This window comes from Callithrix jacchus, chromosome 1, assembly GCF_049354715.1.
Source record: "Callithrix jacchus isolate 240 chromosome 1, calJac240_pri, whole genome shotgun sequence".
NCBI classification, from domain to species: domain Eukaryota; kingdom Metazoa; phylum Chordata; class Mammalia; order Primates; family Cebidae; genus Callithrix; species Callithrix jacchus.
In genome coordinates this window covers 10,731,499-11,308,214 of record NC_133502.1, presented here as the reverse complement: position 1 = coordinate 11,308,214, position 576,716 = coordinate 10,731,499, and the positions used below count along the sequence as shown (strand labels likewise).

Genomic DNA, 576,716 nt, shown 5'->3' with positions numbered 1-576,716 from the left:
ATTAAAATATTTCTAAGTTTCAGAAATACAGTCTTAGTTTCCATGTCAGTGTTTGCTGCCATGTGCATCTGTGCAAATCTCATTTGAAAAAGAAGTTAGGAGAAAATTAATAAATCAAGACATGCTTTTGTATCACAGGCGGGGATAAAAAAGTTATATTGGGGTCTAAAACATTTGTTTTTGTTTCCCATTTAATAAAATATCTGAATAAAACCTATTTTTCAATGTCTAGAAAAGGCTGAGCATGGTGGCTCACACCTGTAATCCCAGCACTTTGGGAGGCTGAGGCAGGAGGATCACCTGAGGTCAGGAGTTTGAGACCAGCCTGGCCAACGTGGTGAAGCTCCATCTCTACTAAAAATACAAAAGAATTAGCTGGGCATGGTGGCACGTGCCTTAATCCCAGCTATTCAGGAGGCTGAGGCAAGAGAATCAATCGCTTGACCCTGGGAGATGGAGGTTGCAGTGAGCTGAGATCACACCACTGGACTCCAGCTTAGGCAACAAGAACAAAACCTCTGTCTCAAAAAAAAAAAAAAAAAAATTATCCGGGTGTGGTGGCACATACACGTAGTTCCAATTATTCTGGAGGCTGAGGCAGGAGGATCACTTGAGCTCAGGAGCTCAAGGCTGCAGTGAACTATGATCATAGCACCCACTGCAGCCTGAGTGACAGAAAGAGGCCCTATCCCTTAAAAAAAAAAAGTACAAAAGAAACCCCCTTCCACAGTATATGCAGCATATTTCACAAAAATTACAAAATAATGGAATATTACAAATCATGCATTTTAAGAGCCAGTGTTCTGAGGTTCAACTGCCTGATTTAATTGACAGTTCAACCAGCCTGCTCGTTTGGTCCAACTTCCCTTGAATGCATTACTTGGCCTCTTTCCTCCATTAAAAAAAAAAAAAAAAAAAAAAAAAAAAAAGAGTACCAAGAGGACCTACTTCATAAGGTTATTGTAAGAATAAAATAAAATAACATAACAAAATAATATTCGCAATGCTCTGGTTGGCACCTGGTAGGGACTCAACATGGGCTATTATTTTCATTGTATTTCACGATGTAAGCATTTACTATTTATGCATAAGCTACACTTAAGACAGAACCAGAAAATCAATTTCCTGAAGATTCCTAAAACCACCAGAAAGAAAGTAAAGCCCAGCTGACCAGTTCTTTCAGTAATATACTTCTTAAAAATTCTACAATATTTGACCTGAAGACTAAAATAAAATTCCGGCCTGGCTTCCTAAAGAGGGATGTAGATACAGTTTCCGGTAAGACAAAATATTTAATATATTAATTCTGACTTGGTATCACTGGGGTTTTCCCAGTCCAAAGAAATAAGCCTAGGAAAACTATGAAAAGCAACAGCCAATAGTTTAAAAACAACACCAACAAGCAAACCAATCTGTTAATTCCAAAGCATTCACCTGCAACACAGACCAGTCACATCTGGGTAAAGTTGCTGTCCTCCTACAGCATTTTTTAAAAACCTTGCATTGTGTACAGTTTCCTTATAAAGGTTTATTAGGTGAAGCTTGTTAAGACAGTAGTTAACAGAGCAAATTTAAAACACCCAGAAACTAGCGTCTGGCAAATATCATTTTGAGTAGACAACAATCAAGGTGAGCTTTTAATTTTCTATTCTCACATTGCATCATTCTTTTCTCCCTGTCTGACCCTTTCACTTTACTTGACCTCAATTTTATGACATAAAGCAGAGATGATGAAGTTTATAGTTCTAAATTTGATGCCTTGAACTATTTAGAGACAAGACACCATAACACTAGCAACATAATTAAATGCACCTTTTGCCTATGTGGCACATTACACATTTAATCTTGAATGATGTCATCGGTTACCATTTATCAGTATGTCTCACTTTCAAAAGCCATATAGGAAATTCATGTCTCTTAGTTGAGAATAGTAATTTACATACATTTCCTGTGAGCTAGAAACGAACTGAGAAGAGTACTTACTTTTGCTCCACAAAGAGAGGATCAAAGAATTCTGTTGTGATTTTGTTTGCATACAGGGAACAGCCAGTCATTGAGCACAGCCCTAACAAGTATCAGAGGGAAAGCACTATGGTTAGTGTGATTTCGTTAACATCATCAAGTACCTTGTTTGAAAGAAAGTTACTATTTACCTGACAGTATGAACACAATCCCAGCCAAACAAGCAATCTTAGCTTTGGCTTTATCGGAACCTCCAACTTTGGTACACTTCATTCCAAAGAGTGCAAATATGGAACCAAAGAAGCCCAGGCTGACAGCAGCGATCATAAGTCCTCTACATGCCTGGATATAACCTGCAATTAGAATAGATCATTTATGTTATATAAAGCATGTGGCTGTCCAGGAAGAAATCCTCATTTACATTGTCATTCTGGATGTTTGTTTTCCGAATAGATAACTGTAATGGTGAAAACATGTGGCAAGACAAGCAAGAAAGGACAGCAAGTTAATCTAGCAGCAGTGCCTATTCTAGGTCACATGCTGTGAAGTGCGGTTTAGGCACAATCCTCAGGGTAGATCTCTGAGTTTATCATTCCCATATTCCCTGATGAGGAAACTGAGGCACACCAAGGTTATGTGACTTGCTAGGGGTGAGTTCGAAAGTGGCAGACATGGATTCCATCCCAAATCAGACTACAAATTCCATATAACATTGCCTTTCACTGTGAAAAGCATCATCTGCCACCATTAGAACTCTCTAGCTCCCCTGCTCATTGGACCTTAAAAGGTTGTTTTAATGATTTTGACATTATCAAATTATAAGATTTATAATTGGGCAGCAGAAAGAGCTCCAAAGAGTCAAACCTCCCAATACTAGTGAAAGCTTATTAATAGGAGACTAACTGGAATATCATCATGGACCATGGAGGGTCTAAGCCAGGAAATATCTTAGTGAAGTACTATTGTTTTCAGGGCATACATAATAAAACTGGGTTTTAAAAAGCACTGTTTTGTAGAAGAATAATTTATAGTGATTAAATCAACTGTTCTCCTATAAATGAATGAATGCCTTTAAAGTACCCTAAAAAGTGTCCGGGTGCAGTGGATTACGCTTGTAATCCCAGCACTTTGGGAGGCTGAGGCAGGCAGATCACGAGGTCAAGAGATTGAGATCATCCTGGCCAACATGGTGAAACCCCATCTCTACTAAAAATACAAACTTTAGCTGAGGCAGGAGGATCATAAGGTCAAGAGATCAAGACCATCCTGGCCAAAAACATGGTGAAACCCCAACTCTACTAAAAATACAAAAATTAGCTGGGCGTGGTGGCACACACCTGTAGTTCCAGCTACTCGGAAAGCTGAGGCAGGAGAATTGCTTGGGCCTGGGGTGGCAGAGCTTGCAGTGAACCAAGATTGTGCCACTGCACTCCAGCCTGGGCGACAGCAAGACTCTGTCCCACAAAAAAAAAACTACCATAAAAAGTATGTTCTGTCAGTTCATTTGTTCATCCTTCCTGCGCTATTCATTTTCTTAGTCACATATTTTTATTTGCATAGTCAGGGTACAGGGTAAACTTCAGTGTGGCTTTTTTCCAGGTTTTTACATTAACAGGGTTTAAACTAATACACTTTTCCCACATAAGCCATTTTCATTTCAGCCTGAAACAATGCCATATTTCAATCTAAAATAGTGATAGTAGCACATACTGGGTGTAAGTAAATGTTTGCTAAGCAAATGAACATATATACCTACATCAGGTTTACATTTGGAATTAAACTTTTTAACTAGAAAAAACCTCTTATGTGCCAAGATACAACAAATTATTTATTATTGGTGTTCAAGCAAAGCCATAATAAATAAAAATTCCAAGACCACGATAATCATGAATTTAGGGAATAAATACTAATGGCCTCCAGTCCATGTTTCTTTTTTTCTTCTCTCTTTTTAAGACAGGATCTCACCCAGGCTGGTGTGCAGTGGCACAATCATGGCTCACTACAGCCTCAAATTCCTGGGTTCAAGAGATCCTCCGGCTTTAGCCTTCTAAATAGCTGAGACCATAGGCACTTGCCACCACCTATGGCTAATTTTTAATTTTTTTCAAGAGACAGGGTCTTGCTATATTGCCCAGATTAGTCTAGAATTCCTGGCCTCAAGCAATCCTTTCGTCTTGATCTCCAAAATGGTTTGATTACAGGCATGAGCTGCCGAACCTGGCCCCAGCCTGTGTTTCTTTGGAAAAGAATGAAATTGAAGTTTTACTCCTATTCCTTGGACCCATTTTTGAAGAGCAAACCGGAGCTGCTTTACTTAGTTGTAAACACTTTAACCTCTCACAAATGCAGACTGCAAGGACAATGACCGTCTCTTGTGTCGTGTGAACTATTTCCACACAAAAAAACCATTTCACCAACACCGTGGCTCTCAAAAACAGCAAGCAAATTTATTTTAGCAAAACAGGATAATGGAGGCTTCTTTCGTAGCAATCACCGTGCTGCAGGGCTATTTGGGTCTCTGCTGCCAAGTGCTGAAGCAGCTCTATTTTAAACTTCAGTCCTAAAGCTCCCCAGCCAGAGCCCAGACAGCAGGTAAAGGCAAGACAGAGAGAGGAAGCCCGTCAGTCCCTCGCAAGATTCAACAGAGCCTGCAAGGATAACCCAAACTGGTTCATCACTTCCCACCAGGGCGACTGGAACAGTGTGGCTTCATTCTTTTTGTGAAATTCATTTTAATCTATGATTTGGCGGTTTTATAGCTGACTCCGGCTGCAGTCATTAAATAAACATAAAATGGGGACTCATCTATTTATACACACTCCTAGAAAACATTAGCATGCACCATAATTTGCATTTCCTTTAGTTATCTTCCATGCTTTGTTAACAGAAAACGCAAGTTATTGGGAATTTACCAAAGGTTAAATTCTATAATCTGGTCATTTAGAACACGGAATGCATTTCCCAGATGATAAACAGTGGGTGGAATCCCAGGCATACCCATTCGACTCTTAATATGACAGGGAAAATAACAGTAGTCTTTAAACTCTATGTAATCACCACTCATAACATTTTTCCCTAGTTTCTCACTCTGAGGTGTCCCATCCCAGCCTTGGTATTGGCAGCAGGACCCGCTTTGGTCTCTTGACACAAGCACGAGAGGGGAGGTGGGCAGGGCAGATTCTGATCTGGTCAGGTCCTTCTTTTGTGCCAACTAGAACCCGGATTTGGAAGGTTGAGGTACATTTCTCCAGCATGGACAGTGGCAATAACTTGCTAATTTTGGGCATGCACAAAGAAGGCAATTTACACCGGGCATGGTGGCTCACACCTGTAATCCCAGCACTTTGGGAGACCAAGGTGGGTGGATCATGAGGTCAGGAGATCGAGACCATCCTGGCCAACATGGTGAAACCCCCATCTTTAAAAAAAAAAAAAAAAAAAGGCAATTTACAAGGACAATCATTGGCCCCAGATTTTCTGAAATGGAGAGCAAAGAGCAGGGGATAAACTCCCCTGCCTGCCACAAATGTAATGGAGTTAGTTGCTGGTAAGCCTGAGATTTGTAAATTCTCAAGTGTTCTAAGGCTACCCGTCCTTACAACACCCGCAGATCAGGCCCAAGATGATTCAACAAACCCTTTCAGAGTTTATCTTTTGCAAAGCAGACCTGGACAGCCTGGCTTTCTAACAGTTCCTGAAGGCAAAACTTATAAGTAACACCATCAGGAGAAGTGGTAGTAAAAACCTAGTCAAGGAGGCCATTATTTTTGACAGGTCTAATTTACTGACACCGTTAATAGCTAATTAACACATTAAGGTGCTGAGGCATGAACATATTTACTTAGAAGTTCTCTGAAGTATAATTTATAGTTAGTTCTCCTGGGAGAAATGGCAAGCATTCCCGCTAGCAAAAATAGATGGGCATACACTAAAAACAAGCTGGCTGAAAATCATTCTCAGCTGAAGTTCAAGTGGTGCTTTGAAAGGTGGATGGGTTAACAATAAACAGAAACCACAAGCTCATTCAGCTGTGAAATTTCCAAATAGTAAAATAAAGCGACTTTAAATTAATGAACTCTGTTGGAGGGAAACCTTCAAGGTGTTCCATAAAAGTTAAGTGTTTTCCAAATGATGTGTACTTTATTTTGCAAATCAGAAAAAAAAAAAAAAAAAAAAAACAACGAAAACATCCACTTGGTGGAGACAATTTGCTAATAGCACCTGTGCTAATTGATGAATGGGGGGTGGGGAGAGGAGGGAAGAATGTGCTTTTCTTCTCAGGGTAGCTTTGTGTACTTCTGCAAATCCTTTGAGAGAACAGTGGTAGGGGGAGGGCAGGAACTCTTTTCAGCTCTGGTGCTTCTATTTACTGGAGGTATGCCCGTGGTTATAGGACCTAATCTCTCTGAGGCTCAGTTTTCTCATCTGTAAAATAGGGATAGCAGCACTTCCTACACAGGATGAATAATATGGGTGTCTGCTGAGTAGTAAGAAAGTCATCAAAGCATCCCTTCCTATTATAATACTACAGTGGATTCCAAGCAGAAATTAGAGCTGGGCTCTTAACGTGGCCTAACATTAAATCTAGACATTTAGCTTTGGTAAGCCTCATTTTCCTTACAAGGAAAACAAGTGGCAATGATACCCCTAAGGAAGGGGAATCAGAGATTTCTTCTTACAAGAAACTCAGGGCTGGGCATGTTGCTCATGTCTGTAATCCAGCACTTTAAGAGGGAGAGGCAGGCAGATCACTTGAGGTCAGGAGTACGAGACCAGCCTGGCTAACATAGTGAAACCCTGTCTCTACTAAAAATACAAAAAGCAGCCAGGTGTGGTGGCGGGCACCTTTAATCCCAGCTACTCAGGAGACTGAGGTTGCAGTGAGCAGAGATTGCACCATGGCACTCCATCCTTGGTGACAGAGTGAAACTTTGTCTCAAAAAAAAAAAAAAAAAAAAAAAAGAAATGAAATTTAGAATAATGACTTCATCATTTGACGCCAAGAGTTCTTCCACCTAACACAAGACGGGCAAGAGTCACGAGCCTTCTTGCTCCCTTCCTGGATTCTCTTCCCAATCTAGAGCTCATGCCTGGCTTAGGGGAGCACTGGTCTACTAAGGCCACCATGGCCAGCATCCACCAGATGCGGCTGCTGTGGGAATGCAAGGTAGAGAGGACAAACAGAGGGGCCCTATTCCTCAGAAGCTTCCACTTCCGGGTGGGGAAATCAACTCCCCTCCATAGGAAAACACAGTTGTGTGATTTAGCCCTCTAAAATGTTATTCTGAGAGATACAGAAGAGCAAGTTTGTTGTGCGGGAGGAAATGCCCTCTTAAGCCACAGAAGGCAAAGTCATCAAAAAACAGACTGATAAATATGATTATATTACAGATTTCAAAGTCCTATATGAGAAAAGGCATCATAAATTTCAGAGAAACCACCATGGTGTGAGATTGCAACCTGCATAGCAAATCAAGGATTGACAAATCATCTAAACCACGAAGAAACAGAACCATGGGCCTAAGATATGGACTTCAACTCACAAAAGAGAAAAAAACAAGTGGTCAGTAAATATATAATAAAACGGGTTTTGACCATTTTTATAACCAGTGATTTTAATCATGGCAATCAGGGAAATGCCAATTAAAGTCACAAGATAACCGGGGCATGGTGGCTGACACCTGTAATCCTAGCACTTTGGGAGGCCAAGGCAGGTGGATCACCTGAGGTCAGGAGTTCGAAACCAGCCTGACTAACATGGTGAAATCCCATTTCTAATAAATACAAAAAAAATTAGCCAGGTGTGGTGGCACATGCCTGTAATCTGAGCTACCTGGGAGGCTGAGACAGGAGAATCTTATACATGGGAGGCGGAGGTTGCAGTGAGCCAAGATCGCGCCATTGCACTCCAGCCTGGGCAACAAGAGTGAAACTCCTTCTCAAAACAAAAACAAAAGATAGCAAGATAATATGTCATCTATAATACCGAATAAATGCAGAGTGGTGAGAATGGGGAGAAGCAGGTATTCCCATACACTGTCAGTGGAAAGTAATTTGGCAGTATGAACTGAATATTAAAATGCACGCGTATTCCACTGCTCTGACAATACCATTTGTCAGTGGAATGGAGTCTACAGAAATATATACACGTACAAAGAGGTAAATATAAAGATCTTCAGTAAAGCACCATCAACAAAGAAAAGTTGGAAAAGGTCCAGTGTCCTCAATGGATCCATGGTTAAATAAGCCATTTTATGCAGTCTAATGAATATACCAGGTAGCAGTTACACAGTCACTTCTCTAAGTACTGACTTGGAAAAATATACTCATTTTAAAGTATATAGTAAAATATACAGAAAAATATACTCTTTTTAAAGTATAAAGTATATAAAGTGTTGCAGAACAATCAGTAACGTCATGCCATTATGTTTTTAAAAGTCATTTTTTAGTCACATGAGCACACAGGAAGGCCATTTTGCAAGTTGGATGGCATATAAATGTCACTGTCTCTGCTCTCCTCTCAAATCAGGACTTGGTAACCGAACTATTCCTACTTCCTCTTCACTCCCGGATCTGCCCCCAAACAGGTACGGCCCCACCTCCACTCTCACTGCAGACACCGAAGGAAAAGCCTTATTCTGCACTTAATCTTCACAGAGCATTTATTTCCTTCTCTCCCTTGTCCCCCAACTGCCCTACAGAAGGAAGTGTACCTGCCTGGCACACTATCTCAGGGAACAATAGAGTCACAACCATAGAGTTACAACTGTTCAGAAGACAGTAACATATTGCTGAATACAAACCACAGAAACAAGAGAATGCCTGTTCGTCTACCTGGATGCGTGCTCTACAGACCTCAGGAAATGCAACGGTAATGTCGGGGAGTAAACAGTGTTCCGGCTGCTGATTTGACCCAACAGGACATGGACTTGGGTGCCAACCTTCTAAAACTAGTTGTGTATTCCTTATACACAGGTTCCATCAAATACCACGTTGAGCAACAGTTTGCTTTTCGTGGCAAACCCCGTCTTAGAGGAATCAACTCTTTTCTTTCATTTACCCAGCTATGCAAACAAAAACTGCCAAGTGCGGTAATAAAAGAAAAAAAAAAAAAAAAAAAACACCTCAAATCTAGAAATACATAATGTAAATAACTCCTCTTAAGTTTCTGCCAGGATCCGTTTGTTGTAAAATCCTGGAAGCAAAGAGCCTAGAACTTGAGCAATCACTGGGACCGGGATGACACCGGCTGTTGTCTTGAAACTCAACAGAGGCAGAGTTCTATGTGAATATCCACCAGCTGCTACCAGCTAAGGCCTGGTTAAGCGGAGCAACGCAGGTGAACATCTACAAAGGAACAACCCTGGCGTACAGCAGCAGGCACCGAAGACTCGGATGCAGAACTGGTCAGCTCCCGGCGCCACGCTCGCATGACCCAAGATTTCCTACCCTCTGCGGACTCATCGCAGCATCGCGAGGGCTATTTATTTTCCTAAATCTCGGGGGAAGTGTTTGTAGTGTTGCCTAGGCAGACAAGTTTGTAGAAGTTCTTTAAAAGGAAACAACAAAAACAACAAACCCTGCAATATGTTTTCCCCCTTCCACCCCCTCAACCCCCGCCCCCGCCTACTTTTAAAAGAACCAAAGAAATGGCTCAAGGGAGATCAGGACAAGCGGATTTGGCTCGCAATGACACCATTTTTATCTGAACCCAGCCTTGCGGGGGTAGGGCGTGGGGGAGATGGAGGAGACAAGCCCCTGCAGCTGGAACTCTGGGTCCCAGCAGTCCCCAAGATATGGCGGGGTGGCAAGGGGGTGCAGCCGCGTCCTCTACTCTCGGGACGGCAAAGCTCCCCCATCCCCAGACACCTGGGAGTCTCCAACCCGGGCCTGTCTGCGTGTCCGCCCTCCCGGAGTCCCGGGCTCGAACAAGCGCCCCGCGGGACAGCCGTCAAGAGAGGGCGGGCACCAGAGACCGTCCCCGGCTCCCTGAGGCCCAGTGGGGAGAAGGGTCGGGCCTCGGAGGAGTCCAGTCCCGGGGTCCCACCGGGGGTCTAGGGCGCGAGAGGGCGCCCCACGGGCTGGCCATCGAGGAGGGAGGGCCGAGGGCGGGGGCCGCGAGGATGCAGACCGTCCAGCGCCAGCATGGAGGGGAAGTCCTTGCAGTTGGAGACGCCCGTGGAGTCGGTAACGCAAGTCTTCCACAGGTTGGCCCAATAGGTGGCAGTGGTGATGACCGTGCCGTCGATGGTGGACACCTTCCAGTAGTCGGTGGGCAGCGTGGAGGACACCAGCACCCAGCCCGAGATGGAGACCATGAAGGCGATGATCTCCGAGGCCGTACTAGCCATGCCGCCAGTTGCAGCCGCGCTCGCGCTCGCGCTCCCTCTCCCGCTCCCACTCGGCGCGGCGACCCCCGCACTCCCAACCCCGCGGCTCCGCCTCCGCCTCCGCCCCTGTCCCCGCCCACCGCCCCGCCCCGCGAACCAGACACCAGGGGGCGCGCGCCACCCCGCACACCCCGACCTGGGCCGCGCGGGGCTCTGAGGGCTCGCGGTCGCCCCCGTGTTCCCCCACCTGCAGCTGGCCCGCGTGCGTTCCCCTGCGCCTCAGGGCCGCGGAGAAGGGCTACGCTTGTTGAAGCTGCTCAGGTTCAGACTGGCAGCCGGGTGTGGACAGCCTGCTGCGCCCCCACCTCACCACTCCGACACAGCCCTACCCAAGGCAAATAGCTTGGCTTCCTGGCTGCCTAGTAGAAGCAGAGCAGGCAAAGCCTTTTGCGTGTCCTGAAAGGACACGGTTTGGTAACTCAGCCCTCGGTTTGCTGAACTCTCAAGGTTTGCGTGCCACGCTTGTTTGGGTGATTCTGTTTGACTTGTCAAGGATGGATCACTGCGCAGATTCCGGGCTGGAAACCGGCCTTGCCCTAAAAATTCTGCAGTTCTTTTCGGCCTGGTGGTATGCGGAAAATCATGGTGAAGCGGTGTGTGGCACAGGCCTAGAGTCGAGATAGCAGCATATGGGGCATCCTGACAATCCTGATCTTGCTGGTGTACTCATACTAACTAATGCGCTACACAGAGGGCATTCGTTTAGCACATTTTCCCTGTAGGTCCCTTCCAGCTCCCAGGTCTAGAGTCTATTCTGTGAAAGGATGCTGCCATCACAGTGGAAACTACTATCTTGACTTTTTAAAAACAACCACCTCCACCTCTCACGCCTAATTGAAGTATAAACTCATTCATTCTTTCATTGCTGTCTCAAGGTAAACATAAAGACTTCTGACTCCTGAAGCCACAAATCTGGGCATAAATGAGAGAACAAGGTCACTGGGGTTATTATTTGACCATTTAAAAGGTTCTTGCAGTTGGCCAGGAGCAGCGGCTCACACCTGTAACCCCAGCACTGTGGGAGGACAAGGCAGGTAGATCATGAGGACAGGAGATGGAGGCCAACATGGTGAAACTCCAAGTGTACTAAAATACAAGAATTAGCTGGGCGTGGTGGCACCCGCCTGTAGTCCCAGCTACTCAAGAGGCTGAGGCAGGAGAATCGCTTGAACCTGGGAGGCAGAGGTTGCAGTGAGCCAAGATCATGCCCCTGTATTCCAGGCTGGTGACAGAGTGAGACTCCGTCTCAAACAAACAAACAAAATGATTGCAGTTCTTGGTATGAGTTTTCAGGGTTCACTTGTTGCCAAAAGTAAGGAAAGGTCTAAAACCTATCAATCAGTCTGCTGTGATAAATCTCGTGCTAACCCTCTGTGTCACCATCTTTAGGCAGAGACACTCTGGTTCAATGTGAAGAATTTCCTAATTTCCCTTTGTCACTTTTTTTTTTAACTGAATGGGTGCCCAATGAAATTAGAGGTGACAAGGTGACTGGAGAAAAGAGGAAGCTGGAATCATCAGAACTTAGGTTTGGAAGAACCACTGGAGACCAGCAGGACACATTCCACAGGCAAAACAATTACCCTGTCTATTTCTAATGTTCAGCCCATGCTCTACCCTTCAGGACCAAACTTTCAGTGCATGGCCACATATCTATTCTGTTTTTTCATGTTGTTTTGCAGACTTTTTGAGAAAGTTTTCCTTCTAATTGAGCCCAAATCGGTTTCTCTTCAGTGTCTACCCAAATGCTGTCATCTGTGCTCTGAGAACACAGAGTAAGTCCTACTCCTGCAGCGGTTCAGCGGCTGGCAGGTGGTGTGCTTCTGTGTGCTTGACGGTCCCACAGCTTTCATGAATGGGTACAAACGTGACGATGCAGACACGGTTACCCTACTGTTCTGCTCTGAAACCCAATTTGTCCTGATGTATCATGTTAGGTTCACCGGTTAAGCTAAACTTAAAAACAGAGTTTGACAAGTTATCTTCTTAACCTCTCCTCATCCTCCTTGCTATGAAAATCAGTCAGCTTTGAGCAATGGCTACAAAGCATTCTCTATTCTTTTGTATGGTCTGCCTTTTAAAATTGCTTTTATCATCTAGTCTTTTGTTTTGTTTTGGTTTGGTTTTTTTGCCCTCCAGCATATTCTGCTATTATTTCTATGCCATATTTCTTTTTGAATAATCTGCCTATTAGTGACCCAAATACTATTTGAAAAACACAAAAACTCATTCACCACAATATTTCTTACTAAGTTTTCTAAAATACAAATTACACAAATTTCATACTTGATTTCCTGGCCTGATTTGATAGTCCCTTTGTTTACTGTGGCTTGCCTGTGGTAAGTACTCACGAAATTGGTTATTTCTTTGTTTTTACTAGACAAAACGCTGACTTACTTTTGACACACAAAAAAGTGTAGTGCTGTGACCTTTAAGACTCAAGCACTTCCTAATTTATCAAGTAGTTGGCTATAAATTCCACTGTTTGGATTCAAAGGCACATTGTTTTATGAAGAATGGTTTGGTGTTTTAATCAGTCTGCAAAGTTTGTTGTCTATTGTTGTTTAAAAATTCGTAAACCCAGATCACCATTGCAACATAGCATCCAGAGGAAATAAATTCTCAATTAGAACTTGGAACACTCCTCTCTCTGCTACACCATCACACCAGTGAAGCCAGAGTCTCTGGGGGTGACCATAGTGGCAGTATTTCCAAAACGTCTAATACATACTCAGGTTGAGGACCACAGCTCTGAGCGGTTGTGTACATGTGAATAAACAGTTAATTTAGCATAACAAATGGTGGTATGCATCACAGGAAGAAAGAATATTAATCTCATTGTTGAAAACTTGGAAAAAAGAAATATTCTATTACTGTAGAGATTGCGACATGCAATTTCAACCTAAAAGGGGTTAGAAACACCGCAAACAATCCATAAATTCAATGGCAACACTATTAGTTCCTTTGCCAGCTAAAACAGACTAGGGTCGTCATGCCTGCGGACTTGGTCAATTTTCCTTTCTCCTTTCTCTGAGGTTGGACGACCCTAAACTCTTTTCTCTTTCTTCCTTAGAGTGTACTACACAGTTACTGTGGAAAGCTGTATGTGAGCCACGAGTACCTGACCAAAGAATGAAAAAGGTTGACCTTCTTTAATACCTGGATAATATTATGTAGTGAATCAAACATTTATTTTAGGATGTCTTGTATTTTATGCTTCTCAAGCTAGTTTAGTCAGAAGAATCCAAAAGATATTATGGAGCAGCACATAATCAAAAAAAAAAAAAAAAAAAAAAAAAAAAAAAAGAATGTCCAGAAAATAAAAATGGACCAAATAGAGATTTTTGAAAAGAAGTGATGGATAAATGGCTTGTTTTGCTTTAAGATTATACAGTCCCAAAGAACCTTTGCAGTTAATCTGCAAGCCGATTTACAGAGTACTTTTGACTGAAAAATGCTTCCTTATTTTCTTTAGGATTCAGTTCACTGAAATTTCCATTTAACTGTTCATAACAGACTATTCTTAATTTAAATATAAAAGTGAATACATCAAAAAAGTTTCCTTCCTCTAACTTACTCAATGTAACATCTTATTTAACAATAGTTTAGTCTTCACAAAAAGCTGTAGTTCTTTTCCAATAGGAAAACTACTAACTGATTTATAAATTAATAAATTTGACCTGAAGACATCTAATACCCTAAAATGTATTCTGAGCCTTTCTACTTTTGAGGTCTAAGTAACTGGAATTAGCATTGAACATTATTTATTTGGCATTATTATGGTTATTAAGGAGAAATAGAGGATCCCCCCAACCCTGGGGTTGTTCAGTAGGAGTGAAAACCAGTATAACCAACTAAACAGGAGATTTGCAGAAATTCCTTACTTGAGATTCAGTTCACCTACCTAGCAACACAGGTGTGCCTTTCAATAGCTCAAGGATTTGCTAACCATCAAATTTGGTTTCAGTATACATTAGCTCCTTCCTAGATTCCATTGAGGTGGCGTGCTGCTAATCAGGTGGGAAGAAACTGAATTCCTGATGATAAGGTATTAACTAAAAAAAACAACTACCCAGGAGCCAAGTATTGTTACACCACGTTAAAAAAGACATTAATGCTGGAACTAAGATATTACAAGAGTATGTCTGTGTTTTTTTTCCTTCCATTTTCCCTAACATTTCATTTATCTTAATGCTTTATGCAAATCCAATGATATTTGTAATCTACTTAGCATGAAAGCTACAAAGTGATAGGAATAGTTACAGAATGAACCTTTATTCTTATCATTAGACATCACCATTCATATATAAATACATATAATTTTTGGCTAATTATAACTGTACAAACTGTTGCCTTATTTTGGCATTTTGCAACCTATGAAGTTGTACTTTATTAGAATGTTTCTATGGGCCTATTACAAGTCAGTGCCATATACCTTGTGGATTTGTTTCTCTTTTTTTTCTTTTGATATGGAGTTTCGCTCTTGTTACCCAGGCTGGAGTGCAATGGCGCGATCTCGGCTCACTGCAACCTCCGCCTCCTGGGTTCAGGCAATTCTCCTGCCTCAGCCTCCTGAGTAGCTGGGATTACAGGCACGCGGTGGATTTGCTTTTCGTGCATTCATTTGAAACGCAGTCATTCCCAATTCTAAATTACCTTAGGATCATCTAGAGTCCTCTTGAGACCCTGAAGGGGTAAGGTTTGGGCCCCAAGAGGCATACCCTTCAAGACTGGAATGACTCACACTGGGATGCTGGAACCTTCCAGGGCTTGTAGACAGGTTGGGTACATTTTGTTTGTCCATAAGCACTTGATGAGTATCAATTTAACCTCCCACCAAGATCCTGGCAGTATGTTAATCTATATGTTTTGGGCACGTCATTGTATGTCTCTAAGTTACAGCTCCCTCATTTGTAAAACAGAAGAGCTATTTTGGATAGCTTCTGAGACCACTTTCACCTTCAAAAGTCCCTGAGTCTAGAATTCCTAATGAACTCAGTCATTCACAGGCAACATCAAGGAGAGGAGAGAGGCAGTTTTCCTTTGGTGTCTTCACTGTTTTCTTCCCACCCACTGTCTGTCTCCCTCCTTTGCCAAATTTAAAAGGGGCATCTGTAGAGATGCGTATGTGGGAGGCGGTGCATGGAGAAAAGCTAAAATCTCTACATGTAGCCTTATCGTCACTTTTTCCTTCTGTTTAGCAGAAACATGTGATAAAGCATGGTCGTTTAAATCATTTAAGAATCAGGGAGATATAGCAGACAGAGGGCAGACGGTGTAACCAGAATGATGTGAGATAAAATTCTACCTCTGAATGCCCTTGCCCAGCTCACCTAATCTCACTCAGCATCACTTCTTCAAATATAAATGACAGCTTCTTTCAAAGCATTGTGAGGATTAGAGACAATGTATATGAAGGACGGGAACGTAGTTGATGCTTAATAAATAATGAGTATTACTCAGTTCACTCATGCCTCTCATTTCCTTGTGTCCCTTTAACGAGATAAAATTACATTTTTCATAAAAGTGGTATTAATTGGTTAGACTGACAGCAGTAAGTGAATCAGGATGAAGTGTATTGCAAATCTCAAAGTAGAAAAGCAGAAAGTGTGGAGTCAAATGCCAACACGGAAGGGGCTGGTTCCCAGAGTGAGGGCAGAGGGCGGGAAACCAGGAAGTCAGAGCAGAGGTTAGCTCAGGGGGAACCAAGGTGGTGAGAGGTGAGGGGATGCAAAGGGAAGTGAGAAATAAAACGGGAGGACAGTTAAATGTTAAAGGATAAACAGCTGGGGGCCTGTAATCTCTCTCAGCCCCTCCTGAGGCTGAGGCAAGGGGATCGCTTGAACCCAGGAGTTCTAGATCAGCCTGAATAACGTAGGGAGAGCCTCCATCTGAAAGAAGGAAAGAGAGAAAGAAAGAAAGCCCGCTGCCTATATAGTCCCAGTTCTTGAGGACCATGAGCCAGGAGTTCGAGACCAGCCTGCCTATCTCTAAAAAAGTAAAAATAAATGAAAGAAGTGACTAACTACAGGACAAAGTAAGAGGAACAGAAATTGCAACGAGAAAAGGAAGGGGTAGGAAATAAAGATAAAGGAGAGAAAAAGCAGGGAATCAAGGGGAGACAGACTAAATAGAGGTAAGGAGTGAGACAGCCCTGGGACATGAAGCCGAGCAGAGGACACGAAGCTGAGCAAAGGACATGATGCCGAGCAGAGGACACTTAGGTCAGCGAGAATGACTTCCACAGCCCTTGGTTTCCAATGACTAGGTGTAAGGAGTGGGAAGCAATAAAGTCTAGTGTCTGTTACCAAATGGAGATACTTGCTCCTTTCCCTGGTCCTCAGCATAGAGCGGGTACAAAGTTTATTCCAAACTACTCAGAAGTCCCAAGTTACCATGTGGCTCACATTGTGGGGAAAATCAATGGAAGTTTAAAATGAATGATTTCGGGGTTAAAAATGCATATTCTTACAAAAACATACCTATAAGCTAGTGCTTAATTTTGAGAGTTTTTTTTTCGTCAAAATGTAGGCGTTCTCTTCTTTCTATCTAATAAACACTAATCTTGTTACCTTTTAGGTACCTCTTAACAACTCCCTGCAATAGGTACTATTTAATAACAAATCATGCAGTAGGTACTATTTTCATTCCCATTATACAGAAGAGGAAACTGAACCACAGAGCGCTTAAGTCACTTGCTCTGGACGGTGGTGGAGGTGAGGTTTCAATGTAGCCTACTCACTTCTAGAGTCTCCACTCCTTGTGAGAAGTTGCCTCTCACCAGGACAACTCTGTAGTTTGTGTACAGGGTACAGTCAATATCTACAGTGTGTGAACGAACATGCACAAAATGTATTAAGACAATTCTAGATAACTTGATTTATCTATATTTTCAGGAAAATTGCTTCCTTTTTTTTTTTTTTTTTTTTATTTGAGACAGTCTCCTGTTGCTCTGTGGTTTGGATTTCTCTTCTTGGCTCATTGCAACTTCCACCTCCTGGGTTCAAGTGATTCTCCTCCCTCGGCCTCCAGAGTAGATGGGATTACAGGTGCATGCCACCAGGTCCGACTAATTTTTGTAGTTTTAGTAGAGACGGTGTTTCACTATGTTGGCCAGGCTGGTCTGGAACTCCTGACCTTGTGATCCACCGGCCTTGTCTCCCAAAGTGCTGGGATTACAGGCGTGAATAGCTGCGCCTGGCCAAAAATTACTTTTGTAATCAGAAGTATTTGAACAGGGTACCTAGTTTCCTTACTTCATTTCAGTATACGACTAGATCTTGCAGTAGATGAATTGAGGTTCAATAGTATGCTGTTTAATGATGTCCTGAGCAAGGCTCATTCACGATATTAGTTTGGGTCGGAAACATTTTTTTTAAGTCCTCACATACAGTAAGAAGAGTTCATTAGCGAATTCTTAAATCTGTCTTCTGCGTGCTTTGAGCCTGGAACCCCGCTCTCAGCCAAATGGAGCTGGCCCAGTGAGTTGAATTGGAAAGGTCGGCCAGTGAGCCCACCCTTCTTCCCTGCCATCCTGAGTCAGGGACGTTCTGCAGTGTGCATCATTTACTGTGCTATGGACACTCCTTCTCTTGTTTATTTCATTTTCTGGTGAAACCATTTAAAACCAATGGTTTTTAAATAGACATTAAAAAAAACAGTATTGTTATTTTAAAGGACATCAAACTTAGGTATATATTTTCATTCCTAGAATGCTGGAGTTAGAAAGGACCTTTAAAAAGTTACTTAATTCAAAGTGACTTCCTTTTTTCTTTTTCTTTTTTTTTTTGAGACAGGATTTTGCTCTTGTTGCCCAGGCTGGAGTTCAATGGCACGATCTCAGCTCACTGCAACCTCCGCCTCCTGAGTTCAAGCAATTCTCCTGCTTCAGCCTTCCAAGTTAGCTGGGATTACAAGCATGCACCACCCTGTCCAGCTAATTTTGTATTTTAGTAGAGATGTGATTTCTCTGTTGGTCAGACTGGTCTTGAACTCCCGACCTCAGGTAATCGGCCTGCCTCAACCTCCCAAAGTGCTGGGATCACAGGTGTGAGCCACTGTGCCTGGCTGACCAAAAGTGACTTCTCAATGCATATTAAGTCACAAAGTATATGTTGAAGTAGTATATCAATTGGAATAACATTTTGCATATGTTACTAATTTTTTTTCAAAAATGTATAAATCTGAAAACTCATCTGAGTTTGGTGCTGAAGAAAATTGGAAGCAAGGTTTGAAAAATATTTAAAAGTTGAGCCGGGTGTGTTGGCCCACACCTGTAATTCCAGGACTTTGGGAGGCCAAGGTGGGTGGATCACCTGAGGTCAGGAGTTCAAGACCAGCTTGGCCAACACGGTGAAACCTCATCTGTAGTAAAAATACAAAAAATTAGCTGGGCATGGTGGTGCACGCCTGTAATCCCAGCTCCTTGGAAGGCTAAGGCAGGAGAATTGCTTGAACCCAGGAGATGAAGCTTGCAGTGACTGAGGTTGCAGCTGAGATTGTGCCACTGCACTCCAGCCTGGGTGGCAGAGCAAAACTTCACCCCCCCACCAAAAAAAAAGTTAAAAACTACCCTATTTTATCTAGGTTTTCCTCAAAGATATATTTATGCCAATAAGTTATTTACAGGTGTATTTCTAGGAGGCTTCGTGGTTCAGGTTCATGCACGGTCACCTCTACACATGACTTCTGAATAGTAACATAAAAAGAAAGGAAATCACAATGGAATTGTATGCTGATAATACAGCAGACTGATAATAGACACACCTCTCTTTGTGGTTCAAAGCAATAGCTGTTTCTATGTTTGATTTAGGGTTTGTGAAGAATGAATAAAAAGATCTAAAGAACAAAGTTGATGTCATGCTTTGCCTGTATTATCATAACTGCCACACCTCTAGGATTTCTGGCATAAATCTTTCTGACAAAAATGCCTCATGTCAGCTGCCTCCCACCATACAATTCATCCATATATATATAATCCTATAGGGTCCTGCAATGGTTTTTTTTCCAATCAAAACATGATGTGAAAGATTATATTGTTTTGTTTTTTGTTTTTTATTTTTTTCGAGACAGAGTTTCGCTCTTGTTACCCAGGCTGGAGTGCAATGGCACGATCTCGGCTCACCGCAGCCTCCGCCTCCTGGGTTCAGGCAATTCTCCTGCCTCAGCCTCCTGAGTAGCTGGGATTACAGGCATACGCCACCATGCCCAGCTAATTTTTTTTTTTTTGTATTTTTGGTAGAGACGGGATTTCACCAGGATGGTCTCCATCTCTTCACCTTGTGATCCACCCGCCTCGGCCTCCCAAAGTGCTGGGATTACAGGCTTGAGCCACCGCGGCCGGCCAAAAGATTATATTGTAATTTTTTGACATGGTAAATAAAGCAGCCAATGAAATTTGGTTAAGTAACCTGAATGATACTCTGTTTATTCTTGGGTTTCTAGAGTTCATATATGGTAGAGGAGAAAAGCAAATAATAAAATTCTATTATTTCATGTTAATTTCCAGATATGATTGAGAGGATCCAATAAATTAAAGCATAGATATTATAAAACTGGGTATACTATAAGCATTTGCTAAATAGGTGTTGAATTTAATTAGTCAAAAAAGGATATATGACTTAGGTAGAATGTTAAGCATAAACTCTCAAAAACAGACTGTAAATGTCTAATTTTTATTTGCTCTTTTGAGAATAATCTTCTCACATGAAGGAATGCCATATCCTTTCAATTAATCTTATGAATATGAGACTTTGTCAGTTTATACTTTAAACAATTAAATTAATTCTCAAATAATTGCTCCTTTTTTTTAAACAATCTTTTACAATTGATTGTATATACATATATAAATGTGTATCACTAAATAATTGTTCTACAGATAGTTTGGAATCACACAATAGGAATATGAATAGAAAAACATACGTACTAATAGAAAAACATATTGTATTTTCCTAAATATGAATTTTAGGAATGAAATTTATGAATTTTCCCAATTCATAAACTAAATAGAAAACACAAACTAATAGAAAAACATACTGCATTTTCCAAAATTCAGAAAATTTCCTAAATTTATAAAGTTTATGAATTTAGAAAAATGCAGTATGTTTTTCTATTAGTTTGTTTTGCTACCAGGAATAGGTATGTGGTGACTTCACTCACAGATCGGGCTCAGCAGTTTCTTATCCTCTTTTTCCTAGTGACCAATGACTTTGACTTTCAAGACTCTTGTATTTCATTGGCTTAGGGAAACTCAAGCTAAGCTCTAAGTGATATGTACCTCCACACTTCCACCTATTTTAAATGGCACCATTCTTTGTTACTCAGCGCCTGAAAAGCTCTGGTTGACTGTCAGTCTCAGGGCAGAAGACTTCTCAAAAGGTGGATTTGATTATTTTTTCTATTTTTTGAGACAGAATCTCGCTCTGTTGCCCAGGCTGAAGTGCAATGACACAATCTTGACTCACTGCAACCTTTGCCTCACAGGTTCAAGCAATTCTCGTGCCTTGACCTCCCGAGTCAAACTGGGATTACAGGCATGTGACACCATGCCCAGCTTGTTTTTGTATTTTTAGTAGAGACAGGGTTTGAACATGTTGGCCAGGCTGGTCTCAAACTCCTGACCTCAGTGAGCTGCCCACCTCAGCCTCCCAAAGTTCTGGGATTACAGGCGTGAGTCACCATGCCCAGCCTAAAGGGTAGATTTTAAATCCCCATATATACTGGTGTTTGCTTTACCTCTCACTGGACAAATGTGAATGTGGGTCTTTACTATGATTTTTTTTTTGCTATGGTCATAACTATGTATTTATTGTTATTATTATTATTATTTTAGATGGTAATCTGGCTCTGTTGCCCAGGCTGGAGTGCAATGGCACCATCTCGGCTCACTGCAACCTCTGCCTCCTGGGTTCAAGTGATTTTCCTGCCTCAGCCTCCCGAGTAGCTGTGACTGCTGGCATGTGCCACCACTCCAGGCTAATTTTTGTTTTTTTAGTAGAGATGGGGTTTCACTATGTTGGCTAGACTGGTCTCGAACTTCTGACCTCAAGTGATTCACCCACCTTGGCCTCTATGGTCATAACTATAATTATGACCTTTAATTCTCATTTTAAAATTATTTAGTGAATGTAGCATACATATTTCCAGTGCAGTATTTTATTTCTGGCTAAACCTGGCCAAAGATGAACCACATTTGCAGACTGTACTTCAAAATCATGTTGAATTTCTAAGTACATGCAATCATATTCTACATCAAATAATTCCATGTACATGAAATAATGGTGTTTAAATGCTGTCACATCCTGCACCTGCCCTAACTCCTGTGGTTGTTGATAGGGTTTGGAATCTCCTGTAGAATTGTGATTCCCTGTGTTGGAGGTCAGGCCTGGTGGGAGGTGATCGAATCAACCCTTCTCACGAAGGGTTTAGCACCATCCCCTTGGTGCTGTTCTTGTGGTAGTGAATGAGTTCTTGTGTGAACTCATTGTAAAGTGTGTAGCGCCTCCCTCCTCGCTCTCTTGCTCCTGCTTTGGCTGTGAGACCTGCAAACTTTCACTTCATCTTCTGCAATGATTGTGAATTTCCCAAGGCCTCCCCAGAACCGAGTAGATGCTAGCATCCTGTTTCCTGTAGAGCCTGCAAAACCTAGCAACAAACCCTCTTTTCTTTATAAATTACCCAGTCTTAGATATTTATAGCTATGCGAGAATGGACTAATACAGTTGTAAAGTAACGAACATAAAATACATTTTTACATATGAAAAACACAGGGTCAAGCCAGGCACATTGGCTCAAGCCTATAATCCCAGCACTTTGGGAGGCTGAGGTGGGCAGATTAGGAAGTCAGGAGTTCAAGACCAGCCTAACCAACATGGTGAAACCCCATCTCTACTAAAAATTCCAAAATTAGCTGGGTGTGGTGGCACATGTCTGTAATCCCAGCTACTCAGGAAGCTGAGGCAGGAGAATCGCTTGAATCTGGAAGGTGGAGGCTGCAGTGAGCCGAGATCGCGCCACTGCAGTCCAGCCTGGGCAACAGAGCGAGACTCCGTCTCACAAAAAGAAAAGAAAAGAAAAATAGAAGGTCAATTCAGCCTTGGGAGTGTTTTTGTTTGTTTGTTTGTTCTTAATCATTAAACTTGGAAGCAATGTGTAGAAATAGCACTGGACTGACATTTAAAGGACCTGCCATCTATTCTAGCTGTCCCTACCTTGCTGTTGATTTACATTTGATTTGGCCCATTTTTCCCATTGAAAAGGTGAGTGTGGAAAAAAGTGAGTATGTCAAAAAGAGTCTCAAAAGCTCTGCCTAGCTCTAGCAATAGGGGAAGGAAATGACGCAATGGGAGAATATTGTTTCCTCCTCCCCTTCAAACAGTACAAACAGAGGAAAAACAAGAAGGAACGGGGAAGACAAAAAAAAAATTGGAAAGAGAGGAAGGCTCAGGCACAGAGTGTGAAGGGTCATCGTGCACATACACAGCCAGCAAAAGAGACAACCATGGAGAAATCTCTTCTCATCAGTCCAGAGATTTTCCCTTTAGTTCTCAACGTTTGCTCAAGTTTTGCCCGTACTTGCCCCAACTGCCCCAGTTTCTCCTCATTATGCTCACTTGCATATCATTGCCTCTTTTAATTAGAAGCAAAGAACAGTAACCTACAGCCTGTTCATTCTGAATTCCTCCTGCCTCCAACAAGTGTTAGAAAGGAAAGGCAGAATGAGTTTTGTTTATTTTCCGCACAAGGCCTGATTTCCTTTACAATTTTTCTTGGGCATTGGTGCCTATGTTTACTTTCATGGTTGGAATTAAGCATTTGTAGAAGGTCCCTCGTCAGGTTAATGACAGAGCCAGATTTAGCATGCACAGCTGCTGAATTCTCAGTGTGGGCCCTGGGCCATTGGGCCACGTGGCCATTCCACCCGGTGTTCCAAATCACATACTTGTCAACTGTGAGCCACATCCTAAGCCAGTAGTTGTGAACAAGTTTTATTAAACATGACACGTCCACAGGAGCCAAACACCCAAACCTCAAAACTTGAGAAATACTACTTATCTCTTCCAGTACTAAATAAAAAGTGTCACATAGAAGTAAGCTAACATCAGTGTCAGTGGAAAAAAGCAATGTCTACCCCCAACCCCCAACAGAACTTTACTCCCTATGTCAATAACTGAAGCTATTAAGTTAGACCAACAGGCTTGATCATATTTTATAAGTGACAGTGGCAGCCAACATTAGGAATTAACATCACTTCTCATTTCCTGTCAGAGCCTCTAGCTAGCATGTAATTTTTGTTTAGTTTTTTTGTCTGATATTTTCAAAGAATACATATATGCCAAGTATTTGTTATCTAATGCATACTAACAACTAAAAAGTGTTCTTTTGTAATTACTGTAAGCAGTTCTTAAAACTTTTTTTTTTTTTTTTTTAAATACAGAGTCTGTCTCTGCTCTGCTGCCCAGGCTGGAGAGTGCTGATGCTATCTTGGCTTACTGCAACCTCCATTTCCCAGGCTCAAGTGATTCCCCTGCCTCAGTCCCCATCAAGTAGCTGAAATTACAGGTACATGCCACCAAACCAGGCTAGTTTTTGTATTTTTGGCAGAGAAGGGGCTTCACCATGTTGCCCAGGCTGGTCTCGAACTCCTGACTTCAAGTGAACCCCCCACCATCTCGACCTCCCAAAGTGCTGGGATTACAGGCATGAGCAACCATGCCCAGGCAAAAGTAAACATTTGTTAAAGGGTCAAGATTATCTTTTGAAAGCTGAATAAAATACTGTACTCTATGGGATATTACAAATTTCTACAGAAACAAGATAATTATAACTATGAAAATTCTGAAAATAATGAGTGGCTTCTTCATTCCTCAGTTTTTCTGAAAAAAAAAAAAAAAAAAAAAAAAAGGAATATGTAAGTGTTCTCAGGACAATATTCTGGAGAGATAGAAAATACAGTTTCAATAAGAAATAAAGCCATCTCGTAATCGCCTTTTCTTACTAACTTGCCTTTACATATCACTCAAGCCCTCAAATAATGCAACAGCTTTCTTCTGGCTGCATTTTTCTAATTGACTCCTTTAAAACTTTTATTGGATTCATCTTTAAAGCAAATTAATTCAGAGCATGAACTTTTACTTCAATGAATATAGCAAACCTCTTATGTACTAAAAAACTAAATGATAACTAAAAAATGATCATTTCAGAGAAGGTAATATTGAAACAATACTGTATTCCCAAATGTCTCAGTATAAATATTGAGGGTGGAAACAGGTTCAAAATCCAATTGTGATGCCAGCATCCTCACTTTTTCTACTGCATTGTTTTAAAAGTCCAGTGTCTTTGGTTCCTTTGTACGCTCTACTTTTACATTGCTGTCCTCAAGCATTTCATCTGGTTTCTATTCTTGGAAAGCAATAACATGTTTTAGAAATGTAACAAAGTGGGCTGGGCGCGGTGGCTCACGCCTCTAATCCCAACACTTTGGGAAGCCAAGGCAGGTGGATCATGAGGTCAGGAGTTCGAGACCAGCCCGACCAACATGGTGAAACCCCATCTTTACTACAAATACAAAAATTAGCCCAGTATGGTGGTGCATACCTGTAATCCCAGCTACTCAGGCAGCTGAGGCAGGAAAATCACTTGAACCCAGGAGGCAGAGTTTGCATTGAGCCAAGATTGCTCCACTGCACTCCAGCCTGGGTAACAGAGTGAGACTCCATCTTAAAAAAAAAAGAGAAAGAGAGAAAGAAATGTAACAAAGTTCAGCATTATCAAACAATTTGAGTACTTAAAAATCGCCCTCTCTGTGGAGTCTACAGGAATGAAATCTAAGGCGTTAGGGTTGTCACCATAAGCAGGTACAGTAGAACAACGGTGTTGACTGTAGCAGCAGGCCGAGGAAGAGTAGGAGTCATGGCCTCAGAAACCCGGGAAAGAAAATATGATCCAGGCTCTACCCTAGAGAAGAGATTAGATCTTATGATCAGGAAAGGAGGAAGCTGGACAAGATGCAGTGTGAGGATTTCAGAGTGAACACACACATTGACCTTGCAGCTGCATGGGGTGTATGATGAAGGCAGGTTTGGTCACTGACAAGAGGAAATCAATCTGATGAATCAGTTGATTTACCCTATGATCCTCTATATGGAGAGGAGGTATGAATGCTTGCAGGTAATTCATAGAAAAACTTGGTCAATAGTCACAGATTTGTAATCAACGGAAAGCTGGAAATAATGCTTGGCTGTTGTCATGTTGGCTCACTGTGAAAAATAGCCACAGATCTTCTTGGCAACACTGTTTTGGACCGGTGCATGAAAAGGGACTATACATTCCGCTCTGCATTTGCCCTCATTTAGTGCTGTTTGTATGTTGCCACTGGAGGATGTAGCTTTGGGTTCTAGTCCATAGCCACCAGTGATTACCAATTAGCAGATAAAGTTTGAGGGATTCTCTACTTATAATTGGTTTCACTTTTAGGGGCTGGAAGCCAATCCAAATTACCTGGGTGAGTGTTCATGATTACTGCACCCCAGCAAATTACCAGACAGGTAGGTATGATGGAAAATCTGGAATTTGGAATCCAAGCCAGTTAACAGAAGTGAGAATAAGCACAGGACTCCAAATTTGGAAGTGTTATTCTGTGGAGCGAAGTTGTGCCCTGATTAATGTATTTCGAGTGTGGAATTTGGTTAAATGAATTTCTAAGGGAGACTTGTGGTCCATTACTATCATTGAAAAAATGGTTTCCTCTTTGCACTTCCTTCCATTTGCACGGCTCACATTTATGACACCCAACACTACAGCACCTCTTCGTCATATCATCCGTGTCCAAAAATGTATGCAAATTATGGTGGGACTCAAGCTTAAGGAGTAGCTGAGACTGGAATTCACTTGATCCCCTCTGTTGGCCATTCGTACTGCCTCCTGTATGCAAGAAGAGCCGTGCATACTGGGTATTCAATGAATTATGAACGTTTCCAGCTCTGGCAACAAAACAAAAAACCAACACCCCCTCCCAAAACCGATTAGCTATTAACCAACCCCACACAAAGTCTGAACTTTAGGCATTCTTTAATCTGTGGTAGAATGGAAATATATCCTAAAATCAGAAGATTGTAAACAGAGAGGTTTTTCCCCCACAAAATGTTTAATTCTAAAATTTTCTATCGTAATGTGATTTGGCTACCCAGAATAGAAACATGTCAGCTTCAACTTATTTCTTTACTTCAGCAAGCCTGAGCTCTTCTCTGAAACTCCTCTGAAGAAGCAAAAGGCTCTTAATTAGCACACACCCAACAGGACAGAATTCACACGCACATGCAGGAATAGTGTTTCTGTATTAAATCATCGCAGGTGTGAAATTTAAATACCACTAGCAGCAAACACATTTTGTAAAATACCGTACTATATTTCATGAGAAATTTGCGCCCTCTTTTGGATAAAGATTGTTAAGACATTTCAATGTGAACTCTTTAAAAAGGCATTCAGTTGTTTAAAAATAAACAGTTTTATTGTAAGGGCTGTGGGAGGACGAGAAAGAACAGGTGTGAGAGACATTGCAAAGCCAGCATTAACAGAACAAGAAGGTGAAGATTTTGCAACTGCGATGCAAAAATGACATTATGAAGGGCCTTGAATTAGAAATCTATCATTTTCTTTTAATCAAGATGTGTTGGGAAATTGTACCCAATGTTACATTACAAAGTAATAATTTTTAGGGCCAACATTCTCTAGAAAACAGTGGTCAAAGCTCATCTTTCTCTTGAGGATAATTTTTCTTTTTTCTTTATTTGAGACAGAGTCAGTGGTATGATCTTGGCTCACTATAACCTCCACCTCCTGGATTCAAGTGATTCTCCTGCCTCAGCCTCCCTAGTAGCTGGAATTTCAGGTATATGCCACCATGCCCAGCTAATTTTTGTATTTTTAGTACAGACAGGGTTTCACCATGTTGATTAGGTTGGTCTTGAACTCCTGACCTCAGGTGATGTTTCTGCTTGGATAAAGTAGATCTTAAGGACTGTTTTCTTTCAAATTTAGGAAAATAACAAACGTATTTAAAGATGTCTTCGGGGACATTTTGAACATTTTCTTCGTTTCTCTTTTTTAACTGGCCATCTCGATAGCATTGTGTATTACAGTATCACGATCTCTCTGTCCATCATCCACTTCTCCATCCACTGCCATCTTTCCCAGCTTTCCCTTTCCACTGAAACATGACAGGCAAGTCACAGGTGGTTTTGTGCCACCTGATTTAGTGAACAGCCCCCATCCTTTATCTTGTTTGTTTTCTCTGCACCATTTACATAGTTGCCCAGTTCCTTCTTTGTGAAGTGCTTTCTTCTTTTGACTTCCATAGCCCCATTCTTGCCTAGATTTCTCTGCCTGTTCCACGATTCGTCTCCATTTCTTCTCACGGGCTGGTATCCTAGCATTCTGTACTTGGCACTTACCCCTTTTCATATCACACTCTTCCCCTGGACCAACTGGTGGCTCCATAATGGGATTCCCTGACCCAGAATCAGTTCTTCTGATCTCCAAAACCTGCCCATGGGACATCTCCTTTCTCCTGGTGGCTCACAGGTATGGAGACCTCAGTTATGTCTACAACTAAACCTCTCACCCGCACCAAACCTGCTGCTCCCTTCTGTTTTCTCCACTGGACCATGATCATATTTGTTTGTCTACCCACTCAGTCTGCCAAGCAAGTTATGAGTCTTTCTGAGTCATCTTGGGTGGCTCTCTTCCTTCCGCACTCAGTCTTTCTTGTTGACACTCTTTCTGAATGTTTCGAGTCATTCTCACCTCTCCAGGCACATACTATTCTTCCCAATTCATCCCTCTTCACCTCTTCCACCCACTAGCCTGACTTGTCTTCCTGCCCCATAGCTCACCCCTTCTAACCAATCTACCCTATGAGTCCCCAGCTGATTTTCCTAAAACATAAGCCTGATTGTTTCTCTACCCCTTTAAAACCCTTCACAGGCTCCTCATTACCTGCAGCATGAAATCTGTGTATTTTATCATAACATAAAGGTATCCCAGGATCTTCAGCCCATCTCCTGCCATGCCCTACCTTGGAATACTCTGCTGGATATTAGCAAGCATGCATGCCAGTGTTCTTCCACCCAAGATGTCTTTTTTGTTTAATCAGCCTGGAGAATTCCTTTTCATTAACTTTTTAAACAAAACTCCTTCCTCCCTTAGTAGACCAGGCCTGAGAATCACCCTCTCATTCTTCTTCGTGGCTTGCTTCCTTTGTTGCATTTACTGCGCAGAATTGAGTTTGTATCCATGTCCCTGCTGAGCTGTAAGTGCTTTGAGAACAAATACAGATTCTTATTCATCCTCACTGATGTTGTTATATTATAACCATGATTGGCTACCCTTTATTGAATGCCAGGAGAAAAAAGCTCTGAAGTTTGGAGATATTAGGCAAATTGCTCAAAGATATATTGCCACTTAGAGGCAGAGTTATAATTTAATCCCCCCCCTTTTTTTAAATTGTTCAAAACCCATGTTCTTATCAAAATAATGCACTACAACTCAGAGGTTTCCTGGTAATACTCCTACTAACAGTAGTTACGATAACTTTCACTGTGAATCATGCATTATACTAAATGCTTTATATAATAATTAGTTTCTGGAGATGAAGAATTGATTTGGTTTCAAATTTTTAACAGGTTGACATAAAAAAGTTATTTTTTAAAATATGAAATAACTAAAGATATTTACTAAAGATATTCATAAACTTGGCAGGAGTATAGTCAAGCTTAGGTGGACCAGAACCCACAATATCCCTCCCCACCTAAGATTTTATAATTCTACATTTTTTCTCTTTCGATTTTAACAAATCTTTTCTTAAATTTATTTTATTAACACAGTGTCCTGGCAGTAGCTTCCTATGGTTATAACAATCTTTTCTTCTTCTTCTTTCCTATTTAAAGGGAAAATAAAGCCCCAATACTTTCTGTGTGTTTTCAGATGTGACCTTCTACATAGCAGATGCTGCCAAATTGCTGAGGATATAATAAAAATTATAAAGGAAATACAATTCTTTTTCTCATGGAGCTGAATATCTAGTAGGGGAGACATACATTACCCAAATGAGCCCTCAGTGACCATGTAATTATAAACTGAATCAAATGCTCTCTAATAAAGGACCACTGTACTCTGAAGCTGTATAACAAAGAACGTGATCTCTGCTCTGGGTCAGGAAGTATGGCTCTGAGGAAATGGGTGGGGGCTGAGGCTTACTGAGTGAGGCGGAATGCTCAAGCCTGGTGCCTGGGAGGAGAACCTGGCAGACAGAGCCAGCAGTCTGGGTAGAGGGACCTGTGGTGGGACCAAGAGAGATCAGAGTGGAGGGGAGAAGTAGGGTTGGGGCCTTGAAGGTGCTGCTGAGCACGCGGGTCCTTATCCTTACCCTGCCTTGCCTGCAGGGCTGACCTTTGTTTCATTCTTCATGGCTGCCCAGTAAGATCTAAATCTTGGTTGTCTCTGTATCCCACAGGGTAGGCAGAGAGTAAAAGCTCAATGAATACTTCCTAATTTATTTGACCTACAGGTTTTCCCCTCCACCTTCTTATACCTGTATAATTACTAGAAAAGACTCAAGATACCAGCCTGATTTATTTTTTTAATGGATTGAACAAATTAGACATTTATTGTCAAATGGTCCCATAGGAAAACAATTTTGTGAAATGTATTATGGGAGTGTTATATCTCAAGATTATTGAAAACTGGTTCTTTCTTCTAAAAATTTACTTTCATTTTCCCCAACATTTTCTCATAAAACCTTATAAATATATAGCAATGTTGAATTTTACAGTAAACACCCGTATATCATAACCCACACCTAGATACTACCATAAACATTATTTTATTTGCTTTGCTCTCTCTCCTCTCTTTCTCTTCTTCCCCCTTTCCCCCTCTATCCATTGTTTTTGGGTGTTTTTGGAGTATTTAAAATAAACTGTAGTCCTTAATACAATTTCTCCTAAATCCTTCAGCAAGCCTATCACTAGCTGGTTATTGATATTAGTTTTTCTTCTGATGTAAAAATTATATACAATGAAATGTATAAATCTTAAGTGTGTATTCATTGCTTTTAAACAAATGTATACATCTGTGTAAATGAAACAAACCCTTACCTCTCTAGAAAGTTCTCATACTCCTTCCCAGTTGATCCCATGCCCCCCCATTTTTCTTATGTTTTCCACAGTAGACTAGTTTTATCTATTCTAGAACTTTATCTAGATACAATCAAATAACATATACTCTTTTGTACAGGCTTCTTTCATTCAATATATTTTAAGACTCATCTATGTTGTTGCATATAAAGCTACTATGAACATTTTTGCACAATTTTTTTGGTGAACATGTTATCATGGGTAAATATCTAGGATCAGAATTACTGGGTAGGAGGGTAAGTATATGTTCAGTTTTATAACAAATTACCTGACCATTTTCAAAGGGGGGTACTATTTTGTATTCCCACTAACCATGTGTGAAATTTCCAGGTACTCTGCATTCTTGCCAACATTTGATGTTATCAGTCTCCTATTTTAGCCATTCTTAGGAATACATTGATTTCTTATTGTGATTTCAGTTTTCATTTCCCTGACAATTTCATGATGTTGAGCACTTTTTCATGTGTTTATTGCCCATTCAAATACCTTATTTTGTGTAGTGCCTGTTCAAACTTTTTGCTCCTTTTCTATTGAGTTGTTTCTTTGTTATTGTAGAAGCTCTTTCTATACGAGGCCTTTATCAGATAGATTCTTTTTTTTTTTTTGACAGAGTCTTGCTCTGTCGCCAGGCTGGAGTGCAGTGGCGCAATCCCGGCTCACTGCAACCTCCATCTCCTGGGTTCAAGTGATTCTTCCAACTCAGCCTCCCGAGTAGCTGGGACCATAGGCATGTGCCACCACGCCCGGCTAATTTTTGTATTTTTAGTAGAGATGGGGTTTCACCATGTTGGTCAGGATGGTCTGGATCTCTTGACCTTGTGATCCGCCCACCTTGGCCTCCCAAAGGGTTGGGATTATAGGCGTGAGCCACCACACCCGGCTCAGATAGATTCTTAGTGAATGTGTTCTCTTAGTGGGTGGCTTGCCTATTTTCTCAAAGGCATCTTTTGATGAGCAGAAGTTTTAAATGTTGATGAAATCTAATGTGTATACATATGTATTTTTTTCTCTTATGGTTATTGCTTTTTTATAACCTATCTTATGAAACCTTTGCCTACCCCCAAGTCATGATGGTATTCTCCTATTTTTTCCTTTAAAACACTTTGATTTTAGCTGATGTTTAAGTAGGCCTGTGAGCTAACTCTAATTAGTTTGTCTATTTGGTATGAATTAGGGGTTGGATTCATTTTTCCATGTGGCTCTCTGGCTGCTTTAGCACCATTTGTTTTAAAATTCCTGTTGGACTGTTTTGGTGCCTTTGTGGAAAATCAAACGCATGTGTAAGCACAGATCTATTCCTCTATCTTTCAAAAAATGTAAATACTGGCTGGGTGTGGTGACTCACTCCTATAATCCTAGCACTTTGGGAGGTCAAGAGGGGTGTATCATGAGATAAAGAGTTTAAGACCAGCCTGGCCAACATAGTGAAACCCCATCTCTACTAAAAAAAAAAAATAACCTGGCATGGTGGTGGGCGCCTGTAGTCCCAGCTAATTGGGAGGCTGAGGTAGGAGAACTGCTTGAACCCAGGAGGTGGAGGTTGCAGTGAACTGAGATCGCACCACTGCCCTCCAGCCTGGGTGACAGAGTGAGACTCCATAAAAGTTAATACTGGGCAATCAACGTTCAAAAGTTTCCTTTTAAAATACTCTATTTAGTTTTTACATCCTGTAATCTGGATAAGAATTTAATAATGAGGCTATAATGACTTTGATCACCTACTAGAAAAATTGATGCCCTATGACTTATTTAAAGTAAGAATCAATTTCTTTCTCTTTCAGGGGATATAATTTTCATATTGCTAATCAAATGCATTGGCATCCTTATTTGATAATTAATTCGGGGTAGGGCTTGGTGGCTCACGCCTATAATCCCAGCACTTTAGGAGGCCGAGGTGGGTGGCTCACGAGGTCAGGAGTTTGAGACCAGTCTGGTCAATATGATGACACCCTATCTACTAAAAATACACAAATTAGCTGGGCATGGCGGCACATGCCTGTAGTCCCAGCTACTCGGGAGGCTGAGGCAGGAGAATTGCTTGAACCTGGGAGGCAGAGGTTGCAGTGAGCCAAGATCATGCCATTGCACTCCAGCCTGCATGACAGAGCAAGACTCCATCTCAAAAATAAATAAATAAATAAATAAATAAAGTCAGCCTTAAAAATAAAGAATTATATTACTGCCATTATGTCCTAATTTAAAGTCTACCATATTTTGTTTTTTAAGAAAGATGATCAGTTTCCTTTTATTGGAGCCTAATATGGTTGAAGGGGTGTTTCTAGGAAGGAACTTAGTATGTGAACTGAGGTAAGTAACTTTCATCTTTTACTTTTTATTTGTAAAGAAAGAAAATAATTCTTAGTCTATTCCTATTATAATAAGGTATTTTAAAGATCAGTGCATTTCAGGGCCATACTTTAGGAAAACATACGGATAAAACAATAATAAAATATGTGCAAGATACTGATAAACATGTTATTTTCCTTGAATGTCTATGTAGCAGGTATTCTTCTTTGTGTAAAAGCTTGTAACCATTGCATTAACATTCTCCTTTATGAAATTTGGGATTTGATCTTTTTGCCCTAATGAAGATAGACACACAGGGTCCTTTCAGTGAGTATACTCAGGCAGAGTGGTTGTAAGTCCTTCTTGGCAGCCTCCCCTGGGCTTGCCAACCCAGACGGATTTGCCTGCTCTTGAGTCCAGTAATTCGATAGCCTGTTTCCTTCCGGTAGGGATTGCCCGACCACTTACGACCTGCCATGAGTCTTTGTTTCACGCCACTCATAACTGTTGTGGTTTAAACACAAAGAATTTTAACATCTCTCACTCCCCAAAGTAAACAGCAGTTCTGGAAATGTCACAGGCTTTTCAGTGCACAGGAAATGGATTCTGTGAGATGGATTTAAATAACTCATGGTGCAGTTTCACATGGTGCATGTAAAAACTTTTTGAAGCTGCTCCCTCTCCCCATTCCCTAACCCCCCCCCACCCCATCAAAGTGATTAGGTGAATCAAAAGGAAACAAATACAGGTGCTTGAAAATGTGAACCTAATTACACGCTTTCTAGTTGGTGTTCTTGGGCACTAAAAAGCATTATATGCATGTGGCTTGAGGTTTTAATATATGAAATTTATTCACTTTAGTATCTTTTTTGATTTAAATATAATCAACTCAATGTTCTAAATAGTGAAAGTGATCTTCGATAATAATTATATTGCACTTGACTCTAGGAGAATTTACAACGTTTTCTTCACCAGAATTATTAAAAAGCAGTACCAACTGTTCAAATCTAATAAGCTAGTTTCAAGGGAGAGCTATCTTCTGCTAACCCAAGAAACAACAGTGTTAAACCCCAAATTATTTAGGAAAAAAGCCAAATTGGAATCTTAACTGTAACCTGTTCATTTGTATAAAAACCCTGGGTATGACCAGAGATTTTTGCACACTTCATGTAGAGGAACAGGGAAAGAAAAGAGATTATCAGTGTCCTACAAAAGACTTTTGGGGAGTGAAAAAGGACCACTTGTGCATGAATACTGTCTCATGAAGCCAAAAATAATGAGTTACAGGGAAGTCAGGTGACTAAATTATTCTAGCCTGGGGGCAGGCTCACCTAGAAGCTCAGAATTCTACTGCAAAGGACTGAAGTTCCCAATGCCCTTGACAGCACCAAAAAAATAACTTATTAATAAGGCTAATGGTTCTTAACAATTCTTTTCAAGCCCTGTTTTCTATATAACAGTACATTCTTTTGAAAGAAACGTGTTTATTCACTTTAATAAGTTAGAAATCTTACTTCCTACAGTAAAAAATTCCAGAAGATCTGATGAAACACTGCCAATCAAAGGAAAAGAAAGCACGAACTTCCTGATTCAAGAAATAAATGGATCGACAGAGCCAGAAGAGATCTCACTAGCGTCTGCTGAATTTTCTTCTGATTATTTTGAGAATTCCTTTTAAATTTAGAAATTTATAGATAACAGCATGCCTCCCTAAGAAGGTATTAACACACAAAAATTAGAAAAAATACTAGATGTGGGCAGCAGTATCTTACTGACCCAACCAGTTCCACATGAAAAAAAAAAATCGTTGTTCCCAGCTTTGTTTCAGAAAGAAACAAAACACCCTTGATTGGCCATTACTCAGTTATGTGTCTTGGCACTTTTTCTAATTCTCTGTAGACAACCAATTCATGTTATGTTCAAGCTCTAAGAATCAATGACTGTGGTGTCTTAATGACCTACTTAACTTCTCTCTTTAACTTGATGTTACCAACTTATTGAACTTTTATTTTCTTGCCAACCACACATTTAATAAAATTGCCCATTAATGCAGTCCGATCTCCTGCAGTGGCTTTGCTGTGGTATCTGTACTTGTTTCTGCAGCTACGCGCTCCACACGTGACATTCTCCCTTTCCTTAGCTTTACTCAATATGGCTGTTGGTCTTTCAGGAGAAGAAATCATCTTGTTTATTTCTGTTTGATCTTACTTGTTACTGAGACCTTATTTGCATTTATCTTTTGGCAGATGGTTGGATCATCCATCCAGTTCTTTGCTTCCTCTCGCTGATATCCTTCTTTGCTGCACTACATGGGAAAACCAAGAAATATTGGACACCAAAATGTGTGATTCACTTGTGTATTAATCCATTTTTACACTGCTGATAAAGATATACCTGAGTCTGGGTAATTTATAAAGAAAAAGAGGTTTAATGGATTCACAGTTCCATATGGCTGGGAAGGCCTCACAATCATGGTGGAAGGCAAAAGATACATCTTACATGGAGGCAGGCAAGAGAGAATGGAAACCAGGCAAAAGGGGAAAACCCTTGTAAATCCATCAAATCTCATGAGACTCACTACCACAAGAACAGTATGGGGGAAACCACCACTGTGATTCAATTATCTCCCACCTCCTCCCTCCCACAAATGTGGGCATTATGGGAGCTACAATTCAAGATGAGAATTGGGTGAGGACACAGCCAAACCATATCAGCTTGGATATGGTGGCATTATAGAGACGAATACAGTCACAGAGGGAAAGGAAAAAGGTTTGAACAAAGCATGGAAACAACTACTTGATGTAGCCAGAAAACATGCTGTCAGATCACAGCACAGATCCTAGAATCAGGAAGCCTCCAGGTTGCCACCAGTCTTAGAGGTCAGTGGTTCAGCATACATCCAATTCAATGATAGCAGTCGAATACCAAAAAACCTTCCCCTACAGATGTCACACTCCTGTTAGAGTGAATGGCTATAGCTGTCACACTCTGCCTTTGGATGCATAGAATAATATTTTACCAGAAGATGACATGCATTGGCCACATTGGCCAAAGTCCATTTTTCATTTGTTTTTGTGTGTGCTTGTTCGTTTTAAGATGGAGTCTCATATTTGTCGCCCAGGCTGGAGTTCAGTGGTGTGGTTTTAGCTCACTGCAACCTCTGCATCCTGAGTTCAAGCAATTCTCCTGCCTCAGCCTTCCAAGTAGCTGGGATTACAGGCATCTGCCACCAAGCCTGGCTAATTTTTGTATTTTTAGTAGAGATAAGGTTTCACCATGTTGGCCAAGTTGGTCTCAAACTCCTGATCTCAGGTGATCCACCGCACTGGCCTCCTAAAGTGCTGGGATTACAGGTGTGAGCCACTTGTGCCTAGCTTTTTTTTTTTTTTTTTTTTTTTTTTTTGAGACAGAGTCTCACTCTCTTTCCCAGGCTGGAGTGCAATGGTTTGATCTTGGCTCACTGCTACCTTCGCCTCCTGGATTCAGGTAATTCTCCTGCCTCAGCCTCCCAAGTAGATGGGATTACAGGCATGCACCATCATGGCCCCTAATTTTTGTATTTTTTTTGTAGAGATGAGGTTTGACCATGTTGCCCAGGCTGGTCTTCAACTCCTGACCTCAGGTGATCCACCCACCTCGACCTCCTAAAGTGCTGGGATTCCAGATGTGAGCAACCACGCCTGGCCTGTTTTTGTTTTTTCTATATTAGAACTTTAAAGACAGAAAAGGGTGGACTTCTGGTTAAGGATGGCAAATACACACATTTGTATTTGTTTCCTCATGAAATTTTATTAAAAAAACAGTAAATGGATTTATTTTTATTTTTTTATTTTTTGAGACGAAGTCTCTCTTTGTCACCCAGGCTGGAGTGCAGTGACATGATCTCAGCTCATTGCAACCTCCGCCTCCTGGGTTCAAGCAATTCTGCTGCCTCAGCCTCCAGAGTATTTAGAATTACAGGAGTGCGCCACCATGCCTGGCTAATTTTTTGTACTTTTAGTAGAGACAGGATTTCGCTGTGTTAGTCAGGCTAGTCTCAAACTCCTGAGCTCGTGATCTGCCTGCCTTGGACTCCCCAAGTGCTGAGATTACAGGCATGAGCCACTGTACCCAGCCAGTAAATGGATTTCTTAATAATTATTGCTGAAAACCATGAACAATAAAGAGGAAGTAAACAAGAACATACATTTCCTTTATGAAAGCTGGAAATAACATTCATGAATTGTAAGCTGCCTAATAGAATAAAGAGGTTTGGCCCTAAACTGGCAATAAGGAAAACCAAGCAACAAGCCAAATTATATTGCAGAACTGTCACAATTAGCAGGCCCCTGGAAGCTTTGGAAGAAGGTGGCAAAAATGGGTCTAAAACAGGAGAATTTGTTGAAAGTCTATTTAGAAGAAGTTTGACACTCATGTTTCCTACTCAGCTCTGCTCAGTGGGACCAAATCCTCCCTCCTCACCTGAAGAGAAAGCTGGAAGTATACTCCCTGGGGTGGATAAAATTTTGGTTGTTGAACTGGGGGACACCTGTTTCAAATGAAGAAGGGATTTTCATTATCAAAGCAGTGTGATAAACTGAAAATTTCACACTAAATGCTAAAACAGCTCTCCTTTCCTTCTAGCCATATTTATTTATTTGAAATAGAATTTTACTCTTGTTTCCCAGGCTGGAGTGCAATGATGCGATATTGGCTCGCTGCAACCTCCACCTCCTGGGTTCAAATGACTCTCCTGCCTCAGCCTCCTGAGTAGCTGGGGTTACAGATATGCGCCACCACACCTGGCTGATTTTTGTATTTTTAGTAAAGACGAAGTTTCACCATGTTGTCCAGGCTGGTCCCTTCTTGCCATTTTTCTACATTTGGTTTTCAAAACACAAAACATTGGCAGCCAGGCTGAAACTCCATATACAAGAGACTGAGAGATCCATCTCTAGAGAATGGGTAGGTTCATAAGGAACAACTTAAAGGTACTGACATCGAAGTTTCCCTAGTAAAATGGCTTACTACAAATGTCCACTGTGAGCTTCTCAGTGGACCAGTCCATCTACAATCTCAGAGCTTCTAATGAATTCTTAAATGCCATGCTGAAGAACTGACTGGCAGACAGTTGAAGAAATTTCCAACAGCGGGGAGTCAAATGAACAAACAAAGTAACTTGTAACAACTAACATAGAGAAAACCTTAGGAGGGGAGAAAAAAAATCTAACAATTATAATTAATATTTTCAGAGAAATAAAAGAAAATATTGCATCTATGAGATAAGAACAGCTAAAGAACATTATTCAGCATTCAGAGAATGCACACAAAAAACTCTCTTGGAAATTAAAAAACATCATAGTAGAAATAAAAACAGAATGGAAGGTGAGGAAGACAAAGTTAACAATATCTTCCAGAAAGAAGTGCAAAAACATTGGGACTTAGAAAATAGAAGAGAAAGACAAAGAATATAGAGGAATGATCCAGGAGATCCAACATCCAAATAAGAGGATTTATTGACCAGAAGAATCAGTGAGGGAAAATCCTCACTGCATGGTAAAGTGCAGGTACACAAAGCTAGATGCAAGTTGTTTAGTCAATTTTAGTAAGTTTACTCTGCAATCAATAACAACCCAAGAATCTCAGTGGCTTACAACAGTGAAAGTTGGGTTGGGCATGGTGGTTCATCCCTGTAATCCCAGCACTCTGGGAGGCTGAGATGGGTAGATCACTTGAGACCAGGAGTTCAAGGCCAGCTTGGCCAATATGGTGAAGCCTGGTCTCTACTAAAAATATAAAAATTAGCTGGGTGCAGTAGTGCACACCTGTAATCCCAGCTACTCTGGAGGGTGAGGCATGAGAATAGCTTGAACCAGGAGGTGGAGGCTGCAGTGAGCCGAGATTATGAAATTGCACTCCAGCCTAGGTGATAGAGCAAGACTGTCTCACAAAAACAAAAACAGAAAACAATGAAGATTTATTTCTTGCTCACTTACATGTCATTTTGGGTTAGCAGACAATCCACAGAATGGGAAAAAGATATTTGTAGAGACACATCCAAGATGGCTGATTAGGAGCAGCTCGAGATTGCAGCTCCCAGTGAAAGTGTGAAGGGTGAGTGGATGCCACATTTCCAGATGGATTTTTATTGCCCACAGACCAGGAGATTCCCAGGCAGAGGAGCCCCATGGGTCACCAGCCTGGCTGTTTTGGCCAGCGAGGCAGTTCTCTGCACAAAATACACAGGTCCGGGCGCTGTTTTAGCTGGTGATTGGAGCTCCTGGGATACAGTGTCACCCATTCAACTGATTAAAAAAAAGGGGGGGACTGAAACAGGGAGCCAGGCCAGGAGATTCCCAGGCAAAAAAAGCACCATGAATCTCAGTGCAGCTGTTTCAGCTGGCACAGTGGGTTGCTGCACAGGAAATCACACAGATCCCAGCACCTTTTCAACAGGTGATTGGAACACCTGAAAGACAGAGTTGCCCATTCAACTAAAAAAAAGGGCTCGGAGGCAGGGAGTCAGGTAATCAGGCTTGGCTGGTCCTACCCCCACCCCCAAAAACAGCAATCTGAAATGCTCTGTCTTGACAGTTTCACAGCAAGCAAAGCTGAATCCGGGACAGTCCAGCTCTATGGGTGAGGGGCATCCACCATTACTGAGGCAGCCTGCCGCTACAGAGGTAGTCCACCATTGTTGAGGCAGCCCACCATTGCCAAGGCAGCCCACTATTACAGACAGAGTCTGCCATTATAGGGGTGGGCTGCCATTGCCAAGGCAGTTCTAACTATACCTGTATAAACAGGACTGCAGGGAAGTTCACAGGGCAGCCGGGCGGAGCCCACAGCTGCTCAGCAAAGCCTCTGCAGGCAGACAGTGACAAGGGTGCCTCCTGGCTGGGCAGGGCAGCCCTGAAAAAAGGCAGCAGCACAAAAGAAACTTATAAATAAAGCCCTAAATCCCCAGGACAGAGCACCTGGGAAAAAAAGGTGGGGGGGTTTATCAGTTCCGCTGCAGCAGACTTAAATGTACCTGCCCAGCAGCTCTGAATGAACAACAGAGCTCAGAGCTCAGCACCTGAGCACCTATAAAGGACAGACTGTCTCCTCAAGCAGCTCCCTGCCCCCTGTATATCCAAAAAGTCACCTCATAAAGGAGAGCTCAGACTGACATCTGGCAGGTATCCTTCTGGGACAAAGATAGTAGAAGAAACTGGCAGTAAACCTTACTGTTCTACAGCAGCTGCAGGTGATCCCCAGACAAGCAGGGCCTGGAGTGGACATCAGCAGTACTACAGCAGAGGGGCCTGAATGTTAGAAGGAAAACTAAGAAACAGAAAGAAATAGCTTCATCATCAACAAACTGGACATCCACTCAGAGACCCAATCTGAAAGTCAACAACTACAAAGATGACAGGTGGATAAATACACAAATATGGGAAGAAACCAGTGCAAAAATGATGAAAACACGCAAAACCAAAACGCCTCTCCTCCTACAAGGGATCACAACTCCTCACCAGCAAGGGAACAAGGCTGGATGGAGAATAAGTGTGATGAACTGACAGAATCAGGCTTCAGAAGGTGGGTAATCAGAAACTTCAATGAGGTAAAAGAACATGTTCTAACCCAATGCAAAGAAACTAAGAACTTTGAAAAAAGATTTGACGAAATGCTAATGAGAAAAAACAACTTAGAGAGGAATATAAGTGAATTGATGGAGCTGAAAAACACAACACAGGAAATTCGTGAAGCACGAACAAGTTTCAACAGCCGAATTGACAAAGCAGAAGAAAAGATATCAGAGGTTAAAGATCAACTCAATAAAATAAAACAAGAAGGCAAGATTAGAGAAAAAAGGGTAACAAGGAATAAACAAAGTCTTCAAGAAATATGGGACTATATGAAAAGACCTAATCTACGTTTGATAGGTGTACCTGAATGCGATGGAGAGAATGAATCCAAGCTGGAAAATACTCTTCAGGATATTATCCAGGAAAACTTCCGCAACCTAGCAAGGCAGGCCAATATTCAAGTCCAGGAAATACAGAGAACACCACAAAGATATTCCTCAAGAAGAGCAACCCCAAGGCACATAATCATCAGATTCACCAGGGTTGAAATGAAGGAGAAAATACTAAGGGCAGCCAGAGAGAAAGGTTGGGTTACCCACAAAGGGAAGCCCATCAGACTCACAGCAGATCTCTCAGCAGAAACGCTACAAGCCAGAAGAGAGTGGGGGCTGATATTCAACATCCTTAAAGAAAAGAACTTTCAACCCAGAATTTCATATCCAGCCAAACTAAGCTTCATAAGTGAAGGAAAATAAAACCCTTTACAAACAAGCAAGTACTCAGAGATTTCATCACCAACAGGTCTGCTTCATAAGAGCTCCTGAAAGAGGCATTACATATAGAAAGAAAAATCCAGTACCAGCCACTCCAAAAACATACCAAATGGTAAAGAGTTCACAATGAATAAATTGCATCAACTAATGGGCAAAACAGCCAGCTAGCACCATAACGGCAGGATCAAAATCACACAAAACAATATTAACCCTAAATGTAAATGGGCTAAATGCCCCAATCAAAGACACAGACTGGAAAACTGGATAAAAATCCAAAACCCATTGGTGTGCTGGATCCAGGAAACCCATCTCACATGCAAGGATACACAAAGGCTCAAAATAAAGGGATGGAGGAAGATTTACCAAGCAAATGGAGAGCAAAAAAAAAAAAAAAAAAAAGCAAGAGTTGCAATTCTTGTCTCTGATAAAATAGATTTCAAACCAACAATGTTCAAAAGAGACAAAGAAGGACATCACATAATGGTAAAAGGATCAATGCAACAAGAAGAGCTAATGATACTAAATATATATGCACCCAATACAGGAGCACCCAGCTGCATAAGGCAAGTTCTTAATCACTTACAAAGAGACTTAGACTCCCACACAATAATAGTGGGAGACTTTAACACCCATTGTCAATATTAGACAGATCAACAAGACAGAAAATTAACAAGCATATCCAGGACTTGAATTCAGACCTGGAACAAGCAAACCTAATAGACATTTATGGAACTCTCCACCCCAAATCCACAGAATATACATTCTTCTCAGCACCACATCCCACCTACTCTAAAATTGACCACATAATTGGAAGAAAATCACTCCTCAGCAAATGCAAAAGAATGGAAATCATAACAAACAGTCTCTCAGACCACAGTGCAATCAAGTTAGAACTCAGAATTCAGAAACGAACTCAGAACTGCACAGCTCCATGGAAACTGAACAACTGGCTCTTGAATGTTGACTGCATAAACAATGAAATGAAGGCAGAAGGAAAGATGTTCTTTGAAACCAAGGAGAACGAAGACACAACATACCAGAATCTCTGGGGCACATTTAAAGCAGTGTCTAGAGGAAAATACATAACAATACATGCCCAGATGAGAAGCAAGGAAAGATCTACTAAAATCGATACCCTGTTGTCAAAATTGAAAGAGCTAGAGGAGCAGGATCAAAAAAACTCAAAACCTAGCAGAAGACAAGAAATAACTAAGATCAAAGCAGACCTGAAGGAGATACAGACATGAAAAACCCTTCAAAAAATCAATAAATCCCGGAGCTGGTCTTTTGAAAAGATCAACAAAATAGACCACTAGCCAGATTAATAAAAAAGAAAAGAGAGAATAATCAAATCGATGCAATAAAAAACGATAAAGGGGATATTACCACAGATTCCACAGAAATACGAACCATCATCAGAGAATATTACAAACAGCTCTATGCACATAAATTAGTAAACCTGGAGGAAATGGATAAATTCCTGGACACTTGCATCCTCCCAAGCCTAAACCAGGAAGAAGTCGAAATCCTGAATAGACCAATAACAAGATGTGAAGTTGAGGCAGCAATTAAAAGCCTACCACACAAAAAAAGCCCAGGTCCAGAAGGGTTCACAGCTGAATTCTACCAGACATACAAAGAGGAGCTGGTACCATTCTTTCTGAAACTATTCCAAACAATCCAAAAAGAGGGAATCCTTCCCAAATCATTTTACGAAACCAACATCATCCTCATACCAAAACCTCGCAGAGACTCAGCAAGAAAAGAAAACTTCAGGCCAATATCCATGATGAACATAGATGCAAAAATCCTCAATAAAATACTGGCAAACGGATTGCCACAGCACATCAAAAAGCTTATCCACCATGATCAAGTAGGCTTCATCCCTGGGATGCAAGTCTGGTTCAACACATGCAAGTCTATAAATGTAATTCACCACATAAACAGAACCAAAGACAGAACCACATGATTATCTCAATTGATGCAGAGAAGCCCTTTGACAAAATTCAATAGTCTTTATGTGAAAAACCCTCAATAAACTAGGTATTGGTGGAACGTATCTCAAAATAATAAAAGCTATTTACGACAAACCAACAGTCAATATCATACTGCATGGGCAAAAACTGGAAGCATTCCCTTTGAAATCTGGCCCTAGACAAGGTTGCCCTCTCTCAACACTCCTATTCAATATAGTATTGGATAGGATATGAGCAGATATTTTACAAAAGAAGACATACATGAGTACAACAAACATATGAAAAAATGCTCATCATCACTGGTCTTTAGAGAAATGCAAATCAAAACCACATTGAGATACCATCTCACGCCAGTTAGAATGGTGATCATTAAAAAAATCTGGAGACAACAGATGCTGGAGAGAACGTGGAGAAATAGGAACACTTTTACACTGCTGGTGGAAGTGTAAATTAGTTCAACCATTGTGGAAGATAGTATGGCAATTCCTCAAGGACCTAGAAATAGAAATTCCATTTGACCTAGCAATCCCATTACTGTATATATCCAAAGGATTATAAATCATTCTACTATAAGGACATATGCACACGAATGTTCATTGCAGCACTGTTTACAATAGCAAAGACCTGGAACCAACCAAAATGCCCATCAATGATAGACTGGACAGAGAAAATGTGGCACATATACACCATGGAATACTATGCAGCCATCAAAAACGATGAGTTTGTGTCCTTTGTAGGGACATGGATAAACCTGGAGACCATCATTCTCAGCAAACTGACACAAGAACAGAAAATGAAATACCACATGTTCTCACTCATAGGTGGGTGTTGAACAATGAGAACACATGGATACAGGGAGGGGAGCACTACACACTGGGGTCTATTGGGGGGAATAGGGGAGGGACAGTGGAGGGTGGGGAGTTGGGGAGCGATAGCATGGGGAGAAATGCCAGATATAGGTGAAGGGGAGAAAGGCAGCAAATCACACTGCCACGTGTGTACCTATGCAACTATCTTGCATGTTCTTCACATGTACCCCAAAACCTAAAATGCAATAAAAAAAGAGAAAAAAAGAAAAAGAAATAAATAGCCAAAAAGCACATGAAAAGATGTTCAATATCATTAGTCACTAGGAAAATGCAAATCAAAATAATAATGAGTTACCATTTCAAGAACACTAAGATGCCTTAATTTTAAAAAGTACAAAATAACAAATGGTGGTGAGAATGTAGAGAAATTAGAACCCTCATACATTGCTGGTGAAAATGTAAAACGATGCAGCCACTGTGGAAAAGTCTGACTGGTTCTCAAAAAGGTAAACCAAGAATTACTATATGACTCAGCAATTGTTATCTTATTACTATATACCTAAGGTCATTGAAAAAAATGTTCACACAAAAACTTGTATATGAATGCACTTAGCAGCATGATTCACAATAGCCCAAAGGGGGAAATGACCTTAATTTCCATAAACTGATGAATGGATAAACAAAATGTGGTATTTCCATACAATGGAATATAATTTAACCAAAAAGGGAATGAAATTACATACCACAATATGAATTCGTTTTGAAAACATTATGTTATTGAAAGAACCCAGACACAAAGACCACATATTATACAATCCCACTGTGGTGGTTGCACAAGATAGTCATATACTAAAAGCCACCGTCTAATACACTTTAAAGTGGTAAATTTTATATTATGTGATGTATCTCTCAAAAATATTAAATAGAAAATCAGAGTTAAGGCCTGCTTTTCAAAACTTATGAAAGGTCTCAATTCATAGATTCAAGAAGCCCAATAAATTTCAAACCAAATAAAGAAAAATTCACAATTATGCCCATCATTGTGACAAAACAGAATACCAAAATCAAAGATAGAAATGTTAAAAGGCAAAAGTAGCTAAGACCAACAGTTCAACATGTAGCTGACTTTTCAATGGTAATAGTGAAAGCCAGATGACAATGAAATGATATCTTAAATGTGTTAAATGAAATTAGAATTCTATGTTCAGTTGACCAGTTGTTCCCAACCATGGTAATTTTGCTCCTCAGGAGATACTGTTAGTTGACACAACTGAGAAAGGAAGTGATACTGTCATCTCCTGTGTAGAGGGCAAGGACACAGCTAAATGTCCTACAATGCACAGGACAGTCCCAGCAACAGTTATCTGGCCAAAAATATAAAGCATGCCAAAGTTAAGAAACCATGCAGTGACATATCTTTCAAAAATATAAAAGAAGCTGGGCACTGGTGGCTTGCGCCTGTAATCTCAGCTACTCAGGAGGCTGAGATAGGAGAATCCCTTAAGGCCAGGAGTCTGAGAACAGCCTGGGCCATACAGTGAGACCCTGTCTCTAAAAAAGAAGAATGTATATAAAATAAAAAAAATTTGTAGTAAATAAATGTTGAGATAATTGGCTATCAACAGATCTACAGCAAAGGAAATAAATGGCAAATATTTACCTGATCTTTTCAGGTAAAAGAAAATAATTCCACGAGTAAAGTTGAAGATGCAGGAAGGACAATGAAAAAAGCAAATGTGTGAGTACATTTAAACAGACGACAATAACATTAAGCAACAGTAACAATTCTTTATGTGGTTTAAAATATGTATAGAACTAAAATTTATAAGAACTGCACATATTTCAAGCTGAGAGTAAATGAAATTAAAGTGTTCCGAGATTTTATTTTGGTTCAGAGTGACAGTGATAGCACCATATAGCATATTCTAGGGGAACAACTAAGAGACTAGTAAAATAGTATAAATTCACTGGCCAGGCACTGTGGTATCTCACATCTGTAATCCCAGCACTTTGGGAGGCCGAGGCAGGTGGATCACCAGGTCAGGAGTTCAAGACCAGCCTGGCCAACATGGTGAAACCCTGTCTCTACTAAAAATACAAAAAATTAACCAGGCATGGTGGCAGAAGCCTGTAATCCCAGCTATTTGGGAGGCTGAGGCAGGAGAATCGCTTGAACCCAGGAGATGGAGGTTTCAGTGAGCCAAGATCACACCAATGCACTCTAGCCTGGGAGACACTGAGACTCTGTCTCAAAAAAAAAAAAAGAGTATAAGTTCTAAATCAACAAAAGGAAAAGATAGAATAATAAGCAAATTAATACAAAAGAAGGTAAGAAAGGAGTGAAAAAGGAGTATAAAATGTATGGGGAAAAAAGGGGGCAAAAACATGGTAAACTTAAATACAAATTATTATCATAATTATATTAACTGTAAATGACTAAATGTTCCTAAGAGGAAAGAACTAAAGTCAAAGATTTGCAGGTTGAATAAAAAATAAAAAAACAAACCCAAGAGACAAAACAAAAACATAAAGACATAGACAAGTTGATAGACAAAAAATGGAAAAGATATATAATAGAATGCTACCTAAAATAAGACTGATGTCTATTAATATTAGACAAACTACTTGGGGCAAAAAACATCATCACACAGTAAAAGAGAGTCACTTTTAATGATTTTTTTAAAAACCCAATTCATTAGTAATGTAAGAATTCTAAATTAATATATACTTAACAAACTTGCCTTAAAAAAATAAGGTGAAATTAACATAAGTGCTAGAGGAGATATGGGGGGTTTTAGTGCACAATATAAAATTCAGTAAAGATACTTAATGCTTGAATAACACTATCAGCAGACTTTATTTACCTTCTGGATGGCTATACCTCACCCAAGAATCACGTATTTAATTAAGCACCCATGGAACATTTACTTTGTATGCTAGGTCATAAAGAAGCATGAGAATTTATCACCCCAGCATGATCTCAAATAAACAGAAAAAGAATAGCAAATTAAAACCAAAGAAATAGTAAAACAAGCATTCATGAAACAGGAAACATAGAACATCAAGAAAGTCACAAGTTGTTTCTTTGAAGAGATTAGACTGATAAACTTCTGGTGAGACTGAGTAAAAAAATAAGAAAAAAAAAGCAGCAGCACAAATGAATGGTAACATGAAGGAAAAAGGAGGTATCAGTACAGATCCCACTGTCATTAAAGAAACTAAGAAGATTTATGAATTACTTAAAGCCAATAAGTATAAAAATTTTTAAACAATGGACAAATTTCTCCCTTAAATGACAATATGCCAAAACTAACACAAGAAGAAATAGGAAAATGAAATAGTTCTACAACAATTCATAATTGAGAGAGGCAATTTAAATATTTTCCATTAAAACAAAAAACAAAACCTCTAGGTCCAGGTGAGTTTACTGGTAAGAACTACCAAAAATTTTAAAAAGGAATAACATCAATCTTATTCAAATTCTTCCTGAGAATATGAACCTGGTATGTTTTGATACAAAATGCTAATAAACACATTATAAAAGAAAGGAAAAATACAGACTATGTAATTTTTATTCATGAATATAGATGCAAAATTATAAATAAAGTGTTAGCAAATTTATTCCAGTAATATATAAAAAGGATAACATAATTATCAGGTTGGGTTTATTTGAGATTGCAAAGTTTGGTTTAATATTAGAAAATCAACCAATGTAATTCATCACAGTAACAGATTAAAAGAGAAAAATGATATGACCATCCCAATAGATGTCAAAAAAGCATTTAATAAAATTTGATGACCACTCATGATTCATAAAAATCTTATCAAAAAAGGAACAGGGAGGAACTCTATAAATCTGATGAAAGGTAGATACATATCCCCAAAGCAAACCTTATACTTAGTGATAAAACATTGAAAGTTTTCCTTCTGAAATAAGGAACAAATCAAGGATGCCTACTACTGTCACTACTATTCAAATTGAACTGTGGCCTAGCAAGTGTTGTAGGAAAGAAAAAGAAACAAATGGTATAAGAATTAGGAAGGAAGAAATGAAGTTACTGTTACTCACAAATTATATATGATTGTGTGTATAGGAAATCCAAGAGAATATGGAGATAAATTATTAGTGTCAATATGAGAGTTTAACAAGTTTGCTAAATCCAAAGTCAACTTATAAAAATTAATTGAATTTCTATGTATATACATCCAACAATTTAAAGCATGAACTCAACTGGGCACTGTGCTCATGCCTATAATCCCAGCACTTTGGGAGGCTGAGGCAGGTAGATCACCTGAGGTCAGGAGTTGGAGACCAGCCTGACCAATGTGGTGAAAACCCATCTCTACTAAAAATTCAAAATCAGCAGGATGTGAAAGCATGCGCCTGCAATCCCAGCTAGTTAGGAGGCTAATGCAGGAGAATTGCTTGAACCCAGGAGGCAGAGGTTGCAGTGAGCCAAGATTGTGCCATTGCACTCTAGCCTGGGCAACAAGAGAGAAACTCCATCTCAAAATAAATAAATAAATGAAACAGAAACTTTTTTCCATCTAAAAATATTGAATAACTAGAAATAAATTTTAAAATAAATATTTGAGATCTTTATGCAGAATATCTTAAATCGTATCAAATGTATATGAGCACAAAAAAGAAAGCTATTTTAATACAAAAATTTTGCATAAAATCCATCTCCATAGACTGAGAGCCTTTATTAATAACCTAGAAACATTAAACTGGTATTAGGGATGCTGGCAAGATAGCTGAATAGGAACAGCTCTGGTGCGCAGCTCCCAGCAAGAGCAATGCAGAGGGTGGGTGATCTCCACATTTCCAACTGAGATACCTGGTCATCTCATTGGGACTGATTAGACAGTGGGTACAGCTCAAGGAGGGCGAGCTGAGACAGGGTGGAGTGTCACCTCACCTGGAAGTGTAAGGGGCAGCGGAACTCCCTCTCCTAGCCAAGGAAAGCCATTAGGGACTTTTCCCAGCACTCTAGCTGAGATGCTGCACTTTTCCCAAGGTCTTTGCAACCGGCAGACCAGGAGATTCTCTCTGGTGCCTATAACACCAGGGCCCTGGGTTTCCAGCACAAAACTGGGCAACTGTTTGGGAAGACGCTGAGCTAGCTGCAGCAGTTTTCTTTTTTCTTTTTCTTTTTTAATATCCCAGGGGCACCTGGAATGACAGCAAGACAGAACAATTCACTCCCCTGAAAAAGGGGGCTGAAAACAGCGATCCAAGTGATCTGGCTTGGCAGGTCCCACCCTCATGAAGATCAACAAGCTAAGATACACTGGCTTGAAATTCTCTCAGCCAGAACAGCAGTTGGAGCTCGACTTGGGATGTTTTAGGGGTATCCACCATTGCTGAGGCTCCAGTAGGCAGTTTTAACCTTGCCTGTGTAAACAAAGTCACTGGGAAGTTTACACATCAACTGGGCAGAGCCCATGGCAACTCAGCAAGGCCTCTGCAGGCAGACTGTGTCATTAGGCTCCCTCCTTGCTGGGCAGGACATCACTGACAAAAGGCAGCAGCCTGTCAGGGACTTATAAAAGCCCCTGCCTTCCTGGGACAGAGCACCTGGGAAAAGGGGCAGTTGTGGGTACAGCTTCAGCAGACTTAAATGTCCCTGTCTGGCAGCTCTGAAGAGAGCAGTGACTCTCCCAGCAGAGTGTTCAAGCTCTGATAAAGGACAGACCACCTCCTCAAGTGGCTCCCTGACCCCCATGTATCCTGACTGGGAGACACTTCCCAGCAGGGGCTGACAGACACCTCATACAAGAGCGCTCTGGCTGGCATTGGTGAGTATTCTTCTGGGACGAAGCTACCAGAGAAAGGAGCAGGCAGCAATCTTTCTGCCTGGTGATTCAGCAACTGTTCTTCTGGTGATTCCCAGGCAAGTAGAATCTGGAGTGGACCTCCAGAAACTCCAGCAGACCTGCAGGAGAGGGGCCTGACTGTTAGAAGGAAAACTAACAAGCAGAAAGAAATAGTTTTAACAGTTTCAACATCAACAGAAAGGACATCCACTCAGAGACCCCATCCAGAGGTCACCAACTTCAAAGATCAAAGGTAGATAAATCCATATAGATGGGAAGGAACCAGCGCAAAAACACTGAAAATTCCAAAATCCAGAATGCCTCTTCTTCTCCAAAGTATCACAACTCCTCACCAGCAAGGGAACAAAACCGGACAGAGAATGAGTTTGACGAAATGATAGAAGCAGACTTCAGAAGATGGGTAATAACAAACATCTCCAAGCTAAAGAGGATGTGCTAACCTAATGCAAGGAAGCTAAGAACCTTGAAAAAAGATTAGATGAAATGCTAACTAGAATAACCAGTGTAGAGAACAACATAAATGACACAATGGAGCTGAAAAACGCAGCACAAGAACTTCGTGAAGCATACCCAAGTTTCAATAGCCAAATAAATCAAGAAGAAAGGATATCAGAGATTGAAGATCAACTCAGTGAAATAAGGTGAGAAGACAAGATTAGAGAAAAAGGAGTGAAAATAAATGAACAAAACCTCCAAGAAATACGGGATTATATAAAAAGACCAAATCTATGTTTGATTGATATACCTGAAAATGATGGGGAGAATGAAACCAAGTTGGAAAATACTCTTCAGGATATTATCCAGGAGATATTATTATTATGTGGGAATCTAAGTCTCTTTGTAAGTCTTTAAGAACTTGCTTTATGTATCTGGGTGCTCCTGTATTGGGTGCATATATATTTAGGATATATATATGTATACATATATATACGTATATATATATATCTATATATGTATATATATACGTATATAGATATATATCTATATACGTATATATATGTATATATATACGTATATAGATATATATCTATATACGTATATATATGTATATATATACGTATATAGATATATATATATACGTATATATATGTATACATATATATCCCAAACCTAGCAAGGCAGGCCAACATTCAAATTCAGGAAATATAGAGAATACCATAAACATACTCATAGAGAAGAGCAACCCAAAAACACCATAGTTGTCAGATTTGCCAGGGTTGAAATGAAGGAAAAAATGCTAAGGGCAGCCAGAGAGAAGGGTCGAGTTTCCCACAAGGGGAAACTCATCAGACTCACAGCGGATCTCGGCAGAAACCCTGCAAGTCAGAAGAGAGTTGGGGCCAACATTCAACATACTTAAAGAAAAGAATTTTCAACCTGAATTTCATAGCCAGCCAAACTAAGCTTCATAAGCAAAGGAGAAATAAAATCCCTTACAGACAAGCAACTGCTGAGAGATTTTGTCACTCCCAGGCCTGCCTTATAAGAGCGCCTGAAGGAAGCACTGAACCTGGAAAAGAACAACCAGTATCAGTCACTGCAAAAACATACCAAATTGTAAAGACCATCAACACTATGAAGAAACTGCATCAACTAATGAGCAAAACAACCAACTGGCATCATAATGGCAGGATCAAATTCACACATAACAATATTAACCTTAAATGTAAATGGGTTAAATGCCCCAATTAAAAGACACAGACTGGTAAATTGGATAAGGAGTCAAGACCCATTGGTGTACTGTATTCAGGAGACTCATTTCACCTGCAAAGACACATATAGGCTCAAAATAAAGGGATGGAGGAAGGTTTGCCAAGAAAATGGACAGAAAAAAAAGCAGGGGTTTCAATCCTAGTCTCTGATAAAACAGACTTTAAACCAACAAAGATCAAAAGAGACAAAGAAGGACATTACATAATGGTAAAGGGATCAATGTAACAAGAAGAGCTAACTATCCTAAACATATATGCACCCAATACAGGAGCACCCAGATACATAAAGCAAGTTCTTAAAGACTTACAAAGAGACTTAGATTCCCACATAATAATAATGGGAGACTTTAACACCCTACTGTCAATATTAGATAGATCAATGAGACAGAAAATTAACGAGGATATACAGGACTTGAACTCAGATCTGGATCAAGCAGACCTAACAGATATCTACAGAACTCTCCACCCAAAATCCATAGAACATACATTCTTCTCAACACCACATCACACTTATTCTAAAATTGATCACATAATTGGAAGTAAAACACTCCTCAGCAAATGCAAAAAAAAAATGTAAATCATAACAAACAGTCTATCAGACCACACTGCAATCCAATTAGAACTCAGGATTAAAAAACTCACTCAAAACCACACAACTACATGGAAACTGAACCCCTGCTCCAGAATGACTACTGGATAAATAACAAAATGAAGGCAGAAATAAAGATGTTCTATGAAATCAATGAAAATGAAGACACAACATACCAGAGTCTGTGACACATTTAAAGCAGTGTCTAGAGGGAAATTTATAGCACCAAATACTTATAAGAGAAATGAGGAAAGATATAAAATAGACACCCTAACATCATGATTAAAAGAACTAGAGGAGCAAGAACAAACAACTTCAAAAGCTAGCAGAAGACAAGAAATAACTAAGATCAAAGAAGACCTGAAGGAGATAGAGACACAGAACCCTTTAAAAAATCAATGAATACAGGAGCTGGTTTTTTGAAAAGATCAATGAAGCAGACAGACCGCTAGCCAGACTAATAAAGAAGAAAAGAGAGAAGAATCAAACAGATGCAATAAAAATTGATAAAGGGGATATCACCACCAATACCACAGAAATACAAACTACCATCAGAGAATACTATAAGCACCTCTGTGCAAATAAACCAGAAAACCTAGAAGAAATGGATAATTTCTGGACACTTACACTTTCCTAAGACTAAACAAGGAAGAAGTTGAATCCCTGAATAGACAAATAACAGGGTCTGAAACTGAGGCAGCAATTAATAGCCTACCAACCCAAAAAAGTCCAGGACCAGAAAGGTTCACGGCCAAATTCTACCAGGTACAAAGAGAAGCTCGTTCCATTCCTTCTGAAATGATTCCAGACAATAGAAAAAGAGGGAATCCTGCCTAACTCATTTTATGAGACCAACATCATCCTGATACCAAAATGTGGCAGAGACACAAATAAAAAAGAAAATTTCAGGCCAATATCCATGATGAACATTGATGCAAAAATTCTCAATAAAATACTGGCAAACAGAATCCAACAGCACATCAAAAAGCTTATCCATCATGATCAAGTTGGCTTCATTCCTGGGATGCAAGGCTGGTTAAACATATGCAAATATATAAACATAATCCATCATTAAACAGAACCAAAGACAAAAACCACCTGATAATCTGAATAGATGCAGAGAAGGTCTTCAACAAAATTCAACAGCATTTTATACTAAAAACTCTCAATAAACTAGGTACTAATGGAACATATCTCAAAATAATAAGAGCTATTTATAACAAACTCACAGCCAATGTCATACTGAATGGGCGAAAACTGAAGCATTCCCTTTGAAAACTGGCACAAGATAAGGATGCCCTCTCTCACCACACCTATTCAACATAGTATTGGAAGTTCTGGCCAGGGTAATCAGGTAAGAAAAAGAAATAAAGGGTATTCAATTAGGAAAAGTGGAAGTCAATTGTCTCTATTTGCAGATGACATGTTAGAGGACCCCATCATCTCAACCCAAAATCTCCTTCAGCTGATAAGGAACTTCAGCAAAGTCTGAGGATACAAAATAAATGTGCAAAAATCACAAGAATTTCTATACACCAATAATAGAGGGCAAATCATGAGTGAACTCCCATTCACAATTGCTATAAAGAGAATAAAATACCTAAGAATACAACTAACAAGGGATGTGAAGGGATGTCTAGTTCTTCAAGGAGAACTACAAACCACTTCTCAACGAAATAAGAGAGGACACAAACAGATGGAAAACTTTCCATGCTCATTGTTAGGAAGAATCAATATCATGAAAATGGCCATATTGTCCAAAGTAATTTATAGATTTAATGCTATCTCCATCAAGCTGCCATTGACTTTCTTCACAGAATTAGAAAATACCACCTTAAATTTCATATAGAACCAAAAAGAGCCTGTATAGCTAAGACAATCCTAAGTAAAAAACAACAACAACTACAATGCTGGAGGCATCACACTACCTGACTTCAAACTCTATTACAAGGCTACATTAATCAAAACAGCATGGTACTGGTACCAAAACAGAGACATAGACCAACGGAACAGAACAGAGGCCTCGGAAGTAATGTCACACATGTACAACTATCTGATCTTTGACAAACCTGACAAAAACAAGCAATGGGGAAAGGATGCCCTATTTAATAAATGGTGTTGGGAAACTGGCTAGCCATATGCAGAAAGCTGAAACTGGATCCCTTCTTTACATGTTATAAAAAAATTAACTCAAGATGGATTAAAGATTTAAACTAAGGCCTAACACCATAAAAACCCTAGAAGAAAACCTAGGCAATACCATTCAGGACATAGGCATGGGCAAGGACTTCATGACTAAAGCACCAAAAGTAATGGAAACAAAAGCCAAAATAGACAAATGGGATCTAATTAAATTAAAGAGCTTCTGCACAGCAAAAGAAACTATCATCAGAGTGAACCACCAATCAACAGAATGGGAAGAAATTTTTGCAATCTGCCCATCTGACAAAGGGCTAATATCCGGAATCTACAAAGAACTTAAACAAATTTACAAGAAAAAAACAACCCCATCAAAAAGTGGGCAAAGGATATGAACAGACACTTCTCAAAAGAAGACATTTTTGCAGCCAACAAACATGAAAAAAAGCTCATCATCACTGATCATTAGAGAAATGCAAATCAAAACCACACTGAGATACCATCTCACACCAGTTAGAATGATGATCATTAAAAAATCAGGAGACAACAGATGCTGGAGAGGATGTAGAGAAATAGGAACCCTTTTACACTGTTGGTGGGAATGTAAATTAGTTCAACCATTGTGGAAGACAGCATGGCGATTCATCAAGGATTTAGAACTAGAAGTACCATTTGACCCAGCAATCCCATTACTGGGTATATACCCAGAAGATCATAAATCATTCTATTATAAAGACACATGCACACATATTTTTATTGCAGTACTGTTCATAATAGCAAATACATGAAACCAATGCAATGTCCATCAATGATAGGCTGGATAAAGAAAACGTAGCAAATATATGCTATGGAATACTATGCAGCCATAAAAAAGGATGAGTTCATGTCCTTTGCAGGACATGGATAAAGCTGGAAACCATCATTCTCAGCAAACTGACACAAGAACAGAAAACCAAACACCTCATGTTCTCACTCATAAGTGGGTGTTGAACAGGTCCCGGTGTATGGTGTTTCCATCGCTGCGTCCATGTGTTCTCACATGGACACAGAGAGTGAAACACCATACACCGGGGCCTGTCAGTGGGGTGGGGGTTAGGGGAGGGATAGCAGGGGGAGGGATAGCATTAGGAGAAATACCTAAAGTAGATGATGGGGGGATGGAAGCATCAAACCACCATGGCACACATATAACTATGTAACAAACTTGCACGTTCTGCACATGTACCAGAGAACTCAAAGTATAATGATAAAAAAAGATTAATCTGGTATTAGTTCTGATTAGGTTTAGGGTTAGGGTTAACATGGAGGAGTCTATTAACAGGTGTGTGAATGTAGTCACTAGAGCACACACATATGCATATTCATCTGAATGAACACACACGTGCCCACATGCACGCACACGCACACACACACACACACACGCACACAAACACTATATTCCCCAAACATTGTAAAGAAAAACATAAAGTTGTAATTGTATGAACAACTCTTTCTTTGCACTTTAGATTTTCATATGCTTTTCATATCTGATTTTCATACATGATTTCCATGGATGATTTTCATGTCTGAATCTTGTTTACTTCTAATGTTAATTGTTAAGCTTTCCTCTCCCTTTCCCCTTTCCCCAGACCCTGGGATGCTCCTAGTATTTTAGAGCACATTATTTAAATTTAGACTTAATGATATTGACTTCCATTAACCCTTTCATTTGTTGTCTTAAAATTCATCCCTGAGACTACAACAAAGGCCTGCCCCTGTAGCAGCTTGGTGCACTGCTGAGAGTTAGGAACGAAGAGCTTGAACAAGGCCTGAGTTAGAAATTTGTGTCTGCCATTTATTGACTACTTGTATGGCATTGTGAAAATTTCTTCACCTCTCTGGCCTCAGTTTCCACATCTGTAAAATAGAAATAATACCTCCCATTCCTACCTCCAGGGCTATTATGAAGATCTAGGCTGATAAACTGCTATATAACTTATAGCTAACCGTAGCAAACACTTCCATATCAATTCTTTCCAATTTTCTTTTAAAATGAACAGACCTCAGATTTGTATGTTCCTCCCTAAAGCAGGAAGCATGGATGCAATGGTGGCAGCAGCTCTTTTGTGACCAGACATGAGAGAAAGGCCCAGAGAGTCGAAGAGACTTCGCATCCATCTGCTTGTTTAGGTCTCTGGACAGCTCAGGGTCACCAACCTTCACACTTCTTGTTTGGTGACAGAAAAAGCCCAGATCTTTAAGCCCCTGTTACCTGTGTTTTCTATATCTGCAAGTAAATTCAATTCTTAACTAACACACTAAGTTCTAATGAACTTGTATGATGTGCCTGACACTATACTAAGCCCCTGACATGTGTGGTGCTCTTTGATCCCCAGGACTGCGCTCCTACAGGACACTGAGGTGCAGAGAGATTAAGCAATTTACTTAAGGTCATGTTGCTCTACTGATGCCTGTCACATACTCACAGAGGCCTCAATAATTGATTCGGTTATTTAATTATTGTCAGAAAGATGACACAGGATCACACTCTAAACCAAAATATTTTTGTGACCAACATCAGCTAATATTCTATGGCTCGGATCACATAATTGAGTTACGTAGGGTCCGTGTTGCAGCCACTCTGTCTTAGAGCAGTCATCAGAAAGTTGGACTTTCTAAAATTAGACATTGTTTTTTTTTTGAGACAAAGTCTCACTCTGTCATCCAGGCTGGAGTGCAACGGTGCAATCTCAGCTCACTGCAACCTCCATCTCCTGGTTCAAACAATTTTTCTGTCTCAGCCTCTTGAATAGCTGGAATTACAGGTGTGTGCCACCACCATACCCAGCTAATTTTTGTATTTTTAGTAGAGATGGGGTTTTACCATGTTGGCCAGGCTGGTCTTGAACTCCTGACCTCAAGCTATCCACCTTCCTTGGCCTCCGAAAGTGCTTGAATTATAGGCATGAGCCACCACGCCCAGGCTAAAATTACACATTTTTATGTATAGATTTTTTTTCCTTAATGATTACAATTGATAAATCCAGGTTTTGCAAATGTACTCATGTAAATAATTGTGGATATGATCTTTAATAGAACTTTGTGACTTAAATCATCAAGTTTTCTAGGTTTCTTGAAATGGACTCAGAACTGTTTGAGTAACATCTTGGTCCTGCCTATGAAGATTCTCTGTGAGGCCATGATAATATAAAAGAATGCTGACTAAACACTGATTGAATGCTATGTGTTAGGCATGCTTCCAATCACTTGACACGCATTCACTCATTCTATCCTCACAACGCTGTGGCAGTTAATGTAATTGTCACCATTTTTCAAGTGAAAAAACCAAAGCAAAGAAATGATGTTTCTTGTTCTAGACTTATTTTTTTTTGGAGACAGTGTTTTACTCTTGTCACCCAGGCTGGAGGGCAATGGCATGATCTCAGCTCAACGCAACCTCTGCCTCCCGGGTTCAAGCATTCTCCTGCCTTAGCCCTCTGAGTAGCTGGGATTACAGACATGAGCCACCACGTTTGGCTAATTTTGTATTTTTAGTAGAGATGGGGTTTCTACATGTTGGTCAGGCTGGTCTCGAACTCCCGACCTCAGGTGATCCGCCCGTCTCGGCCTCCCAAAGTGCTGAGATTACAGGCATGAGCCACCGTACCCAGCCTCAATCTTTTAATTTGTAACATAGAATATTCAGAGTCTTGTCAGAAAATTCTTCCTGCATGTTATAAAGTGTGAGGTCAAGATAACAACCATCATTGAGAATTTTCTGAAGAATATGAAGTGTATCCACATTCTTGACTCAAGCCAGCTTCATTATTTGGGACTACAGTGTTTGAGTTCCCTTTAGAATTGACTTCACCCGGCTTTGGCATTTTGCAATGGCAATTGACCTGCTTTGGCACAAGAGAATTCTACAAACTCGCTTTTGTGTTTACTGTAATAATCTCACTGAGAGTATTTTCTGTTCCATCACACAATGTCATTATATGAGTGAAGGACAAAAAAAACACACACACACACAAAAAATCAGCACCTACTGGTGAAAGCAAAATTGGAAGTGGCAGCTCATGGAATTGAAAAGTCTGGGTACATTTCAAGGACTACTTGATCCATGCTCAAATGAGAGCAGTGGGATTTAGATGTTGTCACTCCATCTCTCTTTGTCTTCACCCCATTCTCAGGTAAGCCTTGCTCTTGAGATCTTTAAATAGCAGCAGCAGCTCTAGGATTCAGGTTTTCCCCTGTGCAAGTCCAGAGTCTCTTTTACAGAGGTTCGAGGGTTCTGATTAGCTCTGCTTCACTCATGTGCTCACTTCTGAATCAAACTCTGTGGACAGGGCAATGCAATGCCTTGAATGGTTCCGTCTGGGTCACATACTCAACCCTTGGTGTAGGAGTGGAGCTAAATCCACCCGATGTACAGAGATCGTGGGTGGGGAGAGGATGACCTCAGAGCAAAAGTGTTTCATAATCAGCATAGAGTAGATGGATGCTGAGCAGCAAGAGCAGCAGACTCTGCTACAGTCCATTTTGGAATATCTGTGGGAGAAATTGTGGCCAGATTTTATCTTATGGACACCATGACTCTTGTCCCACATGGTGTGAAGGAGGCTTAAGTCACATCTGCTGGCCACCTCCCTTAACTGTGAATGATCTGTGACATGCAGTCAGCAAGCTTTGTTTCATTTTCTTAATATGATTTTCTTTTTACATTTTTGACCTCATCTATTCATGTTTCTTTTTATAGTACTTACATTTTTTAATAAGTTGCCTTAAAACCTCTTTGTAGTAATAAAAGTAAATAAAGCCTTAAAAATGCTGGTTTTAATATTTGATATGTTCATATTATCTAAATGCCGAAGCTAAAGATTCTAATGGCCATTCTCTTCCTGGAAGAGATTAGCATGAGTATTAACAACATTCCTATTTATAATTCAACTGGAAAAAAATAGGATGTATTTTGGTCTCTGCCTTGACCAATCATTCTCTTCTTGTCTCACTGACAATTTTCTGTTTAGCTTTTGTTTTTTGAGATAGAGTCTCGCTCTGTCTCCCAGGCTGGAGTGCAGTGGTGTGATCTCAGCTCACTGCAACCTCTGCCTCCTGGTTTCAAGCGATTCTCCTGCTTCAGTCTCCAGGAGTAGCTGGGACTATAGGCAGCCAGCACCACACATGGCTAATTTTTGTATTTTTAGTAAACACGGGGCTTCACCATGTTGACTGGGTTGGCCTCAAACTCCAGGGCTCAGGTGATTCACCTGCCTTGGCCTCCCAAAATGCTGAGATTACAGGCATAAGCCACCGCGCCCAGCCTGTTTAGCTTTTAGTATTCAATTAAAACATAAGCTTTCCTTCCTGGATAGCACCCTTCTCCCACCACCGGATTCCTAGGTTCAGTGCGTGTCTACCCCAACATGCTCTCCTTGTTTGTCTGTGGGAAGAGCTCCCCAAGGGCAGTGGGCGCCCAGACTCATTTGTCTGTATTGCCAGCTCCTAAGCACAGAGCAGGAGTAAGGGCCCAGTAAATGGCCATGGAAATCAGGAATAAGGAAGAAAGTTAGAAAAGAGAAAAATTTAAGAATGAAAAAAATAGAAAGAGAAGGAAGGAAGGAAAGAAAAAGAGAAAGGAAGGAAGGGAGGGACGAAGGGAGGGAGAAAGGAGGGTAAGGAGGGAAGGGAGGGAGGGAGGATTTATTTACTTTCTCTTTCCAGAAAGGTTTCCAAAAAGGTTATTCACTTTCTCTTTCCAAAAAGGTTTTAAGCCAACTTAAAAAAAATGTAAGTACTATAAAGGGAAACATGAATAGATGAGGTCAAAAATGTAAAAAGAAAATCATATTAAGAAAATGAAATAAAGCTTACTGACTGCATGTCACAGGTCATTCACAGTTAAGGGAGGTGGCCAGCAGATATGTCTTAAGCCTCCTTCACATCATGTGGGCTTCACACCATGTGGGCAAGAGTCATGGTGTCCATAAAATAAAATTTGGCCACAATTTCTCCCACAGATATTCCAAAATGGACTGTAGTGAAGTCTGCTGTTTTTGCTGCTCAGTATCCATCTACTCTACGCTGATTACCAAACACTTTTGCTCTGAGAAAGGAGGGAGGGAGGGAAGGAGGGAGGGAAGGAAGGAAGGAAGGAAGGAAGGAAGGAAGGAAGGAAGGAAGGAAGGAGGGAGGGAGGGAGGGAGGGAGGGAGGGAAGGAAGAAGGAAGGGAGGGAGGGGGGATAGGGAGGGAGAGAAGGAAGGAAGGAAGGAAGGAAGGAAGGAAGGAAGGAAGGAAGGAAGGAAGGAAGGAAGGAAGGAAGGAAGGAAGGAAGAAAGGAATCTATTAACTTAGAGAATGGCTTTCTGTATGGGTAAATATTGCCCATGGTTATCAGCTCATCTCATGTGTCTGGGTGTAAGAGTCACTCTCCCCTCCCACACACATTCTGATCAAATTTTTGGGTTATAAAGCAAAGAATTCAGAAACTTATATAAAGGATGAAGCTCTTAAGAAGATGAGATTCCCCTCTGTGCCTTCCTGCGCACACACAGAGATCCAAAGCCCTTTCCACAGCTGCCAGACAGGTTTCATTGCTGCCCTGAAGAAGTCCTTGAGACTTGCAGTAGAAACAGGACCTCTGTATAATCTTTGTTTGCTTAATAATAGGGCTTTAAAAGTTTTTAAGAAATGGTTTTATCTGGGGATCATTTAAGTTTCCCATTTCCTCGTAAATATTTTTGGTAAAAACATTCAGAGGAAGTTAAAATAGGAAAAGCTTGAAAGCATTCAGAAAGCAATGTGCTCTCAAAACACAGCCATTCATTTGAAGTTATGTCTTTTGTCCAAATCCTCCAGTCAATACAAACCTTTTTCTGCTGCTTGTTGTCTGTGGATCCATTCTGCCTCAAGCTATGAGTCTCAAAATTCTCAAAGAGTTGGACTTGAATGCTGTTTCTTATATTTTATAATACTGTTTAATCTGCCTGAAGGTGTAGGCTGTAATGTCATGATACTGGACAAACATCTGGGCTACTGGCCAACCAATACAGATGAGAAATATTCTATTACTGTGAAGCTGGAGTTCTTTCCTACTATTTCACTGGTATGCATTTGGATTCATAGCAATTATTTATTTAAATATTTTAACACATATAATTTTGAAATTATAAAGCAGATCTTCCTTGTTTTTTGTTTGTGTTTCGTTTTGTTTTGTTTTTTTGAAACATAGTCTTGCTCTGTCACGCAGGCTGGAATGCAGTGGCGTAATCTCAGCTCACTGCAACCTCTGCCTCTTAGGTTCAAGCAGTTCTCCTTCTTCAGCCTCCCAAGTAGCTGGGATTACAGACATGCACCACCATGCCCGGTTAATTTTTGTATTTTTAGTAGAGATGGGGTTTCACCGTGCTGGCCTGACTGATCTCAAACTGCTGACCTCAAGTGATCCAACTGCCTGTCAGTTTGGAGCCAAATAGGTAGAAGGTCAGCAGAGGACTAGAAAGAAACTCTGTTCCCAAGCTAGCCAAGGTACTTCCTCTGGGCTTGCATTCTACAAGCCATCATCAAACAAACCAAGGTGGAACTATGTCAGCCACCTCCCCCATGCATCTAATCAAGAGGTAGTTAGCTATGGAATGGGACAAAGAGAAGGCGAGCTCTGAAATCCAAGACTTTTTTCAATTACCACAGTTCCTCTTGGTTAGGGCCCAGCCTGACTCAGAGCCTCACTTCATACAGTGGGGAAGGACCTGTAGGAGACACATTCATGCCACAAAAGGCAGTCCATTCTGTTCTTGTGTGTAATATCTTTCGGCCTTAAAAATAATAGATTTAGGTGCTCGCTTTGGCAGCACATATACTAAAATTGGAACGATACAGAGAAGATTAGCATGGCCCCTGCACAAGAATGACACACAAATTCGTGAAGCGTTCCATATTTTTAAATGAAATGTTCTCACTCATAGGCGGGTGTTGAACAATGAGAACACATGGACACAGGGAGGGGAGCACTACACACTGGGGTCTGTTGGGGGGAATAGGGGAGGGTCAGTAGGGCGTGGGGAGTTGGGCAGAGATAGCATGGGGAGAAATGCCAAATATAGGTGAAGGGGAGGAAGGCAGCAAATCACACTGCCACGTGTGTACCTATGCAACTATCTTGCATGTTCCTCACATGTACCCCAAAACCTAAAATGCAATTTAAAAAAAAGAAAAAGAAAAAAGAAAAAAATAATAATAGATAATAGAATATAAATATAAATATTTGATTAATCTGTTAGATTTAGATAACTGAATATTATTTATATTTATATCCTATTATCTAATAGAAGATTTCTGAAGCATAACAATCAGTTTTTGAGAGCTGATACAAACTGGCTCCAGCTCTTCACGGCATGATTCTCTATCACATAGCACGCCCTGTTTCCTTTAAGGCACCCATGAAAAGCTGTCAGATTATGTATTTCTTTCTACATTTGTTTTTGTGTTTACCTCTAAAGCTTATAGACAGAGATTACAATGTAAATTCCATGAGAAAAGGCCTATGCCAACCCTAGTCCAGTGCTTGTTAATGTAGTATATATCCAATATGTGTTTATCAATGAATGGTAAGAGCTCATTCTGGATACCCGAGTCTTCCCTTTTACAGCCTTTTCATTTTCTTAGTTTTCTTAAGTTAAAAAAAAACTTTATATTTCAGAGAAAAAACTTGATTTTACTGCTTTTAACACCCAGAAGCCGAGAAGAAGAAGAGGATGTTGAGCGAGAAGGGCATGAAAGAAGAAAGGGCTGGAAGTGTCTGAGTGCCTGAGGGCTGTCGCACAATACGATGTGGAAGGAGTTTATCGTTTGAACCCCCCTAGTGAAATCATTTTTTGTCATTATGTTAATGGGAAAATAAGTGTATCTTTAGCATAGAATACATCCTGCCCCTTGTTACATAAAATGTAAAATTCTTCCTTCACCACAGTGCCTCCTGCCCAGCACAGTGCCTGCCAGACAGGGGTGTATAAATAGTAAGTAATAAATAATGCTGTTGAAAATGGACTCTAAGGGCCACTCTACAATGGTAGGAAAGTTCCAAATTCAAGTTAATAAAACACTTATTAGACTGGACATGGTGGCTTATGCCTGTAATCCTAGCACTTTGGGAGGTGGAGGTGAGAGGATTACTTAAGCCCAGGAGTTCAAGACCAGCCTGGGCAACAATCTAGTGAGACTCTGTGCTTCACGAAAAACTTAAAAATTAGCTGGGCATGGTAGCATGCTCCTGTGGTCCCAGCTACTCTGGAGGCTAAGGTGGGAGGATCACTTGTGCCCAGGAGCCTGAGGCTGCAGTGAGTCAAGGCTGTGCCACTGGACTCCAGCCTGGGCAACAGTGAGACCCTGTCTCAAAATAAATACATAAATACAAGTAAAAGTAAACTCTTATTGTGTACCAGATACTGGTGAAAACAAAAAGCAAAACACTTGACACCTTCTGTGAGTGAAAAGCTGGTGTTTCTGCAATCAGGTTCAAACCATTTGCCTAAGGAAGCCTACAGGGCCCTAAGCCCAGACACAGAAGTGCAGTGCTCTAGCCTGCTTGAAAACATGGCCAGCGTGGTGGAGGTGGCAGAGAGGAGACAGTGCCAGGTGACTGGGGGACGTGGCACAGGGCTGCAGCTGATACTGCCCTAGGCCCCTGGGAAATTCCCAGGACAGCATCCCGAGTGGCACAAACTAAGATATTGTCCTTGGGTGAAATCACCTACCTCAGAGGAAGTGAAAACACCGGCTATCCCCCTATCCTTTCATCTCTCCCGTCCTAGACTTGTTAGCCAAACACATTGCTCACATTTACATAGAAAACAGATACACAAACTGAAAACAAACAAAAAACAAAAAGGAGAAAGAATCTTTATCTAAGATGACTTTTCCTACTTATATCATAGGCCTGGGTCTGAAACACCAAGGAGAACCTTCCTCCCCTCTTCTCTCACCTCTGCCTGCTGCAGAGAACTCTTTCACAAAGAAACACTTTTGTGTGAAACCAGCTTCCTTCACATCACTCAAGTTTCTCAACACTTGTTCTGTTAATAAACAAACACAGGTTTGAAAGACCTTCTTGTTTTAGAACTTTCAAACCTGTGTTTGTTTATTAACAGAACAAGGATTTAGCATGTTTTCTCTCTTGCCTTCTTTGTTATCTGCCACTCTATCACAGGTGTTGCTTTTTCAGCTAAAAAAATCCCACAATGGCTTCAGTAAATGATACCAATCTGTATTTATAGTATCTCATTTTGAGTTCTTACTGGTGACTGACTTTTCAGTAAATGATACTAATCTGTATTTATAGTATCTCACTTTACTTATTTTGAGTTCCTACAGCTGACTGAGTTTCAGATGTATGAAAGAAATTGGACAAAGTTCTTGAAAAACTGGTTGTCAAATCCTAATTCTGCAAATGTCCCAAGAATTCTTGAGCTTTAAAAAATAATTCCCGTAATGAAAAATATTTTATTTTCTAGAAAATTCTTATGTCTGACAGATATATTATATTCATAGAGTGATTTTATATTAGACTTCTGGTGGTTTACTTTTCTCGGCTGACAGAGCATTTCCAACACTCTGAAAGCTTTCTTAGTGCCATTTTTAATACTTGGAGGACTGAGGCCTGAATAACTTGTCTCACATAGCAAGGCAGTCAGTAAGTCTTCAACAAACCAGTAGGACACTGACTCCAACAAATTTTCACTTTAATTTCCTTGCAATAGAATTTATGAATTATCAATATGAAAAGATTTCTTTATTGTGCAAAGCCATTTTATGTGCTTACAAGAATAGTTTTCATAGTGTATAAAGGAGGATATTCATGTCTTATATAATTATATATACATATATATGTAAGCCATAAAAACAATTCCAACATGCAGGGTATAGAAAAGATTATGGTAAGGCAAATGAGCAAAAGCTTAATAAATAAGCAGGCAATCAAATGTTCAAAAATCATTTGTATATAAAGATAAGATCTTTTCCTTTAAGACGTTTACCATTAATCTGGGAAAACAGAAAACAAACAGTCCTCATTGATGCTAGCACAAAGAACTAGAGTCCTTGTGCAAAATACCAAGGTCTTCTGGAAATGGCAAAGGAAGGAATGACTTCATCAACATTAAAGTGTGCTCAGAGGGGTCAGCACAAGCACAGGCTTCTCAAAGGAGGTGAGTGCTCTTTAGGTGGGAAGATGGTGACTGCATGGATTGATGGAAAAGTGCAAGATTGGCCTAAGCAAAACTCAAAGGCAGAAATGTCCAGATTTTCTCCCTTGTCACATGTTCTTCATTGGAAGCCAGATTCTCAACATCTTTCCAGGGTTTCCCTCTGGGGAAGGGGAAGGAACACTACTACCACATTAAATGTGACTCATCGCCATCTCAGAAGCGGTGCTGTGCTGCAACCTGCTTGCAAAAGTTCAAGAGCTTTCCCATTGACGATTTGGGGATGTGAATGACAACACGTTGGTAGTTTAGAATCAACCAAGGTGGGAGTATTTACACCATAGAAAATGGCAAACACTACAAATCAGCTTCCCATGTTCACCCCACCCACCAGCTGTTAAACCTTCACCAGCACATGTGGAAGCTGTGCATTTTAGTCAGGGAGCTATTGCGGCAGTGGTGTGAGAGGAAGACAAAAGAGATTTCTGAGAGTGGGGCAGAAGAAACAAGCAGAAAGTAAACAAGTAAAAAGTCAGAGGTGGAGACTAAGATGATGGTGGCAGGAAACCCCCAATGACCATCAAGAAGAGCGAGTGAGTCACCTAGGAATTCATGGGAAAGAGATGAGTCTAGAGGGGACTGGAATCACCGTAGGGAAAAGCAGAGTTGTTTAGTATGACTTACTATGTGAGTGCTGACTTCAGATGTTAAAAATCTGTTCATATTCAGTCCGACAACTAACATCTTTATGAAGCTAAAATTATTGTTGCTTTGCTATGTCACCCAGTCACTTATTTCTCTGTTCATTCAAGCAGATCCAAAACAATTCTTTAGTGAATTTTGGCACTGCCTGCAGGTACTGCTGCCACTCACCTCTGAATTAAGGAATCTCAGCTGGGTGCAGTGGCTCAGCCTTATAATCCCAACACTTTCGGAGGCTGAGGTGGGCAGATCACGAGGTCAGGAGTTCGAGTCCAGCCTGACCAACATGGTGAAACCCTGCCTCTACTAAAAATACAAAACTTAGCCAGGCATGGTGGTGCATGCCTGTAGTGTCAGCTACTTGGGAGGCTGAGGCAGGAGAATTGCTTTAATGTAGGAGGCGGAGGTTGGAGTGAGCCAAGATTGTGCCACTGCACTCCAGCCTGGATGACAGAGAAAGACTCCGTCTCAAAAAAAAAAAAAAAAAAGTAATCTCAGGGAAGATCTCATTATGCTCAATTTTCCTTGATGTCAGACCTGACTCCCAGCCAACTTCCTGTTAAAGTGCATAGATCCATCTTTAAGTCCACAGGGAGCGGCTGGTCTGCATGCACTTGCCATTGTAAACAGATCTAACAGTCCAATACCATATTCAGAGTCTCATATCCCAAAACTTGCCTTTTCTTCCACATTACAAATCGTAGTTATTGTCTAAGTAGTTATCCAAAGCAGAAACTTGGGAGTCATCTCTGGTTTCTCTATCTCCTTCATCTCTCATGTCTGATCAGTCAGCTTAACATCTGTAGTATCCGTTCCCAACTGCCACGGCTACTGCCTTACATCAAGTTCTCAGCCTTTCTTCCTGGAGTTCCGCAGAAACTGCCTAATTATCTAGGCAGTGGATGTCTTCAGCCTCACCATCTTCCAAGCTGTGCCCCATATTAGAGCCACATGGATAAAGCACATATCTGATCATGTCAAACCAACAGGGGTTTCCTCAAAGTTTTCTAGAATTTTCAGATAAAGTTCAAACTCCTCCCGTCAACCCACACAGCCCTAAGAAACAATGCTCATCTAGTTCCTCAGTCCCATTCCTCATGACTCCTCCAAGCCACCCAGCTCTTTGTGCGTCAGCCTGGAACACACCAGACTCCCCGGCTCCTCCACTTACTTCATTATTTGGTTAATTTCTACTCATCCTTCAGGATTCAGCTCACATTTACCTCTAAAAGAAAGTCTCCCACGATGCCCAGTATGACCCAGATATTGCTTCCTCTTCCCCATGCTCTCTGCTTCTATGGCAACTGTGTCCATTTCAATCCTGGTTCTGGTCATACATTTGGGAAGCTGTCTGCCTTCCTTACTTCATGGCAAGAACCATGTCCTCTTTGACCTTGTGTCCCTTCTTGCTAGCACTTAATTGATGCTTGATGTAAGTTTGGACAATGGTTTGTCCTGGACTTGATTTTCCTTGCAGCTGGGGTAGTTAGCTTGAGAATACAGGGGTTACATGTGATACAGGAAAGAATGCAAAGCAGGGAGTAATCGGTACTTGGCCTTATTCTGTGACTCCAAAATGTAAGAGCATGAAAGACAAAGATGAAGCATTCTCAGACAGATGGCTTTATCAACAACACTAATGCAGAGAAGAGATGAAGAGTCAGAAAGAGGCTGTTGGACCTGGCCACAAGAACATTAATGGTTACCTTATACTAGGCAACTTTAGGGAATCCGGTGAATGGCATGGAAGGATAGGATGTGGGAGAGGAAGCTAATGAATATGTGTTAGTTTGGGGTGTGCCAGATGCTTTACATACATAATTTTATGTCATCTTTATTTTTTATTGTATTTATATATATATATATATATATATATAATTGCACTTTAGGTTCTGGGGTGTATTTATTTATTTTTTAAAAATAGGATCATGCTCTGTCACCCAGGCTGGAGTGAGTGCTGTGGTGCTATCAGGGCTTACTGCAGCCTCCACTTCCTGAGCCCAAGTGATCCTTCCACCCAAGCCTCCCTAGTAGCTGGGACCACAGGTGTGCCACACCACACCTGGCTATTTAAAAACAATTTTTTTTTTTGCAGGTCTCATTATGTTGCCCAAGGGGGTCTTGAACTCCTGGGCTTAAGTGATCCCCCTGACTTGGCCTCCCAAAGTGCTGGGTGTGAGACACTGCACCTGGCCTCACATCATCTTTATAATCACTCTAGGAAATAGGTTTATCTCTTTCAAAATAAAAACAAAAAATATTTACCAATGAAGAAGTTGAAACTCAGAGGTTCAAATAACACACATGAAGTCATGTGTTCTTAGTGGGTGATGTGGGATTCAAACCCTGGTTTATTACTTCACAAGCCCACATGCTTTTCATTATAGTAGAAGTAGAAGGAGAAGGAGAAGGAGATATCAGAATAAAATTGGTGGAATTTACCTTGAGCCTTAACCCTGCTCTTCCTCCAACTCAAAAACGTTTATCTGTTGAAGGTGGCAGGAAATTAGGATAATAGCCAAAATTCACAAAAGGATCAAAGGAATATTTTTCTCTCAAAGAAGAAAGTTGGGTGTTTTCAAGGGCAAGTATATCTTTCTGTATTTATTCCTAATTTCCATGAAAAGCTGTGTTTATTGGGATAATTTTAACACTGTGTTGAGACTTTCCAAGTCCATGTGACAGGATGGTATCCTCCAAGGACCACAGTGAGAAAACAAGGATCTAAATACCCAAGGTTCTAAGTTCATCCCTGTCCCCCTGCCTCGTGGCCTGCTGGGAAACTGTATTTTGGGAGCTTTCCTGTCCCCCAAGCCCCTCGCACATGCATCAGTGTGGGAGCTGGATTGGGCAAAAGAAGGTAGGTCACTTTTAGGAGTTTTTCAGGTGGAAACCCTTCTTTTCCCTCCCCTTCCTTTTGAGGAGAAAGGGGACTTTAGTCTTCTCACAAGGCTGATGGACCCTAGACTACAACTCTCACCAAGTTGGATAACAGTAAAGAAATCAGATGGTGTTGATGGAGAGACCAAACCATACTTGGTTCACCAGTTTTTGTCCTGACTGGCAGGACCAGGTCCACCTTGAGCAGAGGAGGGCCACCATCAGGAGGGGCTAAGAATCCAATCTCTGAGGTATGCAGACACCAGGTGGGTCTGAGGTGGCAGAACTTCTCCCAGAGGGAGACAGAGGGGAGTCTCTTGAGAAGAGAGGCAGCAGAGGGCATGAAAATGATCGGAAGGGGGACAGAAACATCCATGAAGATTCCCTTCCTTTTGGAGGCCTGCGTCTTCAAGGGCAGAATTACACATTTGTTCTTCCTGCACTGACTGGGCTTTTCTTTTGAGATCTGCCTGACCGTCCTGAAGAAAACTTCAACATAGTCCAGTGTGTGTTTGGAAAGAAAAGGTTGCTGTGGTAGAAGGGACTCATGGGAAAGGTAGGAAATTAGACTTCAGCTATTTTGCAGGTCTCTCATAGAGACAGGGCTGATGAGAACATCTCTCCACTAGTCCATCACATGTGACACACACACACACACACACACACACACACACACACACACGAGCATCAGCAGCTGCAGGCATTCCTAAGGAGAGGCATTAAGCAGTGAGGTTGAATTCCCTAATCCTACCCTACCAAGGATTAATTAGTCTCACTCTGTTGCCCAGGCTGGAGTGCAGAGTCTTGCTCTGCTGCCCAGGCTGGAGGGCAGTGGCGTGATCTCAGCTCACCGCAACCTCCCTGATTCAAGCAATTCTCCTGCCTCAGCCTCCCAAGTAACTGGGACTACAGGTGTGTGCCACCACGCCCAGCTAATTTTTTTTTGTACTTTTATTAGAGATGGGGTTTCACCGTGTTAGCCAGGAGAGTCTCAATCTCCTGACCTCATGGTCTGCCTGCCTCCACCTCCCAAAGTGCTAGGATTACAGGCGTGAACCACCACACCTGGCTAGTCCTCCCTTTAAGACAGAAAGGATAGGGTCTTGGCACAAGCCAAATTACAAATGTGTCTATTTTATGTTTATTCAAGCATTATTCCTCACTTTGCAAATGTCTGCTTTGCCCACTGCCTCCTTTGTACATTTTACCTCTTATGGCAGTGACCTGACAGAGATGAGAGCTTTGAGTCGTATTTGCTTCACTGTCTGCGACAACCACCTTGGAGCCAAAAATACCCTTCAGATAAGCCACAAAGAGATCTGGCCTGGGCTGAAACCAAAATCAACTTCCAAAGACCGTAGTACTTATAGAATGAGCGCTCATAACTGTGCTCATTCTATAAGTGAGAAGACAACCCTGGAATGTGGCTCTCTGCATTTGAACAATGGGTAAACAATGGGGTTACAACAATACCTGCCTTTAAAAATGAGTGGGTTCTGCTAAATTTCCAGAGAGAGAACCAGAAGATCTGATTTTATATTTTTAGTTAGAAAATTCCTTGTTTTCTCCCTCTGGACCCTCAGAACCTGATACCATCTTATCACAGGGACTTGTAAAGTCTCAACATAGTTTTAGAATTATCCCAAGGAACACACCTTTTCATGGAATTAAGAATGAATATAGAAAGATATATTGACCTTTAAAGACACCCAAGTTTCCCTACTGGCAAAAAATATTCCTTTGATCCTTTTGTGAATTTTGGCTATTATCCCAATTTCCTGCCACCTTCAACAGATAAACATTTTTGAGTTGGGAGGAAGAGAAGGATTAAACCTCAAGGTAAATTCCACCACCTTTAATCTGACATCTCTTTTTACTTCTTGAAATTAGTGAGAATTTCCAGTTAACAATCAACAGTGATTTATGCAGATAATCAAATGGATACTTTTAAAGAATATGCAAAGCTGGCCGGTATGATGGCTCATGACTGTAATCCCAGCACTCTGGGAGGCTGAGGTGGGAGGATCACTTGAGCTCAGGAGTTCGAGACCAGCCTGGACAACACAGTGAAATATTATCTCTATAAAAGGAAAAATAAATTTTAAAAAAATATTAAAAAATTGAAGACTATGCAAATATCATATCATATTTTAGTAAATGTGATTAATGTTTCTTGCAGAGAATTTGTGGGTGAAGTAAAAAGGTAGGCAGAAAGAAGAGAATATTCCTGTTTATAAATATGTCCATATATGGTCTTCCATAACTTCCACTATTCGCCTCACTATAGCCCATTTTCTGATATCCTTGTCATACTTCTTCAGTAATTATATTTGCTTGCTTTGCTGGCTTTGTTGACAATCTCTATTTCAAACTCTTTTCTTTTTTTTCTTTTTGAGATGGAGTTTCGCTGTTGTTACCCAGACTGGAGTGCAATGGCGCGATCTCGGCTCACTGCAACCTCCGCCTCCTGGGTTCAAGTAATTCGCCTACCTCAGCCTCCCGAGTAGCTGGGACTACAGGCGTGCACCACCATGCCCAGTTAATTTTTTTGTATTATTAGTAGAGACAGGGTTTCACCTTGCTGACCAGGATGGTCTCGATCTCTTGACCTCGTGATCCACCCGCCTCGGCCTCCCAAAGTGCTGGGATTATAGGTATGAGCCACTGCGCCTGGCCTCAAACTCTTTTCAATGTCCAAATCTAGGAAATATTTTAAGGAAATATTTTCCTGTAATTCCATGTAGTACCCATGACTACTCCTTTTTATTTCAATGCTTAAAATTCTGATAAAAAACATGTAACATAAAATTTATTATTTAACCATGTTGAAGTGTACAGTTCAGTAGTGTTAATTATATTCACGTTGCTGTGGAGTCTCCAGGAGTCTTTTAAACTTTTGCCAAACTGAAACTTGGAACCCATAACAACAACCCGCCGTTTCTGCCTCCGCCTTGTCCCTAGCAACCACCATTTTACTGTGTGTTGCTATAATTTTGACTGAGTGCCTTACATAAGTAGAATTATACACATTCGCTTTTTTGTGACTGACCTATTTCATGTAGCATAAATGTCCTTAAGATTCATCTATGTTGTAGCTTGGGTCAGAACGTTCATCCTTTTTAAGGCTAAATAATATTCCATCGTATGTATATGTCACATTTCATTTATCCATTAATCTATCCATGGACACTGGGGTTTCTTCCATGTTTCAGGTTTTGCAAACAGTACTGCTGTAAACATGGGTGTACAAGTATCTCTTTGAGTCTTTGCTTTCCATTCTTTTGAGTATATATCCAGAAGTGGAATTTCTAAATCATATGGTAGTTTTGTTTATAATTTTTTTGAGGAACCTATGGACAGCCCTTGATACACCATTCTTTCCTTTCATTTTATATTAAAATGCATTCTTTCGAATGTTGTATCTGTATTTTTAGCAATGCCTCTTAACCCTCAATATTAGCCACTTTCCATGGTTTAATGTTTGACCCTCTATTTTTTTTCTTTACATTTTCTCCTTTGGTGAACACATCACTCTTGTGGCTTTTATTAATATTATCACCTCTATGAAAATCTACATATTCATCTCTGGCTTCTGTCTTGAGATCAAAATATTTAGCTATATATTAAATATTTTCAGTGGGCAAATATCCAAAATACAGGTCCAAGGCAGACTCTATCTATGAATCCATTTCTCCTCACTTACACAGGAAGAAGCATTTGAGCAAATTTAACCCTACCACAAGATAAAGCCAACAATTAGAAGCCGGTTTTCTTGGGTGGGCACTGGGAACCCGTTGAGACTTTATGTTTTACTCCCATTCCTTTCATTCATCCATATGAACATGTCCATCAGAAGAGATAGATGCTCCAGAAATGGGACATCTTTGCTAAAGACTTCTTTTACTGAGTGAGTATAATGCGCCAGGAGAGTGCCCATCCCCCTCACTTAAACCATACTCCTGGCTGGGAGGAGTGGCTCACACCTGTAATCCCAGCACTTTAGGAGGTTGAGATGGGTGGACTGCCTGAGGTCAGAAGTTTGAGATCAGCCTGGCCAACATGGTGAAACCCCGTCTGTACCCAAAATACAAAAATTACCTAGGCATGGTGGTGGGCACCTGTAATGCCAGCTACTTGGGAGGCTGAGGCAGGAGAATTGCTTGAATTCAGGAGGTGGAGGTTGTAGTGGCTGACATCATGCCACTGCACTCCAGCCTGGGTGACAGAGTGAGACTCTGTCAAATGAAAAACAACAACAAAAAAAAACTAAAAATTAAAAAAAAATCTTTTTTCGAAGACCAAAAAATCTGCCCTCCATGGTATCCCTCACATGCGATGTCCTCTCTGCTCAGTTTTTTGCTCAGTTCAGTTTTCTTGGTTTCCCAGGAGAATGGTGTCTCCCTTCCATTCAAATCCATCCCTGCAACAAGTTTATTTTTAAAATTAAAATGAGGTCACTACTCTAATTAAAACCGCTAGTGGTTTCTGGTGGTTAGCTGGATAAAGTTTAAATCCCTTCCTTAGCTTCTTATTGGTGTCTCACAGGCTTGCCCCAACCCACCTCTCCGGCTTTGTCCTTCACTGATCATCACTCAAGCTAGACCCTGCTCATAGCAATTGCTTCCTGTTCTTCAACAAACAGTGCTTCTTTCTGTGCATGCTTCCTCCACCTGCCAGGGACATCCTCCCTTACCTTCCTCCGCAGGTTCCTGAAACATCCTTCTGCACTCAGCCACAAGCTGTGCATAAACTGGCCTCTCCCATCCTCCCACTCCACCCTCACTCTACTCAAACACTGGCCTCAAATGTAGCAAGTTGGCTCCCATTTGAGGCTTGATCTTTGCATTTGCTCTTCCCTCTGCCAGAAGCACTCTCCCTGCATCACTGCAGGGCAACTAATCCCTTTGAGCCATTGAGGCCTCAGGCCAAATAGGTACCTCCCAGAGACACCTTCCCTAACTTCCCATTCTTATGCAGACCCCGCCTCACTCACTTGCAAAATGCTGTTTTATTGACCTCACTCCTCTCAACCTTATTTATTTATCTATTTAGTGTGTGTCTCTCCCCTTCAATAGAATGTAGACTCTAGGAGAATGAGGACCTTTTGGGTTTTATTCAAGGATATATTTTCAAATTTCAGAACAGTGCCTGGCACACAGCAGGCAGTCAGTAAGTATTTGTAGACTACATGAATGGTAGGTAGGTGGGAATATTTAGTATAAAGCAAGCTTGTCCAACCCACGGCCTACGGGCTGCCTGTCGGCCAGGACGGCTTCGAATGAGGCCCAACACAAATTCGTAAATTTTCTTAAAACATTATGAAATTTTATTGCGATTTTTTTTTCTTTTTGCTCATCAGCCATCATAAATGTTAGTGTATTTTATTTGTGGCCCAAGACAATTCTTCTTCCAATGTGGCCCAGAGAAGCCAAAAGATGGGACACCCTTGGTATAAAGAAACTTTGTTCTAGTGATAAATTCCTTTTCCCAAGTGTCAGGCTTGTTTTGTCAGTGCCTGGGTCAGTGTTGGGGCTCCCGCTGCCGATTCTATTGACAACCGCTTTAGGCAGTTTCCCTCCTAGACTCTCAGGCCTTCTGGGAACCCTTCACCTTCACCGGCAGCAGGGCTGCTCAGGTCTGGATGGCTCAGTCTACACCAGCGCCTGTCTATCTTCCTGTCAGTGTGCAGACCCAAATTACTTAGTCCTGTTGTTTTTTCTCCTGCCCCCTTTTTCTTCCTCTTTCTCCTCCTCTTCCTCCTCCTCCTTCCTCCTTCCTTCTTCCACCTCCTTCTTCCTTCTTCCTCCTTTCTCCTTCTTCCTTCTTCTTTCTTCCTTCTTCCCCCCTTCTTCTTTCTTCTTCTTGTTTGAGATGGAGTTTTACTCTTGTCATCCAGGCTGGAGTGCAGTGGCGTGATCTAGGCTCACTGCAAACTCCTTCTTCTGTATTCAAATGATTCTCCTGCTTTAGCCTGGAGAATCAAGTAATCAAGTAGCTGTGATTACAGACACTTGCCACCATGCCCTGCTAATTTTTGTACTTTTAGTAGAGACGGGGTTTCACCATATGGGCCAGGCTGGTCTAGAACTCCTGACCTCAGGTGATCTGCCTGCCTCAGCCTCCCAAAGTGCTGGGATTACAGGCCACCATGCCTGGCCAATCCTGTCTATTTTCAATACTGGCTAATCAGAAAAGGGTGCTTAATAATTGCGGCCAATCATGACTTATAAAGCCCTTTTACACACAACTCCATGCATTTTCACAGACTTCTTTAAATGTGTTCCTGGCATGGACGGATTAATGGATAAACAAGATGTGGTCTACCCATTCGATGAACTGTTATTCAGCCTTAAAAAACAAGGAAGTTCTGACTCATACTACAACATGGATGAAACTTGAAGACATTAAACCAGGTGAAAAGCCAGTCACAAAAGGACAAATTCAGTGTGATTCCACTTTTATGAGGTACCAAGAGTCATCAAATTCATAGAGACAGAAAATAGAATGGTGGTTGCCTGGGAGTGGCAGAGGCAGAAATGAGTTCTTTAATGGGTGCAGAGTTTCAGTTTTGCAAGATAAGAAACTTCTGGAAATCGGTTGTGCAACAGTGTGAATGTACTTAACACTACTGAGCTGTACACTCAAAAATGGTCAATGTGGTAAAGATTATGTTGTGCATATTTTAATTTTATCACAATTTAAAAACCATAAAGGGGAGGAATAGGCTGGGCACGATAGCTCATGCCTGTAATCCCAGCGTTTTCAGAGGCTGAGATGGGTGGATCATTGAGGCCAGGAGTTTGAGACCAGCCTGCCCAACGTGGCGAAACCCCATCTCTACTAAAAATACAAAAATTAGCCAGGTGTGGTGGCGCATGCCTGTAGTCCCAGCTACTCAGGAGGCTGAGGTGGGAGAATCACTTGTGCCCAGGAGATGGATGTGATGGCACCACTGCACTCCAGCCTGGGTGACTGAGCAAGTCCCTGTCTCAAAAAAAGAAAGAAGAATATATCGCCCATAGACTATATTGCCCATAAACATATTATGTATGTACTTGTACTGGAAACTGAAATTCTCTTTGGAATGTTTCCTACTGTGAAGCTGCTGGAGAAGGATCTAAACGAATGAGGATCTGGACTTTGGCATGTGGATACCAGGAGGATTCAATGAAACAGTAGTGAGAAGGCAAGACAGTTGTGCTGGGAGATGAGGCTGCCTGGGAGCTCCAAAGAGGTGCTTCCTTAGTGCACCACGGTGACCTCGCACCTCTCAGGAAGAGCCTGATCCATAACTCTTCCAGTGCTCCTAGGATCTGTTAACCAACAATCTGTGTTTTTGTTTTATTACATATCAGAATTAATAGACTGTAAATTTTTTCCCTTGGTTTGCTTTTTGTTTTTTTGTTTGTTTATTTATTTATTTTTTTTTTTGAGACGGAATTTCGCTCTTGTTACCCAGGCTGGAGTGCAATGACGCGATCTCGGCTCACCGCAACCTCCGCCTCCTGGGTTCAGGCAATTCTCCTGCCTCAGCCTCCCGAGTAGCTGGGACCTCCTGCCTACTCCTGAGTAGTAGGCACGTGCCACCATGCCCAGCTAATTTTGTGTGTGTGTGTGTTGTTTTTTTTTTTTTAGTAGAGATGGGGTTTCACCATGTTGACCAGGATGGTCTTGATCTCTTGACCTCATGATCTACCCGCCTCACCCTCCCAAAGTGCTGGGATTATAGGCGTGAGCCACTGTGCCTGGCCGGTTTGCTTTTTAAAATCATCTTGTATTGTTTCTCTTTTTGTTGTGTGTGTGTGTGTGTGTTTTTACAGAAAAATGTTCATTTATTACCATTCATTGAGTTACCATCTTAATGTCTTAAACCTTTAAGTTCAACATCATTTGATTTTCCCAAGACGTCCCTTGTCTTTGATTTTTTTTTTTCTTCAGAATTCCCCTTCTAGTATTCAGTGGCCTGTTTTCCTTTGAGAGAAAAATGTTTGGCAACTTACTCTTTGGCTGCAAAAGTGTTGAACAGGTTTTAAACACTCGGATTTCCCAGCTGGCCCTAATCCTTTGCCTGTTACATAAAGGGACCCCTTAAACCTTTGAAATTAAAGGGGACATTTGTGTTGAAGTTCACTATTCTAGGATTATTTGGTGAGGTAGATATGGATGTGAAATTGCAATGCGCATTCAAAGATGACATTACCATGAGTCCAAATCTATCTGCACAAAGCTGGGAGATGGGCAGACCTGCCATCCTCCTTGTGTGGTTGGCCTGTCCTTTGCAAAGTCACAGCTCTGCTTCCTGCCAGGGCTGTGGTGGTTGGCACAGAGTCCTGGCACTGAGCTGAGTGGCCCCTTCTCCCTTCAACCCAGCCACACTGCTTCTGCTTCCTGGCTCACGCTTGCCATTGCTTTTCTTGTTGACTTTCTTTCAAGGCTATATTGCTCTCTAGGAGCCTAAAATAGAGGCTTGACCATGATCCCTTCATAGAATTCAATATTTAGCCTCAGCAGTAGTTAAAAATTGCCAGATAATAAGTATTATTCACTATTAATATGTTTATTAATAACTGATACAATAGATTATTTATACAGTTGGTTATTGATACTAAGATTTCACAATTATAGTTGACATTTTTGTTTTAGTGCCTCCTCTGTACAGCCCTGTATTGCTCTGTATAGAAGCATTTCATCTTCACAACAACTCTATGAGGTCAGTACTATTACCCTCGCTTTCCAGCTGGAAAAGAGGCCTGGGGAGATTGAGAAGCTTATCTAAGTCTCACAGCTAGGGAGTGGTGGAGCTGGGATTGAGTCCAGGTCATCTGTTTTCAGACCTAGACCTGTACTGGAGTTTGTGTGTCCCTAGGTGCATTCCACAGAAATCAATAGCAGATGGTGCAATGAGGAAAACAAAAGAAGTGTCATGTACTGGAGGCTTGGGTCCCCCTCAAATCCATATGTTGAAACTCTAACCCCAAATGTGATGTTGTTTGGAGGTGGAGTCTTTAGGAAATAATTAGATTAACATGAGGTCATGAGGGTGGGGCCCCCCGGTGGAATTAGTGCCCTTATAAAAAGAAGAGAAAAGAGCTGGATCAGTTTCCAGCACATGAGCACACAGTGATATGGCAGGCCCAGAGAAGGGCCCTCTCTAGGAACTCAATCTGTTGGCCCTTGACCATGAACTTCCCAGCCTCCAGAGCTGTGAGAAGGCTCTGCTGTTTAAGCCATCCAGCCTATGCTATTTTGTAATAGCAGCCTGAGCACAGTAACCCAAGGGGTAGTGCTTTTTAATCAAATCAGTTTTGGGAAAAATGCCCTATACAGTACTATCTTCTTATCTTAAAGGACCAATGATGCCTGTAGAAATCAAAGACTCTGGAAAGTCCTGCAATAAAGGAGCTATTTAAATTTGTTTAAACAATTGCTTCTCAAACTTTTTGACTACGGAACATCTCCCCACTTATGAATATCTCAAAGAGCACACTGGGAAGGTACTACTGGAAGTGAGGCATATGCCTCAGACATGATTGGGCACTTATTTTCCTGGTGGGATGAGCTGCCCAGTGAAGTCACAAAATCGTATAGGCGGGGTTTGGTAGTTGAGAAGAGGAGAGAAGAATGCAGACAGAGCCTAAGAAAAGGCAGAGGGCTGCATCCAACAGGCAGGAAGTACCATTGCAGGGAAAAGAGCCCAGACATTCTGGAACATCTGAGGAAGACAAAAGGAAGTTGTTGTCCTTGGGATAAATCTGGTGAGAACTTACTTGCAAAAGCAGAGTTTAGGGCCTGTCCTGGTTGAAGGAGTTGGTTTTAAGAACAGAAAGGACATTCCAGTATTAAGTGTTAATTTGAACATAGGAGGATAGGATAAAAAATGACTCACAGAATTATTGTGTCATCTGGGCTGGAAAGTGTCATATTTACTGCCCATTAGAAATTCCTTACAGGCTGATTTCCTAAAGTTATCTTCATTTTTATCCAGGAAATTACAAGACATGAACTCAGATAAAAGGCTCCGTTGACCAAGGGAACAAGAAGATCTTGTCTAGCCCTGGTAATACCCAATAAATATTTGCTAAATATATTCATAGGGGCCATGAATGGTGTAATCCCATGCCTGTAATCTCATGCCTGTAATCCCAGCACTTTGGGAGGCCAAGACTAATGGATCACTTGAGGTCAGGAGTTTGAGACCAGCCTGGCCAACGTGATGAAACCCTGTCACTACAAAAAATACAAAACTTAGCCAGAGGGGGTGGCATGCACCTATAGTCTCAGCTACTCAGGAGTTTGAGGCAGGAGAATTGCTTAAACCCTGGAGGTGGAGGTTGTGGTGAGCTGAGATTATGCCACTGCACTCCAGCATGGGCAACAGAGAGAGACTATCTCAAAAAAAAAATTAAATTATAAATAAATATATTGAGAAGACAAGAAAGGGAGGATTCATTACACAGTTTCGGTTTTGCATTCCTAAAATGAAATATTAATTTTGCCAAGCAGTTATTTTGTTATGGTAGGGGTGGAGGGGAGAAGGGGAGATTGCTGGCAGAAAGATAGAAAATTACACAAAAAGCCATCAAATTGTGTGATCTTATGATGAGGTTTCATGTTTGTTCATCGGTCAGATGATGAGGCCGGATTAGATGGTCTTAAAGACCCTACCCGTGATTTTTAGCATTTTGTCAGAAGCCTTGGTGCCACAAGGAGGCCCTTCTGATTTCTGTGTGGGCTCTTGCCAGGATGGTGAAGCTGTTCATCAGAAACCTGCCCCAGGAGGCCACAGAGCAGGAGATTCGCTCTCTTTTCGAGCAGTATGGGAAGGTACTGGTTTGTAACATCATTAAGAATTACGGCGTTGTGCTGCTCACAGAAGACAAAACTGCAGCAGAAGATGCGTATGCAGCCCTCACCATTACAGTCTTCATGGGGTGAACATCAACGTGGAAGCCAGCAAGTAAGAGCAAAACCTCAACAAAGTTGCATGTGGGCAACATCAGTCCCACCTGCATCAATAAGGAGCTTCCAGCCAAGTTTGAGGAACATGGGCCGGTCATCCAATCTGATATCATGAAAGATTATGCCTTCGTATACCTGGAGCGGGCAGAGGAGGCAGTGGAGGCCATCAGGGGCCTTGATAACACAGGGTTTCAAGGCAAATGAATGCACCTTAAGTTTGTCCACCAGCGGGCTTAGGACTGCGCCCGGGATGGGAGACCAGAGTGGCTGCTAACGGTGCGGGAAAGAAGGGCATCGTTCCAAACAGTGTTGGATAGATCATTCAGGCCGCGTGGCAGACTTGACCGAACAATATAAGGAGCAATCTGGAGCAATGTGTACCCCTTACACCATGAGCCATGGGGATTCACTGTATTACAACAACATGTACAGAGCGCTGGATGCCCACTACAAGCGCTGCCGTGCTGCCCGGTCCCATGAGGCTGTGGTGGCTGCAGCTGCCTCCGTGGATAATGACTCAGAGCAGACCCTGTCCCAGCTGCTGTAAGTCTAGAACACAGCCATGGCCAGTCACCGCACCTCCGCCTCTCTCCATACCTGTGATAGACACCTGGTGCAGACCTCAGGATCTGCGGCCACAGCTACTGCTGTGACTGCAGCTTCCACTTCCTATTAGGGGCGGGACCGGAGCCCCCTGCAGACCCAGTCCCCACTGCTGGAGAGGGCTACCCTTAGGGGCATGAAAGTGAGTTGGCCCAAGCTTGGCAGCCAAGAGGAATTCTCTGTACGAGGTGGCCCGGTAGGAGCGGAGCAGTGTGCCTGTCGGGCGGGGTACTCAGCCTTTTAAAGCTTGAGGTGAGATGTGTGTGGGCTGAAACTCCGTGCTGCAGTTGTGCATGAGAATCACCCTTCGAGGTACCCCATCTCTGGGACGTTCTTGGCTCTGTGCAGTTCCCTCAGGAACCATGGGCCTTAATTTACTTTGCTAAGTTCAGACCTTCTCCTCCTCTCCTCCCCCCTCCCCTCTTCCCCTCTCCTCTCTTGCCCATTTTCCTGTCCTTCTCTCCTTCAATACTTCTGTAGCTTCCCATTCCTGTTCTGTTCTCCCAGCAGGCTTCATTGTGTGCGGAAACTGTGGTGGGGGCTGTGCTGTCTCCTCCCTGCCTCCTGCCTCCTGTGGCTGTTGGATTTGGGAATGACCTTGGTGAGAGTCTCACTGACCCTGGGTCTCTTTTTGGTCCAAAGGCTAGACCTAGACTTGGATCACTTTTTTTTTTTCCTGGTGAAATAAATGGTATTTCCACTAGAAAAAAAAAAAGACCCTATCCATATCTACCATCCTAAGATTCTCTGTTCTTCAGAACAGGACGTTTGGGAAAGCAATTGTTTTATTCAGAGATAAGTACACTTGATACAATTCAGACCATACATTTGTAACGGGCATTTAACATGTAAATCAATTGTACGAGTAGATTCTATTTACTTTTTCTTTTGTTAAGCAGGAGAATAAATTAACATAAGCAGCCTCAATTATTTAACAACAAAAATGTTCACATTGTAGAGATAAATCTCAATATCAAGAAATAAGCTTTCCATGTTCTCTTTGAAATAAATAGAAAGTTTGTCTGATATCAATAATTATCCCTTAGAACTAGAATGTAATGAGGTTTTATGTGAGCAAACAGGCTATTTTCAATTTCTGTGTTTGTATATTTACCTATAATTGCCAACTTTCTACAAATGATGTTTCCTCTTGTGTAAATGCCAATTGGATTTAGCAAATGTCATGATTATTCGTGCCATCTATTGGTGAAATGTGGTACGACAGCATCTTTTGTGTGCAGGACAGCTACCCTGGAGAGAAGAGGGTCGTCAGGGCAAATTAAACAGGGATTGCGTACTCAAGAATAGCAGAGAATCAATCTTTTATGAGGCAATTTGAAATTTGAACACTGGAAGGGTATTTGGTGGTAGTAAGGAATTACTGTTTATTTTTAGCTGTGACACTGATATTGTGCTTATGTTAAAATGTCTTTATCTTTTAGAGATACATAGTAAGATATTTCTGAATGAGTGTAAATGATATGTGTAACTTGCTTTAAAACAATGCTAGCAATTTTCATACATGCACAATGTGGATTAACCTTGAAAACATGCTAAGTGAAATAAGCCAGACGCAACAGGACAAATATGGCCAGGCATGGTGGCTCACACCTGCAATCCCAGCACTGTGGGAAGCCGAGGCAGGCTGATCACTTGAGGCCAGGAGTTTGAGCCTGGCCAACATGGCAAAACCCTGTCTCTGCTAAAAATATAAAAAATTAGCTGGGTGTGGTGGCACATGCCTGTAATTCCAACTACTCAGGAGGCTGAGACAGGAGAATCACTTGAACCCGGGAGGTGGAGATCGCCGTGGAGCCAAGATCATGCCACCGTACTCCAGCCTGGACAACAGAGTGAGGCTCTGTCTCAGAAAAAAAAGTGGGGATGGGCAAATATACAAGGTATCTAGAGTAGTCAAATTCACAGAGACAAAAAGTAGAATGATGATTAGGAGATACTAGGGGAGGGGAAATGGGGAGTTATCGTCTAATGGGTCCAGAGTTTTAGTTTTGTAAGAACTCTTTTCTGGAGATAATGGTGGTGATGATTACACAACAAGGTGGATGTCTTTAATACCACTGAACAGTGCACTTAAACATGATTAAGATGTAAATTTATAGCATGTATCTTTTACCACAATAAAAAATTAGGGCCTGGTGGGTGAACAATAAAAAAAAGTACGGCCTGGAGGTAGGAAGGGGCATTCATCTGGGTGGGTGGGGTGGAGAGGGTACCTGAGGTCACCAGCTTGGGGGTAGAGGCAGGGGTGGTGGAGGTAGAAATGCAGAGCTTCAGGGTCCACCAACCCTTACCTTCAGCCAGAGAAGTAACCGTCCAGATCAACTGCAAGAACAAACCTGCAATCCTGAGAAAACCCACAGACCCTCTGAAGGAAGCAGACTGCTCCTGCAGGACCCAGGAGACACCCCAAATACTGTGAGTGGCCCAACTGTGGAAGCAGAAAAGGGAGACCCTCCTCTTCCTAGTGGAAGAAGTTTCCGACTTTACCTGGAGCTCAGTCAAGTTAATGAGCCAAGCTGAGCAAAATACAATGGTAGAGGAAGCAACAGAGTGGCCCTGTGAACTCGCTGGGTCCCCAAACAGCCCATTCCTGCCTGGCACCACAGAGATCCATCAGGAGGGTGGCCAGAGGAGCAGAGGGTAAAACTCCATAGGGAGAAGGAATTCTCTAGCTGAACTTTGCAACAATTTGAAAGGGGCAAGAAGCCTCCTGGCCAGAACCTGGGGAAGGGCAGGAATCTGGCATGCAGATTTCACGTGCAGGGGGAGGAACTGATGCTCTTTTCTTTTGAAACTGGAAGGTGAAAAGCCTTGTGCAAGTTTTCAAGCCCATCTCACCCTCCACCTGGAAACAGACTTGAGGTTTTTGTGGGAGGCATGGTGGTAGTGAGACTGGCTCTTTTGTCTATGTCGGAGCTGGGTGAAGCCTGTGACTGCAGGCTTTCCCCAACTTTCCTGACAATCTGCATGACTCAGCATAGGCAGCCATAATCCTCCTAGGTACACAACTCCAGTGACCTGGGAATCCTACCCCTGTCCCCAACAGCAGCTGAAACAAGACCCGCCCAAGGAGAGTCTGAGCTCAGACACACCTCACCCCACCCCCACCTGATGGTCCTTCCCTACCCACCCTGGTAGTGGAAGACAAAGGGCATTTAATCTTGGGAGTTCTAGGGCCCCACCTACCACACGCCCTTCTCCACATTATCACAGCTGATGCTTTCTGGAAAGCACCACCTCCTGGCAGGAGGTAAACCAGCACAAAAATAGAGAATTAAACAACCAAAGTTAAGGACCCTCATGGAGTCCATTGCACCCTCCACCACTTCCACTGGAACAGGTGCTGGTATCCGTGGCTGAGATACCCATAGACAGTTCATATCACGAGACTGTGCAGAAAAGCTCGGAACTGGGTAGACTCACTGGGTAGCTAGACCCAGAAGAGAGACAGCAATAATTGCAGTTTGGCTCACAGGAAGCCACATCCATAGGAAAAGGCGGAGAGTACTACATCAAGGGAACACACCATGGAACAAAAGAATCTGAACAACAGCCTTCAGCACTAGACCTTCCCTCTGACAGAGCCTACCCAAATAAGAAGGAACCAGAAAAACAACCCTGGTAATATGATAAAACAAGGCTGTTTGACACTCTCCAAAAATCACACTAGTTCACCAGCAATGGATCCAAACCAAGAAGAAATCCTTGATTTACCTGAAAAAGAATTCAGGAGGTTACTAAGCTAATCAGGGAGAGACCAGAGGAAGGCAAAGCCCAGTGCAAAAATATCCAAAAAACGATACAAGAAGTGAAGGGAGAAATATTCAAGGAAATAGATAGCTTGAAGAAAAACATAATAAAAAATCAGGAAATTTTGGACACACTTTTAGAAATGTGAAATTCTCTGGAAAATCTCAGCAATAGAATTGAACAAGTGGAAGAAAGAAATTCAGAGCTCAAAGATAAGGTCTTCTAATTAACTCAATCCAACAAAGACAAAGAAAAAATATTGAGAAAACATGAACAAAGCCTCCAAGGAGTCTGAGATTATGTTAAATGACCAAACCTAAGAATAATTGGTGTTCCTGAGGAAGAAGACAATTCTACAAGCTTGAAAAATATATTTGGGGGAATAATTGAGGAAACCTTCCTCAGCCTTACTAGAGACCTAGACATGGAAATGCAAGAAACACAAAGAACACCTGAGAAATTCATCACAAAAAGATCTTCACCTAGGCACGTTGTCATCAGTTTATTCAAAGTTAAGATGAAGGAAAGAATCTTAAGAGCTGTGAGACAGAAGCACCAGGTAATTTATAAAGGAAAACCTACCAGATTAGCAGCAGATTTTTCAGCAGAAACGCTATAAGCTAGAAGGGATTGGGGTCCAATCTTCAGCCTCCTCAAACAAAATAATTATCAGCCAAGAATTTTGTATCCAGTGAAACTAAGCATGATATATGGAGGAAAGATACAGTCATTTTCAGACAAATAAATGCTGAGAGAATTCACCATTACCAAGCCACCACTACAAGAACTGCTAAAAGGAGCTCTAAATCTTGAAATAAATCCTGGAAATGCATCAATACATAACCTCTTTAAAGCATAAATCACACAGAACCTGCAAAACAAAAATACAAGTTAAAAAGAAAAAAAACAAAAACCAAAAAACAAAGTACACAGGCAACAAAGAGCATGATGAATGCAACAGTCCCTTACATTTCAATACTAACATTGAATATAAATGCCCTAAAACTTACAAGAGACAGAACCGCAGAGTGGATGAGAACTCACCAGCTCTCTGCTGCCTTCAGAAGACTCACCTAACACATAAGAACTCACATAAACTTAAAGTACAGTAAAGGCATTTCACGAAATGGACACAAAAAGTGAGCAGGGGTAGCTATTCTTATATCAGACAAAACAAACTTTAAAGCAACAGCAGTTAAGAGAGACAAAAAGGGACAGTATAAAATGGTAAAAGGCCTTGTCTGACAGGAAATGATCACAATCCTAAACATATATGCACCTAATACTCCCAAATTTATAAAGCAATTACTAACAGACCTAAGCAATGAGGTAGATAGCAACACAATAATCGTGGGGGACTTCAATATTCCACTAACAGCACTAGACAGGTCATCAAAATAGAAAATCAACAAAGAAACAATATATTTAAATTATACCTTGAAACAAATTGACATAACAGGTATATACACAGAACATTTCATCCAACAACCACAGAATACACATTCTCTTCAACAGCACATGGAACTTTCTCCATGATAGACCAGGTGATAGGCCACAAAATGAGATTCAACAAATTTAAGAAAACTGAAATTATATCAAGCACTCTCAGCCACAATGCAATAAAACTAGAAACCAACTCTAAAAGGAACCTTTGAAATCATGCAAATTAAATAATCTGCTCCTGGGTCAAAAATGAAATCAAGATAGAAATTAAACATTTCTTTGAACTGAATGACAATAATGACACAACCTATCAAAACCTCTGGAATATAGCTAAGGTAGTGCTAAGAGAAAAGTCCATAGCCCTAAACATCTACATCAAAAAGTCTGAAAGAGCACAAACAATCTAAGGTCACACCTCAAGGAGCTAGAGAAACAAGAACAAACCAAACCCAAACCCAGCAGAAGAAAGGAAGTAATCAAGATCAGAGCAGACTAAATGAAATTGCAACAACAACAAAAAATACATAGATAAATGAAACAAAAAGGTGGTTCTTTGAAAAGGTAAATGAAATTGATAGACCATTAGCAAGATTAACCAAGAAAAGAAGGCAGAAAATTCAAATAACCTTACTAGGAAACAAAACAGGAGATACTACAACCAACACTACTGAAATACAAAAGACCATTCAAGGTTACTACAAATACCTTTACTCACATAAACTAGAAAATCTAGAAGAGATGGATAAATTCATAGAAAAATACAACCCTCCTAGCTTAAATCAGGAAGAATTAGATAGCCTGAATGAACCAATAATAAGCAGTGAGATTGAAATGATAATTTAAAAATTACCAACAGGTGATCCAAGATGGCTGATTAGGAGCAGCTCAGGATTGCAGCTCCCAGTGAAAGCATGGAGGGTGAGTGGATGCTGCATTTACAGATGGATTTTTATTGCCCACAGACCAGAAGATTCCCAGGCAGAGGAGCCCCACAGGTCGCCAGCCCGGCTGTTTTGGCAGCTGGGGCAGTTCTCTGTACAAAATAAACGAGTCTAGGCACTGTTTTAGCTGGCAATTGGAGCTCCTGGGAGACAGAGTCACCCATTCAACTGATAAAAAAGGGGACTGAAACAGGGAGCCAGGCCAGGAGATTCCCAGACAAAAAAGCACCACAAATCTCAGCATGGTGGTTTCAGCTGGCACAGTGGGTCACTGCACAGGAAATCACAAACAGATCCCAGTGCCTTTTCAACAGGCAACTGGAACACCTGGAAAACAGAGTCACCCGTTCAACTGAAAAAAAAATAAAAGGGGGTCTGAGGCAGGGAGCCAGGTGATCAGGCTTAGCTGGTCCCACACCCACAAAAAAACAGCAATCTGAAATGCTTAGGATTGAGAGTTTCACAGCAAGCAAATCTGAACCGGGGACAGTCCAGCTCTGTGGGGGAGGGGCATCTGCCAATACCAAGGCAGTCCATCACTACAGAGGTAGTCTGCCATTGCTGAGGCAGCCCGCCATTGCCAAGGCAGCCTACCATTACAGAGAGAGTCCACCTTAACATAGGTGGGCCACCATTGCCAAGGCAGTTCTAACTATACCCATATAAACAGGACTGCAGGGAAGTTCACATGGTAGCTGGGCGGAGCCCACAGCAGCTCAGCAAAGCCTCTGCAGGCAGACAGTTACTAGGCTCCTCCTCGCTGGGCAGTGGAGCCCTGAAAAAAGGCAGCAGCACAAAAGAAACTTATAAATGAAGCCCTAACTCCCGGGGACAGAGCACCTGGGAAAAAAAAAAGGGGGGGGTTTATCAGTTCCACTGCAGCAGACTTAAATGTACCTACCCAGCAGCTCTGAATGAACAACGGAGCTCACAGCTCAGCACTTGAGTTCCTATAAAGGACAGACTGTCTCCTCAAGCAGTTCCCTGACCCCCAAATATCCAAAGAGTCACCTCATAAAGGAGAGCTCAGACTGACATCTGGCAGGTATCCTTCTGGGACAAAGATAGCAGAAGAAACTGGCAGCAACCCTTACTATTCTGCAGCTGCTGCAGGTGATCTCCAGGCAAGCAGGGCCTGAAGTGGACCTCAGCAGTCCTACAGCAGAGGGGCCTGATGTTAGAAGGAAAACTAAGAAACAGAAAGAAATAATTTCATCATCAACAAACTGGACATCCACTCAGAGACCCAATCTGAAAGTCAACAACTACAAAGATGACAAGGGATCACAACTCCTCACCAGCAAGGGACCAAGGCTGGATGGAGAATGAGTGTGATGAATTGATAGAATCAGGCTTCAGAAGGTGAGTAATTAGAAACTTTGCTGAGCTAAAAGAACATGTTCTAACCCAATGCAAAGAAACTAAGAACCTTGCAAAAAGATTTGACAAAATACTAATGAGAATAAACAATTTATAGAGGAATATAAGTGAATTGATGGAGCTTAAAAACACAACACAAGAATTTCATGAAGCATACACAAGTTTCAACAGCCAAATTGACAAAGCAGAAGAAAGGATATCAGAGGTTGAAGATCAACTCAATGAAATAAAACAAGAAGGCAAGATTAGAGAAAAAAGGGTAACAAGGAATGAACAAAGTCTTCAAGAAATATGGGACTATGTGAAAAGACCTAATCTACGTTTGATAGGTGTACCTGAATGTGATGGAGAGAATGAATCCAAGCTGGAAAATACTCTTCAGGATATTATACAGGAAAACTTCCCCAACCTAGGAAGTCAGGCCAATATTTAAGTCCAGGAAATACAGAGAACACCAAAAAGATATTCCCCAAGAAGAGCAACCACAAGGCACATAATTGTCAGATTCACCAGGGTTGAAATGAAGGAGAAAATGCTAAGGACAGCCAGAGAGAAAGGTTGGGTTACCCACAAAGGGAAGCCCATCAGACTCACAGCAGATCTCTCAGCAGAAACGCTACAAGGCAGAAGAGGGTGGGGGCTGATATTCAACATCCTTAAAGAAAAGAACTTTCAACCCAGAATTTCATATCCAGCCAAACTAAGCTTCATAAGTGAAGGAAAAATAAAATCCTCTGCAAACAAGCAAATGCTCAGAGATTTTACCACCATCAGGCCTGCTTTACAAGAGCTCCTGAAAAAGGCACTACACATAGAAAGGAACAACCAGTACCAGGCACTCCAAAAACATACCAAATGGTAAAAAGCATCAACAAAATGAAGAATCTGCATCAACTAATGGGCAAAATGCCCCAATCAAAAGACACAGACTGGCAAATTGGATAAAATTCCAAACCCATTGGTGTGCTGGATCCAGGAAACCCATCTCACATGCAAGGATACACAAAGACTCAAAATAAAGGGATGGAAGAAGATTTACCAAGCAAATGGAGAGCAAAAAAAAAAAAGCAGGAGTTGCAATTCTCGTCTCTGATAAAATAGGCTTTAAAGCAACAAAGATCAAAAGAGACAAAGAAGGTCATTACATAATGGTCAAAGGATCGATACAACAAGAAGAGCTAACGATCCTAAATATATATGGGCCCAATACAGGAGAACCCAGATACATAAGGCAAGTTCTTAACAACTTACAAAGAGACTTAGACTCCCACACAATAATAGTAGGAGACTTTAACACTCCACTGTCAATATTAGACAGATCAACCAGACAGAAATTAACAAGGATATCCAGGGCTTGAACTCAGACCTGGAACAAGCAAACCTGATAGACATCTACAGAACTCTCCATCCCAAATCCACAGAATATACATTCTTCTCAGCACCACATCCCACCTACTCTAAAATTGACCACATAATTGGAAGTAAAGCACTCCTCAGCAAATGCAAAACAACTGAAATCATAACAAACAGTCTCTCAGACCATAGTGCAATCAAGTTAGAACTCAGAATTCAGAAATGGACTCAGAACTGCGCAGCTTCATGGAAACTGAACAACTGGCTCTTGAATGTTGACTGGATAAACAATGAAATGAAGGCAGAAATAAAGAACTTCTTTGAAACCAACGAGAATGAAGACACAACATACCAGAATCTCTGGGACACATTTAAAGCAGTCTCCAGAGGAAAATATACAGCAATAAGTGCCCATATGAGAAGAGTGGAGAGATCCAAAATTGACACCCTATCATCAAAATTGAAAGAGCTAGAGGAGCAAGATAAAAAAAAAAAACTCAAAACCTAGCAGAAGACAAGAAATAACTAAGATCAGAGCAGAACTGAAGGAGAGAGAGAGACACGACAAACCCTTCAAAAATATCAATAAATCCAAGAGCTGGTTATTTGAAAAGATCAACAAAATAGACAGACCACTAGCCAGACTGATAAAAAAGGAAAGAGAGAATAACCAAATAGATGCAATAAACAACGATAAAGGGGAAATCACCACAGATTCCACAGAAATTCAAACCATCATCAGAGAATATTACAAACAACTCTATGCACATAAACTAGTAAACCTGGAAGAAATGGATAAATTCCTGAACACCTGTGTCCTCCCAAGCCTAAACCAGGAGGAAGCTGAAACTATGAATAGACCAATAACAAGATCTGAAGTTGAGGCCACAATTAAGAGCCTACCACACAAAAGAAGCCCAGGTCCAGATGGGTTCACAGCTGAATTCTACCAGACACACAAAGAGGAGCTGGTACCATTCCTTCTGAAACTATTCCAAATAATCCAAAAAGAGGGAATCCTTCCCAAATCATTTTATGAGACCAACATCATCCTGATACCAAAACCTGGCAGAGACTCAACAAGAAAAGAAAACTTCAGGCCAATATCCATGATGAACATAGACACAAAAATCTTCAATAAAATACTGGCAAGCCGATTGCGACAGCACATCAAAAAACTTATCCATCATGATCAAGTAGGATTCATCCCAGGGATGCAAGGCTGGTTCAACATACGCAAGTCTATAAATGTAATTCACCACATAAACAGAACCAAAACCAAAAACCACATGATTATCTCAATTGACGCAGAGAAGGCATTTGACAAAATTCAACAGCCCTTTATGCTAAAAACCCTCAGTAAACTCACTATTGACGGAACATATCTCAAAGTAATAAAGCTATTTACGACAAACCAACAGCCAATATCATACTGAATGGGCAAAAACTGGAAGCATTCCCTTTGAAATCCGGCACTAGACAAGGATGCCCTCTTTCACCACTCCTATTCAATATAGTACTGGAAGTTCTAGCCAGAGAAATCAGGCAAGAAAAAAAATAAAGGGTATTTGAATAGGAAAGGTGGAAGCCAAATTGTCTCTATTTGCAGATGACATGATAGTATACCTAGAAGACCCCATCGCCTCAGTCCAAAAACTCTTGAAACTGATAAGCAACTTCAGCAAAGTCTCAGGATATAAAATCAATGTGCAAAAATCACAAGCATTCCTATACACCAATAACAGACTTAAAGAGAGCCAAATCAAGAACGAACTGCCATTCACAATTGCTACAAAAAGAATAAAATACCTTGGAATACAACTCACAAGGAACGTAAGGGACCACTTCAAGGAAAACTACAAACCACTGCTCAACGAAATAAGAGAGGACACAAACAGATGGAGAAACATTCCATGTTCATGGTTAGGAAGAATCAATATTGTGAAAATGGCTATACTGCCCAAAGTAATTTACAGACTCAACGCTATCTTCATCAAGCTACCATTGACTTTCTTCACAGAACTGGAAAAAACCACCATGAACTTCATATGGAACCAAAAGAGAGCCCGCACAGCCAAGTCAATTCTAAGCAAAAAGAACACAGCAGAAGGCATCACACTACTGGACTTCAAACTATACTACAAGGCTACAGTAATCAAAACAGCATGGTACTGGTACCAAAACAGAGATATAGACCAATGGAACAGAACAGAGGCATCAGAGGCAATGCAACATATCTACAACCATACGAACTTTGATAAACATGACAAAAAACAAGCAATGGGGAAAGGATTTCCTGTTTAATAAATGGTGTTGGGAAAACTGGCTAGTCATGCGCAGAAAGCAGAAACTGGACCCCTTCCTGACACCTTACACTAAAATTAACTCCAGATAGATTAAAGACTTAAACATAAGACCTGACACCATACAAACCCTAGAAGAAAATCTAGGCAAAACCATTCAGGACATAGGAATAGGCAAGGATTTCATGACCAAAACACCAAAAGCATTGGCAACAAAAGCCAAAATAGACAAATGGGACCTAATCAAACTCCACAGCTTCTGCATGGCAAAAGAAACAGTCACTAGAGTGAATCGGCAACCAACAGAATGGGAAAAAATTTTTGCAGTTTACCCATCTGACAAAGGGCTGATATCCAGAATTTACAAAGAACTCAAACAGATCTACAGGAAAAAAACAAACAAGCCCATTCAAAAATGGGCAAAGGATATGAACAGACACTTTACAAAAGAAGACATACATGAGGCCAACAAACATATGAAAAAATGCTCATCATCACTGGTCATTAGAGAGATGCAAATCAAAACTACATTGAGATACCATCTCACGCTAGTTAGAATGGCAATCATTAAAAAATCTGGAGACAACAGATGCTGGAGAGGATGTGGAGAAATAGGAACACTTTTACACTGTTGGTGGGAGTGTAAATTAGTGTAACCATTGTGGAAGACAGTGTGGTGATTCCTCAAGAACTTAGAAATAGAAATTCCATTTGACCCAGCAATCCCATTACTGGGTATATATCCAAAGGACTATAAATCGTTCTACTATAAGGACACATGCACACAAATGTTCATTGCAGCACTGTTTACAATAGCAAAGACCTGGAACCAACCCAAATGCCCATCGATGATAGACTGGACTGGGAAAATGTGGCACATATACACCATGGAATATTATGCAGCAATCAAAAATGATGAGTTCGTGTCCTTTGTAGGGACATGGATGAATCTGGAGAACATCATTCTCAGCAAACTGACACAAGAACAGAAAGTGAAATACCGCATATTCTCACTCATAGGTGGGTGATGAAAAATGAGAACACATGGACACAGGGAAGGGAGTACTACACACTGGGGTCTATTGGGGGGAATAGGGGAGGGACATTGGGGGGGGAGCTGGGGAGGGATAGCCTGGGGAGAAATGCCAAATGTGGGTGAAGGGGAGGAAGGCAGCAAAACACACTACCATGTGTGTACCTATGCAACTATCTTGCATGTTCTGCACATGTACCCCAAAACCTAAAATGCAATTAAAAAAAAAAAAAAGAAAATCTTCACAATCTATACATCTGACAAAGGACTAACATCCAGAATCTACAAAGAACTCAAACAAATCGGTAAGAAAAGAAACCAAATCCCATCAAAATGTGGCCTAAGGACATGAATAGACAATTCTCAAGAGAACATATATAAATGTCCAAAAACATTTGAAAAAATGCTCACCATCACTAATGATCAGGGAAATGCAAATCAAAACCACAATGCAATACCACCTTACTCCTGCAAGAATGGCCATAATAAAAAAATTAAAAAACAACAATAGATGTTGGCATGGATGCAGTGAACTGGGAACACTTCTACATTGCTGGTGGAAATGTAAACTAGTACAGCCACTATGGAAAACAATGTGAAGATTTCTTTAACAATTAAAAGTAGGGCTGGGCATGATGGCTCATGCCTATAATCTCCACACTTTGGGAGGCTGAGGCAGGTGGAGCACCTGAAGTCAGGGGTTCAAGACCAGCCTGGCCAACATGGTGAAACCCTGTTTTTACTGAAAAACAAAACTAGCTGGACATGATGGCAGGTGCCTGAATCCTGGCTTTTCGCAGGCTGAGGCAGGAGAATTGCTTGAACCCAGAACGCGGAGGTTGCAGTAAGCCATGATTGTGTCATTGCACTCCAGCCTGGGTGACAAGAGCGAAACTCCGTCTCAAAAAAAAAAAAAAAAAAAAAAGAAAGGAAGAAAGAAAGAACTAAAAGTAGAATGACAATTTAATCCAGCAATCCCACTACTGGGTATCTACCCAGAGGAAAAGAAGTCATTATACCAAAAAGATACTTGCACGTGCATGTTTATAGCAACACAATTTACAACTGCAATATCATGGAATCAACCTAAATGCCCATCAATCAATGAGTGGATAAATGAACGGATATATATATATGTGTGTGTGTGTGTGTGTATGTGTATATATATATGGAATACTATGCAGCCATAAAAATGAATGAATTAACAGCATTTGCAGTGACCTGGATGAGACTGGAGACTATGATTCTAAGTGAAGTAACTAAAAAATGGAAAACCAAACATCATATGTTCTCACTGATATGTGGGAGCTAAGCTATGAGGACACAAAGCTATAAGAATGATAAAATGGACTCTGGGGACTTAGGGGGAAGAGTGAGACGGGGACTAGGAATAAAAGACTACAAATATGGTGCAGTATATACTGCTCAGGTGATGGGTGCACCAAAATTCCACAAATCACCACTAAAGCACTTACTACTATAACCAAATACTGCCTGTACCCCAATAAGTTACAAAAAAATTGTAAAAAAAAAAGTAATAATAAGCCAGGTGCCATGGCTCATGCCTATAATCCCAGCACTTTGGGAGGCTGAGGCAGGAGGATCACTTGAGCCCAGGGATTTGAGACCAGCTTAGGCAACACAGTGAGACCCTGTCTCTAAAAACAAACAAACAAACAAAAAACCTTAGCAATTAGCCAGGTATGGTGAGGTGCACCTGTAGTCCTAGCTACTCAGGAGGCTGAGGCGGGAGGATCACTTGCACCTGGGAGGTCAAGGCTGCAGTGAACCATGATCATGCCACTGCATTGCAGCCTGGGCAACAGAGTGAGATATCATCTCACAACTTTAAAAATTAGAAAAAATAGAAACAAGGAATGGGAGTTCAGATGTAACAAGATCGTTTATGAGTTCATGGAGTACATGAGTGTTTATACTCTTCTCTGTTATTTTCGTTTGTGTCCAAATCCTTTATAAGGAAAAATTTCTTTGATTCCCTAACAAAATTCCTTGTCTAGGAGGGAAGATAAAATGTGAACATGAATAACTTCTAAATGACAGAAAGAGATAAACTAAGAGAATTGCAGAGGAAATTTCAAGAAGTACTGTGCTTCCACCGATGAACCCAAATGCAAAGTTTCACACAGTAACAACATGCTCGTTAGTTAGTCTCCAGCATTATTTGTACTGAATATTCAGAAATGATTTTGTGATGACTTTATATCTGTGTGACGTTCTCTTCACAGGTAACCCTCTAAGGGAAAAATAGAAAAGTAAATCCTGCAAGCAGGAGATAGTCTTCTTGGGAAACTTCGGTTTTGGGCAAGAGGATGCTGGGATAGCAGAGACTGGGCAAGAGTGTTCTCCTAGAAATAACATCATGGGTTGCCAGAATAAATTGCTGGTGAGAATAGTATGTGCTTAATCAGGAGATAGATGCAGAGACCACCCATAGGTGTAGGTTAGAATCATGCTATAGATCAACAGGCTGGGCTGGGTGGGGTGGCTTAAGCCTGTAATCCCCGCACTTTGGGAGGCTGAGGCAGTCGTATCATCTGAGATTGGGAGTTCAAGGCCAGCCTGATCAACATGGAGAAACCCTGTCTCTACTAAAAATACAAAATAGCTGGGTGTGGTGGCGCATGCCTGTAATCCCAGCTACTCGGGAGGCTGAGGCAGGAGAGTCGCTTGAACCTGGGAGGCGGAGGTTGCGGTGAGCCGAGATCGTGCCATTGTACCCCAGCCTGGACAACAAGAGTGAAACTCCATCTCAAAAAAACACAAAAACAAAAAAAGAGCAATAGGCTGGACACAGACAGTTCAAATCCACGTGAAACACAGCACAAGGACAACAGCAGCAGCAACAACAGCAAATCTCCATTGCATTTTGGCCACTACTTTCAACCTCCTTTCTCCACCACAAACCTTATTTCTTGAAGTTTTCCATGTGCAACTCATTCATTGAGCACCCAAGTAGCAGGCTCCATGTTGAGCCCTGAGGCTGTAAAGGGAGCCTGTAGTTTCCGCCTTCCCAAAGAGCTCACAATGCAGCGAGTTGGAGGCAAACCCACAACTGAGAGGCTAAAGTGTGGCTACGGACTCATATGGCCAGGGTGGAAACAGAAAAAGCTTCAGGAATAAAAAGCAAGGCACCTTGCGTTCTGTTTGAAATGCCTGTGAGGCAGGTTCTCTGGACTCTGGTTACCAGCTCCAGAGGAGATCCCACTATGTGGAGGATAGCCGGGATCATCATTATGCAACCACCAGGAAGAGGAATCCAGATACTTCCAGCCATTGCATTTTTTATTTTTATTTTTCTTGAGATGGAGTCTCACTCTGTCACCCAGGGTAGAGTGCAGTGGCATGATCTCGGCTCACTGCAAACTCTGCCTCCTGAGTTTAAGCCATTCTCTTGATTCAGCCTCCAGAGTAGCTGGGATTATAGGCACATGCTGTCATGCCTGACTAATTTTTATATTTTTAGTAGAGACTGGGTTTCACCCTGTTGGCCAGGCTGGTCTCAAACTTCTGACCTCAAGTGATCCACCCACGTCAGCCTCCCACCTATTGCATCTTGGGCTACAGTTTCTACCACTTGTAGAAGTTGAGTGAGACAGAACACTCACAGAACAAGTTAAGCAAAGCAACTTTATTCATCACAGATAGGCAGCGAGGCACAACAGAAACCCAGCACCCATTGCGAACTGGTTCCGCAAAGCTCGGAAGATTGCTGAGAACAGACGGAGTCTTGTCTGCACGTGCCCCACGTCGCACCCCGGCCAAGGCACCCTGAAGGCACTCCACTCTGGGTTTTATACTCCAGGGAAAAACTGGGATCACTGGACACAGCATCACAGGATATCCTGTTCTAAGAGGAACAGAAACGGAATCTGGGATGTTCTGGATGGCTTTTCCTTATCTCAGAAAGTTGTTTCCAGCACATTCTACAATGATTTTGAGAACTACAAGTGAAAAATGGGGGAGGAGCGGAGTTATTAAGGCCATCCGGGCACTAGTGCCGCAATGCTTGGGCAGGTCATCCCAGAGGAGGTTACATTTGAGTTGGCCTCAGAAGATGACTAGAATTTTTAGCCCTGGCCTGACACGGTGGCTCATGCCTGTAATCCCAGCACTTTGGGAGGTCAAGGTAGGTGGATCACGAGGTCAGGAGTTCGAGACCAGCCTGGCCAACATCGTGAAACCCTGTCACTACTAAAAATATAAAAATTAGCTACACATGGTGACAGGTTGCTGTAATCCCAGCTACTTGGGAGGCTGAGGCAGGAGAAGGGCTTGAACCCAGGAGGTGGAGGTTGCAGTGAGCCTGTCTCGAAATAAATAAATACTTAAAGAAAAAAAAAGAATGTCTAGCTTTTATCTAGAAATAGAATGAGCAAAGACATACAACCACGTATGCCAAAACCAATTTGTCCAGTGAACATGAGTAAACTCAGGCTGAAATGTGGCAGGCATGATGGGAAAGGAGCTATGGATTGAGCCTGATTCTGAGAGCTCTGATGGGGCACTCCAGGGAATCTGGGTGGGCTTGAAAACCAGCAGTGATGAATGGCAGAATTCTCTTTGGCCAGATCAGATTTGAAAATAATTTTGAATGCCTTTGGATAGGAAATTCAGTCCCAATTACTCACAGACCTGTGGCATAAATCCTGAAATTAAGATTCAAAACTCAGTGCTACCGACATTGAAGGCTGTTAAAATCAGGGTACAGAGGCTCAAATGGATTAACTGCAAGTCTTCCTCCTACTCTGCTCCTGGTGGGTAAGGTCCTCTAGCCCAGCAGCCCTCCTTGGCAAAGGGACCAGCCACAATGCTGGGCTTCAGTTCCCCGCCAGCCTGCAGAATCATCCAAGCAAACCAAACACATCCTCCCACAGGAACAAGGGGCACCTCACTCTCTTGTTACTACAGAGCCTGCCTCCCACAGCTCCTGCTGGTTCACTCTGCTTCCGACTGCAATCCCTACGTGGCTCCGTGGGGGCTGGTGTTGTCCTCTCCTGGGCTGTGGGCATAGGTGACTAATTACCTGCTGCCCATCTCATCTGCCTAGTGTTGGGTGTCATACATTCAACCATCCTCTCAACCCTAGGGCGGGAATCCCTCCCTCACCAGTGGGGTGAAGTAGAGGCAAACTAAATAAGACTGCATCATACCATGTTGTATTGCACCCTGCTTTTTCTTCCTCCTCCTCCTCCTCCTCTTCCTCCTCTTCTTCCGCTTCTCCCTTCTCCCTTCTCTCTTCTTCCTCTTCTTCCTCTTCTTCTTCTTTCTTCTTTTGAGAGAGGATCTCACTCTGTTACCCAGGTTGGAATGCAGTGGCACAATCCTGGCTTACTGCAATCTCCACCTCCCAAGTCCAAGTGATTCTTGTGCCTCAACCTCCCGAGTAGCTGGGACTACAGGTGCTCACCACCATGCCTGGCTAATTTTTTTTTTGTATTTTTAGTAGAGACGGGGTTTCATCATGTTGGCCAGGCTGGTCTCGAACTCCTGACCTCAAGTAATCTGCCCATCTTGGCTTCCTAGAGTGCTGGGATTACAGGTGTGAGCCACGGCACCTGGCCACACCCTGCTTCTTTCCACAGTTACATTTCCTGCCTAACTGAAAAAGCTTGACCTTGTGACCCCTCTTTTCAGGGGAATGACATACAAAATTATTCATAATGACATATTATGAAATATTTTACAAATATTTTCCTTTAAGGAAGATTAGGGAGGTAGTGTTTAGGATAGATTCTACATGAAACACATTAGAAGTAGAACGACGAGTCAAGAAGTATCTGAACAGAATGATAGCCGTAGCTGAGTGGTAGGCAGTGGATACTGTGATATGCTGACCAGAAAGGCCAGTGAAGGACATCAGGCCCCAGCTGCTGGCAGTGCTGCCGCACCCAGGCTGTAGCTTTTAGCCTTCTCAGAAAGTGCCTGAGCTGCCTCACTCAAGGGCATGCCCTGTCTTAGTCCTTCGGGGCTGCTATAATACCAGAGACTAAGCAGTTCGTAAACAACAGAAATGTATTTCTCACTTTCTGGAGCCTGGGAAGTCCAAAGTCAAGGTACCAGCAAATTTGATGTCTGGTGAAGGCTGGCTTTCTAAATGATAGTGTCTTCTCACTGTAACCTCACATGGTGGAAGGCACAAGGGACTTCTCTGGGATCTCTTCTTTTTTTTTTTTTTTTTTCAATGAGAGCTTGTGATGTTGCTCAAGTTGGCCTTGAACTCATGGCCTCGCCTCCTCAAGCCCCAGGACAACTGGCCGGAGCCACCACGGCCCCCAGGATCTCTTCTATAAGGGCTCTAATCCTATCATGAGGGCTCCATCCTTATGACCTAATCACTTCCCAAAGGCCCCACATCCCAATACCATCACCTTGGGGGTTAGGATTTTAACATGATTTTTGAGGGACACAAGTGTTCAGACCACAGCACACTCTTCCTGTGGAAGATCCTATTGAGTGACCAATGGCCTTCCAAAGTACTATGATTACAGGCGTGATTAAATTTGTGGATGTTTAATGGGCTTGCTTATTTATTTATTTTTGAGATGGATTTTGCTCTTGCTACCCAGGCTGGCGTGCAGTGGTGTGATTTTGGCTCGTTGCAACCTCTGCCTCCCGGGTTCAAGCAATTCTCCTGTCTCAGCCTCCAGAGTAGCCGGGATTACAGGCTCACACCACCATGCCCAGCTAATTTTTTTTTTTTTGTATTTTTAGTAGAGATGGGGTTTCATCATGTTGGCCAGGCTGGTCTCGAACTCCTGACCTCAGGTGATCCACCCACCTCAGCCTCCCCAAATGCTGGGATTACAGGCGTGAGCCACCGTCTAGCTGGTTTATTCATTTATACTTCAAACAGGATTAAGTTCATCATGAGAGTAAAACAAATCCAGATGCTTCTGAGACTGAAACTAAGCTCCTGGGTAACACAGCAGGGTGGGTCTGGATGAGACTCCCTGCCCTGGATCAACAAGATTGGCCTCACAGGCATACACTGAAGGCAGCCTCAGAAGGTGTGATTTGATGGGCAGCTAGAAGACTCATCTACAGCCAGAAGACATGACTCAGTGAGGTTCTAGATTCTTTCTGCCACAGCAACCGCATGTGGGGTTTCCGAAAAGCACAGCTCTCAGACCCCACCATGCATAGCTCCTATATGCCTTGGGTCATATATGTTAGAGCAGGGGTCAGCAAACTACAGCCTTTGGGCCAGATCTAACCTCCCCATCCAGACCTGTTTCTCCATAGCCTATGTAAAAATGGTTTTTACATTTTAAAAATCTTTTTAAAATTTTTAATTTTTGTGGGTACATAGTAGATGCACATATTTCTGGGGTACATGAGATATTTTGATACAGGCATGCAATGTGAAACAAGCATATCATGTAACATGGGCTATCCATCCCCCAAAACATTTATCCTTTGTGTTATAAACAATCCAATTATACTCTTTTGGTTATATAAAAATGTACAATTAAGTGATGTTATGATTGAGATTTTACTTTTTTTTTTTTTTTTTTTTTTTTTGAGACAAGAGTCCTGCTCTGTTACCCAGGCTGGAGTGCAGAGGCTTGATCTTGGCTCACTGAAACCTCTGCTTTTTGGGTTCCAGTGACTTTTTTACCTCAGCCTCCCAAATAGCTGGGACTACAGGCATGTACCACCGCACCTGGCTAATTTCGTATATTTAGTAGAGACAGGGTTTTGCCATGTTGGTCAGGCTGGTTCCAAACTCCTGACCTCTGGTGATCCACACATTCTGGTCTTCCAAAGTCCTGGGATTATAGGCATGAACCACTGTGCCTGATTTTTTTGTTTTTTGAGATGGAGGCTCACTCTGTCACCCAGGCTGGAGTACAATGGCGTTATCTCGGCTCACTGCAACCTCCGCCTCCTGGGTTCAAGCAATTCTCCTGCCTCAGTCTCTCAAGTAGCCGGGATTATAGGCATGTGCCACCATGCCCAGCTAATATTTTTATTTTTAGTAGAGATAGGGTTTCACCATGTTGGTCAGGCTGGTCTTGATCTCCTGACTTCAGGTGATCCACCCACCTTGGCCTCCCAAAGTACTATGATTACAGGCATGAGCCACCACGCCCAGCCACCTGATCGAGTTTTTACATTTTTAAATAATTGAAAGAACCCAAAAGAAGAATATTTTGCAAAGTAGAAAGATGATCGGAAACTCCAAGTTTAGGATTCACAAATGAAGTTTTCCTGGAACACAGCCATAATCATTCACTTAAGTATCACCTGTGACTGCTCTCATGCCCAACAGCACAGTTGAATAACTGCCACAAAACCACATGGCCTTCAGAACCTAAAAGTTTCCTACCTGGTGCTGACCCCTGCTTTACAGCTTTGCTGCTTCACTCTGTGGTCTAAAGACCAGCCTCACTGGCTTTACTTGGGAGGCTGTTAGAAATGCAGAATCTTGGTCCCTGCCCTAGACCTACTGATCCCAGGAAATTTCTATTCCCATGAATCTTGGAGAAGTCCCGGCTTAGCGGGCTCTGCCCTGGCCGTCCTCTGCTGCCCCTCCCCTCAGTGCAGGCAGTCCGCAAGGTCAAGGGCATGCATACTCCTGGAACCACTTCCCCATCTAGGCCATGCTCTGAGTGCCTGGGAATTTTCTGCTTCCAGAGTCAACGCCAGTCTCCTCTCTGGGGTCCATCCTAGCCGCACAGGTGGTCAAGATGCAGTTGTTACAGGGTGGAAGGAGAGTCCCTGTGCTTGAATTTACAGTTGGTGTATCCTCTCGCTCAGGCAGCAAGTTCCTCAAGGCACAAAGTGGGAAGAGGAGGGGTAAGGATGGGGGCTGGGGTTAGCTCTTGCTGTCCCATTACCTTCTGGCAGGAATTCTTGCTGGCCATATCGTTATGCATATATATTTGACAGTTTAGTCACTTGATAGATAACTTTTCTTTTCCCGAGTTGGAGTCTCACACTGTCGCCCAGGCTGGAGTGCAATGGCCCAATCTCAGCCCACGGCAACCTTCACCTCCTGGTTCAAGCAATGCTCCTGCCTCAGTTTCCCAAGCAGTTGGGATTACCGGTGCCTGCCACCACCCCAGGCTAACTTTTTGTATTTTTAGTAGAGACAGGGTTTCACTATGTTGGCCAGGCTGGTCTTGAACTCCTGACCTCATGATCCACCCGCCTCAGCCTCCCATAGTGCTGGGATTACGGGTATGAGCCATGATAGAGAACTTTTAAACATTTTAACAGAGCTTATGGACCTTTACTGATACTCTTGATCCCAGGCCCATGAATGAGAAAAGCATGTTTATCGAATGTTTCTCAATGTGTGTTCCAAGGACCACCTGTAGTAGAATTCACATGGGTTGTTTGCTTAAAATGCAGATTCCTGGGTTCTGCTTTTGATTATCCTGAATCAGAATTTTTGAGGGTGGAGCCAAGGGATCTGGATTCTAACAAGGTCCCCAGTGGTTCTGGTTCACACCAGGGTTTCAGGAGCAGTTGTCACTGGGGAAGGGTGGACAGGAGCTGGCTCCCAGAGGGCAGGAGCTTCAGGGGAGAAGAAAAGGAACCAGCCAGGTCAGGGGACCAGTGCTTCAAATGCTTCCCATTTCTCTCATTAGCTCTCTTCCTCATCTGCCCTCAACCCAGTCCTGGGCATGAGCTGCAGAGAGTTTTCTGCCAGGATTGGGCAAGGGCATTCTCCCCCAAATATGGGGCCTTCAGAGACTGCTCTACAGAAAGTGTCTGAGTCAATGTGAAACTAGAAAGAAGAGCGACATGGTTTGGCTGTGTCCCCACTCAAACCTCATCTTGAATTATAGCTCCCACAATTCCCATGTGTTGGGGGAGGGACCCAGTGGGAGGTTATTGAATCGTGGAGGCAGGTCATTCCCATGCTTTCTGTGATCGTAAGTCTCACAAGATCTGATGGTTCTATAAGAAGAAGTTCCCCCGTCATACACTGTGGCCTGTCGCAGGGTGAGGGGCTAGGGGAGGGGTAGCAGGGGGGTGGGGGATAGGGGAGGGATAGCATTAGGAGAAATACCGAATGTAGACTACGGGGTGATGGATGCAGCAAACCACTATGGCACGTGTATACCTATGCAACAAACCTGCACGTTCTGCACATGTACCCCAGAACTTAAGTATAATAAAAAAAGGAGTTTCCCTGCACAAATTGCTTCTTCCCTGCCACCATGTAGGATATGATGTTCCTTCTTGTCTTCCACCATGATTGTGTGGCCTCCCCAGCCATGTAGAACTGTGAGTCTAAAGAAAACCTCTTTTCTTTATGATTACCCAGTCTCAGGTATCTCTCTATCAGCAGTGTGAAAATGGACTAATGCAAAGAGGAACTAGGGGAGCTTGGAGGAACCAGAGACTCAATCAGGGATTCAGGTGAAGTCTTTGTTGCAAACCCTTGGGCAGGCGAGAACTCCTGGACTCCTGCAGGAGACATGGGAGGAGCTGTACATACAGTGCTGTCCAACCAATGTGGGTTCAAGCCCTGCATCTGTCACCTGCTGTGTGGCCTTGATCAAGTGTCTTAAGGTCTCCAGGTTTGTTTTCTTATTTGTAAGATGAGAATCCTCTTCCGCAAACCGTGTCTTTTTAAAATACATGTTTATTTTGAAAGTGATGTAGCAACATTTTCTCTAGTCAATGTTCTTTCTCACTCATAATTTTAAAACATTTCTTCATGACTATAATATTAAATCTGTGACTTTATTTTTGCTAAGTGCCCATCTCAAAGAAGAATGTTACTTCATATAGCTAAGTGTCTTTTAAAAAATGAGCCTTAGTAATGCATATTTGTAATAAAAATATTTGACAATAAAAAAATATGGGAACCCTAATAATAATTTCTAGGCTTGTCATTGGAATGAGATGTGATAATTAAATAAAACCCATTCTGGCCACAAAGATCTAAGTGGTGGCCACTGTGTATTAGGAAGCCTGTTCTCTTCCACCGCTGCACCTTCTGATGATTGCTCTCACAACTACTTAACCACTGGCTAATAAAATGAACCTCTGCCTGCAACCTCTGCCTTCTGGGTTCAAGCGGTTCTCCTGCCTCATGCACAGGAAGCCATGAGGCTCCAGTTGCAGCCCTGTACCAGGCCAGTGCTTGGCCAGTGACCTCTAACTCTGAGACACCTCGTGAAGGAGTAACTCCTGAAGTCACATGGCCAAGGTGCTCACAGCACATGATTCTTAGGATGAGCCCACCTGTCGAGACCACAGCCTGGGACTCACCATCACAGGTGAGTGATGAACGCGGAACTCTAATGAAACCATCAGCGACAGCTGTGCCATACTGCAAGTCACCACGAGGGGGAAGCAGACTACAAGCATCCAGGTGAGAAATAAGGAAGCGCTGAGGAATGTGACCCAGGAAGACAAACGGGCATGGGAGGGGAAAAGGATCCCAGGCGCACCCTCCCTGTTCACCCCACTTGCCATGCAGACAGTCACACTCCTGGTCTTGCTCTCAAACCACCGGATTCCTCTTTTACTCTGTTCTCTGGTCCTGGTACAGCACATTGTATCTCACGTATGGCAAAGGCCAGTGGTTCTCTAAGTTGGCTGCATGCTTAAATCACCTGGGGAGTTCTGTAAACTCTTTATGTCTTGGCCTTATCATAATTAAGTCTGAATCTCCAGTGCTTGGAAGCAGGAATCAGTGCTTTATTTATTTTTGAGGCAGAGTCACACTCTATTGTCCAGGCTGGAGTGCAGTGGCACGATCTCAGCTCACTGCAACCTCAGCTCCCTGGGTTCAAGTGATTCTCATGCCTCAGCCTCCCAAGTAGCTGGGACTATAGGCATGCACCACCACCACTACCATGCCCAGCTTTTTTTTTTTTTTTTTCTATTTTAGTAGAGACGGAGTTTTGCCATGTTGGCCAAGCTGGTCTTGAACTCCTGACTCAAGTGATCCGCTCACCTCAGCCTCCCAAAGTGCTGGGATTACAGGCAAGAGCCACTGCACCTGGCCTCCAGAACATTTTTAAACACAATGGGTGATTCCAATTTGCAGCCAATTTTGAGAACCACCATTTTGGGCAAAAGATCTCATTTCTTTTCAAATGGAAGCTGGCTTCTATTGTTAGAGGGCTCCTGCAAGAAGCTTCCCCAATGAATCACACATCTCCTCCATCTGTCCGTAGGTCTTAAGATATTACCTGGGGGTGTTGTTAATATGCAGATTCAGATTCCTTCGGTCTGGGGTGGGGTGGAGACTCGGCATCTCTAAGTCCCAGGTTCTGCCATGCTGCTGGACCACAGGCCATCCACAGCAGGCTTGACAGGACATCTCCTGAGCTTCCTCACATGCACCTTTGCAGCTGTTCAGCTGTTTTGCATTCCTTTTCTGCTTCTTATTAACCATGCTTCTCCTTTCTGTAAACATGATGATTTAACATCTGCCCCGTGTGCATCTGCTCCGGGCAACCCAATATGTCTCCCTCACTGTCCCTCTCCCCCTGGAAGGAGTCCTCCTGGGTGTGTGGTTTTCAAATGAAAACCAACCCAGATCTCACATCCCAACCAATTCCCTTTTCTGGCTCCCACACTCCAGGTTACTATCCCTCTGCCCTAATCGCCCAAGGCCAGGTGCCTGATAAATAGGGACAGCCTGTATGCCCCAGAGCCTTCTGAAATGATTTAAACTAGCCAGTCCCGAACTAGCTTACCCTGCCTTGCCCACTCCTTCCTATGAAAACCACAGTAAGGGCTCTTGCCACGTTCTCTCCTCCCTCTGCCTCTTGACCAGCCCTCGTGCTTCCCCCGGTGGTCCTGTGTGTCATGGTGTGGCGTGCCCACTTCTCTTAGATCTGTGAGTCACAAACTCTCTCTCCAATGGCAATCTTCACCTGATCTATTGACCTCATCAAACCTGAATAAAAATATTCCCCAAACTTATTAGAACAACTCCCCTGCTAGGAGGAGAAGCATGGCTGGTTCCCAACTTTTCTGCGTCCCGCCTCCCCTCCCAGTCCTACTCTGGTCCCTGCGATGTTGCTCATGGTATGAACACAAGACCCGGCACACACACAGAAAAGACCTCAATCAGTGACTGTGGAATGAATAGGTGAACAAATGTAGGGAGAAAACTTCTGAACTTGGAGTGTGAGACCTGGCTCTGCCACCAACAGCTGTGAGAAATTGACCATGCGAAGGTGGCCCCGAGGCCCAGTGACTTCATTTGTCTCATCTGTGCTGTTATTTTATAGTGAGGCCACATGAGCAGTATGTGTTAAAGCCCTTTTCAGCAACATGGTAGCATCCTCCTTTCTCTCCCCACCTCCTACTTGTCACTGGTGTTTGGGATTCCAGCCTTGCCCTTCACACACTGCCTGGGAGGTCCTATCTCTTCCCGAGTCTTTGCATCTTTACCCATAGTTGCTATGGTCTGAATATCTGTGTCCCTCTAAAATTCACATGTTGAAATCCTAACACCCAAAGTGATGGTATTGGGAGGTGGGGCCTTCGGGAGGTGATTAGATCTTGAGGGTAGAGCTCCCATTAATGGGATTAGTACCCTTATAAAGAAGGCTCCAGAGAGCTGCCTTACCTCTGCCACCACGTGAGGACACAGAGAGAAGACTCACCTGTGAATCAGAAAGCAGCCCTCACTAGACACCAAATCAGTCAGCACGTTGGCCGTGGACTTACATCCTGCCCTCTAGAACTGTGAGAAATACATTTCTGTTGTCTATGAGTTACCCAGTCCATGGCATTTTGCTATAGCAGCCTGAACAGACTAAGACACCAGCTCAGACTCCCCTCTTGAGCTCCATACCTGTCTAACCAAACACTGACAATCCATCTCTATCCTGTCGCCCCACCTGTAAGTCATATTTAACACATTCAAAATCGAGTTCATCCTGCCTTTGCAGCTCCCAAACCAGCTCCTCCCTCATATGTCCTATCATCACACGCGCCTAGAAGGGGGGTGGCACCTGGAAGGAAGCAATCAGGGTGATGGGGGTGGAATTAGATGGCAGAGATTTGTGACAAGCATAGATGCCCACCCAGCACGCTCACTCAGGGGGCAGCATCAGTCATAAGTCACATCACAGCAGAGCCATGGTGCTTGAGTCCTAACAGGCAGAGAGAGAGAGAGAGAGAGAGAGAGAGAGAGAGAGAGAGAGAGAGAGAGAGAGAGACGCAGGGAACTTTGACCCATGCAGGTGGGCTTGGGATCATGGGGCACACCAGGATAGACCCCAGGCTGGCTTCACTGAGATGCCACCCAGAGAAAGGCAGCTGGAGGACATGAGGTAGGAATGGAGCCCTTGCCATCTTCCTGGAGCTCCAAGGCAGGCACCCTCACTAGGGGCCCAGAGGCCATCAGGGCAAAGAGCACTGAAACTCTCCCAAACTCTGCTAGTCACTTCCCTCCCCAGGGGAGGAGCAGAGAAGCTCACGGGTGGCCAGTGTTCAGTTGGCACAGCTGAAGTGGGCTGCAAAACTCCTGGTACTCTCTGTCTCCAAGAATTAGCCGGGGCATCTGATGGGGGCTGCAGAGCCTTATCTCCTCTCTCTTGAGCTTAGCCGAGATCAGGCTCAGCAGATCTGCCTAGGTCCCCAGGAGGGTGGGCTGGTTACGGCCGCTGGACACCAGGTGTTCCCCTTTTGAAACAAGGTCATTCCTCCCACTAAGGAGTTTCCATAATCCAGGTATGTCCCCTGACCCCTGTCCCTACAAGTATGTAGAGTGCGAGGGAGCACAGGGCAGGGGTGGGCTCCTCATCCCTGGCAGAGAGCTGCTGCATCTGATCTGAGTTGTGGGACAGCACCAAGTGTGTGCTCCTACTTCCCAGCCTACAGGTTTCCTCTTCTGTGTGTCCTCGACCCCTTAGCAGAGAAGAGCTGATTCACCCTGTCTGTGACGCCCAAATACAAGGGACCTGCAAGTTTTGAACCCTCCTCTCCACGAAGACGTGAGATGTTACTGACAGATCCTTGAGATCCTATAAGCTCAGCCCCTCCACCCATCTGCCTCTGCCGGGCTCAAGCCTCCATCTGGCACCTGCAGCACAGAATAGCCTCCTCCAGCCTGGCTGCACCTGTGCCCCTCCCCCATGTTCCTCCTTCCTCCCCCTCCGCCCCACCCAGTGAGCTTTCCAAAAGGCAGATCTTAGCAGGTCTCACTCCTCCTCCGAAGGCTTGTCAATCTCTCCTTGACGTTTCCATTCTCTTCTCCCCAGTTCCTTTCTACAGCAGGTTTCCTCCCCAGTTCCACTCAGACAGAGCCATTGCCCTTGCAGGCCTCCCTGCTGTCTATGAATACACAGCTCTTTCTTGGACTTGTTCTCTTACCTTGTTCCTTGCTAGAAGCCGCAGCTAACCTGTTCTTACCTTCCCTTCCTCGGCTCTGTGCTCATAGCAGCCTCCTCTAACCTCCATTTGAGCCTTCCTTTTATTGCAGGGGTCCCCAACCTCTGGGCCATGGGCTGGTACCAGTCTGTGTCCTGTTAGGAACTGGGCTGCATGGGAGCAGGGGAGTGGCAGGTGGGGGAGAGAGGTTTCATCTGCATCTGCAGCTGCTCCCAATGGCTCGCATCAACGCCTGAGCTCCACCTCCTATCAGATCAGCCCAACATTGGGTTCTCACAGGAACACAAACGCTACTGCAAACTGTGCATGTGAGGGATCTGGGTTGCCCACTCCTTATGAGAATCTAATGCCTGATGATCTGCCACTCCTGATGATCTGTCGCCGTCTCCCATCAGCCCCACATAGGACCATCTAGTTTCAGGAAATCAAGCTCAGGGCTCCCACTGATTCTGTATTATGGTGCTGGGTATAACTATTTCGTTACATATTACAATGTAATCATAATACAAATAACATGCACAATAAATATAATGCATTTGAATCATCCTGAAACTACCCTGCAACCCCCATCATGAAAAACGGTCTTCCACGAAACCAGTCGCTGGCACCAAAAAGGTTGGGCACCGCTGTTCTAATGCATCACATTCTAATACGTTAGTTTTTATTTCTGTTTCCTTTACTGTGGGTGAGCCCCTTGAGGGCAGGGGTGTTTCCTCCAAAGCTTAACAGGCTGGCACAGAGCTGGTGTCTGAAGGTTTTCTATGAAATAAGTTCACAGTGATTCTCCAGGTGTGGTCCTGAACCAGCAGCATAACAGGGCTGGGAAACCTGTGAGAAATGTGATTCTCAGTCCCACCGTGACCTGCCAAGTCAGAGCTCTGGGGATGGTGCCCGGCGCGACGTTCCCACAGGTCTTCTGGGTGATTCTCATGCACACTCTCGTTAGAGGTCAGCTGAATGAGGCAGGTGAGAACCTAATGAAATATGATGTGAATGGAATTTGCTATTATCACTCAGCCTAGACTGAAGGATCCATGGTGGTAAGTGGCAGAGGGCAGAGCTGTTCCCTGGCTCCCCATCCTCATCACTTGCCAGGCGGGCTGCCTGGGGCACCAATGCCCATCTCTTCCTCAGACCTTGTTAGACTGATCATGTTTTTTTTTTTTTTTAATTTTTAGTTCTAGGGTACATGTGCAGGGTGTGCAGGTTTGTGGCATAGGTAAGCCTGTGCTATGGTGAGTGGCATCTATACCCATCTCCTAAGGATTAAGCCCACCATGCACTAGCTATTCTTCTTAATGCTTTACATTGTGTTGTTATTGATACACACAGAAGTTCTCAGAGTACCTCACAGAAGAACCCAATGCCAAAAAGAGAAACCCTTTATTCTTTGTTTTTTTTTTTTTTTTTTTTTTTTTTTTTTTTTGAGATAGGTTTACACTCTGTTACACAGGTTGGAGTTCAGTGGTACTATCAGAGCTCACTGCAGCCTCAAACTCCTGGGCTCAAGCAATCCTCCTACCTCGGCCTCTCGAGTAGCTGGGATCACAGGTGAAAGCCACCACGCCCAGCTAATTTTTAATTATTTGTAGTGACAGGTCTCCCTGTGTTGCCCAGGCTGCTCTTGAACTCCTGAGCTCAAATAATCATTCTGCCTCAGCTTCCCAAAGTGCTGGGATTACAGGTGTGAGCCACTGCACCAGGCCAGAGAGTACTTAATTCTACGAACCATGAGTGGGACATCCAGGTGGAACTCTGTGGTCATGGAACCGGGTTTCTTATCACACACTCTCAAATTAAAAACACTTTGCTAAGGGAATCAGCTCCCTGTTGCTTAGAGTGTCTATTTTACTTGTAGTGACAAATATCCCACTCGATTTTTTTTTTTTTTTTAGACGGAGCCTCACTCTGTCACCCAGGCTGGAGTGCATTGGCATGATCTTGGCTCACTGCAACCTCTGCCTCCTGGGTTCAAGTGATTCTCCTGCCTCAGCCTCCCAAGTAGCTAGAATTACAGGCACATGCCACCACCATATCTGAGTAATTTTTGTATTTTAAGTAGAGCCATGTTAGACAGGCTGGTTTTGAACTCCTGACCTCAAGTGATTTGCCAACCTCGGCCTCCCAAAGTGCTGGGATTACAGGCATGAACCACTGTGTCTGGCCTATCCCACTCTATTTTAAAAGTTAGTCTAAAGGAATTGATGACGAGTTTCTTTTAGCCTTTTAATTTTTGTCTCTTGGTTTTTGAATGTATTTGTTATTAGTACCTGAAGTTTGAAAAAGAGAGAACCTCATTTTCTGAGCTCTGTAATGGGAGGGCTGATTTTTTACCACTGGATTTTCTCCCATGGCCGAGTACCACCAAATCTGCCTCTAGAGGGTGCTCAACAAATAGTGGTTTTTGATTACTCAAAGCACAACTAAGAAGAGGCTGGGAAATAACTTCTTCAGGACTGAAGAATATATCTGTAGGCAAGTCACAGTGGCTGGGACACCTGTAGTCCCAACACTTTAAGAGGCTGAGGCTGGAAGGTTGCTTGACTGCAGGAGTTCGAGACCAGCCTGGGCAATAAAGCAAGACTCCATCTCTGCAAAAAGCAAAAAAAAAAAAAAAAAAGCTGACTGTGGTGGCATGCGCCTTGTAGTCCCAGGTATTTGAGAGGCTGAGGCAAGAGGATTAAGTCTGCAGTGAGCCATGATGATTAAGCCCCAGAGGGAGCCACTGCACTCCAGCCTGGTGACAGAGTGAGACTTTGTCTGTATTAAAAAAAAAAAAAAAAAAAAAAAGGATGGGCAGGTGCAGTGGCTCATGCCTGTAATCCTAACACTTTGGGAGGCTGATGGGGGCGGATCACCTGATGTCAGGAGTTTGAGGCCAGCCAGTTCAACACGATGAAACCCTGTCTTTACTAAACATACAAAATTAGCCAGGTGTGGTGGTGGGCACTTGTAATCCCAGTCACTCAGGAGGCTGAGGCAGGAGAATTGCTTGAACCCTGGAGGTGGAGGTTGCAGTGAGCTAAGATCATGCCACTGCACTCCAGCCTGGGTGACAGAACAAGACTCTGCCTATATATATACATATATAGATAGGTCAAAGCTGAAGTTCTGGTGAGCACTTCTTGAGAGTTCTGTGACAAGCCCCTCCACTGTCTAACTCCTGCCTTCCTCGCTGAAGTCATCTCAAGACAGTGGCTCCAACACGCCTTACTCTTTCAGTTCCTCGAATTCCCGGAACTCCCATTGTCCTGGACCTTTGGATCTGTCTTTCCCCTGCCTGGAAATTCTCCTCCCCACCTCCTTCAGGTCACAAGTGAAATCACTAGGCTCACAGCTGTTTCTAATTCTCAGTGAGGCTAGGACTTTACCCTTTTCCATGCTCATGCTCACTGACGTTCCTATAGCCTCTCCCTTCTCATCTCCTTTCCCCCTCTAGCCTGGAAGAGCAGGAACTGTGTCTCCCTCACTTTCTCCAGCATCAATCTCAGAGCCGGGCCCGCGGCAGGGGCTCATGCATTTGCTGGCTGCTGTTAACGCAAACCAGCATGCGGGCTATGGGTGAATAACTTTCCAGGTCCCAAGATTGTCCACTTGCTTCTCTTTCACCCTTGGGCTGAGAATGTAGCTACTAATAAACCTGGAGTGGGAGGTGGGGGATCAGTAACAGAAACAAGTGTATGCTTTAAATGTAAGACAGCTGGAGAGAGGAGAGCCAAAATGGGCAGGACATGCACGGCCAGCAGGGAGTTGCTGTGATTCTCAAAAAGCTTGTCTTTTCGTTTGTGAAGAGGGGTCCCTAAGATGACAGTGCCATGGAGACACTCCCTAAGGGCTCACTATGCCTTATTCTCTGATACATTGAGTCTTTGGGAGGTGGGCTCTGAATAGAGACTGAACTTGGACTTATAAGAAAAAGGGGAGAGAACAACATATTGTGTCTCTTTGTATAAATGGTGACGACTGTTTCCCCAAACAACCTACTTTAATAGGGGCATCATGCAAATTATAGAATACAGATCTCTCATCCAGCCAGCCATGGATGGTTCCAGCTACTTAGGAGGCTGAGGTGGGGGGGTCCTTTGAGCCCAGGAGTTCAAGGTTCAAGTCCAGCCTCGTTAACATAGCAAGACTGTCTCTAAAACGAAGCAACAAAACAAAAACAATCTAATCTTAGGATTAGAAAGGACAAGGACACCAGATGTCATCAAGTCCCATCCTTTGACTTCTGTAGGAATTCCCTCTGCAATTTACCGATAAGAATTCACTAATCCACTAGCCATCAGTTCTCCACTTCACTAACTTATGAGGCATCCTAGTTCCATATATACAGGGTTCTGGTTGTTGAAGAAGTCCTAGTAGCCCAGTACCTTATAGGTGGTGGTGGTTTACTGAATGAAATACATGAACATGGACACATTTTATAATCAGGACTTTAGAAATTATTTTCAAGTACTGCTGTATTGTTTTAAAAATAAAATATGGTGAGAAGATTGTCTTACATGTTTGAAATGGTGTCTCCAGCTTTCACACTGTACCAGATACATATTCAATTTATTACCTGGGCAAGTAAAAACTTAAAAAGACAATAAAGGCTGCCTTGCTATACGTTTAGAGCCAATTACTAAATATTTACCAAATAGCCCACTTAAATGTCTCATAAGCATTTTTTGAATGTGTTCAGTCTTGAGATTGAACTTTCAGAATGGGCCTCCCTTGCTCATCTGCTCATCCTGATCCCCTTCAGCATTTATGCTGGAGAGCAAGGGAACAGCACAGATCAATGGAAGGGAGACAGCAGATCGTTTCCAGTTCTATCCCTGCTACTAACTAGTAGTGAGGTCTTAGGCAAGTTACTAGACACTGCTGGATCTTAGGTTCCTCCTCTGTAAACTACGGTGATTAAACCAGGTGGCCCCTCAGGTTCACTGTACCACTGTACCCCTCTGTGGCTCTACAACTTTTCCCTTTCCTCCTAAAGACCAAAGCTTCATGAGTGAATTTAACTCTCACCTCGTTGAATAACATCAGTAGCAACGAGGTGCTCCCACTAAATATAGATGGTTATGTTAAATATGGAATATAGCTGTCCACATCCCCTGAATTCACAGAAACTTGGGTAAATCAGTAGTTGGCTATAGCACTCAGATCATAACCTCTCCATGGTGCCTCATTTCTGCCTTCATACTTGGCTAAAATACCTGGATGTGAGTTGAATCTACACTTTTTAAACGATTCTATTTTTAAACTACAGTCATGAGATTACATAATCCTAGTGGGGTAAATGCCAAAGGAGAAAAAAAAAAAGCAACAGAAAATAAAACCAAAAAAACCGTAAAGAAATCTCAAGTGGTTTTCAGTAATTCTCTTTTTGGGATAATTTTTTCTTTGATATATTTTCTGACAATAAGATGATTATTATGAAATCATAATATATTTAGTAGAAAAATAAATTACATTATTTCATTAGGAACTAACATTTTCAGTGCAAGAAAAATAAATCTAAATATCAAATCAAAGAAGTTAAATAAAAACCTTCTATCCTAAGTTTTAATTGGAAATATTAATGAAAACACATAATGTATATTATGTTAAAATACATTCTTTCTAGCTCTGTCTGTTGAAAAGCTCTATAAACCTTGACTAACAGTAGCAAAGAGTGTCCTTAGCACTCAGGCCATTTTCTTTCTTCCTTTTTTTTCGGAGAGGGTCTTGCTTTGTTGCCCAGGCTGGAGTTTAGTGGCATAATCTTGGCTCACTGCAACCTCCACCTCTGGGGTTCAAGCCATCCTCCCACCTCAACCTCCCAAGTAGCTGGGATTACAAGTGTGCACTACCACAGCTGGCTAATTTTTGTATTTTTAGTAGAGACGAGGTTTCACCATGTTGGCCAGACTGGCCTCACACTCCTGACCTCTAACGATCTGCCTGTCTTGGCCTCCCAAAGTGTTGGGATTATAGGCGTGAGCCACCGTGTACGGCCTGGCTCGTGCACTCTAAATACTATTTCTGGCTAAAGGGAACAGGATTCTTTGGAGAAATGGCCGATTCAACATCAGGGATGAGCTTGGAACATCCTGTCATATTAGCCAACAAGGAAACTATCAAAGACTACAAGATCATACCTAAAAGACTTAGGAACCAGGTTGAAAAGCCTATTGGCCAGAGGTAAAACAATTACAAAAAAACCCAGGAAGCTGGAATCTAATCAGATATAACTACTAACTACAAACTTATAGGAAATACACTCCATGATAGTGAATTTTATGTGTCAACTTGACTGGGCCATGGTGTGCCCAGATAGTTGGTCAGACATTATTCTAGGTGTTTCTGTGAGTTTTTAGATGACATTAATATTTAAATTGGTAGACTAAGTAAAGAAGATTCCCCTCTGTTTGGATCACTGTAGACCTCATCCTACAGTTGAAGGCCTGTATAGAACAAAAAGGTTGACCCACGCTAACTAAGAGAGAATTCTTCCCATTTGACAGCCTTCGAACTGAACAGCAACATTTTTCCTGTCTTTGAACCAGAACTGAAACATCAGCTCTTCCTGAGTCTTGAGCCCACTGGCCTGTGGACTGAACCATACCACCAGTTCTGCTGTTTATCAGTTTTTCAGTTTACGCTCTCTTGGGGCTCCAGGTGGTTGACTGGAGATCTTGGGACCTGTTAGCCTCCATAATTATGTGACCCAATTCTTTTTTTGTTGTAGTTTGTTTTTTTGAGACGGAGTTTCGCTCTTATTAGCCAGGCTGGAGTGCAATGGTGCGATCTCGGCTCACCGCAACCTCCGCCTCCTGGGTTCAGGCAATTCTCCTGCCTCAGCCTCCTGAGTAGCTGGGATTACAGACACGCGCCACCATGCCCAGCTAATTTTTTGTATTTTTAGTACAGACGGGGTTTCACCATGTTGACCAGGATGGTCTCGATCTCTTGACCTTGTGATCCACCCACCTTGGCCTCCCAAAGTGCTGGGATTACAGGCTTGAGCCACCGCGCCCGGCCCGACCCAATTCTTTATAATAAATCCCCCTTCTCTCTCTCTCTCTTTTTTCTATTGGTTCTGTTTCTCTGGAGAACCTTGGCTAATCCACCCCTCCACAGGGATGAAATAAACAAAAAGCAGAGTATAGGACATTTTATAGGTCAACAGAAATGATTATTTATCATCAAATAAATTGCCCAAAAATCTGCCTGTCTTGGCCTCCCAAAGTGTTGGGATTATAGGCGTGAGCCAAAAATTGCCCAAAAAACAATAGAGGGAGGGGTAACTTACAGATTAAAAGAGATTTAAAAGGCATATTAACCAAATGCAATGGAGGAGCCTTAGTTTGGATTCCTATTTGAATAAACCAAGTTTTTTAAAAAAAATTATGAGACAATCAGGGACAGCTGGAACATTGCCTGGATACTGGATGATGTTATGAAATGTTATTATTATTTTTTTTTGATGCAATGACATTTACAGGACTATGCTTTAAAAAGTCCTTAATATTTAGAGATACATACTTAAATATTTATAATTTTTTACATACTTAAATAAATTTCAGTATCTGGAATTTGCTTCAAAACAATTCATCAAGAGTAGGAGTATGGGTTAAAAGTAGAGGGGGTATAGAGGAAACAAACCAGTCATGTGTTGATAATTGTTGAAGAATACAAGATCAGAATATGGGGGATTATTATGCCATTTTCTCTACTTTCATATAGTATTTTTATACTAAAATTTTTACAAGTAAATGCTTTATTTTTCCAAATGCCTACCTCTGTATCAAATGTGTATTTTTAAGGCACGAGTGACAACTTCCTCCTTCCTTGTCTATTACAAATATATTTCCACTTGCCTGCTAAACTGTATGATTTTTTTTTCATTTGCTTCCCAAACTATATGATTTCAGCTCTCCTTTATCTCATGAGGAGGGTTCCCATTTACTTTGTCATATATATTTACATGTAGTGATTTTTAAATTTGAAATAATTGCAAATTATTACTGAAAGGCATGTTCTCTGGTCCAAGCTGCAGTGCTTTCTCACTGCCTTGTTATGAAGCTAAGTAGCCTTACTTTGTTAATCAAAGCCCACCATAATCAAGCTCTGCCCAACACATCAGACAAGCTCTTCCAAAAAACAGAAGACAGGAAACACTTCTCAATCCATTTTTTGAGGCCAATGTTGCCCCAATACCAAAAACAGACAACAACATCAAAAAAAAAAAAAAAAAAAGAAAGAAAGAAAGAAAGAAAAAGAAAACTACAGACTAATATCCACATTTTACTGAACAGTAAAATCCTCAATAAAGTACTAGCAAACCGAATCCAGACACATATAAAAAGAATTATACACTTGAAAGTGGTTCAAATGGCAAAAATTTGTGTTATACACATTTTACCACTATTTTTAATAGTAAAATATATATAACATAAAAATTATTTTTAAAAATAGTAAAATAAATAAACATATACCATTACTAAATGGAATTTATCTCAGGGATCCCAGGTTGGTTTAATATTAGAATCAATTAATGGAATATATTATATTGATAGAATGAAAAGAAGACCACACAATCTTCTCAGTAGACACAGAAAATGCATTTGACAAAATCCAAGTTCATTAACTCCCAGATCAAGAGCACCTGTTCTAGAGGATCTCTAAACATAAAAAGATGACAGACAATAGTGAAGAACCACTCTGAGTATGGAAAGTGAACAGATCTTGGAGATTGCCACAGGAAAAAATATCTTTTTGAATCTAGCAGAGAAAGTCTTTTTAAATTTGCTTTGATCATAAACAATGGCAGCATGAATGACTTATCCAAGATCTAAGAGGAGCGTGGAATGAAAACTCTTAAATGATAGGAAGTGTGTGTATTCCTCCTTTGCCGCTGGCATAGCTGTTCACCTGCCAGGTGGCCAGTGAGTATTTTTGTAGTCCCATAGCAAAAGAGCCTTTGAATGGCTTGGAGGTTTAGGGAAAGCACTCTAAACTTAAACTTAGCCTTCCTGGCTGTGTGATTGTAAGCAAATTAGTTAACCTTTGAGTCTCAGTGTTTTGCTTATTGTTTCCTCTCTAAAGTTAGCGTAATAATTCTACTACCGTAGGGTGAGGATTTTAAAACACAGTATCAGATGGGCATGGTACACCTGTGACATGGTTTGGCTCTGTGCCCCCACTCACATCTCATGTTGAATTGTACCCCCATAACTCCCATGTGTTGTGGGAGGGACCTGGTGGGAGATAACTGAATGATGGGGGTGGTTTCTCCAATACTGTTTTCATGGTAATGAATTGGTCTCACAAGATCTGATGATTTTGTAAGAGGTTTCTGCTTTCGCTTGTCTCATTCTCTCTGCCACCAAAAGGCAAAAGTGCCTTTTGCCTTCTGCCATGATTGTGAGGCCTCCCCCATCACGTGGGACTCACAGTTTCTTCCCAGTTGTGGGTATGTCTTTATCAGCAGCATGAAAACGGACTAATACAACCTGTTACCCCAGCACTTTGGGAGGCCAAGGCAGGTGGATCACTTGAGCTTGGGAGTTTGAGACCAGCCTGGGCAACATGGTGAAACACCACCACTACAAAAAATACAAAAATTAGCCATGTGTTTTGCTGCACACCTGTAGCCCCAGCTACTAAGGAGGCTGGGCAGGAGGATCACTAAGAGCCTGGGAGGTGGTGGTTGCACTGAGCCAAGATCATGCCACTGCACTCCAGCTTTGGTGACAGAGTGAGACCCTGTCTCAAAAAAAAAAAAAAAAAAAAGCAAAAACACAATATCTTTGAAACATGCAGCACAGTGTCTGGGACACAGACACTATTGCCATCCTGAACATCATCCAAGACCGTGTAAATCATGGGTCTCTCTGGGGACTATTATGTTTGTCACTTGTATAGATAAATGTTAGACTAGGCAGCTTCACAATACTAAGTTAAAAACGATTAATGTCCTTGTGCAATAAATAACCTTGAAAATGAAAAAGTTTGATCACAGAGTAAAATTTAATTCAGACAAGTTCATATGGGTGTATTTCAGATAAACCCATAAATGGCACAAAGAAATGATAGCCCTCGCTGGGTTTTCCAAAAAAGAGAGTTTTGCAAGTCCTTAGCCTGTGTATTGGGTCACTGCCAACAGACGGTGTTGTCCATGCAGAGGAAGAGCGTGAACTTCCTTCAGTTCTGGCTGACAGCTGTAGCCAGTGTCACATGGTTAAGCCTGTGTAAATAGTTCCAAAATTTGCTTTAAAATATAGTAAGGCCACGCTCAGTGGCTCATGCTTGTAATGGCAGCACTTTGAGAGCATGAAGCGGGAAGATTGCTTGATTTCAGGAGTTTGAGACCAGCCTAGGCAGCATGGAGAAAGTCTGTCTCTACAAAAATTACAAAAATTATCCAGGAGTGGTGGCACATACCTGCAGCCCTGAGGAAGGAGACCCAGGCACCTGGGATCACCTCCCCCTTGATTTCCACACTGTATTTCAGTAGGAAAAAAGGCTGGCCAACTGGCGCCTCCTGAATCACCTTACTGTAAATAGCACACTTGGTATTGGGGAATCTCTCTGGAAGATACTGTTTTTACTTGAGCAAAATCAACCCCCTACTCCACTCCTCCAACTAGAGACCAGAAACCTTACACATGTAGTTCCTAAAGCTGTAAACCCAAAACACTTTCATATGTGATTTCCAAAACTGTAAACCCAACTAGAGCTGTAAACCCAAAACCCTTTCACCCGTAATTTCTAAGGCTGTAAACCTAAGATTCTTTCACGTGTAATATCTAGAGTGTAAGCCTATATAAAGACAGAGCCTCTCTTTGTTAGATGAGCTGGGTTATTCAAACAAATCATCACCCAGCTCCCAGCCATAATAATAATAATAATAATAAGGATAAGAAGAAACTCATTCCTTCCCCATTTGGTGTTCGAGAGCTCTGTTTCTCGTGGCTGCTCCTGCTACAGCCCCAGCCACTCAGAAGGCTTAGGTGGAAGGAGCACTTGAGCCTGGGAGACCAAGGCTACAGTGAGCTATGATCATGCCGCTTAACTCCAGCCTGTGCAAAGGAGTGAGACTCAGTCTCAAAAAAAAAGACACACATACACGTAAACATACATAGTTAAGAGTTTGTTATGTATATACACACACAAATATATAAATATATGTATATGTATGTATGTAGATAGATTGATAGGTAGATAGTTAGATATTAATAGTTAAGAGTCAAACTCAAATGCTCTTGTGGGCAAAACAATGGAGAAAAACCTTAAGGACTTTATTATGGAGAGATGTGGGCCCCTGGTTAGAGGGCTTGCCCTGTCAACAACGATTTACACGAGAAACATTTCAGAAGCACCAACATAGCCAAACACAAAGGCTCTGAAGGCCTCGGTCCTTGGCAAGCAGCTTGTGGTCACTGCTTAGGGGAACAAGGCATAAATCAGGCATTATTCTTTCGTATACCTGAGCACATAGATTGCTTCTCTTCTTCCAATCAGATAAGATCCTTGCAGAAACTGGACTGTTAGAAGCGGAATGGTAAAATCATAACTCTCATACAAATACAAATGACTGTCATTAACTCATGAGTTATTTATTATTAATTATTACTAACTAATGCAGGACTCAGCGAGGTACTACAACTGGATTTTACGGTCTTTACCCAACAAAATTCTTCAATAGAGCTTAAGTACTATTGCATGTAAAGCATTTATTTTTATTTTTGAGACAGGGTCTCATGCTGTCACCCAGGCTAGAGTGAAATGGCACTGTCATAGCTCACTGCAGCTTTCACCTCCTGGCCTCAAGTGATCTTCCCACCTCAGCCTCCTGAGGATCTAGAACGTCAGGTGGCACCACTGTGCCTGGCTAATTTTTTTTTTTTTAACTTTTTGTAGAGATGGGGTCTTGCTATGTTGCCCAGGTTGGTCTTGAACTCCTGGCCTCAAGTGATCTTCCCGCATTGGCCTCCCTAAGTATTGGGATTATAGGCATAAGTCACTGTGCCTGGTCCAGTGTTTTATTAAGAACAAGTTCTGCTGTTCTGTGACTCACAGAAGCACACAGTTAAAGCATTTGCACTTGTGGGATCAAGTGATAGCTTTGATTTATAAAGCAGAACTGTCATCAGGAATTTGTTTGAGGAAGCTGAAGTGTTTTATCTCAAAGTTTTTTCCTAGAATAATTCAGATCTCCAAGGGAACTCTGGGCTTCCCAAATCATGACTAGGTCAGGAAAATGGTCATGCTAATGATAATGGGCATGGTCTGGGACAGGGGAAAGAACACTAACTTCTTTTTCTAAAGTAGGATGCTGGAGACACCATGAGAGAACAACAACCAAAAAAGCCAAACAACTTGAGGACAAGAGTGAAATCAAAGGCAAAGGAAAAACATAAAATCACTTTTAGCACAAAAAAAGGCCTTGAGAAGTATCTGTTCTTCCCTCTCCTGAATTACTCCATTTTGAGGGATAGAAATCAAAGAGCAATAGAATGGGGTGGAGTAGAAGTACTAGAGTGTTTTAGCTGAACTTCACTCAAGGTCACACTATTATTTAAAAACACAGAATGCAAGACTGGGCATGGTGGGTCACACCAGTAATCACAGCACTTTGGGAGACTGAGGCAGGAGGATTGCTTGAGCACAGGAATTTGAGACTGGCCTGGGCAACATAGGGAGACCCTGTCTCTAAAAATAAAATTTTAGCTGAGTGTGGTGGTATGTGCCTGTAATCCTAGCTACTCCAGAGGAGAGAGGCTGAGGTGGGAGGATTGCTTGAGCCCAGGAGGTTGAGGCTGCAATGAGCTATTGATATGGTTTGGCTGTGTCCCTACCCAAAATCTCAGCTTGAATTGTAATCCCCGTAATCCCCATAAAATTTTCACATGTCAAGGCAGAGACCAGGTGGAGGTATTTGAATCACAGGGGCAGTTTCCCCCATGCTGTTCTTAGGGTAGTGAGCTTTCATGAGATCTGATGGTTTTATAAGGGGCTCTTCCCTGTTCACTCGGCACTTCTCCTTTCTGCTGCCATATGAACACAGTGCCTTTCTCCACTTTGCCTTCCATCAGGATTATAAGTTTCCTGAGGCCTTCCCAGTCATGAGAAACCATGAGTCAATTAAGCCTCTTTCCTTTAGAAATTACCCAGTCTCAGGTATTTCCTTGGGACTAATAGAGTCAATTGGCACCACAGAGAGTAGGGTGCTGCTATAAAGACACCTGAAAATGTGGAATTGACTTTGGAACTGGGTAACAGGCAGAGGTTGGAAGAGTTTGGAGGGCTCAGAAGAAGACAGGAAGATGTGGGAAAGTTTGAAACTTCCTAGAGACTTGTTGAATGACTTTGATCAAAATGCTGATAATCATATTGACAATGAAGTCCAGGCTGAGGTAGTCTCAGATGGAGATGAAGATATTGTTGAGAATTGGTATAAGGGTGACTCTTGCTATGCTTTAGCAAAGAGACTTGAAGCATTTTGCCCCTGCCCTAGAGATCTGTGGAACTTTAACTTGAGAGAGATGATTTAGGGTATCTAGCAGAAGAAATTTCTCAGCACCAAAGTGTTCAATAGATGGCTTGGATGCAATTAAAAGCATTCAGTTGTATGCATTTACAAAGAGATGATTTGAATTGGAACTTATATTTAAAAGGGAAGCAGAGCATAAAGTTTAGAAAATTTGCAGCCTGACAATGTAATAGAAAAGAAAACCCCATTTTCTGGGGAGAAATTCAAGCACACTGCAAAAATTTGTATAAGTAACAGGGAGCCAAATGTTAATCACCAAGACAATAGAGATGTCTCCAGGGTATGTCAGAGGTCTTCATGGCTGCCCCTTCCATCACAGGCCTGGAGGCCTAGGATGAAAAAATGGTTTCATGGGCCAGCTCCAGGGCCTTGCTACTTTGTGCAGTCTCAGGATTTGGTGCCCTGTGTCCCAACCATGGATAAAATGGGCCAATGTAAAGCTCAGACCATTGCTTCAGAGGGAGAACTTCTGCTAGGGCAGTGTGGAAGGGAAATATGGGGTCAGAGCTTCCACACAGAATCCCCAATGGGGCATACTCTAGTGGAGCTGTGAGAAGAGGGCCACTGTCCTCCAGACCCCACAATGGTAGTTCTACCGATGGCTCGCACTGTGTACCTGGAAAAGCTGCAGACATTCAATGCCAGCCTGTGAAAGCAGCCAGGAGTGGGGTTGTACCCTGCAAAACCACAGAGGCAGAGCTGCCCAAGGCCATGGGAGCCCACCTTTTGTGTCAGCATGACCTGGATGTGAGACATGGAGTCAAAGATCATTTTGGAGCTTTAAGATTTAATGACAGCCCTGCTGAATTTCAGACTTGCATGGGGCCTGTAGCCCCTTTGTTTTGGCCAATTTCTTTCACTTGGAATAAATATATTTACCCAATGCTGTACCCCATTACATCTCTGAAGTAACTAACTTGCTTTTGACTTTACAGGCTCATAGGTGGAAGAAACTTGTCTTGTCTCACATGAAACTGGACTCGGACTTTGGGGTTAATACTGGAATGAGTTAAAACTTTGGGGGATCATTGGAAAGGCATAATTATGTTTTGAAATGTGAGGACATGAGATTTGGGAGGAGCCAGGGGCAGAATGATATGGTTTGGCTGTGTCCCCATCCAAAACCTCAACTTGAGTTGTGATCCCCACAATCCCCATAATCCCCAAGTGTCAAGGGAGGGACAAGGAGGAGGTAACTAAATCATGGGGTGGTTTTCCCCCATGCCGTTCTCGTAATAGTGATTTTTCACAAGATCTGATAGTTTTATAAGAGGTTCTTCCCCCTTCACTCAGCACTTCTCCTTCCTGCTGCCCTGTGAAGAAGGTGCCTTGCTTCCCTTCACCTTCCACCATGATTATAAGTTTCCTGAGGCCTTTCCATCTACATGGAACCATGAGTTGATTAAACCTCTTTCCTTTATAAATTACCTGGTCTCAAGTATTTCCTTATAGTAATGTGAGAATGAACTAATACAGCCATGATCACCACTGCACTCCAGCCTGGGTCACAGAGCAAAACCTTGACTCAAAAAACAAAACAACAAGAACAACAAAAACACGGAGGTTATTTCTCTACCTCTTGACTCTGGGTTTGGCTATATGACTTGTCTTGACCAATGAGATCTCACAGACATGATACAATCAGAGGTTTACACAACCACTTATGTGATTGAGCTTTATCTGCTGTGCTTTTGCCATGAAAAGAATATGCTCAGACTAGCCTACTGGTCCTAGGGGGTAGACAGGCAGAGCAGAACCAAGTCACCTCAGCCAACCTCATCTAAGGTCAGCCAACCCCTATTAGCCTCCAGGTGTATGAGTTGACTCCAGTTGAGATCAGCAAAGTCCAGCCTAGATTAGCTAAACCTCACAGGTACAAGAAATGAATGTTCATTATTGTTGTTGACCATGAGGATCTGCGGTTGTTGGTTACACAGCAATTTTCTGACAATAGATAACTCATATGTTGACCTATTTTCAACAGACCCTTATGAGATGACAGAGATTGCTGCTGATACTCCCCATTCAGTTTTGGCTTCCTAGAGGGTCTTCAGGAGAGTACACCACAGAAAAAGGGCAGAAACCATAAATATATACCCAGGCTACTTCTTCTGTTTGGAAGGGATCCTTATTTGGAAACTATTCATATGCTGGGCTAGTGGCATCCCCAGGGATACTGAGGGTCAGAAAGTAATATCTGATAACTGGGAAGAACCAAGGTCATTTCTGGCTGCAGAGTATATGAAACTCAAGTAGGAAATTAGAGAACGGAACCAATAGTGGTAGCAACAGGGAATCCCCCTACGTCAGTATGTGATTCACCAAATACAAGGTCAAACAGATAACCACAACTCCTCAGTCAGCTACCAAGACTGCACAGAACCCAGAGCCCCAGAAACCTTGTTTTGGTCCTCCCTGAGTTTCTACATACCTGGCTTCTCAAACAAAGAGGATCCATTTGCATACAAAACAAACTCTGCAATGTAGAAGAAGGCTGCTTCATCTGAAGCAGATTTTGGAAAGCTTGTGAAACCGGAAGAACGTAATTTAACTCAATAAATTTTTTAGTACCCATCAATACTGAAAACTGGAATAATGTCCAGAGATATGCCAGGGTTAAGACATACCTGCTAAAGAAACAAGCAAATGCATACACAACAACAGAAGTGACCAGAAGATGGGTACAATAAAATGCTATTGGATTACAGGAACACTGTGGAACCGGGACAAAACAGGAAGTCTGAAGGAGGAAGTGCTTTTGCAGAGGAACATGATAAGTTTGGTTTGGGACCCATGTTATTAACAGCCTAGCAGGAACTCCACCTGTCTTATATATTTGTACATATCAGCTCCATCTTTTTCCCATTTCCTGTTCTGCTTCAATTCTGCCTGCAAATTTAAATCTTCCTTGGAGAATAGAAACAATAACTTGCTTTTCTGTGATTTGCCCTTACAAAACAAGCAAAATGCCTTATGCTTGGAAAATGCCTAATGAATTTTTCATTTTTTTTTTTTTTTTGGTTTCATTCCATTTTGTTTCATTTTGTGCAGGGTCTCCCTCCACATCACAAGCTGGAGTGTAGTGGCATGACCATAGTTCACTGCAGCCTTGAATTCCTAGGCTCAAACAATCCTCCAATCTCAACCTCTTAAGTAACTGGGACTAAAGCTGTGCTCCATCATGCCCAGCTAATTAAAAAATAATTTTTTTTTTTTGTGGAGACAAGGGTCTCATTATGTTGCCCAAGCTGGTCTCAAACTCCTGGCCTTAAGCAATCCTCCTGACTCAGCCTCTCAAAGTACTGAGATTACAAGGGTGAACCACCATGCTCAGCTGATTTTTGTTGCATGTAGGAATAAGTACATATTTGAATATTCTTGCACAGGGGTTTTACATTTACTTCCTGGAGTTCCTTAGAGAAAAGTGGGGCGGGCTAGGAGAGTAGACATGGGAAAGAGGTTGGGAGATTTGTGGAGACAAGGAACAGACAAGGAATAGGTAAGAAAGAAGTGTTGGGAGAACCTAGGATTAAGATATTTGGGAAAGTAAAGACAGGGAGTAAAGATGGGAGACGAGCTACTTGGATGTGCAGATGGTAAGCGTAGTTTCATACCTACAGGACATGAAATTAAAAGCTTCACCCCAAATGACACACGATTTTATTGCCTTTGGCATCACAATAAATAAAAGCCTCTTTTAGCTTTTTTGTACCTGCTCTGGCCTGATGCAGTCGTTTTTATTGCACTGGCTGGCATCTGTATTTATTATCAAACCAAGGAATTTCTGCTAAGTCATCCTGAAGTCAAACTTAGCTTGCACAACATGCTGTTTCATAATTAAATTAAAATTGCAGGATGTTTTGGATTAGAAGAATCTTCCTTCAGCCAGGCCTGAGGTTAGTAAGGGAGTGTGACCTGTTTGAAATAGAATTCCCTCATCCAAAACATCCGGAACATTTCACTGGGTTAATTTGTAACTCACTGGGAGATTTTTGGTTCAATTTGCTAAAGATTTTCTGTCTGTTTCCATTTCTCTTTTCAATTCAGGTCAATATGCAGTTATTCAACTCTCTTATTGAAAATGATATGAAAAGTGTTACTGAGTTTAAAGAATAAAGAAAATGAAAGGTAAAATGCAAGCAAAGGAAGAAATGTAATGAGTGAATAAATACGTTCATTCATGAATAACTAATTTATTCATGAATAAATAAATCCATTCATCCAACAAATGAACTTACAGAACCCTTATTTTCACCACACACGAAGCTAGGTAAGTACCATGCAGTGGGGGCAGAACTATAAGCCACAGTTTCTGTTCTCTAGGAATTTAGAATTTTGTTTGTTTATTATAGAAAATTTACTATTAAACAGTTTAAGTCCAATTCATTCTGGTGTTTTAATTCAATCAAAAACTTCACAAAGAAATAAACCATGAACAATTCCCTTATACCTTTAAGAAGATGTTAAACACTATCTGTGGGAAAAGCTTAACAAAATCACTTTTTTGTACTTTGCACCACGGGACAGGATATGTATGCATTGGCTAGACAGAATCCTGTGGCCACTGGCCAATAGGCAGCAGGAAGAGAATTTTAAAATGGCTTTTATTTTCCCCCATTAGAGGCTTTAGAAAATAATTCTTGACCAGGCACGGTGACTTGCCTGTGATCCTAGTGGTACAATCACTGTTCACTCAGCCCCTGGGTTCAAGCAGTCCCCCCACCTCAGTCTCCCGAGTAGCTGGGATTACAAGTGTACTCCACCCCACCCAGCAGGTTTCAAAATTTCTTTTGTAGAGACAAAGTCTCACTATGTTGCCCGGGCTGGTCTCTACCTTGTGGCCTCAAGCAATCCTCCTCCCTTGGCCTCCCAAAATGCTGGGATTACAAGCATGAGCCACCACGCCCAGCCAGATATTTTTTTGACTGAACTTGCAGGCTTGTGACTCAAACTTGATTGTGAAGAGGTGGAAGTAGGCACCACACCTCCCCCAAAATATTCATTTGCATTTAAAAACCAGAAGCTGGTTGGACAGCATCTTTGCCCTCAGTGTATCCTCAGATTCATGAATTTTCACAGGAGTCAAGAAGTTTCTGAAAGGGCCCAGGATCCTGACATGGTGCCCACACTCCTCCCTTCATCCTTCCACACTCACGTATCACCCCCTCTACTGCCTCTCCACTAATCTTCTGTGACAAGGCTGGAGTATAGAAAAAGGACATTTTTTTTCCCCGCCCTGCAATCCACAACCCCACAGCAGGGTAGGGAGAGGAGGGAGGGGACTCTGCACCAGTGGTTCTGTCTCAGCATCAGTCCTCCCTCCCTCCCTCCCTCCCTTCCTCTCTCTCTTCTTTCTTTTTTTTTATTTTTTATTTTTATTTTTTTATAAAGATGGGGTTTCACCATGTTGGTCAGGCTGGTCTTGAACTCCCGACCTCAGGTGATCCACCCACCTTGGCCTCCAAAGTGCTTGGATTACAGGCGTGAGCCACCACACCTGGCCTCTCTCTCCTCTTTCTTTTTCTTTCTCGTTTTGTTTTTGAGACAGAGTCTTGCTCTGTCACCAGGCTGGAGTGCAGTGGTGAGATCTCACTGTGATCTCTGCTTCCCGGGTTCAAGTCATTCTCCTGCCTCAGCCTCCCAAGTAGCTGGGATTACAGGCATGTACCACCACCCCTGGCTATTTTTTGTATTTTTAGTACAGATGGGATTTCACCATATTGGCTAGGCTAGTCCTGACCTCAAGTGATCCACTCACATTGGCCTCCCAAAGTACTGGGATTACAGGCTTGAGCCACCTTGCCTGGCCTGGCCTTCTTTCAATCGCTGGGGAGAGATGCAGGCCTGGCCCAGTGGACACCTGCACTCAATCTGTCCTGACTTGGTCATCCTGGTTGCAGGTAGATCTTGTGGCAAACACTCATTCACAGATATATTGAAATTGTTACCATGCTTGGGACCCTTGGAGGGTGAGAAAGAGAGAAGGTAAATTAGGGCTGTCAGAAGCATAGGGGAGTGAGACTGAGGGGCAATGGTGGCACTAAAATCTCAAGTGGGAAGAGCTCATACACAGAAATGTTACTGGGACAGTCATGCCTACCGACCTTTTCTAGAAACTCTGTCTGCATAAAACATGTAGTTTTTGAGCTCTGTGCTTGTTTTTATTTTTGTTTTTTTGAGATGGATCTCGCTCTGCCACCCAGGCTGGAGTGCAGTGGTGTGATCTCAGCTCACTGCAACTCTACCTCCTGGGTTCAAGCAATTCTGCCTGAGCTTCCCGAGAAGCTTGGATTACAGCTGTGTGCTACCACGCCCCACTAAGTTTTTCTATTTTTAGTAGAGATGGGGTTTTACCATGTTGGCCAGGCTGGTCTTGAATGCCTGACCTCAGGTGATCTGCCTGCCTCAGCCCCCCAAAGTGCTGGGATTACAGGCATGAGCCACCATGCTTGGCTTCTGTGCTTGTTTAAAGGTAAGGCTAATGGAATCTGAGGCTGGGGGGTGAGGATGCTGGTGGAAGGAGAGCCCAGCCCAGCCCTCCTGAGAAGAGAGTGGGTTCTCCCCACAGACAAGAGCAGGTAGGAGAAGAGGAGATAATTTAAAAAATTGCTAGGGAAGAGATGCTTAGGGAGGGGACTCCTGGAAAAGTTGGGAGTTTCTGCCTAGATTTCATGTGAATTGGGACATAAATGTAAAGACACTAGCATGTGTTCCCATAAGTTGGTATAGTATAGAGAATAACTTTTACAAAATAAAATTAAAAGTATGAGATATGAGAGAAGTTAAAAAGTAAAAAAACAAAAACGAAAACCATTGCATGCTAATTAAGGGAAGAATCAAGGTTTATAAATAGGAAGCAAAGACCTGTAAATTGAAGTTAATAATAAAAGGTAATTACAAATATTTTAAGAAACACAATGTTTGCAATATTAGAGTTGGGGAGTGTGTGTGTGGTTGGATACAGAAAGTCCTAAGAGGAAAAAACATTCAGATAGGAAATAATTTATTGTTAGAAAATTATTTCCACTTCTCATCTTAACCGTTTGACTCAAAGGAAAATAAAGTAAGATACATGAAAGAACAACTATTTCCAAACCAATAATTCTCAGACACGTTTTATAAAAGAGATAACCGAAATGGGACCAGGCTATCTGGAGAAGGTTGTGGCTCGTAATTGAGTCTGCTCCCGGTGAACGGTACTTTATGTTTACCTTGCACTTTTACTGAGTTGCTCATAACATTCAGAAACTGGAGCCCTCACAGGAATGCCCATGCAGCCCGGTCGCTTTTCTGCATCCAGCAGCTGAGGAGCTGGAAAGTTCCTTTTTTGCTGACTGTGGTCACGCATGACTGGATAATTTATGGACAAGACCAACAAGCACATCCATATCTCAAACTCGTTAATTACCAAGAGAGGGACTCAGCCCAGAATCGCTCTGAGGATGAAATCTATTCAAATCATCAGAGCCTTTTAAAAAATAAAAATAATAATAAATTCTGATTTTTCTTAGCAGCACCTTTCAAATATAGGGAGGGCTGTTTCTTACTACCCAAAGGAAACATTATGAAGGGTGCCTGAGATTTTTCATGTTAATATCTATATGAAAAGGCCAGATGTGATTGTAGAATTAAAAAAAAAAAAAAACATGACCAGGGAAAAAATTAGGGGTTGAGAAAATGTCCCAAATTTCAAAAGGGTACATTTCGGAAATTGCCATTGATAACAACGGATAGCTTTGATAATAGCATTGAGTGCTTGGTAGCAAACAATAGAAAAGATCATTAAAGAGATGGTGTTTCAGCCTTAGAGAGAAAAAGGGACTCCTGCTGAGAACCAGGGTCAGCCTCAAAGAACAAGAGATGTATATTAAAAACGTTCTCTTTTGATAAGTTTGCTAGGATGCTTTGCAACATCTATAACACTGTGTTTTGGACAAGAAGGTTGAAGTTGGGCTGATAACCATTTCAATAGACTTGGTGATGGCACCAAGGACGGCAAACCTGGAAAGTCTCCATGCCCTGTGGTCTGCTCCTTGCTCTTACTCATTCAGCTCAACAAATGTTTCTGCAGTAACTCAACACACAACAATAGAGCCTGGATTTTATGCAAGGTGCTCTTCCAGGCAAGGGATAGAAAGAAGTTGTTGGATCCCTGTCCTCATAGGGTTTATAATCTAGTGGTGGCAAAGGACAAGTGCACAACTAACCACGATACAAGACAGAATAGAAAAGCCACAAGAAGAGAAGTACCAGCTGTTCATGGAGGCTTGCGCCTGTAGTCCCAGCTACTAGGGAGGCCAAGGCAGGAGGGTAGCTTGATCCCAGGAGTTGGAGGCTGCAGTGAGCTATGATCGTGCCACTGCACCCTAGCCTGGGTGACAGAGTGAGGCCATGTCTCTAAAAACAAAAGAGAAGTACCAAGTGCCATGGGGATCTGTGAAGACAAAGGTCCCTTCTAGTTAGAAGACTAAAAAGGCTTTGCATAAGAGATACCATTGGAGGTGGAGTTTGAAGGAAGAGAAAGATGTGGAGTGATGAAAGAAGGTGTTTGCCCCAAATGGCATGAGCAGAGGCACAGAGAAGGAAGAAGTTATTCTTGAAGTCCAGTTTGACTGAAGCAGGAGGACTAAAAAGGATAGTCAGGACTGTTTTGATGGATTCTTCCTGCAAGGAGTTGGCTATCTCTGGGAGTCCTTGATGGGTAAGTGAAAGGACTTTGGGACTGAAGAATTACACAGTCTCACATTTGAATCCTGCCAAAGCCACTACCTTAGCCATGACACTAAGGAAGTTAAGGCCCTTCTCCAAGCTCTGTGTAGTTGCCTCATTTGCAAAATGGGCATGGGTAAAGCTCCTAGAACAAGAGGTCATTCTGGGAACCAAATGAGGTGATAGTTATAATGGTGTGTGCAGAGAGAGATCCAAGATGGCTGATCACTAACAGCTCAGGATTGTAGCTCCCAGTGAAATCTCAGAGAACGAGAGGACGCCACACTTTCAGACGAATTTTCGTCACTTATGGACCAGCAGATTTCTAGTGGAGGAGCCCCACGGGTCGCCAGCACGACTCTTGTGGCCGGCACAGTGGTTTTGCCAGCGCCTTGGCGCGGCAGCTCTTCATGCAGAGTAAACGGGACTGGTTCCCTTACTGACTGGTGTTTGGAGCTCCGGGAAGGCAGAGCCGCTTGTTGCGGACTCAAGAAGGAAGCCAGACCAGAGATTCCCGGGTAGAAGGGCACCATCAGTCTTATCGCTGCTATTGTGGCCGGCGCAGTGGGTTGCTTGATCCAGCACTGGGAATCAATAAATTGGACGTCGACTCAGAAACCTAATTAGAAAGGTGGTAATTGTAAAGACGACAGATGGATAAATTTATAATAAAGGGAAAAAACCAGCCTAAGAAGGCCGAGCATACCCAACATCAGAACCCCTCTCCCTCTACAGGGGATTGCAGTTTCTCATCAGCAACGGAACAAGCCCTGATGGAAAAGGACTGTGTTCCATTATCTGAAGTAGGCTTTAGAAGGTGGATGATAAGAAACTTCTAGGAATTAAAAGAACTTGTTCTAACCCAATGTAAAGAAACTAAGAACTTGGAAAAAAGGTTTGACGAAATGCTGAAAAGAATAGACAATATAGAGAGGAATATAAATGAACTAACGGAGCTGAAATATACAACATGAGAACTTAGTGAAATATGCACAAGTTTAAATAGCAGAATGGATCAAGCAGAAGAAAGGATACCAGAGGTCAAAGACCAACTTAATGAAATAAAACGACAAGACAAGAATAGAGAAAAAAGGATGAAAAGGAATGAGCAAAGTCTCCAAGAAATATGGGACTAGGTGAAAAGACCCAATCTACGTTTGATTGGTGTACCTGAATGTGATGAAGAGAATGAATCCAAGCTGGAAAATACTTTTCAGGATATTATCCGGGAAAATTTTCCTAATCTAGCAAAGCAGGACACTATTCAATCCCAGGTAATACAGAGAACACCACAAAGATATTCCTCAAGAAGAGCAACCCCAAGGCACATAATCTTTAGATTCACCAGGATCGAAACAAAGGAGAAAATACTAAGGACAGCCAGAGAGAAAGGCCAGGTTACCCATAAAGGGAAGCCTATTAGACTTACAGCAGATCTCTCAGCGGAAGCCCTACAAGCCAGAAGAGAGTGGGGGCCAATATTCAACATACTTAAAGAACAGAACTTTCAGCCTAGAATCTCATATCCTGCCAAACTCAGCTTCACAACTGAAGGAAAAATAAAAATCTTTTATGAACAAGCAAGTACTCAGAGATTTTATTACCACCAGGCCTACTTTACAAGAACTTCTGAAAGAAACATTATACATAGAAAGGAACAACCAGTATGAGCCTTTCTAAAAATATACCAAAAAGTAAAGAGCATCAACATAAAGAAGAATTTACATCAACGAATGGATAAAATAGCCAGTTAACATCAAATGGCAGTAACCCTAAATTTAAATCGACTAAATCCCCCAATCAAAAGATACAGCCAAAACCTAATGGTGTATCCAAAGATACACAAAGACTCAAAACAAAGGGTTGGAGAAAGATTTACCAACCAAATGGAGAGCAAAAATAAATAAATAAACAAAAAGCAGGAGTTGCAATTCTCACATCTGATAAAATAGATTTCAAAGCAACAAAGATACAGTGGTAAAAGGATCAATGTAACAATAAGAGACCTTAATACCCAGATATATAAGACCCATAACGAGATTTAGACTCAACGAGACCGAAAATTAATAAGGATATCTGGGACTTCGACTCAGATCCGGAACAAGTAAACTCAATATATATTTATAGAGATCTCCATTTCAAGTACACAAAATATTGATCAGCCATTATTAATACCCATTTTTAGAATGAAGCAATATTCTTGTTCTCTCTCCCTCTTTTTCTTCCTCTTTCTTCCTCTCCTTCTCTCCTTTTTTACTTTTCAACATCTTAGTTCCTTACCTCTACTCAATACATTCCTCTGAACACCTGATTCCTTGTGATTCTCCCGTCCCCCCCCCCACCAAAAAAAATATATATATATAATGGTGTGTGCACAGAGTAAATGCTCTCAGTGTAGCCAGTGAAGCCCAGGTTACAACTGGAGGAAGCTCCGCCTTTGGGGGGTTTCATCTGTAGCTTTGATTCGAGCAAGCAGAACAGCGAATAGATTTCTTTTTGTTATTTGATCACAATCTCAACTCAGCAGGGAGAGCCTCCACGCTGAGCCCAGGTAGACAATAACCTGAGCCAGAGACACAGCAAAGCTCCCTCCAGGGAGAATGGGAGGGAGGAGCCTCAGGTTTCTTTTTTTTTATAGCCTTTTCTTACTTTTATTTTTTATTTTTTTATTGCATTTTAGGTTTTGGGGTACATGTGCAGAACATGCAAGATAGTTGCATAGGTACACACGTGGCAGTGTGTTTTGCTGCCTTCCTCCCCTTCACCCACATTTGGCATTTCTCCCCATGCTATCCCTCCCCAGCTCCCCCCCGTTCCTCCCCTACTCCGCCCAATAGACCCCAGTGTATAGTGCTCCCTTCCCTGTGTCCATGTGTTCTCATTGTTCATCACCCACCTATGAGTGAGAACATGTGGTATTTCATTTTCTGTTCTTGTGTCAGTTTGCTGAGAATGATGTTCTCCAGATTCATCCATGTCCCTACAAAGGACACGAACTCATCATTTTTGATGGCTGCATAATATTCCATGGTGTATATGTGCCACATTTTCCCAATCCAGTCCATCATCAATGGGCATTTGGGTTGGTTCCAGGTCTTTGCTATTGTAAACAGTGCTGCAATGAACATTCATGTGCATGTGTCCTTATGGTAGACCGATTTATAGTCCTTTGGATATATACCCAGTAATGGGATTGCTAGGTCAAATGGAATTTGGCACTGGCCAGGCGTGCAGTCCGAGGAAGCAGCAGGTGGGTCTTACGTGCTGCAGGTGTCTAACCTGGGTGACCAGCTGAATGGAGAAGCAGGAAAAGTCAGAGGGGACTGTGAGGAAGACACACGGCAAAGACATAGGATTCGAAAGGAAGAAGCTTGGTGGAAGCCTGGGATCAGCAGTCTGGGCAAAGTGTAGAGGAGAGAGATGTGCTGCCACCCTCCTGGATTCGGAAAGCTCAGAGCAACACAAAAAAAAAGCGGGGAGAGCTCTTGATCCCTACAGGATCCCCACAGAGACCCCGAGGGAAGATGCGAAGGTTTTTAGGTGATACCAAGCTGGGAGATTGGCTAACACAAACACAACAAAGTATTGTTTCAAAGCAGTCTTGAAAAGCTAGAATTGTGAGTTGGAGCAAACAACAAAAACTAACTCATATATTAACTCATTTCCTCTTTCATATAAGGGAGATTCTGTTATTATCTTCATTTTACAGATAAGAAAACTGACACAAGGCCTATGATCCCAGCACTTTGGTAGGCCAAGGTGGGAGAATTGCTTGAAGCCAGGAGTTTAAGACCCATCTGGGCAACACAGGGAGAACCCTATCTCTACAAACAAAATTTTAAAATTAGCCAGCATGGTGATGCTCACCTATAGTCCCAGCTACTCAGAAGCTAAGGTAGGAGGATCCTTTGAGCCCAGGAGTTGAATGTTAAAATGAGGTATGATCACTCCACTGTACCCCAGCCTAGAGGCTAGAGCAGGACCCTGTCTCTAAAAAATAAAACAACAACAGTAAAAAAAGAAAACTGAAACACAGAGAGAGATTAAGTCACTAGGTCAGTAGTAGACCTGGGATTTCAACAGGACAGCAGGCTTTGAGATCTGTGGTCTAGAAGGAATGAAGGAGGGAAGTAGATCATTTTGGAGCATTTACAATTTGCCAGACTCCAAATTTTTCCCAAAGGAGTCCTTAGGAAGTGGGGAGACCTGGAAGGAGGTAAGATGATTTAAAATATGGCTTAGTGGGATGGGACATGGAGGCTCACACCTGTAATCTCAGCACTTTGGGAAGTGGAGGTGGGTGGATTATTTGAGGTCAGGATTTTGGGACCAATGTGGCCAGCATGGTGAAACCTCATCTCTAGTAAAAATACAAAAATTAGCTGGGTGTGGTGGTGTGCGCCTGTATTTTCAGCTACTCGGGAGGCTGAGGACCAAGAATCACTTGAACGTGGGAGGCGGAGGCTGCAATGAGCCAAGATCACGCCACTGCACTCTAGACTGGGTGACAGAGAGAGACTCCACTTCAAAACAAAATAAAATAGTATTGCTTAGTGGACAAAGATGACGATGTGATGGAAGTTCACTTCTAGACACCCCCTAGGCCTGTGAGAGGCATTTGGGGAGGCAGGAGCTAAATTTTCTATGCTGACCCCTGCTCCGATATGCATGACTTCTCAGCATGGTGCAGATAAGCAGCTGTCCCCAGCTGTTTCTGTTCAGGGGGGTCGCATTTCTCACTGTCTATGAAAATCTGATCTCTGAGTCTGATGACTATTGCATGTGATATGAATGAGGTATCTGCAAGGTGCATGGAGTGCGTGTACTGCATTGTTGTATTTGGATCAATGCGTGTCTATGTGTGTGTGCTGCCTGCCTGTATAGTGAATGCACATCTGTGTGTGCCTGTGTGTGTGTGATTGTATGGCAAATAGCTGCGTGTGTGTGATTGTATGGGAAATGACTGCGTGTGTGTGATTGTATGGCAAATGGCTGTGTGTGTGTTGCCCACATGTATGTGTGATGTGTATGTGTATTTCTCTGTGTGTGTGTGTGTGTGTGTGTGTGGTGTATAGAGGTGTCTGCATGGTGAGAGATTGTGTATATGAGCAGTTAGCTGTAGAACCTGCCTGGTGTATGCGTGTGCATGTGTGTGCCTGTGTAGTGTGGGCACTCTAGTGGAAGTTTGTTTCATAATCCTGGATGGAATTGGAACAAAAGCTGGGTAGCTCAGCGCCTGTGCGAAGGCAGATCACCCCACCTCTCCCAGGAAGGCTCACAGAAAGCACAGGAAGCAGAGGCAGAAAGAGCCTGGCAAGGGAGAGGCTGCATGGCCGCACCTCCACAGCGGCCCCCTCAGGACAGCTTTGATGCTGCACGTGCGATGGGAAGATCCTGGGGCTCTACACCTGCTGTCACGGACACCCCTGACTTGAAGCTGAAATAGACGGAGCCACTAGGATAACAAGCATATTTTTCCAGATGAAAAATGGACGCGCACACGCATGTGCCCTTCACCTTCTCATTTTCCCCCAAATTCTCACAGCTAGGAGACATGCTTCAACAGTTCTTCCCTAGGTGTGGGGTGACATAAAGCAAGTCCTGATGAAGGAGCTGATCCAGGGAGGCAAAGGAGAGGCCCTGGGGATCAGGCAGATCAACAGCTCCAGAGTCTAATGTGTAGGACAGGCACAGGTCAGAACTGAGCCACCAGGCACGCCGGAGTTAGGGCATAGGACCATCTTAAGACAGACCCACCACTTGGAACCAGACATCAGCCGCCAGGAAAAAAGTGAGAGGTTTGCGGTCCAGGTTTAACCAGGAGAGTGGGCATCAGCTGACCTCCAGGAGCTGGAAGGCTGAGCAAAGTGGCACAAACGCAGAGCCAAGGCACAGGGTCAAGGAAGGATCCCTGCCACTGCAGCAGAGTCAGTTTGTGGGCACGTTTGCAGGAGTCCTCCAGAGCAGGCTGAAATCCCCTGATCCAACTGGCTCAAGGCTTGCTGATGGAAATAAAGGAGAACATCTGGCGGTAGTAAGATAAGAAGGAAATTGTCTTCCATTTTCCCCTGCCTACCTCACCAAATGTCCACATTCTGTGTTCTGGAGAAAATTAGTCTCCCAGTAGGATGGCAGGTCTGTTTTTATACATGGACTATATTTGGTGCATATAAACTAAAAATATCAACACAAGGAAATTTAGTTAAAGGCAGGGCTTGTCCTCTTGCATACCCCCAGCCCCCACCGCCATCACTTGGCTCTGTGCCTGGATTTAGAAGGAGTCATCCCTTCTTCCAGAAAAGGTTAGACGGCACACGCTCTGGGCCTCTTAGAACCCTACCAGATATCAGTTAAAGATAGAGAGCTATGTATTTCTTATATTAATTCTTTTTTTTTTTTTTTTTTGACAGAGTCTGGCTCTGTCACCCAGGCTGGAGTGCAGTGGTGCGATCTCAGCTCACTGCAACCTCTTCCTCCCAGGTTCATGCGATTCTCCTGCCTCAGCCTCCCAAGTAGCTGGGATCACAGGCATGCATCACCACGCCCAGTTAATTTTTGTATTTTTAGCAGAGACAGAGTTTCACCATGTTGGCCAGGCTGGTCTCAAACTCCTGATCTCAGGTGATCCTCCTGCCTCAGCCTCCCAAAGTGTTAGGATTACAGGTGTGAGACACCATGTCCGGCCTTCTTATATTAATTCTAACATTGATTATCATATAGGTTTAAATAGAATGGCATTAACATAACACATATAACAATTACTGCTTCAGTTCACGGTCCCTTCTAGGGTGTGAACATCTAAGGGCAGAGATGAGGTATTTTTATTGCTGTGTTACAAGTTATCTAGCACAGAGCCTGGCAGTTGTTCAAAACTGTTGACGTCAATATGCAAATCAAAGGCTTAGATTTCTAAATATTTGTGTTTATTTGCACATGTGCACGGGGTCTCAGACCTCTCACTCTGGAAACTGCTTGAGAGATCACCTTGTCTGTCTTCTCACCAGTGAAGGAGGTAGTTCTACAGCCTTCTTAGCAGACCACCATCCACCTCCTCTGGGAACTTCGAGCCACATCTCTGTGAGATAGCCTATTCCACTGCAGGGAACTCTGATAGAAATGACTTCTTCAAAGTGATCCTAAACCAGACTCTCTAGTAACATCTACCCAATGTCTTCTCTCACTCTGTCCCCTACATATTTTTTTCTGTTTCTTCCAGGTTAAACAAATGGCCATGTGAAGTAATTTCAAGACCGCTCATCCTCCAAGTCACCCTCCTATAGAATCAATGAATGTGGTTTATGTTCATGTCCCCTAAAATACACGGTATGCAAGACTAGAACTATGCAATTTGACTACAGAGTCGCTGGGGGCTATTGCCCCTCTAACTTTATTATTCCTGTGCTATTAATGTCACCTACAATTGCATTAATCTTTATAACTGTCACATTTTCCTCTTGATTTGTATTAGACATCTAAAGAGCACAGTTTAAAAAAAAATCTCAGTCAAACTAGTCTGTCTCACTGTCTGCCACTGGTTTTTCAAAGCCAAACCCCATTAAGTTAAGAAACTGACTGCTTGAGATCTTGGTACATATTGGAAAACACCATGCTGGGAGAAGGAACTAGAACTTACGTTGGGACCTGTTTTGGGATCATTTTTCTCCATCCCACTGCCCATCAAGTTTCCTGGCAGGAGTACTTGGAGGCATCCTTGACCCCTCTCCTTCCTCACAAGTCACCAAGACTCAACAATTCTGCCTTAAAATATCTTCCTTTGTATTCCCGCTGCTATGCCCTTTGCTCAGATTCTAACACAAAATACTGCAGGGTCTTTGTTAAGTGCAAGCTCCATGGGTATTCTCTGCTTAAAATGTTTCAATAGCTTTAGCTTCTTTCAGACAAAGCCTGGATCCCTTTGTAGGGCTTGAATGTCCCTTTGGGAGCTTTTGTTATTGACATCTGCAGCCAGATACTCTCCCTCCCTCTGTGCACATCGTAAGCGTCAGCCATTCCAATTATGTGCTTCCCGTTCCCGCATGCACTTGCCTTCCTCCTGCTTTTAGGTCTTTGCTTGTATCTGTGAGGCGTTGCTCTAGACGCTGTATGCAAATTCATGTGTTCAGTCCTCCCCACCATCCTCTGAAGTAGATAATATTCCCATTTAATAGATGGGGGCGCTCAGGCTGGGGGTGGTGGCTCCCACCTGTAATCCCAGCACTTTGGGAGGCCAAGGCGGGCAGATCGCTTGAGGCCAGGAGTTCCATACCAGCCTGGCCAACATGATGAAACCCTGTCTCCACTAAAAATACAAAAATTAGCCAGGCATGGTAGTGCACATCTGTGCTTAGGCACAAGAATTGCTTGAACCTGGGGAGGAGGAGGTGGCAGTGAGCCGAGATTGCACCACTGCACTCCAGCCTGTGTGCTGTGTGACAGAGCGACACTCTGTCTAATAACAAAAAGGAAAACAAAACTAAACAAAAACAAAAAATAGATGAGGGAGCTCAAATGTTAAGCATTCTTTCCAGAGATGGGCAGTTAATAAGTTGTAGAGCTGGATGAGTCCCTTAGCCTAAAATGCCCTCCGATCGTTGGCAAACTTCTTGTCAAACTTCTGCCCATCTTTCAAGACAGTTCAAGCCTCAGCTCTTTGGGAAGTCTGCCTACCCCCTGAACTTGACCATTCAATAACACTTAGCATTCTGGGCTAACTGCTCAATGGTGGCTTCCCTCTAAGCAGCTTATATCTGAGGACCTGCCCCTGTCCTCTTCCTCCCTGAGTCCTCAGAGCCTATATTCTGCATCAGGAATCCGCTGAATGATTAGCCAAATTATCAACCTTTGGTAATCAATTTTTCCTGCAATGCACACAAAAATCTGGCAAAAGCTTAATTGTAGACTAGCTGGCTTCTGAAAAGCGAGCCAATTATCGCAAGTTCATTGAAGAGCAGTGGTGCTTTCTATAATGTACATTACCTAAACGTGCACAAGGGCAGGAAGGTTTTCAATGAGTAAGTCCAGCACACCATTTGCTCAGAAGATGTCCCTCAAGTACATCTCCTTTAGGATGCAATTTAGTCTATGAGGTGCGAGGAAGGCTGTGCAGTGGAGGTGGGAGAGTTGTCCCTCGCACGTTTGGCCGGATGGGCAATGAGCAGGGAGAGGAGCTACGAACCTTGCGAAAGAGCAACCTAAACTTTTTCTACACTAAATGTTCACCCAGAGAAAATCAGGTAAGTGTGAAGTCTTAAAGGAGTGAGGGACAGCAAAATCCATGCCTTGCTGTCCTACCTGTGCAAACATCACCAAGGGCTCTGGCATCTATGCTGTATTAACTCTATTTTCTTTTCTTTTCTTTTCTTTTTTTTTTTTTTTTTGAGACTGAGTTTTGCTCTTGTCACCAGGGCTGGAGTACAGTGACGCAATCTTGGCTCACTGCAACCTCCGCCTCCCAGGTTCAAGTGATTCTCCTGCCTCAGCCTCCTGGGTAGATGGGGTTACAAGTGCACACCACCACGCCTGGCTAATATTTTGTATTTTTAGAAGAGACAGGGTTTCGCCATGTAGGACAGGCTGGTCTCGAACTCCTGACCTCAGGTGATTCCCTCCGCTTCGGCCTCCCAAAGTGCTAGGATTACAGGCTGAACCACTGCGCCTGGCCCCTATTCTCTTGTTTTCTGTATTCTCCATGTTCTGGTACCTGGGGCCTCGCTGACTTGGGGGAAACTGCTCCTCCAACCCCAGGGCCAGCCAGTTATTACAGATAGCAAATGACCACCTGCAAGCACATCTTTCATAGGCAAACCAACCAGCCCAAAGCCCACAGCCACAACTACCCCCTTTCCTGAGTGCTAACCATCAAGCAGATATTCCCCTGTCCTAATCACCCCAGGGTGCCAATCAATCAGGTAACTTGGGACTCCTACACTCCAGAGCCTGCTGGCAGTGTGAGAACGAGCCAATCGTAAACCTGCTTAGCCTGTTTTCCCAGTCTGGCTTATTTCTTCCCACAAAAACCACAACAAAGACTCACGAACATGGTCTCCCACCCAGCTCCTGAGTGACCCTGCGTGCCACGCCATGCCCGCTTCCCGGGATCGACGAGTATGAAACTTCTTTTTTTTTTATTGCATTATAGGTTTGGGGGTACATGTGAAGAACATGCAAGATAGTTGCATAGGTACACACGTGGCAGTGTGATCAACTCCCCACCCCACTGCTGTCCCTCCCCTATTCCCCCCAACAGACACCAGTGTGTAGTGCTCCCCTCCCTGTGTCCATGTGTTCTCATTGTTCAACACCTGCCAACATGCGGTATTTCATTTTGGGTATGAAACTTCTTTCCTGTCAGTCACTTCCACGTCTGTGCATCTTACCATACCCGATTAAAGCAAATCCCCTGTTCATTTTAAACACAGGTTAGCCTACGTCATAGAAGATTCTTTTCCCCAACCTTCCCCACAAGCTTTTGAAGTGCATAACTAGACATCATCATCGTCAACAACGTCATCGTCAACAACGTCATCCTCATCAATATCCTACGGCTAAGAAAGGGAAACAAAGGCAAATGCCAGCGATTCACCTAAGGTCCCCAAAAGGTGGCCAAGCTGGGGCTTAAACACAGTTTGGGGGCCAGTACCAAATGCTGATCATTTCCCCCCCAAAATTTACAGAAGCCCATAGGAAGTTAGAAACATGGTCCCTAGTGAACCCTAGCTGCTTCGTATATAAAATGGAGACTACAGAATATTGATCTTTTGGAGAACTATGACAGTGTATGTGCAAGCACTTTGTAAAACATATTGTATACATGCATTTAAAAACTGGTGACCTTATGTTACATGATTAAAATCATCGATTAATAACAGGATGGCTATCTTACAATTATGACAGCTACTTATGATGTAGTGTTTCACATTATCATTTCATTTAACCCTGACCACAACCCTATGAGTTGATGAGTAGTATTATCCCCATTTGCAAAGGAGAAGAATGAGTCTATGAGAAGTTAAGAAATGCGCTCGAGTTTGCATCGTTAGCTCTATGTGGAGCTGTGATTCGAATTCATATACTAAACTGTCTGTCCCAAAGTTTTTCCCTGCCCTCAGAACTAAGAATACTCAAGTAAACATTTTTTCTTTTTGGCTGTCTGGCATAGCAAACACATCCTATGCTTGGAGGAGACCTGCCTTCCCATGTGGAGCCTAAAGGGGGCCTTTGCTCCCCAACTCCAAGCTATTACAACATGTGATTGACGCAAGGAATAGATCCACATCTTCAGTGAGAAGCTGACACGGAAATGCAGAGTGGTCTTGCCTTATACAAAATAGCAAATTGTAAGCACAGACTATAGTCCAATATCCTTCACATCATGAAAAATATGACATAGGATGTGCAGCAAAGGAGCAAAGGCGTGTTTCTATCAGGTTTTGCATGTCAGAAAGCAGCTACTGCAGTCCTGGTCGGAAACAAATGGATGGAGCAGAGTAATAGCCACCCTCCTACAGCTGAGATGTGAACTTTCAAGGCATTGAAAGAGACAGACATAACTGCCACTGTGTATGGAGGACCTCATTTGTGTCTGGTACTACATAAGACACTTTGCCTGTGTTACTTGTTGCTTGTTTTTTGCTTTTTCGAGACAGGATCTCACTCTGTCACCCAAGCTGGAATGAAGTGGCTCAATCACGACTCACTGCAGCCTTGACCTCCCTGGCTCAGGTGATCTTCCCACTCAGCCTCCTGGGACTACAGGTGCCCACCACCATGCCTGCCTAATTTTTGTATTTTTTAGAGACAGGGTTTTACCATGTTGCCCAGGCTTGTCTCAAACTTCTGGGGTCAAGCAATATGCCTGCCTTGGTCTCCCAAAGTGCGAGGATAACAGGCATGAGCCACCATGCCTACCCATATGTGTCTTATTTAATCACCATTTAACAGGAAAGAACACTGAAGCTCAGAGGGATTAAGACCCTTTAGTAAATGTTGGATCCATCAGATTCCTAAGACCAAGCTCCAAGCAAAGATCCCTCAAACATTTAATGTGCAAAGAAGATACCCAGAGATCTTATAAAGTTGTAGATTCTGATTCAGTAGGTCTGTAGTGGGGCCTGAGATTCTGCATTTCAAGTAAGGACCCAGGAGATATAGATTCTGCTGGCTGGTAGACCACATTTTAAGAAACAATACTCTAAATGTTTGTGCTTCTTAGATACCATCATTAAAAATACTCATGGCAGGCCAGGTGTGGTGGCTCATGCTTGCAATTCCAGCACTTTGGGAGGAGGATTGTTTGAGGCCAGGAGTTTGAGACCAACCTGGGCAACACAGTGAGATTCCTGTCTCTACAAAAAATGTAAAAATTAGCTGGGCAGGTGGCATGCATCTGCAGTTCCAGGTACCTAGGAAGCTGAGATGGACGGATGGCTTAAATCCAGGAGGTCGAGCCATGATCATTCCACTGCACCCCAGCCTAAAAGATAGAGCAAAACCCTGTCTCAAAAAGAAAAGACCACAAAAACAAATCCATGTCTCTTCTACTTGTTCTAAGCACTTCCCTAGGACTCTCCCTTTTCTAGAGCTTGATGGCATGAGAAGAGACTCCCTCTGCAATATAAATGTCAGAATTTAACCCAACGAACAATTTCTCCTTCCATTTGTTCAACCCCACGCCTTCGTCGAATGCCTTCTAAGCCAGACACAGCAGTAGGTATGAAGGAGACCAGGATAAATGAGATAAGGTCCTGGCCTCTGAGAGAGGAGCCATGGATGGAGACAGAATGTTGTAAAAAGTCTCTGATGCGGCCATGCGCAGTGGCTCACACCTGTAATCCCAGCACTTTGGGAGGCAAAGGCAGGTGGATTACCTAAGGTCAGGAGTTTGAGACTAGCCTGGCCAACATGGTGAAACCCTGTCTCTACCAAAAATACAAAAAATTAGCCGGGCATGGCGGTGGGAACCTGTAATCCCAGCTACTCAGGAGGCTGAGGCAGGAGAATCACTTGAACCTGAGAGATGGAGGTTGTAGTGAGCCAAGATTGTGCCATTGCACTCCAGCCTCAGCAACAGGAGTAAAACTCTGCCTAAAAAAGAAAAGAAAAGAAGAATGTCTCTGATGCTTCCATGAAAGAACAGCCAGCAGCACGCTGCCTTAGGATCCCCAGCCCAATCGCCCACTGCTGTGGCAGTTGAGGCCATTCTGACAGCTCCAGCACCATCTTCACCACTGTAAGGCTAGGGCACTTTTCACCATTGTGCTTTCCAACCATATGGATACACAGACAATTCACCTACTTTGGGTTACGACTGTGTCAGTGCACATGTAGTATCATGCCACTGTTTGTTGGAACAGGAACATGTTGAATATTTCTCGGACTTCATCCAGGCTGGAATGCAGTGGTGCAATATCAGCTCACTGCAGCCTCAACCTCCCCAGTTTAAGCAATCCTCCCACCTCAGCCTCCCAAGTAGCTGGAACTACAGGCATGTGCCGTCATGCTTGGCTATTTCTAAGTATTTTTGTAGAGACAAGATATAAGTGTGGTGGCTCACACTTGTAATCCCAGCACTTGGGATGCTGAGGCAGGCAGATCACTTGAGGATAGGAGTTTGAGACCAACCTGGCCAAAATGGCAAAACTCTGTCTCTACTAAAAATACAAAATTAGCTGGGTGTGGTGGTGGGCGCCTGGGGTCCCAGCTACTTGGGAGGCAGAGGCAGGAGAATTGCTTAAAATGGGAGGCAGAGGTTGAGACTGCACTATTGCACTCCAACCTGGGCAACAGAGCAAGACTCAGTCTCAAAAAAAAAAAAAATAATAATAACAAAATTAAAAAGGCCCCAGAGAGCTGCCTTGCACCTTCCACCATGTGAGGATACAGTGAGAAGGTGCTATCTACGAATGAGGACATGGGCCCTCAGCATGCACTGAATCTCCCAGTGTCTTGATTTAGGACTTCACAGCCTCCAGAACTATGAGAAATAAGTTTCTGAGGTTGATGAATTGCCCAGTTTATGGTATTCTGTTATTGCAGCCTGAGTGGACTAACACAGGCTTATATTCCAACTAGCAAGTCTAAAGTGATGACATCAGATGGCTCCCAGCTGTTCCCTATATGTGAACAGAAAACCCCTCTTTCTCTAGCAAGTGCTATTTCTTTATCCCCACCTGCCTTTTTTTTTTTTTGCAATGGAGTCTTGCTCTGTCACCCAGGCTGGAGTGCAGTGGCTTCATCTCGGCTCAGTGCAACCTGTGCCTTCTGGGTTCAAGTGTTTCTCCTGCCTCAGCCTCCCAAATAGCTGGGACTACAGGTGCCCACCACAACGCCCTGCTAATTTTTGTACTTTTAGTAGAGAAGGGGTTTTGCCAAATTGATCAGGCTGGTCTTGAACTCCTGACCTAAGGGGATCCACCTGCTTAGGCCTCCCAAAGTGCTGGGATTACAGGCTTGAGCCACCACGCCTGGCCTCTTTACCCCCATTTTTATGGCATGGCCAATAAGGGAGTGGGGAGAGAGAGGTGAAGCAGCTGGAATGTGAGGAGAGAAGGCTCACACTCCTGTAGACAGCCAGCATCATTTGACTGCGGCTTCCAGATGACTATTTGGTTTCATTCCATTGAACTCCTGGCACTTTTACTTGAGTCTTGTGGTTCTTTAAGGTCATTTAAACCTATCTGAACCCAGATGCAGAGAAGATTGTAAACAGTCAGGAACACAGGAAGCTGGTCAAGATAATAGACAAGGGAAGAAAAAAAAAGGCCTTGGCAGGGCACTGTGGCTCATGCCTATAATCCCAGCACTCTGGGAGGCCTAGGCTGGAGGATCACTGGAGCCCTGGAGTTTGAGACCACACTGGGCAATGTCGAAAGACCCTGTCTTTACCATGTCCAGCTAATTTTGTTTATAAATAAAATTATAATTACTTAAAAGCAAAATTAGCTGGGCATGGTAGCACATGCCTATAGTCCCAAGTACTCGGGAGGCTGAGATAGGAGCACACTTGGGCCTAGGAGGTCAAGGGTGAAGTGAGCCATGATCGTGCCACTGCACTTTAGCCTGGGTGACAGAGAGAGACCCTGTCTCAAAAAACAGATAAAAATTTAAAACAGAAGGAAAGACCTTAATCCCATGAGCAGTTATAACAATTCTACTCGAGGATACTTTTATGGCTATAATTCTTTGGGAAACTTCTACTGCCAAGTAGCAAAGCATTGTGAAGTTCTCGAATTGTACTTTAGGTTGAAAGATACCTTAAGGAACTCTTGGAGACTGGTTCTCTAAATTTATAGATGAGGCACAGGAGGTGTCATTGCTGAAGTCAAGGTCTCACAGCAAGTCATAAAGGAGCCAGAATGTGAGGCTCAGTCTGCTGAGTCATAATCCAGTGACCTTCCTTCGGGTTGCCTGGGACTTGCTCCTCAGTTCAGCACACTGCAGCCTTCCTCCAAGGATACAATTTTGCCCTCGTCATGAACCATCTGTAGTCCTACTCATTATCTGGTTAATTCAGTCATTTTGCAGCTATATGGGCAGAACCCAGCATGTGCCAGGGGCACCACAGGAACATGACAGATCAAGTCCCTGTCCCAAGGTGATCACAATTTGCTTCAATTCCTCACAGTGGCCATGCTTTTTGAATTCAGTCTTCCCCCAGAAATAGCTGCTTCTCTCCCTACTATGAGAGATGCTTTACTTTCATAGTGAAAGCATTCCTATTAATGTTGATATGAGAGAAACACAGAACACAGCAAAACAGGAGACCTAGCTTATGGTAGACAGGGTCTAAAGATAGTGAATTGGCTTTGGATTTTAATCAAGCTTTCAGACTCCAATAAGAATTTAATTGCAGGTGTCCTTACCATTTATTTCGCAGAATGACAATTGAAGATGGCCTCTGTGTTTCTTTACAATGGCTATAAATGCTGCTCATCCAAAGAGCTGTTTGCTCACATCAAGTTTTTAAGGGATATAGTCAGTATTAATCCAAAGGAAGCCCTAAAAAGCTGTGGCTACACTGGAACACTCAAGAGCGTTAGCTCTGGGAAGGCATGACTCCAGCGATGAAGTTATATGATCAGCAAGAAGAAAAAATACAACCCCAACAGCTTAGAAACCTGCTTTCTGCTTTTTCTTCTTAGAGGAGGTTTAATCTGTCCTAAGTCTAAGACGATTTGTCTTAAATTGACAGTGCAGGCTTAAATAGTTTATTATTTTAAAAGGTGACACAACAATTTTTATTCTTCATGGACCTCAGAATTCTTTCCTCGATTTGTAATTACTGTGATGTTTGAGAGATTATTGGCCTAGATAGCTTTTCTGATTCCCTCACTGTTATATCTTCAAGTAGGAATCAAAGAAAAGCAACCTGCAGTGACTCCATGGGAAAGGAAATCCAACCGTGTGAATCCATGTCTCCTTTGGAGATTTGAATCCGTGTTTCCAACACTGAAAATAGATTTCTGCAGCAAAGTGTATCGTTTATAAAGATTTTGACTCAGGATGAAGAAGGTAGAGATTATATCAATTTAATTGTACTTGTTCTAAGGGAAGCACCGTCAGTGGATGAGATTTTTCAAATTACCTCCTATGTGCAGGGTATATAGCATATATAGAATAAATTATTTTTACAATCAATAAGCAAAATTAACGTTAAAAATAAAGTTTTGGCCAGGCATGGTGGCTCATGCTTATAATCCTAGCACGTTAGGAGGACAAGGCAGTAGGACTGCTTGAGTCCAGGAGTTCAAGACCAGCCTATGTAACATAGTGAGACCTCATCTCTACAAAAACCTTTTAAAATTAGCCAAGTGTGGTGGCATGTACCTGTTCTCCCAGCTTCTTGGGAGGCTGAGGTGGGAGGATCACTTGAGCCTGGGGGGTGGAGGTTGCAGTGAGCTGAGATTGCACCACTACACTCCAGCCTGGGCAACGAAGTAAGGCTCTGTCTCAAAAACAATAAATACAAAATAAAGTTTTAAGGGTGGGAGATATCTGAACCACCATAAATACTAGTAATAAAATTCCTAACTCTCTGATGATGTATTTGGGGATATAGTGAGTTGACGTCATATAGAAATGTACCATGGTTCTTTAGCTCACTTGGAAGCTAAAGTTGAACACATATTTTCCCCAATAATTGGGTTTCATTAAGAAATATAGAATGAAACATATTAAGGCAATTTTTTTTTTTAAGATGAGGCTGGTCACGATGGCTCAGGCCTACAATCTCAGCATTTTGGGAGACAGAAGCAGGTGAATCTCTTGAGCTCAGGAGTTCAAGACCAACCTCAGCAACACAGGGAGACCCCGTCTCAAAAAAATATATATAATAATTGAACAAATAAAAGATGAACCCAGTTAAAAACAGACTTACCACATGCCACCTCTTCTACCTGCTTCCTAAGGTGAAAAAGGGCCAAAAGGGGCCCCTGGAGAAAAAATGATGATAAGAGGTACACACAGTGACAACAGGGTCTCCACACACACACTCTTCCTTTAAAAAATTCCCCCATTTCTAGGGCAATGTTCTATAGCAGAAGGAGCAGTGTTGAAAGGCCCCAAAATAAGTTTAGAAGCTGAGCCTGAAGAGAGACATAGCATGGATTCCTCAAATAGGTACTTAGGAAAGTCCGTGTTATTTGAGGATAACTGAGGCATCCACGCTTGAATATTTCTTTTGATTGTCATTTGAAATCTCCTGGATTTAGTTAAGTATTCTCTCTTTATCCCCTGGCACTCACTGTAGACTAATTACGTGCATACTTGACACAAAATCTCCTAACACATTATGCTTTAGTAACTTTCTAGTTAAAATTTTATTTCATTTTCTTTACTGGGGCTAAGGTACAGTTTTACTATTTGACTGTGAAAAGTCTACATTTTACCAAAAAACAAGGAGCAATTTTTAAGTTAACAAATCCACAACTCATGTTGGATTTGTAAATGTATCAAATTTACAGAAAGCAGAGGCAGATAATAATTCTCATAATGCCATAAAAGCAAATAGCAATTGTTTCCCTGATGATATCCTGGAGTATGAAAATGTCCTTCAAAATATATGTTCCCTCATTAAGATACATACACTGGTAATAGAGTTTCAAATATGCACAAAGATTAAAGCTTGCCCTATGTATTTTTAAAAGAAATTAATAAAGTGAGGTACTCGAAGGGGAAAGTTCACTACATTTTCTTTCACCTAACTGCTTTTAAATTTTTATTGCTGTTATTTCATCATTCAATTAGGTTTTCTGTTTCTTTGTTTTGTTTTGTTTTATATCTAGGCTGTGGTGAACATAAAAAAAGGAAACACGAAAACCTCTCTGAAAATAGAATCCCTTCCTTTGTTATCAGGAATGGAGGGTAAAGCAGATGTAAGGAGACATGTGAATAACCTCACGGGCCTTTGAGAATGCCCAATGTGACTCTAAAGAAAAGGCTGAAAGTGACTGGCTTCAAAACCACATTGAGATACCATCTCACACCAGTTAGAATGGCGATCATTAAAAAATCTGGAGACAACAGATGCTGGAGAGGATGTGGAGAAATAGGAACACTTTTACACTGTTGGTGGGAGTGTAAATTAGTACAATTATTGTGGAAGACAGTGTGGTGATTCCTCAGGGATCTAGAAATAGAAATTCCATTTGGCCCAGCAATCCCATTACTGGGTATATATCCAAAGGATTATAAATCATTCTATTATAAAGACATATGCACACGTATGTTCATTGCAGCACTGTTTACAATAGCAAAGACCTGGAACCAACCAAAATGCCCATCCATGATAGACTGTATAAGAAAAATGTGGCACATATATACCATGGAATACTATGCAGCCATCAAAAACGATGAGATCATGCCCTTTGTAGGGACATGGATGAATCTGGAAACTGTCACTCTCAGCAAACTGACACAAGAACAAAAAAATCTAACACCGCATGTTCTCACTCATAGGTGGGTGTTGAACAATGAGAACACATGGACACGGCAAAGAAGTGTCACACACTGGGGTCTGTTGAGGGGGAATAGGGGAGAGACAGCAGGGGTAGGGAGGTTGGGAAGGAATAACATGGGGAGAAATGCCAGATATAGGTGACGGGGGAATGGAAGCAGCAAACCACATTGCCATGTACGTACATACGCAACAATCCTGCATGTTCTGCACATGTACCCCAGAACCTAAAGTGCAATAAAAAATATATATACAAAAAAAAGCCAGTTACAATTTGCCATCATTTGCTTGTTCCAGTCTAGAAATGGCATATTACATATATGTGTGTGCGTGTATATATATGTATATATATTCATATAGATACCTGTGTGTGTTATATGTCTAGGTATATATATACACATATAAATAACTGTGTGTGTGTGTGTGTGTGTGTGTGTGTAGAGAGAGAGAGAGAGAGAAAGAGACTTTTTAAATCAATGAGAGCTTTTCCTACATAGAGCTGATGACCCATCAAGATTCCTCAATGACTCAAGGCAAATTGAAACTGACTTTTAAAACAATCCAGTCACTTCCACTCTTCCCTTTGGAGTCACACTGGGTATTCTAAAAACCCTGTAAGGTGATTCTTACATCTTACATTTGTCAAATAAAATAAATAATGTCATTCTTTAAGCCAATACTCATACACCCCATCCTTCCTAGGCAAATCTTGGCATTTTGATAAGCATTCAGTCTTCAGAGAATTAACAGCCAGCTATGTACATCTAATTGAGCACAGTCAGAGGAAAAGGACATTTTACCTCTATCCCAACAAAGCTATTATATTTACCTTCAACTTTGAAGATAGTAAAATGCGGTCGGCAATGGAAAGAACCCAACGCGTTACCTGCGCAGTTCATCCACAGACCCTGGTAAACCCAAGTGGCAGTTATCACCGAGGAAGCCCGTGTAGTCACTTTCCACTCATTAGACGCAGTAGCAGCAACGAGAGCTCCAAACCCTCCGACACCAGACACCAGACCCCAGATCTGCGCCCTGGACATGTCGTGCCGCCTTCACCAGTGACACTGTCCTGACAGAACGCCTTGGTGGTCTAGGCATGCAGCCGATAAAGAACACTTTGACAAGCGTCACAGCCAGTGGATGTGGGTAGATGACAGCGTTTCATGCTCGGGTGGCCTGAGGAAGTACAGGAATTTAGGATCAAGTATGGTTTACCAATGACATTTTAAAGATGGCCTGAAAGAGTCGTTCTGATTTTCTACACGGGTATTTGTTAAAATTTTGTAGACGAATTTTAAGGGTTTTGATTTCGCAGATTTTTTTTAACTTGACACCATAGTTAATGCTTAATTTTCTGTTAGCCTGACGCTTAACGAACCATGCAACTGCCAGATATTACAAAGTACAAATTATACAGTAACAGTTAAAGCTTATTTGACCAATTGCTTTAGTCTTGCCGCGTTGGAATCTTTACATAATTGGATCATATTGTAGGAATTTTTCTATAACCTATTTTTTTAATGTAACAGTATATTGAGGGATTTGTCCATGCTCAGGAATATAGCTGTCATTCATTAAATGTGACAGCTGAATATGGTATTTCATTAAATGCAATTTAATGCCCACAATTTATTCATTTTCCTGGAGCTGAACGTTCGTGTTGCTCCCTTTTCTCCCTAATAACCATTGGTACAGCTATAAACATTCTTGGGAATTTCTTCTTGTGCATGTGAGTGAGAGTTTCTCTAAGGCATATCCTAGAATCAGAATTGCTAGGATGTAGGAAACAGTCCTCTTTAACTTTATAGATATTGCTAAATTGTTTTACCAAGTAGTTATAGCAATTTAGAGTCCCACCAGCAGAGGGTAAGCCCTCCTTGTTCCTCATCATAACACTTGGTATTGTGGGGTTGTTGAGATTGCTGTTTTTTCTTTTGGCCAGTCTATGAGTATAAAGGTGTCACATTATGATTACTAATTTATATGTTCTGATTGATTACTCAGTATGTTGAGCCTCTTTTTATGTGTTTGTTGGATAATTATGTTTTTGTCTACAATGAAACACGCAACTTTTGCTAACTTATCTTTTGAGTTGTTTGACTTTGTATAATTTAATTTTAGTTATCTATAGACTCAAGATAGTAATCTTTTGTGAATGATTTGTGTTGCAGGTATCTTCCCCCAGTTTGTGGTTTGTCTTTCTGCAGCCATTTGAGAAAGAATCTTGGTTTTAATATAGCTAAATTTATCAAGTCTCACTAAGTGCTTTGTGGTTTGAGATCTTGATTAAGAAATCTCTGTCTTGGGCCTGGTATGATGTGGAGAAATAGGGACGCTTTTACACTGTTGGTGAGAGTGTTAATTAGTTCAGCCATTGTGGAAGACAGTGTGGCAATTCCTAAGTATCTAGAACCAGAAATACCATTTGGCCTGGCAATCCCATGACTGGGTATATATCCAAAGGATTATAAATCATTCTACTATAAAGACACATGCACAGGTATGTTTCTTGTAGCACTATTCACAATAGCAAAGACTTGGAACCAACCCAAATGCCTATCAGTAATAGACTGGATAAAGAAAATGTGGCACATATACATCATGGAATATTATGCAGCCATAAAAAGGATGAGTTCATGTCCTTTGCAGGACATGGATGAAGCTGGAAACCATCATTCTCAGCAAACTGATACAGGAACAGAAAACCAAACACTGCATGTTCTCACTCATAAGTAGGAATTGAACAATGAGAACACATGGATACAGGGAGGGGAACATGCACACTGGGGCCTGTCAAGGAGTGGGGGGTAGGGGAGGGATAGCATTAGGAGAAATACCTAATGTAGATGATGGGGTGATGGGTGCAGCAAACCACCATGGCACGTGTGTACCTATGTAACAAACCTGCATGTTCTGCACATGTATCCCAGACTTAAAGCGTAGTTAAAAAAAAAAAAAAGTAATCAGTGCCTTTATTCTCCATCGGAACAGTCTTAAGAACCTTAAGATGTTTCAACATGAACTACTCCTCTTCTGGCATATGTTATTACTTTACTTCTATCTTGTTGGATGTTTAGCCCCACAAACTGGATTTTTAGACATACAAATGTTAGCCCCGCAAACATGACTATAATAACATACTGTCATTGTTTATCTTCTCCTTTTTTTTTTGCAATTCCCTTTTGTATCTCAAATCTTCCTTGTCAGTTTGTTTTTCATCCTCCTAAAGTCCAGTCTTGAGAAGTTTCTTTAATGAGCAACTTGCTTGTCAGATAATATTTACTCAGGCCAGGCACCGCAGCTTCTGCCTGTAATCCCAACACTTTGGGAGGCTGAGATAGGCAGATTGCTTCAGCTCAGGAGATTGAAACCAGCCTGAAAAACATAGTGAGACCCCCATCTCTACAAAAAATGTAAAAATTAGCCAAGTGTAGTAACGTGTATCTGTAGTACCAGTTATTCAGGAGGCTGAGGTGGGAAGATCACTAGAGCCCAGGAGGTGGAGGTTGCAGTGAGCCAACATGCCACTGCACTCCAGCCTGTGTGACAGAGTGAGACCTTATCTCAACTATCTATATATACATATATAGAGATAGATGGATGGATGTCTATATAGATATCTATATGTATGTATATATGTGTATGTATAGAAATATATCTATACTACAGATACAGATCTTTACTCAGAGCTTATTTCTGTGAGGTAATTTTGCTAGGTATTAACAAAGATTCTCTCTTTAACAAAACCTTGGTCAGGCTTCCCTGAGGTCTTTTTCAAGTAGGCCTTGACTTTTAGACTTCCGTGTTTGTCTCTGAATTGTCTAATTTTTGGCAAGAGTTCTGCTAAGTCAGTTTAGCTAGAATCTCCCATCTTTGATACCTGATCACCCTCAGTATCTGGTTGGGTTCTTCATGCTCCACCATCCCATAGGTGGTGTCTCATCAACCCAGACTGCCTTCAGCAAGAAGCCTGTCACAATGCTTAGCCAGCATCCCCTTCCCCTAACGTTTTCTCTAAGTCATTTCCATCTGCTAGCCTCTACCCTCTCCTTGGCTATAAATTCTCACTCACCCATGCTGTATTCAGAGTTGGGCCCAATCTTTCTCTCCGACTGCAAAATCCCATCGCAGTAGTGCCTATATCTATTGCGATAGTCCCCTAGGAGTTTGAGGCCAGTCTGGGCAACCTAGTAAGACCTTGTCTGCACTAAAAAGGAAAAAATTAACCAGTCATGGCGGTGCGCACCTATAATCCCAGCTACTCAGGAGACCAAGGCAGGAGGATTGCTTGAGCTGGAGAGGTTGTGGTTATAGTAATAATGCCACTGCATTCCAGCCTGGGCAATAGAGCAAGAGCCTGCCTTGAAAGAAAAGGAAGGAAGGAAGGAAGGAAAGAAGGGAGGGAGGGAGGGAAGGGGAAGGGAAGGGGAAGGGAAGGGAGGGAGGGAGGAATTTATTTATTCATTCATTCATAGGAATTCTTATGCTTTTCCCCCTTGATATGGTTTGGCTGTGTCCCCACACAAATCTCATCGTGAACTATAGCTCTCATAATTTCAGGCATTGTGGGAGGGAACCCAGTGGGGGCCAAGGTGGGTAGATCACCTGAGGTTGGGAGTTCAAGACCACCTGGCCAATATGGAGAAACCCTGTCTCTACTAAAAATACAAAATTAGCCGGGCATGATGGCAGGCACCTGTAATCTCAGCTACACAGGAGGCTGAGGCAGGAGAATCGCTTGAACCCGGGAGGCAGAGGTTGCGGTGAGCCGAGATAGCGCCATTGCACTCCAGCCTGGGTGACAGAACAAGACTCCGTCTCAAAATAAAATAATTTTTTTAATGTTGTGGAAAAAAAAAAAGAAATCATAGAACATTTAACAATGTGTATTGAGAATTGTCTAAATGGGCTTTTATCTCCTCAGAAGCAAAGCGACCAGCCTTCTAGGGGCATAAGTGAAGACTACCTTCCATGATCCCTCTGCTTCCCTGAGAGGAGCAAGAGTTGTCCACATCTGGGGGTCCCTGAAAGTAGCTGGGGGCCACAGAATGTTCTAGGTGGGGAATGAAAACTAAGTTGCAGGCTGGGAATGGTGGCTCACACCTGTAATTCCAGCACTTTGAGAGACCAAGGTGGGCAGATCACTTGAAGCCAGGGGTTCAAGACCAGCCTGGCCAACATAGCGAAACCTGATCTCTACTAAAAATACAGAAATAATTAGCCAGGCATGATGGCACACAACTGTAATCCCATCTACTTGGGAGGCTCAGGCAAGAGAATTGCTTGAACCAGGAAGCAGAGGTTGCCGAGACTGCATGACTGTACTCCAGCCTGGGTGACAGAGCAAGACTCTGCCTCAGAGAAAAAGAAAAAACAAAACTTTGGAACAACTTGACTGGGGACGGTGCTTTCCTGCCATGTTGAGCTGCATGAGCCGTGCAGGCAGCTTCTGTTGTAAGCCTGGAGAAGCCTAACAGCCTCTGGCTCTCTTTGAGTTGCAGAGCTTGAGTTTTCGGAGTAAAGTAAAAAGAGCTTATTTTTCTGCTTAATTCTTCCTCACCTTAGTTCTAGCTGACCGCCCGCCCCCCGCAATGTATTTTTTTTTTTTTTGGAGACAAAGTCTTGCTCTGTTGCCCAGGCTGGAGTGCAGTGGTGTGATCTCAGCTCACTGTAACCTCTGTCTCCCAGGTTCAAGTGATCCTCTTGCCTCAGCCTCCTGAGTAGCTGGGACTACAGGTGTGCACCACCACACCTGACTTAGTTTTGTATTTTTAGCAGAGATGGGGTTTTGCCATGTTGGCCAAGCTGATCTCAAACTCCTGACCTCAGGTGATCTACCTGCCCTGGCCTCCAAAAATGCTGGGATTACAGGTGTAAGCCACCATGCCCCAAGAGATGCTTAGAACTTTTAAATAGAGTGAAGATTTATTTTTATTTATTTTATGTTTTGAGACAGAGTCTCACTCTGTTGCCCAGGCTGGAGTGCAGTGCTGTGATCTTAGCTCACTGCAACCTCCACCTCCCAGGTTCAAGCAATTATCCTGCCTCAGCCTTCCAAGTAGTCAGGATTACAGGTGCACACCACCATGCCCAGCTAATTTTTTTGTATTTTTAGTACAGACGGGGTTTCACCATGTTGGCCAGGCTGGTCTCAAACTCCTGACCTTATGATCCACCCACGTTGGCCTCCCAAAGTACTGGGATTACAGCCTTGAGCCACTGCATGCAGCCAAATGTAATGCTCTTAATTGTGCTTAGATTTAAGTTTAGGCTGGGAGTGGTGGCTCACACCTGTAATCCCAGCACTTTGGGAGGCTGGGATGGGAAGATCACTTGAGCCCAGGAATTCCAGACTAGCCTGGGCAACCGAGTGACATGAGACCTCATCTCTAGAAAAAAAAAAAAGAAATATTTAAAAAAATTAGCCAGGCATGGTGGCACACACCTGTAGGTCTAGCTATCTGGGAGGCTGAGGCTAGAGAATGCCTTGAACCCAAGAGTTTGAGGCTTCAGTGAGCTATGATCGTGCCACTGCACTCCAGCCTAGTTTGTAGAACAAGACCTTATCTCGAAAAGAAGTCCAGCTAAAACACAGAGAGCTTGCTGACAGTGGGCAGAGAAGTAGAGGTTTACAATATTATCCATGCATGTGCCTACACATCCCTTGAAGAAACTCATCATTTAACAGTAACTGTATTTCTTGCTCTGTGTCACTGAAATCTAACATCAGGAAGTATTGCTATCCTGCATCTATTTCTCTGAGATTACTCATGTAATCACAAGTCATGATTATAGTTTTGCTGCAGGAAATGATAAAATGTATTGCCTTGCCAAATGTGTTTTCACTTTGGCATACTTATTTTAAAGTGGCTTTCAAAACAAATATAATGAACTCATTACAGACAGTAAACGGATTGGGGTCTGCTAAAGCAACCAGTGCAGGGATCAATGAACAACCATCCAAGAGTGCGGCATTTTAAAACGTGCTGAATATTCATCATGTTAGTCAACAAATCTGATGCATGGTACTAGGCACACAGGAAGAGCCAGAAAGTTTGGATAGTTCACATTTACAGGTTTGAACTGAATTTTACAGAAAACTATCATCTTCACACAGTTCCTTTTTTGTAAAAAAATTTTATCTTATTTATTTATTTTTGAGGCAGAGTCTTTCTCTGTTGCTCAAGCTAGAGTGGAGTGTTGCAATCCCGGTTTACTGCAACCTCAGCCTCCTGGGTTCAAATTATTCTCCTGCCTCAGCCTCCCGAGTAGTTGGGGCTTCAGGCATGTACCACCATGCCTGGCTAGCGTTTTTAGTAGACCCAGGGTCTCACCATGTTGCCTAAGCTGGTCTCAAACTTCTAAGCTCAGGCAGTTTGCCCATCTTGACCTCCTAAAGTGCTGGGATTAACACCGCATATTCTCACTCATAGGCGGGTGATGAAAAATGAGAACACATGGACACAGAAAGGGGAGTACTAAACACTGGGGTCTATTGGGGGGAAAAGGGGAGGGCCAGTGGGAGGGGGAGGGGGGGAGGGATAGCCTGGGGAGAAATGCCAAATGTGGGTGAAGGGGAGAAGGAAAGCAAAGCACACTGCCATGTGTGTACCTATGCAGCTGTCTTGCATGCTCTGCTCATGTACCCCAAAACCTAAAATCCAATAAAAAATTAAAAAAAAAAAAAAAAAAGTGCTGGGATTACAGACATGAGCCACCGCGCTCGGCCTTCACCCAGTTCTTATTTCCTGATTTCAAGTTGGCCAGTGGCACCATGAGTAATGAATCAAATTGCTTGATTTGGCTTTTACCCAGGATGGAAAGACTCGTGCCTTTCTACGTATAAATAAACAAAATTAGGGCCGGGCGCGGTGGCTCACGCCTGTAATCCCAGCACTTTGGGAGGCCGAGGCAGGTGGATCACAAGGTCGAGAGATCGAGACCATCCTGGTCAACATGGTGAAACCCCGTCTCTACTAAAAATACAAAAAATTAGCTGGGCGTGGTGGTGCGCGCCTGTAATTCCAGCTACTCGGGAGGCTGAGGCAGGAGAATTGCCTGAACCCAGGAGGCGGAGGTTGCGGTGAGCCGAGATCGTGCCATTGCACTCCAGCCTGAGTAACAAGAGAGAAGCTCCGTCTCAAAAAATAAATAAATAAATAAATAAACAAACAAAATTAGGAGCTATCATTCTAAGCACTCTTGTTTGCGATAAGGTTGGGCAAGAGCTTTCATTAGGTCCAGACAAGTGTGAGCTCCGCTGGTCTCTTGATGTTTGCTGTTGCCCATATCTGCCCTGGAATGTGCAGGATGGAGAGCCTTGTGGGATATTCCTCCTGTGCATCCCCAGAAGGGTAGGTAGGAGCCAGGAGTTTTGCTGACATTTCAGGCTTGCAGTTTCAAACCACAGCATTAACATAACCACCCTGCAACTTCAGAGAAGGCAGAACATTAAAACAGCAACCAGCCTTCGTCTTCTGCTCCTAATTAAACTGCAACATGGTGAAGACCAAACACAGCAGGGACGGCTGCATGAAGCAATGATAGACATGCTTCCTCCCACACTTTATGCCCAGACTGCACTTTTTCCTCTCTCTCTCTCTCTTTTCTGGAGACTGAATTTTGCTCTTGTTGCCCAGGCTGGAGTGCAATGGTGCAATCTCGGCTCACTGCAACCTCCATCTCCCGGGTTCAAGCAATTCTCCTGCCTCAACCTCCTGAGTAGCTGGGATTACAGACATGCACACGACACCTGGCTAACTTTGTATTTTTAGTAGAGACGAGGTTTCTCCATGTTGGGCTGGTCTCAAACCCCAGCCTCAGGTGATCCACCTACCTTGGCCTCCCAAAATGCTGGGATTATAGGCGTTAGCCACCGCGCCCAGCCTTTTCTTCTCTTGACTGTGAAATATAATACACACACAAGAGTGTAACTAAAACATAATGTACAACACTATTGAGTGTGGATAACATGCTTACTAGGAGAATTTCAGCTGTCTCCACTCAGAGAGCTACTTTACTCAATTCTCATTAACGACCTGCAAATTTATATTCAGGCACTTGTTTTCAAATTCCAAGTCTATTTCCAAATTGTTCTTTTCTAAAAATAAAATGTTTAAACCACTTTATTGGTGTATGACTGACATGTAAAAAGCTGCACATATTTAATGTATACAACCCAATGAGCTTGGGGATAAGCATGCACCCATGAAACCATCATCACCATCAAGGCCATAAACATATTTGTCATCTCCCGAAGTTTCCTTCCACTCCTGTTATGATTATTATTTGTACGTATGTATGGAAAGAGCATTTAACATGAGACCCACCCTCTTAAGAATTTTAAGTATACAACACAGAACTGTTAGCTATAGGCACTAAGTGTACAGAGATCTCCAGCATTTATTTATCCTGCATAATTAAAACTTCATACCTTTGACCATTACCTCCAGGTTATTTTTTGATGTTGTCCTTTTGTTTTGTTTTGACAAGGTCTTGCTCTGTCACCTAGGCTGGAGTTCAGTGGCTTCATCATGGCTCACTGCAGCATTGATCTCTCAGACTCAAGCCATCCTCCCACCTCCCTCCTGAGTAGCTGGAACTACAGGCATGCACCACCACACTTGGCTAATTTTTGTACATATATATTTTTTAAGAGACAGAGTCTTGCTCTGTTGCCCAGGCTGGAGTGCAGTGGCGCAATCTTGGCTCACTGCAACCTCCGCCTCCTGAGTTCAAGCAATTCTCCTGCCTCAGCCTCCCGAGTAGCTGGGATTACAGGCACACGCTGCCACAACTGGCTATATATATATATATTTTGTATTTTAGTAGAGACGAGGTTTCACCATGTTGCCCAGGCTGGTCTTGAACTCCTGAGTTCAGGCAATCCGCCCACCTCTGCCTCCCAAAGTGCTAGGATTATAGGTGTGAGCCACTGCTCCTGGCATTTTTGTATTTTTTATAGAGACAGGGTTTGCCATGTGGCCCAGGCTGATCTCGACCTTCTGGGCTCAAGTGATCTGCCAGCCTTGGTCTCCCAAAGTGCTGGGATTACAGGCATCAGCCATGGCGCCCAGGCTAGATTGTTAGTTAGCTCACCCAGGCATCTATCTTCTTGTTTCTCTGTATGGACGTGGGGTTAATTTTTTTACAACACATTCCAGACCTCTTTCCCAGAATCCTCTCTTGTTATTGGTTGGCATATTATTGGATCTCACTTCAGACTGACTCCCACCTCACCCCAATAGGAACTAAACCTAGAGAGATTATTCCAGAATCGTCTGTGGCATCTACACCTCCTGGGCAGAGGGACAAGCCACGTGAATTATGGCATGAATTGAGGTCGGCTTGCTAGTCCGTAGCAAACCTCCGTAACTCCCCTCAAGAAATTTCTTGATGTCTTTAGGAAGATGAAAGATCATTCAAAGCAAATTTTTATGCTAGGTCAATATTCTGTACCCCTCAACAACTCCTTCCAAAGTGATTCCTCATCTCAAGATTACATGTCAAAACCTCATCCTCTCTCTACGTCTTTCCAAATTAATACGGATTTCAGTACATTCTAGACAGGATTTCAGATGACAATTTCATAACTATATCATCATTTTGTGCCACCGCTGCCTTTTCTTGATTATTTTGCAATGATTCAAAACTTAATCTAAAATTTAAAACACATAATTATATTTTATATGGAGTCAAGTTGCCATTTGGAGCTGGCCCCATTGTCAAAATACCTATAGCAACGGACTATGAGCAAGAGGCTGGGGAGGCTCTAGTGAAGAAGAGGAAATGCCAGGTCCTGTCAACCCTCTGCTTCTATATATGGGGCCTAAGTCAGATGCTGCCTTTAAGGAGTGGGGTATTGTGGTGACAAAGAACAGGTAGGAGCTTTAGAAGCCAGGCAAAGCTGTGTTGGCCAGAAACTTTTCTGCAGGTGCTAATACAAAGTTACTTATTTTAAACTTAAAAAATATATATTGTGGGCCAGGTGAAGTGGCTCACACCTGTTATCCCAGCACTTTGGGAGGCTAAGACAGGAAGATCAATTGAGCCCAGGAGTTTGAGACTAGCCTGGGCAACAAAGTAAGATCCGGTCTCTACAAAAAAATTTAAAAATTATCTGGCTGTGGTGGTATATGCCTGTAGTCCCAACTACATGGGAGACTGAAGTGGGAGGATTGCTTGATCCCAGGAGGTTGAGGCTGCAGTGAGCTGTGTTCCTGCCATTGCACTTCAGCCTGGGTGACACAGTGAGACTGTCTCAAAAAAAAAGCGGGGGTGGGGGAGGTGGTGCTGGGCGCAGTGGCTCACGCCTGTAATCCCAGCACTTTGAGAGGTCGAGATGGGAGGATCACTTAAGGTCAGGAGTTCAAGACCAGCCTGGCCAACATGGTGAAGCCCCCATCTCTACTAAAAATACAAAAGTTAGCCCGGTGTGGTGGTGCATGCCTGTAATCCCAGCTACTCAGGAGCCTGAAGCAAGGGAATTGCTTGAACCTGAGAGGTGGAGATTACAGTGAGCCAAGATCATGTCCCTGCACTCCAGCCTGGGTGACAGAGCGAGACTCTGTTCTCAAAGAAGAAGAAAAAAAGATTACTCTTACATAGACATTTATTGAAATGAGGAATGTATATTTGGAGGGGTCTGTTTTCACAATGCTATATGTTTTTGAAAAGGGCTACTGTCACAATAACTCATGCATGATTATTCTACTGTGTCTTTATAATGCTGGAAGAAGAGGCGCTAGGATTGCCTTACTCATAATGCCCCTTGCAACCCATCTTGATCCCACAATCCTCTGCCTTTCTTTTTCTTTCGGCATGTGCACTTCTTGTTCCTTCCATATAAGTCTGTTAGAATAGGAACATAAATTATTTTGAGCAGATGTGAACTAATGTTACCCTACTTAAAGAAAAGAAAGGAAACCCCTGCTGGAGAACTCTGTCGTCACTTAAGAGAAAAGCAACGGACGCGCGACAAATGGATGGAACGTGGATTCCTACCGTAGTCCTGTTTTGCCACGCGGTGGCGCCCACGCACCAGGAAGACACCTCGGCTCTGGGGCGAGAGGCTGCTCGGCCGGCTTGGGTCTGCTCCAGAAAGGTCTGACAAAGGTGGTGACCCTGCGAAGGGAAACGGACAGGATGATGAGCCAGAGAAATGGATGAAAGCTAAGAGCATGGAGAGAGTGTAAGGCAGAAGTTAAGAATGTTGACTCTGGAGCCTGACACGGAGGCGCACACCTGTAAACCCCGCACTCAGGAGGATCGCTTGAGCCCAGGAATTCGAGACCAGCCTGAGCAATATCATAAGACGCCCCCCAACTCCTCCAATCCCCACCCCCCCCAAAAAAGAATGTTGACTCTGGGATCCACTTTACGTTGCTTTCCAATGCCAGCTCTCCGATCTCAGTTCCCACGTTCTTACTGAAAAGAAAGTCAGAGGGACTGGATAAGGGTGGGAAGCAAGTGGTGATATGATTTGGATGTGCGACCCCGCCCAAATCTCCTGTCGAACTGTAACCCTCAGTGTTGGAGGTGGGGCCTGGCGGGAGGTGATTGGATGGATGGCGGGGCAGGGGAGTGGGTTTCTCCATAATGGGGAAACCTCCCGTCTCGACCTCTCAAAGTGCTGGGATTACAGGCGTGAGCCACTGCGCCCATCCCCTTGGCGCTGTCCTAGCGATAGTGCATTCTCCTGAGACCTGGTTGTTTCAAAGCCTGTGGCATCTCCACTCTCTCCTTTTGCTCCTGCTTTTGCCTTATGGGGCGCCTGCTTTCCCCCTCACCTTCCAACATGATTGGAAGCTTTCTGGGGCCTCCCCGGAAGCAGATGCCAGTATCATGCTTCCTGCACAGGCTGAAGAACCATCAGCCAATTAAGACTCTTTTCTTTGTAAGTTACCCAGTTGCAATTCGAGAATGGACTCATTCAAATGGAATTACTCTGCTTAGCACAGTACTAAGCACAAAGTGCTCACCTGGGGGTCCAGAACACATCATGTTCAGGGGGAAAATACAGTGAGACTTGGTACATACAAAGGGTCTTCTAGCTTAATTATCTCTACTGTTTCTCACTTTGTGGAAAAAGGAAATGAAAAATCCATTGAACTGATTTAGCCACAGCCAGTACATAAGCCACTAAAATTTGACCCCTGTTTACTCCTTCTGTCTCCCCACCCCTGCAACTTTCATTTGTCAGCGACACTGCTGGATGAAGTGTTGCTACTAACTCACCAGGAACAGTCCACAACGCCTGAAGACTGAGTTTTTGCTCCCCTCTCCCTTAGCAACCTGACACCAATTAATCTGTTGTTAAAGAAAATTGAGGCTGGGCATGGTGGCTCACACCTGTAATCCCAGCACTTTGGGAGGCAGAGGCGAGCAAATCACCTGAGGTCAGGAGTTTGAGATCAGCCTAGCCACCATGGTGAAACCCCATCTCTATTAAAAATACAAAAATTAGGCCAAGCATGGTGGCTCACGCCTATAATCCCTGCACTTTGGGAGGCCGAGGCAGGTGGATCACTTGAGGTCAGGAGTTCGAGACCAGCCTGGCCAACAAGGTGAAACCCCGTCTCTACTAAACATACAAAAATTAGCTGGGCGTGGTGGTGTGCGCCTGCAGTCCCAGCTACTCGAGAGGCTGAGGCAGAAGAATTGCTTGAACCTGAGAGACAGATGTTGCAGTGAGCTAAGATTGCACCATAGCACTCCACCCTGAACGACAGAGCGAGACTGTCTCAAAAAGAAAAAAAAATTAGTCGGGCATGGTGGTGCATGCTTATGATCCCAGCTACTTGAGAGGCTGAGGTGGGAGGATGGCTTGAGCCTAGGAGGTGGAGTTTTCAGTGAGCCAAGATTGCACCAACTGCATTCCAGCCTGGGTGACAGAGCAAGACTCTGTCTCAAATATATATATATTTGTTACATATATACATAACTGAAAATATATATATATATATGTTTTTCAGTTACCATTAATAATTGAGTGGTGCTGTAGGCTGTGATCATAAGAAAACAGAGACTCCTAGGGAAAATGAATCTTAGCCATAATTTGGTTAGCATTCTGATATGCCATTCATTTTGAATGAAAGCTGGGGTTTAGGAAAGGTGTTACATTTCCTCCAAAATAAATAGGTGATAATTTTTATTTTTTTAATTGTATTTTAATTTTTTTTTTTTAAGACAGAGTCTCACTCTGTCGCTCAGGCTGAAGTGCAGTGGCATGACATCGGCTCACTGCAATCTTCATCTCCCAGGGTCAAGTGATTCTCCTGCCTCAGCCTCCTGAGTAGCTGGCATTACAAGCATGCGCCTCCACAACAAGCTAATTTGTATTTTTAGTAGAGACGGGGTTTCATCATGTTGGCCAGACTAGTCTCGAACTCTTGACCTCAAGTGATCCGACCTCCACAGCCTCCCAAAGTGCTGGGATTACAGGCATGAGCCACCCACCTGGCCCTAGGTAACAATTTTTATATTTCCAGTTGCTTATTTTCTCAGTTGTAAGGACTGCAGGGCCTACATGAGTGCTTGGTACAAGATTCTTCTCTGTGTGGTAGAGGCAATAGAAAGATGGTACCCAATGACAGTAGTTTATGTAGGAAAAAGAATAATCTTAATCTCCCCCTCCTACAACTCAACATCACCTCAAAATTACTGAAGGAAACGAAAATAGATTTCCTTGACATAGTTCAAACTATTCAGAAGGTCTGGAAATACAGGAAGAGCTGCAAAGCTATCCTTTGTTGGGGAGATTTGCACCTGTAGAGAAAATCTACATGGAGACAGTCAGGCTTTCTCTGAGGCCTTCCCTTGTCCAATCTGGGAAAGATGAACTGAGTCCGACACCTTTAAACAACTGAAAAGAACATTCAGCATCTGTTCTCTCTGAGGTCTGCTACCCGTGAGATTTTATCTACATAACAAGGTGACCTTTGCTAGCCAAACCCCCTCTTCTCTCCTTCCCATAACCTGTCTTGCCTTGCTCCAAGCCCTCATTTTTTCTGAAACCTTAAGATTGTTACAGAAAAGCATCAACCAGGCTGGGCACAGTGGGACTGTAATCCCAGCACTTTGGAAGACTGAGGTAGGAGGATTGCTTGAAGCCAGGAGTTTGAGACCAGTCTGGGCAACAAAGTAAGACCCCGTGTCTACCAAAAAATATATACATGTATATGAGCAACATGACAAATCCCTGTCTCTACCAAAAGTATAAAAATTAGCCGGGTGTGATGGTGCATACCTGTAGTCCCAAATACTCGGGAGGCTGAGGTGGGAGGATGATTGAGCCCAGGAGGTTAAGGCTGCAATGAGTCATGGTCAAGCCACTGCACTCCAGACTGGGTGACAGAGTGAGACCCTGTCTCAAAAACAAGGAACAAAAAATGTTTGTTTCTTTCAGTGAGCTATATTGCACCACTTCACTCCAGTCTGGGTGATGGAGTGAGACTCCATCTCCAAAAAAATAGCTTTTAAATTAAAAAAATATTTTTTTAAAGAAGCATCAGCCATCCAGCCATATATTTGAGGTCTTAAGGCTCCCCTGCACGTCAATGAATTTGTATGCCTTCTCAGCTCTTAACTTGCCTTTTCTCACTTGGTTTTTCCATGAGACTTCAGGGTATAAAGGGGAAGCTTGCCCTTGGTCCCTAAAGTACTGTGAGTTTTGTTTGAGAATTACCCAGAGGTCAGGGCAAAGGTGGACGCGGAGAACTCCACGCTCTATCTCTTGTGGTCTGAGGTCGACCTGCAGCCAGGATGCCAAGACCCTTGCCAGGGTAGGGTGGGCTTCCCAAGACCATGGGGGAAAAGCCCAGAACTACTTCCTCTCCTTTCCAATCCAACACAGCCAGAATTCTCCCTCTTAAAGACTTACTTCAAATAGAAGCTAAGCCTGTAGTACACAGCTGTATATGTCTGTGGGTAGATGTCTTCAAAATATGTGTTTTTTTTAATTAAAAAAATTTTTTTGAGTCAGGGTCTCAGTCTGTTCCTCAGGCTGGAGTACAACTCACTGCAGCCTTGACCTCCTGAGCTCAGCCATCCTCCCACCTCAGCCTTCCGAGGAGCTGAAACTACGGGCACACACCACCATGCTCAGCTAATATTTTCATTTTTTATAAAGATAGTGTCTCACTACGTTGCCCAGGCTGGCTTCAAACTCCTGGGCTCAAGCGATCCTCCCACCTGGGCCTCCCAAAGTGCTGGGAACATAAGCTACCAAGTTACCTCCTTTAAAAATATTTGTTGAGCCACTATGCCTGGCCCAAAATATGTTTTCAAAGGAGCTAACTTGGGCTGGGTGTGGTGACTCATGCCTGTAATCCTAGCATTTTGGGAGGCCAAGGTGGCTGGATCACTTGAGGTTTGAAACTAGCCTGGCCAACATGGTGAAACCCCATCTCTACGAAATATATAAAAATTAGCTGGGCATGGTGGCACACACCTGTAATCCCAGCTACTCAGGAGGCTGAGGCAGGAGAATCGCTTGAACCCAGGAGGTGGAGGTTGCAATGAGCCAAGATGGTGCCACTGCACTCCAGCCTGGGCAACAGAGGGGGCCTCTGTCTCATAAATAAATAAATAAAATAAAGGAGCGGCCAGGTGTGGTGGCTCACACCTGTACACCCAGCACTTGGGAGGCCAAGGCAGGTGGATCATGAAGTCAGGAGTTCAAGATCACCCTGACCAAGATGGTAGAACCCCCTCTCTATTAAAAATACAAACAAATTAACCAGGTGGCAGGCACCTGTAATCCCAGCTACTCAGCAGGCTGAGGCAGAGAATCGTTTGAAGCCAGGAGGTGGAGGTTGCAGTGAGCTGAGTTAGTGCCATTGTACTCCAGCCTGGGCAACAGGGCGAGACTCTAACTCAATAAAATAATAATAATAATAATAATAATAATAATAACACAAAGGAGCAAACTTGGTAGCTTAAGCAGAAATTATTGAGCAAAGCACAACTTTATTTAATCCTTTGTTCCAGTTGCAAATTCAAAATAGTGATATTAATGTAAGCTCTTCAAATTCTGACAAGAATCAAATATCTTGGAGATTTCAACGTCCTCCTCACTAATAGTTAAACAAGTCCTTTATTTTGATTCTTTTGAGACAGAGTCTTGCTGTGTCACCCAGGTTGGAGTGAAGTGGCACAATCTCTGCTCACTGCAGCCCTTGTCTTCTGGATCAAGCGATTCTTCTGTCACAGCCTCCTGAGTAGCTGGAATGATAGACGTGTGTGCCACCACACCCAGCTAATTTTTGTATTTTTAGCAAATACAAATACTCTGTTTACTCATGTAAACTTTGTGCTGGATGGTCCTCTCAGGGTGAGACAGAGGAGCATATGGGTGGGAAATATGAACTAGTGAAGATGGGTGAGACAGAGGAGCATATGGGTGGGAAGTATGAACTAGTGGAGATGGGTAAGACAGATGAGCATATGGGTGGGAAGTATGAACTAGTGGAGATGGGTGAGACAGAGGAGCATATGGGTGGGAAGTATGAACTAGTAGAGATGGGTGAGACAGAGGAGCATGTGGTGGGAAGTATGAAGCCTGTGCACTGCATGTCTGGGTATGTGGAAGTCCCACTCACTGATAAGAGGAGAAAAGGCAGTGAACAATGGTGGGTGGAGACCAGATCACATCCGGATTTAAGAAGACCTGGAAATGCCAGTGTCATAGCCAAGTGGATGTATTAGATGATCAGTTGGATATAAAATGCCCAATGCTTAGAAGAGATGTCAGCACACCCAAAGAGAGTGACCAGAATAGTCACTGGGAAGGGAGAGCGAGGAGAGTCGAGGAAGCTAGGAGAAGAGCACATCTCAGTGAAGGCTGCAGACAAAGCATTGAATGCCGTGAAGAGGCCAGTATATGAGAAATAAAAAATGTCTACTGGATTTAGCAACAAAGAGGTTTCCAGTGATCTAGCAAAAACCCGGGTTTTGTGGTGTTGTGGAGGTGAAGGCCAGGCTGAAGTGAGTTAGCTGTGAAGGACTAGATGTTAAGTGGAAAGAGCAAGTACAGAGAATTCTTTCGAAAGCTTTTTTGGGAAAAGAGACAGACAAGCTGAATGTTTGTCTTCGTGGCGCTTTCCATGCCCCACCCCACAGCTGAAAAGCAGAGAGATGGGGCTGGATACAGTGGCTCACGTCTGTGGTCCCAGCACTTTGGGAGGCCCGGGTGGGAAGATTGCTTGAGCCCAGGAGTTTGAGACCAGCCTGGGCAACATAGCAGGACCCCATCTCAAAACAAAAAAAGTTTAACAAAAGTATTTTATTTTTGAAAAGAAATTATACTGCTGTCCAATTGCTCAAAAACAAATATCATGGCAATTTTTTCTTTTCTTTTCTTTCTTTTTTTTTTTTTTTTGTAGATAAAGTCTCACACCATCTCCCAGGCTGGAGTGCAATGGCACCATCTTGGCTTACTGCAACCTCCACCTCCTGGGTTCACATGATTCTCCTGCCTCAGCCTCCTGAGTAGCTGGGATTATAGGCACACACCACTATACCCAGCTAATTCTTTTTTTTAGTTTTAGTAGAGATGGGGCCTCACTATGTTGACTAGACTGGTCTCGAACTCCTGACCTTGTGATCCGCCCACCTCGGCCTCCCAAAGTACAGGGATTACAGGCTTGAGTCACCACCCCCAGTGAAATTTTTTCTTAAACTGAGTATAAAGGGCAACCAATTTTGGATGAACTTACTAAGGTACACATCTCATGCAGAGAAAAAGAGAAAGTACATTATTGTTTTCTTTAATTATAAGCCACTTGAAAAAAATAAGACTAGTCAGTACATGAATCCTGAATAGTTAAGACCTTTTCTCTCAGCAAATACGTGTTACTTTTGAAGTCAGCAGATGTGCTAATGGTAGAAATATAGAACATAAGTATCAATCATCCAAAGTTAAATCAAAATGTTCACTTGCAATTGAATGACTTTTATTAAGTAGATGCACTCAAGACTGGAGATAGTACTTTATGAGAGGTCAGTTCAAAAAAATTTTCAATTACAAAAATTTAAATTTAAAAAAAAGGAAACAGACATAAGGCAGTCAACAAAGAGGTTTGTACATTTAAAATAATTTGTTTTTGCTTTAAGACGAGAAATATTTCTGCATGTTTGTGTGCTAGTGGGTATGATTCAGTAAAAAGGAAGAATGTGATGATCCAGAAGAGAGAGTGGGGAAAATGGAAAAAGCCAAACTTTTTTTTTTGTTTGTTTGTTTTTCCTGAGACAGAGTCTCACTTTGTTGCCCAGTCTGGAAGTGCAATGGTGCAATCTTGGCTCACTGCAACCTCCACTTCCTGACTTCAAGCGATTCTACTGTCTCAGCCTCCCAAGTAGTTGGGATTACAGGTACGTGCTACCACGTCTGGCTAATATTTTGTACTTTTAGTGGAGATGGGATTTTGCCATATTGGCCAGGTTGGTCTTGAACTCCTGACCTCAAGTGGTCCACTCACCTCAGCCTCCCACAGCGCTGAGATTACAGGCGTAAGTCACTGCACCTGGCCTCTCTCTTTCTCTCAGCAGGAGTGGGATTCCTACTGGGAACTTTTGTGGAGGCAATGGACCTTCGTCAAGGGATCTGGGGAGGGGCTGTGGCAAACTCCGCTGAGCCAGTTGGTTATGCACGATCTTGGTTCAAAGAAATTACAGCAGGTCAGCGATAGCCAGCTGCCTACCACAACCCACACGAAGACAGAATGAAAGCAAGCCTCTGAAAGAGTTATTTGCTAGACAGTTGTTAGCCAAGCAGGCACAAAGCAGCTCATCCCGCCAGCTCTGCAACCTCAGTCAGACTCCCCGGCTCCCTGGCTGCATAGGATTGGGAAGCTGCATTTTTGTCTATGTTCCTTGCTACTGGCCCATCAACCCCAGGCTTGGGTGTGGTTTGCATTGGCCAATGAAGTGTGAGTGGAAGTGATACATGTAACTTCCAAATGGAGGCTTTGAAGTCCTTCTCCTGGTTCCACCATCATGCTTACCCTCAACCTTGAGACCAGCATACCCCAGAGAGGGACTGCTCACTCAGCCTTGGTTGTGGAATGAAGAGGACACAGAGTAGGGCCTCAACTGACCTGTGGTCAGCATGCAATAAACTTTGGTTGTTGTAAGCTGGCTTGAATTGGAGGACTGTTTGTTACCACAGCATACGCTAGCTAAGGCTGACTGATACATAGGAATTCCAACCTGTATATTTCAACTCCATGAAGGATTCACTTGAACAACTTTCTGCAGGCAACATTCTGTGCCTTCTATTTGGTGTCATGAAATCAGAAAGCCTCCTGCACCGTTGGCCAAACACAGCAATGTCTCCTCTTACAATGGTTCTTTTTACAGGCACCTCGTCTGTAACAGGTATAGGCTGAAGGCTTCAGTGGATGCTTTTACTATATCCACATAAGGCATATAGGTGTGAATGTCGGGGGTCTTTTTTAGCTGTTTTACTTGGTCCACACATCTTGTATGCCCTTAATGTCCCCCGAAAAGTAGACCTTTCTAACATCTATCACTCACAAGCCAATAGCTTTGCCGACAAAATCCCATTTCTTCACATCTAATACATTAGTGAAGGGTCAGCTCTGGACCAAAATAGGGACAATGTAACAATGTGTTGGAGTCACCCTGGAGTATGGCCCTCTCGAATATCTTTCTGAGCCTGCTGCTCTGGGCCTTTTTGCTTAGGAGCTCTGGAACCCTTTATTAGCGACAAAGATACAAAGTAGCTATTGGTTGGGAGTGGTGGCTCATGCCTGTAATCCCAGCCCTTTGGGAGGCTGAGTATTCCTTGAGACTAGAGGTTTGAGATCAACCTGGGCAACATAGCAAGACCTGTCTCTACATTAAAAATAAAAAATTAAAAAGAAGGTATCTGTTATACCACATGGGTAAAAGTTGGCAAACCAAAAATGTATTCTGTGTTGACACAGATCATTGTATTTATTATTATTATTATTTTGAGACTGAATTTTGCTTTCATCATCCAGGCTGGAGGGCAATGGCATGATCTTGACTCTCTGCAACCTCTACCCTTTGGGTTCAAGCAATTCTCCGTGCTTCAGCCTCCCAAGTAGCTAGGATTACAAGTACCTGCTACCATACCTGTCTAATTTTTTATTTGTAGTAGATAGGGGGTTTCACCATGTTGGCCAGGCTGATCTTGAACTCCTGACTTCAGGTGATCTGTCCACCTCAGCCTCCCAAAGTGACGGGATTACAGACATAAGTCACTGTGCCCGGCTGACACAAATCATTTTAAAATGCCATTTCTTTATTAAAATGTCTATCCCAGCTGGGCCTTTACACCTTTATGCCATCATTTTAAAAATGGAAATATTTTGATGCTGGTCTTCCTTTTCACTGCCCTAAATAAACCTTTTTCTGATGAGTTGCCATTAAAAAAGGATTACATCTTGAAAAGAGAATATTTCTGTTAGTTTGAGGCTTCAGCATCCTCCAGGAGCAGCACCAGTGCCTTGTGAGGGTCAGGCTGGGACTTGTCTTGGCACGGGGTGGTGCAGGTGGCATTCCATAAGGATTGGCACCTTTCTGGACCCGTTCCGACCACACAACTCACAGAATTCTCTTGCCATTTTCTACACAGACTTGATAGGTATTATTCAAAAAGGAGAAGCTCATGTTGGGGGTCAAAAACCGATTCCCCAAAGTAGAGTGCTTTGCACATGCTGAACTGAGAAAAAAATTCAAGGTCTCTGTCCTCTCCCCCAACCGTCCTCCATCTCTCTCAAAGCATTGGGTGGAGTCGTTCTCCAGAGTTCCCCTATTTGCCTAAATTCTGGACCTAACAGAGAAGGAAACAATGAACTCTAGTCCTTTCCCTGAACGTTTTTCCCCTCAGAAGCATTCTGGTTTTCTTTTTCTTTTCTTTCTTTTTTTTTTTTTTTTTCTTGAGATAGAGTCTCACTCTGTCACTCAGGCTGGAGTGCCATAGTGCAAACATGGCTCACTGCAGTCTCGACCTTCCAAGCTCAAGCAGTCCTTCATGTCAGCCTCCCAAATAACCGAGACCACAGGTTCATGCCATCACACCCAGCTAAGTTTTTAAGTTTTCTGTAGAGACAGGATCTTGCCATGTTGCCCAGGCTGGTCTCAAATTCCTGGGCTCAAACAATCTTCCCATCTAAGTGTCTCAAGTGTTGAGATAACAAGTGTGAACCACCACACCAGGGCCCTTCCCTCAATTTTCATTAACTGAACCCATAGAACAGGAATGAAGATTCAACAAACCTGGGCAGACTTTTGTCACCAAGCAGACTTTGCCCAGACCACTGTGCACTCTCACAGCCTGTCAAATCCTCCCTAGGAATCATGCATTGCCTGCAATAGAATTCCCCTTCTCCGCCTCCCATAACCTGTTTTATCAGGACCCAAGCCCCCATTCTTTCTGTAACCTCAAGATGGGATCTAAACTTCTAGACTCCACTCAGAGGGGGGGGGGGGCGGGTCTTCATTCTAGAGGCTTCTATGTCACGTAAAACTGTGATCAAATAAATGTTTATGCCTTTTTTCCAATGGACCTGCCTTTTGTGAGTTGATTTTTCAGCAAAGCTTCCGAGGGTGAAGGGCAAACTTTCCCTTCACCCCCACATTCATATTCACACCATTCTTCTGGAGCTCCATGACAACATATAATAACATCCACTGGAATGGCCTCCATAAGTTATATTATGGGATTTCTTCAAGTAATTGCTCAAAGACATAGAGTCCAATTTTTCCGTAATACCAATACTCATTTTATTTAGATGTCCAGTGGGTCATCAACTCTCCCCCCTGGGTTTCATTTTAATAACTGTGCTGGAACCTTTGAGCCCAATGGTAAATATCAGAAGAGCCCCAGAGAAATTGTTAGGATCTCTAGGTATTAACTGAAAAGTTTTGCCAGATTTTGCTCCGCCGGTTCACACTGAGCAAGTTCAGGAATAACAATAAATTCACTTTTGTGGCTTTCCACGCTTTAGCTGAATAAGAAAATGTACTTCAATGGTGTATTCAGCTTCGTAATGGGTTGCATTTGTGTCTCTACAGAAAACACATCAAGGTCATAGCCCCCAGTACTTCAAATGTGACCTTATTTGAAAATAGGCTCACTGCAGATGTAATTAGGTAAAATGAGGTTATACTGGTGATATTGTTAGGATCTGTGTACCTGCCCAAATCTCATATTGAAATGTAATTCCCAATGTTGGAGGTAGGGCCTGTGGGAGGTGATTGGATCACAGGGGCAGATTCCTTATGAGTGAGTTAGCTCCACCCCATTTGGTGCTGTCCTTGCCATAGTGGATGAGTTCTTGTGAGATCTGGTCATTGAAACGTGGGTAGCTCCCACTTCACTCTCTCACTCCTGCTCTGGCCATGTGACTGGCTGGCTCCCACTTTGCTTTCCACCAGGACTGTAAGGTTCCTGAGGCCTCCCAAGAAGACAAGCACATACCAGTATCACGCTTCCTGTAGAGCCTGCAGAACGGTGAGCCAATTAAACTTTTCTTTATAAATCGTCCAGCCTCAGACCAGGCACAGTGGCTCATGCCTATAATCACAGCACTTTGGGAGGCTGAGGCAGGCAGATCACTTGAGGTCAGGAGTTTGAAACCAGCCAGCCAACATGGCAAAATCCCATCTCTACTAAAAATCCAAAATTAGCTAGGCATGGTGGTGCATGCCTGTAATTCCATCTACTCAGGAGGCTGAAGCATAAGAATTGCTTGAACCTGGGAGGCAGAGGTTGGCAGTGAGCCTTGATCATGCCACTGCACTCCAGCCTGGGTGACAGTGCAAGATTCTGTCTCAAAAAAAAAGTTAAGTAAATAAGTAAATTACTCAGTCTCATGTATTTCTTTATAGCAATGTGAGAACAGACTAATGCAATTGGAGTAGGGAGGTGCCTAGTCCAGTATGCTTGATATCCCTATAAGAGGAAAATTTGGACCTAGATGCACACAGGGAAGATGATACATTGAAACAGGAAGAAGATGCCCACGTGAAGATGAAAGCAGAGACTGGAATGAGGCAGCTACAATCCGAGAAACACAGAGAGATACTAGAAACCAGGAGAGGCAAGGACCTTCCTTCTAGAGGAAATGTCATCTGCTGACTCCTTGATCTCAGACTTTTAGCCCCCCAGAAATGGCAGATAACTCTCTGTTTGTTTTGTTTCGTTTGAGACAGGGTCTTGTTCTGATACTCAGGTCAGAGTGCAGTGGCGTGGTCTCGGCTCATTGCAACCTCCACCTCCCAGGCTCAAGAAATCCTCTCACCTCAGACTCCCAAGTAGATGGGACTCCAGGTGCACACTACCACACCTAGCTAATTTTCATTTGTATTTTTTGTAGAGGCAGGGTTTTTCCATGTTGCCCAGGCTGGTCTCTGTTGTTTTAAGCCATCCAACTGTTTGGTATTTTTGTACAGCAGCCACAGGAATAGGATATGACCTTCACTGATCTGCAGAGACGTGGGTCTGTGCCTTCCATGGTTCACCTAAACCATGATCAGTAGTAAGGCCATACAGAGCAACATGTGGAGGGAATGGGTATAAGGGAGGGAGTGAAGACGGGAAGGCCAAGAATAAAAATCCTCCAGGTAATGGACGGAGCCACTCAAATGTAAACATCAGCAGCACAGGAGTGTGAAGACTCCAGCAGGGTTTGGAGGTCCTGAAGCTACACCAGCTTCTGGAGACCACGCAGTATGCATCTTGGTGTCTGCATGCCTCCTTCTCTCCACCACACCCACACAGCGCTCCTCATGGGCAGTGCACTATGAGGAACACCCAGGCCTCGGTGCCTTGACTGTGCAAGATGGCATGTTACTAACCACACTTAGAGTGAAGTTTAAGCTGACAGGTACATGCATATCACATTGATCATATGGGAGTTTTACAACGTGAATTGTAGACATCACCATAAGGGAGGAAGGGGATGGGGTGTGTGTGAAGGCTTGAGAAGAGGAGAAAGGCCTGAGAGAATGATTTTAGGGAGTGGGAGAGTCAACTTATTAGTGAAGCATGGTACAATTTCTGGCTACTTAAAGTCCATGTAAATCTAGATAAGATGAGTCTGCCCGGATGGGTGAATTTTTCGGTAAAGTAAATGTAGATGTACAGGCATGGACACAGTGGAGATGCTGTTATATGGAATTGGGTTTTTCTTCCAGAGGGAAAGAGGAAGTTGAGACTGTTTGCCAGGGAGTGATTATAACTCTGGACTGCAGAATCCTGGCCGGACACTGGAAAATGAGATGATGGATCCATGAAGAACATCTCAATGAGGCCACAGAATTGTTCCTGTGGGTATCCTGGAGCAAATAAACTGGAAGGATAGGAGATGGGATTAAAGAGGGAAATGTCTGACTTTGAGATATTGGAAGTGGCACACTTTCCGGTGATGACAAGATCTGGGATTTGGCCTTGGCAGTGGGCGGCTGAGATAGATGGAGTGATGGAAAAGGTTGCTATTGATGAAATGGCGAAGGAAAGGAGGGGCTGGCATGTAAACAGTGGTAGAAATTGGGGCAGAAAAATAGGAGCATACTTTTCAGTGATTGGGGGCAGTGGCTGGGGAGCTGCTTGATGCAGAAGGTGGAAGGCGAGAGGAGGATGTAGCTGATGGTCTGAGCATTAGGGGAGCTGGGATCATTTTGCAATAAGGAAAGGAAGAGGCCAGGCATGGGGGCTCACCTCTGTAATCCCCACACTTTGGGAGGCCAAGGAGAGATTGCTTGAGCCCAGTAGTTTGAGACTAGTGTGGGCAACATAATGAGACCCCATCTCTAACAACAACAAAAAAATTGAGCTGGGCATGGTGGCGTATGCCATCCCCCTGACATTTTCAGGTTTTTTCTTTTTCCACATTTATACATCCACACTAACAGGTTATATGTATCCATATAAGAAGAGGGAAATGTGAACACAACACACACAGAAGGAAGGTGATGCAATGAAACAGGAAGAAAATGCCCAAAGATGAAGGCAGGGAGGAGGCACATACCTGCAGTCCCAGCTACTTGGGAGGCTGAGATGGGAAGATCACTTGAGCCTGGGAGGTTGAGGCTGAAGTGAGCTGTGACCACATAACTGCACTCCATCCTGAGTGACAGAGGAAGACCTTGTCTTCATAAATAAATAAAAATTTTGAAAGAGAGAAAGGTCTGGAAGGCTGGGAGGGAGGGCACTGAGCCTATCTTGGGACCTGAGATGAGTATGTTTATAAAAATGAAAGATCATCTCTTGAGATGATTATGAAGGAAGTAGTTGTTCTGGAAAGGAAGTGGGGGCTCTATGGGGCAAAAGGTGGGAGTGTATAGAAATTCGCTGGACATAGAGCAGGTATTCCAGGAACTTAGCGGATGGGTTTGAGAGTGATGAGGATGGGAACTGGATCACCTCAGAGGATGAATGGGGAAGTTTGAGGATGACACTTGCTTGTCTTAAGAGACACCAGAATGTGAGTCCTGACTTATTTTTAGCCCTGTTTCTTAAAAGACTTTTTTAGAGCCATGATGGCACCAAGGGACGGGGATTCTGCTCTTCAGGTTGCTTGGCAGTAAAGCAGGTGATGAGGAAGATCTCTGACTCTGAATTTTCTTGGGGACATGGTGGTCAGTGTCCCTTTCTCTCACCCCCAATTCTCTTTGCTGCTCCCTCCATCCCATTTCTGCCCCTCCACTGTGCACTTTCTAATTTTCCTACCTGCTTTCTTTTTCTAGCTCATCTCGTAAATATAGCTTTTTATTTTCAGTTCTCTTCCTTCCTCCTCTTGATAAGAACAAATAGAGTAATAGAGTTATCTGTTGTTAGTGTGGATGTATGACTGTGGAAAAAGGAAAAAGCTCAGAAAAAGTGAGGAGTGGAGTGATAGAAAAATCTATGGAGAATGTACAAATGGCCACAAATCTATGAGAAGATGCTCAACATCACTAATCATCAGGGAAATGCAAACTCAAATCACAATGAGACATGACCTCATGTATGTTAGGATGGCCGTTTTCAAAAGCATAGAAAATACCAAGTGTTGGCAAGGATGTGGAGAAAGCAAAGCCCTTGGGTGCTGTTGGTGGGAATGCAAAATGGTGCAGCCCCTATGGAAAACAATATGGAGGTTCCTCAAAAAATCAAACATAGAATTACCACATGATCCAGCAATTCTACTTCTGAATATTTTTCTTTTCTTTTCTTTCTTTCTTTCTTTTTTTTAAGACAGAGTCTTGATCTGTTGCCCAGGCTGGAGTGCAGTGGTGCAATCTCAGCTCACTGCAACCTCCACTGCCCAGGTTCAAGTGATTCTCCTGTCTCAGTCTCCTGAGTAGCTGGGACTACAGGTGTGTGCCACCATGCCCAACTAAGTTCTTTTTTTTTTTTGGTAGAGGCAGGGTTTCTCCATGTTGGCCAGGATGCCAATCTCTTGACCTTGTGATCTGCCCACCTTGGCCTCCCAAAGTACTGGGATTACTTCTGAATATTTTTCAACAACAGGATCTCAAAAAGATATCTGTACACCCATGTTCATTGCAACAGCATTCACAAGAGCCAAGAGGTGGAAGCAACTCAAATGTGCACTGATGATTGAATGGATAATGAAAATGTGGTATGTCCATACAATGGAATAATATTCAGCTTTAAAAAAGAAGGAAATCCTGTCATAAGCTACCACATGGATGAAGCTTGAAGGCATTAAATGAAACAAGCCAATCACAAAAACATAAATCTGCAGAAATCCACTCACGTGAGATGTATTAAAAAATCAAACTCAGAAAGAAAAGTAGAGTGGTGGTTTCCAGGGGCCGGCGGGGAGAGAAGCAAGGGAAGTTGCTCAACGGACATAGAGTTTCAGTCATGCGAGATGAAGAAGTTCTAGAGATCTGTTTTACAACCATGTGCCTATTGTTAGTAATACTGAACACTTAAAATTGTTAAGAGGATAAATTTGTATTGTGTTCTTTACTGAAATTCCAAAAAGAACAACAAAGGCTCATACTACAACATAGATGAACCTTGAGGTCATATGTTAAGTGAAATAAGCCAGTCACAAAAGGACAACACTGGATGATTCTACTCACAGGAGGTACCTAAGAGCAATCAAATTCATAGAGACAGAAAGGAGAAGCATGGTTACTAGGGATTGTAAGAAGGGATAATGGGGAGTTATTTATGCAGGGAAGGGGGGGATGGGGAGTTAACAGGTATAGAGTTTCAGTTTGGGAAGATGAAAACGTTCTGGAGAGGGATGTGCTGGTGATTGCATAACACTGTGAATACACTTAATGCCACTGAAACATAAGCTTAAAATGGTTAAAATGAAAAATTGTATTATGTATATTTTACTATAATTTTTTTAAGAAAAAACAAAACCGTGGAGGCTCTCTGGAAAGCCTAGATGAGAAGATTTACAGATGGCAGAGAAAATAAGAAATAGTAGGAAGAAACAAGGTGTAGACACCACAATCTGTCCATCCCCATCACTTTCCATGTCTGGTAGTTCCTTGTCTTGAGCTCATTCAGTTTAGAGCCAGAAGACCCACTAGATTCCATGAGCACTAGCTTCCCAACCCCACCCCCAGTCCTTTTATTTTTTTAATTTTTTTGTACAGACATCTTTTTTTTTTCTTGCAGGAAAGCTTGCCAAACCATAAAATAAAGAACAAGCAATTAAGAACTGGTGTTGTTAACAAGTTATATCTGTTTTCATTCATAATAACACAGCTTCCAATTTCAATATGGAAACAACATCTGGATTTCAACACAATGAATCCAGAACACAGAAAGAATGGAATTAATTGAAGATCTCCTTTGGCCTTTGCCCAAGTTGGCAATGGGAGAGTTTGGCAGTGTACAGGAACACCTCTTGGAGAAATCAGCTTACACAAAAAAATCCATGCAACTGAGCTCCCTAGGGAAGGAGATCAAATGAATTCAGATCTTGACTTAGGCCAAGTGTGGTGGCTCATGCCTGCAATCCCAACACTTTGAAACACCGAGGAGGTAGGATTGCTTGAGCCCAGGAGTTTGAGACCAGCCGGGAAACATAGCAGACCCCATCTCTATTAGATAAAAATAAATAGATAAATAACTTTTGAAAGAAAAAAATTATAAACCTAGACTGGAATAAATATAATTATATATATAATTGTACTTTTTTTGGACACAGTCTCCAAAAAAAAAAAAAAAAAATACAAGCTGTGTTTCCAGTATTTTTTTGCTTGTTTGTCTTTTGAGACAGAGTTTCGCTCTTGTTGCCCAGGCTGCAGAGCAATGGCGCCATCTCAATTCACCGCAACCAGCAACCTCTGCCTCCCAGGTTCAAGCAGTTCTCCTGCCTCAGCTTCCCGAGGAGCTGGGATTATAGGTGCACACCACCACACCTGGCTAATCCACTGTTTAAAAGAGAAGAAAAGACTTTCCAGAGACTCATCATGTAAGATTTCAAAGTGATCATGAAATTGATGGCTTATAAAGATTTAGAAAAGGATGCAGTGATCATTACACAGCCTCTTGGGCTCAATAAATAAATGCAATGACAAATCAAATACATTTTCTTAAAAAGTGTTCTGGATTAGAATAAATGATCATGAGATTCTGCATTAAGATTTTAGCAGGGCCAGTCTCTGCAGCTCACACCTGTAATCCCAGTATTTTGGGAGGCCGAGGTGGGCAAATCACCTGAGGTCAGGAGTTTGAGATCACCCTGACCAACATGGCAAAACCCCATCTCTACTAAAAATACAAAAAATTAGCCAGGCGTGGTGATGGGCACCTGTAATCCCAGCTACTCGGGAGGCAGAGGTTGCAGTGAGCCAAGATTGTGCCACTGCACTCCGTTCTGGGGAACAAGAGCAAAACTCTCTCTCAAAAAAATGAAAAAGATTTTAGCAAGAATCTGACAAAAGGTTTCTCAAGATATTCTTGAGATGAGAGTATTGAATATATATCCATATATGCTTATATATACACACAGAGTATTAGCCTCTATCCACCCACCCAGAATAACTGAGTATTAGGTGATGTTAAGGTGATTATTTGATGTGATAATTGCACTGTATTTTTTTTAAGTTTCAGTTTTTATACCTGCATACTAAAGTATCCAAGGGCAAAATTATATGTATCTGGGATTTGCATTAAATACTGGAGTCACCTCAGCAAAAGTTGAGAGTCTATTAAAACAAAATGAGCAAAATGTTAGTAATTGTTGAAGCGTGCACCAGGGAAGTTCATGGTATGATTCTTTCTTCTTTTGATTATGTTTTAAAATTTTTATATTAAGACATATTTCCCATGATAGGATATGAATGAATGTTTGTTGAATGTAAAAAATACATGAAATGAATTCTCTAGGCTTTAAAATTGCAGTGTAATTTTGTCTCTACCCGCATTTCTAAAATGTTGAACAATTTTATTAATTATTGTTTCTTGGATCCGATTTTTTCCTGTTGGATCCATTTTTTTTTTAAAATCAAAGTATATTTGTAGGTCTATTGAGGGATTGGTGAGCCTTAACTCAGTTAAGATTTTAAAGCCTTTGTGCTATTCAGGAAGAAGATACAGATATTCAATGGATGTGGTGATAATGACCATCCTCGTCTAGTTCCTGACTTTTATTTATTTTTTTAGAGAAGGGGGTCTTGCTATCTTGCTGAACCTGGTCTTGAACTCCTGAGCTCCAGTGATCCTCCTGCCTCAGTCTCCTGAGTAGCTGGGACTACAGGTGTGCACTACTGCACCTGGATCTAGTTCCTGATTTTTTTTTTTTTAGACGGAGTTTGACTCTTGTCACACAGGCTGGAGTGCAATGACACAATCTCAGCTCACTGCAACCTCTGCCTCCCCAGTTCAAGCAATTCTCCTGCCTCAGCCTCCCAAGTAGCTGGAATTACAGGCACACACCATCATGCCCAACTAATTTTTGTATTTTTTTAGTAGAGATGGGGTTTCGCCATGTTGGGCAGGGGGGTGTAGAACTCCTGACCTCAGGTGATCTGCCCGCCTCAGCCTCCCAAAGTGCTGGGATTACAGTCATGAGCCACCATGCTCAGCTAGTTTCTGATTTTTAAGAGACATTTTCTGATTTCCAACCACTAAATATGATGTTTGATATATAGGTTTCTTGCAAATTCCTTTTATTAGGTTAAGGATTTCACTTCTAATTGTAGTTTGTAGTTTTGGGTGGAGGAGGAGACTTAATTGTGGATTGGTATTGAATGTCATCAAGTAATTTTATAATTTCTTGATATAATCATGTAGATTTTCAACAGCACAGGCAGTTTCTGTTGAGACCTGTCATCCTGGCTTGTAGACAGTGGCTTTTTCCTGTGTCTTCCCATCGCCTTTCCTCATTGTGTATGGGGTGGGGGTGGGTGCGGAGGGCTGGGTGGAGAGGAGAGAGGAACAGATCTGGTGTCTCTTCCTTTTCTTGTAAGGATAATCATCCAATCAAATCAGGGCCCATTCTTTTGACTTAATTTAACCTTAATTACTTCTATAAAGGGCCTGTCTTCAAATAGTCACACTGGGAATCGGGGCTTCAGCATGTGAACTGAGAGGGGTGTCAAAATTATTCAGTCCATACACTTCATATTGTTATTCCAGCTTTCATTGGAAAGATATTTTATTGGTATATAATTTTCCTTCGCTTCAAACTTTTTTACTTTGTTTTGTGTGAATTTCTTTCTTTCTTTTTTTTTTTAAGACAGAGTCTTGCTCTTTCAACAGGCTGGAGTGCAGTGGCACCATCTCAGCTCACTGCAACCTCCACCTCCCGGGTTCAAGCGATTCTTCTGCCTCAGCCTCCCCAGTAGCTGGGATTACAGGCATGCGCCACCACACCCAGCTAATTTTTGTATTTTTAGTAGAGACGGGTTTTCACCATGTTGACCAGGATGGTCTCAATCTCTTGACCTCATAATCTGCCCGCCTCGGCCTCCCGAAGTGCTGGGATTATAGGTGTGAGCCACCATGCCCTGTCCTGTGAATTTCTTATAAACAGCACATATTCAATGGAGTTTTCTTCTTCAAACTGAAATTTTTTATGATTGATGAATGTAATAATATAATACATGTAAATGTTATTGACACGGACCCATTGTCTGGAGTAACACCTGAGTTGTTGTCTCATGGTTCAGACATACAAAGAGTGAGGTTGAGAGCAGAAGTTTAGTAGGCAAAAGAAAGCGGAAAGAGAAGAGCTCTCAGCTGCTTGGGGTTCCTGGAAAAATGGGTTGCCAGATCAGCGGTGAAGTGCAGGGGATTTTACAGAGGAGCTGATGAGGGGGGCAGCCTCCAATCTACACAGGACGAGAAAGACTGGTTAGACCAGGTGTGTCATGTGTATTGTGTGTGGGAAAAACTGGTTAGGACTAGGGGTGCCATTTGCATAGGGCACAAATTTCTGGCTGTCCCCTCCCTCATATTTTATTATGACAACCTGAGCTGCACCATGTTGCCCATTTCTCTGTTACTGCAAATGTGGTAACACAAAAAGGGAAGATGGTCCCCGCACGGTGGCTCAGGCCTGTAATCCCAGCACATTGGGAGGCCACGGTGGGCAGATAACCTGAGGTCAGGAGTTTGAGACCCACCTGGCCAACGTGGTGAAACCTGGTCTCTACTAAAAATACAAAAATTAGCTGGGCATAGTCATGGGTGTGTGTAATCCCAGCTACTCCCGAAGCTGAGGTAGGAAAATCGCTTCAACCTGGGAAACGGAGGTTGCAGTGAGCCGAGATCGCGCCACTGCACTCCAGCCTGGGCAAAAGAAACTCTGTCTCAAAAAAAAAAAAAAAAAGAAAAGGAAGATGGAGCTTCCATGTTGGACATGGCTGGCCTCCCAGATAGCCATTTTCTATTGGCACTGCTGCCACCATGGCCCGGTGCAAGCTTCTAGCTTGCTTAACTACGTTTACAGCTCAATTTTTCAAGCTGCTCTTTGTTTGAAAAAAATTGTCTGGGGCTGATTTTGGTTAGAAGGGAAATTCCAATGAGGATCCTGTTTCCCTCACTACCTGCCTAAATAATTTCTACCTCCTGTATCATTATGTTTGTCAAAATTAATTGTCATTTTCAATCTTATTTGACATGGGAGCCTCTGCTTTTTTTCACTCCTGGAATATCCTCAATTTCTCTTAAAAAAATGACCATTTTACCTATTATCCCTTACTACTTCTTCAGGTTCATACATTCTACCCTCTATTTCTTTTAATCACTCTTTCATATTTTGTATATTTTTGTTTCTCCATGCTGTAATCTGGCTAGCTTTGGATTTCTCTTCTAATTTACTCATTCACTTTCAGTTATGTCTAAAGTGCCATTTAATCTGATAATGAAATTTTAGAAATGATAATGGTCTCCAGTGGAGACTGTCTTCTCTTTGAGCATCCCATGTGGTGCTTTTTATGAAAGGATTAATATCCAGGGGTTTTAAACTTGCTTCTGCCAAGTCCTTGGGGATGAGGTTCAGTGGTCCCACTTAGAGCTCTCTCTCTCCCTCTCTGTTTCAGGTTTGCATGAATCAGGATCAGGTCAGAAAAACAGGGACCACACTAGTGTGTTATCTTTTATTTATTTTTATTTTTTGAGATAGGGTGTTGCTCTGTTACCCAGGCTGGAGTGCAGTGGTCCTGTCTCAGCTCACTACAGCCTCTGCCTCTGGGGATCAGGGGATCCTCCCGTCTCAGCCTCCTGAGTAGTTGGGCCCACAGGTGCATGCCACCATGCTCAGCTAATTTTTTATATCTTTTTAAAGATGGGTCTTGCTATATTGTCCAGACTGGTCTAAAACTCCTGGGCTCAAGCAGTCCTCCCACCTCAGCCTTCCAAGTAGCTAGGATTATAGATGTGAGCCACCGTGCCCAGCCTACACTAATATTTTAAATAGAACACAGAGACCTGGCTACGTAGGTGTTGGGAATCTAAAAGCAAAACAGAGATGCTGAGGCAACCCCAAAATTATAACTGCAAAAATCAGATTAAGCGCTTTTGGCTGAGGACACCAAGCAGAAGACACCTGACCAGCACTAAAAGTTTGAATGAAAGGCACCACAGGCTGATGCTGAGACTGCTGAGGGGAATTTCTGCACAACTGGACCTGAACATGGAGGACAGGGTGTGGCTCAGCAGCTGCATGGACCCCTGAGGAGAGGCCTAGTCCACAGGTGTGTAGACCACCAAGAGGGGAGTTCTGGGCAGGGTGCAGTGGCTCACGCCCGTAATCCCAGCATTTTGGGAGGCTGAGGTGGGCAGATGACTTGAGCCCAGGAGTTCGAGACCAGCCTGGTCAACATGGTGAAACCTTGTCTCTACTAAACAGTATAAAGATGGCCGGCCACGGTGGCTCACACCTGTAATCCCAGTGCTTTGGGAGGCCAGGCGGGTGGATCATGAGGTCAAGAGATCGAGACCATCCTGGTTAACATGGTGAAACCCCATCTCTACTAAAAATACAAAACATTAGCTGGGCATGGTGGCATGTGCCTGTAATCCCAGCTACTCAGGAGGCTGAGGCAGGAGAATTGCCTGAACCCAGGAGGCGGATGTTGCGGTGAGCCGAGATCGCGCCATTGCACTCCAGCCTGGGTAACAAGAGCAAAACTCCGTCTCAAAAAAAAAAAAAAAAATGATATATAGCTAAATTAGCTGGCCATGGTAGCACGCTCCTGTATTCTCAGCTACTCAACAGGCTGAGGCAAGAGAATCGCTTGAACCTGGGAGGTGGAGGTTGCAGTGAGCCGAGATCGTGCCACTGTACTGCAGCCTGGGCGACAGAGTGAGACTTTGTCTCAAAACAGAAAGAAAAGAGATGAGTTCTAGAAGAACCACAGGTGTGGACCCAGGTCAGAAAGCTCAGCTCTGCTGGGGCTCCGACTGCTGGCTGCTCCTGATACCACTAGAGGGGCACAGCTGGAACTGCCCCAAGAAGGGAGAGGAATGCTGGCAGAAACCAAACAGGAAGAGTCTCCTTTCCCTCCTCCAGGCTTCAAGTCTCCCTCCCATCTCTCCTGACAATCTAACGGGAAGCAGCAGTGGGCCCCCTTTTTGGCAGCAGGACTGGTTTCATGGAAGACAATTTTTCCATGGATGAGGGCGGGGTGATGGTTTGGGGATGATTCAAGTGCATTACGTTTATTGTGTGCTTTATTTCTGTTATTACATTGTAATATATAATGAAGTGGGGCCCGGTGGCTCACGCCTGTAATCCCAGAACTTTGGGAGGCTGAGGCGGGCAGATCGCTTGAGGTCAGGAGTTTGAGACCAGCCTGGCCAACATGGTGAAACCCTGTCTCTACTAAACAATACAAATTTAGCCTTGTTTGGTGGTGTGTGCCTGTAATTCCAGCTACTTGGGAGACTGAGGCAGGGGAATTACTTGAGCCCAAGAGGCGGAGGTTGCAGTGAGCCAAGATGGAGCCACTGCACTCCAGCCTGGGTGACAGAGTAAGATTCCTTCTTAAAAAAAAAAAAAAAGAAAGAAATTAGCTGGGTGTGGTGATGCACGACTGTAGTGCCAGCTACTTGGGAGGCTGAGGCAGAGAATTGCTTAGTAACATTTGCTGAAATAATTATACAACTTACTATAGTGTAGAATCAGTGGGAGGCCTGAGCTTGTTTTCCTGCAACTAGACGGTCCTATCTGGGGATGATGGGACACAGGGACAGATCATTAGGCCTTAGATTCTCATAAGGAGCAGGGAACCCAGATCCCTCACATGCATAGTTCATAGTAGGGTTTGTGCTCCTATGAGAATCTGATGCCCCTGCTGATCTGACAGGAGGCGGAGCTCAGGCAGTAATGACAGTGATGGGGAGCTGCCGTAAATACAGATGAAGCTTCGCTCACTAGCCCACCACCCAGCTCCTGCCGTGTGGCCCAGTTCCTAAGAGGCCAGGGACCGGTAACTTGTTTGTGCCCCAGGGACGCCTGGTTACAGAACTCCAGCCCCAGCATGCTAGAGAGGGTAGCAGAGAGAGAAAGGATGGGTTTCGGGCCGAGGCATTAGATTCCTAATTGCCCTTCTCCTTTGACTATGCCACACTCTTCTCATTTTCGAATCCCAGTTGGCATCCTATAATAGTTTTGTGCTTTTTAAAAAATTGTAGTAAATTATAAAGCACATAAAATTTGCCCTTTTAACCTTTTTTTCTTTTTAGAGATGAGGTCTTGCTATGTTGCCCGGGCTGGTCTCCATCCTCCCCAATGAGTCGCTGGGACTATAGGTGCACATCACCATGCCCTATACAAGTTGAAATGCCTCATTTCAACCATTCTTCAATTTCACTTTAGTGGCATTAAGTACATTCACACTGTTATACAACCGTCACCACCATCCACCTCCAGAGCTTTTTTATTTTCCCCAACTGAAACTCTGTGCCCATTAAGCAATAACTCAGTTTGTCTCTAGTTTATGTTAATTCTTTTCTAGTTCAGCCATAATCCTGCTGGAATATTTGTATTTTTTGTTGTTGTTGTTTGGTTGGTTTTGCTCTTTGAGATTGTCTTACTCTGTCACCCAAGCACAATCTTGGCTCACTGCAGCCTCTGCCTCCTGGGCTCAGGCAATCTTCCCACCTCATCCTCCCTGAGTAGCTGAGACTACAGGCGTGTGATACCATGCCCAGCTAATTTTCATATTTTTAGTAGAGATGGGGTTTCACCATGTTGGTCTCAAACTATTAGACTCAAGTGATCCACCCGCCTTGGTCTCCCAAAGTGCTGAGATTACAGGCATGAGCCACAATGCCCAGCCTGGAAAATTTTTTTTACCTAAAGAATAGATCATAAATTTAAACTCCATCAATAATCCTTATATAAATAATAAGTGTATAACAAGCAAAGCAGAAAATATCTCTAGCTGCTACAGTCCTCATTGGCCCTAACTGAGCATAGGGCCTTAGTTGATATTTATAATTTTTTTCAGCTACCCATTTTGTCTTACCTTTGGCCATAGCCAGAAACACAGCCAGCTGGGATTCTGTACCTTATGGTGTGACCTAAACCTTCACTCTTGATGGATCAGAATCCTAGTCACTCAGTCTTCATTAAGTTGATGCAGTCATTCTTTTAACTATTACTCATGGACTTGGAGGTATGAAGAATCATTCGGAGAGTTGTTTTGGACCTAGTCTTCCCTGCTCCTCTGTGTAGTGACAATGCTACATCTTCTTGTAATTGGAATTAATTATTCCTGTCAGCAATTTGCCTCTTTCTTTGCATACTGGTTCAGTGGCATAAAGAGCCCCTAATAGTTGGTTCACTTGGAACCAATAATGTGTCCCTTGGTGGAAGCATTCTTTGCCTGGAAATAAAGAATGACCTGTAAGGCCAAGCACACTGGCTCTCACCTGTAATCCTAACACTTTGGGAGGTCAAGGCAGTAGAATTACTTGAGTCCAGGAGTTTGAGACTAGCGTGGGCAACGTAGTGAGACCTTGTCTCTACAAAAAAATTTAAAAATTAGCTGGGTGTGGTGGTGTACCTGTAGAGTCCCACCACTTGGGTGGCTGAGGTGGGAGGATCACCTGAGCCCAGGAAGCTGAGGCTGTAGTGAGCCAAGAACGTGCCACTGCCCACCAGCCTGGGAGACAAAGTGAGACCCTGTCTCAAAAAAGGAAAAAAAAAAAAAAGATTTAAAAAACATGCACACACACAAAAAGGCTGGGTGCAGTGGCTTAAGCCTGTAATCCCAGAACTTTGGGAGGCCGAGGCAGGTGGATCACAAGGTCAGGAGTTCAAGACCAGCCTGGCCAAGATGTTGAAATCCCATCTTTACTAAAATACTAAAATTAGCCAGACATGGTGTTGAGCACCTGTAATCCCAGCTACTTGGGAGACTGAGGCAGAGAATTTCTCCAACCCAGGAGGTGGATGCTGCAGTGAGCCAAGACTGCACCATGGCACTCCAGTCTGGGCAAAGAAGTGAGACTCCGTCTCAAAAAACAAACGAACAAAAAACACACCATAAAAATATTCAAGAGCAGGAAGCAAAACTTAGGACCACTAAATTTAACAGGGGGAGGAGCGATTCCAACTTGTACCACTTGATTCCTGGACCCGTGTTCTGACTATGAGATAAATATTATTTTGATTGCTGGTTCAAAGCAGATTCCCCATCACGTGGAACAGACTCCAGCTAACGTTGCATTTTCACCCTGGAAAAGGAGCCTAGTCTCCTCAGAAATGGAGGAGAGAGTGATTCCACTTGCAATGGGTATTCAGGGGCCTTGGGTGTTTCAGTATTGTTATATGCATCCAAATCCACTCAAATGTCTCCAATTCTCAGCGAGGTGCAGTGGCTCACACCTGTAATCTCAACACTTTGGGAGGCCGAGGCAGGAGGATCACTTGAGCCCAGGAGTTCTCGAGGCCAGCTTGTGTAACAGAGGGAGAGTCTATCTCTATTAAAAAAAAAAAAAAAAAAAATTGGCCCAGCGTGGTGGTTCATGTCTGTAATCTCAGTACTTTGGGGGACCGAGGCAGGTGGATCATTTGAAGTTAGGAGTTCGAGACCAACCTGGCCAACATGGTGAAACCCACCCTTTATTAAAAATACAAAATTAGCCAGGCGTGATGGCACGCGCCTGTAATCCCAGCTACTCGGGAGGCTGAGGGAGAAGCATCGTTTGAACCCAGGAGGTGGAGGCTGCAGTAAGCCGAGATCGCACCACTGCACTCCAGTCTGGGCGACAGAATGAGACTCCATCTAAAAAAAAAAAAAAAATGAAGAAGAAGAAAAAAAACACTCAAGGTCTCAGTGCTCAAGTTATGCCCCAGGTTCCACGTTAGAAAAACGGGAGAAGCTTAGAGGTGGGAGATCAGCAGGACTTATTTCCCGGTACTGAGAGGAGGACGGAGTGAAGAAATTAGCAGGAACCAGCAGGGGGCACCAAAGGAAACCGCTGGCCGCCCTGGCTGCTCATTTGCATAAGACACTCCCATCAGCCCGTGACAGTTTACAAATGTCAGGGCAACGACACAAAAGTTACCGCCCCTTTCCTAGAAAGTTCTAAACAATACTCTTCTCAATTTGCATTAACCCACTCCTTAATTTACATATGGTTGAAAGTGGACATAAATATAGTTGCCAACAGCCCATACACTGCAGAGGCTGGAGACATTGCCCATGAGTTAGCTCTGCTCCACAAGGAACAAGACCATTCAATAAAAGATCGCCATCTGACACCACCGGCTTGCGCTTGAATTCTTTCCTGGAGGAAGCCAGGAACACTCCTAGGCTAAACTCCAGTTTTTGGGGTTGCCTGTCCTGCATCAGCTTCTAAATCAGTTTATGTTATCATTCTGCAACCTCAGCCGAGGGAGGTGGCTATAATCCCAGCACTTTGAGAGACTGAGGCAGGTGGATCACCTGAGGTCAGGAGTTTGAGACCAGCCTAGCTAACATGGTGAAACCCCAACTCTACTAGAAATGCAAAAATTAGCTAGGTGTGGTGGCATGCACCTGTAATACCAGCTACTCTGGAGGCTGAGGCAGGAGAATCACTTCAACCTGGAAGGCAGAGGTTGCAGTGAGCTGAGATTGTGTCATTACACTTCAGCCTGGGTGACAGAGTGAGACGATGAAATAAATAAATTACATAAATAAATAAAAATTAAAAAAAATTAATTCTGCATATATCAGTCTCACAGCTATGAGAAACCAGAGATTACTTTTTTTTTTTTTTTGAGACCAGGTCTTGCTCTGTTGCCCAGGCTGCCGTGCAGGGGCGCCATCTCAGCTCACTGCAGCCTCAACCTCTCAGGCTCCCGAGTAGTTGGGACTACAGATGTGTGTCACTATGCCCGGCTAATTTTTGTTATTTTTTTGTAGAGACTGGGTTTTATCATGTTGCCTAGGCTGGTCATGGACTTCTGGGCTCATGTGATCCTCCCACCTTGGCCTCTCAAAGTGCTGGGAGTACTGTTGTGAGCCACCACGCTTGGCTGAAACCAGAGATTCTTTTAGGGCCACTGCAGAAGCCCTCTGGTTCTCTGATTGCCTTGGGCTGAGAATTTAAAGTCCTGAGTTTGTCATCTTCTTTCCCTAAGGCTCTTTGAATTAGTCAGAGGGAACCAGCCAACTTCATGGTCCTCGTGCCATCATTCCCAAAATAAATGTTAAGTGCAGCAGACACTTGGTGTTCTAAAGCATTGTCTTCAATAAGCATTTTATCCCAGGCCACCACATTCTGCAATTAATATCTGGTTTTGGCACTGTATGTCATAGACTACCTGCATCCTATTTTTCATCGGCTAAGAAGTCACCACTATATTCCAGCCCAATCAAGTTAATAACCAAACTCTGATTCCCAACTTTGAGGGTCATTTCTGTTTTTTGAGACAGAGTCTTGCTTTGTTGCCCAGGCTGGAGTGCAGTGGCACAATCTCAACTCACTATAACCTCCACCTCCCGGATTCAAGTGATTCTCACGCCTCAGCCTCCTGAGTAGCTGGGACTACAGGTGCATGCCACCAACCATGGCTGATTTTTGTATTTTTTAGTAGAGATGGGGTTTTGCCATGCTGGCCAGGCTGGTCTTGAACTTCTGACCTCAGATGATCTGCCTGCCTTGGCCTCCCAAAGTCCTGGGATTACAGGTGTGAGCCACCACGCCTAGCCAGTCATTTCTTTTTATACCATTCTGGTACCAAACACTGTATCAGTCAGTATCCAGTCTAGTAAAACCTGACTATATTTCAAAAACCATTCTTCTGCACCAAATTATATTAAAATCCTAGGTTTCTTAAACACTGCAGCAGGGGTAGGAGAGTGTGGGTGAAGTTATTTCAAGCAGAGCAGGGTACACTGGACTTCTGGTTAAGAGTAGGTGGGTACTCAGTGTTTTGATGGAGAAATGAAAGTGGGGTGACTGTATTTGTACTTGGATTTGATGCCTTCAATATCTTGCCTCCTATATGGGAGGCCCACTGAGAGCTCTTTCAATATAAATTACTCCTGCTGGCCGGTTACAATGGTTCATGCCTATAATCCCAGCACTTTGGGAGAAAGAGGTGGGTGGATCATGAGGTCAGGAGTTCAAGACCAGCCTGGCCAAGATGGTGAAACCCTGTCTCTACTAAAAACACAAAAATTAGCCAGGTACGGTGGTGGCACCTGTAATCCAGCTACTCAGGAGGCTGAGGCAGGGAATTGTTTGAACCCAGGAGGCGGAGGTTGAAGTGAGCTGAGGTCGCACCACTGCACTCCAGCCTGGGCAACAGAGCAAGACTCCATCTCAAAAATAAAAATAAAATAAAAAATAAATTCCTCCTGCTTTCTGTCTCATCCGGCCTTTGGTGCCTGACCCATATGCCTTTCAAGCATAGGAGCACTTGAAACAGGGAAGTGGTTATAAAAATGGTTAGGAAACCTACGGGAACAAACAGGGAAGGGTGGGGTTACCCTGCAGGCAGCTGCTACTGCTCCTGGGCTGGAGGAGCTTACAGGGACAGTTGTGATATCCAGGGCCCCAAGCCCACAGCCAGGCTAGAGCTGCCCTTGATGGGGCAGGACACTTTGGAGTCTGGGATTGCTCCCTGTTCCTGATAGCCAATGGCAATCCACGGCCCAGCCCTCCTGCCAATACCTCTGCCAGAAACAATTGCGCAAGCTTCCTCCCACCTTCTAATCTCATGGATGCCTCCCATGGGCGGAACACAATCACAATCCAACTGTCAGGTGAGTCTGAGAAATGTAGTTTGCATACTTTCAGCATCGGTGGTAAAGGAAAGGTTACAACATGGCAGTTATGAGGTTGAATATCAGCAATTTCTAGCATGCGAGGCAATTCAGGGCACGTCCCCATTTATTTTGTGTAGAGAAGGTGGGCAATGTGTAAATGGTTTACAATGCAGTGTATTAGTATGTTTCGGCTGAAAACAAATCACTGTGTCGAGTTCTTATGACAACATGGATTAGGATCTTGCAAAATGTGGATAATAAATTTTAGAAGTGTTGATAAGGCAGTCCGTAAAGCTGGCAATTTAGCCACTTCGCTGATAAATTAGCTTTTAATTTCTTTGATGAGAAATAACTAGGCAAGTCCACAATTATGGAAGGGACTAAATTAATGAGGTCAGACTGGGCATAGTGGCTCACAGCTATAATCCCAGCACTTTGGGAGGCCTAGGGGAGAAGATCACTTGAGGCCAGGAGTTCAAAACCAACCTGGCCAACATAATGAGACTGTCTCTACAAAAATAAAAAAGCCTAGAGGGGAGCAGGGGGATGGTGGCTGGTGCTTGCAGTCCCAGCTACTCCGGAAGCTGAATGGGAGAGGATTGCTTGACGTGAGCCCAGGAGTTAGAGGTTACAGTGAGCTGAGATCACACCACTGCACTACAGCCTGGATGACAGAGTGAGACCTTAGCTAAAAAAAAAAAAAAAAATTGTGCAGTTAGAGAAGACAGTATAAAAAAGAATAAAAAGCCTGGGCACAGTGACTCACACCTGTAATCCCAGCACTTTGGGAGGCCAAGGCCGGTAGATTGCTTGAGTTTAGAAGTTTAAGACCAGCCTGGACAATGTATTAAGACTCTGTCTCTACAAAAATACAAAACTTAGCCAGGCGTGGTAGTACACACCTGCTGTCCCAGTTACTTGGGGTCTGAGGCAGGAAGACTGCTGAAGCCTGGGAAGTTGAGGCTGCAGCGTGCCATTATTACACCACTGCACTGCAGCCTGGGCAACAGAGTGAGACCCTGTCTCAGAGAAAAGAACAAAAAATTAATAAAAATAAATTAATGAGATCAAAATGGAGCAAGAGTCATCTAATTTGGCAGGAAAGTCATCCTTAAACCAAGTTCCCAAACATTATTTTATTTTTTGAGATGGAGTTTCACTCTTGTTGCCCAGGCCGGAGTGCAAAGGCACATTCTCAGCTCACTGCAACCTCTGCCTCCTGGGTTCAAGCAATTCTGCTGCCTCAGCCACCCGAGTAGCTGGGATTACAGTTGTGTGCCACCATGCCCGGCTAATTTTTTGTATTTTCAGTAGAGACGGGGTTTTACCACGTTGGCCAGGATGGTCTCGATCTCTTGATGGATGGTCTCCATCTCTTGACCTCATGATCCACCCGCCTTGGCCTCCCAAAGTGCTAGGATTACAGGCATGAGCCACCACGCCTGGCCCAAACATAATTTTATAAAAGATTATGCCCTTGCCACTCTCTGGTCCATGAGGAGAATAACGAAGAACAATTATCAAATGCTTTACTGTCATCTGGGAGGGATCCAATCTGACATTAAATAAGTGTCATCTTGGCAATTTGTGGCAACCAGATATTTTAGGCAATGCCTTGTGCTTTTTTTTTTTTTCTTTTTTTGAGATGGAGTCTGGCTCTGTCGCCCAGGCTGGAGTGCAGTGGTGTGATCCCGGCTCGGGGCAACCTCCACCTCCTGAATTCAAGCCATTCTCCTGCCTCAACCTCCCAAGTAGCTGGGACTATAGGCACATGCCACCACACCCGGCTAATTTTTTGTATTTTTAGTAGAGACGAGGTTTTGCCATGTTAGCTAGGGTGGTCTCGATCTCCTGACCTCGTGGTCCACCCACCTGACATTCCCAGAGTGCTGGGATTACAGGTGTGAGCCACCGAGGCCAGGCTTTTTTGTTGTTTGTTTTTGTTTTGAGACACAGTCTCACTCTGTGGCCCAGGCTGGAATGCAGTGGCATGATCTCATCTCAGGGCAAGCTCCACCTCATGGGTTCAAGCCATTCTCCTGCCTCAGCCTCCTGTGTAGCTGGGATTACAGGCAACTGCCACCTTGCTCAGCTAATTTTTATATTTTCAGCAGAGACAGGATTTCTCCATGTTGGCTAAGGTGGTCTCGAACTCCTGACCTCAGGTGATCCGCCTGCCTCAGCCTCCCAAAATGCTGGGATTACAGGCATGAGCCACCATGCCTGGCCATTGTGCTCTTTATTCTACAGAACTGTTCTGGATGTCTTCCCCAGACTTAGTGACACACAACCTCTTGTAGAAATGGTACTAAAACTTTTATCACTGAGACCACCTATGAAAGTCACAGGTAATGAGTGAACAAATCAAGGACTAGAGCGTTCAAATATGTGAAAGACAAAATTCAATCTACCAGTCCATTTTTTTTTTTTTTGAGACAGAGTTTTGCTCTTGTTGCCCCAGCTGGAGAGCAATGGCACGATCTTGGCTCACCGCAACCTCTGCCTCCTGGGTTCAAGTGATTCTTTGGCCTCGGCCTCCCAAGTAACTGGGATTACAGGCATACGCCACCACACCCGGTTAATTTTTATATTTTTAGTAGAGATAGGGTTTCTCTATGTTGATCAGGCTGGGCTCAAACTCCTGACCTCAGGTGATCCACCTGCCTTGGCCTCCCAAGTGCTGGGATTACAGGCATGAGCCACCGCGCCCAGCTGATTGACCTATTTTTTAAAATGTTACCTTTACTGGTCAACTGTATTAGGTTGGTGCAAAAATAATTGCAGTTTTTGCCATTACTTTCAAATGACAAATACTGCATTCACTTTTTTTTTTGAGGCAGAGTCTTACTCTGTCACACAGGCTGGAGTGCAGTGGCACAAACCTGGCTCACTGCAACCTCTACCTCCCGGGTTCAAGAGATTCTCCTACCTTAGCCTCCTGAGTAGCTGGGATAACAGGCGACCACTACCACACCTGGCTAATTTTCCTACTTTTAGTACAGACAAGATTTCACATGTTGGCCGGGCTGATCTCGAACTCCTGACCTCGAGTGATCTGCCTGCCGTGGCCTCCAAAAGTGCTGGGTGAGCCACCACACCTGGCCTGCAATTACTTTTGCACCAACCTAATACTTAAACAAATAGTCTGGATTTTTTAGATGGTGATCACCTAACTTTACCTACTGTATTTATGGCCCTGGCTAATGCCCGTGCCTTTCTTTCATTTGTATTTTACAATTAACTTGGAGGTATACTTGGTGAGTTTTGCTTGGTTTTGTTTTTATTTTTTGAGAAAGTCTCGCTCTGTCACCCATGCTGATGTGCAGTGGCATGATCTCAGCTGGCTGCAACGTCAGACTCCCAGGTTCAAGCAATTCTCTGCCTCAGCCTCCTGAGTAGCTGGGATTAGAGGTGCCCCCATTACACCTGGCTAATTTTTGTATTTTTAGTAGAGACGGGGTTTCACCATCTTGGCCAGGCTGATCTCAAACTCTGGACCTCATGATCCACCTGCCTCGGCCTCCCAAAGTGCTGGGATTACACTGAGCCTCCGTGCCTGGCTGAGCTTTTTTTCTTTTTTAAACCAACTCCTGAAAAGAAAATTTGTGAATGTGTTTCCAGAAGGTAATTTTTCATCTCTACTAATTGGAATGATAACGTAAAATGCTATTATGAAGAAAGGGCAGGTCATAAAAATAGATGCAAAAGAAAATGAAGTCATTTCTGATAAGCAGATATAACCTGGTAAGTGTGATGAACCCCAAAATCATGTGTGTGCATTGTAATTTAGCAGTATCTAACAGAAACACAAAAATGTTCAAATCCCAGTCATTTTTGGGGAAATTAATAAAATAAAACATCTAATATATGAAATAAGCTAGGCACATCAGATATACACAGATAACTCCTACACATGAGTGTCTTTAGCTCTGGCCTCTCACAGACTTGAACATGCCTGGTATCCACTGCATGTATGATCATCTAAAATGACTCAAACTCACCATGTCAAAAAAGGAAGTTTTGATATTTCCCCTCAGACTTATCCTTCTATCAGTTTTCCTTATTGCAATACAAATGACACCACTATCTATCCAACTGCTCAAGCCAAAACTCAGGAGTTATCCTCAGTTTCTCACACCACTATACTTTTTTTTTTTTTTTTAAGAGATGAGGTTGGCTGGGCACAGTGGTTCACGTAATCTCAGCACTTCAGGAGGCCAAGGGGGGTGGATCATGAAGTCAGGAGTTCGAGACCAGCCTGTCCAATATGGTAACACCCCAGCTCTACTGAAAATACAAAAATTAGCCAGGCGTGGTCCCTGTGGTCCCATGCACACCTGTAGTCCCAGCTACTCAGGAGGCTGAGGCAGCAATTCTTGAACCTGGAAGGCAGATATTGCAGTGAGCTGAGATCACACCATTGTACTCCAGCCCGGGCAGTGGAGCAAGACTCCATCTCAAAAAAAAAAAAAAAAAAAGGAACCAAAGACAAAAACCACATGATTATCTCAATAGATGCAGAGAAGGCCTTCGACAAAATTCAACAGCCCTTCATGCTAAAAACTCTCAATAAACTAAGTATTGACAGAATATATCATAAAATGATAAAAGCTATATATGACAAACCTACAGCCAATATCATACTGAATGGGCAAAAGCTGGAAGAATTCCCTTTGAAATCAGGCACTAGACAAGGATGCCTTCTCTCACCACTCCTATTCAATAGAGTATTGGAAGCTCTAGCCAGAGCAATCAGGCAAGAAAAAGAAATAAAAGATATTCAATTAAGAAATAAAAGGTATTCAATTAGGAAAGGAGGAAGTCAAACTGTCTCTATGTGCAGATGACATGATTGTGTATCTAGAAGACCCCATCGTCTCAGCCCAAAACCTTCTCAAACTGATAAGCAACTTCAGCAAAGTCTAAGGATACAAAATCAACGTGCAGAAATCACAAGCATTCTTATATACCAATAACAGACAAACAGAAAGCCAAATCAAGAGTAAACTCCGATTCACAATTGCTACAAAGAGAATAAAATACCTAGGAATACAACTAATGAAGGTTGTAAAGGACCTCTTCAAGGAGAACTACAAACCACTGCTCAATGAAATAAGAGAGGACACAAACAGATGGAAAAATATTCCATGCTCATGGTTAGGAAGAATTAATATTGTGAAAATGGCCATACTGCCCAGAGTAATCTACAGATTCAATGCTATCCCCATCAAACTACCAATGACCTTCTTCACAGAACTGGAAAAAACTACTTTAAACTTCATCTGGAATCACAAGAGAGCCCACATAGCCAAGACAATCCTAAGCAAAAAAAACAAAGCTGGAGGCATCACTCTGCTGGACTTCAAACTATACTACAAGGCTATAGTAATCAAAACAGCATGGTACTGGTACCAAAACAGAGACATGGACCAATGGAACAGAGCAGAGGCCCCAGAAGAAACACCATCTGTAGATCAGATGGGATCTACAACCATCTGATCTTTGACAAACCTGGCAAAAACAAGCAATGGGGAAAGGACTCCATGTTTAATAAATGTTGTTGGGAAATTTGGCTAGCAATGTGCAGAAAGCAGAAACTGGACCCCTACCTGTCACCTTACACTAAAATTAACTCCAGATGGGTTAAAGATTTAAACATAAAACCTAATACCATAAAAACACTAGAAGAAAACATAGGCAAAACCATCCAGGACATAGGCATAGGCAAGGACTTCATGACCAAAAACAATGGCAATAAAAGCCAGGATAGACAAATGGAATCTAATGAAAATTCAGACTTCTGCACAGCAAAAGAAACCATCATTAGAGCAAATCAGCAACCAACAGAATGGGAAAAAATGTTTGCAATCTACTCATCTGACAAAGGGCTAATATCCAGAATCTACAAAGAACTAAAACAGATTTACAAGAAGAAAACAAATAACCCCATTCAAAAGTGGGCAAAGGACATGAACACTTTTCAAAAGAAGACATATATGAGGCCAAAAAACATGAAAAAATGCTCATCATCGCTGGTCATTAGAGAAATGCAAATTAAAACCACATTGAGATACCATCTCATGCCAGTTAGAATGGCGATCATTAAAAAATCTGGAGACAACAGATGCTGGAGAGGATGTGGAGAAATAGGAACACTCTTACACTGCTGGTGGGAGTGTAAATTAGTTCAACCACTATGGAAGACAGTGTGGCGATTTCTCAAGGATCTAGACATAGAAATCGCATTTGACCCAGCAATCCCGTTACTGGGTATATACCCAAAGAACTATAAATCATTCTACTATAAAGACACATGCACATGTATGTTCATTGCAGCCCTGTGTACAATAGCAAAGACCTGGAACCAACCCAAATGCCCATTGATGATAGACTGGACAACGAAAGTGGGATACATATACACAGTGGAATACTATGCAGCCATAAAAAAGATGAGTTCGTGTCCTTTGTAGGGACTTGGATTAATCTGGGAACCATAATTCTCAGCAAACTGACACAAGAACAGAAAGCTAAACACTGTATGTTCTCACTCATAGGTGGGTGTTGGACAGTGAGAACACATGGACTCAGCAGGAGGAGCATCTCACAGTGGGGGCAGTTGTGGGGGTAGGGGAGAGACAGTGGGGGTGAGGAGGGAGGGGAGGGTGGGGAGGTATAACATGGGGAGAAATGCAAGATATAGTATGCACTTAAAGTTAAAGAAATAAATTAATTAAAACAAAATAAATAATAAAATAAAAAATTGATGAGGTCACACAATGTTGCCCAAGTTGGCCTCCAACTCCTGGGCTTAAGCAATCCTCCTGCCTCAGCCTCCGCAGTAGCTGGGACTACAGGTACTCACCGCTGCATGGAACTCTCAGCATCACAACTATAACCACTCTGGTTTATCATACTGTAATCTGGCACACTGAATATGCAATCGCTTCTTCATGGTGTCTGTGTACATTCTTGTCCTCCCAAAATTCTTTTTTTTTTTTTTTGAGATGGAGTCTTGCTCTTGTCACCCAGGCTGGAGTGCAATGGCACAATCTCGGCTCACTGCAACCTCTGCCTCCTGGATTCAAGCAATTCTCCTGCCTCAACCTCCTGAGTAGCTGGGACTACAGGCACGCACCACCACAGCTGGCTAATTTTTTGTGTTTTTTAGTAGAGACAGGGGTCTCACCATGTTGACCAGGATGGTCTCAAACTCCTGACCTCGGGTGATCCACCCACCTTGGCCTCCCAAAGTGCTGAGATTACAAGTGTGAGCCACTGCACCCAGTCTAAAATTCATTCTTTATAACAATCAGAATGTTGTTTTAAAAAACATGTAAAATAGGCTGGGTGTGGTGGCTCACACCTGTAATCCCAGCACTTGGGAAAGGCAAATTTTGCGGCCAGATCACCTGAGGTCTCTCATAGTTTCACCATGTTGGCCAGGATGGTCTCGACCTCCTGACCTTGTGATCTGCCCACCTCAGTCTCGCAAAGTGCTGGGATTATTGTTTTCATTCGGTCAGCAAATATTTGGTAATCTCCTTTTCTGTACCAGGCTCTGCTGTAGATGGCAAAGAAAACAAGGCAAAGTCACACCTCCTATAGAACTCATGTTCTAGTGGAGAGACAGACAGTAAACAAGATGCACTGACAGTTTCAGATAATAACTAGAGATTGAAGAAAGTAACATTGCGTGATGAGGTTATGGATGTGGTAAGGCATGGTCAAGGAAGGCTTCTCTGAGGAGGTGACTTTGTACCTGCGACCTGAACGAGAAGGAGGTTAAGGATCTGGGTGAAGGGCTTGCAGGCATGCAGTTGGAAGAGACAGTGATTCCACAGGCCAGATGCCAGCATCAAGCTTGCCAAGAGTGGGAATGGAAAGAATGGAAAGAAGGCCCCAAGTAACCAAGGCCAATGGTAAGTAACAGAGGGAGGCAGCAGGCTCTGGTGAGAAACTACTTCTCTAGCCATACAACAGATTTTGATCTCACCGTAAAGAGAAATGAAATACTGACACATGCTACAACATGGATGAAGCTTGAAAACATTAGGCTGAGCGAAAGAAGCCACACACTGAACGCCCCATAGCCTATGATAGGAAGTATTCAGATTGGGAAAATCTATGGAGACAAATAATAGAGTAGTGGTCTCTTGGAGCTGGGCTGGAGGGATGCCGAGTAGGGGAATGACTACAGAAGGTGCACAGTCTTTCTTTTGGAGGTGATAAAAATGTTTTAAAATGGACTGTGGAGCCAGGCACAGTGGCTTGCACCTGTAATCTCAGCACTTTAGGAGGCTGAGGGGACAGGATCCCTTAAGTCCAGGAGTTCAAGACCAGCCTGGGCAACACAGGGATACCTTGTCTCTGCAAATAAAATAAAATAAAATTCAATTAGCCAAGCATGGTGGCATGCACCTGTGGTTCCAGCAACTTGGGAGACGGAGTCAGGAGAGTCGCCTGTACCAGGAGGTCGAGGCTGCAGTGAGCTATGATCACACCACTGCACTTCAGCCTGGACAACAGAGTGAGACCCTGTCTCAACATAAATAAATAAAAGGATCGTAGTGATGGCTGTACATATCTGTGAATATACTAAAAACTATTTAATTGTACACTTTTAAAAGGTAAATTGTGTGGTATATGAATTATATCTCAATAAGGCTGTTTAAAAAAAAAAAAAAAAGAAGCCTGGTTGCAGTGGCTCATGCCTGTAATCCCAGCACTTTGGGAGGCCGAGGTGGCTGATCGTGAGGTCAGGAGTTTGAGACCAGCCTGGCCAACATGGTGAAACCCCATCTCTACTAAAAACACAAAAAATTAGCGGGGCATGGTGGCAGATGTCTGTGATCCCAGCTACTCGGGAGGCTGAGGCAGGAGAATCACTTGAACCCAGGAGGTGGAGGTTGCAGTGAGCCAAGATCGCACCACTGTACTTCAGCCTGGTGACAGAGCAAGATTCCATCTCAAAAAAAAAAAGAAACTACAACTAGATTCTCAGCTTCTCCTCTCTAGAGATGGAGACTGAAAGTCACCTCAGACGTGACCGTGTTGATCCAAGTTCTCTGGGAAGCAGACATAAGGTAGAGTTATAAGTGCAAGAGATGTATCAGGGGCAAGCCGGCCAAAGACAAAGGGAATCGGAGCAAAGGAAACCTTCAGGCCATGATGCAGGTTTGAGAACTGTGGAAGGAGAGGGGAAAAGGAAAGGAACTGGGTAGGAAAAGTTTTGGATGGCTGTACAGCAGTGAGAGACATAGCCCAATGGAAAGCTCCCGTGCAAAGATCGCCCTCTGGGGAGCCCTCTGTTGGCAGAAATCACCCGACCGTAGAAGCCCACATGCTCAGTCATGGCTAGAGCTACCTAGAAAAGCATGGCCTCAGTTCCGGTCCTGCCGCAGATTCTGAAGCTGCTGCAGCTGTAGGCTCTCGGCTCCCTGGACTCCTTGCTGTAGCTTCTCCCTGGAAGGAGGGCTGTGTAGTGCACCTCCATGGCTGCCCAAGACCTGGCTAGTCAGTGAGGAGTAATTTGAGAGTCCCTGCTGGATTAGGTGAGGAAGGACAGGAGGGAGAGGGTGACAATACCTTTTATGATGCCTTCAGTGCTGCCAGTCCCCAGAGCCCTTGTAAAGAAGAAGGTGATCACTTTCAGGAAGGCACCCAGGTACCCACAAGAGGAAAATCTTTGTGAGGGTACACCAAATGACCTAGACCACGACCCCACACTAAACAAGCACATGGGTGCAAAAATGAAATGATCTTCCAGAAAGGAGGAATCGGTGTGATGACCTGGTTCCACATAAGTGTCACAGGAGAGGGGTCTGGATCCAGAGCCCGAGAGAGTGTTCTTGGATCTCACGCAAGAAAGAATTCACGGCTGGACTCAGCTTAGGCCTCTAATCCCAGCACTTTGAGAGTCCAAGGTGGGTAGATCGCTTGAGCGCAGGAGTTTGAGCCAGCCTAGATAACATGGTAAGACCCCATCTCTACAAAAAATACAAAATATTAGCTAGGCATGGTGACACATACCTGGAGGCTGAGGTTAGAGGATCCCTTGAGCCCAGCTGGTTGAGGCTGCAGTGATTAGTAGTAACACCACTGTGTCCCAGCCTGGGCAACAGAGCAAGACCCTGTCTCAAAAAAAAAAAAAAAAAAGAAAGAAAAGAAAAAGAAAGAAAGAATTTGAGGCAAGTCTATAGAGTAAAGTGAGTGAATGCAAATATATGGATGGGTGCAATGGCTCACGCCTGTAATTGTAGCACTTTGGGAGGCTGAGGTGGGAGGATTGCTTGAGCTCAGGAGTTTGAGACCAACCTGGGAAACATACTGAGACCTGGTCTCTAAAAAAAAAAAAAGAAAAAAGGATGACCAGAGGTCATTTTTGTTGCCATCTTGAATGTAGTGGGTTTTGGCCAGCTTGTTTACCACATCCTATTTTATCAGCAGAGTCTTTATCTTGTGATACCAGTCCTGCTGATTTCCTATCTCATCCTGTGATTAAAAATGCCTAATCTCCTGGGAAGGCAGCCCAGCAGGTCTCATTTTCATTGTACTCAGCGCATTCAAGATGGAGTTGCTCTGATTCGAGTGCCTCTGACACAAGGGCCTGAGGACATTTTGGGCATATCATCCTGTTCCTCTCAGCCAGCCATTCTGGCATGGGCTGTGCTTTGAGTGGCCATGGCAGAGCATGGATGGGTGCACACTAAAGACAGCACCATCTGCAGAGACTGGGCAGAGACCTGGGCAGCGGAGCAACCCAGCCATGGAGGACAAGCTCTGTCAGTCACCCTGCAGGTCCAGCCTCCAGCGATACCATGGAGACACCATCTGGCAGTGAGAAGTCACAGTAGCTGGAGTCTGATCAGACTCAATTATTCCTACTTTGCTTTTGCAAACAGGATGACTCGTTCTTTTGCACTGAGAAAGACTGAGTGAGACCTCAGATCTCTTAAACAAGGCAGTAGGATTGGGGGTGTCTGTAAAGATGCTCCAAGGAGCTGGGCACAGCAGACTTCTAGTTAATGGAATATGTGGGTGCACAAGTGGTCTGTGGAAAAATGAAAATAATATGACTGCCTTTGTCCTGGGACTTGATGAACTGGATCACACTAATGGCCTTCAATGATCTGTCTCCTACAATGGAGCCACACAGTTGTCTCCTTCACGTCAATTGCTCCTGCTGTTTCTGCCTATGCCAGATGCTGGTGCTTGACATATGTTTACTTACCTTTCTATGAACTTATATTATCATCTCCATGGGATTTCAAGCTCTAAAGATGAGTCATGAATCATTTCTCTCCCTGGACCTGTGACCTTACAGGATAATGACAGCTGGGTACAGAGGTTTGCACCTGTAATTCCAACCCTTTGAGAGGCGGAGAAGGAAGGATTCTGCTTAAGGAGGCCAGGAGGTCAAGGCTGCAGTGAACTATGATGACACCACTGCATTCCAGCCTGGGTGACAGAGTGAGGCTCTGTCTCTATAACCAGAAAAAAAAAAAAAGAAAGAAAAAGAAATTTAAAAAAATAGCACAGTGGACTTGGCAAGGTGGCTCATGCCTGTAATCTCAGCACTTTGGGAGTCCGAGGTGGGTGGATTACTTGAGGTCAGGAGTTAGAAACCAGCCTGGCCAACATGGTAAAACCCGTCTCTACTAAAAATACAAGAAATTAGCCGGGTGTGGTGTCACATGCCCGTAATCTCAGCTACTCGGGAGGCTGGGGAAGAGAATCACTTGAACCTGGGAGGTGGAGGTTGCAGTGAGCTGAGATCCCGCCATTGCACTCCAGTCTGGGCAACAAGAGTAAAACTCCAACTCAAAAATAAATAAATAAATAATACCACAATGGTGCCTGAGGCGATCACAAAGAGGTGCATTCACTTGCCCCTTTGGTCACCCCTTTGAACTCAGAGGATGAAATTATAGATTTAAAACAAATTAAGCAACAAAACTCACCAAGCAGTAAATACTACCACTTACAAATGGCAAGTCTAAAACGGATTATTAAAGTCAAAATATGGGTGACTGAGGTGGGCAGATCCCCTTGAGCTGAGGATTTTGAGACCAGCCTGGGCAACGTGGCAAACCCTGTCTCTACTAAAAATACAAAATGAGCTGGGTGTGGTGGTGTGTGCCTGTATTTCCAGCTACTTGGGGGGATGAATAAGGAAGGTTGTATGAACCTGGGAGGTCGAAACTGCAGTGAGCCAAGACGGTGCCACTGCACTCTATCCTCGGTGACAACGTGAGATCCTGCCTCAAAATTAAAAAATAAAATATTATTACTGTGCACAGGGGTGCATGTCTGTAGTCTCAGCTACTCGGGAGGCTGAAGCAAGAGGGTTGCTTTAGCTAGAATGAGCCCAGCCTGGGCAATGTAGTGAGACCATGTCTCTACAAAAAGAAAAAACAAATTTAAAACATAGTAATAAAATCAAAATGTCAGGGTTTTTCAGTGGGAAAGAAAAGTCTCAATTCTTGCCTGCTTTTTGTATCTACTCATTAACTTACCAATTAATATTGCACAATTTGTTCTCAAGTGCTCAGCTTCTCCTTGCTAAGTTGCTACAGAGGCAATTTCTGTAACTTCACTCCTTATGCTGGCAGGGGCAGTAAAAAACGTTAAATATTAGCCTTTGAGTTGACACGATAGGGCATCAGTGTCAATTAGTTTAAAAAGTTCATGACCAGGTGCAATGCCTCACGCCTTTAATCCCAGCACTTTAGGAGGTCGAGGCAGGTGGATTACCTGAGGTCAGGAGTTTTGAGACCAGCCTGGCCAACATGGTGAAACCCCATCTCTACTAAAAATACAAAAGTAAGCCGTATATGTGGCAAATACCTGTAATCCCAGCTACTTGCGAGGCTGAGGCAAGAGAATCATTTGGACCCAGGAGGTGGAGGTTGCAGTGAGCCAAGATCATGCCAGTGCGTTCCATCCTGGGCAACAGAGAGAGACCCCATCTCAAAAATAAATAAGTTAATTAATTAATTGATTAAATAAAAAGTACAGAGTAATGATTTAGTCATTTTAAAGAATACAGATTTTAAGCTGGGTGCAGTGACTCACACCTGTAATCCCAGCACTTTGGGAGGCCGAGGTGGGCAGATCATGAGGTCAGGAGATCAAGACCATCCTGGTCAACATGGTGAAATCCCATCTCTACTAAAAATACAAAAATACAAGTACGTGGAGGCACACGCCTGTAGTCCCAGCTACTCGGGAGGTTGAGGCAGGAGAATGGCTTGAACCCAGGAGGTGGAGATTGCCCTGAGCCAAGATCACGCCACTGCACTCCAGACTGGGTGACAGAGCCAGACTCCATCTCAAAAAAAAAAAAAGAAAAAAAAATCACAAGGCATTGCCTAAAATATCTGGTTGCCACAAATTGCCAAGATGACACTTATTTAATGTCAGATTGGACCCCTCCCAGATGACAGTAAAGCATTTGATAATTGTTCTTTATTATTCTCATTTTTCTCATGGACCAGAGAGTAGGAAGGACATAATCTTTTATAAAATTATGTTTTGGATGGGCATGGTGGCTCACGCCTGTAATCCCAGCACTTTGGGAGGCCAAGGCAGGTGGATCATGAGGTCAAGATATAGAGACCATCTGTCAAGAGATAGAGACCATCTTGGCCAATATGGTGAAAACCCATCTCTACTAAAAATACAAAAAATTAGCCGGGCATGGTGGCACATGCCTGTAGTCCCAGCTACTCAGGAAGCTAAGGCAGGAGAACCGTTTGAACCTGGGAGGTGGAGGTTATGGTGAGCTGAGATCACACCATGGCACTCCAGCCTGGCAACAGGAACAAAACTCTGTCTCAAAAACAAACAAACAAACAAACAAACAAACAAACAAACAAACAAAAAGAAACTATGGTTTAGGGGTTATGTAGCTAAAGGCTGCAAGATTCTGACCCTCCCCAAATTGCTCCTGGGGATAGCATCACTATTGCAAAACCTAAGATCAGTGCCTGAGATATTTTGCAGACCCTGAACTTGATGGATCAGCTAGCATCACCCAGATCAAGAAACTGGCTCATCTGGTCTTGTGGCCCCCACCCAGAAACTGACTCAGCACAGGAGGACAGTTTTGACTCCCTATGATGTTTTTTTAGTTTTGTTTTTTAATCTTGCTCTGTCACCTAAGCTGGAGTGCAGTGGTATGATCTTGGTTCACTGCAACCTCTGCCTCCTGGCTTCAAGCAATTCTCCTGCCTCAGCCTCTCGAGTAGCTGGGATTACAGGTGTGCACCATCATGCCCTGCTAAAAATTTTTGTATTTTTAGTAGAGATGGGGTTTCACCATGTTGTCCAGGCTGGTCTCAAACTCCTGACCTCATGATCTGTCCACCTTGGCCTCCCAAAGTGTTGGGATTACAGGTGTGAGCCACCTTGCCTAGTCAACTCCCTGTGATTTTATCTCCAACCCAACCAATCAGCAATCTCAACTCAGTGGTCCCGACCCAGCAAATTATCTTTAAAAACTTCAATCCCAAAATACTCAGGGAGACTGATTTGAGCAATTATAAACTCTGGTCTCCCATCCAGCCAGTTCTGTGATGACTCTTTCCGTATTGCAATTCCCCATCCTGATAAATTGACTCTGTCTAGGCATCAGGCCAGATGAACCCACTGGGCAGTTGAAACACCTGTAATCCCAGCACTCTGGGATGCAGTAGGGTAACTTGAGCCCATGGTTAGCAGGAGGTCTACAGCACACAGGTGTGCAGTAACTCGATTCTTGCTCCTCTGAGGAAAGAATTCATCTGAGAGGCATAAGGCAGAGTGAGAAACTGAGGCAAGTTTCAGAGCAGGAGTGAAGGCCTATTAAAAAGTTTTAGAGCAGGAACAAAAGGAAGTAAAGTACCCTTGGAAGAGGGCCAAGTGGGAGACTTGAGAGATTCAAGTGCCTGGTTTGACCTTTTGATACAGGACAGCTGGGCTCCTAGCTAAACCTCACCCTTAAGCCTGGAACTGCAGCCCTAAGTGAAAAAAGCTGACCCTTGTTTTTCTATCCAAATGTTTACTTTTAGGCCTGCCATGCCCCTATCCTGTGCCCATAAAAAGACTTCAACTGGCAGAGCAACACAAGTGTCTGAGTGTCAAACAGAGAAGCAACTGAGCCATGGAGACTCTGGATAGACACAGCTAACCTCAGGTGGTGCAGGTCAGGGAAAGATCACCTTCCTGCATCATCCGCTTTCCACCTCCTATCCCACTGAGAGCCACTTCTACCACCAAATAAAGTACTCCGTATACACTACCTTTCAATACATTTGCGTGACCTGATTCTTCCTGGACACCGGACAAGAACCCGAGTACTGGGAGGGCAGGGGCTTGGATGTTGCTGCGTGGCCTGCACAGAGCCTGCTCCTGCCAGAGATGAGCAATCAGCCAGTTCCAGCATTCCTTCCCTCCGGTTCCTTCACTCCCTTGCCCACCCCCTCTCACGAGGATTGGCCAGCAGTGGGCCCAGTGGAAGGAGCCACTCCAGTTCCTGCCCACGAAGAGGGTCAAGGTCAAGGGAACTATCCTGTCTCACTTTAGGGGTTTTATGCTTCTAGGGGTTGCATGTCTCCTCCCTTGACTTTTCCCTTGGGGTGGGCCATCTGCATGCACAGTGGCCTGCCAGCACATGGAAGGGGCCACATGCGCAGTGTGTTTACTGGCATTGTCCATATGCTCACTTGAGGCGTATTCCCCTTTCCAGTGGAGTATTCCTAGAGGAAGGTCATACACCAGTTAAACTGCATTTTCCTCTTAATGCACATGCTTGAACCCACTCGCCCAACTTCTGAGATCTTCTCAGGAACTGCAGATCACCAGCTTTAGGTGTTTTCTATTCACTGGAAGACTGCCTTTCTCTGGCAGTGGTTGCAACCAATTATTACTTTACAGAGACAGTGTGACAACCACCTGACCATCACCTGATGGTTGCCTGACATTCCTGATGATCGGGAGACCTCTCCTGCCCTGCTCATGTCTGCCTAACTACCTACTCTAACACCGGGAGTTCAAGACCAGCCTGGGCAACAAGATGAGACCCTGTGCCTACAAAAAACTTAAAAATTCACCAGGCATGGTGACATGTGCCTGTGGTCCCAGCTCTTCAGGAGGCTGAGGTGAGAGGACCACTTGAGCCTGGGAGATGAAGGCTGTAGTGATGTGTGATTGCCCACTGCACTCCAGTCTGGGCAACAGAACTGTAACTGCCCAACAGGTTCTTCTTGTCCAGTGCCCAGATGGAGATGACTTATCAAGACAGGGGAATTGCAATAGAGGAAGGGTGTGTTTCACAGAGCTGGCTGTATGGGAAATTAGAGTTTTATTACTACTCACATCAGTCTCCCCAAAAATTCAGGGATTTGTTGTTGCTGTTTTGAGACAGGGTTTTGCTCTTGTTGCCCAGGCTGGAGTGCAATGGCTTGATCTCGGCTCACAGCAAACTCCACCTTCCAGGTTCAAGCAATTCTACTGCCTCAGCCTCCCAAGGGATTACAGGCACGCACCACCACGTCTGGCTAATTTTATATTTTTTTAGTAGAGATGGGGTTTCTCCAAGTTGGTCAGTCTGGTCTCGAACTCCTGATTTCAGGTGATCTGCCCACCTGGGCCTCCCAAAGTGCTGGGATTACAGATGTGAGCCACGGCGCCTGGCCAAGGGATTGGGGTTTTTAAGAATAATTTGGTGGGTAGAGGGTTGGGAAGTGGAGAGTACTGATTGGTCAGGTCGAAGGTGAAGTCACAGAGAGTCAAAGCTATGCTCTGGCACTGAATCAGTTCATGAGTGGGGGCCATAAGACCGGATGAGCCAGATTACCAATCTGGGTGGCATCAGCTGGTGCATCAGAACCAGAATGAAGGGTCTGCAAAGTATCTCAAGTACTGATCTCAGGTGTTAAACAGCGATGTTAGTCTCAGAAGCAATTTGGGGAGGTTCAGAATCTTGCAACCTCCAGATATATGACCCCTAAGCCATAATTTCTAATCTTGAAGCAAATTTGTTAGTCCTACAAAGGCCAACTGGTCCCTAGGCAAGAAGTGGGTTTGTTTTAGGAAAGGGCTGTTACCTTCTTTGCTTCAAAGTTGAACTATAAAGTAAGTTCCTTCTAAAGTTAGTTTGGCTTATGCCCAGGAATGAGCAAGGACAGTTTTGAGATTAGAAGCAACATGGAGTCGGTTAGGTCAGATCTCTTTCACTGTCATAATTGTCTCAATTATAATTTTTGCAAAGGCAGTTTCTTTTTTTTTTTAATGGTAAAAAGATACATGTATATTTAGAATTAGCCAGCTGGACTCAGTTTAGATGATACAGTTTTGTTGGCAACGTCCAAAGCATCGTAATCAGGAGCCAGTGGAACACCCGCCTTCTTCCCTCCATCAGGCCGAATCAGGGTGTCGACCTTGGCCACGTGAGTGTCACAGAGCGTCTCCACAGCCTGTTTGGGCTGGTGCTTGTTGGCTTTAACATCCACAGTGAACTCAAGTGTGTTACTGTCTTCTGTCTTCTTCACGGCGGACTCAGTGGTCAGCGGAAGCTTGATGACAGCATCGTGGTCAAGCTTGTTTCTCCTGGGGGCGCTCTTCGCAGGATATTTGGGCTGCCTCCAGAGTCGCAGTGTCTTGGGCCACCAGAAGGTGGATGATGTGCGGATCTTTTTTTTGTGGCTGTGGACACCTCTCAACACTGCCTTCTTGGCCTCTGAAGCCTTCACTTTGGCTTCGGCTTTAGGAAGGGCAGGAGCTTCCTTCTTCGCTTTCGGCGCCATCTTGTAAAAAAGGGCGAAGGCAGTTTCAAAGCAAGGCCCTGTCTCAAAAATAAAAACAAAAACAGTTTAATTGGCTGGGTGTAGTGCCTCATCTGTAATCCCAGCACTTCAGGAGGTCGAGGCAGGTAGATCACCTGAGGTCAGGGGTTTGAAACCAGCCTGGCCAACATGGTGAAACTCTGTCTCTGCTAAAAATACAAAAAATAGCTGGGCATGGTGGTGTGTGGCTATAGTCCTAACTAATTGGGAGACTGAGGCAGGAGAACACTTAAACCCGGGAGGCGGAGGTTGCAGTGAGTAGAGATCATGCCGCACTGCACTCCAGCCTAGGCAACAGAGTGAGACTCTGTTGGGGTGAGCTCTGGGGCAAGCAAGCTATAGCATCTTGCAGTTCAGAGAGTAAGAGCTTGGCCCAGACTAGAACATAAACATTCAGAGTCCAATGTGCCGCCATGGGTCACTGCGCCTTGCAGCCAACCCCTCTCCTCAGCATGTTCTGAAGGACTGCAGCTTAAAGTCAGAGCCTCTTTGTTTTCTCCATTCAATCTGAAATGCAAGGTAATAAATGTGTTATGGGCCGGGCTTAGTGGCTCATGCCTATAATCTCAGCACTTTGGGAGGCCAAGGCAGGCAGATCACCTGAGGTCAGGAGTTCAAAACCAGCCTGCCAACGTGGTGAAACCCTTTCTCTACTAAAAATACAAAAAATTGAGATACGTTCATCAGTTTGCTCCTTTCTGCCCGTGGACGCCGCCGAAGCAGCATCGTTAAAGTCTCTCTTCTCCCCGCGATCATGTCTAAGTCAGAGTCTCCTAAAGAGCCGGAACAGCTGAGGAAGCTCTTCATTGGAGGGTTGAGCTTTGAAACAACCGATGAGAGCCTCAGGAGCCATTTTGAGCAATGGGGAACGCTCACAGACTGTGTGGTCATGAGAGATCCAAACACCAAGCGCTCCAGGGGCTTTGGGTTCGTCACGTATGCAACTGTGGAGGAGGTGGATGCAGCCATGAATGCAAGGCCACACAAAGTGGATGGAAGAGTTGTGGAACCAAAGAGAGCTGTCTCAAGAGAAGATTCTCAAAGACCAGGTGCCCACTTAACTGTGAAAAAAATATTCGTTGGTGGCATTAAAGAAGACACTGAAGAACATCACCTAAGAGATTATTTTGAACAGTATGGAAAAATTGAAGTGATTGAAATCATGACGGACAGAGGCAGTGGCAAGAAAAGGGGCTTTGCCTTTGTAACCTTTGACGACCATGACTCCGTGGATAAGATTGTCATTCAGAAATACCATACTGTGAATGGCCACAACTGTGAAGTTAGGAAAGCCCTGTCAAAGCAAGAGCTGGCTGGTGCTTCATCCAGCCAGAGGTCGAAGTGGTTCTGGAAACTTTGGTGGTGGTTGTGGAGGTGGTTTCGGTGGGAATGACAACTTTGGTCGTGGAGGAAATTTCAGTGGTCGTGGTGGCTTTGGTGGCAGCCGTGGTGGTGGTGGATATGGTGGCAGTGGGGATGGCTATAATGGATTTGGTAATGATGGAGGCAATTTTGGAGGTGGTAGAAGCTACAATGATTTTGGCAGTTACAACAATCAGTCTTCAGATTTTGGACCCATGAAGGGAGGAAACTTTGGAGGCAGAAGCTCTGGCCCCTATGGTGGTGGCGGCCAATACTTTGCCAAACCACGAAACCAAGGTGGCTATGGCGGTTCCAGTAGCAGCAGTAGCTATGGCAGTGGCAGAATATTTTAATTAGGAAACAAAGCTTAGCAGGAGAGGAGAGCCAGAGAAGTGACAGGGAAGCTACAGGTTACAACAGATTTGTGAACTCAGCCAAGCACAGTGGTGGCAGGGCCTAGCTGCTACAAAGAAGACATGATTTAGACAAATACTCATGTGTATGGACAAAAAACTCGAGGACTGTATTTGTGACTAATTGTATAACAGGTTATTTTAGTTTCTGTTCTGTGGAAAGTGTAAAGCATTCCAACAAAGGGTTTTAATGTAGAATTTTTTCTTTTTCTTTTTTTTTTTTGCACCCATGCTGTTGATTGCTAAATGTAATAGTCTGATCGTGACGCTGAATAAATGTCTTTTAAAAAAAAAAATACAAAAAATTAGCAGGCTGTGGTAGTGCATGCCTGTAGTCCCAGCTACTCAGATGCTGAGGCCGGCTAATTGTTTGAACCTGGGAAGCAGAGGTTTTGGTGAGCCAAGATTGAGCCACTGCACTCCAGCCTGGGCAACAGAGCAAGACCTTGTCTCAAATAAATAAATAAGGCATTCAAATGAAACAAACAAACAAAAAAACTAGAAAAGAAATTTTTCAAGAAAAACAACAAAAAAAGGAATAAAAAATAAGGCATTCAGTAAGTCCCACAGATGGGTAGGGCTGGCAGAAATATGGCACGTAGATCAGATCCAAAACCAGAATGTATCTATTCCACAAAGGACAAATTGCTGCCCTAGCTACGATGGAATGGTCCAAGTTACCAACGTGTCACAAGGTTGCTGGCTGACTCCACCAAAATATGGTGCCCTATTGAGATGTCAGGGTTGGTGACTGCTGGGGCCAAGCTGGACACTCAGCAGAGACAGCAGCCAGGTGAGTTTGGTGAAAGGGAATTTGTGATTCTGAGTTTATGCCTCGCTTCCACGTCCAGCACCTTTGTCACTTTGCTCCAAAACTCACTGAACAAGCCTTGGAGTGGCTGGTGGGTGAGCTGTCATGGAGTGGGAACACCTGATGTGAAAACATTCTAAGCAGTGAAGAACTTCCAGCGAGCAATCACACCGGACAAACTAAGTCTCACTGTGGGCCAATGGCAAGAGATTCATCCATTCCTCCCTATATCTCTTCCCTATAATTGGTTATAAATCTTCCAATTATTAATTTCTACCATTTGGCTCAAATTTTAGCCATGACAGAAAGAAAAAGAAGAAAGAAAGGAAGGAAGGATATATAAATAGGAAAAGAAAAAGGGAGGGAGGGAAGGAAATGGCACAGACCCTTAGCTCAGGCCATGCTTTCTGGGGAAAGTGGATACTGGTATGTTTCTATTACTCACATTTTGCCCACAGCGAGGATTTCCCATTAACTCATTCTGTTCTTCCCTAACGGTGTCTGATGATACTAAAGCAGTTCACTGCTCCCTGCTGTAAGCATGCCGTGCAAAGCCTGTTTCTTCCTGCTCCACGGGTCCTATCAGCATGATGTTATCTACATAATGGGCCAGACTGATACCTTATGCAATAATGAGACGATAAAGGTCTCTGTGGCATAGTGCCAGAAGATGTGTCATCCTGTATTGAAGTTATGAAGGGAGGCTATGTCCTTCAGATAAGAGCCAACTGCCTTTAAAAATAATAAGAGGGAGAGAGAGAGAGAGAGACAGTCTCACTCTGTTACCCAGGCTGGAGTTCAGTGTATGATCACAGCTCACTGCAGCCTCAGTCTTCTGGGCTCAAGTGATCCTCCTGCCTCAGCCTCCTGAGTAGCTGAGACTATAGGTGTGCACCACCACACCCAGATTTTTTTTTTTTTGGTGGGGATGGGGGTCTTCCTGTGTTGCCCAAAGTGGTCTTGAACTCCTGAGCTTAAGTGGTCCTCTTGCCTTGGACTTCTAAAATGCTGGGAATTACAGGTGCCAGCCACTGTGCCCCTTCATTTGCCTTTTATGTTCTCTGTTTATTGGGCTACAGGAAAGGTATTGCCAGCTCAGTAGGTACAAATCAAGTATAGGAGGCTGTGCTGATTTTCTCCAGGAATGAATTATATCTAGAACAGCAGCTATTACTAGAATTAGCATCTGATCAGGCTAGGTGCAATGGCTCACGACTGCAATCCCAGCACTTTGGGAGGCTGAGGCGGGTGGATCGCGAGGTCAGGAGTTTGAGACTAGCCTGGCCAACATGTTGAACCTTGTCTCTATTAAAAATACAAAAATTAGCTGGGCGTGGTGGTGGGCACCTGTAAGCCCAACTACTTGGGAGGTTGAGGCAGAAGAATCACTTGAAACCGGGAAATGGAGGTTGCAGTGAACCGAGATTGTGCCATTGCACTCCAGCCTGAGCGACAAGAGCAAGACTCCATCTCAAAAAATAAAAATAAAGAATTAGCATCTGATCAAATTTATAATAATTCACCATTTTAATTCTAGATCCATCTGACTTCTGCTCTGGCTACCCTGAGGATGTAATAAGAATGGCCACTTGGCTAGTACTGTTGCTCACACCTGTAATCCCAGCACTTTGGGAGGCCAAGCTGGGAGGATTGCTTGAGCCCAGAAGTTTGAGATCACCGTGGACAACATAGCAAGAACTCATGTCTACAAAAAATTAGCTGGGCATGGTGGTGTGCACCTGTGGTCCCAGCCACTTGGGAAGCTAAGGTGGGCTTTTGCTTACGCTTGGGAGGTGGAGGTAGTGAGCCATGATCATGCCATTGCACTTCAGCCTGGGCAACAGAGCGAGACTCTATCTCAAATAAACAAACAAAACAAAATGTTTACTTGTAGAAGAGTCTATTCATTATTTCCCAGTGTGTGTCCTTCTCTTATTCCATAATAATAGAACCCTGGTTTGCAACTTGACATAGGGCCAGCCTCACTTATTACTACTTAAGAGTGGCCACTTACTACTAATTCTGGCTGATGAGTTGTAAGTGAAATAATTGTGTGCTTACATTTAAGAGTGTGTAGGCTGGGTGGGGTTGCTCATTGCCCGTAATACCAGCACTTTGGGAGGCCAAGATGGGAGGATTACTTGAGGTCAGTAGTGCAAGACCAGCCTGGCCAACATGGTGAAACCACTTTAAAAATTGCAAAAATTAGCTAGGCATGGTGGTGCACGCCTGTAGTCCCAACTACTTAGGAGGATGAAGCACAAGACGCTCTGGAATTCAGGAGGCAGAGGTTGCAGTGAGCCAAGATAGCACCACAGCACTCCAGCCTGGGTAACAGTGTAAGGCGCTGTCTCAAAAAAAGAAAAAGTATGTAAGAGGGCAGAGGGGCTTGTCCCCCGCTTTTGGTTCCTGTTGGCTGGAATGAGCCATAGGAATGTTGACATTCCTGCGGCTGCAAATCCACGAGAGTGGATAAGATCATCTTAGGGATCAGTACAGGTGATGGAAAGAAAACTTCTGTGGTTGGGACATGAAAAGAAATCCGAAAAGTTGACTGAGAAGAAACATCCTGTAAGGTAGGAGAACCGAAAGACAGGTACGCCCTAGAGAACAAAAAGAAGAAAGTGATATAAGAATGGGTGCTCAATGAGATTACATCGTGCTAACAGGCTGAGTGAAACCCAGACTGAGGAATAACTATTGAATTCTGCAACACGAAGGTGATAAGTTTAGCCTAAAGCTGTCTCCTCCCATATTTTAAGTTGGAACTAAAGGTTTCTCTGTATATAGTGAACTGTAACCTAATTGGATGTATACATAGGCTAAAACCAACTCTTGTGCCAATAAAAGTTTTTGGCCAGTCACAGGTGGCCAACTGTTCAAACCATGTTCAAATAAGGTAGAAGCCGAAAGGTAACCAATCCATCCCTACAGCAGCCCAGGCTCCTGCCTGCTGTGGATTGGGTGGGATGCTTCATTTGAGAATTGTTCTTTGCTTAATTAAACTCTGTTAAATGTATTCTTATATTTTATTTTACCTTTGAGTCAGGGCTTCACTCTGGCACCCCGTAGTGCAGTGGCATAACCATGGCTCATTCCAGCCTTGACTTCCCCAGCTCAAGTGATTTTCCTGCCTCAGCCTCGTGAGTAGCTGGGACTACAGGCTCACACCACCAAACTTGGCTAATTTTTTTTTTTTTTTTTTTTGAGACAGAGTTTCGCTCTTGTTGCCCAGGCTGAAGTGCAATGATGTGATCTCAGCTCATTGCAACCTCTGCCTCCCGGTTCAAGCGATTCTCCTGCCTCAGCCTCCCTAGCAGCTGCAAGTACAAGTGCCTACCACCATGCCCAGCTAATTTTTTGTATTTTTAGTAGAGATGGGGTTTCATCATGTTGGCCAGGCTGGTCTCGAACTCCTGACCTCAGGTGATCCACTCGCCTTGTCCTGCCAAAGTGCTGGGATTATAGTCGGGAGGTACCACACCTGGCCAATTTTTTTTATTTTTTGTAGAGGTAGGGGGTCTCACTGTGTTGCCTAGGCTGGTCTCAAACTCCTAGACTCAAGTAGTCCTCCTGCCTTGGCCTCTCAAGGTGCTGGAATTACAGCCATGAGCCACCATACCTGGCCTGTTAAATTTAATTTGTCTAATTTTTTTAAGTTTATTTTTTGAGACAGAGTCTAGCTATATTGCCCAGGCTGTTCTCAAACTCCTGGGCTCAAGTGAACCTCCCAACTCAACCTCTTGAGAAGCTGGGACCATAGGCATACACCACTGGACCTGGCCTAAAGTTCTCATGTTTTTTCATGATTAAATTCAAGGTTATGGCCTGGTGCAGCTGCTCACACTTATAATCCCAGCACTTTGGAATGCTGAGGCGGGAGGATCACCTGAGATTGGGAGTTCGAGACCAGCCTGACCAACATGGAGAAACCCCTTCTCTATTGAAAATACAAAATTAGCTGGGTGTGGTGGCACATGCCTATAACCCCAGCTACTCAGGAGGCTGAAGCAGGAGAATTGCTTGAACCTGGGAGGTGGAGGTTGTGGTGAGCTGAGATTGCACCATTGCACTCCAGCCTGGGGAACAAGAGCAACACTCCATCTCACATAAATAAATAAATAAATAAATAAATAAATAAATAAATAAATAAATAAATAAATAAAATACAAAAATTTGCCAGGTGTGGTGGTGAGTGCCTATAATCCCAGCTACTTGGGAGGCTGAGGCAGGAAAATCACTTGAACCTGGGAGGCAGAGGTTGCAGTGAGCCGAGATCGCACCATGGCACTCCAGTCTGTGCAACAAGAAATGAAACTGTCTCCAAAAAAAAAAAGAAATTCCAGGTTATGGGTTTTTGGCAAGAATACCACAGACATGATGTTGTTTCCTTGTCAGTATATCATATTAAGATAAATGATGTAGGTATGTTTTAATACTGGGGATGTTAACTCCATCACAGATTCCTCCACTGTAAATTTACTATTTTCCCTTTGAATTCAGGAAGAGTCTTATGGGGTTATACTTTGAGTCTATTCAAATATCCTGTTTGCCATCATGGTTTTACTCACTAATAATTTAGGCCAGGAGCGGTGGCTCACACCTGTAATCCCAGCACTTTGGGAGGCTGAGGTGGGCAGATCATGAGGTCAAGAGATCGAGACCATCCTGGTCAACATGGTGAAAACCTGTCTCTACTAAAAATACAAAAAATAGCTGGGCGTGGTGGCACATACCTGTGGTCCCAGCTACTTGGGAGGCTGAGGCAGAAGAATCACTTGAACCCAGGAGGCAGAGTTTGCAGTGAGCTGAGATTGCACCACTGCACTCCAGCCTGGTGACAGAGCAAGACCGTGTCTCAAAAAAATAAAAATACCTACTAATAATTTTACCATTTACTCTTGCCTGCAACTATTATTATTATTATTATTATTTTGAGACAGGGTCTTGCTCTATTGCCCAGGCTGGAGTGCAGTGGTGCAATCATGGCTAATCTCAGCCCCATAAGTATTTGAGATTATAGACATGTGCCACTACACCTGGCTACTTTTTGTAGAGTTGGGATTTTGCCATGTTGTCCAGGCTTGTCTGGAGCTCCTGAGCTCAACTGACCCTCCTGTCTCGTCCTCCCAAAAGGCTGGGATTACAAGCATGAGCCACCACACCCAGCAACCTGCAACTATCATTATGGTGGTATTTGCCACAGGTGGTTTTAAGTTTCTGTCATCTTTTCTTTCCAGATACGTTTCAGTTCATCTCCTTGTCTTTTAATCCCATTTGCGTATCCCTAGCTCCGCCTCATTTATGAACTGGAATTTCCTGTATAAAGGAGCCTTCTACTCACTTTTAAGTGACAGTAGGGATGGTGTGTTCCGGCTGTCAGCTGTCTGGTTTATGATGATGATTCATGCCTGCCTCTGTCCAGGGGAGAAATTAGGAGGCCTGTGGAAAGGTAGCAGCCTTCTGACCCTGAAGAAAGGAATTGGATTTCAGTTTTTTGTCATTTTCTATGAGTTTTGATGTGCTTACATTGCCATGAACTTATATAATGATAACACTTTTAAAGTAAAATGGATTATAACATGACCGAAAGTTTTTTTTAAGTCAGAAAAAAAGGAAAGAGAGTCAGGTAGAAGTGAAATGAAAACTTAGCATTCAATTCCAGCTGCTTGTCAGAAGCAGAGAAAGAACACTGTCCTCAAACTCAGCATGAATGAAATGTTGACCTTTCTGAACTGATAGCTTTAGAGAATCAAACAAAGCCTTTTCACTGGGCTTGGCAGGAGCCTCAGGAGTGCCTTTGACTCAAGAACAAAACTTTGATTCGAAAAGGGGCTATGGCTTCTATTTTTCCTTCATACAAGCGAAAAACGCAACCTTTCCTTTCTTACAGAAAATGGCACTCTGTAGGTAATGAAATAAAGGCAGGATGTTTTGTTGAATGAATTCCAAGTGTTTTAGGGCTGGGAGCTCACCATTCCTCACAAGGCTTCCTTATAGGCAGGCAAGGGATAGGGAATTATTATCCTTTGTGTGAAAACTGAGGAGATGGGGTACTACTGAAATAAAGGAGCAAGCTGGCCTCTGCGGACAGGCAGGCTGATGGTTGAGAGGTTGCTGGACAATTGCAGCCCTCACGGGTCCAGATTTGTTGGCAGTTGCTCACATAACTTAATTCCAGAACCCTCACTCTACTATTGCTACCTCTTAGGGTTTGCTATTCATATATCTAGACTGTCCCTTTTTCAAATATAAGCCTGGAAATGCATGGTCTGGCTGATCTTCAATCAATTCCTTGGTCAGACTTTAACCCTTCATGCACGTTGCATGAGCCAACTGCAGAAGGGTGGAAATGAGCTCTCTATTCCTTTTGTTATCCTTTTTGCCATCCAACTATGGGGACTTCTCAAGGCAAACTAAACTGGATTCTTTTCAAAGCAGGTAGAATGTAGAAGGAAGAAGGTCGGCCATGCGCGGTGGCTCATGCCTGTAATCCCAGCACTTTGGGAGGCTGAGGCGGGCAGATTACGAGGTCAGGAGAATGAGACCAGCCTGACCAACATGGAGAAACCACATCTCTACTAAAAATACAAAACCAGCCAGGTGTGGTGGCAGGCACCTGTAATCCCAGCTACTGGGGAGTCTGAGGCAGGAGAATCGCTTGAACCCAGAAGGCAGAGGTTGTGGTGAGCTGAGATTGCACCATTGCACTCCAGCGTGGGCAACAAGAGTGAAAGTCCATCTCAAAAAAAAAAAAAAAAAAAACAAACGAGAGGAGAGGAGAGGACCGGGCTGCAGTGATGGCTTTGTCTACCCAGAATCTGCTGAGTTCATCTCCTTGTCTCTCAAATCTCATCTGCTTATCCCCAGCTCCGCCTCGGCCACTCAATTCCAAGCAATCATTATTTCTCTGCTGGATGACTGTGATAGTGAGAGAGAAGCCCTGTGTTCACTCTGGCACAATGGTTCCCAGTCAGGGGCAATTTGATCTCCCTGGGGACATGTCCAATGTCTGGACACTTTTTTTTTCATTTTTCCTTTTTTTCAGAGACAGGTTCTTACTCTGTCTCCCAGGCAGGAGTGCAGTGGCATTGATCATGGCTCATTGCAGCCTCGACCTGGTGGGCTTAAGTGATCCTCTCACCTCACTTAAGTAGGTAGGACCGCAGGTGTGCACCACCACGCTGGGCTACTGTTTTTTTGTTTCTGTTTTTTTTTACTTTTTGTAGAGATAGGATCTCATAGCCAGGTGTGGTGGCTTACACTTGTAATCGCAGCACTTTGGGAGGCCAAGGCAGGTGGATTATGAGGTCAGGAGTTTGAGACCAGCCTGTCCAATATGATGAAACCCCATTTCTACTAAAAAATACAAAAATTAGCCGGGCATGGTGGTGCACGCCTGTAGTCCCAGCTACTTGGGAGGTTGAGGCAGGAGAATCACTTGAACCTGGGAGGCAGAGGTTGAGGTGAGCCAAGATCATGCCACTGCACTCTAGCCTGGGTGACAGAGTGAGACCCCATTAAAAAAAAAAAAAGAGATAGGCTCTGGCTATGTTGTCCAGGCTGATCTTAAACTTTGTGGGTCAAGCAATTTCCTTCCCTCGGCCTCCCAAAATGTTGGGATTACTAATGTGAACCACCATGCCCAGCCTGGACACATTCTTGGTTGTCACAGCTAAGTGGGGAGAGGTGCAAATGTCACCTACTGAGTAGAGGCCGGGGATGCTGTGAAACATGCTGCAAAACGCAGGACAACCTCGCACAGTGAAGCATTGCCTGACCCTGAGTGTCAGTAGGGCTGAGGTTGAGAAGCTCTGCTTCCGGTTCCCCCGCAATGCCTCATGTACAGAACCATGATGTATCCTGAAAGGGCAAGTCAGATTATGTCACTCTATTGCTTATGTTAGGGCACAGAGAATGATACCCCAAAGTATGATACTTGGGCATGCAGAGCATTTTTAAATGAGTGGAGATCCGAGGGCCTTAGAAGCTGCTCAGAATCAAGGCCTCTCTAACCTCTCATTTCTCTCCTCCAGGCACAGAAAGGAGCTCTCCTGGGAAGTTATCTTATCTCACTGAGGAAAGCTTCTTTCAAAAGAAATACAATTATCAGTGGGTCACAGCTGTAATCCCAGGTTTTTGGGAGGACAAAGTAGGCCGATCACCTGAGGTCAGGAGTTCCAGACCAGCGTGGCCAACATGGTGAAACTCTGTCTCCACTAAAAATATAAAAATTAGCTGGGTGTCGTGGTGGTTCCTGCCTGTAATCCCAGCTACTCAGGAGGCTAAGGCATGAGAAACACTTGAACCTGGGAGGCCTGGGAGGCAGAGGTTGCAGTGAGCCAAGATCATGCCACTGCACTCCAGCCTGGGCAGCAAGAGTGAAACTCCATCTCTAAATAAATAAATAAATCTCTCCTTAGGAAACTCTTCAAATAGCCTGCAATGATTGACCACCAGAGAAAAGACGAAACTCTTCAAATAGCCTGCAATGATTGACCACCAGAGAAAAGACTACAAGTCATTACCATCACCATATCTGACAGACTTTTCATCTATTCTCCTGAGGGCAGCTCTAAGAGATTACCTGGGAGACTTTATCTACACAACCGGACAACCTTAGTTCTCAGAGAAGTACCCTTCACCTTCCCACAACCTCCCTCAGAGCTCAGGAAACCTTTGTCCCGGGATATTTTCTATTGTTTGGGCTAATTCCTTATTCCCTCATTATCATCTCCATCCTCCATCTCCCTTGAAAAGAGTGCTATTTAAGTCTCAACTCTCAGGCCGTTCTTTGAGTCTTTTGTGTCCATGAGCACTTTAATAAATTTGTGTGTGGCTGAGTGCAGTGGCTCATGCCTGTAATCCCCAGCACTTTGGGAGGCTGAGGTGGGTGGATCACCTGAGGTCGGGAGTTAGACACCAGCCTGACCAACATGGAGAAACCCTGTCTCTACTAAAAATACAAGAAATTAGCCAGGCATGCTGACAAGTGCCTGTAATCCCAGCTATTCGGGAAGCTGAGGCAGGAGAATTGCTTGAACCTGGGAGGCAGAGGTTGTGGTGTGCCGAGATCACGCCATTGCACTCCAGTCTGGGCAAGAAGAGTGAAACTCAGTCTCAAAAAACAAAAAAAATTTGCATGCATTTTTTCCTCTTAGCTGCCTATTGTCAGTCTGTCTGAGCCTTCAGAGGGAAAGTTTAAACTTCCCTACACTTAAAACCTTTCAGGCTGGACACACACCATGGCTTGTGCCTATAATTCCAGCACTTTGGGAGGCTGAGGTGAGCAGATTGCTTGAGCCTAGGAATTTGAGACCAGCCCTGAGCAACATGTGTCAAAATCCCATCTGTCTTAAAACAAACAAATAAACAGCCTCTCAGTGGTTTCCCATTATTCTTAGTGCCAGAGGTGTTTGAACCAGAGCAACTTCATCTTGAATAGGGCCTGGGTAAAATAAGCCTGAGACCTACTGGCTGCATTCCTAGGTTAGACATTCTTAGTCACAGGATGAGGTAAGAGTTGGGCACAAGGTACAGGTCACAAAGACCTGTACACAAAGATCACGAGGTCAGGAAATTGGGACCATCCTGGCCAACACAGTGAAACTTTGTCTTTACTAAAAATTCAAAAATTAGCTGGGCATCATGGTGCGCGCCTGTAGTCCCAGCTACTCAGGAGGCTGAGGCAGGAGAATCGCTTGAACCCAGGAGGCGGAGGTTGCAGTGAGCTGAGATTGCGCCACCGCCCTCCATCCTGGTGACAAAGAGTGAGGTTCCGTCTCAAAAAAAAGAAAAAAGAAAAAGCCAGCCAAAACCCATCAAATCCAAGATGGTGACAAAAGTGACCTCTCGTCATCCTCACTGCTCATTATACACTAATTATAATGAATTGGCAAGCTAAAGACACTCCCACCAGTGCCACGGCAGATTACAAATGCCGTGACATCAGGAAGTTACCCTATATAATCTGAAAGGGGGGAACCCTCATTTCCAGAAATTGCCCACCCCTTTCCCAGAAAATTGATGAATAATCTGCCCCTTATTTAGGGTGTAATCAAGAAATAACCATAAAAATAGCCAACCAGCAGCCTGGGGCTGCTCTGCCTACGGAGTAGCCATTCTTTATTCCTTTTCTTTCTTAATAAACTTCCTTTCACTTTATCCACCCAGATACTCTTGAGTTCATCTCTACTGAGGTTTTGCCTTGAATTCTTTCCTGTGTGAGATCCAAGAACACTCCTTTGGGGTCTGGATTGGGACCCCTTTCTGGTAGCATTAGTATCATATTTAAAACAAAAAAATCCATAGTTCCTTGAATATCCGTGATCCATTCTCCATGCTCCCTCTTTTCTTGCGTCTAGTAGCCAAACTGACTATTCCTTTATTTCTAGAAACCATCGTCCTTCTTCCTACTTCATGGGGTCTCATCCCATGATTCCTTCTTGTAAATAAATTCCCTCCTTCTTACCAGCCTCTCCCCTTTTGCCTACATACAACTGCCTTTGACCGCCTTAGAAGACCTCAGCTCAAAGGTTACTCCATCACAGAATCTCTCCCTGACCACCACACTGAAGTAGCCTGGAAGAAAGGTCATCTCAGCAATTCCAGCCCTCCCACCTGAAGCCTGAACACGTGAGTGAGACCACTGCAGACTCCCAGCTCCTGCGGAGCCTTCAGCTTTCTGCAGCTGTAGGAGTGAGTTCCCGTGAGGCCAGTGGCAGAGCCCAATCAACCTTCATAATTGTGCTAAATAAATAAATAACTGATGACTGTTTTTAATCACCTGTGTCTTAGGGTGGATTGCTATGTAGTAATAGACACCTGATTCATTCTTACTGGAATCCTTGAGTGGAGCTCTAAGGAAGCTTCTGGATATTGTCTGGAATTTTCCCTTCATCTCCTGGCTCTGTCATTCCTCACAGCACTGCTGGTGGAGACCCATGTTGCTGAGTCATAGTGCACTTGAGAAGACAATGAATGCTGCCTTCCTACAAGGCCAGTGGAGGGGATGCTGTGGGGGTGGGAGGAAGCGATCTGTCCTCCCACTTTATCATCCTGTCCTATTAGCTTCACTTAAATAGCAACAGCAGCAGCAGATTGGACACAGGCTGGGATATTCTAACTTAGTTAACTTGAGAGTTGGGATATTCATGACCAGCCTAGGCCACATAAGGGGACCCTATTTCGATAATTTTTTTTTTTTTGATGAATTTTTGCTCTGTTGCCCAGGCTGGACTGCGATGGCGTGATCTCAGCTCATCAAAACCTCTGCCTCCTGGGTTCAAGCGATTCTCCTGCCTCAGCCTCCTGAGTAGCTGGATTACAGGCATGTGCCATTACGCCAAGCTAATTTTTGTATTTTTAGTAGAGACAAGGTTTCTCTATGTTGGTCAGGCTGGTCTCGAACTCCCGACCTCAGGTGATCTGCCAGCCTCAGCCTCCCAAAGCCCTGGGATTACAGCCATCAGCTACGGTGCCTGGCCTTAAAAAAATTTAAAAATGACTGGGCACAGTGGCTCATGCCTGTAATCCCAGCACTTTGGGAGGCCAAGGTGGATGGATCACGATGTTAGGAGTTCAAGACCAGCCTGGCCAACATAGTGAAACCCTGTCTCTACCAAAAATACAAAAATTAGCCAGATGTGGTGGCATGTGCCTGTAGTCCTAGCTTCTCGGGAGGCTGAGGTGGGAGAATCTCTTGAACCTGGGAGGTGGAGGTTGCAGTGTGCAGAGACCATGCCATTGCACTCCAATGTGAGTGACAGAGTGAGACTCCGTCTAAAAAAGAAAAAAATTAAAAATTATATAAGAGTTGGTAGGAGCAGTGGCTAGGAGCAGTGGCTCAGCACTTAATCCCAGCACTTTGGGAGGCCAAGGTGGGCAGATCACCTGAGGTCAGGAGTTTGAAACCAGCCTGGCCAACATGGTGAAACCCTGTCTGTACTAAAAATACAAAAAATTAGCCAGGTCCTATGGCACATGTTCGTAATCCCAGCTACTTGGGAGGCCGAGGCAGAATTGCTTGAACCGGAAAGGTGGAGGTTGTGGTGAGCTGAGATCACACCACTGCACTCCAGCCTGGGCAACAAGAGTGAAACTCCGTCTCAAAAAAAAAAAAAAAGATTTGGGACATATTCAACAGGGCAATGCAGGAGGGGAATGCCTAAAGTTTTTGACAGCTTGTCTTTTCCCAAGTTCCAAGAGAGAAATCACTTAAAGTGTTGGGCCTTTCACAAAAAGTTTCCTCCATGGGAACTTTCTATTCCCTATATCTCTCCCTTTGCCCTCGTTTTCTAATTCAGGGCCCCCTTCAGATCTTTTCCTGTGGAATCTCTACCTCTCTTTCTTGGGTAACCATCCTTCTGGGGAAGGCTCATTCTCATGAAAGGTCTCACCACAAAATCCATCTCCTTTCCCCCAGCAAGCCTAGATCATGGTGGTGGGGCACTCCTTGGGGCATAGATCAGTAGGGTGGAGGGTCTGACAGGGAACATTCTCTCATGCTATCAGCTCCTTGGTTTAGTGTGAGTGTGGGTCTCCAGGGTGATGAATTCCCTCCAAGAATCTTGCCTTTGAGCAGTTCATGAATCTGCTCCTTAAGACTCAGACCTAAAGAATAAGTAGGTCTAAGAAACTCACCTGGCTTCTATTAGGAGGTGAGGCAAGAGCCCCCCTTGAAGGGCCTTCAGCCAGGAAGTTTGGAGTTAGTGACAATTCAGATGATGGAGATCTCAACCATATTTCACTCTTTGCCTGTATTCCCCAAACCTTTGCTGTTGTCCAGTTTGGGAAGGTTTTCATCTTCTCTTCCATGGAGGGAAAATCGGTCGGCTGGGTATTCTTAATTCCAAAGTTTATGCAAGCACTAGTGCCCTCCAGACTAAAAATCCAGAATTCCATTTTTTCATTCTTTTTTCTTTTTTTTTTTTTTTGAGCCAGAGTCTCACTCTGTCGCCCAGTCTGGAGTACAGTGGCGCTGTCTCAGCTCACTGCAACCTCTGCCTCCCAGGTTCAAGTGATTCTCCTGCCTCAGCCTATTGAGTAGCTGGGATTACAGGCGCCCACCACCACGCCTAGGTAATTTTTAGTAGAGACAGGGTTTCACCATGTTGGCCAGGCTGGTCTCAAACTCCTGACCTCAGGTGATCCGCCTGCTTTGGCCTCCCAAAGTGCTGGGAATATAGGCATGAGCCACTGCACCTAGCCATTCTTTCATTCTTTTCAGCACTTTGTGTGGCCTCCTATGTGTTCCATACCAAGTGATTTTTAAAGAAAGGGCCAGGCAGAGCTGGGGCTTAAACCTGAACGGCAGAGGCTGCAGTGAGCCAAGATCACACCATTGCACTCCAGCCTGGGTGACAAAGCAAGGCTCCCTCTCAAAAAAAAAAAGAAGGGAGGGGGGGCCGGGCACAATGGCTCACACCTGTAATCCCAGCACTTTGGAAGGCCAAGGTGGGTGAATCACGAGGTCAGGAGTTTGAGACCAGCCTGGCCAACATGGTAAAACCCAGTCTCTACTAAAAATACAAAAAAAAAAATTAGCCAGGCGTGGTGGCATGCATCTGTGATCCCAGCTACTCGGGAGGCTGAGGCAGGAGAAGTGCTTGATCCCAAGAGGCTGAGGTTGCAGTGCCACAGTACTCCATCCAGCCTGGACAACAGAGGGAGATTGTGTCAAAAAGAAAAAGGAAGGGCAACAGTAGAACAAGGGGATTGCAGGGGTGAAAAATGATACCATGCTGTTACGTCTTGAATGCAGGTTCTGCACCAGGGCATTCCCATTGCCACCCAAGAAGACAACAGACATGATGTGGATGAGTGTGAAGCACATGGGGCCAAATAACAGGCCTGGGAACTTCAGAACCTGTGCGAGGAGGCAGAAGAGCCATCAGAACCACGGAAGGGGAGAAGAAAAATCCTCTACACAACCACACGCACATCACAGGAAGCTGCCGAGCAGGATTTAGCCCACCCGGATCTTCGGTGCCCGCTCGGCACTGTGTGTGTGTGAGCTCGATGTGGACATCAGCCATTGGGTCCTGCCAGGTTGGAAGTGGAGGAACTAATCTGAAAAGTGTATTTATTCTGGAGTTTTGCTAGCCTACCTAGCAGCGAGGATGGCAAAGCTACCAAATTGCCATGGAGACCTAAATCAGCTTAAGAGAAGAGGACCCTGGCCTGATTTCTGGAGATCAAGTGAACAAAGGCTGTCTTTATTAGATAGTTTAACATTCCCAGATTCCTGTACTGATAAGTACTATTAATCTAGACAAGAAGACTGATGACTACATACAGACAGAATATCTAATATATTGTAAGCAACATAAGATCCTAGCAGTAAGAGGAAAACATCAATAGCTGTCATTTTAATTTTTGGAGAGATTTTTAAAAAATCACTTGATTAATAATTATGGGTAGATAAAGTGCTCTATACCCCATTTGGTCTGTAAGCCTGCACCATCAACATCTGGGTGGTGTAAGAAATGCAGATTCTCAGGCCCACCCCAGGTGTACTGAATTGGAATCAGCTTTTTTTTTTTGAGATGAAGTCTTGCTCTGTTGCCCAGGGTAGACTGCAATGGTGTGATCTCAGCTCACTGCAATCTCCACCTCCATGGTTCAAGCAATTCTCCTGCCTCAGCCTCCCAAGTAGCTGGGATCACAGGCGTGCACCACCACACCCAGCTAATTTCTGTGTTTTTGTTTTTTTGTTTTTGAGACGGAGTCTAGCTCTGTCACCCAGGCTGGAGTGCAATGGCACAATCTTGGCTCACTGCAACCTCCACCTCCTGGGTTCAAGCAATTCTCCTGCCTCAGCCTCCCAAGCAGCTGGGATTACAGGCACGCACCACCACGCCCAGCTAATTTTTGTATTTTTAGCAGAGATGGGATTTCACCACATTGGCCAGGCTGGTCTCGAACTCCTGACCTCGTGATCCACCCACCTCAGCCTCCCAAAGTGCTGGGATTACAGGCGTGAGCCACCGCTCCTGGCTATTTCTGTGTTTTTATTAGAGATGGGGTTTAACCATGTTGGCCAGGCTTGTTTGGAACTCCTAACCTCAAGTGATCCACCCACCTCAGCCTCCCAAAGTGCTGAGATTACAGGCAAGAGCCACCTTGCCCAGCCTGGAATCAGCATTTCAACAAGACTCCCAAGTGATTCATGTGAGTGTTAAAGATTGTGAGGCACTGGCCTAGGCCACTTAAAAATTATTATAAATAGGCTGAGCATGGTGGCTGAAGCCTGTAATTCTAGTTCTTTGGGAGGCCGAGGCAGCCGAATTGTTTGAGCTCAGGAGTTCAGAACTAGCCTGGGCAACATGGTGAAACCCTGGCTTTACTAAAACGACAAAAATTACCTGGGCATAATGATGTGTGTCTGTGGTCCCATAGCTACTCAGGAGGCTGAGGTGGGAGGATTGACGCTGGGAGGTTGAGGCTGCAGTAAGCCACGATCATACCACTGCATTCCAGCTTGGGTGACAGAGATCTTGTCTCATTAAAAAAAAAGTTATAAATAATGAAGGCACAAGAGAATGGCTTAAACCTGGAGGCAGAGGTTGCAGTGAGCCAAGATGGCCACTGCACTCCATCCTGGGTGACAGAGTGAGACTCCATCTCAAATAAAAAAAGAAAGAAAGAAAGAAAGAAATTGAAGAAAAATTAAATGGCCGGGCATAGTGGCTCATGGCTGTAATCCCAGCATTTGGGGAGGCCCAGGTGGGAGGATTGCTTGAGCCCTGGAGTTCAAGATCAGCCTAGGCAACATAATGAAACCTATTTCTATTTTTAAAAATTAAAATGCTGCTTTTTTTCTTTACTTGAAAGGAAAAACAAGGATTTTGAAGGTCTTGAAAAGCTGAAATTCCAACAATAACTCAAGATAAGATGAAGGTTGAAATTCAGTATTGAGCTCAGGTGGGTAGACAAGGATTTTTGCTAATAGGAAGAGGCAAGTCTTGCTCTGTATGACAGCTGGATATGTTCAGGCATATCAAATGCCTCCTAGTTACCAACTCCACCTCTCCCCCTTTTTTTTTCAGATGGAGTCTGGCTCTGTCACCCAAGCTGGAGTGCAGTGGTACAATCTTGGCTCACTGCAACTTCTGACTGCTGGTTTCAAGGTATTCTCCTGACTCAGCCTCTGGAGTAGCTGGGACTACAGGCATGCACCACTACACCTGCTAATTTTTGTATTTTTAGTAGAGACGGGGTTTCACCATCTTGGCCAGGCTGGTCTTGAACTCCTGACCTCATGAACCGCCTACCTTGGCCTCCCAGAGTGCTGGGATTACAGGCGGCAGCCACTGTGCCTGGTCTGCACCTCTCACTTTATATGTCATTGCTCACAGAAGGGGTGTGTTTCATAACACAGCTGTTACCACAAATTTAAAAAGTAGCCAGTGTGGTGGCTATTGCCTATAATCCCAGCACTTTGAGAAGCCAAGGCAGGTGGATCACCTGAGATCGGAGTTTGAGACCAGCCTGACCAACACGATGAAACCTCGACTCTACTAAAAAATACACACACACAAAAAAGTAGCTGGGCATGGTGGTGTGCACCTGTAGTCCCAGCTACTCAGGAGGCTGAGGCAGGAGAATCACTTGAACCCGGGAGACCAAGGTTGCAGTGAGCTAAGATCCCACCATTGCACTCCAGCCTGAGACTGTGTCTCGGGGAAAAATAGACACAAAGAAACCCCACATCTCACAGAGGTAGCCCTCATGGTTAATCGAAAAGCTGAAGATCATTCAGGTTGTAGAACAGCTGAGCCACCAGTTGAGCTGTTGCATCCCATCAACAGGTACCTACCCGTTCTTAGTTCCTCATCTCCTCTATTTTGACTGATTCTACTAACAGACTCAATGTATGTCCACTGAAAGAGAACAAATGGTCCCACCAGTAATCACTTAACATTAGGGACTCTGAGGAAGAGCCTTCAGGCCACTGTACCCATAGGCTACTGGCCACCCCATAAAGGATGAGGAGTCAGGTCCTCTCATTGTCTGGCTAGGTGGTGGTCCACCCGGGATGGCCATCCCTGTGTAAAGACCCACTCAGAAGGGGCTGTTGGCATTGTTGGCACTTTGAGGCTTCTGGGAAGGGAGTTGGGCTGGTCCTAGAGGCTCACACTTGTAATCCTAGTGCTCTGGGAGGCTGAGGCAGGAGCATTACTAGAGCTCAGGAGTTCAAGGCTGGCCTGGGTAACATAGTGAGACCCTGTCTCTGTAAATTTTTTTTTAAAGAAAGGGAGTTGGCCTCTCCAGCAGAAATGTTCTTAGCATGTCATTCAACTGCCTTAAAAATCTAGTTTCAGCCCACTTTCCCTGTCTTTGTTGTCATTCCTCATTCTTTTTTTTTTTTTGTTAAGGGTCTCACACTGTTGTCCAGGCTGCAGTGCGGTGGTGTGATCTTGGCTTGCTGCAACCTCCACCTCTCGGGTTCAAGCGATTCTCCTGCTTCAGCCTACTGGGTAGCTAGGATTATAGGTGCCCACCACCATGCCCAGCTAATTTTTTGTATTTTTAGTAGAGAAGGGGTTTTACTAGTTGGTCAGGTTGATCTCCAACTCCTGACCTCGTGATCTGTCTGCCTTTGCCTCCCAAAGTGCTGGGATTACAGGTGTGAGCCGCTGCACCCGGCCTTTTTTTTTGAGACACAGTCTAGCTCTGTCCCCCAAGCTGGAGTGCTGTGACACAATTTCAGCTTTCTGCAACCTCCTCCTTCCAGGTTCAAGTGATTATTCTGCCTCAGCTTCCCAAGTGGCTGGGATTATTGGTGCCTGCCATCACACTTGGCTAATTTTTCTATTTTTAGTAGAAACAGGATTTCACTATGTTGGCCAGGCTGGTCTTGAACTCTTGATCTCAGGTAATCAGCCCACCTCAGCCTTGCAAAATGCTGGGATTACAGGCATGAGTCACCATACCAGGCCTGACATTCCTCTTTCATCAATACTCTACATTTCAGTAAAAGGTGTACCAATTAGTGTCCCTGTAAAGGCTCTCCCCTTCGCACATGCTGTTCTCTCCCCCAGGATGCCATTTCTCTACCATTACATTTAGAAGGTGTCCCATCCCTCAAGGCTCAGCACATGAATCTTCCTCTTTATAAGCAGGGTAGGAATGATGACCCCTGTTTTACAGGCATGAGATTGAAGCACAGAGGTATTTGATGCCTTGCCAAAATTATATTATTGCCAAAACATGTCAGCATTTAATCTCAGGCCCCTTGTTTCTCTAGTAGATCAATGCTCACCCAGAAGTTTGGCAGACAACCATGAAAACTTAACTTGAGTGCCAAATCTGCCTTTGCACTAAGGAATTCAACCTGCTGTATTACTAGAGACAATACAAGGAAATGATGGATGAGGATACAGACATGACGTTTCTGTTACAGATTCAATTAACTGATGGTGGTATGGAAAGGTGAATACCCAACAAACATTTCAAAGGGAAAAAAGTGGCTCATGCCTGTAATTTCAGCACTTTGGGAGGCCGAGGTGGGTGGATCACTTGAGGCCAGGACTTCGAGACTAGCTTGGCCAACAGGGTGAAACCCCTTCCCTTTAAAAAAAATTAGCCAGGCATGGTGGCACAAGCTTGTAGTCCAGCTACTCAGGAGGTTGAGGCAGGAGAATCACTTGAACCCAGGAGGCAGAGATTGCAGTGAGCTGAGATGGCGTCCCTGCACTCCAGCCTGGGCAGCAGAGCAAGACTCCACCTCAAAAAAATAAAATAAACAAAAGTTAAAAAAGCAAAAATTAGATAAGAGGTTCTCTAACTGTTTAAAACTTAGATAAATCAGAGTTAGTCATGAACAGAAATTCTGAAAGAGGGAAAAAATAAGGTGTTTATTATATATTGGGAATAAACATGTTTCAAGGAATATAGCTAGGTCAGGTGCGGTGGCTCACACCTGTAATCCCAACACTCCAGAAGGCCAAGTTGGGTGGGTTACATAAGGCCAGGAGTTTGAGATCAGCTTGGCTAACATGGTGAAACCCTGTCTCTGCTAAAAATACAAAAAATTAGCTAGGCATGTGGCTATTTGGGAGGCAGAGGCACGAGAATCCCTTCAGCCCGGGAGAGGGAGGTTACAGTGAGCTGAGATCACGCCACTGTACTCCAGCCTGGGTGACAGAGTGAGACTCTGTGACACACACACACACACACACACACACACACACACACTTGCAATCTAGCTATCTATTTCTTTTATTTGCAGTGGGAGGAGAGGTAGGATGAAGATTTAGGAACAACTGAGTTTAATATTTTGATAAATTATTTTGCCATAATAGCTTCTTCCCATTAAACATCTTTTATGTGCCAGGAATTGTATTAAACACTGTCACATAAACAATAACCCTATGAATTAGGTACTACTTTTTGTATTCATATTACAGATGAGAAAGCAATTTCAACAAATATAAGTGAATCGCCCAGGGTGCTCCAGTGGACTCGGAACAGCTGTAAAAGATAGAAGATATGAATATGAATCTAGACAGTCTTGGTTACAGGACACACACTATTCGTCTTCAACTTGGAGTTCAGCTTCTGGAGTGCAAGGGTGGAGTAACACAGGGGAACTGGGAGAGATGGGCTTATGTGTGTTAGGCCCAGGCCAGCACATGTGACACTTCACAGGACTCTGTGGGTAGAAGGGAGGTCCAAATCATACATGAGCAGCAAGGGCCTATCTGGGCAATATTCTGGGGAGGCTCAAAGCAGCAGAATGATGGCCAGCAGTTATTTGTTTCTTTCTTCATTTGCAATCCTATTTCTTCCAACCCTCCCTGACCCAGGAACCCAAGACAGGTATCCTGCACTCCTCTGACCTCTGTCTCCATTTTCTCTGCATCTTATTTGAAGCTTCGATGACAAATCTCCTCAATCGGCCAGGTGCAGTGGCTCATGCCTGTAATCCTAGCACTTTGGGAGGCCAAGGTGGGAGAATCACTTGAGGGCAGAAGTTCAAGACCAGCCTGGCCAACATAGTGAAACCCCTTCTCTACTAAAAACACAAAAAATTAGCTGAGCTTGTTGGTGCTCGGCTGTAATCCCAACTACTCAGGAGGCGGAAGCAGAGAATCTCTTGAGCCTGGGAGGCGGAGCAGGCAATCAGCCAAGGCTGCGCCGCTGCACTCCAGCCTGGGCAACACAGCAAGACTCTGTCTAAAAAAAAAAAAAAAAAAAAAAGCCAAAATACTCCTCAACAAATTTGCCCTCTGATTTCTTTTTTAACCTAATCCAAAAAGTGATAGTAGCCTCCGATGTTAATGTTAGCTTGGTCTCATATGAAACTGACCATCTCCAAGGTAATGCAGCCACATCTGGATGGTGAACAGCCAAGATGACTGGCTTTGAATCAAAGGATGCAGGTGTATGTCCAGCTCTGTCACTGTCACTGAAAACACGTGTGGCCTCAGCAAATCAGGTACCCTCTCTGAGCCACAGATTATTTTCCTATAAATTTGGACGATATCTTCCACCTCACAGAATTGTGTGGGGGATTAACAGAAATTTCAAACCTAAGAAAGCCAAGCACAGTCCCTGAATTCTATGAATTTAGTAAAAGTTAGTTGGGTCTGAATCAATCCACAGGAGGGGGAATTTTAAAGCATCATTAGTCAGTAATAGATACAGTGAGCAGGAAGCACATTCACATTGCTGGGGGACAATACAGGCTGACATTTTAAAAAAGAAGAACCAAAGGGCTCAGGTTAAATCGCCCAGTTCTGATGGGATAAAAAAGAAAATGGCATTGAAGATAAAAGAGGAGCTCTAAGCTTTTGTAGCATTTCATCTGCAAAGAGGACAAATTTACAGCAATGCTGGGGAACTTAGTGTGTGCACAGATATATTAGAGCTGTTAATACGGTTTGCTTGACTTTAATTTCCTAGCGTTATTGCTATAATTCTTCTTTGGTCGAGGCTTCTAGATGGATTACATGAAGAATGAGAACACTTGTGGAACTCAGAGTTAAATGGATATTAGCCAGGTGTCCATGCCTGATGGCAAATCTAAACAGTTTATCCAAAGAATGAGTCTTGTGACTTTTATAGTTTTGGGAACTGTTTTTCTATGTGGTTCCTCTGGAACAGAGCAGATATTTGAAACAGCAAGGAGACACTGTTATCGTCACCAGACATCAGGCCAAGATAGGGAAAGAGGATGGGCTTAGGGGATTTGAGCACTGAGAGTTCCTTCAAAGTAAAACTCTATGTCCCTGCAGCACGAGAGACTCATGACCCTACCTTTAAAGCGTATGCAGGCATCCTTGCCCTTCAACCCAAATCCATCTTATAATAAGTCCAGATGCCTGAAGACTTTCAGGTATTCTACAGCCTTCTTTTTCTTTCTTTCTTCTTCTTCTTCTTTTTTTTTTTTTTTTTTTTTAATTTCTCAGCCAGGCACAGTGGCTCCCACCTGTAATCCCAGCCACTTTGGGATGCCAAGGCGGGTGAATCAAGCGGCAGTGAATCAAGATAGTGCCACTGCACTCCAGCCTGGGCAACAGGAACAGAATTCCATCTCAAAAAAAACAAAAGAACTCTTCTTTTTTGTGATTTCTGTTTTCTTCTTCTTTTTTTTTTTTAGAACAAGTCTTGCTCTGTCACCAGGCTGGAGTGCAGTGGCGCAATCTCGGCTCACTGCAATCTCTGCCTCCCAGGTTCAAGTGATTCTCCTGCCGCAGTCTCCCAAGTAGCTGGGATTACAGGCATGCGCCACCGTACCTGGGTTATTTATTTGTATTTTTAGTAGAGGCGGGTTTCACCACGTTGCCCAGGCTGGTCTCGAACTCCTGAGCTCAGGCAGTCCACATACTTTGGTCTCCCAAAGTGCTGAAATTACTGAGATGAGTCGCCATGCCTGGTCTCTTCTTTTTTTCAGATGGGGTCTTGCTTTGTCACCCAGGCTGGAATGCAGTGGCAGGATGACGGCTCACTGCAGCCTTGAACTCCTGGGTTCAGGGATCCTCTCACCTCAGCCTCTTGAGTAGCCAGAACTACAGGCATGTGCCACTATGCCTGACTAATGTTTTTACTTCCTGTAGAGATGGGGTCTCACTACGTTGCCCAGGTTGGTCTCGATCGCCTGGACTCAAGCAATCCTCCCACCCTGGCCTCCCAAGGTATTGGGATTAGCGGTGTGAGCCACCTTGCCCAGCCTCACTATAGCCTTCTAGAGGTCCCTGTGACCATTCCATATGGGTAGCTCTTCACGGGTGTAGGGTTTGCCTCCTACTCTTATGACATTCCACCAAGATCACCTGAGGATGCCAAATCAAAACTACAGCCCATAATACTCATGGATGAATGCCAGTGGTCAGTAGAGACTTCTGTCTTGTCCTATTATTGGTACAGTGTTTCCATAAGTCTGCCCATACTACAGCATATTTCTCAAAACCATCTAAACACCAACAAATACACAGATTGATCATACCCTGAGATGTGAGGAAAATGCAACCACATCTTTGCTGAGTGGGTCAAGTAATAATGGGAACCTTTTTTTTTCTTTTGAGATGGAGTGTCGCTCTGTTGTGCAGGTTGGAATGCAGTGGAACTATCTTGGCTTACTGCAACGTCCACTGTGTTCAGCTGATTCTCCTGCCTCAGCCTCCCATGTAGCTGGGGGGTGCCTGCCACCAGGCCCAGCTAATTTATAAATATATATATATTTGTTGTTGTTGTTGTTGTTGTTGTTGTTGAGGCAGAGTTTCACCCAGGCTGGAGTGCAAATGGCAAGATCCCGGCTCACCACAACCTCTGCCTCCTAGGTTCAAGCAATTCTTTTACCTCAGCCTCCCAAGTAGCTGGGATTACAGGCATGTGCCACCATGTCCTGGCTAATGCTTTGTATTTTTAGTAGAGATGGGCTTTCCCCATGTTGGTCAGGCTGGTCTCGAACTCCCGACCTCAGGTGATCCGCCCACCTCGGCCTCCCAAAGTTAGGATTACAGGTGTGAGCCACCAAGCCGAGCCAATTTTTATATTTTTAGTAGAGTTGGGGTTTCACCACGTTGGCCAGGCTGGTCTGGGGCTTCCGACCTCAGGTGATTGATGCGCCCTGGACTCCCAAAGTGTTGGGTTACAGGTGTGAGCCACCACGCCTGGCCAGGACTGCGTCTTTATTATGAAACAGGAAAAGCTTGTCTCTAGCTACAGTGGAACGTTTTTTTTCAGTATGGAACTTCCCCATCTTGCTTCCCAGGAGACGTCCCCTAAGGCCACTCTCAAGGATAGGGAGGAGAGGAGCAGGAAGGAGTTGTTTTGCTCAAAGCACAAGGTCACTCTTTTCTTTGCAGGATTTAAATCAACACTCCCACAAAAGCAGAATGGAAGCTTCCAAGATCAGCTTCGTGCTAACCAAGCCAGAATGTTAAAGGTCAAACTGAGGAGGTCCTGGACAAGCAAGCTGTAAAATAGCATCAGTGACAGGAAGTTTCCCTTGCTCATCTAAGTTCTGCAGGTCTTTTCACAGGTGGCAACCTGGCTCTGCCTCTCACCTCTAATAGTAGAAAGAGACTGATAATTAAGTTCAGAGTCACAAGAAACAGAATCCAATCCTGACTACCTTAAGCAGGAAAAACATTAAAGGCTTTTGTGGCCAGGTGCAGTGGCTCACACCCTGTAATCCCAGCACTTTGGGAGGCTGAGGTGGGCAGATCACTTGAGGTCAGGAGTTCCAGATCAGTCTGGCTGACATGGCAAAACTCTGTCTCTACTGAAAATACAAAAATTAGCCAGGCATGGTGGTGATCACCTGTAATCCCAGCTACTCAGGAGGCTGAGGTAGGAGAATCACTTGAACCCAGGAGGTAGAGGTTGCAGTAAGCTGAGATCACACCACTGTACTCCAGCCTGGGCAACAGAGGGAGACTCTGTCTAAAAAATAAAAATTAAAGAAAAAGCTTTTGCATAGCTCACAACATATCCAGAAGGGGATATAACCAGGATCAGAGGTTATGTCCACAGGAAAAACAGCCCAGACTGAGCCACCAAATGGCTAAGGAAGATTCCCTTGCTGCTGCCATTAGACACAGACATGGTCCCTTGCAATGCTGCTAGCCTCCAGATTCTGTGGTCAGTGTCTCTACCTGCATACCTCTGGAAACAGGCTCTTGTACTGCCACCCACACCAGTAAGATGCCACCCATACCAGTAAGTTTCCATCCAGGCACTGCTCGTTGCAACACTCATTCCTGAGTCAGAATCCTATATGCAACTGGTCCAATGGTAGCGAGTTATCAGAACTTATTAACATTCATGCCCCTAAAGCTGGTATACAACCCACTACTGCTAAATTTAACTGGCTTAAATAAAAACAAAATAAAATAAGCAAAATCCTACATGGGAAAGTCCAATTGGCAGAGTCTGGCTTTAGGCAGGTGTCTGGGATTACAGGTGTGAGCCATTGCGCCTGGACGATTTTAAAATTTTTTGACGAGACCAGTCTCCCTATGTTGCCCAGGCTGGTCTTGCTCCTGAGCTCAAGTGATCCTCCTGCCTCAGCTTCCCAAAGTGTCGAGAGTACAGGCATGAGCCACCATACCCAGCCAGCATTTGGGTATTGATACCGGAAGCTTTCCAGTATTGAAAAGCATACTCATCTATGAGAAGCTCTGGAAATGGTTAGTGGTGATGGTTGCACAACACTGTGAATGTACTTACTGGTACAGAATTGTACACTTAAAATGGCTACAGTGTGAATTCTTTCTTTTCTTTTTTTGAGATGGAGTCTTACTCTGTCATCCAGGCTGGAGCGCAGAAACGCAGTTTCGGCTCACTGCAACCTCTGCCTCTGGTTCAAGCAATTCTCCTGCCTCAGCCTCCCAAATAGCTAGGGTTACAGGCACATGCCACCATGCTAGGCTAATTTTTGTGGTTTTGGTTGAGACAGGGATTCACCATGTTGGCCAGTCTGGTCTCAAACTTCTGACCTCAGGTTATCCACCCGCCTTGGCCTCCCAAACTGCTGGGATTACAGGTGCGAGCCATCACACCTGTTCATAAAATGGTGAATCTATGTTATGTATATTTTGTTATTATTATTATTTTTAGATGGAGTCTTACTCTTGTTGCTCAGGCTGGAGTGCAGTGGCATGACCTTGGCTCACTGCAACCTCCACCTCCCAGATTCAAGCAGTTCTCCTGCCTCAGCCTCCCTGATAGTTGGGATTACAAGTGCCCACGACCACGCCCAGCTAATTTTATATTTTGTGGGAAGTAGAAAAGTTCCTTTTTAAAGTTTCCTTTCTTATTAAAGAATAAGTGTGTTAATAGCTTTGTTAAGCCCTATCCTACATAGCTGTTAAACATACCATGCTTACAGGCATGTAGTACATTCGATGTCCTTGTACGTTAACCGAGATATCTGTACTGGATGTGCTCACAGGCATGTCCCATCTCCTCATTGCTTTTACCAGTTTATAAAACTTTTAAGTTGTTAGTCAATCGAGTTTTAGTTTAGATTGTGAGGTCTGGCTCCAACCAACAGAGATCAGACACAGCAGTAAGGATGACCCCAAATGCATAAAGGATAAATTTGTGTGTTTTCTTTTGTTCTTTGTACTCTCATGGTAGGATGGCTAGCAAGGATACCCTTCTTGCAGTCCAGGAAGTGAAAATTGCATTGCTGAAAGATCCTTTGTCTTACTGCTGATTTTTCTTTGTGGCACTGAGCACCTATTTCCAACATATTTTTTGTAGAGATGGTGTTTGACCATGCTGGCCAGACTGGTCTCGAACTCCTGACCTCAGATGATTCGCCTGCCTTGGCCTCTCAAAGTGCTAGGATTACAGGCGTGAGCCACCATGCATGGCTTTTTTTTTCAAGGCACACTAAATGGAACCACCCTATTTGCCCCAAGTCCAGCCTTACACATGGGGCCCATGGGGCACAGCAGCTATTCCGTATCCCTCCTCTTCCACGGACCTGCCCACAGGCCACAGGTTGGCCCAGAGTGTCCCTTGGTACCATGGTCACTGCACTAGAGTAGAGCTCCCTAGATTTCCTTCCACTCTGTTCACATTTGACAGGCATCCATGAATAACAGCAATCATTAGGGAGCCGGACTGAATTCAAATCCTGTGTTACTTAACTGTGTAACCTTGGGCGAGTGGTTTAACCTCTTGGTGGTTCCATTTCCTCATTTAAAATGTAATTATAACACTCATTTCTTTTTTTTTTTGAGACCAAGTCTCGCTCTGTCGCCTAGGCTGGAGTGCAATGGCACATCCTTAGCTCACTGCAACCTCCGCCTCCCAGGTTCAAGCAATTCTCCTGCATTAGCCTTCCGAGTAGCTGATACTACAGGTGTGCGCCACCACGCCTAGCTAATTTTTTGTATTTTTTAGTAGAGACAGGGTTTCCCCATGTTAGCCAGGATGGTCTCAATCTCCTGACCTCGTGATCCACCGGCCTCCACCTCCCAAAGTGCTGGGATTACAGGCATGAGCCACCGTTCCTGGCCAACACCCATTTCTTAGGGTTGTTGTAACAAGTTGATATGTGTAGGGCACTTACCACAATGCGGAGCACATAATCAGTGCACAGTAAGGTAATCTATTATTAGTATTATTATTTCTTCTATAAACTAGCACCAGACCAGGCACAATGGCTCATGCCTGTAATCCCACCACTTTGGGAGGCCAAGGCAGGCAGATCGCTTAGCTCAGAAGTTCGAGGCAAGCCTGGCCAACATGGAAAAACCCTGTCTCTACTAAAACTACAAATATTAGCCAGGTATGGTGGTGCAGACCTGTAATCCCAAGAAACTCAGGAGCTTGAGGCAAGAGAATCACTTGAACCTGGGAGGTGGAGGCTGCTGTGAGCTGAGTTCATAGCACTGCACTCCAGGCTAGGGGACAGAGCAAGATTTGGTCTCTAAATAAATATATAAACTAGCACCAGAGTTTTATGATTTTCCTTCTCTTAAAGGATAAGTTGGTGGTTCACACCTGTAATCTCAGCACTTTGGGAGGCCAAGGCAGGCGGATCACTTGAGGTCAGGAGTTCGAGACAAGTCTGGCAAACATGGTGAAACCTCGTCTCTACAAAAATACAAAAAAAAAAAAAAAAAAATAGTCGGACCTGATGGTGGATGCCTGTAATCCCAGCTACTCAGGAGGCTGAGGCTGAAGAATCACTTGAACCTGGGAGGCGGAGATTGCAGTGAGCCGAGATCGCACCATTGCACTCCAGCCTAGGCAACAGAGTAAGATTCCATCTCAAAAAAAAAAAAAAGTTGGTTATCTATTGCTGCATGACAAATAGTTAGGGTACTCCAGAGAAACAGATCCAATCATGGGGGCAAGGGAGAGGGAGAGAGAGAGAGCGAGAGAGAGAGAGGGAGAGAGAGAGAGAGAGAGAGAGAGAGAGAGAGATTTCTTGTAGGAATTGGCTCATCCAATTATGAGCTTGAAAGGTGGCAAGCCAGGAATGTGAGAGGTGCAGTGCCAGTGTGAGTCTGAAGGCCTGAGAATAGGGAGAGGGCAGGAGCAATGGTATAAGTCCTAGTCCAAGTTCAAAGGCTCCAAGAATCAGGAGCATTGACATCTGAGGGAGGAGAAGATGGATGTCCCAGCTCACTCAGGGACAGCGGAGTTGCCCTTCCTCCACTTTTTTGTTCTATTTGGACCCTCTGTGAATTGGAAGATGCCCACCCACGTTGATGAGGGTGACATTCCTTACTTAGTCTACTAAGGATAATATTTTCTGGAAACACCCTAACAGACACACCCAGAAATAATATTTTACACCTATTGGGGCATGCTTTAGCCCAATCAAGTTGACAATTATTTTTTTGGCAGGGGGACAAAGTTTTGCTGTTTCACCCAAGCTGGAGTGAAGTGGCACGATCTCAGCTCACTGCAACCTCTGCACCCCTCCCCACCCCCGCTGGATTCAAGCAATTCTCCTGCCTCAACCTCCTGAGTAGATGGGATTATAGGCACCCACCACCATACCAGGCTAATTTTTGTATTTTCAGTAGAGATAGGGTTTCACCATGTTGGCCAAGCTGGTCTCCAACTCCTGACCTCAGGTGATCCACCCACCTCGGCCTCTCAAAGTGCTGGGATTACAGGCAACAATCACTGTGCCCAGCTCAAGTATAGTCATTCTCATGTTCACTATAGGAAATTCAAGATAGGATATGCTGGAAGGATGATTCTGGGTGTTGAGAGAGAAAAGGATTTATTTGATGCAGATTTTCTTGTGTGTGCATGGTTATGGGCTCATGCTTTTCATAAAAATATCTCACTTTCAAGCAATTCTGTAAGGTAGGTAAGAAGACACTGCTGGCCCAGCCCCCAAATTATTTGATTGATTGACTGATGGACTGATTTTTGAGATGGAGTCTGGCTCTGTTCCCAGGCTGGAGTGCAGTGGTGCAATCTTAGCTCATTGCAATCTCTGCCTCCCAGGTTTAAGCAATTCTCCTGCCTCAGCCTCCTGAGCAGCTGGGACTACAGGTGTGCACCACCAAGCTCAGCTAATTTTTGTATTTTTAGTAGATACGGGGTATCACCATATTGGCCAGGCTGGTCTCAAACTCCTGACCTCGTGATCCACCTGCCTCAGCCTCCCAAAGTGTTGGGATTACAGAGGTAAGCCACTGTACCTGGCCTATTTTTCTTTTTTTTAGAGACAGAGTCTCACTCTATCCCTCAGGTTGGAGTGCAGTGGCATGATCTTGGCTCACTGCAGCCTCAACCAGCTGGGCCTAAAGTACAGACCACCACACCCAGCTAATTTTTAAAGTGTTTGTAGAGATGGGGTTTGGCTATGTTGCCTAGGCTGGTCTCAACCTTCTGGCCTCAAGCAATCCTCCCACCTCAGCCTCCTAAAGTCCTGGGATTACAGGCATGAGCCACTATGCCTGGTCTTCCAATTTTATTCTGATGGCTACACTCCATGCAGTGCTATGCTTCAGAAGAGGTGCCTCTAACTACTTCAAGAGATAAATCTAGGCCTTCCGAAAATCCTTTTCCCTTGCCAGTGACTGTCTTAGGAAGGGACAGGTGATCCAATCTCAACCAATAAAATGTGAGAATAGGCCACATCCACAAAAAAGATATGAGAGTAAGTTTGTTATGGGGGCACTTCTGAGAAAAGTTTTTGTTTTTGAAAAAGACACAAGCAAGAAGTAGTGGTTCCTTTCCTTCTCTTTCTTCCTTTCTTCTCCCCTCATCTCTTCTTCCCTCCTTTCCCCTCCCCTCCCCTCCCCTCCCCTCCCCTCCCCTCCCCTCCCCTCCCCTCCCCTCCCCTCCCCTCCCCTCCCTTCCCCTCCCCTCCCCTTCCCTTCCCTTCCCTTCCCTTTTCTTTCCACCTCCATATATCGGTGTGAGTGGATGTGGTGCTTGGTGCTTTTGCAGCCATCTTGTGACCAGGAGACAAGGTAACTGAAATTCTTAGGATGACAGAGGAAAAGCAGAGAGGACCTGGGTTTATTCAAAGAGCTTACTGAATAATCCCCATAATAATTGTGCCTCTGGAAATAATATATTCAATTTAAGTCCATTAATTGAGTTAGCGTAATTTGCAGCCAAAAACATTAATCCAATATAAGAAAACTCACCCTTTCCATCCCACAGACAGAAGACTAAGATGTGTTGAATGACTTGCTAAAATCACACAGAATTGTTTTAATACAAAGAAAACTCCTTCCTTTAATAGTGGTATGTGCATGTGTTCTTGATGAAGTCTCCTCTGAGCATCTGAGCCCCTGATCATCACTAATTCCTTTAGTAAAACCCAGCAGTAGGCAGCCCCTGTACCATACTGCCTGGCATTTGTAATACACTGGCCGCACTGTTCTCTGATCGTGTTTCCAGTGTGCAGCACTTTGAGAGCAGGTTCATAGCTCCACTGATTATCACAGTATAAGGTGGACAATACCTGCTTAACACAGACAGGAGGGTGGGCGGGGTGGCTCACGCTTTGTAATCCCAGAACTTTGGGAGGCCAAGGTGGGTGGATCATGAGGTCAGGAGATCAAGATAATCCTGGCCAACATGGTGAAACCCCATCTCTACTAAAAATACAAAAAATTAGTTGGGCGTGGTGGCATGTGCCTGTAGTTCCAGCTACTCGGGAGGCTGAGGCAGAAGAAGTGCTTGAACCAGGGAGGCAGGGGCTGCAGTGAGCCAAGATCATGCCACTGTACTCCAGCCCGGCATCAGAGCAAGACTCTGTCTCAATACACACACACACACACACACACACACACACACACACACACATACATAGAGAGAGAGAGAGACAGGAAAAACTGATTGACACATGACTGAGTTTGAACTATACTAACAAATAAATAATCTATTCTGCTTCTTGGTAGCAAACAAATTAACAATCAAATTTTATGGGGATAATATAAGTTTTGTTTTTTTTGAAATGGGGTCTCATTCTGTAACCCAGACTGCAATGCAGTAGTGTGATCACGGCTCGCTGAGGCCTTTGCCACACAAAGATTTGTTTTAGGTCCTGTGTTTAATTCACTTGAAAAGTGTGTGAGATTTTGTGTTTTTTTTTACAAGGTAGCTTGATTTTAAAAGTTAGGGCATTATTGTACTTTCTAGAAAGACAAAACTTCCCTAATCAAAGATACAGACCTACATCACAAGGCATCAGAAACACTGCCTAGAATTTACAAAAAATAAAGTGTACTTCAAAATTAAATCCAGGCTGAGCACTTCAAAAGGTATTGGATGCCAAATGGCTTCTAGGCTACAAACCAAGAGTGAACAAACATTACCTCCACAAATTAAATCTGAAGTGGCTGCAGGACATTTTCATCTAGATTAGATAAAGTTTTAAAATGGTCCTATCCACAATCCATCAAAGCACTGTCTAGACAAAGGCCAGGGTTTTCTGCTTGGGGAAACCAGGGGAGGAAAGACCTTCGGGCCACATCCTGCTGATATCCTTGAGAGCCTCAATGGCAGGATAAGGTCTGAGTGTTCAGGTCCACCGCCACTCAGTCCTGACTCGCCCCTTTCCTCCCACACCCTGAGGAGTCACCAGGGCCAGGTGGGGACATTGCCATTTGTTGGATCTGAAAAGAAAGCTCTATGTAGGGCTTGGTGAGTGGGTACCCCCTGTGGACAAAGTCCAAGTGCTCCTCGGGCAGTATGAAGGGAAGGCTGGGCATTAGAAAGATGTGGGCTCACCCAGTGCGATGGCCCACACTGTAATCCCAGCACTTTGGGAGTCCAAGGAGGGTGGATCACAGAAGTCAGGAGTTCAAGACCAGCCTGACCAACATGGTAAAACCCTGTCTCTACTAAAAATGCAAAAATTAGCATTAGCGGGCATGGTGGTGCATGCCTGTAGTCCCAGCTACTCAGGTGGCCAGCACGGGAGAATCGCTTGAACTTGGGAGGTGGTGGTTGCAGTGTGCAGAGATTGTGCCACTGCACTCCAGCCTGGGCAACAAAGCGAGACTCTGTCTCAAAAAAAAAAAAATGTGGGGGGATTGGGGAGGGATAACATTAGGAGAAATACCTAATGTAGATGATGGGGGGATACACGCAGTAAACCACCATGGCATGTGTATACCTATGTATATGGCGATCTTGGCTCACTGCAACCTCTGCCTCCCAGGTTCAAGTGATTCTCCTGCCTCAGCCTCCCAAGCATCTGAGATTACAGGCACCTGCCACCATGCCTGGCTAATTTTTGTATTTTTTAGTAGAGACAGAGTTTTACCATGTTGGCCAGGCTGGTCTTGAACTCCTAAGATCAGGTGATCCACCTGCCTCAGTCTCTCAAAGTGCTGGGATTACAGGGGCGAGTCACTGCGCTCGGCCTTATTTATTTATTTATTTTTGAGACAGAGTCTTGCTCTGTCTCCTAGGCTGGAGTGCAGTGGTGTGACCTTGGCTCACTGCAAACTCTGCCTCCTGGGTTTAAGCAATTCTCCTCCCTCAGCCTCCTGAGTAACTGGGATTATAGGCAGGCACCACCACGCTCAGCTAATTTTTGTATTTTTAATAGAGACGGGGTTTCACTACATTGGTCAGGATGGTCTCCAACTCCTGATCTTGCAATCTGCCCGCCTTGGGCTCCCAAAGTGCTGGGATTACAAGTGTGAGCCACTGAGCCTGGCCTACATTTTATTTGTAAATAAAATTGTGAGTGATGGTTTCCTGTACACATTCAGCAAAGACTGCTGATGGGTACATAAGAGCTGTTGTTTTCATGTAACGTGTCATTGAATAATTCTAAACTAATTTTTCTCTACAATAGGTATATATGTAATCTGTGCTGTTTTTAATCCTTTAAGGTCAAATATACTTTATTTATTTTTATTTTATGGAAGTGGAAGCTGGAGTGCAATGGCACCATCTCAGCTCACTGCAACCTCTGCCTCCTGGATTCAAGTGATTTTCCTGCTTCCTCCTCCCAAGTAGCTAGAATTACAGGCGTCCATCATCATACCTGGCTTATTTTTTGTATTTTTAGTAGAGATGGGGTTTCACCATGTTGGCCAGGCTGGTCTCGAACTCTTGAGTTCAGGTGATCCACCCGCCTCGGCCTCCCAAAGTACTGGGATTGCAGGTGTGAGCCACTGAACCTGTCCAAGTTCAGACATACTTTAAAATTACAATTTCATAGCTTCAGCAGTTTTAAAAAATGGACATCTCTTCTAGACAAGTTGATTTTTCTGCTGTTCTGAGTATAATGTCTGTACTGCAGGTTTTGAAGGGCCAAGGCCTTCCTGCCTGTCAGTCTACCCAACATAGCTGTGGTGACCCCATTTCAACTTGCCCTAAGGCACCTGTTTGCTCTTGCAGTCTAGCTTCATACATGCCCAGCCTCGCGGTGCTAGGTTACATCGACCACATCAGAAATGTTGACTCAGTGACTGTTCCTTGACCTGCTGGTGACTCTAACATGACATCTGAAGATGGAGAGAGAGGCAGATCAAAGTGGTCCAATGTTTGTGGGCATTGGCATTTTTTCCATTTTGGAGAATGTACTGCACCCTTCTCCAAGCTTTATTATGTCAAAGGTCAATAGTACATTCCTCAGAGTAGCATTGCAAGGACTTAGTGAAATAGTAAAAAGGTACAGTTACCCATTCAGTGAAGTATAGCTACTGAAAGAAAAAATTATACTTTGCCATACATTTGCTTCCTGTGATATGGTATTGGGTCTGAAGCGTAATTCTAAACTGATACCAATTTCTTGGGATCCTGGATTTTTTTTATTATGTTTTTCTTTTCTTTTTTTCTTTGAGACAACGTCTCATTCTGTCACCCAGGCTGGAATGCCGTCGTGGTGCTGTCATGACTCACTGCAGCCTCGACCACCCGGGCTCAAGTGAGCCTCCTGAGTAGCTGGGACTACCAGTGTGTACCACTATGCTTGGCTGATTTTTTTTTTTTTTTTTTGTAGAGACAGGGTTTTGCTATATTGCCAAAGTTGGTCTCAAACTCCTGGGCTCCAGTGATCCTCATGTCTCCACCTCACAACGTGATGGGATTACAGGTGTGAGCCACCGTGGCCGGCCTATTATTTTTTCATATAAATGTTCATATTTCATTTGCTGTGTATTGCTGAGAACGTTAACATCAGTGATGGTTTTATTTAGGAACAGGTTTTTTGGGTTTTTTTTTGAAGTTAGACTTCTGGAATTCACAAAACCTGTTAATCAGTATACTGTAATTATAATACTTCTTTTTTAAAATGAAAAAATCTTTAATTAAATAACAAAACAAAACCCTTATTGTAGTCCAGGCTCAGTGACTCACACCTGTAATCCCAGCACTTGGGGAGGCTGAGGTGGGAGGACTGCTTGATGCCAGGATTTTAAGACCAGCCTTACAACACTATGAGACTCTGTCTCTACAAAAAAGTTTAAAAACGTAGCCAGCTGTGGTGGCATGTGCCTGTAGTCCTAGCTACTTGGGAGTCTGAGATGGGAGGATCAGCTGAGCCCTGGAGGCTTGAGTGAGCTATGATCGCTCCCCTGCACTCCAGTCTGAGTAACAGAGACCCTGTCTCTAAAAAAATAAAAATAAAAAAGCAAAACTCAAAAAAACAAAAAATGAATGAACTCAGCTGCGGTGGCTCACATTTGTAATCACAGCACGTTGGGAGGCTGAGGACAGAGGATCCTTCGAGTCTGGTAGTTTGAGACCAGCCTGAGCAATGTGGCAAAACCCTATTTCTACAAAAAATACAAAAATTAGCTGGGTGTAGTGGTGCACACCTGAGTTTCAGTTACTCCGGAGACTGAGGTGGGAGGATCACCTGAGCTCAGGAGGTTGAGGCTGCAGTGAACCATCACCATGCCACTACACTCCAGCCTTGGTGACAGAGCAAGACCTTATTTCAGAAAAATAAAAAACAAAAGAGTAAATGAACTCATTTTAGAAAAATTGGAAAACAGAAAGAAAGGTTTACTTTGATTTTTAATTACCCACAATATAGAACTAACCACTGTTATCATTTTGGAATATTTTCTTCCAATCTTTCTTAGTTTCATGCATTCTTATACATAATAGGTATAATGATTTTATATCATTATATGAATACTTTCTGTTGTCTTAGTTTGGGTCCTGAGGTCAGACCCTAAGATAAAAGTTCAAATGTCGTGGGTGAAGGGGAGAAGAAAAGCAAAGCACACTGCCATGTGTGTACCTACGCAACTGTCTTGCATGCTCTGCTCATGTACCCCAAAACCTATAATCCAATAAAAAATTAAAAAAAAAAAAAAGTTCAAATGTCAAGAAATTATTGGTAGGTGACCCCAGGGAACACCCATGGTGGAGTGGGGAAGTGAGACGGGAGGGAATGAAGTCAGTGAGGGTATATCATCAGATATCTCCCTGTCTGGGCTAGTGGAGAGTAATCCTGCTGAGGAAATTTAGGAGACATTATAAATACAGACCTCACAGTTGGCTGATGAGTGAGTGAGTGAGGGGGGTATTTATACACCAGCTCTTGTCCACCTATGACTTGATTGCTGCTGAAGAAAGAGGGCAGAGGGAGACATTAACTCTCTGGCCTGTCTTGTCCTTGGGCTAAACCAAGTCTGGTGGTGGAGAAAGCCCTGAGGTAGAGATGCAGGAAGTCAGACTAGTGTGAAATGGTAAGGGCTGGTGGTTCTGGGCAGGCACTGACAACATCTACTACAGCCATCGTATTAGTTTATTCTTACACTGCTGTAAAGAAGTATCCAGCCGGGTGCCATGGCTCATGCCTGTAATCCCAGCACTTTGAGAGGCCGAGGCAGGCAGATCACCTGAGGTTGGGAGTTTGAGATCAGCCTGACCAACGTGGGGAAACTTCCTCTCAACTAAAAATACAAAATTAGCTGGTTGTGGTGGCACATGCCTTTAATTCCAGCTACTCGGGAGGCTGAGGCAGGAGAATTGCTTAAACTTGAGAGGCAGAGGCTGCGGTGAGCTGAGATTGTGCCATTGCACTACAGCCTGGGCAATAAAAGTGAAACCCCATCACCCAAACAAACAAACAAACAAGAAATACCCAAGCCTGTGTAATTTATAAAGGAAAGAGCTGTAATTGACTCACAGCTCCACATGGGTGGGGAGGCCTCAGGAAACTTACAATCACAGCAGAAGGTGGGGAAGCAAGGACCTTCGTCGCGTGGTGGCAGGAGAGAGGAGAGCAAGGAGTGAAGGGGAAAGAGCCCCTTATAAAATACTCACTATCACCATAACAAGGGGGAAACCACCTCCACGATCCAATCACCCCCCGCCCCGGGTTTCTCCCTCAACATGTGGGGATTGTGGTGATTACAACTCAAGATGAGATTTGGGTGGAGACACAGAGCCAAGCCTATCACTCATGTTGTTAAAATTGGCTATGGAATAGTCCACAGTGTGAAGGACTACTTTCCTAAGGATTTGACTCCTGCAATTATGTATTTTCTCTCTCCTCACAGCAACATTTCTCAGAGAAGTTGTGCATAATCACTCTCTCTACATCTTCACATTCCATTCTCTCCTCAACATATTTTAATTGGGGTCCATCTCCCTTTCTTTAAAATGCTGATTTGATCAATTAACCAAAGGCCCCCACATTGTTAAATACAGTGGCTGCTCTTCTGTCCCCAATCTTCCAGCCTCTCAGGAGCATAGGCTCCAGCTTTCCTTTCTTGAAACATTCTCTTCAGTTCTGTGATTCTATTTGTTGTTCTCACTTCAGTCTCCTTGGATAGGTTCTCCACCTGGAAATGTTGAGGGACTTTCTGTTTCTAACTAATGCATCCAAAATATTATCATTTTAACATGTAATCCATGTACAAATCATTCATGAGACATTAAACACATTTTTCTTGATACTGTCTTTGAAGTTAGTGTGATTCAGACTTATAGAAGGGACCAGCCACATTTCAAGTCCTCAAAATGCTTATGTGGATAGTGCTACCATATTGGACAGCCAAGGGTCTACAGTATTAGTAAACACTTTTATGGGTGCAAGCAAACATAGTTTTCGGTAATTGGAAGGATATATATATTTATTTTGAGATGGAGTTTCGCTGTTGTTACCCAGACTGGAGTGCAATGGCACGATCTCGGCTCACTGCAACCTCCGCCTCCTGTGTTCAAGCAATTCTCCTGCCTCAGCCTCCCAAGTAGCTGGGACTACAGGTGAGCATCACCATGCCCAGCTAATTTTGGTATTTTTAATAGAGACGGGGTTTCACCTTGTTGACCAGGATGGTCTCGATCTCTTGACCTCGTGATCCACCCGCCTCGGCCTCCCAAAGTGCTGGGATTATAGGCGTGAGCCACCGCGCCCGGCCGGAAGGATATTTTTTGAAGGTGTCTTAGTTTGGATTCCCACAGTAGCAGACCTTGAGGCAAGGATTAGATTTCAAGTAGTTTATTTGGAAGTGATCCCAGGAAACACTCGTAGGGAGTAGAGAAGTAAGACAGAGGAGGGAAGAAAGCCAAATACAAGGGGATTTCAAAAAGTTCATGGAATCACAAAGAGTTACAGATTTCTTTGTTGCTTTTCCACTCCCACTGCTTCACTTGACAAGCCTAAAAAAAAAAGTTCATGAAAAAATGGACTTAAAAGATAAAAATAAAAAATATAAACTATTTCTCAATATAAGCTCCGTCAAGGTCAAGACAACTTTGTAAGAGATGATACCAGTCATAAATCCATCCCTGAAGAGTTGAGAGTCCTGGCTGGACACAGTGGCTCACGCCTGTAATCCCAACACTTTGGGAGGCTGAGTTGGGTGAATCACCTGAGGTCGGAAATTTGAGACCAGCCTGACCAACATGGAGAAATCCCATCTCTACGAAAAATACAAAATTAGCCAGGTGTGGTGGGGCATGACTGTAATCCCAGCAACTTGGGAGGCTGAGGCAGGAGAATCACTTGAACCCAGGAGGTGGAGGTGGCAGTGAGCTGAGATTGTACCATTGCACTCCAGCCTGGGCAACAAGAGCGAACTTCTATCTTAAAAAAAAAAAGGCAGTCTTTATACAGTATTAACTAAAGAAAAATGGGTGCCCTTTTCAAGACTAGAAAGCAAAATGAAGTCAGAAGGCATGAAATCAGAACTGTAATGTGAACGCTAGCGATTTCCCATTGAAACTCTTGCCCTTGTTTGATGAGAGGAATGAGCAGGAGCATTGCCATGGTGGAGAAGGACTCTGGTGAAGCTTTCCCAGGCAATTTTCTGCTAAAGCTTTGGCTAATTTTCTCAACACACTCTCATAGCATGAAGGTGTTATCATTTTTTTGGCCCTCCAGAACATCAACAAGCAAAATCTCTTGAGCATTTCAAAAAAGCTGTTGTGTAACCCTTGCTCTTGCCTGGTCTGTTTGTGCTGTGACTGGACGCCTTCCACCTCTCAGTAGCCATTGCTTTGATTGTGCTTTGTCTTCAGGATTGTACTGGTAAAGCCATGGTTCATCCCCTGTTACAATTCTTTGAAAAAATACTTCAGGGTCTTGATCTCACTTGTTTAAGACTTCCACTGAAAGCTCTGCTCTCCTCTGTAGCTGATCTGGGCAAAGCAGTTTGACACCTATTGAGTGAAAAGTTTGTTCAACTTTAATTTTTCAGTCAGAGCTGTGTAAGCTGAACCAATTTAGATGTCTGTGGTGTTTGTTATTGTTAATATGGTGTTGGCTGCTGTTAATTGTTGGTCTTCTTCAATTAGAGCACAAACAAGATGATTTTTTTTCCATGAAAGTTGATGTGGATGGTCTGCCGCTGCAGGCTTCATCTTGAACAGCTTCTCATCCCTCCTTTAACAAGCTATTCACTATTTCTTTTTTCCTTTTTTTTAAAGACAAGTTCTCACTCTGTCACCCAGGCTGCAGTGCAGTGGCATAATCACAACTCACTACAACCTTGACCTCCTGGGCTCAAGTGATCTTCCTGCCTCAGCCTGCCAAGTAGCTGTGACTCCACCACTATGCCTGGCTAACTTCATTAATTCTTTTGATAGAGATGGTTTTTCACTATGTTGTCCAGACTGGTCTCAAATTCCTGGGCTCAAGCAGTCCTCCCACCACAGCCTCCCAAAGTGCTGGGATTATAGGGGTGAGCTACCATGCCTCGCCAAGTTATTAATTTGTAAATTGCTGATTTCTTTGGGGCATTGTCTCCATAAACTTTTCACAAAGCCTCAATAATTTCATAATTTTTCTGTCCAAGCTTCTCCATAAATTTGTTGTTTATTCTTGCTTCAATTTTAGCACAATTCATGATACTCTGATAGTGGTTCTTTTTAAATTGATGTCTTCTCCTTTTTTTTTTTAAGCCTTGATTTGAAATTCAGTATTTTAACATTTTTGTATTTTTTTAAATTCAAATACCTACTCAAACTAAAGAAATTCAGTCTTTTATTAGTGCCCCAAACTAGATTCTGTTCAGATGTGAACAAGTTTATTTTGGTGCAAAAAAAAAATTAAAATTCATGCATAGTTTTTTCATAATATACATTTCCATGAAGTTTTGGAAGACCCCTCATATAGGATGTGTTGGTAAGCTTAGACAATTGGACTTGATCCTGCTGGGGAACCCTAGGAGACAGAATTATACCAATTGACAGACAAGGAACCTGGAGTAATTGTCTGCCTGCTCCCCACCCATCATGGGTTGAGGGTTGATTCCAGGGGCTATGACTGACCTTGCATATGAGCCCAATGTGCTTCCAAAGCCAGAAAAAGGCCCTTAAGCAGGGAGATGCCGATAAATGATAACCGTAAACTGCTGTGTCCTGGGGAGGTGCCAGAGGATACGGGCTGGAAAGAGACAGCTTCTGCTATAGCAGGTCACAGTATCTAAGTGGGCTCCTATTAGCTTGTAGGACCCCAGAGACTTAATGTCACCAAACCTATTCTTTACACAACTCATCTTACTCATTTATCTATCCTTTGATCCTGGAATAGTTCTTGGCACACAAAAGATGTTTAATGAATGGTTGTTGACTGTATGACTTTTCTTGAGTAGCTGCTATATTCTTTCAGGGTTTTCAAGGTAAATGGAACATGGTTACCAGCAGTTATGGGTCATATTGTTTTTCTTTTTCTTTTCTTTTTTTTTTTGAGATAGAGTTTTGCTCTTATCTCCCAGGCTGGAGTGCAGTGGCATGATCTCGGCTCACTGCAACTTCTGCCTCCCGGTTTCAAGGCATTCTCCTGCCGCAGAATCTGGAGTAGCTGGGACTACAGGCATACACCTCTATGCCCAGCTAATTTTTGTATTTTCACTAAAGATGGGGTTTCATCATGTCTGCCAGGCTGGTCTCAAACTACTGACCTCAGATGATCCACCTGCCTCAGCCTCCCAAAGTGCTGGGATTACAGGTGTGAGATGGGTCATATTCTTGCAACTCCATGATCAAATAGGTAAGTGAGGCTTTCTCTTTCTAGGTCCACCTGACATTTCCCAGGAAAGCAAGCCAGCTGGCTTGGGCCAAGAGCTTATCTCTGTGCTTATCACTTTTTTTAATTTAAATTTTTAATTTTTTGTGAGCACATAGCAGGTATTTACAGGTTACATAAGATATCTATGGGTTATATAAGATATTTTGATATAGATATGCAACACATAATAATCACATTAGGATAAATGGACTATCCATTACCTCAAGCATTCATCCTTTGTGTCACAAACAATCCAATTATACTTTTAGTTATTTTAAAGTGTACAATTAAATTATTTTTGGCTATAGTTACCCTCATTGTTTTCTTCATTTTTTTTTTTTTGAGACAGAGTTTCACTCTGTTGCCCAGGTTTGGGAGTGCAGTGGCACGATCTCGGCTCACTACAACCTCTACCTCCTGGGCTCAAGTTATTCTCATGCTTCTCATGCCTCAGCCTCCCAAAGAGCTGGGATTACAGGTGTGAGCCATTGCGCCTGGCCTTATTCATTCTAACTATATTTTGTACCCATTAACCATCCCCACTTGCCCCCCAATCTCCCCCAACCCCACTACCCTTCCCAGACTCTGGTAACCATCACCCATCACTTTGGACAGAGCATGGCATGTTATGACTGGCTACTTTTTTTTTGAGATGGAGTTTTGCTCTTGTTGCTCAGGCTGGAGTGCAATGGTGCGATCTTGGCTCACTGCAACTTCTGCCTCCCAGGTTCAAGCAATTCTCTTCCCTCAGGCTTCCAAGTAGCTGGGATTATAGGCATGTACCACCACACCCGGCTAATTTTGAATTTTTTTTTGACAGAGTCCTGCTCTTTGTGCCCAGGTTGGAGTGCAATGGCATAATCTCGGCTCACTGCAACGTCCACCTCCTGGGTTCAAGCGATTCTCCTGTCTCAGCCTCCCAAGTAGCTTGGATTATAGGTGCCCGATACCATGCCTGGCTTATTTTTGTATTTTTAGTAGAGACAGGGTTTTGCCATGTTGGCCAGGCTGGTCTCGATCTCCTGACCTTGTGATCCACCCACCTCAGCCTCCCAAAGTGCTGGGATTACAGGCATGAGCCACTGTGCCTGGCCTAATTTTGTATTTTTAGTAGAGATGGAGTTTCTCCATGTTGGTCAGGCTGGTCTTGAACACTTGACCTCAGGTGATCTACCCACCTCAGCCTCCCAAAGTGCTGAGATTACAGGTGTGAGCCACCTTGCCCGGCCATGATTGGTACTTTTGAGTCAGGTGCCAATCCCTGAGGTTATGGGGTGGTTGGAATCTATTACCTGAAGGTGGAGTGACATTGTCACCATTTTGGGAAATACTGATCTTCATGAGAATATGTGTAAATTGTGAATGCCATTTGTCCCTTTTGTCTTGTAGAAAAACACTTGAAATGGCTTGGTATGTTGGCTCATACTTGTAATTCCAGCACTTTGGGAGGCTGAGGCAGGCAGATCACAAGGTCAGGAGTTTGAGATCAGCTTGGCCAACATGGTGAAATCCCGTCAGTACTAAAAATACAAAAATTAGCCGGGCATGGTGGCACGCACCTGTAATCCCAGCTACTCAGCAAGCTGAGGCAGAAGAATTGCTTGAACCTGGGAGGGGGAGGTTGCAGTGAGCTGAGATCGTGCCATTGTACTCCAACCTGGGCAACAGAGTGAGACTCTGTCTCAAAAAAAAAAAAAAAAAAAAAAAAGAAACAAAGAAACAGAAATCACACAGAAGAGAATTTTTTTTTCTGAGATGGAGTCTAGCTCTGTCACCCAGGCTGGAGTGCAGTAGTGTGCTCTTGGCTCATGGCTCACAGCTCACTGCAACCTCTGACTCCTGGGTTCAAGCAATTCTCCTGCCTCAGCCTCCCAAGTAGCTGGAACTACAGGCACATGCCACCATGCCTGGCTAATTTTTTTTCTTTGAGAGGGAGTCTTGCTCTGTTGCCAGGCTGGAATGCAGTGTCGTGATCTTGGCCCCGACCCCATTTTAGAGCTAAGAAAAAGAAGGGTAAGAAAGGTTAGGTAACAAGTGAAAAGCCTGGAGCCCTGGTTCCCCTGGCTCCATATCCAGTCCTCTTTCCAGTCAGACACTGCTCTACAGAAGCTCTTCCAAATACCACATTGTTAATGTTCAGAAAAGAATGTTAAGAAGTTCAAAAAGATCTTAATTAAGAAAAAAATAAGCCTCTGCAGGAGCCGAAGGGACTGAGCACTTTGGTAGTTTGGAGATGGCTAATTATGGTTCTTACACAGTTGTTGGGGGTAGAGAGAGCATTCTGGGACAGTCCAACAAGGGAAGTCACTAGCCTTCTAACTTTAGCAAACAGACTCTCTAGCTTGGAAGTAGAACTGGTAGCTCAGCATTTACCGGGCTAGAAAGCTTAGGGAGTTTCAAAGGGCACTGCAAATCAGGTGAGGGCTGACTATTTTGGTTTATAGCTTACATATAAACGAAAACTTTGGTTTACAGCTTGCATTTCTCTGAGAAAGAGCTATCAGAAAGGTAGGTCATTGAATGATCATAGCTTTCCTATAATAGTCAAATTAAAATATTGTGTTCCTTTTTGTGACAGAAATTTTGAAACATGAGCTGGTATGCTGGCGAGTGCCTATAATCGCAGGTACTTGGAGGGGCTGAGGCAGGAGTCCAGCCTGAGAAACATAGTGAGATCCCATCTCCAAAGAGAAAACCAAATTATTAAACATGCATGAAATAAGAAGAAAAGAAACCCCCATGTCACATCATCTGCCTTCAAAAATTATCAATATTTTGCCATTCTTATGTGCTTGACTTTTTTTTTTTGAGACAGAGTCTCATTCTGTTGTCAGGCTGGAGTGCACTAGTGTGATCATAGCTTACTGCAGCCTCCAACTCCTGGGCTCAAGCAATCCTCCCACCTGAGCCTCTAGCTGGGACTACAGACTCATGTTACCACACCCATCATATTTTTATATTTTTTAATAGAGATGAGGTCTCTCTATGTTGCCCAGGCTGGTCTAGAACTCCTGGGCTCAAGCAATCCTCCCACCTGAACCTCCAGGGTAGCTGGGACTACAGACTCACACCATCTAATTTTTACATTTTTAGTAGAGATGAGGTCTCCCTATATTGCCCAGGCTGGTCTAGAACTCCTGGACTAAAGCAATCTTCCTGTCTCCACCTCTCAGAGTGCTGGGATTGCTCACTGTAACCTCCGTCTCCCAGGTTCAAGTGATTCTCCTGACTCAGGCTCCCGAGTAGCTAAGATTATAGGCATCCCTCATCACACCCAGCTAATTTTTTGTAATTTTAGTAGAGATGGGGTTTCACCATGTTAGCTAGGCTGGTCTCAAACTCTTGACCTCAGGTGATCCACCTGCCTCAGCCTCCCAAAGAACTGGGATTATAGGCGTGAGCCATTGCGCCTGGCCCTGTGGGCACCTTCTTAACTCCCTGTAGCCTGAAACTCCTGGGCTAAAGCCATCCTCCTGTCACAGCCTCCCGAGAAGCTGGGACTACAAGTGCACGCCACCACACCTCTGCTAATTTAAAAAATTTTTGGTGGAGACAGGGCCTCATTATGTTGGCCACCCTGTGCTTGACTTTTAAAAACGTGTTTGTGTAAGACTTTCTTTAAAAGATATTAATGATGCCATCTTAGCAAATATACATGGGAAATTAACAAGGAACAATAAAATGATCTTGTTCCAAGAACCATGAATTTGGAGCCTTTCATTTTTCTTTATTCAGGGTGGAAATGAAGAGCAGCTGCTGAGCTTGGTAAGGTAGCCACAGGAATAACTGAAGACTTAGGGGTGGGAGTCCAAAAGCTTGGAACAAGATTTTGTTCATTCATTCTTACAGCCATTCAACCAGCATATTCTGGGCACTTATGCACCCTGGCCATCCACCAGGGAGACAGGCCATGCTCAGACCCAGGCTTAGTGCAAATCATGTTTTTATCCTTTCTTGGCTCTAAGACCTTGGACAAGTTCTGCTTTTCAGCCTCACCTTCCTCATCTATAAAATAAGGAAAATGTTGAGTGGGGCACTGATAGAATTAATAGTGAGATGATTGGTCGGGTGTAGTGGTATATGCCAGTAATCCTACTACTTTGGGAGGCCAGGGTGGAAGGATCACTTGAGCCTAGGAGTTTGAGACCAGCCTGGCAACAAGGTGAGAAATTATCAAGGAACAATACAATGATCTTGTTACAGCATCATGAACTTGGAGCCTTTGATTTTTTTGTGTCTCTACAAAAATTACAAAAAATTAGCCAGGCGTGGTAGCTGGTGCCTGTAGTCCTAGCTACTTAGGCCGTGTTGGAAAGATTGCTTGAGTCTTGGGAGGTGGAGGGTTCCCTGAGCCACGATCGTCCCACTGCATTCCAGCCTGGGCGGCAGAGTGAGTCTCCCTCTCCCCTCTCCCCGCTCCCTCTCTCTCCTCCCTCCCTCTCTCTATCACACACACACACACACACACACACACACACACGTGCCGTTTGCCATGGTTATCTGTTAGGCTTTAGGGCTTGAAGACAGAAATGATAAGGCAGTCTGTCTTTTATCTTCCTTTCCCAAGCTAAGAGGGTAGCATGCAACATGTGAAATGCTGAAAGCCCGCCCCAATCGACGACAGCATTCACTCAGCTCTCCAAATCCTCTGGGTCCTTCTCTGGAGTTACTTGGCTTTCTTGAGGTCTTGCAGCTCTGTAAGGGTAATCTGTGCTAAACCTTGCTGTCGTCCGAGGTCAAATGTTTGGCTCACAGGTTGGAGAGCTTCCCATGGCACCCTCGTTTGGTCCTGAGGAGGGCAAGTCGCCCAGGGGACGGGCTGCTGGAGCGCCAGGCAGCTGTCTCCCAGTGTCCCCAAATCCGTGGCCGAGGGGGCGTTTCTGCGTCGAAGGGGCGGGCACAGTCGGCGCCTCCCTGCTCCACCTTCTGGGTCGGCGCCTAGACTCGGGGGGTGAATTTCGGAAAGTTTCCGTCGGGGGCGAGCACGTGGGCACCTCCGGACCCGGCCTCCGCGCCGCGCTCTCGGCTACCCCGTCCCTCCAGCGGCGCGCGCCGCCCTCGCCTCACCCCCGGGCGTAGCTCCGGGCTTCCTTTGGCGTCGCCAGCTCGGCCTCCTACCGCCGCGTCACCCGTCGTCCCCGGCTGCGCTCGCACGCGGTGCGCGGCTCCCGGGCTCCAGGCGGCAGCGCATTAAAGGGCGCCCCCGAGGAGGCCCTGCTAGCGGTGGGCCTGAGAGGCGGGGACGGGGCGTGCCGCGGGCGCCCGGCTCCCGGAAGCCGCTGCCTCACGGGCTCCCTCCGAGCGGACCGGCGCGACGGCCGGAGCTCCAGCATCCCTGCTAGCGGTCTAGGTGCGGAGCCCGCGGCCATCGCCGCCTGATCAGCGGGACCTCGGCCCACGCCCGCCCCGCCCAGCGAGATGCTGCCAGTGTACCAGGAGGTGAAGCCCAACCCGCTGCAGGACGCGAACCTCTGCTCGCGCGTGTTCTTCTGGTGAGTGTCTCCGCCCGAACCGGGTCACCCTGCAGCCGCTGGCCTCGCGGACGGGCTGTCCTACTACCGCGCCCGATGTTGCCCGCGCCTTCTGCGGCCGGGGCGACGGGAGCGATTTCCTGTGTCACGCGGTCCACGCTGGGGCTTTCTGCTGCGGGTGGCACCCCGCCTGCGCCCCTGCGCGCGGGGCGTGGGGACGCGGGGGACGCGGGGACCCGGCACTGGTGGCGCTGGGTTGGCGGCTTTGTTGCTGGAGGCCTGGCGGGCCCTTAGGGCTCGGGGAAGGAGGAGCTGGAGGTGGGGAGGCGGGGAACCCAGGCTGCCGAAAGGGGGAGTCTCTGGCCCAGCGGGAGAAGCGGCTGCACCGCCTGCACGCCCACCCTTCGCTGGCTCCCCACCTCCTGCTCTGGGACTCGCTGTCTCCTGAACTCAAACGCACCCTTTCCTTTCTTTTTAAGTAAGCAGCTTACGAACATCTTCCTTTATTTAATCTCAGCCAAAGCCTAATTAGTGTCCTGGACCTATGCCATCTCCCTCTAGTGTCCCCACCCCTTTTGATATTCCTTACCAGACAGCTCCATCCAACTCCACGTCCCGCTGTGTCTCTCTGTGTCCAGGTGTCTCTACATCGTTTGTCTCAGTGACCAGGACTCTCCTGCCTCTCTGTGTGAATCTCACTCTGTGTGTCCATGTGGGTTGTGGTACCTCGTTGTGGCAAGTTTCATGTGGGTAAAATAACACTAGCATTATTTTTTATTTATGAATGGGGACACTGTTCTTGAACGGGACCTTCCAGGTTTTGCTTTTAACTGGGACATGCACAGCCACGACTGGAGTCTCTCTTTGACCAGCTTCTCTCCCTGTTTCCAATATTTTCACTTCTACCCAAGAGGACTGCTCCTGGGCGGGGTCCCTGGAATCGTTAACCCTCAGAGAGTTCACCTGTGGTCTTGATGCAGGTGGTTCCTACCAGGCATTCTACCATCCTAAAACCACCTGAGGGCCCCTGAGCTGGGAGGGCCCCTGAGCTGGGAGGTCCCACAGCCCTGCCCATCTTGTGCAAGGAAGAGGCGGAGAAAGACTCAGGTGACAGTCATACCTAAAATTTCCATCTTAGCCGGGCGCTGAGTGGCTCACCCTGTCATCCCAGCACTTTGGGAGGCTGAGGTGGGCGGATTACGAGTTCAGGAGTTCGAGATCAGTTTGGCCAACATGGTGAAATCCTGTCTCTACTAAAAATATGAAAATCAGCCGGGTGTGGTGTCAGGTGCCTGTAATCCAAGCTACTTGAGAGGCTGGGGCAGGAGAATTACTTGAATCTGGGAGGCGGAGGTTGCAGTGAGCTAATGGTGCCACTGCACTCCAGCCTGGGCAACAGAGTGAGACTTTGTCTCACAGGAAAAAAAAAAATATCTGTCTTGTACCCTGGACTGCTAACTATGTGAGCCTGAATCTTTGAAGAGCTTCAATCTCACTTGGTTGATTATTAGATCTCTGTTTCTTGACCTCTGCCGCTTCATCTTTCCCACATGCTATTGCCTTTTATTATGGGGCAACCTAGGCCGGGGGTCTCTGATCTTTTGAGTTCCCTGGGCCACACTGGAAGCATTGTCTTGGGCCTTACATAAAATACACTAACACTAATGATAGCTGATGAGCTTAAAAAAAAAGAAAAGAAAAATCACACAAAAACCTCATGCTGTTTTAAGAAAGCTTAGAAATTTGTGTTGGGCCACATGTGGCCTGTGGGCCTCAGGTTGGACAGGTTTGACCTAGGGCATTGCAAGAGGATGAGTCGCTCTCTCTCGTTTCAGTTGCGGTGCACTCAGTGGGTGTAGGAGCCTCTCTTGGTTGGTTGGCCGCCTTTCTCTTTAGGGGAGAGGCGCGTGGAGGAGGAAGGAATATGGGTGTGGTTGCTGTAAATAATAACTTGAAGTAGACAAATGGTCTCCTCAACTTCAGGCAGGGCAAGGAACTTTTTTTTTTTTTTTGAGACAGGATCTTGCTCTGTGACACAGGCTGGAGTGCAGTGACACATTCATAGCTTATGGCAGCCTCCAATTCCTGGCCTAAAGCAGTTTTCCTGCCTTAGCTTCCCGAGTAGTTGGGACTCCAGGTGTGTGCTATAACACCTGGATAATTTAAATTTTTTTTTTTTTTTTTTTGGTAGAGATGGGGGTCTCTTTGTTGTTGCTCAGGCTGATCTTGAACTCCTGGGCTCAAGGGATACTCCTGCTTCTGCCACCCAAAGTGCTGGGATTAGAGGTGTGAGCCCCGCCCCCCTACATTTTCAAAATGTGGGTGGCAGGGAAATGGGAAAGTGATGCCTTCCCGTGACTTGAGTAGGTTGTTCATCCCGGTTTCTCTGCTGGAGGGGAAGGGCTAGTACGTCTATTTTACTCTGTGGACACTCAAGCTGAGAGAGTGGTTGAGTACGTTGCTTGGACCCACACAGCAATCCAGTGTCAGAGCAGGCTCTGAAGCTGGGCAGACCGGCTCCCCAGCCTCTTTGGAGCTGCTGTACTGAACTGCTTCCAGTTTAGGTGCTTTTTGGAAATGCGTGGAGAAGGCACCCTCTGTTCTGGCAGGTTAGAGTTTCTCCAGGGAAGCTGTTAAAGTACTTGCAGTTGGAGATGATGCACGTGTGACAACTATTAACGTGCTTTAGGGCAGCTGTTCTCAAAGCATGGTACTCAGAGCGGCAGCATCAGCATCATTTGGGAGATTGTAAGAGATGCAGATGCTGCAGCATCCACTCTGGACTGACTGAGTAAAATTGGAAACACCGGGTGTGTGGGTGGGGTTGCTGAGGTTTCAGGTGCTCCCGTGACCCTGGTTTGAGGCTCTTACTGCTTCCAGCTATTCCTCTCATTGTCATGTTATTGTACTATTATGCTTTTCTTTATTTTTAATTTTTAAAATTTCTTTTCTTTTTTGAGATGGAGTCTTTCTCTCTTGCCCAGGGTGGAGTGAGATGGTGCAATCTCTGCTCACTGCAACCTCTGCCTCCTGGGTTCAAGCGATTCTCCCACTGCAGCCTCCCGAGTAACTGGGACTACAGGCGTCCACCCTCAAACCCAGCTAATTTTTGTATTTTTAGTAGAGCCGGGTTTCACCATATTGGCCAGGCTAGTCTTGAACTCCTGACCACAGGTGATTCTCCCTCCTCAGCCTCTGAAAGTGCTGGGATTGGATTATAGGCGTGAGCCACCGTGCCTGGGCCAGTTTGAGGAATTCTAAAGTCTGAGGCCTCTTAGTGAGAAAGGAACTATCTGAGGAATGTGGAGTTCTTTTAAATTATCAGGCCCACAGAGACATTAAAATGACACAGCAGTCCCTTGGACTTCCCACTCCACTTCCCACCCCCTTGAGCTATTTACTTGAAAGTACCTCATATTGCCACATAGCTATAGATTAACCTTACAATGCCCCGTGGACACTGTAATCCACACCCTCTAGTTTAAGAATGTATAGCAAATGTCTAATCCGTTAGACAAATGTCAAATCCATCTAATCCGGGAGTTCCTGACAAACTTTCTAACAGCCCACTCCCTGTTTTCTTTCTTTCTTTTCTTTTCTTTTTTTTATTTTCTTTCTTTCTTTCTTTCTTCTTTTTTCCCAAAGACCTCTTTGTAACAAATTCCCAAGGTAGTTCACCAGAGCTCATATACAATGCTATTTGGGTCTGAGTCTTCTGGGTGCCTGTCCTGACTTTGGCTGTAGTAAATTCTGCAACCTCTGCCTCTTGGGCTCCAGCGATTCTCCCACCTCAGCCTCCCGAGTAACTGGGATTACAGGCATGTGCCACCATGCCTGGCTAATTGTGTATTTTCAGTTGAGACAGGGTTTCTCCATGTTGCTCAGGCTGGTCTCGAACTCCTGACTTCAGGTGATCTGCCCACCTTGGCCTCCCAAAGTGCTGGGATTACAGGTGTGAGCCACCGAACCTGGCAGTATTTTCTCCTATTTTTTTTTTTCTTTCTTTTTTTTTTTTTTTGAGACAGCATCTCGTTCTGTCACCCAGGCTGGAATGCAGTGGTGCTATCTTGGCTCACTGCAACCTCTACTTCCCCAGTTCAAGCGGTTCTCCTGCCTCAGCCTCCCGAGTAACTGGGATTACAGGCACCCGCTACCGCACTCAGCTAATTTTTGTATTTTTAGTAGAGACAGGGTTTCACTATGTTGGCCAGGCTAGTCTTGAACTCCTGACCTCAGGTGATTCACCTGCCTTGGCTTCCCAAAGTTTTGGGATTACAGGCGTGAGCCACCGCACCTAGACTCGCATTTTCTTTTAGCTATTGTTTCATTCCTTTTTTTTTGTTGAGATGGAGTGTTACTCTTGTTGCTCAGGCTGGAGTGCAATGGTGCGATGTCAGCTCACCATAACTAACCTCTACCTCCCGGTTTCAAGTGATTCTCCTGCCTCAGCCTCCTGAGTAGCTGGGATTACAGGCATGCACCACCACATCTGATTTTTAATAGAGACAGGGTTTCTCCATGTTGGTCAGGCTCGTCTTGAACTCCCTACCTCAGGTGATTCCCCCACCCTGGCCTCCCAGAGTGCTGGGATTACAGGGATGAGCTACCGCGCTGGGCCTATTGTTTCATTTCTAACAATAAAGGCAGCTAGAATTTCTTTAGGTGTTTGATATGAGACAGTCCCCATTTTTTTTCCAAACAGCTTGTTTTCCCCATCATCATTTACTGAATAATTTCTCCTCTCCTCCATTAGTGGAAATAAGTAGCATAGCCTATGAACTGTGGCCAGCAGGGTGCAAGATGGACCAGTCCCTGAAACTCTCCTGGGATTGTCCTGCTGCCCCCTGGTGCCCAGAAGGCACTTTGCATTCCTCTGCCCACACCTCATGCAGAGGAGATCTGGGGTAAGCAGCAGGGTGGAGGCTGATGAAGCATTTTTCCCCAATATGGGCATTGAGAGAGATCGACCAGATGCATCTGGCTCATAGAGAGTGGTTAAATCGTCACTCCCCTGTTGCTAGCCATGTCTCAGTGGGTGAAGTGTCATCGTGCAAAGCCTGTGCTGCTGTGGAAACCGCCACTAGTGACAGACAGACTCTCTGGAGACCTGCCCTAGAGAGCTGATGACATGACTATAGAAGCAAACGCAAGTGGCTGAGGGCAGGTGGCTCAGAGAGGATGGGCGTGTGAGGCCCTTAGTCAATGCATCAAATGTTTAATTTTATATTTTCTTTTTCTATAATAATAATAATAATAATAAAAAACATTTTTCTATAGAGACAAGGTCTCACTATGTTGCCCAGGCTGGTCTCAAACTCCTGGGCTCAAGTAATCCTCCTGTTTTGGTTTTCCAAAGTATTGGGATTACAGGCATGAGTCACTGCTCCCAGTCATTTAATTTTGTGATGTGTGATGTGTGTGTGTGTGTGTGTGTGTGTGTGTGTGTGTGTTTTGAGATACGGTCTTACTCTGTTGCCCAGCTGGGAGTGCAGTGGTGCAATCATGGTTTACTGCAGCCTCAAATTCCTAGGCTCAAGTGATCCTTCCAGCTCAGCCTCCCAAGTAGCTGAGCTATAGGTGCATGCTATTGCACCTAGCTAATTTTTATTTTCTTTGAGACAGAGTTTCACTCTGTCACCCAGGCTGAAGTGCAGTGGCGCTATCTCGGCTCACCGCAACCTCTATCTCCCAGGTTCAAGTGATTCTTCTGCCTCAGCCCCCCAAGTAGCTGGGATTCCACACACCCGCCACCAGGCCTGGCTAATTTTTTTTGGTATTTTTAGTAGAGACGGGCCTTCACTATATTGGCCAGGCTGGTCTTAAATTCCTGACCTCGTGATCTGCCTGCCTCAGCCTCCCAAAGTGCTGGAATTACAGGCCACTATACCTGGCCACCTACTTTGTTTTTTTTTTTAAGGTGGAACTCTGTTGCCAGGCTGGAGTGCAGTGGTGTGATCTCAGCTCACCGCAACCTCTGCCTCCTAGGTTCAAGTGATTCTCCTTCCTCAGCCTCTCAAGTAGCTGGGTGTACATCACCATGCCCAGCTGATTTTTGTATTTTAAGTAGAGATGGGGTTTCACCATGTTGGCCAGGATAGCCTCCGTCTCCTGACCTCGTGATCTGCTCGACTTGGTCTCCCAAAGTGCTGGCATTACAGGGATGAGCCACTGCACCTAGCTGCTAATTTTTATTAATAAACTTTTGGTAGAGACCAGGTCTTGCTGTTTTGCCCAGGTTGGTCTTGAACTCTTGGCTTCAAGTGATTCTCCCACCTTGGCCTTCCAAAGTGCTGGTATTATAGGCATGAGCCACTGTGCCTGGCCAAATTGTAAATTTCTGTGCCCACAGAATCACAGTCTCTTGGGGTTGAGGTGGCATCCAGGCATCTGTTTTTTTAAAGCATGCTTCTTGGGTAATTCAGATACTGAGATTTGGGAGTCACTTTTCTCAGGTCTTTCTCAGCCCTTAGCATTCAGCTCTACTTGATCAGTGTCTGGGAGGCCAGGGTTACTGAGTTGACCCCCTGTGGTTTAGATGATTCATTTAGCAAACATTTCAGTGCCTTCTTTATTTTATTTTTTGTTTTTGTTTTAAAAAATATTTTTTTTGAGATGGAAAGTTTTGCTCTTGTTGCCCAAACTGGAGTGCAATGGCCTCATCTCAGCTCACTGCAACCTTTGCCTCCCTGGTTCAAGCGATTCTCCTGCCTCAGCCTCCTGAGTAGCTGGGATTACAGGTTCCTGCCACCATGCCAGGCTAATTTCTTGTGTTTTTAGTAGAAATGGGGTTTCACCATATTAGCGAGGCTGGTCTCAAACTTCTGACCTCAGGTGATCTGCCCGCCTTGGCCTCCCAAAGTGCTGGGATTACAGGCATGCACCACCATGCTTGGCTTTATTTTATTGTTTTTGAGACAGAGTTTTGCTCTTTTTGCCCAGGCTGGAGTGCAATGGCATGATCTTCACTCACTGTAATCTCTGCCTCCAGAGTTCAAGTGATTCACCTACCTCAGACTCCCTAGTAGCTAGGACTCTTAACCCCAGGTTAAGATCTGCCCTGGCCTCCCAGGCGGTTAGCCACTGCGCCTGACAGAGTGCCCTCTTTCTTGCCAGGTTCAAATCCATTACAATAAAGTACCATTCCTGTTCTCAAAGAGCTCACACGATGAGGGAGGCAGCCATTGTATTATGCAAATGATGCCAGCTGATAAAGAAAACCCCAATAAGCCCCCATTCTCAGTGGCTTCATTAAAAATCGCCGGCTGAGGGAGGTGGATCACATGAGATCAGGAGTTGGAGACCAACATGGCGAAACCCCTTCTCTACTGAAAATACAAAAAAAAAAAAAAAAATTACCCAGGCTTGGTGGCATGTGCCTGTAATCCCAGATACTTGGGAGGAGACTAAGGCAGGAGAGAATAGCTGGAACCCAGAAGGTGGAGGTTGCAGTGAGTGGAGCACCACTGCACTCTAGTATGCGCCACAGAGAAAGACTCCATCTCAGAAAAAAAAAAAAGAAAACTCGAAATAACCAAGACCATGTCCATTCTCATGCTGTAGTCCCCTTCCGGCCATCTAGGGTGGGGAATGACACTGTATAGTTACTCCTAGCTGGACTTTCTCCATCTTATGGCTCAGCCCCTTTTCAGTCCTCCTTCTCTCCAGGAGGCCTCTTTATTCAGCTGGAGAGGGCCTGTATGGGGCTGGTTTTGTGTTCCAGGCATGGAAGCCAGACACCTTTTGCAACCACTTCCTGTTGAACAGGTCTCAGTTTCACGGTCACTTCAGACCACAAGGAGGGGTAGAAAATGTAGTCCAGGCTGGGCACGGTGGCTCACGCCTGTAATTCCAGCACTTTGGTATGCCTAGATGGGTGGATCACCTGAGGTCAGGAGTTCAAGACCATCCTCCCAAACATGTTGAAACCCCATCTCTACTAAAAGTACAAAAATTAGCCAGCCGTGGTCTTGCATGCCTGTAATCCCAGCTACTCGGGAGACTGAAGCAGGAGAATCACTTTAACCTGGAAGGTGGAGGCTGCAGTGAGCCGAGATCATACCACTGCACTCCAGCCTGGGCGACAGAGTGAGACTCTGTCTCAAAAAAAAAAAGAAGATCAGCCTGGCCAACGTAGTGAAACTCTGTGTCTACCAAAAGTACAAACATTAGCTGGGTGTGGTTGCGGATGCCTGTAGTCCCAGCTACTCAAGAGGCTGAGGCAGAAGAATCACTTGAACCCGGAAGGCAGAGGTTGCAGTGAGCCGAGATTGCGCCATTACACTCCAGCCTGGGTGACAGAGTGAGACACCGTCTAAAAACAAAAAAGAAAGAAAACATAGTCTGTGTGTCCATTAGTCCCTGCTGCAGTAGTTAATCCTGACCCGGTGTCGGGGGTGCTGGAGTAGAGGTAGAGAAAAGCTGTGTCAGAGTGGACATTTTTTTTGTTGTTGTTATTTTTTGAGATGGAGTCTTACCCTGTCATGCAGGCTGGAGTGAAGTGGCGTGATAATGGCTCACTGCAATGTCTACCTCCCAGGTTCAAGCGATTCTCCTGCCTCAGACTCCAGAGTAGCTAGGATTACAGGTGTGCTCCACCAGGCCTGGGTAATTTTTTTTTATTTTGGTAGAGATGGGGTTTTGCCATGTTGGCCAAGGTGGAGATCTTTCGGGAGGGGTTGACCCTCCTCTGGAGCTTGGATGGAGAATGTAGGGAGGCATCTCTGGCAGGGGATGAGATGTCCAGGTCACAGAACTGCAGATGGAGATAGTGCTGCCTGAGACATGTGGTGAATCACCACCCCTCGGTCACTGTGCCCTCCCTGCTAGCTGGTGGTATTGGGTACACCCAAGGACGCCCTCCTGTCTTTCATCCCAGTGGACATTCAGACTTTGCTTCTCCCAATTCCAGCCCCTATTCCTGAGTACTTCTAGCTTCTCTGTGGCCTGCAGTGTAGCTCCTTGTTCCATTTCTGGGTTCCATGACCGCTTCCGTGCTAGTCTGTTTCAGGCTTAGTCCCCGTCTGCTCTTTTCTCCGGGCTAGCTCCTGTCTTCCCCTTTTCCTTAGTGTCATAGAATTAGAGGGTCGAAAGGAAGAGATCTTCTAGTCCACACACAGTACAGGAATATCTTCCAGATATTGGGCAATGGGGAAATGCATTATGTGACTCTTATGACTTCAGATTAGAATGCTAGAATTATTAAGCATTATTAATTTAATAATTAAGAATTATTAAACTGTATGAAGCGACAGTTTTTTTTTTTTTCCATGCAGTTTCTACCTGTGTTTACCTACTTTTATTTATTTATTTATTTTTATTTAGTTTTTGAGATGGAGTCTTCCTCAGTCGCCAGGCTGGAGTGCAGTGACCCAGTCTTGGCTCACTGTAACCTTTGACTCCCTGGTTCAAGCGATTCTTCTGCCTCAGCCTCCCAAGTAGTTGGGATTACAGGCATGAACCACCATGCCCAGCTAATTTTTGTATTTTTAATAGAGATGGGGTTTCACCATGTTAGCCAGGATGGTCTCAATCTCCTGACCTCATGATTCGCTCGCCTCAGCCTCCTAAAGTGCTGGGATTACAGGTGTGAGCCACTGTGTCTGGCCTATTATTTTTTGAGATGGAGTTTCACTCTTGTTGCCTCAGCTGCAGTGCAATGGTGTAATCTCGGCTCACTGCAACCTCCATCTCCTGGGTTTAAGCAATTCTCCTGCCTCGACCTCCCAAGTAGCTGGGGTTACAGGCATGCGCCACCATGCCTGTTTAATTTTTTTATTTTTAGTAGAGATGGGGTTTCTCCATGTTGGTCTTGAACTCCTGACCTCAAGTGATCCACCCACCTTGGCCTCCTGAAGTGCTGGGATTACGGGTGTGAGCCACCATGCCTGGTGTTATTTACCTACCCCTTTTTTTTGTTAATTTGAGATGGAGTCTTCTCTGTCGCAAGGCTGGAGTGCAGTGATCCGCTGACTGCAACCTCTGCCTCATGGGTTTAAGCAGTTCTCCTGCCTCAGCCTCCCAAGTAGCTGAGACTATAGGCATGTGTCACTACACCCAAGTAATTTTGTATTTTTAGTAGAGATGGGGTTTCACCATGTTGGCCAGGATGATCTCGATCTCTTGACCTTGTGATCCGCCCGCCTCAGGCTCCCAAAGTGTTGGGATTACAGGCGTGAGCCACAGCGCTTGGCCTATTTACCTACTTTTAAGAAAAAAATTATATAATTTAATGAAGCTAAGAACGATGTGTGAATCAAGCAGCTCCTAGAACCAAAATAGGTTCAGAGCCGCTCTCCTTTGTTTTTTGTCAACACACAGAGCAAGTTAGCTACCTTCTTTCATACGCTTGCCTCGTAGTATTCAAAGACAGTTATCATGGCCACATTAAATCTTTGTTTGTTTGAGATAGAGTGTTGCTCTGTCACCCAGGCTAGATTGTAGTGGTGTGATCTCAGTCCACTGCAATCTTTACCTTTTTGGATCAAATGATCCTTCCACCTCAGCCTCCTAAGTAGCTGGGACCGCAGGCATGTGCCACCATCCCCAAGTAATTTTTTATGTTTTTTTGTAGAGATGGAGTTTCCCTATGTTGCCCTGGCTGGTATTGAACTCCTGGACTGAAGTGATCCTCCCACCCTAGCCTCCTAAGTTCTGTGATTACAGATATGCACCATGGTGCCTGGCCAGGAGCTTATTTTTGACCATGTTAAGTTTGAGATGCCTGCTATACATTCAAGTAGAGAGATGTTGAATAGGCACTCAATTGGTTGTGAGTTTGGGGCTCATGGAGAGGTTTATCTTATTATTTTTTCAGATGGAGTTTTGCTGTGTTGCCCAGGCTGGCATGCAGTGGCATGATCTCAGTTTACTGCAACCTCCACCTCCCGGGTTCAAGTGATTCTTGTGCCTCAGCCTCCCGAGTAGCTTGGATTACAGGCGTGCGCCACCATGCCTAGCTAGTTTTTGTGTTTTTAGTAGAGCCAGGATTTCATCGTGTTGGCCAGGCTGGTCAGGAAGTTTATCTTAATTTGGGCATCATCAGCGGTCCATGCAGTTGAGCTATATTGGACACGTGGCCAATTGACCTCACAGTCCACGGGGCTTATCCCCATATAATTAGTCTTCTATCCCTATTTAAATTCATTTTGTGGGTGCCGAAGTTTACCAGCTCATTGTTGCTGTTGAAAGTTCTTGGAAGACTTGCGTACTCTGAATGTTACAAAGGACAGGTCCTAGGACTGTCCTCTAGGTTGTGGTGGACCCACTAATCAACACTGTGGTTGCTAGATTAACTCAGTCACAAGTGTCAAGAGAGATTGCGTCATATGGAAGGTCTGCCTTATGGAAGTCCAGAGGTATTGGATCACCCATGCACTCAGTCTTTTTTTTTTTTTGAGACAGGATCTTGCCTTGTCACCTAGCCTGGAGTGCAGTGGTGTAATCATAGCTCATTGCAGCCTTGACCTCCCTGGCTCAAGTGATCCTACCACCTCAGCCCCCCAAGTAGCTGGGACTACAGGTGTGGGCCACTACAGCTGGCTAATTTTTCTAATTTTTTTGTAGTGGTGGGTTTTCGCCGTGTTGCCTAGGCTAGTCTTGAACTCTTGAGCTCAAGCGATCCACCTGCCTTGGCCTCTCAAAGTGCTGGGATGACGGGGTGAACCATCATGCCCAGTCTGGGCAGTCATTCAGAAACTCCACCAAGGATTAAAGTCATTTGGCATGATTTCCTCTTTTTTTTTTTTTTTTTTTTTTCTTTTGGAGACAGTTTTGCTCTATCGCCCAGGCTGGAGTGCAGTGGCATAACCTCAGCTCACTGTAACCTCTGCCTCCTGGGGTTCAAGCAGTTCTCCTGCCTCAGCCTCATGAGTAGCTGGGATTATATGTGTGTGCCACCACACCTGGCTGAGTTTTGTATTTTTATTTAGTTTTTTGAGATGGAGTTTCGCTCTTTTTGCCCAGACCAGAGTGCAATGGTGTGATCTCCACTCATTGCAGCCTCCACCTCTTAGATTGAAGTGATTCTTCTGCCTCAGCCTCCCGGGTAGCTGGGATTACAGGCATGCCCCACCACACCTGGCTATAATTTTTGTATTTTTAGTAGAGATGGGTTTTCACCCTGTTGGCTGGGCTGTTCTTGAACTCCTGGCCTCAAATGATCCACCCACCTCAGTCTCTCAGAATGCTGGGATTATAGATGTTAGCCCCTGTGACTGCTCTCATGACTTCCTCTTCTTTTTTGAGATGGAATTTTGTTCTTGTTGCCCAGGCTGGAGTGCAATGGCATGATCTTGGCCCACTGCAACCTCCGCCTCCCAGGTTCGAGCAATTCTCCTGCCTCAGCCTCCCCAGTAGCTGGGATTACAGGCACATGCTACCAGGGTCAGCTAAGAGATGGGTTTCACCATGTTGGCCAGGCTAGTCTTGAACTCCTGACCTCAGGTGATCTGCCAGCCTCGGCCTCTCAAAATGTTGGGATTACAGGCGTGAGCCACTGTGCTTGGCCATGATTTCCTCTTAATGAACACAGGCTGGCTCTTGGTGCCGCTTTTAATGAATATACTCTTGAATTGCTCCCTTCAAATGATTGTTGATATGCATTATTTCTGTTAACCTTACTAACTCTATTTTTTGTAAATTCTTTTTACATTACATAGCAGTTTCTTAGCCCTCCCCACGATTGGGTCACCTGGACAGCCATAAAAATATGGTTGTCTGTTCCCCTTCTAGACTAATTTGAATAATAATTTCTGGGGGTGGAATCCATGCATCAATATTTTAAAATGGTTCTCTACGTTTCTGATGGGCACTGAAGCCCAAGAACAACTGATGAGCTACTGGCCAAAGATATTTCTGTGCATATTTCCATTTTTCTGGTCAAAGGTTCACCACCCCCTTTCCAGGTTTCTCTCAAAGGACTTGGCTGATCTCAAAGCATGAGAACCACTACCACCATAGGACTTACTCCCCTCTGTCGGTGCTCAGCCAGTGGGGAGTCAGCCAGTGGGCTTGCTCTGTGCCAGGCATGTTAGAGATTCTGGGTCTTTTGATTTTTATAGTAACCCCTTGTTGAGGGTGGCTCTGCTCTTGTGTTACGTACAGGTGAAGGAAACTGAAGCTGGAGAGGCCAGGTAGCATAATGAGGGTCACTCAGGCAGGACATGATAGAGCTGGGAATTGACTCAAGTCCGACAAATTCCTAGTATATATTAGGCCATTGATAAACATGATGATGAGGGTTCTTGCTAAATTTATCCCCTGCCCCCCTTTTTTAAGACAGAGTTTTGCTCTGTTGCCCAGCTGGAGTACAGTGGTATGATCTTGACTCACTGCAACCTCCACCTCCCAGGTTCAAGCGATTCTTCTGCCTCAGCCTCCTGAGTGGCTGAGATTACAGGTGCTCACTGCCATGACACCTGGTTGATTTTTATATTTTTTAGTAGAAACCAGGTTTTTTCACCATGTTGGCCAGGCTTGAACTCCTGACTTCAGGTGATTCGCCCGCCTCAGCCTCCCAAAGTGCTGGGATTACAGGCGTGAGCTACTGTATCCAGCCTAACTTTACCCTTTTATCATGCCTTTTTTATTGTCTTAAGTCTTGACTCATTTGTGACTTTTTTTTAAAATACTAAATTGTTAGCTCTTTTAGGGCAGCAACCAGTATCTTCAATGTCTTCAACTCCTAGTGTCTGACTGAACATCTTGCACTTAATATGCTTAATTAATGATTATAAGCTATTCCTTTAGACTGAATCTCAATTTCTTGAACTGAGAGTTGCTGACACCTGTGTCTTAGGTAGGAACAAGCAAAAGCCTCAAACTGGAGCCAGAAGACCCATGATGTTGTACGTATTAGCTGTGTGTGACTTTAGGCGAGATGCATGACCACTCTGGGCCTTGGTATTCATTCTACAATTTAGAAAAATTAAACCTACGCATGTCATGTTTTAAGAGCTGTATTTTAAAAATACATTAAAAATATTTATTTATTTATGAGGTCTTGCTGTGTTGCCCAGGCTAGAGTATAGTGGCTATTCACAGGCACACTACAGCCTTGAATTTGTGGCCTCAAGAGGTCCTCCTGCCTGAGCCTCCTAAGTGTTCGGGATTGGCTCCAAGAGTATTTTAAAGGTAAAGTTCTCCTCTTTTGGAGATGGAGTTTTGCCCTGTTGCCCAGGCTGAAGTGCAGTGGCACAATCTTGGCTTATTGTAACCTTCCGGGTTCAAGTGATTCTCGTGCCTCAGCCTTCTGAGTAACTGGGACTACAGGTGCGTGCCACCATGCCTGGCTAATTTTTTGTATTTTAGTAGATACAGGGTTTCACTATGTTGGCTAGCCTGGTTTCCAACTCCTGAGCTCAGGCAATCTGCCCACCTTGGCCTCCCAAAATGCTAGGATTACAGGAATGAGCCACTGTGCCCATCCAGTAAAACAACAAAGTTCTATACACTTCTTTTTCTTTCTTTTTTCTTTTTCTTGAGACAGAATCTTGCCCTGTCACCAGGCTGTAGTGCAGTGGCACAATTCTGGCTCACTGTAGCCTCTGCCTCCTGGGTTCAAGTGATTCTCCTTCCTCAGCCTCCTGAATAGCTGGGACTACAGACGCGTGCCACCACACCCAGTAATTTTTGTATTTTTAGTAGAGACAAGGATTCACCATGTTGGCTAGTATAGTCTCGATCTCTTGATCTTGTGATCCACTTACTTTGGCCTCCCAAAGTGCTGGGATTACAGGCATGAGCCACTGCGCCTGGCCTTTTTTTTTTTTTTTTTGAGATAGAGTTTTGTTCTTGTTGCCCAGGCTGGAGTGCAATGGCGTGGTCTCAGCTCACTGGAACATCCACCTCCTGGGTTCAAGTGATTCTCCTGCCTCAGCCTCCCGAATAGCTGGGATTACAGGCATGTGCCACCACACATGACTAAGTTTTGCATTTTTAGTCGAGATGGGGTTTCACCATGTTGGCAAGGCTGGTCTTGAACTCCTGACCTCAGGTGATCCACCTGCCTTGGCCTCCCAAAGTGCTGGGATTACAGGCATGAGCCACCACGCCCAGCCTTACACACTTATTTTTCTCCCTCACCTTCAATCAAGTAGGGCAAGTTAATATGGAATTGAGTCAGTATATAATGTCCCATCCCTGATGAGTGGAGAAGTCACCTATTAGTGCCCTGAGAAATGAAGCTCTATTAAAAAAACAAAAGAAAGTCAACAAAGGGAAATTTAATTCATACTCAGAAGTGCGCCACTATCGATGGAAGTACTTGGAAAATTATAAGGTGTGTTATTATTACATCTCTAAGAAGTTTTCCTGGGCTGGGCGCGGTGGCTCATGTCTGTAATCTCAGCATTTTGGGTGGCCAAGGTGGGTGGATTACCTAAGGTCAGGAGTTCAAGAGCAGCCTGGCCAGCATAGTGAAACCCTGTCTCTACTAAAAATACAAAAAATAGCTGGTATTGGGCACCTGTAATCTCAGCTTCTGGGGAGGCTGAGGCAGGAGAATCGCTTGAACCTGGGAGGTGGAGGTTGCAGTGAGCCGAGATCATGCCACTGCACTCCAGCCTGGGCAACAGAGTGAGACTTTGTCTCAAAAAAAAAAGAAAAAGAAAAACTTTTTTGGAAAGCAATTTCACAGCAGAGCAACAAGGGTGAAATTGCCCCAGTCATCCCCTTTGCTGGCTGACTTCCCTCTTTCGTTAATAGCACTGCACCCGGTAGCTAAGGCTTGTATCTTCAGTTATCTGCATGCAGGGAAGTGTCTGGTCAGTGATAAAAGGTAGTTGGTTAGTTGCCACATCTTGACTGGAGGCACGCGATTCCAGATTCCAACCCAGTCAGTACACTGCAGGCTTCATCTTTACAAGGCACAGCTCTGCTGCTTTCTGCTCCAGAGCCTTTGGTAGCATCTTCTTTGGCATTTGATGCTCTCCTTTTCCTGGTCCTAACTTCGTTTTGCTACATTCTCAGGTGTCTGTTGTTCTTGGGCAGGCAATATATGATACCTTTCCCTGATCACACCTCATATTTGCTGTCCTGTTCCCTTAGCTCATGCCATCTCCCCTGGCTAGAGTACCTGACTCTCAGGTTTGCTGCTAAAATTCTCCCTGAAAACCCATCCATCAACCAACCTCTAGTCCATTATTCAGAGGATGTATAAATAAAGATCTGCTCTTTATTTATTTATTTGAGAAGGAGTCCCGCTCCGTCGCTCAGACTGGAGTGCAGTGATATGATCTCGGCTCACTGCAACCTCTGCCTCCGGGGTTCAAGCGATTCTCTCACTTCAGCCTTCAGAATAGCTGGGATTACAGGCACCTGCCACCACACCCAGCTGATTTTTGTCTTGGTCAGGCTGGTCTCGAACTTCTAACCTCAAGTGATCTGCCCGCCTCATCCTCCCAATGTGTTTGGATTTACTGGCATGAGCCACCATGTGTGGCAACTATTAATTTATGTAAGAGACAGAGTCTCACTCTGTTGCCCAGGCTGGAGTGCAGTGGTGTGATCTCAGCTCATTGCAGCCTCTCTACCCCCTGGGCTCAAGTGATTCTCCAATCACAGTGTTTTGAATAGCTGGGACCACAGGCATGTGCCACCATGTCTGGCTAATTTTTGTTTATTTTTTGTAGAGACAAGATCTCACTATGTTGTCCAGGCTGGTCTCAAACTCCTGGGCTCAAATGATTCTCTTTCTTCCTCAGCATGCCTGGCCTGGAACTACCATATATTTAGACATTACAATTATGTAGTGCTTCTTCTAGGCAGGGGGGCTACTCTAAGCACCTCACAAGTAAATATTATTGAATCCTAATAACAAAACTGTGGGGTGGGTACTCTTATTTCCCACAGTCACACAGCCTTTGAGTGGCAGAGCCGAGGTTCAAAGCAGATAGGTAACCTAGCACAGAGGCCTTGCTCTCAGCTACAGTGTCATGTACCTCTCGGTTACAGGTGATGGGAATTCGGTGACCCTGGTCTCTGCCCTAAAGAGCTTATGTTCCAGTGGGAGTCAAACCATATATATTTTTGAGTCTCTGCTGTGTGCTAAGCACGGGGGGTTGTGCTGTCTGCTGAAAAGGCTGTGTCATCTGGGTAGCTGCTTGACACGGTCAGCTCCATGTGGGCAGTGTCCTTGCTTAAACATGTCCTGAGTACCTGACCCAGCCCTGGCACAAAGTGACTCAGTTGGCTAGGTGAGGTGGCCCATGCCTGTAATCCCAGCATTTTGGGAGGCTGAGGCAGGTGGATAACTTGAGCCTAGGAGTTTGAGAATAGCCTGTGCAACATGGCGAAACCCTGCCTCTACAAAAAATACACAAATTAGCCAGCCATGGTGGTGCATAGCTGTAGTCCCAGCTACTCAGGAAGGCTGAGGTGGGAGGATCACCTGAGCCCAGGAAGTTGCAGCTGCAGTGACCCATGATGGCACCACTGCACTCCAGCCTGGGCAACACAGTGAGACCCTGTTTCAAAAATAAGGCAGAAAATCACAACCGAAAACCCAAACCAAAGCAAAACCAAAAAATAAAAACCCCAGATTGCTCAGTTACTATTTTGGAATGAACATGCAGGCTCAACTTTGATATCATTCCTATTAATTGTTATTACACCTTCTACTTTCTCTTTGGTGAAAGGGACGATAATTACAGTGATGAAAGAAATACTTAATTTACCTCTTTCTCTGTAGGTCTAGAAAATTTTCATCACTGCAGAAAATTCTGTTGCAGCTGGGTGCTGTGGCTCATGCCTATAATCCCAGCACTTTCAGAGGCTGAGGTGGGAGGATCACTTGAGGTCAGGAGCGCAAGACCAGCCTGGCCAACATGATGAAACCCCTGCTCTACTAAAAATATAAAAGTTAGCTGGGCGTGTTGGAGTGCACCTGTAATCCCAGCTACACGGGAGGCTGAGGCATGAGAATCATTTGAACCCAGGAGGCAGAGGCTGCAGTGAGCCTAGAGTGCACCACTGCACTCCAGCCTGGGCGACAGAGCGAGACTGTTTCAAAAAAAAAAAAAAAAAAAGAAATTCTGTTGCATAGCAGTGCTCTGGTTTAGAGGATTAGATCCCTAAACAGTGAAAATCTTTTTTAAAAACTTGATCAAAACCAGACATGCCAGTTGGCCTTCCCTTTCAGATTAGCAGAGGCCTGGGCTTGGGGATGAGGAACAGGAGCCAGGAGTGTGACAGTGGGTGGCTAGCCCCGGGTGAAAGGGACCTGGGATAGAACCTGAGGGATGATGATATCATCATCGACAGTAAATCCCTATACAGCCCTTGCTGTGTGCTTTATGCATATTTGATCCTCCCAAGAACCCTGCTCAGGTTCATAATTTATCATCCGTAGTTTAAACATGAAATTGAGTTACAGAGAGCTTAAGACATTCGCCCAAGGTCACACAGCTAACAAGTAGCAAAGTCAGGATTGGAATTCAGGCAGTCTGGATTCCGAGTTGCCACGCAATCTGTGCTTTCTGTTGCCACTCAGTGTAGATACTCATCAGAAAAAAGATCCTTCTGGCTACAATATAAAGTTAGAGGAAGGCAGGAGTGGAGGGAATGAGTTAGGAGCTAGCTACAGTCCCAGCTGCCTGGGAGGCTGAGATGCAGGCATTGCTTGAGCCCAGGAGTTCAAGGCTACAGTGAGCTATAACTGCACCACTGCACTCCAGCCTATGAGATAGCAAGACTCTGTCTCAAAAAACTGCAAAAAAGTTCAAGGTGGTTCTGGAACTAGCAGCATCAGTAGAAGCCTGTGTTTTAATCAGTCCTCCAAGTGATTCTGATGCATGCTGAGACCTACTTGCCATAGGACCTTTTTTTTTTTTTTTTTTTGAGACGGAATCTCTGTTTCCCAGGCTAGAGTGCAATGGTGTGATCTTGGATCTCGGCTCACGCAACCTCCTCCTCCCGGGTTCAGGAGATTCTCCTGCCTCATCCTCCTGAGTAGCTAGGACTACAGATGTGTGCCACCATGCCTGGCTAATTTTTTGTATTTTTAGTAGAGGTAGGGTTTCACTATGTTAGCCAGGATGGTCTCGCTCTCCTGACCTTGTGATCTGCCCTCCTCGGCCATGCAAAGTGCTTACAAGTGTAAGGGATTACAGGTGTGAGTCACTGTGCCCAGCCAGTTTTTAAACATTTTGGTCACGTTCCACAAGTTTTACATATGTAATGACTCAAAAGATATATACTCTTTCTCACATGTACATATTTAACATACTTTAATAAAAGTTTCAAGAAACAATGTCCTGTTTTAAGAAACATATGGCACACTGATATTTTCTATTCTGTTTCATTGAACAAAGTCACAGTCATGACTTACTTCGGCCTGTCAGAAACTCTGCTCTTGAGCAATCAAGAAGGCCGCTGTGCCACAAGCTTGCACTTCCAAAGCCTCCTTCAGTGGGTCTTTCCTGTCTTTGAAGAAGCTTATAAGTTCCAGAGCTTGACCCAGGGAGTCCTTGTTTCTCTAAGTCTGGACCTGCCCCTTTATCACCCATGTTATGGGCTGAATTGTTCCCCCCAAAATTCAAATGTTGCAGTCCTAACCTCTAGTACTTCAGAAAGTGATTGTATTTGAAAATAGGTTTTGTTTGTTTGTTTTTGTTTTTTTTTTTTGAGATGGAGTCTCACTCTGTTGCCCATCTGGAGTGCAGCAGTGCGATCTCAGCTCACTGCAACCTCCGCCCCTGCCAGGTTCAAGCTATTCTCCTGCCTCAGCCTGCTGAGTAGCTGGGACTACAGGCATGTGCCACCATACCTGGCTAATTTTTGTATTTTTAGTAGAGACAGGGTTTCGCCATGTTGGTCAGGCTGGTCTCGAACTCCCAACCTCAGGTGATCCACCTGCCTCAGCCTCCCAAAGTGCCGGGATTACAGGTGTGAGCCACCATGCCTGGCCTGATTGTGATTTTTTTTTTGAGGAGGAGGAGGAGTTTCACTCTTGTTATCCAGGCTGGAGTGCAATGACGCGATCTTGGCTCACCGCAACCTCTGCCTCCTGGGTTCAGGCAATTCTCCTGCCTCAGCCTCCCAAGTAGCTGGGATTACAGGCACGTGCCACCATGCCCAGCTAATTTTTTTTGTATTTTTAGTAGAGACAGGGTTTCACCATGTTGACCAGGAGGGTCTCGATCTCTTGACCTCGTGATCTACCCCCCTTGGCCTCCCAAAGTGCTGTGATTACAGGCATGAGCCACCGTGCCCGGCCCCGATTGTGATATTTTTTTATGGCAGCCTGAGCAGATTATGTTATAGCCCACAAGCCTCACAGAGGTATTGGCTGGAGTTAATGCCATTGGTTGTCATTTTCCAGAGCTGCTTTGTATGGCAGTAATTTTACCTCTATTAGACTGAACTTGCCAAGGAGTTTGACCCTAGACTCCAAGGAGTTTGACCCTAGACTCCATTATGGACCGGCCCCCTCTTTTCCTCATATTTTTTGGGTTGAGTTCGGGTAAGATCCCTGAAACTCTTCAGATGTGGAACCAATCTCCATAAACCCTTCAGAATACTTCACTTCCTTCTGAATTACTGTAGACAAGCAGTCTGGGAGGTCTAAGTGTGTATAGTATGTGCGATTACTGTTTTTAACATTCTGTCACGCATTATTGTTGGTGTTAGTTCCTCAGTGCCAGATGGGTGTGTCTTTGGCATAAGCCTGTCTGGTATAAGCTGTTCTGTTCTTTCAGGCTTACAGAGTCACTCATACTCATGCTCTGAACTTTATCTCTCTCTCTCTTTTTTTGAGACAGAGTCTCTCTCTGTTGCCCAGGCTGGAATGCGGTGGTGTGATCTTGGCTCACTGCAACCTCTGCCTCCTGGGTTCAATTGATTCTCCTGCCTCAGCCTCCCAAGTAGCTGGGATTATAGGCCTGCACCATTATACCCAGCTAAGTTTTGTATTTTTAGTAGAGACAGGGTTTCACCATGTTGCCATTGTGCCTGGCCTGAACTTTCTCTTTTACGTCTACATGCAAATTACCTGAACTATCTTGCTTTTGGGAAAACCCCTGCAAGCCCTGAACATCCAGTATTTAAAAAAAGAGGTGGGTCTGTTCTCTTAGCAACTCAAAATCTCTTTAATTCTCCCCCTTTAAAATATAATGTAATCCTTGTTTTTCCTTAAAATAAATATTTTAAAGAGAAAATTAGTCCATTTGAATAAGCCAAAATAGAATCTTTTCCCCTCTCCTTGTCTCTGTCTCTCTTGAGTGGATTTTGGTCATTTCTGTGAGGAGTCGCCCAGAAAATAAGCTGAAGTCTGTGGAAGGGAAATTCCGCAAAGCTGCCTCATGTCCACAGTTCCTCAGGAGGGATTCCTTTCCTGTAAGGAGTAGGCACATTTTCTAAGAGTCCCTTCCAGGAAGGATGAGGTGCAGCAGGAAGGAATCCTACAGAGAGCCGTCTAGGGAAGGAATTGCCTTTCACTTCTGAGAATCGGGATGTATGTGTTGTTTTTTATAGAAGGCAAAACAAAGTGAGCAAATGTCAGCTACTAGTGACTATCAGGCTGTGGAAAAGTGGGCGTTGAGAGTTTTGTTGATTGGATTGAACTCTGCTTGGCAAACCATAAATGACCCTAAGGAAGCCTTAGCCCTTTTTTTTTTTTGAGATGGAGTCTCACTCTGTCACCCAGGCTGGAGTGCAGTGGCACAATCTTGGCTTGCCATAACCTCTGCCCCCTGGGTTTAAGCGATCCTCCCACCTTAGCCTCCTGAGTAGCGGGGAGTACAGGCGCCTGCTACCACATCCGGCTAATTCTTTGTATTTTTAGTAGAGACAGGGTTTCAACCTTTGTTGGTCAGGATGGTCTTGAACTCCTGACCTCAAGTGATCCGCCTGCCTTGGCCTCCCAAGCCTTAGTCCTTTTGATTCCCTGTTGTCAAGTTTACTTCTCTTGGAGGGTAATACTGTGAGAAGTTGGTGACGGGCAAGATGGGGGCCCAGGCAGGTGTGAGTAACTCGCCCAGAGTTGCAGGGACAAAGCTGTTGTGTGGGTTCCTCCCTGTCACGTATTTAGATTGAGTTCCTGGTGAGAATGTTAAGGACAGAAGAGGTGAGCATGAACCTTGGCATTTAAGGACTGACAGTGCTGAGATGATGTGGTAGCTTCTTAAGTAGGGCTCGAGTGTCCTTCCAGGGTGGTGGTCCTGGGGAATTGCGCCGGAAAAAAAGCGACCCAGTCTCAGCCCTGTGGTTCCTGGGGGCCCTGTGGCTCCAGGAGCTCGAAAACATGGCCAACACCACTTCCCTTCTGTTCTTTTGACACTCTATTTTCTGCCCACTGGGGTCAGCAAATCAGCCCCATTTACTGGTTTCCATAAAAATCCATGCAGGACCTGGGGATTTCTTGAAGATTTGGGTTGAGGTATTTCAGGAGGGCCTTGCTTGCCCCTTTCCCTTCCATCTTCCTCTGCTTACACCCCCCACCCTCCACCCCCTGCCCTGAGTAAGAGGTACTGCCCTCTTTCATCTCAGTCCTGTCATTCTGATCACTGTAGGACTGGCTGAGACTTTTTCATGAGCAGTTTCCTACCTTTTTAGGCAACCATCTATAAGACAAGGTAGAATGCTACCCTAACCCCGATTAACATTTGCAAACACTGTGCCACAGTGCAGCCACTTTCTTTGTCTCCAGCTGAAGAAATTGAGGTGCACAGAGGTTGAATTTTGTGCCCAAAGCAACATAATTAGTAAATGTAGGAGGCTGGGCTGCCTGGTTGATTCCCAGCTTAGAGGTTGAAAGTCACATGCGAAGCGCTTTGGCAGGTAGAGAAGGGGGAGTCATATTCCAGTTTGTCTTTCTGTCCTTGAATTAAGATGTGTGAAGTGTGCTTCCAAAAGCCTATCATGCTACAGCACTGGATTTCTTTTCTCTGGGTTAAGAATCTGCTGCCACATCTTTATCTCTGTAGTATCCTGTGTTTCCTGATGCATTTTAATATTTGGTTAAATTGTACAGAAAAGGGTTTGTGTTCTTTATATCTGGATTTTTATTTATTTATTTATTTATTTTAATGGAGTCTTGCTCTGTCACCCAGGCTGGAGTGCAGTGGCATGATCTCGCCTTCCGGGTCCAAGTGATTCTCCTGCCTCAGCCTCCCCAGAAGCTGGGACTACAGGCACCTGCTACCATGCCTGGCTAATTTTTGTATTTTTACTATAGGCAGTGTTTCACCATATTGGCCAGGCTGGTCTCGAATGCCTGACCTTGTGATTCAACCACCTTGGACTCCCAAAGTGCTGGGATTATAGGAGTGAGCCACCACTCCTGGCAAATATTTGGATTTTTTTTATTTGGCCACGTTTCTATGTGTTGTACTTGGGTCTTTTTTTTTTCTTCCAGAAGGAAGTGATTGGCTGTAACAGTTTCTCTCCAATTCTGGTCTCTAAAGAAGGGGGAAAAAAAAATACCTTGGTTTGATATGAAATTAGACTATTAGAATTTCTAATTACCTGAGTTCATTGAGCTGTTGTCAGTCTTTTTTTTTTTAGACAGGGTGTTTTTTTTTAGACACCCTGTCTTCTAGGCTGGAGTATAAGTATAGCTCATTGCAGCCTCGACATTTCTGGGCCTGGGCTCAGGTGATCCTCCCACCTCAGCTTCCTGAATAGTTGGAACTATAGGCATGCACCACCATGCTTGGCTTATTTTTCTTTTTGTTTTGTAGAGGCAAGGTTTTACCATGTTGCTCAGGCTGGTTTCAAACTCCCCGGGTCATGCAATCTGCCTGCCACAGCCTCCCGATGTGTTGGGATTATAGGCGTGAGCCACTGCCCTTTGTCTCTCTGTCTGGGCTTGGTCTTCCTGGGAAACTCTGCCTTGATCACCTGTCTAGAGTAGCAGAGGACCTCTGTCTTTGTTTTTTTTTTTTTTTGAGATGGAATCTTGCTCTGTTGCCCAGGCGAGAGTGCAGTGGCATGGTCTTGGCTCGCTGCAACCTCCACCTGCTGGTTTCAAGCGATTCTCCTGCCTCAGCCTCCTGAGTATCTGGGATTACAGTAGCCTGCCACCATGCCTGGCTGATTTTTTGTATTTTTAGTAAAGACAAGGTTTCACCATATTAGCCAGGTTGGTCTCGAACTCCTGACCTCGTGATCTGCCTGGCTTGGCCTCCCAGAGTGCTGGGATTACAGCATGAGCCACTGCACCAGGCCTGGACCTCTGTCTTTTAAGTCATCCTTTTCCCCTGTACCAGTCGGCCCAGGACAATCCTGGTTTATATCTCTTATCATGTTGCAATTATTAAGCTTCCCCTTTCACTCCTAAGAGTATCCCAGGTTAGATGATATAACTGTGAACGGAGCTGAAGTTCATGTTCCATAAGATACATCAGCCCCCTAAAGCCATGGAGCATAAGCACGAACTGTGGACAGAGTGATGTAAATATTTGCTAAACTTTTATCCCAAGTAATGATTGGTAAAAGCTTATTAGTATCCCCACTTGAGCAGACATCTTCAGAAATAACCTGTAACCTGTGCTTTATACCTAAGAAGAGTGGCATAGGGCCTTCTCTCCTCTGTCCCTGGATTGACTGTGGGGTGTGGGGCTGAAAGTCTCCTCCAGTGGGGTGAGCCCTCTTGGTGGTGACTGTCCTGGCTCTTGTTCCAATCTGAGCTAGTTCCTTCATAAGTCAATTGAAGATGCAGTATTAACCGGCAGCATGCACAGAAGAATGTGTTAGTCATGCTTTCTCCAGGACCTGAAGCCCCACCACCCTCTCCTAGGGTCCCTTTTTCTCTCCCTTCTGTAGGACACATTTTTTGATCTCTAGAGGCAACATACTTAGTCATGAAGGATTTTTCTATAAGTGCATTACATTTCTGCTCTTGTCACTGGGGGCTTAGTCCTTCCTCCTGGGAAACTCTGCCTTGATCACCCATCTAGAGTAACCGCCCCATTCACTACCATGGCTCCCTACTTTCTGTGTGGATCTTTTTTATTTATTGAGACAGAGTTTCCCTCTTGTTGTCCAGGCTGTAGTGCGATCTTGGCTTACTACAACCTCCACCTCCCGGGTTCAAGCAATTCTCCCGCCTCATCCTCCCAAGTAGCTGGGATTCCAAGGACTCACCACCACATCCTGCTAATTTTTGTATTTTTAGTAGAGACAAGGTTTCATCATGTTGGCCTAGGCTTGTCTCAAACTCCTGACCTCAGGTGATTCACCTGCCTCAGCCTCCCAAAGCGCTGATGGCGTCTCGCTTGTATTGCCCAGGCTGGACTGCAATGACATGGTCTCAGCTCACTGCAACCTCCACCTCCGAGGTTCGGGTGATTCTCCTGCCTTGGGCTCCCAAATAGCTGGGATTACAGGTGCCCACCACCACGCCTGGCTAATTTTTGTTAATTAATTTATTTACTTTTTTAAAGCCTGGCCGCACATGCTGCCTGCGCCCTCTGACCATCGCTGACTGGCCGAGGGAGGGGGCACCTGCTCCTGGGCAATTTTTGTTATTTTTAGTAGATACTGGGTTTCACCATGTTGGCCAGGCTAGTCTTGAACGCCTGACCTCAGGTGATCCGCCTTGGCCTCCCAAAGTGCTGGGATTTTAGCTGTGAGCCACCACGCCTGGCCTTCTGTGTGGATCTTATTGTTACTCTGAACCCCTCTCCTCCTTCCCCTCCCTGTCAAGAAGATCCTAGGTCTAGAACCTAGAAGAGTGCTTGTTGGTGGTGGGAGCTTAAGAGTTAATTTGAATTAATGTGGTTACCAAGTTTTGTTTCCCCACAGTCCTGTTGTTGAGATTCCTGGTTTTAAAAAAAGTGAGTTGGCTGGGCTCGGTAGCTCACACCTGCAATCCCAGCACTTTGGGAGGCTAAAGTAGGCAGATCACAAGGTCAGGAGATCGAGACCATCCTGGCCAACATGGTAAAACCCCACCTCTAATAAAAATACAAAAATTAGCTGGATATGGTGGCACATGCCTGTAGTCTCAGTTATTTGGGAGTCTGAGGCAGGAGAACTGCTTGAACCTGAGAGGCGGAGGTTGCAGTGAGCCGAGATCATGTCACTGTACTCCAGTCTGGGTGACAGAGCGAGACTCCATCTCCAAAAAAAAAAAAGTGCCCTGCAATTGATTGTGGAGTATTCCTTCTTGATTTATTTCCTGCCAAATAAGCCCTTTAACACACCATGTATGGCCGCTTTCTGAAGAATGTTTTTGGTCTTTCTAAATATGCAGCTATTTGGGCTGAGGATTGGTATATTCATAATGGAACTAATACTTCAATGAATGAACTTGTTCAGCTGGAATTTTTCTAAAATCTATAGTATTGCACAGTTAGAAAACTATATGATTTATAATTAGCTTACCCACCATTGACATAGTGTACAGTTAGAAAACTATATGATTTGTAATTAGCTTACCCACCATTGACATAGTGTACAGTTAGAAAACTATATGATTTGTAATTAGCTTACCCACTTTACCTCTGAGTAACAGACATAAAGGTTATTATATTTTAAATCAGCATTAACAGTTTTAGGCAGCTGTTCTTTGTTACTTGCTCCCCCCAACTTTTTTTTTTTGAGACAGAGTCTTACTCTGTCACCCAGGCTGGAGTGCAATGCAGAGATTTCAGCCCACTGCATCCTGTATTTTGAGGGACATTTGTTCTTGCTCATTAGAGTACTGCTGAGAGAGTTGAAGTCCTAGCTCGAGAGTCACTGCCAAGAGTTCTAAACATTTGCCTAGAAGAGAGATGGTAAGGATAGTTACAAAGCAGCAGGACTGATTTGGTGTAGAAATTGGTTTCATGTTCAAATCCAACATGAGGATGGGGGAGTTTTGGTTTGGTGCTCTATCAAAGTCTTAGGACATACCTCTGTACAACGTAAAAAATATAAACAGTACAAAGGCCCTGAACAGGGTCACCTGCTGTATGAGGCATCTGATGGTCTGGTTAAAGAAGAAAGTTGCTTGAGCAAAGCAGTGAAAAGCTAAAGCAGGGTTGGTAGTTGTATTAGTTTGTTTTCATGCCGCTGATAAAGACATACCTGAGACTTTGTCTGAGGCTTTGACATCACACTGCTGAGAGAGACAGATCTTTAATTCTGGCACAGAGCCACGTGGGGTTTGTGTATTTTGTTTACGGAGCTATTAGCTCAGTTATTAGCTTGTGGATAATTACCAGAAATGTGAACTTAAATCCATGCTTATTTGTTTAACCCCTTGCCTTTTTTCTTAAGAATGTAGGGTGGTGGCATTATAAAAATGAAAGAAAAAGCAAGGCTTCACCACTTTCATAGCAATTCTACTTTACTTACAGTAAAATCACAGCATGATGACCACATTGGGCTTTCTCTCCATTTACTAAAAAATAATTCGGATCATTGAGTGACATAGGCCAGGGGCTCAAGTCTGTGTCAGAATGTTCCTGTGGAGCCTTAAATGTTAAAAATTAAAATGAAAACCTGCTTTACTTTATTTTTTGAGAAGGAATCTTGCTCTGTTGCCAGGCTAGAGTACAATGGCACAATCTCTGCTCACTATAGCCTCCCCTCCCGGGTTCAAGCAATTCTCCTGCCTCAGCCTCCTGAGTAGCTGGGATTACAGGCGCCTGCTGACATCCTTGGCTACTTTTTGTGTTTTTAGTAGAGACAGGGTTTCACCATGTTGGCCAGGCTGGTCTCAAACTCCTGACCTCAAGTGATCCACCTGCCTTGGCCTCCTGAAGTGCTGGGATTACAGGTGTGAGCCACCGTGTCTGGCTTATTCTATGTTGTTTTTTGTGATGGTCTGTCAGATGTGGCCACAGGAGGAGGCAGAAGAGGTGCTCAGAAAGGCCTAGGTTATTATACTCATAGGTCCTAGAGGCAGGAAGCATGTCATATGCTGCAGGGCCACATGGGGAAGCATCACTCTTGGTCAGGAGCCTGAAGGGGCAGGAATGAGGGGAGAGCCTGGGCTGCAGTCTTTCTTGGGATTTCATGGACAGGGCAGTGGGGTGTGTGTGAACAGTTTAGAGTTGGCTGGTTTGAATAATTTTGGCAGGCTCTAAGCTACAGGCTTAGAGGTTTAGAAACCTCTAAGCTTAGAAACTACAGGTTTCTAGTTGCTTGTTACCAGTCCCTGGCATGATACAGGTGAAGAAACAGTATTTCCTGGAGTGGACAGGCTGGATAAAGAAGGCAGAGTTCTGGGTTGGTTGGTTTGCTTATCAGAGCTGTGCTCCTGGCTGGGGTCTGCTGGTTCTAAGAATTGGCCAGCTCTGGGAGGGACCCAGTCTCTCCCCAGCCAGAAAGGTTTTTAAAATGTGAAGACATCATAATATACACAAAGTAAAAAATATTTTGGCGCAGTGGCTCACACTTGTAATCCCAGCACTTTGGGAAGCCGAGGTGGGTGGATCACCTGAGCTCAGGAGTTCGAGAGCAGTCTGACCAACATGGAGAAACCTCATCTCTACTAAAAATACAAAATTAGCTGGGTGTGGTGGTGCATGCGTGTAATCCCAGCTACTTGGGAGGCTGAGGCAGGAGAATCATTTGAGCCCAGGAGGCAGAGGTTGTGGTGAGCCGAGATCGCACTGTTGCACTCCAGCCAGGGCAACAAGAGTGAAACTATGTCTCAAAAAAAAAAAAAAAAAAAAAGAATACACACACACACACACACACACACACACACACACACAGTGCAAAGCCCTGAACAGATCTTGGCCCTGCCCGGAACAGGGTATGTTATTTCTCATATAAAGAAAAATCCGATGGCCTGGCAAAAGGAGAAAGTTGCTTGGACAAAACAGTGAAAAACTAAAGCAGCCTTGGTAGTTGTATTAATCTCTTTTCATGCTGCTGATAAAGACATACCTGAGACTGGGCAGTTTACAAAAGAAAGAGGTTTAATGGACTTACAGTTCCACGTGGCTGGGGAGACCTCACAATCATGGTGGAAAGCAAGGACGAGCAAGTCATGTCATACATGGATGGCAGCAGGCAAAGTGAGAGCTTATGCAGGGAAACTTGTTTTTAAAACCATCAGATCTTGTGAGACTTACTCACTGTCACGAGAACAGCACAGGAAAAACCTGCCGTCATGATTCAGTTATCTCCCACTGGATCCCTCCCATAACACTTGGGAATTGTGGGAGCTACAAGGTGAGATTTGGGTGGGGACACAGAGCCAAGCCATATCAGTAGTGTAAACCTGGAACCAGCAGAAAGAGGCATTTGACAGAGCAGGAGGGTCCATGGTGCTCATTCAAAGTCTTAGACAAATAGTCCCCATGGAACAGAAGGCAATGCACCTGGCTTTGTTGCGTTTAATTTTAACTTCGTTGTATTTTCAATGACCTGCTCCTCCAGGGAACTGGAGGCACACCCTGAGTCTGCTAGATGGGCTGAAGACTCACAATTCTAGGGAAGGGGCCAGGAACGAAAGGAAGCCATGGCAGAGGTGTCACTTGGGACCCTACACCCATCAAAGCCAACAGAACTGCATTAAGGCTGAGCAAAACACACTCACAGCCTGAACCTCATCTGACATTGTGAAAGGCTCTGCCTCATCAAAGCTGAAAGAAACATCAGGAAAAGAAAATGCCCAAAATAATTATAACACATGTGCTACTGGTTTGGAGACTTTGGTAAAAGGTTTGGAAGTTTTAGGGAAGATTCCAGATAAGCAGGGACCATGTTCTTCATAAATTGCTTTTTGAATTATGAGAAAAAAATTCAATTGCCATATATAAAGTTTCTGGGATTCTTGTGAGCCTAACCTGTTTTCCAGGTTAATCATGCCTAAATAATCTGTTTGCTTTCTTTCTTGTCTCTCTTGTCACATAAATTCGCTGTGTCCCATAGGGTGTGTGTGTATGTGTGTATGATTTTGTGTTAGGTAACAGTAGCAGGTGTTTAGGTTTATCCTAAACATGTTTATTTTATTTTAATTTTTATTAAAAAAAAACTTTTTTTGAGACAGAGTCTTGCTCTGTCACCCAGGCTGGAGTGCAACTGTGAGATCTTGGCTCACTGAAACCTCCGCCTCCCAGGTTCAAGTGATTCTCCTGCCTCAGCCTCCCAAGTAGCTGGGATTACAGGTATGCACCACCACACCCAGCTAATTTTTGTATTTTTAGTAGAGATTGGGTTTCACCATGTTGGCCTGGCTGATCTCAAACTCCTGACCTCAGGTAATCCATCTGCCTTGACCTCCCAAAGTACTGGGATTACAGGCGTGAGCCACCATTCCCGCCTCTGTGTGTTTAGTACTAGATGTTAAAATCAATCTGTGGCCTCATGGAGCTTATAACCCACTGAATTAATTTAGATTATTTCAGAGGATTAATTTAGATTTCATGTTTGAATATGAAATAATTTGTGGTCATTTAATTAGAAACTGGGCTGGAAAGTACTTTTTTCCTTGCCTGTGAAAGGTTTTTTTTTTAAAGGCAAATGAACAGTATAAATTAGATTGCCTAGAGAATGTTGTAAACACATTTTACCACAGACCCTTTATATGCCCAAAGAGACCTGGCACATTAGCTCACGCCTATAATCCCAGCACTTTGGGAGGCCAAGGCAGGTGGATCACCTCAAGTCAGGAGTTTGAGACCAGCCTGGCCAACATGATGAAAACCTGTCTCTACTAACTATATGAAAAATTAGCTGGGCATGGTGGCGGGCACCTATAATCCCAGCTACTCAGGAGGCTGAGGCAGGAGAATTGCTTGAACCCAGGAGGTGGAGGTTGCAGTGAGCCAAGATAGCACTTCATCCTGGGCAATAGAAGCAAAACTTCATCTCAAGAAAAAAAAAAAAAAGAGATGTGTGCTCAAAGAACATGCTAGAGCATTTCCCCTAAGGAAGTTATCTCAGGTACTAGAGATTAATCAGCTTGTACCTCTTTGTGTGTATTCAATAATTTAGATTTTTCATGAGTTCAATTTGGCTTTTTATTTTTTGAGACTGAGTTTCACTCTTCTTGCCCCAGCTGTAGTCCATTGATGTGATCTCTGCTCACCACAACCTCCACCTCCCAAGTTCAAGCGATTCTCCCGCCTCAGCTTCTTGAGTAGCTGGGATTACAGGCGTGCACCACCATGCCCAACTAATTTTTTGTATTTTTTGTAGAAATGGTGTTTCACCACGTCGGCCAGGCTGATCTCGAACTCCTGACCTCAGGTGATCCACCTGCCTCGGCCTCCCAAAGTGCTGGGATTACAGGTGTGAGCTACTGGGCCTGGCCAAACTGGCTTTTTCTTAAAGTTGGTGGGCAAATCAGACTTCTTGGGTGGGTAGGAGCTTTTATGGATTGAGTCCTGCCTGTTTTCCAGGCTGTTGGCTAATGATGAGTGAAGGCTTGGGAACCCTGCATGCCTCCTTCCAGTTTCGTGCAGAGCTATGTCACGCTGTATGCTCTGTTTCTGTTAGGACCAATGTCTGTTTGTTATGTAAATAGAAAAGGAATATAAAGCTAAAGAACCAGGAAGGTTCCGTTGCAAATCAGAGTGTCTCAGAGTATCCTTGAGGTTTGGTACAAGTTCTCTGCTCCCTGAAAATTTTGGACAAACATTGTGATATGCATAAATACCTGACCGCTAGGATGTTGAGGGCTGAGGTAATGCAAATATTTGCTGAGGTTTTATAGAGTAATAATCTGTTAATCATAGCTGTGGCCTTAGAGAATAAACAACCTCTGTGTAAGCTTCTGCGTAAGAATGGCACAGCTGACGGGGCCTTTGCGAATCCAAGACTGGTGTGTGACCTTCTTATCCTCTGCTTCCTAGGCCAGCACTGATGCCTTTGGAGAGCTCATTGTTTACAGCCCTGTCTGTGACCCAGGGGGCAGATTGTGTATTTTTGGTAGAGCCCAGCCAGCCCTTATCACATTGCACAGGACCGTCATCTGTCTGCAGCTGTCTCTGGATTAATTACTTAGCTGCACGAACTGGAGTTAATCATAGATCTGAACTAAACTTTGTTGTGGGTCAAGAGAGAAAGGCCATCTGGCTATTTCTGGCTGGCTCTTTTTGGGTGTATTTTCCACTGCCCATCATTTGACTGCCATCTTTGAGGCATTTGAAAGAAGAGAAACTCATGGGTGGTGGTTCTGTCTGTAGCTTTCCTACTCAGTGTGGTTTGCAGATAGTAGCATTGCTGTCGCCTGGGGCTGGGGAGAAGCACAGGGCCTCAGGCTCCATCCCAGACTTAGTGAATCAGATTCTGCACTAGATCTCACGCATGGGCCCCCGGGCCAGCCCCCTGTTGTGTGCTAGGTTTAAGCTGGGCTGCTGCTGGTCCTCCCTTTCTCTTCTATGCCACAGGATCTCACCAAACTGCAAAGGAGCTGGGTAGTAGAGTCAAACCCTGTACCAGGAATGATGGGACTTCTCATGAATGAAGGGCGAGACCTGTATTAGTTCAGCAATCACAGTCACACCCACCTTTTCTTATTCCTTTCCTTTTTTTTCCCCCCACAGCCTGGTAATGTGGAATATTTACTTTTCTTAAATCACTGTATTAAAAGATGAAAAAAGTACAGTCATTTTTTTCTCTTCCTTTTCCCCCAGTCATTGTTGATTAGAGAAAAATATAGTAATGAAATACATGAATTTCATTTCCAACCACAGATAACACCAATGTTAGTAGTTGGGTGACTGTCCTTCTGGTAGAGAAAAACCAATGCCTATCAAATGCCCAACACCGAAGACCTATACAAATGTGGATTTTCTGGTAGTTTTCCTCCCTCTCTTTCTTTATCCTCTCTTATGACAGAAAATTACAAACATGTTCAAAAGTAGAGGGAACAGTAATCAACCCCTGAATACATATCTGCTAACGATTATCAATTCCCAGCCAATCTTAACCCTTCTTCTACTCATTTCCTGCCCAAGAAGTGTTACTTTTTTGGCATGTCTGATGGGTCAAGTGAAGAATGAATGGTATTTCATTGCTCTGTTTTCTTTTTTTTCTTTCCTTGCAAAACCCCACTTTGTCACCATGCATTTCTAATGTAATTTTCACATGTCTGTAGGAAATGATCAGTATATGATTACATATACACTGTTAAATTATCCATTGAAATCATATTGTGTACTTTCTCACTTTACAGTTTTTAACCTTTGTTATAAAGCAGATACAGAATATTATAGAATTAACTATAAGGTTAGCATTCTGGTAAGTAGCAACCAGATCAAGAAATAAGATTTTGCTGGTCCCTGTTCTGTGTCCTGTCTCGATTCCAGGCTCCTCCGTTCCCTCAAAAAGAATTAAAAGTCAACTTCAAACTCTTTGTGGTCTATATTAAATCTTGATCAGTGTTGTGTGTTTTTTTTTTTTCTTTCTTGAGATGGGTCTCGCTGTGTCACCCAGGCTGGAGTGCAGTGGCTCAACCATGGTTCACTGCAGCCTCTGCCTCCTGTGTTCAAGTGATTCTCCTGCCTCAGCCACCAGAGTCACAGGTCAGCTGCTTGTGTTGCCGACAGGTTGTAGGCTCTGTATTTGGAAGATTTGGGTGTGGCAAATTAGGGCGGCCCAGCCCACCCTGACTTCTAGTCAACCAGCTAGGAATTCTATGCTTCCCATGACCTCCTTGGGTTCAATTATCTTCTAGAATGACTCCCAGAACTCAGGAAAGTGCTACACTTACAATTATAGTTTTACTACAGTAAACGGATGCTAGTTGGAACCAAAGGGAAAGTCCCAAATACAACTCTTGTTCCACCCCCCTGGAGTTGAGACCTTTCACTTCCTAGCCTGTTAGTGTATGACAGTGCTCAGAGTATTGCCAGCCAGGAAAGCTCATCCAGGTTTTGGTGTCTGGAGTTTCATTACATCGGCATGATTGCTGGGCTCATTGGCCGTGAGATTGATCTTAGTCTCCCGTACCCCCTACCCTGGAGGTTGGGCAATAGCAGTTGGCTCAGAGCTCAGTCCCTTCATCACAGGATTGGTCCTTGTGGTATATGCACAGCCCCCATCCTGAGTCATCTGTTAGCATCAGCTGCTAGGGACCCACTATGTTATATTATGTCCCTGATAACTTATGTTAGTGTAAACCATCAGGGACCACACTTCTAGTACTTGGGGAATTCCAGGGATTTAGAGGAACCAGGGACAAAACCCAGCCAAATTCTTTATTATATGAGTTTGTTCCCTTCCACTCCTTACTCTTCATTTCTCTGGCTCTGTTTACTTTGACCACCTAGTCCCTTGTCACTGTGCCTGTAGAGCTTTGCAGAAGACAAGTCAGGGGAGCTGGTGTATTAGTCCATTTTCACACTGCTGATAAAGATATACCCGAGACTGGGCAATTTACAGAAGAAAGAGGTTTAATGGACTCAAAGTTCCACGTGGCTGGGGAGGTCTCACAATCATGGCAGAAGGTGAAAGGCACATCTCACATGGCGGCAGACAAGAGAAAAGAACTTATGCAGGGAAACTCCCCTTTATAAAACCATCAGATTTTGGGGGAGGGGACTCAAGATGGCGCTGTGAGAACAACCCAGGATTGGAGCCCGCGTTGAATTCGCAAACGGTGAGTCAGTGCTGCATTTCCAGACTGATCTTTGTTGCCCACAGAACGGGGAAACTCCCAAGTATAAAAAGACACGGGACGCCAGGCAGTAGGTCTGCCTGGCGAAGCCGGCAGCCGGGGCGGCGGCGGCCGGCCCTACCCAGCAATCCCCACAGGGCGCGCTTGTCCGGGTGCCTTGTTGAACCGGCAACCTGAGACTTGAGAGGGCTGGACTTGAGACTGAACGAGACTTGCACAGTAGCCCAGCCCAGGGGATTGCAGGGACAGATCGGTTGGGATACCCAGTGGGACGAACAAAACCACGATTTCAAACTATCCCGGGCAGACGGTCCGAGACGCTCTGTGGGGGAGGGGCGTCCACCACTACGGAGGCAACCTGCCCCAACTGAGATACACGCCCACTGCTGACGCAGCCAGCCATTGCCGAGGCAACCCGCCCCAACTGAGATACACGCCCACTGCTGACGCAGCCAGCCGTTGCCGAGGCAACCCGTCCCTACTGAGATACACGCCCACTGCTGACGCAGCCTGCCGTTGCTGAGGCAACACGCTACAACGAAGAGACTCCGCCGCATGGCGTGGCGGAGACCACAGCAGAGCCGGCAGGAACAGCGCGAATCACACAACAGCAGGGCGGAGCCTCGGCAGCCAAACAGTGGCTAGTCTGCCTTCGAGCTGGGCAGGACACCTGATCGGACATCCAAAAATAAAGCCCAAACCCCTCAACACAGAGCATTTGAGAAAAAAAAAAAGGGTTGTTTAATGAGCTGTGTTGCAGCAGAATCAAACATAGCAGCCTAACAGCCCTGAATGAACAACAGAGTGCACAGCTCAGCAATTAAACCCCTATAAAGTACAAACTGTCTCCTCAAGCAGCTCCCTGACCCCTCTATATCCAAAAGACTGTCATTAGGCAGGCATCATTCTGGGACAAAGAGAGCAGAAAAAGAAACTGGTAGCATCCCTCGCTGTGCCACGGCTACTAGAGGTGCACCCCAGACAAGCAGGGTCTGGAGCGGACCTCAACAGTCGTACAGCGAAGGGGCTAGACTGGTAGAAGGAAAACCAAGCAACAGAAATACTTCATCATCAACATTCTGGGTGTCCACTCAGAGACCCAAACGAAAAGTCAGCAACTACGCAGACGACCAGCGGACAAATCCACAAAGATGGGAAGAAACCAGCGCAAAAAGGAGGAAAACACCCGAAACCAGAACACATCGCCTCCTAGAAAGGACCAAGACTCCTCACCAGCAAGGGAACAAAGCTGGACGGAGAATGACTGTGACGAAATGACGGAATTAGACTTCAGAAGATGGATAATGAGAAACTTTTGTGAGCTAAAAGATCATGTATTAAATCAATGCAAAGAAACTAAGAACCTTGAAAAAAGATTTGAAAAAAGATTCGAGGAAATGATAACAAGAATGGATACCTTAGAGAGGAATATGAATGAATTAAAGGAGCTGAAAAACACAATACGAGAACTTCGCGAAGCAAACGCAAGTTTCAATAGCCGAATTGACCAAGCAGAAGAAAGAATATCTGAAGTCGAAGACCAACTCAATGAAATAAAACGAGAAACCAAGATCAGAGAAAAAAGCGCAAAAAGGAATGAACAAAGTCTCCAAGAAATGTGGGACTATGTGAAAAGACCTAACCTACGTTTGATAGGTGTACCAGAAGGGGACGAAGAGAATGAATCCCAGCTGGAAAATACTCTTCAGGACATCATCCAGGAAAATTTCCCCCACCTAGCAAGACAAGCCAACACTCAATTGCAGGAAATACAGAGAACACCACAAAGATATTCCGCAAGAAGAGCAACCCCAAGGCACATAATCGTCAGATTCAACAGGGTTGAAATAAAGGAGAGAATACTAAGGGCAGCCAGAGAGAAAGGTCGGATCACCCACAAAGGGAAGCCCATCAGACTCACAGCAGATCTCTCGGCAGAAACACTACAAGCCAGAAGAGAGTGGGGGCCAATATTCAACATTCTTAAAGAAAAGAACTTTCAACCCAGAATTTCATATCCAGCCAAACTGAGCTTCAGAAGTGAAGGAAGAATAAAATCCTTTGCGAACAAGCAAGTACTCAGAGATTTTGTCACCACCAGGCCTGCTTTACAAGAGCTCCTAAAAGAGGCACTACACATAGAAAGGATCAATCAGTACCAGCCATTCCAAAATCACACTGAATGCTAAAGAGCTTCAACATAATGAAGAATCTACAACAACTAACAGGCAAAACAGCCACTTAGAATCAAAATGGCAGTATCAAATTCACACATAACAATATTAACCCTAAATGTAAATGGACTAAATGCACCAATCAAAAGACACAGACTGGCAAATTGGATAAAAATCCAAAACCCATCAGTGTGCTGTATCCAGGAAACCCATCTCACATGCAAGGATACACAAAGGCTCAAAATAAAGGGATGGAGGAAGATTTACCAAGCTAATGGAAAGCAAAAAAAAGCAGGAGTTGCAATTCTCATCTCTGATAAAATAGACTTTAAAGCAACAAAGATCAAAAGAGACAAAGAAGGCCATTACATAATGGTAAAAGGATCGATACAACAAGAAGAGCTAACGATCCTAAACATATATGGACCCAACACAGGAGCACCCAGATACATAAGGCAAGTTCTTAATGACTTACAGAAGGACTTAGACTCCCACACAATATTAGTGGGAGACTTTAACACTCCACTGTCAATACTAGACAGATCAACCAGACAGAAAATCAACAAGGATACACAGGGCTTGAACTCAGACCTGGAGCAAGCAAACCTGGTGGACATTTACAGAACTCTCCACCCCAAATCCACAGAATACACATTCTTCTCAGCACCACATCACACCTACTCTAAAATTGACCACATAATTGGAAGTAAAGCACTGCTCAACAAATGCAAAACAACTGAAATCATAACAAACAGCCTCTCAGACCATAGTGCAATCAAGTTAGAACTCAGAATTCAGAAACCGACCCAGAACCGCACAGCTTCATGGAAACTGAACAACTGGCTCTTGAATGTTGACTGGGTAAACAACGAAATGAAGGCAGAAATAAAGAAGTTCTTCGAAACCAATGAGAATGAAGACACAACGTGCCAGAACCTCTGGGACACATTTAAAGCAGTCTCTAGAGGAAAGTATATAGCAATAAGTGCCCATATGAGGAGAATGGAGAGATCCAAAATTGACACCCTATCGTCAAAATTGAAAGAGCTAGAGGAGCAAGATCAAAAAAACTCAAAACCCAGCAGAAGACAAGAAATTACTAAGATCAGAGCTGAGCTGAAGGAGATTGAGACACGAAAAACCCTTCAAAAAATCAATAAATCCAAGAGCTGGTTTTTTGAAAAGATCAACAAAATAGACAGACCACTAGCCAGATTGATTAAAAATAAAAGAGAGAACAACCAAATAGATGCAATAAAAAATGATAAAGGGGAAATCACCACAGATTCCACAGAAATTCAAACCATCATCAGAGAATATTACAAACAACTCTATGCACATAAACTAGTAAACCTGGAAGAAATGGATAAATTCCTGGACTCCTGTGTCCTCCCAAGCCTAAACCAGGAGGAAGCTGAAACTATGAATAGACCAATAACAAGGTCTGAAGTTGAGGCAGCAATTAAGAGCCTACCTCACAAAAAAAGCCCAGGTCCAGATGGGTTCACAGCCGAATTCTACCAGACACACAAGGAGGAGCTGGTACCATTCCTTCTAAAACTATTTCAAACAATCCAAAAAGAGGGAATCCTTCCCAAATCATTTTATGAGACCAACATCATCCTGATACCAAAACCCGGCAGAGACCCAACGAGAAAAGAAAACTTCAGGCCAATATCCATGATGAACATAGATGCAAAAATCTTCAATAAAATATTGGCAAGCCGATTGCAACAGCAAATCAAAAAACTTATTCATCATGATCAAGTAGGATTCATCCCAGGGATGCAAGGCTGGTTCAACATACGCAAGTATATCAACGTAATTCACCACATAAACAGAACCAAAAACAAAAACCACATGATTATCTCAATTGACGCAGAGAAGGCATTTGACAAAATTCAACAGCCCTTTATGCTAAAAACCCTCAATAAACTCGGTATCGATGGAACGTATCTCAAAGTAATAAAAGCTATTTATGACAAACCAACAGCCAATATCATACTGAATGGGCAAAAACTGGAAGCATTCCCTTTGAAATCTGGTACTAGACAAGGATGCCCTCTCTCACCACTCCTATTCAATATAGTACTGGAAGTTCTAGCCAGAGCAATCAGGCAAGAAAAAGAAATAAAGGGTATTCAAATAGGAAAGGTGGAAGCCAAATTGTCTCTATTTGCAGACGACATGATAGTATACCTAGAAGACCCCATCGCCTCAGCCCAAAAACTCCTGAAACTGATAAACAACTTCAGCAAAGTCTCAGGATATAAAATCAATGTGCAAAAATCACAAGCATTCGTCTTCACCAATAACAGACTTAAAGAAAGCCAAATCAAGAGCGAACTGCCATTCGCAATTGCTACAAAAAGAATAAAATACCTTGGAATACAACTCACAAGGAACGTAAGGGACCTCTTCAAGGAGAACTACAAACCACTGCTCAACGAAATCAGAGAGGACACAAACAGATGGAGAAACATTCCATGTTCATGGTTAGGAAGAATTAATATCGTGAAAATGGCTATACTGCCCAAAGTAATTTACAGAATCAATGCTATCCCCATCAAGCTACCATTGACTTTCTTCACAGAACTGGAAAAAACCACCATGAACTTCATATGGAACCAAAAGAGAGCCCGCATAGCCAAGTCAATTCTAAGCAAAAAGAACACAGCGGGGGGCATCACACTACCGGATTTCAAACTATACTACAAGGCTACAGTAATCAAAACAGCATGGTACTGGTACCAAAACAGAGATATAGACCAATGGAACAAAACAGAGGCACCGGAGGCAACACAACATACATACAACTATACAATCTTTGATAAACCTGACAAAAACAAGCAATGGGGCAAGGATTCCATGTTTAACAAATGGTGTTGGGAAAACTGGCTAGCCATGTGCAGAAAGCAGAAACTGGACCCCTTCCTGACACCTTACACTAAAATTAACTCCAGATGGATTAAAGACTTAAACATAAGACCTGGCACCATAAAAACCCTAGAAGGAAATCTAGGCAAAACTATCCAGGACATAGGAGTAGGCAAGGACTTCATGAACAAAACACCAAGAGCATTGGCAACAAAAGCCAAAATAGACAAATGGGACCTAATGAAACTCCACAGCTTCTGCACGGCAAAAGAAACAGTCACTAGAGTGGATCGGCAACCAACAGAATGGGAAAAAATTTTCGCAGTCTACCCATCTGACAAAGGGCTGATATCCAGAATTTACAAACAACTCAAGCAGATTTACAGGAAAAAAACAAACAAGCCCATTCAAAAGTGGGCAAAGGATATGAACAGATACTTTACGAAAGAAGATATATATGAGGCCAACAATCATATGAAAAAATGCTCATCGTCACTGGTCATCAGAGAGATGCAAATCAAAACCACATTGAGATACCATCTCACGCCAGTTAGAATGGCGATCATTAAAAAATCTGGAGACAACAGATGCTGGAGAGGATGTGGAGAAAAAGGAACACTTTTACACTGTTGGTGGGAGTGTAAATTAGTTCAACCATTGTGGAAGACAGTGTGGCGATTCCTCAAGGCCTTAGAAATAGAAATTCCATTTGACCCAGCAATCCCATTACTGGGTATATATCCAAAAGACTATAAATCGTTCTACTATAAGGACACATGTACACGAATGTTCATTGCAGCACTGTTTACAATAGCAAAGACCTGGAATCAGCCCAAATGCCCATTGATGATAGACTGGATTGGAAAAATGTGGCACATATACACCATGGAATATTATGCAGCAATCAGAAATGATGAGTTTGTGTCGTTTGTAGGGACATGGATGAATCTGGAAAACATCATCCTCAGCAAACTGACACAAGAACAGAAAATGAAACACCGCATATTCTCACTCATAGGTGGGTGATGAAAAATGAGAACACATGGACACAGAAAGGGGAGTACTAAACACTGGGGTCTATTGGGGGGAAAAGGGGAGGGCCAGTGGGAGGGGGAGGTGGGGAGGGATAGCCTGGGGAGAAATGCCAAACGTGGGTGAAGGGGAGAAGAAAAGCAAAGCACACTGCCATGTGTGTACCTACGCAACTGTCTTGCATGCTCTGCTCATGTACCCCAAAACCTATAATCCAATAAAAAATTAAAAAAAAAAAAAAAAAAAAAAAAAAAAAAAAAACCATCAGATTTTGTGAGACCTATTCACTATCATGAGAATAGCATGGGAAAGACCTGCCACCATGATTCAGTTACCTCCCACTGGGTCCCTTCCACAACACATGGGAATCGTGGGAACTACAAATCAAGATGAGATTTGATGGCTAGACGCAGTAGTCCGAGCACTTTGGGAGGCCAAAGTGGGTGGTTCACTTGAGGTTAGGAGTTTGAGATCAACTCAGCCAACATGGTGAAATCTTGTCTCTACTAAAAACAAAACAAATTAGCTGGGTGTGGTGGCAGGCACCTGTAATCCCAGCTCTTTGGGAGGCTGAGGCAGGAGAATCACTTGAACCCGGGAGGTGGAGGTTGCAGTGAGCTGAGATGGCACCACTACACTCCATCCTGGGGGACCAAGCAAAACTCTGTCTAAAAAAAAGAAAGAGATTTGAATGGGGACATATTCAGACCATATAAGCTGGTAATGCAGTGCACAGAAACAGAGAACCCAGGGGCCAATGCTACCCAGGCACCCTCGCCAAAGGGATAATGCACCACTACTAATGGGGGAAGTCAACCCAGCTGGCTACCAAGAGCCTGTTGCTTGTTAGTTCAAGGGCTCTGAGCTCTGCTGTCTGGACTGGTCTCAGCTCTGTCACATGCGAACTGCATGCCTCAGGACAGCTACATGTCTACCGCATAACTGAGTTTTCCCATCCATGGTGATAACGGGACTGTATCAGTTTCCTGAGGTTGTTGTAACAAATTCCTACATACTTGATGGTTTAAGACAATAGAAATTTATTCCCTTTACAGTTCAGGAGGCCAGAGGTCAAAAATCCAAGTGTAGGCGGGGCTGTGTCCTCAGTATGGTGGGGAGAATATTCCTTGCCTCTTCCAGCTTCTGGTGGCTCCCGGCAGTCCCGGGTGTCCTTGGCTTGTGGCTGCATCACTTGGGTCTCTACCTGTGTTTACATCTCCTCTTCTGTCTGTCCCAGGTCTCCTCCACCTCTTTCTTAGAAGGATACTTGTCATTGGACTTAGGACACACTTGGATAATCCAGGATGATGTTATCACTCCAGTATCCTCAGTTTAATTCCATGTACAAATGCCCTTTTTCCAAATAACATTCAATCCTTTACCATGAAATGTAATGCAGGTACAGGGGGTCAGGACTTGGCATATATCTGATTACAGTGGCTCATACCTGTAATCCCAATTTGGGAGGCTGAGGCATGAGGATGGCTTGAGGCCAGGAATTTGAGCAAGTAGGACTTGGCATATCTTTTGGGGGCCACCATTAAACCTCCTTCAGGAGCCTACTTCACAGGGTTGCAAGGTTTACGTTAAAATGCTTGAACTGGTGCCCAGCACACACTAAGTGCTGTTAGTTCTGATGATTGGTGGGGAGAGACACAGCCCAGTCTTTTGTATAATCTTGGCCCCTTATTTCCACCCATTTTAGTCTTTTCCCCTTCAAAGTTATCTAATTCTGCTTTGGGTAAGCATATTTAATTTTCATGGGAAGACATTTTTTCAGTCTTTACGGTAGCCATGCACTTGCTTCTCCTTCAGAACTGGGATTTGTTTCATTTTGCGGCTGTGAGCACACACACGCCCACAGGCGCCTAAGCCTCTTGTATGAGTGTTTTGAACTCTTTTTTTTTCGCTGTGTCCTCTGAGTTATGTGTCTGGGTGCATGCTCTCTCCTCTTAGCTTGGATCTTCTTCCCCTTTGCAGCACTTCTTCATAATGTTAGCATTTGTCTGTGATAGCAGCTGTTCAGTAATTTCCTACTTGCTCAAATTCCTGGCCTCAAGCCATCCTCAATCCTTAGCCTCCCAAAGTATTGGGATTACAGGCTTGAGCCACTGCACCCAGCTAATTTCGTGTTTTACATTGTTAACCGTTTATTTTTATACTTTGAATCTGTTTCTGTTTTTTGTTTTCTTCTTGAGTCATGCTGTCAAACCAGTACTCTAGAGTTTTAATCATTGTCTTGGAAATATTTTAATATCTGGTAGTATCTTAACTTTTTATTTTGAAATAATTCAACCTGACAAAAAAGTTTTAAGGGTGGTGCCTACATGTCACTCCTGTGTACCTGTCATCTAGAATCTCTCATGTTAGCTTCTACCATAGTTATCATTGTCTCTTTCTCTGTTTATACATATTATTCCTTTGTTATCTGAACTATTCGAAAGTGGATTGTAGTCCAGGTGTGGTGGCTCCTGCCTGTAATCCTAGCACTTTGGGGGGCCGAGGTGGGTGGATTACCTGTGGTCAGGAGTTTGAGACCAGCCTGGCCAACATGGCGAAACCCTATTGCTACTAAAAAAAATTAGCCAGGCATGGTGGTATGTGCTTGTAATCCCAGCTACTTGGGAGGCTGAGGCAGGAGAGTCACTTGCACCCAGGAGGCGGAGGTTGCAGTGAGCTGAGATCACGCTACTGCACTCCAGTCTGAGCAAAAGAGTGAAACTCTGTCTCAACAAAAAAGCAAAAGCAAGTGGATTGTAGACATGAGGTTCCTTACACCTAAGGGGTGCATGTTTCTTAAATAAAAGGGCACTTTCCATCATAGTTACAGAACACCCACCAACATTCAGAAATTAATCTTTAAACTCCATATCCAGTTTCCTTATATTAATTTTTTGGGCCCAAGATCCTATGATGAATTTAGCTGTCATATTTCTTTAGTGTCCTTCAGTCTGGAACACTTCTATAGTTTTTTTCTTGTCTCTCATGTCCTTGATAGTTTGAAAAATATTCAGGTCATTACATTCCAGAATATTTTTCAAAGACATACAAAAATATGATGTGACCTCATAGCAGAAATACCATAAAAATAAATGCAGTATTCTCAGCACGTCGTATCCAGAGGCACACAGTCGTGATGATAACTGTTATCTTGGTTAAGGTGGTGTCTGCCCGGTTTCCCTGTTCTGAAGTTGATTATGAAATACTTTATGCTTTAAAATAAGTGTTTTGTGGGGAGATAATTGAAAGCTATGAAAATACCTTGCTTCTCATGAAACTTTTACCCACTGATTTTAGCAACCATGGATGGCTTTTGAATCACCGAATCACTTATGACTCTGGAAGTTGCAAAATGGTGACTTTCTTCCAATTCTATTATTAATTCTGTTCTTAATCAGTTGACATTTAATAGCAAGAAAAAAAATTCTATTTCTCCTGTTTATTCACTCGTTTATTTATATCAATATTGACTTACAAATTATTTTGTTTATTGGGTTTGAATCCATTCCACTCATGATTTATTTTGTTGCTCAGATTGTCCCAGGTTTGGCCAGTGGGAGCTCCTGTGTCCTTTGGACATGTTGTCAGAATTCTTTGAACATTTCCTTTTGTGGCACAAAAAGGTAGTCTAGACATGTCATGTACTTCTTCTGTCACTATCTTGGATTCAGCCACTTCTCAAAGAAGCCTCTACATTAAAAAAATAGTTACAGCATGTGCCTGTAATCCCAGCTGCTCAGGAGGCTGGGGCAGGAGAATTGCCTGAACCTGGGAGGCGGAGGTTGCAGTGAGCCGAGATTGAGCCATTGCCCTCCAGCCTGGGTAACAAGAGTGAAACTCCGTCTCAAAAAAAAAAAATACGTATTACTTTTAATAAGTGGACACTATATTTAGAAACAAGGTGGGGCACTAGGCATATATATGTGTATATATATATATATATATATATATATATATATATATGTTTTTTTTTTTTTGAGATGGAGTCTTGCTCTGTCACCCAGGCTGGAGCGCAGTGGTGTGATCTTGGCTCACCACAACCTCTGCTTCTGGGTTCAAGAGATTTTCCTGCCTTAGCCTCCCAAGTAGCTGGGATTACAGGCACCCATCACCACACCTGGCTAATTTTTATATTTTTAGTAGAGATGGGATTTCTCCATGTTGGTCAGGCTGGTCTCGAATTCCTGACCTCAGGTGATTTGCCCTCCTTGGCCTCCCAAAGTGTTGGGATTACAAGCATGAGCTACCTTGCCTGGCCTAGGCATATTTATTGCTGTGGGAGCTCATTGCTTTTAGGCACTGTAAGCAGACAAAGCTGAATGTATTTGCATACACAGAGCAACACCTATTATTTATACCTTTGTGTGTGTACGTGTATATATACACATTTGGACATGTCGAGATCTTTGTGTGTATATGTGTGTACATACATATATACACATATACATATATAGTTGGTTCTTGTTACTGGTAGAGCTCAATAAAGTGTCACAAACACAGCATTAGTGAACATTGAACCACTGCTTCCAGGCAAAATATAGGGTTAGGTTCCTGTGCACCTTTGGTCACATTTTTGTCAACCAATTAATATATAACCTTGTTTTATGTATGTTTCTGTTTAGAGACACCTTGTTTAATATATGTTGTTAATTCACTAACCTTGAATTAATGGCCAACAGCACTATAGCTCATGCCTGAAGGAAGCTTCCCTAACACACGTTTTTCTGTAGGGCACGTGGCAGACCCCTTGTCCTTCGGTGTACTGGACAGCACTTCAGCATGATGCTTGGGGCCACTTTAGACAGCGAAGTCACCAACAAAAATCCCCAAAATGTGAAGAACATCGTCCTGAACAGACCACAAGAAAGAGATTTGTTTCTACTCTAAGAGCAGGAGTAAGAAGTCAGAGTGTCTGCCAGGCATGGTGGTTCACGCTTATAATCCCAGCACTTTGGGAGGCTGAGGCTGGTGGATCACCAGAGGTCAGAAGTTTGAGACCAGCCTGGCCAACAGAGACAGAAACCCTGTCTCTACTAAAAATAGAATAAATTAGCCAGGCTTGGTGGCACACGCCTATAATCCCAGCTACTCGGGAGGCTGAGGCGGGAGAATTGCTTGAACTTAGGAAGTGGAAGTTGCCGAGATCGTGCCACTGCACTCCAGCCTGGGTGACAGAGTGTCTCAACGACGACAACTATAAAAAAAGCCAGAGTGTCATTTCATTTGACTTCAGCTGGAAGCAAGCATGTCAGTGACTCAAATGTTTCATTTTGCTGCTCTGTGCATGTTCGTGAATGCACAGAGATACAACTTAGCAAGTAGGCAAATTTGCAAATACAGAATTTGCCACTAAAGAGGATCAAGTGTATATTGATTTCTCTATCTTTATTTAGACATCATTTATCTATATAGATCTGTATTAGGAATACAAATTAAGTGGACTTGACACCAGTGCTTCAGATCACAGCTCAAAATCACATGCTTTGTTCTGGCTTTCCCTCTTACCGTATTTGTATCTTCGTTCTTCAGTAGTGAGAAACTTGGCTTCTGCTGTCCTTAACATCTTGACTTCTTTGCTCAGTCCTCTTGTGGCCCCAGCCACGTGGGCCATCTCCTTGCCATGTGTGTTCCTGGGATCTGGTGGATGGGGCCCCAAGGCTGTGCTCCCAGGCTGCTGCTTGTGAACTTGCTGAGAGCTGCCCTCAAGGCATATTGCCCCAGGCTGGCCTCCCAACCTAGTGGATACTTCTTTTGATCAGTGTTCACTGTAACCTTGAGACCCTGGGCTCAAGCATTCCTCCTACCTCAGCCTCCAGAGTAGCTAGGACTACAGGTGTGTGCCACTGTGCCCAGCCAATTAACATTTTTTTTTTTTGAGACAGAGTTTTTTTGCTCTTGTTGCCCAGGCTGGAGTGCAATCAACGGTGTGATCTTGGCTTACTGCAACCTCCCCATCCTGGGTTCAAGCGATTCTCCGGCCTCAGCCTCCCAAGTAGCTGGGATTACAGGCATGTGCCACCGTGCCCTGCTAATTTTGTATTTTTAGTAGAGATGAGGTTTTACCATGTTGGTCAGGCTGGTCTTGAACTCCTGACCTCATGATCTGCCTGCCTCAGCCTCCCAAAGTGCTGGAAGTACAGGTGTGAGCCACTGTTCCTTGCGAAAAAAAATTTTTTTTTTGTGGAGATGAGACCTCATTATGTTGCCCAAGCTTGTCTGGAACATTTGGGCTCAAGAGATTCCACCTGCCTCAGCCTCTCAAAGCATTGGTACTATAGGCATGAGCCACCATGCCTGGCTTGAAGTTAATTTCTTATTAACGTTTTCAGTATCATTAGAATATAGTGATGCAGTAGAGTTTTGACTGTTTGTTGGTGTTATATATCTTGCAACTCTAATGTGCCAGCGTACTGTCTTCAGCCAATGTAGCATTGGACTTCTATTTGTGTAAAACTCTGTGTATATAAGGTTTATTACTTTTCACTGTGTTTTTTTCTTCTTCAATAGCCATGTCACCATTAATACTAGTAAGTAGATGAGCCATTCCCTTCTAATATCTTATTTTAGTGACAACGAATTTAATGTATGCTTTGCTGATACGAAGAGTTGTTCATAGATACAGCTTTTTATGTTGCTGCTATGCTAATTCTAGGTAATTTCAGAGTAAAAGAATTGATTTAGAGTTGCTTCTTCCTTTTCTACGAAATAGGACATTTACAAAATTGTTTTCGAAAGGATAACTTGGGTTGCAATGTTTTTCTTGTTTTGAGATCCTAATGGAAATTAGAAATAGGACATGGGATTTTAAACTGACTTCGTGTGCACCCGCTTGTTTCTGTGGTCAAGTCGCAGAGTTACAACCAAGCAGGGGGGGTGAGGTCTGTGCAGCTCGGGGATGTTGGGATGCTGAAGTGATCTAGTCTGCTTGAATGAAAGGATGTGACTCGCTATATTGGTCAAGTTTCTTTCAAATGCAGTCCTAACTGGTTTCCTTGCCTTCCACAGTTCATTATGTACCAAGTAGCTTAAAAACATTAGCGATTTTCCTGTTATCGTTAGGATAAAGTCCACACTTCTGAGTTGGGAATACAAGACCTTTGATTACCCCATAATCACGCTAAACCCCATGCAGCATTTTTTTCCTGCTGTTTCTAAGCAATAAGTCTAGGCTGTGTGGCTGTTTTTCTAGGAAACTTTGTCCCTTCTTCCTCCTTTGTCTTCTTGGTGATCTCCACATTCTTTCCCTAAAGTTTGCTCAAACTTTGTCCCTTTCTCCAAACCCTCTCCACTTCCCAGGTACCTACACCCTCTTTCTTCTCTGTACCGTACAAATGATTCCCAGACCTGGCTGATGACCCGGATGTGCTGGGTGCGAGGAGCTTTCTAAGGACCACCGCTTGGGTTTCATCTTGACTTGTTCTGATTTAGTCATTTGGGATGGGGCTCCACATGTCTGTGGGTTTTGTTTTAAAACTCCCCAGGCATAATTGGGTAATATGTTGAAGTTTACCAGAAAACAAAACAGGTAACTCCCCAGTAAAACTCCATAGGCTGAGGTTGGGATTTTGCTAATGAGCCAGGGTTGGGTTGGGAGTGTTGGCCTATATGCCAGACAAGTACTTCCCATTTGGTGTGTCAAAAAGCAAGCTGTGTGGCAGGTTCTCAAACCTGACCCTGAATCCACATTACCTGGAGAACATTAGAAGATACAGATCGAAGGGCCCTACTCCCAGAGTTCCTGATTCATAGACCTGAGTGGGTCCTGAGAATTTGCATTTCTAACTCTTTGGGGGATGCTGGTGCTGCTGGCCCAGAGATCTCACTTTGAGAACCTCTGCTGTACAGAAGATGAGTCTTTGGTGAACTGGGATGTTGATTCCTTAACTTTGTAGAGACTTACAAAAAGCCCAGAGGTGGCGTCTCTGCATAGCCTGTGAGTACACATGTTCCATCTTTTTTTTTTTTTTTTTTAATTTCCCGAAGATGTAGCATGTCTCATCTTGCTGTAATTCTTTTTTTTTTTTTTTTGAGATGGAGTCTTGCTCTGGTGTGCAGTGGTGTGATCTCAGCTCACTGCAACCTCTACCTCCCAGGTTTAAGTGATTCTCCTGCCTCAGCCTCCTGAGTAACTGGGATTACAGGTGCTTGTCACTACGCCTGGCTAGTTTTTGTATTTTTAGTAGAGATGGGGTTTCATCATATTGGCCAGGGCTCTTAGAGTGCAATTGAACCAGTGAATATAGTAATGGGTTTATATCCTTTTCTAATGTGGCTAAAAGACTGCTGTCACTGTCTTGTGACTTCTGTCTGGGGCCAACATTTGATGTGAGATTCTGTAGCCTGTCAGAAAGGCTATCAAAGACCTTAGTGCAGTGCTTCTGATCAATGTGATTTTGTCACCCAGGCAATGCCTGCGGATCATTTTAGTTGTCAGGACTTGGGATGGGGATGCTGTTGGCTTCTTGAGGGGAGAGTCTAGGGATACCATTAATCATCCTACAGTGCACAGGACGGCAGCCCCAACAAAGAGGTACTCTGCTCCAAATGCCAGTAGTGCCAAGGCTGAGAAACCGGGCCTTAGGGGAAGGTGTTTCTAATGAAAACACCTAATGAGGTAGAGTGGGTCTTCCTCTGAGATCTGTCATTGTGTCTCCCTGCACCCAGCCCCTGCCACGAGAGTCCCTGACTGAGCAGCCTACCTACCTCCCTCTCTGCCCTGCCTCGATGCAGCCCCCAGCCGGGCCCAGGAGCCTCCCTCAGCCAGGGCTGGGAAACTCTTCAAGGAAAACTAACCAATGATTAATAATTTGCCACAACTGAAAGCACTTTAAAATGCATTATTCTTTTAACAATAAACGACTTACTGAGTGAGGCTAGCGCACCTGTTGAATCATTTACTGACCTCAAGTGAACTGCACATTCACCTTTTCCTGCAGGTGCTTAAAGAGGTTGCTGGGACCCAGTTGTGGGTGTTCTCTGCCACTGCTCCTCAGCCTGGGCAGACAGTCATTCACGCATTCACTCCACACAGTTCTGAGTGGCTCCCCTGGTCTCTGGCTCAGTGAACACCAAAAAGATCCTGCCCTCAGTGAGCTTTTATTCTAGAGGGGAAAGTGACAAAGTAATTAAGTGCATTATTTTTATCTACACAGATAGATTATAGTACATGGGTAAAGAAAGTGAGAATGAGGATATAAATTAGTGACAATGAGGGTATGTTTGGGTTTTTTATACACAAAGGTAGGACTCTGGGGATTGAAACCTGCAGAGAAGATCTAATCGTGGGAGAAGATGGGGAAAAGCATTTGCTCACAGGCAGGGGGACAGGCAAATAGGAGTGTGGGAGGCTGTCAGAACCACATCAGGCCAGGGTAGCTGAAACACTGACCGAGGGTGACCCAGTCAAGCACAGCACCCACCATGAGTTTCATTGTTTTCCACCATAGGAGAGAAGCATGGTGTGATATTTTTAAGAATCCACTCTGGCTTTTCTGTTGAAAGATCACAGGGAAACCAGGGATGAATGTGGGTAGGTCAGCTAGCAGGCTGTTGGGACCTCGAACGTTCATGGCACCTTAGGCCATGGTGATGGAGCGAAAGGTGTAGAGAGAAAGGCTTCCTGTTGGGACAAATAGGATCTGGTTCTTGTTGGGTTAAATGCTCCTGGAAAGGCAGGTTGGGGCTATTGCAGGCATGTGTGGGTTCATATGGGTGAGACTTAGGTCTGAGGCACGGCTGCATGCTGAGTAACATGACACATGTCTTCAGTTAAAGTAAAGGCACAAAACAAATGTTTATTTCTCAGGGACAGATAAACTTTGTGCAGTCTGGGAAAGCATCAAGATAACTAAGTTTTATTAGTTGCTTACATGCATGTAATTCAGCTTCTAGAGCAATTCTTTGACCACAGTGAAGTATAGTTGACCCTTGAACAACAAGGGTTTGAACTGCAAGAGTCCACTTACATGCAGATTTTTCTTTTCTCTTCTTTTTTTTTGGAGATGGATTCTCACTCTGTCACCCAGGCTGCAGTGCAGTTACAGGATCATGGCTCACAGCAGCCTTCACTTTCCAGGCTAAGGTGATTTTCCCACCTCAGCCTCTTGAGTACCTGGGACTACAGGTATACGCCACCATGCCTGGCTAGTTGTTTTATGTTTTTGTCGAGACAGGGTTTTGCCATGTCACCCAGGCTGGTCTCAAACTCTTGGGTTCAAGTGATCTTCCTGCCTCAGCCTCCCAAAGTGTTGGGATTACAGGTGTGAACCACAGCCCCCGGCCAATGGCCTGATTTTCAGAGGAGAATCAACATCATATACACTGATGGGTTCAGAAGGACAGTGAGCTCTGCATCTAGTAGGTGGCCACATGGGCCTTGCTGACCACATAGTATGGCATTTCTGGTTAGTGCTAAGATCCTTCATTTGCTAGTTGCAATGAATAGTGCTTTAATCTCCTTATGAGTTGGCCACATGACTTGGGCAGCAGAAATAATTAATATCCTACTCAGTCGGGCGTGATGGCACGTACCTCTAGTCTCAGCTATGTGAGAGGGTCACTTGAGCCCAGGAGTTTGAGCTTACAATGAGCTATGGTTATGTCACTGCACCCTGTGCAGTGAGATGAGGTGGGAAAATCACCTTAGCCTGGAAAGTCAAGGCTGCTGTGAGCCATGATCCTGTCACTGCACTCCAGCCTGGGTGACAGAGTGAGACCTTGTCCCTTTGTTTTTTGAAAGAGAGTCTCGCCCTGTTGCCAGGCTGGAGTGCAATGGCGCAACCTCAGCTCGCTACAACCCCCGCCTCCCGGGTTCAAGCGATTCTCCTGCCTCAGCCTCCTGAGTATCTGGGATTACAGGTGCCTGACACCACGCCTGGCTAATTTTTGTATTTTTAGTAGAGATGGTGTTTCACCCTGTTGGTCAGGTTGGTCATGAACTCCTGAATTCTTGATCTGCCTGCCTTAGCCTCCCAAAGTGCTGGGATTACAGGTGTGAGCCACTGCACCTGGCCTGACCCTGTCTCTTTCATTTCTTCATTTTATTCTGTTAGTAAGTTGCACTTAAATATGCCAAGTACATCTTTTTTAAGGAAGAAGACTAAGACGGTTAGTCATGCACAATGCTATAGATTCTCCGTGCTGGTCATTGTGTGAGAAAGTGCTGGGTAGACGGGATCGTAAGATGAGGGGCCCTGTGAAGAAGTGAAAGGCATGGATTAGCTGGTGGGAGAAGAGGGAGACAGAAAGTCTGGGGTTGAAGCAGAGAGGGATTTGAAACTCCATGGTGGGAAATCTCTGTGGTGCCTACAGCATGGAAGGACCCATGTTGATAGGTGTGGAGTGGGTTGGGGGGACCTGGGAGAGAGGTGGCCAGGGTCCACACTGCCTGTCACTTAGGTTGACATAGAAAGAACAGGTAGTAGAGTGAAGGGGGAAGGGATGAGAAAATGAGCTTTGAGCATGTTTTAGGAATAGAGGAACATTAGAGGAGTGATCACAGAAGGTCACAGCTCGACAGATGCTGCCTGAGTTTAACTTACTTGGCCATGGATCAAGATCAGCTGGGTTGGGACCATGTTGAGAACACCTGTGGTATGGGTGCTCCACTCTCATGCAAGATCCATTCCAGTGATGTCTGTGCCTTGTGGGCGCTGAACTTTAGGGCATGGAGAATGGATGTTTTGGACTGGAGAGAGGGGAAGAGGATTGAAGGAATCAGGTGTGTCCAGCTCTCCTTGGAGCCAGGCCATGGGAAACTTTGTAAGGACAGAGGCCCTGGTGAACTTGGAAGGATTTTGTTTCTTTTGGGCATGCGGGTCTGAGCAGAATTGCTGGAGAGTTATATGAGAAGATGTGCTGGTGGTGAACTATACCATTTCTCCCCTCCCCAGCTCCCCGCCCCCGTCCAGCACTCAGTCACGTACCTTCTAGAAAATGCACATTTGCACCTTCGTCTGTCTTTGCACCCTCTTTCTGAAACCCATTTGCATAATCCAGGCCTTTAGGAAACCTTTGCTATGGCAGACTTCTTTATATCTGTAAATTATTTAATATTTATATCTGTAACTGTGAATCTGATACCATAGACTCAGAATGGATTTTGGAGTTTAAAGATGTTAAAATGGGTAATTTTTAGAGAATGTGTTCATTCATGTGACAAATCTGGGTGCCTTTGATGTGCTCAGCCTGTTGTAGGCATGGGCAGCTCAGCAGCAAACAACACAGAGAAACCCCATCCTTGTGGAGCCCAGGTGCGTTTTGGGAAAACATGGTTTAGGAAAAAGTGAAACCTAATAGCCTTTCTAATGTTGAAAGGTGCTGAGCAGAAAATTTAAGCATGGGCAAGGGCGGAGTGTGAGCCTCCTAGGGTCAGTGTGGCTTTTTCTGGATATACTTCACAGATTGAAATAACAGGACTTGCTGATGCTTAGATGTGTCCTATTTAAGAGTGACAAAGGAGAGATGGCCTGCAGGGTCACCTGAAGCTTTTCTTTTTTTTTGAAAATCTGGGCAAGGGGAAAGATGTGATGGCTGATAGCTCAGAGGGAGAAGCTGGGAGGAACGGGAGTTCTTATGGGATGATAAGGTGTTCTGTTAAGACATTGTTTAGTTTGATATGCTTATCAGACACCCCAGAGGAGGAGGTGTTGAATCAGCAGTTGGTTTTGAGTCAGGGGTATTGTATGTGCCCACAGGCATGTTTTTTTAGCAAAATTATGACCATCATTTCAGAAAAGTATTTCATATATATAAAGACGTTGAAAGCTTAACAAGACTAGATTTAGAAAAAAAACATGTAATACTCTGAGGAATTCTGTGTGCAGTGTCAGGCAGAAAGGAAAATGTTATCCAGTTCTGTCTATAAAACCCCTTTAGGCCAGGTGCAGTGACTCATGCCTGTAATCCCAACACTTTGCGGGGCTGAGATGGGAGAATTACTTGAGGCCAGAAGTTTGAGACGAGCCTGGGCAACATAGTGAGACTTCATCTTTACAAAAATATACTTTAAAAAAATAGCTGGGCATGGTGGTGTGTGCCTTGTTATCCCAACTACTTGGGAGGTTGAAGTGAGAGGATCACTTGAGCTTGGGAGATTGAGGATGCAGTGAGGTGTGATTGCGCCACTGCACTCCAGCCTGGGTGACAGAGTGAGACCCTCGCTCTCTCTCAAAAAAAAGAAAAATCCACTTTATACAGAAATTTCCATGAGGACATTGCCCACATTTGGGAGGAACACTTAACCTTCCATTTATTACATTTATATGGAGACTTGTCTCTGAAGATGGGTTTTGGAGTTTATTAATTTGGGTATTTTTTTTTCTTTTTTTGAGACAGGGTCTCCCTCTGTCACCCAGGCTGGAGTTCAATGGCACAGTCTCAGCTCACTGCAACTTACACCTCCTGGGTTCAAGCGATTCTCCCTGCCTTAGCCTCCCGAATAGCTGGGATTATAGGCGCCCCTGCCACCTTGCCTGGCTAATTTTTGTACTTTTGTTTTTTTTGAGACAGAATCTCACTCTCTCGCCAGGCTGGAGTACATTGGCACCGTCTTGGCTCACTGCAACCTCCGACTCCCTGTTTCAAGCAATTCTCCTGTCTCAGCCTCCTGAGTAGCTGGGATTACAGGCACACACCACCATGCCCAGCTAATTTTTGTATTTTTAGTAGAGATGGGGTTTTACCAGGATGGTCTCGAGCTCCTGACCTCATGATCTGCCCACCTTGGCCTCCCAAAATGCTGGGATTACAGGAGTAAGCCAACGTGCCCAGCCAAATTTTTGTAATTTTAGTAGAGATGGGGTTTCACCATGTTGGTCAGGCTGGTCTTGAACTCCTAACCTCAAGTGATCCACCTGCCTCAACCTCCCAAATTGTTGGGATTATAGGCATCAGCCACCATGCCAGGCCACATTTGGGGATTTTTGGAGGATGTGTTCATTCATGTGACAAATCTAGGTGCCTTACATGTACCCACCATTTTGTAGGTATGGATGGCTTGGCAGCAAGCAACACAGGAAAACCCCATCCTGTGGAGCCTTAGATGCTCTGGGGAGAAAACATGATTCTAAAAAAAGTGAAATGTAATAGCCTTTCAAATGGTGACAGATGCTACAAAGAAAATTTCAGTGTGGGTAAAGGCAGAGGGTGAGCCCCATGGGAGAGTCAGTGTGCAAAATGGAAACTCAGCATCATTTCTTCAATGGAGCTGTTTTGGAGAAAGCCTGGGGCAGGCATGGTTAGCTATGCACTAACCTTTCTATCCTGGAGGTGTTGGGAGGGGAGAGGCATTCTCAGCTGTTTTCCTTAGAAACACAGGAAGGTGAGGAGGAACATGGAAACTGAATGAGGAACAAAGGGCATTCGGATTTAAAGATACCAGGATTAGAAGTTCAGAGTCAGGCCAGGCGCGGTGGCTCAAGCCTGTAATACCAGCACTTTGGGAGGCTGAGGTGGGTGGATCACGAGGTCTAGAGATCGAGACCATCCTGGTCAACATGGTGAAACCCCGTCTCTACTAAAAATGCAAAATAAATTAGCTGGGCATGGTGGCGCGTGCCTGTAATCCCAGCTACTCAGGAGGCTGAGGCAGGAGAATTGCCTGAACCCGGGAGGTGGAGGTTGCGGTGAGCCGAGATCGCGCCATTGCACTCCAGCCTGGGTAACAAGAGCGAAATTCCGTCTCAAAAAAAAAAAAAAAAAGAAGCTCAGAGTCTAGGGTGCTCACCAGACAGCAGGTACTATTTAAAATTCATGTTGAATTCCTGGCACCAGAACTCTAGTCCATTACTATTTTGTGGCTGCCAAATATTGAAAGTTCATGAAGGAAGCATTAAGCCTATCTACTAACGTCCTTTTTATCCATTCATCTCTTTTTCTAGATGTACAGTAGTCTCCCCGATCCAAGGAGGCGGGGGGGAATACCATCATCCAAGACCCTCAGTGGCTGCCTAAAGCCATGGATAGCACTCAACCCTAGTGGTTTTTTCCCTACTTACACATATCTTTTTTTGTTTGTTTTGTTTTTGAAACATAGTCTCGCTCTGTGACCTAGGCTAGAGTGCAATGGCGTGATCTCAGCTCACTGCAATTTCTGCTTCGCAGGTTCAAGCAATTCTCCTGTTTCAGCCTCCCAAGGAGCTGGGATCACAGGTGCCTGTCACCACACACGGGTAATTTTTGTATTTTTAGTAGAGATGGGGTTTCACCATGTTGGCCAGGCTGGTCTTGAACTGCTGACCTTAGGTGATCCACCTGCCTCGGCCCCCCAAAGTGCTGTGATTATAGGCATGAGCCACTGTGCCCGGCCCTACTTACACATATCTGTGGTAAAGTTTAATTTATAAATTGAGCACGGTAAGAGAATAACCATGATAATAATAGAATCATTACAACAATATACTCTTTACTATTTCATGGATAGAAGTGTCACTCTTTTTTTTTTTTTTTTTGTGAGACAGAGTCTTGCTCTGTTGCCAGGTCAAGGCTGTAGTGCAGTGGTGCATCTCAGCTCACTGCAACCTCCGCCTCCTGGGTTCAAGCAATTCTCCTGCCTCAGCCTCCTGAGTAGCTGGGACTACAGGCATGTGCTACCACACCCAGCTAATTTTTGTATTTTTTAGTAGAGACAGGGTTTCGCCATGTTGGCCAGCATGGTCTCAATCTCCTGACCTTGTGATCTGCCCGCCTCGGCCTCCCAAAATGCTGGGATTACAGGCATGAGCCACCGTACATGGCCAGAAGGTTCACTCTCAAACCAGATTTCAACAACCTCAGCATACGATTCTTTTTTCTTTTCCTATTGGCTTGAGAACTTTCACCTTTTTGTATAAAGGAAGGCCTTTGTGGCTTCTTTTTGGCATATCCAAATGACTAGCATCCTTATGCTTGCTCTTTGGGGGCCATTATTAAGTAAAATAAGGGTGACTTGAACACCAGTATTGTGATGCCACGACAATAGATCTGATCACCCAGGTGGCTATCAAGTGACTAAGGGTGGGTGGTATCTGCAGCATGGAGACGCTGGACAGAGGGAAGATTCCCATACTGGGTGGGTCTGTGGGAGATTTCATCATGCTACTCAGGACAAGCTGTGATTGAAGCCTTAGGAATTATTTCTGGGATTTCCCATTTAATCTTTTCAGTCAGCCATAGGTAGCTCAACCTGTGGAAAGCGAAACCGTGGATATGGGGGGATGACTGTATAGCATCACGAGACACGAGTGAACTCCTTCAGTGGGCTGCCGCAGGGGATTTCACTCAACGTGCCCTTAGCCTTCCTTGTTCTCTAAGCTCTCAACTAAGTTCGCAGCTCTGACCTTTGCCTTCGTGGCTCTGAACACATACCTGTTTTCTCACTGGCCTCGTGCATCTCATGTGTCCAGGGCTAAGTTCAGGAGTTATAGAGCAGACATGACCTTCCCTCCCACATCTCTTCTTTTAGTATTGTTAATTTTTAATAAAGGTGGAGAAACTTTTCTTCTTCGATAGACTATAGTTTTAGGGATACACAATTGCATGAGCCACTGAAAAAGGTTTTACTGGGCTTGGCTTCTGAAGAATATAAAATATTGAATTTGTCCATTAAAGAGAGAACAATCTTGATTCAACGAGTATCAAGTAATGAAATAATATTTTAGTTCCATCTTGGCCAGTGGTTACAAAAAGGTCAGGAAGAAGGAGGAGAAGAGAAATAGAAGGGGCCTCAAGGAATTAAGGAGACAGAGAGAGAGCTGACAGGGAAAAAAAGGAGAGAGGGAAAGGAAAGTGAGGGGATTTACCAAAGATAGTTAGATTTTATTTCCTCCTCTGCTTGTAGATATGGGGAACCTGAAGCTCATAGAAACTGAGTACTTTGGTCAGTGTCACAGAGATGTGGAGCTGGGACCTGGGTTTTCCCCCTTATAACACATTAAGAAACCACTGTTGGCTGAGCTTGGTTGCTCATGCCTGTAATCCCAGAACTTTGGGAGGCTGAAGTGGGAGGGTCACTTGAGCCCAGGAGTTTGATACCATCCTGGTCAACATAGAGAGACCCAGTCTCTCTCTCTCTCTCTCTTTTTTTTTTTTTTTTTTTGTGAGATGGTTGTTCTTGTTGCCCAGGCTGGAGTGCAATGATGCAACCTTGGCTCACTGCAACCTCCGCCTCCCAGGTTCAAGCGATTCTCCTGCCTCAGCCTCCTGAGTAGCTGGGATTATAGGCATGCACCACCATGCCTGACTAATTTTGTATTTTTAGTAGAGATGGGGTTTCTCCATGTTGGCCAGGCTGGTCTTGAACTCTTGACTTCAGGTGATCCACCTGCCTCAGCCTCCCAAAATGCTGGGACTACAGGTGTGAACCACTGCATCTGGCTGAGAGACCCAGTCCCTACCAAAAATAAAAAAAAATTAGCCGGGCACAGTGGCATGTCCCTATACTCCTAGCTACTTGGGAAGTAGACGTGAGAAGGTTGCTTGAGTTCAGAAGTTTGAGGCTGCAGTAAACTCTCATTGTTCCACTGTACTCCATCCAGCCTGGGCAACAGAGCAAGACTCCATCTAAAAAAAAAAAAAAAAAGAAAGAAAGAAAGGAAGGAAGGAAGGAAGGAAGGAAGGAGGGAGGGAGGGAGGGAGGGAGGGAAGGAAGGAAAAGGAAGGAAGGAAGGAAGGAAGGAAGGAAGGAAGGAAGGAAGGAAGGAAGGAAGGAAGAAAGAAGGAAAGAAACCGGTATTCAGAACTTTTCAAATCCTTGGGGAAAAAACCAACAAAAACTAAATACAACCACCAGCAACAGTAAATAATAAAACTCTCTGCTAACCCTTGTCTAAGACTCCTGCTTGCTGGAAATGGTGCTGGGCGTTGTGATCCTGGGTGGAGAATGTCTCCTGTATCGCTGAAGCTGATGGCTTCCTGGTTTTAGCTTCCACTGAAAATGTTTTCTAACCCCATTGTTCTTTATCTGAGACCTTTTTCCTTCTTCCCCCGTTTATGTCTCAGTAAGGATTCAGGGATTCTTTTGTTATTCAGTGGGTTAGAATTTGTGGCTGTCCTGATGTATTTGGATGCTTCCATTATCACAGGCTTGTCTAGTGGGACTCGGTCAAGCTGGCTTCTCTGTTCTTTGGGCCCATCCTCTTGATTCCTTGAATGTTTCCATGATATCTCATGGCCCATCTTGTACTTTGTCTGCCCCAGCCTTGGAATCAGCAATTTCTTCAAGGAGCCCTGGTTCCTTTTAGGGGAGAATGGTATTGGAAACTAGGATCTGGGCACCAGCATGCTCTCAGGTCCTGGTGTGCCATTCATTGCTTCTGGGGCCTCTCTGTGGACAGAGCTAGGGAGTGTGTGTGTGTGTGTGTTTGCATACACATGTTAATTTTTCTCTCTTTCTCTAGCTCTGTCTATGCACATCTCTATGTCTACCTATAGCTGTATATGTTTTAAAGGTAAGTTTAAGGAAAACCCATGGAGGTAGGGGTCTGCTTAAACACAGACGTGTAATTCTGGGTATATGTCTCTTCTTTTCTCTTGTTAACAGGTGGCTCAATCCCTTGTTTAAAATTGGCCATAAACGGAGATTAGAGGAAGATGATATGTATTCAGTGCTGCCGGAAGTCCGCTCCCAGCACCTTGGAGAGGAGTTGCAAGGGTGAGTGGGAGGCAAAGTGGGCGCCAAGAAGCGTGAGAGTGTCTGTGTGTGGGGAGTGGGTTTTGCCTTCCTGAGTCCTGTCTGGAGCCTCTGTTTACCCTTAAGGTGAACAATGTCACCTTCCTGAGGCTGTCCGTGGGCTCAGCCTACTATGATCGCCTGGGGGACACTCCTATATCCTGTGCCTCTGTAGAGGTGTGGGAAGCCAGCACCAAAGGCTGGAGATGGCTGAGCTCTGTCCCTGGAAGTGGAAGTGGAATGGCTGGAGGAGCCTGTCCAGCTTATCTGTGCTCCTGATGGGGCTTCATTCCAGCAAAGCTTGGCAGTAACTTGTTTCCCCAGACTTCCCCTCAAGCCCTGTTTCTCTGATGCTACAGATTCTGTACCACACATCCCCTTCAGGAGCCCTGGGAGCAATTAGCAGCATTTATGAGATAGTCGCAAAATGCCCTTTCTCAAATGCCTACCTGTCACTCCACCACCTCCCGTTTTACACTGCGGCAGGGTGCACTCACTGACGAAGCCTTTTCCTCATTGTAGGTTCTGGGATAAAGAAGTTTTAAGAGCTGGGAATGACGCACAGAAGCCTTCTTTAACACGAGCGATCATAAAGTGTTACTGGAAATCTTATTTAGTTTTGGGAATTTTTACATTAATTGAGGTAAAAGCTTTTACATACTGTGAATTGTTTTTCAGGACACACGGAGTAAACGTGCTTGCCATTGATTGGTGCCATAATGGATGGGGGAACAGAAGGGAGACGTGGCCAGATGGGGTTTGAAGGTATTTTAAGGTCTAAGGATTAAACATGTCTAGGAAGCATTAGGTAGTTAGTTCAGTGAGTATATTTATCTGGGTGAATACTTAAGTGACTGAAGTTCAAGGTCATTATTGCTTTATGTGTAACCAGTTAAAATACAGTGTCATGAAAGAAGAGCATTTTATTCTATGGTAGGACTAGAATAAATATTGGTGCTCAGTAAATGTTCTTTTTTTTTTTGAGACGGAGCCTCTTTCTGTCATCCAGGCGCTGGAGTGCAGTGGCATAATCCTGGTTCACTGCAACCTCTGCCTCCCAGGTTCAAGTGATTCTCCTACCTCAGCCTCCTGAGTAGCTGGGACTACAGGCATTTGCCACCACGCCAGGCTAATTTTTTTGTATTTTTAGTAGAGACAGGGTTTCACCATGCTTGGCCAGGCTGGTCTTGAAGTCCTGACCTCATGATCTGCCTGCCTCGGCCTCCCAAAGTGCTATGATTACAGGCATGAGCCACCACACCTGGCCAGGTAAATGTTTTAAATTCTAAGAGTCACCCCTGGTCAAAAGAGGATCCTACAGCCTCCAGGAGTATGTGCCTTGTGGTTTGGAGGAAGTGATTTTGGATCAGGGCCCAGAATAATGTTAAGACATTTTATAGGTGCTCAACAAATCATAGTTCATCAAGCCAAATCTGATAAATGCTCTCCTGGGGAGGTATTGTCACCTCTCTCCTCTCAGGGAAACAGAACTGAGGGCCTTGCTGTTGGTGGTGCCCCAGAGGCTGGAGCTGGCTGAAGCCCCCAAGAGCTACCCCCTCCCAGGGGGCTGAAGTGCTGGGAGCCAAAACCCCCTCTGGGAAGAAGGTCCAATTACTGTGCACCCCAGGAAATTCACGCAGCGCCCATCCGGGGTGTCTTCCTTGTGGTTGGAGTGGATTGTTGGTTGGAAGGTAGAGTCTTGGTGCCTGGCCTTGTAGAGAGTGTATAAACAGACATTCCATGAAAAATCAAAGGCAGAGAGCCAGGAGGGCCATGACCTCCGTTGCCGCCAAGGGCCTCTGTCGAGATCCTGCAGCAAGCCAGTGTTCTGCCTGGGCACAGTGCCAGGTAGCTTGCCTATTCTGGTCTGTGGCCTGCTAGAGGGGATGCAGAGGGTCCTGCTGTGTGACTTGTGCCCTCTGTGCCATGAGAGTAGCAGGGGTGGACGTTGCCGTTGCTACAAAAGGGTGGCTTTAAATGCAGGGTGGGGAGTTGTCCTGGTGCATTTTTTGGGAGTGAGGTTGGTTTGTATGTGGGGGCTGTAGCTCCTGTTGAATACGCCTTTTGTGTGTGTGTGTGGTGGAGCCTTGCTCTGTCACCCAGGCTGGAGTGCAGTAGTGCAATCTCAGCTCACTGCAACCTCTGCCTTCCAGGTTCAAGCGATTCTCCTGCCTCAGCCTCTTGAGTAGTTGGGACTACAGGTGCACACTGCCACACCTGGCTAATTTTTTGTATTTTAGTAGAGATGGGATTTCACTGTGTTCCCAGGCTGGTCTCAAATTCCTAAGCTCAGGCAATCTGCCTGCCTCAGCCTCCCAAAGTGCTAGGATTATAGGCGTGAGCCAACACGCCAGCCTGAACATGCTTTTTGTTACGGAGGGCACAGTGGGCAGTGGGAGGCAGGTAGGTGAGCTCTGTCCTACACCTGGGGAATCTGTCAGACAACAGGGAACTGGATGGTCCTGGGAGATGGATGGTCTCATTGGTGACAAAGGTATGTTGACCAGGGTGACAGATGGTGAATGCTACCTTTGAGAGGGTACCCGCCCACACCCCCAATGCTGCTGTGGCTTTGTGGAGGATGGGGAGGACCTGCAGAATAACCAGTGGAACTGACTTGATGGGGGAAGAGGGTGTCAGAGTCTCTCAGGTTCTCCCAGTCCGTCTTTAACCTGCGCAGGGGTGTCCCAGTGATGATGTTTCCACATGGCCCCAATACATCTCAGTTGGAGAGAAATAGAATGACCAGTTGGTGTCAGTGTGGCTAGTGTGTACAGGATCTCCTGGCCCAGTTGGGAGAAGTTGTCCGGTAGCCATGAAGCTTCTGTAAGTGCCTAAGGCTCAGGCCAGGTGTCTGGTTAGGTGTGGTAGGAATGAGTGGCCTCACACCTCCTGCAGCTACTTCCATTTCTCTAGTTTCCCTGTGTTACCAGCTGCTTATGAAATTGAAAACAAGATGATTTAGAAGGAACTGAGCTTGTGGTACTCAGGGCTGTCCATGCTGTCATGGGCTGCCAGCCACTTGGGGTGGGTTCTTTAACCCACAGAGGTGATAGACTAGAATGAGATTTGATAAACTTTAGGGAGAAGCAGGCACAGGAGTAGAGGCTGCGGCAACTCGAGTTTCTCCTGAGACTTGAGGACAGGTCCTGCTCTGGTGCTGGGAGCGTGGGAATCCTTACTGCTGGTGGGCATGTGGGGAGATGCCCAGATCGAGGGGAGCTTAGTACAGATACAGTTGGTGGAGTGCTGGTCTTTCTTTTAGGGGGAGTCATGGCAGAAGAGTAGGGAATGGAGGATCTGGCAGATGTGGGGCTCATGCTCAGTCCTAGCAGCAGTGCTGTAGAAGCAGCAGCAGGACCAGTAGTGGTTGGTACTCAGCTAGTAGCAAGTAGTTATAGTAATACTGACAGTGAGTACTTGAAAAACACTATGTACCAGGAACTGCTATGAGTATTTTATATATATGTTACTTTTATTCTTTTCGTTGACTTAGTAAGGTAGAAGGTAGTCTTCTTTTTTTTTTTTTTGAAATAGGGTCTCACTCTGTTGCCCAGGCTGGAGTGCAGTAGTGCGATCTCAGCTCATTGCAGCCTTGGCCTCCTGGGCTCAAGCAATCCTCCTCAGTAGCTGGGACCACAGGTGTGCGCCACCATGCCTGGTTAATTTTTGTATTTTTTGTTTTGCTATGTTGCCCAGGTTGGTCTTGAACTCCTGGGCTCAAATAGTTCTCCCGCCTTGGTCTCTCAAAGTGCTGGGATTACAGGCATGAATCACCATGCTCAGTCAGAAGGCATTCTTTTTACCCCTACTTTCGGGAAGAGGACACTGGGTGCCATGTAGTTATGTAATGTGCCCAGGACTACATGAAGCCTAAGTGACAAAGCCCAGATCTAGTCTCAGGCATGCTGACTTAGGGCCCTAACCATCTCCAGACTCTCATAAAAGTGTCTTGAGAACTCTATTCAGGGTCTCTAGCACATGCTTCTTGAAGTTGGCCTGGGGATGAGTCAGATGCTAAGAGCTTCCTGGAGCAGTGGAGCATGGCTGTGGGAAATCAGATTGAGGATTATAAGTTACCCTAGGTTCCTTATAAGTTACCCTACATCCCTTCGGTCTGGAAAGTCAGGTGATGTTCTAGAGAATGGCTGGGGTGCTGGCCAGGTCAGAGCACCAAGGTACCTTCAGGTTGACCAGGAACCCTTTGTTTTAAAAAAAATTTTTGTTTGAGGAGGGGGTCTCACTCTGTCACTCAGGCTGGAGTCCAGTGGTGTGATCTTAGCTCACTGCAACCTCCATCTCCCCGGGCTCAAGCAATCCTCCTGCCTCAGCCTCCTGAGTAGCTGTGACTATAGGCATGCACCACGCCTGGCTTATTTTTTGTATTTTTAGTAGAGACGACGTTTTGCCTCATTGCCCAGGCTAGTCTAGAACTCCTGAGCTCAAGCCATTGGCACACCTTGCTCTCCCAAAGTGCTGCGATTACAGGCGTGAGCCACTGTGTTTAGCTGACCAAGAATCCTTTAGAAAATTGTCTCCCACTGAGTACCACCCTCCAAATGTACCAGGCGTGGCAGCCCTGCTGACCCAAGCTCCACGTCCATGCTGTGAAGACACCATTCCCAGTTGTCTCCTCCTCAGACAGATGAGGGGAAGCTTGTGGTCTTGCATGGTCATGACGCTGACTGATAGTCTGGGGAGACATCAAGTTCCCTGAAAGGCACCTGGTTTCCTGCAGAGCAATGGTATCTCTGCAGTTTTAGAAGCCCTTGGCTTGAATCGTGAAGTAGTTGTACAGTTAGCTTGGAAAGATGAGGACTCCAGATCAGTCACTAGTATGGGGACAGCTCTTCTGTCCTTGTATTTGGACCCTCCCACTAGCAAGGTGGGCCCCCGGTATTAGGGTGGCAGGCTAAGGTATTAAGATGGACCCGTACAGTGCTGGTGGCAGGCGCCGCTGATAGAAAGTGGAGCCTGGCTTTTCACAAGACCGCACTTGTTGGTCCTGTGTTTATATCAATGTCTTGGTGGCTTACGGTGTAAGATTAGACAGTAGTCAATATTCTTTAGATGAGCATGGTGACTAGTGGATGATGCTCTTTTTTTTCTTTCTTTTTTTGAGACAAAGTCTTGCTCTTGTTGCCCAGGCTGGAGTGCAATGGCGCGATGTCAGCTTACTGCAACCTCCACCTCCCAGGTTCAAGCAATTCTCCTGCCTCATTTTCCCGAGAAGCTGTGATTACAGGTGTCTGACACCCCCCGGCTAATTTTTATATTTTTAGTAGAGATGGGGTTTTACCATGTTGGCCAGGCTGATCTCAAACTTCTGACCTCCAGTGATCCACCCACCTTGGCCTCCTGAAGTGCTGGGATTACAGGCATGAACCACCATGCGCAGCAGATGATGCTCATTTTAACTTTGTGTCATTAACATAGTAAGTGGTAGAACTTTTAGTTCCAGTGCGGTGAAGTTCAGGGAGCTAAAGCTCTTCCCAGCTCAACTCGAGGTAATCCTTGGATTTTTTTTTCCCCTCTTCCTTCTGGCAGTGAAAAGCAGCCTGAATTCTAATACAAATACTCTTGTTGTCCCAGACTTGCAGATTGACACTTTGCTGTTTTGGAGAAGTTGGAGAAATAATTTCGGATGATGAAGGTAGTGAGTGTTACATCTCAAAAGCATTTCAGGTGCTGTTTTGGGTTTTCAATCATTAAGGCTAGATATTGACCAGGAGTGGGTGGCTTATACCTGTAATCCCAGCATTTTGGGGTTATTACCCCAGAGGATGATTACTTGAGCCTAGGAGTTCCAGCCTTTAGTGAGCTATGATTGCGCCACTGCACTCCAGCATGGGTGACAGAGCAAGACCCTGTTCCCCCTCCAAAAAATAAAATAATGGAGTTAGAACAAATGTTAGTTTTACAGCTGATTTTATGAAGATGGTTTTTATTTTTTGGTCTTGTGTCTATGCTGTTTGTTGGACTTTGAATTTTAGATAGTGGAAGCTCTAAACTCAACCTAGCATTTTGTTAAAAGCTTCTGTGATGACCTTCAGGCCTTTTTTAACCCATTTATGTTGGAGGTTGCCAATTTTTTTAAAAAAATCAGATCTTGGCAATGACCTTGAGCAGTAGGATATAAATAACTCTCACAAGCTTAGCGTTCCAATAATGGAACACTAGGCATAAATAGTTACTTCCTCTGGTTACAGAACAACTGTGCAGATCCATAACTCCCTAGCCTATATATTCTTAACCAAACAGAATGCAAGCAGGGTCTTCCCTGGGAACTACTGGTGGCACCAGCAGGAAGAGTCTTTGTGGTTGTAATTTCAAAGTAATGCAAACCCCTGTCCTCTGAGAGTTGAGGAATGATTGTAATGCTCAGAGAAACAAGTACTAGTCTAATGGTGAACACGGTGTTCTTACAGGCAGATGCAGCCTGTGAGTTTCCAGCACACCAGTCCCTGTGTGCACCTCCATGGTGACAGTGATGGAGACTGAACAAGTCTCCACCTACTTACAGCCTGCAGGGGGCCAGGAGGAACTTGGGAATCCTCTGTGTGAGCCGAACCATGACCCTCTCCACTCAAATCTATGCTCTTTGCTGGTCTTTCTATTTTGGATAGTTGAAGACTATCTAAATGTTTTTCTGAGAAATTAGATGTGTTTTTAATAATTCCAATGGTACATTTTTTGGTCAGCTGTCTGACATGAGGGCCATGCCCAAACCTCACGTGGTGTTTTCTTTCTTAGACTTTTTTTTGAGCCGGAGTCTTGCTCTGTCACCCAGGCTGGAGTGCAGTGGCATGATCTTGGTTCACTGAAACCTCTGCCTCCTGGGTTCAAGCCATTCCAAAGTAGCTGAGATTACAAGCGTATGCAACCACATGCAGCTAATTTTTGTATTTTTAGTAGAGATGAGGTTTTACCGTGTTAGCCAGGATGGTCTTGATCTCCTGACCTTGTGATCTGCCTGCCTCAGCCTCCCAAAGAGCTGGGATCTTTCCAAAAATATAAAAATATGATAGGATACTGAGCTCCCCTCTACTCCTAAGCCAGCTTCAGTAAGTATCAACTCATGACCACTTTCGATTTTTATGAAGCCCTGCTCGGTGTCCCCTTTAGATACGGGTGTGTGTGTGTGTATTTTTTTTTTTTTTTTTGAGAGAGAGTCTTGCTCTGTTTTGCCCAGGCTAGAGTACAGTGGTGTGATCTTGGTTCACTGCAACCTCTGCCTCCTGGGTTCAAGCGATTCTCCTGGCTCAGCCTCCTGAGTAGCTGGGATTACAGGCGTCTGTCACCATGCCTGACTAATTTTTGTATTTTCAGTAGAGATGGGGTTCCGCCATGTTGGCCAGGCTTGTCTTGATGCTGACCTCATTTGATCCACCTGCTTCGGCCTCCCAAAGTGCTGGGATTACTGGTATGAGCCACTGTGCCCGGCCATGTGTGTATTTTTTAATTGAAGAAACCATGTTCCTTGTCCTGCATGGATTCCCATGGTCTAGATTGGGCTGACAAAATATCCCCGCTCCCTCTCTCATGGCCCTCTGCATCCCTGCATGCTGTGTCATTTAACATGTCCGTCTGGTACCACCAGTCAGTAGTAGTTAGATCTAGAAGCTTGATGTGATTCAGGTTTGATTCCCTCCACCCCTTTTGGCGGGAGTACTTTGTAGGCAGGGGTGTGTACCACCTACCACTTCGAGATACCTCACTTAGGTTTGATTGTGTGTGTGTGATATTTGGAGCCATTTATGATCATTGCTTAAGATCCATTAATTTGTTAGGAGTTTGCAAAGTGGTGATATTCCAGTTCCTCATTTATTAGCTGAAATAATTGCATCAAGAAAAGCTTTGCCATTATCAACTCTTTGTTACCCCGAGTTACAGTACACCTATAGGAAAGGCGGGAGAAATGGTTAATTTTGCTACTCTTTTTAAAACCGATTTTCAAAATAATTTCAAAATACTCTTTTTAAAACCGATTTTCAAAACATTCTCCAGCATGTTCCTCTGGAGTTAATGGATGTTTCGTTATTGCTTGTTCTGTTTGGTTTGATGAGTATGATTGTGAGCTCATGGATTTAAACGGTTCTGATGTGCTGATCGTTACAGTTATTATCCCTGTGCCATGCTTTGGCTATCTTTGGCTAGTGGGGGTCTATTGAAGTCAGGTCCTGAGTCTTTTGCATGTATATATCATGCTAGCTTCCTCATTTTCTGGTGTGACAAGATATTTCAGGCTCCTGGAACAGTTTTTGCCACAGCTGTGGAATCAACTCTTTTTCCTAGCAGCTTTAACTCCTTTTATATGTGTATGTTTATATTTAAAGATAAAAATATCATGAATTTATGTGGGTATTTCCAAATCAGATTCAAGACGTTAGTGTTTTTACTTCTCTCTTTACTCTTACATCTGTATCTCTTTTCTCCCTTCATCTGTTCTTTTTCTCCCTAGCCTAATCCAGCTCTTGGTATCAACATACTTATTTGTTTATTTTATCTTACAGTATCAACACTATTATCCATAATCTGATTTCTGAAAATAATTTAAAGTGTTTTTCATTGCTGTTTACATTGTCTGTAGGGTAGACAATAATGTGCAGGGACTGTCTTTTCAAACTATTTTGTTTAAAGTCAAACAAACTAGTTAAATAAACTATTTTGTTTAAAGTTAAAAAACAAATTATGATTCATCCTTTTGTTTGGTAGGTACAGTCTTTACTGAACATTGAATTTTCCCTGCTGTGCAGAATGGAAGGTTTTAGTTCTATCACTGAAATCTCAGCATCCGTTTTTCCAAAGGGCTTTTCTTAGAAGCCTGACATACGGCAGCAGCTCTGATGAAAAGCCCTTTGTGGTCTTAAAAGTTCTTCACAGCGGGTCTCCAGCCCCTCCAGACTCAGACACAGAGATAGTGCAGGAGAGGAGGATAGGGATGTGTATAGGCATTGGTTTCTACACCCCAGAATCTTCCAGGGATGGGGAACTCAGGCCCCACCCTGATCATGAACCTAAATCTGGGGGATGGGTCCTGAGCATCAGTGAGCGTGGAAGTCTCCCAGGTGATTTTAATTTGCCGTCAGGACTGTACTGATTCAGGGAGGACTTCAGGTATATCCAGAGTCTTAATGGTTATTATTTCCCCATTCACTCTTTTTCTTCCTTATCTCTGGATTCTTTCTCAACCCTACTTTTGTCCTCTGCTCTCCCATTTCTTTTCTTTGAGACAGAGTCTTGCTCTGTGCACCAGGCTGGAGTACAGTGGCACAATCTCAGCTCACTGCAACCTCCACCTTCTGGCTTCAAGCAATTCTTGCGCCTTAGCCTCCCCGGTAGCTGGGATTACAGGTGTGAGCCACCATGTCCAGCTAATTTTTGTATTTTTAGTAGAGATGGGGTTTCACCATATTGGCCAGGCTGATCTTGAACTCCTGACCTCAAGTGATTGATCCACTTGCCTTGGCCTCCCAAAGTGCTGGGATTACAGGCGGGAGCCACTGTGACCCGCTGCGTTTTCCCATTTCTAAACCAAACTGTTACTCATTTTTCCACAGCTCACTCTTTTCTGCTTGTATTTTTCTTTTTTGAGATGGAGTCTTGCTTTGTCTCTAGGCTGGAGTGCAGTGGCGCAATCTCAACTTACTGCAACCTCTGCCTCCCTGGTTCAAGCGATTCTCCTGCCTCAGCCTCCTGAGTAGCTGGGACTACAGGCATATGCCACCACACCCAGCTAATTTTTTTTGTATTTTTAGTAGAGACAGGGTTTTCCTGTGTTAGCCAGGATGGTCTCGATCTCCTGACCTCGTGATCCACCTGCCTTGGCCTCCCAAAGTGCTGGAATGACAGGCGTGAGCCTCTGTGCCTGGCCTGCTTTATTTTTCACTCAAACGTGTTCTTCTTTGGTAGCTCATTTCTATTTCCTGTGTTTTCTTTCCTTCTCATGGATCAGGTATGGTGCAGTTGGGCAAGGAGTATCTGAAGTGCATGGGGGAGCAGGAGCGTGGAGGCATGTAATGTGTTACTCCAAGAAAGCATGGGATGGGGCTCAGGTGTCAGGAGGCTGAGTACCAAATGCTCCATTGAGAAGAATATGCCTTCAAGTACTCTGGGACTCAGGTAGAACCTGAAGTGTGGAGCATTGAAGTATCCTATTGGACTCTTAAAAATCTCTGTGGTTTCACAGGTGAGAATTCCTGTGAAGGAGTAAGGACTGTATAGTTAGCTTGTTTGTGGAAAGACTCTTCACCAGGTCATGGATTGGTTGGTCTCCCAGATGGAGAAGCTATGTGAGTTACTTTTGACCTTGTTACTGATATCCAGAAAGTTTAAACTTGGTTAGTTATAATTTTGATAATGAGTATTCTTTGTGTTGATTTGTTTCTTATTAGTTGAGGGCTAAGATATGGGATGGAGAGGTCTAAGGGAAGGCAGGGACCAAAAACCTGCATTACTCACCGGTGAGCCTGTTTGCTTGCTTGGATTATTAAATGCTGTCTCTCAGCAAGGAAACCTGGACAATTAGGTGGTTGTGACTTGCCTTCCTTTTGCATTCCTTTTTGCTGGGTTTATTGCATCTGTTATTTCCTCTGGTGAGTGGGCATCCCTCTTGCCATTTGAATCACACTCACCTCAGGCTGAAATGGAAAAGTGTGTAACCAGCAACAGTGACTCCCAGGGACCGTGAGAAGTTTCAGGAACATTTCGAAAGGCATGCGTTAGCCCTGAGCTTCTGGCTGATAGCCCAGGTATGTCTGCTGCGGCCCTGGTTGCCTTGGCACTCCTGAGCCGGGGCTGCTCATGTGAACAGTTTGGCCTTCTTGGTTCGCGGGGTAAACTTCCAGATTTTCATGTCAGTAACCTCTAAACAGTCCATGTTATGACCCATTGTACTGGGGGCTCTTCTACAAACTCCTAGTGCCTCTGATTGGGCACACCGTGAACCTAGGTGTTCTTGATACCTGATCATCTTATTCTGAATTCTTCAACTAAATGGTATTTTCTGATTTCTGTATCATAGGGGAAAACTTCCATGACCTCATGGAAGGCAATGCAGTTGGTGAAGTCTGCGTGTGTGTGTGTGTGTGTGTGTGTGTGTGTGTGTGTGAATGTCTTCTGTAAATATCCAGATCCAGTGCTAGTTGTTTGGGCTGAAAGTGTGTGTTAGTTTTTTTTTTTTTTTTTGAGATGGAGTTTCACTCTTGTTGCCCAGGCTGGAGTGCAATGGTGGGATCTTGGCTCACTGCAACCCCCGTCTCCCGGGTTCAAGCACTTCTCCTGCTTTGGCTTCCTGAGTAGCTCGGATTGCAGGCATGTGCCACTATGCCCGCTAAATTTGTATTTTTAGTAGAGATGGGGTTTCTCCATTTTGGTGAGGCTGGTCTCGAACTTCTGACCTCAGGTGATGTGTCTATCTCGGCCTCCCAAACTGCTGGGATCACAGGTGTGAGCCACCATGCTCTGCCTGTTTTTGTTTTTTATTGGTTCTTCTTACCTCACTTCAGATAGAAAACAGCTATCAATAGCAAACCTGTCAGGTGTTTATCGTGTCTTTGTTAAGAAGGAGAGATTGTTTAAAACGAAAAGTTTTGTTTCAAGTCAAAGTCTTGAAAGATTTTCAAACTTTTTGCATTTTGTCTTTGGAGAAGTCAAGAGGAAATGATGTCAAGGGCCTTTGTTTACTTTTTTCCATGTTTTTTACAGTTTACTTTTGGTGACTTGGATTTGCAATGAGTGTTTGGTTTTCTTTGATGAAGGAGAAGGGTCCTTTAGAAGGCATTCTAGAGGGAGGAGTAGGTTATGGGGTGAAGTGGTCATGTGGCAGGAAGAGGAAAGGAAAGCTCTTTGCTTAGCTCAAACCGTGGCTCAAGCTGCATTCTGCTGTTACTTTGCCTTTAATCTTGGGGATTAAAATTTCATTCCCTGTGTCTTGTTCAGAAGGTAAGCCCCCATGCCTCCCAGCTCATTTGTGTGGGATTTTAATTTTGCCTCAGGGAATAGCTGATTATTAACATTGTTCAAAACCAGGATCTTCAAAGTATGGCTGATATAGAGACCCACTGATGTTATTACTTTTGAGCTTAATTTCTGCTGTGTTTAATTTTTGACTCTGCACTACCTGAGCCAAGGTGGCAGTTCTTCTGGGCACATCTGAGCTTCTAGGGGGCAGAAACATTAAGCAATGTCCTGTGGGACCAAGAGCCTGGAATCCTCCCAAGCCTGGTTCTTTTCTCTACTCCAACTGAAGGTGGACTTGGTTGTCTTATATCTACTGACACGTAGAGTTCAGATTGGATTGGAGAGTTTGATTTTCTGATCTGGGTTTGTGCCAATATCTCAGTTCATAAAGTCTCTTAATGGTGAAGAAGGTGGCAAGAGTGGTGGCCTCCTGTACACGAGCCTTCTCAACTTTCCCACGTGCCGTGATGTCAAGAGTACAGGGGAAGTGGGTGAGAGCTGAGGTGTCCCTATGGAAGCAAATTCCTTTTTCCTCTTGGGCCACTTTTTTCCTTAGTCACCTTAGGCTAAGACTTAATTTGGTAGTTTGCCAAGTATGCTTTAAAGCACTGTTTGTAATACTGAGCACCCACCAGTGTACCAAGAACAACATACTAAAACATTATTGCTTTTGAAATTAGAATTGGCTTCAGGCGAAAACTTCTATCAGCTTGTCTTAAAGAAGAAACAGTTCTGCTTTTCTTTTAGATTAATGATGAATGTTGAATTTTGAAAATATAAAAGTAAAGCTTGTGTTAAGAAAAAATGAGCTTGGGTGTGGTGACTCACATCTGTAATCCTCGCACTTTGGGAGGCTGAGGTAGGAGGATCACTTGAGCCTAGGAGTTCAAGACCGGCCTGGGCAACATAGTGGGATCCTGTCTCTTAAAAAAAAAATTAGCTGGACATGGTAGTGTACACTTGTAGTCTCAGCTACGTGGAAGGCTGAGGTGTGAGGACTGCTTGAGTCAGGGAGTTCGAGGCTGCTGTGAGCTGGGATTGTGCCACTGTACTCCAGCATGGGTGACAGAGCGAAACCCCATCTGAAGAAAGAAAAAGAAAAAAGAAAAAATGGTGTGGTCTATATGTCTAATTAAAGGCTTTTCTTTTTCTTCTTTTAGGAAAGTACCAAAGTAATCCAGCCCATATTTTTGGGAAAAATTATTAATTATTTCGAACATTATGATCCCATGGACTCTGTGGCTTTGCACAAAGCATACGCCTATGCTGCGGTGCTGACTTTTTGCACCCTTATTTTGGCTATACTGCACCACTTATATTTTTATCATGTTCAGTGTGCTGGGATGAGGTTGCGAGTAGCCATGTGCCATATGATTTATCGGAAGGTAAGTGACATTTAGCATTAAACATGTACCTCACCTGAAGCATCAGGTGCATTCTGGGAAAGTGTTATATGAATTAAATATTGCACAAATAGCCACTGCACTCCAGCCTGGGTGACAGAGCAAGACCCTGTCTCTAAAAAAAGAAAAAAGGAGAAAACTTCTGTAAATAGAATCATTTACACCTTACTAGAGAAGTTTGCTATTTGCATCAGGCCAGTGTTCTTTTTCTTCATGCAAGATGTTTCCGGTGTGCAGTAGAAAGTACTGCCTTAGATAACAGGCTGTTGGAGAACACTACGCTTATAATGAAGTCTAAGTCAAAATATCAAATTGGTTTTCAGTGTTTCTTTACCTCAATCTCACAGTTGTATTTGTGGAAATTTTTGTTGCTGTTCATTAAACCCTTCACTTACTCACGGTTGTACTCAGAAGTCAACTTCAGTGAAATTGGATCTATGAAATTAAATCTAGGAGAAAAGAATGTATTCGAGAAAGTGACTTCTGATGTTTTTAAAAGGAACCATTTGGTCATATTCAATATAATTTTCTTAACTGAGGAAAAACAAATGGAATCCACATCAAATACAGGCTTTCTTTATATTCTGAATCTAGTTGTGGTTGTTTTCAATGGTTTGTAAGAAAATAGTTGCATGTTTGGGCTAACACTTTGAATTTTTGATTGTTTTTCACAATTTTGGAGAGGACTTATAGTGTTTCTATTTTATGTTGGTTTTCATTCAAAGTAAGTTTTTTTTTTTCTTTTTTTTCTTGAGACAGAGTCTCACTCTGTCACCCAGGCTGGAGTGCAGTGATGTGATCTCGGTTGACTGCAGCCTCTGCCTCTCGGGTTCAAGAAATTCTCGTGCCTCAGCCTTCCAAGTAGCTGGGACTAGAGGCATGCACCACCACACCTGGCTAATATTTGTATTTTTAGTAGAGATGGGTTTTCACCTTGTTGGCCAGGGTGGTCTCGAACTCCTGACCTCAAGTGATCTGCCCACCTTGGCCTCCCAAAGTGTTGGGATTACAGGTATGAGTGATCACGCTCAGCCTCAAAGTAAGTTTTTACATTAAACAGTTGTCCCTCGGTATTCTTGGGGGATCGGATACAGGACCTCTTGAGGATACAAGAAATCAGAGGATGCTTAAGTCCCTCATATAAAGTGACATGGTATTTGCATATAACTATTCACATCCTTCCATATATGGCATTTTATTTATTTATTTAAAATAATTTCAACTTTTATTTTAGATTCAGAGGTATATGTGCAAGTTTGTTCCATGGGTGTATGGTGTGTTGCTGAGGTTTGGGGTGTGAATGACCCCGTCCCCCAGGCTGTGAGTGTAGTAGTAGTTTTTCAGCCCTTGCCCTATTCCCTTTCTCCCTACTCTAGTAGTCCTCTGTGTCTGTTGTTCTCATCTTTATGTCCGTCTGTACCCAATGATTACCTCCCACTTGTAAGTGAGAACATCTGGTATTTGGTTTTTGGTTCCGGCGTTAATTTGCTTAGGATAATGGTCTCCAGCTGCATACATGTGGCTGCAAAGGACATGATTTTGTTGTTTTTTTAACGGGTGCACTCCCATGTACTTTAAATCATCCCTGGTTTACTTATAATACCTAATACAAGGTAAATATACGTTATATATTATAAATTGTACATTATATGATGTAAATATACTTTGTATTAGGTATTATAAATAAATGTTTAGGGAAAGTGACAAGAAAAAAAATCTGTGCATGTTCGGTACAGACACAATCACCTATTTTGTTTCCCTTGAATATTTTCAACCCCAGGTTGGTTGAATCCAGGATGCAGAACCCTTGCATATGGAGGGCCAACTGTATTTTCTTTCTCATCAGGCTGTAATATTAAGATCTGATTTGATATTTTATTTGTACGTTTTATATTGAGATATGCCATAAATCATACTGTTGTTTGTCCTGGTCTTAACTGTTACCGAAGGAGTAGGATTTCTGGTTGCTTTACAAAGAAGTTGCCATAGAGATGCTAGCATCAGGAGCTAAAGAACTTGTCATTAAGTCTGCCCTGGATATCGCCTTATCCTAGGCCTTTTATTTTTAATACTTATTTAAAGATAAAACTAAGCCATTTAAATTTGAAGTATTCTTCTTTTACCTCGTTGTCACTTATGCAGACCTTCTGTCAGGTGTCCTCCCCAAGTCTTTCTTTGACATCGGGGAGTAGGTCTTGGAGTTCTGTGAATCCTGGAGGCCTCATGTCTTATTATCTATGGTAGAGTATAACAGGTATGCCTGGATTCCTGTGTTTGACGTGAAAATGACAACAAGGCTTGTACGCATTAGAGAAGGGGTCATCACTGTCATTACCAGCATCGCCACCACCATCACCACCACCATCATTGTCATCTTTATCTATGTTATTCTCTTGTACTCTCTTCTGCCATTTAAAAGAAAAATACTTGGGTTTTTCTATAAACTAGCTAGATTTTTGTCTTTCAAGATCAGACTTCTAATAGATTCATAAAAATTTCACTAACACTCCACTTGCAAACTTTAAAAGCACCCTACACCAAAGTCCAGATTGAAGTAGTCATTCAGTAAAATACAGCTCTTTGTACAAGTGAGATACTGTTCACCTGTTTTCCTTCCTCTTTTCCACTAATGCTTTGGAAAGCAGCCTTTGGGAAATCTGATCTACCTTGGCAAATTTGCTTACCTGTATGTAAACATCTCCCAAAGTTATTAATTTGCTGGCTTGATTATCTTAGAAGCATTGTCTCTTTACAAGGTCAAAAATGACTTGGGCTAAACTGTAAGACTTAACCTGAAATCTCAGAAACATGGGAAAGATGGATATCCTCATGTCCTGCCTTGCATCTGCAAACATGCCCAGGTGAAGAAATAAGACACTTCTTCCTCACACATGGGTTCCTTCCCTGGGGCAGAGGCTGGCTCTGCAGCATGGCTCTGAAAGGTCTCTCCTTGATGCTGGGAGTTTCCACTGAGGCCCCACATCCGAATTTCTAGTCTGGCAGAAATCAGGTTGGGTGTTGCAAATGGAATGACTGCTGAGCCCATTGTTATCATTTGGTACTAAATGATCTTGTGGGATGTATGAAAATGACTTGTTGTTTATCTACTTTTTCACAGCTTTGGTAAAATTACTTTAGGCTTTTAATCATTAATTTTTCTTTTTTTTTTATTGTACTTTAGGTTCTGGGGTACATGTGCAGATCATGCAGGATTGTTACATAGGTACACACATGGCAATGTGGTTTGCTGCCTCCATGCCCTCGTCACCTATACCTGGCATTTCTCCCCATGTTATCCCTCCCCAACCTCCCCACCCATACCCTGCTGTCCCTCCCCTAGCCTCCACAATAGACCCTAGTGTGTGATGCTCCCCTCCCTGTGTCCATGTGTTCTCGTTGTTCAACACCTATGTCCCTACAAAGGACAGGAACTCATTGTTTTTTACGGCTGCACAGTATTCCATGGTGTATATGTGCCACATTTTCCTTGTCCCATCTATCATGGATGGGCATTTGAGTTGGTTACAGGTCTTTGCTATTGTAAACAGTACTGCAGTGAACATTCGTGTGCATGTGTCCTTATAATAGAACAATTTATAATCCTTTGGGTAAAGGGATTGCTGGGTCAAATGCAATTTCTATTTCTAGATCCTGGAGGAATCGCCATACTGTCTTCCACAATGGCTGAACTAATTTATACTCCCACCAGAAATGTAAAAGTGTTCCTATTTCTCCACATTTTCTCTAGCATTTGTTGTCTAAAAATCTGGAATTTTCTTCTTATTGTAGTAAAATATGCATAACATAAAATATACCTTTTTTTGATTTTTTTTGAGAGGGCGTCTCACTCTGTTGCCCAGGCTGGAGTGCAGTGGTGTGATCTTGGCTCACTGCAACCTCTGCATCCCAGGTTCAAGCTATTCTCCTGCCTCGGTCTCCCAAGTAGCTGGGTTTACAGACATGTGCCACCATGCTTGGCTGATTTTTTTGTGTTTTTATTAGAGATGGGGTTTCTCCATGTTGGTCAGGCTGGTCTCGAACTCCCAAACTCAGGTGATCCGCCCGCCTTGGCCTCCCAAAGTGCTGGGATTACTGGCATGAACCACCACGCCCAAACTATTTTAACTCTTTTTAAGTGTTCGGTAGTTCATTGGCATCAAGTACATTCACATCATTGTGCCTCCCAACCCCACCATCCATGGACAGAATTTGTTCATCTTCCCAGATGGAAACTCTGTACCCATTAGACACTGATTCCCCACTATCCTCTCTCCACACCCATCACCCTTCTGTTCTCCAGCTCTGTGAATTTGATGACTCTGAATATTTCAGAGAAGTAGAATCATACAGCATTTGTTATTCGTGTCTGGCTCACTTCATACAGCATAATGTCTTCAGGGATTATCTGTGCTGTATTACATGCCAGAATTGAATTCCTTTGAAAGGCTGAATAATATTCCACTGCTTGGATATGCCACATTTTGTTTATCCATTCATCTGTCACTGGACATTTGGGTTATTTCTGCCTTTTAGCTATTGTGAACAATGCTGCTATGAACATGAATGTACAGCTATCTCCTTGAGTCCTAGCTTTTATTTTTAATTCTTTTAATTCTTATTTTTGAGACTGAGTCTTGCTCTGTTGCCCAGACTGGAGTGCAGTGGCATGATCTCGGCTCACTGCAACCTCTGCTTCCCAGGTTCAAGTGATTCTCCTGCTTCAGCCTCTCGAGTAGTTGGGATTACAGGCACCTGCCACCATGCTTAGGTAATTTTTGTATTTTTATAGAGATGAGGTTTTCTTTTTTTTTTTTTTTGAGACAGAATTTCGCTCTTGTTACCCAGGCTGGAGTGCAATGGCGCGATCTCGGCTCACCGCAACCGCTGCTTCCTGGGTTCAGGCAATTCTCCTGCCTCAGCCTCCTGAGTAGCTGGGATTACAGGCACGCACCACTATGCCCAGCTAATTTTTTGTATTTTTAGTAGAGATGGGGTTTCACCATGTTGACCGGGATGGTCTCGATCTCTTAACCTCATGATCCACCCACCTCGGCCTCCCAAAGTGCTGGGATTACAGGCTTGAGATGAGGTTTTACCATATTGGCCAGACTAATCTCAAACTACTGACCTCGTGATCTGCTTGCCTCAGCCTCACAAAGTTCTGGGATTACAGGCATGAGCCACCATGCCCAGCCTGAGTCCTTTTAGTACTTTTGAGTATGTATTTTAGAGGTGGAGTTGCTGGATGACATGGTAATTCTATGTTTAATTTTTTGAGGAAACACCATACTGTTTTTCACAGTGGCCACGCCATTTACATTCCCACTTATTCTTTAATAATTTGTCTGTTTAACTTGAGAACTAAATGAGACGTTTTTATGAATCACAACTGGTTTGAACTTGGATTGCTGGCTCCAAGGGTGGTCTGTTGAAATGGCTCACGGTGGTTTGTTCAGGTTCCTCAGAACTCTGTGTTATTTCTTGTAACTTTTACCAAATAAAGAGGCTGTGCAGCACAGGCTGTATTTTAAGTGAGGTCAACAGATTAGCATTAAGAGTATGGGCTCCTCATGGCAATAGTGTGCTGAACATCGTACTCGCTCATGTTAGAATGTTGTCAGTCATAAGTCATATTCCCAGCATGAGTCTGTATAACTCAGCAGTGACAACAGTGCCTTATCTCCTGTTTTTACTTTTTAGCCATCTGGGATCCAGAAACAGAGAATGTGTTTATCTTTAGGTCTCAAGGGGTTACTTCTGTAGCTTAGAGCATGTGAATTGGGGCCATGTTGGAGGAAGATGGTCCCTTTAGTCAAACTGAGTCAGGATTAAGGATAGCTGAAGATCTCTAGCCCCAGCCACCAGTGAGACTGGACCTCCCATTTGCCCATGCTTACCTTGGCTTAAGGCCTGGATGGATCTGAGCCTGAATGCTAAATGTCAATAGACCTACAAAAGAATGGAGGACAGTTTCATTCATCAGGATGCACTTGTCATTTCAGCTTTCATATTATAAAATACATTAGGCATAGAGATTTTTCCTTAAGATCTGTGGCCTAATTAGCTCAAGATTTCCTGACTTTGTGTCTAGTTTGAAGAACCATGGTGGTTCCTGCCATGGGCTGGCTTTTGAGTTGTGGATTTTGATGTTGGACTGGCTTGTCCTGAATGCCTGGTAAAGCCACAGCAGTCCCTGAGCCTCCTGGCGCTCCTCTCTGCTGTTTGCAGACTTTTTTGCAGAATTGAGTAAGTTTGGTAAAACATTTTATTCTGCATAAAGCTGCCTGTCTTCCTTCTCTTTAGAGTTACTCCGAAGGATAGTTTGAGGTAATGTATCTGTCTGTCCTTCGTGTTCCACCTTCTAAGGTGTGTTGAGTCCCTGCAGACTTTCTAGTTTCCCTTTATCATTAATTACAGATCTGTCCTAGAAGAAAATATGGAATATGTGTGTGCAGTGTATCTCAAAGGGGTGCTTTCTATAGTTTTCTGTTTTGAGAAATATTTGTAGTTATCTTAAGTGTATTGTTTAACCATTTAAGCGATACGGTGTGGTTCCCTTTTTAGAATTCTGTAACTTGGGGGAAAAGGCATAGTTCCTGTATCGAGGGAATGTATTCCCTGGATACATGAGGAATACATGTATGTATTCCCTTGGATACTCCATCTAGAGTTCATATTATCAGATACTCTTCATCTATCTGGGGGAAGGATTCCTGTTTCTTTTAATCCTTTCATTTGAGAACCCTCTCCTCTTGATCATTTTTTCCTCCTCCTCCCTCCTCCTCCTCCTCCTCCTTCTCCCTCCTCCTCCCCCTCTCCCTTCCCCTTTCTCCTCCTCCTCCTCCTTCTTCTTCTTTCTTCTTTCTTCTTCTTCTTTTCTTCTAGACAGGGTCTCCCTGTGTTGCCCAGGCTAGTCTTGAACTCTGAACTCCTGGGCTCAAGGGATCTTCCTGCCTTGACATCCTAGAATGCTAGGATTTTGGGTGTGAGCCACCATACCTAGCTTTTTTTGGAGATGGAGTCTCATTCTTTCACCCAGGCTGGAGTGCAGTGGCACTATCTCAGCTCATTGCAGCCTCCGCTTCCCAAGTTCAAGCGATTTTCCTGCCTCAGCCTCCTGAGTAGCTGGGACTATAGGTGCGTGTCACTACACCCAGCTAATTTTTTATATTTTTAGTGGAGATGGTGTTTCACTGTGTTCGCCAAGATGGTTTTGATCTCCTAAATTCATGATCCACCTGCCTTGGCCTCCGAAAGCACTGGGATTACAGGTGTGAGCCACTGTGACTGGCTGGCTTTTTTTTTTTTTTTTTTTTCCAGATGAAGTCTTGCTCTGTCACCCAGGCTGGAGTGCAGTGGCGTGATCTTAGCTCAGTGCAACATCCGCCTCCCAGGTTCAGGTGATTCTCATGCCTCAGCTTCCCAAGTAGCTGGGATTATAGGCATGTGCCACCATACCCAGCTAATTTTTGTATTTTTAGCAGAGATGGAGTTTCACCATGTTGGCCAGGCTAGTCTTGAACTTCTGACCTGAAGTGATCTGCCTGCCTTGACCTCTCAAAGTTCTGGATTACAGGTGTGTACCACTGTGCCCAGCCTTGATCTTTTTCTTTTCTTTTCCTGGCATTGCAATGGGTCAGGTATATTTTCAGGTCAGTGGTCAGAGCAGCAGACAGCCTCCTCTACTATAAACTAAGTAGGAAGTAGAAGGCGCCCTCCCATAATGCACAGAGAGACTGGGCTTGTGCACCTTTCCCGGGTCATGTCCACCACCCTGTGCCATAAGTAGAACCTGATTTAAAAAAATAAATGCACCATCATGTGCTGTTGGTGAGAAGATTGCAGCCCTCTGTAGCTCTCCACCTGCATCCCAGTCTTCTTGTCCCTCCCTCTGAGTTTTCTCAGTGGATGTAGAAAGACAATTGATAAGAAATTTTGTCAGCATCTGAGCCATCAGTGTTGTGTTCATAGATTTAAAACAGAATTTTGCTTTTATTTAAAGCTTATTTTATTTCACTGTAGACTCTGTATTGCTTTATATGTAGACTGAATAGTATCAAATTATAGATATTCACAGCCAGGCGCGGTGGTTCACACCTGTAATCCCAACACTTTGGGAGGCCGATGTGGGTGGATCACTTGAGGCCAGGAGTTCGAGACCAGCCTGACCAACATGGTGAAACCCCATCTGTACTGTGATTGCATCTACTCGAGTGGCTGAGGCTTGAGAATTGCTTGAACCCAGGAGGCAGAGGTTGCAGTGAGCTGAGATCCATGCCACTGTACTCCAGGGCAAGACTGTCTTTAAAAAAAAATACATATATTCAACTCCTTTGAGTCTTTTTACAAAACCAGCAATTTCATATGGCTCAAACTAATCTTTTGCCCGTGAGTCTGTAGATACGTTTCCTTTCTGCAGACGTGAAGGGAGCCTCTTGAGAGTGTAGTCAAAGTGAAACTGTGGTGTGTATGGAAGTAGAGTTATTGCCCTGGACACGTTATTCTTTGGTTGGACTTCCTCTTCTATGCCGTTTTCTAAGCTTCTGACAAAATAAGAATGAACCAGTAGTGCTTCTTACACTGTCTATAATATGTTAGAAGTTTCATTTCAAAAACTTTTCTCTCCCATTTTTTGGTTGTACTTCTGATGTGAACTTGAATCTTACCTGGGCATTTTGTGAGACATTAATCTCATCAAGGGACAATTTGTCCATCTTCTGGTTTGCTAGGGAATAGCTAAGAGGATCCGTGTTAACTTTCCATAGCTTGGAGTTTGAGCTAAGAAAGCAAGTTCAGGAGGGAGGGCTTGTTTCGTTTGGATTTTTCCAAGAGGAAATTTCCTGCTGCTGGAGAATTATGAGTGTCAGATGCGTCCCACCATCTGATAATTTTATTGCCTTCATTGGGGTGTGGGTGCAAACTGGAAGAAAATGCTTTAGTTCAGTGTTTCTCAAACTGCTCTTTGTTGTAGTCACAAGAGGAAATTTTTAAAATAACACTGGTGCCTGGACTCTTCCCCTAAACATTCTGATTTAATTGCTGTGGGGAAATTTTAAATGCTCCTGTGTGATACTAACAGACCTCAAATGCATGTTCAGCTTAATTTTATGCTTAATAACTAAGACCTTCCAGTTCACAGAGATAGCATATGGATTGCAGGTTTGTTTTTTTTTTTGAGATGGAGTCTCACTTTGTCACCCAGTCTGGAGTACAGTGCCGTAATCTCGGCTCACTGCAACCTCTGCCTCCCAGGTTCAAGCAATTCTCCTGCCTCAGCCTCCCAAGTAGCTGGGACTACAGGCGCATGCTGCCAAGCCTGGCTAATTTTTTGCATTTTAGTAGAGGCAGGACTCTTTCTTACTGTCCAGGCTGGTCTCGAACTCCTGAGCTCAGGCAGTCTGCCTGCCTCAGCCTTCCAAAGTACTAGGATTACAGGCATGAGCCACCGCGCCTGGCATGGGTTGCAGGTTTAATCTCCCCCATTGGTGAATGACTCCTTTGGACTTGTATGTCTAAACCTTAAGCCTGGTAGGTATTTATCAGCCTCGAGTGTCCTACCATCTTGTCTGGGAATCTCATACGCAAGAGACCCCAGGTGTCTAGGCACTTTGTAGAAGACTCCATGAAGTCTTGTAGTGGTAGATTGTCAAGTAGAGATTGGCAGGTGTGCACTCTGAGACCAATCATGGACTCAGAGCAGTCAGACCTGGGTTCATATCTCAGTGTTGTCATTTTTTTGTTTTTGTTTTTTGGAGATAGAGTTTCCCTCTTGTTGCCCAGGCTAGAGTGCAATGATGGGATCTTGGCTCACTGCAATCTCTGCCTCCCAGGTTCAAGCGGTTCTTCTGCCTCAGCCTCCCAAGTAGCTGAGATTATAGGCATGCATCACTACGCCCAGCTAATTTTTGTAGTTTTTTAGTAGAGACGGGGTTTTTCCATATCGGCCAGGCTGGTCTCGATCTCCTGACCTCGTGATCTGCCCGCCTCTGCCTCCCAAAGTACTGGGATTACAGGCCTGAGCCACCACGCCCAGCCAGTGTTGTCATTTTCTAAGCTGTAAAATCTTAGAGAAGTGCATTCACTTCTCAGAGCCAGTTTCCTGTTAAGAACTTGAAGACTACTCTTTCCCCATTGAATTCAGTTGGAAACAGTGTTGTAGATTAAATGGCCATTTATGTGTGACTCTGTTTCTTGATCTTCTATTGTTTTGTTGATCTATATTTTCTTTTGTTTTACTATAATAGTCAGGTGGATAGAATCTATCCTTTCTTCATGGCAAATTATCTTAATTACTATAGCCTTATAAATCAAACAGTGAAAGTTACCCAACCTGTTTTACTTTTATGATTGTTTTGGCTATTCTAATTCTCTTGCATTTTCACATAGATTTTAGAATCAGCTTTGCAAGTTTTACAGGAAACTGTTGGGTTATGTGTTGGAATTGCATTGAATTTACAGGACTTAGACAGAATGGGCCTTAACATTATTTAGATGTGGGCCTAAACGTTATAAGATTTCTAAAAAATCTTAACATTATTTAGATTTCCAGTGTAAGAAAATGGTGTATTTACCTATTCCTCATTTATCTAGATCTTTTTACACTTTTTTTTTTTTTTTTTTTTTTTTGAGGCAGGCTGGAGGGCAGTGGTGTGATCTCAGCTCACTGCAACTTCCTCCTTCTGGGTTGAAGTGATTTTCCTGCCTCAGCCTCCTGAGTAGCTGAGATTACCAGCACACATCACCATGCCCAATTAATTTTTGTATTTTTTAAATAGAGATGGGATTTTACCACATTGTCCAGGATGGTCTCCATCTCTTGACCTCATGATCCAACCTGCCTCAGCCCCCCAAAGGTGCTGAGATTACAGATGTGGGCCACCATGCCCAGCCAACTTCTTTTTTTTTTTAAGTAGAGGTGGAGTCTCACTGTGTTGCCCAGGATGGTCTTGAACTCCTGAGCTCAATAGATCCTCCCAGCCTGGCCTGCCAAAGTGTTGGGATTACAGGCATGAGGCTCACTCCAAGCCTTAGATCTTTAACTGTCCTTGTAATTGTTAGGAAAGAGGTCTTAAAGATCTTTTGTTATATTTTTATTCCTTAGCATTTAGAAAAGTATGCTGCAATTCAAAGTAGCATTTGTACTGTTATAAAGGGTGTTTGTTTATTTTACTTTTTTTTTGAGACAGTCTCACTCTGTTGCCCAAGCTGGAGTGTGGTGGCGCAATCTCAGCTCACTGCAACCTCCGTCTCAGCCTCCTGAGTAGCTGAGATTACAGATTCGTGCCGCCACACCCGGCTAAGGTTTGTATTTTTAGTAGATACGGGATTTTACTACGTTGGCCAGGCTGGTCTCGAACTCCTGACCTCAGGTGATCCACCCACCCTGGCCTCCCAAAGTGCTGCCATTACAGGAGTGAACCATTGCTCCTGGTCATAAATAATTTTTTAAAAAATTTTCACTTACTATTTGTTATTAGTATATAGAAATACAATTAAGTTTTGTATTTTTGCTTTGTTTCCTGAAACCTTGCTACAGTGTGTTAAGTTGCAGTAATTTTTGGTTGATTCCTTAGAGTATCTGTTTAGATAATCATGCCTTTGGGTAGAAACAAATATACTCCGTGTGTGTGTGTGTGTGTGTGTGTGTGTGTGTGTGTGTAAGAGAGAGAGAGAAAGAGAGTGGAGGAGAGGGAGAGAAGAAGGGAGAGAAGTTAAAATCTCCAGTTATGAGAGTTCATTTCTTTTTCTCTGTAGTCATGAACTTTTTGCATTCTGACTTACTGGATTGACTTGTATTTAAAGTTTCTTATTAGATTCATTTGTGCTTAAGGTTTATTTGTATTTACTGTCCCCTCACCTTTACCACCGTACAGTAAAGAAGACAAAAACACTAGGTTTTACATTACCCATTGAGTTACTATTCCTGGTGCTCTTCATTCCTTCCCTTAGCTCCAGGTGTCCATTTGGTATAATTTCTTTTCAGCATGTAAACCATCTATTAGTATTTCTTTCTTTTCTTTTTTTTTTTTTTGAGACAGAGTCTTACTCTGTCACCCACACTGGAATGCGGTGCTGTAATCTTGGCTCACTGCAACCTCCGCCTCCTGGGTTCAAGTGATTCCCCTGCCTCAGCCTCCTGAGTAGCTGGGGTTATAGGTGTGTGGCACCACACCTGGCTAATTTTTGTATTTTTAGTAGAGATGGGGTTTTGCCATGTCGCCCAGGCTGGTCTTGAACTCCTAACCTCAAGTGATCCGCCTGCCTTGGCCTCCCAAATTGCTGGGATTACAGGTGTAAGCCACTGTTCCTGGCCAACATTTCATATAGTATAGCTCTGCTGATGATGAATTCGCTCATTTTGTTTTTTAATCTGAATTTTTTTTTCTTTTGAAGTACATGGGTGCTGGATGTTGAATTCTGGGTGATGGTGGTATCTGCCCCTCTTCCCTCAAAGGTGTTGTTCATTGACACCTGGCTTTCATTGTTTCTGATAAGAAGTTAGCCATCATTTGTATCTTTCTTACCTTGTATATAATGTTTCTATGTTTTCTTGTTGTTGTTTCTCTCTTTGATACTGATTTTTTAGAATATTGATAATGATCCTAGATATAATTTGCTTGGTATTTATGCTTTTCGGAGTTTGCTGAGCTTCTTAGATCTTTGTTTTTTTTGTTTTCATTTTTGTATCATTTAGGAAATATTTAACCATTACATATTTTTTTTTACTTTTTTTTTTACTTATTCTCACACTCTTTTTTTAATTGTACTCATCTTATGTCAATATTAAACTGTTTGAGATTTTCTTATAGGACAATCAGTCTTTTTCCCTTTTGTTCAGTCTTCTCTATTGTCTTTAAACTGCTAGTAAGCCCAGCCAGTGATTTTTTTTTTCCCTTTTCTTTCTCATTTCAGTATTAGAGCTTTAAAGCGTTTATTGGGCCCCCCCGCCCCCACTTTTTTTTTTACCCTGGCCAACATGGTGAAACCCAGTCTGTACTAAAAATATAAAAATCAGCCAGGCATGATGGCAGATGCCTGTAATCCCAGCCACTCAGTCAGCAAGACTCTGTCTCAAAAAACAAAAACTTTACACTTGTTTTTACTGAAAATCTCAATCTGTTTACTCATATTTCCCCTCAGTTTCTTTGAATATGTTAACCCTTTGAGTATATTTATGCTTGTTTCTGTAAATCTTAGAATCCAATGTTTGCGCCTACTTGGATTTGCTTTTATTATATATTTGAGGGATTTGGTATAAAGAATGCTTTCTTTATTGCCCTGAGTTACATTTTCTTTCTTACGTGTCTAAGATTTTTCATTCTGGACATTTTGAGTGCTATATGTCTGCCTTCTGATAATTCTAAAAAGTATTGAATTTTACTCTGGTAGCATATTAACTAGCTGAACGCATACATCTGTTTTTAATGCTTTATTAGGGCATAACTTTAGAAATTTTCAGGTGTTTTCCAAGCTTCTCTAACTTGATGGGACTCAAGATTCAAACCACGTGCTGTTTGTGGGCCTTGTTAGGTAGTAGTGCTTGTTTTAAATTTTTTCTTGGACAAGTTTAGAGTAACTCTTTTTTAGTGTAGGGTTTCTCAACCTGGGTAGCACTTGACATTTAGGACTAGGTAATTCTTTTTCGGGATGGAGAGGCTGCTCTGTGCATTGCAAGATGTTGAACAGCATCTGTGGCCTCTACCCACTACTGCCGAAAGCTCCCTCTTGTTGTAACAACCAGTAGTGTCTCCAGTCATTGCTGAAATCTCTCTTGGGGGACAGAATTGCCCTGTTTGAGAATTATTTCTCTGGATAGTGCTCTTGCATGAGGTTCCTGCACCCTGGTCTGGTGAGAATTTCAGTACCTCGCCTCAGCTTGACCTTCAGTATCTCTGTTCAGCTCACTCCTCCTTAGCAGCAGCTCTCTGTTAAGGCTTGGGTGGCCTTGATTTGTGCCTGTCCCTCAGCCAAGGACTTGCAGCGCCCCTACCTCGTACCCTCTGGGGCCTTTCCCTTCTGATGCCTCCTTACTGTCCAGGGCCATGCAGATGCCTGTGGCGTTAGCTAACCCAAACTCTGACCTCCGCCCCTTTGCTCAGCAGGGCTGCTGTGCTCTGTTGCTCACTGCCACCGTCGGAAAGTGGTGTTCTGGCTCAAAGCCAAGGCAATGGTTGGTGCCTGGAAACATCTCCCTCCAAGTGTTGTGCAATTCCGAGGCGGAGGAGTGGGCTGGTATAGTGTGAGCCACTTAGCTGTGGCCAGAGCCCAGTCTCTCTGCTAGTGGAATAGCCGGGATGTTTATGAGCCTGGGAGCTAGGAGCTCCATGTGTGCAGTACAGGGTGTAGCCGTATGGGCTGTAGGTCATGCCTGTTTAACTTCCTGCTGAACAGATGGAGGGTGCGGGCATATGCTAGACGGAGGGACTCAGCATCTGCCATGCGCCACCTGTGTGCTTCACAAAAACCCCAATCCTGGGCCCATCCCAGACCTGACCTGCTGTTTCAGAATTTCTAGGGAAAGGGCCTGGAAATCTGTGGGTTTAATTTGTGCCCAGGGAAGTCTCTGCACTAGAGGATGGCGAAGGGAACAACAGGCATGGAGGGGGAGGCCGGACATGGCTTCCTTGGAAGGGAAAGGGCTGCTTGAGGCTCTGTATTCCTTTCCCCAGGACTTACCTTGAAATCATGGCTGATGATTTATTTATTTTAAATGTTAATTAATTCAATTTTTAAATTTTAGCTTTTTTCTGTTTCTTCTTCTTTTTTAAAAATCTTCTAAGACATCCTGTTATAGCAAATTTTTAAATCTTTTCATTGCCCTGAACATGTTTTTATTTCTCCTTTATTTTAAAAAAATTTTCTATAGGTTTATTTCTCTACGTTGCATTTTGTGGTTATTTACTTTCAGGTCTTCAAACATAATCGATTCGTTTTTAAACTTTTCTGTTAAAAATTTAAAGAAAATTGTGGTAAAATATGCATAATGGCCAGGCATGGTGGCTCACACCTGTAATCCCAGCACTTTGGGAGGCTGAGATGGCCAAATTGCTTGAGCCCAGGTGTTGAAGACCAGCCTGGGTAACATGGTGAATGAAACCCTGTTTCTACAAAAAATAACAAAAATCAGCCAGGCATGCTGGTGTGCACCAGTAGTCGCAGCTACTCAGGAGGCTGAGGTGGGCAGATTACCTGAGCCCAGGAAGTTAAGGCTGTAGTGAGCCATGATTGTGCCACTGGGTACTCCATCCTGGGCATTGGAGTGAGACCCTGTCTCAAAAAAATATTTCTCTATCTATCACATACAATCTGTAGTTTTTGCAAGGCATGGTGGCTCTTGCCCATCAGCCTCTGGCGTCCTCCATTTTACTTTCTGTCTGCAAGAATCTGACTACTGAAGGGACCTCATCCAAGTGGAATCATACCATATTTGTCCTTTTGTGAGTGGCTTATCTCCCTTGGCATCATGCCCTCAGATAAATTTAAGTTTTGGGTTTATGTCATACATTTTCTCAGCATTTAGTGAAAAACTTCTGCGTCACCCTTATCCTCAACTGTGGTGCTGAACCTTTATTTAGCTGTAGTGGAAAAGAAAGGAATTTCAGAGATTGTACACTTTTCTGGCTTCTTGCTCTGTATCTTCTTGTCTGTGTCTTGGTGTGTTTTGAAGTCCTCACCTCGCGCTTCAACTCCCTCTGGGACCCATTAGCTGAAAGAACAGGGTCATTTTTTTTTCTGGGTTTCTCCCGGAGGTAGCAGCTGTGGGCACAGGGCTGCTATTTGATACGCTTATCATAGAGTCGAGAAAGTGGGAAGGAAGTACTTTGGTGAGGAGTGTCTATCCCTCCTGTCTCTGTGCATTTTCCTCCTAATTCCTTTATCCTGATCAGTGAAAGAGATGAAGGCATTACTGCGTTTGGTACGTTTGGTTGTAAAATTGTATGTGGTGAATAAATCATTGTTAAGATGTCTTCTGATATCTGTCATTTTTTTCCCTGCTGCATAAATCTCTTCATTTTCATAAAGCTTACAAGATAGTCTTTAAAAGAGAATGAATGATGGAACTGATTTTGCAGTATTACAGTATTGTGCATGGTTACTTTAGGATTGCTCAATATCTGGCCTACTCAAGGTCAATACTTTGAAAAATATACAACATTAGGACAAAAGGAAAACCACGTATGTAAAATACTTTCATTTTCACTGATTCTTACTAAAATTATGGTGAGTCTGTAGAGGGCAGATTGCTTCCTCCAAGTATTCTTGGTCTGAAAGAGGGCACACGAAACACATCATTTTTGAGAAGATACATTATAAACACTGTTTCTTATGATTTTCTTTTAGAAAAGGAAAGCAGGATGGGCGCAGTGGCTCACGCCTGTGATCCCAGGACTTTGGGAGGCTGAGGCGGGTGGATCACTTGAGGTCAGAAATTCCAGACCAGCCTGACCAACATGGTGAAACCCCGCCTCTACTAAAAATACAAAAAATTAGGCATGGTGGTGCATGTCTGTAATCCCAGCTACTTGGGAGGCTAAGGTAGGAGAATCTCTTGAACCCAGGAGGCAGAGGTTACAGTGAGCCAAGATTGTACCATTGTACTCCAGTCTGGGCAATAAGAGTGAAACTGTGTCTCAAAAAAAAAAAAGAAAAGAAAAGAAGTGGAAAGCAGAAAAACATGATAAAAAGATTTTTAAAAATGATGATGGATACCAAACACAATGGCTCACACCTCTAATCCTAGAACTTTGAGAAGCCAAGCAGGAGCATTGCTTGAGCCAAGGAGTTCAAGAGTAGCCTGGGCAACATAGGGAGATTTCGTCTCTGCCTTAGCCCTCGCTGCCCTACCCCCCACAAAAGCCAAGTGTGGTGGTGAATGCCTGTGGCCTGTTACTTGGGAGGCTGAGATAGGAGGATTGCTTGGGCCTCGGAGGTTGAGGCTACAGTGAGCTGCAGTCTTGCCACATAACTCCAGCAAAAGAACAAGACCCTGTCACACATATACACACGCACAAAAAGATGATAGAAGTTTGGTTTTTTTCCTTCCTCTTCAATACTGCATTTATATTCTCCTTAAAATGATCTTCTCTGACCTAACCCTCGACTGTATATTTGTCCCCACGTATGTTCTCACTGTCCCTTCTTTACCCACTCCTGGGCTTGTCACCCTCTCCATATTTTCTCTTTTCTTCCTGTTGTCCGGCCAGTCATGTCTTGCTCATCTCTCTGTTCCCCTCTCAGTCAATAAACCAGTTCAGTTGGGGTTTGTTTTTCAGGCAGAGAAACTGCTGATGGCAGAGTCTGGGGTTGAGGGGGTCTCTCAGCCTTGGTGGGAGATGTGGCCCCCTTTGAACAGATTACTGTCAAGCTGTGTTACATGTTCTTTCCATGGGTATTGGTATTCCAATAGTATTTAATTAATCAATTAAAGTTGATTAATTAGATTGTACTACTTTCCTTCAGTATACATTAACTGTCCCACCACTCATTGAAACACTAATTTTTTTCCTTTCTTTCCTTCCCTCCCTCCCTTCCTCTGTCTCTCTCCCTCCCTCCCTTCCTTCTCTCTCTCTTTCTTTCCTTTTTCTTTCTCTCTTTCTTCCTCTCTCTCTTCCTTCCTCCCTCCCTTCTTCCTTCTTTTCTTTCTTTTCTTTCTCTTTTCCTTCCTTCCTTTCTTTTCTTTTTCTTTCTCTCTCTCCCCCCTCCCTCCCTTCCTCTTTCCTTCCCTCCTTCCTTCTGTCCTTCTGTCCATCCTTCTTTCCCTTTCTTCTCTTTCTTCCCTTTCTTTCCTTTCTTGATGGGATTTTGCTCTGTTGCCAGAGTGGATTTCAATGGCGTGATCACTGCCCACTGCAGCCTTGAGCTCCTGGGCTCAAGTGATCTTTCCACCTCAACCTCCTGAGTAGCTGGGAGGTTGTGCCACCATGCTTGGTTAATTTTTACATTTTTTTGTGGAGACAGGATCTCACTATATTGCCTAGTCCAGTCTTAAACTCTTGGACTCATGTGATCTCGCCGCTTTGGCCTTCTAAAGTGTTGGGATTACAGGCATGAGCCACCACACCTGGCCTACAGAGAACTTTCTGTGTAGGTTTTCAGGCTCGTATTCCAGCCATGAAAAATCAGGCAAAACAAAAACAAAAGCCCCAGAAGGTGATGGAACTGTCAGATTATAAAGAACCTACAGGTTGTTGATTTTGGATGGACATTTTATCTCCTTAAGTTTCTTTTATAGAATTGGAGAAGGAATGTGACTTTGGAGTCACTCATCATGTTTATGAGGAAGAGGATATTAGCCAGTCCCTGGGTCCTCCCTTCAAAAACAGAGATTATTGGTTTTAGATTATACAGTCATTAAAATAGATGTGTTGTTACTAAGCAACTCTGGCCAACAGTATTGGAAAAATACAGGCAATTTTCTGCTTCAGGTGACTAACCACACTCATCCTAGTTGCCTGTTGTAGAAATACCCAGTTTAACCGGAAGTCGCATTACCTCACAATCTCAACTCTAAGTAAGCGAAACAGTGGACAAGATAGTACTTGCTTTATGTGCTTATTCAAACGTATTTACTCTGACTTTACTTACAACACTCATAAGCCACATCGCAGTCTAAAACAGTAGTAGGTAATGGTGTGACATTCTGCTGAGAATTTAAAGACACGTGATAGCCTGATAGCCAGGGGCAAGATGGATCATAAAGCACCAGAATCTGAAAAGTGTGGCCATTTGGGCACTCTGTGGGAAGAGCATCCTTGTCCACCGAGGGTCGTTGACACTGGGAAAGAGCCACATTGTTGTGAGGAATTTGCATCATGAAGGTGACGAACCGCAGTTTGCCTCTTCTGTTTTATTTTTTATTTTTGAGAAGGAGTCTCACTGTCACCCATGTTGGAGTGCAGTGGCGCAATCTTGGCTCACTACAATCTGCCTCTCTATTTCAAGTGATCCTCCTGCCTCAGCCTCCCCAGTACCTGGGATTAAAGGCTTGTGCTACCACGCCTGGCTAAATTTTGTATTTTTGGTAGAAATGGGGTTTCACCATGTTTGCCAGGCTGGTCTTGAACTCCTGACCTAAGGTGATCCGCCCTCCTTGGCCTCCCAAAGTGCTGGGATTACAGGCATGAGCCACCACTCCTGGCTGCACTTCTGAGACAGACAGCCCAGCCACATCTTCTGTTTTAAAAGGACTATTAGAGAGCAGGGGAAGACATCTGTTAAAATGAAGATTGGATTAATGCATTTAATCCAAGAAGAGATATTCATCTCACCAGTCTGGAAAACTCACTTCCATGAAAAGGTCATTCATTCTCTCCTCCCGCCTCCCTTTGATGGTGATATTTATGTGGCCACCCTGATTAAAATAATCAACAAAGAAGAAACAGTTTGCTTTTCAAATGAAAGCCAGATATTACATGATTTATTTTCAAGAAATTGAATAAACTTATTGTTTTGTTCTGGATCGTAGAGTTTTCTTGTAATCCCACACATATTTCCTTGCCTGCCTTCAGTAGAAAGCCAGCCTCCAGTGGTGCCCTGCTCTGATGGAGTTTATTTCCAACATTCACAGTACTGTTCTTAATGGCCATGCAGATTCTAGAGTAACCAATAATTAGATACTCAGATGTTTTCCAGTTTTTAGTAATTAGATATTTAGATGTCTTCTAGTTTTTATGTATCACAAATAGCATTTTAATGGACATGATTAAAGTTAAACATTTGGATACATCCTTCATTTCCCAGGGTATACAAATTTCAAGGCTTTTGCTATGCTGGATTTCCTCCCCAAGAATTGTTACTTACATTTTTTCCCAGTGAAATGAGAGAGCTCTACAAGTCCAGATTTGATGTTATATTTTAATAATCACTGTCAGTCTCACCAATTTCATAGGTGAAAAATAATGCGTCATTATTTTAATTTACATGGCTTTGTGTAATAGTGGATTTGAGTGTTTGCATTTCCTTGGCCATTTATGGTTTTTTTTTTGGTGAATTTCCTGCACATTCTTTGCCCCTTTTAAACAAACTGACAGACATTTATAATTCATATTGATAGTAGGGGCCATTGATTTATTAAAGGTATCTTGAGTCTGGTATATATACTACAGGTTTTGATTTGTTTGTTTTGGTTGCCTTTTATTTGTTGTCGTGGTAGAAGTATTTTGTTTTCCCAGGGAAAGCAAATGTAGTCTCATGGTGCCCTTTGATAGCATGTCAGGCTAGTGAAGCGTAGAACCAAAATATTTGCAGAACGATGATGCATTAATTTGCAGGGTTTTTTTCTGTACATTGGATGCGAACTGTTTTCAACTATAACATGGACACTTTATTAGAACCAAATTTTAGTTTTCTACATTAATGAGAAATACTGGTAACTTTGCTTCATTAAACAAAATAATTGCTTGTTCTCTGTCACATGTAAATAGTTTGAGTTTGTTTTTATCCTCTCATCTACAAAACAGGAATGATTCTTACTTGATAAGTGTTGTTTTCTTGTTGCGTTGTCTGGCTTACAGTAGGTGCTGACTAAGTGGTAGCTTGATTTATGATGAGAATGACATGAATGAACGTGACTTGGTCTATATACTCTACTCTGGTAGCTACTGAGGGTAACACAGATACATGACTGCACTAATTGTACTTCTGAAGATGTGAACAGTGTTTTGTTTATTTCTTTGGTCTTGATTTTAGATAGAACTTAGATGATTAATTTTATACCTTCTTTTTGAATGTAAAATACGTAAAGCCAAAAGTTTCCTCTAAGACGTGCTTTAGCTATATCTCACAAATTATCATTAACATTTAAAGTATTTCAGATTTCCTTTAAGATGTCACTTTGACTCATGCTTCTTTAGAAATATGTTGTTAATATCCAGATATTTTGAGCTGCTAGATCTATCTTATTGTTGATCTGCCATTTAATTCTGTGTCACCGGAATACATTCTGTGTGACATTTTTATGTTCGGATGTTGATTGAAATTTATTGGTGGGCCAGCATGAGGACTTTTTTACTTTAAAAGTTAGAAGTATACAATAGTCAAATTCTGTTACCTTTCCTCATCTTTTGTGCTATTGTCGTATATTTTCCTGCTGTGTCCAAAATGCACGATTACCATTTTTGCTTTAAGCAGGTAGCTGTTTTTCAATGTGATTTGTCTTTTTTGTTTTTTAGACAAGGTCTTGCCCTGCTACCCAGGCTGGAGTGCAGTGCTATGATCTTGGCTCACTGCAGCTTCCACCTCCCAGGTTCCAGCGGTTCTCCCTCCTTAGCCCTTCTGAGTAGCTGGATCTACAAGATTGTGGCACCACGCCTGGAGAATTTTTGTATTTTTTGTGGAGATGGGGTTTGCCATGTTGCCTAGGTTGGTCTCGAACTCCTGAGCTCGAGCAGTCTGCTTGCCTCAGCCTCCTGAACGGTTGGGATAACAGGTGTGAGCCAACATGCCTGGCCTATCTTTTATATTTACTCACATTTGTCATTTTGGTTTCTCTTTATTTTTTCTCTAGATCTGAGTTTCCATCTGATATTGTCTCCTTTTAACTTGAAAAATATTCTTTACTTTTTTTATAGTTCAGGTTTATTGCTGATAAAGTTTCTCAGCCTTTATCTGAAAATGTTGTAATTTTACTCTCATATTTTAAAGGACATTTTTTATTGCTTGTAGAACTTGGGTTGACAGTTTTGTTTTTTTTTTTGAGTCAGAGTCTCACTCTGTCACCCAGGCTGGAGTGCAGTGGCACAATCTTGGCTCGCTGCAACCTCCACCTCCCAGGTTCCAGTGATTCTCCTGCCTGGCTCCCTCCTCCTGCCCCAAGTGACTGGAATTACAGGTGCCCACTACCATGCCTGGCTAATTTTTGTATTTTTGTTAGAGGCGGGGTCTCGCCACATTGGCCAGGCTGGTCTTGAAGTCCTGGGCTTGAGTGATCTGCCAGCCTCAATATCCCAAAATGCTGGGAATACAGGCGTGAGCTACTGTACCTGGCCAGCTTTTTTTTTTTTTTTTTTGGGGTCTTTCTTTCAGCATTATAAATATTGTTCTGTTGTCTTCTTGTTTTCATTGTTGCTGGTGTGTCAGCTGCTGGTTGGTTGTTTCTCTGCGTGTAATGTATGTCTAGGTATAGATCTCTTTGTTTTTGTCCTTCATTGAACTTGCTAAGATTCTTAATTATATAAATTAATATTTACTACCAACTTTGGTAAAATTCTAGTCATTATTTGCTCAAATACTGTTTTCTTCCCTATTTCTTCTTGTTCTAGGACTTCAGTTACATGAATATTTCATTGCTTAATGTTCTTCCTTACAGACCCTCAGTCTGTTCTTTTTCTTAATCCTTTTTTTTTTCTGTTTCTTCTTCAGAGTTCAGGTTGTAAACTATAGAAGAAATGGTTAGTGCCTCTGGGACTAAATCAGTGGAAAGTATCTGCTATTAATGATAGCTAATTACCTTTCATTTCAGATGTTACTTTTTCAGTTTGAGAATGTCCATTTGGTTCTTTTTGGTATTACCTATCTCGCTCCTAAAATGACATCTGCTTGTTATAACCATATTTTTCTTTAACTCTTTGACATTTTATAGTGGGTGTTTCATAGTTGTCATTTACCAGTTCCAAAATCTGGATCGTTTCAGGGTCTATTTCTATTGCCATTTCCCTCCTTTGATTACACGTCACATTTTATTGTTTCCTTGCATGTCTAATAGTTGTTTTACTATGTTGAACATTATGATCAATACACTATAGGGAGTCTGGATTAAAGAGCATTGAGTTTTGTTCATGTAGGTAGTTAAATTCCTTGCAGATTGGCCCCTTTAGCATTGAATCCATCTATCTGTCTGTCAATCAGCTAATCATAGGTCAGGTAGCTCCATTTTGAACTAATTGCGAGTGCACAGCAGTTAATCTAGGGTGAGATCTTTATTACTAAGACATAGCCTTCCGGGTGTCTCAGTTGAATGCCTGAGGCCCCAGCAGAGATTTCCTTCCTCTCCTTGGGCGGCATCTCCTACTGCATGACCTCCAGAATCTTCAGTCAGCATTCAGCCCCATAGCTGCTGCTTTCTTAGGCCTCATGGAGTCTGGCCCTGCTTATGGACAGGGAAGCGTGGGCAAAGTACCCTAGGTAAATCCCTATTGAAACTTCTGGGGCAAACCATCTGTTACTCAGGCTCACAAATTCCAGGCGCTTCTACAACTTGGACCAACCATTTCTTCCTCCACATCTCAGTGAAACTGCAGTTCTTCTTGGGCAGAAAATGTCCCCAGGCAGAAAGCCAGGTCAGACCCGGGCCACCACCTATATTTCCCATCTCCTGAGGCTCACAGCCCTGTGTTACCTGCAGTCCAGTGCCTGAGAACAGCTGTGTCATATGTTTTACCCAATGTTACAGTTTCCAAGGGAGGGTAAGTCCTCTCTCATGGTTGGAAGCAGAAGCCTGGCAGTTTGCTTGTCAGCTGTGTCTTTCTCATTAATAATATTCATGGTGGCCGGGCGCGGTGGCTCACACCTGTAATCCCAGCACTACAGGAGGCCAAGGCAGGTGGATCACAAGGTCAGGAGTTCAAGACCAGCCTGGCCAATGTGGTAAAACCCTGTCTCTACTTAAAATACAAAAATTAGCTGGGTGTGGTGGTGCACGCCTGTAGTCCCAGCTGCTCAGGAGGCTGAGGCAGGAGAATCGCTTGAACTTGGGAGGCAGTGGTTGCAGTGAGCCGAGATCGTGCCACTGCACTCCAGCCTGAGCAACAGAGTAAGACTCCATCTCAAAAATAAATAAATAAATAAAGATAACATTCATGGCATTTCATGATTCTTTTAATCCTATCTGGGTATGACTGATTTTGTTTCAGCAGACCCCTAATTTCTGCACTGACTGTAGACTTATCGTTCACTTAGGTTAACTTCTGTTACAACCCGAGTATCTGCCCAGCCTTTTACTCTACATCTACACCTGGTCACAGTAATACATGAATTAAAGGTAGGCTGCCTGGTGCGGCCAGAGGAACTTTGTCTTTTTCACAGATTGTCATCTGTGCCATCTTTAAGCCTCATTGTTGGCAGCAGACACAGTCTGTGGATGACAGTTCAAGTTGGGCACAGTGGATTTCAGATTTCTTGAGAATGGTCAGTTTAGGCTTAGAGTTTGCTGTTGACATTTTACTTTTATTTTCTTTTTTTCTTTCTTTCTTTTTTTTTTTTTTTGAGATGGAGTTTCGCTCTTGTTACCCAGGCTGGAGTGCAATGGCGCGATCTTGGCTCACTGCAACCTCCACCTCCTGGGTTCAGGCAATTTTCTTGCCTCAGCCTCCTGAGTAGCTGGGATTACAGGCACGCGCCACCATGCCCAGCTAATTTTTTGTATTTTTAGTAGAGACGGGGTTTCACCATGGTGACCAGGATGGTCTCGATCTCTTGACCTCGTGATCCACTCACCTCAGCCTCCCAAAGTGCTGGGATTACAGACGTGAGCCACCGCGCCCGGCCCCTACTTTTATTTTCTTAAAATTAGGAATCAAATTTCCATGCTTTAAAAAACGTGATGTACTTTCTGCATGTGGAATGAACATATTTGTATATAAGATTGGCTGTATAAGTATTTACAGGTAGTTTGTAGTCACTAAGTCACCTTATGTTCCGTTTCTTTCCTGCAGGGGCAGGCTGGTCTCTCTCCTTCCCTCTTTTCTTCTCCCTCACCCCCACCTTTTCTTCTTTCTTTATATTATTGATTCACTTATATTTGCATAGTAGCAATTTTTAAATTTTTCTTTTTCTCTCTGTTTTTTTTGAGACAGAGTCTCACTCTGTTGCCCAGGCTGGAGTGCAGTGGTGCAATCTCAGTTCACTGCAACCCCCGCCTCCTGAATTCAAGTGGTTTTTCTGCCTCAGCCTCCCGAGTAACTGGGATAATAGGTGCACACCACCATGCCTGGCTAATTTTTGTATTTTTAGTAGAGACAGGGTTTCACCATGTTGGCCAGGCTGGTCTTGAACTCCTGACCTCAAGTGATCTGCCTTTGCCCCACTTCCCCCACTAAGTGCTGGGATTACAGGTATGAGCCACTGCGCCCAGCCATTTTTTAGCTTTTCAAAAATGTTTTCACTTTGGTCTTGTCCTTTCTTTCCCCATTCACATAGTCCAGGTGGACAGTCTTGTTGCCTCTTGCCTGGACTATTACTCCAGCAGCAACTCATTCTCCTTCTTCCAGTAATCTCCTGGCCAATCACTTCTACTGCTTAATCTTCCTTGAGTTTCTCCCTCTCACTTGAAAAACCACACATACTCTTCCATATTGCCTTTTTTAAGGTTCACCTGCTTCAGCTCCGCTTCTGTAAGCTTCACCTGCTTTACCCAGGTTTGGGCTGTTTGTTCAGCAGCCCCCACATCCCCCTTCTCCGTACTTATGTCCTAGCTAGGCCTCCCGCGCAGCACCCTTCCCTTCCCTTCCCTCCATTAAAGTCCCTTCTTCATCGTCCAAGGTCTCTCCCACCCAGTGTCCCTCAGTTGGAACTGTCCCTAGTTCTCTGTGCAAGTCACAGTTGAATCACCGGTGTCTGGACATACCTCGCCCTGTCTCCCAAGACAGGAAAACACGACTGTGTCACCTTATCTGTTGGGGCTCCTGGTGTCTTCCAGATAGTTGGAACTCCATAAATATTTGTCATTTCACATTGATCACATTGCAACCCTGTGATCCAGGCAGGGTGAAGAGACTAAGGCCCGGTGTGCTTAATAGTGTTGTTCAGAGAATTAGTGATTGGTATGGATTTGTGGTCCACGTCCTCTCATTTGGTTCCTCTGACAGCCTCCCTGCTCCTCTCTAATTTGACTCGAAATTACCTTGGTTGACTCTTAAGTAGAAACTTATGTCCTTTTGTACTTGGGGGTATGTCTGAATTCATTAAATGGGGTGGGAGATTTTTCTTCTTCCCACTCTTCGCCTTGCTGTCCTGGTAGGACACAGCTGCCACCACTAAAGGCACTGGGGTTGCAGGGGTGGGGGGAGTGGGGGGGGTGGGGGGGCGGAAATGCTGGTCCTTGGTCCTTAGAGCAGCTGTCTTGGGTTATCTGGTCTTGACCTCACACAAGACTTCCTCAGGTCTGCAGTGTCCTAAGCCTGACTTAGTATCCCTTTATGAATACAATTCTCTACTACCTCTTTTATTTCAGGCACTTCGTCTTAGTAACATGGCCATGGGGAAGACAACCACAGGCCAGATAGTCAATCTGCTGTCCAATGATGTGAACAAGTTTGATCAGGTAAGCTGCAGCTCAGGGATCCTTTTTCATTGCATTCATTAAACACCCCGCCCCTTCTGTTTATTCTTTCTGGAGACAGGGGCTCACTCTGTTGCCCACACTGGATTACAGTGGTAGGATCATAGCTCACTGCAGCCTTGAACTCCTGGGCTCAAGTGATGTGTGATCCTCCCGCCTCAGCCTCCTGATTAGCAGGGACTACAGGTGCACACCACCACACCCAGCTAATTTCTTTCTCCTTTTTTGAATTTTCATGTCAGATGGGCTAACGTGGTGATGTCATAACAAAATTTGAGTGTCATAACAAAATACATCTCACACATGTGCGTGAACACCCGATTTTCATGCTCATGAACTACAGAAGGATTGCTGGCTAATTTCTTTTTCTATTTTTTGTAGAGAAGGGATCCTGCCTTGTTGTACAGGCTGGTCTAAAAATTCTGGCGTCAAGTGATTCTCCCACCTTGGCCTCCCAAAGTGCTGGGGTTATAGGTGTGAACCACTGGACCTGCCTGGTGACATTTACCTTGTGGGGGTATCGTGTTATCCAGAGCATTCTAGCTGCTGGCCATATCCATTTTGCATTAGGGCCACTTTTTTTTTTTTTTTTTTTTTTGATACAGCGTCTCCCTCTGTTGCCCTCTGTCGCCCAAGCTAGAGTGCAGTGACACGATCTCAGGTCACTGCAACCTCTGCCTCCTGGGTTCAAGTGGTTCTCCTGCCTCAGCCTCCTGAGTAGCTGGGATTACAGACATTCGCCTCCATGCCTGGCTCATTTTTTTTCTCTTTTTTGTATTTTTAGTAGAGACAAGTTTTTACCATGTTGACCAGGGTGGTCTCAAACTCCTGACCTCAGGTGATCCTCCCTCCTCGGCCTCCCAAAGTGCTGAGATTACAGGCATGAGCCACCGCCCCCAGCCACTTTTTTCCCCCCATTTATTCACTCATCAGACGCAAACTAAAAGCCTCCACTCAGTGTCAGGGATGATGAATAAGAGTTGGTTTTGGTTCTAAAGAAGCTCACGGCCTGTCAGGGAGACAAATACACAAGTAAATTACTGGAGTATGTGGTGGGCACTATAGTACAGGCTTTCTTGGGGTACTGGGGAGCCCCAGGGCATATGGGAGCTGAGTTCTGTGACACAGAATTCTGGAAAGTGCTCAGCTCATCAGTGAGATAGTCATGATCAAGACCTTCTTCTAATGCCACTGGTCAGATTCTCTTTCGAGTCCCCCAGACCCGCTCTTTGCTTCCCCAGAATGGCTTCATCTGTGGGGGGTGCTTGGCTTTCTGCTTCAGCGGGTGTCAACCCACTGCGGTCACTTCTGTTTAGGATCTTGCCGTTCTTTCCCAGCGGACCGTTTCTGTACTGTGTTTTTACTGGTTCTGCTTTTCTAGAGTCCTAAGAACGCTGTCTTGTTCTTTGAAGGTGACAGTGTTCTTACACTTCCTGTGGGCAGGACCACTGCAGGCGATCGCAGTGACGGCCCTGCTCTGGATGGAGATAGGAATATCGTGCCTTGCTGGGATGGCGGTTCTAATTGTTCTCCTGCCCTTGCAAAGCTGTTTCGGGAAGTTGTTCTCATCACTGAGGTAAGAGAAATACTGGTGTGAGAAATGTCATATGTATTTGGTAACATCCACAGTCTTCCCAATGCTTTTGCTCAGAAACAAACTAAATGCCTTTTATTATCTCTTCTTTGCATATGTTGCAGCTCTTCAGGCTTAGCCAAGGGGGCCTCCATCCTTATGCTGAAGGCTAATCTTCCGGGGACAAAGGTGAAGGCATTCACTGGCTACTCCCAGCCAGCATTCGGGCTCTGTGGCTCAATAAGTAGAGTGTCCTTATGTGGAAATCACATATGTAGAAGTTAGTTAAACATATAATGAAGAATAATAAACTGAAATATTTCATAGGCTCCACTCTAGCTGCATACATCTTTACCGTGCTTGTATTAGCGCTACTTTCACATGTGTATACATCTGTATTATTTTTAATTCAATATATCCATTAAATTGTAAGCTCCCCGAAGGCAAGGTGAATTTGAATGATGTATTTATAAAATCACACAGTCCTATGCAGTCCTAGTAGCATATGTGTTAGGATATGTTTGTTGGCTGGTCGTGGTGGCTGATGCCTGTAATCCTGAGGCCAGGAGTTTGCGACCTGCCTGGCCAACATGGTGAAACCCCGTCTCTACTAAATTGAAAAAATTAGCCAGGTGTGGTGGTACATGCCTGTAATTCCAGCTATTTGGGAGACTAGGCTCGAGAATTGTTTGAACCCAGGAGGCGGAGGATGTAGTGAGCCGAGATTATGGAGACTCTGTAAGGAAGGAAGGAAGGGAGGGAGAAATGAAGCTGTTGGTCAAGAGGTTAATGATGATAAAATAATTTAGGAATGAAGCAGATCCTAGTGAATTGGAAATGAGTCATTGTGAAGGTTGACAACTGGATTGAGATGTGCCACTGTTTGGTGTGCATTCATTTCCTTGTTATATGCTCTTGCTTATGGTGTATTTTTTACTTGGAACTTCCCCTCTTTGCCATCTGGAGAAGTATTTCCTTGTCCTTTGAGGCCCTTTCAGATGCTCCCAGTCCTCTGAAGCTTTTTTTTTTTGCTCTCCTTTTTCCCAGTGGAGTTGACAAACAGCCCTTTCTTTTCTGCTCCCCAGCACTTCATTTCCGTGTTATTACACTCTGCCCACCATGTTATCATCAGGTTCAGGTGCCTTTCTGCCTTCCCTGTGCACCTGTGAGCTCCTCAAGGGGACAGATTACATCTGACTCATTTCACATCTTCCTCAGCAGATATTGCAAATTCTCCAAAATACTTATTGAGTTGGAATAGATTGTTGACTTCCTAATCAAAGTCTTTCTCTATTTGTATTTTGAGTAGGACCTGTCTGTGTTGTCGGAAGCAAAAGCGCTGTAGGGAGGAACCACGTGATGTGGGTCCCTGCCTGTGCCTACTGCTGATAAGGGCAGGCTGTGATTGCTCGGGCTCATTTCCCATGTCTTGTCCCCTTTAGGAGTAAAACTGCAACTTTCACAGACATCAGGATCAGGACCATGAATGAAGTTATAACTGGCATAAGGATAATAAAAATGTATGCCTGGGAAAAGTCATTTTCAGATCTTATTACCAATTTGAGAAGGTAGGTTTTTGTGTACATTGTACCGGATTTTTGTACTTTGCTATTCTTGTTGAATGGTTTTAGAATTTTTACTATGTTTTCACATTATGAGATGTTCAGTACAATCCATCCCACTCCCCACACGTGGGAGCTGGGTTAAGTAGAAACTCAGAGGACGTTATTTTCACTTGATCTTCCATTCACTGTGTTCTTAAACCAAAAAAGCATGTATGCTTCTTACTAATACAAAAGTGAAAATCCAAACGTTTTTGAATATCCCAAATCCCTACAACGATTCTAAGATATTAGTATTTGAGAATAATGATGTTTAAAATAAAACTATAATTTATATTAATGTAGCCAAATGGACAGGTTATAGAGATGGGGCATATCTGTATTGGACCAAACTATATGAATTAGTATTTTTCATTTCAAGGTATGGAAATACTGTTAGTTTGCTTTGTGTTATTAGAAATTTTTTGGAGGCCAGTCACGGTGGTCACGCCTGTAATCCCAACACTTTGGGAGGCCCAAGGCAGGTGGATTGCCTGAGGTCAGGAGTTCAAGAGCAGCCTGGCCACCATGGTGAAACCCCATCTCTACTAAAAATATAAAAATTTGTTGGGCTTGATGGTGCATGCCTGTTATTGCAGCTATTCCAGAGGCTGAGGCAAGAGAATCGCTTGAATGCAGGAAGTGGAGGTTGCAGTGAGCTGAAATTGTACCATTGTACTCCAGCCTGGGCAACAAGAGAGGAACTCTATCTTTAAAGAAAGGTTTTTTGTTTTTTGTTTTTTGGCTTTGGTTTAAATATTTGATTAGTTGTTGCATTTTAGCACATGGTACTTCTTATGATTTCCTGGGTAATTCCTGGCCACTTCTCACCTTTGCACTTTTCCTTGAGTCAGAGTCTCACTCTGTCACCCAGGCTGGAGTCCAGTGGTGCAATCTCAGCTCGCTACAACCTCCACCTCCTGGGTTCAAGCGATTCTCCTGACTCAGCCTCACGAGTAGATGGGGTTACAGGTGTGTGCCACCATACCCAGTTGATTTCTGTATTTTTAGTAGAGATGTGGTTTTGCCATGTTGGCCAGGCTGGTCTTGAACTCCTGACCTCAGGTGATTCACCTGCCTCAGCCTCTCAAACTGCTGGGATTACAGGTGTGTACCACCATGCCCAGCTAATTTCTATATTTTTAGTAGGGATGTGGTTTCACCATGTTGGCCAGGCTGGTTTTAAACACCTGACCTCAGGTGATCCACCCGCCTCAGCCTCTCAAAGTGCTGGTATTACAGGTGTGAGCCACCATGCCTGGCCAACCCTTCCACTTTTGTAGATGGATCTTTCTGTGTTTCAGATGTGCTTTATTTCACTTCCATGACTGCCACCAGCATGTGACCCTCACTGGCTCCACCACTTTGAGTTATTTCTTCTCTCATGGGACCCTGGACTAGCCACGTCTGTCTAGCATCTTGGGGTCTCACAATTTTGGAGTTGCTTATTTTCTTCTCACATGAGTTCATGAGCTCCTGGAGTGTGTCCAGACTGTGAGACAAACTGTGTCTCACTCATCGGCAAGGTGGCTGGTATAGGACTTGTGTTGAATGAGATGGTTTGAATGCTTTTTCTATCCCTGCCTGATTGACACCGAATGTCAGACTATGGCTTTGCACATCATTTCGTTGGATGAGTGAAGTGGTTATTCACTGGTTTATGTGGGCCTTGATTTGAAGCTGTCCCCAGGGAATGTGCTATCATCTGTTTCCCTAATGTAAGAGACAGTTTACCTTAATCTATGTCCACTGCCTCGAAAGGGCCACATGACAAAGGCACTTGAAGTCATGACTTTGATTTTTGTGTGTGTTTTGTTTTTGTTTTGAGACAGGGTCTCACTCTGGTTACCCAGGCTGGAGTGCAGTGGCATGATCTTGGCTCACTGCAACCTCCACCTCCGAGGCTCAAGGGATCCTCCTACCTCAGACTCCCAAGTAACTGGGACTACAGGGATGCATTACCACACTGGGCTAATTTTTGTATTTTTTGTAGAGATGGTGTTTCACTTTGTTGCCTGGGCTGGTCTAAGACTCCTGGGTTCAAACGATCCATCGACCTCAGCTCCCAAAGTGCTGGGATTGGAGGTGTGAGCCACTTTGCCTGGCTGACGTCACTGCTTTTTAAAAAACCTGTACTCTCTTCCAGGAAGGAGATTTCCAAGATTCTGAGAAGTTCCTACCTCAGAGGGATGAATTTGGCCTCGTTTTTCAGTGCAAGCAAAATCATTGTGTTTGTGACCTTCACCACCTACGTGCTCCTTGGCAAAGTGATCACCGCCAGCCGTGTGTTTGTGGCAGTGACGCTGTATGGGGCTGTGCGGCTGACGGTCACCCTCTTCTTCCCCTCAGCCATTGAGAGGGTGTCAGAGGCAATCGTCAGCATCCGAAGAATCCAGGTTGGTGGCAGGTGCCATTTTAAAGCTGTAGGTGCCTTTGAAGTAAAATGATGTCCTCTTTTGTTTAGCGTCACTGTGTTTTGACATTCAACTCTCTAATAACCAACATGTGCTGCCATTCCAAAATGTTGTATGTACTTCCCTATCTATCTTAGATCGAGTGCACTAAAAACAGTGCAAGAACTATGATCATTTATGGGCAGCCGTGTAAACTGCAGTGCTGCAGGGCTTTTGATGTACCGGTGGTAACTGCAGGTGTGATTAAAATGTCTAAGCCGTCCAAATAGGAAAAGCAAATAGATTTCATCTCTTAGGTTAACACAAATGGATAAGTAGTGAGTATGGGTTGAGTATGATTCTTCTGTGGACTGGAAGGAAAGAGCGTGCTGGAGGTCCCTACTTCTTGGTCAGGAAGAATGGCCTCAACTTCACTTAGCTATCCCTATTGAAAAATGAGTTCTTTCCTCTGTGGATGTTTTCCTTGTTAATTTCTGTGCATGCCTTTAGGATCTCTGCTGTTTCTTTCCTGTCCTCTTTTCACTTTCTTCATACTGTTGAAGAACGTATCTCTGATAAGCGTCTTTCTTCCGCGTTGGTTGATTTTTGCTGCCTTGCTCCCTTTGTACTACTGTAACAAAATACCTGAGGCTGGCTGATTTATAAATATTAGACATTTATTTCTCACAGTTCTGGAGGCTGGGATGTCCAAGATCAAGTCTCTGGCATTGGTGTCTGGTGAGGACCGCTCTCTGCTTCCCAGATGGGCCTCTATGTCCTCACATTATGGGAGAAACTGAAGGGCAAAAAGGGCCTGGTTAGTCCCCTCCAGCCTTCTATAAGGACACTAATTCCCTTCGTGAGGGCTCTGCCTTAGTGGCCTAATCACCTCTTTTTTTTTTTTTTTTTTTTTGAGATGGAGTTTTGCGATTGTAGCCCAGGCTGGAGAGCAGTGGCACAACCTCGGCTCACCACGAACTCTGCCTCCTGGGTTCAAGCAATTCTCCTGCCTTAGCCTCCCAAGGAGCTGGGATTACAGGCATGTGCCACCACACCTGGCTAATTTTGTATTTTTAGTAGAGACGAGTTTCTCCATGTTGGTCAGGCTGGTCTCGAACTCCCGACCTCAGATGATCTGCCCGCCTTGGCCTCCCAGTTGCTGAGATAGGCTGAGCCACCTCCCCTGCCTAATCACCTGTTAAAGGCTCCACCTCTTAACACTGACACTGGGGTGAAGTTCCAACCCGTGAATTTAGAAAAGGCATGCCCATTCAAGCTGTAGCATCCACTTTATACATCGTCACCTTTTCCTAAGTAGCTGTCACTCAATTGCTGGGGGCAAATAATTTATATCACCAAGGAAAGGTCCAGGCACGTAATGTGTGCTGAGGTATTTGTGTGTTTATGAATAGGTTGAAAGTTAAAGGAAATTGACTTTGTGAGAGGGGTTGGCAAGAACTTGACTGTCTAAGCTGTTAAAAAAATTTGCTTTGTTTTATTCCGGGTTCTTAACAGTAATGGATGCCGAGGACAGACTCCAGTGAACTTAGCTGACGTTGGCTGTGATTTATTTATTATTATTATTATTTTGGTTGGGAGAGAGTAAGGTGGTGTTGTCCTAAAAGCTGAGATTCTTTTTTATGATGAAATTTGTTTTTAAAGAAGAGATCTAGCTGTGTTACGCAGGCTGGAGCATAGTGGCTCTTCATAGGCAGACTCTCACTACTAATCAGCAAGTTTGTATTCCATAAAAACTATTGCCTATTAAACAGACCAATTCTTATCCCCATTCTTTCTGACAACATCTTCAGGTAACACTGTGAAGGGATGGTTCGTGAAGTTCAATAACATTTTTTTTAAGGCAGAGTCTTGCTCTGTCTCCCAGGCTGGTGTGCAGTGGTGCGATCTTGGCTCACTGCAACCTCTGCCTCCTGGGTTTAAGCAGTTCTCCACCTTAGCATCCTGAGTATCTGAAATTACAGATGTGTGCCACCACACCTGGCTACTTTTTTGTGTTTTTTGGAGAGATGGGGTTTCACCATCTTGGCCAGGCTGGTCTTGAACTCCTGACCTCGTGATCCACCCACTTTAGCCACCCAGAGTGCTGGGAATACAGGAATGAGCCGCCATGCCCGGCCTCAGTAACACTTTTCTTATGTAGCCTTTGTGTCTTGAAAGAAAGAACTTAGGAATATACTTTGACTAGAGTATCTTTCTGAGTGTGCACGACACATTTTTCAGATGGGAACGTCACGTGTGTTGTGCTGCTGTAATTCTGTGACTGCTGTTGCTGCCCTTCACTTTGATTGCAGGTGCTGGTGTGTGTACGGTGGACCAGGGCTGCTGGAAGCTGTTACATGTTATTTCATGTTATCCTCACAACTGAAGGAGACAAACATTAGTGTCCCCACTCTACAGGGAAAGAAACTGGCTTCTGTAATAGGTTAAGGAGTTTGCCTATTTTTATATAACTTGTAAATGATAGAACTATTTTATCATAACTTGTAAATGATAGAACTAGGAATCCGTTCAGAACCATGATTTCGTAACCATTGTGTTGCCTATGATATTGGTCTGTTTTCCTACTGCTATAAAGAACTTCCTGAGACTGGGCAATTTATTAAGGAAAGAGGTTTAATTGGCTCACAGTTCAGCATAGTTGGGAGACCTCAGGAAACTTACAGTCATGGCAGAAGAGGAAGCAGGCACTTTACTCACAGGGCAGCAGGAAGAAGAAGTGCAAGCCGGGGAAATGCCAGACGCTTATAAAGATCATCAGATCTCGAGAGAACTCACTATCACTAGAACAGCATGGGGGAAACTGCCCCCATGATCCAATTACCTCCCCTGCGTCCCACCCTTGACGTGTGAGGATTATGGGGATTATAGTTCATAATTATGGGGTTACAACCTGTAATCCCAACACTTTGGGACGCCGAGATTTGGGTGGGGACACACAGCCAAACTGCATCACCTTAGTATCCTCTGGTGTAGGATATTTCTTTCAGTGTTCTTTTACTCATCTGGTCTTATTCCAGAAACCTTGAAAGGTTCTCTGTCTCCTGTGGAGTCATATTTTTGAACTCTAGGTGTTCCTTGGGTCATGTGGAGACCCAATGTGGCACCTGGCCACATTGTGTGTTTCCCAGCACAAGATGCGTCTGTTCCTGCTTTGGGGCTTTTTGCTCTGTGTGGCTGGGGTGTCCTCCCTTCTGTTCTTTACTGAAGGAAATGCTACTAAGCCCTCCAGCCAGGTCCCAGGAGCCTGGCAGTACTTTTGTTCCTGCTGAGCAAGGCCAAGTACCATGCAGCCCAGTGATGATGGACACATAGTGGGCACCAAATGCTGGATGGACAGAAGCAGCAACCATAGGAAAAGGCTGGGGCCCAGTACAGACCCAAGGTGGCCTGGCCTGTACTAGAAGCCAGAGGGAGGCCGAGGGAGGAAGCAGACTCAAGTTGGGGATTCCCAGAACACCGGGCCTTGTTCAAGGTAGGTGTGAGGGTCCTCAACTTTGGGGAACTGGGTCTTTCTCAGAGTGGACTGGATCGGAGTCTCTGCCTCATTATTTGTATCCCATATGCATCTCAAACCTGATTGGATTTGGTGGACCTGCTCCTCTAAGAAGGGGCCATATCTAACGTTTAATATACACCCTCCTGACTGGGTGCGGTGGCTCATGCCTGTAATCTCAGCACTTTGGGAAGCTGTGGTGGGTAGATCACTTGAGGTCAGGAGTTCGAGACAAGCATGGCCAACATGGCGAAATCCTGTATCTACTAAAAATACAAAAATAGTCGAGTGTGGTGGTGTATGCCTGCTATCTCAGCTCCTCAGGAGGCTCGGGCTTGCTTGAACCCAAAAAGCGGAGGTTGCAGTGAGTTGAGATTGCGGCACTACACTCTAGCAGCCTGAGCGTCAGAGTGAGACTCTGTCTAAAAAAAAAAAACCCTGATGACTAGCTTCCAGGCCGTGAAACAAGTGAGCTTTCCTTGGGTCATGTGGAGAAATAGAAACAGTCTTACTTGTTTAATTAGTTAGTCTGTCTTCCTGGCCATTAAAAGATAAATGAGGATTAAGACCATGGAGTTTTATAGGAATAACTGATGAGTACTTACTAGGTAGCAAGCAGGGGGCCAAGTGCCTTATGAATATTCATTCCTTTTACTCGTGTAACACCTCTATCATTCCTACATTACAGATAAAGAAACTGAAGTCTGGGGAGGGCAGATAGCACCTTCATGTTTTCAGTTAATAAAAGGCTGACCTAGGACTTTACCCAGACTGTCTGTCTGTCTCAGAAGTGTAGCTGTGTACGGTGGCTCACACCTGTAAGCCCAGCACTTTGGGAGTCTGAGGTACATGGATCACTTGAGGTCAGGAGTTTCAGATAAGCCTGGCCAGCATGGTGAAACTCCGTCTCTACTAAAAATACAAAAGTAGCTGGGGATGGTGGCACGCATCTGTAATCCCAGCTACTCTGCAGGCTAAGGTGTGAGAATCACTTGGATCCAGGAGGTAGAGGTTGCTGTGAACTGATATTGTGTCATTGCACTCTAGCCTGGGCAACAAGAGTGAGACCCCATCTCAAAAAAAAAAAAAAGTGCACATTCTTACCCCCACATACACAGCATAACCTGAATGCAGATTGTATTTCTGTGTGGCAGCCATAAGAAATAATTGGACAAAAAGCAGCCCCAACTGGTGGTGTGGCGGGGTGGGACATGTACCTTGGGTCCTCACTAACTCCGTGGGTCTCAGTTTTCTTACCTCCAAATAAGGGGATTGGACTTAATGTCTGGAGGTCATTACCTGTTTTGCCTCACTTATTTAGCAAACCCTCTGTATTAGTCAGAGCTCTCCAGAGAAGCAGAACTGATAGGGCCCACATGCACATAACATGCAGAGAGAGATTGGTGGATTGATTTATAAAATTGTCTCAAGCAATTGTGGAGGTGAGGTCAGTCCACAGTCTGTGGGGCAGCTGGCAGTCCAGAGACCCTGGGAAGAGCTGATAGGCAGCTGGAGTCTGAGGAGGACAGTCTTGAGGCAGAATTCCCTTTTCTTTTTAGGTCTTTTTTCTCTTAAATGCCTTCAACTGATTGGATGATGCCCACTGACATTATGTAGGACTTTAAAGTCTGTAGATTTATTTTTTTATTTTATTTTTTTTCTGTATATTCGTAATATACAGAATATGATATTCTGTATCATATGATATAGCTATAATATGTGATATATAATATGATATAGCTATAATATATGATATATAATATAATGTAGCTATAATATGTGATATATAATAAAGTACATGCCAAAAGGAGAGCAAGTGAACAAAAAGTATACATTATTATATAATTAATAAAAATTTTATGATACAAAGCATAGAAAAAAAGCACCAAAATATGTTTTTATTTATAACATATTCTAATTTATTATTTATTTATTTTTTTTAATTTTTTATTGCATTTTAGGTTTTGGGGTACATGTGCAGAACATGCAAGACAGTTGCATAGGTACACACATGGCAGTGTGTTTTGCTTCCTTTCTCCCCTTCACCCACATTTGGCATTTCTCCCCAGGCTATCCCTCCCAAGCTCCCCCTCCCGCTGGCCCTCCCCTTTTCCCCCCAATAGACCCCAGTGTTTAGTACTCCCCTCCCTGTGTCCATGTGTTCTCATTTTTCATCACCTGCCTATGAGTGAGAATATGCGGTATTTTATTTTCTGTTCTTGTGTCAGTTTGCTGAGAATGATGTTCTCCAGATTCATCCGTGTCCCTACAAACGACACAAACTCATCATTTCTGATTGCTGCATAATATTCCATGGTGTACATGTGCCACATTTTCCCAATCTCAACTGAAAAATACTTTCCCATTGATATCCAGACATATTTGACCAAATATCTGGGGACTGTGGCCTAGCTAAGCTGACACATAAAATTAACTATCACATGGTCTTTTTTTTTTTTTTGAGATGGAGTCTTGCTCTGTCACCCAGACTGGAGTGCAGTGGCACAGTCTCAGCTCACTACAGCGTCTAAATCCTGGGTTCAAGCAATTCTCCTGCCTCAGCCTCCCCAGTAGTTGGGATTACAGGCATGAGCCACCAAGTCCGGCTAATTTTGTATTTTTAGTAGAGATGAGGTTTCACCAAGTTGGCCAGGCTGGGTCTCGAACTCCTGAACTCAAGTGATCCACCTGCTTTGGCATCCCAAAGTGCTAGTATTACAGGTATAAGCCACTGCATCCAGCCTATCACACACTCTTTAATCCTCATCTCTTCTTTTGGGCTCTCCATATGTGACTCTGTCCTCATTTTCCCCTTATAATTGAAGCTGTTTGTATATAGATTTCTTTCCCTTCCTAAACTCTCAACTTATAAAGGCAGACACAATGCCTCATTCATCTTTATATTATGCATAGATTGCAGGTGCTCAGAAAATGTGTAAGTGAAGTCAACTTCTAGCTTCATTATATCTATGAGACTTGGCAAATGCCTAACAACTGAGCATTGTTTTAGTGGGAAGTGATGACTGTCATTCTCTGCTGAATTATGTCACACATCAGAGTGTGGCATGGAAGGGATCCTGCAGACAATTTTCTTTTTTTTTAAGGGTTTCCTAGTGCAGACCTCCCAGGAGGTCTCCAGGAGCCTGAGACTGGCTGAGTCAGTCCTGACTGAGACCCAAGCAGCAGGGAAACCTGTGAAGCTTCCCTCTTGTATCGTGGTTTATCCAAAGATTTGGTTTTCATTTAAACCCCCAAATCCTGTCACTTGAAATTCTGAGCCTTGCAGAGATGTGTTCACTGCTTCAAGTGGTAGAAAAAAAATCTAGATGAACGAGCTCCTGCATCTGTCTGCACTTCCAAATGTCCCTAATTTAGAGATCAGATATGTTTGCAGAGCAGAAACTCTAATAAGGTAGGTGTAGAAGAGTGCGTTATATAACCAAGGGAGATGAGAGGGACCGTCAAAGCTTCCCAAGCTCCTTCACCTCTAACCCATGTGGTCCACATTTCCAAGAAACATACAATTGAGGACATGGACAACTGAGACTGAGGGCTGGAAATTCCAGGTTTAGAGCCACAGGTTTCTTCATCTTCCTGTCCCACCAGCAGATCTAATCCCCTTAAGCATATGAGAGATAAGGTGTCCTCAGCCACTATCTGTCCCTCTATGTGACTCAGTGTCCAACAGCTATGAATGACCTTTTTCTTCACAATCAAATTTGGTTGTAGACTCAGCAATAGGCACGGTTCTCCCAAGCACAGGGGTCAGAGTCAGCAGCACAGACTCTGGCCTGTGGGCATCGTGGGCACGGCTCCACGCACATTCAGCACAGACCTACTGTGTGGAAACAGTCCCGCTGTCAACAGGGAACACTTATCTTGGGGGTACTTTCTAAAAAATTCTTCACAAGCCTCAACAAAGGATCCTGGTTTAGAAATGCTGGCTGGAGACAGCTGACAATCAAATATGAGCGTGAGAAGTTTGAGTATTCTTCCTGGCAACAAACTCACAGCTTCATCAGACACTCCTGGAAAACAGAAATGTGACCTTGGACCAGACAGGAGATCATTGTTAATTAGGGAAAGAGAGAGAGAGAGAGAAAGAGAGAGGTCAATTTTCAAAGAATTGTGGTCCAGTATGCGGTAGGGCAGAAATCCTTAAGATTTTTAAAATTTATTTTCCGCTAAAGTGCAACTCAATGTTGTCTAAGGCTTGAAACTCCTGTTTGTGTAGACAGATGTATGCATGCAGTAAAATAAAACGACCGGCTGGGAATTTTACATTTTCCACTGGCTAACTTTGGCAAGGTACTCGTGTCCAGATAAAGGATGCCTCTTCGACTTGGGCAGGAAACCTTAATTTCCCCTCATGTGCATAGTTTCTGGTGGGAAGGTGGGCCTGGAGTTCAGCAGTAGTGATTTTCAGTAAAAGAGAAACAGATGGCCAGGCGTAACTGGTAAGAAAGCATTGGTGTTAGCGTGGAGAACTCCTTCATGGTGGCGTTGAAGTCACTGTTGGAGGCTTAGTTTAGTTTAGTTTTTGTTTTTTCTTCCTTTAGGTCTTTGACTGTGTTTTTTCAACCTGAATGGTTCCTGTGACCCATTTTGTCCCCAAGTTCATCAGAATTACCCGACATGCTGATAAACTAAATTATTACACGTTGGAGATTCTGCTTCACCAGGCATTGGCTGGAGCCCAGTATCTTTCTGAAAATATGCTGTCTTTGGGACCCATTGCCTGAGTTGTGTGATGAAAAAGCACACTAGGTCAAAATACGTGTAGCAAATCTGAAAGACATCAGGATCACTTAAGTCTAAAAATCAGTTGAGAGAAAGAATCCAGATACCTGTCTTGGTCCATGCTAGGCTTTTGGGGGTTAAGTTTGGAATTGGTTCATTCACTTAGTCATTGACTCCACAATGTAATTGAACACCTAGCTGGCACTGTGATGGATGCTTAGATACAATGATAAGCCAACGCCCAGAAGTCCTTCCTGCTCAGAATTTCCTCCTGGGAATCAAGTGGGGTTAATAAGTAACCACATAATTAAAATCCATGCTCATGTGTCATTGTCTTTGGAAGGCAATGTCCAAGGTACCATGAGGTGGTTTGGTAGAGCTGCCAGCGCCATTGTGGAGTTGCTATGCTTCCTGCGAAAGCTCAAGAAATAGCCTCCAGCATTGCGTGTGTGGTAGTGGAGAGAGATGGGGAAGGGCTCTGGAAGGGAGGGGGCTTGGGGCAGCCAGGAGGCTGATGTCCTGCATTTTCGTGGGGGATCACCCACAGAAAATGTGAGAAAAGTTCTTAATGTTCAAGAAAATCCACATATTTTTAGTTCACTCTGGCTGCAGCCTGGGGAATGCATTGGGGTCCCAGAGTAGAGGCAGGGAGATATGTCAGGAGGCTGATGGAGGAAACAGTCCAGGAAGATGATTATTTGATTCAGACTCAGGCCAAGTAGAGAGCCTTGGATAGATTTGAAAGTCACTGGGAACATGTCCTGATTTGGGTGTGGGGCAAGGGGAGGGAGAAGGATCAGGGTCTACTTTTGTTTTGGAAAATCATCTGGGTTTACTGGAATAGGGAATACTAAAAGAAGACCAGATTTGGGGATGAATTTGGCTTTGAAGTCTGGAATGCTTTAGAACTGTACAGATGTTTGCTACGAGACCCACTGATGGGTTCTGCCTGGTTCCGCCTCCTTTCCTATTTCTCTAAAAATGGAGGTTGTAAATGATGAGTGTAATGAATAGATCCAATGTTCACTTTCTTCCTTGTTTCTCATGTGCATATGTTAATGAACAATGAGAATGTGAAAATGGCATGAGGAGAGGAGGAATAGGTCTGCCGGGTATACTGACCAGGCGATCAGAATTAAGTGAGCCTTGACCAAAGATACACCAGAGCTTGGCAGACACATAGAGTTTAGAAACATTGTGATGTTAAATTTCTTTTTTAAAGTATATATTTATATTTATATTTTTTATTTTACTTTAAGTTTTAGGATACATGTGCAGAACATGCAGATCTGGTTACATAGATATACATGTGTCATGGTGGTTTACTGTACCTATTAACCCATCACCTAGGTTTTAAGCCCCACATGCATTGCATTTGTCCTAAAGCTCTCCCTCCCTTTGCCCCTCACCCTCTAACAGTCCCCGGTGTATGATATTCCCCTCCCTGTGTCCATGTGTTCTTATTGTTCAACTCCCACTTATGAGTGAGAACATGCGGTGTTCAGTTTCTGTTCCTGTGTTAGTTTGCTGAGAATGATGGTTTCCAGCTTCATTCATGTCCCTGCAAAGACCATGAACTCCTTTTTTATGGCTGTAAAGTATTTCATGGTGTATATGTGCCACATTTTCTTATCCAGTCTATCATTGATGGGCATTTGGGTTGCTTCCAAGTCTTTGCTATTGTGAATAGTGCTGCAGTAAACATACATGTGCATGTGTCTTTATAGTAGGATGATTTATAATCCTTTGGGTATATACCCAGTAATGGGATTGCTGGATCAAATAGTGTTTTTTGTTCTAGATCCTTGAGGAATCACCATACTGTCTTCCACAATGGTTGAACTAATTTACACTCCTATCAATAGTGTACAAGCATTCCTATTTCTCCACATCTTCTCCAGCATCTGTTGTTTCCTGACTTTTTAGTGATTGCCATTCTCACTGGCATGAGATGGTGTCTCATTGTGGCTTTGATTTGCATTTCTCTAATGAACAGTGATGATGAGCTTTTTTCATATGTTTGTTGGCTGCATAATTGTCTTCTTTGGAGAAGTGTCTGTTCATATTCTTTGCCCACTTTTTGATGTGGTTGTTTTTTTTCCTGTAAATTTGTTTAAGTTCTTTGTAGATTCTGGACATTAGCCCTTTGTCAGATGGATAGATGGCAAAAATTTCCCCCCATTCTGTAGGTTGCCTGTTCACTCTGATGATGGTTTCTTTTGCTGTGCAGAAACTCTTTAGTTTAATTAGATCCCATTTGTCAATGTTGGCTTTTGTTGCATTGCTTTTGGTGTTTTAGTCATAAAGTCTTTGCCCAAGCCTGTGTCCTGGGTGGTACTGCCTAGGTTTTCTTCTAGGGTTTTTATGGTTTTAGGTTTTACATTTAAGTCTTTAATCCATTGTCTTTCTTACTCATACTTTTCAGTTTCCTTTTTTCCATGTACAGAAAATGAAACATTTATTGTGAAGCTTTTAGGTCCAAGAAACTCTATCTGTTTTTGTTTTATTAAGGAAAGGACTGATGATCTTGGCATAGAGCAAGTCCAATAGGATTTTAAGAGAACTTATCTTAACGGCAAAGCACTGGAAGTCTTCAATGACTTCCACGTCCAGTAAAACGTGTCTCTGAGGTTATATTGTTCACAAAGCTGCTTCAGTTTTTGCCAACCGTCCACCCTGAATTTGATCTCTTTGACTGAGTTCTGCTGTCAGATACTTCCCCTAGGGACCTGTTCCGGGGATGCACTTCATTGCTGTTTTGGCAATGTCATTTCAGCTTTTTCATCCTCCTGAGTGATGAGAGAAGGTCCAGCCAGCCCTTCCAGCACCTTTACAAGCCATTCATGTGTTGAATGGAGTCTCACTTAACCACTGAACAATTAGCATGTCTTTCTCTACTCAGATCCATTTATTCACCAGTGCTCCATAGAGGTACTGTGTGCATAGTTTTTGGTTTTGAAGGTGGGGAACTTCTGTTCCAACATGCACATACAGAATAATAAATTTGATGTCTTGGTCACACACTTCAGCTAAAATCAGAATTTTATTCAGTCTAGACAAGATTAATAAGATGTATAACCTCTTGCTTGTTGCTGTGCTAACTGACATAGCTGATGGTTTGAATAATTTAAGCCAATCCTACAGACTGTTATGACTGTAGCATGTATCTGTGAGGAGCTGACCCCAGGTGCAGGATAGTGTTCATGCAGATGAGTGTGTCTGTAAGTGCAGTGTGGGGGACGCATCTCTGCCCTGTGCATAACTCAGTTTCAATACCAGCTGCTGCCACCTTGAGCTGGTTTCCGGCAGGATTAGTCTTTGAGATGGGCCCTGAAGGACAGGGTGGGATGAATACTCAGGGAATCAAGGCAGAGGCTACTTTGGGAGTGTGAATGTCATGCTGCTGGGTCCTGGAAGAGTTTGAAGCATGGTGTCAATTATTAGAGGTGTTTTAAGAAGATCTTTAGAGAGTGGTGTTTGGGATCAGTTTGGTTGTGTTGGGGATGCTGGAGAAGGGACCAGTGAAAAAGTTGTATCAGTATCACACATGATTAGCAGTCAGTAAACTTGTGAAATTGGTCATTTCTTTTCGTTTTATTTTGTTTTGCGATAGGGTCTTGCTCTGTTGCCCAGGATGGAGTGCAGTGGTGCGATCTCAGCTCACTGCAACCGCCGCCTCCTGGGTTCAAGCAATTCTCATACCTCAGCCTCCCATGTAGCTTGGACTACAGGCGTGTGCCATCAAGTCCAGTTAAGGTTTGGATTTTTAGTAAAGACGGGGGTTTGCCATGTTGACCAGGCCGGTCTCAAACTCCTGACCTCAAGTGATCTGCCTGCCTTGGTCTCTGAAAGTGCTGGGATTATAGGCGTGAGCCACCATGCCTGGCCTAGTTGGGTCATTTCTTGAGATATGGTGACTTGTGACAGATTAGGCCCAGATCGTTATCTGGTTAACCATGGAATAGGTGGTGTGGAGGGAGGAAGCAGAGATGCTGTGGTGAAGCCTGCAGCAGAATCTTCGGGCCAGCAATTGTCTGTGCCCTCTCTGCTGTGCCAGACATGGGCTTCTGCAGTGAGAACTAGCAGTGTCCGATCCTTAATAGGCTCTCAGTATGGCTGGTGGGTGGATAGCGAGGGAGCGGATGAACAGACAGCATCTTCTGCTTGCAGTGTCTTTGAGAGAAACACTGACTTTTTTTCTTTTCCTATATAGAAGAAAGGAATGTATTTTTCTTTTCCTGCATAGAAGAAAGTTTTCATTTTCAGTTTTTGTTCTTTTGAAGTGTAACATTGCAGTAAAAAATGTGTAGCCCTGTGAAGTCACAGATAAAAATTTTAAGGACTCAAAGGATGTTGACAATTTTCAACATCCTTTGAGTCCTTAAATGGATGATTTATTTAAGTGTTTTTTTTAAGTGGATGATTTATTTAAGTGTTTTTTCTCTAAAACATGTTCCATGCTCATTTCAGTTGCTTCAGAGTTGCCAGTGGTTTGCAAAACATCCATGTAACAGCCATTTACACACGTGGTTTATTTTCTCATGCAAAATCCTCCTAAGTTTCCATATGAGTTTGCGAGGGCTGCTGGAACAAAGTACCACAAACACAGTGGCTGAAAACAAGGGAAATTGAGTCTCTTTCTTCTTTTCTTAGAGAAATACTGATCATGTTAGGTTTAGGGCCCTCCCTATTCCAGTATAACTGCATTTTAATTAATTACATCTGTAACGGTTCCATTTCCAAATGTCACCTTTGAGGTACTGAGATTATGACTTTATCTTTTTGGGGGGTGTCTTAGTCTGTGATGGATACACATAAATTACACGTTGGGTAACTTTTGAAAAACAGAAATTCCCACAGCTCTGGAGGCTGAGAAGTCCAAGATCAAGGCACTGGCAGGTTCGGTTTTCTGGTGACCTGCACTCTGCTTGTAAGGTGGTGCCTTGATGCTGCATATTCCAGACGGGAGGAATGCTGTGTCCTTATAGGGCAGAAGGCGGAAGGGCTAGAGGGCTGCCTCCTGCCTGCAGCCTCCTTTACAGGGTCCTTAATGCCATTCATGTGGGAGGAGCCCTCATGGCCTAAATACCTCTTACTACCACCACAGTGGCCACTAAGTTTCAACATGTGGATTTTGGAGGGGAAGCTGTCCAGGCAGCTTCCAAGGCCTGAACGTTGGGGTATAGGAAGTTTCCTGGACCTCGTCTCTTTCCACTGGGCTGAACTTAAGTCACATGGCTACCTCTGGCTACACTGGGGGCTGGGAAGCATGGTCCTTATTCCAGGCTGCTATGCATTGGCTAAAAATTGGGAGTTTTGTTAACTACAGAAAACTGAGAGCAGATTTTGAGGAGAGCTGACCACTTTTGCCACATCTACAAAATTTTGGATGGGGTGGGGGTGATGTAGGTGGTTTATTCTGTTTCTAAACCACTGTAGCTTCTCTCATTGAATGATACGTACCATATGAGGGGCAGAAGGGAGTTCCCTATATATCATTATGTTAGGTTTGCTATGGTTAGCAGGACTTTCTTGTTTTTTTTTTTTTTTGTTGAGACGGAGTTTCGCTCTTGTTACCCAGGCTGGAGTGCAATGGCGCAATCTCGGCTCACCACAACCTCCACCTCCCAGGTTCAGGCAATTCTCCTGCCTCAGCCTCCTGAGTAGCTGGGATTACAGGCACGCGCCACCATGCCCAGCTAATTTTTGTATTTTTAGTAGAGACATAGGGTTCCACCATGTTGACCAGGATGGTCTTGATCTCTTTACCTTGTGATCCACCCGCCTCGGCCTCCCAAAGCGCTGCGATTACAGGCTTGAGCCACCGCACCTGGCCAACTTTGTTTTATTCAGTTAAGTTGCCTTGTATAGTTGCTAACTAGTGTGGAAAACAGCAGGAAGTGAAAGGTTGCGCTATTCCTGCTGTCAAGGAGGGGATACTGACTAAGGAAAAAAGATAAGTGTAGGTCGAGCACGGTGCCTCACACCTCAGCACTCTGGGAGGCCGAGGTGGGCAGACTGTTTGAGGCCAGGAGTTTGAGACCAGCCTGACCAACATGGTGAAAACCCATCTCTACTAAAAATACAAAAAATTAGCCAGGCATGGTGGCAGGTGCCTGTAATCCCAGTTACTGGGGAGGTTGAGGCAGGACAATCACTTGAACCCAAGGCAGAGGCAGAGGTCACAGTGAGCCGAGATTGTGCTACTGCACTCCAGCCTGGAAGACAGAGTGAGACTCTGTCTCAAAAAAAAAAAAAAAAAAAGTGATTGTGAAAAGAAGCTTATAAAATATGTTTTAAGAGCTAGAAATGAAATGAGGGCTTTTTTATTTTTAGTTTTAGTTTTTAGAACAGTGACTTAAGTGACAGTGAATAAGTTATATGTCAATTTGACACGCACGAGGGAGGAGAAAGGCCAGTTGAATCTAAGTGACCAGCCCGAGTGAGGGCTGCTTTCACAGGCTCTGCCCTGTGTTTCCTGCCTACCCTTCTGGGCTAACTCACTTCCTGAAAGCTGGGAATGGCCTCAACATCCGTGTTGCCAGCATCCAGCACGGGGCTTGGCACATGATGAGGATTCATGAAATATTCATCAGAGCGCTTCCAGGCAACTCCCATGTTCACCGTTAGTAACACAAAAGTCCAGCAGTGGAAATGTGCAATCTCTAAATGTGCTCAACCTCAAAGCAGTATTTTCTGTTTGTTTAGGAACCAGTATACTTGTTGAAAAGAAAAGACACAGATAGTTCCTAAAATTATAAAGATGGTTCATGGCCACAAACTCTTTATATGTTTATTAAAGAAATAGCATATGCTGATGTGAACCGATACTTTAAATACGGTTGGCAAAATGATCTGTAGGCTGCATAAAGTTTCGTGTTGCAGATTCCGTGGAAGTGATGACTCTTGTTTCTGTAATTTAAACGGTCTGTGTTTTTCTTACTCTCTTTAGAACTTTTTGCTGCTTGATGAGATATCACAGCGCAACCGTCAGCTGCCGTCAGATGGTAAAAACATGGTGCATGTGCAGGATTTTACTGCCTTTTGGGATAAGGTAACATATTTTTAATTGCGAGATCATGACTGCGAATACATAATGAGTGACATTGGTTTAATAGAGAACTTTGAGATGTTACACGTGGTATAAAAATATGGCTTGCTCATTTACTGAAAGTATGTTACAAAGATTCTCAAAATTAGGAGTAAGTTTGGCAATAAATAGAAAGTAGGTATGAAATCAGACTTAGGGATTTGACAATTTGTATTTTATCTCATTTTCTTTCTTTTTGTTGAGATGGAGTCTTGCTCTGCTGCCCAGGCTGGAGTACAGTGGCGTGATCTTGGCTCACTGCAACCTCTGCCTCCCTGGTTCAAGCGATTCTCCTGCCTCAGTCTCCCAAGTAGCTGGGATTACAGGCACCTGCCACCATACCCGGGTAATTTTTGTATTTTTAGTAGGGACAGGGTTTCACCATGTTGGCCAGGCTGGTCTCGAACTCCTGACCTCAGGCAATCGGCCCGCCTCAGCCTCCCAAAGTGCTGGGATTATAGGTGTGAACCACCATGCCCAGCTGTATTTTATCTCATTTTTGAAAAAACCCATTGAAAGCATTACCTCATTCTAACCTAAATGTCACTAAGTTTAGACATTGGCAATACTGGATTTCATAGGATTAGACAGACTGGGGTGCAGCATGGAATGGGTTAACTACTGAGTACGTTGTAAATTAATAGAGACTGGGGTATCAGTGCACGTTTTCACCTTACTGTTTGCAGGTCATCTTATTACATATTGAAAAAGCCCACGACTTGGATTTTGCCACAGGGTTGGGGTGGGGCTTCCCTGTTCTAAGCATCTGGGTGGTACCAGCTGCTTTGGTGGCAGCCTAAGGCAGAGGGCTAGCTGCAGGCTGCCCAGGCAAGCTCTGTGGATTCCTGATTGAAGAGTTTCACCATGTGGCAAGCAGACAGGTAGTTCAGGCAAGGCTACAGGGATTTTTCAACACTTGGTTTACTTTTGACATTTAGGCAAATAGAAACAGCAGCAGGGACCACCCACAGGAAGTACTAAGGCTCGGTGTATCTCCTGCTATCCACAACTCCAGTGCCCTCCTCATGCTTCCAAGGAAGCAGTGGGCTCCCTGCCCAGTGCTCATAGAGGCCACTGCTGTGGCTCCGGCTTTTCAGGAAAAGAAAGGCTGTATTATAAGTTGCCTGGCAAGGAGACAGGAGGCAATGCTCAAATTTGTCTTCCCTAGCTGGGGGATGGGGCAGGTTTTATGGGCAGAGGGTAATGAGGCGTGGTCCGCTTGGATCTTGCAGTGAAGTGATGCCAGCACTGGATCTGATCAGATTCTGGATCATGCCATGAGGCATCTGCCTGTGAACTCGCTCCTCCTTCTTTGGTCCTAGCACTCAGGTTCTGCCCATGGTTGCATATTCAGTTCATTTGGGAATGCTCAGACGATGTACCTTGCAACCTGGGATCCATGGCAACTGAGAAACAGTTCCTGTTATTGGGCTGGTTCTGTGGTTATGCTCACCTGAGTCCATAGTCCTCTGTGAATCCGCTTGTCTCAGTCTGTGTTAGACTGGAAAACAGAACAGCATGGGAGATGGAATATTGTGCAGGGAATTCATTACAGAGGTGATGAAAGAACCAACACAGAGGGAAAGCAGCAGTGGAGGAGGCCACCCCGAGATCAGCCATGGCAGGAAGCTACACACTGGGGCCAGAGATGATGCCTGCCAGGAGCAAAGCCCAGAGACCTGACTGTGAGCAAGAATTGGGACCAGAGGGCCAGGGGCTCTTCCAATGGCGCAGGGACTGCTCAGGCTGCTTAAAGCAGGTGGGCGGTGCTGGTGGTGAGCAGATCCTCTCCTCTCTGGTGCTTTTGTGGCTGATGTTTGTGACTGAGTTATAGTGTAGTTTGCTGGAGCCAAGAGCCAATAGGTGGTTGAGCAGCTCCCGCCCAGCCCCATCACGTCTGCCGTCTCCTGTGGTACCAATGTCAACACTCTCTAGACTCCAGACTTTCTTTCTCCACATGCCCTTGGCTCTAAGTATCGCCCTCCCTGTTTCATGTGCGCCTAATTCTGATGTAATTTCTGCCATCTCTAGCAACAAAACAATGTGTTCCCAAATATATAGAACACCATTGCATCTTGTGCACCACCTGACCTTACTGTTTCTCCTTACCTGTTGCCATTCCCACCCTAATACATTTCATTCATTCATTCCAGAGACAGTGTCTCGCTCTGTTGCCCAGACTGGAGTGGCACACTGCAACCTTCACCTCCCAGGTTCAAGCAATTCTCTTGCCTCAACCACCCGAGTACCTGGGATTACAGGCATGCTCCACCACGCCTGGCTAATTTTTGTATTTTTAGTAGACACGGGGTTTCTGCCATGTTGGCCAGGCTAGTTTTGAATTTCTGGCCTCAAGTGATCCGCCCACCTTGACCTCCCAAAGTGCTGGGATTACAGGCATGAGCCACTGCGCTAATATACTTTAAGCATTGACAGAAAGCTCTATGAACATCCATTAGAAAAAAGCACTGGGAGTGAATGCTGTTGAATTAGAGGCAGGCACTGAGGTAGCCACCATACACTGTGTAGGTCCCATTTGCAAATTTGTTTTGTACCAAACTCTGCAACATTGTAAAATGGGCTGTTTTGTTGTTTTTCGTTTCTTAGAGAATGTTGACAGTTGCACTGTAAAGAGCACACTCCATCCTGTTTTCTGGGCCTTGTCTCCGGGTGATTATGCCCCATACTGCCAGGGATTATTACGGGGGTCATGTGGGTGAGAGCGCTTGGGTGGGAGGAAGGGCACAGACACTGGGGCTTTTGGGGAGATGCTGCGGAGGAAAGAGGGTGTGCAGGGCTGGGATTTAGGAGAAAGACAGTCCCCAGCAGCAGCCCTGCTGGACAGACCAGTTACTATTGGAGGGAAGGTCTTCCCACCAGCCTAGGTCTAATTTATAAAACAAATGGGCTTGGGCAGAGTCTCTAATCTGTAAAGTCTGTGGCCCTGTGGGAGCCTGTGACTCTCTGTGGGGCAGGGATTTGCTTCTGCTTTCTTCACGGCTCTGTCCCAGGGTTCAGCGTAGGGTTCAGTCCAGAGTTGGGGCTCAGTCCGCCTGCCTCAGTGTCTGGAAGGGGCCCAGCCTCCCGATCTGTCGAGTGCTGCCCCCTTCTGGCTGCAGTGCACCAGTGCTGGGTCCCGGGCATCCCGGTGGGGCAGAAACCTGCTCTAAAGAGAACCCGGGCCGTGATGGGAAGCTGGGTTTTTTGCATGTGGCTCACTCTTTTGCAGTCAAAACTGAGTAAAAACAGGTAAAGTTAGAAATATTTGTTAGGAAAGAGACATACTGCAAAGGAGGGGGAAGGGACAGGTTGACCAGCTGTGTTTTTTGTGTCCTTTATAGTCACAGAAATAAACAAGTAGGTTTCAGTTGTCTTAAAAGACAAATGTTGCTTAATGAAGAATACAGAGTAGACCTTTTACATTTTAGAGGAAGAGCACCAAGTCAAGAAGACTTTGAAAATTTGTGACAAGTTTGCACTTACAAAATCATGTAAATGTCACATTTTGTTTAACATTATTTTTCCAAGTGCTTAGGTAATAATGTATTACTTTTTTAAAAAAGAAATTGTTGTAGGCCTGTAGGAAGGAGTAGAGAAAGAAAAACAGAAAGAGGTTCTCACATATGAAAAACCTGCCTCTTCAGAAGAATTGCCTGAACCCAGGAGGTGGAGGTTGCGGTGAGCCGAGATCACGCCCTAGCACTCCAGCCTGGGTGACAAGAGCAAAACTCCGTCTCAAAAAAAAAAAAAAAAAGAAAAACCTGCCTTTTGTGGATGACTTTTAAATAATTCCTATGAAATCTGGCGCTAGTTTCTTTGTGCTAAAAGGTGATCATGATTGTTTTGGTTTGCGCCTATCCTATAATGTGGTATGGGACACATTTTATAAGGAGTCAGTTTACATACACACACATTGTGGTCTTTGACCATTTATAGAAATATTTGGGATTATTTGGGTATGTGACCGTTAAGTCGTTTCCAGATAAATGTTTCCTTTTGAAGGTTATCTTGATCTGTTACTCCCCTGCTGTGCTTTCTGTCTTTTGGGCATTTTACTAATCACACATGCCCGCTTAAGACATGGAGGGGGGTTGATGGAGGGGGATTGATGAGTACCTGTTTGTGGGCTGGGCCAGCTCAGTGTCCTTAGGTTTTGGGTTGGTTGGGTTCATGTGTGCTTCCCTCTACCATCGTCCCAGGGTGTTCCGCCCTTCAGGGATGCTGGATTCATTTTCAAAGAATCCTTTTCTAAGTTGAGGAGGCTGCATTGCCTTTGATTCACTCTTGATCATTTTTCTATGATGTGGATGAGCATTTACCAAAGCGTGTTGTGTGGAGGAAAAGCCCCTTCTGAAAGGACTTGAGACTCAGATAAATTTGCTAAATGCCCACCCACCAGACATGCATGGTCAGGTCCCTCCAATCTATCCGTGGGAAATTCAGATGAAGATGATCAATATGAGAGTTCAATCACTTTGGGTTTCCTCCCGGATTGTAGCTGTTTGTACTTCACTTAGCGGTATCAAGTTTTGTCTGATAGTGTTGATGTCTGGGTTTGGACAAAAGTTCTTATCGTTGGCAGTTTTTACAGCTGAGTTTCTATACTCTGAATTTAAAGCTATTCCTCTCTTTATTTGTACCAACTGACTTGCTTTTTAAAAGACAGATAATTCAAAGTACTGATTGTCCTTGTATGAGAAGAGGCACCTCTTCATTTTGGTTTATCATGCACTGGTAAACTGTCCCCTCTCCCTGATACACATGTAATCCTCTCAACTGAAAAGAATTAGAAGCTCTGTATAAAAGTAGTGAATTTGGTTTGATCTCCTAAAGAATAACCTGTAAAATAACATTATTTTTTTGAGACAAGGTCCCACTGTGTCATGCAGGCTAGCATGGAGTGGTGCAATCTTGGCTCGCTGCAACCTCAACCTCCTGTGCTCAAGAATTCCTCCCTCCTCATCCTCATGAGTAGCTGGGACTACAGCACACACATGCCATGCCTGGCTGGTTTTTTTTTTTTTTTTTTTTTTTTTTTCTGAAGAGATGGGTTCTCGCTATATTGCCCTGGCTGGTCTTGAACTTCTAGGCTCAAGTGATCCTCCCACGTCTGCCTCCCAAAATGTTGGAATTACAGGCATGAGCCAATCCACGCCATGCCTAAAACAACTTTTGTTTTTTTTTAAACATTAGCAGTGATTGGTAATTTTCTTAGCATTTAGTATATGTAAAAACATGCATATACTCCTGAATCTTGTTATCATAGAATTTATAGATTGTTTAGGAACATTGTTTCTGATACTGTAATGAGTACTTCATTCCTTCCTCACTTGTGTTGGATCGTACGCCATGGTGGGTACCTCACTGTTTATAGTAGACTACTGTGCTGTTCCCTATTTACCCGGGAGAGGTAATGCAAGCTCTGGGTATAACGCTGAGACTTTCACTTTGAACCATGAACATAGACTTAATTTCATTATTCTTCATTTTTTGGTTGTTGTTAAATGAGATCTCTGGTTACAGAGTTGACCACCGTTTGTAGAAGTTCATTTGCCAAGAATGACTTTATAGTATAAAGTGCCTTCTTGCTGGCTGGGCATAACTGAGGTTCATGCTTTAGCAAATGAAAACGGGAAGATTAGTGGAGATTTCGTCATCCATTAGCCAAGGATTGGGCATGCCATGTACTCATGCTGCCACCGTGTGGACATTAATGAAATAGAATATTAAAATCAAGGGACATAATGAAAACTTACATGTGATTGAACAGCTCCCATACTGAATATTATATTAAGAATATTGTTTTAAATGAGAACACATGGACACAGGGAGAGGAGCATCACACACCCACACTGGGACCTGTTGATGGGTAGGGGGCACGGGGAGGGAGAGCATTAGGAACAATACCTAATGCATGTAGGGCTTAAAATCTAGATGATGGGTTGACAGGTGCAGAAGACCACCATGGCACATGTATACTTATGTAACAAACCTGCACGTTCTGCACATGTATCCCGGAACTTATAGTGAAAAAAAAACAACAAAGAATATTGTTGTGGTGAGTTAGCATGAGTTTTCATTTCAGGAAGGTTGCCTTGTCATTTTTAGTATCTGAATTTTGTGGATGCCTGGAGCTGTGTTCACTTGAAAATCTGGTAAAAGGGAATGGGCTTTAGGTACTGAAGATTCCCAACTGTTTCAAACCCCACAAAAAAGTGTGATTGTATGAAAAGGACCCTAGGATACAATATCTTAAAATAAGAAGGAGAAAGATTTGGGTTATGTTCATATATCAATGACTACTGTATTGAAGTGATTTTGAAGTGATTTGTGTGACTATTGAAATGGGCACATTTTATAAACTTTAATTTGTAGGCATCAGAGACCCCAACTCTACAAGGCCTTTCCTTTACTGTCAGACCTGGTGAATTGTTAGCTGTGGTCGGCCCCGTGGGAGCAGGGAAGGTGAGTTATAATGGCTTTTGGCAGCTTATTGCAACCCCACTTGTCATATTAACTTCTTGGGTTTGAGCTCAAAGTTCTGTGCAACACAAGTTTGAATTGGGTATGCTTGGCACGGCATTTCTCAGTACATGGAATGTTAGTTTTGCAAGAAGGTCACATGACAAAGTAAATGTGGGCAATGCATAGCATGTTTCCCTTGGTTCTTCAAGTTGCATAATTGGGAACTCCCAGAAGTTGGACATCTTCATGAAGGAAATTGTTTATATGACCACTATGCAGGATGGATTGAGACTAAGAAAGTGGGAGCTTCTTTTGTCAGAGTGGATCCTAGATACTACAAGACATCTGGAGGGTGTGAAGGCTTGTCTGCAAAGCTTTCAACATGTTTTACTATGACTTCTCCAAGTCACATGAACACATATTTAACAAACCTGCAGCCAGGTGTGTAGCCCTGTGTTAGGAGCAAAAGATACACCTGTAAGCAAGACCCAGATGCCACTGCCCTCCAGAAGCTTCTGGTATCTTGGATGAGACAGATATACAAACAGATGATTTCAGTTCAGTATTGCAAGCTCTCTGATACTGGGGAGTACAGACACGTCTATGTGTTGTAAAAGATGCGAAGGAAACGTGCATACTCACTTAGTCTCATGCATTCTAAAGGAACACAGTAAATCTAGATGAAGGGTTTATAACCAGTGAGTGCTTTCACAATTGAAGTTTGCTCTCCAGAGACATCATTGCTGGGTATTAAAAAAAAAGTCTGTCTTAGTGCACAGGATATATTATTTATTTTTATTCATTCATTCATTTATTCATGTATATATGGATGGATGTATATTTAGTTTTTGAGACGGGGTCTTGCTCTGTCGCTCAGGCTGGAGTGCAGTGGTGCAGTCTAGGCTCACTGCAACCTCCAGTTCCCCGGGTTCAGGTAATTCTCATGCCTCAGCCTCCCAAGTTGCTGGGATTATATGCGTGCCACCATGCCCGGTTGGTTTTTGTATTTTTAGTAGAGATGGAGTTTCACCATGTTGGCCGGGCTGGTCTCGAACTCCTGGCCTCAAGTGATTCACCCACCTTGGCCTCCCAAAGTGCTGGGATTATAGGTGTGAGCCACTGCGCCTGGCCACGATATGTTATTTACATATAGCTTTTCTACAACAAGGTTTTTGTCCAAAAGGATACCTGCAGGCAGGAACAATGCCTTCAGTATTGGCTATAGGAATGATATATCATGCTCGGCTGCTCCATTACTGTCAACATTCTTAGTTGATCTTGGTTCCATGTAGCATTTCATTTAGGGGAATGAAACTCATTTAGGGAAAGTCATTAGGGAAGGGTAGATTGTTATACTCCACTGTTAGTATTCCTTACAAACTACTAGTTTACATTGACCAATATGTTATTTCCAATTTTTAATCACAACTTCCTGTGCCATACTAGATCCTCTTTTAAATGAATTAAATGATGCTTTTCAAGCTCCCAGCACTGGGCAAGGCTGCACTGCAGTGGCTTATTCTTGTCTCATGTTGACCGAACATGTGTTTTTTTACGATCTATTTCAGTCATCACTGTTAAGTGCTGTACTCGGGGAATTAGCCCCAAGTCATGGGCTGGTGAATGTGCGTGGAAGAATTGCCTATGTTTCTCAGCAGCCCTGGGTGTTCTCAGGAACTGTGAGGAGTAATATTTTATTTGGGAAGAAATATGAAAAGGAACGATATGAAAAAGTCATAAAGGCTTGTGCTCTGAAAAAGGTGAGTGATGACTTTTGGATTTCATGTACTCAAATGTCCAGTAATATTAGTGTTTATTTCAACAACGAGCTTTATTAACTTTTTTTTTAATTTTGAAAGACCTTTGATTTTTTTTTTTTTTTTTTGAGGTGACATTTTGCTCTTGTTACCCAGAGCTTGGAGTGCAATGGCACAATCTCAGCTTACTGCAACCTCTGCCTCCCAGGTTCAACTGATTCTTCTGCCTCAGCCTCCCAAGTAGCTGGAATTATAGGCATCTGCTACCACGCCCAGCTAATTTTGTATTTTTAGTAGAGACGGAGTTTCTCCATGTTGGTCAGGCTGGTCTCAAACTCCCGACCCCAGGTGACCCTCCTGCCTTGGCCTCCTGCAGTGCTGAGAATACAGGTGTGAGCCACTGCTCCCAGTCCTCGAATGTCATTTAATACTTTAAGGCAGTTCTCCCAGTAAATAAACACATACACTGTCGTTTAAGTCTGATGTGAAAATGATATATACAGGGTGAGTTTGTGGGGGGGTTGGTTGGTTTTGTGAAGTTTCATTTACTTTTAACATTTTCTTTTTCAAAATAGACAATTACAAAAATTTGCAAAAGCAGAGAGAAAGGTGTCTTAAACCTGCATGTGCCCATTGCTTAAGTTTACGTGCGATCGACCTGTAGCCAGTTCTATTCAGTCTCCAGCCCTGCCCTCTGCTAGCCCCACTCCCACCCCAGATTCTTCTGATGTACACCCTTGACCTCAATTGTACTTCATTTGTGATACCTTATTACTTATCCCTAGAAGGTAAGAACACTTTTGAAAAAAATTACATCTTACCTAAGAAATAAATGACCAAAATTCCCTGCTGTCATCAGCTGGCTAGGCAGAGATTACGGCGCTTTAGCTCTCATTGCCTGCTGGTTTGCATCAGACTCCAGAAGACGTCTGCACTGTGCGCTTGGCTGGTGTTTCCTGCCTGGGTCCCTCTCACACCATAGCTTTCCTTCTCCACCACCTTTAAAAAGGAAAATTTGTCACAGTAGTTTCTGGGCTATGGGTGTTTTTTGGCTACATGGATAAATTTTTCAGTGCAATTTATTATTTAAAGGAAGCAAACTGTTTAAAAATTTTTTTTCATTGTGTATCATTTCACCTAGAGAGTGATGGTTTTCACAAAAGATGAAATGTTTGATTGTCCACTGAGGTTTTCATAAAATTGGTGGGCAGTTGATGGAAACTGAGCATACTTAATAGAAGACTATAAGTTAGAAAATAGAAAAAATGGTAAATACTGATAAATGCTATGTTACCGTCTTTGGGCCATAAAAATCATTGAATAATGGCACTAAAGGGCTCTCCCTGGGCTCTGCAGTGTGGCCTGGACATCCTACTGTTCTTTTATACTGTCTGGAAAAAGGCCGCCACAGACCGTCACAGTTGTGATGCAGAAGGCTTCCAGCCAGGTTTGCAAGGAGTGAGTAATTTTGCTTGAACAGGGGCTTGAATATCATAGATTCTATCGATCAGGTGAGTAGTCGTTGCTAGTGATTTGGACAGAAACATCATTGCTTGTTTAATGGGCTGTTTCTTCCTTCTGGCCTATTAATGAGAGATGATGCATTTTCAGAAGTGACATTAGGTTAGCACTAAGGAGCTAGATTTTTATTGAATAGTATATACTATATAGGAAAAGATGGGCTAAGGCAAGCTCCTAGTTACTCAGATTCCACCAGGTGTGAATTTTTTCTCTCTCTCACACACACTCACACATATGCGCACACAAAGGCATATGAAGTTTTAATCTGTTGCCGTGATTTCCCAGTGCCTTTGCTGTTGCTGTCCTCATTTAATTTTTTGATATTGCTATCCTCGTTTTTTAAAACAAAAGTTTCATTTTATTCAAAGTACAAAATTGCTAACATTTCCCTAAAATGATGACTATACTTCTGCTTGTCCTGCTCTGGTGTCCCCCCACTGTCCCCTGCTTCCCGAAAGGTCCATTTTAGAGAAATTTTGCAGGAATACAAGATCAAGGCAGGAGAATATACAAGGTGATTTCAGTGTGTTGCAGTGAGCAGAATATATATATATATGTATATGTATGTGTATATGTATATGTATGTGTATATGTATATATATGTGTATATGTATATGTATGTGTATATGTGTATATATGTGTATATGTGTATATATGTGTATATGTATATGTATGTGTATATGTATATGTATGTGTATATGTATATGTATGTGTATATGTATATGTATGTGTATATGTGTATATATGTGTATATGTGTATATATGTGTATATGTATATATGTGTATATGTATATGTATGTGTATATGTATATGTATGTGTATATGTATATGTATGTGTATATGTATATGTATGTGTATGTGTATATGTATATGTATGTGTATATGTATATGTATGTGTATATGTATATGTATGTGTATATGTGTATATAAGTGTATATGTATATATGTGTATATGTATATGTACGTGTATATGTATATGTACGTGTATATGTATATGTACGTGTATATGTGTATATACGTGTATATGTGTATATATGTGTATATGTATATATGTGTATATGTATATATGTGTATATGTGTATATATGTGTATATGTGTATATATGTGTATATGTGTATATGTATATATATGTGTATATGTATATATGTGTATATGTGTATGTGTATATGTATATGTATGTGTATATGTATATATATGTGTATATGTGTGTGTGTGTATATATATATATATATATATATATTGTCTTAGGAAGTTGAGAAACAGATGGCAAATTTTGCAAGTTTTCCCCAACTAGTAGTTAGAGCTGATAACCAAGAAGCTGCTGCTGGACCAGGCCCCAGAGATAGGAAAGATGGTGTGCCATTTTTCAGTGGAAGGGTGGTACTTGGCAACCTGGGCCTTGTCTTTCGGCTTTTGCCCTCCATCACTGGTCTATGATAAGTTAGAAGTGAGGCCTTGGGACTAATATATGGCTTTCTTGGGAAGGCTTTGTTGCTCTTTGCGTATTAATCTGCATAGTTTAAAAATAACCTACTACTAAACTCTAGAATTTAAGAATGATTTGTTCCATAGCAGACTTGGTAAAGTGGAGGGTTGGAGAGATGAAATGAATCACCTATGCATTTGCAGTTCAGGCTCAAACCCGCATCCACCTAGCTCCAGATTCCATTTTCCCCTCTTCCAGGCTACCTCTCAGTTGAGGGTGTTTACGGGATAGAACTATTTTAAAAATTGGGTGATTGATACAAAGGTAGAATGTGGGACAAAATGGTTTTCAAGCCTTTTCATTTTACCTGTTCAGCTTCTGATACCCACATGAGACTTCAGATCCCAGGTCACCCAGCCCTGCCTTGCTCCTCCCAACATCAGAAAAGCTCTCGGAGGAAGAGGGGGTTAGAGACAGTGGCTGCCATTCAGCCTCTTCCATAGCCACCTTCGAAGACTGGCCCAGTAACTCGGGTAGTATCCCAGGCTTCGGCCACCTGTGGGCTTCTGTGTGGCAGGCAGACTCCAGTGGCGATGGGGTCCCCTCAGGGCTGGGCTGCATGGTCACACCTTGGTTCCTTCCTGGATGTGTATAAGCATGAACTGCTGTCCCTCTGTGCATGGTTCCATCATCAGCAGGATGGTGGGCCTCCGGTGGAGAAGTCGAACGTAGCAGGAGGCTGATCCAGCTTTGTCCTTTGCTCGCTATCCCTTTTTTGTGTGTTTGTTTTGTTTTTGAGATGGAGTCTCGCTCTGTCACCCAGGCCAGAGTCTAGTTGTGTGATCTAAGCTCATTGCAACCTCCGCCTCCCAGGCTCCAGTGATTCTCCTGCCTCAGCCTCCTAACTGGGATTACAGGTGTGCACCACCATGCCTGGCTAACTTTTTTGTTTTTAGTGGAGATAGGTTTTGTTACGTTGGCCAGCTGGTCTTGAAGCCCTGATCTCAAGTGATCCACCTGCTTTGACTTCCCAAAGTGCTGCCATTATAGGTGTGAGCCACCACGCCTGACCAGCTCGGTATCACTTTGGACATATCACATGACTTGCCTTGGGCCCTTGATGTCTGATGGGCTGAGATGGTTTCCATTTATGATTGTTTAGCAGGGGACCAGCAAGAAACCAGGGATCCTCTTAATGAGTTAAGAGATCCTTTGCTGACTCCCTTTCAAATCCAGGTATCAATAGTGGGCGTGAGATGGCCATAGAGAACAGCAGCTTCCTGGAATTATTTTGGCTCGTAGATACAGAGATTGCATGTGTAACCAAAAGCTGCTGGGCAGAAACAGTCCTGGGTGTGTCGAGGTGTTTGCCTCTGTTTCATTTCTTATTAAATGGGAGAGACACAGCAGGATTGTAAAGACTGCAGGCATTGTCTGTAAAATGCAAACATGACTGGTTTTTGGTGAATGGTAGCTATTGCCCTTTTCTCTAAATCAGTTAATAAGATAAAGAAAAGATTTTGCTTTATACCCTTCCCTCCCTGCCCCCTCTCCAGCAAAAAAAAAAAAAAAAAAAAATCTAGAGGAGAAAATAGGAACTAACAAGATTTCTCAGATATACTGATAGCAACTAGATATAGTGTACTAGATACAGCTGGAATAAATTTATAAGTTCATTGAGCTAAAAACATCTTTGAGATAAAATAATAAGATAAGAAGTAGTAATTCACATTTAGCAGCATTACTTTAGGCTAATTACTTATTCAAAGTGATATCATAGCAAGTTACAGGCCATACCTCAGGAAACAACATAATAATGTAGATACTTCAGTGGGTAGTGGTTAAAATCCGAGGCCCTGGGGTCAGATGGCTCTGGGATTCAGACTCAGTTCCTCTTTAGTAGGTGTGCGATTTTAGCTAATTGTCTGAACCTTAGAAAGCCTCAATTTCTTCATCTGTAAAATAGAGATAATAATACTATTCACCTCATAAGGCTATGGTGAGGATGAAATTTGATCATAAACTTAAAGCATCTGATTACTAGGAACACAACAGGCCTTCTTTTTATTTATAAGAGCCACTCATTTTGGGTAAAATCACATGAAATGTGACATAGTTAGAAAGAATGTATCTGTATACAACTTCCATTGTTTGAATTGATATTTATGTAGGGATTCTATACTTAGTACAGTAAACAAGTCAACAATAAAAATAGTTACCCTAACAGATGCAATGTATCAATATTATGTCACCTTTTGCATACTTTCTTTTACTCTTTCTGCACTTTTAAGCAATGGGTATCCAAAGGCATGGAATTGATAAATTTGAGTTTAATGTTTTTCTGTATAGCTTGATTAACTATACAAACCCCTTCGGGGCACCCACTATCTTAATCTTCCAGTTTCTTCTCATATTTACCACATTCCTGCCAACTTGGACATTTTCTTTTCAGATTGCCTTGACAATCATAGAATAACTGTTGTCATACTTTTTTTTTTTAATCTCTCAGTTGGGAGAGTCATTTCACTCCTTTGTGACATAATAGGAAATAAATGCTGAGGGCCAGGTGTGGTGGCTCAGTCTGTAATCCAAGTACTTTGGGTGGCTGAGGTGGGAGGATTTCTTGAGGCCAGGAGTGAGACACCAGCCTGGGCAACATAACCAGACCCCTGTCTCCATTTTTTTTTTTTTTTTTTTTTTGAGACGTTGTCTCACTCTTGTCTCCCAGGCTGGAGTAGAGTGGCATGATCTCAGCTCACTGCAACGTTGCCCCTCAGGTTCAAGTGATTCTTCTGCCACAGCCTCCAGAGTAGTTGAGACTACAGGCGCATGCCACCACGCCCGGCTAATTTTTGTATTTTTAGTAGAGATGGGGTTTCGCCATGTTGGCCAAGCTGGTCTCAAACTCAAAACTCCTGGCCTTGGGTGATCTGCCCACCTTGGCCTCCCAAAGTGCTGGGATTATAGGTGTGAGGCACCATGCCTGGCTTTTTTTTTTAAGCTGAGTACAAAAGGTCCAATGAGGTGAATCTAGCTAGGGTGACTAAGTGTACTGATAGTGCTGCTTATGGATAGAGAGGCTTCAAGTTCTGAGTTGTTTCAGTATTGCCTTTCTATCTTCTCACAAGCGCTCAGGGAAGCCTGATATGAAAGGGCAACAGGCTGTGAACTGAGATGAGCTTGGTTCAGACTCCAACCTTCCTTTATTAGCTGAGAGTCCTCAGACCAGTCCTTCATCTCAGTCCCCTCATCTGTAAAGTGTGGTCAGTACTTATTGGCAGTTATCATGAAGATTGGAGATAACATGAGGCATCAGGAACAGTGGCTGGTGCCTAGCTCTTATGTCTAGGAGTTGACTCATGGAGCAAGAAGCTGAGTACACACATACACATTATGAAGGGGAATACGACAAGTCCTTCCTAAGAAATATAAACGAAGCCTTAGGAACCTAGGAACCTAGTAGAGACAGTGATGTTTTCTGACTGGGGGAATGCAGGTTGGTTTCATAGAAGAGTTTGAGCTGGGCCTGGAAAGAAGAATAGGATATGAGTAAACTGGGATAGGAAGGACCATTCCAAATGGATGCAAAAATGTGGCCTGAAGCTGGAGAGCTCTGCTCTCTGACTCTGGAACCTGCTTCTTGTGCTGGGGCCTCAGGCCTGTCCCCTGTGACCATCCCCACAGTGTCCTCAGTGGTCCTTCTGCCTTCAGTGTCACCATGGTTGATGTACACACGCTAGGATTTTGATTAGATGGTGTCAAACCCGCGTAGCCATGTCATGGTTTTTCTCTGGTTTCTGTGTCTGCGTTTCAGTACAGGTGGTGGTACATTAAATAATTGGTTACCTTTATGAGAGGTACCTAACATGCATAAGATACCTTCCTCCCACTGAGAGCCCTCTGCTTTCCGCTCACCTTTTTTGTTTTAACCAAACCGGAAAATCATGGTTAGGAAATCAGCCTGACTCAGTTTGCACTTCAGATCCTTTGAAATATTTTCCGTATCTAAGGCTCCTCCATAAATAGTTTGCTCAGTCGACAGCACTCAAGGTCATTGTAGCACTCAAAGTGCTACTACAGACACAGAGAGAGCTCGTTTCCTCTTCCATATCTGCACTTAATGAGGCAGGTATTTTAAGTGCCTTTTCTAGAAAATGGCTAAGATTGTGGTGCTACAACTTGATGCTATTTTGAGAACAAAAAAAACAGTGTAAAATCAAGGCACAGAAGCTTAACACATTCTCTAAGGACCATCAGCAATGAAATGAGGCCAAGTAAACAGTGTGTGTTTGTGTTTATATGGAAGGCTGGGACCCAATTCTAAAATGGTGCATTGTCTTTTTAATGAAAATTGGAAGGGAGAGATAGTGTTAACTGGTGCATTGTCTTTATTTATTTATTTATTTTTTTGAGTTGGAGTTTCGCTCTTGTTGCTCAGGCTGGAGTGCAATGGCACCATCTTGGCTTACGGTAACCTTCGCCTCCTGCGTTCAAGTGATTCTTCTGCCTCAGCCTCTCAAGTAGCTACGATTACAGGCATGCGCTGCCACATCTGGTGAATTTTGTGTTTTTAGTAGAGATGGGAGATGGGGTTTCACCATGTTGGCCAGGCTAGTCTCATACTCCTGACCTCAGGTGATCCACCTGCTTTGGCCTCCCAAAATGCTGGGATTACAGGTGTGAACCATTGCACCTGCAGCACTGTCTTTTTCTGAAAACTGAAAGGAAGAGATAGTATTAACTTCTGAGCTCAAGAAAGAGACAATATGAAATAATAATTTTCATAACGGGGCACTTACTGCCTGTCATTTGCTGCAATCTGGTTCAGATTGGAGTATTAGGGGACTCCTGTGTGTCTTCATGGGCTGCCAGGGAGTGTGTTCCAATGGCGATACTTCTTTTTTCCATTTTGAGTTGTACTTTATTTAGTGGGATTCATACTATGAATGGGGTTCTGCTGTTGGTTTGATCAGAAAATATGTCACGGTCATCAATAGCAAATGAGAACAAACTCAGATCCTTTTTTCACTTAAGAGAGTTAATACACTTACTTTAGATTCTTCTGGCATTCTATGAGTTTATTAATTCTTGTTTCTCCAGGATATTTTGTAAAAGAAAGAAAATGATAAGTTAGGGAGGTCAATGGACTTGCTTGTCATGGAGATTGCAGTGTGCCATTTGCTTTGTCTCCTTGGCTTTGTCAGAGTAGAGACAAAGAAAGGACACCTTGATCTGTAAGAAGGCCATCTCTGTACCATCCTAGGTTGATGCTTATTAAGTTCAATCAGCACCCAGCAATCTTCTCCACACTTTGTTTGTCTATGCCAGGATCTGTCTAGTGATAATTATAGGCCATCCAAGTGAAGATTTCTAATATATTGTCATGTCACTTAAACATGATCATTATCCTGTTATTTTCACGGATGTTCTTGTCATTTTTTTTTTTAAATACACTATGCTTTGGCAACTTCTTAAGTAATTTTTAAATGTAACTTTGGCTAGATTCTCAAATAAAACTTGTTATCCTTCCTAGCTTTATTTTTTTGGGGGTAGTGGGATGCTTGCATGGAACAAGAGTCTCCTCACTGCAGCGAATCTGTGCAGTGTTTCATGGGCACCCTGCTCCTTTCCCTCTGGCTTTTCCTGGCCAGGCTGCTCTTTCTGCTCTTGTTTTTTGCATGGTTTTGTCTGTCAGCCTATTGTGGTGCCTTAAGCATCACTGTGAAGACGTTCTTCTCTGAGAATGGAAAGCTCAGACAAAAGGCAACAAAATGGCTCATGAAGACACAGTTGTTCCTTAAAAAGTCCCATGGCTTTATGCTGCCAGCCCTCACAGCTGGGTCTCTAGCGCAGACCTCTAGACTCTCTTATCCAGCAGCAAGTCACGATTGCCGGTCAGCATTTCAGTCCGGCCGTAATCAAGCTCTTGATTTTACCTCTTACATCTGCATCCCTCCTTTCCCTCAGTGCAGTAAATGCTAACCCTGTTCTTCCCTTGTCTTATAACAAAACCAGTGCAGCCCATCTCTTTTTCTATCACAACCCACACCCATCTCATCAGCAGATCCTATAGGTGCTACCTTCAAAATGTGTTCAGCACGTAACCACTCACATTCACTTCTCTGCTCCCCACTCTGGTCCCAGCTACTGTTGTTTCTTGTCTTGATTATTGCCTTGATCTTGTCCTTCCTCCTATTTCCCTGGGTGTGAGCCCTTAGCCCCTCTTGCCTCTCTCTGCCTCTCCCCTCCGCTGCCACCATCTTGTGCTCACAGTTCTGCTGGCCTCCGTGCTGCTCTTCTGTGAAGACCTCAGGCATGCATTGTCCCGTGGCTTTTGCACTTGCTCATTTCTCTATATGGAGCACTCTCCCTGCAGTCTGTGCCAGCCACTCCATCCGCTGACTCATCTCGATCAGACCCCCTCGATCAGAGCCCTTGCTGACCTCCCTATATAAAGTGGACTTTCCCTCTGTCACTTGCTGTCTCCCTAAGCCAGCTTCCTTTTCCTTCTTAGCACTTATCACCTCTTGCATTTGTGTCAATCTTTTATTGTCAGGTCACTCACTGTGGAAACTCCTTCACTGCTGAATTCACATGGAGTTGGTACTCAAAAAATTTCTGTTAAAATGGCTCAGTGCCTAAATGCTATGGAAAACTACAGCCTTATGATAGATAACTTGCCCAGACAGTGTATTGGATAGGTTCAAAGTTACAATTTAGTTACTATGAAATATATCCATTGCTGTTGATCAAATACATGTATATTTCTGAAGCACTAATGTGCAAAGTTTAGGGTAACAGAGGGAGATCATGTTTAAGTCTTTTTCCCTCCTTCTTTCTTTTGTCCATATAGGATTTACAGCTGTTGGAGGATGGCGATCTGACCGTGATAGGAGACCGGGGAACCACACTGAGTGGAGGGCAGAAAGCTCGGGTAAACCTTGCAAGGTAAGTTGCGTTTCAGCAGCCACTATGCAGGTGTCTTTTGTGCTGCTTCTAGTGGTGGTAAACACATAGGGCCTGCTTACTGTGTTTTGGGTCCTGTGTGAAGCACCTTCTTGGATTATATTCCATTAGCACTTGAATTAATATCCAGTTGTTGAAAGTTTTCATGATCCTAAGTGAGAATCTGATATCTCTATATTTTCTAGAGCTGTGTATCAAGACGCGGACATCTATCTCCTGGACGACCCTCTCAGTGCAGTAGATGCGGAAGTTAGCAGGCACTTGTTTGAGTTGTGAGTTTGTGTCTTAAGTCATTTCTGCTTTCCCAGAGCCATTTCTAGTTGGCTCAGGAAAGCCTTTATGGCTTTCAGCGTGTCCTGCTCTGGTGTCCCCCCACTGTCCCCTGCTTCCCTGAAGATCCATTTTAGAGAAATTTTGCATAAATACCAGGAAAATATACACGGTGATTTCAGTGTGTTGCAGTGAGTGGAGTGTGTGTGTGTGTGTGTGTGTGTGTGTGTATATATATATATATATACACACACAATATATATATATATATATATATATATATATATATATACACACACAATATATATATATATATATAATGTCTTAGGGAGTTGAGAAACAGAAAGTTTGCAAGTTTTCCCCGACTAGTAGTTATAGCTGATAACCAAGAAACTGCTGCTGGACCAGGCCCCAGAGATAGGAAAGATGGTGTGCCATTTTTCAGTGGAAGGGTGACACTTGGCAACCTGGGCCTTGTCTTTCAGCTCTTGCCCTCCATCATGGATCTATGACAAGTTGGAAGTGAGGTCCTTGGGGCTGGGTGTGGTGGTTCACACCTGTAATCCCAGCACTTTGGGAGGCCGAGTTGGGCGAATTACAAGGTCAGTAGATCAAGACAATTCTGGCCAAAATGGTGAAACCCTGTCTCTACTAAAATACAAAAAAACTAGCCGGATGTGATGGCATGCACCCCTAGTCCCAACTACTCGGGAGGCTGAGGTAGGGGGATTGCTTGAACCTGGGAGGTGGAGATTGCAGTGAGCCGAGATTGTGCCACTGCACGCCAGCCTGGCAACAGAGCAAGACTCCATCTCAAACAAACAAAAACAGAAGTGAGGTCCATGGGACCAACATAGGCTTTCTTGGGAAGGCTTTGTCATTCTTTGCATATTAACCTATCAGTTTAAAGATGGCCTACTAGTAAAATCTAGAATTTAAGAATTAGTTGTTCCATTGTATACTCTGCTTTCAAGAATCTAATGTTGCTTCATGGATTCTTACCAGAGTGAACACTTAAGACCCACAGACGTGTAGGCCTGGCCTGCCTTTGAAACTAGTTGCCTAGAATCTGGCTTCCCCCACAACTCTTATGTGCTGTTTCTGGGATTTGCTTTCTTTGGCTTTTGCGTAGACACTGAGCTATGGAAGTAGAATTACTCTGGAATCTTTTCTGTGCATTCTGTAACCTCATGTGTGCCGACGGACACTTCCTATGTAATCTAGACTGGCCTTTTCGAAAGCACTGTGAACCGGTTTTGCTACAGCAGCACCCACATCTGCCCCATAGCCAGCTTCCTGCTTTGTGCATTGTTGAGGCCAATGAGCCTTTCCCACTCATTTAGCCCTTCTGGGCACACTGAGGTAGATGCTGCTGCAGGTGTTACTGCATAAAACGTCTTCGCTTGCAAAGGAGGGCAGTCAGCCGTGGAGAAGGGAAGCACCCGGGCTGGGCTGAGTGAGAGAGAGACAAGTTCAGATCTCATTCTTGCTCACAAAGAAATTGTCTCTGCATGGATTCAAGACTAAGTGCATGGGAAAAGTTCACCAGACTCCAAGGCTTAGGGGATTTCAATGTAGGACAATCTATTGTTGTTTTTTTTTTTTTTAAATAGGGTCTCGCTGTATTACCCAGGCTGGAGTGCAGTGGTGCAATCTCAGCTCACTGCAGCCTTGACCTCCTGGGCCCAAGGGATTCTACCTGCTGGGTAGCTGTGACTATTGGCTCGCATCACCATGCCTAGCTCATTTCGTGTTTTTTGAAGAGAGGGGGCTTCACCATGTTGTCCAGGCTGGTCTCTTCCCTATGTTGTCCAGGCTGGTCTCGAACTCCTGGGCTCGAGGGATCCATCCCCCTTGGCTTCCTAGAGTGCTGGGGTTACTGGTGTGAGTGCACCTGGCTTAGGGCAATCAATTATTTTAAATGGAAGCAGTGGGCAGCTGAAGTTGGAAAGGTCATGGAGGGCCAGGCTTGGCTGGAAGTAGCCTGTGTCCTGCAGGCAGGTAAGGGTTTGTGGTGGCTGAGAGTAGGATAAAGAAATAGTAGATGCAGAGGTGTGGAGACGGGGAGGAGTGAGCCTGTGGGAAGGAGAGCAGCCGGGCCCCTGTTCCTCTGGCGGGGGATAGAGAAGGTACCGTGAGAGAAAGCTGTTTGGACCTGCTCGCTGGAAGTCCTGTCTTGGCCCGGGCTGCTCTCACAAAACGCCACAGGCCAGGGGAGCTTACACAGCGGCAGGTTGTTTCACACCATTCTGGAAGGTGCACGTGCGAGATCAAGGCGTCTGCAGCTGCGGCTTCTCCCAAGGGTTTTGGTGGCATGCTGATGACCGCCCTCTCGCCCTTTCCTCCTTATGTGTCTGCGTCCAAACCTCCTCTTCCTGGAAAGACACCAGTCAGAGTGGAGCAGGGCCCACCCTCATGGCCTCATTTTAGTGTCATTGCCTCTCTAAAGGTCCTGTGTCGGCCTGGCACTGTGGCTCATGTCTGTAATGCCAGCACTTTGGGAGGCCAAGGCAGGCAGATCACCTGAGGTTAGGATTTCGAGACCAGCCTGGCCAATGTGGTGAAACCCCATCTCTACTAAAAATACAAACATCAGCTGAGCGTGGACGGGGGCACCTGTAATCCCCCCTACTCAGGAGGCTGAGGCAGGAGAATCGGTTGAACCCAGGAGAGGGAGAATTGCAGTGAGACAAGATCGCGCCATTGCACTCAGGCCTGGGTGATAAGAGCGAGATTCCATCTCAAAAGTAAAAAATAAAATAAAATAAAGGTCCTGTGTCTAAATTCTAAGGTGCTGTGGTGATGGCTGGAACATAAGAACTTTGAGGGGAACATGGTTCAGTCCATAACAGGTCTTGGATAGCAAAGTAGAGAGAGATTTGGGCAGAGTTGGCTGTGTGAGAATAACTCATCTCTGGGCTCTGGATTCCAGGGGTTTGGACATGAAGTCATCCACCGAGCATGGGGCTCTGCATGGGTTCCCGCATATTTCCCCACCAGAGTGCTTATGCAAAATGTGCCTGGTGTGTGATGATGAAGTGGATGTGGATGGTGGTGATGGTTGCACAACTGTGAATTTACTTAGTACGACCAAGCTGTCCACTTAAAAATGGTAGAAATGGGCTGGGCATGGTGGTTCACACCTGTAATCCCAGTACTTTGGGAGGCCACGGCAGGTGGATCACCTGAGGTCGGGGGTTCGAGACCAGCTTGACCAACATGGAGAAACCCTGTCTCTACTAAAATACAAAATTAGCCAGGCCTGATGGCTCACGCCTGTAATCCCAGCTACTTGGGAGGCTGAGGCAGGAGAATCGCTTGAACCCGGGAGGTGGAGGTTGCAGTGAACTGATATCGCACCATTGCACTACAACCTGGGCAACAAGAGCGAAACTTTATCTTACAAAAAAAAAAAGATATAAATGGTAAATGTTATATCATGTCTGTTTTTCCATAACCAAAATCATGTGGATGGAAGCATTGAATCTTTCTGAATGCAGAGTATGGGATTAGCTGGCGCTCGGTGCTGCCCCCACACTCTGATCGGAGCCTTGTGTCCTGCTCCCTCCTCATTGTGCCTTGATGAATTTTCCATTTGGTCGAGAAGGGCCTTTGGGACTTGCTTCAGTCCTATGTGAGTCCCCACCAATTCTTTATCACTCAAACAACAATTCCCGGTGGGACACTGTTTTAGAGTCACCAGTGGGGGAGGAAGGTATTTTCATTGCTGAGTATCAGCGTGCGTATCACACAAGCTACCCCAAATTTTCCTTTGAACACAGGAGGTATTTATAAAGTCCTCTTGCACCTTTAAGGTTTAATGACTTTGGATATACACTTGTTAGAAGCAAGCTTGTTAAAATTGTTGTTTGCTAATCAGAATCACATTCTTTGGGGAAACTTAGGGCAGGGAGCACGAATGCAATTTAGGAAATCATTCAGCAGCAACTGGAGAATGTTCTCAACGAGTTAGAAAATTGGATTGAACAATATGCTATGAAAGATGGCGGTTGTGTTGAAGCTTAGAAATGTGAAGTGTTTTGTATTAAAAGTGAATGAATTACACTTCCATTTGCCATTAACAGTTTTACTTTAATCATGAATATCTATCGAGGGTTGTGAAGAGTTGTGTTTTACAACTACATGTCGCAAACATGAAGTGGATTTTATCACACACAAAAAGTGGGGGGCACTTAGATGAAGGGATGCTAATCTGATTTGCTACCTGCTATCGATGTGGTTGTATTCTAGAAAGCCCCAAATTCTCAGACCCCTGCCTCTTTGAATCTCCTAATCAGATCTCCCAAACTGTGACCTACGTATTTGTCTCAGTCCATTCAGGCCACTGATTCAAAATAGCATAAACTAGATACTCCATATAAACAACAGAAAATCGTTTCTACACTTCTGGAGGCCAAGATCCCAGATCAAGGCGCCAGCAGTTTTGGTGTCTGGAGAGGGCTCACGCTCTGGTTCATAGACGTCTGTCTTCTCACTGTGTTCTCAGGTGGTGGAAGGGGTCTGGCAGCTTCCCTGGGCTGGCCCCTTTTACTAATACCATTCTTGTTGGCAGACTCTCATGAAATAGGCCTCACCTCCTAATACCATTACGTTGGTGATTAGGGTTCAGTAGGAAATTGGGGAGGGCCAGTAACATGCAGGCACAGCACTAGTTCACCCTCCCTGTTTCAGTTCCTCCTGGGACTCCCCTACTTTTAAGCTACATTCTAAGTCCTCGAATGGCAAATGGCCCTTTGCTGCCCACCCCATTCACCTTTCCAGCCCTTGCCTGGCAAGCCTGGTCCTTCAACCATGCAGACTTCTGTGGGGTGCCTGGAAGGAGGCGTGACTTTCTCAGGTCTGCCTGTCTGTAAGGGCATTGTTCCTGCTGGGATAGTATACCTGGGCAAAAGAGAAAGATGAAAGACAGAGATCTTACCTCCTGCCTTTCTCTTCTGCTCCACATTGGCCGTTGCGGGGGCCTGCTTTCTCAGTCTGCCCACAACCCTCATTGCTGCTCTTGATCCACCTGTGTGTCCTTCCGCAGCCCCCGCACTAGATTGTGAATGCACAAAGGCGCCTTTGCACAGTGCGTTGGTGCCTCAGGACCATTGCACCTGCTGTATCTGCCAGGAATGCCTCCCCCAGATATTCTTGTGACTCATACATCACCTCCTTGCAGAGAGGCCATTTCTGGCCACTCCCTCTAAAGTACAACCTTCGCCTGGCTGTCTCTTCGTGGTTTACATTACTACCCGATAGTATATTTTCTATGTTTGTGTAGTGAGTGTCCCCTACATGATGCAGGGTGTTGTCTGTTTGCTGGAGCAGTAGATGTATTCTCTGCACTTAGAGTAGTCCTTGGTACTTCATAAGTGCTCAGCAAATGTGTCTTGACCAAATGAATGAAGGTAGTGACTGTATCTGTGCCTTCCTCCTTCCCTTTTTTTTCTCCCACCCTCCCTCCTTCCCTCTCTTCCTTTCTTTCTTTCTTCCTCCCTCCCTCCCTCCCTTCCTTTCTTAACAGAGTTTTGCTCTGTTACCCAGGCTGGAATGCAATGGCACGATCACAGCCCACTGCAACTTCTACCTCCTGGGCTCAAGTGATCCTTCCGAGTAGCTGGGACTACAACTACACACCACCACACCCAGCTAAGTTTCATGTTTTTTGTAGAGATAGGGTCTCTCTATGTTGCTCCTGGGCCCAAAAGGTCCCCTTGCCTTGGCCTCCCAAAGTACTTGGATTAGAGGTGTGAGCTACTGCACCCACCTGACTGTATCTTTCTCATCTGTGTCACCTCCAACATTGTATATGTCAGCTCTTTTTTTTTGAGACATCTCACTCTGTCGCCCAGGCTGGAGTGCAGTGGCATGATCTCAGATCACTGCAGGCCTCCTGGGTTCAAGTGATTCTTGTGCCTTAGCCACTCGAGTAGCTGGAATTACAGGCATGCGCCACCACATCCAGCTAATTTTTGTATTTTTAGTAGAGACAGTGTTTCACCATGTTGACCAGGCTGGCCTTGAACTCCTGGCCTCAAGCGATCCATCTGCCTCAGCCTCCCAAAGTGCTGGAATTATAGGCATCAGCCCCTGTGCCTGGCCTCTTAATGTAGTCTTTATATGGGATAAGAGTTAAATAGCTTGTTGCTAAATCAATCGCTTATTATTTGTTTGTTTTATGGCATGACTGGAAGATTTTTACTCTTAAAAATTTGGAAAGTATTTTTTGAGATTTGTGTAAGAATAATTTAGAAAAAATTTCAAGCCATCAATTACAGTGTTGGTGTAATCATTTATATTATCTCATCTACAATGGAAGATGTTAGGACGAAAACATTTTGAAACCTTTGAGGTGGCTGTAACTGGATGGATATAGCACTCCATCAGATTTGATTGTTAACATCTCCATTTAGATATGTATATAAAGGGATTAATGGCAGGCAATTCTGAAATAAAGGGAAACGGTTTCATTAAAAGCTTTAGGTACTAAACCTGAAGAGGGGTATACCAGGTTGAGAAACATAGGTTTAAAATAAGCCACACCTAAGACATGTGAAAGGGGAAAAATTAGCCAAACTAAGATATGTGAAAGGGGAAAAATTAATCCCTTCGGATGTCAAGGATGAAGTGTTAGTTTCCATATCTGCAGTCTGGAGCTGTGGTTCTGATCACAGGCTCTGTCTCTATTACCCGCTTCTGACTTCTCAATACTGAATTTCTAGAAGTGAATGGCTGCATGTAGGTTAAAGGGAAGATTGGAGAACCAGGCTAATACTTATTAAGCATGAGTTATGTTCTGGGCCATTGTTACAGTTTAATGCTTTTATTTATCCATTTTTTTTTTCTTTTTGAGACAGGGTGTCACTCTGTCAACCAGGCTAGAGTACAGTGGCCTGATCACAGCTCACTGTAGCCCCAACCTCCTGGGCTCAAGTGATATTCCCACCTTAGCCTCCCTTGTAGCTGGGACTATAGGTGTGTACCATCACACCCGGCTAATTTTTTTGTTTGTTTTGTATTTTTTTTATAGTGATGGGGTTTCACCATATTGCTCAGGCTGGTCTTGATCTCCTAAACTAAAGCTATCCACCTTCCTTGGCCTCCTAAAGTTCAGCATTTGCAGGCATAAGCCACTGTGCCTAGCCTGTGCTTTTATTTCTTAGAATGTGTTTATGAGTTCAACGAGGTTAGGTAACTCACCAACATTGTCAGGCCAGTAAGAGGCAGAGCAGGGATTTGAACTCCAGATTCTGTTTCTCCAGAACTCTGGCTCTGACCCACCTTAGCAGGTTGTGCCATTGCCATGTTGCAGATGATTGCTCTATGCAAGGACTTGGGAACAAAGCAGGGGTGGTAGGAGCCCTCCCTGTGGTCCTCAGGCTCCATACAGGGCTACTCGGTTACTTGGAGACACTGCAGACCCTTGTGGGATGGAGGCTGGACTGAGCTCCGAGGAGTCTACGTTTACAATGTAGGAGAACTTTGAGAGGGTACTGTAGAAAACATACCAACCTCAGAAAACTTAACGGTTGAATACTGAGGTGGGTCTTATTTTTGAGCCACATGGTTTGGACTGTTTGGATTCTGTTCTTTCACTTTCTTATTCAGACTGTTTAGGACTAATGAGAGAAGTTTTGCGTCCTGGATGAGGCCAGGAATACTGAGGAGAGTCACGCATCACTAGCATTTGTTTTCCTATCTAGTATTATTTGGAAAGAAGAGTCTGGAAAATGCACCCTGGCAAAGGTTACCAAGTATCTAAGCCTTTGGGTGGGGGGTGTTAATATGTATGTTATAAATTATCACATAAGAAACTAAGAAAAATGCCACATCATTGGCTGGGCACGGTGGCTCATGCCCGTAATCCCAGCACTTTGGGAGGCCGAGGTGTGCAGATTGCCTGAGCTCAGGAGTTTGCGACCAGCCTGGGCAACAAGGTGAAACCCCGTCTCTACTAAAATACAGAAAATTAGCCAGGCATGGTGATATGTGCCTGTAGTCCCAACTACTTGGGAGGCTGAGGCAGGAGAATTGCTTGAACCCAGGAGGCGGAGGTTGCAGTGAGCCGAGATTGTGCCACTGCACTCCAGCCTGGGTGACAGAGCCAGACTCCATCCCCAACCCCCCCAAAAAAGGAAAGAAAAATGCCACATTGTTACATGACCTCGATCTTTCTTTCTCCCCTGCAATTCTGCACAGCAGTAAAATAATTAGTGTTTTAGTTAAGTCAGGTTTTTGAATCTCCGTGCTGTTCAATTGTTTTTATCATGGAGTATGTAACTGTTAAACCAAGTTTTAGAAAAAAAAAATTACACTCATTGCCTCCTCCCCAGACTACTTTTCAGGATTTCCTCACAGCAAGGCTCTGAGGACCTAGCAGGTTGTATTGGTTTATATTTGTGTTTAGTTTGTACTGAACCTTCAGATCTTTGACTGCTGTGTTGTCTTTGTCTGACTGTGGTTTCTAAATGAATGTTTTTCAGTGTGGAGCACCCCTATTCATGTGTTTGTTTCACCTTGTGCCTTTTACATTTATAGGTGTATTTGTCAGACTTTGCATGAGAAGATCACAATTTTAGTGACGCATCAGTTGCAGTACCTGAAAGCTGCAAGTCAGATTCTGATACTGAAAGATGTAAGTAGTTTCTAGAGGTCTCCTGAACTTGCAAGTACTCAGGTGTGTTGAATCCCCTTCTTCTTCCTCCATTTCATGTACCTTTCTTCTCAGAGCTGGGATTTGTGTTTTTGAGTATTAACTCAAAAGACTTGTAGAAATGTCATTATTACATGCCAAACCTTATTACCGTAAAGTATATAAAATTGCTACCTCGCAGTTACTATATTGTTAAAGTTAGTGATGTTATTTAACTTAGAACTTTTCGTTTACTTCTTCTATGACTTAATTCAAATTATATTATTTGGAAATTACAGATACTAAGACCCGTTTGCCTGATTTTCATGCATAGTTTGCCTAAAGATCCTCTTCTATGAGTAGCAGAAACAGCTGAGCTTTTTGGTGGCTCACGCCTGTAATTCCACCACTTTGGGAGGCTGAGGCAGGCGGATCACTTGAGGTCAGGAGTTTGAGACCAGCCTGTCCAACATGGTGAAACACCAGCTCTACTAAAAATACAAAAAATTAGCTGGGCATGGTGGCTCATGCCTGTAGTCCCAGCTGCTGGGGAGGCTGAGGAAGAGAATTGCTTGAACCTGGGAGGTGGAGGTTGTAGTGAGCCAAGATCATGCCATTGCACTCCAGCCTGGGCGACAGAGTGAGACTCTTTCTCAAAATAAATAAATAAAATAAAATAATAATAGCAGAACCACAGGTGGATAACAGAGCAACCCCTAATTACAGCACCCACGTTCCTGGAATAGCCAGTGGCTAGTGTCACTGCACAGGAATTTTTGAGTGCCTGATATGTATGAGAGCCGGTATAGGTGTAAGTAAGACAACGTGCTTGCCATTGTCAGGCTGCCATTCTTCCTGGAGACAGATGCAAGGAAGGAGATGGAGGGGTGAGGTTGCCTTGCTGGGACTTGAGTGATGTGAAGGTGCTGACCATGCAGTCACCTGGGGCGGGGCATCTGAGGCTGGGGACTGGCAGTGGGGTCCTAAAGCTGGAAGTTACCTGGTATGTTTATAGGAACATCAAGGGGGGCAGCATGGCTGGAACGGAGCAAGCCAGGGAGAGCCTGGAGGAAGGTGGGCTCAGAGCAGTGGTCATCAGCCCTAGAATTAGGACAGAGGCTACTGGACGTGGTTTGATCTGTGATTTTACGACATCCTAACTGGGCACGGTGGCTCACGCCTGTAATTCCAGCACTTTGGGAGGCCGCGGCGGGTGGATGATCTGAGGTCAGGAGTTCCAGACCAGCCTGGCCAACATGGAGAAACCCCATCTCTACTAAAAATACAAAATTAGCTGGGCATGGTGGCGCATGCCTGTAATCTCAGCTACTTGGGAGGCTGAAGCAGGAGAATCACTTGAACCTGGGAAGTGGAGGTTGTAGTGAGCCGAGATCACGCTATCCAACTCCATTCTGGGCAACAAGAGTGAAACTCCGTCTCAAAAAAAAGATCCCCTTTGTTGTTTGCTGGAGGAGCTACAGCAGAAGTAACTCGAAGTCTTAGTAGTTCACAAGACAGACACAAGGCTTAGTCTCGTGTATCACTTTCCTAGGACTGCCAGACCAAAGTACCATACGTTTGGTGGCTTAAGACAGCAGAAGTTTATTGTCTCAGTGTTCTGAGGTTGCAAGGCCAAAATCAAGGTGTCCGCAGGGCCATGTCTCTGAAGGCTCCAGGGGAGAATCCTTCCTCGCCTCTTCCACCTTCTGGGGTTTTGTTGGCACTCACTGTTGATCCTGGGCTGGCAGTGCAGCCCTTCAGTCTCCGTCTCTGTTGTCACATGGCGTTGTCGCTTTGTCTGTCTGGCTTTCTTACTATAAGGACATCAGTCATTGGACCTGGGGCCCACCCTACTCCAGCTTGTCTTGATTGCATCTGCAAAGATTCTGTTTCAATAAAGACCACATTCACAGGTTACAAGATTTAGGACTTGAACATGTCTTTTTAGGGGGTCACCATTCAACCCACAAGTGCTAGCATGGCCGGCCTCAGTACCCTGGTCTTTAACCCTTGTCCGTTCCAGGCTCTGGTCAAATCCCTCATTGCAGGTCTGAAATCCCCTTAGTATCTTCCAAAGTTTTGATGTTTCTCTTCCCACAATTTCTTCATTAAATGATGGAAATAATAAAAATGAGTGTTAATTATATTTCATAAGATCTGTGTGCACCATTCTTCGAGGGAGATAAATTTCACATTATTGCAGCAAATAGGCATATGATGATAGCGAAGCTCTTGCAGGTCTTCCTGTGTGTGTAAGCCCCTCCTTGCTGCTTCAACAGTGAGGAATCTGTCCGCTGAAGTCCTAGCCAGTGAATTCTCACCCTTAAGAGGATTATCGAAGGCAGAACTGCTGTCTCTTCAGAAGCAGTTCCGTGTGCCGGCTTTTTCCCACTCCCCCAGGGATAGGGAGCCCAGATTCCTCAAACTTAAAAACAATTCATTTCTTATGCAGAGGGCTGAGACTAGTGTGGCAAAACCTGAATGCTGGTACATTAGAATAAAATCTGTGGGTGGTAGAATAACCTTTCTCCAAACGACCATTGGCGAGGCGCGGTGGCTCATGCCTGTAATCCCAGCAATTTTGGAGGTGGAGGTGGCCAGAGGTGGGGAATCACTTGAGGTCAGGGGTTTGAAACCAGCCTGGCCAAGATGGTAAAAACCCGTCTGTACCAAAAATACAAAAACATTAGTTGGGCATGGTGGCGCGTGCTTGTGATCCCAGCTACTCAGGAGCCTGAGGCAGAAGAATCATTTGAACCCGGGAGGTGAAGGTTGCAGTGAGCCAAGATCATGTCATTGCACTCCAGCCTGAGCAAGAGTGAGACCCTGCCCCCTACACACACACACATACACACACAGTTTTTCCACTGGTGGGCGCTCAGGATAAATGTGCGTCCATTCTTGCTGTCCACCCAGCCCCCGCCCTAACAGCAGACAGAGCACGGTTGCCCCTCAGAACCCACTCTGCATTGCTCGTCAGTACTTGGCTTCTGAGGAAAATTGCGATGTCAGTACCAGTGGGAGTTTCCTTGTGTGTCTTACAGATGCTATGTGAAAAGTGGCCTTTTCATCAAGCTAGGTATGTTATTTTTACCTCCTATGCAGAAGACACAATGTATCATGAAGCATTTTCCAATTCTCCAGAACTGATCCACAGGGTCCAAGGTGTCACTGGGTTTTCCTCAGTGGACCCACCTGTTGAGGGTGGGAGGATTGGGGTAGCAGGGAGGGTCCTGACCACCTTCCCCACCTGACTTGCCTTAGCCAGGAGCTCCTTTAATTTTGTATGCTGGGAGTTTGCCTAACATTTTGTTTGCTGCCATTTCAGGAAATCAGTTGGGTCTCTTTTCATGGGGTACACAAATAGTGAAGACATTTGTACATGATTTCCTATGGCTTTGTAAGGAGAGAAAACTGTTCCATGGGAGGTGTCCCATGGAATGTCGAATTTTCAGTTAGGAACTCCCGGAATCTGTGGGGTAGTTTTATTTATTTATTTATTTTTATTTTTAAATTTATTTTTGAGATGGAGTTTTGCTCTTGTCACCCAGGCTGCTCACTCTCTGCTCACTGCAACCTCTGCCTACTGGGTTCAAGCGATTGTCCTGCCTCAGTCTCCTCAGTAGCTGGGATTACAGGTGCCCAGCTAATTTTTTTGTATTTTTAGTAGAGGTGGGGTTTCATCATGTTGGCCAGGCTGGTCTTGAACTCCTGACTTCAGGTGATCCACCCACCTTGGCCTTCCAAACTGCTGGTATTACAGGTGTGAGCCACCATACCTGGCCTGTGGGGCAATTTTAGAGTAAAGACCATGAGGGTGCAGCTTATGGGGTCTATGTCCAAGGCTGGTTCCCACACACCTTGTTCCAGCAGGGCACATGGCCCATGGCCAGCGGAGGCTTCTGGGGTGCTTCCTACTTATGCAGATATACCTGTTCCTACCTCCCTATCAGTGTTCGGTTTCTTTCCTGGAATATCCTTCTCAATTTACTCATTCCTTCAATTCTTATTGCATAAGGCTTATCTCAGTTTTCATGTTCTGTAACAAAATTCCCAATATGGTCACCAACATCTATGTGACAATGATCACTATTTGCAACATACTGTTACCCATTTAAAAAATATTCCCCAGCACCTAACACGGGGTTTGGCTGAGCACAGAGCACTCAGTTGTGTATCAAGTTGAATTGTATTTGATTTGTCAACCAGGATTCCAGACCCAAGAATAATCATAACTTAAGGTCAGTTACCTTTTCTGGATTAGAATTAGATTATGTTAACATTATCACCTGCAAATATATCTCTCTGAAATTCTTTATTTTTATTTTAGGGTAAAATGGTACAGAAGGGTACTTACACTGAGTTTCTGAAATCTGGGCTAGATTTTGGCTCCCTTTTAAAGAAGGACAACGAGGAAGGTGAACAGCTTTCAGTTCCAGAAACTCCCACACTGAGGAATCGTACCTTCTCAGAGTCTTCAGTTTGGTCTCAACAATCTTCCAGACCCTCCTTGAAAGATGGTGCTGTGGAGAGCCAAGATGTGAGTTCACCTCCTGTTAGGACATGGCCTGGTTTTGTTGACTCTTAATGGCCTCGTGGATCTTTGGTCTACTCCGTTCAAAGCATCATCCTTTGTCCCAAAGTAGATTCTGTGGTTCCAAGGCCTTGTTCATGATATTGGTAGATTAAAACAGAACCAAGGCAAACAGCCCTGGTTGGAGTTATCCTTTGCGTGTAGGCTGGGGAATGTCATGGAGATGAGTACTGGGTGTGTATGCTGGTGCATGTCCCAAGCTGTATGTGACTCACACTGATACTGCAGCTCTTTAATTTACTGTAGCGAAATTCTGCTTTGTCTGGTGGCCCCTACTTCTCTTTGCATCCAGAGGCATAATTTGAAGACCCCCTTAGACAAAGTCATGCTGTGGGCCACATGAGATTAGCCGCTTTTCCTATACGTTGGAATGTTTTGATGTCGCAGGTGGATGATGGAGGTATTTTGCCCTGTTGTCAGATGGTTTATGTTATGCAAAAGCAGCACATGCAGTGACCCAACAGCTCTTGACACACAGCAGCCCATCTTCCTCCTTTTTTAAAACAATTTTTTAAAATTATTATATGTTAAGTTCTGGGGTACATGTACAGAATGTGCAGGTTTGTTACATAGCTATACACATGCCATGGTGGTTTGTTACATCCATCCCTCCATCATCTACATTAGGTATTTCTTCTAATGTTATCCCTCCCCAATCCCCCGACCCCCTGCTATCCCTCCCCTATACCTCCCACCTCCCAACAGGCCCCAGTATGTGATGTTCCCCTCCCCATTTCCCTGTGTTCTCATTGTTCAACACCCATTTATGAGTAAGAACATACGGTGTTTTGTTTTCTGTTCTTGTACCAGTTTGCTGAGAGTGATGGTTTCCAGCTTCATTCATGTCCCTGCATCTTCCTTCTTTACCTTTCAAGAGTAGAGCTGTATCTTATTCGACTTGGCATTCCCAGTGGTCAGCATAGAACTGCTCAGTACATCCTCAGAATATGTGAATCTCATGCATTCTAAGTCCTCCAGGCAGAAATGTACTGGAGCTCATGTAAAAACATATTCCTTGCCATACAATTCTTCACTATCCAAATCCAGGCTCCTAAAGGATCCTTGCAGATATTCAGATTAGGCCCTCACATGCCAAATTCTCAGGAGTCAATTTCCGAAACTCAGGAACCAAATAGATTAGGATCATATACTATCCCTTGCTTTCCAAATATGGTTACTCAGACTCACTGCTCGACCCCAGTTACTGTATTGAGCTTGAGTTCTGACCCTCTGCTCTTTTATGTTTCCATCTTGAGTGATGCAGTTGAGAGTTCCATGTCTTTTTATATATGATTTTGGAACAAGTTTCTCCATTTATACTTTAATTTGGGTGTGCTGGGTAAGTGCTGGACATCCTAATGTCATCCTTCCAGGTAGCCACGCCACAAAGTACAAATGATATTTCCTTATTTCTAGTAGAACCCTGAAAATGGGATGGCTGGGTCCAAGGATAAGTTCATGTACCTAGGCGTGGTGGCTCACGCCTGTAATCCCAGCACTTTGGGAAGCCGAGGTGGGCAAATCACCTGATGTCAGGAGTTCCAGACCAGCCTGGCCAACATGGTGAAACCCCGTCTCTACTAAAAAAATACAAAAATTACCCAGGGTGGTGACAGGCACCTGTAATACCAGCAACTCAGGAGGCTAAGGCAGGAGAATCACTCGAACTCAGGAGGTGGAGGTTGCAGTGAGCCAAGATTACACCACTACACTCCAGCCTGGGTGACACGAACAAAACTTCATCTCAGTCAATCTGTCAATAAATGCATGGACAGTTTGGCTAGATATTTCCACACTCTTCTCCACAGGAGATGGATCATTTTGGACTTCTGTCTGTTTCCCCACAGCTTTGTCAACAGAATGCATTGTCATCTTTGGATACAATTTTCTATACTGTTTAGTCTCTTACCACCTTTTTTCCTTTGCAGACAGAGAATGTCCCAGCTACACTCTCAGAGGAGAACCGTTCTGAAGGAAAAGTTGGTTTTAAGGCCTATAAGAATTACTTCAGAGCTGGTGCTCACTGGATTGTCATCATTTTCCTCGTTCTCCTAAATGCCGCAGCTCAGGTAAATAATGACATTTGTTTTGTGCCCTCAAAATGATATTTACAGTATATTAATATAAATTTATTTATGCTCTTGTGACTGCATCTTGCCGTTCCCTTGGGGTCTGCATTGAAATGTGCTGTCTTTGGGGAACAAAGTGAGAGCTGCCTATTGGTGTTTTATGTCCACTACAAAGACCTTCTGGGGAAAATAGGGTATCTTTCAATGATTTTTAAATGGAATATGCATTTTCCTGAGCTCTTAATATCTGGGAGTTTGGGCTTGGCACAGGCCTGAGCTGGAAGAACTATGCAGGTTCTCCTCTGTGGCCTTTCTTTTCTTCTTCTTTTTTTTTTTTTGAGATAGAGTTTTGCTCTATTGCCCACGCTGGAGTGCAGTGGTGCAGTCTTGGCTCACTGCAACCTCCATCTCCCAGGTTCAAGCAATTCTCCTGCCTTAGCCTTTTGAGTAGCTAGGATTACAGGCATGTGCCACCATGCCAGGTTAGTCTAATTTTTGTATTTTTAGTAGAGATGAGGTTTCGCTCTGTTGGCAAGGCTGGCCTAGAACTCCTGGCCTTAAGTTGATCTGCCCACCTCAGCCTCCCAAAGTGCTGGGATTACAGGCCTGAGCCACCGCAGCCGGCTGTGAGCCTTTCTTTGCATTGTCCCATGTTAGTGATGAAGAGTTTTGAGCCGGTAATCATGCCAAAGTTTAATTTTGTCATCGTGGTTTCTCTCCTCCTAGGTGGCCTATGTTCTTCAAGATTGGTGGCTTTCGTACTGGTAAGTTATGTCTGGTCTCATGTATGAAATACTTGAGAATCACTAAGAAGACTCAGTTTTCCATAGAGTAGGGGGAGAGGGTGGCGTTTGTTCATCCTTCTCTTCTAATCCTCACTTAGTTTACCCAAAGAAAAATTAGAGTGCTTGCTGGTGGAGTGTAACCTGTGGTGGTCTCCACCCATGTCTGATCCTCAGCATCATGTTCACAGACAGTTTCGGGAACTGAAAGTCGTGATTTAAATTGAATTTTTATAAGGTAGATACACACAGGACTATGTGAGCTGAGAATCATTTTCCAACATGAAGCATTTCTCTCAAATTGAGGTTCATTTTTTTAAAAAATGTGTTTATCTAGATTCCATCAATAGCTGAATATTTTTTTCTCCCCGTGTTCCATAGGGCAAACAAACAAAGTGCTCTAAATGGCACTGTAAATGGAGGAGGAAATGTAACCCAGAGGCTGGATCTTAACTGGTACTTAGGAATTTATTCAGGTAAAGTTGAATCATTTGGTCTATTATATGAGAGGTTGAGGTGCTTACAATGAGCCTGTGTGAGTAGCTAGGGCTTCCAGGAGTAATTCAGTAATGTCTTAACAGATTAGGAGTCTCAGTCGCATTTACTCTGTGAATTAATTAGAATAATTATTCTAAAAATCGACTAGAAGAAAGAGGTTGAATGAAGACTCTTAATTTGCTCTGTACTGGATTTTGAAAGTTAAACCAGGATTGAGCATTCAGAAAATCAGCCACTGGAAATATGTGGCTATTGTCTATTCTAATAGGTTGCTTTAGCTAAATCTTATATCATTATACGGATGGGCAGGGGGATTAGAAACGGATCCCCACCCTGTGGTTCGGATTGTTCCAATTCTGTCTAAATAAACCCTGGCTTTTATTGAACTTGGATGAAATCCTCTGGCAGCAAGGCCCCCAAAATAAAAGCATTATTCCCTTCCAGGTATGCAAAGCTCCCTTCAGCACTGCTCATCTCTTGGGCTTCACTAATTACTTAAGAGGGAAGCTGAGCAGGGAAAAATCCAGTGTCTGGGAATTAGGACGCCTTCTATTTCTTACCTTGAGATCACAATGTTATCGCGTCCCCAACTGTGTGATTAATTTAACATTTGGCTTGCCAGACTAATATTAACGCCGTACTCTGTTTTCACAAGGGTGCTTAGAATGTATGTGGCATTACGTAGTGTTTCAAGGAAATCCTCATCTAAAATTTTAAGTATTTCCACAGGAAATGCTCATATAAGCTTTCCTCAGAGATAGAATGAGTTGTCTTTGTAAGAACCTACTCAGTGAAATTTAGTATTGATTTCATCGATCGCTTGCTAATAAATCTAAATCCATTAGGTGTTTACCTTCCTAATTGGCAGACTGTGTGAAAACTCAAGGAAGAAGGAAATCGGTTCTATTATATGTTTGTGTAGGATGGGAGGCTACAGATAATGCCCACTGATGGAGTTAGGAATTTGAGCTGCTTTCAGAGGTTAAATAACAGTGACATGTCATCGGAAAGGGAAATATTTGTTATAGAAGTAACCCCCACTGTACTGAGCATTGGGAGTTAAGAGATGATAGGAAAGCTCTTTTAATTTCTGTGTGAATAATGGATACTCATTCATGTCTCAATAAAAACGTATAATTTATTTTATTCATTTAAAAATGTCTTGTGTCTATGTAAAACATGTAGTGGGGGATTAGTTGCTTATTTAGATTAATTATCTTATATTAAAATATGATTTGTGTTTTCTTGCAATTCAATTATTCAAGAGGTTTTCCACATGCAACTTAATATGGTATTTTTAAATTCTTTAAAGCTACTTGGGCATTTTCTACAAGGAAAAGGTAAATCATTTCTCCTATTCCTTGTTAATATCACCTGTTGGTATCAAAACATACCACCTTTTTTAGATTACGGGACATAATGTAAATAATAAGATTTGGAATATGGAGAAGATCAACTATATTTCATGATTATCTATCTTACTTCTGAGTTGTTAATAGAACTTACTGTTGAATTAGGAAAGCCTAGAATGAAACTGTATTATACATCTGGTTTTTCTTTTCTGGGCAGTTTCTATTCGGTGAGAGAAAAATAAACTATTTTAATTCTTCTTCATCAGTGCATTTTATAAATATGTTATACTGTTATAGAATCCAGATACTTTATGGAATAAAATAAGTAACGTTTTTATGAACTATCTGACTTGCTTTAGCACTATTGAAGAAAATGCAGAGATATGCTGTGTTCTCTAAGTGATATTTCTTTATTTCAGGTTTAACTGTAGCTACCGTTCTTTTTGGCATAGCAAGATCTCTGTTGGTATTCTACGTCCTTGTTAATTCTTCACAAACTTTGCACAACAAAATGTTTGAGTCAATTCTGAAAGCTCCAGTATTATTCTTTGACAGAAATCCAATAGGTAAGTCTGACACCAAGTTTCTCAGTAAATATGTCTTGTTAACAACACATTTAGGATCTGATTACATTTCCGTCTTTGAAAATGGAAGGGATGCTTGGAAGAAAATCACTATGCATGTTGATTAATTTTCTACAAGATGCTTCACTGATATTATTCTACTGCCAGAGAAAATCTGAATATGGGGGGGCATACAATCTTTTATTCCAATTTATATGTGTGTGGAAAAATAAATGTTCACTTTGCAGAATGCTTTAGGAATCCATTTGCTGTGAGGCAAGCAAAGCATCCTGCATTCCCTGTAAATATGTTTAAATGTAGCTGAATAGTTGCTAAAACATTGGCCGTGTTTACATAGTGTTAGGTTATGCCATTTTTCGGAAGGATCTTTGTAAGCAGGGAGGCTCTGACGTGAGACAGGCTGTGCATTTCTTTCTTTCATTGGGAAACGTGTTCATTTCTGGAACCAGAGGGCTTTTGTACATACCCTGACTGTGAGGTTTCCCTGTAAGATAATACATGGTTAATTAAAAGCCAAGATTGGTAAAATGTAAACTCCCCTTCAAGAAAAGTTTCTAATTCTGTGGTTTTAAAGTAGACTTTTGGTTCTATCATAGAGACTTGGTTGAACCTGCCATGTAGATCTTTTGTAGCTCATTTCCTGGGTATACCCAGGTATGCTCAGTAGTTTCCAAGTATTTGATGCCTCTGCACTATGGGCTTTTGACCTGTGTTGCTTCTGAGGCCAGCCTCCCTGAGCTGGGTTCCTCTGGAGAGTTAGTTGTGTCTATATACCCTGGTCAGTTGAGTGAACTTGTGGGGAGGCCTGAGTGACATTGTGCAATGGGAGGTGTCCTCGTAGAAGCAGGGAGGTGTCCTGGAGAGAACATGGGCATAACTTTGGCCTGGCCATTGACTAGCTGTGTGACCAAGGCCAAAGCATACAGATGCTATTACACAGGCAAATCTCCAAGCAAATGTTGTAGTTCAAAGTGTGGACTCATGCTAACTGCCTGGGTTCAGTCCTGGTGCTAGTTACTAATCGTTACAGCTGGTTATAGTTACATTCACAATTCATGTCCTGGTTACAGAGTTTTTCTGTGTCACAGTTTTCTTATCTGTAAAATAGGGATACTATTCATATCCACCAAATTGAAATCTTAAGAGAATTAAGCATGTTAATACATTCCTGGTACATGGTCATTGCCTAATGAATGTCAGTGACGATGAAGCCATGATATCTCTGAACGGAATCACTTTAACTGGGGGGTGGAAATTACTCCTACCTTTTCTGTTTTTCATGAGTTTTGTGAAGATTAAAGAAGACTGTTCTAGAAAGCATCTTGTGTAGATTTATTGAACAAATACTTCTCAGTCCAAGCACCATGCAATGTGCAAGGATTTGTAAACAGCAGAGGCCACACAAATATCAGCCTGATTTCAGCTGTTATTAGAAAATCACTGGAGGACCTCTGCACTATTACAGCTGTAACGTCGCGCCACTTTGCCAGTTAATTTGAAACTACAGTCATAACGTTTGGAGCATTAAGTGGGACTGCATTTCTGTTATCACAGGCCTCGGAATGCTCATGACTACCATTAACCAGCCTCTGCATGTTCGAGACCTGTGGACTTCTCCTCATGCTGATTTATTTATTATTCAGGGATTTGGGACCCAGTCTAAATCTTGGAGGTCTCTAATCTTCCAGTGGCACACGAGTGCTTATCTGGCTTCTTCTTCCTGTATCTATTAGCACGACTTTATTTCTTCAACAAAATAGAAGCCCAAATAAGTACCCCAAAGAGAGGCCTAGTTTGTCTAAAACGTTTAGAGGTCATGAATTATTTACTTTTTTTAGTGGTAGATTTTGAAAACATTATATTGGAAAATTAAAAGATTTTTAATGGTAAAATTTTCATTTGGATAAAATTTTTGCACCTTTTACAATGGCAAAGGATACACAAAAGCTGTGAATGATGCCTCAGAATTTGTATTACTGATTGTATGTTAATGGTTTTACATATATATATTTAAATTATTTATTCAGAGATAGGGTTTCACTCTGTTGGCTAGACTGAAGTGCAGTGCCATGATCACGGCTCACTGTAGCCTTGACTTCCTGGGCTCAAGTGACCCTCCTACCTCAGCCTCTCCCAAGTAGTTGGGAACCACAGGCCTGAGCCACTATGCCCAGCTAATTTTTAAAATTTATTTTATTATATTTTTAAGAAATGGGATCTCACTATGTTGCCCAGGCTGGTCGTGAACTCCTGTGCTCAAGGGACCTTCCTGCCTCTCAGCCTCCACAAGTGCTGGCAGATTACAGGTGTGAGTGACTGGACCCAGCAGCTTTGTAATATAAATAAAGATTTCCCTCTAGGATAGTGAGGTAGGCATGCTCGATTTTTTTTTTAGCATTCTTAATTAAATCTATATGTTAAATGTGTATACGTATCTGGCATACTGTTGTGCCCCATAAATTGCAGAGTGTTCTTTGAGTAGGGTAGAGAGACTGGGAAGCATGTCTGAATAGTTAGTTATTGAAAACTAACTCTTAGAAGAACCCCAGTGGAGTTTCCTATGAGCTCAGCATCCTGACATTCTCCTAGATTTTAGGGAACTTAGGAAATGGGGAGGACATCTGCCAGCATGTAGCTTCCAGTAAGCTCACCTTGGGATGGCCACGGGTACAGAAACTCTAGGTGACTCACACCAGGGGTCTGGCTGGACATCCCCCAGATCCCCGTCTCCAGTGCCCTTGTGCTGGAATATTCTCAGTCACTTTGATCTGCAGCATCTGAGTGTCTTCTCCATTATTTCATGGCTGCTCCCACCCCAGATATGCTGTCCCCCTCATCATGCTTCTGCCCAGATCCTCGTCCGTGTGACTGGGCAGAATGAATGGGCAACCTTGCTGCTGACTCTGAGAACCAGACCATCTGGAAGGGTTCCCTTGGCTGCCCAAGTTCACTTATTTGGATTTAGGGAAAAGGAAGGTAACCCTGGAAGGTGTATGTTTCTTCTCAACAGTGAAGGTTCTGTTTCTAAGAAGGTCGCACTTCCCCAAAGTCTAAGACATTAAGTTTCTCTCCATTTTGCACCCACCTATGGTTGCTTGAAATTTATCTTAGTTTGTTTATATAATACAATACGTTTTTATCGACTGGCCTTTCATTAACCTGATCAATCTTAAGCTAGCAGGATAAAATGAGAGCCAAACCAGTGTGCTGCCTTAGAATGACAAGAGCCAGTTTTCTTCCTTTTTCTTTTTCTTTCTTCCTTTTTGACATGGAGTCTGGCTCTGTTGCCCAGTCTGGAGTGCAGTGGCGTGATATCAGCTCACTGCAATGTCCACTTCCTGGGTACAAGCAATTCTCATGCCTCAGTCTCCTTAGTAACTGATATTACAGGTGTCCCCCACCATAACCAGCTAATATTTTGTATTTTTAGTAGAGAGGAGGTTTTACCTTCTACTGGTACTGAGATAGCAACTTTCCCCAGAAGCCAAGTACTGACGAGCAATGCAGAGTAGGGTCTGAGGGGCAACCGTGCTCTGTCTACTATTGGGAGGGGGCTGGGCCCATAGCCAGAATGGACACACATTCACCCTGGGGTGCCCACCAGTGGACTAATAGTTGGCTGTGTATGTGTGTGTATGTGTGTGTGGTAGAGTCTCACTCTGTCATCCAGGCTGGAGTGCAGTGGTACAGTCTCAGTTCACTGCAACCTCCGGCTCCCAGGTTCAAGTGATTATCAGCCTCCCAAGTAGCTGGGATTATAGCATCTGCCACCACACCCGGCTAATTTTTGTATTTTTAGTAGAGACAGGGTTTCACCATGCTGGCCAGGCTGGTCTCGAACTCCTGACCTCAGGTAATCCACCCATCTTAGCCTCCCAAAGTGCTGGGATTACAGGCATGAGCCACTGTGCCCGGCCAAGAGCCAGTTTTTCTTTCTTGTCTTTTTATCCTCCTCTCACCCATTGCTAGTTTTTATTCTTCCCTCCTTTGATGTAGGTTGGTAATGGGATCACGTGAGTCTGGCAAGAAGCCTCACGTTTTCAGCTGCCCGCAGATACCTCCTGCATATTTTGATTACGACCTGAGATGAATAGAGCATTTCAGATATTTTCCGATGCTGTTCACTGCATTACGTCTTCCTAGTCAAAGTTTTTTGTGTGTCTTAGCCCTGTTTTCCTTCCGTTCCAATCATAGTAAGTGGGTAACACAAATTCTAGATCAAGAGTAAGTCTTCAGAAATTAAGAGAGGATTTTTATTTTAAATGTAAATCCTGTTTTCCCGGCATAGGCAGAATTCATTTTGCTTTTGATATCCAGCACAAGAGGGCAGCATGATCTGCAGTATTTCCGTGATATACCGTAAGAACACCTCATCGCAAAACCCAGTTTTTAATTTAAAGCTTTCTTGGAAATTCTAGTTGTATAGCTTGGGTCTTTGTATTTTGGATATGTGTTAATATGAAATTTGAAAAGTGATTTTGTGGTGTATTATGTTTGAAACATGAAAGTGTTTGTGGAAGACATGTTCCCGATGCAGTCCTGGAATACCTAGCACTTCAGACAGGGTTTTTTGGATTTCCCAATTATACCTTCTTGACTAGTAACTGGAATAGGCAGACGCTGACATCTTGACTGGTTGGATACATTTTAACTCCTGAAGCATACATTATGATTTGCTTGTATGATGTTTCTATTTTCTTTGTAAGCATGAGTTTGCAGAGAAAGATAACTATACAGCTCCTTTAGTTTTCTTCGGTGCCAGCCGTTAGCAGACACTTTTTACTCTTATTAGGTCTCTACAGTTTCACCCTTTGTTTTGGAGAAACGATGAGAGGTTTGTTGTCCTGTTTTCTCAGGCCTAATTGTGGTGACATCACATTTAGCTAAGTATACTGACCCTAATGCGTGCCAGATAAATGTTTGTTTACTTGCTTTCAATTAGTTAATGGCTTTAAGAAACCAAGTCACTGGTGTAGTAGATATGTTTCTTTACTCTCTCAGGGAAGCATTAAGTTAATATTGGGTTATAGCCAGTATGTTTCACACAACTGGTTTTTCTCCAGTGTGTGCGGGGCGAGTATGTATGTGTATGTATATTTATGTTCGTTTATGCCTTCAACAGTGTAACAAAAAAAAAGATTGATATGATTCTTTTTTCTTTACAGATTGAGGTAAATGAGAGCTAAAACACTAGAAAAAACAAACTTCTTTCCATATTTAATGGAAGGTGCTTGTGGTCACTGAGGTGTGGAACGTGAATGCTAGATTTTAAGACAGGCATAATCTCCTGTCTTCCCTAATCAAAAATCTAGGGTCCCCCCAGTGATTCAGATTCCCAGCTTTTAGCGGGGTGTGGTGATGCGTGCTTGTAATCCTAGAAGCTTGAGAGGCTGAGTCAGGAGGATCACTTGAGCCTGGGACGTCAAGACTGCAGCGAGTTGTGATTGTGCCACTGCACTCCAACCTGTCTCAAAAAAAAAAAGATTCCCACCTTGATTGAATGGGAAGTTAGGCAGTTAGGCTTTGTAGATGATTTTATAAATACAGACTATCCTGGTTTAGGATATGCATGTGACAGGGATTCGGGGGAAGAAGGTGATAGTGGTTTGGACTATTGTTTCTCAAACTGGGAAAGGGGCTCTGGATTCCAGTGCAAGTTGTTAAATAATTTGTGAAGAGCTGAAAAGTGAACTGAAAGCAACCTCCCTGGTGAGCTTTCTATGTGATCAGAAAGACTGTCTGGCGATACTCTATGAAATCAAATGTCCGTATCCTGCTGCCTTGCCAGAAAAAAAGAGTCCTCAGTAGAAAAGAAATGTAATTGTAGGGATACCTATTTATCTGTTTATGAAGTTTATGGAGTAGGCGCTAAATGTGCATTTTTAACAAGTATAATATTTCAGCACTGTCAAAATTACCTCTACAATAATAGGCCTGTTAAATTATAGCTCTATAAGCTAGGGGGTAAGATGGCTCTGCCCAGTACACATTAATCTATGCCTGTTCACACAAGTGATTCTGCTGAGCAGGTAGCATGTTTAAACAAGAAATACTGGTCCTAAAACCTCTGATTTATGGTAGGTGTTGTTTTGACACAGCACCATTCAGACAATTTACAAGGCAAGTCTTCGTGCTAAAATATTTCCTCAGTGTCATCATTCGTCACTGGTATAAATATTCAGTAGTGATGCTTGAAAATTGGTAATATGCCCATTGATGCCAAATCACTTGCTATGTTTCCTTTCAAGTGAGATCTGTTGTGGATATGGTTAAAAGAAACTATGATTTTTCTTCCTTGAGAGCAGATGAGCTGTAAGAAATTGAAAATAACAACCATCCTGACAGCTTTCATGTACTCATCTTGCCTATATTTCTTTTAATTCTGGCTTAAGTCCTGCGGGCTTTCCCTCCCACCCCCTTGCTTGATGCGTATTGTAAGGAACATATTTATATGTACATTAGTTAGTTTAAGAGGCTTTGTGTGTTCAAAGGAAGAAGTTAGTCATCACCAGAAAAGCTTTGTTGCAAAACAAAAACACACATTTCCCCTTTCATTTTTTCTTGTTAATAATAACAAATGCAAGCGACTATAAAGGGAATAACACAAAAGATTGCATCAATCATAATGATTCTCAATAGCCACACAAATATTATTTTTTCAGGTTTGAATGAAACAGCTAATAGTTTGAAGTGGGTGTGGTAATTAAATCCTGTCAGCTTGTCACCAATTAAAAATAATGTTTTTTCACATAACAATGGTTATATGTACTTAAACTCTTATCGGGGGTGATATGAAGTCATATTTTATGGGAGTTGCTCCTTTACTGCTAATAGTATCATAAAAGCCTTTGTTAGGAGTTTAAATAGTTACATAGTTACATATATTTGATTGCTATTGTTATTTTGTCAGTAATCTGTATAAAAGCGATTACTGTAGCACTTGTCTACAGCTGGTAAATACTGCGCCATTTTGGCATACATTTTTCATCTAGAATGTTCTGATTCATGTTTTTTCTCCATAATAAATCATACATGGAAATACAACTTAGTAACAGAGAAAGCACTGTTTGTGGTTATCCAATAAAATGTTTAAAAGATAAAAAATTAGGGAAACATCTGCTTTGTTCAAAGTGATAATCATGTAATATTTCAGGAAATTATAAGATGACATTTTACTTCATTGTGTTAAATTGTTTTCCTATAGTGTATATCATGTGATACCTGCATGTATTTGTATATGCATGTATCTCTCTCCCTCTCTTTCTTTCTCTTGATCTGTGTAAGTTCTCCACTTCAGTCTAATGTCTGTGGCTATGGTTTTAATGCCCCGTTAACTGATTTGATGCATGTTGTCTTTACCTTTACCTTCAGCTAACTTGGAATCAGCTAACTTAGAACTCAGGACTTCATAGCATATCCCAATATTTGCTGTTAATGTGTGCTTAATAATTTGGCATGAGCCTTTGGGATGTGTGATTGTCAAGTGTTGTCATATAAACTGTCCCCCCACTGTTAGATCAACATCATAGCTTTCTGTGACTTTATTGTCAGAAAAGAATCAAAGTAACTTCGTGACTTAGTTCTTAGCTGTTATGTAACCATTTCAAGAGAAAATAGACCACTGTTTCTGGAATAACCTAATGAAATATAGACTATACCATTAGCCACTTGCAGTGGCCGATTTCAACATGAATAAATATTGATAAATGGCGGGCGAGGTGGCTCACACCTGTAATCCCAGAACTTTGGGAGGTCGAGGGGGGCGGATCACAAGGTCAAGAGATTGAGGCCATCCTGGCCAACATGGTGAAACTCCATCTCTGCTAAAAATACAAAAATTAGCTGGACGTGGTGCACGAGCCTGTAGTCCCAGCTACTCGGGAGGCCGAGGCAGGAGAATCACTTGAACCCTGGAGATGGAGGTTGCAGTGAGCGGAGATCTTGCCACTGCAGTCCAGCCTGGTGACAGAGCAAGACTCCAACCCCCGCCCCCCAAAAAATGATAAGTATATTACTGAGAGCCTAATATGTATAAAGCATAGTTTTTGGACACCAAGTGGAAGTTGTTGGGATTCGCTAGCTTGAAACGCTGTTCTGTTTTACTGTAAGGCCAACTGCTTCCCCTCAAAGATTTGACTTTGAGGTTCTCATATAAGAACTCTGATTTTTCATTTATAACTAGTTTTAATTTGAGAGTTTTCCATTTATAACTGGAGTTAAATTTGAGTTTTATATGAGAACTCTGATTTTCATTTATAATCGGAGTTTTCATATTATTTTATTCCTGTCCCCTTTATTATAAACATGATTATTTATATTGCCATGAAGAAACTGGAAAAAAAATTAGAATATTTACAACATTGAGGTTCTGACATTTTGTTTTCCATAAGGTTTAAAACTTTTTGCTTTTATTAAATTTTCGACAATATTTATGAAAATAATAGTTACATTCTAATTTAGGTAATTATGCATTTATTTATAATCGGAGTTTTCATATTCTATTATTTATAGAATTTTCATTTATAATCAGAGTTTTCATATTCTATTATTTTATTCCTGACCCCCTTTATCATAAACATGATTATCTATATTGCCATGAAGAAACGAAAAAAAATTAGAATACTTACAACATTGAGGTTGTGATATTTTGTTTTCCATAAAATTTAAAATTTTTTTGCTTTTATGAAATTTTCGACAGTATTTATGAAAATGGTAGTTATAGCCAGGCGCGGTGGCTCATGCCTGTAATCCCAGCACTTTGGGAGGCTGAGGCAGGTGGATCAGAAGGTCAAGAGATCAAGACCATCCTGGCCGACATGGTAAAACTCTGTCTCTACTAAAAATACAAAAAAATTAGCTGGGCGTGGTGGCGTGCACCTGTAGTCCCAGCTACTCGGGAGGCTGAGGCAGGAGGATTGTTTGAATCCGGAAGGCGGAGGTTGCAGTGAGCCAAGGTTACGCCACTGCACTCCAGCCTGGCGCCTGGTGACAGAGTAAGACTCTGTCTCAAAAAAAAAAAAAAAAAAAGAAAAAGAAAAAGAAAAGAAACTGCTAGTCACATTCTAATTGAGGTAATTAAATTATGTATTTACTGCCCGTGTCTTGTGTTAGCCTTGCCTTCCCGTCTTCCTGGAGCTTATCTGTTGTTACCTTGCTAAATCCCCTCAGCCCAGGACTGGACACACTGTATCCAGTTAGTAAATGTCTGTTGGCTGGACGGAACAGCAGTAGTTAAGAGTGCATTTGCATCTCTCTAAGCAACACCCATAAAGAACATTGGGACGTTACAGTGTGGAAATAAAATTAGAGTGTTTTTTTGTCTTATAGCTGGTACTTATATTAAATTTAACTCTGGTCTCCAATTTTCTTTTTCAAAAGTACAGTTTGTAATAGATTACCTATGGTGGACTTTGTTACTGATATGTGATGGCCTGACGAGAAAACCATACACTGGTTTTTTTGGCAGCTGTGACTCATGGAACGAGACCAAGTTCCCTTGTTGTTTACCAGTCAAAGAAATGAAACTGTTCAGACACCTAATAAATTTCCTTGGGATTTAGTTGTGTATTGAAGGTGACTTTTAACACTCTGTGGGTTAAATGTCTGGTACCATATAGTTTTGTCTCATAAACTACATGCCCTCTAGAAGTAAGGAGATGAATTAATCCATTTTAGAAGCATCAGTAGACATTTAAAATCTGTTCTTGCACAGGGAGTTGAGGTGTTAAGATGCCCCAGTTCTGCTAGGAGCACAGTTTGTGGGAACTTCTCTTAGCCACAGGTTTCTAACCGGTAAAAAGAGGCTTTTTCACTCATCAAGCATTTATTGGTCTTCTACTTATTGTCAGCTGTAGTGCCAAGCACTGGAACAAAAAGTCCCAGTTTTCAAGGGACTTGCAAACTTAAATAGTTGAAGACAATGGATTATTTATTCTCCTCCTCCTTCCTTCTTCCTTCTTTCTTCCTTTTCTTTCTTTGCCTCCCTCCCTCCCTCCCTCCCTCCCTCCCTCTCTCCCTCCCTCCCTCCCTCCCTCCCTCCCTTCCTTCCTTCCTTCCTTCCTTCCTTCCTACCTTCCTGCCTCCTTCTTCTTTTCTTCCTTTTTTTTTTCTTGTGACACAGTCTTGCTCTGTTGCCTAGGCTGGAGTGCAGTGGTGTGATCTCAGCTCACTGCAACCTTTGCCCTCTGGCCTCAAGTAATTTTCCTGCCTCAGCCTCCTGAGTAGCTGGAACTACAGGCATGTGCCACCACGCTCGGCAATTTTGTATTTTCAGTAGAGACAGGGTTTCACCATGTTGGCCAGGCTGGTTTTGAACTCCTGACTGTGATCTGCCTTCAGCCTCCCAAAGTGCTGGGATTACAGGTATGAGTCACCATACCAGACAGACAATGGATTATTTCTAAAAATAATCCTGTGTCAGAATCTATGATCTCCTATCAAAAAGATGCATATTGACATTAATACTGTTCCCAAATGGAAGCCTAGATACTCTTCTAAATATATACAACACACACGAACATAGCTCTATATATGTCTTCCTATTTCATTGGCCTTGATTTTATAAAATTTCTGAAAACTATTCTTGTGGCACTTCAAAACCAATTGTGTTCAAATGAAATCATACCAGTGGGAGTAGGAGAGGTGTTTAGGGAACAAAATAAATGATTCTTTTTTCAGATCGTAATCTCTAAGCTTACAGCAGACTCATGACAGTTTCTAGCGAGACTCTTGACTGGGCCCAGATGCTTTTCTGAACCACTGGGGAATGCCTAAGTGCTACAGCTCAGCTTAGGAAAGTGTGTCAGAGAAAGGGCAGGGACTTCCAGTGTTGCCCTTTACAAGTGCCTGCACATACTTTGGGCTTTTAGAAGTATGGATAGGAGAAAGAACATAAGTAATGATATTTTCCCTGTAAGTAAAGTTATCATGAAATCAACTATGATCCACTGAATGTTCTCATTCTTGGTCACCAGGATTAATGCTTGAGAAATTTCCTCCTTATTTAAATGGAAGCTCTTTGATATCTAAAATAAAGATTCGACAAGCTTCAAAGTACATTTGGAGGCCATGGCAGTGGGGAAGGAGGGAGGTGGAGGAAGAAAGGAGTATATTTTTGAGAGGAAGTTTGTTAAAAACAAGCTCTCTGTTCTGGAAACATTTTCCTTTTATTTCTTGTTTGCATTTGCATTTTAATAGATTATATCACATGGGCAAATGTTCCAACCTCTTGAACACCTGGAAAGCCTGTCTTAGACTTGTTCTGGTGTTTAGAAATCTTTAGGCAGACAGTGCTCCAAATAAACATCCTGTGAATAAAATTTGCTTGCCAGGATGGTGGCTCATGTCACATCAGCTACTTGGGAGGCTCAGGCAGGAGGATCACTTGAGGCCAGGTGTTTGAGAGCAGCTTGGACAACAGCAAGACCCAGCTCTAAAAAAAAATTAGCTGTGCACAGTGGCATGTACCTATAGTACCAGCTCCTCATGAGACTGAGGTGGGAGGATTGCTTGAGCCCAAATGTTTGAAGCTGCAGTGAGCTATGATTGCTGTATTGCCCCACCAATCTGGGAGTCAGAATGAGACCCTGTCTCTAAAACTGCAGCAACATCTAATAAAACAGTGTATCTCCCTGGTTGATCTTCAGCCTGATAGTCACTAATCAGACTTCACTCTGAACTTCAAGTGGAAGTTTACAGAAGTGTTCTTTTGCTCCAGTGACTGGTCTCATTCCTCACTCTGTTTGATTGAAACACATAATAGAGTTCAGAGATTATGAGGGTTGTAGGAAAAAATAGTGTACCCAGTTCTTTTTGTGTTCCATACAGTGATATTAGAACAGGGAATGTAGTTGAGGTAGAGTTACCCTTAAATCTATTTTCTCCACATATAATTCCATATACCTTGATCAGCAGTGGTGCTTTGAGGCATAGTTAGAACCATGGATTAATTTTTTCATTACCTTTAAATATTTAAAAGTAGAGTAGGAAGGAAATGGTTGCTTTTTTTAAAGTAGTCATTATTTTTAATTTTTTTTCCCCCTGTTGGTGTCAGAATGGCCTGGGCATATAAAATTTATTTCCTTTGGGGGAACTATAAATTTATTCTTCTTCCCTTTTTGGAGAATAAAATGATAGTAACATCTTACAATTATATCCCATGTGAATATAAATCTTCTCTATATACTCCCTATTACTTAGCATGAAAATGAAAAGGGAGTCAAGTATGGTTTAATAAGTTCTATCAGTGAGCTGTGTTGTAGACAGAAGTATTTCTCAGTGGTGCCAAGTTGGAAAAGTTAGTCTTGACCTAGCCCTGTAAATGAAGGGAAAATCAACACATGTGTTTCAGGATGATGAGTAATCAGTGTTACTAGAAAAGTGTTCTTCCTTCACTTTAAGATTAAATAAATAGTTGTTGACATAAATAGCCAGAGTAATAAAAGGGAACACCTGTGTAATCCAGCCATCAGCAATTTTATCTTACAATCAGATAAGCTGCTGTTTGTTAAGGAATTGTCAAGTCTTTAGACCAGATGAATAGATTTAGCTCATACATTAGAGAATTTAAAAACTGAACAGAAGAAGCTTTAATTTCCCTTGATGCCAGATGTTCTAACCAGTCTCATCTCCTTTCACGAAGCTGTAGGAGTTTAAAGCTTAATTGACCTAGGCTTCAGGTGTGTCTTCTTCTATTAGTTATTGCTCTATCAAAGTTGCTAAATGTTCTAGATGAGATTAGGGTTTGAAATTTATATGGCAAAATATGTATCGGATTTATACATTTTATATGGTGAAGTAAGTACCTCATCATTTTTCAATGAACATTGGGTATTGTTTTCTCACACAGCTTATTTTTCCTCCCCCTTTAATTCTCACACACACCTTTGATTTGATGTCAAATGAGAGAGAACTTTGGTTGTCATTTAAGGGCCTTTTGATCAAAACAGTTATCTTGAGAAGCATTGATATGTGAGAGAGAGAGAGAGAGAGAGACAGAGAGACAGAGAGAGAGACTTTTTAGCTAGATTGGCCCACCACAATAAGAATTATATTTTTGGATTTTCTTAATGATATGTGAAATTGAAAATTTGAAAATTAATCAACAAATAAGACATCCTTTGACTTCACCCATCAATAAATGGAATGATTTTCTTTATTTCCTAATAGGGCTTTAAACCACTATATGATTTGGGATCAATAGTACCCTTTTGGTAAAAAGCATGGCTTTGGAATCAGCCTGCCAGAATGTGCATCTCAGCTCTATCTTGCCAAATTACTTAACCTCTTTCTGCTTCAACTTATTTGTAGTATGGCAATGATATTAACAGTGCAATCCTTTTTTTTTTTTTTTTTTTTTTTGGTAAGAATTAAGAAAATCAATATATGAAAAGCATTTAATATTGTACCTAGTGGATAGCTAAAAATGGATTTTTTTTGCTTTAATTGATGTGATTAAATTTTAGTAGTCTTTAAAAAATGTACAAATTCCAAATAAATCTGCTGGTTTTGATAAAATAATAGGAGTTTGGGAAGGGTGTCTGTGTTTTCCTGGATGCAAAGAAAAATGGATAAATGACCAAGACTGACAAGCCACAAAACAAAATCAATAGAATATTTTTTTGTTTGTTTGCATGTTTTCTTTCTGGTTATGTTTTCAATGGAGCTTAGCTTCATTCCAGAGTTCATTTTAAATTTAATTTGGTTTTACAATGAGAGCTCAATTTTGCATGTAAGTACCAAGCATCTGGTTTACTTTTTGTTTGAAAACGATACAGCTGAAGTTTACTACAGAAGTCTATTGTATAATTAAGGAAAGACAGTTTGAAATTTTATAAAATAAGTTCTATTTAAATGGAATATTGGAATTATTCCAGAGAAGTGAATATACTTCTTAGGAGTAGGAGAAACTTACATTATTTTTTAAAAATGCTATAGCTGGTCAAAATGTATAAATTCTATGTATTCACCTTTTTTAAAAAAATGTGAAAAATGACTAATTTCACAAGTAAAAGTTAAAGTTGACCTAAGGCAGTTTTAGATTGTTGAGCCTTCAAGTTTTATTCACGGAATGTTTTTAGAGACAGTCTGTGATATGTTCACTCCAGTTAATTCTGGGCAATCTTTCTACATTTCTATCAGATGGACATTCTGATACTTTAAAACTTCCTCTTCCGCAAAATATGGTTAAAGCAACCTGAAAAGAAAATGAGATTTCTGCTTAGTTCTTGTAAACTATAAATTATGTTTTTAAGACATTTAAAGGAATAATACACCAAACATACCAGATAACTCCTGTTACTGCACTATTATCATGAATAGACTAACAATTAAAGTGCATACAGTACTGACTGGATACAATACTAGCATTGTGATATATAAAAAATAGAATCTGGGGTGGAGAGACCTAAATGAAGACAGGACACCTACTAATTTTCCACCCACCTCCAAGTAGTTGTGTCTTCCGGCAGAGGCACCCAACTAGTCCAAAGTCTTAGGATCCAACCTCAGTCATGTCAGAAAGGCCCTCAGCTCTGAACTGCGATGATTCTCTCATTCTATGCAACTCTTTTAGAGATAATTTGATAAGAGCTTAAGAAGGTCAAAAATCAACTGTTTGTAAGATATCAGAGGAGTTTTATGATCATAGTTTTACTACACCCTTGAATGTTTTTAGAGATCTGTTGTAGGACAGAGGTTTGGGCTTTTGGCAATGACATTCTAATTCTCTACCAAATTGAGGATCAGCCAGAGGTATGATACATTTGGAATCTTTCCCTGTGTCTTCTAATTTTATAGCAACATTATAAATTTATTTGACAACTTAAGCATATAAAAATTCTGTCACTTCCGTTGTTTCATTTCATCTGCAGTAGCAACAAAGCAACAAGAAGTCTGTTGCAGTCTCTCTGCCTCTGAGCATCCACACAGTAGATCCACCCTCTTCTTTGCCTTCTTGCCCAATACTCTTGTTATTGTCCCTATCGGTTTTTATGTGGCAACCACAGAGATGTGATGCCTGTAATTGAAAATTAAATGATTGCCATAAATCATTAATCAGACTGCAGATTATAACAGCATTTATGAAGCATCTCGGTAGGCCAGGAGTGTGCTGGGAATTTTGCATAAGGTAACCAGTTACTGTCTTCTGAATTCTGTCTGGGTATTTTCCTTTTATTCTTTCTTCCAACTTCTATGTTTGGTTTAGAGGGTACTTGTGCAGGTTTGTTACATGGGTAGATTACATGTGGTGGGGTTTAGGGTACAGATTATTTTGTCACCCAGGTAATGAGCATAGTACCTGGTAGGTAATTTTTGATTCTTGCCCTCTTCCTATTATAAACTAGGTCCCAGTATCTATTGTTTCTTTTTTCTTTCCTTTTTTTTGAGACGGAGTCCCTCTGTTGCCCAGGCTGGAGTGCAGTGGTTGCCCACTGCAACCTCTGCCTCCAGGGTTTAAGCAATTCTCCTGCCTCAGCCTCCTGAGTAGCTGGAATTACAAGCACGTGTCATGGTGCCTGGCTGATTTTGTATTTTTAGTCGATACGGGGTTTCACCATTTTGGCTAGGCTGGTCTCAAACTCCTGACTTCAAGTGATCCTCCTGCCTTGGCCTCCCAAAGTGCTGCGATTACAGGTGTGAGCCACTATGTCCAGCTTGTTTCCTTCTCAGAGTCCACGTGCACTCACTGTTTAGCTCCTGTTTATAAATGAAAAGATCTGATGTTTGGTTTTCTGTTCCTGTGTTAATTTGCTTGTGATCATGGCCTCTAGCTCCATCCATGTTGCTGCATAGGGCATGATCTCATTCTTTTCTATGGCTGTGTGGTATTCCATGGTGTATATATACTATATTTTCTTTATCCAGGCCGTCATTGATGGGCACCTAAGTTGACTCCTTGTGTTTGCTATTGTGAATGGTGCTATGATAAACATACAAGTGCATGTGTCTTTTTTTTTTTTTTTTTTTTGAGATGGGGTCTCACTCTGTTGCCCAGGCTGAGTGCAGTGGCAAGATCTCAGCTTACTGTAACCTCTGCCTCCTTGGCTCAAGTGATTCTCCCATTTTAGTTTTCTGAATATCTGGGACTACAGGCATGTGCCACCTGATTTTTTTGTGTTTTGTTTTTTAGGTAGAGATGGGGTTTCCTCATGTTAAACTAGCTACACAGGCAGGGTTTTACCAGCCAAATAGGCTGGTTTTGAACTCCTGGGCGCAAGTGATCTGCCCACCTCAGCCTCCCAAAGTGTCAGGTTTACAATCGTGAACCACTGTGTCCAGCCACATGTGTCTTTGTAGTAGAATGATTTATTTTCCTTTGGGTATATACCCAGTAGTAGATTGCTGGATCGAATGGTGGTTTTGTTTTAAGTTCTTTGAGAAATCTTCAAACTGCTTTCCACAGTGACTGAACTAATTTACATTTCCACCAACAGTGTGTATGTATTCCCTTTTCTCTGCGACCTCACCAGCATGTATTTTTTGACTTTTTCGTAATGGCCATTCTGACTGGTGTGAAATGATATCTCATTGTGGTTTTGATTTGCATTTCTCTGATGTTTAATGATGTTGAGTGTTTTTTCATATGCTTGTTGACTGCGTGCATGTCTTCTTTTGAGAAGCATTTGTTTTTGTCCTTTGCCCTTTTTTTTTTTTTATGGAGTTGTTTTTTGGTTGTAAACTTAAATTCCTTGTAGATCCTGGACATTAGACCTTTGCCAGATACACAGTTTGCAAATATTTTCTCTCATTCTGTAGATTGTCTGCTTACTCTCTTGGTAGTTTATTTGGCTGCAGAGAAACTCTTCAGTTTAATTAGGTCCCAGTTACCCATTTTTGTTTTTGCTGCAATTGCTTTTGGAGTCTTCCTCATGAAATTTTTACCAGGGCCTATCTCCAGAATTACATTTCCTAGGTTTTCATCTAGGGCTTTTTTAGTTTTAGGCTTCACTTTTAAGTCTTTAATCCATCTTGAGTTGATTTTTATATATGGCATAAGGAAGGGGATCCAGTTTCAGTCTTCTACATATGGCTAGCTAGTTATTCCAGCATCATTTATTGAGTAGGGAATCCTTTCCCCATTGCTTGTTACTGTCAGCTTTGTCGAAAATCAGATGGTTGTAGGTATGCAGCTTTATTTCTGTGTTCTTTAGTCTGTTCCATTTGTCTACATGTCTATTTTCATACCAGTACCATGCTATTTTGGTTACTGTAGCCTTGTAGTATAGTTTGAAGTCAGATAGTGTGATATTTCCCGCTTTGTTCTTTTGCTTAGGATTGCTTTGGCTCCTTGGCCTCTACTTTTTGATTCCATATAAATTTCAGTATAGTTTTTTTCTAATTCTTTGAAAAATGGCTTTGGTAGTTTGATAGGAATAGCATTGAATCTGTAAATTGCTTTGGGCAGTATGGCCATTTTGCCAGTATTGATTCTTCCTATGCATGAGTATGGAATATATTTCCATTTCTTTGTGTAGCCTGCAAGTGATCTGCCCACCTCAGCCTCCCAAAGTATCAGGTTTACATGTCTGATTTTTTTCAGCCATGTTTTATGATTCTTGCTGTAGTGATCTTTTACATCCCTGGTTAGCTGTGTTCCTAAATTATTTATTTATTTATTTAGTGGCTGTTGTAAATGGGTTTGTGTTCTTGATTTGGTTTTTAGCTTGGATGTTAGTGGTATATGGAAATGCTACTGATTTTATGCATTGATTTTTGTATCCCATGACTTTGCTGAAGTTGTTTATCAGATCTGGGAGCTGTTAGGCAGAGACTATGGGGTTTTCCAGGTATAGAATCATGTTGTCTATGAAGAGTAGTAGTTTGACTTCCTTTTTCCTATTTGGATGCCTTTTCTTTCTTTCTCTTGCTTGATGGATCTGGCTAGGACTTCCAGTATGATGCTGGATGATAGGAGTGGTGAGAGTGGGCCTCCTTGTCTTACCAGTTATCAAGGAGAATGCTTCCAGCCTTTGTCCCTGTGCGTTTTCTAAAATTATGTCACCCATTCCTATATATTATAATATTTTATATTATAATCATGCTTCACCCCCTCAGATAAGGATTTAATTATGTTTAGTATAGTACTTCCTTTCTAATTAATGTAAATATCTTATTAATCATGTATATGAATATTTTTTGAGATGGAGTTTCGCTGTTGTTGCCCAGGCTGGACTGCAGTGGCGCGACCTCGGCTCACTGCACCTGGGTTCAAGTGATTCTCCTGCCTCAGCCTCCCAAGTAGCTGGGATTACAGGCATGTGCCACCATGTCGGGCTAATTTTTGTATTTTTAGTAGAGATGGAGTTTCTCCATGTTGATCAGGCTGGTTTCGAACTTCTAACCTCAGGTGATCCACCTGTCTTGACCTCTCCAAGTGCTGTGATTACAGACGTGAGCCACCGTGCTCAGCCTATTAATCATATTTTTAAAAGCTTTACAAAGTTTTGGCCTGGAAAATTTATTACATATGACAGGTGACACAATATGTATCAAATGGATACATATATCTGAATGTGTGTGTGTGTGTGTGTGTGTGTAATGTTGATACAAGAATTCTAATTTGAGTTACATGTGTGAAACTAAGAAATAGTTTAACCTCTATTTTCTTCACCTTCTGAAATGTTTACTCAGCTTTTGCATAACTTGCTTTTATCCATTTTCAGAAGGATTTAGCATTTGAAAATGAGTTGGTCCCACAATGGGAGAGGTTTTTACCATGTAGTCAAGGTTACTGCTTCTGATAACTAGATGATCACTTTTGCCTGTTATCATGGGCCTACGTTTTCTAGACTTCCATCAGTACATTGGCATGACTTTCTAAATCAAGCTTTTGTAATTTTTTAACTGGTCATGTGTTAGGAGAGTGCCAGCTCTGAAATGTATGGTGTTTAGTGTCATAGGAGATACTGTGGAGTGGCGCTATCAGAGCTATTCCTTGGCATTTGAGTGCCACCTGGGAGTGGAAATAATTCTGTCTTTGGTATGAACATTTTTTCCTTTTTTTTAACTCTCCAAAGAGACAATGGAGAACTTTTTATTTATATTTTAATAAAAAGGAGAGAAAGAGGGAAAGGAGACAGAGAAAGAAACTCTCAAATCCTACCAAATTAGAAGTACTGTTAACTATTTCAAGGTGTCTTTGATCGTTCTCATAAATTTTAATTTTAATTATAAATGTATCTAGAATATTTCATATAGGCCATTTTGGAAATGCAGTTGAACTTTGAATAGGAGTCGTCATTGTTAGATGTTGAATGACAGAATAACATGGTCAGAAGGAGAATCTCAGGAGGTTCCTGTTAGAAGAATCACAGCCGAGTGCCTTTCAAGCTTGTGGGAATCCCATCCAGCTCTTCTCTAGGCCTGAAGAAATGTGGGAAATCAGGAGTGGGTGAATTCTCTGGGCAGTCTACTCAGGAGAAACCATGTTAGTCGTGTTGATGGTTCAGTGCCAGACATGGCAGGGGCTCAGAGCTTGTGAGCCCCGAGTCACAGATGTACCAATCCTGGTGAGACCCCCGTTGAAAAATTTCTTTTCCTTGTTTGTTTATATATTTGGGCTTTTTAGCACATGGTCCACTTTTTAGCTACTGGCCCGCCTCCACCCACAAATTATGGTGATGGGAAAGACAGAGATTCTTCTATCAATCATTTTATTATTTGTTTCTTTTTCTTTCTTTTTTTTTGTTTTGTTTGTTTTTGACAGTAATTTTAGAGATTTGCTTGCTTGTTTGTTCACTGTAGAAGTCAAACAGCATTTGGAAATTTGCAGAAAATAGTGTCTCATAAATCTTCTAGTTTAGTCTTCACAAAGCTTGATATTTTATAGTGAGACACTGATTTTTACTCGTATTCTTCATAACTAGTGTGAGGATAAGATTTAATTTTAGTTATCTATTCTTTGTTATAAAACTTAGGTGTATACCTTAGATATCACTATTTCTTTTTTTCTGGTTTACTTATTATCTTTTATTCATTTTCTTTTAAATTTTATTTCCCTAGGCTATTGGGGAACGGGTGGTGTTTGGTTACATAAGTAAGTTCTTCAGTGGTGATTTGTGAGATTTCGGTGCAGCCATCACCCCAGCAGTATGCACTGCACCATATTTGTAGTCTTTTATCCCTCACCCTCTTTCCCCCCAAGTCCCCAAAGTCTATTGTGTCATTCTTATGCCTTTGCATCCTCATAGCTTAGCGCCTACTTATGAGTGAGAACATACGATGTTTGGTTTTCCATTCATGAGTTATTCCATAATAATAGTCTCCAATCTCATCCAGATCACTGCAAATGCCATCCATTCATTCATTCTTATGGCTGAGTAGTAATCTTTAATATCTCTGTACCACAGTTTCTTTATCTACTTGTTGATTGGTGGGCATTTGGGTTGGTTCTACATTTTTGCAATTGCAAATTGTATAAACATGCATGTGCAAGTGTCTTTTTTTGTGTAATGACTTGTTTTCCTCTGAGCGGATACCCAGTAGTGGGATGCTGGATCAGATGGTAGTTCTACTTTTAGTTATTTAAGGAATCTCCACACTGTCTTTCATAGTGGTTGTCCTAGTTTACATTCCCACCCGCAGAGATACCACTATTTCTTTTGCTTCTGGGAAAATCAATTTCCAGTTTCCTTTATGTATTGATGGTCCTCTAAAAAAGATAGAGGTGGGCACTGTGGTACATACCTGTAGTCCCAGCCACCCAGAAGACTGGGTCAGGAGGATCCCTTGAGCCCAGGAGTTTGAGGCCAGCCTGGTCAGCATAGCAAGACGCTGTCTCTTACAAAAGAGTCAATACACAGAAATAGGTTTACTGTTGAGGGAGCAACTGGCTCCTTGGATGATTAGATTAGCTTCTGTTTTCTTGGCCCAAAGTAGAATAACTATTATATTTTTACCATTTCCCCTCAGTCTTACTTCTAAGGTTCTTTTCAAATATGGGCCAAGGTATGTTAAAGTTTATTAAAAATTTCATTGATACTACCCCACCCCACCCCCTACACCCCCTTGTATAAGCTGCAGTTTAGTCAGAGAGATTACATGTGAAGCTTTATGTTTATGGTACGTTCTTTGTTCTCTGCCTTTATACTGTACCTCAGAGGATTCTTAAATTCTTTGACTTTTGGACCGTTTTGTTTTCTTTGCTGAGTTTGAGGACAAATTATGGCCAAAAACAATTGGATGATAAACAATGCATCCAGACAAAAAGAGAAACAAAATGACACTCAGTGCAAAGTAAATCGACTTAAACAGTCTAAGAATATTTAACGTTTGGATTACATCTCATGGCATTTGATATCTTGACCCCTTCAGCCTGTGCTAGCTGTTGCCTTTGCCTTTGACTTGTAATGTCAGTGGATTAAAACTCCTTTACTCCTTTCTGATGAAAATATTTGCAATTTTGGATTTGTAACTAGTGGACCTGTTCAGCTGTAAGGAAACCTTTCAGTGATGAGCAACACGACTTTTCATCTGAGGGATGCAGAGTCCACGACTGCCCGAGAGATTGGGATCCTGCAGTCGTTTTATTTCATTATGGGCCTCCACCAGTGTTATTTAATGCAACCAAGTTTTGAATGCCGGTGAGAACACAGTTAAGGTCATGGTCTGAAAGGACTTTGATGTCCTGCAGAAGCCTGATTTTCCCTTAATAGGCATGAAAAGCTTGTGCAGTATAGCTCTTAGGAGATGAATATTTGTTCCTGTAGGTTACAATAGCAGACATAACCTGTGAGTGATGGAAAATGTCGGGCAGAATATGGATTTGAAGGAAAAAGGGGAAGAAATAGTATGAAAAAATTAGCCATGGAAATCCATAAATAGTAGGCCAAGAATATAACTGCAAACGTGTCAGCTGGGTTTTACCAAGAATGACTGACAGATGCTATTGCAGATCCTGCAAGTAAAGAATTTCTGGTGTTTTCTTTTCTTTTTTTTTTTTTTTTTCTTTAAAGTTCAACTAAACGATTTCCTTATAGATTTGAAACCCTTTTCTCCATGTACAAAAATTTCTACTCTCTCCTTAGTTCCCAGATTTTTGTGCTGAGAGAACACATAAAATGCAATTACTCTGTTGATGTCTTTTTAACTCTCTGTAAAGATATCCATATTGATTCTTAGGGCCACTCCCCTGGTACAGTCTTTGGTGGCTTGAATTAATAAGATGGCTTGCTGTCCGTTTTGTGTCTGGAGAAAACCTTTAGTGCCATGTTAGATTTTAATGCACTTGCAAATTCCTTGGGCAATCCGTAGCCTGATGTTTGGCTGTGTTTGTTGCCTTTCCTTTAGATGCTGAGTGAGTCCGTGAGGTGCCCTTCTCTCTAAGGAATGCAGAGACTGGGGATAGTCCCGAGTTGAGGAAACAAAGTGCCCCATAGTTGTACCAGTTATGGTGGGGGGTGGGAGTGCCCTGGGCTAGCATTGATGCATCCTGTGTTCAGTGGTTGACATCATGGGTGAGGAGACTTTCGGAAGAAGCAGAACTGAAGGCAAGACTGAGAAAGTGCATCTGCCCAACAGTAGGGAGAGATGAGGCATGGAGAGCGGCAGGGCAACACGCAGAATCTGACTTTGGCAGTGGATCCTAGACCAGATCAGAACAAGAACTATAGGTCAGGAGGTCAGCCTGGAATCAGTGAGAAGCCTTCCGTCTGCCTGGCTGCCAGCTTTGTGCCAAGGGATGCCACAAACCATATGGTGAAATATGAACTGAGTGTCAGATAGTTACAAAATCTGTGGCCATTTTGATTCGTTTTCATTTAATTGCATCGAGTGTAATAGTGGCAAAATCTGTCTTGTTACTGTTGATTGCTGTTCCAAGCACCTCCCAAAGAGGAGTAAACCAACATATTTTGTTATCTCTTTAACCCAGAAAATTATTGCATAAGGACTTGTACTCATTTAGTTTGAAACTCCATGGCTAATGAATATATTTCCTGGATTTATTTTCTTATCAATAATGACTGATATTTCATAAATATTCATTTACCACTGGTCATTTAAAAAGTGAATTGCAGGCCAGGCGTGGTGGCTCATGCCTGTAATCCCAGCACTTGGGAGGCCAAGGTGGGTGGATCACCTGAGATTGGAAGTTCCAGACCAGGCTGGGCAACATGGTAAAACCCCATTTCTACTAAAAATACAAAAAAATTAGCCAGGCATGGTGGCGCACGCCTATGATCCCAGCTACTCAGGAGGCTGAGGCAGAATTGCTTGAACCCAGGAGGCGGAGGTTGCAGTGAGCCAAAATCATGCCATTGCACTCCAGCCTGGGCAATAAGAGCAAAACTCTGTCTCAAAAAAACAAAAAAAAGTGAATTGCAGTAAAGTTTTAATTGTAAAGTCTAACTTGCTTGTGTGTGGAAAGGCAGCTACAGACTTAAGAGACTTGGGCTTTCTAAAGTTTTATCAGTGTTAAAGGGCTTTATCATAAGGAAAGAATTGGTTCTTTTTCTGTAAAAATAAAAATGCTGTTCTCAGTATTGGTGCACCCCCTCGCCCCACCCACTTTCCCCAAAGAAAATAAAACTTTGGTGCTTAATCAGGGTTCCAGATGTCTGTATGTATTTATTTATTCAGATATTTATAGTGTTCTCTGTCAAGCAGTTTGCCTCCCTGGGTGCATTCCACAAATGTTAAAAACATACATGGCAAAGCCACAGAGATCAAAGACCCGTGTCTTGTGAACTCTTTGCAACATTTGGGCCAGTCCCTAAAACGATTTATTTTAAAAGGAGCAAATAAGGACTCTTGTTGTCCACATCGTGCTTTAAGGAGTGTTCTGGATGGGCCTAAAGAACCCCTGCAAATTGGAGTCCCCCCTTCTTCCAAACAAGGGATGCCAGTGGAAAACCTTCCTGTGGGGCTGCATTTGACCTGCAGGCACCTCTTCCGTCTTCTGTATTTTCACATTTTATTTTTGTTTTCATTATTTCTTCCTTTAAAATATGGGAGTTAATGATTTACACCCCCACCTTGAATGTTAATTCTACCACATAAAATTTTAGACTGCCCATTAAAAGTATGGGTTTCATTTTCTATATTATTCTTAAAATATGCAGTATCTACCATCTAAATGGGAAACAGCAAGACTTTTTTGTAGTGACGAGTTAATGCCGCTGTGACTAGTATCTCTGAAAGGGAAGTGCCTATAGCGGCTAAGGCCTGTGAGCTGGAGCAGGACAAAGCAGAGATGCTGTGCTCTGAGTAAGAATGTCTCAATGCACATGGCCTTCTTGGTGAGAGCTCTGACCTGAGCGTTGTAAAGACCAGCGATCTGGCTTAGTCCTTCACTGGAAAGTGTTATGAAAGTGATCCATAGACATTTTCCTACTTCCGCTGCTCGTTGCAGATCTCTTCTGGCTGGGAGCTGGGGTGGATCAGGTAGGGGACAGAGCAGGTAGATGTGTGAAGTGACAACCTTGAAAAGAACCTGGCTCTTTCTACCTTTGTGCCCACCATCTGTGATTTGCCAGATTTCTCTGCAGAGCAAACCATGTAAAGTAAAATGTTGCATGAACTTGCTACTCTATCCCCAGCACAACTCGTATGTGGTGCTTTCTGCGCCACATACTTCTTATGTGGGAACCTTTTTGAGATACCAGCACTTGCTGGTGGTGGCAAGTCGTGTGCACCTGGGCAGGCTGGGCGTTCGGCAGGTATGTTCCCAGGCACGCCCCAGGGACTTGTTGCCTCATCAGGTATTTGATTCTCACCCCATCCTCCCCAGTGTGTTGACCACCTGTAGGTGAGAGAGTTGAAAGGAGTGCCACTCAAACTAGGAGAATTGACATGTGGATGTGGAATTTCCTGTCTTGTCCAAGTTAGCGTGCTATATATATATATATTTTTTGAGACGGAGTTTCACTGTTGTTACCCAGACTGGAGTGCAATGGTACGATCTCGGCTCACCTCAACCTCCGCCTCCTGGGTTCAAGCAATTCTCCTGCCTTAGCCTCCCGAGTAGCTGGGACTACAGGCGCGTACCACCATGCCCAGCTAATTTTTGTATTTTTAGTAGAGACGGGGTTTCACCTTGTTGAAAAGGATGGTCTCGATCTGTTGACCCCGTGATCCACCCGCCTCGGCCTCCTAAAGTGCTGGGATTATAGGTGTGAGCCTCTGTGCCCGGCTGTTGCCTTAGCATGCTATTTGTAGAGGAATCTCTTAGCTTCGATTTAAGACTGGATCTCCTTTGTGGAATTCATCAGTAACTTTTTTTTTTGAGATGGAGTCTTGCACTGTCGCCCAGGCTGGAGTGCAGTGGCGTGATCTTGGCTCACTGTAACTTATGTCTCCTGGGTTCAAGCGATTCTCCTGCCTCAGCCTCCAGAGTAGCCGGGATTACAGGTGTGTGCCACCTCGTTCGGCTAACTTTTATATTTTTGTAGAGACAGGGTTTTGCCATGTTGTCCAAGCTGTCCTTGAACTCCTGACCTTAGGTGATCCGCACACCTTGGCCTCTCATGTTTTCATTTAAGTGACTCCTGGGATCACATTTCCTTCACTACATATTCTTAGAGAACTTTTCTAGAATAGTCTGCAGCATTTTCCTTCTTTAAACTCAAGACTCACCCTTCTCCACTTCCCTTGATCCCATTATATATTTATCTTTGGTTTCATTGCTAGAAACACATCCCCTGGAAGTATAGAGAATATGTGTCACTGCTATCCTCTCTTTTAAAAAATAATACATATTTTTTAGCATTTTCTCCTCCTTTTAGCCTTCTGTTTTCTTTTTCTTTTTCATTTTTTTGGGCGGGGGGATGGAGACTTGCTCTGTTGCCAGGCTGGAGTGCAGTGGTGTGATCTCAGCTCACTGCAATCTTTACCTCCTAGGTTCAAGTGATTCTCCTGCCTCAGCCTCCTGAGTAGCTGGGACTACAGGCACACAATGCCACACCCGACTAACTTTTTGTTTTTTTAGTAGAGACAGGTTTCACCATGTTGGTCAGGCTGGTCTTGAACTCCGGACCTCGTGATCCACCCGCCTTGGCTTCCCAAAGTGCTGGGATTATGGGTGCGAGCCACCATGCCTGGCTAGCCTTCTGTTTTTAGTGTGTATAAGCTCACAGAGGGCTAGGATGGTTACTGCCTCTAAAAGACCATTATTCATGTATCTGTGCATTGGTGACTGACCTAGGAACAATCAGCTTCTGATGGGCTCCTCTTGAAATTGTAGAGCATAGAAGGCTTTAGTGAATGAATATCATTGTGTTGACTTAGCCATATCACCCAGTAGGGTGGCATTTTATTCATATTCATCATTTACATCTTAATCTGAATGTGGTTTGAAGATGTTAGGGCATGGGCAGGAAGAAGGGGGTCAAGAATATTGAATGTGTAAAATCTTTTTCAGGAAGTTCACTTGCTATGGTGTTTCCTAACGGTCACCCCATGCTTTGCCGAGTAAAGTGCTTAACCACATCCTCTTCAGGCTCCTTTGCTTCTTCTCGGCATAAGGTGGCTCTTGTGTCCCTTCAGCGCCCCTCTCTGCCAGCGCAGGCGGGCTCTTCCTTCTGCATTCCTCCCCTCCAGTGTCACTGTTGTTCTTCTTCACTTTGCTCTCTTTATCTATAAGGAGAGTTCTCCTTTGTTGGGGTGGGAGGGGACTCTGGTCTCCTGTTACTTTTTCATCTCTCTCACCAGTTGGTGATAGAGGGGCTGTCACAGCAGGTACTTCCTCTGTGACCTGGGAAAATTGGGTGCTGAGTGTCCATGTAGAACTGAACACTCTGATGGTGTCTCCAGGAATGGATGCATGTGATGGATAGAATGGATTCTGAGAGAAGGCTGGCTATAAAGTTGTTTTTAGAAAATGATTTTAGGGGCCAGGCGCAGTGGCTCACACCTGTAATCCTACCATTTTGAGAGTTAGATCACTTGAGGCCAGGAGTTTGAAACCAGCCTGGCCGATGTGGTGAAACCCTGTCTATACTGAAAATATAAAAATTAGCTGGACGTGGGGGCAGGCACCTGTAATCCCAGCCACTGCAGAGGCTGAGGCAGGAGAATCGCTAGAACCTGGGAGGCGGATGTTGCCATGAGCCGAGATCATGCCACTGCATTCCAGCCTGGGCAACAGAGTGAGACTCTGTCTCAAAAATAAAAAGGTTTGAAAATTCTAATAAAGTACACATAACATATAATTTGCCATCTTAATCATTTTAAGCACTCGATACAGTTTGGTGACGTTAAGTGCATTTGCATCGTTGTGCGGCTGCCACCATGCTCCATCTCCTGAACTGAATCCCAGGATCCATTAAACACAAGCCCTCAACCACACCTTCCCTGCAGCCCCTGGCATTCACCATTCTACTTCTGTCTCTGAGTTTGACTGTTCTACATACTAGACATAAGTGGAATTAAACAGCCTTTTTCCTTTTCTGACAGGCTTATTTCATTTAGTGCAATGTCCTTATGGTTCATCTATGTTGTAGCATGGCCCAGAATCTCCTCCCATTTTAAAGCCAAATAATATTCCATTGTATGTTTATACAGTCAACCAGCCTCTGTATCTGTGGATTCCACATGCTCAGATTCAAACAACTGTGAATGGAAAATATTTTGGGGAAAAAATCTAATAAAAAATAATAATGCAACAACAAAAAATAATGTATAATAAATACATAGGATTTATGTTGTATTTAGGCATTATAAGTAATCTAGAAATGATTTAAAATTAAATGGGAGGGGCAGGCATGATGGCTCACACCTGTAATCCCAGCACTTTGGGAAGCCAAGGTGGGCAGATCACTTGAAGCCAGGAGTTCGAGACCAACTTGGCCAGCATGGTGAAAGCCTGTCTCTGCTAAAAATACAAAAATTAGCTGGCCATAGTAGTGCATGCCTGTAATTCCAGCTGCTTGGGAGGCTGAGGCAGGAGAATCACTTGAACCTAGGAAGTGGAGGTTGCAGTGAGCCGAGATCCCGCCACTGCACTCCAGCCTGGGCAACGCAGTGGGACTCTGTCTCTTCTGTTGGGTCTTTTATATCTAGAGGTAGAATTGCTGGATCATGCAGTAATTCTATGTTTCATAATTTGGGGACGTGTCATATTATTTTTTTTTCATTGCACCTACACCATCTTTATGATCCCCCCAACTATATAAAAGAATTCTAATTCCTTCGCATTTCTGCCCATGCTTGCTATTTTCTGATTTTATGATAGTAGCCATGCTCCTGGGTATAAGTTAGTGACTTTCTCTATTTCCCAAAGTCAGTAAACCCTACAAGGTGGCTTTGGGTTGCTAGTTGTGAGGAGTGCCAGGTTGCCTGACATCTTTGGGCAAGTTTTTTTTTTTGGAGACAGAGTCTCGCTCTATTGCCCAGGCTGGAATGCAGTGGTACAATCTCGGCTCACTGCAGCCTCTGCCTCTAAGGTTCAGGTGATTCTCCTGCCTCAGTCTCCAGAATAGCTGGTAATACAGGCATGCACTACCATGCCTATATAATTTTTTGTATATTTAGGAGAGACAAGGATTTACCATGTTGGCCAGGCTGGTCTCAAACTCCTGACCTCAGGTGTTCTGCCCAACTCCTTCTCCACATCCAAAAGTGCTGGGATTACAGGCGCGAGCCACCGCACCCAGCCGGGCAACTCTTCCCTGAAAACAGGCTGCCCGTGTGATGGAGCCTGTGCAGGTTTCTTTGCTGCACGTCTCCTCTTGTTGCCTTTCCCTGGCATGCTTCCTCTTTTTTTAATCCTACACTTGAAAATTAGATCAAACGCAAACTGTGTTTAGATTTATTTACAGTTTCTTAACTCCTTTCCTGTTTGCCTTTTGACAGGCTTGGCATAAGAAGTCTTTTTTCAAGTACTAAATTAATTTAGGTGGCATGCGCCCCACCTGAATTTTGTTACATGCTGGCAGTTTAGATAAATGGATATTATAATCTAGTACATTTCTGCGCAACACCGCTGCGCAGATTTGCAAAAGCCTACAAAAGTGATAATATTCTGCCAGTTTGGGGCCTAGAAAAAGAAGAAGAAAAAAACCAGGGCGTATTTTCTTTTTGTATTTATCGGATGCCTGTGGGGAAGCCAGAAATGCTGTATAGCAGTTTACATGGCTAAATACACATGAGAAAAGATAAGGGACCCAAAGATGCGTCTTTGTAGACACATGGGGGAAGAGTTAGTTTAGGTCGGTAATTGTCAGCTGTGTTTGGAGATACATTCTCCATCACAACCAAAGATTTTTCTTTTCCCCCTTAAACGCACCATTTCCTTGAAGAACAGTGTATTTTTAATGACTTTATTGATTTGACGATTGGGTTACAATGTGCTTTATTTACTACAGAAAGGTTTCGTTCCTGTCAGCACTTAATGCGAATAAATCTGCTTTCTGGCACCACTTTGATAGACTGTAAAACTGCTTATATTTGCAGAAAAATTTGTTTTGCCGCAGTATGTTTATATACAGACTCAGTGTGACTTTTCCCCTAAAAGTCATTTTGTATCATAGTGTAGCTGAGAAATAAATACACACATTGCGGTAATCATTGTATACTGTCGAGCAGTAGAAAACAAAACGTGGGTTTTATGGCAGGGATCAAAAAAGAGATTGAATATTCATAATTAAAGTCACTGATTTAATGCTTTATGTTTTGCTTCTGTTTTAAGGCTTAGCAGTTTTTGGTTCAGAGTGTGTATATCTCTTAAAAATAATGAATATACAGTATACCCTACCTTCACTGTTACCATCTTCTGCATATGAATTTAATATTGATTATCCAACAAGACCCAATAAAATTCAGTCTTTATTTCCTACTGTTCAAGGTATGAGCAAAGTTAAAATACATTTTGCCACTACGCTTTCTGTTAAGTTTCTTTCTTTTCTTTTTTTTTTTTTGAGATGGAATTTCGCTCTTGTCGCCTAGGCTGGAATGCAATAGTGTGATCTCAGCTTAATGCAACCCTCCACTTCCCAGGTTCAAGTGATTCTCCTGCCTCAGCCTCTTGAGTAGCTGGGATTATTGGCCTGTGCCACCACTGTGAGTTAATTTTTGTATTTTTAGTAGAGACAGGGTTTCACCATGTTGGCCAGGCTGATCTCAAACTCCTGACCTCAGGTGATCCGCCTGTCTTGACATCACAAGCCCTGGGATTACAGGTGTGAGCCACTGTGCCTGGCCTGTTTTATTTTAAGATTCTTAACTTTCTCGTGAAAGCAGTATCATATACTATTTAGCTTTGCTCTATTACAATAAATTTAGTTTGGGAAGGAAGCTGATATATAGATCATCTTCAAAAAATTTCTTTCATGAAACATTTTTCTCCTTCTACAAATGTTTTTTAGTACATATTTTTCCCTAAATAAGAGAAACACCATCAATTTTATTTATTTACATTATAAATTTTTGTTTAACTTATTTTTCATATGATAGCAGGAAATAATATTGGCAAAATTGAATATCATCAAATAGCCTACAACCTTAGTCCAGAATCAGTACTACGCCACAGGAGCATTCGGAATATCCACAACATGTCCATTGTATTGCAATTCATCTGAAAAAATAATATATAAAGACAAACAAAGGGATAATTTTCTTTAAAAATGAATGTATCAGAAATATCACTGTATTTATTGCTTTAGCTACATGTATGCTTCAATATGATTGGCAATTATCCAATAAATTTGTGCCAGGTAAAAATAAGCACCAGTCTGGGTTATTCAATTTTAATGAATATGTAAAATAATACTTTAATAATTACACAATATTTGCTTTTTGAAATTTACTTTTGAATGCATTTAACAAACTGGCTAGGAGTCCTTCTTTAATGAGAAGTAAATGCAATTGTTAACAGTATCTGCAATCTAAACCCAAAGAACCCATGTTCAGCCAACTTCGTGATCTCTAATTCAGATTCGAATCCACAATGAAGTGCAAAAAGCATGCTTTTAAAAAATGACAGCATTCGTGAAACTATGGAGATGCTTATGTTGCTAGTGTAGGCAAAACACCCAGAAATACAGAGCTAGGTCGTTTTCCTTGATTCTTTTGCCATAGGAAGAAATGAACTTCCAGGGAGGTAATAGAGTCCTTCTGAGAACCATGGTTAAAAGTCTTTGGGAATTATCAGCCAAACTTAAAATGGATCTGTAGGTTTTCATGGGGAGTTGTGTTAAAAAGGGACATTTTAATTTAAAGGAACCAAGTTGATAAGGTAGGTTCAGGGAACCAAAAATGTTGAACAGATTTTTGCTGGGTTGACAACTTGTGCGGATCAAGGGTTTTTAAAGTGATTAATTGTCTGCTTCTAGGGAAATGGCCACAGCTTGCCTCTCCTTTAGGGTAGAAGGAAGGTTCTGAGTCTGTGATTTTTCCCTGCACAAAATGAATAAATATTTTAAGTAGGTGTGGTCAGCTGTCCAGCTCTTTACTTTTTCAGCTGGGAAGAAAAGAGTGGCACAGCTATGGTGTTCAGAGCTGACAAGGACTTGCAGATGCCCTGTGCCCAGGAGCAGCTGAACACATTCTCAGTCATGCAACTGAGCAGGCTGCTAAGTGATGGAGAAAAGAATATCACGCACAAAGATTTGATGTCTTTTTATGGGAGAACAAAAGAGTTTCGATTCTTTCACGTTGAGTTTAGCCTGGCCATTGTGAAGCACAGGAGGTTTAATGAATCATTGTTTAACTAGGATCCTGCCAAGTATTTGACCATTAAATAGACTCCAGTGTGTATAGAGTTCTTCTCTGACAGACTCTTATTTGACTGTGATTAATTGGCATCGAATTATTTAATTACCTCCATAGAAATCTAAGAACAGTTTGTGTTCTGATTAAGTTATTTGATGTAGGAACATGCATGGGGCTGGGGAGGTCAGCTCAGCCCTCAGGACTCCCTGCTACTACCAAGGCCAACTTCTGTGGCTGCCCAGAGCTCACAGAAGATCCCTGAGGATCAAAAATTCAGACAGAATCTGGATTTTACCCTTTTCTTAGACTATAAAAAATGTTTTGGCAACTCAAACTTATAGCATAAGTTTGTAACACTTTTTTGCATGTTGAAATTCTCCGAAGTTATTGATTGGACTGTGTTAAACATGTTCAGTGACAGTGATTGAGGTTTTTCTCAGTTCACAATCGAAACATGTTAGACATTCCCATGTCTCAGGGAGAGGTCAGCCAGCAGGATGCATGGCACAGGAAGAGTACGGTAGGAGAAAGTCAGCGATTACACGATCTGGTTTGGGCATTGCTGTCCTTGGAGAATAGCACCGTGAGGGCATGAGATCGCCATGGGGGAGATAGAGTTCTGAGAGGTGGGGCCTCCAGATATAAGGGGGCACCACTTATAGTTAGCAGATGGGCAGGGTAGCAGGCGTGGAAAGAGACAGATATTAAAAGAAAGAAAATCAGGCCAGGCGCGGTGGCTCACACCTATAATCCCAGCACTTTGGGAGGCTGAGGCAGGTGGATCACTTGAAGCCAAGAGTTCGAGATCAGCCTGGCCAACATAGGGAAACCTCTTCTCTAAAAATACAAAAATTAGCTGGACATGGTGGCACGCATCTGTAACTCCAGCTACTTGGGAGGCTGAGGCCGCTAGAACCTAGGAGCCAGAGGTTGCAGTGAGCCAAGATCATGCTACTGCACTCCAGCCTGAGTGACAGAGAGAGACTCTGTCTCAAATAAAACAAAATAAATTTATATCCCCGAAGCCAGCATCCATGAATATTTTCGAAAAGATGATAATTAACAGTGTTAGATGCTGCAGGGAAAGTCAAGAGCAACGAGAATTAGGGAAAAGCTGGCTCCTGGGTTTAGAAACTAAATGACTGGTGAACACCATGGTGTGAAGAGGAGCAGGAATGGTACTGCAGAGGCTTTCGGGGCATTTCGATAGGTGAAGATTCCCCCTAAGATGAAGATGATGGTTTGACTAAGAGGTAATGTGTATTTTCAACTTTTTATAACTGATAATATATGTAGAATTATAAGAATTATAGTAGTATTTCTAGTTCTTCAAATTTTATCTGAATTTTTAAAGAAATTCAGTGGATAATTTTTTTTCTCCTTAATGGTGTACGTGTGTGTGTGTGTGTGTGTCTGTGTGTGTGTAGATATTCCAACAGAAATTCATGCATTTTTATCTAACACAGCATAGCTAGTTTGGTGTATCATCTGTTGGTGGTTCCCAGATATTAAAATGATGAGCCGAGGATAGAACTAGCGATCAGATTTGGGTGTTGGTTGGTCCGTTTCCAGCACACCTTTGGGTGCTTTACATAGGGTGGGTAGTGGGAGGGCCCATTGTCTTCAAGTTCAGTCATGTTCTCACACCAAATGTTTTGCTGTCCTATTTTCGAGTATTACATTTACGTGTATGTAGATCAGAGATAGAGCCGATTTTGCCCACTGAATGATAATTTGCATTCAAGGTAATCTGAGTTATTGAATCTGATACTTTCCTTTGTGGAAGTGGAAATTTCTTGTCTAGGTGAGTGCTTTATAAATAGGCGTTGCTGCCACCCTCTCTGTGGGAACACATTCTTGGAGACTGCTGGATATTTCTAGGCCCTTGTTTTTACCCCTCCATTACTCATTCTTTTGGCGATATTCCATGAGCATTTAGCTGTGAACAATAGTGACGGGATACTGGACCAGTAAAAAGTCTGTCTTAGGGATTAAAGTGGTGCATTCCTGTAGCAGAAGAGGTTAAGAGATTGGTGGTTTTCTTATTCTCTTATAATTAGAGGTTCTTAATGAAAGCTCTGCTGTCTTGTGGTTCCTGGGTTTAGGAATCCCCTGAAACCGTATGCAAACTGCACACATGTGCATTTCCAAGCAAAAACACCCTGTGGCATTTGTTGGCCATGCAGTGTTGGAGAGCAGCCGTCCTCGAAATCCTTCTACTGTTGCTCTCCAGGGGTCTGTGCCTCCCTGATGCTACATGAGGTTGGGCCAGGTTCACTCCTCCCTGGTATATCCTTGAGATCCATGGGTAACAAGTAACAAAGGAAATGGCCTGGTCTGTCTTCTTAACTTTTTCTTTTTAACACTTAGCAAATGTAAAATGATGATCACTTTCTATAGCAAAGCATGCATAGCTGCTGTAGCAAAATGGTTTCCCAAGACAGTTTATCAGGTGTTTTCAACGGCATCAAGGATAATCCCCTACAGTACTTCCTAGCAATGAGTGATTTGGCTTTGCCCTGGGTCATACAATGTGTTAAGGCCTGGAATGAGGTGGAACTGGAGCCCCTGGACTTTCCTAATCAATTCTGCCTTTTATTAGATGGCATGCCCTCATTCCTTCATTCATTTGCTTACTTGTTACAAGTTATGGCCCTCTGTAACTTGCGTAATTTAATCTTGAGGTGGAGTTGTTTTAAATGTTTTACTTTAATTATGATTAGCCAAGAGAGAATTCCTGAAACTCTTCTAAGCAGGAGCGATAGTCAAGGTGTTGACCATCCAGTACGGCAGGCAGTAGCCAATCAGAAGGGGCCTGGGCTGTCAGCGGCTGCTTTGGCCATTGTCATTTGTGTCAGCCCTGCCTGGAAATTTATTGGTTCACTTTTATTAGTAGTCATTTAGTAGAACTTGCAAATGTGTCTAGTAAAGTAGCTTGATGTCATGGAGGCGTTGACATGAGCACCCATTTCTGAACTTCCGGGAGCTGGGTGTGAGTCGCAGCCTGGATGCCTGACAGCCGGGCATCCTGGAATAAATTACTTATTGCCTCTAAGCCTCCACTGTGTCTTCTGTAAAATGGCAGCAGTAACTGTGTCATAGTTTTGAGATGATGTATACCCTGTGCCAAACACGGTTTCCAACACTAATTTACTGCTCTGTGGGGTGTGCTTCAACCACAGCACTGAGTTCACTCTTCCAGGTTTGTGTGCCTAATTTGGTTTCTTAAGAAAATGGTCTGGATTAGGATGTAACTTTATATTATTATTATCATTTTGAGATCAAGTCTCACTCTGTCACCCACACTGGAGTGCAGCGGCACGATCTTGGCTCACTGCAACTTCCACCTCAGGTTCGGGCAATTCTTCCTCAGCCTCCTGAGTAGCTGGGACTACAGGCACACACCACCAAGCCTGGCCTTCTTCTCTCTCCCTTTTTTTTTTTTCATTTTTAGTAGAGATGGGGTTTTGCCATGTTGGCCAGGCTGGTCTCAAATTCCTGAGCTCAGATGATCCTCCTGCCTCTACCTCCCAAAGTGTTGGGATTACAGGCATGAGCCACTGTGCCCAGCCCCTTTTCTTTGAGACAGAGTCTCACTCTTTCACCAGGCTGGAGTGCTATGGCACAATCTCGGCTCACTGCAACTTCCAACTCCTTGGTTCCAGTGATTCCCCTGCCTCAGCCTCCCGAGTAGTTGGGATTACAGGCATGCACCACCACACCCAGCTAATTTTTGTATTTTTAGTAAAGACAGGTTTTTACCACATTGGCCAGGATGTTATCCATCTCCTGACTTCATGATCCTCCCACCTTGACCTCCCAAAGTGCTGGCTGGGATTACTGAGGCATGAGCCACAGCTCCTGGCCTTTTTTTTTTTTTTTAAAGAAAGAGGGTCTTTTTTGCTCTTTTGCCCAGGCTGGGGTGCAGTGGTGCGATCATAACTTATTGCATCCTCAAACTCCCGGTCTCAAGCAGTCCTCTCCTCTTGGTTTCCCCAAGTGCTGGGATTACAGGCTTGAGCCACCACGCTTGGCGTCAGTGGATGACATCTCCAATCATGAGTGAATGAACCAAGATGACCCTAAGGAAAAAAATCTTGTCCAGCTCCCTGCTGTCAGTGAGGAAGGCACTGGGATGAGTTCGTGTGGGGGGTCCGTCTGTGCACACAGAGGCAGAAGCTGAGTGGCTCTCCTTGGCCATCGTCTGCAGACCTCTTTCTCCAGCCAAAGTCGAATGGGTAAAACATCCATCTCTCCTAACTGCACTTGCGCCCTTCCTAAATGCTTCCTCCTTGCAAACATGGCTTTGAAGAACCATGAGTACAGGGAATTTTCTGCAGAGACCTTCAACAACCTGATCCTTTCCACTCCTATTCCACACCCAAGTCGTCTCCTATCTTAGCACACCTTAGGTCATGCTCTTCCCATCAACTAGGCAAATATTTGTTATCCTTTTGTTCTTTCCCGCCTCTCAGTCCTGACGGATGTCATTCCTTCCACCTGATCAAAATCTGCATTCTTCATCAACACATTCTCGGCCCTCTTTTCAAATTCTCAGGCCCTGCTCCCACTAGGGCTGACCCTGCCTCACCTGGGTAACTCCCACCAGCTAGTGGTGCCCACCTGCTGTTGTGCCTTCCTGATTGCTGCCTGCCTTGGGCGTGGTCCATGCTTTCTTATTTCTGCCACCTGTGTGTGTGCTCAAGTCGGGTCGTGTCGCTCTACATGCTGTGCTCACTTACATGTATCAATTACCCTGCTACCAGTGTGATCATAAGACACTCAGAGAGGGACAAGTGTGGTGGCTCACACCTGTAATCCTAGCACTTTGGGAGGCCAAGGTGGGTAGATCACCTGAGGGTCAGGAGTTTGAGACCAGCCCAGCCAACATGGTGAAACCCTGTGTCTACTAAAAATAGAAAAATTAGCTGGGCGTGGCGGTGTGTGTCTGTAGTTCCAGCTACCTCCTGAGAGGCTGAGGCAGGAGTATAGCTGGAACCTGGCAGGTGGAGGTTGCCGTGACCTGAGATCTCGCTCGAGTGCTTCAGCTTGGGTGAAAGAGTAAGAATTTGTCTCAAAAAAAAAAAACTCCAGAGAGACATCAAACAAACATTAATAAGTCATGAGACAAGTAAAATTTTCATTCCAGTGAGCAGGTTTTGAGTGATTATAGATGTTTTACCTGATGGGTGAGCAGGAGGGAAGGAGTGAGTGCAAAGTAAGAGATTATTGATACGTGGAGAAAGGAAAACTCGAAGCCGGATGTAGATGACCGATGATGAGGTTGCCTTTTGCCTTGAAGCCATTTGGGTTTTTCTGAGTCGTTTAGTGAAGACAGTCTCACCTAACACCTTCCAGTTGGGGGTCAATCAAATGGGAAGGATCTGATTAGAAAAGGAAAGAACACATCTGAAACTCATTTTCTCTAGTTTGTCATGTCAGGTAATAAAACCTGGAAACTACTTTTTCAAAGATATGTTGTAATTCTATGAAAAGGCAAGAAACAACTACACTTTGAAAATACAACGTAATTATTCTACAGAGGCATCCCTTCCCATCACTACAGGGTAACTATAATCCCTAGTTGATTTACTGCAGTCCTGATTCTAGCTTAATTCCTAGGAGACACAAAATTCTCAGAATGTCAGGTGTCTGCCCTGTCCCTGGGACCACTCTCCCACTGCATCCAGGAGCCTGCCTGTGGCTTTCCCCATCAAACGGCTTTTCCCTGCCTTTATCCCACAGCTGCCACTGGAGCGAGCACAAGTCATGTCCAGGACCTGCTACCTGGAACCACAGTTCTGTCTTTCTTTGGCCTGTAAGCATTTAGGTGGGGCAGGAAGAGTAAAGACAAGCAACTATAGGTGCTTTATCCCATATTTGCTGTGACAAGCAACAAGTGATCATTGAGAGTCTTTCTATGGGAGGGTTTGTCTATAGTTTTCTTCCACAGCACATTGCTGAGTTCACTCTTCTAGACTTGTGTGCCACATTTGGTGCCTTAAGAAAGTGGCCGGCCGGGCACAGTGGCTCACGTCTGTAACCGCAGTACTTTGGGAGGCTGAGGCAGGCGGATCACCTGAGGTCAGAAATTTGAGACCAGCCTGACCAACATGGAGAAACCCCGTGTGTACTAAAAATACAAAATTAGCTGGGCGTGGTAGCGCATGCCTGTAATCCTAGCTACTCGGGAGGCTGAGGCAGGAGAATTGCTTGAACCCAGGAGGTGGAGGCTGCAGTGAAATGGGGCAACAAGAATGAAAAAGAAAGAAACGAAGAAACATAAGAAAGAGAGGGAGGGACAGAGGGAAGAAAGAAAAGCAAGGAAGGAAGGAAGGAGAAAATGGTCTGGGTTAGTGTGTACCTTTTATTTTATTTTATTTGTTTTAAGGGAGAGGGTCCTGCTTGCTTTTGCCCAGGCTGGAGAGCAACGGTTCTATCACAGCTCACTGCAGCCTCAAACTCCTGAGCTCAAGCAAGCCTCTCGCCTTGGCTCCCCAAAGCACTGGGATTACAGGCACGAGCCACTGAACTCAGCCAGATGCACCCTTTTAAGTCTACCATGTAAATAAAATATCTCTTACATGACTTTACCTTTATGGTCTGGGAGGAGTTCCTAGCTGCAGAGGAATTAAATAAGGCGAGGCCATGGCCAGGCCAGAACTTTTCCTCCACTTCTGATTACCTGTGAGATCCTGAGTATCTCTGCCTGTGATCTGTTTCCTGTCCTGTCTGTTCTGCCGTGCTTCTTACCTGTCTGTTCTCCTTGCTTGCTCTCCACCCGTCCTGTGGTCTGTGTCTCCTCCATGTCCTTCCATCCCTTGTCCCTTCTCTGTCAGGTTCCCTCCTCACCCTGAACCCCAACCCAGCACCTGGGGTCCGCCATCGCCTCGCCTGCTCTCTTCCTTTTCTGAAATGTTGGGCTTCTTTGCTTTCTGTGATGCTTTCATGCCATCATGTCGGCTTCTGTTGCTGTACCCAAACTCAGTCTGTAACTGTGTATTTCAAATGCCCTTTGAAGGAACGCAAACAAATAAATCGGCTCAACAGCAGTGCAAAGACAATGGCAAGGGTGACATGCCAGAAAGACTGAATACAATAATGAAGCATTGCAACTAGGTCCTGGAAATTTGCAAGCAGGCCACTTAATATTTGTAGCGGAAGGGCTTGCACTACATTGCACTCCATCCTGGGCAAGAGCAGGCAGGACCCTCTCCCTTAAAAAAATAAAATAAAACCAATATATACACTAAACATGGGTCTAGGCACCGGGGCAAGTGCGCGGGACAAAGCAGACAGCAATCCCCTGTGTAAAGATTGCCGGTGCCCCCATTTAATGCCTGTGAGTAGAAAGGAGCTGTTCCTTAACTTCTGGAAGTAGAGAAGGGACGTGAAAAGGGCAACAGTCGTGTATGTGAATATGACAAGGTTATCTTATAGGTTATCGACATAGAAGGAAGAATTTTTTTTTTTTTTTTTTTTTATGGAGTCTCACTGTTGCCTAAGCTGGAGAGCAATGGTGTGATCTTGGCTCATTGCAACCTCTGCCTCCCGGGTTGAAGCAGTTCTCTGCCTCAGCCTCCTGAGTAGCTGGGATTGCAGGTGGCTACAAAATTAGCCACCAGGCCCAGCTAACTTTTTGTATTTTAGTAGAGATGAGGTCTTACTATGTTGCTCAGGCTGCTCTTGAACTCCTGGGCTCAAGCTATCTTCCCAACTCTGCCTCCGGAAGTGCTGGAATTATAGGTGTAAGCCCCATACCTGGCCTATCCTTTAAAAAAATTTTTGAATATTGCTTTCAACTTCTTAAAAACTGAACTGTACTACTTGGAATGTTTCTGAATATTGCCTATGTTAAAATGTTAACTTTTTCATTTAAGAAACAATTCGTGTTTTAATTATGTCTTTAATTTTTTAACTTATATTTTCCTTGATCTGGTATTAATTCATTGTGGTGAGAAAAAAATAACAAGAAAGACTATAAAATCCGTAAGAACCTGTAGGCAAAATACTCGTCTAAGTTTAATGTTTCTTAAGTACAGCTGATAAAATAATAGCTGATCTCTCGCCCTGCCTAGCATGGTTTGGCAAAAGGAGCCTTCTGCCCTGAGAGCTGGTTGGAAATGAGGCTCCAGTCCTCCCCAGGGCCCCTGCATCAGGACCTGCATGAGAACACGCGAGCTTCCTCCCCGGTGGCATGCTGCGGGACCTGTGGGTCGTAGTCATCATCGCACCTTTTTGTTTCTGGTTTTTTAGCAGCCGTGAAAAAGTACCTGGCGTTGTGCCTGACCTTTTTTTTTTTTTTTTTTTTAAAAACAGGCATGAGCCCATTAATCCCCAGGACAATCCTCTAAAGCAGGTGTTATTAGAGGCTCAGAAAAGTTGTCACTGGGCCTGCCAAAGTTGTCACTAAGTGATGCTTTCTGGAGTCTGCTTGTCCTAAGCCTGAGATGGGAAAATTGAGGTGCAGCTCCAGCTTGCACACCCTGTGCTTCTTGGCCAGCTGGGCGCCTTGGGAGCACTGCAGAGGCTGCGTTAGCCCTGGCAGCTTTGTCCCCAGCCTCTGACCACTCGTGTGCACTTACAGCCTGGTATGAAGGCCCCAGGACAAGGTCAACTGTGACAAACCCTTAACAATAGGAGGCTGCACATCTCATCTGTAAGCAGGGCTTCCAAAAGCACTGATGAGAAAAGAAGTTCAGAGGCCTAGACATACATACTTCTCAGGGGTCGCCTACATCCACATAGGCTGTGTGTGTATAACTTCCATTTTTTTGTTTTCATTTCTGAGACAGAGTCTTGCTCTGTTGCCCAGGCTGGAGTGCAGTGGCACAATCTCTGCTCACCAAATCCTCCACCTCCTGGGTTCAAGTGATTCTCCTGCCTCAGCCTCCCTAGCTGGGATTACAGGTTCGCGACACCACGCCCGGCTAATTTTTTGTATTTTTAGTTGATACGGGGTTCCACCATGTTGGCCAGGCTGGTCTCGAACTCCTGACCTCGTGATCTGCCTGCCTCGGCCTCCCAAAGTGCTGGGATTACAGGCGTGAGCCATCTTGCCCAGTCAACTTCCATGTTTTTAAAGGAAATCATTTGAAAGAATAGATATTTATTAGAAACCAGTTTTGATCTGTTTCTGACACCTTTATGACATATTGTTTTCTTGGATTCTACCTGACAGGAGAAATAAAGTCGATGCTAAGCATCGATCTTCAGTCATTAAATAATATTTCTGTTTTCTTGCATAATTTCCTCTTGTGTTCTTAGATAAGAATAAGCCTGTTTTTGTCACACTTTTTGCATATCTGAAAATGACACCTTGTTTGCAAGTGATAAACTCACAGCTTGGAAAATGATAGGATCCCAAGTTTCCCCAGAAATGTGAGGTGCAATCAACCAGGCTGGGGAAAAAAAATTACAAAGGTTACAATTACATTTATATAAAAATACACCACTTAGCAAAAGAAATTCTGATAAATAAAGCAGAGTTAGTGAAACGATTAGGATCAATTTATGTACATTCATCTACCTACTTTGCATTTGGATTGAAGTCCTAGATTGGGTCTTAAAAGTAAGGAACATTCTAGAACCTGCCAACCCTTTCTGATACAGTCACAAGATTTTTTTCCCCTTAATTCTTTTAAAATCAGGGTCACATTTCAACTCCCTGCCCACTGCCATTTGATGATATTTGTGTTTCTCTTTAGGTATCATCCTATTTTCTTTTCCTTAACCGCTGACACTGGCTTATTTCATATGAATGCATAATATATTAAATACATATGCATTTAAAATATTGTTTTGATTTGTTTGTGAATTGTTTCTCTTAAAGGGTCTATCTGGGGAAATGAGTAATTTTTCATATCCTGTTCTTGCAGGAAGAATTTTAAATCGTTTCTCCAAAGACATTGGACACTTGGATGATTTGCTGCCGCTGACATTTTTAGATTTTATCCAGGTAACGTTGAGAGTAATGTCAGGTTCTCAAATGGAAACCCGAAGTTCCTATTTTTTCAAGCCCCTTTCATGGGGGGTGGGGGTGGGGCGCTCGGCCTGGCTATGTGTAATGTTAACTTAATAAAAGGCAATGTTTGTAAAAGAAAGGCGCGGTTATAATTCAGAGGCTAAGTTGGCGTGAGTAATACCTCGTGTGTGGGAGTGGCTATATAGTCGTGTCAGGGTTAGTCTGAAGTAGCTTCATGCTTGGTAAGTGGCTCTCTATCTGCCTCTAGGTATCTGGCGTGGATTTCGCTTTACTGTGAACACATTTCATAATATAGAAACAATCACCTCTCACGGAAAGATAGCCTAGATTAACTAAATTATGCATTGTATTACCACAAAGGGCAAATACTTAGAGCACTTTTTTTTTTTATGAAACCAGGTGTGGTTACTTACAAAGAAAAGATTAGTAATAATAAGGTGAAAATAATACTTTATTAGCAAGGACAATAGAGAGCAGTTATTGCAGATAGAAAGCCTTTACAGGCAAGGATATCTAAGCCAATTTGAGTACAAGATCAAAGTCAACTCAGAAAATGTCTTTTTTGTTTTCACACGTTGATTGCTCTAAGTCTTAAGCTGTCTTTGAAAAAAAAGCAACAATCCCACAGAAATACCTTCTGTAAAGCATTTCTTTTGTTTGTGAACTTGAGGCTCTAAAGAATAATGTTGGGTCATCTCATCTCTCATCTCCTTATTCAGTGCTGTTGCTCATGTGGTTTAGTTTTATTTTGTTTTTTCCTGTTGTTTAATGCTGTCTACTTGTCGGTGGTTCAAGCTGGGGTGCCTTTTTTTCCCAAGTATTTATTTTGGAAATGCATCTATTAAAAGCTGTACATATTCCAAAATCTCAGCTGCTGTTGGTAACACTTTATGAAACTTGAACCTCTTTGACTTTTTATAAGTGAAAACTTAACAGTAGTTCTAGTCATTCACTGAATTTAAGGCCAGTAAATAGAAATACTACAGTTGGGGTCTGCAATTTTGGCTTGATCCTGTGGTCCCTCTAACCCCCCTTTTTTTCTCAATGCTCAGATGCTTCAGATCTTCTCTGGAGCCACTGTTATAAAAGGAACCAAAATTACTTAATTTGGAAAATTAGCTATGTCAGAAAAATCAGTCATAGGCTTGAAATTCTTACAGGAATTTCCTGTTCCTTACACAGCAAGGCAGCAAATGAACAAACAGCATAGCCCATGGGCAAATGCATCCACTGTTTACCGAGGTGAAGTAAGCTGAGACTCGCCGGTGGAGTATCAAACAAGGACCTCTGATTTTGTTTCTTTTGCAAACTTATTTTTAAAATGTGCCCTGCTGGGTTTAGCTATATTATTTCTCCCCCAGAAGCAGTCACTAAAACAGTTGCACAGTTTTCATAGAATGCAGATGACTGTTCATACACGTTCTGACAGTGATTGTTAATTACTTCGAGAATATTTTGTGAAAGGTTCTATTTCTTTGCAACTGCAAGCTAGGCAAAGAGTTTCCGAAGCTGGCTGGCCCACTATGTGCTTAGCAGAGTGAGCCATCATAATTAGAATCCCTCACGTGTTTTGCCTCACATATGGAGGGAGAGGGATGGATGCTACTTGATGTCAATATAAAACATTTCTTAGCAGCGTGAGGAGGGAAAATTCTAGTCTCATTGTACTTCTGTTTAACCGGAGAGACAAGGGCGTCTTTTATCATCCACTCACATCATCTTGGTAAACTTAACGTTGTGGAATACTACTGGCCCCAATTAGCTGATTTCTTGAATCTACAGCAAAGGTTAAATCCTAATGTTATTGTCTCCAAGAAAGGAGTTTTATCTAAAGGATAACTCAGTTATCATTTATGATAAAGATCTGTTGTCACTTGTTTTGTTTGCAGGTGTCTTTAATAAGGCTTCCCATAATCCCTTCAGGAAGAAATATTTTCTCCTTTTAAAAATAGTATTAGCTAAATATAAAAGCTCTGATCCCTGCCATTGTTGTTGATTCTCTGAGGGACATTTCCCAACATTCATTGTTTAAATGGTTGTCAGGAGGAATCAAGTGAAACGTGGTAAACAATGCAGTAACTGGTTCATCTTACTTTGTGTGCGGAGCCTTTCTCTCGGGGATTTGCATTCGATGAGTGGGCTTTTGACTGAGGTATCGCCAGGATCATTTTGAAGTATTTGGGCCTGTTGCTATATTAGGAAGTGAAAATTTTTATTAAAGCCACACACCGAAAAAAAAAAAAAAAAGAAAGAAAAGCATTTGACCGGCCCTCAAATAAAGGCCAACAAAAATCTAAATGATGTAAATTGATTTTTTTTTTAAGTTGCCTAGGCCTCTGTAAGGATGAAAACAAGCCAGCGGTGTTCTGGGACTCTTAATGGAATCATGTAAACTTAAAATAAACACTATTATGGTAAGCACATAAAATGAAAACTAATTTTCCAAATCAAATACATTATATTCAATTCATTTTCCCCAATCAACCAAATGTTTAAAACCTGTTAGTTATAACAGCAATCTTCTGGAAATTAATTAGAAGCCTATTAGCTCTGCTAGCTGAGCCGAATGAAGGGGGTTGCTTGGTACATTCCTAAGTAGTCTCCTGAATTAAAGCAAAGCAAGGTCAAAGTGACAGTTAGCTTTGTTCACCTCAAGGCTTTGCTTACAGTCGTTGATCTTTTCGGTGGGGGGAAGGAGGGAGGTCTTTTGTTTTTCGAAGGAAATTTTGTCTACTTTGATTCAGTTCTATGATACATTTAAAAAATGTATTTCTAGTACCAGTCTGGTGCAGTATACAGGAAGCATGATGTTATCTGTGCTGTCTCCATGGCACGGGCATCTGAAATGGAACTGACTTTCAGGCCTCTTGTCTAGCACATCACTTCTTCTACAGGGTTTATTTAGCCCCTTTCAAAATTCAGATTGTAGGAAATTTCCTGGGTTACTTTGTGTTTAACGTCATTAGCAAAACATGCTGCTGACATCGGACCCCTGGGTTTTTATGGTTCTCACCAGATTCTATGGGTAATAATCACAGTGACTAGCAGGTCCTCCTAAGCCCAGAGAAACTCACAAAAAGTGGGGCCTTCTCAACCCAGCAGCTGAGATTGACTGAAACAATTGAGTTTAAAAAGACTGGGAATTTCTTTACCACGATGTTACCCTTGGTGTTATCTAGCTGACTGATTTACAAGGCAACTAAGTATCATCAGTACCAACTACAGATGGTATTCTTGAGCCAGAAAGAGCTTTGGCAGGATGTAGAGTAACAAATAGAATGAAGATCAAAATCCACAGAAAAGTTAGGTATCTTCATGAAGAGGGAGTTGAAACTTAGCACTTATCACAAGGTTCAGACTAACACTGCTGAGCTGGTATTCTTACTAAAGCTGAGATTTAAAATCACATAGCTGTAGAAATAAATAATGTAGTTGCATTTATCCATGTGACTTTTTTTTTTTTTTTTTTTTTTTTTTTTTGAGACGGTCTGCCCCTGTTACCCAGGCTGGAGAGCAATGGTGCCATCTCAGCTCACTGCAACCTTCATCTCCCAAGTTCAAACGATTCTCATGCTTCAGCCTCCAAAGTAACTGGGATTACAGATGACCACCACCACTCCTGGCTAATTTTTGTATTTTATTAGAGACAGCGTTTTGCTATGTTGCTCAGGCTGGTCTCGAACTCCAAACCTCAGGTGATCCACCCACCTCAGCCTCCCAAATGCCCAGCCTCATGTAACCTTTTTAATCCAGGGCACTCATGTTTGATTATGTTTTCTGTATGATGGTGATCGTTTTATGGGTTTTGTAAGTAGGAGGCTGGAACTATGGACCATTGGGTCAGAACTGAACTGTTTCCAGTTGAGTTTGCCGAAGACTGGGGGGGTGGGTAAATCTGAGAGTAGAGCCCTCTGCTTGTGGCTTGATGTCTAGAATGCAGGCTCTGTAGAAGCAAGTTTGAAACCATGCACAGATTTTATTACTCCCCTGATGAAATTGCTTTGATAAGGAAATTCTGGTTTGCATGTGACTAGATTTGCTGGCTAGCTAGAGGCAATTAACCTAACTTTGATTTTGGGACTTCAACAAAAGATTTGTATTTGAGTTTTCATTTGTTTTTTTTATAGTTAGCTATTGGCATTCATTGCAAATGGGGAACAGTGACACCAATCGTTTAAAAGTGGGTTTCATTTGCTGTCCTTTATTAAGGGAAGAAACCCAGAGGGACAGCAAGGGTAATGTGTCTCTGGGACTTTGGAACTCAAAGTGGCTCAGGTGTACAACAGTAGTGAATAAAGCAAGATAAGATTTTTGATTAGGGCTTTTGGAAGGAAAGTCAGAAGTAAGGGAAGTCTTTGAATATATTGTAAGATAGAAATATATCACTAGAAATAAACAACTTAAAGAATAGAAATGAACAGTCTGCAAGTTACCTCAGGGTTGCCATGGGCTAATCAGATAATTTGGCCAAGGCTGGCAGTGCACATCTGGCTTATAAAGGGTTGTTCAAACATGTTTTTCTTGTTTGCTTTTTCAAAAATGGTAACAGCTTTGAACATCTACAATATTTCTACAGCCAAGTCATTTATGAACATAGAATGGCTCTTCACAGGTTAACGCTGAATATCTTGTTTTCAAAAAGAATTGAAATACAACTAGCATAAAGATCTTCATCTAGAACTCATGTTCTTTGAATAGGAATTTGGCATTTAAAACATAGTATATTTGCATAAGCCAACAAACAAAAACATAGAGGTGATAGTTAACATTCACATTTTAAAGTGCTTGATTACTTTCTTTTTTTTTTTTTTTTCTGTTTTTTCTTTTGAGATGGTCTCACTCTGTCACCCAGGCTGGAGTGCAGTGGTGCAATCTCAGCTCACTGCAGCCTCCACCTCCTGGGTTGAAGCAATTCTCACACCTCAGCCTCTCCAGTAGCTAGGACTACAGGTGTGCACCACCACACCTAGCTAAGTTTTGTATTTTTTTGTAGAGACGGGGTTTCACCATTTTGCCCAGGCTTGTCTCAAACTTCTCACCTCAGTGATCCTCCTGCCTCGCCCTCCCAAAGTGCTGGGATTAAGGCGTGAGCCGCTGTGCCCAGCCAGAAGGGCTTGATTACTTCCTGATATCAGCACTAATACCAGCATCATGAATCTCTTCTTCCATTTTCTTAAAACAATAATTAGATTAATAGGTACCTTATCTGTAATATTTGCATTAATAATATCATTAGTATTTTAATTAGAAGTGTTATATTAGTGATTTTCAATCAGCAGTTTTCAATAATTTTAATAGTACAAATTTATTTGTAGTATTTGATGGGCAGATGTGGTGTTTTGTGACTATATTTGCAACTAGATGTATTTGGGAATGTCTCGAAGTTTCTCCCAACAGGAAAACATTTCTATTACAAATCTGTGACTTGTGAAAAGAATGAGTGATTCTTTTCAATAATCTTGGCTTACCACAACCTCTGCCTCCTGGGTTCAAGCAATTCTGCCTCAGCCTCCCGAGTAGCTGGGAGGGACTACAGGCTCCCGCCACCATGACTGCCTAATTTTTGTATTTTTAATAGAGACAGGGTTTCACCATGTTGGCCAGCCTGGTCTTGAACTCCTGACTTCAAGTTAACTGCCCTCCCAAAGTTATCTTGGCCTTCCAAAGTGCTGGGATTATAGGCACGAGCCACCAAGCTCAGCCAATATATCTCATTCTTATTACATATTTATTTCTGCTAGCTTTTTATTGAGCTCCTACTAGATGCTAAGTATGAAGAGGTGGATGAAGATAAAGCTTTTATCTTCTACCACCATGGAAGCATTTATTGAGTATCTCAGGTGTACTAGGCCCCATGCTGGGCTTGGAGATATGGGGCTAAGTGAAATTGAATTTCCTTCTTCTATGAATTCACTCTATTGGGAGGGACAGATAGAAAGCAGTTACCATGCCATGTGATAAGACTTACAATAGAAGGGAAACTGTAGGAGAGAATGGTTCAGGTCTCAGCACAAGACAATTTTCTAATTGCAGCTCTTTCACTTTAAGTTCAATTATCTTGAGGAAGTTACAGGATCTCTGGGTGGAAGTTCCTAGGTAATTGGATGCCCTGAGTACCAGGAGAGTTCTCACTCATTTTTTTTGCAATTCTGATCATCCTTTGCATATTTGATAAACACTGAAAGGTATTTGATTATTTTTATTATTTGTTTAACATTTTTTTAGAATAAGACAGAGCAGGGACAGTCTTGCTCTGTCGCCCACACTGGCATGCAGTGGTGTGATTTCAGCTCACTGCAACCTCTCCCTCCTGGTTCAAGTAATTCTCCTGCCTCAGCCTCCCGAGGTGATTCTCCTCCTCAGTGAGGCTGGGACTATAGGCACATGCTACCACATAGCTGATTTTTGTATTTTTAGTAGAGATGGGGTTTCACCATGTTGGCCAGGCTGGTCTGAAACTCCTGGCCTCAAGTGATCCACCTCCCTCAGCTTCCCAAAGTGATGGGATTATGGGTGTGAGTCACCTCGCCTGGCGATTATTTTAATTTTCATTCCTTCTGAGGCGTTCATTCAGTGTACGTTTTCTCAGCTAATTCTTATGTTTTAAATGAAATCTCAGATAAATTATGTAGCATTTTGTAGTTACAAGGAAGACCTGCCTGTTGTTGCTTCTTGTTTCTTTGCCTGTGCCTGTGAGTACTGTGGGGTGTAGGTTAAGCTGCCCATGAGGGTCTGAAACCCAGAGGACCTTTATTCTTTGCTTGATAAAGCAAGTATGATTGCTGATTCTAGTACATAATTATAGTTTCTCCTCTGAGCCAGATACTTTAAGATGTGGTAGAAGGGTGAGACTCTCCAAGGAACAATCAGATTATGGCTTCCTCCAAGACTGGCTATGGAACACCTAATGCTAGAGTGGGGACTCGAACCCTCTTCTCACAGTGAAGCCCTGTGTTAGCATAAATATCTAAATAGACTTGTTTTGGTTTGCTTGCCTTTGATTTGTAGCTACAAAGGATATACAGAGAGTAAAATTCAAATCTTCTGGTCCTTAAATCTAATCTCTCTTTAACTTTGAAAAGAAACCATATGCATGCTAGACTGTTGGGGTGTGTGTGTGTGTGTGTTTGCACACCCTTGGCTCATCTTCAAATGTACCCTCCTAATTCTTCATCCTTTAAAGACCAGCGAAAGTCTCTTTTTCCCATTAGTGATGCTTTTCTTTACCACTCCATTCTGTAATAAAACAATCTGTAGGTCCTATAAAAAAAAGAAGGGATTGTATAACACCAGGCCAAGCACTGCTCTGAGCATATGTCACTTGCCTCATCTCATTTAAACCTCACTCATAGGCATTGAGTCAATCAATATTTGTTGGACATTTCCTGTATGCCAGGTACTTTTCCAGGATCTAGCGCATGGAGCAGTAACAGGGTATCAGCTTCCAGGAATTGGCATTCTAGTGCAGGAAGTGGATGGTAAACAGACCAATAAACATAAATAATCTGAGTTAGAAGTATACTCACTTTGTGTTCAGCAAAGGAAAGTGTTTGCTAATGACTGGACCAGTGTGGCCAAGGAGGATGTTTGAAAAATAGGAAGGAAACAGCCACGCAAAGAAGATATGGGGGCAGGTTGAGGGAGGGGGCACAATCTACAGAGGAAAAACAGGTGCCAGGTCTCCAGAAGGAAACAAAGTGGCATGTCCCCAGGAAGAGAGATGCCAAGCATGAGCAAGGTGCCTGTGGTCCCAGCTACTTGGGAGGCTGAAGCAGGAGAATGGCTTGAGCCTGGGTTACAGTGAGCTAAGATCGCACTATTGCACTCCAGCCTCAGCAACAGTCTCAAAAAAAAAGAAAGAAAAAGAGGTTTAACAGACTCACAGTTCCACATCACTGGGGAGGTTTCACGTGGCAGAAGGTGAAGGAGGAACAAAGGCATGTCTTACGTGGCAGCAGGCAAGAGAGCATGTTCACGGGAAATGCCCTTTATAAAACCATCAGGTCTCATGATTTATTCACTATCACAAGAATACTAGGGGGAAAACCCACCGCGATGATTCAGTTACCTCTCACCAGGTTCCTCCCACAACATGTAGGGATTATGGGAGCTACAGTTCAAGATGAGATTTGGTTGGGAACACAGCTAACCGTATCTATCACAAAGTCTCTAATAACAGATTATTTGTCATCTAGTACCTACCCATCTCCCTCTAGAAAGTCATATAATGCTCATTTAATATGAGCCTATGATATTTTAGATATAAACCTTTCGGAAATCGTGGTACTAGCCTTTTTTTCTTGCCCCATGTGTCTTTAGAATTAAAGGTAGACAAACTTAGTTTCCTTTCCCCAGGATTCTTGTAGACATTTTGGGTAGTCTGTAAGATTCCCAGCTGTGGAGACTACTCATTTAAAGAAATTTGCTCTTGGTTTTATGATAAACCTGGTCTCAAACCCAGGTACCAGAGAAATTGTGACTGTTTTATATATGAGCACCAGGAAGCTCAGGAGAGAGAGGACACTAGATTTTCTTTTCTTTCTTTTTTTTTTCTTTTGAGACATGGTCTCACTCTGTCACCCAGGCTGGAGTGCAGTGGCATGATCTCTGCTCGCTGCAACCTTCACTTTCCAGGTTCAAGCAATTCTCCATCTCAGCCTCCTCCCCCTATAACTGGGACTACAGGGGTGTGCCCCCACACCTGGCTAATTTTATTTTCTGGGGTTTTGGCCAGGCAGGTCTTGAACTCCTGACCTCAGGTGATCTGCCCGCCTCAGCCTCCCAAAGTGCTGGGATTACAGGTGTGAGCCACCACGCCCAGCCTATATCTTCATCTACAGTATTTTAATGCACATTTGTTCAGGTTGTGACCTATATAGCTCTGTGGTAACAGTGTGTAAACAAGGAAGAAGTATTAACTGAAGCTAAAGCAAATGCACATTTCTTGTTAGTGTTAAAAAATAACTTTACATTAAAAATAACAACTGGTGATTCTACATTGTACTAATAATCCCAAACAGATAGCTGTGATTTCACAACCTTGCAACCCTGTGTCACCACCTCATTTCCTGTTCTCCCTTTTTATCTTAGTGTAAAGTACAGATAGAGTGTGAGATAGTGCACAATCCACATTTTCTTCTTCTCCCTCTTTTCACATGTAAAACGTAACTGAGGCTAATTAGGGCCTCACAAGAATGTGACCATCTGCCTCACTGCCTACCTTCCCTCTCTTTTTTCTTTCTTTTTTTTTTTTTTTTTTACTGCTCCTGCTTGCTCTTTCTTCTTTAAAATACTGGAGTTTACAGAACTCCCTCTGGAAAAAAGCAGAGATCACAGATGCCCGGGTGCAGTCTCAACCTTGGCTAAATAAATCTCTAATCGTTTGAGAACTGCTTTAGTTAATTTTTGGTTAAAATGTGCCTGTGTGTGTGTGTGTTTATATATATATATATATATATATATATATATATATATATATATATATGTAAATACACACAAATACACATACCCCTCAAGAAGCAATTAAATCATTGGTAATGTAATCCTTCAGTTAAAGCATATTGATGTATGTCTTAAACTGTGAATTGAGGAAAATAACATTTGTGGATATAACAGTTGATTTATATAGGGCTCTAGGGCAATTGGAGTCTGCATTTTAGCTAACCTTGTAAACTTGTCTATGGAATTCATAGTTGAACCTATAGACAGTTGAACCCATCCAAGGTCTTTGAGCAGCAAAGTGGCAGCTCACCTTTGTAATCTGAAGGTTAAACGAGAATGTGTGATGTGTGCATATGCCTCTCTCTCCCTTGGAGATGCTATCATTCCCAGTTGGTGGACTTTACTGAAAATCAGCGAGGCTGGTAAACCGGCTTGCCCTGAGCACACATGGTGGTTGTCCTCTGCATTGTGCCCAGTTGCTTCCTGAAAAGGGTCGTTTTCAGAGTTCTCCCTGCTCTTTGTGATCACCTGAAAAAGGTCTTCGTGGCAGCAGATGTCTCCTCTTCCTTGCTGTTCTCATCAGCATCTGCATCTGCATCTTGGGGTTGGACAGCAGATTACCCCGTTCCATGCTATGCTGTTGGGAGGCTTCCCTTGGCTTTTGGACTCTTCACTGACCCCACTGCACTTCCGTGCCCAGCAGTGCCGGGGCCCCCAGGCTCGGTCACCGTATACTTGCCTGGTAGAAACCCGAGGATGTTTCAGGTTTGGCTTTGTTGTATGAGGCTTTCTGTTTTCAGGAGAATTGTGGATGGAGTTAGTGAAATGAATAGCAACACAAATAGAGCTTCATTCATGCACGTGTGAGTGAAACTGAAAGGTGAGATACTAACTTCTAACTTGTCCTTGAACCTCCAGGGCCTAATGTTAAACTTATTTTTTAATTTTCTTGTAAATAAGTGTTCTAGGGAGCATGAAGAAGTGAACAACTACTCTTGTTATGTAATCCAGCAGTCCCAGACCCCTGGGCCACAGACCAGTACTAGCCTGTGTGGTCTGTTAGGAACCTGGCTGTGCAGCAGGAGGTGGGCGGTAAACAAGCAACAAAGCTCGCTCCCCACCACTCAAATGACCTCTGCTTCCTGTCAGATCAGCAGCGGCATTAGATTCTCATAGGACCACGAACCCTGTGAACACTGTGAACTGGACATGTTAGGGATCTAGCCTGCACGTCCTTTATGATAATCTAATGCCTGAATATCGATTATTGTCTCTCATCACCCCCAGATAGAAATGCCTAGTTACAGGAAAACAAGCTCAGGGCTCCCCTTGATTCTACATTATGGTGAGTTGTATAATTATTTCATCACATATTGTCATGTAATAATAGAAATAAAGTACCCAATAGGCCGAGTGTGGTGGTTCACACCTGTAATCCCAGCACTTTGGGAGGCTGAGGTAGGCAGAACACCTGAAGTAGGGAGTTCAAGACCTGTCTGATCAACATGGAGAAACCCCATCTCTACTAAAAATGCAAAATTAGCCAGGCATGGTGGCACATGTCTGTAATCCCAGCTAACCTGGGAGGCTGAAGCAGGAGAATTGCTTACACCTGGAAGGCAGAGTTTGCAGTGAGCTGAGATCACGCTATTGCACTTTAGTCTGGGCAACAAGAGCAAAAGAAAAAAAAAAAAGGTTTACAATAAATGTAATGGGCTGGAATCATCCCGAAACCACCTCCATGGCCATCCATGGAAAAATTGTCTTCAATGAAACCAGTCTCCGATGCCAAAAAGGTTGGGGACTGTGTTCTAATCCACTCATTTGTTTTCACGACCTCCTGGATTCACAGCACCCTCCACTCCGCCTGTACCACGTGCCTGCCACTGGGCTGCCTCTAGCGGACCTTGCTCTCTGCTCCAATCCTTGGCCTCATTATGCTTCCTAAGAGTCAGTTGTGATTCTTCCTCAAGGTATTCATGCTACTTATCCTTGTTACTGTAATTTTGTAATGACAATACTTACATAAACTGATGAAACAGGAATGCCACAAGAAAGATTGACATCGAAGCCTTGGGAAAGAATTAAGGCTTCACTTAAAAAAAATTGGTAACAAATTATGCGTGGATGAAAATAGTAAATGGGGTAGAGATGAGAATTGGAGGAAAGTAGGATTCTGTGCTCCTGGTTTCACACACCTTGAAATTCATAGATGACGCATTATGTTTGTGATATATATATAAGAAAGACCACGGAAATCTCCAACATCAGACCTGGACATGTTTTTTCATGCCTGCAATCTCAACACTTTGAGAGCCTGAGGAGGGCAGATAACTTGAGGTCAAGAGTTCAAGACCAGCCTGGCCAACACGGCAAAGCCCTGTCTCTACTAAAAATACAAAAATTAGCTGGGCGTGGTGGTGTGCATCTGTAATCCCAGTTACTTTGGAGGCTGAGGTAGGAGAATTGCTTGACTATGGGCCAAGATCATACCACTTCATTCCAGCCTGGGCAGCAGAGAGAGACTCCAAAAAAAAAAAGAAAGAAAGAAAAAAAAACACAACTCAAAACCAACTTTAAGTTTGTGTATGGTGTATCCCTTATTTCCATGCTGGCCAAATGCCAATTCAGATCACAGCAGCAAAGGGCTTCCTCTGTTGCCCTGCTTGGGGAAGCCGGTAAGGCTTTTTGGTTATTCCTGAGCCATATGTCGGGGAGGAGGAGGTACAATGGCAGGAAGTGAAGAAGCTTAGGGTATTTGCAGGGACACTGCAGTTTAGAACAGCTGCATCAGAAATTTGAGACAAGGCATTAGAGGAAATAAGACGGAGAGATGCAGAGGGGCCAGATCACAAGAAGACTTGTTTACTTTTGTTTGTTTTTTGAGATGGAGTTTCGCTCTTATTGCTCAGGCTGGAGTGCAATGGCACGATCTCGGCTCACCGCAACATCCGCCTCCCAGGTTCAAGTAATTCTTCTGCCTCAGCCTCCCGAGTAGCTGGGACTATAGGCATGCACCTGGCTAATTTTGTATTTTCAGTAAAGATGGGGTTTCTCCATGTTGGTTAGGCTGGTCTCAAACTCCCAACCTCAGGTGATCCACCCACCTCGACCTTCCGAAGTGCTGGGATTACAGGCATGAGCCACCTCGCCCAGCCAGACTTATTTCTTAAGCACAAGAATTTAGAGTTTGGGGCTGGGCATGGTGGCTCACGCCTGTAATCCCAGCACTTTGGGAGGCTGAGGTGGGCAGATCATGAGGTCAAGAGATCAAGACCATCCTGGCCAAATATGATGAAACCCCATCTCTACTAAAAAAACAAAAATTAGCTGGGCATGGCACGTGCCTGTAATCCCAGCTACCCGGGAGGCTGAGGCAGGAGAATTGCTTGAAGCCAGGAGGCGGAGGTTGCAGTGAGCCGAGATCGTGCCACTGCACTCCAGCCTGACACCTGGCAACAGAGGGAGACTCTGTCTCAAAAAGAAAAGGAATTTAGAGTTTGGGGTAGAAGGATACAGAGAGGAATGGGAGACTGTCAGAAAGATAGGGTTGTAGCAGCATCGGGAAAACAAGAAGGGATACTGGTTTGGATAAGTTTCTGTCTAGGACATCCAGGTAGGAATGCCTTGTGTGGTTAATGAAAGCCCTTTCTTCTGAATAGGGGGCCCACCCTGCAGGCTAGTTGATCCCCTCAGGCATGTGTTACTCACAAGGCCATGCCCCAGTAGAGGGCCAGTTAGGTTTTATACCACCATGGATGCTTTACAAGATCATCTATTAAAGCTGCCAGATATGTTGCCAGTCCTGTCAAGTTATAGTTGCTTGCAAAATTGGAGCTGTTGTCAGTTCCAAAATTAAAAGGAAGCCAGCCTCATTTACCCGGTCTGTTTAGGGTGATTCTACCTGAGAATATCAGAGCGGTGAAAATGCCTTTTGCCAGTGCTCTTGGTTCTCTAGGAAAAGCTTCATGTTTTAAAGGTGTGAATGTTGAGTGTACTACTGTGAATAAGATTAGACGTGACTGGGTCGGGTGTGGTGGCTCATGCCTGTAATCCCAGCACTTTGGGAGGCCGAGGTGGGCAAATCACTTGAGGTCAGGAGTTTGAGAGCAGCCTGGGCAACATGGTGAAATCCCATCTCTACTGAAAATACAAAAATTAGCCAGGCACGGTGGTGCACACCTGTAATCTCAGCTATTTGGGGAGCTGAAGCAGGGAGAATTGCTTGAACCCGGGAGGCAGAGGTTGCAGTGAGCTGAGATCGTGCCATTGCACTCCAATCTGGGCGACAGAGCAAGACTCCATCTCAAAAAAATAAATTAATTAAAAATTAAAAAATAAAAAAGGTGTGACTGGGTATCACTTATAAGTAAATAACTTCAAAGTATAATGTAGGGGCCAGGTGTGGTGGCCCATGCCTGTAATCCCAGCACTTTGGGAGGCCAAAGTGAGAGGACTGATTGAGGTCAGGAGTCCACGACCAGCCTGGGCAACATAATGAGACCCTTTCTCTATAAAAATAACAAAAGACTTTGCTAGGCATGGTGGCTCACGCCTGTAGTCCTAGCAATTTGGGAGGCCGAGGTGTGAAGAACTCTTGAACCCAGGAGTTTGAGACCAACCTGGGCATTATGGTGAGACCCTGTCTCTACAAAAAAAATAAAAACAGTTAGGTGTAGTGGTTCGTGCCTGTAGTCTCAGCTACTCTAGAGGCTGAGTTAGGAAGATCACTTGAGCACAGAAGTTTGAGGTTGCAGTGAGCCACAATTGTGCCACTGCACTCCAGCCTGAGCAACAGAGCCAGACCCAGACTCAAAAAAAATAAAAGAATTAAAAATGCTCATCACTGGTCATTAGAGAAATAAAAATCAAAACCACAGTGAGATACCATCTCACGCCAGTTAGAATGGTGATCATTAAAAATCTGGAGACAACAGATGCTGGAGAGGATGTGGAGAAAAAGGAACACTATTACACTGTTGGTGGAAGTGTAAATTAGTTCAATCATTGTGGAAGACAGTCTGGCGATTCCTCAAGGACCTAGAAATAGAAATTCCATTTGACCCAGCAATCCCATTACTGGGTATATACCCAAAGGATTATAAATCATTCTATTATAAAGACACATGCACACATGTGTTCATTGCGGCACTGTTTACAATAGCAAAGACCTGGAACCAACCCAAATGTCCATCGAAGATAGACTGGGCAAGGAAAATGTGGCACATATACACCATAAAATACTATGCAGCCATACAAAATGATGAGTTCGTGTCCTTTGTAGGGACATGGATGAATCTGGAAACCATAATTCTCAGCAAAGTGACACAAGAACAGAAAATCAAACACCACATGTTCTCACTCATAGGTGGGTGTTGAACAATAAGAACACATGGACACAGGGAGGGGAACATCACACACTGGGGTCTGTTGGGGGTGGTGTTGGGGAGGAACAGCAGAGGGTAGGGAGGTTGGGGAGGGATAACAATGGGGAGAAATGGCAGATACAGGTGATGGGGGATGAAGGCAGCAAACCACCTATGCAACAGCCCTGCATGATCTGCACATGTACCCCAGAACCTAAATTACAATTAAAAAAGAAAGTAATCATATAATAAAAAATGTTATAGTGTAGGATGGAATGGGAGAGCCTTGGAATCATCCTTCTTAAGTTTGACTCCTAGCTCCACCACTTACTTTCTCTTTCCTCACAAAGCCACACTTGACATATCTGTAAAATGGAGAAAATTATACCTTCCATGAGGGTTATTGTAAGGATAAAATGAAGTCATTTCAATAAAATTCTTAGCATAACATCTAAGCACACAAAATGAAAAGTAGTTTTTTTTTTAATACTACGTATTTTTAAGTAGGAGAAATAGTTTGATAATGACATTATGCTGCATTAAGGTAATTGTCAGACAGTTACCAGACCTGTAAATATCAGGTCATGAGTTTGTATTCCAGATATTAGGTTTATTATCCCTGAAGGTTTTAATGTTTGTTTTCTCTTTTGGAATCACAGTATCAAAATCAGTTGTTTTCAGAATAAACTCATGAGCACTAAATATGTCATAATAATGTAATTTTCATCATATTGCTAAAACTTCCTTGGTCCTTGATAACAATGAGTATGGAGTCCGAGTTATCTAGAATTCTGCTTGTTAAAATCTTTGCCTCTAAGAAGTCTTCCTATTATCAAAACAAACGAAAAATAAAGGTAAGATGCAGAGGTTGAATTTAGGCATTTTCATTTTTACTGTTTAAATGTGGGAGTGCTCTGAGTATGCAAAGTTGCACACAGCTGCCCTCAGCAAAATACTGTAATTTATTGAGGCACACTGAATTGCAAAACCTTTCTTCCCTACACACCCCTCATCTAAAAAAAAAAAAATCAGCAGCTTGACTGAGCTTAAATAACTGACTTTTCATATCCTTTCATGGCACACAAAGGACTAATCCTGGGGCTACTTGAGCCACCAATGCAGGCAGCAGTGGAGACCACCACTGAATGTGCCAGTCCTCCTCCCACAAACAAAACACATTGACTGCAGCTTTATGAAGTGAAATGACCAAGAAAAAGAAAATGTGAAGGAGGTGTCCTCAGTCATTTCTTCCCTGGAGGGGTGGGAGGGCAGGATGAGGGGAGGGAGAAAAAGCTGCTGCATCTGGATGTTGAGAACAAAGCCATCCTAAGTCTTGAGTATAATAGGTGGGGTCACCCGCTTTTATAGAAGCAAAAGAGTGGAACTGCCTTGACTTGTCTCAGTACCACTGACCCTTGCATTGCATTGTGTAGAGATGTCAGGGAAAGTGTGTAGAAAGCACACTGAACAATGAGTTTGTCATTTTGAGATTTCTGAGGTTTGTTCACCCCTTCCCCCAACTCCTATCCTCAAATCCCCATTGGACAAAAGAGATCGTTAGTTAGGTCGCCTTGCCCTCATTTGAAAGATCTCTGTTTTACTGACTCTTTTAAAAGTAAACTCATCCATTTTAACTGAATCACAACGTTTTCATGCTTTCAAAGTCAACAAAAGAGTTTTAGTCAGTGCATTTACAAGGATGGACTAGTCTGTGAAAATGCCAGCCCTGGAGATAATGATTCATGCCAACTGCCACATTAAAGTGGATTTCCTTGTTAATAGACAGGGGAGTTGATGACATGAGTTACTGGAAATATTTGCCAACTCTTGACCCCTGGATTTCTGAGATCAGGATGATAGGATCCACACAGGCCCACTCTAACAATTCCTTTACCTTTTCTTTTTTAATGAAAGATGTGATGGTTGGCTATTTTTTCCAGTGTGATAGCACATGTAGAAAGCAGTACTGTCACCATCGGTGTGGTGACAGTTAATCACCGGGGACCCTCCCAGGCTTCCCAGGCTGGCAACCAGTGTTCCAATTTTTCCCAGCATGTGTGCTCCAATGATAATGTTTGTAGTTTAACAAGAAGCTAATTAAGACCTAAAGAAAAAAATTAAGAATTTCATTTTTATCAAGTCTGGTTGTATTCAGCAGAGCACAGGACTTCCCATTCTGGCATATTGGATAATGTTCATTGCAAAACAATAGTGGCCATTCATGGTGCTTTCTCTTTGTCATCTTGCATCCTTAGTAATAAAATGGACAATTACAACCTGGGAGAGGAAACTGGCAAAATGTTTACTTAATTGAGGACCTTTACATTCTCTCTATGCTGTTCTTGATTGATGACACTCATTTTTGTCTATATACCTACTGAGTTTTCTTGATAAGATGAACAAAAAAAGGTTTGCGCTGGAGAACTTGCCTCAGTTTTATTAAAATCTTGCACTCACTGTTTTATATATAAATATACATTTTATCCGATATGGGGCATGGGTAAGTATAATCTCTCCTACTTGTGAGTTTCATAACTCACTTGTTTCTTTCAGCCCTTTCCCTGGGCTCGTTGACTTACTGTTCTCTGTCATTTGCATTGAGTCATGAAGCCAGTAGTACTGCTTGATTATCTCAGCAAAGGGCCAGCCTTCTATGGGACGCATATCAAACATGGATCAGGAGCGTTTTGGTTCTAGGGCACACAGGCTGGTTCTCACCTGTGCCCTCTTCCCCACCATCAATGTGCCCGAGGAAATAATCTTTTAGCTCTATGGCTGTGTATTGCCATACTGCCCAACATCTGCCTGAACATGGCCAAAGGGATGGGAATGGAATTCTAGTGTCATACATATATATATGTTTTTTACCCTATCAGCATTTTTATTGAGGTATAGTTTATATACAATGAAATCAACATTTTTTAGGTTGGATTTTAGTAATTGTGTACATTCCGATATCCACCCTCTAAAACAAGAAGCAGAGCATTTCCATCTCCTCAGGAAGTCTCCTTTGCCTTCTGTAGACAGTTTTACACTCCATACCTCTTCCAGATTTCTGTCAACATCTGTTAGTTTTCCTCTTCCTGAACTGCATATAAATGGAACCAACAATTTTTCTGTGGCTGGATTCTTTGGTTCCCAAGTTTTTGAGTTCTGTGTATGTGTCAGTGGTTCATTTCTTTGTTTTCTTTTTCTGAGTGCTATTTCATTGTATGATGATATCAACATTTATTTATCTACCCTCTGATTGATGGATATTTGAGTTTTTGCCAGTTTTTAGCAGTGAATGTTCTTATAGAAGTATGTATGGGTATACTACATATGTTTTCATTCATCTTAGATAAAATTCGTAGGAGTGGAACTGCTGGGTTTATAAAGTTTACTTTAAAAACCAAAAATCAGACTACGACAAGGTTTTTATGATGGTTTTACTATTTTACATATCCAGCAGCAGTATATGAGCATTCTAGGTGCTCCACATCCTTGCCAACATTTAGTATTATCAGTCTTTTTGTTTTTATTCTTTTTAGTGGGGTATAGATGATCCATTTGCATTGCCTTGTTGATTAATATTAAGCGATTTTCATACAGGCTAATTGGCCATTCATGTGTCTTCCTTTCAGAAATATTGGTTCAGATCTCCTGCCAACTTCTTAAAACATATTTTTTAAAAATCTTGTTGATTTTTTAGGAGTTTTTAATATATGTAATGTATTAAACATGTATGTATACTTGTTTAATAATAGGCTTTTATCAATGTTTTCTGTTTTGTAAATTGCGGTTTTTCAATAAATTTGCTTATTTTGTCTTTATTGGAGAACTTTTTGCATGAAACTGTTCATACTTTCGCGTTTGTCCATTTAATGTCTTTATAATCTGTAGTGAAATTTCTTCTTTTATTCCCTACACTGATAATTTGTTTCTATCAATCAGTTTATCTTAGAGTTTATCAATTTTGATGTTTTTTTCAGTGAATTTATGTTTGATTTTTTAATTTTCTCTGTAGTTGGTGGATTTTCTATTTCATTAATTTCTTGTTTTTTTTTAAGTTACGTTGATTCAATTCATCTTTTTCTCTGGCTTTTTAAGATTGAACATTAATCTGTTGGTTTTCATTTGTTTCATAATATATGTATTTAACATTATACCTTCTCTTTAAGTATTTATTGCTTAGCTACATCTATTGATTTTGATATGTTGTGTTTTTATTATCTTTAGTTCAGAATATTTATGAGTTGGCTTTTTTTTTGGTTGTTTTTTTTAAGACAGAATCTCACTCTAGTGCCCAGGCTGTGGAGTGCAGTGGTGTAATCTTGGCTCACTGCAACCTCCAGCTCCTCAGCAATTCCCGTACTTCAGTTCCCCGAGTAGCTGGGATTACAAGCACATGTTACTATCCCTGGTTAATTTTTATATTTTTATTAGAGACAGGGTTTCACCTTGTTGCCCAGACTGGTCTTGAACTCCTGGCCTCAAGTGAGCCTCCTGCCTCAGCACCTAAAAGTTCTGGGATTACAGGCATGAGCCACTGTACCTGGCCCATGAGTTGACTTTCTGATTTAATATTTTAGTAATAAATTATTAAAGAGTGTATAACTTCATTTCTAAAGATTTAGGGATTAAAAAAACTTGCTGATTTCTAATTAACCTGGTTGTAATTCAATAACATATTCTGTAATATTTCTATCCTTTGAAATGTATTGAGACTTCTTTTATGACCCAACATTTAGTTTACTTTGGTAAAGATCTCCTGTGCACTTAAAAAAAAGTATGTATATTCTGTAGCTGTGGAGTATAGAATTCTAAAAATATCAGGTCAAGTTGGCTTATAATATCCAGATCTTCAGTGTCTTTACTGAATTTTTGTCCATTGGTTCTATCATTTACTAAGTAGGGGTGTTTTTGTATGGTATCTCTCTATGTATATTTACAGTCTTTATTGTAAGCAACATCTAATTGGGTCTGGCTTTTTAAATGCTCACCTGACATTCTCTGTCATTTTATGTGAAGTTTTATCCATGTACACTTAATGTAATTATAGATATGGTTGGTTTTAAGTCTATCATCTTGGTATTTGTCTTCTATTAGTCTCATATGTTCTTTTCCATCTTTTTAGTGAATAGAATATATTCATATTTTATCTTTTCTATCACATTTTTAGCTATACCTCTTTGTGTTATTGTTTATAGTGGTTGCTCTAGAGTTTACATATGCATTTAAGTTTATTACAATCTATTTTCAAACAATTTTCTACCAAATTTGTGAACAATAATCTTACTATTATATAATTTATTTCTCTTATTCTTTGGGTTCATGTTGTCATATTGTTTACTTCTACATATGCTATAAACTACATGATATGTTGTGTCCATTTTGCTTTAAATAACCAATGGTCTTTTAAAGAAATTTATACATATGGGTACATGTATGTGCATACATATTAAAGAAAATTGTGTTTTATGTTTATCCACATAATTGTCCAGCCATCATTATTATGTTGAGAAACCAACATAATGATGAGAAACGAGCCATCATTATTATGTTTGTTGCACTGTACATCATGTCTCTTTTCATGGCTACTTTTTAGGACAATTTCCTCTTTGTCTTTGAATTTTTGCTGTTTGACTATATGTGTTTAGTATCCTTGGGGTTAATGAACTTCTTCAATATATGGATTGGTATTTTTATTTAATTTTGGAAAATTATGAGCCTCTATCTTTTGATACATTTCTCTTTTCTTCCTCTTTTCTTTCCTTAACTTCTGGGATTGAAAATTATACTATTGTTAGACTGTTTGTTGTAGCTCCACAGATCTAGGATGTTGCATTCCAGTCTTTCCGTCTTTTTTATTTTTGTCTTTCATTTGGATAATTTGTGTGGATCTGTCTTTAGGGTCATTGATTCTTTCTCTTCTCCCAGTCTGCTGTGGCCCATTGAATGAGTTAATTTTTTTTGTCTTTAATAGAGATGGGCTCTTGCTCTGTTGTGCAGGCTGCTCTCAAACCCCTAGGCTCAAGCAATCCTCTTCCCTCCTCAAGCAAAAGTCAGTGCTGGGATTACAGGCGTGAGCCACTGTGCCTCACCAAATGCATGGGTTTTTTGTTTATTGTTGGTTTTTTTTTTTACATATATATCCGATTTTTTGTTTATAAAATTTTCATTTGGTTTGTTCTTATAGTTTTCATCTTTTTTATGTTTATTGACCAATTGAATATCATTTGGGTAAGCACCTATTTAAATGTCTTAATTTTTCTATTGAGTATTCTGGGTTTTTGTTTGTTTTTGTTACTTACTGATTTGTAGAATTCTTTATATATTCTGAATGACAGGTAATTTATTCTGTATTAATGCTTATCTTTTCAATCCCATAATACTTTGTTTTCATAAACACACTTATCAATCTTTTTCTTTATGGTTAGTGATTTTTGTGTTCTATTTAAAAAATCTGTGTCTGTTCCAGTATCTTATTTATTATTTTTTCCATAAGGTATTCGGGTACAGGTGGTAGGTATTTGGTTAAATGACTAAGTTCCTTAGTGGTGATTTGTGAGATTTTGATGTGCCCATCACAAGAGCAGTATACATTGCACCGTGTTTGTGGTATTTTATCCCTCGCCCTCCTCCCACTCTTCCCACTAAGTCCCAAAAGTCCATTGTATCATTCTTATGCCTTTGCGTCTTCACAGCTTAGCTCCCACAAATAAGTAAGAACATATGATGTTTGGTTTTCCATTCCTGAGTTACTTCACTTAGAATAATAGTCTCCAGTGTCATCCAGGTCACTGCAATTGCTGTTAATTCATTTCTTCTTATGGCTGAATAGTATTCCATCACACACACACACACACACACCAAAGTTTCTTTATCCACTCATTGATGGGCATTTGAGTTAGTTCCATGATTTTGCAGTTGTAAATTGTGCTGCTATAAACATGCGTGTGCAAGTATCTTTTTCAAATAATGGCTTCTTTTCCTCTGGGTAGATACGCAGTAGTGGAATTGCTGAATCAAATGGTAGTTCTACTTTTAGTTCTTTAAGGAATCTCCACAGTGTTTTCCCTAGCAGCTATACTAGTTTACATTCCCACCAGCAGTGTAGAAGTGTTCCCTGATGAATGCATTCATGCCAGCATCTACTGTTTTTTGATTTTTTGATTATGGCCATTCTTACAGGAGTGAGGTGGTATGGCATTGTGGTTTTGATTTGCATTGCCCTGATCATTAATGATGGTGAGCATTTTTTCATATGTTTGTTGGCCATTTGTATATCTTCTTTTGAGAAGTTTCTATTCATGTCCTCAGCCCCCTTTTTGATGGGATTATTTCTTTGTTACTGATTTGTTGAAGTTTGTTGTAGATTCTGGATATTACTCCTTTGTCAAATGTATATAGACTGTGGAGATTTTCTCCCACTCTGTATGTTGTCTCTTTACTCTGCTGAATTTTCCTTATGTGGTACAAAAGCTCTTTAGTTTAATTAAGTCAGAACTATTTATCAGTTTTTTTGTTTGTTTTTTCTTTTTTTTTTTGAGACAGAGTTTTGCTCTTGTTACCCAGGCTGGAGTACAATGGAGCGATCTCGGCTCACCGCAATCTCCACCTCCTGGGTTCAGGCAATTTTCCTGCCTCAGCCTCCTGAGTAGCTGGGATTACAGGCACGTGCCACCATGCCCAGCTAATTTTTTTGTATTTTTAGTAGAGACGGGGTTTCACCATGTTGACCAGGATGGTCTCGATCTCTTGACCTCGTGATCCACCCACCTCAGCCTCCCAAAGTGCTGGGATTACAGGCGTGAGTCACCATGCCCGGCCTTATCTTTGTTTTTATTGCATTTGCTTTTGGGTTCTTAGTCATGAAATCCTTGCCTAAGCCGATGTCTAGAAGGGTTTTTCCAATGTTCTCTTCTAGAATTTTTATAGTGTCCAGGTCTTAGATTTAAGTTCCTGTTCCATCTTGAGTTGATTTTTGGGTAAGGTGAGAAATGAGGACCCAGTTTCATTCTCCTACATGTGACTCGCCAGTTATCCCAGCACCATTTGTTGAAAAGTGTGTCCTTTACCCACTTTATGATTTTGTTTGCTTTGTTGAAGATCAGTTGGTTCTAAGTATTTGGGTTTATTTCTGGGTATTCTATTCTGTTCCATTGGCCTAAAATTAAAAATAAAAATCACATGATTATCTCAATAGATGCAGAAAAAGCATTTGACAAAATTCGGCATCCCTTTATTATTAAAACTTTCAGCAAAATCAGCATACAAGAGACAGATCTCAATTTACTAAAAGCCATCTATGACAAACCCATAGCCAACATAATACTGAATGGGGGAAACATTGAAAGTGCCTATTTTTATACCAAAACCATGGTATAAAAATTTGAAAGTTCCTATTTTTATACCAGTACCATGTGGTTTTGATGACTGTGGCCTAACAGTATAGTTTGAAATCGGGTAGTGTGATGCCTCCAGATTCATTCTTTTTGCTTAGTCTTGCTTTGGCTGTGTGGGCTCTTTTTGTTCCATATGAATTTTAGAATTGTTTTTACTAATTCTGTGCAGAATGATGGTGGTATTTTGATGAGGATTGCACTGAATCTGTAGATTGCTTTTGGCAATATGGTCATTTTCACAATATTGATTCTACCCATCCATGAGCATGAGATATGTTTCCATTTGTTTGTATCATCTATGATTTCTTCCAGCAGTGTTTTGTAGTTTCCTTGTAGAGGTCTTTCGATTTTCCTTGGTTAGGTATATGCCTAAGTATTTCATCTTATTTTATTTTTTGCAGCTATTATAAAAGGGGTTGAATTCTTGATTTGATTCTCCACTTGGTTGCTGTTGGTGTATAGAAGAGCTATTGATTTGCATAAATTAATTTTGTATTTGGAAACTTTGCTAATTTTTTTTGTCAGTTCTAGGAGCTTTCTAGAAGAGTCTTTAGGGTTTTCAAGGTAAATGAGCATATCATCAACAAACAGTGACAGTTTGACTTCCTCATTACTGATTTGGATGCCTTTATTTATTTCTCTTGTCTGATCTGGCCAGAACTTCCAGTACTGTGTCGAAGAGGAGTGGTAAGCGTAGGCATCCTTGTCTAGATCTAGTTCTCAGAGGAAATGCTTTAAACTTTTCCTCATTCTTTATTATGTTGGCTGTGGGTTTATCATAGATGGCTTTAGTACATTGAGATATGTCCCTTGTATGCCAATTTTGCTGAGAGTTTTAATCATAAAGCGATGCTGGATTTTGTTGAATGCTTTTTCTGCATCTATTGAGATTATCGTGTGATTTTTGTTTTTAATTCTATTTATGTGGTGTATCACATTTATTGACTTGGCATATGTTAAACCATCCCTGTACCCCTGGTATGAAACACACTTTATCATAGTGGGTTATCTTTTTGATATATTATTGGATTCAGTTAACTAGTATTTTCTTAAGGATTATAGCATCTAAGTTCATCAAGTATATAGGTCTTTAATGTTCTTTTTTGGTTATGTCCTTTCCTTGTTTTGGTATTACGGTGAAGCTGGCTTCATAGAATGAATTAAGGAGTGTTCTTTCTTTCTCTATCTTGTGGAATAGTATCAAAAGGATTGATACCAACTCTTCTTTGAATGTCTGGTAGAATTCTGCTGTGAATCCATCTGGTCCCAAACATTTTTTTGTTGGTAATTTTAAAATTACTGTTTCAGTCTCACTGCTTGTTATTGGTCTGTTCAGGGTATCTAATTCTTCCTGACCTAAGCTAGGAGGGTGGGATTTTTCCAGGAATTTATCCATCTCTTCTAGGTTTTCTAGTTTATGTGCATAGATCTTTTGTATTTCAGTGTTGTCAGTTGTAATATCTCCTGTTGCATTTCTTAGTGAGTGGATTTTCTCTCTTCTCTTGGTTAATCTTGATAACGTTCTATCAATTTTGTTTACCTTTTCAAAAAGTCAGCTTTTTGTTTTATTTATCTTTTGTGGTTTTTTGTTGTTGTTTCATTTCATTTAGTTCAGCTCAGATCTTGGTTATGTCCTTTCTTCTGCTGGATTTGGGCTTGGTTTGTTCTTATTTCTCTAGTTCCTCGAGGTGTCACCTCAGAATGGCAGTTTGTGTGCTCTTTCAGACTTTCTGATGTAGGTGTTTAGGGCTATGAACTTTCCTCTTATCACTGCCTTTGCTGTATCCCACAGATTTTGATAGGTTGTACCATTATTGTCATTCAGTTCAAAGAATTTTTAAATTTGCATCTTGATTTCATTTTGACCCCATTGTCATTCAGGAGGTTATTTAATTTTTGTGTATTTGCATGTTTTTGAAGATTCCTTTTAGAATTAAATCATTTGGTCTATCCTGGAGAGAGTTCCATGTGCTGTCAAATAGAATGTGTATTCTGCAGTTGTTGGATGAAATGTCCTGTTTATGTCTGTTAAGTCCCTTTGTTCAAAGGTATAGTTTAAATTTATTTTTTCTTTGTTGACTTTCTGTCTTGATGATCTGTCTAGTGCTGTCAGTGAGGTATTGACGTCCCCCACTATTATGTGTTGCTGTCTATCTCATTTCTTAATTCTATTAGTAATTGTTTTCTAAATTTGAGAGCTCTAGTGTTAGGTGCATATATGTTTAGGATTGTGATATTTTCTTTTTGGACAAGGCCTTTTACTATTACATAGTGTACAAAGGAAACCGTCAATCAATGAGATGTGCTGACCACAAAGGAAGGAAGAGGTGCATTACATTGCTCTAATGCCTTACACCATTCGCTCTTCATTGGAGTTAGCTGTGGCTCAGGATTAAGCACTAACCAAAGTCTGGCATAGTTACCAGCACTGGATGTGAAAAGATCAGATCAGCCATATGAGGGATGGAAGGAGTGATTAGTGTATCCCAAGGGAAGGACAAGTTTAGAAAAGCTTAGAGAATGTTTGTTTAGATCTTGTCATGCACAGAAGACATACCAACACTCTCTAAAGTTTTGATTTAAAGGCATTCACTGAATTAGATGAGGTCAAAAGAAACAGGTGATAAAGTAGAGATCTCCCAAGGTGAGACCTGGGAACCAGAGTTGACCTCTGAACTCCCTGAGGCAGGCAAGGTGCCACAGTAGCACATGATTTACATCTGCTGACTTAGTGCTGATGCTGTCAGTATTTGGACTTAGGAGCTTACATTTAACTGTCTTTCATATTGTCCCTTTTGCTTCTATTCATCCTGTAATTGAAGGTAATGATAATGATTTGACAGAATTGCATTTTTATTTCTTTATATTCTTGTAGGTTTGTATACCCTGTTCGTAATTTTAGTGGCTCCACAAGAAATCCTATGTTAGCCAGGAGCACAACCTGTTATGTTAGTCATTTCATTGAACAGTTCCCAAAATAAAATAAGTAGAAGACTTTCTTCCACCACCATGTCAGTAAACACCTTACTGATCAAAAACTAGCTGTCAATTTTTTTCTCTCTAAATCAGAAGAAAGTCTTGCCATACTTTCTCACCAAGAAGTGAACCCTCCTTTGTTTATTGCACCTAAGTTTTGTCTTCTGCAAAGTCAGTAATCGTTTAAGGCAATCTGGACAATTTGTACTTATCACAACTTGAAACACGATTCTTAAGTGACTAACAGCAGAATTAAAGGCTTTCCAGTTTCTCTAAGGTGTTAGCAATCTTAGTGATCCTGACTTTCTGTTTTAATACCATAAACAAATCATGAAAGTACTGTCTACTGATTAAGTGGCCTCATGATTAAATACATATTTTATCTTGTACCTAATAGCAGGATGAGAGAGGGAGAGTTCAAATAAGGAATAGAATGAGCCAGAAGGATGGATGGCATATTTATTTGCATAAAATAGGAATACATTTTTACTGCTGTTTATAGAAAACATGTTCGTTGGCACAAGCTTCACAAAGACGAGCAGGAACTGAATCCCACAGAATGAAGTTTAAAGTAAATAGTGGATAGATACCTAAAAATTTCTCCAGGACTCAAAGCAGTTTGGTGGTTAAATGCCAAACAGGCATTGTAGTTAAAGTTATGCTTGTTAAAAGAATATGTTCCATTCTCTAATATTTGGATACAAAATTAATTCTAGAAGAGTCTGCCTGGGGAAATTTTGTATTTTTTTACTACCACTCAAATATAGATACTGAATATGAAATGTATTCAACACTCATTTTGTGTCCTGAGGTTTTATATATTTATCAAAATGTGGTTCTTTTTTTCTTACGTCATTTTGTTTTCTAGGTTTAGAACTTATCTTTTTATGAAACTTTTAAATGTAAACAATAATTCTTACATCAATATGTGTTGTCATGTTGTATTAGCAAATATTTTAAGACTTTTTAAAGATCAGCTTTTCTTTGTGAGCTGAGAAGTCTGTTATTTTCTAATTAGCTGGGAGCCCGGGATTGGTTACCTCATCGAGAGACTAGATACAATTACACACACACACAAACCTATACAACTAGAAAATATAAAATCTATGGGTATATTTAGCTATTACATTTTTAAAAACATATGAATCATGTATGTAGGATATGGTACCATGCAGTGATTAGGAGAACAGGCATGAGGTCAGTGTGACTGAATTTTCTGACCTTGAGGAAGTGACTGAATCTCTCTGAGACTCAGTTTCCTCCTGTGTAAATGGAGATGCTAATCTCTCCTATTTAGATTTGATGTGAGAGTGAAGTTAGATAATGGATGTGAAATACATACGTATAGAAATTTGGATATAAGCAAGCCTCGTGAAATGTCGTCTCCTGGTTTTTGGGAGGCAGGGCAATTGTACCTTGTTTCGGTTGTCAGCTTGATACAGAAACTTGTGAGTGGCCTAGTGAGCCAGATGCTGGGTTGGCAGGTGGAGATGCAGGTGGTGGCTCTGAGAAGACACACACAGAACTGCCTGTGTTCCCGCAGCAATTAAACTGTGATTGCGACCTGCAGGTGACTATTCATGCTGTACTTTCTGGTTGTCTGTTAAACACGCCTGTGAAAATCAGTTGTAAATCTTAAAAATCTCTACAAAGTATACATGTATTCCTCCTTATATTTCTTTCTTTCTATCTTTTTTGTTTGTTTGTTTTTTTGAGACAGAGTCTCACTTTCTCACCTGCCTCAGCCTCTCATATAGCTGGGATTACAAGTGTGTGCCACCACAACCAGCTAATTTTTTTTTGTATGTTTTCAGTAGAGATGGGGTTTCACCATGTTGACCAGGCTGGTCTCAAACTCCTAACCTCAGGTGACCCACCTGGCTTGGCCTCCCAGAATGCTGAGATTATAGGCTTGAGCCACTGCACCTGGCCCTTGCTTATATTTCTATAGCACTCTGTACTTTCTGCTGAAGTCATGTACTTTTATGTAAGACTATGAACTTTGGAGGCCTCAGACCATGTTTAGTGTGAATCTGCACACCCCCACTGTTCAATCCTTCCCAAGAAGCAAGCATTGTGCTTTCAGAGTAGGTAGGCACTCACTTGACTTATACTCATATTTCCTGAAGCCACAGACCGTGATATTACCTGTTTCCTAATAAAGATGAATACTTAAATGAGCATCACCCATTGTCTTGGGTTTCTATGCTTCTTTTGTTTTCACTTTTTACCTTCTAGACAAAGGTAATTTCCAAAGATAAAGTCACCTTGCTGGGTGAAGTGATGAGTAAGTGGACATTCACAGATGCATTGGCACAGAGCCTTGTATCCAGATACAGCTCATAAATGTCATTTGCTGTTGTTATCATCATGGGCCTCTGAAATAGACATTTGAAGTATTTCTCCTAATGGTGGAAAATTTAATGTGCATCCAAGTATTAAAGCTAAAAAACACACAAAACCCTGTTAGACATTGTAAGTTGTTTTCTTGTTATCAAAACTCTTCCTCAATGCTACTAAACATAAGAGAAATAGAAGTGAAACGTTTCTGACAATAAAAAGTTCAATATTATAATAAGAAAAAAATCTCAGGTTTCTTAAAGCATGTAAAAATTGTATTACATTTCTTTTGTCTGTTCTTTACTGGGAATGTTAATGAACTCTAATTTCTTACGTAAGTGTGTGTAGAGGAAAAATTAAACATTTTTAAATTTTAAAAATTAAAGACAAATTTAAGTATTTTGTCCTGACCCATAAAACATTGACCATATGCTGGGGACAAGCTTAAATTTAGGGCCTGACGATGCATGCTCCCTGGCTCTGTGACTGGTGCTGTGTGCTCTTGATCATGTTACTTGTTTCTCCCTGTGCCTCAGTGTCTCCATCTGTAAAATGGTGTAGTAATACTACCTCATAGATATATTGTGAAATTTAAGTGAGTTGATACATGTGTATTTACTATACAGCCAGATACACAAAGGATAGATACCAAGAGAGATGACTCCCCACTTCTAAAGGTGAAGATTTAAATTATTTCCTTTTTTCCTAAGCACCGAACTTGCAGTTAGTCACTTCCTTATCCCGTGCATAGCTGAGGCTTCTGGGTTCCTTGTCTATGATGTCTGCTTGCTCATTGCCCTGTTAACATCAACGGACTCATGATAGTTTGGGATTCAAGTCCTACTCTGAATCTCAGTTTTCTCATCCATTAAATAGGGAAAGTAATAATGCCTGATTCATGGGGCTGCTGAGTATTTCAAAAGAACTAACGGGGGCCTGGTGTGGTGGCTCACACTTGTATTCCCAGGGTGGGCAGATCACTTGAGATCAGGAGTTCAAGACCAGCCTGGCCAATATGGTGAAACCCCATCTCTACTAAAAATACAAAAAGTTAGTTGGGCATGGTGACACGCACCTGTAGTCCCAGCTACTCAGGAAACTGAGGCAGGAGAATCACTTGAACACAGGAGCGGGATGCTGCAGTGAGAGGAGATGGCACCACTGCATTCCAGCCTGGGCAACAGAGCAAGACTCTGTCTTAAAAAAAAAAAGAAAAGAAAAAGAAAAAAGGAACTAATGGGCAAGTACACATCATAGTGTTTGGCACACGGCAGGCATGTAATAGGTAACATCAGGACCACCTATACTTTGTTATTCCTTTGGATGGAAAACAGTCCCTGGTACTGCAAAAGTCTTTCGAGGAAAGGAGTGTAATCCTAACAATAACTCATTAAAGTATTTTTGAAAAGAATACTTGATAAGGAAAACCCGCATCTACTTCTGCTGTTTCAGACATTGCTACAAGTGGTTGGTGTGGTCTCTGTGGCTGTGGCAGTGATTCCTTGGATCGCAATACCCTTGGTTCCCCTTGGAATCGTTTTCATTTTTCTTCGGCGATATTTTTTGGAAACGTCAAGGGACGTGAAGCGCCTGGAATCTACAAGTGAGTGCAGAAACTCGGGTTGGTATAGACCAGCTAGGTAGCTTCCATTTAGGCCATGATTACAGAGACCCCCTGAAATTTGGCAGACTCTGTCTTCCAGAATTTCTCTAACATTAGGTAACGAATGTATTGGCCATCATGAATCATTGTGTCCCTTAGAGCATGTGGAATTGATAGCATGCAACATGCAACTTTGCAATCTGGAACAAGGAAGGAGTGAAGGACATATCAGGAATAATATTCTACAGGAATGTCAGCACCATGAAGGCAGGGACTATTTGTTCTTGTTTATGAGATACTTCCTTACACAAAGCCGACATTTAATTAAACATTTTTCTTAGAAATAAAAATTTGATCATGGTGGAACTAATATAGAAGGAAAATAATTAGGATATTTTTCTTTCCCTGAAGATGCTAAAAATGACAAGGAAATGAGAAGTTTGCAGAAAGGAAAAGAGGTGTCAGAAGCAATATATTTGGTAAATTTATGACTTTTGCAAACTCACAAAACAGCTAGTAAGTTGCAGATGTAAACGTTTTGAAAAGATAAGCATCGTTGTTTTCAGTTTTCCCAGTACAAATGTCACAGTGTTCAGACCGTTCCCCCGTAGATGGACACTGAAAATAATCCCCTTAGATCACAAGGAGAGATATAAGTTTAGAAAACATATAGTCTGTTGCTCTATTCAATTTCCTAGTTTTGGAATCATGGGGAAGACATTTTATGATTAATCACTCTATTCCTCAAGTAATCGCAGAGATGAAATTCATCTCATTATGCATGCACAAATTAACATATTTCATCATTGTTAAAACGAAAACTCATAAGGAGAGTAGAATTGCTCTACTTTTTTATAAAAGGTATAAGGATGATAGCCAAAAAGTAAAAAAGGAAGATATTTGTGTCAGAAAAGCTCCACTGTGTATATTAACTGCAAATAAATGCCAACTCCGCTCTCTGGAAGCCACACCTAGAAGAGAAACATTGAGTCCCATCATTTCAGTATCTACTGAGTGGGAAATAGAAGTTTATCAGGACAAAGCAGTATTTTGTTGTGACATATATACGTTTCTCTTTTAACAATGAACTCTTGTATTTTTTGTTTTTTTGAAATGGAGTCTCGCTGTCACCCAGGCTGGAGTGCAATATCACGATCTTGGTCTCTGCAACGTCTGCCTACCAGGTTCAAGCGTTTCTCATGCCTCAGCCTCCTGAGTGACTGAGATTACAGATATACACCACTGTACCCAGCTATTTTTGTATTATTAGTAGAGACGGGGTTTCACCAAGTTGGCCAGGCTGGTCTTGAAACCCTGACCGCCTCAGCCTGCCAAGGTGCTGGAATTACAGGCATGTGCCACTGCACCTGACCAACAGTGAATTCTTAAGAGGCATTTATCCTAAGTGTCTGCATAAAGTAGAGTGGGTGACAGTCCATAAAAGTTGTAGAAAAACTTTCAGTCATCAAGAAAACCAGCTGAACTACCATGAGATCTCATCTTATGAGGTGGTTTAATGGGGCTGGCTGAGCAGTGGAGTCCACATGTGAGTAACACTTGGCCCATAGGACTTTCTAGGGAAGGCAGAGTATAAATGCTAGTGTTGCTGGGAGACCTTCCTTGTGAAGATCACTGGCCCTAGCTAGTGACGTGTGGACAGCAAAGCTCTGCAGGCATTTTATGGTTTGGGCCTGCTCATGAAATGAAGTTATATGACAGTCTTATCTTCATGGAGTCTGTGGTATGCTGAAGGAAGCATCTGTTCCAGAAGGAACATCTTGACACAGGTGTCTGTCTGTGTCAAGGGCCACATCCGATCCACGTGGATGTGGAGAAAAGGGGACTTAGGAAGGCTTTTTTGGAGACAGTGTAGGATTTTCTCTCTTGAATTTCAGCATGTACACTAAAGCTTGAAAACATTTTCATGGGCAAGTTTGGACAACTTTATCATGGCCCCTGAGGCATATTTGGGTGTCCCTGCACCCCGGTTGGCTGTGACAGTGAGTTACATGTGCATGTTTCTTTCTCCATGCCGTCAGCTCACCAACTGTGGTGACCAGTTGGTTGGAACTGTTTATTGTTATCCATCTGGGGCGGTGGGTCTCTGCCATGAATCACAATTCCACTGTTTCTTCTAAGCAGCAGTGGATCATGTTTTTTGAGACCGCTGCTAAAGTCACTGGCTAAAAGCAGGATTCCCGATTGCCATGGCAGGAAGGCATAACCCAGCTTCATCTTGTGCTCTCAAAGATTTTCAAAGCCTGAGTTGGACTGCCTCACCACCTCTGGAACCATAGTTGGCATTTAAGGAATCTTAATAACAAATCTGCAGTTGGTCATAATGATTTTTTATTTTTGCAAAAGTGACCATAGCAACAGTCAGTCATAGAGAAGTGCATAAAAACCAGAATGGCATTTGGTTGCATTTCTCTAGCCACCTCCACTCATTTGGCAATGCCAGGAATGTGAAGCCATATCCAATTTCTGTCTGTAAAGAAACTGTGATGCACTAGCAGTGTCTGCCATGAGTGTGAACCCCTGTGCCCCATGATTTTAGATCGTAAGATCCTTGAGTGTGCTCATCCTAGATTCCCAGGGGCTTTGCTCAATGCAAGGTGATTAATAAGTGCCACAGGAATGGGAAAGGCTATTGGATATTAGCCAAGTAAGATTTGGGGGTTTTTCAATTGTGAGCTACAAAGCCTGAAGAAAGATGCCTTCAGGATGCATGAGAATGTTTAACTCTGATTATTTTTTCTCTGAGACCTGTGGCTCAGATTAAAAGCACAGCCTTGGAAATAAAACAGATATGAGTCCGATGCCCAAGTCTACCATTTGCATACTTGCATGGCTTACTTTCCTTAATCTTGGGCAGTGTTTTTGTTTGTTTGTTTTTTGGTTTTTTGTTTTTTTTTTTGAGACGGAGTCTCACTCTGTCAACTAGGCCGGAGTACAGTGGCATGATCTTGGCTCACTGCAATCTCTGCCTCCTGGGTTCAAGCAATTCTCTTGTCTCAGTCTCTTGAGTAGCTGGAACTACAGGCACATGCCATTATACCTGGCTAATTTTTGTATTTTTAGCAGAGACAGCGTTTCACCATATTGGTCAGGCTGGTCTCAAACTCCTGACCTCAGATGATCTGCCTGCCTCGGCCTCCCAAAGTGCTGGGATTACAGGTGTGAGCTACCACGCCCAACCTTGGGCAGTGTTCTTAATGCCTTGATTCTGTTTTTCCCTCTATCAAGGATATAATACTTTCCCTGTTGGGTTCTTATGAGGCTTGCTTGAGACTGCTTGGAAGGGACACTAGAACCTTGAACATACAGGGACTACCAGAGGCATTAGAGCCTTGATAATTAAAAACATAATAACCCTCAGAAGGTCCCACACAGCGTCAGTACCCTGCAGCAAGAAATCCTATCTCAAAAGAAACCAAAAAGCCAGTTGCAGTGGCTCATGCCTGTAATCCTAGCACTTTGGGAGGCCAAGGCAGGCAGATCAACTGAGCTTAGGAGTTCAAGACCAGCCTGGCCAAGATGGTGAAACCCCATCTCTACTAAAAATACAAAAATCATCCAAGCATGGTAGTGGGTTCCTATAATCCTAGCTACTTGGGAGGCTGAGGCAGGAGAATTGTTTGAACCCGGGGTGTGGGGAGGAGATTGCAGTGAGCTGAGATTGCACCACTTTACTCCAGCCTGGGACAAAGCGCCAAACTTTGTGTTAAAAACAAAAAACAAAAAACAAAAAACAACACCACCACCCAAAAACACAGTGACCCAAGGAGGAGTAGCTGAGCAGTGATCCTCATGGGCTATCCAGTTCCCAAAGAAAAAAGAAGTCACACAAAAGAGTATTCACCTCTTAAAATTTTGTAGAGATGATGAACCCACTGAGACCACAGCAGATTCTGAAAAAGGCAATGGCACATTCCGTAGAGACCTCCAGAGATCAGGATGACCTTTCAACGGGGCAGTCCTAAAAACATCCATCAGGTTCCCGGAGCCAGTGTTAAGACCATTCAGAGACATCTTGGCTGGGCAGGTTCCTTGGACATGGCACAAGGGCACTGAAGCACCCAGTTCCCTGGAGATCATAAAGGACTCTTCTAGTGTTAGTGGGCACAGAAGATTCCCCAGGATGAAGGGAAGTGACAGTCTGTTCAGCTTACTTCTTGAGTACCTGTCCTGTGCCAGGTACCGTCCAGTTACCGGGATGCAATGGCTATAGCCAGCCCTTGAGACATTAACAATTTAAGGTGGGGACAGACACATAGATGACTAATTCAGTGTGGTGAGATCTCTCCACAGAATTGTTTTTAAAAATGCTACTGGGTCAAAAATCAGAGAAATATCATTTCTGCCCAAAGAGATGTCAGGGAAGAATACGGAGAGGAGGAGGACCTGGAAGGCTGAATTAGGAATGAAAGAATTATAACTAGATTTGAATATGGTCAAAGATAGGACGTTCATTTCCAGGCCCCTTTTGTGAGGTGTGGTTTGAGCAGAAGGTTGAGATTGCAGTGTCAGGGTCCCCTCAGGCTGTTGGGAGCATTTATTTCTCCTCGAATCACGAAGCCTCCTAGGAATCTTGCATGTGCTGATTGGTGGATGCGTGATGATGCAGCTTGGGAGGCCACTGGTTTCCTTGCATCCAGACTCACTGAGTGTTTTCTCTATCTCTGTTTCCCCAGCCCGGAGTCCGGTGTTTTCCCACTTATCATCTTCTCTCCAGGGGCTCTGGACCATTCGGGCATACAAAGCAGAAGAGAGGTGTCAGGAACTGTTTGATGCACACCAGGATTTACATTCAGGTCTGTCCATTTCAGGAATTGGTTTCAGAGGACAGGATCTGATTTCTCTGGCTTAACCTCCTTGTGTGGATGAACTTGTTGGCCGGCACCTCAGAGCTCAGCCCCACATCCTGCTTTTTGCACATCTTCCTCTCCTTCTCCATCCCCTTCTTCTGGGCTTGGACTCCTCTCAGAATCCCCTCTGCATATCCCTTCTTTGTAGCCCCTGACTGTCTTATGGGGTCCTTCTCTCACCATGCATGGCCTGTGACTCGGTCAGCAAACATTTTCTGCAAAAAGGCTTCCTAGTAAATCTTTTAGGCATTGTGTGCCACTATTGTCTCTGTTGCGATTAATCACCTTTGTGTTGTAGCACAAAAGCAGACATAAGTATGCTGGCAAATGGCTGTGACGGTGTTTCAGTAAAACTTTATTTACAAAAATACGTGCTGGCTCACATACTACAGTTTGCTGAAAAATCATTGAAGATTTTTTCGATTCGGAAATTTCAGAATTTCCACCAAATCTACAAAATTCTGGTCCATTATTCCAAGCTTTATTTCATCTTGCTGATGAAATGGCACTTTAAAAACCACATGCAAAACGGAAAAAAGAAGTAACAAACAAACGAAAAAGCACATGCAAATCCTGGTAGTGAGGTCATTTTGAGATAGCCCCTAAGCGATAGCTAGTGCGTATAGCCTTTTTGGTAAGTATGGAAGGTGAAATAAATTGGGAGCTACACTCCGCTATTGGAGAACTGTAACAATCAACCATGTGCATGGGTGGACTTCCCATGAGATGCCCTTAGGAGACTGTTTTTCTCAGTTCTTTATTAGGTTCATATTTCTGGGTTTCATATTCACATGCATTTCACTCAAAGCCACTGTACTATTTTGTATGTGTATCATATATTGCCTGTATCACTTAGCTTTCTGGAATCTGTAGGTTCCTCGGGTGTGCAGCTTTGCTGTCCTACTCCATGGGAAAATCTGTAGCTCAGCTAAGCAGAACACACACTCGCGTTCAATGCAGTTAATACGGTTCTTCTCCTTCTTCATCATGCTTATTACCGTTCTCAAATTCAGAGGCTTGGTTCTTGTTTTTGACAACGTCCCGCTGGCTTGCCGTCCGTCTGGATGCCATCTGTGCCATGTTTGTCATCGTCGTTGCCTTTGGGTCCCTGATTCTGGCAAAAAGTAAGTACAGATGTGAATAACTATGAATGGTATGATTACAATTCATAGCTGTGTTTACAGTTATTAAATTAAACTCTTGCCACCTTGTCTAATCCTGCATACTGTTTGGTCCTAATGAAGTGGATTAAATCATTTACAGGGTGTCAGGTTGGATAGGATTCAGCAGTGTGACTCATTTAAGGGAGTCATTTGGGTCTTGATGGGTTTCTTTTATCTTTCTTTGAATGGGTTGAGGTATGTACAATTGACATTCTAAACATTTCTGTTAGTGTCTGGTAGGTGAAGAGACAACCAATTTATTCTGAAGCATTTTGTCCCACTTAGGGTGTTAGCTTTCTGACTACTTGTTGCTATTGATTGTGGTTGCCTGGTGCATGAGGTTGAGAAAAATTCTCAGCAGGAAAGAGTATCATCTTCACTGCCACATGGGTACCAGACAAGTATAGCATGAGTTCACCATCCCAGTAACAACGTGCATGACAGTACTTAATGGAACAAGGAGAGTAGTATTTTAGTCTCAAAAGCATTGACACTTACAACCTATTGCTTTGTTGTTTTTAGTGGTTTCCAGCTGTGGTTGAATTGCACATAGAAAGTGGGCTCTGAAATGATGGGCTCTGAAACCATAATAATGAATGTCTGAATAATGACACTATTTCTTGCATACAGAATACTGTTAAGCAAATGTATGTTGATCCTGTTGAAATTCATAAAATCATCTAATAAACTTTCTGAATATACAGTGTTGTTTACCCCATTGTATCTTGATCTCAAGCAACAAATGGTAAAATTGTAGCTATTAATGTCATTATGTGCAAATTGTTTTAACATTACTGGTAAGGGGCAGAAGGAGCCAGGCTTAAGCTTCAAGTGAGATTGACTTTATTCTCTTCTTCCTCCTGACATAGCTCTGGATGCCGGGCAGGTTGGCTTGGCGCTGTCCTATGCCCTCACGCTCATGGGGATGTTTCAGTGGTGTGTTCGACAAAGTGCCGAAGTTGAGAATATGGTAATGTTTATCTTCACGTTCTCTGCCTTTTCAAGTCTCCTTGCCATTAAATGGCATAAAAGCTATTCTTATGTGAAATATTGAAACTGTTATTTTTACATCTTTGCTAACAGAGGTTTTTAAGATCCTTCCTCCATCTGTTTAATGTTAATGTAAAATAAAATATATACATCTTTTTCTGAGTCTCATGGTTGCTATGTCAGCAGGTTTTATATTCATCACAAGCTTTTTCAGATGTAATAAATGTCTCTGTAGGAGGGAGGTTCTGAAATTCTGGAGAGGATATATGCTAATTTCTTAGAAGCCTGTTTATTTTTGTTTCTTAATGGGTAATTCTTCATTCCTGGTAAAAGAAGATTGCAATATTTTGAGGTTGTTTATGTTTAATTAATAGGTCCTCCTCTCCCAGTTCTAGCTTTATTCTCTTATGTGATGAACAGAAGGAAGGTCTTGGGTTTGATGGCGTGCCTTCTTGGTACAGCAAGCACCCTCTTGGAGTGTGTTAGTCAAAGGGTATTAGTTTATGGTGGTATAGGTGGCTTTAATCAGTGTTTTAAATAATTGCATCTTCTCCTAAAGGGAGAAAAGCAATGAACATAAAATCTTTCCATTATTCTCATAGAGTAAAATTTGAGTAATTATTACAGTGAGGTTTCATGATCATCCAGTTTAACGAATCTATATCAGGTAACCCTTCTATAGCAGAAGATTTTTTTTTCTTGCTGCAGGGGACAGAGTTTCACTCTTGTCACCCAACCTGGAGTGCAATGGCATGATATTGGCTCACTGCAACCTCTGCCTCTCGGGTTTAAGTGATCCTCCTCCCTCAGCCTCCCAAGTAGCTGGAATTACAGACACCCACCACCACACCTGGCTACTATTTGTATTTTTAGTAGAAATGGAGTTTCACCATGTTGGCCAGGCTGGTGTCAAACTCCTGACCTTTGGTGATCCACTCACCTCAGCCTCAGAGTGTTGAGTTTACAGGCATGAACCACCGTGCCTGGTCAGCAAGAGATTCTTGACTGGTAGATGTAAGTATTCTTTTCCTTTACAAAATTTCCTTGCCTTTAATACAGATGTGAAAAGTGGGTAGATGAAATCTGAGCATTAATTTCTCTCATTATTTCAACCTAATGTTGAAGGAAGTGGCTGTAAGTGAAGGTGTTACACAATCATGAACCAAGTTTGTAAGTCATCACCATCCTCATTGGTCTCCTGCTTCTCCCCTTAACCAACCATGTGTAAAAGAACATTTCATTGACAGTCTCTTAACATCATAAATGACACCCTCCATTCTTAACCCATGGGGATGTTATATTTCTTTCAGATGATCTCAGTAGAAAGGGTGATTGAATACACAGACCTTGAAAAAGAAGCACCTTGGGAATACCAGAAACGCCCACCACCAGCCTGGCCCCATGAAGGAGTGATCATCTTTGACAATGTTAACTTCATGTACAGTCTAGATGGGCCTCTGGTGCTGAAGCACCTGACAGCACTCATTAAATCACGAGAAAAGGTTGGTTTCAAGCATCTTGCCTCATCTAAATTTCAGAAGATTTAGTGCTACGTCTGCTTGTTGGCTTCCTTGTGGATGTGTGAAGGAGATCAGTGATACATAGGTTAACCTATCTTGGAAACTGACCATGAAATGTGGATCCCAACATTGTTTCTTCATGCTGTGAACTGTTTCAATGTGGTTGATGGGTCTCAGGGCCTTAGGGCTGGAGCTTAAGGTGACCCAGGATACACTATTTGACATCTAATTACTCACGCATTTTTCTAGGAAGTCAACTCTGGCTTTTGGTCACAACACTCCCATGTCTAATTCTGTCGATTTTTACTTTGTTGTGTTTCTCAAGTCCTTCTCTTCCTCTCCATTGCTGAGCTCTGGTCCAGCCTTTCTCCTCCTTCATCCTTTGACCCTATATTAGTCTGTTTTCATGCTGCTGATAAACATATACCTGATACTGGGCAATTTACAGAAAAACGAGAGGTTTAATGGACTTAAAGTTCCACATGGAACGGGAGGCCTCACAATCATGGTGGCAGGCAAGGAGGGGCAAGTCACATCTTACATGGATGGCAGCAGGCAAAGAGAGAGCTTGTACAGTAAAACTTCCCCTTGTAAAACCATCAGATCTCATGATACTTATTCACTTTCTCAAGAACAGCACAGGAAAGACCTGCCCCCATGATTCAATTACTTCCCACCAGGTCCCTCCACAACATGTGGGAATTTAAAATGAGATTTGGGTGGGGACACAGCCAACTATATCGGGCCCTTTCCTTAGTCTTTCTTGCCTTCCTTTAACCCGTGCTTTGCTTTCCCTCCCCTTCTCTCTCACTGCAAACTCTTTCTTTCTGAAACAGTTTGATCACAGATCTGATCCTTACATGGCTAGCTCCTGGCCAGGGTAACTGCTGCTGCAACCTTAATGAGCTCCAGGCCCATCCTGACAGGAGCTGTGTGGCTCTCAGCCCCCAGGGAAGACCTAGATCCTATGACCCCATCAGTGCTCAGAAATCAGAGCCCCAAGCTGGAGGCAGTAAAGGCACCAGAGACTCACTCATAAGTCACTGAAAGGAAAGCAAGGAGGGGATTGGGAGGCTATGTGGAGGTTTGTGAGCTGGTTCTGCAGGCATCTAAGTCCACCAGTAATGTCCCTTTCACATGTGGCCTAGGGCCCATGGCCAGGACTAAGACAGCCTCTTGACAGAATTAAACCAGAACAAACAAGACAGTAGGAATCTCTTCCCCTTCCCACCCCTCTCGTTACAATTCCAGACAGATAAGGATGGTGCTATAAGATTCCACTTACATGTGGGTACATGGAGGAATTAGCCATGGAGACAGAAAGTAGGATGGTGGGTTGCAGGGGTGGAGGAGTGGGCATTAGCGTTTAACTGGTACAGAGTTTCAGTTTCACAAGAAGAACAGAGTTTTAGAGGTGGATGATGGTGTTGGTTGCCCATCACCATGAATGTATTTAATGCAGTAGAACTGTATATTTTAAAGTGGTTACAATAAGCAATTTATGTTATTTTACTACAACTTTAAAAGTACATTAAGTGCTTTTTGTGTATCTTACTACAATTTTTTGTTAAAGAAGACAGCACAATAGCATGATGTATAATTCTGGTTCAGCATCTCACAGTACCCTGAGTCTTACAGTCAGGGAGCATTTTATATTCACCTCTGCACCCCTAGAAAATGGCATGCTGCAGGGCATATGGTGGGTGCCTGTGAGAGTGAGAGATATGAACATCCAAAGAAATCAGTAACAAAACACACATGACAGCTCCTGCAAACAACCCATTCCCTGGGCATCAGTGTTAGACACTTTCAGAACTGCTCTTTTCAGCTCTTCCCACCACAGACCTATTTAATGGACAGTCATAAATTTTTCATTGTGCCATGAAAAATAAATATGCAGCTTCATGGCCAGATGATACCCAGGAAACCAGCAAATGCTGATTCCTCATTACCTACCCCATGTCCTTGTGGGTATGAAGAAGGAAGACCACTCTGCAGACAACATCAGCTGTAGCTCTTGCTGAAAGCAAGGTTTTTCAGATTCTGTTCCTGATGGCATCAGGGGAATGTTTGCTTCCTCTCAGACACTGTGTTTATCAGGTCCTCCATAGTCATCATCATTCAGTTAGTTTGGTCACATTGTAAATTTCCCTTGAAGCTGTATAATATGAATTATCTACAAATCTCTGTTGTACAAGTTAGAAAACAACCTATATCTCCACACTGATATTGTTTCATCTTAAACCCCACCCCCCTACATCATAGGATTACCTGAGATCTAAAATGTAGGAGGGTACCAAGACTAGCTCAGCCATAGAGACCCCCACCCAGGTGGCACTGAGTGAATTCAGAACCAGACACCCAGATAGAACAGCAAAGTGGGACTATCCAAGGGGCCAGCAGCCTTCCAAGCTGAGAGCCTCAGAGGGCTGACAGCATTCCAGGCTGAAGGCCCTGAGCAGACTCTGACCCACACAGCTATTCTCTCTGAACAGGTGATGATTATTAACAAACATGTTTGGTATTTTCTTATAACACAAAAATATACCAAGTAGGCATCTGGTGCCCACTTACCACTGATCACAGACAAACTAAAAAGTATTCCTCACAAGGGAACTATGGGGGGCAGGGTCAGATGTCCCACACTTAAAGAACTGTTTTAACCGGTGTATGATATTTATATATTGCCTTGCCACTTTAGAATGCCCCAAATAGTTTTCTACTTGGTGGGCACATCTAGGTTTTCCTTGCCTCTATTCTTAGCAAACACTCAGCATTTCTCAGCAATCATACACTCAGCATTTCTCAACAGGTGGGTAAATTGAATTTGAAGGCTGTATTAGAGCTACAACCACTTGGCTTTTGGTTTTTTTTTAAGACCGAGTCTTGTTGTGTCATCCAGGCTGAAGTGCAGTGGCGCAATCTCGGCTCACTCAGCCTCCTTGGTTCAAGTGATTCTCCTGCCTCAGCCTCCCAAGTAGCTTGGGGTTTCACCGTGTTGGCTAGGCTGGTCTCGAACTCCTGGCCTCAAGCGATCCACCTGCCTTGACCTCCCAAAGTGCTGAGATTACAGGCTTGAGCCACCGCACCCAGCCCCACTTGGCTTTGATTTGTGTCCTGGTTCACTCACAGTGTCACCTTTAGCTCTATTTGTGTATTCAGAGATGGCATCCAGGCAACATTGTGGTGAATTGTTGCACTTTGCCTGTGTATATTCAGGGTTCATCTTCTCCACACCTGCCGGCAGCCCCAGGATCTCAGGTAGTGCCTTTCGCTGTTGGATCTGATGGAGAGAGACATTTTTTCCGGCAGGGATGTGTCCACACAGCAGAAACAGGGCTTCATTCTCTTTCAATTGCTTCATCTGCTCAGATTCCTGGATGTTATAATAAATAGGAAAAAGTAATAGGCACTAAGCAGGTTTCTAATTCATGGAAGAAATAGCAAGTAAGAAAGAATGAACCAAAATGAGGTATATACCACCCTAGGATTCCTGGTTAGATTTCAAACACTGCTGCATTTTTTATTTAGATGATTTTGTGGTTGATTTAATCATTTTAGAGGGTACTGGGCCATTTTAAAGCATTTTTCAGGTCTAGAGGTAGATTGATTTTGGTTTGTTATTTTTTTTCCCTTGCTCAGAGCTATTACTTGGATAATACATTTTTACAGATGTGTATTAGACCTTGCTATAATGTGCAAAAATATTAGTTTCTTATATTTTCTCCTGTTTTACATTAATGTTTGCTGAGAAACCCCTCCCCTCACAGCCAGATTGTCCCACTTCCCCTGCCTGCTTGCTCATCTTGTGGGCCGGGATCAGCATCACCTGCCTCTGCTGGGAACACGTTAGAAATGCAGACTGTCAGGCCCACCCCACCCTTTTGATTAAAATTGCATTGGCACAAGAACCAGCTCCACCCCTTTCCCCTGCAGTAAAGCCATCGCTCCCCAGTAAACAACTTCTGATAATCTGAGATTTCCAAGAAACTTCTTTTGACAACTTGAAGTTGAGCTCACGGATTGCCCCAGCCCCTCTTACAAGGAAACGTGAGCCTCTGGATAGTCCCTGGCCACATACAACCCTACAGATTTTTTGTTTTTACTTTTCTACAAATCGTGAGTTTACATTACGGTTTAATTCTGTGTGATTCCACATTTCTGCATTCCTTTGCACCTTTCTAGACATCTCTGTCTCTATCACACTTTTCACCCCACACTACACCCTTTCCTGAATAGCAGTCTCTGTCCTCATACCCACTCAGCACAGCAATGTATTTGAATTCCTTTCACTACTGATGAGATCAAAATTAGTCTCACTGCCCCAAACAGTACACTAGGTCTGTCTGTGTACACCTTCCTAGGTGCCCCATGCCCAACGTAGCTAGAGGTCTCTCTCCCAGCCTCTGCTGTGGGTGCCACTTCTTCCTGTCAACAGCTGTAACTCGCCCTAATACAGCCACCCTCTTGGCTCAAAGTTGTCAGTTTCTTGTTCCAGCCACCTTCTGATATTCACCCATGTCCATGGTGTCACCCATACCATGCATTAAATGTGTGACAATAGGACCGGTATAGCAGGCCAGTGCCTTTAACCACAACCACACTTCTCCCCGCTGTCTCCCTTCTAGCTGGACCAAGGGAATACAGAGCCAGGCCATCCAAGTGATAGGGAGGCCGTCAGCAGAGTGGGCAAGAGGCAGGCAGACCTGGGTTTCAGTCCCATTATGCCATCTAGGGGCTCAGTTATTTCAGAAAAATGCAAATGATAGGGCCTAATGCAACTGATAGGGTCTAACCATTCAAGTTGTATAACTTAAACAAGACAAGAGGCGGAAAACACCTAGCTAATGTACCTGAGCAATATGGCAATAGTGTTCCCATAAGCCTTTCAAGCCTGAGTTAAATGTTCGACTCTGGGGGATTTCTGGTTTTTGCAGGACACCACAGGTGATACAAATAATACAAAGCTAATTCTAATATAGGTCCTGCCCACAGCACTTATCACCTAGTAGAAGAAACAAAGTAGTGTATAAATGGCTGCTCTGTAAGACAGAAGGAGTTCACAGATTTTATGGCTGTTTAGAAAAGGTGTATGACAGCCATTAAGTGTGGGGAAATGCACGAGGGGTCAGGTGGAGGATTTTAATGCAATTATGCATTTGAAACAGACTTTGTAAAATGGTTAGGATTTCAGCAGGTCGAAATTCATGTGAAAGGCGCGATGGCATATGCCAAGGCACGATGCTGTGATTCGATGTGAATGAAGCATTCGGCACCTGTGAGTGTACAGGGACAGGAACCACTAGGTGAATAACACACGTGCACGCTTAATCTTCACAGCTATCCTGCAAACTCAAGCCAGTCATGGAGCTAAGGATGGAAAGGTTAGTTGGGACCATTCTGTAGAGGTTTCCCAGTGTGGAGTGCCAGGCAGAGAGCTATACTTCAGAAGTTGAATCTGAAAAGTGAGTGCACAGGGAAGACGCTGGAGGCCTGAAGCCAATAGATCTCGGGTACTGCTAGCAAGATGTGATGGGGCAAGTGATTCCACTTTGTAGAATCAAACTAATGTTAATTAGACAAAGTTGTAACTCCCTGGTTAGTGAATCTGCAGGGATACCGGTGGGCGTGGAAGTCGGTACTGTGTTTCTGGGGGTAGTTTGGCATGACTTAACAGCCCCCTTGAGAGTGTTCATACCTGTTCCTCAGCAGTTCCACATCTAAGAACTTATTTTAAGGAACTAATTAAGGTTGTTTGCAAAGGTATAGCTTCAAGGATTTTTAACATGGTATTATTTACAATAGCAAAATATGGAGCCTTAACATCCACAAATAGGGGATTTGTTGAATAAATAATCATATATACTGTCATATTATGTGGCCACTAAAGTAAATACTTTTATTAAGTCATAAATGAAAGTAGATTAGAATAATCTGTTTATATTCTCATTTTGTTTAAATATATGAGATTATATCTTTAGGAATACAGATAACTCACACTCAAGTTCAGAAAGAAAAAGCATTAACGTATAACAAGGATTCTGTCAGATTGCTGGGGTTGTGGCTAGGATTTATTTATTTTTCAAATTCACTTGCACTGGTTATAACTAGCAAAAGGGTTTGTTTTGTTTTTCAAATGTTAATGCAGCTTTGCACTCAGGTAATGGCTGCAGAAATTAAAATGAGGATATTGAGTCAAACAGAACAAGTAATATCTTTAGGGTATGGAGTTGGGGAAAGCTGGGAGGTGGGTGTTTTGAGCCTGTGAACTTGGGGAAGAATTTACTAAATTAAAATGGAGGAGTCAGAAGCAGCAGCTGTTCTGAGTGGGGTACTGGGTATTGATCATGTTGAGTTTTATATCTGAAGAGAGATCCAAATCTAATGTTTGGCCAAAGAGACCGCTCTTGGCCCAGTTGGGAAAACAAAAAGGGGATATTGTAACACAATTAAAATAACACAAATTAAAAAATACATTCTTTGGTGTTATGAATGTAAACTTACTGATATTAGTGATATTCTCCATTGGATTTGGTAAAACCCATTGGTGACTTGTGAAAGACTTGGAGACAGTAATTTTGATGACTTTGAAAAGAGAAATAACCAGAGCTAGGTTTTCTTTTGTTGCCTTCTCCTGATTATATCCTCACCTGAGTTTCGAGTGCCTAGTCTTACGGTCGTAGGCAGCCCTCAGTGTCCCCTGCCTTTGAGGGGCCCATCCTGGCCATCTACCAATAATAGCCTACAGACGTCCAGGTTTGCACAGATGGCTCAGTTTCCCACAGAGCTGATAACATGAGTGTCGACACATTCTCACAAACACAGCATTTGTCTATGTCTAGATATGTGCTGATTTACACATGAGGACACCCAGAGATACTTAGAAACACATATAAGCCACACTCACACACACACCAGGATGTACCTATATGCAGAAAATGGCCCACCTATAAAGTGTAAGCTAGGATTTACCATAAGGTAGAAAGAAAATGACTACGAAGGTAGTAAAATTAGCTAAAGTCACTTTTTAAACATTTACATTTTATAATTTTGTACACTTATCTCTTTAAAGATAAAATTCCTTGTGGAAATGGCATTATAGACTTTACAGATATGGAGGTGTTCAAATGAGGTAAATGTAACATTCCCAACACATACTCAGTGCTCAGTAAGTTTGCTTCCTCTCTGCTTAAAGCAGTGAGTTTTGAAATTTATTAAATTAATTGACAAATGATTGAAGGCATCTCTTGTGGCCTTTGTTGACTCCAGATTCCTAAATAAGGAGGATGTCATTTCTTGGGAAGTTCCCTCCAGGAAATTTGCGGTTGGGCAAGGTCATTGGCACAGAGGCCAGTTTCTGCATACAGATTTATATGCACACTTGTGAAAGCCAGTTTTTACAATATAGTATAGCCCCCACGTTTTTACCTGCATTTTGTTGATTCTTTGATGGTATTGGCAGTGCCCTTCATTTCTCTCTATCTTGCTTTAATAGAGGAGTGATACTTGACACAAATGTTTCTCAAGGGGCAAATTGTAAGTATTAATTAGTTTGTAAAATGCCTTTTGAACTGCTCAGATGAAAGGCCTTACGTAAGCAGCAAATGTTATTTGTGTTGTTGTTGATCTCATTATGTGTTTTTTGGCTACTAGTTATTACTGTCTTTTAAGACACTACAATCTTCACTTTAGAATTTTAAAACATTTCCGTTTGAGACAAAATATAGCCAGATAATATTTGGAAGTTTCTCTACCAAAGAATATGTCATCTTAAATGACAGGACTCTGAAAAATGAATACTCGTTTATGTCATTTCTGACACCTCTGTCTTGAATTAATATCCCTGTGAAATTATTTCAGAAAGTCAAGTTACTCAGATCCCGCAAGTAAAGCTAATTTAAAAGTTGCCTTTTCATGGGCCGCTTAGGAGACTGTTGACTTTTCAATGCCAGTAAACAGATTCTGTTATTTTTAACTCTTTTTTTAGAACAGTGGATCCCAACCAGGGGCAGTTTTGCCCCAGGGGACATTTGTCAGTGACATTTTTGGTGGTATCTTGGGAGTGTGCTCCTGGCATCTATGCGGTAGGGTCCAGGGATGCTAGTAAATCCCCCATAATGCCCAGGCCAGCCCCCAAAAAGAAGTATCCAGCTCAGAAGGTCATCAGTGCTGAGGTTGGCAGACTCTTAGACTACACTCCATGTAGCATGTCCTTAATTCTTCTTCCAAAACCAGAAGTTTTCTCCTACTTTTGCTTTATCTTGTGATTTTTTTTTTTAATCCTGTCTCCTGGATCTCTCTGTAGGTTGGCATTGTGGGAAGAACTGGAGCTGGAAAAAGTTCCCTCATCTCGGCCCTTTTTAGATTGTCAGAACCCGAAGGTAAAATTTGGATTGATAAGATCTTGACAACTGAAATTGGACTTCACGATTTAAGGAAGAAAATGTCAATTATACCTCAGGTATGCAAGTCATAGCGTCCTTGCCTGCTCCTGTTAGAAGAGCAACTATGTTTAATTGCTTTTACTTTTATTGCTTTTTTTTAATTGGATGAAAGGGTTGTTGTTGTTGTTGTTTTCACCTAATAGTGCATGTTTTGAAGAGCAGATATTTTCAACAGATGTTTTCATCAGATATCCGGCTTTGTTTGTTTCTGTGTATGTGTGTGTGTGTTTGATACTTAATAATAACTTACCCAGATAGATTTCTGTGCTCAGATGCCACAGTTTTATCCACTGATGACCACATAATTCTAAGGACAAAATGATGCATGGTTTGTTTAGCACTGGAAAGGTTTCTAAGGGGAGACATGGATTTTAAGTGTTTTAATGTTGGATTTGTGCTGTAGGAACTAAAGCTACCTTCTCAAAGGTGATTACCTCCATGAAGAGCTTTCTGTGAAAGTGTGGGCTGTGAGAATTGCAAAGCTTATAGTTGCTTTGCTGTGACTTTTAGAATTTAGCTCTTGGTGAATGATTTTAACCAGGGAGTTGTTACAGAATAGCAAGGAAGAACATGAGCGAAGGAATTCCGTCTCTCTGCACTCCAGCTTTGTCTTTCTTAGGATCACAGTCGTGAGGGTGTGTGGCGTTCTTCACACAGACCCAGTATGTGTAGAGGATTAAACTGGCCATGCCTTCTTGGGCTCTGATTCTATTGTCTTTTCTTCTCCTTAACAGAATTATGACTCTCAAGGAGTGTCCTAGAGGTTGGATTATCTGTGCAATGAGAGCTCCTGTCATTGCATTGGTTCATATTTAACATAAATTCAGGAAGTATCCATTGAGTAATTACTGTGCTCCAGGTGTATAGGCATAAGCAGGATAGACCTTGTCCCCCCACCGGCATGGGGTCTGCAGCTGTGGGGCCTCATGGCTTCCATCAGGCTTACAGTTCCCTCCCGCCCCTCACTTTAACACTCCTGCACATTCAACTCCAGACATGGCTGGGGTTTTGTTTGTTTGTTTTTAATGTGGGATTTTTAAACCACTCTACAGTCATTGAGGGGACCTGAGGAGCACACCCCCCACACACACACTCACACTCACACATTCTTGAGAAGAGAAACATACAGAGGAGACAAGAGCAAAACCCAGGCAGAAATGTGCTTTCTGGGCATGTGGATATAAACAACTGTTAAAGGCCCATTTATTGGGAAGCATAGAGAACATGAAGGGAAGGAGAATGTGATTTTTATCTTACAGCAAGTACAGTTATGGCTACCCGAGCACTGACCTCTAAAACAACGGGAATCACTCTTAAGGAATTTTGAGGATGTGAAGAAATTGGAACCCTTGTGCACTGTTGGTGGGAATGTGAAATGGTGCAGCCACTTTGGAAAACGGTATAGAGTTTTCCAAAGAGAGCTAACATGTGACCCAGCAGTTCCACTTCCTGAAAGAATTGAAAGCAGGATCTCAGGTTTTTGTACATCCATGATCATCACAGTACCCAAAAGGTGGAAATAGCTCTATTGTCCATCACCAGATGAGTGGATGAACAGAATGTGGTCTGTCTATACAATGGGAAATTATTAAGCTTCAAAATGGAAGGAAATTTCGACATAGCCTATAATGCAGATATACCCTAAAGACATTATGCTCAGTGAAAATAAGCCAGTTATGAAGGACAGACACTAGCTGGTTCCCCTAGTATGAGGTGCCTAGACTAGTCAATTTCACAGAGACACAGTGTAGAAGGATGGTCACTGGGGGCTGAGGGAAGGTGGGGGACAGGAAATTACAGTATCTCACATAGGACTTCAGTCTTGTAAGATGAAAAGCGTCTTGTGAATGAATGGATGGTGGTGATGGCTACAGCACAGTATAAATGTCCTTCAGGTCACTGAAATGTTTACTTTGAAACAATGAAAGTGGTAAATTTTATATTATGTGTGTTTTACCACAATTTTTTTTTTTAATTTAAAGGATAAAAAGTATCCCTTTCAGGATCAAATAGGAAGAAATGTTTAGCATATTAGATTCCCTCTGGCTATCACAAGCATGACTTCATGCTTACAGTAGAAAATGAGAGCATACATTCTCGAATTTTGTATTTTGGTTCTGTCCATCTCAAAAATGGGCCAAATGCAGTTTACTTAGCAGAGATAATGGGCATGTCTGTGAAGTACTTTTATATCCTTGGATGAAAGGATCTAGCAACTTGCCCTGCATTTACTTTGAGTGCTTCTTAATAAGAAATAGTTGTGTGCTTGTGTACATAAAAGAACTCTAAATAAAGAAGTAACATTAGATGATTCTTGGCTCTGCCAGTAATGTTTTGGAAGCACATCTGAGCAAAGACTAAATATACCTTGACATCACCAGGTTTTGGTTCAGTTCCATAAGTTTCCACCCTACTTTTGAGCAAATGTGCTATGTATATAGTCCAGGGAGCATGCTTACCAAACACTACTAAGCTCTGTATCCATGTAGATGCTGATCTCCAAGCATTGTAAACATAGAACCTTTCTTCTTTAACTTTGTGTGGCTTTGTCTCCAAGGCTCAATGTTGGTTGAAAAAGAAACGTAGTCTAGAGCGACTATGCAATGCTTAATGCGACCCAGGAAATCATTCAGCAGACTGCTTGGGACAGAATCTTTCAGAGCATCTCCTAAGTGTCAGCACAACCCACACTTTTATTCCAGCACTGCCTGATACCGGTGTGACCTCAATGAAGTCACTTAGCCTCCAAGCTTCAGTTTCCTCATCCTTAAACCAGGCGTAGTAATTACTAACTCACAGATTGGTTGTGAAGATTTTACTGGATGAGAACATGTTTGTGGCCCTCGTCCGGGTTCTGAGGAATGCTCAATAAATAGTAGCTGTTTCTCATTAAGGATTGGGGCGCAGGCCTTGAGGGTATTACTGCTACTCACTATTCTAGAAGGACTTGGCTCGTTAACTTCTATTTTTGTGATCCTTTGTGAATTTCTTGAACCAAATTGTTTATGTAAATTTAAATAGTGAAGCAGCAACAAACACAGAAAAATGATGTGCACAATAAAAGCCTAAGAGAGAAATCTAATGTTTTTCCCACAGGGGCAAAAGGTGAGGCTATCACTTTGTTTTCTGGGTTCCCCCAACCCTGGTCTTAGCAGCATTCCTGACTGCTCTCAGTACCCCACTAATGCTTTGCGTTTCTGGAGCAGGCAGCTGACACTGGTTCTTAGCCCTGTGTGAGAGCAGGGGCTGTCCCCCTTAGCTCTAGTGTTTTAGTGATCGTTGTGTCCCAGACAAGTTACACAAGTAGTGGGAATTCCTAATGTTTGCAGGACCTTAGCATGGTTCGCTTCTTTCCTTGCCATCTCCCACTTTGTCCTCACAGCAATTCTGTGTCATCCTTATCTGACACATTTTCAAACTGAGGCACAGATTGCTGAACCACTTAGCAAGTAAACAGCAGAGCCAGGATTCAAATGGAATGTAGGGCGAATTCCAACACCAGATCCTGAGTTCCTAAACCCTCCCCTAGGGACTTTAAACTCACATTGGCCAGCACGATCCCCGATCAGAACTCTGCTTTGCAACATGATTTCCTGTGGGCTTGTGCGGGTGCACACACACACACACACACACACACACAGAAACAAAAACCTCTCAACATGGTATTACTCCATGCTTCTGCGCCCTGATATTTTTTATCACACACATTCTATTCTGGTTAATATAAAAGATATAATGATGGTCTCGAGCCACAAAACTGATTTCATGATCCATTGGTTGCACCTGCAATTTGAAGAGCACTGTACCTCACTGTCCTTCCCTGCTTGGCTGGGCTCCTGCTGCCTGGCAGCACCGTGCAAGGAGCCCCATGACAGAGTGATTGTCACTGCAGCCGGATGGCATATGTCAAGTTGGCCCCATTCTCCAGAAATGAACTGAGGCTCAGGGAAATTAATAACTTACCTGGAGACGTACAGCTAATAAGTAGTAGAATCAGAACTAAAAACTATCCAACTCAACTTATTTTTTCAGTAAATGTTTGTTGGATAGCATGATGTCTCATCAGACATTTTACTCAGTGTTTTTCTTTTCTTTTTTTTTTTTTCTTTTTTGGAGACGGAGTTTCGCTCTGTCACCAGGCTGGAGTGCAGTGGCATGATCCCAGCTCACTGTAATCTCCACCTCCTGGATTCAAACTATTATTCTGCCTCAGCCTCCCCAGTAACTGGGATTACAGGCATACACCATCACACCCAGCTACTTTTTGTATTTAAAGTAGAGATGGGATTTCACCATGTTGGCCAGGATGGTCTTGATCTCCTGACCTCGTGATCTGCCCACCTCAGCTTCCCAAAGTACTCATTTTTTTCTATCTACCCAACTTACAGAAGGTTTCCAGAAACCATAACCAAAGAGTGCAAATATAGAGCAGAGTCAAAAGGTATCTTTTCTTTGAGCTTTGTCTGTCATTTGGATGGTTAGGTGATTTTGAAAGACTGAATTGTGGTTTATTTTTATTTTTATTTTTTCCAAAACCTTAAGTGACACTAAGCACTAAAAGAAAATTATTTTGGAAACAGAGTATATTCACTTATGTGTCATGGGCTAGTGAGCGTCAGAAGATACTCCAAACCTTGCCTTGTGGGAGCTCAGAGCCCTTCGTCTTACCTCACTGGCTGCAGAGAGTGGAGAAGGCCAGAGACTTGAGGTTACATGAAGGTTACTGGTTGGCAGTGCAGAAAGCATAAACCCCTCTTCCTCAAAAATGAGTGGAAGGCCAAATTGCTTGTGTCACCACACCCTGATGTGGGGAATCTAGGAAGTTTGGAGCAAACACAGCAAAAGCAGAACCAAGTGCTGTTTCTCTGAACGGCCACATTTGAGCGAGTCTGGCCTGCATGGCTTCCTGGGGTTGTGTGGAGCACGAGTTTCTGTGTTCTCTCTCTTCCTGGCTCATCCCTTTCATTTATGGTTCAGGATCCTCTGTCACTCTTGACCACACCATGAGCAACCCAGATTGGTGGTTGGGAGTCAGCAGCAAGGACCTGGGAAGGAACTGGGGCACAGAGATGGTGACAGACACAGTTAGGGGCCAGTCCTGGAGTCATTTTAAGAAACAAATACTGGCCAGGTGCTGTGGCTCATGCCTGTAATCCCAGCACATTGGTAGGGCAGATCACAAGGTCAGGAGTTCTAGACCATGCTGGCCAATATTGTGAAACACCGTCTATACTGAAAATACAAAAATTAGCCGGGCATGGTGGTGGGTGCCTGTAGTCCCAGCTACTCTAGAGGCTGAGGCAGGAGAATTGCTTGAACCCGGGAAGCAGAGGTTGCAGTGAGCTGAGATGGCACCACTGCACTGCAGCCTGGGTGACAGAGCAAGACTCCATCTGAAAATAAACAAACAAATACTGAAAATACTGAATTTTTAAGTACCCCTCAATTGGTATTCAGAATTTCAGGAAGAAGCAAACAGTGAAAGTATTTCCTAAATAATTTTCTTAAACAGAATAGTTAGCTGAAATGTATGCTTCCTTTGTGTTTATAACACAAGGTAGTTAAGTGCATTTCCCAAAGAGAACACCACGGTGGTACTGTAACTCAGAGAAGAGTTGGCTTAACTGAAGGATCTGGAAAAATGGATTTCAAAATGTTTTTTGGTTGGATTCTTTACTCCTAGAGCCTTCCAGTTCTATTGGCACAAAGACATGTTTTCAACTAAAGAGTCACTCCATGCAAATTCAACATTTATGATCGCACCCTAAGGGTTGGCATACATCAACAGCTATAAGCTTTGCTAAGATTAAGCCGATTCATTTTTTGTATTTGATGGACTTTTTTTTTTGTTTTTAAATCAGAGCAAAAGCTAGATACTTTTTAAGCAGCGCACTGCTCAGACTTCTGCTCTCTTGATATTTCTACTCCTGAATTTCCTTCAGTAGGTTGAAAAGGTTAACCAGAGTGTGTCTCTTTAAGACTTCTTTTTCATTACCTGGTTTTCTTTCCTTTTTTTTTTTTCTTTTTGAAAACAAAACTCAAAGGGAAAAAGGGGTAGGTATGCAGTTACTGGTAAAGAAATACAATTGGATTCTGGCCTAATGCAGTCAGTCCTTTGTTTCTGCACACTGAAGTCTTCATTAAAACCATGGAACTGCTCCCTGGAGCTGGTGACCTTTTTGTATCTAAAGAAGACTTTACACGACTTAAATTCTTTTTCCTTTGTTGGTGAACAATGTTCTTTTCTTCTGTAAATGGATGATGATCAGTTCATTCAGAGGCTACAGGATTTTAAAAAAATAATAGGAAACCAAGATTTAAAGTGACTTCAGGTGATTCCCTCTTTCTTGGCACAGGGGGACTTTAATCAGCATCTTCAGGATTTGAAATTCACATGTAGCTCTGAGCTAACCAGGCAACAGCAGTGTGGCCAGCTACTGTGCAGTGTATATTTTAAGAGAGGAAAGTTACCTGGTTTGGGACAAGATTAGGGTAAAGTATTGTGCTTTGCCCTGCTGTTTTGTAACTCCCCAGGCAGTTTTTGTCTTGGTACCAGGTCGTTTTAAGTGTCTGAAGGTTAGTGGATAGAGTTTCTTTTGAGATAATGAGAGGCTTGTCTTCCAGAAGTTTATACGAAAGGTCTAGGAAGACTGCAATTTTCAGTCTTGCAGTACTGCTGAGGGATTATCAATTTACTGCATGAAATGCTTTGATTCAGAGTGGCCATTTTTAGGTCACATAATTTTTTTGTCGTCATGATCATCATTGTTGCTGTTTTGAGACAGAGTCTTGCTCTGTCGCTCAGGTGAGCACAGTGGCGCAATCTCGGCTCACTGCAACCTCCGCCTCCTAGGTTCAAGCGATTTCCCTGTCTCAGACTTAGCTGGGATTACAGGAACACCCCACCCTGCCTGGCTAATTTTTGTATTTTTAGTAGAGATGGGGTTTCGCCATGTTGATCAGGCTGGTCTTGAACTCCTACCTCAGGTGATCCACCTGCCTGGGCCTCCCAAAGTGCTGGGATTATAGGCGTGAGCCACCACATCCAGCCTGGTCACATGTTTACTATCAACTTGTCTTATGTTAGTAATGAGGACAAAATTTTACTACTCAGTACGGCACAAGGATTTTTAAAAAGTATGAACTTTAAACCCTAATGAGAAACAGGTTTGATTTAGGGCTTCATTTAAAATAATATCTCGAACAGAGCATTGGTTTCGCTAACTATGGAGGTTAAAATATAACTCGTATTAAGTGACATTTTAAAATATGTACCATCAAAAAATATGTACTTAGGCTAATAAATCTTGTATATTTTACATGAAGATCTTATGTCCTACCATAAATCCCTACTCTGAAATGTTCTGCCTGCAAAGTTTTACAACATTTATTTATAAGATTAGTTTATTTACTTCATTACATGGAGGAGGGTGCTTTAAATAATAATATCTATCAGAAATGATAATTAATTTGACTTTTATCTGCTCTTGCAGTATGTGACTACTATGAGCACTTTTATTACCTTTTGAAGATAATATGACGGTTTCTTATTTGGCAAGTAGATGAAAGTAGAATGAGTAGAAACCAAAATGAACACCGTGTGTAGAACACACTGGCAGATTAAAACACATTGTTAACAAATTACCTGCTGGTTTTAAGGAAAAATATAGGTTCAATCAGTTAATGTTTCATTAAATCATTCTCATTCAGCAAGTTTTGAATGAAATTTTACTCATTACGAAATACATATTTGGCATGTCATAACAGAGAAATATTTACTAAACCTTTTTCTTCTGTGTAATGCTGCCAAATAAACATAAATAATTGCTTAATATTTTTCTTTAAAATGACAGTGTGGATTTAAATAGAAACGCTTATGGCAGAGGGTATTGCTTAAACTCAAATTTAGGCTTTTTTAACCAAGAAAAGCTAACATGGATGGTTGGTGATAATAACAGAGCCTCCACAGGTCCTGCAGAGTATCTGAGGTCAGGGCTTAGAGCTCAGACGAAAGCAGCTACAGACATTGTTGGCTCAAATCGAGAAATCAAGGTCCTGTGAAGAATCACACTTCAGTCCTTACCCCGGTCTTTGGAGGGATTCATCCGTTTCAAGGGGTTTTCCTTCTAAAGGAAAGACAGTAAGGAAGGTGACAGGCAGGGGGCCCTGGATAATGGAGGACAGGATGACTGACTTGAAGTGTACACTCCTACGCCTGTTCTTTTGAGCCTCCAAAACTACTATTCCGAAACGTGCTAATACTCAACAGAGGCAGAATGATCAGTCTTTAAAATGCAAAAAAAGCCGGGCGTGGTGGCTCACGCCTGTAATCCCAGCACTTTGGGAGGCGGAGGCTGGTGGATCACAAGGTCAAGAGATCGAGACCATCCTGGTCAACATGGTGAAGCCCTGTCTCTACTAAAAATAGAAAAAATTAGCTGGGCATGATGGCACGTGCCTGTAATTCCAGCTACTCAGGAGACTGAGGCAGGAGAATTGCCTGAACCCAGGAGATGGAGGTTGCAGTGAGCCGAGATTGCGCCATTGCACTCCAGCCTGGGTAACAAGAATGAAACTCCGTCTAAAAAAAAAAAATTGTTCATAGATTAGCTTAGGTATCATCTTTCTAGAGCATACCATGAAAACCTAGGCAGACACTCAGTCAAACCCTAGACCTGGTAATGGGTGTGATTTTTCTCTGGGAGAGGAACCTGAATGAGAAAATGATCAGGTAGCATAGGCTGTCCTAGACAAGGTAATAGACGTGTTAATATAAGCAAAGAACTGCGTCTCACAGCTCTAAATGGGCCCAAAGCCCATTTCTTAACCCATTCCCCTCTTAGCCTTTTTATCTCCTCAAACACATATCTTCAAAGAGTCTCGGGTTTTGGCCACTGAATGGAATTGTACCCTCAGTGTAGGGCCTTGCGGGGAGGAGGAGGAGCATCAAAGAGAGAAAGAAAGGATAAGTTGCAGCCACCCCTCTCCTGGTCACATGGTTTCTGTCAACTTCATTTAAAGGAGGAGAAATTACTTAGCTAGTTGGAGTCTTACAGTTGATAATTACAAAGAGTAAGTCAAGCTTTTATCTTTTAATCTGAAATAACCAGAATGATGGTTATTCCCCTCACAAGAAATTCTCACCATTGTGTAGATGGTTGTTCAGGTCTTGGTCTTCAACTGGGTACTTTTAAGAAAGGCCTTACATATGACTCTCGACATTTTTCGTTTCCATTTTGTAATTTGGAAACATCCTGTGACCAGTGACTTTTTGGTGCTTTTAGGGGGATATTGGCCACTTTATCAGCTTTGTACAAACCAAGTGACTATTTTACCATCTTTTCCATTTTTGTATTTTGCTGAGGACTTATGTTTTTGGTGGTACCCTGTCTGCCTTCTACATCCATTTCTTTCTCACCAGCCTAAAACAGAGATAATAGGGAAAGGGATGAGAACCTCCCTATCATTCTTCTTCATGGCTGGAGAAAAAAGAAGTCTGCTTCTTCATCTCTCTTCTCTGGCTTTTGAGAAGCGAGGAGGAACAGTCCAGCCCCAAGGCCAGGGGAGATTTGAGGCCAGTGGTTCCCGTGGAAGAGTCTCACCTTCTCATGTTCCCACATCTGTGCATCTCCTTGTTCTGGCCCCATCCTTGAAAGCAGTTGATTGTGCTCCTATATCCTTATGGCCTGGCTTATTAGAGCCTTCCAGAAGAAAACTTTTTTTTTTTTAAAGATGGAGTCTTGCTCTGTTGCCCAGACTGGAGTGCAATGGTGCGATCTTGGCTTACTGCAACCTCCACCTTCCAGGTTCAAGAGATTCTCCTGCCTCAGCCTCCCAAATAGCTGGGACTACTGGCACCTGCTACCACACCCAGCTACCAGAAGAAAACTTTCACACAGCCTACATAAGCTTATGTGCAAGATTCTCTCTTGAAACCCAGGAAGAGGCTGATATTCCAAGAGTGATTTAATTGTGGGCTCCTCTTGAAGCGGATGAATAGGAACAGCTATTTAAATTGATGTAATTTTATTATGACCTCCTTCATAATGGGTTTCAGGTTCCCCTGTTCTTGTAGTTAATAATGAGCTTCTGTGAGCCAGGTAACCTCGATACACAGATGAGATAATGTGGGGATTCACTGATGCAAAATCAGAGGCAATCCCTTCATAAGTAGAGGTGCCTCTGGCCCCAGTAGTTTAGATCTCCTTTGGACTAAAAAAAAGGGATGTCCCATTCTGACATTGGCAAGATTCTTCTTTTCTTTTTAAGACAGAGTTTCACTCTTGTTGCCCAGTCTGGAGTACAATGGTGCAATCTCGGCTCACTGCAACCTCCGTCTCCCAGGTTCAAGCAGTTCACCTGCCTCAGCCTCCCAAGTAGCTGGGATTACAGGCATGTACGACCATGCCCAGCTAATTTTTGTACTTTTAGTAGAGACAGGGTTTCTCCATGTTGGTCAGGCTGGTCTTGAACTCCTGACCTCAAGTGATCACCTGTCTTGGCCTCCCAAAATGCTGGAATTATAGGCATGAGACACCGCACATGGTGAGAGGTTTTAATCCTGGAAAACTGTTTTACCAATGGAGAAAATAATCCTAATTTATTCTTTAGTGCAAATCGGAAAATACTTTATAATTTTGCTTTGAAGCACAAACTTTAATCATGCCGTTAGTATTTTCCAGCATTACATGATTGATAATTAATTTCTATAGCTCTCTTGATGTAGACTTCCTCAAATAATTATACTCTTGTATTTCATGTTAAGCTAATATTACCAGGAAAGCAGTTTTAAACATCAGGCCTGTCTTTTTCATTTTCTTCTCAAGATAGCACATTGCAGCAGTTCTGTTAGTGTTCAGTGGTCTGGAAGGTATTTTGGAGCATGCTTTGTCCAGTAGAAAATTAATAGATTTGTTGTTTTGTAAACAGGCATTTGTAATGCTATAATGATTATCATGAGTTTTATTTTGTTAGATCTTTATTCTATTGTTGATGTTAGCATTGGACTAAAATGAATAAAATAAAATGTTAGCAATGGAATAAAATTGACTGTTTTGGGCACTTAGGAACCTGTTTTGTTCACTGGAACAATGAGGAAAAACTTGGATCCCTTTGATGAGCACACAGATGAAGAACTATGGAATGCCTTACAAGAGGTAATTGATAAAATGTAATTATCTTTAATTTGTTAGCCTCAGTATGTATATATGTACTTTTAAAGCACTGAAGGAAATCAAGGGGAGCTTAGTGGTTTAACTCACTTTGTTCACCACCCAGGAGATCATTGAGGATGTGGATATGCTGAAATGTGTATACTGATAATGATGAAAAACAAAAAGTCCCTTGTTCTCATTTTAATTTTCTTCCTATAGTCTGAAACAGTTTTGTGTTATTTTGTCTTCAGCAATGCATTAAACTAGAAGTTGTATTTATGAGTTGAGATTCTATTAGTGTCTAAGGTACTCTGCACCATTTATGTTACTGCTTTGTTCTTAGGGAACATCTAGTTAAGGGAAGACCATAGTAGTTTTTCATTAACTAAAAAATAAATGAGATCATCCTTATGAAATGCTTTGAAGTATTATAAGAAAGTGTTTATAAAGGTAAATTATACAGTTGGAATGGGATAATAATTATATTGGCCAACATGTAGTTTTAATGCAGGTAACAGAACCCTGTAGCCTTTGCTATGTTTTTATACTAATACGTTGATTTCTAGAGGATTTTCTGTTATTTTTGTGGTTCCCATTGGGCCACTTCTTGAAATCTTCTCACCTTTGCATGAAAAGGACTTTGGCGCTGTTGGTTTGTATATTTTATGTGTTTAGCCTAGTTCTACAAATTAGTGCCAGTCTACTTAATGGCAGAAACCATATCATAAAACTGGTTCTCCCTCATAGGGCCTAAATCAGTCTTTTGCTTTTAAAAAGAAAGCATTTAAGGCCAGACATGGTGGTTCACACCTATAATCCCAGCACTTTGGGAGTCCAAGGTGGGTGGATCACCTGAAGTCAGGAGTTTGAGACCAGGCTGACCAATATGGTGGAACCACATTTCTACTAAAAATACAGCAATTAGCCAGATGTGATGGTGTGCACCTGTAGTCCCAGCTACTCAGGAGGCTGAGACAGGAGAATTGCTTGAACCTGGGAGGGGGTGGTTGCAGTGAGCTGAGATCGCACGACTGCACTCCAGCCTGGGTAACAGAGCAAGACTCCGTCTCAAAAATAAATAAATAAATGCAAATTAAAATTTTAAAAAGTAAGCATTTAACAAGTATATATTAACATGTCTGATCTCTTCATTTCAAAGAAGTGTGGCTTTTTTTTTTTTTTTTAAGTACAAATCCCAGCCTGGACAACATAGTGGACTTTGTCTCTACTAGAAATAAAAATTTAAAACAAAATAACCATATGTGGTGGCATTCACCTGTAGTCCCAGCTACTGAGGGAGTTGAGGCAGGAGGATCTTGTGAGCCCTGGAGGTTGAGGCTGCAGTGTGCCGTGATTGCACAACTGCACTCCAGCCTGGGTGACAGAGATTAATTTCTCTCCATTGTTAATTGTTGTTGATTTGAGTTGGTGCATTTGTCATTGTTGCCCTTCCAGGGATGGCTCTGAAATCTTTAATTTATAGATGGGTTTTGACTGTGAGCAAGTAGACTTGGAGGCCTGACAGTTTCCTGCCAGTAATCCTTGTTTCTGAAGGCATGTCGTTGCCGAGTCCTTACACATCCACCCTGCTTTCCAGCAACTGTGGGGATTTTCTTTTTCTAAATTAGGTCAATTACTTCACCTCCTGATACCTGATAAGCAGTTGACCTCTGATTTCATTTAAGTTTGTGAATCTCTGTACAGTGAAATTCTAGGAGAAAAGAGGTGGGTACATTTAACTGTCAGACATAAAGAAAGATAAGGCAAGCCCCTACTCCTAAACTCTCAGGAGGAATTTATTAGTGAAATTGTGACACATCCTAAAATAACAAGAATTACTTATAAAGTATTTTTCTATTTGCTTCAGACCTTGAGATGTCTTGTCACAGATTTTCTTGGTAAAATTACTTTTTAGAAACACATTTCTCTATGAACAGTGAAGAAATGTTAATTGGGAGACGATCCTATCAAAAACCATCATGGAACTTGGCTATAACTCATACTTATTTCATTTGTTATGGCCAAAATTAAAATAAAATTTAGGAGCTTCTCAAGAATTCTAGAAATGATGAGGTGGAAGAAGTGGTAGGTCCCCACAGAAGTGAGAAATCATCCCATCATTGTCTTTCTCTGGGAATTAGTTCTTTCTGACATTGTAGGTTTCTCTGTGAATGATTTGGAAGAGTTTCTAAAAATTAGAGTACAACACTGTATTTTCATTGTAATTCCAGCTGTTTTTAATCATTCCTGAAACCTGACCTAAGAAAGTCACCAGAGCATTCACATTGCTTGTTTGCGGGTAATGAGAGAGACTGGAGGAACGTGTTTCTTTTCCCTTTGGTTTTTCTGAGCTTTCCAAATGTCCTTCTGGCTGCTTTTATTCTTTTATCTTCTGGATGGTTGGGGAAAAAGCTGAGCACTCCTACTGGATGAAGCATTGTGGGTTTTTCACAGCAAATTTCATAATTACAAGTTGATGGAGGCTGGGGTCATTCTGATAGGTCAGGGATTCTTCCCCTGGGGTCCATGGAGTCTGAGGGTCTTCTCGTAGAGAATTCTGAACCTCACTTCCTAGTGATTGTAAGCATGAAGTTATGTGTGTGTTTACCTTGACAGATGTCACGCAGGGGATTCACACGGTGACTCCGGTGCCATTCAAGTTCTTCTGGACTTCCCTGTCACATTCTGTCTCTCTGCTGGCTCTGTGGCTTTCATCTTTCATTGATACCCAATTCAGAATAGGATAACTCATCCTCCTCTTCAGAAGGAAACCTGGTGTTATTTGGAAACTCCCTTTAAAGTAGACAAAAAATATAGTCACTGGGTTTATAAATGAGGCCAAATTGGAAATGGGAACCCAAACTCATAGGGTTGGCTTGAGATTAATTAGGATAGAGCTATCGGTTTCTTCCTCTTTAACAATGTCTTATAAAAGGTAAAGATGTCTTTTATTTCTTTGAAGTTTTTTTTTATTTCTTTCTCCTCATTCTCCCTTGGAAAGGGTAATACCAGAGACACAGAGGAAGATCTGGCATTTGGAGGGAGACAGTCCTATGGATGTGGTCATGTCATCTTGGTTATTTTTATTTGTATTTATTTATGTTTTTTTAGACAGAGTCTTGCTCTGTCACCCAGACTGGAGTGCAGTGGCCCAATCTCAGCTCACTGCAAACTCCTCCTCCCAGGTTCAAGCAATTCTTCTTCCTCAGCCTCCCGAGTAGCTGGGATTACCCACCTTGCCTGGCTAATTTTGTATTTTTAGTAGAGACAGAGTTTCACCACATTGGCCAGGCTGGTCTCAAATTCCTGACCTCAAGTGATCTAGTGATCTTCCTGTCTGGGACTCCCAAAGTGCTGGAATTACAGGCATGAGCCACCACACCCAGCCAGTTTTTTTTTTTTTTTTCTAATGCTGAAAGTTATCGTAAATACTGAAAAATAGTCAGCTGTGAATGGAAGAAAATTTACTAGAATTAGTGCCAGTTTGGACACCTAACAGCAACTCTATAAATAAAACACAAGTAATGATGAAAGATTGAAGTCGTTTATGAGAAAAAAGCCAAAAGATCACAGTAGGTACAACTAAGAAAATTTTCTGTTCATTAAAAAATGACTTTAATACCACGATCTGCAATTAACACTAGGTTATATCATGTTGGAATGGTGGAGAATCATCTAACCATGTTCAGCATTGATAGAATTGCTACTAGAATACAAGAATGTCTGGTGTTCGGGACACCATGAGGCAGAAATCCGCACATCAGCAGTGTCCTTCTCCTTTGGGCCTTGTCTTCTCCATTTTTCCTGGGCCAGGAATAATCCAGAAAGGGTTCCTGCTCACTTCATTCACCTTTGGCTCTGCTCTTGTTAAAGCTTGTTCCCATCTGTTGAGTTGCTGTTTATCACATTTCAGTCTCTGGCATCAGAGACTTCCTATATGAAAAGTCAGAAAGTTCAAAAAAACATGGAAACAGAAGCTGACATCCATGTGAGTCTTGAGGCTTTGAAAACATTTATGATGATAGAAATGGGCTGTCTTAGAAAGTTCAGTTCATTATTTTCACTTTTCCTATAGTTTCCTGTGTTTTCCAAGCTTAAAAATAATGTGATGTACTCTGTTTGAGATGTGTAATTTCAAGTAGTATGATTTGATCTTGTTTTCCTGAAATTACAACCTTTTTAAAATGTAGAAAACATTAAGTTTTTGTATTTTAAAATATAACATTATGTTATCTTGGAGCCAATTAATTTTTTTTTATCTCTGAGCCAATTAATTTTATAAGGACTATAGCTCATTTACAATGACGTTTAGTAAGAAAATTGTATTGTATGTAAACTCTATTTCTGTGTGGATTTATTTTCTAATTCATAAGAATAGACATGTCACACAAAATGAGGTGTCCTTGTGACTTTTTACATTCAGCAGATGTATAAAGCTGTAAGGAGGTTTTTACACAGGCACTGTAGACTCTGGAGCTATCGCAGTCATCAAGAGAGATAAAGTCCCTACCCTCTTAGACCACAAATTCTTGTATGGATGATAGAAAATAAGAAAATGTATATGTAATGGAATATTAGGCACTGGTAAATGCAGCGAAGAAAAACACAGCAGTGCATGAAGAGGAGAAGCTGACCGCATCATTAAGAATGGGTAGTATTGGGCCGGGCGCGGTGGCTCAAGCCTGTAATCCCAGCACTTTGGGAGGCCGAGGCGGGTGGATCACGAGGTCAAGAGATCGAGACCATCCTGGTCAACATGGTGAAACCCCGTCTCTACTAAAAATACAAAACATTAGCTGGGCGTGGTGGTGTATGCCTTTAATCCCGGCTACTCAGGAGGCTGAGGCAGGAGAATTGCCTGAACCCAGGAGGCGGAGATTGCAGTGAGCTGGGTAACAAGAGCGAAACTCCGTCTCAAAAAAAAAAAAAAAAAAGGGCAGTATTTCATTGTTCAGAAAGTAGCAAAATAAACAAAAGAAAAGGAATAGACAGTATGTATAGATCTCTTATTTTGTATCAAGCACTGTTGTAAATGCTACACATACTGACTCATTTTATACTCCAACAATGTTAGGAGATAAGCATCCTCATAATAATCTCAGCATGGTCTTATTTACAAGTAGCTTAGGAAGCTAAGATAGAGAAAGTTCAGGAACTTGCCCAGTTGGCAGAGCCAGGCAGGACTCACACCCAGGCTGTGAGTCTTCAAGACTCCATTTTTTAAAAATTTCCAAATCACAGAACAGTCAAATGAATAGTATTATGAACATACACACATCCTTCTCCAAGATTCACCATTTGTTAATACAGTATCTTGCCACTTTTGCTTCCTGTCTTATAGCCCTTGTCAGTAAGTTGCAGACATGTCCATGAAGTTGCAGTTCGTCCTTAAATAGGTGTATGTACCTCCTAAGAACAAGGACGTTCAACTGTATAACATAATACAGTTATTTACCTCACTGAAGAAATGGGAGAGCAATGTAATAGCATTGTCTAATATATTACCAGTGTCCCCAGTTGTCACTCTTAGTCACTGTGTTCCACTGCTTCCATTGTCTTTTTCTCAGTGCTAATACTTACCAGAACTTGAATGTCTGTTAACACTACCGAGGACCTTCACATTCATATCATTCTTTTTGTTTGTTTCTTTTAATTGAGACAGAATCTCTCTCTGTCATTCAGGCTAGAGTGCAGTGGCACGATCTTGGCTCACTGCAACCTCTGCCTCCCAGGTTCAAGTCATTCTCCTGCCTCAGCCTCCTAATGGGATTACAAGCGCCCACCACCATGCCCAGCTAATTTTTTTTTTTATTATTAGTAGAGACAGGTTTCACCATGTTGGCCAGGCTGGTCTCGAACTCCTGACTTCAGATGATCCACCTGCCTCAGCCTCCCAAAGTGCTGGGATTACAGGTGTGAGCCACCCTGCTCAGCCACACATTCATATCATTCTCATAGCCATCCCTGATTCAATCACGATGACACTGTTTTCTGGGAATTGTGTTCATTGTTCTTCACCTCTGAACCCTATTCTTCTTCCAGTCAATGTGGATACCCTGAAAGAGGGTCAAAAGCCAGAGAGTGATGGGATGGCACCTTAGTCAAGGGCAAGTGTGAGATTATTTCTTCAAAGTCATCCTTGTAATGGAGAGGGCTTGACCAAGCTGACGCAGTCCATCCTATAATTTTCAGGGCACCATTTTGCACCAAGAGCCAAATACTGCGCTTTGGATTTTGTTTAATTTTCTACCTTGCATGCTAATGCCAAATATCAATACCATATTTAATCTTAACTCAGAATGCCTGCTTCTTGGAGTTAGACTTCCATCGTGAGTACAACTCAAGATCCCATGCATAGAAGTGTCCTTCCATATTTACCCTTGGCTTTTTGTGGTTTGGCACTGTAATTCTGTACACCTGCTTATTGGCCATCACTCATCAATCTGCTTGCTGATCTCTTAATTGGAGGTGTGTTGACCGTTTGTTCTTCAATGTCACCTGAGTCTGGCTCTTGTTCTATAAAATTTCTCCAAAACAAACATCAGTGAGCCAAACCACCACCTAATGTAGTATCAGATCTACTCAGTATAGTGTCAGATCATCTTATAGCTACAACCTTATAAAGATACATTAATATCAACATCATCTATCCCCATCATCTGGGCAAGATGTATCCTGTTTTTCCATAGTTTTTATTCACGGCAAAACATTTGTTAGACTGAAGAAAATGCACTGACCAGCTCTAGCAATAGGGGCTTACACTTGGGAAAGGACCAGCCCGAGAATAACCTCCTGATTTCCTAACAAATGAGGCATGGTCTCCCATTGTTTGCATTTGTATTTTTTTTTCCCCAGTTGATTAAAAAACCTTCCAAAATGGTATCGTGCCTATAAAATTATATCTTTGGAGGACTATCCTTCCTGCAGTAATTTTCTTTTTAAATTTTCACTTGAGTTATACTCACTCCTCTCCAAAATGTACTTTGGGAAACGACCCAACTAGAAAGATCCTTTCACCTTTCCTTCAGGCTCTATATTGGGAGCAAGAGCTTCATTTTTTGAGAAACTTCCTTCCCTCCCTGGAAGAGGGGTTGTTGGTGGCTGTCTTGTTGGTTGTTGGTAAGGAAGTTCAGGTGCTAGGGGACACTGATAGGATTTTTTTCTGCCAGCTCTATGGAGGCCTAATTTACGTACCAGAAAATGCTCCCCTTAGAAGTGATTCAGTAGGGCCGGGCCCGGTGGCTCAAGCCTGTAATCCCAGCACTTTGGGAGGCCGAGGCGGATCACGAGGTCAAGAGATCGAGACCATTGTGAAACCCCGTCTCTACTAAAAATACAAAAAATTAGCTGGGCACAGTGGCGCGTGCCTGTAATCCCAGCTACTCAGGAGGCTGAGGCAGGAGAATTGCCTGAACCCAGGAGGCGGTGAGCCGAGATCGTGCCATTGCACTCCAGCCTGGGTAACAAGAGCAAAACTCCGTCTTAAAAAAAAAGAAATGATTCAGTGACTTTGGTAAATTTGTTGAGTTGTGCAGTCACTGCAGGAATCCAGTTTTTAAACATCTGTTACCCCAATAAATTTCCATGTGTCCATCCATTCACAGTTAATCCTCCAGCCCTTTGGCAACCATCATTCTTTTTATCTCTAAATTTCGGTAATCTTTCAACTAAAAATTACGAAAGGATTTTAAAAAATCTTTCTGTATTTTACCTACAGAATAATTTTACTTATCATACTGTGTTTTTCTTAATGAAGTTGGCCCAGGCAGTGTTAACACATGACCCAGCATGAACAGACTGTGCTCACTGATGGTGACAAAGGAGCACCTTGGGTCCCATTGTTTGTTCTCTTAAGTCAGAATATTTCTGTTTTGTGTTGACTCTACCATCTTTCTCATTGAATATTAACTAGAGGTAATTCTCGGCCTCATGTGGGTGTCCATGTAAGTTATATCTTTCAAGAGAAGGAAACTGAAAGCTCTAATGTCTGTGAGGCTCAACTACTTCCATAGCAGCTTGAATGATAACTCATTCTTTGTACATCTACAGGTACAGCTTAAAGAAACCATTGAAGATCTTCCTGGCAAAATGGATACTGAATTAGCAGAATCAGGATCCAATTTTAGTGTTGGACAAAGACAACTGGTGTGCCTTGCCAGGGCAATTCTCAGGAAAAATAAGATATTGATTATTGATGAAGCGACGGCAAATGTGGATCCAAGGTACAAAGCCGAGGTCCATGTCACCTTGAGCCCACATTTTTAGTGTGTAAATGGGAAACACGGGATGATTCTGAGAAATATTTCTAAGTGCTCTGTTTGCCGCAGAGATAACATTTTAACATGGATGGTTCATTCTGAAAAAACAGAGGAAGAAACCCCAACATGCTTTCCAGTGTCAGTGATATTACTTAGTATCCCAGGAGAGCTGAGATTCCTAAATTCCACTCCTGATACTCAGTTTTAAGCAAGTTGGAGGGAAGATATTTTTCATTGTTTTATGAAAATTAGTAAATTACTACATAGACTTTTTTTTTTTTTTTTTTTTTTTTTAAGACGGAGTCTCTGTTGCCCAGGCTGGAATACAGTGGCGTGACCTAGGCTTACTGCAACCTCTGCCTCCTGGAAAGCTCCCTGGGTAGCTCCTCCAACCTCAGCTTCCTGAGTAGCTGAGACTACAGGCGTGTGCCACCATGCCCAGCTAATTTTTGTATTTTCAGTAGGGACAGGGTTTCACCATGTTGGCCAGGATGGTCTTGATCTCCTGACCTCGTGATCCACCCGCCTCGGTCTCCCAAAGTGCTAGGATTATAGTCATGAGCCACTGCACCCGGCCTGTGTAGACTTTGTATACTTGTTTTTAAAGAGTAAGATTGCCCTAAAACATGTTAACATGATTTTTAAAACCTTGAATATATATGATCTTTAAAAAAAAATAACTCTGTTGTGTAGTAGACCTTTTTAAGTCTTAAGTCTACTTTTTGCGTCTTTACTGAATTAAACTTCTTTAATTGCAGAACTGATGAGTTAATACAAAAAAAAATCCGGGAGAAGTTTGCCCACTGCACCGTGCTAACCATCGCACACAGATTGAACACCATTATTGACAGCGACAAGATAATGGTGAGTCCTTCACCTGCGGAAATTCAGTTGCTCCCAATTATGTTCACTTTTTCAGTTTATTCCCTCCTTGTAAAACTTGATAGAAACCCCTCGTCAGTTAATTTTCTGTTAATTTTGGCTCTCATTCCCAACAGTAATTCATATGCTTAACTACACCCTCAGCGCTACTAGCAATATATCCATTGTATCTCTTTGCATATGATTATGTTGAAAGTTTACCATGAAAATATTTCAAATCTAAGATTCAGCTTGTGATGCTAACTTTCGTATTACTAAGTAGTGTCAAATAGAAGATCACTGTCACAGTTGTTTCAGCATGCTCGATTCCCTTAATGAGAGATTTACGTTTTCATATACTGTGAAGGGCTTGTTGGGTAAGGTTGCAGAACTCAGCTGTTGGGACGTTCACAAGATGTGTGTCACAGGGGAAGAGATGAGAAGATCCGTCACAAATTATTTTCAGAGAGGGCCTAGCCGGAAAAACAAATGACTGCAACGGAAAGGATTTAACATGGAAATGTGTTTCATAGGTATTGGAGGGCTTAGAAAATGAAGGGAAACAGTGATCATTTTAGCAAGCAAGGCCAGGAGCGGTGGCTCACACCTGTAATTCCAGCATTTTGGAGGGCCGAGGAGGGCAGATCACTTGAAATCGGGAGTTCGAGACCAGCCAGGCCAACGTGGTGAAACCCCATCTCTACTAGTAATACAAAAATTAGCTGAATGTGGTGGCAGCCACCTGTAATCCCAACTACTTGGGAGGCTGAGACAGGAGAATCGCTTCAACCTGGGAGGCAGAGGGTGCAGTGAGCTGAGATCACGCTACTGTACTCCAGCCTGGGCAACAGAGCAAGACTCTATCTCAAAAAAAAAAAAAAATTTTTTTTAAGAAGCAGCTGGTACAGATCTTCCAGAAGAGAGGCCCGAAAGAGTTCATGCTCAGACCTCCTAAGAGGGGCCCCTGGCAGCTGCCAGTCTTGTCAGTGAGAGCTCCATGAGGCAGGTTCCCGGTGTGCTAAGAGGAGGTGGAGCCTGGAGGCTGGGATGGTGCTGGCAGGAGTAGAAGAAACCAGGAAGGAAGACCGTTTGCTTGCATCCCGCTGCATCTAGTGTCTGCTACTGACCAGAACCTCTAAACTGACTGCCCCAGCATCATAGATCAGAGTGTGGGAAGGTAGATCTGGGGCTGAGAGACGAGATAATTAACCAGCATGTCCCTTACACAGCAGACCCATGGCTGCACACATGGCAGGCTCCAACCTTTGGTCTCTGAATTTTTTTTTCTTTTTTTTTTTTTGAGACAGAGTTTCACTCTTTTCACCCAGGCTGGAGCGCACCGGTGCCATCTCAGCTCACTGCACCCTTCACCTCCTGGATTCAAGCAATTCTCCTGCCTCAGCCTCCCAAGTAGCTGGTATTACAGGCATGCACCACCTAAGTTTTTGTATTTTTAGTAGAGATGGAGTTTCACCATGTTGGTCAGACTTGTCTATTTATAGCTCCTGACTTCAAGTGTCCACCTGCTTCAGCCTCCCAAAATGCTGGGATTTTAGGCATGAGCCACTGTGCCCGGCCTGGCCTCTGAGTATTTGTCTAGTATCTTCCCTCCAGGTTTGATTGGCTCTTTCTTCCTTAGCCATTATTTCCTTCCTTATTTTATTCCTTCCTTCCTTCTCTCCCTTCTTTTTCTCTTTTTCTCTCTTCCTACTTCCTTGATAACTTGTTTGGAGGTTCTGGCAGAAGAGCGCAGCTACTTGGATACCCTTGGCCGAAGACCAATCCTCCCCTATCAGGGATGATCATCCTCTTAGGTAGATGGTGTAGCTTCTGGAGGGACGCACAAGGAGTTGGTGAGGAAGGAAGAGGACGCCTGCTAGCCAGCCAGGTCAGCCGAATCAACCCTGGTGATCAGTGGGGTGACGGATGTCGCAGCCAGATTGTTCTGACATCCATCTTTTTCTCTCTTTCTACTTCTCTTTCTTCTTCTCTCTCTAGCTCTCTACCCCCATTTCTCTTTCTCCTTTTTCTTTGTGTCTTGCTCATTTTCAGTCTTAGCATTTGGCTTTATACAATGATAAGGGAAACATTTTTCAAAGGAAAAACCTTTGGCTGCAAATAAGCCCAAAGGAATTCATATTAATTTCAGGCTAACCTCTAGCCTTTGGCATTGGGCTGATTTTCTTCTATCGTGTGGATCCTAACCGTTGTCACTGGTGATGCTCAGATTGATGACAGAGGGAAGTAGATTAACAAAGGCCTGCATAGTGTGTGAGAAGCAACGGATAGACTTGACGCCATAATATTGATGGTCCAAGCCTAACAGATTTGTAAATCATCTGTGATATCCACACCTCTTACGCCCAGTGATGCTGGTGCTGTCTCTTTTGACTTCTTGGGCAGTTTCTAGAATATTCTCTTTCACCCTACCTCACATGCATCATCAGATTAGTGACCAGTGGGACATTTGAGAAAATACCACCCTGTCAGCATTGAAGCAATGTCTGTGGCCTTGGATGTGTGCAGGGATGAGCTCTGGTGTGCTACGTAACAGGAGTGGAGGGTTCCAACCTAAAGGCTGGTTTACACTTCAAACACTGGGGCTGGTCTGGACTACAGCATTGCAGTAACAGGCCACTCAAGCTGACTTTTTTTTCTTTGAGACGGAATTTCACTCTCATTGCTCAGGCTGGGGTACAATGGCGTGATCTCAGCTCACCACAGCCTCTGCTTCCTGGGTTCAAGTGATTCTCCTGCCTCAGCCTCCTGAGTAGCTGGGATTACAGGCATGCGCCACCATGCCAGGTTAATTTTGTACTTTTAGTAGAGACGGGGGTCTTCCATGTTGGTCAGGCTGGTCTTGAACTCCCAACCTCAGGTGATCCACCCACCTCGGCCCCGACAAAGTGCTGGGATTACAGGCATGAGCTACCATACCTGGCTTGAGCTGACTTTTGTAAGTGACCATGTGACAGTCCCAAGATAGCAGAACAGTGACTCCTTAGATCCAGAAACATTATTTAGCATTTAGCATCCTTAGGCCTTTGTTTGTCTTCCTGGAGTTGTGTTCTTAAATGGTAAATGGAGAAATCACCTTTTTATGAAGCAGGTCCTCTAAGAACTAGTCATGGTGGAGGACTCCCTCTGCATGGAGGACGGCAGGGATCATCCTCATGCCAACCCCCAGGAATTGGAGTCTAAACAGTTCCACCCACTGCACCCCAGGCTGCACTATTACCAATGCCTGAGTGGAGTGGGACAGAGCACACTTGCATATAGCAGTTACATAAAGCAGGGTTATTCTTACAGATAGACACCAAGAGACAAAAGAAGCACAGAGCTTTGGGAGCTGGTCCCCACAGGTTCAAGGAAGCTGCCCAAGGCAGATGGAGTCTTGACTGCACATGTTCCACTTGCACCACAGCTGAAGGACCCCAAAAGGCAGCCTGCTTCAGGTTACATACCTCAGAGGCAACATGACCTACTGGGGAAAGCTTTGAGGGTCATCCTCCTCCCAGAGGAGAGAAGAGCAAAGCACGAGCTGTCTGGGGCACTTCTTCCTTAGCTGTAGATGTTACATTCCCCAGAAAGGACAGAAAGAAGACCCAGGCTGTTTTAGGCAGTTCCTTCCTATCGCAGGATATTGCATTCCTAGCACAATCTAGAGTTGAGAACTACAAGCAAGAACTTGGGTCAATCCAAAACCGCGTGAGACCTGTCCTGCGCATTCGTCGCTACTTTTTACCTGTCACTTTGTTGTTCTTGTCTCTAGGCATTGTATTTTACAGACTGTTCCAGAAAGCATCCTACTTTCACAGCAAGCAAATGGTGCTCTAATGTTTCCCTGCTTGTTGAAATACTTGGCCAGGCGCTGGATGCGTTAGCAGAAACATGACTACGTTGCCAGCTCAGTTGCGGGCCTGTTCAAAACAAAATCTTTGCTCCTAAATGTATCATAGAGACTTCTTGTTGGGATTTGGTGTTACAGCATTGATGATAGCTACTCCTTTTCTTATCTAAGGCTTGGAAGTGCTGTCAACTTAGAAGGTCTTATTAGTTAGGGAGATAGCAAGCAAGGACAGAATTTGACAGACAGGTCAATTGGCCACTCCTAAATCCGATCAATCATCATCAGACCACATAAATGTCTAGTTCACAAGCATTTCCTTGACCCATCAGCGCTGTTAACATCATTGAAATGTGCCCATCAGTTTATTGCTTTATATACCAATCCCTCTAGGTAAATTTTGAGAACCTTATTTTTTTTTCTTTCTGGATTAATATCTCTATCTAAACTCTCAACATGGTTCTACAAATCAATTTACAATCAGCCTCTCCCTACCTTTCTAGCCTTTCCCCACTCTGTCCTCTCTCTTCCCTTTATAGTAAAAGCCATGGTCTTTTGGTTACTGTGCTTCAGTTCATCAAATGCAGTATTCTACACCATGCACAATGGTGGCTTATTATGGTGTGAGCAGTGAAGATGGTTCAGTGGATGCATTTGCAGTAAATAGTGTAGTAAAGCAACTGGACTGTGATGGATCGAATGTGGGATTTGAGGGAAGACAGAGGGAGTCAGTGCTGGTTTCTCGGTTTGGGACCTGAATATCTGGATGAATGGGGAAGACCCAGCGGAAGTAAATTTGGAGAAGAGAAAGGCGAGTGTTCTTACTGTGGAGGCTGTGACTGTTGAGATGACCTTGCATTTCAGCATGGACCTTTCCTTCTCACTCCCAACTCCATTAATGCCTCCATCCATGCAGATCTCTGCAGTGATATTGAGAGATCTTCCATTTAGGGCTCCCTGGCCATGGGGTCATCAGTGACACCACAGGAAGTCTTACTAGGAGGTGTACATTTAAGCAAGGAGTCTTATTACAAGCTCTGAGTTCTATGTGACAACTGTTTTCCAATTTTTCTTGATAGGTAGTGGCGGGATTCAGCTTCAGGGAACCCAAGAGACATGCATTCTTTAGCTTTAGAGATTGGGAACTGGCCTCTATGTTCCATCAACCCCTGGCTGAAACCTTCTCCTGTATTCTAGAACTTCTGATCATCAGCCAGCTTTCAACTGAGGGCAACACCATAAATACCATTCTTTCTCAGATCTTTGATTTTGGAGGTGATTTTTCCCCCTAGCTTGCTTTACAGTTACCTTTCTAGAAAACACGTGTTCTGTTCTGTTATTCTGAAAGCTGTGAGGATACAGAGACAAGTGAATCAGCTGCAAAGCCCAGTGCTCCAGAGGGCAGGCTCAGGGAGTGGCTGGGAAGGGACAGATATTAATGGAGGACATAACCAACACTATTGTCATACAGTCGTGTAATTGCAAGTGCTTAAGGTGTAATAATTACACTTCGTTGCATTGGTGAATACTTCTCCACAGACAGATGGATGTGGTTTTGTTTACTGTACGTAAATCAAACAAAAGGCTTGTTGGGAAATAACTGTGACCTAATTAATAGCTTTGTTTATGTGTTGACTCTCCAAAGGGATTTACCCAGTTTTGGTTCATTAAGCGCCATTCATGTGTTAGGCTTCAAATTTTATTTTATGAAGATGTTCTCTCAATGTTAACTTTATTAAACATGGTGTAGTCTTAATGAAAGCTAATTTAATCTTCTTCATTTGCTCAGTTGCCACAAAACAGTAGAGCAAGACAGACAAATTAGAAATCCTCTTTTTTCTGACACATGCCACTATCTCTACATTAAAGACAGCTTCCTCCCTATAGTTTTTGGATTAGCTGGTTTCTTGTGACCTGTTTTCCTTTCAACAGATAGCACAGCCTTTTTCTCCAGTCCCTCCACACTGTCCTTACAATGCTCTGGATTCTCCCTGGTAGCACTGGTGAACGAGGAGTAAGTGAATCTGCCGTTAGAGAATTCTTCGAGAGTGAATTACGGAGAACCAAAACCAAGACTGAGAAATTCAGATTGTCGCTCTTTTCTTTGTAGGCAATCTTTTGGGTTTATAATGTGTATCTTTCTTTCTAAATGCAAATCTCTTTTTAGTAGAGTTTTCTCAGAGAAAACAAACTAAAACTTGTACTAACAGACCCAGCTGGAGAAACATAAAGCTAACTTGAGTTTTATTTAAATTCTATGTTTCACCTTCATGGAAGTTTTCTTTAAGAAGCCGACAATGGCCACAATGAGAACATTTTAGAAGAGGAAAAATTACTTCTTTAAAAATATGCTGAGAGATTTAATTAAAGTGTTCATGGAGGCAAAGAACTAATGTGAGTTAAGATAGAAAGCACAAACTAGTGCTGGGAGTGGTGGCTCATGCCTGTAATCCCAGCACTTTGGAAGGCCAAGGTGGGCAGATCACCTGAGGTCAGGAGTTCGAGACCAGCCTGGCCAGCATAGTGAAACCCCATCTCTACTAAAAATACAGAAAAATTATCCAGGTGTGGTGGCATGTACTGTAATCCCAGCTATCTGGGAGGCTGAGGCAGGAGAATTGCCTGAACCCAGGAGGCGGAGGTTGCAGTGAGCCAAGATCACACCACTGCACTCCAACCTGGGTGACAGAGTGAGATCCATCTCAAAAAAAAAAAAAGCGCAAACTGGGAGAAGAAATACATGCAATGGCAGAGCTTTAGGGAAGTGGCTGAGTGGGTCATCGGGACCTACCTTTCATCTTCCACAGTGGGAAGAATCATTTTCTGTTTCAAGACCTACAGGATTTTGAGTAATCTTTGCCACATGCCATAGTATCTTATCCTAGAGAAGAGTCACAGGCACCCATTTTACCAGTGAGGAAATGAATCTCCAACATCAGATGACTCTCCGTACACCTCTTCGTCATGGCAGCCCAGAGCCGACCTCTGAAATGGGAATCCTCCCATCCTCATTCTGCTTGTTGCTAAGCGTGTTTCTCTTTGTTGCTTGCTGCCATAGTGAAAGCTGTTCCAAGCTTTTCTTTTCCTATGATCATGCTTTATCCTTCATGCTGTCCTGCCCCTCTCCTATTCCTGAGGCCACCACCCCACTATCAGCAGTGGCATCCTGACAATTAAATGGATTAAATTGTTTTGCAGTTGGTTCATTTAATTTTTATATCTAGGACAGCTACCTGGAGTATCTGCAGATATGCAGGCTTGATAAACACATCTTCCTTGAGCTTATGTAACTGAGTAACTGACTAATGTATTCCAATATAATGTGTTTTTCCTTGACCTTCTGGAGAACAGCAAGTGATTTGAGGTTTGCATTGCTGAAGAGATCCTGGGGCTGTGGGACCAGTATCAGTGAGTGGCTTAGTTTATGGTTTTACTTGAGTAGAGGAAAGGTGAGGACTGAGCAGGAGGTTTCAGAACTGTTTTCATATAGATATGAAAGACACGAAGATACAAATTCAAGATTATACCCCTTTTTCTGTACAAAAAGAAAATTCAGGGTTGCTTTATTTTGTTGTAAAAGATCTAGAATCTTTGGTCAAATCAGTAAATATAGATTTAATTGCTTAATCTGAAATCTGAAATCTGAAATGCTCCTAAATCTGAAACTTTTTGAGCTTTGATTTGAAGCTCATAGGAGATGCTCATGGGGCATTTCAGATTTTCGATGTTCGGATTAGGTATGCTGAATCTGTAAGTATGTATAATTCAAACATCGTGAAATTCAAAAGTATCCGATATCTGAAACACTTCTGGTCCCAAGCATTTCCCAAGTATACTCAACATGTATTAAGGCTAAGCAGGTCAAGTTCTATTCTTAGCATTTCTTTCCATGTGCATCCTAACTTGGCCCATGGAGTATCTGATTGTCCCTTCTTTTCTCTTTTCCAATATTTAATTTATGAGTCAAGTCTCCACCCTCATTCCTGCTCTGTTGCCTTTCACTTTTCTCTCTCTCATCTATCGCCATCAACTTGAGGCGTGTGGTCCTCCAAGGCTATAGCCTGAATCCTGGCATCCCTATATCTCCTTCCTGATCTGCGTCCCAGGGCCAGCTAGACTCTTTCTCTGCTTGACCTCACTCTGTGGTCTTTACCAGACTGCACCATTGGTCAGCCACTCAATCGTGCCCTGAATTTCACTTCTTTTGTATATAATTTTTAGCCAGTGTGCATGGGGTGCCTGCTCACACGTCACGTGCAATGCCAGGCCTTGGAGATGCAACAGTGAACAAGAGAAATCGCATAACCCTGCCCTTGAGGAAGTGATAGGTAGGCCTTCAGACCTCTGGGTTCATGTCATTCCTTGCATCGGGAATGACCACCGTCCTCCCATCCTTCACCTCCACCTCCGTTTCTGCGTGTCCAAATCTCTCCATTCCTCAAGCCCAGTTTGGTATTCTATCCTCCCTGAAGCTCCTCCTCAAAAGTGTTGGCCAGAATTGACCTCTCTGCTGCTGCTAAACTCCTGCTTGTTTTGCCTTTTTTCTGAAATTATAGTGACTTGAGTATTTTCTTCTGTTTGTTGAGTGTAGGCTTCTGAAAGCAGGGGCTGGGACTTACCCATCTTTGCCTCTTCCACAGCCTCTGGCATAATGACATGAATGCAGTAAGTATGCAATAAATGTGTGTGGAATAAATTTAGGAATTCATGAAAGTTCACTTCCATTTTCCACCAGTACGTTCTGGCCAAGTGTCACTTGCTCATTATTAATCCTGAAACTTTAATGAAATTCATTTTCTTGGGGTGGGTACAGTGGTTTATGCCTGTAATCCCAGCACTTTGGGAAGCCAAGGTGGGAGGATCGCTTAGAGCTCAGGAGTTCAAGACTAGCCTGGGCAACATGGCGAAACCCCATTTCTACAATTAGCCAGGTGTTGGTGGTGTGCACCTGTAGCCCCAGCTATTCAGGAGCCTGAGGCTGGAGAATCGGTTGAGCCCAGGAGGTGGAGGTTGCAGTGGGCCGAGATCATGCCACTGCACTCTAAGACTGGGTGACAGAGTGAGACTCTGTCTCAAAAAAGAAAAAAAAAATTATCTTCTTTTTCTGTGAGTGTATAGCAGGCACATAGTAAAGAATTTTGAGTTCTGGGTTTAATAGGACTCAAATTGCAGTGGGAAGTGAATAGGTGAATTTTTTATGCTTATAGGCATATTTTTCTTAAAATATACAAAGTTATTGTCCAAATAAAAAGATATCTTAGAAAATTAACTGTTTACAGTTCTCATTGCCAATATTTTACTTCTGAAAACAAATAAACTGAAAGTAAATAATAGTGTATCTCTGGGAACTCACATGAAGAGGAAAGAAGACAGGTTTATACCTGGGTTCAGATCCCAGCTCTGCCATCATCTGACTTACGCAGCCTAGGTCAAGCTGTTTAACTTATTTATACTTTCATGTTTATCTCTGGCTCTCAGCATCTTGATAGACTGTTTCTTGCTCATCTTTGAAACTCCCATTCCTGAGACAGTATTTTGGAAATAGATATTCATTTGATATTAGATGAATGGATGGAAGGAAGGAAATTATCTACCTGATCCATTCTATTTGGGGAGTTTTCAGTGGTGATTGTAAAAGCAGAGAATGTTCAATCCATTTGATTTTCCTTTTCAAGTTCAAAAACTGATACTTTCGATATGGGGTGCTTTCACCGCTTTTATGGTAGCCGTACTCTTTGTTAGGTTATATTTACCTGCCAAGGCATGCCATGTCTCAAACCTTGTGAGTTCATCTGCAGCTATGATACTCCAGTTCATTTTAAGATACTACATTTTGGGTTTATTTTTTATTTGTTTTTGTTCTTGTCTTTGAGACAGAGTCTTGCTCTGTCGCCTAGGCTGGAATGCAGTGGCTTGATCTCGGCTCACTGCAACCTCTGCCTCTGGTTCAAGTGATTCTCATGCCTCAGCCTCTCAAGTAGCTGGGACTACAGTTGCACACCACCATGCCCAGCTAACTTTTGTATTTTTAGTAGAGATGGGGTTTTGCCATGTTGGCCAGGCTGGTTTCGAACTTGTGGCCTCAAGTGATCTTCCTGCCTTGGCCTCTGAAGTACTAGGATTATAGGCATGAGTTACCATGCCTGGCCTATATTTTGTTTTAATGTCTATCAAAACACCATTAAAGAAATCAGTTTTATTTTGTATTTTTTAACTGTGAAATCTTGTAGAAGTTAAAAATTTACGTTATGATAAATTGTTAGAGTCATGGTTCTATCACCCCTAAACTCAAAAACTCTCCTAACAAATGCAGTTGCTAAGTTGTTGATATTTACAAGGCTTAAAGTATTTTGACCAACATGATCTTTCTGTTATTTTTATTTAATAATAATAATGCTTTTTGAGAATATTGTTTATTTTTTCTGGCTCTGCCTTTTTAGATTCCGATCAATTTTGAGAACTACTAGTCTCAGTATCATTGTGTTTTCAGACAATAAGAGAGAATTGAAAAGATTTACTATTCACTCAAATGTGAATAAATTTAGTAGGAATTTGGACAAGGACCAAATATTGGTAGGACTTCCTTTCCATTAAACATGATGTAAAGTCTTTACAGAGAACTCTCTATCAACGCTAGGAGAATAACATTTAAAGGTTTACTTGTTGCTTTTGCAGACTAAAACTTCACCATTTTAGAAAGTAATTCGATTCACTTGTTTATTTAGCCTTTAGCATTAGAGAGGCCTGTATTTTTAAACTGCAGATTTTTTTCCTTTATCCTCAGGAGGAGTGGTTATGCTCTGTAATGCTATGCTTAAGTAAAATTACACATTCGGGGTATCTAAATTGGCATGCCAAATTATAGGACATTTTAATTATTATGTGGATGTGACAGATTCAATTATTCTTGAACTCCTTTGAGAAAGCTGCCCTTAGCAGTGATTTACAGTAGTAAACAAAAGATTAACAAGAAAATGCTCTTTATGAGGCTTAATAAATGTGTCCGATTAAATACCATGGGGCAAAATTAACTGCAATGTCTACAAGTAGAAAAACAACCTGTGTCCTGCTTGGAGGTTCAGTATATTCTCTTAAGATAAATTTACTCTAAATGAAGAACTAAGTGCCACTTAACATCAGAACTCTTTTTCTAGGTGCGTCATTTGGGCCAATTGTTCAGACTCTTTCTTCCCTCTGAAACCATTAACCAAAGCCACTAATAAGTAGAAATGCAGAGTTAAGAGCCCCATCCTCTCTCTTTCAATTTCCAGTGGACATATTAATGAGCAATAAAGCAGCTAAAAGGCAAACAGCTAAAGAAAGAGAAAGAAGCAAAGAAAGGTGATTGGGAGAACAGATATTCAGCCCTCAGCAGTGCAGATTGGGCTGCCCCAAGTGCCATGTGGGCTGTGATCACAGGAATTTGGAGCTCAATTTCTTAATTGCTTCTTTAGTCTTATCCAGAGAGAAAATTGGATTTCTAGAGATTTCTTCTGTGCAGAGAGCAATTATGCTAAAGCTGCTTAGGTAACAGCTTTTCTGGCCAGCCTTTCTCTCTCGGAATAATAAAGTATACGCAGAGCCGATTTCAGAGTGTACCTTCACCTCACCATCCAGGGTTTAGCCCCTCTTAGCAGCTGACGTGTTCTAGGACCTTAAAGAAATTCCAGAGCATTTTCTTCCTTTTGAAACTGGCTCTGCAATTAATTTACTGTCAGGTCTCTGCCATGTGGTTTTTATGCCATTACTCTACCTTTTAGATAAATTGTGTTTGACTTTCTTAAGTCAAGCAGTTTCTCAACTCTGATCATATATTTACCCCTCAATGCTGAGAGTCTGAGAATTAAAAGCACTAAGTAATGATAAGAACCCAAAATGCCTTTGGCAGAATACAGAATGCCACAGGACTGCTGAGAGCCCATAATCATAGTCTAGAACTTACATTTTCTTCCTTTCCTATAACATTATAGTAATAATAAAAGGTCAGGTTAGCCTTTGTTTGCTTCGTAAAACAGGGTAATCACACCATTTAAACACCATCCAGACCTACCACCCAAACAGATTCTCTCCCTCTCCTGCCCCTTTCTGAAATATTGTCTCTGTTATAATATGTTACTGCAAAATATTGTGTTTCAATGGGTTTCTTTCTGCTGATTAACAGGTTTTAGATTCAGGAAGACTGAAAGAATATGATGAGCCATATGTTTTGCTGCAAAATAAAGAGAGCCTATTTTACAAGATGGTGCAACAGCTGGGCAAGGCAGAAGCCGCTGCCCTCACTGAAACAGCAAAACAGGTGAGCGCACTCCGAGGAGTTGTAATTAAAGTTTGTCTCAGTGGCTCCCTCCACACAATTTGGCACCGTGGGTATGGTAACAAGCACTGTGTACCCTTTTCAATTATAAGCCTGCAGAGACAAAGCTTCATGGCTGGGTCTTAACGGCACATCCCAGGCTGAAGTCAGGTCTGCAGAGAGTTGGCAGAAACACACTGGGGGTTGAGTTGTGCACACACGTGTGCATGCAGGTGTGCCCAAGAAGAAGAGAGATATTAGACCGGACTTTCTACACATTTAGACTCTGTGGGTTCAGATTCTCTTAGAAAAAGGCATAGAGCACATTGTGCTCATATTCTGCAGACCCACTGCATTTCATTCTCAGCAGGCAAATGCTGTCGAGGTGCATACAGGAGATTTAAGAGTTTGAGCAAAAAGTGTGGAATGTTGTTCCTTGTTCTAGAAAGATCTACCTAGAAAAATGTGTGGATTGCTTTTGGTTTTTGTCTTATTATTTGTAAAGGAAACTCCTACATAATACTCTGTCACCCTAGGTTTCCCCCTCATTTTTGTTGTTTAGAGTCAGGCCCATGGAGCCCTTTATGCTTCTTCTACCTTCTATAAGATGCAGTTGCCATCAGGACAAATTGGGAATTTATAACATGTGAAAGCTATAAGCCGGTATAGTCCTTGAAGGTTTATACAGCACTAAAGACACACAGGCTACATGATCTCTTTCCAACGATGGTGATGTGGAAGTATCTCATTCTACAGATGCAGTTTGGTTTAAGGACTTAGCCAAATGTCACGCGGTCACAGCCAAATGTCACGTGGTCACCTGTAATTCCTTCTTATAATTCTGTAAGGTGAGAGTTGTATTGATGGAGGGAGGGAAGAAACATCTGTTGCTCTTGGCTTAGGGTGGAATGAAACTTCCAGCAGTACATGGTGGGGCTCCTATCAAACTGTTCATCTCGAGGCATTATAATATGGCTATGATTTTCCTTCTTCATTGTTTTCTATATTTTTCAGTTTTTAACACTGTAGGTACAATAAAATTGCTTGTTTGTATAAAATATTTAAAAAATCTATTATAGACAACAAAATAAGAATATATAGGCCAACTTGGTGAAATCACGTCTCTACTAAAAATACAAAAATTGGCTGGGCGCGGTGGCTCAAGCCTGTAATCCCAGCACTTTGGGAGGCCGTGGTGGGTGGATCATGAGGTCAAGAGATCGAGACCATCCTGGTCAGGTGAAACCCCGTCTCTACTAAAGATACAAAAAATTAGCTGGGCATGGTGGCGCGTGCCTGTAATCCCAGCTACTTGGGAGGCTGAGGCAGGAGAATTGCCTGAACCCAGGAGGTGGAGGTTGCGGTGAGCCGAGATCACGCCATTACACTCCAGCCTGGGTAACGAGCAAAATTCCGTCTCAAAAAAAAAAAAAATACAAAAATTACCTGGGCATGGTGGCATATGTAATCCCAGCTACTCAGGAGGCTGAGGCAGGAGAATCACTTAGACCTGGGAGGCAGAGGTTGCAGTGACCAAGATCACACCACTGTACTCCAGCCTGGCGACAGAGCAAGACACCATCTCAAAAAAAAAGAAAAAGAATATAAGTTCCCGTATCTAACAGTATTTCTGTATTAAAGATTTATCCAAATAAAACCTAGGTTCCCTTCAGTCCCTGTTTCATCTCATTCTCCATAGAAGTGAGGAATTGTCCTTTCCACTGTCTGTAGGATATTTCTTTGAATTTTAATGAATACATTAAACATGCCCCTTGTCATTGACAATATAAACCCAAGAATAGAGCAGAGTAGAGATTTGATTGGCGTGCTGGGCCCTGATGGCCATGATGATGATGAGATGTTACAGATGTGCACTATGTACTTCTCATTATGCCTGTTTAAGAGGCTGAGGCATAGAGAAGACGGGTAATGGCCCACAGTCTCATAGCTAGCAGAATTATCGGCAGAGTCCAGATTCAAGCCTGTCTTTAGGGTCGACAAAATCTGTGTTCTGAATTTTCATAAGAATCACATTGTGTATGAATAAAGAGGGATGCTCTGCTTGGCGCACTGTATTTCTTCTATACCTGAAATTTACAGAATATTTTTATCTTCTAGAGTATCTCCCAGTCAAAGCTTCCCTCATAAAACTCGATCAGTCATTTGGGATTCCCTGAATAATCTATTCACAAAAGAGCCAGGAACCTCAAAAACCCTTTTTGTTCTTCAATACCTCAGGCATTTCACATCAAAGAGATGTGTCCCTATCTATATTATCAAAGTACTCATTTAAAAAATATGTTACGTATTATCAAGGCACGGAGTAATAAGAAATAGGCCAAGAATTTTAGCACGCGCCAGCTAACATGAGCTAATATAGTTCACCTTTGTTTTACAGATGAGGAAACTAAGGCCCCAAGAAATAAGTGGGTCTAGACTAATTTATAGCAGAGACAGAATTAGGAATCTTTTTTATTAATCAATATTTAATGTAAGTATAACATACATGTAGAAAGGAACATTGGTCATAGAATTTAAAATCTTGATTACTGGTTCAGTAATCTTCCATCTAATTCAACAGTATTAATGATAACTTGCGTTTGTGTAGTTCCTTATAATTTATTTTACATTGTTTGCATAGTTCTTGCATGTATGATTCTACTTAATCCTCATAGCAGTCTGTAAGTCTGGCTGTATTGCCGAGGAAGTTGGATTGTGAGTCCTCAGGTGGACACACAGCTAGTCCGTGGAGAACAGAAGGTAGATTGATTGCTGGGAGAGTTGGTCCCTGTAGGTGGTGTTCTGTGTCAAGCCTGAAAACGCTGCACCTTGTCTCATTTGGTATCCAAGATGCAGCTAGTTGCCCAAATTCACACAGTGGCAGCACTTCCTTCCTGGATTTTAGTCCTGCCTAACCACTGGCTCAGATCACCTCTTCAGAAAGACACAAGGAAATACACAGCTTGATTCTCATCCAAGTTGAATATCTTCTTGACATTTCTGCATATACTTGGTCCTCTTAGGAGAGCAAGCTGTCAGAGTGTCAACCTTTTAAATGTGCAAGCATCAAATATCAAGGCATCATTCAGAACTGTAACGCCGTGAGGATTAGTCTAAATCAACAAGCTTTTCGCTCTCACAGATTAGAATTCATTTGTTGGAAAAGAAAACTCAACATCTGGGAAAAGGTACTTCCAAGTCACGTATTCTTGACCACGTAGTTGCTTTCCTGAAAATGCTGGTACAGGCAAAGCTGAGTCTTTCTTTTGACTGACCTTGGCAGATGACTCAGAATGTTCAGAAAGTACTTTTCAGGTACATAAAGCTGAAGGGTGCGCTGGTTTTCTCAGGCTGCCATAGCAAAGTAGGACAGGTGGCTTGACCCACAGCAGTTTATGTTCTCACACTTGTGTGCTAGAGTCTGAGATCTGAGTGTTAGCAGGGTGGCTTTCCTCTGAGATCTCTTTCCTTGGCTTGCAGATGGCTGTGTGTTCACAGGGTCTTTTCTCTGTGTATGTCTGTGTCCTAATCACCTCTTTCTTTTAAGAGCACCAGTCATATTAGATTAGGGCCTACCCTAAAGGCCTCATTTTAACTTAATTACATTTTTTAAGATTTTCCCCAAATAGTCACATTCTGATGTAATAGGGGTTAGGACTTCAACATAGGAATTTAGGGGGATGCAAATCAGCCCATAACACAGGGTATATGTCAATCACTGTCTTCCCTGATGAAGTAGACCTAATTGAGGTTCCCAGTGTATAACAGAGGTGCCACTTTCCATACCCATTAAATCACCAGATACAACTCAAAAGTTATGAAATCCTGGCCGGGTGTGGTAGCTCACACCTGTACTCCCAGCACTTTGGGAAGCCAAGGCTGGAGGATCACTTGAAGTCAGGAGTTCGAGACCAGCCTGGCCAACATGTTGAAACACTGTCTCTACTAAAAATACAAAAATTAGCTGGACATGGTGGCACCTGCTTGTAATCCCTGCTAATCGGAAGGCTGAGGCTGGAGAATCGCTTGAACCGGGAGTTGGAGGTTGCATTGAGCCCAGACCATGTGACTGCACTATAGCCTGGGGGACAGAGCCAGCTCCATCTCAAAAAAAAATGTGTATATATATATACACTATGTATATAGTTATGAAACCCCAACACACATATATATGTGTATGTGTGTATATATATGTATGTATATATGTGTGTGTGTGTGTGTGTGTGTGTGTGTGTATATATATATATATATATATATATATATATATATATATATAGAGAGAGAGAGAGAGAGAGAGAGAGAGAGAGAGAGAGTTTCACTCCTGTTGCCCAGACTGGAGTGCAGTGATGCAATCTCAGCTCACTGCAATCTCCATCTCCTGGTTCAAGTGGTTCTCCTGCCTCAGCCTCCCCAGTAGCTGGGATTACAGGCACTTACCACCACGCCAGGCTAATTTTTTTGTACTTTTAGTAGAGACAGGGTTTCACCATGTTGGCCAGGCTGGTCTCGAACTTCTGACCTCAGATGATCCACCCACCTTGGCCTCCCAAAGTGCTGGGATTACAGGCATGAGCCACTGCAACTGGCCAGTTACTTCATTTTTGATGGCAACCTAGTATTTATAGTTTTTCTACTGTTTACTTTTTATTTTTCCCAATTAACTTCCAATTAAATTAGATATTTTTGTTTTTTTACTGGTGAATGATCTATCAGGTTTTTTTTTTTTTTAACTAGTTCTTTTTTTTTTTGAGACGGAGTTTCACTCTTGTTACCCAGGCTGGAGTGCAATGGCGCGATCTTGGCTCACCGCAACCTCCGCCCCCTGGGTTCAGGCAATTCTCCTGCCTCAGCCTCCTGAGTAGCTAGGATTACAGGCACACACCACCATGCCCAGCTAATTTTTTGTAGTTTTTAGTAGAGACGGGGTTTCACCATGTTGACCAGGATGGTCTCAATCCCCCGACCTCCTGATCCACCCACCGCGGCCTCCCAAAGTGCTGGGATTACAGGCTTGAGCCACCGCACCCAGCCTTAACTAGTTCTTATATTCTGTTTTCCAGTTGATCAATTTTTGCTTTTATCTTTATTACCTTTCTTTTCTGGTTTTTCTTGTTTCTTCTTCTTGAAGGCATTTGTATTCTTTCTTTCTTCCTTAGAATTTTAAGGCTGTGAATTCTCCTGTGCTTTAGGTTTTGATATGTAGTGCTTTTATTCATAGTTTATTTTTTATTTATATATTCTGCAATTTTGGGTTTGATTTCCCCTGGCCCAGAAATTATTGAAGAGGGAAGTTTTTAAAACGTTTTGGTGGTAGGGGTTTATTTTTCTCTTCATTTATTTTCTGTTTTACTCATCAGTTTCATTTTCATTGCTTGTCATCCATATCATTTTTATCCATTCAGAATTTCATTTCTTGTGTCTTACTATAGGTAGTTTTTCTGGATGTTCTTTGGCATTGAAAAGAAGATGTTACCTGTTAAAGGTGTACTACCTTGTTAATTACATTCTTATTAATCCTTATTTATATTGGTCTGTTTCTGTGACTTGGATCTGGAGGTGAATTAGTTTAATACTAGACATATTTCTCTTTGTAGCACCTGTCCTTGTTGTTTTGGTAACTTTGATGCCATGGTTTTCAGTCCACAGATGTTCATAACTTGGGTTTCCATTATGAGTTATATTTCCTGCCATTTTAACATGGCTTTCTTTGATTCATGTAATGATTTTGGTTCTGAATCCATGCTGGTTCAAAACTAGATTGGGTCCCCTGCTTTTACTTTGTTTTCTTTGTCTGATAAATATGGAATTGTCTTGGAATATCCAAAGGTGTGTCTGCTGTGTATGACGTGGTTAGGTTTTACTCTGAGATTTAATCTTAGCCTTTGTTTTTAATAGATGATTTTAGTGCATTTACATTTATTGAGATTGTAAGTATGTCTTATCTTAGTTCTGTCATTTTATGCTTTCAGTTTTAATATTCATTTTCTTTTTACCATTTGATTTGTAGTAGGTAATTTTTGTTTCTTTGCTTATTGCTCTGTATGTGTTCCTTTTGTTTCCTGTAAATGCTATTTCTTTATTGACTCCCCATTATAAACAATGAGAGTGTAAATACACTTCTCTCTCCACCCTACCATCAAATTTTAGCTTAGTTTTTCTTCTGTTTGCCTTCAAACCTCAAATATACTTAAGCCTTTGTTATTTGACTTTAAATAATACTTTCTTCATCTCTTATTAGCTAAAGTTTATCTTTCAGTACTTTTTAACCTCAGTCTGTAACCCATTAGTGGTGCTGTAGAATCCATTTAGTACATCATGACTAGCCTGTCTTAAGATATCAAATAGAAAAGAATGGAATGGAAGAAAAGTAACAATGTATCTTTCATAGTAATGGTAATATTTTTAAATGCTTTTCAGTATAGATACAGATATAGACAGTGGATGTGTGCCAAGTCCCAGTGTATAGTGAAATGTGCCACCCATTATTGTGCGTGGCAGTGCTCTATACCATCTTAAAGGGAAGGGTTCCTTGGAGCTTAGGATCCCTGACTTAGTGCATGTCTGAAATCTTTGTTACCTCTCTGATTTAAATTTGGTGGTTATGCCATGCACATGTTTACTCATGTGACAAACCAGCACATGTATCCTGGAACTTAACTTTTTAAAAATAAAATTTTTTTTTAAAGTGGTGGTTATAAAATTGTTGGATCATACCTTCTTTCACTTAGTATGATGCAGCCTTTGCTCTAAGGTCTTCTAGTGTTGTCTGTTTATATGGAGACGTCTGTGGCCATGTTTGACATAACTCGGCCTTTTTTCTTTTTCTGTTTTGAGGCAGGGTCTTGTTCTATTGCCCAGGCTGGAGTGCAGTGGCACAATCATAGCTCACTGGAGCCTCAACTTTCCAGGACCAAACAATGCTCCCTTCTCAGCCTCCCTTAAAGCTGGAACTATAGACACACATCACCATGTGGAGCTAAATTTTTTTTTTTCCTCCCATAGAGACGAGGTCTCACTATGTCACCCACACTGGTTCTTTTTTTTTTAAGATTGAGTTTCACTGTTGTTGCCCAAGCTGGAGTGCAATGGCACAATCTTGGCTCACCTCAACCTCTGCCTACCTGGCTTCAAGTGATTCTCCTGCCTCAGCCTCCCCAGTAGCTGGAATTACAGACATGCACCATCACGCCTGGTTAATTTTGTATTTTTAGTAGAGACAAGGGTCTCCATGTTGGTCAGGCGGGTCTCGAACTCGCAACCTCAGGTGATCCACCCATCCCAGCCTCCCAAAGTGTTGGGATTACAGATGAGTGCCACTATGCCCAGCCAAGTCTCTTTTTTTTGCATGCTAAAAGGGTCATCAGTTTTCCTAGGACATAATTGTGTAGTCTTCCAGACTTTTGATTCAAATTTTCTTTTGTTTCTGGAAGTTTAATTGAATTATATCCTTGAATTTTTTTATTTGATTTTTAAAATTCTCTTCTTTACAAGTATCTATCATGTATATGTTTTATGTCCTTTATCTGTTTTATAAAGCTGTTTATTCCTTAATCCTTTTTAGTCATTAATTTTTAGTTATTTTGTTTGCTTGCTCAGTCCTGTTCTGTGCCTCATACAGTTTTTTCCCTGTTGGCTAATCTTCGTGCTGCCTTCAGTAGAACTGCCATTTGTGGGGTTTTTTTCCTTTTTTTTTTTTTTTTTGAGACAGAGTCTCCTATATTACCCAAGCTGGAGTACAGTGGTGTGCACTCAGCTCACTGCACCCTCCACCTCCCAGGTTCAAGCAATTCTCATGCTTCACCCTCCCAAGTAGCTGGGATTACAAGTATGCACCACCATGCCCAGCTAATTCTTATATTTTTAGTAGAGACAAGGCTTCATTGTGTTGGCCAGGCTGACCTCAAACTTCTGGCTTCAAATAATTTTCCCTTCTCAGCCTCCCAGATTGCTGGGATTGCAGGTGTAAGCCACTACACCCAGTCCATTTCTTTGATATTTTCACTTTTCTCTTCCGCTTCACTTTTGACCACCGTCAACTCATGTTTCAGCATCTTCTGTTGCTCTGCCATGTTTTTCCATATCTCTGTTATGCACAGCCTGATCATTCTGCTTCATTTTCTTTGAATGCATCATATTCATAAATTTTATGTGATTAACATCTGTCATGTGTTTATCTTATTCCTTTTCTTACTTATTTGTATATTTTCAGACCCTGTACTACTTGTCAAATTCTTCTTCTTATTATTATTATTCCTACTGCTCACCTGTGAATAAAACCAACTCTTCCTAGACCAGATAGTTGCAGGATAGTTGTGGCTAGGGCTTTGTTTCTGGCTAATGGGAATTTTCTGTGCTTAATATAGAAATACTTTATGACCCAGAGAGGGGGTGTGTGTGTGTGTGTGTGTGTGTGTGTGTGTGTGTGTGAAGTTGAGAATGCATGCTTTGCTTTTCTTTCTCCTTAGCTTACAGAATTGGGCAATTGCAATCTCTCTTCTCCCAGGACCTCACCCATGTACATAGGTCAGTCAAAGATGTTTCTATATGATTCTTTATTGACATACCTTAGAGTTCCTCCCATTAATTGGGGAAGTTTACTCCCCTATGACTGTCAAGGCCTGCTCTTCATAGAGATATTCTCTGCCTTGCCAGAGTCCCATTGGATCCAGTTGCATATGGCAGCCCTTGATGATATTTTACCATTCAGGCTCTCCTGATTTCACAAAGATTTAGCTTATTTTTTATGAATCAATATCTGTGATGTTCAGAGTGATTTCTGAAAGGAAAAGAAGAGAGAAAATTCATTACTCCATTATCCTAAAAGCAGAAGTCCTTTCTAAGTCTCCATAACTCTTTAACTTTGACAATATACGTGCCATTCATGGACACCAAATTAGACCAGCTATACAAATGATAAACTTGAGGCCTTGAGAGTTACTATGATTGAATTAGGGCCAGAGACATCAGTAAGAATGAACTGACAGGGTCTTGAGCCAGCATTCAACACATCAGTTGGTGTCTCAGGAATGCAATGCCTATCAAAGCCCAGTTGCTCTCCATTGTCCTCGCTGGGGAGCTTGTATTGCTCTGTTGATTTTAGTAAAATCTAGTTCTGTTATGGGGGCCTGGTTGATGAGCTAGAGTTTAAATACTGAACTTAGTTTCAACCTACATTAGAGGAACTATAATGGAGCAAACTCAAGAAAAGAAGGAAAAGGGGGACAAGGTGTTCCATACTCACTGGCCTGATGCTCTTCTTGCCCCAAACATGAATGGCATTGTCTCCTTTAGCCTTCACAGTCCTTCTCATCTGCTGTTACACCTTTTTGACGCATGAAAACACTGAAATAAAAGAAGCTGAGTAACTTTTTTTGTTTTTGTTTTTGAGACAGGGTCTCATTTTGTCACCCAGGCTAGAGTGCAGTGGCACAATCTTGGCTCACTGCAGTCTCCGCCTCCCAGGTTCAAGTGATTCTCCTGCCTCGGGCTCCCGAGTAGCTGGGACTACAGATGGCGCACCACCATGCCTGGCTAATTTTTGTATTTTTAGTAGAGATGGGGTTTCACCGTGTTGGCCAGGCTGGTCTCGAACTCCTGACCTCAAGTGATCCACCCGCCTTGGCCTTCCAAAGTGCTGGGATTACAGGCGTGAGCCACCGCACCCAGCCTGAGTAATTTTTCAAAGCCACCAGTTCATAAGTGTTCATACTCTGACTTCTGTGATCTTTCATTTCTACCTTTCTGCCTCCCAGGATACCATATTCACTCAGTTGAAGTTGTCTCAGCCACAGTTTTGGGGTTCTGTAAAGATAAAAGATACACCGGGGGACTCCTTGAAGGCTTTGCCTTCATCCTTCAAGCCGGGCAATACTGCCATGTTCTGCATACTTAGAAGATACTTCTCTGAGCAGCATTCATCATGATACCCAACACTGATGCAGCAGGTTTTCAGCCTGTAGTTTGTAGCCATTAATCAGTTCCTGTGATGTCAGCTATTATCTCATGTTACAGATAAGGCAGCTGGTGGAGAGAGTGGTTAGGTAATTTTTCTATGATCAGCAATGAATCCCAGGAGAGAGCTGGGACTGGACTGGTCCATCCCAGGCATAGCTTACAACAAGAGGGCTTTGCTAAAAGTTGTTCAATAATCTCAACTCCCCTCATCACCTGCACTGTAAAAAAAAATATATATATATATATTTATCTCACCTGTGTGGTTATCCATAGTGTGTTATAAAACCTGGTAGTGGAAGAGAAAACGAAAGGTCAAATCAAAGATTATATGCACAAGAAGTATGTTTTTAACGAAGTTGTTCAAACCGTGAAGCTAAGACCATTTGGGTTTAAAATGGCAAATAACATTTTCTTTATAAAAAATTAAATCAGAGGGTTACCCAGCAGGAGCCAGCCTATTTGGAGAAGGCTGTCAAGCAGTATAAGCTGATGTGAATGTCTGTTTGTTCTTTTGGCTGGTTTTGGTTTCACTAAGGAATAGCTTTTTCGGAGTACATTAATCTATAACCACACAAAATATGGCTAACTTTAAAAGTGGGAGAGGGAGATATGAAATTATCCCCCCAAAAGTCTTATTTTTGAACACTTGCATTATAATGGAAATAGCCTCAGATTTCATCTGGTGGCATCTCAGCATTATTGGACAATTTATATTCTCCTTAAGTGGCATTTTAATATATAGTGTTTTATATGTAATGACGTTTCTGGAGTAAGGAGTATGCAAGCCGTGAAAGAGATAGAAGGTACACTTAACATGCAGGCAGGTGTCTCAGCACTTTCTTTTTTGTGTGTGAAGCCTGTTATCTTCAGCGATAACTTTGCTGATAGCACCCACAAATATATTCAGAGCCAGGTTTTATAAAATAGATCCAGAATCGTATGACTAAAAGACCCAGCTGACACGTGTCAGCCTCAGATCGTTGCTACATTTTCTGTTTTAAAGACTCAAACAAAACTTTTCACATTCTTCTTTGGGGGAAAAAAATTACATTTGAAGTCCTTTTTCACCCAAACACATTTTGAGATAAGAGCTCACAAGTCTCGACATTATTTCATTTTGTGATGCGCATCTGTCAAGGAACCAAGATACGATACAGCTACTAAAAACTGTTGATTGTGGAACAGAGAAACTTGACAGCATTTCATTTCCTTTATGTTCTGATTATACATTTATCAGAAAACCTGTATCTCTTCTAGTTCAGCTAGAAATTGTTAGAATTCAGGAACTCAAAGGCTTGGCAAAGAGCTGTCCTATTATTTGGTATCATCTTACATTTTAGAGAAGTTGCTTGGTTGAGTCATTGTTAAAGCTTTTGCTTCTCTTTTCATTATTGTGGACCACTCTCCACAGACCCCATTTCTATAGGCTCTATAACTGCTTTGCCGCACAAATTAAATGCCGGGATGTTTCATACATATACGCCAGCATTTCAATGCTTGTCCATCAGAGTTCATAAAATACAGGGATTACAACTTGATATTAACATCCAAATCTATTGTGCTCATTTTATGTGTGAAAATGAGAAACCCTCATGCAGACGCTAGATTTCCCAGCCTCTTTGTCACCCTGTTTTTAATTTATCTCTACGTTTCGAGTCAGTAAAATGACTCTGCTTGTCTATTTACTACAGAGATAAAGCATATCTAGGAATCAGAGTGATCAGAACTCAAATGCATCTACAGGTTGTTTGGCATTCAGCCCAGCCCTGCTGAGGGTTTTAGTGGGGCTAATTCCTCTGTACAGTGTATTCATGCCTGGTCTTAAATTGTGCCTCAGTGAGGGATATGATTTGCTTCCCATGAAGAAGTGGACACAGAAGTGCGTTGTTTTAGGGAAGAGGACTTTAAAATTTTGAAACATTCTTTTTATGCTTGCTTTTTTTTTTCAGGTATACTTCAAAAGAAATTATCCACATATCGGTCACACTGACCATATGGTCACAAACACTTCCAGTGGACAGCCCTCGACCTTAGCTATTTTTGAGACTGCACTATGAATCCAACCAAGATGTCAAGTGTGTTCCAAAAGCGTTTTCTGCTAGTTTTTGGACTATGTAAACTATATTGTACTTTTTTTTACTTCAGCAGCAAAATATTTATACATACAAGATGTTCGTTTGAATTCTTCTCCTTACTTATCCAGTGATCTCCAGCTCTAACAAAATGTTTATTATTATTTAAATGTCAACCGTTGTTTTTTAAAATCCAAATCAGAGGTGTAGGCCACCAGTTAAATGCTGTCTATCAGGTTTTGTGCCTTAAGAGACTACAGAGTCAAAGCTCATTTTTAAAGGAGTAGGACATAGTTGTCACAGGTTTTTATTGTTGTTGTTGTTTTTACTGCCCCCAAAATTACATGTTAATTCCCAGTTATATCAGGGATTTTATTTACTTGAAGACTGTGAAGTTGCCATTTTGTCTCATTGTTTTCTTGGACGTAACTATGATCCATTATTTCCCCTGAAGACTTCTTGTTAGAAAATAGTACAGTTAAAACCAATAGGAACAACCAAAACAAGTTTGCAACATTTTAGTAGAATGTTGTCCTCAAAAGAAAAAAAATGGATATATGGTTAAAGGATAGAAGGACAATATTTTATCATATGCTCTGAAAGAGAAGGAAGAGAAAATACTACTTTCTCAAAATGGAAGTCCTTAAAGGTGTTTTGTTACTGAAGGACACAAGCGTGACCATTATTAGAGTTGCATGACTTGGACATGGGAACTTGCAGTTTTAGACTCAGCAACGTGACATGTCCTAAGAAGGCCAAACCTCTAGCTGACATTCCTGAAATACATGGCATTATTCTTTTTTGCATTGCTCGTTTGTGGAAGGCTAACCCTCTGTTGACTGTAAGCCTTTTGGGTTAGGCTTTATTGAAATCCTTCCTAAATTGCATGAACAGGCTTTGCTAACGTGATGAGACAAACTGAGAATTGTTGCAAGCATTGACTCTTAATTCTGCAGTGCATTCTCAGGATGTGTCCAGGGGTTCACTTTCATGAGCCTGTTCAGGTTAGTTTACTTCTGATCACTAATAGCATTGTCATTTGCCCTTTCTGTTGATTGAATCAGCAAACCACAATACTTCCTGGGACCTGTTGTACATTGTTTGAACTATGAGCCTTTAATTTTTCTGGATGGTGGTGACTGTGATGTGCTGAGTTCAGTTTACTAAAGGTTTTACTATCATGGTTTGACGTGAATTCTCATGACCTCTCAGTATAAGGCGTTACCCCCCTGAAATTGCATATATGTGTATAGACATGCACACATGTGCATTTATGTGTATACATATGTGTGCCCTTCATATAGCAAATATTTTGATTCATCAGCAGAGAGAAACAGATGTTTCATTAAGTGAAGCCTTAAAAAGCACACACACAGCTAACTACCAAAATGCATTGACTGTAGCGACTGTTCAACTCCTAGTACTTAGAAATGTGTGGTTAATGGTCTGTCCAATAAACCACACACAGTAAATGTTGATTAATAGTCATGGTTCGTATTTTTAGGTGACCAAAATGACAGCAGTGATCATATGAGGTTTGTTAAAACGTTAGCTATATTTGAAATGTCTATATGTTTATTTGGTCTTTTGAGGTTAAAGACAGTCATATAAATGACCTGTTTTGCTTTAATGTTATCATAGAATTTTTTAATAGAACCAAATTCAATTGAAATAAATGATGGTTTTCATCTCCATTCAGAGATCTGTATTTCTGTGCTTTGAGGGATTCCTGACTCTTGTTCTTGCTGATGAAAGCCAGTGAGTTCTCCTGAGATTGAAAAATATGGGATCAAAGGATACCTTCTATCATCAACCGGTTCTCTTGGTGAATTAAGTGTACCAAATATTCTAAGGGGGAGATTTCAGTGGGTTTCAGACAGGTTGAAGCAGTTGCTATTTTAAGCAAGTCCATTTGCACCCTTCCAGGAAGAAAGAGTATTAGCTTATATCTCAGACTTGAACAATATTAAATGGTTGATGTTTTTGTTTTAGTTTTTTAAGGTGATTTTGTCCAAAACTAACAAGTTACATCTATTGCTGTTACACTTAAATCACTATTAAATAATGATTCTCAAAGTGTGGTCCCTGGACCAGCAGCATAGTGCATCACCTGGGAACTCATTAGAAATGCACGCTTTTGTGCCTCCCCCCAGATCTACTGAATCAGAGACTCTGGTGGTGGGGACCAGTAATGTGTGTTTTAACAAGCCCTAAGGGTGATTTTTTAAGGGCCATGCTAATCCTCTCTGTATCATTCCAATTTTAGTATATGTGCTGCCGAAGCGAGCACCCTAAGGGTGATGCAGGCTGAAGTCTGAGAACGAGCACCGTAAGCTATAAAGAACTCTTAAAACTCATTAAGAAAAACAGAAAGCCCAATTAGAGAAATGGACAAGAGATTTGAATGGTTATTTCACAAAAGAGAATATCCAAATGGCCAATAACTGGAAAAGTGCTCACTCTTTATTAGTTACCAGGGAAATGCAAATTAAAACCACTCTGAGTTACCACTAGACACCCACTGGGATGTCTAAAATGTAAAAGACTGAGAACCAAGTGCCAATGAAGCAACAGGAATCCTCATGTACTGCTGTGTACGTATATTGAAAAACCATCTTTGGAAAACAGTTTGACAGCATTTACTCAAACCGCACACCCTATGATCCATTTGTGCCACTCCAGATGTGTACATATGTGCACCAAGACGTGTTGTCAAGGATGTTCCTAGAAACATAATTCCTAATAGCCCAAACTGAAGATAATTCAAATACTCATCAACAGCAGACGGAAAACAAATCATGAGGTGTTAAAATACTCTACAGCAATGAACGCAATTGAACTACATGAAGAACTCATGAGTTTCACAGACATAATATTTATTCCAAAGAAGCCCAACCCAAAAGAATGTTTATGATCCCATTTATATAAAATGCACAAACATTACAACTGAACAAAGGAGTGCAACATCAGAACAGTTAATAACTTTGGGGAAATGGAAGGTGTTGGTAACTGGGGGAAATACAAGAAATACACACGAATCTTCTAGGATACTTAAAATGTTTCTGTTTGTTTGGCTGGGTGGTGATTAGATTGTTATTCATTGAACACTTTCATGTGTCATACTTCACAATTGAGTTAACTTTTTAAAAAGTTATTCTTGGCCTTGTGTTTCCTTTAGAATCTCAGATTCAGTGCCTCAGCCTTCTAAAAGAGAATAATTTACGTGAGAAATTATTTCTGATGAGTTCTTAAAATAAGAGCCTCTGTGAGTGTTGTCTTTTGTGGCCTGTCGCAGCTGATGCATTTGATGGTTTTGGTACCTGAGAAGCCAAAGTCTCTATTTTTTGTAACCAATTAATAAACCTCAACTTACTCTTCAATTTTAGGATAAGTACAAAAATAAGGAACTCTGAGGTTTTTCTGGATTCTATTTTTTAACCACTTTATTGAAGTATGACAGGCATACAGAAATTATGCATATTTCATGTATATGCCTTGTGCTTGGAGATAAGTATCACCTATAAAACCATCACCACATTCTATGTCATAAACATATCCATCACCTCAAAGTTTCCACCTGCTCATTTTCTATTTTTTAATCTGTATTAGATGGGATGAGGTACATAAATAAAATAACTTCAGGGAATTGGTCTCGGCAAAGATGTATGGCTAAGACTTCAAGGACAGGCAACTTAAATAGACAAATGGGACTCTATTAAACTGAAAAGCTTCTGCACAGCAAAGGAAGCAATCAACAGAGTGAAGAGACAGCCTGTTGAATGGGAGAAAATATTTGCAAAGTATTCATCCAACAAGGGACTAACATCTAGAATATACAAGGAACTGCAACAACTCAACAGTAAAAACCCACATAATTCCATTAAAAAGCAGGGAAAGGGCATGAATAGACATTTCTCAAAAGAAGACATACAAATGTCCAACAAATAAATGAAAAATGCTCAACATCACTAATCACCCAGGAAATGCAAATCAAAGCCACAATGAGATATCACCTTTCCCCAGTTAGAAGGGCCATTATTAGAATGAGATAATAACGGATCCTAGTGACAATGCAGAAAAGAGGGAACTTTGATATACTGTTAGTGGGAATGTAACTTAATAGAATCCTATGGAAAACAGTATGGAGATTTTTTTTTTTTTTGAGACGGAGCTTCTGTCTCCCGGGCTGTAGTGCAGTGGCATGATCTTGGCTCACTACAATGTCCATCTCCCAGGTTCAAGTGATTCTCCTGCCTCAGCTCCGGAGTAGCTGGGATTATAGGCGTCAAGCTAATTTTCGTATTTTTAGTAGAGATGGTGTTTTACCATGTTGACCAAGCTGATCTCGAGCTCCTGACCTCAGGTGATTTGCCTGCCTTGGCCTCCCAGAGTGCTGGAATTTAATGTGTGAGCCACCATGCCTGGCCTAATATAGAGATTTCTAAAAAGAAAACACCTAAAAATAGATGTACCTTACAGCCGGATGTGGTGGCTCACGCCTGTAATCTGAGCACTTTGGGAGGCCAAAGCAGGAGGGTCACCTGAGGTCAGGAGTTCAAGACCAGCCTGGCCAATATGGTGAAACTCCATCCCTACTAAAAATACAAAAGTTAGCCATGCCTGTAATCCCAGGTACCTGGGAGGCTGAGGCAGGAAAACCACTTGAACCCAGGAGACAGAGGCTGCAGTGAGCCGAGATCAGGCCACTGCATTCCAGCATGGGTAGCAGAGTGAGACTCCGTATCAAAAGTTAAAGAAAAAATTGATGTATCATACAAATCAGCAACCCTGCTGACTGTATTTATCCAAAGGAAATCAGTGTATCAAAGGGATGCCTGCACTCTTTTGTTTATCATAGCAGTATTCACAATAGCAGAAATACGGCATCAACCTAAGTTTCCATCAACAGATGAAATAATTTTTTGCTGATGGCAGCGGCTCAGACCTGTAATCCCAGCACTTTGTGAGGCCAAGGCAGGCAGATAACCTGAGGTTGGGAATTTGAGACCAGCCTGACCAACAAAGAGAAACCCATCTGTACTAAAAATACAAAATTAGCCAGGTCATACCATAATCTCAGCTACTAGGGAAGGTGAGGCAGGGGAATCGCTTGAATCCGGGAAGCGGAGGTTGCAGTGAACCAATATTGCATCATGGCACTCCAGCCTGGGCAACAAGAGTGAAACTCTGTTGAAAGGAAAAGAGAGAGAGAGAGAGAGAGAGAAAAGGAAGGAAGGGAGGGAGGAAGGGAGAGAGAGAAAGGAAAGGAAGGAAGGGAGGGAGGGGGTGGGAGAGAAAGGAAAGAAAAAAAGGAGGAAAGAGGGAGGGGAGGAAGGAGGGAAAAAAAGAAAGGAAAAAGACCATTTTTAACATTGTATGTATATATATATATATATACACATACATACATACATATATGTACCATGCAATGCTATTCAGCCATTAAAAAAAAAGAATGGAACCATGTCATTTGCAGCAACATGGATGGAACTGGAGGTCATTTTGTTAAGTGAAATAAAGCAGGAACAGAAAGACAAATACCACATGTTCTCTCATACTGGAGCTAAAATATTTGATTTCATGGAAATAAAGACTAGAGTGATAGACACCAGAGGCTGGGAAGGGTGTGTGGGTGAGAGAGGGAGGCTGGTTAATGGGTATGAACAGAAGTAGAAGAAAGAAGTTCTAATGTTTAATAGCAGCCTAGGGTGACTATAGTTAGCAACAATATATTATACATTTCAGAGTAGCTAGAAGAGAGGACTTGAAATGTTACCAGTACATAGAAATGATAAATACTGAAGGTGATAGATACCTTCAAATACCCTGGCTTGAACATTACACATTCTATGCATGTAGCAAATACATGAATCCCATAAATATGTAATTTTAAAAATACATACCATGGACTGGGCACGGTGGCTCACACCTGTAATCCCAGCACTTTGGGAGGCGGAGGTTGGTGGATTACGAGATCAGGAGTTCAAGACTAACCTGGTCCACATGGCAAAACCCCATTTCTACTAAAAATACAAAAAATTAGCTGGGTGTGATGGCGTGCTCCTGTAATCCCAGCTACTCTGGGGCTGAGGTAGGAGAATCTCTTGAACCTGGGAGGCGGAGGTTGCAGTGAACCGAGATCACACCATTGCACTCTAGCCTGGGCAACAGAGCAAGACACCGTCTCAAAAAAAAAAAAAAATATATATATATATATATTTATATATAATATATATATATACACACACACACACACACTCAGAAGAAATAATGCTAAATGCTTTTAGTAACACTAAGTGGTTGGTGTCTTTTGAAGAAACAACTTTAATCAATTCAGTGAGTCAGTGAATTAGATTTATTATTTAGTATTGTTACAATTTAGCGAGTTGAGTTAATGATAATTTGTCAGCTGATTAACTTGTCCTTATGTACTGCAATGAAAATCCGTGTTTTTCTTTCAGAGGGTTTGTGGAGATTTTAGAAGCCTGTCTTCTCAAATCTCAGTATTTGTTTCAAATCCTATTCTCAAAAGATTAATGAGGTTCAGAATCTCATGCCCTGAAGTGTGTTAGATTTTACACCTGAATGAATGTGTAAGTCACTTCCCACAACCAAATCTATTTTAGAGTGTTTTCAAGATGTGCCTTTACCTAGAAAACTGTATGACATTCTGGCCACCACAGCTCAAAATAAGGTCTTTATAATTCCACAAATGTGATTTACATTACTAATGGACTTACTTTACTAAAAGCAAAGAGGAAATCCTTCACCTGGAATGAAGAAAACTAAGAATGTTCAACAATTAAATCCCATCCTAAAATCCATGTCTACAGTCATCCCAACAATTCACCAAATGATCCACTTACCAAATCTTCATTCTTTGAAGATAGAGTAAATGTGTGTCAATAAAATACTTCCATCCTACTTGATAAATATTAATGGACCACATTATTCCCTAAATACAGATTAAAAAACAAATAGTTTTTCTCAAAAACTATAATAAACTCATGGTTTAGTTTCCACAAAATACAGGTGTTTTAATGGACATGTTGATCCTTATCAAATGGAAGTTTTCAACCCAGAGGGTAACTGCATTCACATATAGAGTCCTTGTTTACACTATTTTATACTCTATTTCAGGATTTAGAAATAAGTGTTCTGATTCTGCAGAAGCTGTGTGGGGATTGGGAAGAAATAAGTCTTAGGAGTATAACTAACAATTTTCAAGTAAAAATTCTCCCCAAGCCCTAGAAGCTTCTTTGGTCTGTGCTGCAGTTTGATTGGGATGGAGTTTGGTGTTCCGGGTGTTTATTATAGAGTTATCCTTGGGATTAATCCTTGTGGAATCAAGATGGAAGAAGTAGGATTGGGCAGAGGGAGAAATCAAACTAGAGCTAGCCAAAGAGAGCAGCGGACCCCACTGGGAACCCTGGAGGTAAAATGGTCCATGAGGTTCATCCTGTGTGCCAATGGCCAGGGCTTTCTCCCACCACCTTGATTAGTCATTGCATGTGGGCTGTCTCCAGAAGGGCTGACAGCAGAAAGTTGCCCACCAACTTCCAGTACCTGGGACACGGACGGGAAGGGGGTTATGGGTGGCACCGCAGTATATGTTACAGCTCTGGAGGGAGATTATCAGGGTGCTCAGTAGCAGAAGACTCAGACTCCTGGTGATTGGTATTTAAGTCAAAATTAAATGCCAGCTGACAAGAGATGGCTGATTAAGTGATTGTCTTCAAGAACTTGTGATCTGAAAAAGAAAAGAGAAGGTCCATGTAGGGGAAATATCCTAAAATCAGCAGTGTTCATTTATTCTAGGAAGCGATCTTAAGAGCAGTCTTCAGATTGCTTAACACCTAAGTATGTCTGTAATGCCCCGCGCACCCCTCATTACAGTGAATCATAGATGGGTCCTGTATAGGACCCAGCTTAGAAGGACCCAGCACTTGGTTTAATGCCCTGTTTTCACCATCTAGATGTTCTAGATTTTTAAACAAAGGGCCCTGCTTTTTCATTTTGCACTGGGGCCTGTAAGTTATACATGCTGCCCTGAGTATTTGTGGTTCTACTTCTTCTCTGAACCATGAGCTTCTGAGGACTTGAACCATGCCCTGTTCATTTTAAAATCTGCATCTTCTAGCACAAATGTCTGTCACATCGTGGGTACTCATAAATGTTTGATGAATGGATAATGACTAGGAAGAAGCCTTCCTTTAAACTATAATTCTGAGAGTTTAAGGGGTACCCTGGGGTAGTAGAAAGATCCCTAGTTTTGAGGTCAGTCATATACCTGGCTACCAATTCTGTCTCTGCTACTCCGTAGCAATGTTGGGTGACCAAAGAATATGCTGTCTGATGTGGGACACTTTTGAGAGTGAAAAGAAAGCACTAACCAGCCAAGGTGCCAGGGCAATAAACTGGGACTGTCTTGACAAGTTGGGATACGGTCACCCTACAGTCATGTAGCCTTGGTTACATGCTTGGGTAAGTTTCTGTCTCTATGAACCTCAAGTGCTTCATCTGTAAAATGGATGTAGTTCCTGAACTTGCACAGTTGCTTCGGTTGGGATGATTGGTGGACACAGAGCATCAACAGAACAGAACCCAGAGGATTACAGCCCTTCTGGAGACAGCCCACATGCAATGACTAATCAAGGTGGTGGGAACCTCTTCCGCCGCAAGAGGAGAGTAAGATAAATGAGGATGAAGGTAGGTTTGTACACTGTAGAAGGTGTATTTCAGGAGGTCCTTTTCAGCATGGCCTAGACTGAACTGTTCTTACTTTATATAGAGTTAAAATGAAACAAGCACACACGAGAAGGAGCCCAAGCTCTGCAGACAGCCTTCCTGGGTCCAGATGCTGGCTTCTCTGTGCAGTGGCTGTCTGGGTTTGAACCCAAGTTCTACTACCTGTTAATTGTTGGCCCTTGGGCTGGGAAGGACACTATGCTTCCATTTCTTTTTCTGTAAAATTGAGATTGGGGTACTTTCCTCAGAGGGCTGTTGGGAAGATGAAATATGAAAGATGTACTGTACCACAGTGACACTCAAAGCGTCGTCTGTGGGCTAATACCAGGCCAAGACCTCTTCAGCACCTCAGTCCACAATAAGTACAGGAATTTCAGGAGAGCAGTTAGAAACATTTATAGGCTATTGACTTTGCCAGCGTATCCAAACTCATGACTGGGGGACTTCTTGTGGAGTAGGCAGGGGTTCGTTGAACTTGGATAATGAGGCATGTATGGTGTGAGGGACACATTAGCCACACACAGTAGAACCACTTGTTAGTTTGCAATGGGTTGAAAATTTAAAATAATTAAATAAAACCTATTCTTAACCCCAGATAACTGAGAAGCACCATTTTAGAACAATCCCTGTTGTGCAATTAGCCCTCAATAAACACAATCCCCTTTATTAATCAGGGAAAAATCATGCCATGACTTATGTGTTTAAAATTAGGCTACATAGGCTTTCAAAAATCTCTACTATACCTCAGCAATATTTTTAAATAGCATGAAAAGCTAAAATCCTATTTAATGTTAAATGTAAAATAAAATGCCTGGCTAATTTAATTTTTTAATTTTTTATTGAGACAGAAAATGTTAATTAGATGTGTAAAGTCTAAAAGTATTTTAAAAACAAAATGATGCTATGAATATGTTTATACCAACTCTATTCTTGAATTAACAGCGTGATCTTGATGTTGAAGGCGGTAGCTGGGGACACATCAGGCCGCCTGTAAAAGTGGGGAACGGGCTGATGTACAGGCTGTTGACTTTCCTTTAAAAACAAAGAATGTGGGTTAACTGAGGGTTTGCTTTTTAAATTTTAATGTTCTAAGGAAAATAACCTTATCTTTTCAATACTAAAGCAGCAGTGTGGGTTAAAAGGTGAGTGAAACATGTTTATTTGAATTCAGAACTAAAAATTACAAAAGAATAACATCTCCTGGCCCTGAAAGACCTTGGCTTATACTCCAGGTTTATCCAACTTACCATCTAACTTATCACAGGGGTCAACATTGGGATTATTTGGTTTTTCAAACAGAACTAAGATAAAAACTTAGATAAACTACAAATACTTTACAGAAAGCTTACATTGGAAAGTTGCAGCTAAATTCAGTATTTTGCTCAGCAACCAAGCTCATAAAAGTAGCCAACTCACAATAACCCATAGCAAAGATGGAAGCCTTTGGTATTGCAAAATGACATTTGATCCAAAAGTTACTCACATTTGATTTTGGAGGGCATTACGAGAAATCTTTTGAAAATAAAATTTTGCAGACTACTTAAACAAAGATTGAAATGAGTCATGGCTGGGTGCAGTGGCTCGCGCCTGTAATCCCAGCACTTTGGGAGGCCGAGGCAAGCAAATCACCTGAGATCAGGAGTTTGAGACCAGCCTGGCCAATATGGTGAAACCCCATCTCTACTAAGAATACAAAACTTAGCCAGGTGTGGTAGCACACACCTCTAATCCCAGCTACTACTCCGGAGACTCAGGTGGGAAAATCACTTGAACCCGGGAGGCAGAGGTTGCAGTGAGCCAAGACCATGCCACTATGCTCTAGCCTGGGAGACCGAGAGAGACTCTGTCTCAAAAAAATAAAATAAATAAAATGAGTATGAGACAGAGTTTATATCACATTATTTTCAGTAAAAAGAAGAGTCAACAGAGGATTGGGGTGTTTTGTTTTGTTTTGTTTTGTTTTTCAAAACAAGGTCTCACTCTCTTGTCCAGGCTGGAATGCAGTAGCACAATCATGGCTTACTGCAGCCTCCACCTCCTGGGCTCAAGTGATCCTCCCACCTCTGCCTCCTGAGTAGCTAGGACTACAGGCACATGCTACCATGCCTGACTAATTTTATTTTTAATTTTTTTGTGGAGACAGGGTCTCAGTATGTTGCCCAGCTGATCTCAAACTCCTGGGATCAAGCAATCCTCCCCCTTCAGCCTCCCAAAGTGCTAAGATTACAGGCATGTAACCATGACTGGCCCAGATTGAGGATTTTTAAATTCCATTTTATAACATAATTAATTAAAAATAACCCATGAGTTCATACTGATTCTAATGAGATAGATAGATTAGATAGATGATAGCTATTTGATAGATAGGTAGATATGTAGCTAAGTAGATGGATGGATAGATGGCTAAATAGAAGGGAAAGCTCTTTTAGAATGCCAACTAATAAATGTAGAAAGATTGACAGAAAAAGCACCATGTGGAAGCCATCGTTGTCAGACAAAATTCAGACGAAATTCATCCTTGGCTTCGAAATGAATATATGGCTGAATGTATGGGTGGGAACAATATATTTGCATAGACAGAAAGTATCTTCTTGTATTAATTAAAAAGAGAGGAATTGTATCTTTACAGTGGAAGAATCTGGCAGACATCACCCTAACAAGGTGACCGGAGTTGACATCAATAATGGGACCAGTAGACACCATTGTCTCTTGATGTAAAAGGCAAAGACCATGACACCACTTCTGTGTTATTTCTCCCTGGCCCCACCCAAAAAAGAAAAAAAATGCCAAACCTGGATCAAATCAACAGAAAAGTCCAAATTGAGGGCACTCTATAAAACAACTGGCCTGGGCCAGGTGCGGTGGCTCACACCTATAGTCCCAGCACTTTGGGAGGCCAAGGCGGGTGGATCACGAGGTCAAGAGATCGAGACCATCCTGTTCAACATGGTGAAACCCCGTCTCTACTAAATATACAAAAATTAGCTGGGCATGGTGGCGCATGCCTGTCGTCCCAGCTACTCGGGAGGCTGAGGCAGGAGAATTGCTTGAACCCAGGAGGCAGAGTTGCAGTGAGTGGAGATCGCACCATTGCACTCCAGCCTGGGTAACAAGAGCAAAACTCCGTCTCAAAAATAAATAAGTAAATAAATAATAAATAAAATAACTGGCCTGAACTCTTTGAAAATGACAATGACTATTAAAAGTTTAGAAAATGTTTCAGATTACATGAAAACTTAAAAGACATAACAGTTAAATGCACTGTGTGATCCTGGATTCAAAAGCATGTAATAAGGAAAGTGCTGAGACAATTGGTAAAATTTGAATAAGAACTGCGTAGTTGATCATAAGTTGTATCAATGTTAAGTTTCCTGAATTTACTCATTCTATTATGTAAGCGAAGGTCTTTTTTCTTAGGAAATACACATTGATTCATTTAGGGTAGAAGGGCTATGATGTCTACAACTCACTTTCAAATGGTTTAGCAAAAATGATTTTATATATGTGTATATATAAGTATACCTGCACACACATCATATACACATACATTATGTGTAACAATATACACATTATAAACACATATATACATATATAACCTATATATGATCCTGGAGCAGAAAAACTACCATCTATTTATCTGAGAGAAAGCAAATGTAGGAAAAAAATGTCTAGTCAGCCTAAATGCAAACTCCACAGTTTATTGTATTATTATTGTAACTTTTGTATAGATTTAAGTTTTCTCAAAATACAAAGTTAAAGATAAACATTAAAACTTGCCACAGCTCAGCCCACAGAGTAAAGAATCCACATCTAGATAAGCAAGCGTTGACTATATGTGGTGTTATAAAAATCATCAGACAAGTTTTAACTTTGTGAGTATGGTTTGCACAGCTCCCTCCGAGGGCTCAAATCTAGCTTTAGGCAGAAATATGCATACCTCTGTGGAGAATGCATGTGGAGTCAAGTGCTGTGCAGAACCTGGACCCAGAATGCAGGTAGATCCATGTGGCCACTCCCTTCAACAACAATGGAGTGAATGATACCATCCTGGAAATCTGGCTCATCAGTGATTCTGCATTTGGCATTACTATGCTTTGAAAAATCACATAATGCTGTATCTTACCTAGATGGACAAAAATAATTTTATTAACAGAAGGGACCTGGATGATGCTGCTCTAGAGATAACAGAGCAGTTAGGAGTGGATGCCTGTGTCTCCAACAACAGTTGAAGCACAAAGCGCTGCCTCTTGCTGCTTAACAGAAGCCATGTAGATGGTCCCAAAGTCTGCGTTTTGGTGGAAATTCATTTTATATAGAAGGCTCTTTTTTTTTCCATGATAAGCAGATGTTTCCACCTGGTGGTGTGCCAATCAAGTTTTTTCTGGTGTGTACTTTCCTGACATGAAAATCAGCTAACTCCTCATCAGTTTTCTTAAAGACCTGGCTTAACTTATCTGAGTCTGCCAATAGTGAACTTTTTAAGAAAGCAACACCACAGTTACTACCTTTTTTTTTTTTTTTTTAAATAACATAGGGTCTCACTCTTTCCCAGACTGGACTGCAGTGGTGCAATCATGGCCCACTGCAGCCTTGACCTCCCAAGCTCAAGCAATCCTCCTGCCTCAGCCTCCCAAGTAGCTGGGATTACACACAGGTGCATGCCCCCACCATGCACCCCCCCCCTTTTTTTTTTTTTTTAGAAACAGGGTCCCACAATGTTTTCCAGTCTGGTGTCAAACTCTTGGGCTCTAGACATCCTTCCACGTTGGCCTCCCAAAGTGCTGGGAGTACAGGCGTGAGCCACTGCACCTGACCTTGTTGCTGTTTGTAAATGTAATAACCAAGCATACAAGCAACCAGGTGAAGGATATTGATTCTACACCTTTTTCACCTCAAATAGGAAACAGTTTAAAAAAAAAATCACCTTGACAATTTGAAATCAAATTGAGAAACGGGGATGTCTGATTTGACAAAACAGAAGTTAAAGTCACTTTAAAGTTCTACTGAAATCTGCAAATTTTATTTGCTAAGTGTGTCTTGTTTTTCTTTGTTATTTTATAGTGAATACAGTAAAAGTGAGGGAACACTGTGTTCTCCAATTTTCAAGGGTTCTTGCCAATGGGTACTACTCACTACTGGCAAGAATACAGCAAAACAATCACTGGCAAACATAATGGTAAAAGTGTGAATGATACAAACTTTCCGAACTTTGGGACATATGTCAAGGTTCTTAAAATGTTCCCATATTTCAGCTCAAAAGCTTATCTTCTAGGAATCTACCCTATGGATAGAACGATAAGTTCCAACAAAAATATACATTAAAAGATATTTTTGTAATATGATTTATAATATCAAAAATGGAGGCTGGGCATGGTGGTTCCCACCTGTAATCCCAGCACTTTGGGTGGCCAAGACAGGTAGATCACAAGGTCAAGAATCTGAGACCAGCCTGGCCAACATAGTGAAACCTGTCTTTACAAAAATTACAAAAATTAGCCAGGTGTGGTGGCACTTGCCTGTAGTCCTAGCTACTCGGGAGGCTGAGGCATCAGAATCACTTGAACCCTGGAGGTGCAGCTTGGTTGCAGTGAGCCAAGATTGTGCCATTGCACTCCAGCCTGGGTGACAGAGTGAGACTCAAAAAAAAAAAGAAACAAGCTAAATTCCACAGTCAAAATTTGCTATATTCATTCAATAAAGTATTAAATAGCCAACAAAATAATCTTTCCAAAGATAATGTAATGATGTGGGGTGATACGGTTTAGCTCTGTGTTCCCACCCAAAGCTCAGCTCCAATTGTAATCTCCATAATCTGTATGTGTCAAGGGAGGAAGCAGGTGGAAGTGATGATTGGATCACGGGGGTGGTTTCCCACCCAAATCTCATCTCGAATTGTAATCCCCATAATCTCCCTGTGTCAAGGGAGGAAGCAGGTGGGAGGTGATGATTGGATGATGGGGGCAGTTTCCTCCTTGCTGTTCCCATGATAGTGAGTGAGTTCTCACGAGAGTTGAGGGTTTTACAAGGCGGTTTTCCCCGCTCTTGCTCGCCATCTCCTGCCACCATGATTGTAGGATTCCTGAGGCTGCGGCAGCCGTGTGAAACTGGGAGTCAATTTACCTCTTGTCTTTATAAATTACTTAGTCTCGGGTATTACTTTATAGCAGTGTGAAAACAAACCAATATATGAGGTAAGTAAATACTCATTTTTTTATATTGAGAAAAATTGCCAAAAAGTTTTAGTATTTTGTAAGTACATTTGTATCTTTAAAATTCTGAAATTAATAATCAAAATGTTAATAGTTATTTCTGAGTGGTGTGATTATCACTGATTTTTAAGTTTAAAAAATTTTCCAAATTATCTGTAATGAGCCTGGGTTAATTATAAGGTCCTGAAATTACAGAGAAGTTAATGCCTCTTTCAGTTAGAATGAACTTGTACATTTATATTTTATTTGTGAATATATGCCTTATCTGTCCACAGAGAAGCTCCTAGCTTCAATATCTTTACTGCAGACGCTCCTTTAGTATATGAGTTGGATGGTTGTTCAGAAAGGTTTGGTACCATGGTTTGAGTGATCTTTTCATTGTTCCTGTTCTCTAGCAATACCTGGCAAATCCCAATGTATTCCCATTAAAAAGGCCATGTGCGAACTGGATTTAGTTAGGCACTCTGCATACAAAAACCATTTTTGAATGACACTCTTAGGACAAGTAAATAATTATTCATTTCTAAACCTTTGAAATTTTTTTAATAAATACATAAATATCACTGCCACAGAGTTAGCAGTGTTGAACACAACCCACTTTGTGTCAATGCAACTTCTAAACTGCCGCAGTAAAGGTCTACTCTATATCAAATCTAGCTTTTGCTAGAATTATGGCTCCTAAATTGCACTGTGGGTCTAGATTTGCTGCCACATGTTTTTTTTTGGGAGGCACCTGAAATCAGTTATCAGGCAATGAGAAATGGTTAGGCAAACTTTCCTGAGACACTTGGTGCTTCTCAGATTGTAGTGATGTTTGAGCTTCTGATTTACATGTGTGGGGGCAGAAATGCAGATGACAATTATTATTTCAGGTTTGAAACAATAACTCATTTTGGTGGAATTTCCACTTCCAAGTCTTTCTCAAGCAGCTGGGCTGCAGGGTGAGGACTGGTAGGTAGACTGTATCAACAAGCCAGCCCAGCCTCCAAGCTGCCAGCCCAGGGAGGAGGACAGGTGAGCGTCTGTAGGTAGCTTTTTGTTCTCCTCCTTGTTTCCTCACTTTTGTTCTCTCTCCTACCCCTAGAACATGACTCCAGCTTAATAGATTTCCTGACTACCGGTTTTTGGAATGAAGATAGCATTTTTGAGAACAAGTTCTGTATCGTGGTCATGAATACATGATTAATATCACTGCTGATTTCATCAGTGCCAGGAGCCTCTTCTTTAAGGCTAGGCTTTTGAGTAGGCAGCTGCCCAGGTATTGTGCTTTAAGGAGCTCTGGGAAAATCCTTGATGCAAAATATGTTCCCTATTCATGGTTGAGGGGCCAGCGTTTCTAATTTATTCATGCAGATATCTTGTGCTCTTTTCTTGGGGTCCTCTTTAAGATAGTGCATTTTTTTAACCTGGCTATGCTCTATGTTTACAGCGGATAGTACATTTTTATAAAGGTGCAAAACATGAAGTCACCAACACTTCACTGAGAGTCAGTTTATCAATTACTTTCTCCTTGACAGAAGAAGCAATATGATACCATACGTGGTTTGAGGAGTGGGTGTTTTTGATCTGTTTGGAAGGGAAGAATTCATCCTTGGTAAACATGACAGAATCTTCAACAGTAAAGATATTTCGACAATCAGATTGCATCATAATATCAAATCATAATAAGTAAATCTCCCAAATCCTAAAAAAAAAAAAAAAAAAAAAAAAGGTGAACAATAGGTAGCATGTTGAATGCCTTTTAACCATTCAACTTGGTGCAGTCAGATACGTAAATTTGAATACTGTTTGACCACTAGTTTTGCTTTTTAAGGCAAATTATCCCTCAAGTCCTCTCTGAGTAAGAATTGGTTGAGGGATCCTGGAAGATGTGACTTGGAGTTCATCATTTTTGGGAGAAGGAAGTTGAAGCAGCAGACCTGCTTGGTAAAGAGAAGTGTAACCTGCTTAAGTGGCTAAGGGAGTTTTTAAGGGCAGCCAGGTCTCATTCATCAGAGCCTGGCTAAACATGGTGTCTGGACCATAATGGAAGAATAATCAGTGTTGGTGGAAAAAAATGAATGACTTTCATACTGAGTGTTAGCTGAACAAGTTGAATTCTGTTTGTTCTTGGTGTTAATCCTTGTTTCAGGCAAACAACTGTCACTGACATCTCAACATCAAAACATTCAGGTGTAGTTTAAACTTTTAGACAACTGATTAGAGACTATGCACTTATGTGCTAAGTGTGCTGATTTCTTCTCTCTGCATATTCTCTGCTTTAATGTAGAAAGTATCTACTATAGGTAGGGCCCACACCTACTATTTTCTGGCCCAAGGCAAGAGCAGGAAGGGAGGCCCACACATCACATGTCTAAATAAACTATAAAAGTATAAACCAAGCTAACAAAGTGTTTAATAAAATGTGTTAGCCTCCCACCTTAACAGTACTCCCTAATTGCCTGGCAGGCTTAAATTGGATTTAGAATTTTTGGACTCTCAGAGTTTTGTGCTGAACTGTGGAGGCATGGGGAGAACTGTCCATGCCCACAGCCCCCACCTGGAAGAGCCTCATGTATGCAAGTAAAGACATCCAGAAGGCAGGAGCAAGCCTGTCACCCCTGCCTAGCCTCAATAAAGAGCCCTCTAAGACCCAGCGCGATTCAAACTGGCCATGATGCCTGGTGCTGTCGCTCTTTTGAGGATGGACTTGGGCCATAGGCCCACCCAGGTTCTTGAAGTGGGCTGAGGCCTTTGTGCAGGCCATTCTGGGATCCTGGGTACATGGAATAGTCTAGATCATTGTGTCTAGATCTTCAGTGTGCATATAACCCACCTGGAAATCTTACCAAAATGCTGTAAATCTGGGGCAGGGCATTTCCAACAAGCTCCCAGGTGATACTGATGCTGCTGGTTTGAGGACCTCACTTTTGGCAGCCAGTGCCCAGGAGGAATGGGCTCCAGCTGGATATGTTCTCCTTGGGCTCAGACCACAAGGTCCAGGGAGAGCTAGAAGGGCGTCCTCTACACTGTGGGTCCCAGGCAGAGGCCTCTTGCCCCTTCTTTGCCCACATCCCCATTGCATCAATACGCTGTGTTCCCACACTGCTGCGCCCTGGTCCTCCCCACCACTACGCCACCACCAGGCTTTGATCTCCCACCCACTCTCCCCGTCAAGTTTCTCTTGGCTCCTTTCTCTGCCTTCTTCCCCCTCCTTCCCCCGCTTTTCTCTTACGCCAGAAAACAAATGTAAAGTAGCATTTCAAAAATATTAAAAATGAATGCTGATGAAACCCTGTTTGTGTTTTCTGGGACTGTCAGCAAGCAGTAACAACACTCACAGACACAGCCTCTCCAGGCCCTTGCTGTTGTTTGTGAACAAAACCATATCTGCTCACCCATGACCCGAAATCAGGATTTCCAAACACAAAAATTTGCTGGTTTCGAGCAGACTGAGTTTTTTTCTCCCATATTTTTATTTTGACAAGGCTATTATGAAAGCTGCTATTTCATTATCTAAAGGAATCAAATCCACTGCTAAAAATGAACCCTGCGAGTTTTTATTACCAGCAGGAAACACCTCTCCCCTCCCTGCCTGTTTCTGTGATGAAGCTTAATCCTCCAACTTGTGGTTCAAGTATTTGCGCTACTTTTGAGTTCTTTTCTTCTTTCCAAGGCTGCTTTTCACTATCGGCCTGAGTTATTTGAACAGGTGGCTTTGCACAATCTATGCTAATGGGAGGCTTTTGTCTGCTTTCAGATTGCACAGGGAGCCATTTAAGGGACAAATGTGTCTTTCTTGTTAAACTATTCACACCTGTCTTGAAAGCCACCCTTTGCTGAACTAAAATCCCATGCCAGAGAGGTCTTCCTCTAAGGGGGCACATGCTCAGCAAGGAAAAGACCACAGAACCCGTCTTTTTTTTCTGGGGCCCATGACAAGCAGCCCCAAGAGGACCGTTCTGTGGCATGTGGCCCAGTGCCCCCTGGTTCCGTGGGAAGTGAGTGGTCATTAAAGCTCCCCGCTAAGAAGGTCAGGAGCTGGGTGTAGGTGGACGTGCAAGGCTTCCGGGGGGACTTCGCTAGGCCACAGCCACTGGCCTGCGCCGGGTTCCCCTACCTTCTGTCCCCGGCCACTTTCCGCTGGAGCGTCGGGCCCTGGGCAGGGCGGGAAGCAGAGCGCGAGGGATCCTGCCACAGAGCTGGGTCTGGCGCGCGATCACAAGCGGGGGCCCCCGGACGCTCAGCGCGCGCGCTCCCTGGCCACGGATCACAGGCGCCCGCACTCCGCCGCAGCTGGCCCAGGAGCCCGCCTGCTCCCTGGAACGTGATCACAGGCCAGGGCTCTGGCCCTGCGGGCAGGGAGGAGCGCGAACCCCGCCGGTGGGGAAAGCTCTGGCTTGCTGGCTCATTCCCATGAGGAGATCGGGGCTTCTTCCACCTCTCCTGAAGGGGTTGTGCGCCTCCGGTGGGAAGGGGGCTCGAAGAGGAGCGTTTTGCCTGGGCCAAGGCGCTTCGGTGGGGTCGTGCGGAACACAGCCAGCCACCTGGATCTAAAGTCCTCACCACGGACGCGCCATGGGTGGGATTTTCTAGAATTTTTTTTTTAAAGGCAACTGCACCCTGTTAGTTCACCGATCTGCAGAAAAGAAAATGAAGCGCGCAGGGAATAGGCAAGGCAGGCCTGGATAGAGTTTAAAGGGATCTGGTCCTCCCACAAAAGTGGGCATGATGCTGCCTGGTTCCCTCCTGGCCGCCACTCCCCACTCTCGCAGTCCATGGGATCCTGAGCGTCTTCTCTCATGTTAGCCGCAGGCACTCAGGGCAGTTGTGTGTGTACACGTGTGTGTGCTTGTACACGTGTGTAAGCACACACAATCACAGGTAACCTTTTGGGACTCTGGGAGCTGCAAGGAAGGAGGACTGATCCCTGGTTTACCTACCCTGATGGTCCATTCCTTATCTCTATAGGAGGTCAAGGGAGACCGGCAGCTGGTTCCCATTCCAGTGGACAAAAGTCACAAAGAACTGTGGAGATCGCAGCATCCCCTTGATAAATATGCACTAGGCATCACCCGGTGACTAAACCAAATGGAATGTCTAGAAAACATGTAGCGTTGTTTTTCAAATTCGTGTAGGAGATGGGACTCATAGAATACAATTTCATCTTAAAGTATTAATGAATTCAGGGCGGCTCTCCTTCAGGGGCATTTGCCCTGTTAATAAAGCACAGTGGTTACAGCCGTCCTGGTGCCAGTAGGGGGAACTGTGTCTGCCTTTCCAACATCCATCCACTCCTTGCTCTCCCAATGTGCAGCCAGGTTTATGAACCACCGGCCTCAGCCAATTCAAGACAAGTGACTGCTACTTGTCTTGAATTGGCTGAGGCCGGTGGTTCATAAACCTGGCTGCACATTAGAATCAGCTGGAAGCTTTGATTCCCTCATGTCCAGGCACTCCTACACCTCTTGAGTTGGTATCTCTGGAATAAGGGGTGATTCTGATCACAGAGTTGGGCACTACTAGTCCAAACCATCAGAGGAATCTCTTCCCCTTGCTCAAAGAGGAGCACTAGAGGCCCAAGCCAGTCAGCACATGGGAAGGGAATGTGAGGGAGGGGTACTGGACAGGAGGAAGAACACAGAGAAAACCTAGAAATAGGCAGCGCACTGTTAAGGAACAGTAAATGCTCCAGAAGCCAGAGACAGAGGGTCCATGATGGAAGGCGGCAGACAATGAGGCTAGAAGAGAGGATTAAGAATTTTTGTTAAGAATTCTAACTGGTACCACACACAACTTTATCTTTAATGGGGGAATCAAGCAAAAGGTTTAACTTTTAAACCTAAAATTGACGTGATCTGACTTGGTTTTCAAAAACGTGATGTTGGTATGTATGGATCTAAATGGGGAGAGATGGGGACCAGACACCTGTTAAGAGATGGAGGCAGTGTGCATGAGGACAACATGCTGTAGGACTGGGGAGTTATAGACATTCCAAAACCAGGACTGCCATGTCAGTTAGACAAATATGGTCTTGGTGTAGAATTATTTTATTATTTTAAGCTATTATAGTGGCTGGTAACAAATTCTAAGGAGGAGAGCCCCCCTCCAAAAAAAGGAAGAAATAAGTTATATTTTTTAGGTGCCAAGTTTTTCATGCATTCTCCAAATATTTTTAACCATAGAATACTGAAAATGATAACATACTGACAGAACATTATCAGGAGCTCTTAATCATATGCACGTGGATTAAGGAGAGAATAAAAATGTCAGATTAAATGCATGGGATTATCAAAATTTTGTCAATGTACTTATTTAAAAGTGGGTTTATTAAGATATATGTTACATAAAATGAAATTCACCCACTTTTAATGTTCAGGTTGATAAGTGTTGAAATGTATGCAATTATGTACCTTCCTCCTAATTGAGATGTTCAATATTTCCATACTACCGGAAGCTACCTTATGCCTCTTTGCAGTCAATCCACTTCTACGTCTAGCCTTTGGCAATTGATCAGGTTTCTATCCCTCTAATGTTGCCTTTCTCAGGATATCAGATAAATGGAATAATATGGTTCATAACCTTTTGAGTCTGGCTTGTCTCCCTTAGCAAACTGCTTTTGAAATGCACCCATGTGGTTGCACTTAACAGTAGTTGGTTCCTGTTTACAACCAAGTGGGATTCCACTGTATGGTCTTATCACAAATTGTTTATCCATTTACTGGTTGGTGGCTGTTTGGGTTGGGGTGAAGATAGGTCCACATCCTAATCTCCAGAAACTGAATATTTGCTGGTGTGGGAAAAGGTATGACTGTCAATGATCTTAAGAAGAAGAACTTACCCTGGATTATGTGGGCGAGCCCTATATGCCATCACATGTATCTATAAGAGAGAGGCAGAGAGAGATTAGAGACAGACACGCAGAAGAGAGGTGACAGGAAGATGGGAGAAAGAGAGATGCAGCCACAGGCCAAGGAAAGCCAACAGCCAGCAAAGTTGGAGGAGGCAAGGAGTTATTCACAACCTAAACCCTCTACAAGAAGCAGGGCCCCGCCTGTACTTCTATTTTGGACTTCTGCCTTGAGAACCGTAGAATCAATGTGTTGTTTAAAGCAAGTCATGACAACTGTAGTTTCTTCACATTCTCAGCAGCTCTTGTTATTGTCAGTCTTTAGTTTTAGGGATTGTAATGCATATGTAGTGGTATCTCATTTGATTTCAGTTCACATTTCCCTAATGGTTAGCGATGTTGAACATCCTGCATGGGTTTGTCAGGTGGATTAATTTTTTATTTTTTGAGACAGAGTCTTGCTCTGCTGCCCAGACTGGAATGCAATGGCACGATCTCGGCTCACTGCAAACTCTTTCTCCTGGGTTCAAGTGATTCTTGGGCCTCACCCTCCTGAGCTGGGACTATAGGCCTATGCCACCACACCTGGCTAACTTTTCTATTTTTGGTAGAGACAAGTTTTGGCTGTGTTGGCTAGACTGGTCTTGAACTCTGATTTCAGGTAATCCACCCACCTCGGCCTCCCAAAGTGCTGGGATTACAGGTATGAGCCACTGCAGCTGGCTAAGGATTTGTTTTTGATACATTATGGACTACATGTAAAATTTCATCACATGCATAGAATATGTAATAACCACATCAGGAATTTGTATTTAGGGTATTTATCACTCAAATATTTATCATTTCTACATGTTGGGTATATTTCAAGTCCTGTTTTCTAGCTTTTTAAAAAGTAAAATACATTGTTGTTAACTATAATACTCTTCTATGACTAGAACTTATTTATTCTGGCTGGGCATGGTGGCTCATACCTGTAATCCTAGCACTTTGGGAGGCCGAGGCAGATGGATCACCTGAGGTTGGGAGTTTGAGACCAGCCTGACCAACATGGTGAAACCCTGTCTCTACTAAAAATACAAAAAGCTGGGTGTGGTGATGTGTGCTTGTAATCTCAGCTACTACTCAGGAGGCTGAGGAAGGAGAATTGCTTGAAGCTGGGAGGCGGGGGTTGCAGTAAGCCAAGACTGAGCCACTGCACTCCAGCCTGGGCAACAAGAGGGAAACTCTGTCTCAAAAAAAGAGAACTTATTTATTGTATCAACTGTATATTTGTACCCAATAGCTGGCTTCTCTTCATCTCTTTCTCACACTCACACCTTTCTCAGTCCCTGGTGTCTATCACGTCAGTCTTTACCTACGTGTGATCAATTTTTTTAGCTCCCACATATGAGTGGAAACATGTAATATTTGTCATTCTGTGCCTGGCCATGTAGATTTTTTTTTTAGTGAAAGGCCTATTCAAATATTTTGCTTAATTTTTATTACTGATAATTAATATACTTTTGATATACATTATAATGGAAAATTATTAGCAGATCGATTTTATTTTATTGAGAATGAATTATATCAAAGATAAAGCAATCTTTTGGTTTATGCTTTTTATTAGGAAACACAAACATTGAATAGGTATTTAGTGAACTCTATCTTACATCTTTATCACATATTAATGTCTGGAACAATGGGATTGAGTCAGAACTTCATATCAGCTGCAGCATCAAGTCTATTCATTCATTTTGTTTTTGTTGGAGCGCAGAGAGTGTTGTAGCAAAGGGAAGGAGAACACAAATCGCATGTTTTGCAATATTTGGGTCCCCTTGCAATGGGCTGCTCCAAAAATCATTAATTATTTCATCTTGCATAGCTCACCTTCTAGTTTTTCAGGATCTGGGCCTGAAATTATTCATCTTCATTCTGAACTGTTCAACTGTGTGCTTGTTCAGAGCCACAAAGTTGGCTTTTGATTTTAAACTGCCATCTTTCAGAAACCTTCATGTAGAAAGTTGAGTAGAATACCTGTTTCAATATATAATGAATATTGAATACTACTACAAATATGTGCTGAAACGAGAGGCTGGTAGTTATCTAATAGACAGCGAACCACCATTAACTAACAAATGCTGCTGGCATATCCACAGGTGCCATGCAGTTACGCATCAGGTGACCTTCTGTATTCCTTCCTGGCTTCCCCAAGTATACTCTAGCATTTTTAAAAGGGACCTAATTATATATTTAATAATAACCTCTGTATTCATATATTTAATATTGATCTGTGATATATATTTAATTTTAAAACATACTTTAGAAGAAGATACAGTCACCCCACAGTATCCAATGGAGGGACTGGTCTTGGGATCCCTTGCAGATAGCAAAATATGTGGATGCTTAAGTCTCTGATATAAAATGATATAGCATTTGCATATAACCTATACAGTCCTCTCATATACTTTAAATCATCTCTAGATTATTTACAAGACCTAATGAATATTGTATAAAGCTTGAGGCTGTAAGAAATTATAGCTACCATGAAAAAAAATCAGGCAATAGCCAATTAAATTGTAGCATTAATTAATATAAAATAAAGACTTTTTATTATTATCTCATTATTAAACATTCTACCTTTTAGAAAAAACACAATGCAATGGTTTCTTTTTATTTTATAGAAATTAAGTTTATCACTAAATATTTACCAACTTTTAACAATATGCATTACCCAATTTCTGGACTTCATCACTGTTTCTTGCCTCATTTCTTTATCCTGGATTTGGTTTTCTTCCTATAAAGTACTTATGTTACTTTGTTGAGGACATGGGGTAGTGTTACGGACTGAATGTTTGTGTCCCGCAAAGTTTATATGTTGAAGACTTAGCTCCCAGTGTGATGGTATGAGGAGGTGGGGCATTTGGAAGGGTTAGATGACATTATCAGGATGGGTTAGTCATCATAGTGGGATTAGTGCCCTTATAAAGAGACCAGAATGTGTGCTCGCTCGCTCTCGCACATGTGCGCTCTCTCTCAATCTCGATCTCTCTCTCTCCACCAAGAGAGGACACATCCAGAAGATATCTGCTTACAAGGCGAGAAGAGGACCTACACCAGGAACTAAATCAGCTAGCACCTTGATCTTAGACTTCTCAGCTTCCAGAACCGTGAGAAATAATTATCTGTTGTTTAAGCCATCCAGTCTACAGTATTTTGTTATAGCAGCCCAAGTATTACTAAGACAGGTAATAAACTTCCTTAGCTGTCGTATATCTGGGGAAAGACCTTCATCACCACCATCACCACCACTGCCACCACCACTGCCCTATTAAAGATAGTTTAGCTGGGTATAGAATTTGAGTTTGGCAATTTTATTTCCCTTCATCATTTGGAAGATATTACTTCATGGTCTCCCGCATCAATTCTTGAGGAAAAGTCCACTTTAATTGTTTTTATTTTGTAGGTAATCCATCTTTTCTTCATGATAGCCTTCACGATTCTTATCTTTGATTATATACCATTTTGTTATCTTATAATATTTTAATATGTGGATTCATTTTATTTGACCTTGCTTAGTATTATACTTCCTAAGTCCAGAAAGTCATATTTTTCATCAATGCTAGAAACTTTTTAACCATTATTCTTTTGAATATTGTTGCTCTGCCTTTCTAAGCACATGCTCTGCTTCTCTCACTCTTATTCACTGTATATTGAAGTATCTCAGTCTATCTTGCATGTGTGTTTCCCCAGTGCATTTTCCATAGTCTTCATCTCTTTATATCTGTGCTAAATTCTGCCTGAATTCTTTCAGTTAGTTGATTTAATCCATCTAGAGTTTAATATCTTTTAAAATTACATTTAGTCTTTTATTTCCAGTATTCCTGGTTTTTAAAATATATTCCTTCCTGTCTTTGCTTTTTGTTTCTTTTCTTTTTCTTTTTATTTTTTGAAGATGAGGTCTCAGTCTGGTCTCAAACTCCTGGGCTCAAACAATCCTTCCACTTCAACCTCTCAAAGTATTGAGATTACAGGTGTTAGCCACCATGCCTGGCCAATTTCATTTTGTAAAATAAATAATATTCCTACATTTTTCTCCTTGGTAAACTTAAGTATAGTCATTTAAATATTATTTTTATATAGGTCCATAGTTTTCTTTTTGTCTGGATTGACTTATCCCAATTGCTGAAGTTCTTGACTGACTTTCTGAGCACTAGAGCTTATCTCATATATGTTCGGATGGTAGTACAGAGGATCATTTTCAATGAAATTTCTTCTCTTTTTGAACTAAATATGACTGTTTAGTGGTATGGTGGTTATTTTCATCCCTTACTCACAAGATCCTTAATCCATAAATAGGTGATACATTGGTGGCTTGGGATACTTATTTTGCAGTGTTGGGGTAAGCGTTGACATTGATTGGAGTTATGGAAAGTATATACATGCACTTGAGGCAGGTTGTGGGGGAGGTTGGTTCAGGTTCTGGTTGTGAAAATGTATCAACTTTTACCTGTCACTGATAACAAGTTTTTATAAGTCATAACTCCAGGCAGAGATTACAATTTATTTTAGCTTTTTTCCTTTCCTTTTCAAAAAGGGCTCTGACTTATTCCCAGTTTCAAGCAGTTAGCTTGGCCCCATTCATTGCCTCACGTGGGACTATCTCTGCCCATTTTTGAACCAAAGCCCAACACCTCTGGATTGCCACAGACAATAAGAAGTCACATGGAGTTAAGTCCCAGTGAGCAGTCTTCAAGATGGACCAAGCGCATCTTAAGATGTGTTAATGACCTTAACATCTGTGGTGGTTATTCCCCATTTGACCCATCCTGAACCGTTCTCTGTTCACTCTCCTCCTAGGAAAGAAACCAGCTTGAACTGCTTTGAGGGCTGGCTTCCACAACAGAAGGCATCAGCAGGCGATTGGTGGGGTAGAAAAGTGGGAGGTGGAGGCATGGCTTCCTTTTCCTTCCCTGCTTCAGGGAAGCATCTGTGGCAGCAACTATGTCCCCCTCCAGACCCCTGTTGCTACACCTCTTCCTTCTCACTTCTCACTCTAGCTTTCAATAAGGCAACAAACACCGTTTCTCCTCTTTGTCACTTCAGCCCAACATTTGTTACAACTTTCTATTGTTGCTAGTTTCTAGATTTCACTCATATGAGATTAAAGATGCTGGTTTCACTCCAGCATCTTTGTTTTATCTGCCTTTTTTATGATGAAAATCTAGGTGGCTCAGTAGCAAAGGTTTCTCCACTCCCCACCACCAGAACTCTAGGAATCTAAGATGTGTTTTCATTTAAACATTCACTCACAGGTTCATTCACATACACAACACTGTGCTACAGACCCTGTGGTACACAAAACATGTCAAACATAGGCCCATACATCATGGCATAATCTATTTCTCTAGCTCCACACTCCCTTCATTCTAGCATCCTGATAACATCATGGCGTCCGCTGCCTTCTTATCCTAACATTCTTTACCTTACTTTATTATCTAACATTCCTAATCTCAATAGCTTTTCCACTTCTTTCATCTATTCAGTTTTTATTTATCCTCAAGAATATTATGCTAAGCACTTAACCTGGTTTATTTTTATTTTTGTATTTTTGAGACAGAGTTTCTCTGCCACCCAGGCCGGAGTGCAGTGGTACTATCTCAGCTCACTGCTACCTCCACCTCCTGGGTTCAAGCAATTCTCCTGCCTCAGTCTCCCAAGTAGCTGGGACACAGGCACGTGCCACTATGCCAGGTTAATTTTTGTATTTTTAGTAGAGACAGGGTTTCACCATATTGGCTAGGCTGATCTCAAACTCCTGACCTCGTGATCCACCTGCCTTGGCCTCCCAAAGTGCTGAGATAATAGGTGTGAGCCACCACACCTGGCCTGGTTGTTTTAATAATCCTCACAACAGCCATGTGAAGGAGATATTTTTATGTCCCCTTATCACGGACTAGGAAACTAAGCCTCAGTGTGTTTTAGTGGTGGAGCAGGAATTGGGATTTTTTTTTTTTTTTTTGTCAGGGTCTCATTTTATCACCCAAGCTGAGTGTAGTGGCAGCCTCGACCTCCTGGCTCAAGTGATCTGCCTACCTCAGCTTCCTGAGTTGGACCTGGGATTCTAACCCAAGCAATATGACCTCAAAGACCATCATGCCAAACTTCTTTACATTTAGCAAGTAATAACAATTTATTACAATTCTTGGATTTTTTGGTACCTGTTTCCACCGTGCACTTATAATCTAAGGACATTGTTTGACTCATCTGTGCTTCTCTAGTGACAGGGAGGGAATGAAATTATTCTCAATGTAGAAAGCAGCAGAAAGACTAGTGCCATGTTCCTCGGTGCTTATACTTGCTATTGAGGAATTCACAAATGATTCTTAATCCTAAAATATGTCCAAAGAACATTTTACCTTTCTAGTAAAAAAATTCTTTCCTTTGACTTTTTGCAGCAAAGTTTAGGTTGTAATCTAAATGACACAAGAAAAGGTCCATGTTTATATCATTACTTTTATGTCTTACCGTTCTCAGGAGCAAATATTGAACATGTTAGATACTCCATTAGCATTTGAGGGAATAGTAATTATGGTAATGGAGTGAGGGATGGGAAGGTGAAGGTTTGGAATCCTAGGCATCTTTATAAATTCTGTCTTACTGATAAAAGTCACTCTGGAAGCACTGAGGCCACACTAGTCTTCAGGAAAGCCTCTTCTTTCTCATTCAAAGGCAAGGCATGGGTATACAAAAACACATGAAAATAAATGAAGGATCTCTGAATGAATCATTTTTTTTTGTATGGCGTAGATTTTAGAATGAGACAGAACTAGCATTGACTTTATCTCCACAGTTTACTAATGTGACCTTGAGCAAGTTACTACTCTATGAGATACAGTTTCCTCACTCATAAACTGGAGATATTCCTTAAATCAAGGTTATCTAATAGCTGATATGCAGGAATATGGCCCGCCCAGCTGTTAGAAAATGCTGAATTACTTCTGAAAGAGTTCACAGAGCTCCCCTGCCTTGCGTTCCCCACCCGTGTGCCTTTTCACCATTCAATTTCCCTGGCCTCTCTCATAAGAGCTCTCTTTCCTTGAAATGCCCATTATTCAGCAAATAAAGGGTTAATGCCTGGTGCATTCTGGGTCTCCAGGATCCTGCCAGGTGCACAGGGATTCTCCCACATGTATTCTGATATGTAGGTGCCTATGTTAATATTTTGAATATCATTCCATCTTCATGGGATGTTTGGACAGATATATAACTTTATAAATGGTAAACCATTTATAAAGTTTTTTGTACACTTTCTAACACATAGTAAATACATAATGCATGGTATTTGGTATGAAGATTTGTTTTTTTATTCTGGCCTTGGATCCATTGCCTCATCTTCTGGCCACAGATGATATTTTTTGTGCATAACCACCCTGGGTGTGGGGGTAGGGGATAATATGTCATCAATCCCGACCAGTCAAAATATCTTACCTCTCCTGCTCACCATTATTGAAACACAAATGGGGACATAACCCATAGTTGATCCAATGAGTCATGTTTAGCTTATGCTTTTTAGGAGAAACAGGTGAAGAGGGTCTTGGAGTGGTTGCCAAGTAATCTACTCTTTCAACTCTTAAGAGTCTGCATCACAGAACATCCAACATGTGTTCCTCAAAGTCATTCAACTTTAAAGGATGAAAGACAGCAACCCGAGTCAATCACATGAATACCTGTAAAATACCAGCAAAGCATGTATGCAACTCTCAGCTTTTTAGGAATATTAATGAATTTCCTACCTCCCCCTTTTTTTTGTTTAAGTATGTTTAAGTGGGGGTTTTGACACCGAAAGAGTCATACTACATGGCTTGATATTACAATTATCTGGAATACATGTAGACAGTACTTTCCATATGCCATAATCCTGCCTCCTGATTTCAAATTCTATCTCTGATTCCTCTGTCCATCCATGACATCCAACTGGTGGCTTCCTGGAGGCTGGGAACCCTGAGGCTTGCTCTCCAATTTCTTCCTTTTGGGACACTCAAAGGAAGATCTTCCTGCCTTACATTTTCTTCTTTATTTGAGCAGTACCAGGGAGCTAATAGTGTTTCCCTCATGGAAGCTGTGAAATCTTCTAGTGCAAAGACCACATTTTTCTTTTTTATTATTATTATTTTTTAAATTGCATTTTAGGTTTTGGGGTACATGTGAAGAACATGCAAGATTGTTGCATAGGTACACACATGGCAGTGTGATTTGCTGCCTTCCTCCCCATCACCTATATCTGGCATTTCTCCCCATGCTATCTCTCCCCAACTCCCCATCCCCCACCATCCCTCC

The 576,716-nt window shown here is 42.9% G+C and overlaps 2 protein-coding genes, 2 non-coding genes and 3 pseudogenes across 12 annotated transcripts in view; 3 read left to right on the top strand and 4 right to left on the bottom strand.

Annotated features, from left to right (window-relative positions):
- The window catches only part of CLDN10 (claudin 10), a 163,532-nt gene extending 13,198 nt beyond the window's left edge, over positions 1-150,334 (bottom strand). For 2 of the 3 annotated variants that reach the window (XM_002742485.4, XM_035292734.3), the window contains exons 1-3: positions 10,094-10,353; positions 2,154-2,315; positions 1,984-2,065 (exon numbers count right to left, since the gene is read on the bottom strand). In XM_002742485.4, the coding sequence (XP_002742531.1) occupies positions 1,984-2,065; positions 2,154-2,315; positions 10,094-10,313 (464 nt within the window). In that variant the 5' untranslated portion in view covers positions 10,314-10,353. Of the gene's footprint in view, positions 1-1,983; positions 2,066-2,153; positions 2,316-10,093; positions 10,354-150,120 lie in introns of those variants that run through there. The other variant, XM_078368142.1, reaches the window with a different exon arrangement.
- Positions 62,032-62,138, top strand: LOC118147985 (U6 spliceosomal RNA). The gene has a single exon (XR_004734721.1). It is a non-coding gene; the product is annotated as a U6 spliceosomal RNA (small nuclear RNA).
- On the top strand, positions 79,721-80,140 carry LOC103787351 (RNA-binding protein 4 pseudogene; annotated as a pseudogene).
- A 57,951-nt stretch (positions 150,335-208,285) lies between the features above and the next one.
- LOC144581554 (large ribosomal subunit protein uL23 pseudogene) lies at positions 208,286-208,784 on the bottom strand (annotated as a pseudogene).
- Positions 208,785-256,410: 47,626 nt separating this feature from the next.
- ABCC4 (ATP binding cassette subfamily C member 4 (PEL blood group)) lies at positions 256,411-548,308 on the top strand. 7 transcript variants are annotated; one of them, XR_008475284.2, is made up of 33 exons: positions 256,411-256,771; positions 315,852-315,962; positions 316,503-316,623; positions 329,102-329,326; positions 355,512-355,601; positions 357,032-357,195; positions 358,635-358,760; positions 360,940-361,189; positions 376,393-376,494; positions 382,906-382,995; positions 384,564-384,755; positions 394,553-394,647; positions 394,851-394,937; positions 395,421-395,537; positions 403,477-403,573; positions 407,901-408,110; positions 410,093-410,233; positions 410,960-410,997; positions 411,397-411,491; positions 413,285-413,431; positions 454,972-455,051; positions 485,041-485,191; positions 489,886-490,005; positions 491,073-491,183; positions 492,092-492,192; positions 493,523-493,714; positions 502,038-502,193; positions 513,243-513,332; positions 521,379-521,551; positions 522,346-522,451; positions 534,457-534,591; positions 535,345-535,436; positions 546,492-546,606. XR_008475284.2 is itself a non-coding variant. In XM_054242362.2 (32 exons), exons 1-32 carry the CDS (start codon positions 256,698-256,700, stop codon positions 546,597-546,599), a joined length of 4,095 nt encoding a protein of 1,364 aa, XP_054098337.1. In that variant the 5' UTR covers positions 256,411-256,697; the 3' UTR covers positions 546,600-548,308. The 7 variants fall into 7 exon arrangements, 6 of the variants coding, with proteins under 6 accessions (XP_054098337.1, XP_054098408.1, XP_002742527.1 ...); XM_054242362.2 differs by lacking the exon at positions 535,345-535,436 and having other exon boundaries at positions 546,492-548,308; XM_054242433.2 differs by lacking the exons at positions 329,102-329,326; positions 535,345-535,436 and having other exon boundaries at positions 546,492-548,308.
- Positions 355,856-355,968, bottom strand: LOC118148499 (small nucleolar RNA U13; annotated as a pseudogene).
- Positions 548,309-548,801: 493 nt separating the features above from the next.
- Positions 548,802-548,904, bottom strand: LOC118148320 (U6 spliceosomal RNA). The gene has a single exon (XR_004735086.1). It is a non-coding gene; the product is annotated as a U6 spliceosomal RNA (small nuclear RNA).
- Positions 548,905-576,716: the final 27,812 nt, after the last annotated feature.

What these genes read in the sequence shown, in the direction of transcription:
- ABCC4 (XM_054242362.2), top strand. Translation starts at nt 256,698, where the DNA reads ATGCTGCCAGTGTACCAGGAGGTGAAGCCCAACCCGCTGCAGGACGCG. An exon ending in GCTCGGGTAAACCTTGCAAG is followed by an intron (nt 394,648 to 394,850) that starts GTAAGTTGCGTT and finishes TATATTTTCTAG; the next exon opens with AGCTGTGTATCAAGACGCGG. An exon ending in GTACTTAGGAATTTATTCAG is followed by an intron (nt 411,492 to 413,284) that starts GTAAAGTTGAAT and finishes TCTTTATTTCAG; the next exon opens with GTTTAACTGTAGCTACCGTT.